The sequence below is a fragment of the Lacerta agilis genome, chromosome 10 (genome assembly GCF_009819535.1).
Source record: "Lacerta agilis isolate rLacAgi1 chromosome 10, rLacAgi1.pri, whole genome shotgun sequence".
NCBI classification, from domain to species: domain Eukaryota; kingdom Metazoa; phylum Chordata; class Lepidosauria; order Squamata; family Lacertidae; genus Lacerta; species Lacerta agilis.
In genome coordinates this window covers 68,560,032-69,096,573 of record NC_046321.1, presented here as the reverse complement: position 1 = coordinate 69,096,573, position 536,542 = coordinate 68,560,032, and the positions used below count along the sequence as shown (strand labels likewise).

The 536,542-nt window shown below is 43.6% G+C and overlaps 3 protein-coding genes and 1 long non-coding RNA gene across 4 annotated transcripts; 2 read left to right on the top strand and 2 right to left on the bottom strand.

The window, feature by feature from the left end:
* Nucleotides 1–1,118: 1,118 nt before the first annotated feature.
* BEND7 (BEN domain containing 7) lies at nucleotides 1,119–50,269 on the bottom strand. The gene is given in 11 exon segments (XM_033161649.1): nucleotides 1,119–2,430; nucleotides 5,710–5,760; nucleotides 7,860–7,979; nucleotides 12,510–12,735; nucleotides 24,746–24,926; nucleotides 24,928–25,009; nucleotides 25,960–26,082; nucleotides 33,654–33,692; nucleotides 33,695–33,952; nucleotides 42,002–42,085; nucleotides 50,153–50,269. Coding segments are annotated over 11 exon segments (1,269 nt in total). The 5' UTR covers nucleotides 50,214–50,269; the 3' UTR covers nucleotides 1,119–2,386.
* Nucleotides 50,270–58,235: 7,966 nt separating this feature from the next.
* PRPF18 (pre-mRNA processing factor 18) lies at nucleotides 58,236–83,441 on the top strand. The gene is made up of 13 exons (XM_033163542.1): nucleotides 58,236–58,328; nucleotides 63,332–63,455; nucleotides 64,331–64,407; nucleotides 64,987–65,013; nucleotides 67,870–67,977; nucleotides 69,743–69,856; nucleotides 70,663–70,809; nucleotides 73,835–73,882; nucleotides 74,699–74,767; nucleotides 75,282–75,422; nucleotides 81,861–81,932; nucleotides 83,041–83,196; nucleotides 83,344–83,441. The coding sequence occupies exons 1-13, from the start codon at nucleotides 58,236–58,238 to the stop codon at nucleotides 83,422–83,424; spliced, it is 1,257 nt and encodes a 418-aa protein (XP_033019433.1). The 3' UTR covers nucleotides 83,425–83,441.
* A 14,708-nt stretch (nucleotides 83,442–98,149) lies between these two features.
* Nucleotides 98,150–502,306, bottom strand: FRMD4A (FERM domain containing 4A). Its single transcript, XM_033162332.1, is given in 25 exon segments — nucleotides 98,150–98,252; nucleotides 100,111–100,182; nucleotides 101,982–102,078; nucleotides 104,856–105,715; nucleotides 107,642–107,806; nucleotides 109,534–109,771; nucleotides 110,431–110,487; nucleotides 112,914–113,142; nucleotides 117,846–117,901; nucleotides 117,904–117,967; nucleotides 123,830–123,963; nucleotides 134,810–134,951; nucleotides 140,058–140,196; nucleotides 144,927–145,003; nucleotides 159,472–159,558; nucleotides 160,858–160,915; nucleotides 161,800–161,865; nucleotides 166,105–166,188; nucleotides 175,032–175,054; nucleotides 179,574–179,630; nucleotides 189,942–190,026; nucleotides 208,660–208,754; nucleotides 252,029–252,094; nucleotides 501,590–501,727; nucleotides 502,212–502,306. Coding segments are annotated over 23 exon segments (3,012 nt in total). The 5' UTR covers nucleotides 501,653–501,727; nucleotides 502,212–502,306; the 3' UTR covers nucleotides 98,150–98,252; nucleotides 100,111–100,112.
* LOC117053951 lies at nucleotides 140,203–141,918 on the top strand. Its single transcript, XR_004427451.1, has 2 exons — nucleotides 140,203–140,407; nucleotides 141,829–141,918. It is a non-coding gene; the product is annotated as an uncharacterized LOC117053951 (long non-coding RNA).
* Nucleotides 502,307–536,542: the final 34,236 nt, after the last annotated feature.

Here is a 536,542-nt window from a genome sequence, read left to right as displayed (position 1 = left end):
AAATATGGAATGATTTCCTAATAAAACCTATAAAAAGACTTCTGAAAAAAATTTGAACAGTAGTCACAGTAAGTAGACAAGAATACTATTATCTTTAAGATTTATTAAAAGAATGCTGATTGTTGGTTAACTGTTACAATATGTATGCCTTCTTTGTAGATTTACTGGGGAGACTGAGTAGTTCTGTTCAAGAGGGAACAGTCTCTAAATCCTTTCCACCTCTAAGGAGAAAATGTACTTTTAAAAGACTGCAGTGCAAGTCAGGTTTATCTTGTCATCAAGAGAACACAGCCACATTTCAATAATTATATGTGTAATAATAATTACACATTATGTGTAAAATTCTATAAAAGTGTTAAACTGCAGTAGAAGTAGTTATTCAGCCTGAGTTGAACAAACACAAAAGATCCTGTATAAACATCTACAGCAGTGTCCTCTGGTGTGCTTAAGATGACTATGAAATTTTCATTATACTGTATAACATTCATTAATCCTTCATTGGAAGTATGACCTGGTACCTTTTCACACATAGACTAGGACAGAAGCCTGATTCTTCAAAAGGTAACAAGAATACATAAACCATATCTTCAGATGTTATTTATGGGCTTTTGTGGTTAATAACCTTAAAGACCAGTGTATAAATTTATGAACACCCATGTCAAAGTTTCCTTTGAAAGCAGAAATATAAAATAAGCCAAAAATATTTGGCAGGGGGCAGAACACTCGCATTAGTTTTAACTCTGAGGAATGAGATAAGGAGATCAATACACAGTGGTGATAAATATATGTTTTGGAAGGAATTTAACATAAATATTAGTTAACTGGCAAGTGATAAGGTGGGATTATATATATTAATATAATTTAGGGTTCATATTTTGTACACTGGCCTCTCTTCCCCAGCACCACCCATGATCCAGGGGATAACAACTATTAATATATCTGATTACAATGGAGTGTGTGGAGCTTGACCCAGAGGATGTTTGGTCATCTATCTGAAATTTCAAATAACAAATCTGTCGTGGGGGAGGGGGAAGGGGGGGGAATTGCAGATTCTGGGCCAATTTCCTTCATCCTGGGCCTACAACATTCACAGAGAAAAAACTGGGAATACAAAAGAATTTTGGCAGATTCACACACCTGCCAGATAAGGAGTAAGTGAATGGGTATGCTCTTTACATATAAATAATTGTGTGAGCATTTTCACTTCACACATAGGTCTGAAGATGTGGAGATCCAACTTGAACAATCATTTCCTCTCATTGAAGGGATGAAGATTTCTGGAAATCAAGCCAGCGGGTAACTATGGAACACCTAGTTTCCATAATGTAAGTGCAAAAAGATTACCGGTATATACACCCATTCCATTCACGACAGAATTATCCTTAGTTGAGGAAATGTGTGAACCCCTCGTGGTCAGGAAGAAATTGTGATATTATGCTCCTTTGAGTTGAACAAAGGAAACCAGGATACATGTTCCTATATGCACTTCCTTATCACTCATTTCCCCCTCTTCAATGCACTGCTGGACAGATCCTTGAAGAGTTAGGCATGAGCATCTGTGAAAATCAACACACCCCAAATGTAATGGTATTTTCCCTACATCTCATGCAAATATGTCAGAAAAGCCATGTATAAGAGTGTTGGGGAGGGTATTGGCAGCAATAATTATTGAAATAACTTTTTGGGAACAACAAGATGGTGCTGGCACTCAAAAGCCAGAGAGATGAGGGGGGTTGTTATACCAAATGGTCTGCAAAATAAAATGTCTGAGTAATCTCAATATTAAGAACAATTCATTCCACGTTCACCAATACTTGTTCTGGACAAAACACCAGGCAATATATTAGCATCAATTAGTGGGACTCTTATGGTCAAATACCATATTGCAACTTATTCAGAGAAGAATACTTGGCAATTTACCATTTTTATCCAAGAAGGAAAATCAAAGGCTAAGGGGGGGAAGGGTCTTCAGAACAGATGACTAATGATTCGTTAACTTTGAAGCTTTTTGGTCCTTTGATTTCTGCACAAGAATCCAATATGAAATGGGGTCCTTCAGAACACCTTTCTAAGGGAGGCCCTTAACTCTGTTAATGTCAAAGACGGAACAAACAGCCAGCATGCATGCATATACTTATGTGGGGAAATGCAATCATAAAGACAAAATTTGCTCTATTTCAGTGGTTATCGGATTAATTGCACTATATCCTTGCTGAACAAGTCTATTCTGATTAAAATAAGAAACAAGTAATTTTGTGGCTTTGTTACCCTATGTTACAAAAGCATGAACAAACTTAAGATTGACGCCATGATAGAGAACACAGATACTGAAGTAGTCTGAAAATAGCGCTGGTGTCCTGCTCAAAAGTAAAGACGTCTGGATCTGCTAGTGAAACACTGGTGCAGAATGTGTGGTTTCAAAGAGGTTACCTGAAAAAGAAGAGCTGGGCTTAGGATCTGAAGGGTTGGCTATCTATAAAACTGACACACAAGTATTAAAAGTAACCTATGGATTTCAACATTAAAGTAATAAAAGGTGTTGTCTGCAATAGAATTAGAACACTAACAGGCTGTCCATAATTTATTTCTTGGTATGTATCTTTATTACAACCCCTGGGAATCACTTATGGAAAGGTATTAATTACTGTGAGGGAAATCCAGTACATAGAAGTGGAGAATAAGGGAGAGAACACATGCAAAGGATGAGAAACAAGGAATTCATCTAAAATATTACACACATAAATGGAGAACAAAGCACTTACATAACAGTGCAAGGGAGGGTCTATCAAATATCTGAAATTAATCTGCAAAGTGGGAAGAACAGCACTGATCTATTGAGGTTTTTTTTCCAAAACATAATACAGAAAGCACTTAAACAAAACTCTCCCACCCCACCCTCCCGACAAATATATATAATTACAATGATCTCCCCTCCCCTGATTGCTCACTTTTATTTTGGGTCACTTAATAATAATTACAACAGTGTGGTGTAGTGGTTAAGAGCGGTAGACTCGTAATCTGGGGACCGGGTTCGCGTCTCCGCTCCTCCACATGCAGCTGCTGGGTGACCTTGGGCTAGTCACACTTCTCTGAAGTCTCTCAGCCCCACTCACCTCACAGAGTGTTTGTTGTGGGGGAGGAAGGGAAAGGAGAATGTGAGCCGCTTTGAGACTCCTTCGGGTAGTGAAAAGCGGGATATCAAATCCAAACTCCTCTTCTTCTTCTTTTATTACTTATATCCCACCCATCTAGCTGAGTTTCCCTAACAGAATATAGCACAAATGATAACCCCCACAGCCTGGAGAGTCATGTCCAAATAACAATATTGGGAGATTGCATCGCAGGGCACAATATTGTCCCCAATGCTCTTCAACTTTGAAATGAAGCCACTGAGTGTGGCCATTCGGCGTTTGGGGGCAGTGTGTCGTCTGTGTGCTGGGAGTGGTAGCCAATGCTGATGAAGCCAGAATTGGAATTCAAGGTGACTTTAAGAGATTGGGGAACAGGGCCAAATGAACAAAACGAATTTCAGTAGGGACGAATAGGTTGAGAGAGCTGGGTCAGTTTAGCTTGGAACAGAGGAGACAGAGGAGGTAGGATAGCCATCTTCAAATGTCTCGAGGGAACAAGCTTGTTTTCTCCTGCTCTGGAGGGTAGGACTCAAACCAATGGCTTCAGGTTACAAGGAAGGCGATTCTGACTCAACGTTCAGAAAAACTATCTGACAGTAAGAGTTGTTTGGCAGTGGAACAAGTCCCACAAGAGGTGGTGGACTCTCCTTCCTTAGGGGTTTTAAAGCAGAGGTTGGATGGCTATCTGTCATGGATGCTTTAGCTGAGATTCCTGCATTGCAGGGGGTTGGACTAGATGACCTTGGGGTCCCTTCCAATATCATTCTATGATATGATAGCCATTTTCAAATATCCAAAGGGCTGTCACATGGAAGATGGAGCAAACTTGTTTTCTCCTGCTCCGAAGGGTAGGATCCAAACTAATGGCTTCAAATTACAAGAAAGGAGATTTCTGGTGGTTGTAGCTGTTGACAGTGGAGCAGACTCCATCAGAACTGGTGGGCTCTCCTTGCTTGGAGGTTTTTAAGCAGTGGTTAGATGGTCATCTGTCATGGATGCTTTAGTTAAGATTCCTGCACTGCAGTGGGTTGGACTAGATGACCCTTGGGGACCTTTCCAACTCTACCATTGTATGATTGCCGTAACATCTGAGTCAGAAGAGGCTATGCATAATCCTGATCACTGTCCTAGTGATGGACTGGAGGAGGGCTAATAACCAAAGTTGAACCCTGGGAAGATGGGGAATGGCAGATAGGTGGATTGGTCAGTTGCCTGTTCTGGATGGGGCTGCACTCCTTCTGAAAGAGCAGGCTCTAGTTTTCGAATGCTTCTGGATCCATCTTTGTTGCTGAAGGCTCAGTAGAAGGCCCATGACCAGCTACAGACATCATGTCAACTATGGTTGTTCTTTGACAGGAAAAGCCTGGGCATGGTAATTCCATTATGAACTTCAAGACTCGGTTATTGCAGTGTGCTCCATGTGGGGCTTCCCTTAGACCTGGTCTAGAAGCTCCAGCTGGTGTTAAAATGCTATAGCTATACTGTGGTAGGAACAGACTACCACCAGCACAAAGTTTCAGTCCTTAAAAGCTTGCACTGGCTACTCAGGCTAACAAGCCAAGTTCAAGGTTCTTGTGTTAACTTACAAGGTCCTTAACAACTTGGGTTTAGGATACCTAAAGGGCCACTGAGGTCTCTAGGGGAGTTGCTGTTAGTAGTCCCCCATGGCTCTGATGCACAGCCCCTATACACCAGAACCCATGCATTCAGTGTTGGGGCCCCGATTCTGTGGAACACCCTCTTGGAGGTGATCAAACAGGTCCCCTCCCCACTGAACTTCAGGTGTGTGGTTTAGATTTAATTTAGCAGGCATTTTAAGTAAGCTTTTATGTTTTTATGGCTAATATTAACTGATTTTTCTCCTTATGCACATTTTGCAGAAAGGAGACCAAAGAAATAAGATTTCTACTAATGTGACTGCCTCTTTGTGTCTCACTTATGAACTTTTGATAGTATAAAAATTAGCAGCACTAAGAAATTGCATGAGATGAAATGGGCACCAGTAAAATACTAAATAAAATTACTAAAGCAATTAAAAGCTGACATATAGAGACTTCATTAAGGAAATTGATTATCATGTCTTCTTACATAAATTGCCTTGATTGCTTGATTGGGTGTGGGGAGCAAGAGTGAAGAGATCTTTATAATCTCTGTGATCTGAGGACAGATTTATATATCCAGTAGTTACTGAGTACGAAAGCTTTCCCTAGACTTCTGGCTGTTATAAGGTCACATTTTAAATGCTTCTCTGTAATGAACGACTCCTTGTGCACAGGCACAATGATGTCAGGAAGAAGGGTGTTGTCTGGCCTTCTTCCTGAATTGTAGTGTTGCATGTTCAGTCCCCTGCCTCCAGAGGAGGAGCATTTCAGCATGGAATAACCTCCACTCCCAGCACTACGGAACAGGCAGTGGAGACTGAGAGTAAGAAAATGTGAGGCATATCTAGTGACAAGGAAAATGTAAGTTTCGGTAAGAGATGTTATATTGTGAAAGTTTATTCCAGACAGCCCAATTCTAATGAGACTAAAAGCAAACAAATGGCCAATTTGTTTTTATTAACCAACAGCTTTTTTACCTGTTTGTAGTAGAGAAAGGTCCAGTTTCTCATCACAGTCAGTTGTCTCTACTAAATAAAGATAATACATAAAATATATTATTTCTCCATAATACATACAATCAGAATTAAGTAAAACATTAGTAATAAAATTAAATGGGAAAAGTGGTATGGAAACAGGCAAGTGTACTACAAGAACACATCAAACCCCTACAATTTAGAAGCATTTTAAGAACTTGGTGAATTCAAAGGAAGAGCTGCTCCATTAAGACAATAACCAGTTCCCTTCAGAAGGTGGCTGATAAATATCCAGTTCTCTGAAAAGAAGGTATAAATAATGCCAAATGTGATAGTTTGCTCCAAAGCTCTCACTGGGCAACTCCATATACTACAGTACATGAATGGCTTTGCAAGTCTCATGGTTGATGGTCATAATGCTTCATACAGATGTAAAGATTTTTGCTGTACTGTCTGCATTAGGCAGGTACAGGTTTCATTATCTGAGCAGGTTAGCTCTACACCCACAAGGATGATATTCTGTCTCCACCTAAGCAGCATTTAAACACATCTCGCATTTTTACATTGGAAGCAATCACATCTTTTTAGGCCAACAGCAATTGTGCCAGAGTTTCATCAAGCAAAATGGGTGCTCCCAACACTAAACTGACTGAAGGACTATACTCAAGGGCAGAGCCTTGCATACAGAAGGTTCAATCGCTAGTCCCTAGAGTTAAATTGGTCCTGCAGACGTTATAAGAGCTCTCTACCTGAGCCCTGGGACAGCCACTTTCAGTCACAGAAGACAATATTGGGCTACACAGGCTAATGAACTGACTTTGTATCAGACAATTTCATATGCTCAAAAAGCAGTGTCCGTTAATGTCCACTTTAGGTTGCGAAAGGGACCATAAATCAATGTTGCTTTATTTTTTATGGTTTTAGGTTGTTTCATGGAGAAGAAATACTGGGCTGTGATTTTTATTGCATTATTGTACTTAAGATTGTTATAGGTACTTTTAAAATACAGTGGTGCCTCACAAGACGAAATTAATTCGTTCCGCAAGTCATTTCGTATTGCGAAAATTTCGTCTTGCGAAGCAGTTTCCCATAGGAATGCATTGAAACATTTCCCATAGGAATGCATTTGAACGTTTTCGTCTTGTGAAGCACGAACATAGAAAATTCGTCTTGTGAGTCACCTAAAAAATCACAAAACCCTTTTGTCTAGCGAGTTTTTCTTTGCGCGAGGCATTCGTCTTGCGAGGTACCACTGTATTGTGTGCCTCTTTGGGTATTTTTAAGTATGAAAGCAAAACTTTGTCATCTTGCCATGCTATCACTGCCCTTTGGCGTTCTCATTACATGCAGCTGGTGTGTTCAAGCAGATACTTATGATCTGGGGTTCCCTTTCAGATGGCAACATATGTTTGGAGGGTGCAGACTAGCATGCAATGTTCTGGCTTCTAACCCTGTGTGTTCCAAACACAAGTAATGAACGAATAGGGCTTAAATTCTAAGCATATCGCCTCACAGGTCCACTGAAAGTGATGGAGTAGCTCAAGGAAATATAAAAGCAGTGAAAACTAGGAAGCTGTGCCACCAGTTCTTCACCAACCAGAACAGTTGGAGGACGTCCAGCCCATAAAGCTGATACACAAAAATAAAGTTGAGGAAGGAGAAACATGTGCCTCCCCTATCCTGCCTAGCCAGAACATGCTTAGAGAGGTTCTACCCTAGGCTTTGAGAACCATGGCTCTATTTCAGCTGAAGCTTTGGAATAATCAATCTAATGCAACAGTTAAAAAAAAGGATATGACCAAGACAGGTGAGGAGTAACACCAGTTGTCTCAGTGAATCACCTGAGGTCTTAATGTCAAGCGCTGGCTTGCATGTGTTGAAAACAGCCACAGATCAAACTCCACAAACAGCTTTCACACCATCGTAAGACACAAAACATTTCAATGGAGGTGATTCAGATATTCAACTCTGAGTCATAATGACTAATTGAATGACAAGACTAAGAAATATACATAGGCATGAATCAGCCCTTAGGAGCAGCGTCCTTCCTCAGTAATTCTTAAAGGTTGGGTTCAGGCTGCTCACTGTCATACTGTTGTCTTGCACCTTGCTATCTGCATTCATTCTGTTTTCTACCTCTAACGCTCCCTTACCTGAGCCTCTTTTTAACCGTCTTCTTGCTAGTTTGATTTGATCCTGAAGAATCTGTACCCAGTCTCTTGGGCCGGGTAGTTTATCCACATGGTTTGCAGTGCAGTATTTTTCTGTGAACACTAAAAACAGAATGTACAAATAATCTCTTTACCAAAAGGTTGAAAAAGATGGAAAACTGCAAACCAGGGTTTAAGTAACCAGACACAAGAAAAGCAAAATCACAAACAACATTCTACATTTCCTATAAAATGTGAGAACTGGATGTTTACAAAGTGACATATGAAACTATGAATTTGAAAACACAGTGGCAACATGCACATAGGATGTTACTCAGATGAAGTGGAACAAACCAAGGCCAAGTGTTGGGCTTACACACCTCTCTCCACACTTACTCTCCCCATGCAGTCAGGAAAAGACTTCTGAAAATTTTTATTTCATTTTTGGAGAATTCTGTCATGAACCAGAGATCATGGTTCATGACAAACATATCATTTAAACAAGCTAGCTTTATAACCCATGCCTTGAATGTAATGCCAAGCTAGGCTCACATGCAGTGCTAAGCCAGGATTCCATAAAAGGGAAACTAAACCCATCAGAAGCCCTCTTTCTGGCTGCAGTGGAAAGTGGATAGGGCAGCATGCGAGGCAGAAGCTTTTGCTTGGGCTCCTTCCAGCTCAACCCATGTAGCACTAAACCACTGTTCAGCATTACATGCAAATATGACCAACATCTGGCTTTGATTCTATAAAACAGAATTAACAAGTGTAAACCTTTCGTACACATTTCAAGCTACATTTCATCTACACATCAGTGCTTTTTATGAGCAGATGATATATTTGACAACACTGCTTCCTCATGAAACAAAATCTTGACACGTCATTTTTAAAAAGTATTTTTTTTTAAATTACAAAAGGGAAAAAGGAGGTATAGATCATCTGTCTTAGTCTTCTGTGAAAGATTCCAAAAATATAATCAGGTATCTTTATAATAACATTTTAAATGACTGTTCACTATTTATATGCCTTATTGCCCGGGCTATTTAACCAGAATGGTCAGGGGTGGGAGTATGAGGAAGTAAAGAAAAACAGGAAATATTTCAGTGCGGTTGGGGAACTGGTGACCTTTAACCTGAGAGACAGCCTCAGATCATACAACAGCAGCAGCAGCAGCTTTGAATGAAGGATGAATGTCAGCTATGATATCACTAGGCAAATGACCAATCAGCTCCTCTTTGCCCTACTTGCATGTTTCATGCAGCCAACCTCAATTCCTCGACTGTACTTCCTGATTAAGAACTATCCAAGAAATGGAGCCATGCAGCCCTCTAACATGGCCCCAACGATGAGCTAAAACAGCCAGGCCTCACCCCAGTGGTCAGCCAGGCTGGACACCAGCAAAGGACCACAGGGTATTAGAAGGGTCCTTCACTGCCCTCTCCACCAGACCCCTGGATGTTTTTCAGTGACAGGCAGCAGTGCTGCTTTTGAACAGGAGCAAAGATCAGCTCTGATCTGTGATGGCCACTCTTCATTTGGTATTCCCAAAATGTAATACTCTGGGCATGTAGAGCTATGAAATCCATTGATTTCATAGATCTGTACCTATACTTTAGTTAGGAAATCTATAGTTTTCATTGATTGATAGGCAACATTGCATTTTGGACAACTTATGTTGGGGGGGGGGGGCTACCAGGGATGAGAGTTGATATTTGCTCCCATTCAAAAGTGCCACCACACATCCACAACTGAAGTGTGCCTAGGGGCCCAACAATCAGCTCGCAGTCAGACCTTGTGAAGTCAGGGCCATGGGCCTTTTGCACTGTGGGCTTCACAAATACCAGGCTACCCAAGTCCTGTTGATGAGGGACCTTTGTCCTGAAGACACTGTGCACAACACTTCACAGGTGCCACCAATCAGCTGATTAGTGGTGCCTGCAAAGCCCCTGTTGGATCAGCCACATGTTTATCCGTCCCATTATAGGTTGTGGGTGTGGCTTGGCCCAAATGGCCTCATTGGCCAAATGGGGAGGCCTGATGGGCCTAAAGAGGCCTGTGGGCTGGAGGTTCCCTACTGCAGTTGTAGCTCAAAATATATTTGGGGGGCAGGCAAGTTGGGGAAATTTGGGCTAAAACTTCTCAGGACTGAATAAGCAAAAGACCTGAGGAACAGGTAAAGGTGAGGCAGTGAACAGAGGCAACGGTCCAGGCAGACAAAGACAGGGGCTATGGGGGGAAATGTATAGCAAAGCCAGCTTGGAAAAGTACCCAAACCACACACTCAGCTACAAGCCCATCTTTAAGGCTTCATTTCTGTAAATATTCTCATCCTTTGATGGCCATCACTCGACTATTAAAAATGCCAGATGTAAAAGAGGAAAAAATACTCTGAATTTTTCTTTGCTTAACAGTGCACATTTCTAAAGTGCGAGAGATATAAAACTACCTCAGTAAACATTTTTCTTTACACTCTTAACTGATTATTGAGCAGAGCCAAGTATGATTACAGAACATCTGAAAGGGCTACAGAGGAACCCAGTGGCAATGATGCAAAGAACATCTTTTCATTCTTAGTGAGATCTTACACTGAGCCACCACCAGAGATAAATGGGCCCATAGTGTCCAGCAGAACAGCTCTTGGAAGGCAGAACGTGCAAATGGAGCCAGGCAGAGTTAAGTTCCACAGGGTGCCATCCCTTGTGTTTGCTTCTGGGAGAGGAACCCCCATCCAGCATATCAAAGTCCTCAATGCAGCATCCCTTGTGTGATACCATAAAGACAATATAAAGAGAGCCCTCTTATTATAAACAGTGCCTAGCAGTACCACTCCAGATACTATCAGCTGCTGGTTGTAACTGAAAATGATCAGTATTTGAGAACTGCCTTAGGTTAGGGCATTGATGGGGAACTTATGGCACTACAGACACTGCTGAACTCCACCTTTGATCAGTTTCAACCAGTAAGACCAATGATCTGGGAACAATAGAAGTTGTAGTCCAGGAACAACTGGTTCCTGAAGTAGCAGGCTGGTGCTGACAAAGCCCCTGAAGCTAAATGGACCCATATTGATACCACCAGATTAAAATGGCTATGCTTAAGTGTGCAGGGTAAAACACAATACAAACAAGTGAAGGCAGTTTGCCTGACTGGCAGCATATATGCAAGCTGCCTCCCCATTTTCAGTGCTCATTTCAAGATCTGTCTTACAAGTCAAAACCAACAGCTAATGTCAGATTAATAACTAGGCTAAATAAGATGTGGAGTGGGACTCCACTTAGATTTGGACTCACACAAGTATAGTTGCTGGGAGATTGTGTGCAATCAGCACTCATCCTAGTTCCTAATTTTTTTTATCCGCCTCTCTGAACAAGGAGAGCAGCAGCCACAATCCCTGCTATACAAACCAAACTGGGCTTGCTTGTCCCACCTGCATGGCAAGGGATGGGTGCCTGACTCCATAGCTTTCTGCAGGAATGGCCCCAGACAGAGGAAGGCATACAGGTCAGAGAGCTATTTGGCTCCAGAATGTGAACCAGCAAACCTCCCTCTACCTTTCCATTCCACACAGAGCTCTCATAGCCAGCAACATGTTTATTTTTTTATTTATCAAAATGTATGCATTATTTTTTATTTATCAAAATTTATGCACCACTCAATCAAAAGAAACATTTTAAGCTGTTAACATAAAATCTTGCAGCAGCATCACTGCTGCATCCCAATGGACCAATAATGTTGTAGTTGAAGTAATTAATTTGTAGTTGGAAATTTCAAAGAAATGGGGCCATTTCTTAAAAATGCATGGCGTGCTTCCCAATATCTACATTTAAAACCAATATTTTATTTCATTGACCCTCAATAGCATCCAACCATCCCTATCTTTATGATAATCATTATATTTAATAATTTCATTCTCACAAAAGAAGATCATACACAGTTGCATCATGAGCTTTCTTCAATGCTGATCTGTAAGCACCACATCAAAAAGGTTCAGTTAAGACCGAGGCCCAGTGGAAACAAGCATCTTGTTGTGCAGTAAAAATATACACAGAACCATTTCAAAATGTAGGTTGGAAACTGCATGTTTGAATGATTCCCTCATTTCAAAAAAAGCATCCCTGCATGGTTGTTCACATATTACATTAAGTAAGTGTAGAATCTTTGTACTTATGTATACCAACAATAGAGCTGTACATTTGTACTATTATTCACATGTAACATTCAAATGTACAAATCAGCAAATGTACAGTCTTTCACACAAGCCCTTGCACAAGCCCTTGCACATGTGTTTGGAGCTGTGTTCAGTGTTAACGAAGGAACAAGTCTTAAATGTGATGAAGGATTCTGGCATGATGGTTTTAGGTCAGTAGTGATATGTGTGCAGTAGTACAAATCTTTATTCCTCAACCTACAATCTGAAATGATGTAGTCCCGGAACAGTTTGCCCATGCAAAAGGTTGTTGATTCAGATCAGACATCAGGAACACATAGCCAAGACAGGCTTGCAGATGAGCTTGAGAAATGTGTAAAGATCACCAATGTTTTTAGCAACTCCCAAAATGTGATACAGCATAACCACTAGATGATATATAAAATCATCTATATATATCACACACATATATACACATATATAAAATAAAAGAAAGAGAACAATACCTTTTATTGCACCCACAATATTTTGGTCTAGTCCTTTTCGGTTGTCATTGAGACCTCTTTTCCTCTTGCCATTGGGTAAAGAGTTGGCCAAGGTCTTGTCATCAAAAAATGCACACACCAGCTTTCGAAACAGCAGACTTCCTGAACGAGTGTAATTTGCTAATATAGAGTCCAGTTGTGATTTCGGCATAAAGACGTCAAAGCCTTCGGCAAGTTGCACTTCTGGCTACCAAAAGAATATCAATGCTTTATTAGTACCTCTTTCATAACTATTTTGTCAACAAATGACATCCAAGGAAAACATGTTCACATCATACTAGACTTTTATGACACCAGAATAGACACTGAAATAAAATAGACATTGAAAAAAAGTTATCAACTGAGTATAACAAAATGCACATTAAAACCTGCTGTGTCCATTATCTTTACGAAATGATAATTACTAGAACGGGGAAATCCCAAGGAGCTAGTTACCTGGATGTTAATGAATTTAATGCTGGCAACTGCAATTATGAAATATTTATTCAGTACAGCAGCAGCTCTGAATAATTGGATGCTGCCCATTAGGAATTTGAACTAAAATTACTATGGCTACAATCCTGCACTCACTGTTAAATGTTTAATCCCACGATAATAAACTGTTGTGATCACATTACTTGAAATCTAAGCAAGTAATATAAGAAAACAAAAGTCAGAGTATAAGAACAAAAATATTTATTTGTTGCTCAACACTTATTTCGTCCAAAAGCTGCATGCCACTTGCCTCTGGGAACTTCAAGAGCAGGACATGAAGGCTTCATTTAACTATAACAGTCATTGATCAACTTACCCTCCGTTTATTTGGTGAATCCCCCTTCAAAGCTATTTTAGCTTGTGCCTTTCATCACACCTTATGTCATATGTTGATGACATGTTGCATGAAAAAGCCCTTCTATTTATCTTTGATTCCCAACTGCAAATTCAGCTTAAGAACTTGCAATGACTGGCACTACAGCAAGATCTGATTCTGGAATCAGTTTTTATCAGTGAACACAAGTAAATTGTTTTACAAAGTGGCATTCTAATTTATTAATTTAGGAATAGCAGTTTTTAAAATTACACACAGCAGCTTACAAGAACTTATTGAATTGCCACCTTTCAGAGTAAGACAAAATGATTCCACTTATTCTACTCTGCATTGTACAACTTTACAGTGCAACTTTTTGCATCCACTACTAGTTAATAGTCAAGCTTTGATGACCGTATAGAGATTTTCAAAGTGTAGAAAAGGTGGACAAGTTTAAGCAAGCAAGTAGATATTAGCACATGCTAATCAGATTGCAACCAGAAGTTCTCAAGGTGATGATGATAGGTGCTTGCACCATATATAGAACTTTGATTAGAAACAGTGTCCTGTGCGTTAGTTGATCTCATCAGCATCCCTTTTGTCAAGGAAATCATAATAGGGCTTTTTCTTTGTTTTATTATCACAATAGTGTTTGTTGTTGTTGTTGTTTTTAAAAAATAAGGTTAGAAAGTGATAACCTAAGTTCTAAGAAAGCCAGTGAATCAGTATGCAGCATGTGCGTGCAAAGTACTGGGGAAATTATTATTTTTAAGAAAAACTGAATAAAAGGTGTGAATTGCCTCCAGCCGTGGTGACCCTTTCTGCTCATGGAAAGGCTTGTGATCCAGCAGAGGCTTCCGCAAATGGAGGATGAAAGGTTATTTCTCTTTGCACATCCCACCCCACAAGACTGCTCCAGAGGCTTAGGGGGACCCATTGGAACAGCATGAAGTGGCAAGGAGGTTGGTAGGAGAAATGGGAATTTGCTGGAGCAAAAAGGCTTCCATGAACAGAGGGAAATAATGGAATACAACTCATAATGTTTATTTCTAGAATCCTCACTATAATACCCAAGTGACATTTCTTTTCCTACATAATTTATTGGTGTATATCTTAAGTAAAAGCCAAATTCCTGCTCAAAGCCACATCAAACCCGGCTTTGGAAAGGCAACATAAGGGCTGCTGGGGGGGGGTCAAATATTGCTGATGACTATCCTGCTTTAAGCCAAGGACATAATTATTCCCATCTTATTTGGATATAACTATAAGAACTGTACGGAAGTGAGAGCTGGACCATCAAGAAGGCTGATCGCCGAAGAATTGATGCTTTTGAATTATGGTGCTGGAGGAGACTCTTGAGAGTCCCATGGACTGCAAGAAGATCAAACCTATCCATTCTCAAGGAAATCGGCCCTGAGTGCTCACTAGAAGGACAGATCCTGAAGTTGAGGCTCCAGTACTTCGGCCACCTCATGAGAAGAGAAGACTCCCTGGAAAAGACCCTGATGTTGGGAAAGATGGAGGGCACAAGGAGAAGGGGACGTCAGAGGATGAGATGGTTGGACAGTGTTCTCGAAGTTACTAACATGAGTTTGGCCAAACTGCGGGAGGCAGTGAAGGATAGGGGTGCCTGGCGTGCTCTGGTCCATGGAGTCACGAAGAGTCGGACACGACTGAACGACTGAACAACAACAACAATAAGAACTGTTCCCTTCAGGGTTCTGCTTCCACTCTTTTTCCACTTATATTCCTGCTTCTCTGTCTCCAGCCAACCAGTTACTGGACTCCCAGTGCCTTAACTCTCCTAGCAGCAGATGTCTTTCAATGGCCCCCTGGTTCCCTCTGGTTAAACCCTGTCACCTGCATACAATTTCTCCTCGACAAAGGTTCTTGTGGGAGCTTTCTGTCCCAGCCATACTGACCTTTCCTTGTCTTCACAGACACTCTCCCTCCCTCATTTAGTAGTTAGGGGACTTGCAAGCAACAGACAAGAACCAGTTTTTAGCTTATTATGTGCAACCATTTTGAGGCAATGATTCTTCCGTGCCACAGTTGAGCTCTTCCAGTACGAGCTGTGCTTTCCCCCTTTTATAGCCAGCAATGAAAACATTTCACTTGTGCAGATAAAGCCCCCCCCCCCCCGGTTAGCTCTCACATATTCTCCTGACATATGATTTCTCCCTGTTAAAGCCAAAAAGTTCAATAATCTCAGCCAATTTATCAATAGCCAATTTAACCAACTGAGGAGGAATGATTTTTTTTGTACATTTGAGAATTTGGTTGGAAACAAAAGGAGTTATTTCAATATCCATCCTGTCATATTTTAGACCTTTAAGTGGGTGACAGCAGTTTAACACAAGCAGACTAAAATAATTTAGCAACTTGGAATAATCTTGTGGGGTATACTTAGATAACAATAATGTTTTTTAGAAAAGGATGATGCAATTACTAAGATCCAGCATGGGTTTCTCAAAAATAAGTCATGCCAGATGAATCCCGTTAATTTTTTTCTTGTTGGGAGTTACAAGCTTGGTGGATCAGAGAAATGCTGTGGAAATAGTTTATCTTGATTTCCGTAAGGCTTTTGACAAAGTTCCCCAGTATATTCTTGTGAGGAAGCTGGTAAACTGTGGGTTGAATGAGGTAACTGTTAGGTGGATTTGTAGCTGACCGAACCCACAGAGTAATCATTAATGGTTCCTTGTCATCCTGGAAAAAAAGTGACAAGTGGGATGCTGCAGGGTTTAACGTCTTTATAAATGACTTGGATGAAGGAATTGAGGGGATGCTCATCAAATTTGCAGATGACACCAAACTGGGAGGGGTAGCTAATGCTGCAAAAGAAAAAATCAGGATTCAAGATGACCTTAACAGATAGAACTGGGCCCAAGCTAACAAAATGAATTTCAATAGGGACAAACGTAAGGTTCTGCACTTAGGCAGGATGAACCAGATGCACAAATATAAGATGGGGACACCTGGCTTACTAGCAGTACATGTGAAAAGGATCTAGGCGCCTCAGTGGACCACAAGTTGAACATGAGTCAACAGTGTGATATAGCAGCAAAAAAAAAAAGAGAAAAAAAAGCTAATGCTATTCTAGGCTGCCATCAGCAGAAGTCTAGTGTCCAGATCAAGGGAAGTAATAGTTCCACTCACTTCTGCCTTGGTCAGACCACACCTGGAATACTATGTCTAATTCTGGGCACCACAATTCAAGAAAGGTGTTGACAAGCCGGAATGTGTGCAGAGGGGGGAGACCAAGATGGTCAAGGGTCTGGAAACCAAGCCTTATGAGGAACGGTGGAAGGAACTGGGTATGTTTAGCCTGGAAAAGAGAAGACTAAGAGAAATATGATAGCCATCTTCAAATATTTCAAGGGCTGCCACATGGAAGAGGGAACAAGCTGTTTTTCTCTTGCTCTGGAGGGTAGGACTCAAACCAATGGCTTCAAGTTACAAGGAAGGAGATCCTGAATGGGGTAACTGTGCCCCTGAAGGACCAGGTGCGCAGCCTGGGAGTCATTTTGGACTCACAGCTGTCCATGAAGGCACAGGTCAATTCTGTGTCCAGGGCGGCTATCTACCAGCTCCATCTGGTACGCAGGCTGAGACCCTACCTGCCCACAGACTGTCTTGCCAGAGTGGTGCATGCTCTGGTTATCTCCCGCTTGGACTACTGCAATGCGCTCTACGTGGGGCTACCTTTGAAGGTGACCCGGAAACTGCAATTAATCCAGAATGCGGCAGCTAGACTGGTGACTGGGAGTGGCCGCCGGGACCACATAACACCGGTCCTGAGAGATCTGCATTGGCTCCCAGTACGTTTCCGAGCACAATTCAAAGTGTTGGTGCTGACCTTTAAAGCCCTAAATGGCCTCGGTCCTGTATACCTGAAGGAGCGTCTCCACCCCCATCATTCAGCCCAGACACTGAGATCCAGCGCCGAGGGCCTTCTGGCGGTTCCCTCACTGCGAGAAGCAACACTACAGGGAACCAGGCAGAGGGCCTTCTCGGTAGTGGCGCCCGCCCTGTGGAACGTCCTCCCATCAGGGGTCAGAGAGATAAACAACTACCTGTCATTTAGAAAATACCTGAAGGCAGCCCTGTTTAGGGAAGTTTTTAATTTGTGACTTTGTATTGTATTTTGGTATTTGTTGGAGGCCGCCCAGAGTGGCTGGGGAGACCCGGCCAGATGGGCGGGGTATAAATAAATTATTATTATATATTATATTATTATTATTATTATTATTATTATTATCCTGACTAAACACCAGGAAGAACTTTCTGACAGTCAGAGCTGTTCAACAGTGAAACTGTCTCCTTTGGGAGGTTGTGGGCTCTCCTTCATTGGAGCCTTTTAAGCAGAGGCTGGATGGCCATACGTCTTGGAGGCTTTAGCTGAGATTCCTGAATTGCGCAGGGTGAGCCTTGGGGCCCCCCTTTCAATTCTACAATTCTATACCTAGGTTATCTATTCAGATTGCAATTCATATCCTCAGATGAACTTCATTTTCAAAATAAAAAATCCCACACTAAAAAAACTGCCACAAGGCAGAGTGCCCTTGGTCACATAAAGTTGGAAAAAATATGCTCTTGTCCTCAGAGCAGCTGTCTCCACACATTGTTTCCAGCGCTTCATAATAAAGGTAGAGAGGTATCTTGAAATGTGTGCCACATTTTGTTTGGATTACAGCTTCACAGCTGATTTGTATGAGTTCCCTTGAGAAATCTTTCCTTTCAAATTGATTGATATTAGCTTGTGCATTACAACAAGAGATGCTCATTGCAAGTTTCCAGTGACCAGGCTATTACACAATAACCACAATAATCATGGGGAAAACATGACCCTGGATCTACCTATTAGAAAACCAATATGCCTGTATTGCAAAAGGTAGAAATATGTTTAACAGGGACTCTTCACAGGCAATCCCTAGTCTCAATTAGAGATGCAATTAATGTGTTTTGTACATTTGTGTGCGTGTGTTTTATAAATGAATCAGTCTGTACCCTAGTCACATATTTTTTTGGGGGGGGGATGCTGATTTATTCCAGATTCCTTCAGTAGCAAATTATCCTTCAATTGCACGCAATCAGTACCCAATTGAGCTTTACATGGACATTTCTAAGTATGATTTATAGCCAAATAGAGTTTGTTAACATAAGATAATCAAGGCAACGGTGTACAGGATTAAACACAAATGAAAGAATTGCCAAAACTTTTGTTTTGCTAAAATTAGCAAGCAGCAAATTAGATTTAGTCCAAGCATTTCTGAATATTTTAATTGATTAAAACAGAACTCCTTTGCCAAATCTATACAAATCATTTGCTTTGCATGGAAAAAATAGCACGTTTACTTAGAAGGAGGGCACTCAATTGCTTCTTAGTCACAAAGGTAGATAGCATTTTGCGGCAATCCTATGCCCAGTTTTAAAGGGCACATGGTAGCTGGGGAGCATTGTCCTGCAAGAAAATGTTGTGAGAAGTAAACTACGGTATTAAACCCCTGCCCTGAGCACCATGTTCCCCGTCTATCTGGGGCCCTGCATAGCTGCTTTTTCTCAAAAACAAACATAAAAATAAAGTGCACGGCGCTGACACATTCTTTTCAAAATGCATTAGCATAATGTGTTGTCTGCTCCCAATTCAACTTGCCCATTCTTGGACTAGATCTACCCTTATGTTTCTGCCGCTTTAAGTGTAGGCCTCCTGATGGGAAGAAGGGAAGCCCAGATCAGCGATTCCTGCCATAGGTACAATAGGAAATACTCTGAATGGGTGGGTAGGTCTACTGCTTTTCTACATAAGGAGTTGAATCCAATCTACATAATTCAACTACACCCAATGAAGAACCATGGTACGGTTGCCTTCTTGCACATAAGTGTGATGGAAGGGAGGCTAGACTAGTGCTTCTTCTTCTTTGGCGATCACTCGTAGCGAAGTAAGATTGTCTTCCATTAATGTGGTCTTAACAGTGTGTCCGTAAATGACTGGAGGCCAATTCTGGATCCACACGTCCTTCAACAGAGGAGACTTAGGTTTCTGGGTGGGAGTTGGTCACGGTGAGGATTTGCCAAATGTGCCTTCCTCTTAGCTTGTTTCTCCCTTTCGTCCCAAGTTTGTGCTTCTTCAAAGTCTGTGACACCTCTGGTAAAGGATATTCTCCAACTGGAGTGCTTGCAGGCCAGTGTTTCCCAATTATCCATGCTTATACTGCATTTTTAAAAATTTGCCTTCAGAGAGTCTTTAAGCCTCTTTTGTTGTCCACCAGCATTTCACTTTCCATTTTTAAGTTGGAAATAGAGTAGTTGCTTTGGAAGACGATAATCAGGCATCCGAACAACATACAGTCCAATGACGTTGATGTTGAAGGATTGTTGCTTTGACACTGGTGATCTTTGCTTCTTCCAGTACACTGACATTAGTTTGGCTGTCTTCCCAAGTGATATGTAAAATTTTCCGGAGATGGAATCTTTCAAGGAGTTGGAGATGGTGTTTATAAGTGGTCCATGTTTCACAAGCATACAGTAAAGTTGGTAGTACAATAGCTTTGTAAACAAACATTTTGGTTTCCCTGTGAATGTCCTGGTCGTAAAACACTCGCCACTTTGATCAGGAAGCTGCACTCACAGAGCAAGCTCAGGCGATGCATCAATGTCGGCTGTTGTGGAAATATAACTGCCTAGAAAAATGATTTACACCATTAAGTTGGATTCGTGGCACTGTGGAGAGGTTGTTTAGTGCTTGTGTTGGTGCAGCTTCTGTGAATATATTTAGGATGGTTTGGAGGTTATCCTCTGAGTGTGCACACACTACATTGTCAACAGCATATTGAAGCTCTCCAATGGAAGTTATGGTAACCTTACTCTTTGCTTCCACCCTACTCAATTAGGAGAGCTTTCCATCTGTTCAATATATTTCTACCCTGGTGGGGAGTTTCCCTTCAACAATGTGTAGTATCAGGGCAATGAAAATAATAGAGTTGGGGCAATAACACAGCCCTGTTTAACACCTGATCCCACTGTGAATGGTTCACTTTGAGAGCCACTGTGATCTGCGATTGTTGCTGTCATATTATCACGGAGGAGCTAAAGAATGTTCACAAATTAATTCGGCAGCCGGTTTTTCAGAAGGACAGTCCACAGGGTGGTATGATTTGGTTTTGCTCTCTGCATTTTTCTTGAAGTGAAAATAATATCCACTGTCCCCTGAAGATGGAAAACCATTTTCGGATTCAGGAAGGGTATCCTCAGATATAGTTAGGAGGCATTTTGCTAAGATCTTTGCAAGAATTTTGCCAGCTGCAGCTAATAAAGATGCCTCGGTAGTTTCTGCAATCCGCTCTATCACTTTAAAAAAAAAAAAAAAAAAAAAGATTGATCATTTTGGCATCCCTAAAGTCTGCTGGGATCTCCTCTCTCTCCCAGATTTTTTTCGATCAGCTTGTTAAGTTGTTGTATAAGTTCAATTCCACCCACTTTGAAGACTTCGTCAGGCATCCCATCAGGTCCACGGCTTTGTTGTTTTCATTTGGTTAATAGCTGTACACAACTCTCCCAGATTTGGAGATATTGCATGCTCATCTCTAATTTGTTTTTGAGGGATTTGTGAGAGGACCTCAGCAGCTACAGGGGAGTTGCGGTTAAGGAGATGCTGGTAATATTTCTGGGTAACAGGCCAGACACCCACTTCTGCATGGGCATGCTTTGAATTCACATTTTTATTTAATGAATTTATTTCTTAACAGTAGAAGTTTTCTCAGAGTACACCATTTGCTTAGGAATTACTGGTGCAGTCAATAATGTTAATCAAGTGTAACATTTCCATATGGCAATAAAGCATTGTAGGAAAGTGTTGGCAAACGTTATCACACAGATCACGGGGACATATGCATCTCCCATTCTGGTTGTTCAGCACTGAACTTACTTTATAGATTCATTTGAAGGCTACTGAAATTGTGCCCCAGAAGTGTTGAGGGCAACCCTCAACTACATATTTTGCAAAGATTGTTCTGCGCACAGAGAAAAGGGGTAATCTAAAGGTTGTGTGATTGGGTCCCAGCACCAGTTTGACCATGAAGCTGCTGTTTGTAATAATCAGCAAACAGTGTCAATGGGTGGCCTCAAAGAAAATCACTATGTCACATCCCCAGCCAACTGAAAAAAGGGGGTAATAATATTGATCTGTCTTTCAAGGCTATTCTAAGGCTTGGGATCACTAAGGCACTATATACAAAGGCATTTGATTCTCTAAAAAGCAATTTCTATATGATAATTACATAATATTTTGCATACATAGGCTTCCCCTTTCATTAAAATCGAAAGATTCAAAATGGAAAGATTACTTAATTCAGCTTTGAAGATTACCCTAGAAACATATCAAGAGTCATAATTGTGACTAATTCACATAATTTAGTTTGTTGTTGTTCAGTCGTTCAGTCGTGTCCGACTCTTCGTGACCCCATGGACCAGAGCACGCCAGGTTAACATGTATTTAATATAAATTGGACAAGTGGAGCCTGCAACAAAATGTTGCAGTGTGGAGTGGTCCAGCCATTCCATTCACCCCAGCTGTCAAAATTCCATGGCCATTGAGCATGCTCACTCCTCATTGGGGTTCTGGGCTTTCCCTCCAAGCTGAAAATTAATGAGAGATGTAAACTCAGGCTTCCAACCTGATCCTATGCATGTTTACTCTTATGTAAATTCCACTGACAGAGGAGATTCATATAAGTGTGTAAAGAACTGAAACACGATCCCATACTCAGAAATCCTCCAGAGTTCACCAAGGTCAGTTCCCAAGCTAGCATCCAAAGGAATGCAAGCTTCATTCACGGTTTTAGTTTTCAGTCCTTTGAATATGTGATAGCACAAATGCCAAACTTCTTCTATGAACATGAGAGCTAGAGACATTTTTTAAAAAGGAAAAGGAAAGTTAGAATCATAGAGACTCCTACAAAGGACTTCATCCCAGTGGAACAATTTGCCAGGCTTGAACAAAATCACTAAGTACAAACACCCTCTAGAAATTATATGTACCTTTCACAAACTGATGCACTGTAAAACAACATTGTTCTTCCACAACTGTGAAACCCAGGCCCTTAATGTGCCTGTCCACATAGATGCAGATCAATAAAAAATTTGTTAAGGGACAATGCAAAATAGTGAATTGCAAAAGACTACAGAGTGAGGGTCGTGACTAGGTCAGAATATGAACTCAAATCTCACCAGTCTCTTTCTAAATGGCATTTCTCCCCCCAAAGATAGAAGAGACTCAATGCCCTTCAAAGCAACTTCCAAGTTTTGTTGTTGTTTTTTAATTATATTGTGGTTAAAGATGTAAAACATGAACATTTTAAAATAATTAGCCCAAGGCTTGATGAAGCATTCTGTAAAAATAAATAAATAAATCTAGCATTAATTACTACTCTGCCTGAATTCACTCACTGAGCAATGAGACACTGCTTAAAAATGTAGCCACTCTAGAAACCCCAAACAAAAAACCAAACCTTGAACCTGTATGTTCAAAACATGGAAAACTGATGGGTAATCTGAAAACAGGTCAAAATAATAAAATCACTTACAAAACTGAAAGAGAAGTTTCCAATCCTCTCCTTGCACAGTCATTTCTGGCTGTAATTATAATTACATACAAGAACCACAGAAAAGCATTTAACCAGTTGCTATGTATCATACATAGAGTCTGTCGGATGACACACTAATCTAATTACCGGTGTAGCTCACATCTGTGTAACTGAATTATCATGACTGCTCTTTTTATTATTAGTTTGCACTTCTAGAAAGGTACAATATTATCTACAGAATTTCTTTCATTTATGATCATTGATACGGAATTTAATTATGTTCTCTGAGCTTGCTGTACTTAGGAAATTGGAAACTGTCTTCTCAAAATTAAAAAGGTACGTTGAAGAAATTAATGATCAGCTTACTCATCAGTGAACTTTTCAGCCATCATCTGCTTGAAGCTCAAACAAAGCCAACCGGCCACCCTCTTGCTCTCCTGATATTCATTCTACAAACATCTAATTCAAAAGGAGAAAATGCCAAGTGCGCCCTTTTGAAATCATGGCTGTAGATTTCGACATTTACAATTTCAGCCCCCATACTTCCAAGTCTCCCTTCACAAGCACTCATGTAAGCTTTCTTTGTGCTATGAGAGAGTATAAAATTGGGCAGATCAGTTTTATGGTTGGGATTAACCACCAGTGGCCCAACTAGTGATTTGCACAAGTTCAACTCACAACTGAATGCACTTCTGGTCAGCAGATAGGAAATCCCTCCCTTCTCTTTTATTAAAAAGGTTCTGCACAGCCTTGTGACGTTGCTTCCACAGGACAGTTTTTACTAACAGATTATAACCATTAACACAGACAGAAAAAAGTGACCTTGCTTTTGCTTTCCACTTGTTCTAGCATTACCTATGGCAGGGGTAAGGCAGAACAAGCTATTCTAGTGCTACAGACTGAGAATGAATACATTTCATACAAAGTCCTCACCCTTGTCATCTTTGTCACAAAGACCCTTGTGAGATACAGCAAATTAACCAACCCATGGGAGGCTTTGATTCTGTAATATCAACCTTGGTTTTACCTTGGCAACTGCAACAATGCTAAAAAACTCATCGCCTGTTGCTTACTTGTCCCCCAAACTGAATCCAAGTACACGCCTCTGCATTTGCTCACCATCCTCCCTTATTACGAATGCCCCCCCCCAATCTCATCTCTCCCTTCAGCCCACTGACCTTATGCACATGCACTGGTGACACAGCATAAATAACAACAGCAGCTACTTAGCTTGTGCACTTTTTTCTAATGCCAACTGCACTAATCTGATTAAAGAGAAATGAGAAGTCAGTTTTTAAGATCAGCAGATAACTGAGAAGCCTTTCATAACGTGTGCATGCCCCTTCCCTGCATCCCTGATATTTTCACTTTCTTGAGGAGGGGATATCGTTATCTTAGTACTTTAGCACCAAATCTTAAGATTCCCTCAGACTCATGTACAGTGCAGCTGCAAAACCACAAAATAATTCCTTCAATTGTCCCATGGCTAAATGCTTCCCAATATGCTTGTGAACAAATGAACAAGGCCTATTCAATGCTAGGCTCAACAGAAAAAGTTTTTGGAATGATTCCCTCAGGGGCATACTAGTACAAAACATGAAACAGGAACTGGACAATCATATGGATTTGTTAGGATATAGTGTGTGCATACAGATCTTTCCTGAAAATATAAAGCCCTTATGTTACAACCTGCAGATGTATAAAAGATCCCATGGGAAACAGACATTCTGGCCTAATCCTAAGACTTACTACACTACCTACAACACCTGTGACATTAGGTTTGCACTCTTAACAGGGTCTGTTCTGCCAGCACCTGGTCAACTTACATCTGAAGATGAAGATTCAAGGACAATGCCAAATCCTGAAACCTGTGACTCCAACTTTGAGGATGATTCAGCAGCTTCCACACTAGAACTTTCAGAGTTGGCTGATAGCTTTTTTTCATTCTCTGCAGTGCTGGGCTTTTTATTCACAGTAAGAGGTTCAATAGTCTTTGGAGGTATTTTTTCTTTTTATTTCTTTTCTTGAAAGTGTTGATTTCTGTGTGCAAACCAGAGGAACTGGGGGTGGTTGTCTGTTCTGAGCAGCAACTGAAGAAAGAAAAACCTGTGAGTACACTTACAAACATGTATCAAAGATGACAGTTACCACAGCCCAGACTCCTGACCAGTTCCCACCCTCTTATCAGAACCAACAGCTGTGGGCGGAGCACTCTCTTTAAGCTGGCTGGCTACCCTTCTGTCTTTCAAACACCAAAGGGCAACGCACTCTAGAAGCCTTTGTATAATAAGGAGTCCCTTGCTTCCCTAGGATGCTAGGAAGGCTTGAGGAGCAGTAAGCTGGGGAAGCTGAACACTAATAAATAATAATAATAATAATAATAATAATAATAATAATAATAATATAATAATTATTAATAATAATAATACCCTGCCCGTCTGGCTGGGCTTCCCCAGCCACTCTGGGCGGCTTCCAACAAAATATTAAAATACAATAATCCACCAAACATTAAAAGCTTCCCTAAACAAATGGCTGCTATGGGGAACATGGCATAATGCAAAAATCAGGCTGACCAGGGGAAGTCAGCTATGTTTTGCTGATACTGAGATTACACCCACACTCAACACCCTGTTGCTTTGGTTGTCTAATAACAACAGGGAACATTCCTCAGTACTGTACCAGGAAAAAATATACAACTTGGCCACAACACTCTTATATCATGAAAATCGCTTAGATGTTGCCTGCACATTTTGCCTCCTAAGTTTCTTTCTAGGAGGGCTAGAGAATCACTTTTTTCAAAAGGGAAAACTCAAGAGTTTGGGGCTCCTGCCCAGGTACACCAATAGAAGTCTTCATGAGAACCATGGTACCTGTGGGCACTGGGTTGGCAACCCCTGATCCATACCATCTGGGCACCAGTCTTTCTTTAGAACCTATGCTTTCATGAAACGGACATTAAAAGGCACTTATAAGGCAGTCTGCCTGCAGACTGAAAATTATACCTTGATAGTTCAGTTTTTGAAAAGACGGACTATCATACCTGCTTGGATCTGCATTATCTTTCTCATGGTTTTAAGCTCCTGAAGAATGGCTTGCAATGCTGGTTGGCAATTACAAGTACAACAATTTGAGCCAGAGGAAGTATTAGCCACCGGAATTTCTCCTGAAGAAAAAAGGGAAATTAAAACAATGATGCAGGGCAAGAATGTCTTCACAGGGTTTTAATGCTGTCTGATACATGCTGTTAGGAAATTGAAACCTAAAATTAAAACTTCCACTGTGAGGTGGTGGCAGCAGCAGGGGTGGGCTCTGCCATTCCCCCCACACAAATAACGTTCCATGGTATGGTGAAGTCTGCACAAAACAGCCAACACAATGTAAGCTCACAGCAGGCCTCCTTATTGTCACACTAGTTTGTGGTGGATAACAAGAGCGCTGAACCACATCACAGAAACAGTTGCTCTATCATGCGCGGAACAACCCAGAAAAAACCCTTCCTCCATAGGACAATACCCTTAGAAAGAATGAGATGGCTGTGTAATAAGTTATTAATAAAGAACTAACAAGTCTAAAATGGATTGAATGTTGCTTGTTGCTTCACAGTATTAAAAATTAAAAGAACAGAGTGCTCCATCATCAATTTCCATGAACAGAGAAGTTATGTGAAGGCAGAAAATATCCACAACTTCCCTTTCATTGTGACGGTGAACTCCTACTTCCCAGTTTCTTTTCAAGTTTTGCTGTTGAAGGTGACAACTATCTCTGTACTACTGCACTTCATACGGTCTCCAGGGTGTGCTGTTAAATTTATATCTGATTTATAACCTGCTTCCCAACTGAAGTCTGAAAGCTTCCTGCACTTGATTTCAGGTGGCACAGGAACACAGAAAGCAGCCTTGTACTGAGTCAGGCCATTGGACTTCCTAGTTCAGTACTGTCTACACGAACTGGCAGGGGCTTTCCAGGGTTTCAGCCCAAACTGAAGATGCCAGGGATTGAAATTGGGACCTTTAAAACAGAAAGTATGTGCATTCCCACGGCTCCTGGCTGCTGAGAAACAGAGACCGCCCTGGGCTCAGGTATCAATTTCTGTATTTAAAAATAAGGGTCTTTTCAGATGTTTCCAGCACAACTAATGTGAGTTGCTACATGAGGTCGAGGTAAAATGACTACGGAGAAAGCGTTTCCATGATGGGGACAATAGAATAGGTCAGTGGCAGGGGCCCTACTTAGGTCTGTGAGGCCGTTTCCCCCAAACCACGCCCACTTCCCCCCACCTAACAGCATTACGTGACATCAAGAGTGGGGCAAGTAAAGATGTGTCTGGGATTGGCTACCCTAGAGAGCTGCACATTGGGAACTTCCAACAGCAGTGGGCAGGGCTGCTGACAGCACATGTTAAAGCTCTCAGCGTTGAGCAGCTGACAGCAATGAGCAAAAGCCCCTCTGAAGTCTTCTTGCAGGCACAGGGCGACTCCAAACCACCTCCAATGGGCCTTCCAAGGGGCTTGCTCTCAGCGCTGATCAGCTGATCGATGCTGAAAGCACACCCCTTGTTATTACATATGAACGGTGGCACAGGAATATTTTAATAAGCAAAGCCCTTTTTCATTAACACAAAGGGTTGCACAATAAAAAAAAGCCTAAATGTATATTTTAGCAGGAAAGCAGCGTTTGTCATCTGGCTCTTTCCTATGCCCCCTTCTCCCTGAGAGGTTCAGAAGGTGACAACATGAGAATGGGCCTTTTCTGTGGTGGTTCCCTGTCTGTGGAACGCGCTCTCCCCAGAGGCTCGCTGGGCACCATCATTATGTCTTTAGGCGCCAGGTGAAAACATTCAGCTTTACTTTACCCAAACATTCGGCCATTAAGTAATTTACGGCCTGTTAAATTGAGGGACTGTTACTATTATGCTGCATAAATTATGTTTTCAATGTTGTAGAGTGCCCTGAGATCTTTGGATAAAGGGTGGTATATAAATCAAATAGATAAAGAAATAAATAAAATAAAACTAGTCCCAGATACCTTAGGAAGGATCTTCAGAGCCAGAGCTACCTTTCACAAGGCAATGGAAAGAAAAGTATGCAGCTAAGTGTCTATCTAGCAAGGAGTTCCACAAGACTGGAAAAAGAAGCCGTGTTTGAACATGCAGGTTGTCAGAGAGAAAACACCAGGATAACCACAAATCCTCAACAGGTCACTGAACTTGTATGAGCATGTTTTAGTATATAGCCTCCCGTTCAAGAACTATTAATTCCATTGGCTTTGCACGTTACTAGTTCCCAGTTCATTGTGCAGCAGAGTCTTTATATTTCCTAACTGTCTGTACAGCAAGGTTTAATCAAACAATATAAAACAAATATTATTAGGGCTGTGAAACAGAGCACTATAAGAAAAAACAACATGTCTTTTGCAGCTATTCTGCCTATTAAAAAGATATTTTTAAATGGAGTCTGTCTGTGTGTGTGTCTTAGAGAACTAAGCTTAGCAAATAAATAATATTTTATGAATTTGTCCCTTTCCTCTTCCAAGTTTTTAATATTCTGGTGAACATCATGATAAAATTTTGACAAAGCAAACCTTGGAATAAATTCATGCTCATCTTTTCTGCTACAAATATAATGCATTACTAATGAGGTATGCAGGTACTGAAGCCCCATTTGAAAACCAAAAGGTCTGTTTTCCTACTGAGGCATGGGGGATTTACATTATAATTCCCATTAGCATTGATAGAAATTACCCATGTAAATCTACCCTGTGTACGGTAAATGGAAAAAAGAGACCACCAATATTTCAAATCAAAAGCAGGGCTCTGCTAACTTCATGCATATTTATGGAGATTTTAAAAAAAAACAACAACACCCAAAAAGCATTTCCATTATTTTTCTTCCAATCAACAAGAGTAAAACAGAACACTTTACAGAATGTTCTTATTCAATGTTCAAAGCATCACCTTTATCCTTTTAAAGAATAAAAGCATTTTTGACTCTTTATTAAATTTAACATTTTTTTAAAAAATCAATTTTTCACTTTTTAAGAAGACTACTTGTAGTGACGAATCTTAAGAAGGGCATCTTGCTTTGCTCCTCCCTCTATATGGAGGGAAGCCAATGTGAATTATTTTAGCTTGCACAGCGGCCCAACAGCAGGAGCAATAAAAATAAAAAAAAGATCAAGGCTATGTTTTTCTCTCTTCGCAGATGCCTTTCAGACAGCAAAGTCAATATGTGAGTACCACAGCTGTATTCCCAATATTCATATGGAAAATATCACAACAAGGCTAGTAGCACCTTTAAAAACAAAACAAGCCAAAAGCAGCTGCCATTTTCTCTGGCTAAACTAACAAAAGCAGTCTCCATGAAATAGATTGCCCAGCGCCTAGAACAGGGCTCCTCAAACTTATTTGGCCTACTGCTCCCTTGTAAGAAAAAATATTACTCCGTGCCCCCCTGGAAATCTACCTTCTTTAAGTGAACAAACAGAAAGATTAATTCTTTTATGTATCTATATTTCTACCTATGTCCTACAACATAGTAAAGAAATATGTTGTTGTAAATAAGACACCTTATTCATTCCACAACAAATGAAACATGTACAAACAGTTTTTAAAAACTAAACAATGAAGTGGACTAGGCCCTGGCATTAAAAACCCATGAGGTGGACCAGAGTGAAGCCAGCCAGCTCAGTCCAAACCACCACAGGGATGGAGCTGGTGCCACAGTCCACCTGCCATTGGCCAATGGGAAACACTGGCCTAGAAATTACTGGAACAAGGACCATGAGGCAGGAGATTGGGCACCATGAGGCAGGAGATTTTTGGTGCTATTAAGGGTCAAGTTGTCAGTAATATGCTTATTTTTTAATAAAGAAGATGCCATCTGCCTTGCATGGAATGGCTTACATAGGTGGTTCTGTGTGTTCCGATATCAACAACAGGACCCAGTTAGATGCACCATTCTCAAGATTACAACCACTGGGCAGAACAGGAACAATCAAAACCCTTAGTTGTCTTCTATGAAAATAAAATCTGTATGAAGATGAGACATATGCAGAGCCTTCCTGATTGCAGAAGCCATATAGTTTTAACTCACTTTTGGCCCTATTTCACACCGCTTAGAGATGACTGTGATTAAGTGGTATACAAATTGTTAGAATAAAGTAAATACATAAATAACCCCAAAGATCTCAGATTGCAGTTGTTTTTATCATGGAATGAGTTGTGTAGGCAATACCTAATTCCTGGTTCAAGACTGGCACAGGACCATAGAATTGTAGAGCTGGAAGAGATCCCAAGGTCATCTAGTCCAAGCCCCTGTAATGCAGGAATCTCAGCTAAAGCATCCCTCCTAGATGGCCATCCAACCTCTGCTTAAAAACCTCCAAAGAAGGTTGGGGTCCACAACCTCCCAAGTGAGACTGTTCCATGTTTCACAGCACACTAACCTGTAGTACTCACTAGAACACATATTGGCCCCTGAAGGGAAGCAATAGGATTTGCCTTAAGGGACTCTGTCTATGCAAAGGGGCAATTCAGGAATGAACTCTATAACCAACTGGCCTGCTGACTTCAAACCTTGCCTCACGCACCTTGCCGTCTTGTTGTAAAGCAGCCTTTGCCATCCTGGTGCCTCCAGCTGCTTTGCACTACAACTCCCATCATCCCCAGCCAGGTCTGTGTGCTGGCTGGGGACGATGGGAGTCGTAGTGCAAAACATCTAGAGGGCGCACGGTTGGCTGGTTGTAATGTGAAACACTCTGAACACTTCAAAGCTCTATAAATGCTAAATACTGTATTACAGTTCATTGGCATTGTTGCTACTTGCATCCTTCCACATTAATGTGTTATACATTTGATGTTAGCCACTCTGAGCCCAGTTTTGGCTGGGGAGGGCGGGGAATGAATGAATGAATGAATAAATAAATATTATTATCTCCCTTCTATTCCTTTCTCTATCCTGTGAAGATACTTCTGCCCAATAACAGGACTTGGCCAGTCAGTTAAAGCATGCCACACACACAGCACCTCTCTCTCTCTCTCCAGGAAAGGAGGAATGTTGCAGAATAACTGGATCGCTCTTTGCCCCTGTTCCTGGGTACAGTGTGTGTACTCAGTGCTGGAGAGGAGCAGTTCTCTGTCTTCAGAGGAAAAGGCTCATTAAATGGCAAGTCACTGCCACAGCGGGAGAGGTAGCCTTGCTGTTGTTAGCCACTTTTTTGGACTCAAGTCCCAGTATGAGAGCATCAGCTATCCTGAAGGAATGCATCCGATCCCACACAAAGACAAGAACAATTGGAAACCTAAACACTTTCAGCACATGGAACTCTTCTCTTGCTCCACCACATTAAGAAAGCAGCCATATGGCTGAAAGCACAATACAGGCGCCCCCCCCCCACTTACAAAGTGTTCTGCTTGCATGCAACCGTGTGCACAAGTGGTGCTGGGAAACAATTAAACAATTCAATTCAAGCACAGAAATGGTGGGGAGAGAGAACCCACTCACGAGCAGACCTTACCTGGAGCCCAAAGAGGATGTCAGTGAGGGCGGTGGAAGCCCCAAAGAGACTGGAGGCGTAGCAGGGCTTTGTTTATGCTGCTCAGCTTCCCCGCCTAACAGCTGATGTGTGGGGTAGTGCAGCAGCAGCAGCCTCTTTCCCATGTGTCCTCCAGCCTCCTGCTGGTCCCAGAGTTCAATTCTAGTTGTGCGTATTTTTGGATACAGCAGTTTTGGTATGGATTGGCAAAGAGGGTGTTTAAAGGGTATCCCCACTTTACTTATGCATGTGAGGCCCCAGGATGTAACTCCTGTGTAAGTGGGGGGGGGGACACACACCTGTACTGCATTTTCCACATTTCAAAGCAAACAAATATAATACAGTTAAGGGGAAAAAAAGCTGTACTATGCTTTACTACTATCCTTCCTGTGTTCAAGCTGAGCCAACATGCTAACAAAAATGAAACTGAACATAAAAGGGACAGTATTGTTTCCTCTTCTGAACAACTGAAAATTAATACACACATTGATGTAATAGATGCAAGTGATGAATGTTTGCATCTATCATGAGTTATGAATACATCAATGTCTTTGTCTACATGCAACCAACACTGCAAGCAGAATTATTAATCACAGAGTCAAAAACAATCATATTTTTCGCTCCATAGGGCGCACCGGACCATAGGGCGCACCTTGTTTTTAGAGGAGGAAACCCAGGGAAAAAAATTCCCCTGGTTTTCCTCCTCTAAAAGCCCTGTTTTTTTTGAGGATCAGCTAAAAGTTTAGCAACTTTTTTTGCAAATGGAAAAATCCTGTTTTTTTGAGGATCAGCAAAGTTTTGCAGCTTTTTTGCAAAGGGGGATAAGCCAAGCTCCTTTTGCAAAGGGGGAAAAGCAAAGTGGAAAAGCCCCATTTTTATGGGGTTCAACTCACATTTCTGCAGCTTCTAAAGGAAAGGGAGCCTTTTCTACAGTTTTCAGACAGATAATCTAATCAGCCAGTCACATGTCACTGGGGAAACAAACAACCTCCCTCTGCAGCACATTCAACAAAGGAGGGCGGGGCTGAAAGGGAGCCAGGACTCTTATCTCTCTCCCGATCTCTTGCTGATCAGCTGCTGAGCGGGTCCTTTCAACACCCCCTTTTCTCTTTGTAAAATAAAAAGCATGATCCTCTTTTGGCCCCTGGGCAATTCAGCTCCAGGGACCACCATTCGCTCCATAAGACACACGGATATTTCCCCTTACTTTTTAGGAGGAAAAAAGTGTGTCTTATGGAGCGAAAAATACAGTAATTTTGTAAGGTGGATTTTGTGGGTGCACATTCACAATTCCCATCTATAATTGCAATAATCAATACAGACCTCAAAGCCAAGGCAACTTCTTTCTATAATAAATTAATTTTGACCAAGTAAAAGAAGGCTATATCTAGTTATGAAATTGAAATATTATTGCTAAGTGCCAGAAGCAAAACACACCTTCCAATTAATCAACTAAAACAGTGGCGGTAACCAACAAGCGATATGCCAAGTCCAGCAACGAGATATGCCAAGTCCATGCCATTCCATGCACATGAAAGCACCTTCTTCTGCGTATCATATTTTCCCCTGTGGTCCACTGAACCACAGGCAGGCAGAAGTGTGGCATGGAGGAGGCAGGCCCCCAATTATGTGCCACAAATGCCTTTACTTGTGCCATAGGTTGGCCATTCATGAACTAAAGAAGGGGTGCGGAACCTGGACTTGATCATTCCAGGCCAGGCTGTCTAGGAGTTGGAATTCACCAGCATCTGGAAGGTCATAGATTCCCTACCTATGGACTAATTAATCATTACGATATAGTGTTTGTAGCCTTAATATAAAATGCTTTTTTCAGTGTACCTAAAAAACCATCTTAAAGAGGTTTAAGATCAGCTTTGGGTCCAAACATAAAAACCGTAACTTTTTACAGTTGACAATCATACAACTTTCTTTGAATTTGTATCTGCTTTGTATGCAGAAGGTCCCAGATTCAATCCCTGGAGTCTCTAGCCAGGGCTGGGACAGAACACTGCCTGATGCCTGAAGCCCTGGAGAGTTACTGCCAGTCAGGATAGTCAATACCGAAATGACCCAGTATAAGGAAGCTTCTTATGTTTCTAACATAATGGCCAAATTATTTTATCCAAGTAACTCAGCAATCTTTTTTTTTTAAGAGAACAAAACAAATAAGCAGTGATTAAAATGTATAAATGTGGATCATACCATTTGCACCTACGGTTCTTGCTTGGTTTTGGAAGGTTTGGACCGAGTTCCATATTGCCCTGAATAGTGGCTTATCGGGGGGGATAATTCATTCCAAGTACCACTCTGAGTTGGATGGAGGTTTGCCTGGGTTTCTGCAGGGGTATTCTGACGCTGAGCCCAGGCCAAATCTAAGTCCTGGGGTTCTTCCTTCAGTTTTTCTCCTTCTTTGCCAACTCGCTGATATATTCTTCCAGTGCTGTCATTCAGTAATCTTCTCATCCCTGTAATTTGTTTTTTAATTTCCCGGCTTTCATCTCCTAGAGAAAATAGAGACAGTGTTATCACAGTAAATTAGCAAAAATGGTAATGATACATGATACATATTACTATATTTCAGAGGACTTTGAGGATGTCTACTAGTTCTGAAATGCATGCCGGTTGGCACTGCACACACACATATGTATGCAGACAACTATTTTGTTGCCATGCATACTATGCAGATGCGATACTAAATACATGATCACCTACAACGTAAAGAGTGTATATTTGAGTCTGCATACGAGTTAAAAAATATGCACAGAACCATTTAACTTAGTTCAAATTATCAAGTATTGCTTCAATGCCACAGCTGTTGGGATGTACAGTAAGTGATGATAAAACAGTTTAATAAAACCTGCTTAAAATGTCCTAGTTCATAAAAAGTAGCCTATCCTCATTACAAGAAACAATTGTAAATCACCTTTCTGGAGAGCTTCCACCAAAGTCATAGAATGATAGATTCATAGAGTTGGAAGAGACCACAAGGGCCATCCATTCCAACCCCCTGCCAAGCAGGAAACACCATCAAAGCATTCCTGACAGATGGCCGTCAAGCCTCCGCTTAAAGACCTCCAAAGAAGGAGACTCCACCACACTCCTTGGTAGCAAATTCCACTGCCGAACAGCTCTTACTGTCAGGAAGTTCTTCCTAATGTTTAGGTGGAATCTTCTTTCTTGTAGTTTGAATCCATTGCTCCGTGTCCGTGGAGTAAGAGAACAGAGCCACAGGAGCACACACACTCTCCAAAATTGTGGAGCATTGAAGGGTTTTAATCAGGGTTAGCAAGTCAGATATAACACTAAACCTGAGCACAGGATTTATGAACGTGAGGGGAAACAGTAGGCTCCAGTCCTTTAACACCACTTAATTTTACAACTGTACTAGCCCTTGGAAGTACCAGCAAAACACAGAGGACTAAAACCAATCCCTTCTACTCAACGACTCTGAAATCAAAGAGTTCTTTGCACTGAGCCCTGCCTAGACTCTGAAAGGGTTACTTGTTTGCATAATTAACTACTTACTGATTTACTGTATCAAGCTTGAGAACTTAGCCCCTCATAGGATCAATCCATAGCAGCAAGTTGTTAGTTCACAGGAATTTTAATGATGGAGAAGACGGAATAACAACAAAATTAATAATAAAAGAAAATGTTACATTTTATTTAATACCTGCCTATTTAATATCCACAGACTAGCCAGTCTCTGATGCATAGCAATTCAGAATGTGAAAAGGAAAAATATATATGAAAAATGCCACTGTTTCTAATGACAACTCTGCACATTTAAAAACAATTATGTACTCGGCATCATCTGAGTATTAATTTTATTTATGACTGTGCTTATTTTACACTGAATGTGTGCATGTTTGGAGCAGAATGTTGCCATTTTGCCCACTGAGGCATGCAAATACATTTCATTAGCAGTAGGAAAAGTCTGTAGCAAACCTATCAAGCATTTTAAGCATGAGTGGAAATGGATATTGAAAACAGACAGCATTCACATAAGATGAATTTTCTACACTGAAGTCACTTCCTTGCACATACTTGGACTGAACAAACAAAACACCAAAAGTCTAAGCTTCTACTTTCACAGCTTTTTACAGTGGCTGGCCAGCCTCCGGAATCTGATAGAAGTGCTGGGGAAGATCTAGGGAGAAAAGAGTCTACTGTGATATGCAGAAATCCACCATCATAAGCAGCATAAACACTGTTGAAGCAGAAATGAGGAGCCCTTCTGAGTCATATCTGGACCCTTTAATAATTGTACTCCCTTTATTAATCTGTCCCTTTATTAATCTGTCCCTGTTACAATACTCTTTTTGTGGAGAGTATTGAACATGGATGGAGCTCTTAGCTAGATTGACTCTATGGGCTTTCCCTGGAAGATTCTGCGTGGGTGACAACAATAATACTCAGCATCTGTATAGCTCTTTCAACTATTCAAAGCAGTTCACATACACTGTCTTCTGCAACAACCCTGTAAGGTAGGTCAGTAGTGTTATACCTATAATACCTATGTGGCTGAGGTACAGCCAACCACCACCACGCACAGAATTGTCCCGCCGAACATACAGCACAAGACACCAGGCCAAGATCAACCAAACCAACACATCACAGATGAACCACAGCTGAATGAAGCAACCGGAAAACACATCAAACTGAAGGACTGGTGATTCCTTCCCCCTCTCCCCCTAGGCCACAGGTAGGCAAACTAAGGCCCGGGGGCCGGATCCAGCCCAATCGCCAGGCCAATAAAAAGGTGGGCCGGTGATGCACTTGTCTCACCTGTCCCTTTAAGGCAGCCAGGTGGGGGAAAGTGGGCTCCACATTTTCTGGATCCCGTTAATGTTCTACTGATACTATTATTTATTTAGAATATTTCTAAATATTCTGTACTTCTCTAACAAATGGTATTGAAAGTAACTACATAAGTCATCAATGACAACACATCTACTAAAATACAATATTAATAAATAAGCCATAAAGCAGTAGGTAAAAAGAAAATCAACACATCACTGAACAGCAGATAAAAACCAAAGAGAATGCTGGGAGTCATTAAACAAAAGCAAAATAACTAAGCAGTAAAATCATCATAAACCCACAACAATGTCGGCACAAAACCCGCTAGAATAAAAAAGAATCTTATGTGAAAAACACAGACTTTACTTGGCATATCAGAGGGTGAAAGTGTCAGGCAAATATCCCTTGGGATGGAGTTCCATAGTTGGGAAGCAAAAAAAACTTGCTTTGCTGGTCACGTACCTCCTTTTTGAAGGTGAGGCACCAGGAGAAGAGCCTCACTTTCTGACCATGCCCAGACCATTGTGCCTAGAAGCCAATTAAGGTGTAATATGCTCATTCTAACAGATGCTAGCGAGGAATCTGGCTACTGGTTCAGCCCCCATCTCTAAAGACTTTCCAGAAGCAATGTGTGTAACACCTTCGTTACTAAAGCACAGCTAGCCTTGGCAAGTTGATTTCTTTCTAGGAAGGGATATAGCTCTCATACCAGCCAATGCAAGAAAATGTGCTATGAGTTACAGGTGCCTATTGTGCTTCCCTATGCAAGGCTGGATGCAAAGAACCCCTAAGCTGTGAACTATGGTTGTGTACTGGATTTGGCAGAGGCCTCAAACCTGAGCCAAATGGGGCCTATTCAGAGAGATTCCGTCCTCAGTTGAGGCAGTCAGTTCGGATGGTCCAGAGAGACCTGGGGTGCCAGGGGGCGAGGCATCAGGCCGGAAGGAGAGGCAGGCATCAGATGGGAAAACATCAGAAAAGGCCGAGATCAACCTGACTGCAGGCTGCAACTTCCCAGGAGAAGGTAGGGGGAGCCTGACACCAGCTGACTCTCCTTCCTGCCTGACACCCCGTCCCACAGGATTGCTGTCTCTGCTCAGCAACTGTTGAGTGAAGGGCAACAATCCTGTGAGCTGCAGGTCCTGCCTTGCAAGTGGCTTCCCTGCAGAGAGGCCGCTTGTGAAGCAGCACCCTGCAGAACTGAACCCCACTGCTCTTAATGGCTGTGGTGGGGAGAGGGAGACTCAGTGTCTCCTTCCTCCCCCCCCCAGCCTTATGTACCCCCCCGAGTCGTCTGTGACTGAACCTAAAGGTCAGGGGTCCCTTTACCCTAATTATGCATTAGCTTCACCACCTGATCAAATTTTTGACAGGATGCAAGGCAAATGTGGGTGGTCCCTGGGTTGGCTCAGAGTGGGTCAGCCTGACTGGGGAGCCCTAGGTCAGAGTCATGGGGCAGACTTGGAAGTGTGTGTGTGCACAGCCCTTATGCAAACCTGTATATGTCTGTCTATACAGGTTAAATATAACATCAATGGTCCATTACACTGCCCATCTTAACTGGATTTGGATTCAGTTTTAGTTGCCTCAAGCACTGTTTAGATTAGAACGTTCACTACTTCGCCTGTCATAAATGAAAAGAAGAAATATGGTTGGGGGTCATCAGCAAACTCTGTATGACCATTTCCAATGTTTGCATGTAGATGTTAAATAGCATAGGAGGTAAAAATGAACTCTGTAGAACTGTAAAATGGATGCGAAAGTGCTGGGCAAAAATCCCCCATTTTGCCCTCTGGAACTAACCCATGAGAGAGGAGTGGCAACCAGAGCACAGTATCTCCAACTCCCATCCATGCCAGGCTATCCAGAAGGATAACACAGTCCATGGTACTGAAAGCTGTTGAGAGCTCAAAGATAATAAAAAGGGTCACAATCCCTCTATCTTTCTGGCAAAGGTAATCAACCAGTACAACCAAGGAAGCCTCAGTCCTAAAAACATTGTTATCTAGGAATGTCCTGAAATGTGGTGCCTCTGCACCCATTGAGATGCTTTGGCTAAGATTACCAATGTCCAATAGTTGGACAAATCTGAAAGGTCCTAGGAAGAGTTGTCCAACAACTTCCTTCAAGGCAGCATGGGCCATCCCCTCTCACAAGGTGGCATTAACCTTCCCTTTAGCTAGATGTTATCAGCCAAGGTGGCCAATCAAGCACACTAAAGGTAGGTCAAACCTTTCCAAGCACTATGTCACCCTCAGGCTGCAATAATTAAAAATGAGCTAGGCAATTGCAGCAAAATGGTGCTAAAAGAACTTCTGGTATTTGTACTGTTGTCAACCAGAAGTACAAGTCAAAGCAGAAGACGATGATTTTTACCTGGAAAATGCTTGGCAAATAATTAACAGTAGGCTGTACCAGGAGTTCCAATTCATCTCCCAGTTATCCAAATGTGGGAGCCTACTCAATATCTGGAAAAAGGCTCAAGTGGATGACACTGAGCAGACACTGTGGCAGAGAAGACTTCTATTCTCCATCAGCCTTCAAATGGGTCTAGTCAGATTCATTCTGCATCTTCTTCCACTTGCATTCAAGTTGTCTATGCAACTGTTTCATCACCACAAGCTCCCCAGAAGGCCAGGGGTCAGATCAATACAAGATCTCCAGCATCTCCAGGGTCGGCTGCAAAGACTTCTGCCTGAAGACCTGGAAAGCCACTGCCAGTCAGTGTAGGCAAAACTGAGCTAAATGGACCAATGCCTTGACTCAGTGTAATGGACCAATAGGCTGACTCCTATGTTCCTTCCAATGGGTGTTCTGTGTAGTTAGAATCATTGCTCTATTTATTTCTCATTAGAGGAATTGAACATGGTTACTCTGACCCTGATTAATTTTGTTGATCTTTCCCTATTTTGGAGAAGTGTACTATATAATTAGATACCAGTGTTGTGTTCTCTTCCACCAAGGATATCAGAACATTGCTGATCTTCTTGAATAATATTTGCAGGCCAGCTTATAGCACATAAGCCTCAACACAGGCTTCCTTCCACAGGTAGGAAATTTAGCAATAAAAAACACAATATTCACCTTTTTCATAGTATCATTGACACAACAATTTACCAATAATTAAGTCAAAATAAATAAATAAAATTTAAAAAAATTGTCCAGTAGCACTTTAGAGACCAACCAAGTTTGTTTCATGAAGAACACGAAAGCTTATACCCAGAAAAAACTTGGTTGGTCTCTAAAGTGCTATGGGCCAATTTTTAAATTTGTATTTATTTCTTTCGACTGCGTCAGACCAACACGGCTACCTACCTGAACCAAAAAATAAGGACAGTGAACTTTCTTTACATTGGGGCCCGCATGATATGCCTACTACATAATTTGGAATTTGGCCCCAAGATTTCAGAAAATATCGCTAGTGTGTTTGACCCAACACTGACATAAGCAATCTTAGCTATTAAAAGAGAAAATGAGAGTAAATTTAATAATATGGACTGCTGATTTCTGATTGACTATGGTTAAAAATATTGTTTTGAGGACAATGTGCTTTGAGGGTACACATCCTATACCCATTTACTTGGGAGTAAACCTCACTGTATGAGGGACGCGGGTGGCGCTGTGGTCTAAACCACTGAGCCTCTTGGGCTTGCTGATCAGAAGGTCAGCGGTTCGAATCCCCATGATGGGGTGAGCTCCCGTTGCTCAGTCCCAGCTCCTGCCAAACTAGCAGTTCGAAAGCACATCAAAGTACAAGTAGATAAATAGGTACCACTCTGGCGGGAAGGTAAACGGTGTTTCCGTGCACTGCTCTGGTTTCGGTGTTCCACTGCTTAGTCATGACCCGGGAAAACTGTCTGCGGACAAATGCCGGCTCCCTCGGCCAGTAAAGCGAGATGAGCGTGCAACCCCAGAGTCGTCCGAGACTGGACTTAACTGTCAGGACTTTATAGGACTTACTTCCAAATAAACATGTATAGAATTTCACTGTCATATAGCCCTTCCTGACTGCAAGCCCACTTCACTCATTTTATTCTGGCAAAATGAAGTTATTGGTCTACCAAAATCTAATTCATCAAAACAAAAATGTAGTAAAACACACAGACACCTGCACTACAGCATATTTCAGTCCCACTTTATATCAGGCATAAACATCTCTGCTTTATGCACCTCTTCAAAATAAATTCACATTGAAGACTGCACACAGTGTAGCATTCAATTTTATGAAACTATAAAGTTCTTCATTGTTAATTACACAGATAAATGTCTCATCACACATTTGGCTACCAGGATTGCATAATTAGTTTTCTACATTAACCTTTCAAAAGCAGAATCCCAATTGCAAGTTTAAAACCATTGTAAAAATTGTTTACAACAGACCTATGTTTCCCTGTGCTTCTGGAAAGCAACGCATTCCACAGAAGGCAGAGGAAAGCAATATAAGCATGACGACTCTTAAGAACTTTTAGCAATGGGGGGAGGTTGATAGCGCTATGGAGTCTTTTTGGGGAGACAAAAATCTGAAAGCCATTAAATAAAGTAAAATAAATTCACGCCATGCTATGCCAAAATAACCCTTACACTACGGACAAACCCAAAGGCCTACCACAAGCGGCGTAAAAAGGTGGTTCAAATGTAAAAACCACAAGCAGAGAACAGAACCAATGCACCTTTGTGGTTTTGTATAACAGCACCATGGCTCTACAGGTTCAGAAATGTTTATCTACCCACATATCTTACCATGCCCCTGATGTCACAGTACGTGAGTCTCTTGTGACAGTCCACTTTCTCCAACACAGCCATTTTACCAGGCCCAGCAGGGGACTTTGTGAGACCACAGCAGCACAACATTGGAGGGAAGTAGCTCATGTGTAGTAAGAGTAGCTGTTGCCCCACTTGAAGGATCCGTGTGGAAGCAACGAATGAAATTAAAGAATTATGTTTACGTCAGTGAGGCATTGAATTCTGCAGTGCCTGATTCTTCTCCATAGGAGAACTTAAGCACTTTTATGGTTAACTGTTTAAAATCTTTAGCATTAAGCAATAAATATGTTTTATAAGATGAATCGAGAGCAGCTAGGATTCTTCTGCATTACAGCAGGTATGAGCACTTGAACTACGGGGGGTCAGAATCATAGTAGGGGCGATTATGAGCAATTTGCTGATAAAGTCCTATCAAGCTTCAGTTAGGAAGACAATAATATTTCATTATTTTCTTTACACATTTTGGACAGCTGATTTAATTTAATTTGGCTGTGGTTAAGATAAGTGCCATGTTTGCAGAGGTGAAGGGACATTATATTAAGACAACACATTAATCCCACCCATGGCCAAAGCTAAACCAAACAAATAGTGGCTTCCTGGAAATTGAATTTCTGTTATCCAGATGTCAAAGATGTAATGCCCCAATTACACAAACTATTGCCAGTGAAGCATGCCAGCAAATATGCAATGTAAATGGGTTGAGCACAGAGCTGCAAACTCCATAGTCAGCATCTTGTTCTCTGGGTGAGTGATAATTAGCATTGTGGGTAGACACTAATAAACATTTATGTCTCAAATTACAGCATTTTTAGCAAATGTTAATAAAAGATATGCTGGCAATTGGCAAAATAGAAAGACATTTGAAAAGAACATCCTATAAAACAATGGCAAATACTTCCTATAGGCATGCAGTAATTCTCACCCACCCACATGCTCGCTGCCACAAATGTGGCATTTAGAAATTAATCAATGAGAGAACATACCTAAATAAAATTGTTGCGCTTCCTTGGCCTCCCCATTAACATCATTACTATAGTCAGGGATCTTGTATGCCTCATGATGATAATCTGGAATTAAAAATAGGGAGATGAATTAGAATTCAAGTGATCTGGAGAAAATTAACACTGAATATGATGTTACAATTTTATCTCATAATCTCCCAATGTATCTGCTTTTTTATTCCATGCACATCTGATCAGTCAATGAAAACGTGCTGTGTGTCAGCCCTCCCTAAAAACAAATAAAGCCCTCTGCTTTTGCTGAAAACACTTAACCAAAATATTTACATATTTCAGCAAACAGCTATGTCTGGGGGTTCAGTTGTGGTGTTCATTTTCACAATAAATTAATATAGCAGACACCAACTATCTGGAGTGTTGTCTTTTGCTGTGTCTTTCAGAATGCATGGGAGATTTTGACAGAAATGAAAAGTGTGCCATCCTTACAGACAAATAGAAATTTGCAAGTCTTGCCTGATGACAAAATTAGTGGGAAGCTCAATGAATAACCTTTTAGCTCTTTGGCCTTTTATCTGGGAAGGTTGCCAATGAATTCTAACGGGAACAGATCAGGCTCTACAAATGGAAATTAATAAAAAATCCAAATACTGAATACATACAATGAATGTAGAAGCTCCCTTTTTATCACAACTACATAATGAATAAGTAATAATACCTATGCAGGCACAAACAGGCAGGTATATGCAAGCAGAAAAAAGGAATTATGGCAGGCATTTATAGGAAGACTATATTCCTGGCTTTTGTTTCTGACCCTACTGCTAGCACACTCTGTCCTTAGGCTTGCAGTTGACACGATTACCGGTAAATATTCAGAAATAAGGAATCTTCAGTAACAGCGGAGTCTGGTATTAGGAATATCCATTACATCCAATGGAAGTGTGATCTAATGTCAGAACAAAACTAGTTTATTGACAATCTATCTCCTCTATGCAAAAATATCAGAGAAATCAAATGATGGGTCCCGAATCCCTGCTCTCATCAGCAAAGGTTAGTGGTGACTGGGATAGTTCAGACAGTAGAGCATGAGACTCTTTAATTTCAGGGTCATGGGTTCAAGGCTCCCCCCCCCCATTGAGACTAGATGACCTGACCCTTGTGGTCCCTTTCAACCCTACAATTCTATCATTCTATGACTGAGTTTGCCCTGAGTGGCTGCTCAAGACGTTTACTTATGGAGGAGACACCATGCTTTGCATGTTTGTTCTCCTCACTGCTATAGAGCAGGAGGTTCACAAACTTGGTTGCACTGAGTCTCTTCAAAGTAAGAAAACAACTAGATAGATGGTTCTTCTAGCAGGGCTCACACTTGTCCTCAGTTCAGAGGCCAGCAATCAAAAAATGATCGAGGGTCCAGGTCTGCATGAACTCACAGAATGCTTTGAAGTCTCTGTGAGAGAGACCCTAGGGAATGAAAAGAAGGTTACACAAAAGAGCTATCGTCCTCATAGGAGTGATCACAAACACAAGGGATAAGGCATTACCAATCTAGCACATTACATTAAATTATTGGCACTTAGCCTGCTGGCCCAACCCAGACAAACAATCTTGGGCCAACCCAGGCCCATCTAACGCTTTAAAAACCATTGCTGTAAACCAAGGGAAGGTCACGGGAGAGGAGGGGGTCTAACAGTGCACAATGACACCATAAGAAAAAAAGGAGAAGTAGAGAATATGAGCAACATAAGGGTAAGATAAAGAGTGGTATACCCTGAGTTCAAATCCTGCTTCAGCAATCTATTCAACTGGGAGGGGGGCTTTAGGCAAAACACTACCTGCCTACCTCAGCCTTTCATCCATGGCAATAAGATATTGCCTGCCTTGCAGGGATGTTGTAAGAGTCTAGGAGAAAGACTACATAAACTCCAGCTTTTACTAAGTTCTAGGAATAAGAAAGTGTAAAATTAATTCTGGACACATTTACTGAGAAGTCAGCCCCACTGCCTTCAAAGGAAATTATTCCAAGCAAGAATGCAAAAACTGACAGCCTAACTCATTTTTTACAACCTAATCCTAAGCACATTTTTGCAACAGGATTTATGCGGTCTTAGGGAAGTGTTATGCACAAAAGGAGATGTATATATTTAAAGATCCCAGGGTCCCTGGAATTGATGGTTTCTTCTGTTCCCTGCCTGAAATAACCATACTGTTATTCTTTAGTATCAAAATTCCCATCATTAGGGTGCCACGGGCAGACACAGAGGTGGGGAGCTGCACTGCAAGGGCCACTAAGGGATGAGTACCTGCTTATGCTATTCCTGCCACTGAGGGCTGAGTCACCAGCGTCAGCGTCCCCAAAGCCAGGATTTTACATTTCCTTATTACAAACTCATGCAAACCACTCAGCTTATGTGAAAGAAAATCAACAAGTGCACTTGAGGACACCACCATGGTAGAAACAAAACCTGCCATTCGCTGCCTGTATAGTCCATAGAGCTGCTCCTTCATCTACATCAGGCATGTCCAACAGGTAGATCGTGATCTACCAGTAGATCACTGGACGTCTGCGGAAGATCATTGGTAGATCATTGGCTCCCCCCAAAGAAGCTGAACAACTGTGGCTCCCCTAAAAAAAGCTCAACATTTTACCTCCTCCCTGAAAAAACTCAAGAACTTTGACCTGAACCCCCAAAAAGGGGGTAGATCACTGCTAGTTTTTACTCTGTGAGTAGATTGCAGTCTCTTGGGAGTTGGCCACCCCTGATCTACATCATCTCATGGTGGTGGTTGTTTCTTCATCACACTAGCGTGTACCACAAGGGTCACCAACCCAATGCCTGCAGATACCACAGCACCTACAAGGTTTTAACTGGTGAGCTTTCATTTTTTTTAAAAAAAGAAGAATAAGTCTCTTTCTTCCCTAGAAAGTAAGTTATGGGACAAAATGTGAAGGTACCTTCTAAACAATTTCTGTGAAATGGCAGTGAGTGTGGTGTGGCCACTTTGTATATTTTTCCTGGTACTGTACTAAGAAATGTTCTCTGTTGTTAGACAGAAACAGCATCACTTGTGGGGGAGAGGGAGAGGGAGAGGGAGAGAGATTTTCTACACAATGAAGGGCAGTAGGACAGAGCCAGGCCTGTGCAGAGCTTGTCTGAGGCCTGGGACAGGAGTCTTGTCCATGAGACGCACCACACTAGTGTACAGTAATGCCAGGTCCATATTTTAGTATTGAAGGCCTGCAGTGCATACAGTTACACCCATTAAGTCTCTGGGCAGCTGGGAAACCCAAGGCATTCTTGGCAATGCAGCATAAGGACCCCCTGGTATACTTAGCTCTTTGAGGCCCAGGGCAAGAGTTGCCCCCAACCCTCTATACGGGCCTGGACAGAACTAGTTTCCCATAATAAGTGGAAAGTCTCCAAGGGTAGCTGTCCCCCTTATTTGTGTTGTGCCATGCTCCCCATGGCAGCCATTTTGTGTTATGCCTTCCCCCACCCCAGCAGTTATTCTGTGGCTGGCATCCCAGCACTCTCTCAGAATTCAAAAATTGTGTCCACTGGTCCAAAGAGGCTGGCTATCCCTAGAGTAACAGAATGCTGGGAACTGGGTTTTAGACAAGAGACACAGAGCAACCAGATCCATTACTTGAATCATGCTAGACAGGAGCACACGGTCCATTCAGACATTTGCACTGTGGAGAAAGGAATGGAAATAAGAGTCTACACTACTATGTTCACAATTTCTAGCTTTCACCAAGGCAATATGGATTGCTAAGCTCTAAATGCAATTTTGAAATAAAGATTTAGTATTACAATAAGTGAGCACACAGCCCCTGAGCCAAATGCAATACACAATATAGTCTTCCTTGGCCAGGAAACATGCCTGCACTGAAAAAATATATAACAAGTAACTACAGTTTGTCCTCCAAAAGTTCAGAACAAACTCTTCTGTTTTTTAGATTTTAAAATAAATTAATGCGTCTACTTGAAATTATTATTAGATTTAGGGCCTTGTTAAAGATTCTAAATATGGGCATGCGGACACCACTGGTCTCTCTAGCTGAATGTTATACAGGAGACACCATAGGTAAAGGTAAAGGGACCCCTGACCATCAGGTCCAGTCGTGTCCGACTCTGGGGTTGCGGCGCTCATCTCGCTCTATAGGCCGAGGGAGCCAGCGTTTGTCCGCAGACAGCTTCCGGGTCATGTGGCCAGCATGACAAAGCCGCTTCCAGTGAACCAGAGCAGCGCACGGAAACGCTGTTTACCTTCCCATTAGAGCGGTCCCCATTTATCTACTTGCACTTTGACGTGCTTTCGAACTGCTAGGTGGGCAGGAGCTGGGACCGAGCAACGGGAGCTCACCCCGTGGCAGGGTTCGAACCGCCGACCTTCTGATCAGCAAGCCCTAGACTCTGTGGTTTAACCCACAGCACCACCTGGGTCCAACAGTAGACACCATACAATATCCTAATGTATCAAAATCACAATGCACTAGGCACTGACTGCACAACCTCCATTCATTTCAATTGGGCTCATGTAGCATCCGGTGTTCCCACTGAAACTAATGCTATTTACAATCCAATCATATACAACTAATTGAACCAGGAGTTCCAGGACAGCAGAGTACTACAGATACAGTGGTACCTCGGGTTAAGAACTTAATTCGTTCTGGAGGTCCGTTCTTAACCTGAAACTGTTCTTAACCTGAGGTACCACTTTAGCTAATGGGGCAACCTAGCTGCGCCACCAGCACGCAATTTCTGTTCTCATCCTGAAGCAAAGTTCTTAACCCGATGTACTATTTCTGGGTTAGCGGAGTCTGTAACCTGAAGCGTCTGTAACCCGAGGTACCACTGTACTATAAACTTGGTTGAATTCCATATAATCTTCTAGCATTTATATCATTTTGTCCCTAATCAGCTACAATAAATAAAAAGTGAGCCTCCTGAACATCACCGATTCGTAAAATGGCTTGTTGCTTACACTGTTGCTTAGAGACTACATTCTCCAGGTTTATGAAGTTTAACCTCCAAGTTCATCTGGGTGTCAGAGACATTCTCAATGATTTTCCCCACACCTGTGGAACTCACGTCCTCTGCATTAATTATGAGTCTGAGAAGACTTTCAATACAGTGGTACCCTGTGTTACATACACAATCCGTTCCGGGTCGCGCTACATAACCCGGGCGTACGTAACGTGAACGAACAAAAAAGAAAAAACCTGGAAGTTCGTGGGGTTTTGCGCTTCTGTGCATGCGCAAAGTGCGCAGAACGCTTCTGCACACCTGTGTGCACTCACGCGTCGCACACGCTCCGCGGAGGACTTCCGGGTCACGGAGGTGCGTACCCCGAACGTATGCAACACAGAGCGTACGCAACACGAGGTATGACTGTACCTTCTCTTCGCTGGGACAAGTGCTAATCCTTTACTTTATCCCTTGGGCTAGGTTTCAGTAATACAAAAGATTCATATTATAATACTTAAGAAGGTTCACTAGACTACAGTGGTACCTCTAGTTACGTACTTAATTCATTCTGGAGGTCCGTTCTTAACCTGAAACTGTTCTTAACCTGAAGCACCACTTTAGCTAATGGGACCTCCTGCTGCCACTGCGCCACCGGAGCACGATTTCTGTTCTTATCCTGAAGCAAAGTTCTTAACCTGAAGCGTTATTTCTGGGTTAGCGGAGTCTGTAACCTGAAGCGTATGTAACCCGAGGAACCACTGTATATGCTTCAAACAATGCAACATAAGACAATAAGGGTGTATGACTTATGACTCAAGCAATGAGACTGAGAGACAAAACCAACAGACAAGATTCAACACACAGTCATTTGGGGGGAAGTTTCAGTAAAGATTTATGCCACCATTTTGGCATGATGACATTGAGCCACCATACGCAGTTCTTTCTGGTGTGGCAACCATTCATGTGATTTTTTTGCTTGTTTCCAACCTGTGCTGGTACTGCAGTTTAACATGTCCTGGGAACCTTTATCTTAAGCCCAGATACCGTGAGCAGTAATCACATTGAATGTTTTAAATAGTTGTTTTTAACTGTTTTTACCTATAATTTCATTGTTTCATTATTTTTGTAAACTACTCTGAGGTTGTTGTTTTTTTACAATCAAGCAGTGTATAAATGTTATGAAAATAAATACTGCACATACATATAAAATTGTCAAAGTATCAAGGAGGACTATGCATAACATTCAATTAAGTTTTACTCTGAGTAGATCTATTGAAATTAAAGGACATAACTTAGTCATAGTCATTTATTTAAATAGATCTACTCTAAGTAAAACTTAGGTGAATACTACCCTACCCAACTACTGTGTCAAAATAGGAAATCAGTACTATATCCAACACAAATAAATCATGAACAGTTTGATTCACATGAGTGTTAAGTTTAAAAGCTGTAATGTATAGTAACTTCACATAATATTAATTAGCAGAATCCTGCCTGTCATACTCTCCTTTCCCTGGGATATTATAGTCCAGGGCCTATCAGATCCATGACAGCAAACAAGACTTCTCTGTAATACTGATGTTATGATTCCTGCAGAAGGAACAGGCCTATTGCTACGGAAACACCAACTAGGGAAACATCAACTACAGTGGAAACAAATCCTCAAATGAGTCAAATAAAAACAACAGCTCAGAAGTGTCACATGAACCACACACTTTTCAAAATTGTAAATTTGAAAATTACTTTGTGCACCATCTACTTATTTTTTTTAAATCAAAACATACGCTTCAATAGGGAAAAGAAACCATTTGTAGAACTGGAGGTCAGATAAAATGCTATGTTGAATATTTTAACCCCCGAGCCCTGAACGTAATTTGCATTTACTGCTGAGGAATTATTTGACTGAATCTTATCTTATGGAAACGTATGCGTTCAACTACTTTTATATACTGTAACTTAAGTATAGTTGAAAAGGCAAGAAGTTCTGAAACAAATCAGTCCAATTTTCACTATGTGACAGTTCCCTTACGTTAGTCTTTGCTTGTTACTGTCCAACAATACAGCAACTACGTATGCTATAAGCACAACCCTATAGTTAAAGTAAACTTCAAGAATGTGCTGCTATAGCCTTAAAAAAAGAAAACCAACGTTTAAGTTATATATTCCTTCTCAGCAGTTCTTTATTTCAGAAATCCTATACTGTATCCAATCTCCACCACAAATGACAAGTTAAAGGAGAGTGTCTGAATTATTTAATGATGAACTATCAAATAATAAGAAGAGTAACAGCAGCACTACCCTCTAAATTACCTGCCCTCAACTTATCATGCAGGGCACATACGCAGTTCATGGAGATATTTGCGTTCAGTGCTAAGGACCTTCTCCAGCCATGTTTTAAAGTCAAATGAAAAGGACACCTGTTATACAACACCAAGGATCGATCGATGGCTCTATCTATCTATCTATCTATCTATCCACCACACACCCCTAGACTTAGACGAAAGTGAAAGGGCACATTTTTTACACGTTTCCTGCCATTATTCTGCTTAGAGATCCGCATACCTCTTCCGAGGAGCTCTCATACGGGGAGGACAAATTGCCTGCCCACCATTCCCCCCCCCCGCGCCCGATCCTGTAGCATTTCATGAGCTGCGTTGTGGATGCGTGTGCTGAAGGCAACCCCCGCCAAGCTCCTGGTTTCAATGCGTGTCTGTGCACAATCGGTCCAAAAGGGAGAAACAAAGCTGAAGACAGAAAGCGTACCGATAGGAATTCAGTACTTAAAAAAAGAAGAAAGAACAGGTCCACCTCTCCCCAAGTATTAATGTTTCGTTTCCCCCCCACGATTTGAGCCTTTATTTTCTTTTTAAAAGGCATTCACCGCGAAACAAGACCTAACTTTATCATTATGTGTCTCATCCGACCGAGGAAAAAAGTGTCCATTTTATTAAAATGGAGAAGGAAAAGACTCCCCCCGCTCTCACATACACAACACACACGCAGTGCTTCCAGCGTTAATACAATTAGGGAGTTTAAATAATGAGAGGTGGACAGAAGGGAATGGCACATATTTCATAACATCCTGCTCTTCCTCTCTTGAATTAGCCCAACTAGATTTGCACATGAAGTCTCCTTCTTCTTCTCCCCAGAGACAAGCACAAATATCACACAAACAACAACACAACAACACACTCGCACACCTTACCTTGATTTATCAGTTTAAAGCTTTGGGATTTCCTGCTTCTCTTCCTCTCCGTAAACTCCATAGTGTGTGAGCAAAGAAGAGGGAGGGGAGGAGGAAGGAAGGAAAGAAGGAAGGAAGAGAGAGAGAGAGAGAGAGAGGCAGAAATCAAAAGGGATGATGAGAGACGGAGGGCGAGGGCTGGGTGCAGCAGCAGCAGCCGCCCCAGAAGACGACCAAGGGCTGCCTCTTCAACCAGCCCGAGACAAACGGAGACGCCGGAGAAAGAAGAGCAATTCGGGGAGCGGGGCAACTTGGCTCCGGACTCCCCGGCCGCCCCGCCGCCAATCCAGTTCCAAACTTTGGAGAGGGGCTGCAGCCCGTCCGTCCCTCCCCGCCGCGTCTCCTCGCGAGGAGGGAAGTAGCGAGCTTGGCCGGCTTCAGCGGCGAGTCCACGGCTCGCGGGGGCCACGGGCCAAGCGGCGGAGGCGGAAGCGGCGGCTGGGATCCCGCTGCCACCTGCTGGGGAAAGCCCAGGCCAGGCGCGCCCCGCGGCGGATGTGGCAGGCTGGCCCGCGGGCCGCCACCCCGAGGCCGGCTTGCGAGCGCGCGCCACGCCGAGGACCGGGCGGCGAGGGAGGGGGGGGCCCCGCGGGGGAGGCGGAGGGAGAGGCGGGGACGGCGGGGAGCTCCGCGTCCTGCTTGCTAATGGAGGAGGCGGCGCCGGCGCCGCGGCGGGTCTCTCGCCGGCGCTGCCTGCCCTCCTCCCGCGCGGGGAGCCCGGCAAGGGGGCGTGGGGCTGTCGCGGCGGCCAGCGGAGAAGCGCCATTTTGTGCCCTCCCACCTCGTCCTCTCTCCTCCTCCGAGCGAGAGGCTGCTCTGACAGGCCGCCGCTTCCCTGCTCGCTCGCTCGGCGCCCGGCCCAAGCTCCTTCCCAGCGGCGGCGCGTGAGGAGACAGTCGCGGGGCGAAGAAGACGCGCGTGACTCTCTCCATAAGCAAATGGCCTCCTTGTTCCTCACGACGCGCCGCCGAGAACTCTTGGCGAGGCCTCCCGGGCGAAGGGGCCGCGGGAGAAGCCTTGGCTTGGCCGCCGCCGCCGGGGCAGCTGACGGGACGGGGGCTCCGCGGGGAAAGCGCGCGCCCAGGCGGCTCACCGCCGCTTAAAACACGCCTTGGAATTGCAAACACACCCCAAAAAAGAAGGAGACCCCCGAGGGGACCGCAGCTAAAGAAAAGGAGGAGAACGCGCAGGCAGTTCTAAGTGGGTTTTTTAATCTGCGGGGGGGAATGCTCGTCGCCAAATAGAGCGCACACATAACTTCCTAAAGCAAGCACAGTTCATTTTCCACGAGTATAATTAGAGCAAATTCAGATTTAAGAGATAAAGAGCGCTAATTCGTCGGAGTCCGCCGCAATCTCAACCCCCTCCGGGAGGATCTCGTTCTCGTGCCGGGCGCCAGAGGCCCGAAGGCGGGCACGTCCCGCATTGAGCTCCCGCTCTAGAGCTCCTTTCTCGGCTTTTGTGTGTCAGGGTGGATTTTGCAACCGAAGGCAATGCGGCTTCGCTGGGCTGGTCAGAAGATAGGTTTAGACAACATGACTAAGAAATACTGTATGAATTTATTCCTAAATTGCCTGTCAAAAATAGCTATTATTTCTACCAAGCATGTTCTTAAAAGTACTGTAGATTACTTCGAAGCAAGCAAAAACAAGGTTTGTGGCACCTTAAAGACTTTCAAATTCAACAGCAAATAAAGTAGATTATTTTATTAAAAAATGAACATAAAACTTCACTATATGGCCCAAGATTTACATTGTGTGTGTAAGACAATGTTTTTGCCCATTCCTTTTGTCCAAAATTGGGTGTCTTCTACACAAGGGTAAAAACACACACACACTCTAATGACCTGTCCCTGACTGCCATGAAGATGCTGCCAGAACCACAAATCATTTCATCTGGCGCTGTTTTGGGGGTGCTTACCCACTTGTTGCCTCAATAACTTTGGCCAACTTCCTCCCAAGAAAGCTCAACAATGCAAGGGTACCTTGCAGGCCGGAGCCCCACTGCTGCTTTTGCCAACCGTTACAGGCTGACCGTCACTGATGTTTAAAGTATTGATTTCTTAGTTTGGGGTTCAAAAAATAAGGGTTGTCTTATACATGGAAAAATACTGTAAATCAACCTATCAAATCAGTAACAATGTCATTCATATTAGTTACCTTTACGTTGGAGGCTTCATATTTGTGTTTCTTTAGCTATGTATTTCCAAATATTACAACCACTAAAAGACACTTGGGAATACTGTAGTTCTTTATTTTGCATGGAACATTGATATTGGATTGGTGAATTTTAAAATAAAAGAATAAACAGTTACTGCTAAGCTAATTTCTTTGGACTTTAGACACCAATCAGGAAGGGTTAAGAAATGTACGGTAGTTGCGGCTGTTATTAATAGACATTTTACAAGTTTTAGTAAACGAAAAGAAATGACTGCATTAATGAAGGGACAGTTTTAAACATTCTTAACCCAACAAGTGCAGTGTTACACTTCACAGTTAATAAGCAGCATAAAATTATGTTAATTTGTGATACAGCATCCAGTTTTTCTCTCTTCACAGTTCTTACCATCTTACTTTCCTTTAAAAGGGGGCAGGGGGGAAAGTTTTAAAGCAGCGTTTGCTCTTATCTTTCCTTTTACTGCAGAGGTGGGGAACCTTTTGCAGTCCAAGGGCTGGATACTCTTGAGTGGGGGCGGGGTGGTGCTGTGGTCTAAACCACTGAGCCTCTTGGAGTGAGCTGCTGTTGTTTGTCCCAGCTCCTGCCAACCTAGCAGTTTGAAAGCACACCAGTGCAGATAGATAGATACTACTGTGGGGGAAAGTTAACAGTGTTTCCATGCGCATTCGCTCTGGCACTTGTCACAGTGTCCCATTGCGACAGAAGCCGTTTAGTCATGCTGGTCACATGCCCTGGAAAAGCTTTCTGCAGACAAATGCCAGTTCCCTCAGCCTGAAAAGTGAGATGAGTGCAGCACCCCATAGTCACCTTTGACTGGACTTAACCATCTAGGGGTCATTTACCTTACCTTTCCCTTTGGGCAGCATTCTGGAAGCAACAGGCAAGGGTGGATGAGGTGAGAGGCAAAAGTGTGAAGCCCTATGAATGTGAGTTACCCCGCTGCACGTTATTAGGTATATATTTGCTAAAATTTCTTTGCCACTAACATTTGAGGAGGAAGATATGGCAGTAAACAGTTGTGCCCATCTTTGGTCCTCAGAACTAGCCACAGGGGGTTGACTGGGTGGATCCAGAAAGTGAGCAATACTTCACAGGGAAGTACCACTTGTACTGAAGGAGTAGAGCGGCTTCCTCAACCTCGGCCCTCCAGGTGTTTTTGGCCTACAACTCCCATGATCCCTAGCTAGCAGGAACAGTGGTCAGGGATGATGGGAGTTGTAGTCTCAAAACATGGAGGGCCGATGTTGAGGAAGCCTGGAGTAGAACATCCCCCTTTGAGGTGCTTCAACTTCAGGCATGCTTGGGGGAAACTAATTACTTGGATCCATTCCAGTCTGGCTTCACCTTGCCTTGGTCACATTGTGGTTGGCGAGAAATGGGGGAGTGTTACCCTACTTGCATTGTGCTTCAGTGATTCCAGCCTATCTAACGCTGTTTCCAGAAAGTCGTTGTGGGACACCACTGTTCAGCACCTGTGGTGTCCCAAAGGGTTTAATATGTCTTCCCCCCCCCCGCCGCTATTTATCAACCTATACAAAGCCTCTGGGACATGTCATCAGGAAATTTGGAGTAAGTGTCATCAGTACGTGGATGACACCCTGTAGCCCAGCTCTGTTCTGTCTGAATGGGAGTGACTTTGGCGATGAAGAGCCAAAAAATTGATGGTGGATCCTGAAAAAAAACAAGGTGTTATGATCCAGGAGGTGGGCAGACAGCAGGGTGATGTTGCACTCCCCTGGGAGGAATAAGTCTACAGCTTAAGGGTGTTCCTGGATTCAACACTCACTGGAAGCTCAAATGTCCTTGGTAGTTTCCAAGTTCCGTTTTTCTAGCTCAGTTGTTTCTCCAGCTACCTTTTGGATACAATAACTTGATCATAAAAAACTTCCAGATTGGATTACTGCAATGTGCTATATGTAGGGCTGCCCTTGAATATGACTTGGGAACTTCAGTTGGGCCAAGTGCAGTGGTGAGGTTACTGGCTGGAGTTCCACTGAGATCCCATATAACCCCAGTTGCAAAACAGCTGCATTGGTTGCCAGTTGGTTTATGGTGCTCATATTAGTGTAAAAAGCCCAAAGCGACCCAGACCTGGGGGAAGTCCTAAACACCAGACAGAGGCATTTGATCCTTGGGTGTGTGGTTCGCCATCCATGCTTGACTATAACATTTCCAATAGGGAATAACTTAAAATTAATCTAGTATCAATTTGCTTTTAACTCTTTTTTACATTTATATAGTTGGTTTCTTAGAAAAACTTACCTTGAAAATTGGAACAGCCCATCTCCTAAAAAAAAAGACCCACGCTTCAATTCTATGTTCATCTGGCAGTAAGCCCCATTCAACTCAATGGGACTTACTTATGACTAGATAAGCCAGGTCTTTGCAGTCACTTAAACCCTAGCTAAAAATATTCTGCTCTTTCAAAACAGAGACAACAGAGATGGATTGCACCACCAAGTGTAGGCATCAACTGTGATTACAGTTTTCCCTTGACCTTAACGTTTCAGTCCTATAGTGACTTACCTTGCAATAAGCGCCATTGAGTATAAGATGTATAAGATTGTACAGTTAATTGCTCAAGCCACCAGAGGACACACATGCTGTGTGTATCGATCCATTGTTGCCACAGTTGGGAAGAACATGGAAGTACCGTATTTTTCGCTCCATAGAACGCACCGGACCATAGGGCGCACCTCATTTTAGAGGAGGAAACAAGGAAAAAAAAATATATTTTTCTGGTTTTCCTCCTCAAAAGCCCTTTCTTGTGGTTTTTTTTTTTTTTTTTTTTTGAGGATCAGCTAAAGTTTTGCAGCTTTTTTGCAAAGGGAAAAGCCCTGGTTTTTTGAGGATCAGCTAAAAGTTTTGCAGCTGTTTTTGCAAAGGCAAAAGGCTTTTTTAGGATCAGCTAAAAGTTTTGCAGCTTTTTTTGCAAAGGGAAAAGCCCTGGGGTTTTTTTCCCCAAGGATCAGCTAAAGGTTTTGCAGCTTTTTTTGCAAAGGGGGAAAAGCAAAGCTCCTTTTGCAAAGGGGGAAAAGCAAAGAGGAAAAGCCCCATTTTATGAGGTTTAACTCACATTTCTGAAAAATCTTAAGGAAAGGAGCCATTTCTACAGTTTCCAGACAGATAATCTAATCAGCCAGTCACATGTCCGGGGGAAACAAACAACCTCCCTCTGCAGCACATTCAACAAAGGAGGGCGGGGGCTGAAAGGGAGCCGGGACTCTATCTCCTCCCGATCTCTTGCTGATCAGCTGCTCAGCGGGTCCTTTCAACACTCCCTTTTCTCTTTGTAAAATAAAAAGCATGATCCTCTTTTGGCCCCTGGGCAATTCAGCTGCAGGGACCACCATTCGCTCCATAAGACGCACAGGCATTCCCCCTTACTTTTTAGGAGGAAAAAAGTGCGTCTTATGGAGCAAAAAATACGGTAGCCTTTGGTGCCATGAGTCGGCAAGTGACTCACATGAGCTGCAGGAGACACTATCAGAACTGCCAGCAAATGAAAGCAGCTCTACTCGTAAATCCTGATTGACTAACAAATTGAGACATCACATTGCACCACACACTCCCCAGCCAAGCTCCTGACATGCCTAACAACTTGCTTTTTTATTCCCTTTTATCCTCCCTCCCCCTTTCTCCATAAGTAAACACTCTTACACCAAAATCAACGGGAGGTTAAAAACTAGAAGTAATGTGTGTTCTGGTATGTGACTAATCCACTTATTTGGATCTTCTTACTTCTTGGTCTGCCCTGATCCTCTCTATCAGCACACCAGCTGCTGCGATCAGCTTTCCCAAACTTTCACTGTTGCTATATTCAATTTCTGTCAACTCACAAATGCTGCTGTCTCAAACTCTCCAATCCCTTCTGCAAGGAGATTCTTGGCTGAATTAGGATTTGCGTATCACAGAGTGCAGATATCTGCTGCAATAAATGTATGAAAGATACTAACAACGTGAGATCAGTTGGGTGTGTAGTTGCTGTCCATGGACTCTTGAGACTGGGTCCAAATTCCCACTCAACTGGATCGGTCTCACACTAATTTACCTCACATAGTTATGGACAGGAGGGAGGGATAAGACATTAAAGTTGGGTGTGCATCTGCATATGTGTACTAGCAGATCTGGCAACAAGGAAGGCGTGGGTAAACAAGGTCAGTGGAGTGGCCTTTTCTGTAACTGAGCTAATTTTCAATTTGCAAAAGGGGATTTCAATCTTTGAAAGTTTTCCAAAATTATACATCTCAAATTCTCTGTTGTTGTTTGCATGAGCTTTGGCTTTTGTGTCATAAAAAGGGGTTTACATTCTTCAGAAAACTTGCCAGATTAATTTCCACTAAATAAATATTTCCCTTTATTTCCACACTTGTGAGAACATGTCTTATGTACTCTCCAAGAAAAAAAACATATTCCTGCCAATTTTTTTCTGTGAAAACATTCTAAGATGAGAGCAGACTGTCATTTACAATGTGTGAAGATCTTTAAGTCTTGGTTGCTTGTTGTATCATGAAGACTTTAAAAACCAGTGATATTGCTCCCATATTAGGCCATTGGACAGAGGAATCCTCTATGACAAGGAGAAAATGTACCATCACTATTCTGGCACAACTTCTACCATGTGTACCTCACCTCATAAAATGAAGAAGAAGAAGAAGAAGAAGAAGAAGAAGAAGAAAGAAGAAGAAGAAGAAGAAAGAAGAAGAAGAAGAAGAGAAGAAGAAGAAAGAAGAAGAAGAGAAGAAGAAGAAGAAGAGTTTGGATTTGATATCCCGCTTTATCACTACCCGAAGGAGTCTCAAAGCAGCTAAACATTCTCCTTTCCCATCCTCCCCACAACAAACACTCTGTGAGGTGAGTGGGGCTGAGAGACTTCAAAGAAGTGTGATTAGCCCAAGGTCACCCAGCAGCTGCATGTGGAGGAGCGGAGACGCGAACCGGTTCCCCAGATACGAGTCTACTGCTCTTAACCACTACACCACAACTGAGCAGCTCAAAAACGGAGCAACGGCTACACATCCAGCATCTATCAAAATGTACCCTGCACCCGGGTTGACCAACTAGAGCAGAGCTTTCCAAACTTTCCATGTTGATGACACACCTTTTAGGCATGCATCATTTCATGACACAGTAATTCAGTTTTGCATCATTTTGCACCACAGTAATTCATTTACTAGGAAACCAGAGGTTAAACTAACCTCTTTCCAGCCCTGAGGATGAGTGTGGGGGAGAGTGAGTTGCACAACACACTGTAGCCAACCACTAATGTGTTGTGACACAGAGTTTGGAAAGCTCTGAACTAGAGCCATGGAGATGAGGTGATAACCTTCTGGAGAAGATATGGAGATGCCTGCACATCAAACAACATGGAAGTAAGGGGTGCCAACTCCTGGAAGCCCAACCCCCCCCCCATATCAGGGAGCTGAGCATGGCAGGGCTTCAGTGCCTGGCTCTTTCTCCTCCTCCAGCTGCTGCGGAAGGAAAGTAGGGGGGAAGCAGCCACCGGCTGTTGGCAGTGGCAAGAGGAAGAGTCACCCACCACTGAAGCTGCATTGCCACTATGTTTGGCTCCTTCCAACATCCTGATCTGAATATCATGCGTGTGGCAATGCCGCCCCCCCCATTTCCCTCACAAGTTGGTGCCTCTGATTGAAGGAGACAATCCTTAATGGTGGCAGGGTAATACCCTCAATTTAATGTTGCATTTAAATTGTTGTGACCCACCTTGGGGCCCTAAGAGTGAAGGGTAAACAATAAATCAAAGCAACCAGGACCATGTCTCCCAATGAAGAACTCATGTCTGCTCAGCATAGTGTGGCAGCTAACCCAATATTTGGATTGGTCATGGCTATGGAATACCTTCACCATGATCCTGAATTTGGAGGACTGGCTAAGCCAGACTTTGGCTTATCAGCAATCCTGTACTGAGTTGGAAAGCTTGGAGAGGAGCAAAGTGTGCGTGAGCTCCTCTCTAAGCCAGCATGCTTGCACAGTCCTGGTTGTCCAGTTGGGTTTACCATGATATGCAAAGCATGCCACTGACAGCAGCAGCTTCCAGTGGCTCAAGGCCTAGGTGTGAGTTTGAACTACATGGAGGAAAACTGAATATTGTTGCAAGCCACTCCCAATCTCTGAGCAGGTGAGATTCCAGGGAGTTCCAGGCATGCGACTTAGGGGGTCCATGTTTCCTTTTGGAAAATGAGGCACAACAGACTGGGTCTTTATGATATATGGTTTATTAACACATATATACAACCTGAGCCTACAATGGAGAGGTTCCCAGCATTCACACCCCAAGAGGTTCTGCCTCCCATAGCCACAGTAGTAGAGTGTCTAACATCCATCTTAATACACATGGCTCTTCAGTACGTTCTAACACTTGAGGGTCTGAAGCAGAACACACAAGCTCTAATTAAATTCTAACATTTATTGAACTCTTGAATTTAGCACCCCACAAACTCTTAACAATATGGTCCCACTCACTGTCTGGAACCATTGTTCCAGAAGCAAAATAGAGCACTCTGGAGTGCAGACCCAACAGAGCTTTTTGGCAATTCCCCACAAATTAAATCACAGCAACAGACTGGAACCAGACACATCATGAGGCCTCCACCTCCTCTCTCAATCCCCACCCATGGATGCCACAAGCAATTGGGCTGAAAAGGTATGCCCTAGCTTGCTGGAAGAGAGCCAGTGGTGTTGTGGTTTAGAGTGTTTATCTAAGACCTAGAAGACCAGGGTTCAAATCCTCACTCAGCTCTGAAACTCAGTGGGTGACCTTGGGCCAGGTACTCACCCTCAGCTCAACCTACCTCATAGGGTTGTTGTGAGGATAATATGCAGAGGCAGAGCTTCTAGGAAAAACGGTGGGGATAATTGTATGTATGTATGTATGTATGTATGAATGAATGAATGAATGAATGAATGAATGAAATGTTTCAGCAGACAGCAGATGCAGTGTCCCTTAAAGTTCCACCTCCACCTTGGGAACTCCTCCTCACCTATTGTACAACTGTCTGTCCAAGGATCAGCAGCCTGCCTGGAGCAAGCATATTGGTAGCTGCAGAGATAAGCATTATCACTGCTGGTGTTTGCAGCTGAGCCTCCTTGTGGCCTGCATGGGATGAGGTGTCCTATAGGGGCTATATTTTTTCTAGCCTCGGGCCATACAAACAAGGAAGAACACCACTTGCCTGTTGAGTAGTCCTGGTGAATTTCAGGAGATTCTCTCTAGGACATTTTTCTCTCAAGGGGAAAGGTTAACATTTAAGCTTTTTAGTTTATTAAAAAAGGAAGTCAAATGGGGCATGTAAAGAGATCTATCAAAGTATGTGTGGTATGGAGCAAGTGGATCAGAATATGCTTTTCCTTCCCTCTCATAATACTAGAACTGAGCACATCCAGTGAAGATGGTTAGAAGATTCAGGAGAGACAACAGACAAGCTTTTGTGACAAAATGGGAGAAATATAGAAGGTATCTACAAAGCATCAATAACGGTATATAAAGTCTATGGCGGCCTTTGAGTGACCCTGGAGTCTTAATAGTATAATATAGGATATGGCTAAATGTAGAATTTGGAATGTTTTTGAAAGGATATAAAAGATAATATAGCAGTGTTGAGTACATTTGCATTGAGAAAATGAATGTTCATAGGGAAAAGATGGGAAGTCTAAGTATAGAGATTAATGTTTGTGTGTTTTCCCTTTCCCCCCCTTTCCCTCCCCCCCTTTTTCCCTTTTTTTGTAGCATTATTGTTATTATTGTGTGTACGAGGAATCAAGGAAAGTGAGCCAATGAAAGATAAACCATATATGGGAAAGTACATATATATTTCTTTTAATTTATATAGTGGAATAAAATATGTAAAATAAGTACAAATGTAAAATAAGTATAAAATGTCACATTGGCGGATGTAAAAAGTTGAAAATACAATAAAAATATTATATATATAAAAAGAAGATTTAGGAGAGAAAACCCCCACAAGCACTTAGTCAAATTACTTTTGCTCACACAAAAGGTGGCAATGGTCACCAACTTGGATGTCCTTAAAAGAGGAATAGACTAATTAATGGAGGATAAGGCTATCAATTGCTGCTAGCCACTACCAGATGCAGTATGCCTCTGAATAAGAGTTGATGGGAATCACCTTTTCTCAATCGGGAATGGGACCTGAACTCATTTCTTGCTGGAAATTGCTTCTGCCAGATGTTATGGTTGCAATCGAAGTTATTCAATCTCCATTGCAAATCAAACCAATGCAATTGAAATAGCTTGACACAAGGGATGCCCCAAGTGGTTTCTCCAAATTCGGCTGAGACTGCAACTTACGCTGACTTCTCCAGTCCCACTATCATTCAACCACTATCATTCAACCATTCATACACTAGTGGCCAAAATTGTGGAAACCTTTTGGGAAAAGTGTATTTCCGAGGTTTGATGGCTCATAACATCACTTTTGCAGTAATACCATAAAATTATATACTAATAGAAAGATAATAAAGAATGTAATGCAACTAAGTTTGTTCAATTATTTGTATTCTATCAAAAGTTATAGCCAAAAAACCAGAAAAAGGAAGCACAACTTGCTTAGGTTGATATGCAGTAGCTTTCCTTCATCTGAATGTAGCCCATGAGCATGAGTGTTTAGAGAGCCAATCAGATGTCATCTTGTTTTGGCAGTGATTTAGTCAGGTCACAGTAGGATTCAGCTATTGATGTTATGTACTGGAGCTGAGAGGACATTTGTCAGTGTGTTATGTGATTGCTATCAAGTTGGCTGGGTTTTTTTGTAATAAAATTAAATAAATGGTGCAAAGAGTTGACTGGTCACACGGAAAAGTGATGTAAAATAGTACTATTAAGTGAACAAGGCTACAGTTATGAAGAAAGTAGAAGAAAAAATAGTGGAAACTTCAAAGGTGGCATTTCTAAATTTATGAAGAGGTATAAAGAGACTTCAGTCACTACAAAATCAGACTGGTAAAGGCAGGAAAGTGAAGATAGAAGCAGGGGCGTCGCTAGGGGGGGGCGCTGGGGGCGGTACGCCCCCGGGCGACAGGGGCCACAAGCGGCGGGTGGGGGCGACAAGCGGCGGGTGGGGGCGACAAGCGGCGGGTGGGGGCGACAAGCGGCGCCCCTCCCGCCACTCCCAGGCAACGCCGGTCACCCCGGGAGCAGCAGCGCTGCACAAATGGGGTGCTCCCTCGGCCGTGCGCTGTTGCTCCTGGGCGACCGGAGAGCGAGCGGCGGGCATGGGGGTGACAAGCGGCAGCCCTCCCGCCATTCCCAAGCGCTGCCGCTCCCTCCGCACCCAGGAGCAACAGGCACCACAAAGCAACAGCGGAAAAAACGCACACAAAAAGGCCAGGGGAACCAGCGGCAGCTGCTGTCCCAGGGTGACCGGCAGCGTGGGGAGGGAGGAGGGCGGGCTTGTCGCCCATGCGCTGCCGCTGGCTCCGTCCCCCCGGGAGCAGCAGGCACGGTTTTTGTGTGCGGTGCTGCTGCTCCTGGGGCAACGGAGCGAACGGCGGCACGTGGGGGGGACAAGAGGCAGCCCCTCCCACCATTCCCACGCGCTGCCGCTCCCTCCGTCACCCTGGGAGCGGCAGCGCACGGCCCGACGACGGAGTGCGCCTGCGCGCGCAGGCGCACTCTGTCATCGGATCGCCGCTTCCACAGCCTCCTTTTGAGCCGGAGAGCTTAAAAGCGAGCTCTTCGGCTTAAAAGAGGGCTGCAGAAGCGGCGCCGGCACTCCCGGAAACGCCCTGGGGGCGGAGCGTCATGACGTCACAATGTGATGTCACGACGCCCCGCCCCCGGGGCATTTCCTTTGCCGCCCCGGGTACCGCGGAGCCTTACTCCGCCACTGAAGAATTGAGAGACTGTACCTACGTGACAGAAGAAAATCATCCGAGTATATACAAGATGACATGGCGCAATGTAAAGTTGAGTGCAAGCACTGTTCGGCGCAGACTGCAGGAATATGGTCTAAATGCTAGAATTCCAAGGAAAAAGCCATTATCATCTTTCAAACAAAGGTTGAAAATATTAAACTGGACTAAAAACCCATGTTAACTGGACAGCGGAACAATGCGACAGGGTTATTTGAAGTGATGAGACCCAAATCTCCTGGTTTGGTAGTGATAGCTTGAAATACACGAGAAGAATAAGAGATTTACATCCTACTTGCATTACACCTGCTGTGAAACACCCAATTAAGTGTTATGATCTGGGGTTGTATGACAGCAAAAGGTGTGGGCAGAATTTGCGTCATTAATGGGAATGTAAATGCCCAAAAATACATTGCCCAGACCTTAACCCAATCAAACATCTATGGAGCTGACTAAAGAAACCTGTTAGTCAGAAGCAACCCAGCAATAAAACCCAATTAAGAGAGGCAATAATTCAACCTTTTTCACATGATTACAGCTGAACTGAAAACCTTGGTTCACTCCACGGGAAGGTGTTGTAAGGCCGTAATTAAAGCTAAAGGTTACCCAACTAAGTATTAACTGACATGGTGAGAATTTTTGTATATCTAATTTTTTCTATGTGCTTCACATTTATTCTTTATGACTGCTGTTGTAATAATAATCCTTCATTAAAGTTATTGCATTACATTCTTCATTAAATTATCTTTCCGTTGATATATCATTTTATGGTATTCCTCCCCAAAAAGTGGTGTTATGAGCCACCAAACCTCTGAAATGCACTTTCCCCAAAAGGTTCCCACAACTTTGGCCACTTGTGTAGAATCCTAGCCCAGCCCCCTGCAGTGGGGGGGCCACTTCTGTTCTGGCCATCACTCCAACCTCCCTCCCCCCGCCCCATGGGGAAAATCCCGGGATCCTCCACTGCTGTTGCTGCCGCCTCTGCCCGACCCGGAAGCGGCGCGGTGTCTGAGGCCGGGCGCGTCACTGCGGCTGCGCGGACTGGCTGCTTTCGCTGCGGGGCTTCCGTAGGAGCGGTGGCCGAGGGGCCTGCTTCGCTGCCGCCGGCATCTGAGGCGAAGGGGCCATCATGGACGTCGTCAAGGCGGAGATCGAGCGGAAGCGGAAGCTGCTGGAGGAGAAGGAGCTGCTCGGGGTAAGCGGGGGAGAGGCGGCCAGGGGCTCGTCCTGCCGTCCCGGGGGGTGTCTCCGAGGCCCGGGTCCCCGAGCGCTGGCCTGGCCAACCGGGGCGGGGGCGGGGGCGGGGGCGGGGGGGGGGTTGTGGCCCCGTGGCGACGGGGGAGCCTCTCCCGAGTCCGTTTGGCTTGGGCGGCGTCCCTGCCTCGCTGCATTTGCTCTCGCTTCCGAGTTGAGGCTGCTTTTGCCCGGGCCCCTTTCCGGAAGCCTTGCAAGCGGGGCTCTTTCCCTGTCTGCGTTGGAGGAATTGCTTGCTAGGCTTGTCAGTGGACTTCTCGCCGGTGGCTCCCGTGGGAGGGGGACGGGAGGGGGGACACAGAAAGGTAAGAAATGAAAAGGCAGGCAAGTGGGACGACGAGCTTCCCCGAAAGACAGCTCGTCCATCGCCGTCCATCATTCCTATAATATGACGCAGCAAGAGAATGTTATTTAGGCATGGAATATATTTCACTCCTGGTTCAAGTCAGGGCAGCCTGTCCTTCTAGCCGCCAAGCAGCTGGCCATTGGGGTTGCAAAGCTTTGCCCGCCCCACACAACCCTGGCTATGGGGCTGCTAGGGCTTTTCAGTGCCAGGAAGCCAAGTTGTTTCTGGATATGCACTGGCACCGTATGGGAAGAATGTGCTGGTGGCCATTTTATGTTCACATTTCATTGTATATTAGATGAGAGCACCTTTTCCCCCTTTAGTGTGCTAGTTGGTATTGGTTCCTGTTAACTATCATTGAGCTGTTAAGAATCTGACAGCCCATCCCATTGTGCTTCACATTACTGAAAGAAGAAATGTTAGTTGTTTATGAAACATCGCAATGTAGTAACTACTTTCCTTTCTTTCAGGGAAAAAAAAATACTTTAAGCGTAGTGAGTTGGCCAAGAAGGAAGAAGAGGCATATTTTGAAAGATGTGGTTGCAAGGTAATGTGGAAGCAGTAATGGTAGTGATTCTGGAATCAAGAACCCCAACTCAAAAAGGCAGGGAAAAGAAATATATGGTGTCATATCTTAATGCATAAAATAAAATAACTTATAAAGGGCATGCAACGAAGAGATTCTTTGCAACATTGGAATAAATTTCTACAGTTCTAGAATCTGGATAAAGAAAGTATCAAAATGTTTGTGTGTGAGAGAGATTAGAGTTACTTTAAACAGTAAGCACGTCAAAAGTGCAAGTAGAATAGGTACTGCTCCGGCGGGAAGGTAAATGGCATTTCCGTGCACTGCTCTGGTTCACCAGAAGCAGCTCTGTCATGCTAGCCACATGACCCGGAAGCTGTATGCCAGCTCCCTCGCCCAGTAAAGCGACTGGACCTAATGGTCAGGGGGCCATTTACCTTTACTGTACTTTTACAATGATGGCTAGGAAAAATTACGAATAGGTTTGTTAAAAATAAATGAATGACGAATGCTGTGTTTTATTTCCTTTATCCTTTTTATTATTTAATTTAATTAAAAAATGAATAATTCTTTGTTCACTCTATCACTGTTGCACTTTAGCCTGTAAACGAGAAGCCACCAGGAGAGGTATGAGTTTCCAAGAAAAGTTTGCAATGCAGGAAGAGGCATGCATGAGTATGCAGCTATTTGAATTTGTGTTTATAGTTTGGCTTCTTCTGTGGAGGGCATGAGGCTGCTTGAGAATAAAGCTTTTCTTTTTAAGTTGTGCTCCAGCAGGCATGTACCCTGGATCTGATATAACCAACCTTTTTGTAAAGCAAAGTAGAGGCTGCTAATTTCTAGATGCTGGCTCCATTGTGGGGTGGGAGTGGAGGGTGTGTGTGTGGCCTGAATGCGTAAAAGATGTACACCTTCCTTTCTTAGGCTATAGTCCTAATCCTGTTTACCTAGGAATATATCGCATTGAATTTAATAGATTTTAACTTCTGAGTTGACATGGTTAGGCTCGACCTGTTTGCCAAGAATGTCCACTTCTTGAAAGGCTATGAAATGCAGCTTGCATTTCTTCTTGCTTAGTTGGGGTGAAATAATAACTAAGCTCATCATGACAAATTAGTCACCTGGAAGGCCTTTGCTCTTCTTTCAACTTCACTTTGACTGTCTCAAAGCAGTTTGGATGTGAGGAATGTAGCATGGAAACAGTAATGGGAAGTAATAGAACTAAATAATTGCCAATTTGCTGCCTTTCTTTTGGGACCCCAAAATGCTGCCTAAAGCAGGCCTATTTTATCCGGCCTCATTATGGTTGATCATAATCTGATATATCCCATAGTATCCTAAATTCCTACAGTATCATGTAGTGTCAGGCCTATATGTCTGATACTTCCTTTCACAAGTCATTAAGCCTATTAAAATCAAGTTTCTTTTAGACAGAATTATTAGGAGTAATATAGAGAAGATTCAATTTAACATGATATTTCATATATGCTGTGGAACTTAGCTTTTATGAAGTAGGATTGCTGGGATAGCTCAGTCAGTAGAGCATGAGACTTAATCTCAGGGTCGTGGGTTCAAGCCCTATGTTGGGCAAAATATTCCTGCATTGCACTAAAGGACTGTTAGGATCCCTTCCAACTCTGATTCTATGGTATTTTATGTTACTATTTTTATTTCCTTTGCAACATTTATGAAAGGAGAAGGTTTATAACTTCTATTAGAAGGAGGAGTATTATGACTCATATCATCCATCATCATTGGACTTATGATGAAAGCAGGTGGGGCCAGGACTTAATGAGATACCATATTGTGCAGGAGTGAAATGGAGTGCCATGGCGGAATAACTTTGGAGTGAGGAAGGAGGCAGAGTGTGTGGAGGGAGCCTGGCGGAGAGGGTGCTTTTTCTTTAATAGAAAAAGGTGCTGGCACTCACCATGAAGTTGTTACAGTAATTGCCACACTTTTAACATTTGGGGGGAAAGGCGCCAGTACTGCATTCCCTTGAGTATCCCCAGAAAGAAGCACTGGCTTGTGTAGAACGATGAAGGAAAGCGTTTCTGTTATTTTTTGGCTGTCACTACAGTTTTACTAACTTACATGGCAATAATATCAAGCACTGTAGCTGTGTAATTTCTTGTTTGACCTAGTTGCTTATGTCTCACTTAGAGAAACTTGGTTAAAATATTAGGAGTGTGGATGGAGCCAGTTGCTTTTCAAATAAACAAAACTTAGGATACATTTTAGCTCACCAAGATCTCTGCATTTCATTGAAATGTTATTAGTATATTTAAAACAAAGCAAAAAGTCCTGACATTTTACAAATGTAGGTGCATTTGCTAAAGTCCTGAAAGCACTTATTTTATTTTATTAGCTGCAGACATTGCTAGTAACAATCCCACTGGTAAAATGGCTTAAATCTTTTTTCTGTCTGGGTCTTAATTCCTTTATTATCATAACCAACTTCTCTTTCACAGCTATTTGGGTGTATGATCATGCATTTTAAAATACTGTTTTATACAATGAACTTAGGGCTACTATTCTGTAAAAATCACTGCCTTTCAAGTAATTTTTGGTTACTATTTAAATGGCCCAGATGTGCATTGTGGAGCTTTCCCCAAGGAATAGAGATATGCTTGAATGGCATTCTGCATTGATAGGTGAAATTGTCACCTGTGTCTATGGTAGAGAACAGCTGATATCACACTTCTTGAAAGTATGAGAAATTTCAACCAGGGTATATAATTTGCACAGAAAAATAATGTTATTGTTATTACCCACCATTCACCCTCATGTCACAGGCCAGGTTACAACAATGTAAAAATCAGTTTAAAAAAATACAAAAAATACAACCACAATAAATAGGGTGGGTCCTGACAACATACATTTCAGGTAATAGCTGATATTTTCTCAAGCTTCAGTTCACATGTAATGGCAGACTGTGGTTTGGCTTCTCCCTCCTTGTATGTGCTCTGATTTCCTGGTTTGCCCATTGTTTTCCAGTCTAGCTGGATTGGGCAAACTGGTTTGTGCAAGCCATAGTGTGCCTCCAAATCACAGTTTTCAGTTACTGTATATAGTTCTCCTTTGTCCACTTTCTGAGTGGCTGATGAGTTATGCATATCAACTTGATAGTTTCAATGTATTGAATACCATATTGACTACCGGTATATGTAGCAGCTTTGTTTTGTCTGAAATTATAATTATTTCCATACTTTTTGGAGTGGAGAACTGAGGAATGCTTGCAGCCTATAGTTTATCTATATAAACTTCTGTAGACAGTTGTGCAACACTCAGGGCAAAGCAAATTCTAAATTGTGTTAAATTACTGGCACGTCTTAGAGGTTTCAGTAAGGTTTTTGCATGTCGGCTGTGCTGTGTAGTGCTAATAGCTGCCCTTAGAAGCAATCAGTGTTCCTGGGAGTTAAGACTTTTTCTGTGCCCATATTTAATACTGTGGGTTATGTTATGTTCCTTGTCTCTACCTAGGTTCAGCAGGAAGAGGAAGAGGAGGAGAAGACAATAACTGCATCAAATCCAGTATTGGAACTAGAGTTGGCAGAGGAGAAGTTGCCTATGACTCTTTCTAGACAAGAGGTAAAGACAAATATCTGGAGCTGGCAATGTGCAGATAATTGTATTGCCATTATCAGATTAACAAATCTGCAGAGTGCCGTATTTTTCGCTCCATAAGACGCACTTTTTTCCTCCTAAAAATTAAGGGGAAATATCTGTGCGTCTTATGGAGCGAATGGTGGTCCCTGGAGCTGAATTGCCCAGGGGCCAAAAACAGATAGTGCTTTTTATTTTACAAAGAGAAAAAGGGGTGTTGAAAGGACCCGCTCAGCAGCTGATCAGCAAAGAGATCGGGAGAGAGATAAGAGTCCCTGCTCCCTTTCAGCCCCGCCCTCCATTGTTGAATGTGCTGCAGAGGGAGGTTGTTTGTTTCCCCAGCGACATGTGACTGGCTGATTAGATTATCTGTCTGGAAACTGTAGAAATGGCTCCCTTTCTTTCAGAAGCTGCAGAAAGTGAGTTGAACCCCATAAAAATGGGGCTTTTCCTCTTTGCTTTTCCCCCTTTGCAAAAGGCGCTTTGCTTTTCTCTTTGCAAAAAAAGCTACAAAATTTTTAGCTGATCCTCAAAAAACCAGGGCTTTTAGAGGAGGAAAACCAGAAAAAATATTTTTTCCCCTTGTTTCCTCCTCTAAAAACGAGGCGCGCCCTATGGAGCGAAAAATACGGTATTTGTATTTCACTGTGTGAAATTTTAGTTATCTTAATTAACTATATGCCCATGAAGTTGTACAAAAGACTAGGGCATCAGCTAGCTAAATATATGAGGATATTCATCAGGCTAGCTTTTCAGGCAGCAAAAATTTCGCACCAGTAACTTTTGCCTTACTGATTTACCTGTAGCCAGTGCAGACATGATGATGATCATCCAATTTCATTGTATTTGTACAATGACAATAAAGAAATCTTATCTTAACTGCAGGAGATCAGGAGTTCTCCCTCCCTCCCTTCCTAAATCTTTGAGACTGATTTTCCTATTATCATAACTGCATTTACAAGGATATCACTGTCTGATGTTAGAGATGCTTAGAGTAGACCCATTGAATAAATGTTCTTAACACATTGATTTCAGTGGGTCTGCTGAGTATGTCAGACATTGGCTATCACCCACTGACTTTGTTAAGCATGATTAAGTCTCGGCAGGCTTTCAGTTGAATTAGGATTTTAAGACAATATTAAACTGTTTTCAAACCCTGATTTAAAGAAATATTCCAAGCTATAGACATATTCCTCAATTGTTGTAAAATTGGAAAACTCAATCTAGAAAGAGGATGGAACCTGTGTTACATCTAGAAAGAGGATGGAACCAAGTGTTCCTGGGCTATAACTAGCACGATTCCTGAGTGCTGGCTATGCTGGTTGGGGCAGACGTAGCCCAAAAGTATACGGAGGGCACCACATGGGCTACCGCTGACCTAGTTCATCGGAGATAATGTATTAATTTCCATCCACATTTCAGACATATATCTGCATGTATTGCCCCAAAGTGTAGCCTAAATGTCTCCAACTTAATGTAACTTAGGAACTCCCGTTATTCAACACAGAATTCTACTCACTTATGCTCCATAGATCAGAGGTGCAACTTTTGTAATTATATTTAACTAAACAGCTGCCGCTAGTCATCATTGGGTATCTTGCTGCCCATTCTGTGCTCTTTGGCAAGGAACGATAAATTTCGTGAAAATGAGCAAGTACTGTACAATGCTTGAGTTGAAATACCCTGTGGGGATGTGAATGGGTTGTTCTGTTTCCTCATTTGTTTAAAAGAAACACTTGACTTTTTCCAGGTCATGAGGAGATTGAGAGAAAGGGGTGAACCTATCAGACTTTTTGGAGAAACAGATTATGATGCCTTTCAGAGGCTGCGAAAGATAGAAATTCTAGCGCCAGAAGTCAACAAGGTAAATCTGTGCATAAGCATAAGAGAGATCATTTAAAGGGCTGTCCCTGTGCAAAATTGGTGCACCTGTAACACAATAGCTATGGGTATCCTGCTTCTTGTGCTCCCCTACCTGTGTATATACTTCTTAAATATATAATAATATAATCCCACATGGAGGGACACAGAAAGTGCCTTCTGTCAAGTGCCTTCTATCAACTTATTGCTACAATTTAGTGTTATAAATAATGGTTTGCATTTACAGATAACCTCAATTGTAAGCTTTCTGTTGTTTAGAGGGCAAATGTAGAAGTCACAACTTGTGTATATTACTGTAGTGAGACTTGGGATCAGTTCATGCATTTATCAGTTTCAGAGAAAGAGAACTGCCACCACTCAAATTGTGGCTGCTCGTGTGAATGACACTTCCTATACTATTAGGTCCACTATGCCCTTAGAGATGTCTGTGTAGGATTCTCCAATGATATGCTAAGATGATAATGCTAAATCATGATTCTACAATTATTATTATTATTTATTAAATTTCTATTCTGCCTTTCATCCAAGGATCACAAGGCAGTTTACAACATTAAACACAAAAATACATACCATAGTAACAAATAAAAGCAATACCCCCACAGTATTGTTATTTATGATATTATTTATTAATGTTGAAAACAACTAACAGGGTTATGTAGTATGATGCCATGATACTCAAAAGTCTGTATATAAAAAATGTAAGATACTTAAACATATTTTTTCAGGGCTTCAATTATGACAATTCCTACGATAACTGCATACCCTCAACTGTTGTTTTTATTTCCATAGGGATTAAGGAATGACCTGAAGGCTGCTTTGGATAAGATTGACCAGCAGTATCTGAATGAAATTGTAGGTGGTCAGGAACAGGGAGAGGATGATACACAGAATGATCTCAAAGTCCATGAAGAGAACACAACAATTGAAGAATTGGAGGTATTATATTATTTTTTACTGTTTCCAAATTGTGACCACGGCACCATGCTGCACCAAGAGAAGATGGATTCTGCTACTTGCAAAAAGAATGCAGATTGAGAAAATGTGCATAATTCTCATTTGTATAATTTTACAAGTTTATAATTTCTTACTAATTTATTTAGTTAGACAAGAGACAAGAGACAATTTCTGGACTGCAGAAATTTCTGCAAGAGTTGTCCATAGTGGTCAAATTGCATGGAGGCTGGCAGAAACCTGCACCCACTCCATTGCCTTTTTAATGGCTCCCTTACTCACTCTTTTTAAGAAGCCTATTGGGGAGGGCATAATTTGTCTAAAATGAGGGGGGACTGTCAGGGAGAGGCTTCTGAATTTTATTATGGGTTCTCCCATATGCTTGCTGCTGTAATGGCTTGAAATGTGCTCTCTACCTGAGACAGTCCGTTCCTAAGGAAGCCAGAACTTGAAGACTTCTATCACATCTCCCCTTAATTCCTTTTCTCTACGCTAAACAAACTGCTCCTTCAGTTGTTTCTCATAGGACGTGTTTTCCTCACCCATCAACATCTTGACCACCCTCCTCTGGCCACCCTCTAGTTTATCAGTGTTTTTAGCATGGCACCAATAACTGGGTGCACTCTTCAGCTGCATAGACTAGAGTGGAACTCTATTCCTTGTGATCTGAACACTCAGGCTTCTGTTAATGCCACTTAAAAATTACATTACAGTGGTGCCCCGCTAGACGAATGCCTCGCTAGACGAAAAACTCGCTAGACGAATGGCATTCGTCTAGCGGAAGCTGCCCCGCAAGACGAAAAAGTCAATGGGGCTGCTTCGCAAGACGAAAAATTTCCGTCTTTTTTTTTTCCGTTTAGCGGAGCGCGGCTGTTATTGCCGCTTCGCTAAAAAAACCGCTAGACGAAAAAATTCGTAGAACAAATTATTTTCGTCTAGCGGTGCACCACTGTAACTTCTTTTAAATAGCCACACCACACTGCCCTGCTCATGTTCAGCTTGCAATCAACTAGGACACCTGTATGTTTTAATGCTAAGCCAGGTCTTCCCCATCTTAAACTTCTGCCCTTTTTGTACCTGTTTATAGGACTTAACATTTATCTCTACTTTCATCATGTTGGCCCAGTGTTGCAACCTGTCAAGGTCGTTCTGAATCTTGATTCTCTGTTCTTTGATGTTAGATCTACTCAGCTTCATGTGATCTGCAGTTTTGATAAGGATACCCACTATGCCAGGCACCCCCAAACTCGGCCCTCCAGCTGTTTTGGGACTACAACTCCCATCATCCCTGACCACTGGGTCCTGTTAGCTAGGGATGATGGCAGTTGTAGTCCCAAAACAGCTGGAGGGCCGAGTTTGGGGATGCCTGCACTATGCCCTCAGCCTAGTCATTTATATAAAAAATGTTTGAATAGCACAGGAACCAAGAGTAGAACCCTGTAGCAGTCCTCTTGAGACGTCTTGCCATTAAAGGAGCACCTGCTGATCATGGTTGCTCACTGAACAGTAGAATTGACCAGCCCATATTTATCATTTTGTGAATAAGAATACCACGGGAGACTTGATCAGATGCTTTGCTGAAATCAAGATACACTATGTCCATGGCATTGCCATGAACTACCAAAGCATTAATTCTTTCAAAAAAGGATAAGGCTTATGTGGATGATTTATTCTAGATTAAACACATGATGATTGATAATTGTTTTCAAATGTTTATGGACACTTAATAATCTGTTGGGTATTGGTTGGGTATTGGTGTTGAGTGGCCAGATCCAACCCCCCCCCCCATTTTTTGGAAGATGGGGCAGTATTTACCCAACTCCAGTCTTACAGAACCTCATCTGTTTCCCAATAATTCACAAAGATTACAGTAACTGTCTCTGAACTAAAACCTGCAAGTTTCTTCAACAGCTTGCAGTATAATTTATCTGGTCCATGGGACTTGAACTCACATATAGCTGTGTCCCTGGGCACATTTGTTCTACTTTCCCAGTTTGAATATAATTCCACTTCAGGCCACTGAAACAAAATTGGAATTGAGTGGTTCCGTCTTCTGTCCATCACCTGTCATTAATTTCTTCATCTTCTCCAAGCAGTGGACCTTTCCCTTTCCTGTTCTTCTGGTTCTGAACATATTCAGTGAATCCCTAATTTTTTGTTTTTAGCATCTCTTGCAAGCTTTTGCTTCTTCCAGACTTCAGCCTTGCTGAAACCATCTTTACAGTTTCGGGGTCCTCCATCAAACTTATCCTTTGTCATATGTGTCTCCTGTATATGTCTTTTGAAAGTCTCTGCTCATTGGCCTCTTTGGATATCTCCTGTTTTCTCACTGGAATGGTTTGCGACTGTTTTTTCACTATTTCTACTTTTCAGAATCTCCCATTCCACTTGTGCTCTTTTTCTCTTACTCAGAATTTCTATTCATGGAATTCTATGGCTTCCTAAAGCTGTCTTTCCTTAAAGCCCAAGGTACAAATCCAACTTGGCTTTGTTTTCATGTCCCTTGCTATCACAGGAATCTGCCTTAGACCAATGCAGGCCACTGATTGATGAGACTCAGCACTGGCTGGTAGCGGTTCTCCAGGGTTTCAGGCAGGAGTCAGTGATGGCTCTACTTGGAGACACCAGGGATTGAACCTAATTCATATTGCATGCAGTCTTGTGCTGTGCCACAGAGCTATGCCTCTTCTCCTTGGAACCACACATTCCCAGATGATATAGTACCCCCAAGGCTCACACCACTTTCACTTCATCAAGCAGGTCTTTATTAAGTCCAAGATCTCAGCTCCTTCCTTGTTCCTTTGGCAGGTTGATCAGGAAGGCAGAAATTTATTAGATATTTGTTTGTTAGTAGATGCCAGGGCAGTTGAAGTCCTCCATTACAACCATTATATTCTCTTTTTGTAATCTTTTAGGAAATCATCACTCACATTTTCCACTTGGCTGGGTAATTTGTAGTATGCTGCCACAATGATGCCACTTTTGTTTTTCTCCTTTTATCCTTACCCAGATGCTTTCAACAGAGCTTCCACTCTCAGATTCATGGATTTCTGTGCAGGTGTGTGCTTGTGTCTGTGTCGCTTTCCCTTTTTGGACTCTTCCTTTAGAACAAGATACTGCCATCACTTCCAACATCCATTCACAAGCGTCAATGAGACCTATTGGGTCAACTTAACTTCATTCTGCTAGTTTCCTATACTGCTAGTTAGTATATAGACATTGAAGTCTATGGGTGCTTCACCCTCCCAGTTTTCGTGCTGTATTTACTGGAAAATTACTAGGCATCGCCTTCATTGCCCTGTGTCTTCCTTTCTTGTCTCTCATACATGGCTCAGTTCTTATTTCTGGGCTTTGGGTTCCCTTCCCTGCAGGGTTAGTTTAAAGTCTACATGATGAGGCTTGTGGGGCTCCTGCCAAACACATCCCCAATCCTCATGAGTTGTACCCCATCTCTTACCAGAAATTCACCATTTGGGTAGCACTGGCTGTGGCCCAAGGAACCAGACCTTTCCTGATGATCAGCAGGAATGGAATACAATTGTTGGATTTGATGAGTCTCTGCATCCTCTCTGTTGTGTCTTGGAGGGCAACACCACTCTTGAGATAACATGTCATATCTGCACTCCGCTGTGTCTGTCCCTGGGGAATCTCTTGTTCAGAGGAACAAACTGAAAAATTCCATAAATATGAGTAAACACTGGGATGTGACTTGGTTAGCATTCTCAACCCTGACTTACAAAATTTAAAGGGAGAGCCTTTCAAGAACACTGTGAAGTACTTCCTAATTTTATCTGGAATATTATGTTCTTTATGTAAACTTGCATCAGTTATTTTTGTTTTGGGAAGACATCTCAATGGAAAATCTCTTTTGCAGGCTTTGGGAGAATCTTTAGGACAAGGGGATGACCATAAAGACATGGATATCATAACCAAATTTTTGAAGGTAAATAGCCTAACAAGCAAGAACCTCTGGCCTGTAAGCAATCATTGACATGGCTGGGGCATCATCATTTTCTAGGACTATTCTATTACATGGAAAACGTCGATTCATTTATAGATAGGATTACGAAATACAGTAATTACAACCCCATCAGATACATATCTATCCAGAATTAACTAATGTTGCAAGTACAGTGGTACTTCGGGTTACAGACGCTTCAGGTTACAGACACTTTGAGTTACAAACTCCGCTAACCAGGAAGTGGTTGCTCCAGGTTAAGAACTTTGCCCCAGGATAAGAACGGAAATCGCGTGCCAGCAGAGGCCCCATTAGCGAAAGCACGCCTCAGGTTAAGAGAACCGTTTCAGGTTAAGAACGGACTTCTGGAACAAATTAAGTTCTTAACCCGAGGTTTTCTTTGTAAGTAAATGCACGAGGTTGCAGCTTTAGTTTATGGACACTGTTCATATTTAGCCACTGTGTGGCAGTATGGCTTAAATTTGTTTGTCATCCTCAGTTTCTTCTTGGAGTCTGGGCTAAGGAGTTGAACGCCAGAGAAGATTATGTGAAACGTGGTGTACAAGGCAAACTAAACAGTGCCACTCAGAAGCAGACAGAATCGTACCTGAGACCTCTGTTCAGAAAACTTCGGAAAAGGGTAACTTCAGCAACACTCTATCTTAAGTCTTCTACTAGATTTAGGCATGAATGTTTTGCCACCAGACATTTCTTACCCTCCGCTCCACACTTTGTTTAGCTTGATGATGAGAACTCAGAATCTCTCACACTGTTTTGTGATGTTTTGATTGACCTAATAAAGGTTTTGCCGTATTAGGGATTCTGGAATTAAGCAAGACTGCTTTTTTCAGTCACCCTTTTCTAACTATGTAGCACAGTGGAGGGGAATTTCCAGCCTGTGAGCCAAAGTTGACCTGTCAGCCTCACCATTGGGCTTCCAGGCTGTTTTGGCTAAGCCATGCTCACCTGCCGTACATCTGATGCCATGTATGATTGGAGCCTTATTTGCCCCTACGGGTTCCCATTGTTGCGCCCGGTGAGAAAACATAGAAAAAAAAAAAACCTGAGGCTTCTGGCTTCAGAGAGAGAGAAAGATTTTTTCTGCATGCAGGTACTTCGGTGTTTAGATAGCCAAGCAAGTACAAAACTAGTCAAATTTCAGACAGTTCTTATAGACAGTTCTCTGGCTCTCTTCCCACCCCAGAAAACTTCCTCTTGTCCATATAAGGAACATTTCCTGTTGTACATTTCCTGTTATACATATAAGGCAAAGGACATATAAGGCAAAAGAACATTTAGCCCAGTGTTGGTTCATGCGCACTTCCAGCAAGGCCATCCTATCTCTTGACCTAGACAACAGTTCCTCTCAATGAAGGACAGCTACAGTACTCTCTGCGTAAGGTCTACTGTTATCTCCAGACACTTAGTAAGGCAAAGCTTGCCAGAGAGAAGTACAATGCAGATCAAAGTTCACAGCTTTACAGAGCAGTTTCATACAGAAAAGCTTAACAGGGGCACTTTATACTTAATACATTCACTGGACTAACAATACATTCAGGTAAATATATAGGTTAGCTAATTAACTCCTTCCATTCCCTCCTGTTCTCTTGGACCGCTGGAATTCTTTCTCCAGCGCGTCCCTGGGAAATGACTGATATTCTCTAGCAAGGGCAATGAGCTGAAGAATCCATGACACAACTTTATAAATCACCATATGCATGCATTGCATTAAACATAAAATACAAAGGCAAAATAACAATGGGGGACACAATATCAACAGATACAACAAATACAACTAAGGATCTTTTACTTCAAATATCCTAACACTAATTACAGAAACTGTTCAACTGGTCACATTATCTGGTAACTGGTCAACACAAATTAAGGCAATATGATCACTCAGTCCTCCCATTCAGAGTTTTTCCTTCCTTTTCTTCCATTGGCATGCGCTTTGGCAGCAGGTTTGTTGCTTCTTGGCCTTTGTTGCTTCCCTGGATCTTCAGCTTCAAAGGATGTTTCAGCACACTGTGGCAGGTCCTGTCTCTACATGAGGAGGCGGACACCAGCCACTTTCACCACTGGCAGTGTTGCCAAAAAGACTGCTCAGGATCCCTGCCACCTAGGTTTCAGAGTCACTGCATAGGGATAAAACTGGCTTAGCAAAGCTACATGGCATTAGGGCACCTGCTAAAAGAATAGGAGATAGTTACAGAGATTATATCTGCCCTTGGAGGGTGGTGTCTTGGGCCCCTCCTGCCTTTCTTTTGCCTCACAGATTAACCTCACAGGTATCGATATTGATCACACCTCAGTCCTCCTCCCTGTTGGAGGTAAGCTAGAATAACCCAATCAAATAAGGACAGCCTCCCATACACTCACAAGATATTACTGACCATGCCGGATCACTATCTCCTCGAAATACAATATTCTTCCGCAATAATTATCCCATAGCTCTTTGGTCTACTTCTTTGGCCCAGAATAATAATTTAGTTCATTTTTCCAATTCATGCAAACACTCTAAACTTAGAATACACACAAATATAAACAAATACACAATACAATCATACACACTATCATCATTAGCATCACCACAATTTCAGACCAATTTAACATAAAACTCTGCTAATGTCAGGGAACAGAAAGATACAATTTTTCCCCAAATAAGATCCATTTCTTCAACATCACCTTCCAGACACACTACTAGAGCCATTGCAATTCTCACTTTCTTGACATTCTTCAGAACATTCTCCTTTTAAGAAACTTTTACATAGCAACTAATCCACTCCAATATAACATTGTACAAATGATCTAGGGTATTTGGGTATAGCTATTTTCTCCTTACTGTCTTCTCTTTTCTAATGTTCCATTTCTCCATCCCAATTATATTACCAATTCCAACAGCCATATCAAAAACTAACTTTCCCTCCTCTTCTGTTTCCTGCATCCAAGCACCAGCCATTGATCCTTAGTACCTAATTTTCTACTTACCACCTCACCAAGCCTATCAGGACCTAGTTTCCAAGAATAACGTACAACCACCAACCTATTTTTTGACCCTCAGGAGGACTTAGGGTGGAAACAGGGCAGTAGGGAACAAATTCTAACAGAGTTGGGTTGTCAGACAGAACAGAACTTGGCCTATCTCGCTTCAGAGCCATCGGTAGGTCACTCTCATCATCTCACACATGGCGGCCAGCTTAGCAAAATTGCTAACTCCTCACAACGGTGTTTCATTAGGACAATGGAGTTGAACCCTTGATGTGCTCATTCAAATAGTGACAATTTTCAGGTTTCTTTTAGGTAACAACAAATTATGGACAGGGCAATAGGAAAAACTCCTGTCTTTTTAAAACAATCTTTGAAGGGCTTACTATATATACCACCTCTGAAGCAGAGCCATCTTCAGGCCTCTCTCATTGTCTCACGCTTCCATGGCAACAACCTGGCGGTCCTCTCCATGGTTTGGACAATGGATTCACCCCCCTAGATGTGCTCTGCAACCTTGGCATGGAGGGTGGTGTATTGCCTTCAATATTGTTTCCTGCTTGGCAGGGGGTTGGACTAGATGACCCTTAGGGGTCCCTTCCAACTCTATGATTCTATGATTCTGTGATATGTATATCTTCACTTTATCATCAATTTTTCTTCCAATCATTCCAAAATTTCTGCCCCCTTTTCCTCCTGAGGTTCAAACTTACTCCAAATCCTAACTTACACTGTCAGGGCTACACTGTCAGTTGCTAACCATGAGCCCCTTCCCATTCTACTTCAACATTCTCTTCTCCTTCATTACACATCCCACAAACCTACATCTACATTCCCAAATAACTTTCTGCCAAGAAGCCATTTCTTCTGTTTCAAAACCTTCCCTGAAAAACTTAAAACCTGGGATATAAAATAAAACTTTTCCCCTAATCAACTTCTGTTGGAAACAATCAAACTGCTCAGAAGACATAATCTTCTTTCCCCCCCTTGTGGGTGGCAAATTCCCTTCCTTTGCAAGATTCACTGCTGCAAAGAGAAAAATCCTTGCTGTTTAAACTAAGGCTTCTCTCTGTTTCTGTCCCTCTCCCCACTCTCATTGCTTTACCAAAGGTCAATTAAGAAACAAAATAAGACTGTACCAACTTTAAAAACAAACTAACAAACATTCCTGATTGCAAGAGCAGCCCTCCTTTCAATGCTTCAGACACACTTTTACATTCACCTTAACATTGCAGAGAAATACTTTTACAGCCCATTCTATTGAAGGCACATGCCTTGGCACACAAACAATTTCCAAAACACACTCACCTAACCCTGGGGTTCAAACAGATTCCTTGAAGGGACAACAAAACAAAACAACAAATACAAATTGTGCAGCCACATATACAAGGGGAAAAAACCAGACTTCCCAGACTTCGTTGGCAATGCAGCAAGAAATGAAACAATTTTGGGAACACAGAGTTTGGGAACACACAGATTAGGGCTGCTTTCTGCACCACCTTTCCAGCATAAGCCTCAAACAGGGACCAACACACACACACAGGCACTGCAGACACAGACAAACTCACAAAAATCACACTGCACAATCACTGCAAACACAGAACTCATACAACACACACATACTGAAGGAAAAATCATAAAATTATTACAAGTCATAAATTTTTACACAGCAAAAAAATTCCAATTCCCCATCTCAGCAAGCTCAGGTTCAACCTGGGACAGTGGGACACTCCTTCCACCTAACCAGACTTTTTTCATGCACACACTCTCCGCTTCGCTAGGGACACTGAGTTCCTGCGTCTCATTCACTCGATACATCCACTGGAGCGTCCCCACACCATTCCCATACACAGAGTAAAATCACAGAAAAATTCTTAACCCCCTTCTCTCTGAAAAATTCTTAACCCCCTTCTCTCTCCTCAGAGAGGGCACCCCCCTTCTTTTCCCCCTTCCTGGCGGCCCTCCACGGCTCACGGCCAGGCTTCTGGCGGCAACTCTATTTGCACACTGCCAGGCTCCGGTGGCAACTCTATTTGCACACTACCGGATTTTAGCGGCGGCCCTCTACGGCACACTGCCGCTGCAGGATCGATCGCATCCTGCGCTTCCCCTTCCCTGGGAAGCTGCTCCCCCTGTGGAGCTTACCTGTCCTCTGCAGATCTTACTTCCCTTCCCCCCTGCGGCCGCTTTCTCTTTCTCCCGTCGCCACGGTGCAGTTTGGCTCTCCCCCTGGGGTAAGCCAGTCCCTTCCCACAAACAGGCAGGAAGCGCGCTTGGGGCCAGCAAACGCCAGACCAGGAGAGCCTTTCTGCTGTGCAGCGACGCCTCGGACTCCCTGTTTTCTCAATCCCGGGGAACAGCGAAGGGTTCCCGGCCAACGCACCACGTTATGGAGCCTTATTTGCCCCGGGTTCCCATTGTTGCGCCCGGTGAGAAAACATAGAAGCAAAAAAAAAACCTGAGGCTTCTGGCTTCAGAGAGAGAGAAAGATTTAATTTCTGCATGCAGAGGTACTTCGGTGTTTAGATAGCCAAGCAAGTACAAAACTAGTCAAATTTCAGACAGTTCTTATAGACAGTTCTCTGGCTCTCTTCCCACCCCAGAAAACTTCCTCTTGTCCATATAAGGAACATTTCCTGTTGTACATTTCCTGTTATACATATAAGGCAAAGGACATATAAGGCAAAAGAACATTTAGCCCAGTGTTGGTTCATGCGCACTTCCAGCAAGGCCATCCTATCTCTTGACCTAGACAACAGTTCCTCTCAATGAAGGACAGCTACAGTACTCTCTGCGTAAGGTCTACTGTTATCTCCAGACACTTAGTAAGGCAAAGCTTGCCAGAGAGAAGTACAATGCAGATCAAAGTTCACAGCTTTACAGAGCAGTTTCATACAGAAAAGCTTAACAGGGGCACTTTTATACTTAATACATTCACTGGACTAACAATACATTCAGGTAAATATATAGGTTAGCTAATTAACTCCTTCCATGATGTCAGGTATGAGGCAGGAAAGGTTGGGACTTGGGCTAAAGGGGCTTCACTCAGTGTGTTCCAAATGGGGAACAACCAGCTGATTTTCAGGCACTTTGTAAGCACGGTGCTCGACCCCAGTGAAGTGCTGAGCACAGGATTGCAAAGTGCCCAACAACCAGCTGATTGCTGTGCTTTTGGGATGGCACTGTGACCTCAGGTGCTCCCACCCACCTGTCACAGTTGGCCGGTGGAGTAGGGAGGGGATAAAGACCTGGCCCCCAGGGCCAAAATGCTTCCCCACCCCTGATGGAGTGTGTGCAGTGACGTTTTCTTTTTCACAGACAGAGCAAATGAAACACTGCTAATCTGTACAATACTGTGGATGAGATAAATTTCTGGATCTTCTTCAGAGCCACTGACATAGCCATTTTTTAATTTGCCAGTTTTCTTTCTAGTCTTTGTTAACATTCACTTTTACAACCTGCCTGCCTGTGCACAAGATCAAGATAGTAATTCCCTTTTTATAGATAGAAATTAAGGCTGACATGCAGTAACTCACAGGAAGTCACATAGGAATCCATGGAAGAGGAGAAGAGATGTGAAACCTTTCTTGGAGCCAAACTCAGCTCTCTTGTTAGTCACTCTGTGGAAAACAGGATGCAGAAGCTTTGTGGAGCAGCGCAGTGGCAATGGTAGGGGAGAAGGCAGGAAGACTAACAGAAGGTGGAGCCAGTCAGTGACAGGCAGATCCACCCCCTGACTGGCGGCATGGAAGAAGGCGGGCACAGGCAAGGGATTGGCTGAGGTCAAGCTTTTCTTATTCTGGTCTGTCTCTGTATCAGGTGTGATTGGCTTTTGCAGCCACTCTCAGTGCAGCAGAACTGCTCGCTTTGAAAGGAACTAACATGCTGCTCTGGAAGCGTGCCTGCTTCAGTCACTCAGGCACAAACAAAGGAGCTGGGTTTCTCTCAGGCTGGCTAGTTCTTACTGTCTCCAAAAGTAAGCGTTTTGGCTGTGAGGGTTGATGATGTCTGTGGTCTTATTTAAGATATAGTGTGCTATGAGAATCACGAGTTTTGTTGCCCACTTGATATTTGCTGTTTTCTCTGTCTTTAGAATATCCCTGCTGACATCAAGGAATCAATAACGGACATTATCAAGTTCATGCTGCAAAGGGAGTATGTGAAGGTACTGAACTTTTACAGAGTCAATGATATTTATGTTTTGTGGCTTAATTGGGTTAAGGCAGGTGCAGGCCAGATCTTTATCTTTCATCACTTCCTCAAGAAAAATAAAAAATTGAGGGTGTGTGTGTGTGGGGTGCATCTATCTCTCATTCACCTGGTGTCACAGTGATGTGAGGTGTCACTTGAAGCCCCAACAATTAGGTGACTGTTGGGACTTCAAAGCACCATTGATCAGTGGGGCTTCAAAGTCCAGCCCAGGACTCCTTGCAAACCCCTTGCAAAGAACCCTGCACTGTGCTTTGTAGCCCCCACAATCATCTGATCGTCAGCACTTCAAATCACTGTGCAGGGCTCTTTGGAAGCTGATTGGCAATGCTTCTGAAGCCCCTTTTGGCCTAGCCCAGCTGTATTTTTAACCACTTGCATCTGATGTCATATGGGACTTTGGATGATTGGCGACTAAGTGTGACTTTGCCAAATGGCCTGGTGGGCCTAATTGGGTCTCGTGTTGGAGGTTCCCCACCCCTGCATTAAGGGATGTGAAAGTGTCTCTAGCTTAACCCTTCAGAGAAATATTATTAGCTCTAATAAGCATAGAAATGCAGGTTCAAACGTGTATAAGTTGTTGTTTAGACCTTCAGGAGCAGGGATGGGAGAACATACTGCATTGTATGATTCTTTGAGACTTGGACTGGCTAACATTCAGGTTTGCATGTGGACATTGTCAGACACTGACTGGGCAGGGTGGGTTAATCACATAATGCTATCCAAGCTTCTGAAAAGTTCTGTGTTGATGAATGAGATCTGGGATATGCTGTTTTTTAGAGTGGTATTTTGGTGTTTTGTTTTAAGCTGATCTAGTAAGATTTTTACTATTTTGAGAAATGCTAATTTTGGTGCCTTGTCAGTGAAAGTAATAATTATTGTGAAGCTATTTTGCATAAAGCTTGTAAGCATGAGGACTGCAGGTGTGCTCTGGCCTGTGGCCCCAGAACTGCCACAAAATCTGAAGATGGGGCTCTTGGCTTTCTTCTAGCTGTCCCTGCAGGCTCTGTGCCTCCCTGGTGCCTTTTGCCTTGTCCGTCAGTTGCCTGCTTTTATTTATGCAGGCTAATGATGCCTATCTGCAGATGGCCATTGGGAATGCCCCCTGGCCTATCGGCGTCACTATGGTGGGCATCCATGCGCGAACTGGTCGAGAGAAGATTTTCTCAAAGCATGTGGCTCACGTTCTGAATGATGAAACTCAGAGGAAATACATCCAGGTGAGATAAAGAGTGGTGGGTCCATTGTCCGGAGATTCACTTTCTTTAGTCTTAAGAGTTCAGCATTTGTAAGCACAAATAGGAGGCTTAGACCTCCCGCGTCTGGCCTTGGTTACCAGCCTGCCATTCTTGTATTTATCTCTGCAGGGCTTGAAGAGGCTGATGACCATTTGCCAGAAACACTTCCCTACTGACCCATCCAAATGTGTGGAGTACAATGCGCTGTGACAATGTGGATACGCAGGTTGTGAGAGAAGAAAGCAGTCTCTGAAATGCTCTCAGTTTGGGAATTGGAGCGAGCTGGGGTGGGAGAAGAAAGGCACGCAGCTTTACTGAGGCTCAGTTGTACAGATCACATTCATTTTCTCTTTTGATGAACTTTTACATCTTCTTCAAGTCCTGGGCTGGAACATGTTGCAGTCTTGTCTTGCAGGCTTTAATTGAGGACAAGTTTGTATATGTGTGTGTTTTCATTTAATTTTTATCAGAGCAAAAGGTTCAGTTCTATCTTGCCTTTTACATTTTGAGCCTCCTTGCTTTGTAAGGACTGATTTCATCACAGTTTTGAAACATGAGTTGTATTTATCATTGTACATAGGACCATTTTAATTTCTTGGTACTTCATTTATAGGAAAATATATTTCTAAGAAATGCACCCAAGCTTTTGATTGATTGATTTTTGTATCAGAAATCATTTTTCATGATTGTCACCAGGACACTTAACTCCACACTGTGGTGTGAGAACTTTAGGGTGAACATAACATGTCTTCGTTATCTTATAAAATGCTATCTTGTCTTTTTTGGGTGGGGGTGGGGAGTCTGGAGGACTTTTCTGGCACCAAAATTTGAACAATAATTTGTAGGATAATGATAATTGCTCTGTTAAGTAACAGGTAAAAGGAAAAGATCTTTCAAAGAACCCTTCTCCAACTTTTACTAGGAGCAGGGCGCAGCGGCGCACTCTCTTCCTGGCGCCAATGTGCCAGCCCTGTTTCCCTTTCCCTCAGGTGAAATCCCCAATGGATAATGAATCACGAGTGACAGTGGGTTTTTCTTTTGGGAAAACAGGTTGCAAACAGACTTTATTATAACAGATGTAAACAAGTAGTTTTGGTTCTTCCTCCTCCGCAGAAATGTAACAAACAGTGCTGTTTCTTTTTTTAAAAAAAGAAAGTTATAGGCTGTATGCTGTCGGGCTTAAGGTTACTTTCTTTTACACATCTTCCATAGATCAGACATTCTCCACACACTCTTGAGGAGTGTAGGATTTTAACTGGACTGTTTCCCTTACAGACCCCCCAAATCCTCCTTGGCCTCAGAAGCACTATTGCCCTTTCCGGTCAGAGTCTCCCCTCTGAGGACCCATTTTCCTGCAAAACACCGTGTGGGATTGTGTCTTGTCTGTTTTCACAGGGTCCTGTGAGCATCTCCTGCGAGTTTCTCGCTCTCCTCCCCTCCTGACCGAATCCCCCTCAGAGCCCAGGAATCTCCCCCTCGGCCTCCCCTGGAACTCTGGCCAAGCAGGAGCAGTTGCCACTTAACTGTTTGCTGGCAGGGGGAAAACACCCGGTGACTCAGCCTGCTCAGTAAACAAACTTTTGCGTCACACAGGATAAGTTGTAAAGATTCTTTGTTACCACTAAATAATGGAAGTTTGAATACTCCTGAAGTAGTTTATCATTATTTTTAATGCCATCCTGCACGTGAATAGCACTTTATAGAACTGCAGTAAAATGACAGTTCTCTGCTCCTACCAAGGAGAGGCGAAAGAGAGATTGGGAGGGAAGGTGGAGGGGACTGTCAAGATGGGGAAGAATGCATTCCGTTTGGTAGCGCGCTCCGAAACTGACAGATTTAGAAACAAAAGCAAAATATTTTTACAATGAATAAATCATCAACTAACTGTACTTTCCAGACACACAGTTTTCAGCAAAACTAATCCATTTTAAGTGAAAATGTTCATTTTAACTAGAGATATGGATTGGAACATGATTATCCTTGGGATTTCATGCTTCTCTGAATGTTGTGGTACCTCAATGACTTCTGCTAGTGCAGCAGGGCTTTTGCAGCAGCCCTCGTCCCCTTGTGTACCCCTACGCCTCCCCCACATTGCTCCGGAGGGGCATGGTGGGGGGGGGGGAGAGAAGGGCACTCGTTCCATCTGGTGAGTAGAAATGCTTGTACTGGAAGAATAATGGTAATAGTGTGGTGCTGAATTCAAATTTTTGTCTCAAAAAATAGCAGAAATGTGTATTTTAAGATAAATAAATTTAGGAAGGCATACATTGGGATACAATATGTACAAGATGGAGCAGCGGAAGAAAAAATGGTAAAGTAATTGTATTAGAGGGATTTCTTTAAGGTAAGAGTTTGAAATATAACACAGTAGAAAAGAGTTTGAACAAAAACACTCTGGAGGTGTGAGTGAGAAGTCAATTGCATGAAACAATGCAACTATTTAATTTGAAGTCAGTTTCGTAAAAATAGGAAATTCAATAAAATTATATATAAAAGATAAAACAAGTATTTGAAACCAGAGGCCTTTCTGTTGGGCATGACCAACTATGAAATCCCCAATAAAGACAGAACATTTTTATGTATGTCACAACAGCTGCTAGGATTTTAATTGCTAAAAACTGGAAAACTGAAGAATTACCAACAGTGGAAGAGTGGCAGATGAAGTTGATTGAGTATATGGAACTCGCAGAACTGACCGCGAAACTCCGCGACCAGAGGGAAGAAATGGTGCAAGAGGATTGGAAGAAATTTAAAGACTATTTGAAACGACGTGAAAAGATAGACATTTGAAATTAAAATCAGAGGATATATAAGGCTACGGTAATGCCAGAAGTTAGGTTAAGATAGGATATAAGAAGTTAGAATTGTGTTATGTTTATTTTATTTGGTATAAGATTATAGGTATAGGATGATTATGATATATAAAGATTAAGATGAGTTGAGAAGGAAGAATTATATGCATAGATATATGCACCAAACCAAAAAAAAGTGAATTCTATCAAAAGTTGGCTAAGCAAATAGATGATTGCATAGGAGAAAAGATTATATTCTTAGGAGACCAAAACAGAGTAGTGAACCCCGAATTAGATAGATCAGCAAAGATAGCCAAAAGAAAACAAATAAAATTACCAACAACCTTTTTTCAATTAACAGATTTATTAAATCTGGAGGATGCATGGAGAACTAAAAACCCACTGAATAAAGATTACACATATTTTTCTTACCCCAACAATTCGGCAGGGAGGATTGACGCCATTTGGTTAACAAAAGATTTAATAACAAAAATATATAAAACGGAAATTCAACCTAAAACTATCTCAGACCACAACCCAGTGCAAACAACCCTGAAGTGGGAGTCAAGAAAATTCATAAGATGGAGATTAAACGAATCATTAATTAAAGATGAAAAAATAATTGATAAAGCCAAAGCGACACTGAAAGAATTTTTTGACTTAAATAAGGGCACAGATTCAAAAGTAGTTTGGGACACCAGCAAGGCGGGTCCTGCGTGGTTTTTTTATTCAACAAAGTATAATCCTAAGGAAACAAAAGGAGAAAAAGAAGCAAGACTTGCTGGAAAGGATTAAGAAGACAGAAAGCGAATTGTACCAGAAACCAAACAATTCTCAAATTAAGAAGGATATAAAGATGTTGCAATCTCAATATCAAATGCTAATAAATGAAGAGTTAGAGTGGAAACTAAGATATTTAAAGCAAAGAAACTTTGAACATGCGAACAAACCAGGGAAACTTTTGGCCTGGCAATTAAAAAAGAAAGAGGCAGAAAGAATGATATGTAGAATAAAAGTTGGGGAGGAGATAATAGTGAATCCTAAGGAAATAGAAAAAGGATTTGCCCAATTTACAGAGAATTGTATAGCGAAGGTGGAGAGACAAGCGATGAAATAACAGAGTACCTAAAAAGAAATTGCCTGCCAAAGTTAACCAAGGAACAAAGAGAAATTCTAAACACCCCAGTAACACCATACGAAATTCAAAAAGCAATTAAACAGGCGAAATTAGGAAAGTCACCAGGGCCTGATGGCCTTTCGGCGGCATATTATAAGAAATTTGAAGACATCTTGAGTGAGCCACTAAAAGATATCATGAATAACATCTTAAGGGATGGAACTATGCCGGACTCTTGGAAACAAAGTTATATAGTTTTAATTCCAAAACAGGGAGGAGACCACGAAATAATGAGCAATTTCAGACCGATTGCACTCCTGAATAATGACTACAAACTATATGCAAGTGTATTAGCGGAAAGATTAAAAAAGATATTGCAGTCTGTAATACATGAAGATCAGGCCGGATTCTTACCAGGGAGGCATATTTTCACAAATACTAGAAACATAATCAACCTTATGGAATATTTGGAGTTAAAAATCGATAAAGAAGCTGCCTTCATGGCGATAGACGCAGAAAAGGCTTTTGACCGAGTCTCCTGGAGGTTTATGATAAAAGTATTAGATCAAATGGAATTCGGAGAACAGTTTACAAAAGGAATAGAAGCTATATACTCAAAACAGACAGCGAGGATCTTAATAAATGGAAATTTGACGCAGGAATGCAATATTAAAAAAGGGGTTAGACAAGGATGTCCGCTCTCCCCATTAATCTTTATCCTAACGTTAGAAATTTTGTGTAAGCTTATACGGGAAGATGAAGATATAAAAGGAATAACATTGGGGCGGACCAGTTACAAACTCAGGGCATTCGCGGATGATTTAATAATCACAACGGAACAACCTATTAAAAGCCTGAGCAAAACATTGGAGGTAATCCGAGAATACGGCAGAGTTGCAGGCCTGAGGTTGAACTTAAATAAGACTAAATTACTAGTTAAAAATCTTTCAAAGTCTCAGAGAGACGAATTGGAGAAAGCAACACAGATTAAGATCTATCCCAAAATAAAATACTTAGGGTTAACAATAACACCAAAAAATATAAATCTTCATAATGATAACTACTCCAAATGTTGGAATGAGGTCAAAAAACAACTGGAGATATGGAACAAACTAAATCTTTCATTGTTGGGACGCATTGCAGTAATAAAGATGAATGTGTTGCCGAAGTTTCTTTTTTTGTTTCAAACGATGCCAATCATAGGAAAAACAAATATTATAGACAAGTGGCAAAAGAAATTTCTAAATTTATATGGAACGGGAAAAGACCCCGTATAAAACATAAGATAATGATAAATACTACAGACAGAGGAGGCCTTGGCCTCCCAGATCTTAGGATTTATTATGAAGCCGCTTGCTTGACATGGTTAAAGGAATGGTGTACTCTCCAAAATTGGAGAATCTTAGATTTGGAGGGCCACGACCTTCGCTTTGGTTGGCACGCATATCTAAACTACGGCAAGACAAAAGTGCATAGAGGCTTCTTCGATCATATAATAAGGAACGCTATATATAAGGTATGGGAAAAATATAAAAGGTATATAGAAAAGAGAACACCAGGATGGATCTCCCCCTTTGAGGCAGTGGCGCTGAAAAGAAAGAACAACGATAGAAAAGCCTGGATCACATATAAACTTCTTCTAACAGAAATAGGAGGGAAACAGGAATTGAAAAAGTATGAGGAGATCAAGGAATACCTATCAAGCTGGTTGGACTACTTTCAAATCAATGATATATATAAACAAGACAAGATAATTGGATTTGGAAAGGAACCCTCACAATTTGAAAAAGAATGTTTAAATTCTAATAACAAACAAATCTCCCAAATGTATAAGATTCTGTTAGAATATGAAGTAATGGACGAAACAGTAACGGTATCAATGACTAAATGGGCCCAGGATCTGGGCCACCCTATCATGTTTGAAGACTGGGAAAAACTATGGCAGGTTAATTTTAAATTCACTGCAAACCAGAACATAAGAGAGAACATGTTGAAAATGGCCCATAGGTGGTACCTCACACCAGCTAGACTCTCCAAAATGCATAAAAATGTCGCGAATGTGTGTTGGAGGTGTGGAATGGAAAATGGAGATTTTATACATATGTGGTGGAGGTGCCGAAAAATTAAAATATTCTGGGGGGAGATATATGATGAATTGAAAAAGATGTTAACAATTTCTTTTCCAAAAAAACCAGAGATGTTTCTGTTAAGCATAATAGACAAAGAGATACCAAATAAGTCGAAGGAAGTTTTCTTATATGCAGCTGCAGCGGGCCCGACTAGTAATTGCAAGAGGATGGAAACATCATGAGGCACCAAATGTCGTGGACTGGCAAATTAAACTACAAGAACTAGCGGAGATGGTTCTACTTACAAATAGTATTAGAGGAAATACCAAGCAAAGATTTATTGGAAAATGGGAAAGTTACAGAAATTATGTGCTAAAATATAACAAAAGTTTTGCTAGTATGCCAGCATTTGAGGAGTAAGGGAAGGGAAGTAAGATAAGGGAAAGACGATGGAGTAAACAAATCTTATAGAATGCATTTGATGACAATCATACGAGAAAGTGTTGAGTTGTAAGCATTCAAAATGAAACCTAGTCGAAGCAAAGGGATTGGCCAGGAAGTTTAACTTTTTTTTGTTATACTTTTTATGGTTTTTTTGTTTTTTTCTTCTTCTTTCCCCCCTTTTTTTTCTTTCATACCATTTTTATTTTTATTTTTTTTATTATTCTCTTTCACTTTTCTTTTCTTTTCTTTTCCTCCCCCCCTTTTTTTTTTAAAAAATATCCTTTTTCTTTTCCCCTTACTAAAAAAGGATGAGGTAAAAAGTAGTGGATACAGAAGGACGAAAATAGGACACAACTCATAAGTATTGTATTTAATTTTATTAAAATGTACAGGTAAGAATTGGTTTGATAAATAACGGGATAAGATATTTATTTATTTTTGATATGTATTTGTTATCGTGTGATACTTCTGTTGACTGCTAATTTGAACTTTGTTCCTTCTTTTTCTTTCTGTATAATAAAACTGCAATAAAAAAAAAGAGAAGGAAGAATTTATAATGTTATAAAGTTACTATAGTTAATTAGAAATGTACGCAGAGGAGAGGACGTGAGGAAGTCCCCAATTAATGTTATGAATAAGATAAGAATAGGTGATTAAGTGTTTGTTTATTATGTTTTTTGTCTTTTTGTAGTATTGTAGTTTTGTTGTAGTGTTTTGTTTATTTTGTATTTTGTATTTGTTATTATTGTTAAAACCTAATAAATTCTTATTTAAAAAAAGATGGGAGCAGCGGAAGAAAAAATGCTAAAGTAATTGTATTAGAGGGATTTCTTTAAGGTAAGAGTTTGAAATATAACACAGTAGAAAAGAGTTTGAACAAAAACACTCTGGAGGTGTGAGTGAGAAGTCAATGCATGAAACAATGCAACTATTTAATTTGAAGTCAATTTCGTAAAAAATAGGAAATTCAATAAAATTATATATAAAAGATAAAACAAGTATTTCCTGACAAAATGCTCTCTAAGTAGTATTTTGTGTGTATTAGCAATGCACAGACGAATGCAACAATGGAATGGAATGGATTTAAGAATGAATATGTGCAGAAATGGGACAGACCAGACATAGACTGATCCATCCCATGAAGGATGGTGCTCATTTGCCTAATGGTCCAGGTTGATAAGCACAGAGATTACGTCTTTCAAAACGAATCTCTAAAGCAAGAGCAGGTTTATATGGACGGAAATAGTCCTTGAGGCAGTCAGGTTCAGCAGTTTGAGCTTAATTATACTTGTTCATTCTTAATGTGTACATGGTAGGGATTGGCAGGTCATTTTCAGGACATAGGCTGCTATGAAAACATTGAGTAAATGTTTAGTGTTCAGCTTGCAGAAAAATATGAAAATGTAAGTTCTGAGGGTGCATTCAACAGCACTTTTAATGCCTTTAAGTTAATTCAGTGCCTGCCTTATTTGATGTGAGGGCTAACAGGACACATGAAATGCATACACCAGCTGTTCCTTGGCATCCATAATGTTCATGCAGATAACGATGCTAACCATGCTAATTGCAAATAGCTAAAGTATGCAGATTAGCCAAGGTTCTCTGGTCCATGACGTTTCCATTACAGCTCTGAGGCTGAATGAATTTGTGACTGTTTACGGAACCGTATCCAAGTATGCCACATTGACTTCCAAGTGTGTGTCTTGCAGCTTAAATTCTTCAAATGTACATCAGTTTTGTTCAGAATAATGGTAGTAAGACTGTGTTTCCCATATTTCTGATAGTTCAGGCAACCTTTTCTTTAAAATGGAGACAAAACTTCACTCTTACTGCAGAAAATGTTTATTTTTAATAATTAGGAGTAAAACTCACTGCTTTTAGAGGAGCCAATTCCTTGTGTGCTGTGCACTGACCACGAATACAAGCATGACTCCCAAATGGCAGGAAGCATGCCCAGAACAGTAACTCATCCAGAGATGCAGGAAGCAGCCTCCTCTGAAGGTGTGCACCTCTGTTGTGCTTTCACTTGGAGAGACTTGGAACAATATTATTACATCTGATGCTAGAAGCACAGTAACTTTCCTCCCTCTCTCCTTTCCTAGAGGTTGATAGGAAAGACACGAGTCTACAACATTTAATCTTTCAAGGACACACCGGGCAGCCTCTCGTGTGGGTGGATACTTTGAGCTCATAGGCACATCAGATTATTTAATAACTTCTTGGGACATTAGGAATTACTGTGTGAGGGAATACTTGAGCTTCTATTGCTGAGTATGGCTGGAAGATACACTGTAGGAGGTTCTTAATTTGTAAATATGTAGGTGCTTTGGTCTCTGAATATTGATAGTCCAGGTGCACTATTCTCTTTCAGGATGGTTGAAACTGTCTTAGTAGTTCATTTGACAAACTTCTGGAAGTCTCTCTCAGCTCCATTCTTGCATGCACTGAAGTTGGCAGGGTTTTCATGGGGTTTGATCCTGTTGTACCTTATAAACTACAAGCTTCTGCCAGTTCAGGATATTTTCATCTTTAAGAAACTGAATAAGCATCAAATAAAACATGTTTGCATTTTTAAAAAGGATTTTGATCTGTTTCTGTTGTGTTTAGTCACTAGGCACAGATCATAGGGTGAATGCTGCTGTGGCAGCTGCTTCTCATGGAAGACTGGAGGCTTTTTACTCCAGTATCTGTTTGGGAGGCCGGATAGAAACTCTGAGAAGAATGTCTGTTCCTCCAGAACATGGCAGTCAAGACTGGATTTCTTACAGGACTGTGGTAAAGTAAACTGGACTTTTTTCCAGAGAGTGATGATACCAAGTTTATGGGCTCATTCTCGCATTCCTGGGGGCGGGAAGGAGGCAATGGTGTGGTTACTTCACACAGTGGTTTAGCATCGCCTTTCCTGATAACTGGTGTATTGTCCTAGCTTGCTCAGTTTAAATATTTTATTTTAAAAGCTCTCACTTTCAAAAGAATATAAAGAGCAACAATGCCAGGAATGGCACAGGGCAGGGTTTTAAAGATGAATTTGGGAAGGGGCAGGGTATCTTGTTCTAGAAAAGCCCTCCTGCGGTGTTGAGAGAAACTCCCTCTGAGGATTTTTGCAGAGGGCCTTTTGAGATGCTGGTTGCTTGCTAAGGTCAGTAAGTGTTGAGTTGGGTTGTTTTTTGCTTGCTGGCGCCATAAGCCTTTCCTCCATATTTGTTCAATTGATTGCCTTTAAATGGGAATAACTACTTTGAATCTTTAGAATGTGTTGGGAAAACTTCAGTCAGAGTAGGGCAAAGGTACACACAATCGGTGACAAATGTGGGATTCCCAACCTTCTGTTTGGTTTTTTGGGGGGTGTGGGATTGCGGGAAGAAAACTGCTGGCAGGAGGGGCTGTGCACACACGCTGACCACTGTTTCCCATGCACAGTTTTCCTCTGCAGGCTCTTTTCCTGCTGCTTGTTTCCACCTGGCTGGCAAGTGCATCTCAAATCCCCCCTCCGTTGGGGTGGGGGAGGTGCTGCCTCTGAAATGCTGTAAATGTAGGAAGAGCTGAGCACCCCTTGTTATACTTGGCTGCTGCTTCACCATGCAGAGAGCCAACACAAGTGGTTGGGAATGCTGCATTTGGTGGCAAAGATGGTGTTTCAGCCTTAGAGAGGAGGAGGTAGCAGTTGGATCTTTATAAAATTACTTTTTTGCCTATAAAAGTATAACGTAACTGCTTGGCTAATGGTTCTTTTCAATAAATATATTGGAGACGTTGACAGAAACAAACAAAAATCACTATTCCCTTGAAGCTTCTTAGGCCTGGAAAATGTTGCAGTCTAAAGTATTAAAGCCAAAGAGGTGGTACAGAAATTTGTAGTTTAAAATGAGTAAGCAGGAGCTTTTGGCTAAGGGGAGGCAGCATTGCAGCTGATCAGGCTGGGGATATCCAGGGAGTGGACAAGAAGATGCTGTGGAGAAAATGCTGGTGGGTTGTAAGTTGTTTTGTACAAATCAAGGGGATTTAATATAGCAGGACATATTTCTCATGTCGCAACTGTCTTCCATGGCTCGCCATCCTAAATTTAGTTACCAACCATCGAGTGTTCCTGCACATGGATATGAAAGAGTAAAAGTGGTTTGCAGAATTGCTGACACTAATGTTTGAAGCCGCTGATGCAAGACAGAAGGCAGGGACCTGGTTCTTACATCACTGGAAATCTCGGTGTATTGTGGCTTGTTAGAAGACTGCAGGTTCATACATATAACAGCAAGTTAGCCTCTAGTTTGTTTCCACCATGCTTGGGGAGCGGGACTGGAACACACTGCTCATTCACTGAAACAATTTGATTTAAACTATTGTTTAATGTGTCATGTGCACTGAGCCAGTATGCACAACTATGAGTGGGCACCACTAAATTAAGAGAAACTGCTCATATAAGTCACCTTGGATACTGCAGAAAAAATTATGGGACACCAAGTTTCATCTTGAAATTGCTTTAATAAGGAAGTGTTGACAACACTGTTTTTGCAAAATGTAAAGGTAACTATACAAATTCTTAATAGAAAAAGAATAAATTAAAAGCAGATTTTTAAAAAAAATTCTGCAACCTTTTCTACAACATAACATTTTTTTCCTTCCCCTCAATTACCGTTGCACAGGTTTCAATAAAATCATTTTACATGCTCTACAGTCCATTTCAGAAGAGTTCTAATTTCCGCCTTATTTTAAACTAGAGTCCATTTTGCTCAGCTTGTAATAAAACTATTGACATTAATATATATATATATATGTATGTAAAACTTTACATCTAGTTAACTAAGCAGTAACTGGTCATCTGATAGCACCTGATTGGGGTTTGCTATGTCCAAAACTAAAACTAATACTGGGGTGGGAAAACAAAACAAACTGGACCTCCCCCCCTTCCCAACATTTTCAACACTCAACTGCATATAATATTATTTTAAAAATAAACCCTGCCAGGATGGTGGTTTGTACATACGGACAAAATGCAATATTGGATGAGGGACCTTTTCATGGATACAAAAGCAAAATTCAAGGGGATTATTAGTGGGGGTAGTCAAGTGCTTGTATACAATTGCTATGGTCTACCCCCTCATATCATACTCAAAACATGTTAATCTCCTGATTAACACTTTATGTACAGTTTTGTATAACTGAATTGAGTTAAACAGTAAAACCTGTTTTACTTAATTTCTGTCTTTACTACCAGACTGGCTCACAAGCGCCTTGACTGAAAAAACAAAAATGAAACACACCCTGCTCTCCCCTACCCAACATGACCTCCCTTCTCACCCCCCCCCCTTGAGAATGTTACTCTACTTCTGAAAATTTGAGCCCATTCTCTATTGACCCAGGGCTGCCGCTTTTGGTGCAAAATAACATGCCAGTTCTCATTCGGGTGTAACAGATGGGAACTATTGGTCCATCAGGATCACATCCAAACAGCCTGATAAAAGGAAGGAGCCCCAGTCAATCTGCTTTCAGGTGTGACCACTGAAGCAGTGAAGCAAACTAGTCACAAATAACTTTTTAGCTAGACTGGGTGACTGTGATTTCCGTTACTGTTGGTATGTTTACTAAGGTGATTTTGGCAAGCATTCAGATTCACTTTTCAGGTACAAATTAAAACAAATCAAGTTGTTTAGATGGAGCCTGGACTGGTGAGTTTAATCAGTAATCTACCAGTTTTACGTGTCATGGCTTCTGCTAAAGAATTTACAGGAAGTGTAATTTAATGAAGGGGCTGCAAATTCTGTTAGCAGTCCTTTCATATGCTGAGAACTATAGTTCTCCACTGTGAGGGATTGAACGTTAAACCAGTTTAAGTCCATATACTACATATACCGTATTTTCCTGTCTATAAGACTCCCCCATGTATAAGACGCCCCCTATTTGGGGGGACTCAGATCTAAGAAAATGGGGGGAGATGTATCTGTGTATGACGCCCCCTAATTTTTGTCATTTTTAAGGGAAAAAACCTAGTCTTATACACGGAAAAAAACGGTACTTATGTTGAAAAGGATGTGTCTAGTTGGTTGTCTTGGTTTGTGAAGCCACATGCTGGATGTTGCTAGCACACAGAGATACACACACAGAGGGGCAGTGTGTAGGAGAGAAGAAACAATAACTTAGGAGAATTTCCTTGGTAAAATGTTAAGAAGAAGCCATTTAAGTTGCATGTCATCGTTATAGTTTATTATTTTGCTGATACTTCATTTTAAGAGAGACTAAATCAATACATTTTCCAATCTTATTTTAAGATGAGATGTTTAAAAGCAACATTGGCTGCAAAGCTGTACTTGTTAAGGTGCTTGGATTCCATTGACTTCAGTGTCGCTTAAGCCTAACTTGGTAACAGACTGCGGTTATTGCCTCAAATGAAATGTCATTTGTTCTGTTCATCACAATGGCATATGGGCATAAGATGTGAATGTTTACATAATGCCTTCTTGATGAATGTGAAATAGAAACAAGACAACCCGTTCTTGTGCTGCTTGCTTCAGTGATCTCACTCTTGCTTGTGATTTTAGCTTGTTCCTTCTCTGCTTTTAGACAGACCCTTACTCAGTCATAACAGTAGGGCTGGGCGATATATCAATATATCGTCCAAAACTGGCTCAGAAGTCCATATTTTGATACTGGCTTCATAATTTTTGACCTGGCAATATATCACAAATCATGATGTGTGTGTCTGTGTGCGCACTATGCAAATATCACAATGCAAAAAAAAACCATGAAGCCAGCCGGTGCCTCTTCATAGCTCCATCCTTATTTCATGATAGTTTGGTATATTGAAATGTTTAGCTGATGATATATCAGATATTGCCCAGCCCTACTTAACTGTGGAAAATATTCCACCATTCCTTCTTGGAAGAGCAGTACTACTTTTGTTCCATTCGGGGGAATTTAGGTTTCTTGTGTTCCTGGTGTTCGTAGAAGGTTTCTTTTTTTCTTCAACAAAATTGGCCTTTAGGGCTTTTCTTCTTTTCTTTTTAGAGCCTCTCTTCAGTTTGTCAGCTGCAAGCACACAAACATAACATTTGGGGGAGGGGGGCAAGACACTTGGCTGTTGGGTGGCACAACAGCATCACACCACAGTGAAGACCTGGTGTGCCTGCTCCCATATCTGTTGAGATCAGGGGTTGAGCAACTGGTGGCACCAGAAGAGGGCATTCTGGTTCTCACTGTTGTCCATCCAGGGGAAAATACTAGTGGCATTGGGACTTGGGAGGTGGTCTATGGGCTTGGAAGGGTTGTTGTGACCCCTGCTTCTTCCTGGCCATTCCTTCTCCATGGTGGTCCTCCAGCAAACTAGCTGTTGACCAGCGACCTGGAAATTTGTGCCTTAGTTCATTATAAAGTACTGAGGCCTTGTGAAGTGTGATGGCTTCTAGAAGTGTATAAAAAGCATTGCTCAAGTGTACATGTAAACTTGTAGTAGTTTCCTCTCCTTTTGGTATTGGCAGACAACCATACTTCGTGTCAAAAGGTTTTGTAAGCTCTTCATGATTCATCTTGGGGAAGCAACCAAAACTACCTGTAAACAAATAAAAACTGCCAAGCACTTCCCTAGCCAGTCAGCAAGCCCTTCCCCACACAAGTATTACTGTATTTTGCTGTCAAGCTTACATGGTGTGCTTTTCCTTGATGTGAGACATTTTCTAGGCAAACCGATTTAAACAAAACAACGCTTTTTGGCATTTTACTTCACAACTGATCATAGAAATCCTTTGAAAAAAATTATTGGTTGTTTTACTTGCAACTGATCACAGGAACGTTTAAAAAAAAGTGATTCCTTGCCCTTGGGTGCCATCTTGTTCATCTTCCAGTTTTCTCAGATGATATCTGCCCAGGTCGTGTGGGATGCGTATCATCATAGAAGAGGGGGGCTAAGAGCATCAAGATGGAGAAGATGGAGACCAAGTTACAGAATAGTAGTGTTACTGTTTCTGAAAAAAATGGATACTTTTAAATGCACCATAAAACAGCTACTGAAATCTTTGGCAGCACAGAACAGTTGCAGTACAGTATTCTGGCTCAGCTCTGAAATGATAGGATCATTCTCCATTCCCTGCAGTCTTTTTCTGCAATGAAAAGTGTATTTCATGATAGCTGTCACATTAGCGTTAATTAGTACTTTGACTTTAGAGTTCAAATCATGTATGTTAGAACAGTTGTACATATCAAAGAAAGAGGCTTATGTACCTTGAATGGTTTGAATTGACTGCCTGTGGTGTTCTTAACATCCAAGTTATTTGTAGATTTGCCCTCTGCTCTGGGGTGATCTCTGTGAGGCACATGGCAGTTTGAAGTAACCAGGACTGAAGGAATTTGTTTTCCGCTACTGGCTGGGGATGGATCTGTTTTTCTAAGATCATCTTCAGTTGCCTTATGCAAAAAGTGCTTTGACTTGAAGCTGGTGTCAGGCGCCAGTGTAAGGCAAATGAGAGGCAGTGAGGTGATTTTTCAGAATGGCATTGATGCGTTTGAACAGCTGAGGTCAAGGGGATTCACACGAGAGTTCCAGGCTTGGCTTTCTCCTGTCCGTACCACTGGACATCAGCTAGTTCTGGATAGATGGGAGAATCCAAGTAACAGCTATCATTGTAGCTCCTGTAGAGAGAAGGGACAGAAACTCAAATCAGCACTTTGGGTAGAGGCAGTAGAACTACAACCTCAGAGACTAGAGCAGTGGAGGTTGAAGAAGTGGAGAAAACAAACTCTTGGTAACATTCATGTGCATTTGCTGCTGTAAGATGAGTGGGGAAACCTAAGGGCTGGGGGCCAAATGAGGCCATCAGAACTCTTCCCCAGCTGGAATGCCTCTTGATTGTCTGGATGGAGGAGAGAGGTGTGTGAATGTGTAGAAACTAGGTTGCTTGGATAGAGGACACAGAGAACCATACAATTATAGAGCTGTAGAGTTGGAAGGGAGCACAAGGGTCATCTATTCAAAACTCCTGCAATGCAAGAATGTCTCAGCTAAAGTATCCATGACATATGGCCATCCACCCTCTGCATAAAAACCTCCGAGGAAGGAGAGCTCTCACTGTCGGGAAGTTCTTCCTGACGGTTAGTTTGAATCTCCTTTCTTGCAACTTGAAGCCATACTTTCAGATCCTAGCCCCTGCAGGAAAGAGCAAGCTTCCTCCATGTGACAGCCCTTGAGATATTTGAAGATGGCAATCATCTTAAGTCTCCTCTTTTCTAGGCTAAACATACGCAGCTCCCTCAACCATTCTTCATCAGGCTTGGTTTCCAGACCCCTGATCACCTGGGTTGCTCTCATCTGCACACGTTCCAGCTTCTCAACATCCTTCTTAAACTGTGGTACCCAGAGCTGGATACAGTGTTCCAGGTGTGGTCTGACCAAGAAATATAGAAACCTCTGACTTCTTCTGCACAAAGGTAAGAGTCACATGCTGCACCACTCACTTTTGCTTCTGGCCCTGCACACCACTGTCACAGGACCCTGGAAACGCCTCCCAGAAAGGAATGTGGCCCTTGGCCTCAAGGTTCCTCACCCAGCCTCCTGTGAAATCTTTCTCAGGGTAATCCTGTGACAATATATTGGCATCTAAAGCTAACTGTGCACCATCACATCAATTTTGCCACGCTGTTTAAATAGCAAACCCTTGAAAGTTAAAGTGCATCATTGGCCCAGAGCAATAGTAACTATCAGAGGAATGGAAACTTGGCCAATCATGGAGCAAACATATGATCTATTTGAAGGGAAGGGGGTGCCCAGATGAAGGAAGGAAGGAAGGAACAGGAGTGGACAGATACATGCAAGTTGGCACACAAGCATTCCGAGACGGGAGCATGCATAAAGCAGTGTCTTGTCATTGCCATCATGGTTTGGCCCCCTCTTGTGAGCTACTGTGCTATTCCCCAGCTCAGGAGATTAGACTCCTCCCACTGTCCCAAGAAGAAATCTAGGCTTTAAACAGCAGCCTGACCTACTGAAGATGCTCTCACCTGCACTCCATGGTGGGAATAGGTTTCACCTAATAAATTTCCATGTATCAGTCTGCTTGGAAAGGTACACTGTCAAAATGAGGGGGGGGGGGAAATGACACACCTAGGGTAACCTCATTACTGGTTCAGGTAGTGTTGGTCTGACGCAGTCAAAATAAATAGAAAAATAAAAATTGTCCAGTAGCACCTTAGAGACCAACTAAGTTTGTTCTTGGTATGAGCTTTCGTGTGCATGCACACTTCTTCAGTAAATGTAGACATGAAAGACTCTCTCATTTAAAGACAGCACCTATCTGCAACTTGGAATCATGCATATCTCATATATTGTGTCTAATGGATGCAAATAACTAGCCAGTAATGAATTCCCATTCCCATAAAACTAGCACAGGGTGCTTTTACAAGAAGACAAAACCCGCAGGGAAACAAAAGGTGGAGGGGCAGAGGCATGGAGCGGGGTGGGGGGTCCAACATAGAAAACATCCCCTCACTATACCTCTATTCATCAGTACTCTGTTGAGTTGGAGACTGAGACTCATCCATAGTGGGTGAGTTGTCTGTAGCGTCTCTGAGCAAAGGATAGGCAAAAGAGAAAGAGGAAAGAGATGTTAAAAGAGAAACAGTGACACAAAACACTTGTTAAGAGATTATTAATCCAGCCAGAAACAGGTTGGTGAATCATCTTTGAAGACAAAAAGAAGTTAGTAACGCATGGAGAATGCTAAGGAGAATTTTAAGCACTTGATTTGTGCGTGAAGGATATGGGGAAGGGGTGTGGAAAAAGAAACAAAATATTGGGTGTTTTTTTTGCTGGGCAAGGCAACACAATTCCCACAGTGACAAAAGGAGCTTGCCTCTAAAAAGCATACAGTTCTTACCATGTTTTAATGTAAGCAAGTTGGTGCTTGACTTGTTTTCTTTAAGTACTAACAATACCCAGCATTTATAAAGCAGATCCAGTCTGTTCAAAGCACTTCACACAGACTCTCAGGAATCACGACAGCCTTATTATCCCCCTACTGCTTCCCATGCAATAATGAAGCTGCTCAAAGCCAGCATTTGAACCACAGACCAACACAGCTCATACTTTTAGGCACTCCAACAACTCTGGCCTATTTTTGGTAGTGGAACATTTGAGAGACAAAATTTATGCAAGAATATAATAATAATAATGCAGTGGTACCTTTGTTTAAGAACAGCTTAGTTTATGAACAACTTGGATTAAGAACACTGCAAACCCAGAAGTAGGTGTTTTGGATTGTGAACTTTGCCTTGGAATAAGAACATGTTCCGCTTCCTGTTGAGTGTGTTCCATTTGTAAGTTGAGTCCCCCGCTGCTTTGGGAAAGCACGCCTTGGTTTAAGAACGCCTTGGTTTAAGAATGGACTTCCAGAACGGATTAAGTTCGTAAACCAAGGTACCACTGTAATATTAATCTTATATGCCCATCCAACTGGGCGGCTTCCAACAAGCATTTAGTCTGCCACATTTGCATCCTGCCCTTTGTCTAAGAATCATTTGCAGAGTTCAGGTACCCAAGAGAATGTGGGAGGGCTCAAACTGTGTAGGGGGAAGGAGTGCTCCTGCTCTGCCAAATGTCTGCTCCTCCTGTCTTTCATGGTCTGCAGAGATTCTAACGGAGCTGAATGTGGTTGGAAGGTCTTTGTGGTCAACGTGTGAAAGGTTGGAGGAGGGTTGGGGCTGGCGCTTCAGAGTGTCATGCATGCGCCTTATCCCATTTTGCCCTTATCACAACTCTGTGAGGCCGGTTGAGCTAAGAGATGGTGATTTGCTTAGCGTCGTCTTGTGATAGGCTTGGCTGAGCAGGGCTTCAAACCCTCATCCAAGTTCATTGTTCTGCCACACTGGATATTATCTATTGGTTTTCTTCCTGAGAAGCAGGAGAGAGAAGTTCTGTCCAGTGGGAAATGGCCAGCTAACCTAATTCCGAAATAGCTCTTTGGAACATCCAACATGTATAGAGTGCAGGGGGTCCAGGAGGGCATTTGCAATGGTGTTTCAAATATTGCCATTCATTTAAAACAAAAATGAAACTTGTGGAAACAGGTCCAGACCACGGGAATTTGACTGGGAGCTTTCTGTTGACTCATCCCTACCCTTTTACAATTAAACGAAGACATCTGCATGGGTAATAAAGGCAAACAGGGTATATGGCCACATAGAACAAATGACCTGCACTAGAGCTCCAATCCTAGGCATGTTCACCTGGGAGTAAGTCCCACTGAACTTACTTCTGAGTAGACACGCGTCTGGTTGTGCCGTATGTGTGGCTTGACTAGCATCTAGGGAAGACGGGTCAGAAATGGAAAGCACTGCAACTGAGTGCCCATCTGTGCCCATACTCACCCTGTCTGCCAGGCCAGGATGTGATGTGGGCTGCTCGGTGGTGTAGCCGCTAGCTCACTAGATGGTGTGGAACTCCTCTGACTGTGAGGTAAGGCAGCTGGAAAGAAATGGACACACACACACACACACACAGTTAGGGGGACTGGAATGCAATGATGCTGTTATGTCTGTGCAGTAGTAACTCATGGAACGGAGACAAAACATGGCATATTATTTGGTATAAAATCATAAGTGCAAGTTTATTATTTCTGCAGCACAGCTTCCTACAACATCTCCAGCGTCTCCTTTTCGCTCCCCCCAGCCCCCACCCTTCATGCAGTTTCAAAAGGAGGTCTGCGTTGAGTTATCTGTGTGTGACTACAAGGACTGACAACATCCCTCGTCTCACTTCAACCTCAGGGAGATGAGAGACCATCTCAAATGTCCACAGGAGTTTGACATTGCTGCTTCTGCAGGGGGCCAGCTGCATTGCTCCTGTTACCATTGCAACACAGCCCCATGGAGCACCAGCCCCTGGACCCAATTGGACACTGGAGGTTCACAGCTGGCGATGTTAGTAACAACTGCAGAACCTTGAGAGACAAAAAGTTTTCTGAAGCAGCACCTTCAGGGCAAACTCTTAACATACACTTCATATTTTAGCTGCCTCAAGTTAATTAAAGAAGGAAAACATTTACATTTTATTTCTGAAAATACTTTTAACACTTCATAACTTTATCCGTTTCACTGAAAGATTAAATAACTTGAAGTCCTTGGTGAAGTCTTGTGAAAGTACCGTATTGGCCCAAATATAAGCCACACTTCCCCCCCCCCCCAAAAAAAATTGCAGGACAACCCGCCTGCGTCTCCCAAGCCTCTCCTGGTGCCAGCTTGGGGAGGTAGTGCTGGGAGGGGCACAGAGTGCTTGGCGGCCCCCCACCCTGTTCAGGGCAGGTGAGCCACACCCACAAATAAGCCTTGAATTTTAAAGGTGTGGCTTATTTGCAGGTGCGTCTTATATTCCAGCCTATGTTTCAATTCCTGATGTATTTTGATTGCCAAATTGTATAAAGGTTGGTAAAAATGTGGAAAGAATTTCTGAATAATTTGGGGAATTACCTTGCCTCCCTTCCAACTTTTAATTTGCCCTGTTGAGTAATAACAAGTCTAGAAATAAAAGCTATGCAAGGGGCCTTTTACAAGTACAGCTAATGTGGGTGTAAATACTAATATAATATATATATCTATATAAATTCTTCATGATTTTGCTTGTACTGGGAGAAAAGCCATCCTTGTTGCTGATTTTTAAAAAGTTGTGTGGTGCCAGGATTTCATTATTTATGAGCTCACTTGAAGAATGGAAACATGTAATAATAATAATAATAATAATAATAATAATAATAATAATAATAATTTATTTATACCCCACCCATCTGGCTGGGTTTCCCCAGCCACTGTGGGCGGCTTCCAACAAAATATTAAAATACAATAGTCCATCAAACATTAAAAGCTTCCCTAAACAGGACTGCCTTAAGATGTCTTCTAAAAGTCTGGTAGTTGTTGTTCTCTTTGACATCTGGTGGGAGGGCGTTCCACAGGGCGGGTGCCACTACCGAGAAGGCCCTCTGCCTGGTTCCCTGTAACTTGGCTTCTCGTAGTGAGGGAACCACCAGAAGGCAGAACGATGGAAGTGGAGATGCTCCTTCAGGAATAATTTATTAAAAGAGCATTCTCATAGTAATTTGGTACTGAAATCCATTTGTCTTCAATTTTAAATAATATTGCTTAGCATTATATAGTGCTTGAGAGTGCTCCAAGGGTTTCACATGCTGTATTATGATTAACCTATGCAACATAGCGTCATATTGCGAGGAGTGCGAGGGCTGCGGCTGAGAGAGAAAAGCTCAGCTGAGACCAGTGAGTGAGTCAGTGGCAAAAGCAAGATTTTGAACAGGTGAGTATCATAGCCATGACGACTCGTAAAGAAGCTGCACTGGTTTCAGTGGGGCTTTCTCCCAGGTCAATGAGGATAAGATTGCACCTTTAGTTACACCAGTTTTAGACTTCAGTAGCAACAGTCTTGTACTTTTTCATCGCTTTTTAAGAACTCATTTGGACTGTCCTGTTTTACATGACAAGCAAATAACAAACAGAACTTCTACCTTTATTGCTAAAATGTTTGACCTAACATGCCCCTTCCTCCTCCATTGGCATTCATGGATAGTGAAAAGCACATACTGTATAACTGTGCCAGTGTTTACCAAATGGCTGATTGCTGGCGTCATGCTTTTTCTCCTGAATTACAACTGATGACACACTTTACACCTGCATTTGAAAAGTTTAGAGTCTCAGAGTGCAAGAATTACCCATCCTCAGGAGAGTCCCTGTGTTTCTGCCTGTGTTACTGAAGTGTAGCTCCTGCTTAGAAAGCAACAAGCTCAATACAGTGACTCATGCAGAGATCCACAAATACCCTCCTCTGATTGTGAGTAATTTGGCTGCATCTTTGTACAGTGGTACCCCGCTAGACGAATGCCTCGCTAGACGAAAAACTCGCTAGACGAAAGACATTCGCTAGCGGAAGGCTGTCTCGCAAGACGAATTTTTCACTGGGCTTGCCTCGCAAGACGAAAAAATTTCCGATTTTTTTTTTCTTTTTTTCGTCAAACCGCTATTCTCTCGTTGGTGCTTCGCAAGACGAAAAATTCGCTATACGACAGCACTCGCAGAACGAATTATTTTCGTCTAGCGAGGCACCACTGTATTAGGAGTCATTTGAATGTGACGGATGCAGACCTAGGGCAGATCAGAAGAACACACCACCAGAGCAGGGAGGTGTGGGGGTGGTTTGCTTATGTTGTACATGTGGAACCCCCAGGAATGACTCTTCCTCACCTGACGTTGCTTTGCACATCTGAGGCATCCTTGTTACCCTGCTGTGCGCCACAAAGGTGCTTTGAGAGGAGGTGCTGTACTGGGAGCTGCTATCCGACGAAGTGGAGCTAGTGTGCGACAAGCGGCTGTGGTCTTTGTGGGAGGCTGTGGACCGGTGGTACCACAGCCTCAGCTCATCTGATACCATCGTCCTTCCCGACCCCTTCTCGTGACCCTCTCTGCCCAAAGATGGAGTCCTGATGATCTGAGAACGGGAGGGGGTCAGCCTTACGGAGTCCGCTTCCTCCCCATGCCAGTTCTCTTTAAACATTCCCCCCGCCGTGTAGGAGTTAGATGTTTTGAACTGTGCTTTCACGCTGTAGTGTCCCTCCTGGTCATTCTCCAGGCTGCGCACAACCACCGGCGTGGAGCTCCCTTCGATGTAGAGAGGGTACTCTTTGATCCTGTACTGGGAGGACGGCTGGCTCTGGCTGTGCAGATAGACTCCGTGGTGGCCAGTCCCATTCCTGGCAGCCAGGTTGGGCATGCTCCCTGAATTGGAGGAGACCAGGTTCCCTGCCGACTTGTGCCTCTGCCTCTGCCGTTCCCGGGCTTTGGAGGGGGAATCCTCAGCCAGGGTGGAATAGTTGGCGTTCATCTGCGCAGGGTAGTAGTGCTCAGAGCTGGAATGGCTGGTGCAGGAGGAGCAGTCGTCCATTGGGTCAGAGCCATTGCTGCTGCGAGTCCGAGGGGTGTAGAAATCGGGGCTCCCCGTCTCATTTTCTGACCCAACGAGCTTCCCTTGGGACTCTAAACTGGAGCTTCTGTGTCTAAAGTGCTGTGCTAAACTATGTAGCCTAGTAGGGCTGATGTCCACAGACCTGCAAGCACAGCAAAAAGCTTGTAATTATAAACTGCTCCAGTAGTTTTGCCTACAGTTGTGATCCGGAATGAGTACACTTGTGGTGGCCAAGGAAGGCTAACAGAAAGAGAACAATTAAAGGCTGCCGGACCCTGTGTTATAGGGACTCTAGCCTTTTAACTGCAGAACGAAGGTGGGGTCTCTGAAATCAATTATTCTTTGTAATTGTATCTAACCACAAATTTGGGGTCAGTTCACCATAGCAGAGTTTGCTTACAAAAATACATTGTATGGTTAACTCCATAGTATGTTTGCATAATATCTGAAGAAAATACAATGGAGTCCAGGCCTGACAATGTAAAGATGCCACTGGTCACCATAAGCTGGCAGAATTCAGAATTCAGAAAGTATGGGAAAGCCTGCATTAAGCATCACAGCCAGCCAATAATGACACCTCTGTAAGTCCAGGCTAACAGCTTCTTACATGGTGACGGCAGGGGAGAGAAATGAGTCAGATTCCCAACGAGATACCGTTAGTGTAAGTCCCTAAGGTGGAGAGGTGTGAAAGCTCTATATTGGACAAAATGGGAAGCACCAATAAATTTAAAACTCATCTATTTCTATGAATTCTCCCATTTGGAGAGGGAAAATAACACATCCACCTAAATTTAATGAGTGAAAAATTTAAGATTCCATTTAGGTCTGCCAGTCCACATGCCCTGAAGCACCTGGTGCTGAACACCCTTCAAAATCCTACCTAATAACATTTTATTTATGTATTACACTTATATCTCACTCATATGCTTCCCCTTGTACATTCTGTAAGAGATACTAACAGGCCCAAGGTCACCCAAGAAGCATCATAGCTGAGTGCAGATGTGATTTGCCTAATAAACACACACAAACCATCCACCCAGATATTGCTTCCTTGTTTTTGTAAACAAATAATCACATTGCTTCCAACATTGTTGGGCTGGATTCCATGACCAAATGTTTTCTAGAACTCGCAAAATGGCATCATGTGAAAACAACTGGGGTAACAGTTTTCTGCTATGTGATACATTTTTTTTTGACCTTTGCCCACTGCCAGTTCCAACTGAACACATATAGAACACCTGTGCTCAGGTAAAACAGCTGTTCAACTTATGTGGGGGATAAGTTCCGGAAATCGTGCCTAAAGCCAAAATCGCCAAAACAGCAAAAATAACTGGAAGAATCAGAAATCAGGAAGACCAAAATTTAAATAAGGAATGGGGAAAATACATAATTTATCTTAAAAACCATTGTAAACAACTAAAATCATCAGTAGGATTGGAATAACACTTGTAGTTTAACGAAAAAGATTTCGATTATTATCAAAGATGTAGGAGGAAATGGTTAACGAAAGGACTCACAAAGGGGAGGAGGGAATTTCAGGAGATTCTTTGGAATCTTGTTTTTTTGTTGGTTGTTGGATAATTGATTGTAAAATTTTAAACTAACTAACTAACTAACTAACTAACTAACTAACTAACTAACTATATATAGCCAAAACAGCTTATAATCAAAACATTCGCTTCAATGGCAGATGGGATTGCTAAAGTCATTTCCCCCTTTATTTCTTTACTGCTATGCACGTAAAGTTGAATGTGCACAAATTAAATGCACGTAAGTTGCGGGCATACTGTATGCAACTTTTTGGGGCGTGAAGGGATTTCAAGAACATAATTTTAATCTATTTTTCAAACTTGATTTAGCTAAAAGGCTCCTATCCCTCCCCAAAATATCAGAATCTTTGTTTTAGCTTAAACAGAACTGAGGTCTGGGAGCACAATCCAATTCAGAGCAACTCTTGAGCACCCTAATGAAATTTAAGCAGGCTTTAGGAATTCCAGGCTCCATGTTTAACATTTGGTAGGTGGTGGGAGAAGAGAAGCTGAGGAACTCTTGGACTGCAAGAACTTACCTAGTGGAATGCACATAATGTGGACTGCGTACCCGTAGGTCTGGAGTTGTTGGCATGCTGGACTGGGAGTTCCAATGGGGCAGATTCCTGATGGGGCTGTTCTGTAGGGAGTTACTCCCTCCACCCTCTGCACAGCTCCCAGTGCTGGGAAGCCGCTTGTGACTGCTGCACACAAAAGGAAACATAGCGATCAGGGCAGCCTTCTTTATGCAGCTTTATTACATGGGCATATGAGAAAACCATAAGCGTTTTTGGCTACAACGACAATTCTCATTTCTTAAGTCCAGGAGACTTTACAGGCGCCATTTCAGCAGCCCAGTGTGACTATTCTTACAGCTGGGGGAGTGATAGTAGGTTGCCTAACGTCATCTAGAGGCTGGCAAAAATGCAATTCACTCAAGGGAATTCTGGGCTCACTGTTCATGCTTTTAGACATTACTACACTAATTCTCTGCTAAATTACTCTGCGTTGCTCCTTTTTCGAACAACAATAAGCCAAGGTTCAGATACTGCCAAATAAAGCACAGCAAGTGCTGAAAGACACAGAGAGGATCCCATTGCCCAACTTCTTATTGCAACAATTGCCGCTTAGACCGACTTCTCAGACCGACTTCTCCAACCTGGTGCCCTATAGATGTTGTCAGGATCCAGCTCCCATAGGCTTCAGCCAGCCTGACCAATGAGCAGGGATGACAGGTGTTGTAATCCCACAACATCTGGAGGCTACCAGGCCCATGCTGTTGTTGCTGCATTGTGTTGCCTCAGCAGCTGTAAATATGTATTCAGGGAGTGATATTTTTGTTTTGCTATTTGGGATTGGCGGCCATTATTATTAATTTACCTGCCCTTCCCTTTAAGCTCCCATGGTGGCTTATAACAATTAAATCACAGCATTAAAAACAGTTTAAAACAACTTGCAATCACAGAAATAAGGTGGGTCCTAAAAATGCACACCTCAAGTGTCAAAAAGCCAGGGTAAAGTTGCAAAATGAAGGAAGAGGGCTCCACAGCTTAAAGCAGAGCTTTCCAAACTATTCATGTTGCTCACACACCTTTGAAACATCTATCATTTCACAACACAGCAATTCAGTTTTACTAGCAAACCAGAGGTTAAACTAACCCTTTTCCAGCCCTGGGAGGAGCGTTTGACACACAGTTTGGAAAGCTCTTGGGCCACGGCAACCAAGATGGCCCCTCCGCCAATGTAAACACCCAAGAGGGCCTGCAGGCAAGTCTTCCGGGTATCTGGAGCCTGGGGTTGTTTATGGCTTTAAACATTAAGCATAAGCACCTTGAATTGAGCACCTTCCATCATGGAGATACAGAGGCATTAGCCAAATCAACTATGTTTTGCATTGAGGTGCAGTTTCCTCAGCTGTCTTCATCAGAGCTACTTCCACAGCTGAAGAAGCAAGCTGCTGTTTATTAATGACTACAGTCGTACTTTGGTTTTCAAACAGCTTGGTTCTCGAATGTTTTGGTTCCTGAACGCTGCAAATCCGGAAGTGACTGCTCTGTTTGCGAACTATTTTTGGAAGCTGAATGTCCAGCGGGGCTTCAGCGGCTTCTGATTGGCTGCAGGAGCTTCCTGCAGCCAATCAGAAGCCGTGCTTTGGTTTCGGAACAGTTTGGAAGTTGAACGGACTTCCGGAATGGATTCTGTTCAATTTCCAGGGTACGAATGTACTACTTTGCAGTGACTAACTTCTTTGGCTTTTGGGACTGTTGAAGAAACTTCTGGGCATGTGGGGTCCCTTCCAACTCTGCAGTTCTATGAGTCTAAGTATCCCACTGCACATCCACGAAATTTGCTTACAAAGCCTTGGTTCCCCCCCCCCTTTTATAAATGGGTGCTTCATGATAAGGAAGTGGCTGTCTCCGTTATGACTTACCTGGAATGGCTGTGTGAAGAGCGCTTCTTGACCTTCTCATAGGGTTCATCCAAGGATGACTCGCTCCACATCTTGGGCTTGAGGGGGGACTTGTCATAGTCCTTCTTCTGATAGTGCACCTGCCTGAGTCCCTCCAGGGACTGCGGAGGAGCTGGTCTATTATGCAACGGGGGACGGGGAGGGAGTCCTTTGTGAGGGGACTGTAAAGGGGATATCGTGCTGGTAACCTGAGTGTCTTCTGAAATGGGAAAAAAGAGGAAATCTAAAGGACAGGAACACTATTTTGTTTTTTGTTTTTTCAATGGCCTTTTAGAAGATGAAAGGGCCATGCCTCAAGGAGCTTACAGTTAAAAAGGTTGATACAGGTGTAAAGAGGTAGAATGTATGTTCATTTTTAAGGCATTTTCTTAGGTATATGTGTATAAATCCTATGCATAACTAAAATACAGATGCCATACTACTTTACTGTGCTCAAAGCAGCTTATATAAAAAATGAAACAGAGTAATTTAAAACCACAATTAAATGTAAGCCTAGAAAACAGTAAAGCACCACGTAACATGGGCGTGCTTAACACGAACACCACCACCCCAAAAAACCAGAAGTTCTTCTGCGCACCCGTGCGTTGTGCGCGCTCCAGGGAGGACTTCCGTGTTGTGGAGGTCCGTAAGACGAACGTATGCAACATGGAGCATACGCAACTCAAGGTATGACTGTACATTTAAGTCCCATGGATGTTAAGGCAGAGATAGGTGTACTTTAAATTTCTCCCACTAAAACCAATGACAAGTATTGAGCTTCGACAGGATTCTGCCCCAACTCCTTTGACACAACACAGGCTTGTTTTTTTCCCGGCAGAGACATAAAATACAATATATTGCAAGGAATGTTGTACATACCATCCTCCAGAACGAGAGCGTCCGAGAGCGAACTATCCTCACTGGCAATATTTCCATCTGTGAAGTGAAAACACATACGAGGGTTACTGTGTAGCTCCATGGTGTGGTGAAGCCCAGCATGATTTCCACAGCAGTAATCCACTCATGTCAGACTGTAAGAACAGCTCTTCTGGTCCGGCATGCGTTTCCCATTAATATGCTTCCATGGACCTCACAAGCAGAGCAGGTAAGGATCAGCAGCCTTCACTATTTGGCTCGTACATATCTGGCAGCAACCGATATTCAGAGGAATAAAAGGTAAAGGTACCCCTGACCATTAGGTCCAGTCACGGATGACTCTGGGGTTGCGGTGCTCATCTCGCTTTATAGGCCGAGGGAGCTGGTGTTTGTCCGCAGACAGCTTCTGGGTCATGTGGCCAGCATGACTAAGCCGCTTCTGGCAAACCAGAGCGGTGCACGGAAATGTCATTTACCTTCTCGCCGGAGCAGTACCCATTTATCTACTTGCACTTGATGTGCTTTGGAACTGCTAGGTGGGCAGGAGCTGGGACCGAACAATGGGAGCTCACCCCATCGCGGGGATTTGAACCGCCGACCTTCCGATCGGCAAGCCCTAGGCTCTGTGGTTTAGACCACAGAGCCACCTGAGGAATACTGCCCTTGAAATGTTCCCTTTTGTTGCTATGCAGCCCTTAATAATCTGCCCCTTTTAGAAGCTATAGAAAGTGACCATTGCCACATCTTGTAGCAGCTAATTCCATGCATTTATTTTGTCCTAAGTGGACTGTCCTCCCATTTTTCTGTGTGATTCTGAGTTAATCTAGCATTATGAGTGAGGGAGACATTGTGCTCTCTCTCCACTTTCCTGCTATTCATGACTTCAGAATTCAGCTGTTTCCTAGCTAAGAAGTCCCAATTGCTGTTGTGTGTCTTCATAAGGAAAATTTTGATTTCCTTGTTATACACCTTTCCCAGCTCTATTATATCCTTTTTAAGATGGGATACAAACGGCACACAGTATTCCAAGTGTGATTGCACCAGTGGCTGATATAAAGGCACTATGATCATTCTAAATACATGCAGGTCCCGCTACCTGAACAAAATGTGTTTACATCATGAGTTGATGATTTCCTTTGATCCCTATGGGAAATTTTCTAATGTGTTCTGAACTACAGAATTTTGACCCTAAAATGATGAGAAAATCCTCTGAAACCTTGCAGAAGGCAAACAAGGAAGGAAAAAATATTCTCTTATTTGTCTGATTTCTCTCTCTCCTTTCCACCATGGTTTCTGGTGTGTACAGTAAAACACAAAAAGTAAGGCTTCTTTACAGCTGCTTGTTTACAGTACTGCACAAGGGTTGGCTGCTTGGATATCTGAATCTGCGGTGTGTATAGTGAGGTTTTGGTACAAATTCCTCATGTTTGGATAAGTGAATTTTCATATAATGAGCATTTGTATAACAGGACCTGAGTATAATCACTAATGTGAAATTTGCCCTTTTCACCACCACCAGCCAATCCCTTCTCTGGAAAGAACCAACTAGATCAGATCCCAACACCAGCCCTTTTATTTATTTATTTCATCAGTTTTCCCACTGTTTAACACTTTAGCCTCGAAGCAGTGTTTAGCTTCAGCACATGAAGACTAAAAGTAAGGAGAAACAGAGGCATGCACACCTAGTATGGTAGGTGTGGTCATTCCAACTCAATTTTCTTGGGTTGAGCAAGAAGATCTGAAGGGGGCTTTTAATGAAGTGCATTTAGTTTAGAAGATGTCTCACATGATCTGGAATCCTGCCCCATCAGGATTACTTATTGCAAGGATGCAATTACTTATTACCACTGTATTTACGTGAATCTAATGCACACCCTAATTTTTGTGATGTAATTTGTCCAAAAAAGGTGCACATTACATTTGAGAAAATAAGGTACTTAAGCAGGCTCAGCTAAATGCACTTAGAAAGCCTCTGAAGTGAAGGTGGTGCAGCATGGGGGGCATGGAGGGGGCTTGCATGCATGCTGCTGCCCCTACCCGACTTTAAGCCATTGTGCGTTCAGACTGAACAGAGGGCTGGTGCAAAGTGGGGACTTTGCCCCTGCCCCAATGCACATAGCACTGCATCCTTGCTTACGTTCCAATGTCATTTACCACTTTCCTTCTAACCTGCTCACACATTTCTTAACAGTATCCATTAACTGCAATTTGTCTGTGAAAAGGCTCTGAAGACACAACTTCAGATATGGAAGCAGGTGTGGCATTAAGAGCCGACTGATCTGCCTGGCACTCACCTATCAAAGTGCTGAAGTTTCATGGGAAGTTGAGGTTAGGAAGCTTCTGGAAATATTTGTATAATCCTTCCAAAACCCCACTTCCTCATCAGTTCCTTGAGAAGCATTGTAATCTCCCGAGCAACCCACCCGCCCCCCAAATGATCACCAGGAAGAAAGATCAGAGTATCATAAAGTTTGGGTTCTGTTTACCATCTATGATCAAGGAGGCTCTTTGTGTTGGCTTCTTTCCAGATTTGATACGGTACTCGTTGATGGCATTTTCAATCTCCTGAAGTTTCTTCAGTGCATTCAGGTATGAGGTTTTCCTTTGTTTCTTCAGCTTCTTGCTGACATTTGGGTCGCTGGCTAGGCGTCGGGCAGCTTCCGTGATTTGTGACTGAATGGCAAATTCTCTCTCCAAGCGTTCCAGTTCAGCTTCCTGTCCAACAAGAAAGAGGCTTGTGGCTGTCAGTGCCTTAGCCATGTAGCATGTAAGAACAGAAGAAGAACCTTGCTGGGTCAGGCCAAATGCCCTCCTGGTCCACCACACTGCTCCCACAGAGACCAGCCAAGAGGACTGACTATGCTTCTGTAGGTGCAAAGTGTAGCAGCTTACTAACAGTACATCTGATCACTGGCAAGTCTGGCTGGTGTATACTGGGAAGCTTTACAAAGCAACAGCTTTCTTCAATGTTACATACCGCAATGGCACTACTAAAACAACTTCAGTTCATGTTGCTCAGTCTTGAGGATTTTAGTAGTATTACACAAAATAAGTCAGTCAGATTGTACATCCATAGCAATGACCAGAGGAGGAATGACCGCTGGGAGGAGCACAGAGAGAAGAAACGCCCTGGTGCATCTGCAACAGCACAACCGGATGCCTTCATCTGCCCCACCTGCAACAAAACATGTCTCTCCCATATTGGCCTCTACAGCCACAGAAGGCGCTGCAACCTTCCAACAGTTGACTTCACCCCCAAAGGCACACACCTCCATTGTCTCCCAGGACAGACGGATGCCAACACCACAAATAAGTAATGAAAAGTAGTTATGAACGTCCTATCTTGTCACTACAATGAACTGGGGGGGGGGGGGGAGAATGGGACGACATCCATTTGGCATGGTAAGGAACATTCCCCTTCAACCACTCACATGATTCCTCAGAGAATTCTACCAAAGTGGTGCAGAATCAAACCACAGAGAAATGGCTGCACCAATCTGATAATGTATAAATTGGACCTTGGAAATCACAGCATTACAAACTTGACATTCCTGGGTCTTTGTTCCATGGAATTTGCTAATTCAAAGTTGTGTAGTAAGACAATTGTGTGTTAACTGAGAAGTGAGCTGCACTTTTACTTGGGAGCACATGCACATGATTTTCTGTACGAAAACCCAATGGGCAAGTTCCTGTGCATGTGTTGGGGCTCTGGGTAATCAGGACACCTGCACATCTGGAAGTCCTGATTCCATATACAGTAGCCCCTATACATCAGCAACACCTTGTGGGTTGCTGTTGCCTTACAGACAATTGTGCACAATGTGCAGTTACTTTAGGAAGCAGATGCAGAGTAGGCCTTGCTCCCCAGGGAACACACAGTTGACCTTCACATGAATAACACACACAGAGAGAGCTAGTATGGGTGCCGAACACCACAGTAAATATTTGACGACAACTCACAACCAGTCAGAAGGGCAAGTTACACTGTAAAATCATATATGTGTTTCATGTACCCACACAAACATGGAATCTCATGGAGATGATGGCATGCAGAGAGTCTTTTAAAAACAAGTTTCTATCCCTGAGCGCTGGGAGGAAGGCACTAAATCATCTGTTAGAGGCTAGGAATTAAAACCGTCAATAGATAGTCCTTCCATGTTTTGCAAAAGTTCAGTTTCTTCCTGCAGCATTTTTGTCCCTTACCCACAGAAGAATGAATCTAGTGGTCTATTTTATTATTTTCTTAATCTATTTGATATACAATTGAGGTTTCCATCAGAAGAATCTAAACTGCCTTTTATTAACTGAAGGCTTATATCTATCTATCTGTCTGTCTGTCTGTCTGTCTGTCTGTCTGTCTGTCTGTCTGTCTAGCAGCTGCTGCAGGGGCACCAGAGAGCTGAGGAGAGGAGCTTTAACACCTTGTTCCTCCGCCATCTCTCTTGGCTGCCTCAGCACCACATTCTGTTTGGCCCAGGCAAGGAAAAACCTCACCCCGAGAGATGGTGGCACCTACACTTTGGGGAGACTCTTTTCCCCAGGCTCCAGTAGAAACACCAGAGAGTTGGGGAGGGGGCTTTAACATGACATTCCTCCAGCATCTCCCGTGGTTGTTGCACCATAGAGATTAAGCTAATAGTTTTGTGTTCAGTTGCATACGCTTTGCACTGAATGGCATAACCTGTGGCAAGCAATTCTGGGGTTCATTCAGAGAGCAAGAGGCATGGCATGATTCTTTGAACGAAATATATATTGCAGCTAGCAAAATGCTCATCATCATGTCAGCAGATGGTCTAAGAAAGTCCTGTTTATTGCACAGCTCCCCCTGAGTGCAGAGAGTATGTGTGCTCTCTGGCACCTGGGTCAATGAGGCCACACAATGTAGGAACAGCATTGCCCTTGCTGCAACTGGGTCCCAAGAGCAGCACCTCACCTTTTCCTCCAGTGGTGAATTTTCACTTTTACTGGATTAATTAAAAGTGTGTCTTTTGAGGAGGAGGAGGGTACACCTGCCCCTGATGGCCCTAACGGTTAAGAACCAAGTTCTAGTTCTAAAGCAGCCTTCTTCAACTTGTGCCCTCCAGATGTTTTGGACCACATCTCCCATCCCCCTAGCCAGCACAAGGAAACGCTGGGAACTAGATATCATATGCTCTATGGAGAGAGATCGCCTACCTCTGTCAATCAGTGCCACAGTCACTGACGAAGCCACACTGCTGTGAACTAATCTCTCTTCAAGACAGTATTTCTCTCTTAAGTATTCATTCTCGACATGTTGGCTTAAAAATCTCCTTTGCTGTCAGTGATGAATCACCACCAGTTTAAATCCATAGCTACAGTTCTCACAATGCTACAGACTGAATGGCTGTTGTGTATGTGTGGGTTTTTTTTAAGGAGTTTTTGCTTTGAAGCTTTCATAAGCTCTGTCAACATTGAATTTATTAAATGTGTATTCAACACAATATATTTTAAGACTCAGATCCTGATCTGCCGCCTCACTACAGAAAATCTCCCACAACAGCCAGTGAAGGCAGCAGATGAAAGGCACTGTTAAAAAAGAATGCATTTGATGTATGATTTTTTAATGGCACAGTCTTATCGACCAAGCCTGCCACGTTCACATGTGGATCATCTGTTAGGGCTGTTACCACATCAAGAAGAGGGAAAGTATCAGCTCACTTTGCTGCAGGCTGTGCATACAACAGGATTTGCATTCCTGACAAGTATACCAAGATGGCACATGCATTTGTCATAGTATTACTTTACAGTTTCACATGGAACATTTAAAATTACCTAGGAATACACCTAAACATGTAATGAGTGGTCCTTACAATCAAAAGGCATGAGGCACAATCTACACTAATAAAGTGCAAGTCCAGTCCCTGTGTCCGTGGGATTGCGCTACTGCGCATGTGCCCCACGGACAGCCATTGGGACTTGGAGCACAGAGACTTCAGGCGGCTGGGCGAAGCTGTTGAAGCGGCGGGTGTGCGCTCGCATGGACGTACTTCTAAGCGGCAGCGGCCGTTACAAGTGGTGGCGGGCAAGCAGTCTGTTTTTAAAAAAGTTTCACCACATATGTTCTAGCGCCCGTTAATTTAACAGGTTTAAAGCACTAGTTATAGATATTTGAGGTGCTCATTCTTTGCAAATTCTGATACAAACTGACCTGACACTCACCTTCTGGACCAGAACTCAGTTATCCTTCAGATTTCACACTTCGTTTAATTTAGTGGTGCAGTTCTTGGCTCAAAAAAAACATACCCTAATGTGTTTGAAAATGGATGTTGTGTGGGTTTCATGGACAGAGCAGACTTCTGAATAAACACATATGAAAATGACACTAGATGGATTGGTGCATCCCTAGATACAACCTTGCTTTCCATGCCCTAGTTAGGAAAGAAAAAAGCACAGCTCGCCACGCTGGGAAATGTCTGTTTAAAAAAGGCTTAGCTGAATGTAGGAACACTAAAAAATATATTCAGACACTAGGGTCTTGGAATGTTCCCAAAACTATAACTCCCAAGTTTTCAGTGATGGGGTTGTGGGGGGGGGGGTCGCAGAAGCACCTGCCCAGTGGCTCTGCTGTACTCCCTGTGGCAGGTTCTTCAGAGACAGCCATGACAATAAAACCAGCTTGGAAATATGTAAACCAGTTGTGCCAAAGTGTCTGCCTCATACTATTGAGGAAAAGTTCATTAACCCAAATCACTGTTTTGCTGTAGTAAATTAACTTTTGAAATCTCTCCTAATGAAGACTAAACAAGTCACCACAATGTACAATTATCTGAGTTATTTTCTATGAAAGAGCATGTCTAACCAGTGTCATTCACTGGAAAATTCCTCTTGGCACACGATAGGGACATCCTGTTTCAACAGAATGCATGGCCTTTCCAAGTCACTAGTCTAGACAAGTACTTTCTCTTCATTTATATGCTAATTAGTGTGGTGGACAGAATGTTGGGCTTTGACCAGGGAGACCCAAGTTGCTGTGTTCATGTGAAACATTGCCCCACCCCTATCAAGAAGGTGGTTCTGTCTGTTCCACAAGTCAAATTAGGGTTAAGTGTGGATAGGACTGGGCAAATCATTAAATTACCACACATCAGCCCAAACATGAAAAAGAGCTATTGCTCCAAATGTCACTATCCAAAAAGCAATTAACTCATAATCTTTCACAGCCATAATGTGCCTTAGGAATATCAAGACAACAAAATATCAGGAATGCCCCATCATAAAAAGACCACAAATCTATTCAACAAGTTAGTATCAAATTTAAAGAGCACAAAGGGAGGATAATTCTAATAAGTGATTTACTCAGTCTATCTTTCCAGATCCTGGCACAGGCTGAATGCTGGTGTTTTAATTTAATAGTGCAACAAAGAAACAGAAAGTCAGAATCTGAAAGCAATCCTCACCTCTCCTTTTGGCAGTATTTTCTGTTCATCCAGTTTAAAGGAAGTACCTATTCTCTACGCACAATTGGGGGCTCTTCCCCTGGGTCAAGGGGATATTCTCTTGGCAATTTTCCTGTAAGCTCCTGCAAATGTATATAAAACATTAGAAGTCAGCTGTGTGTTGTGCACATGCACCAAGTGGATTTTATCTAGACGAGCAATAGCATTCCACAAATTTTATCTTTAAATAATAATTTATCTTTAAATAGCCAATATTGCATTTTTTTCTGGTTGAAGGACACACAGTCGATTGGTATTCTATCTGGGTGTGTTTATTCACTTAGAACTTCTGTTTTGTGAAAGATCTTCTTAGGAATGGTAGTTGAGCCACATGCTTTGTCATCTGTGACCAGAAGAGAATGCGAAACTGGAAAGTAAAAGTTACTTTTTGGTTAATAATCTGTCAAGCTTTCTGAGATTACTTCATTGAAGAAGCCATGATGCTGTCTCTAGAACTACACAGAACTCCTACAAGTCTCACCTCTCTTCTGCCAATGTCCCTGCCTCAAAACCTCTCCTTCTGTGAGGTATTAGCTTAACTTCTTAGTCATCACTCTCAATACAAACAAGCCTCCTAAGAGTGCATCATTGCACCGACTTCACCCTTCTTGCCCTGTGCCTCATCCTCTCTTTCTTATGGCACCCGATCCTTTGTTTAAATTCAGAGCGAACATTCCTTGGGCAGGAGATTGTGTAAAGCAAGGACAGACACTGATTTTTACTATGGTCATCATCTGTAACAATTTCTACGACACCAGAGAGTTTAAACTGTTGGACTGGCAGAGCACTGTACACCTGGTTTCACAGCTCCAAAGATTAGTTTCACAGCATTCCGCTATTGCAGGCTGTGCCTTTTCCCGGCACCATTGTGATTTCAAACTCTGCATGCCTGAACAGGTTCCATCAGGTGACTGTGACATGACTGTGACATCAGGTGATTGACAGGTGGGTGGATCTACCCACCTGCCAAACTTGGCCCACAGGGGGTAGGGGGAGCTAATAATCTGGCCCCTCCCACCCCTGCTCTAAACAAACATTTTGTAGTAATAGAATCCTAGAATCCTATAGTTGGAAGAGACCACCAGGGCCACCCTAGTCCAACCCCCTGCCAAGCAGGAAACACATCAAAGCATTCCTGACAGATGGCTGCCAAGCCTCCGCTTAAGACATCCAAAGAAGGAGACTTCACAACACTCCTTGGGCAGCGAATTCCACTGTCGAACAGCTCTCACTGTCAGAAGGACGTTCTTCCTAATGTTTTAGGGTGGAATATTCTTTCGTTTGTAGTTCTAGTTGAATCCATTGCCCCGTTTGTTCCGGCTTCTCTGGGCACGCAGCAGAAAACAACCTTTCTCCTCCTCTAGATGACATCCTTTGATATATTGAACATGGCAGTAAAACAATAGTTGCTTCATATTATCTGCTGAAATATCATTTTTATCAAAGTTTCAGTGATGCTTTTTATTTATTTATGTGCAATTTTGATCCTACTACCAAATTATTCCATGGTGGAATGAAAGAGTCATTTGGACAGATTAGTCTAAAATAACAAGGTGGATCCTTCACATTTCAGAAACCATAGGCCATTTGGGCATAACGTTAACAACTTTCTTAAAAAGGTAATTGGCATTACCTTTAGCACAAACATTGTTGGTTGTTTGCTGTGTGAAGAGCAAAGGCACGTAGCTGACTAGAGAGAGAGAGAGACATGAATGGCACTGCAGCAGGGAAAGGGCTCTGTGCCAAGGACGGATAATGTTGTGCATTGGCTGCAACACTAGCATGGAGAGATTCCACTGGGCACAAAATCCCCAGCCTTCTGCAAAAACTATCCAGGCAAGTGAAGCTCCAGACAACCTCCTGCTTGCTGCCCTGACCCTGATTCTCAGTGGAGCTTTTCTCCTTTTTTCAGGTCACTGGGAAAGAAGAGCCTGGTTCTTTTGATGCTTAATTTAAGCACACAATGAACTGCTGGGAGGCCTTGAATTGTTTATGTCCACTTTCTAAGGGCAGTTTTACATGTCAGCCCAGCAGACACAGCCTCTAGAACAGGCATGCCCAACCTGCGGCCCTCCAGATGTTTTGGACTACAATTCCCATCACCCCTTACCACTGGTCATGTTAGCTAGGGATCATGGGAGTTGTAGGCCAAAACATCTGGAGGGCCGCAGGTTGGGCATGCCTGCTCTAGAAGCTGATGCACAATCAAGTCAAATGTTTGATTAAATATGGCAAGTTTTAACGTATTTATTGTATCTTTTTAACCCTATATACACTGCTTAGAGACTATGGTGTTAAGCAGTATATACACTGTTTAAATAAACAAATAAAATACAAATAAAATCTGCTTCCAATTAAATCAGCACAGATTTTTTAAAAATCCCCCCACCCCTGAAAAAATATAAGTCCTTATGAAACCAAATGTAAAAGGCATAATCTTAGAAGAGCCGCTCCACCTTGTGTGATATGAGGAGTGCCACTTTCAAGATGGTGCTTCCTGGCTCTGCAGTGTGATACCCGGCGCTGCCAAGTCAAGTGACAGCAGGGGCAAAACTAGGCTTTATTTCACTTGGGTCAAAGACCCAGTTTGGCAACCCCCCATGAGCATTTGCGCTCTGGAGGCTTCACCTGGGGCAAAAAACCTGGTTAGCCGTGCCCCCCCCCAGCTCCGGCACTGGGTGAAAGTGTCACTCTGCCATCATTGTGATGTTAGGATCAGCTACAGGCTTTTCTAGCTCTGCTGCTCCCAGTTTGGCATTTACACTGGCTTTCCTCATTCCCTCTCGCCACGTTCTTGCTGTTTAGGAAAGCAGCCCAAAGTATTCACACCAACTGGAAAAGGGCATCAGCCCCAAAAGCAACATGGACTCTACAAATGTGATGCAAAACATTTTATATGAAATCCCAGTTGCAAAAAGAACAGTTGCATGGTGTTATTTTTAAAGGTAATAATGGGATTGCTCACATTTTAAAAAACAAATAATTTCTGCTTCAGAACTATTGTTATTCACATGAAAATTGTATCAGTTAAAATTCACATTTATTTGTGAATTAAAATTCACAAACTTATTTATTTAAGTAACAGCTCTACTGATAAGGAGTATCTAGAATGTCAGGGTTTGGAATAAGAGATATTACCAATTTCTACATCTCTGGCATAGTTTCATATATGCAAGCATACAGAGCTGTTCTTATTCTATTAATACAGGGGTCACCAACATCATGTCCACAAACACACATGCCTCCAAAAGGCTTCCTCTTCACCTGTTGAAAATTGGCTTAAAAGAAGCCTTCTACTGTAGCCAACAGAACAGGTTGCAGTGAGTGTGATGCCCAGAACAGATTTTCCATTTTGCAATTGTCCTGTGGACCCCAAAGGGCTAGTAATCCCAGCACCGATAAAATGGCTGTGTCTATGAAGAAACATGAATACAATGATTTGGGAGTTTCAATCAAACTTCTTTGCTCTATCTAGCGTCTTGCTTATAACCAAATAATAACCTATCAGATTGATAGAAATATTATAGTATCTCAGTGTAACTGCTATTTTGAATATGTTTTTAAAAAAGATCAGCCATGAATCTTTGGTTGTCATAAAATCACTGTTAAGATACATTTCCTAAAGCAAAAGATGAACGTAGATCAGCACCAGTCTGTGTGCACATAAATCACCCAAACAACCAAATACCTTTGAACCCTCTTTCAAATTGGGCAGCCTCCAGTTTAAAAAAAACACGAAGCCAAACAATTTAGGTATGCAAGACTTTCAACAAGCCTGCTGTTTTTTTTAAAGAAAGGACAGCAATCTGGGCTACTAAACTTGCCCCATAAAACAAAAAGTGCATTAGCAGCCTGGCTCCTGTAATTTAAGATGGACTATTAAGTAACCAAAGCCTGCAGAAATTTGATGCCACTGTTGCAAATGGTTAGGGGCAAACTTAGTTTGGCCACCCCCAAGGGTTTCAATTCATTTCCTTCTCTCAGTCTACCAGTCTCATTATATGACAGCAACTCCCACAGGAAAATAAACAAACAGTGATTCATGGGAGCCTGGAGAGAGAAATTTAGAATAAAACTGAAGGGTGATGATTGAATTGGCTTAAACGTTATACAGATGATTTGAGCAAAACCTTTTAGGCATGGACATGTGCGCCCTAACCTGACCTCATAAACCTTACTCACGTAGGCAAACTACCAAAGTCAAGTTTTGCTTCTTACACAAAAAAAGAAATGACCAAGTAAGTTTCAGCAGCTCAGCTATTTTCTCTTACACTCTTCGTTGAAAAGTGTTTCCCAGTTACTTGACCTTTTGCAGGGTTAGGTAACAGTTTCGAGAAATGACTAGAATGCTAACTTTTACAGAAGTGCAGAAAAAAGCCGGAGCATTGTGCTGGATGCATAGTTCAGCTTCCAAAGAATATCAGCTTCCAGTTGAAAAGGGCAAGTTTCTAGATCTCACGGCTGCAAAGGTACTTTACAGTGTATACGCAATGCGTGGTGGAATCTCAGAAAATAGTAGCTGAACAAGATTTCTAGTGATTAGGAAGGAGTTTTTGCATAGCTCCTTGCTCTTCCTCATGATTACCAAAACAAAAATGAATAATGCAAAATACAGGAGATATACAAGTTGCATACATTTGCATAATTCATATAAGTCACAGAATTCAGTCCATTTTGAAGCTAAATTTGGATTACCTGAATACAGTACAAAGTATTTTAAAGCAGTGAATCGGAAATAGGAATACAAAATTAAAACCAAGCTGTTTTCCACATGTCTGCTGACTTGACTCCTGGAGCAGTCTTAGAAACTCAGATGTAGAAGTTAGGCACCAAATGGCTCCTAAAATCAGGGTTACAGTCACCAAAACAGAATGCCTAGTTGGCGTTTTTGGGCCAGACAGCTTGAAAGTTTTATTTTTCAAGACGGCTTTTGGGTTCCTGAAATTCATTCTGACTGTGCAGATAAAATATAATGGATAGAATTCTACAGGATGTGGTTTTAGTGTGTGAAAACAGTCAATATCCAATGATCGCCAGGCATGCACCTCCAGGTGGTGGAGATGTCAGGCGCCTTCTAGCACCTGGGCATCTTCACTTGGTCGCAAGTGGCTGATAGCCAGGGGCAAAATGAGCCTAGCACCTGCCAAATTTCGAATGCTGTCATCTTGATCAGGACCACTCTACATTTTTTGTAGGTCCCACTTGTATCTATTTAGTCTCAAATAATCATGGTCCCAAACAGTGGTTCTCTACTTTCATGGTTGAAAGATAATGTTAAACTTAAAGGCTCTCTACATGTGGAAATCTAATATCGTACCCCTTAGTGTTAATTCTCAGGGCATCTTATGATATCCATGTGAACAGAAATTTGAAGCCTGTAACACTTCGCGCATGTACTTGCGAAGGGAAACAGCAATGTTCACAGGACACTTGAGCATGGCAATTATCCAGATGCTCTGAATAGTTAATCTGTTACGGAAACTGGCAATGGGTGGGAAATCACAAAAGATGAATGCTGTCCTGTAATGTGTAACTAAATCCTAGCTATCAAATCAGGATAGAACTGTTGGAAAGGAGCTGTGATTTAGAGGAGAAACAAGTTGGGCCATGTTAGGGACAAGTTGTTGAAATGAAATTTTGCCTAAGCTTTGCATTGGAAATTGCAAAATTGAGATATGAAATTTCATTTTGTTTTCCACTTGCAATACTCACAACACATTTGTAAAAATTGAAATGTCAAAGGCAGGTGTATCTGAATTTCTGCTAAACATTTGGATCTTTCACCAACTTCTGTGAGAATTGTGGGTGTTTAAGGGATTACAATGCCTTGCGCTTTGCAAAGCAGAGACTTTGTAAGATGCCACCCTTCTACACACTCTATGCTTTGCTGCACATCAGAAGCAACAAAGGGGTTTCCAAGGTTTATAGAAATCTATATGGCCTACCGCTTCTCGGAGACAGAGCTTCTTTAGCTCTTCCAGGCGCTGGCGAAGTGTCTCCTCCAGAGCTTCTTGCCTGGACTTCAAGGCAGCCAGCATGTCTTTCTTGGCAGACTGAGAGCTATCTGACTCTTGGGAACCTGTCAATAAACAATGATAGCATGAGGGCAGCTGACTTGTGGTGCCTGTGGACTTTCTCAAAAAGGACCTGTGTTTGTTCACAACACATTCTTTATGCTTATACTAACAGGAGGAGGCTATACACCTGAAGCACAAATGATATTTAAATTCATTCCAACAAACATGAGTTGTTAAGATCATGTCATTCTTAACATTTCCTTCTACAGTAGAAGTTTGCGAAGCTGAGAGACAATCTCAGGCATGAGCATCTCGCAAAAGATCACTAGCACATTTCCTGGCGTTTCTCGTGATGACTCCCCCCTGCAGGCAGCTTGCATTATCCACGCTCTCCCTATGTGTCTCGCATACCACCTCGCCATCTGCTGCTCACATATACCTCATCCACAGACATGGTCTGGGTCATAGTCCTGGCTATCCCATTGCATCAGCTGCTTGGAAATTGCATGTGGGCTCCAGTAACTCTGGCGATTATGTGGCATCAATATGGCATGAAACGAGCAATACTGTGCAAGCAACTAACTGTTGGATGGGCCCTCTGTCATGAGGCTTTAGTTGAGATTCTTGCATTGCAGGGGGACTGGACTAGATACCCTTCCATGAGTCTACGATTCCCCTCTCATCAAGCCTTTTGACAGAGGTTCTGGTTGCAACAATTGGCCAATGCTTGCCGCAAGAAGAGCTATTTGCACCAGGTTGCCTCCCTGTTGAGAGCTCCTTTGTGCATGAATGACACCGTGTGAAATAGACCTCCACGCCAAGTGGACTGAGCAGGAAGTGCCATCCTCTTGTGGTTCTGCTATTACAATTTGTGTAACCTCTGTGTCCTTCATCTTCCACATTCAAAAGGTGCTTGTTTCCTCATTATGACTAAGTTTTTAGAGGAACTTCCTTTTAGAGCTTCCTGACAAGGGAGATTCCTTGTGGGAATTCCCATTTGACATCAACCAAATTCTGTAACCTGGTCAGTGGAACTTTTTTTCATGAGTACGTGATATCACTATCACTTCAAACCCCCAGTCCAAAAGTATATTCCAGCTTGATACTGAAGCACAGAGCAAAGTTTTACACTTCAGGTTGCAGGTGAGAGATTGCATGTTTGCTTATTTCCTTATTTAAAAACCACACTCCCCGCATATAGAAAACTAGCACCGCAGAGCAATGTCAGGTTGAAGCTTGCTTCTTGATACACTTGTTTTCTGGGCCCTGGGAGTATATTTGTAGGAAAGCATTCCATCCTGCAACTCTTCTCTCTTATGCCAGTCTGCCATTTTTAAATAAGAATAGTTAAATGTGAAATCTGAAGGATAAAATCCAAGAGATGTTTTACTGCCTGATGCTACTGATCATATCAAATGGCAGCAAAACAACCACTTCCATCACGATCTACATCAGTGGTTCCCAATTAGAGGTCCACAGAATGCACCCCGGGGGTCCGCAGCCCCATCCCTTGCCTCCTCCGAACTATTTTTTGTCCTTTTTTCATGGCAGTATCACAAATTTTATTGTCTGTTTTAGCACTGTGCAATTCTTCAATATATTGGCCAAAATTGGTTTTGAAATCACACCATGAGAATGATTTTGACCCGGCAACACACAGCAATATGTTGCTCCTTGCGCAAGGGAGAGCAGCTGGTTTCAAGGCACCGCTGACATCGCACACAATGATCTCAGCTGATAACGCTGCTGATCTGAGCTGCCTTCCCTCATGCTGAGGGAGAACAGGTCAGCTGATCACCCTTACTTCAAGGCACTGTGGTGGCACTATCTTCCCCTTCCCCTGGCGTACATCTTTGCTGACTGCCCCGCTGACAATGGCTTGATGCACCTCCATACCCTCCCACACAATCCATGCTGTGGAGGTGACTCTGCTTCCTCTCCTCCCCCACCCATCCAATCTTTGTGACTGCTCCTTCCCTCATCCAGCGTTTGAAACTCCCATTATTCCAGGCACATTCTGCGACAGGGAATTTCATTAATGAATGAGTTTTTGAGCTCTGGCTGCAGTACTGCGCCTAAGATTTCAGATTAAAACTGCAGAGTGGAAGGAAAGGAGGACCTTTTTTTGCCTCCCCACTTCCAGCCACTCTCTGAAGACTAGAAACAAGACCCTCTTAAGATTATTAAGGGGGTGGGCAGGGGAAGCATGGCATTGCAGTCTTTGGATGAAGACTAGACCATGTGAAAAATGAACATACGATTTTAGCTGCAGTTCATTCATTTTCAGCTTTGTATTCTTGTTATAAAAAGCACGCCTAGACACTCCATTGTGGCATCCATAACCTAGGTTTAAGGTGCCATTTAGCTTTCATATCTCAGTTTCAAACACTGCTCTCATCCCCACTCCTGATCTCCAATTTCAAACATTGTGATATATCGGAATATCGCAATGTTTAGCTGCTGATATATCATGATGTTCAAAACCAGATATCACTCAGTCCTAGTCTGTTTTTTTTTTAATATACCTAAAATCTTTTGCTTATTAGGGGCTACCCCATATTTTCTTCAAAAAATTGCTTTGCACAGTTAACTACCATACAGCTATCAAAATTTTCAAAAGTAGGGGGTCCACGGCTTGGCTTTTGAAAAAAAGGGGGTCCTCAGCAATTAACTAATTGGGAACCACGGTTCTATAACAATATAGCGGAATAAACCATTCCAGTGTTGTGCGAAGAGAATAATCTTATCTTATATGGATGAGAGACAGGACAGAAGCCAGGAAAAAATAGCTACATCCAAGAAGCTTGCCTGAATAAGAGCCATACTGCTATTCACACATTGGGATGCATGCAGTTCTTTTCCAATACAAGTCTGCGTGAAGCAATCCTGAGAGGAAGGAAACGCACGGCGGAAGGAGGAGAACAGGCTTAGGCAGCAGGTGAAACAAGCATTCCTCTGAGGAATACTGTTAGAGGAAACCAGCAGATTGAACGAATGCCCAAACAGGGGGCGGTGAGGAGGGGGACCCCCCCCCCAGCAGCAGCCGCCAGATGACATCACTGGGGTCCAGATGTGCAATCTCTTTGATGCAGTTATTCTTCTTGTTTATAACCCACACGCCTAATGCCATAAACAATGAATATCCTAATACAGCTGTTATTCATGCTGCGTTCATCAGCCTGGCTGCCAGGGTCAGTCTCTCAGCCAAAAGCTGGCCATCCGGAACATTCTCCAAGCAGCCCAGATGGGGATGGAAGGTGCATGGTGTGTCCCCTCCTGCCAGAAGCCAGGCATGATTCACTGCCTCAGGATGTCAGCAAACAACAGAAAGTGACCACAAGCAGCCACTATCTCTCAGCAGTGAGGAACAAATAGGATATCCTCCACAGCAAGCAGCCAAGATAACGGCTTATCCCCCATCTGGAATTACTCAGCACAGGATACGCATAGAAATATCCTGCGAGGTGAATGTTCTTCATTAGCTTCTTTTTGCTGGTCTGCCGCCTTGGTGACGGGACAAGTTTGCTATTCATCAACTGAAATGCTTCCAGAGGAGAGCAACAGGAAGCGCATGTCTAAGATGTGGTGACGGGAAAAGACCGCCCACTAGTTATTGCTGAGGAGGAAAGACCCATCTGAAGGCTTAAAACATGTCAAAATGGAAGCTGGCATGCGCTTCCACCATGAAGTTCTTTAATAGCTACAAAGAGTCGTTCCCAACGTTCCCTGGGAAGCATCTCTGGGAATCGTAGCTCTGTGTCTTAACAATTCTCAGCACCCTTAACAAACTACACTTCCCAGCAGTCTGTGGGGGAAGCCTTCCATGTTTGGTGCAGATGGGGCCTGAGCCACGTCCTTCCTTGCTGGCAGATGGAGCTGGCAGGCAACAGGACCCCTAAAGCAAGGCAATGGGGCTGGTGAACTAGCATGTAGTGCAGCCCTCTTTGAGCCTAATGCAGAGAATAAAATTTAAGGGAATAAGCTATTGTTTGGTAAAGATAAGCCAGGTGAGTTTGAGGAGGAATTGTCCAAGATCCCTGTTGCTTAAGAAGGAAGCAAATAGACCTCTTGTAGCTAACCTGCAAAAATCAAAAGAAGAAACCAGGAGTGTGCTCCTGTGAAAAAAGGCAATGGAGGGAGTAATAATAATGACAACAATAATTTTATTATTTATATCGTGCCCATCTGGCTGGGTTTACCCAGACACTCTCGGCAGCTTACAACATTATCTAAAAACATAATAAAAACACCAGTCCTTTAAAACCTTCCCAAACTTCAGATGTCTTCTAAAAAAGATAGTTGTTTATTTCCTTGACATCTTTAGAGAGGGCATTCCACAGGGCGTTCACGACTGAGAAGTAACTCAAGAATTCAATTATAGAGTTATAGGAAATTATCAGTGGTTTTTCTTTCAGTGCTCAGCTTGGAAAGGCTGGCTTCTGAGAATGGATTAAAGTAAGGGACGCGGGTGGTGCTGTGGGTTAAACCACAGAGCCTAGGGCTTGCTGATCAGAAGTTTGGCGGTTTGAATCCCCGCAATGGGGTGAGCTCCCCTTGCTCGGTCCCAGCTCCTGCCAACCTAGCAGTTCGAAAGCACATCAAAGTGCAAGTAGATAAATAAGTACCGCTCTGGCGGGAAGGTAAACGGCGTTTCCGTGCGCTGCTCTGGTTCATCAGAAGCGGCTTAGTCATGCTGGCCACATGACCCGGAAGCTGTATGACGGCTCCCTCGGCCAGTAACGCGAGATGAGCGCTGCAACCCCAGAGTCGTCCGCGACTGGACCTAATGGTCAGGGGCCCCTTTACCTTTACGGCTAAACTTAATGCAAAAAATGGCAACAACAAAGCTAAGAGGTAAGGGAAGTCGAACTGTGAAGAGCATGGACTGCCACTCCATTTCTTACTGGAATCACCAGCACAGAAATACCCCTGCCAAGAGCCTGCATTGTTTTGGAGAGAATTAATGCTGTCTCAGTAACAATGTCTTATTGTAGTCATGAATTGATACAATCTGTGTATCTAGAGAGAATGAACAATGACTGAGAAGCTCTTGCAAATTTGCAAGATATAAATATAGAAAGGGTGACCTATCCTGAGAGAAAAAAGAATGGGAAAACATTGTGACAGTCTCTTTCATACCCCAACTTTCCTGTTTCATGTTTTGGCTTTGCCTTACTTTCCTTTTGGAACAACAACAACACCCCCCCCAAAATGCCAAGTTATTTAGTTCCAATTTTTGTACACTTACAAAGCTCAAAGTTCATCCCTTTTTGTAGGTTTGTATTTTTGCCTCCTGAAGACATGAAGGCTGTTATTATTCTTTTGAAACAAAATAGGAAACAAAATAGGAAATTCTTTCCAGTAGCACCTTAGAGACCAACTGAGTTTGTTCTTGGTATGAGCTCAAGATGAGCCGCATTGAGCCGCATGAAATGGAAGTCCATCAATCTCATCTGGTGACTTCTGTTTCAGTGTATCTGAAGAAGTGTGCATGCACACGAAAGCTCATACCAAGAACAAACTCAGTTGGTCTCTAAGGTGCTACTGGAAAGAATTTCCTATTTTGTTTCCTATTTTGTTTCGACTATGGCAGACCAACACGGCTACCCACCTGTAACTGGAATTATTCTTTTGGTCATTTGTCACCCCAGCCCCTTCTCCTGATTAAGATTACTACTGGTTGTATATTTAAAAAGTAAACAAGTAACACTGGAGTTGGCCTACACAGACCACCCAACGGAGAAAAGAACTAGTAGACTACGAGAGCAAACTGTCAGATACAGGGAGAGATAAAAAGCATTGTATCAGGTCTTCTCCTCATAAAGCTGAACATTATAGGAACACACCTTAAGCAACAGACTGCATGTGCACCTGGGGTAATTGGGTCCTTCCTGGAGGAGGCATGGATGTTAACACAGGGATCACACTAAAGAGTTGTGCGTGTGTGTACATGAGTAAAAACAAAGAATAAAAAAGCTGCAATACATGTAACTTAAGACTTTCCATATTTATTGCACTTCACTGTGGAACGCAGCATAGAATAGCTTTCTTTATGGGAGATTTTTTTTAAAAAAATGGTGCCCCAAAGAGCATAGCCAGTGAGTAGCAGTTGTATTTGCAAATAATACCAGGACAGCTAGCTATGCCTCCTCCCCGAAAGGGGGCTTCTGTAAGGACTGCACCCAGGTGAGTGGGCAGATAGATGTGTTTCTTCCAGACAAAAGGGCTCCTTGCTCTTGTGCAGAATTTTGGCCCAATTCGCTTCTCAAGCATTAGAGTTTCCCCCCAATAGCGGCTTTCAAATCATAGGGTATTTTTTCCCCCTAGTGTTCCTTAAATACTAAAGGAAGTAAACTTTTTTTGGTAGTGTTAATTACTAAGCATTTTGTTCTACCCAGCATTTTGCTGATCTGGGATGTTGTCATCAGTAAAATCTAGGTCAGTAAGAAGGACTGCCAGGTTCACCAATAAAACACACTCTGCTCATTCTGGCAAATACAAGGAATGTGTCTACCCAGCCACACTCACACAGCTGAATGAACTGAACAAAATGCAGCGGAAGATGTTACTCTGTTCAAGTGGGTAAACTATGCTGAAAAACTGAAGTGAATCCTCTTTCAATTTCCCACCATCATGGGGGGGGGAGGGGCTTGCATCTGAAGCACCAGCATCATTTGCAGAGGAGAGAACAACCATCTCTCTCCACCATGCTATAGAAGAAACCACGCTTGCAGAAAGCACTGGTCACTTGGCACTTCTTCCCTGTATGCTGCAATGTGCAAAGCCAGCCAGTTAAGAGCCAGTTCAGAAATTAATTATCTTATAAAACCATGCACAAAAGCACCCAAGTTTAAATGGAAGTGCACACACACAGAGCCACCATTTTCGAATGGAGCGTATGAGTTTATTTTACTGGGTTTAAACTTGAAAGTGGCATTATTCAAATGTATCAGATTTCCCCTGTTGTATTTCATGGTGGGACACACAGCTGGAGATGTACACCACCACCCTCACTTTCTTTGTATGCCACCTTTCCACAGGAAAAAACTAATCTCAAACACATCACAAAGTCAACCATTTGATTAATTTTACAATACATATGCCATTTGCAGTTGCAGGCATTTCTCTTTAAATGTGGGTCTTTGTTGAACTGAAGTTCAGAAGGCAATTTGGCTCTTACATTTCACTAGTGTGTATGCTCAATGCAGACAGCCAAACAATCACTTTTGGCGCCTTCGTTCTGTTGATCAAGCCATTAAATTCTGGGGAGCACAACAGCCCTAAAAATACCCAGCACGTCTACCCATGACCCCACAAAGCGAAAGCCAGGGTCAGATGACAAAGTCAGCACTTTAAGCTCTGGCATTAGCCAATGTCAGGGCAGAATGAGTCATGATAGCAACAGGCCTTCAATTTCAATGCACCAATTGTGGCCTAAAGGGTTGGGTGATTTCAAACACCTAAGTGGCAGTCTGTGGGTGAGTGCTGAACTTTCTACCACTCACTGCTTTCCCCTCTGCAAACACTCTCCCCAGATAGCTCAGGAATAAGGAAGCTTTTTGGCCAGGTGGATCAGGTCATTATCTGATTCTGCCCCCAGCCCCATGGGCTCATTTTGGAAGGTGGGCAGGATAACCTACCTGTCAGTCCCGTACACCCACCCAAGTCTCTTGCGCAGTCCACCATGGGGAACTGAGTCATGCCACTGATCCAGCAGTTCCCAGAGGGAACTCAGTCACACAGCAAATCCTGCAGGCTTCTGAACTCACCAGTCATAAGCTTATGGGCAGTGAGTTCAGCTCTGCTTTTGGCAGGGATTGGCTGCACAGTCAGAAAACTCAGTTGGGAAGCTGATCCAGCCACATATGCTGCCAGGTGTGGGCAAGGTGGGCTAAGTTGGGGGGGGGAAACCATCTCATAGGACAAACTTGGTACCGTGTCACGATCTCCTACTCCTGCCCTACCTGGAAATAAACGCTGCTAGGAGATGATGACTTTAGGAGAGGAGTTACAGGGCAGAAGGTAGCAAAAAGAGGAAAGGTTCATTGTCTCTCTCCAACTCCCTGCTGCACCACTTTAAAGCTCCCCACCCAGTTGCATTAGGGGTTGGGCAGCAATGCAGGTCTGAAGACACTCAGCCATCATCATGCCAAGTTCTGCCCAAGGACACAAAGTTAATACAATCACGTAAAAAAGGAACACTACAACTGGTATGTAACTTTTATAAATGCAGGAATGTTGCCCACAAGCGCAGGAATTCCACATGGACACACTGAGTATTTCCTGGGCTTCACTTATCTAATTTAAAGAGTCCAGGGTGGGGGACGGTGAAGCTTAACAAATAAACAACCCGCCCCCCCCCGGCCAAATCAGAAGCTCTGCAGCCACTGCTATTCCAGCAAATGATTTTTTAAAAAAATGCAGGTACCACTCTGCTAATGTACTATGGAAGTGTAATTCTTTGCCAAACTTTTCCAAGGTAGGAACAGTGTGTATTTTGAAACTATGCAAGGATGAAATTCAAAGGATTTGCTGATCTTTGATGGGTAATACAAATTCCATTGGTGAGCTGGTGTACTCCCAGTGGGCACATCTCCCTCTATAATCACAAGCAGAACAGGAGTCCTGTGCAGGATATTTCTATTACTGTAGATCTTTCACAAGACCGTAAAACATCTTCCACACTTCTGTGTGTGTGTGTGTAGGAGGGTACGTATACGAGACCCCCTGTAATCTTCTAATACTTTGCACTTGTAGAACCATATTTCATTTGAGAATATCAAAGAATTGTGCCCTACAGAATTTCCTTCAGAAATACAACCACTGCCATTTTGTGGACAGGACAAAATATGAAGCTAAGTCAGGCAGACACAGAATTAGAAACAGACCTTCTACTCTTGGCTCTGGTTGCTGCCCAGCCTTTGTCTCATGTGTTCCACGTTAGGCTTCTCAATAAAGCAGGAAGGCTTCCCTTGATAAAAAGTGGCGAGTGGAGACTTAGAGCCTCTTACATTCTGACAGCTGGTTGTGGACCGATTCTATTATCGTTTTTCTGTACAAAATATAGTAAAACTGGGATACAGATATCTATTGCCACTTAACTCGTGTTCAGACAAAAATCACTCAGAATTTGTCTGGCTGGGGCATTGCTAATTTGACTGCAGAATCTATCCTGCAGGAAAGCTGTGTGTGTCATAGGATCATCTTTTCCAGGTCGTATTTCATTTTGATCAAGAATTTTGTTTTCAAAATTTTGTTTAAACAAATTATCAAAGCAAGTTCTGTATAACATGAACCAAAGCTAAATGCAATGTTTTATTCCTTGGATTTGCCAAAAGGGTGCTTGGAGCCAGGCTGGCAGCAAGATGTGAAACATGCTCATGAAGGCAACTTGTGAGAGGCTGAGGAATGAACAGAATGTGAAGAACACCACAAATTTTCACACAAAAATGGGAAGCCCCTAGTCTTCTTCCTCCCCCAATAATCTGTAGTAAGAAACACATGTCATGACATTATCACATCTTGTGTTCCTGTCACACCACCTCTCACAGCAGCCAATTATGTGGACCAGAGGACGAGAAATGTGTGATGAGCCCACTGACATGCATTTACACTACGGCATGTTATGGAGGGAAATCAAGGTGGGCTTGCTGTGTTTGGCAATTTGGTATTTCCGCTCTTGAGTGAGGTGGTGCTGCCTTCCAGGCTGATAGCACCTCTTTTAAGGCCAGTGTGGATCAGTCTACAGCCAGCTTCAATGATATTCTAAGATTTTCTATCCAGACAGGCATTTAATAAGCCCAGGACCACTATAAAGGAAAATTATGGTCCTGATCCATCTCTAATGGAGGCACACGATTCCATTTGCAAAAAAACCTGTCAGTTCACAGGACCCACGTGAGCACCACAATATGCCTGTAAATGTGCTTCTAAAAGCACTTGTGAATCAGCTGGGCAGGAACATGCCTGCCTCTGAGCACAGATCAGAGGCATGGATGTCCAAAAAGAAAGTGAATTGCGTTTTTTTCTGTTGTTATTACTGATGTTTTAATGGTTCTGGGATTTGTTTATAAATTTAGTTTTATGCTTGGCTTTATGCTGTTCACCATCATGGTGTTTTTTTTCTTACTCTTGGTGAGATGTACTTTTTCTTAAATGGGGGGCAACAGGCATTGCCCCAGTTCTTTAAAAGTTAGTGTGATTATTTTTTTAAAGAAAAAATGAAATACCTCAATATGCAATGAAAATCTAAGACTTATAGAAGCAGGCATGCAGGGAAAAGGGGAAGTTCCATACGAGTAGAGGTTTCTGTTGCTTTGAGAAGTTGTATACACTAAGGGTTGGTGTAGCTGAAAAGCAAACAAGATCTCTGAGCCACCACTTCTGGCAGGCATCCCCCCATAACAAGCGCTACAAAATGAGGCAACTCTGGCAGATGGCCACCCACCCTCGGGAGAGGCAGACACTGCCTGGAAGCTGCTGCTTCACAGCTAAGGCAAACACGCAGGTGGAGAAAAGGACATTTCGGGATTAGAGTGATGATGTTGGTCTGTAAGCACCAGGATGATGAGAAAGACATCTAACATCTAATATTCCTTTCAGGAAATCCACCAAGCAGGACTGAGTTGGGAGTCAGACTGAGCCCTGGTCCTGTTGCTGTCTCACAACTACGATCTATACCAGGCATGTCCAACTCTCAAGAGACTGTGATCTACTCCCAGTATAAAAAAAACTGGCAGTAATACCCATTGTCATTGGAGGGAGGAGCGTGCGAGGGGTGGCCGGATCGCCCAGAGTTGTTGAGCAATGACTCCAGTCCGAAACACTTGACTCAAATGCCCAGAAACTACTTATCACCTGAGTTTCCCTTTAACTGAGGAACCAACTCTGCAACACCAAGGGACATACCTGATGATAAAAGGCTCCCGCTGCTGCCGCTGATGATCTTTCCTTTGCTTCCCATATTGGCTAGTTTGGAAGTCTTCAGAGTTCCAGTTTCAGTCAGGTCAATGGCAATCTCACTCAGGCTTCTTGCTGCATGAATTTTGGACTGGAGGAACGAAAGCAGAAATCTGTGCTATAGCAACCATCAGACAAAAACCCAATCTTAAGAATTTCTACCGGTTACCAGAATCACCAATACGTGAACTACCCACTTATGACAACCTTTCAAAAAAAGCAAGAGCAGAAGTAGGTCATTCTATAGCTAGTGATCCATTTTTTTTTACCTCATGTCATCCTATTTTCTTAATATTTTGTACACTTGTTGAATGATCAAAACTAAGTTTAAATCTTTTTTTATCTCATCCCCGTTTTTAAATTATGAGGGATTGAATTATAAAAAAGACAATTTTGGTCTTGCCAGACTACACAAAAACCTTAAAAGCTCAGTCCAGAATTGAGATATTTCAAAACTAAAAATACCAATCTTTTCAGAACTTCATGAGCTTTACTATGAAATGTCATATGATGGGGTTACTTTAAAATTTAAAGTTAAGTTACTAAAAAAATTAAATAGTGACTAAAAATGAAAGAGATTTTAGTATTAATGATATTCTATTTAAGATTATATCACAGATCAACGGACTGTAAAGCAATTTCTAAGCAGCAGACTCCAGAGTGAGGCTCCTTTCATCATGAGTTCTCACATGCATGGGGTCCTACAAAGCATGGGGGAGCTAAAGGCAAATGCAGGCTCCATCTTATGCCCCTGCATTTATGGACAAATGTGAGCAAGGCATTCCTCAAAGACAACTTATGACTTAGTCATAGGCTAGCAATACATTGATTTCATCTTTGTACAGTGGTACCTCGGTTTACGAACTTAATCCATTCCGGAAGTCTGTTCTTAAACCGAAACCTTTCTTAAACCAAGGCGTGCTTTCCCTAATGAGGCCTCCCGCCGCCGGTGCCCTTCCACCGTTCGGATTCCGTTCTTAGACCGAGGTAAAGTTTGCAAACCGGGACACTACTTCTGGTTTTGCAGAGTTCGTAAACCGAACAGTTCTTAAACAGGGCTGTTCTTAAACCGAGGTACCACTATAATCTGAATCAGTGATGAAGAAAGTTTGGAGCAACCCAAGGACTATGCCAACTCTATCCATCCAATACTATAGCACAATAATCAAATATGTATGCAGCCCATTCCTGGACATTCCTTTTATCCACCAAAACAATACAGTTAAATCTGTACAATAAACTCCCTGATGCTCACTTTTACATAAACTGCCACCCAAGAGACATAAAGAAAAATAGTGTCTGCAGTTTGCTCCTCATAATCAAACACATCTGTAACAACAACAAAAACTACCTCAAAAGAACCTACAAACTTTTTAAAAAGCAGCACCTCCTCGTGTTAGAACTGTAACATTTACTAAGCATCTTGTGTAGCCCTTAGAACTAGTTTTAGAAGTCAGCAATTGTGAAGAAAGAAAAAGTTTGAACAATCCGTTGCCAGACATTTTAGTACCACATCTTTCAGAAACATCATCAAGCCCTGAAATGTTAGAAAACTTCTGAATATACAGAGTTGGCTGCAGTCTTGACATCCCTATGACTTTGACTTTCAGGAGAATGGATACACTTTCCTCCACGCTTTTGATTCTTTTCTCTTTTTGCACTTTTATTTTCCTTACAGGATATAGGTCACCTGCCTGAGAATCCAAAACCTGCCTGAATTTCCCAAGAGACTTTCTTAGATAATCTCAGGACATGATCAGGCTGCAGCTAGTCACTAAGGGACAGGTGGGCAGAAAGATCCAGAATTGTGTCAGAAAGATCCTCCCAAGTTGTCAGGCTGACAAGTGATGAGGGTCAGGAGGGCAATAGGAGAGAGATTCATTTGGTTGTTAAGGTCCAAGGGCAACTAGGAAGGAGGAGCAACTGAGGCTGTGTACACAGGCAGCCTTCCAGAGGGAGCTTCGATACCTCGTGGTTTGCAACTGCACACACCTTCAGGCAATAATGTCATCCGAAGTGGCAGCTCCTGTCCATGTTGTCTGTACACTTGCAGGTGCTCATAAATGGCTGGACTCCCCATAACCTACCAGGTTAAAAATACCAATCCTATTGGTTTAAATTGGAGAATGTCGACGTGTTGGACTTGGAAGGATTTGATAACATGTTTGGTTGGCATGCATACCTTTGGTATGACAAGGCGAAAGTCCACAAAACTTTTAAGAATCATATAGTTAGGAAAGCTTTGTATCAGGTTTGGACAAGATATAAAGATTTGTTAGAGAGAAAGACTCCTAGATGGATCTCACCAGTGGAGGCCAAGGCTTATAAGAGACCGAATATGTCTGCAAGTTGGTTAAGATATGTGGATGTATTGCAGCGAGATGGGGACTCAATTAAGCTGAAAAGCTATGATCAAGTAAAAAGTCAAGTCACCGACTGGCTGCAATATCATCAGGTTTATGAGATATTTAAATTGGACAAGAAAATTGGTTTTCAAATGGAAAAATCAAAACTGGAAACAGAACTGATTGAATCGAACTCTAAAAACCTTTCCAAGATGTATAATTTGTTGCTAGAGTGGCATACGAAAGACGAATTGGTTAAATCGACAATGATAGATTGGGCGAAAGATGTGGGTCATAATATTATGATGGATGACTGGGAGAGACTGTGGCAGAAAGGTATCAAATTTACAGCTTGTAATAGTTTAAGAGAAAATATAATGAAAATGTTGTACAGATGGTATCTGACACCAGTTAAGATAGCTAAGATGAATTCTAAAATGTCTGATGTGTGTTGGAAATGCAAATCTACGAAAGGTACCTTTTTTCATATGTGGTGGTCATGTCCAGGGGTGAATGCTTTCTGGGATAAGATTTATAATGAGCTTAAAAAGGTAATGAAAATTACCTTTAGTAAGAAACCAGAGGCATTCCTTTTGAGCATGACCAATGAAGAGATACCCAGTCAGGATAGAGTATTTTTTATGTATGCCACAACAGCGGCTAGAATTTTATTGGCAAGAACCTGGAAGGGTGAAGAGATTCCAACAGTGGAAGAATGGCAGATGAAGCTAATGGACTATATGGAACTCGCTGAACTGACCGCTAGAATCCGAGACCAGAGGGAGGAGAAGGTGTCGCAGGATTGGAAGAAATTTAAGGACTATTTACTTAAATGTGTAAAATTGAATATTTGAATATTTGAGCAGAATTAATCAGAAGAATCGGCTTTAGCAGGTTAATGTTAGACAAAATGTTTAGAAGAAATTTTTGTGGTGAATGATTTAATTGTGAAAGAATACTGTAAGATATTGAGTATAAGTTATGATTCATATGGGATTAAGTAAATTTAAAGAGTATTAAGAGATACGGTAAATGTTAATGGAAAAAGATATAAAGTTACCTAAAACGTATATATGATTTTGAAGGCAGTGGAGGGAACAGGGGAAGTCCCCCTAATAGAGATGTTAGAAATAAGAAAAGTATAAAGATAGGTGTTGGTTAAGGTATGTATTTGATTTTCTTTGTTTGTTGTTATTGTTATTGTTTTTATTTTGTTCACTGTTCATTATGTATTGTGTTCTTATTGTGTTTATGTAGTGTTTTCTTTCTTTGTTCTATTGGAAAATAATAAAAAACCTTATAAAAAAAAAACACCAATCCTAATTTCAGAGAACTACGAGCAGAAATGATTTTCAACATTAGGAATGGTCCTCTCTGTCCCTCCTTGTGATGGATATCCCTGCAGATGGATAATGCATTTAAGGCAAGGGGGGAGGGCACATTTTCCAGCCCAAGGGCTACTTCCCTCATGAGCAACCTTTCGCTTGCAAGTGGTGGGTGGCTCAGAGGCAAAACAGGTCCATGGAGGGACATCCCTTCAGAATGGCAGGCGAGGCCTGGGAATTGCTCCAAAGGCCACATTTGTCCACCAGGCCTGTAGGTTCCACACCCCAATTTAAGGTACTACTGACATTACTAGGATCACTGGCTGCAGAACTTATCTTCTGTTATTTTAAACGAACCCAGGACATGTAAGCAATACCCACTGTAAAAAAATGCATCATAAAGCTGAAGAAAGTCCTTAAGAAAAAATAATGGAAGGAGAATCTGTGCAAGTCCATATGGACATATTGTTTCTAAAGACTTGCATGACCAGAAATGGTTCTCAGTATTGGGAAGAAGTTAATGCAGCAAGAATTTTGCACCTTGGGGCATTCGCTCAGAAAGTCCCAGTGCCCTGTAAATTTCCACATGATAGGCAAAGCAGACAATGAGCAAAGGTGGAAGAGTTCAGAGTGTTCAGAGGTCTCTTACGCATGTCTCAGCATGAAGGGAAGCTGCAGGGCCATTTGCTACAAGAATTAATGCAGAGTGCACATGTATTTGTAAGAACTGCCTTACTGAAACCTAAGAAATTATTTATTTAGTTTGATATATTTCTTTGGAACTAGAATTCAAGCGAGGTATTGGGACGGTGTGGGGATGCACCAACTGTGCGCTCTTCAATCCCAGCCTCGTGCCAGGAGGATACAGCAGCCATGCCCCTCCCAGCTGGTGTCGCTCCCATGGCAGCAGGGGCTGGGGGGCTCCATTTGTCCTCCGCCCCTCACACTGCCCCTGGCGTGTGCATGCGGACATGCACACTGACCCATCCCAGGTGGAGTGGAGACACGCTCTGCCGCTGACTAGATAGGCTGTTGGCCTGACCCACCAAGTTCTTCTTAAATTCATTGGTGAAACCAACCTAGTTATCAAATGGTTGCTTTAGAGACCAAGAAAAGATGGCCCTCATTTGTAAATTACTGGAATCATCATTAAAAAAAAGATACAGCCTTCTATTGAAACCTTTTGCTTCTTTATTGGTAGAGCTACTGATATTGGGTTGCACCAAATGCTGTACAACCAGGATTTTGCTCATGCAAAACGGGACTTTCGTTTCCTCTCCCTGCCCCGCTTGCCCCAAAAATCTGATCTGCAGGGTCTGGAGCTGATTTTGAGGATGTGGGGGAGGGGCTGGAGAGGAAGTTCCAGGGCATGCGCAGAAGCCTGCTGCGCTACTGGAGCTGTGGTGTGGTGTCCAGACTTCTACATATATTTTGATTTGTATTTGGCACATATGCTTTCATTTGTGTATAACTGTAGTCTTTATGTAACAACTGTTTTGTGAATGTAATAACAATTTAAAATCTTACTTTGCTCTGCTTTCTGTCCAAGTAGAATTGGTGCTGGCTAATGGCCATAGCCCAGATGGACTTTATCAAGGCAGGACAGGCATACCACGTGTGCACAGCAATGCCACTGTGTCCGAAAGTCCTTCTAGTCACAGATGCCCTGGGGGAGCAGGAAAAGAACAAACAATTCGCTTGTAACTTGAAAAGAGAAGTGCAGCCTATCCCCACCCACCTCCAAAAGTTCTGTATTCAATCATTTTGCAGAAAACCGGTAAGGGGATAGGTATGGGGATCTCTGAGCAACTGAAACAACGTGCCACACCAGGGATGAGAGTGATTTAGGCTGCAATATTAACTTCGTCTACACAGAGGTAAGTCTCAATGAGCAAGCATGAAAACTGAACTAAACCTCCTAGCCACCTGCCTGAGCACCAAAGCCAGAGCTCCAGCATTGATGTCATTAGGCACTCAGATATTTTTTAACTGCCAATAGCACGTTTTGAGTCAAGTGAGGCTTTGCTTTTAAAAGAGCCAGATATCCTTGTCTCTCACAAATTTGAGATGGAGTTTGGGGGGCATAGTGCTTTCTGTGCTCTTCAATTCAAGTTGCCACTGGGGCTGATTTTTCTTCTATTTAGCATTCATTGGATGCCAATAGTCTATTAGGTATTGTTATCAACAGACATGGTTCACGGTTCCCATCTGCATTGATGGGATAACCATGTAAAAATGATTTGCTTCTGTAATACAGAAAGTCAACTCGATGTTTTCCTATGTCTCTGCCCTGCTTTTCAGATAGATAGAGAGTTCCAAAGCAGCAATTGAGCTTCTCCAGCAGTTCTCTATGAACAGGTCGGCTCATACGGGAAGACATGGCTCAGTCAATATTCCTCTCTCAATTCATTTAGGGCTGATTGTTGACTGGTCTTGTTGCTTAGTCAAAACAAATAAAAACATTTAAAAAATTGTCCAGCATCTTAAGGACCAACTAAGTTTGTTCTGGGTATAATACGCACACAAAAGCTTATACCCAGAACAAACTTAGTTGGTTTCTAAGGTGTTACTGGACAATTATTTTTTTTGCCTCTACTGTTTTCATACTTTTCTATTATAATGATGGTATTGTTCTGTATATTGAATACTTTATGATAAAAATGAGACTGAAAAATCATTTCATATGCCCAGTCTGTAGAGTTTTCCATGCCATCACAACCTGTTACTGCCCCTCCCCATATGAACCTTTTCTGCGGTGGCTCCCCTGCTTGTAGTAGGCTCTCCCCAGGGAGGCTCAACTGGCGCCTTCATTACATATATTTAACTATGATAGAAAAACGCCCCTCTTCTCCCAGGCCTTTGGCTAATTACACAGTCTATGGTCTTTAAACTGTGTGTGTGATGGGGCTGTTGTTTTTGTTTCTTACTGTTACGAATTTTTGTGTTTTTATATTGTAAACTGCCCTGTGGTCCTCAGATGAGGGGTGACATAGACATTTAATAAATAATACTAACATAAAATTAATAGTGCCTACATGGAAACTCTCTACAATAAGTGGGAGAGTCACATGGGGGAAAGGGGTGTGCTTCTGGGAAAGTTGGAATTTAGACTATCTTGTTGCCCACTTAGCTAAACTTTAATTTTATTTGAATGTCAACATAGCAATCCTAAGCATTTTTACACAGAAATAAATCCCACTGCATTCAATAGGGCTGACACCCTTATAAATTAGTTTAGGATTGTGGCTCTAACTTGTAAATGCTTGGAATTCACTCTAATTTTGTTTCTGTTTTCCAGATGGGGAGAGTTACCATGAAGGAAAAGGCAGTTGACAAAATGAATTTGAAATTAAGATAGTAACTATTGTAGGGATGGGGAACCCCCCCCCCCAACAATATTCAGCAATAAAATTGCCAGCCCAGACTTGGCTCTTCATCGCAGCATGACAACTGTTACATTTGGGATGGTTTCAGCTTTATTCCCTGCACCAAGCTGGATAATTAAACGGAATGGAATTTGAGTTCTCCAAGAAAATTAGACATTAAGACACAGGAGACATGGAAAAATGAATATATATATATAAATAAAAAAGGTAAAGTGGAGGTTATAGGAAGGGTGGATAAGACAGGAAAATGGAAGAACCAGACAGTGTGAAAAAAGGAGTCCAGGAGCCAGACATGCTGGCAAGATAATTTGAATAATATTTCAGTTAGCACCTGCCAAGGTATACAGCTGCTTCTTATGCCAAAACAGTGGTACAACTTATTCCCCCCTCCGTAGCCTAAGACGGAACTGTTGCTGTATGTGCAAAAGGCTTCTGGACCTTGGCTGCACCTCAAAACTCTGCACACAAAGACAACACTTTGTTGGCAAACACGCACCACACTTCTCTGCCTATGGGACACTGGCAGAGGATAACATAGGATAACAGTATCATGATGGAGAGCAGGGCTACCAATGGGCCTGGCTAGCTAAATGGAACCTCCATGTTGAGAGGCAGTATACCCCTAGTGTCCATACCAGCAACAGGCAATGAATATTACCTTTGTGCCCTGCTGCTTGTGAACTCTACGTGACTTGAGGTTGTCTGTTACCAGAAACAGGATATTGAACTTGAGTAGCTCTGTCAGTGGAGCATGAGACTCATAATCTCAGGGTTGTGGGTTTGAGCCCCACACTGGGCAAAAAGATTCCTGCATTGCAGGGGGCTGGACTATAGGACCCTCGTGGTCCCTTCTAACTTGACAATTCTAGCACTAACTTAAGCACACACCCTCAAGCCTATCTTTGCAGCCCTAAGAACTAGATTTTTTCTTTCTGAATTATACTCTTTGATATATGAATCTAGAACCCAGTGCCAGAGCTTACATTTTTCTAGGCTCCTGCATTTCTGCTGATCAAAGAGCAGGCAGATTTAGGAGATACAGATAATTTTTCACTGGGCACAAACCAGGGTTTTGATAATCTCACTGTACATAAATTGATAGAATTATTCATTCATTCATTCATTCATTTCATAAAACGTATTTACCGCAAGATTGTAGGGGAAAAAATCAAAGTGGTTTACGAAAAAGATAAAACATTAAAACTGTCATTAAAAAATTACAGCCATAATTTAAAACACACAAAAAGTTAAAACCACAACTGAACAAGCGAAAACAAATTAAAACTCATACAGACTTTCTAAACATCTGGGTAGCCGTGTCTAAGCGCTGAAAATAATACAGTGAAGGCTCCTCCTGATATCAATAGGCAGGGAGTTCCAAAGTGTCACTGCTGCCACACTAAATGAGCAAGTTCTTACAGATGTGGTGCAGGTATTATGTGGCATCTGTGCAGCAAAGGTGATCTCATAGGTAAACTGGTCCCAAGCATAACAAAAATTAGTAGTAATAGTGTTCTATATATGGATATATGTTAGGTGTTTGGTTTTTTCATTCAGCTTGATGACTATTTCAGTGTAACTACATGCAACTAGAGTAGACTAACAGTTTCAGAACAGAAAGTTTCTACAAATTACAATGTATATGATGTTTATGGTATATAAAGCTCACTTCCCAAAGGTCTGATCCTAGAAGATGGCAAGTGGTAAAATTAATGAACAGATCAGCTGTTTGCAGGGCTATCACTCATTTTTAATGCTAATCACAAGAGGAACAGTCAACCTGGAACTTCTCTTGTGCAACTGGAACTGAAACTGCTGTGCTCTTTACATCTACTGTACTCACTCAAGCTTACAGAGGAAAATGTCTTGGTGAACTGTGTCCCAAATTAATATTCTGAAGAACCAGCACCTTAGTCATAATGTAAAATATATAATTAAAATATACCTGCCAGGCAACTGTTGCTTTCCACATTTCTAATCTAGAGCCTATTGTGTCTAATGTGGAAATACTGAAACCCTGCGTAACTATAGATCTTGGCAAGGTACAGTAAACATGAAAAAGATTGCAGGCTGCCAACCTGCAAATAAATTTGTGCTGGAATGGAGCACTAGATTCTGTCATTTGTGCTTAAGAGCACAAACCTGATTTGCAAAAGGGGGTGTAATTGAAAGACAGAACTAAATTTACACTGTGAACTATGGTATGAACAGAGCCTGGCTTTCAGTTGCCAAGTTTTAGGGGGGAAAGTTTAGTTCTGCAGGAACCAATTTGCACAAAATATTTACATGTGTATTACAGAGAGCAGCTTCTCCTGGGAAAACCTTGTCATAAAGTGGCAGTGACCAAAGCAGTGATTATGCAAAATGATTATGCATTTATACACACACACCATACAATTATGTTTTGTGTGCACTGGGCAGTTACTTATGTTATGCAAAATGAGGACCAGGGTAAAAGGAGTGAAGAACACAAGCCAACACAAAACATTATAGGGGACTACAGTAGGTGGAAAATCAGTATATTAAACAAAGAAAAGACGGTGTGAGGGACACAGCATGGCTACAGTAACAAAAAGGGTCAAGCCTAGACATATTTTATCTATACTGTACCCACCCACCCCCACCCCCCCGTTATTGCAATAAACAAAGCACAATAAAGAACCATTTAGATTTAGGGTGTCTATGCCTGAAACTGAAATATGATGGAGTTACGCCGGGAATCATAAAGAGTTCAAAAGCAGCTCACAGCACGTTAAATTCCTTTCCCCCCCCTAACATTCCAGGCGAGCGCTGAAAAAGAAAGACGCCGCCGTCGAGGAAGGGCACGAAGGCTGCCATCCTCCACCTCCCGCGGGGGCCTTTCGGGAGGTGCTGGGCGAAGGGGCTGCTGGGGGAGCAGCTCTGAGAAGCCCCAGCCCGCAGCGAAGCCTTGACCGCCTTAGGCGAGCCCCGCGCGCCCTTTCTCCGGCACCCGGAGCGCAGCTTGCCCCTCTTGCCGCCTGGCTCTTACCTGCGAGGGTCGTGCACTTCCACGGAAAACTTCTTCTCTCGGAAGTACAGGTTCTCCAGCTGCCTCCACTGGAAGATCTGCAGGGAGAGGGGAAAGAAGTCGCGGTGAGCGAGGCAGCAGCGTCCGGCGGGCGCCTCGGCTCCTCCTCCTCCTCCTCCGTCCAACTAACTCCGCGCCCCGACGGGCTTCCTCCCCGGCTCCAGTCCAGGCGGCCGCTCGCCGCGCCACTTCAGGGGCTGCGCGGGGCGCGAGGAGCTGCCGGCTCCACGGAGCCTTGCCCAAGTGGCTTCCCTTTGTCCGCTCTCTCCCTCTCCCGCCTCCCGGGCAAGCAGTAAGGCGGGGGGGGGGGTCGGCGAAGGCGCCCCAGCTGCCCTTCTCCCCCGGGACTCGCGCTGCCTGGCCGCCAAGGCGCAAGAGCCGCTGCCTGCAGCTCCCAAAGGCGCGCAGGCGCTGCTGAGGGCGGAGGCTCCCGCGACCCTAATTCCTTGCAGGCAGCAGCAGATCACAAGGGAGTCTCGCCTTGCCTTCCTCTCCCCGCCCCCGGGACAAGAAGTTGGGCAGCAGCACGGATTGCTAGCGCAGAATTGCACAACGGAATCATCTCGCTGCAATCGGGCAGTTCCTGCCTGCCTCCACTCTTTTCCTGCTTTAACCCGAGGAGTGCATGCTTCAGAAATCATTCATACATTCCAGCAAGTCATTTTGGCCGGCAGAGCAGCTGGACTCTGCTCGGACAGTCAGTCTCCCTGAGAGAGAGGAGCAGGATAAGCGGTTCAGGGGCTCCATGCAGAGGCCGCTCCCTCCAAGGTCAGCTTTGCAAACCCCCTCCCCTCTTCTGTGTGAGAGAGAGAAATGTGCAAATGTTCCTCTGCATCTCGATGGTGTGTTAACAATGATTTCAATAGGAAACTGAAACCAACCATTTGATCTAAAAGAAAGTAAAGTACACTGAAATTAATGATGCTTAATTTTGATTGGATTGGACCCATGTTGTTTGGAAAATAGACTCAAGATACATTTTCCTTGGCACACATGAACGTAACAGAAGACCCCCCTTACCAGAGGCCAACAGCGCCCATACTTTCTCTAGTCATTTTTTAAAAAATAATAATAATAATAAAATGCATTACTAGCTGCGCCAGAACCGGGATCCAGCAAATTAATATGCACACAGAAATCTTGTTTATGCTGTGAATCCCCTTGGTGGGATAAAGGTGACAATGGGCAATGGTAGATTTGGCTGATCACCTGTTAAGAGCGCATGGAAAAGGTGGATGGACTGAGCTTCACTTTCACTGCAGGCCATACTGTGCTGTCAAGGATTTCTCTGGCAATGCTTACACAATGCAGGTCAGCTGCAACCCAGAGTGCTGGGTATTTATTTAATTTATATATGGCTTCCTATTTCAACAGAAATCTCTAAGCAGCTTAAAAATCCCAACAGAAAGGAATCTTCATAAGGCTCTTCTGCCCTTCCTCCAGCATGCATATGTATGTGCTATAGAGAGGTGAATGTCTGCAAAACTTTTTTCTCAATACAGACAAGTCTTGCTGGATTGTGGTCATTGTTCAAATCAATCAATCTGATTATCTTTCTATCTTTCTTTGCAGCAGGGATAGTTTAGAGAGCAATGCACTGGCCATCCTGTCAAACATAGAATTCCAATTTGATTACATGCAAATAAATTAATTTACAGTTTTAGTCTTGGGGCTTATAAGTGCAGCCGCAGACATCTGGTTGGCCTCTGTGAGAAACAGGATGCTGGACTAGATAAGATTTTGGTCTCTTCTTATATTATGCTGAAACATTTTTCATAGATCACAGGAATGCCTGGGTGATCATGGGATTACAGGTATTCTGAAAAGCTTCCAAAGGAATTGCTTCCACATTTATTACAACACACTGAATAGGTGGCACAAATCCTACCCTGTAAGAAACAGGCAATGACAAAGATCTTCTTCAAAGACCACCTAAGTGGGGTGAGCCAAAATCACTTGCCCAAAGACAAAAGGAGCAAAACTGAATAACTGGTCCTGACTCACAAGCTGTTCTTACCCTCCCCGCCCCCCCTGTTCTGGATTATTTAACCCTTTGATAATGAATGACAAATGAAAGAATCCATTTGCTTGAGCAACTGTAAAGTCAGTGAACAGCAAGAATGCAACTGATACATCCTGCTTTGCTGGCCACTGAGTCAGCAAAATGCCAAAATGACTGTCTACCCTTGAGGAAAAGGTACACATTCTTAGCATTCCAGAAGGCTATTGTCTTATTTGCTAAGGCACACTTATTTGGGAATGAGTTGCACACTCAGGAAACCTTCACTGTCCACACTCACAGGTGACTTCAGCCTGCCCTGGCTCTCCACATCCCCAAAGAGATGACTGCAGAGACTTAACAGTGTAATCCTAGGCATGTCTATTCACAACTAAATCCTACTGAGTTCAAGGGGGCTTGCTCCCTAGTAAGGGTATGTAGGATTGTGGCCTAAAAACATTCAAGGGGGTGCAATATTTCTCCTATGGAGAAAGGCCCAAACAAGCCTGTACAATAGCCAACTAACCATGTATTGCTGCCTCTCCATTTCTTGAAAACCCTCATTTTGCAGTCCCAGGTAGGCAGCTAAAACAGGTGTCCTCAAATCTTGCTATGGGATGACTGTACAGAGATGGTTGGTTGTGGGATACAAAGTGTGTGGGCCTGGATGGAAGTGTTTTGGGCGGGGAAATAGAGGCCTGATGAGCAGGGAGGCTAAAGCTTTTTTTCTAAGATGGCTATGTGGAGACATGGGACTCAGCCATACAGCTGCAAATATAATGTTTTAAGTGCATTATACAAATGTGACATTAGATGGCAATGGTGAGCTTATGGCAAATTCAATATATTTTTCAAAATGTTTTTTTAAAGCATTTTTACAGTGTTTTTTTATATGTATCTAGATTCCACCATGATGACAGATGATGGTAGATTTCTGAACGGTGGTTTGGGAGTGGATAGAGATAATTCCTCCCTATTCTCAGAAGTTTTGGTCAATTAATTTGGTTTGGGAGTGGGAAAGTACCTTTTCCTGGAAAATGTATGCTGTGTACATAAAGGTAAAGTTAAAGGGACTCCTGACTGTTAGGTCCAGTTGTGGATGACTCTGGGGTTGCACACTCATCTCGCTCTATAGGCTGAGGGAGCTGGCGTTTGTCCGCAGACAGCTTCCGGGTCATGTGGCCAGCATGACTAAGCCGCTTCTTTCGAACCAGAGCAGCGCACAGAAATGCCGTTTACCTTCCCGCCAGAGCAGTACCTATTTATCTATTCGCGCTGATGTGCTTTTGAACTGCTAGGTGGGCAGGAGCTGGGACCGAACAACGTTGCGGGGATTCGAACCACTGACCTTCCAATCAGCAAGCCCTAGGCTCTGTGGTTTAGACCACAGCGCCACCCACATCCCTCCTGTGTACATAACATACATTTAAAGCACACCATGGGAGAAAGAATCCTGGGAATTGTAGTTTATTGAGGGTGCCAGGGATTTTAGCATCCTAAAGAGCAAACTACAGTTCCCATGACATATTTATATATTTTTATGAGGGGTGCTTTTCATGTGTGGTGTTTGCATAGCCATAACTATTAATCTGTGGGATTAGTTGCTGCAAGACGCAGCTGCCAGTTTAGATGCTTAAAAAGGGATTAGAGAAATTCATGGAGGAGAGGGTTTAACAACCATTAGCCACAAAGTGTAATGTAAACTGTAAAGCTCCATGTCCAGAGGGAGTCTACCTTTGAATACCAGGTGCTGAGCACAGTCAGTGGGGTGAGGAAATTTCCTGCTTGTGAGCTCCCAGAAACATTTGGCTGAGGTTAGAAAAGGCAACCTTTGTCTCCTTCAGCAAGAAAATTATTATGGTCTTGTGTTCTATTTATTTGTTTAAAAAACTTACTTGCTACTTTTCACTTATAAACGTATAAATCTCAAAATCAATAAAAAAACAACAGTTAAAACATCCAAATAGTCACACCATTTCAACAACTACAGCTGCAGGGCGAAAAACACCCCCAAACAAACCTCAGTGTCAACAGCCAGGAAATGGCAAGGCAAACAGAAATGGTTTGAGCTGTCTGCAAAAGGATCCCTTTCTCAATGCTTGCCTGGTCTCCATAGGGAGATCATTCCACAAAATGGGAGCAGCCTAGGTACACCTTTCTAGAGGGTGAAATTTCTGGTAATAGCATGGGAGCGAGCATACAGTAATGTTTCCCACACTTCCAGCAGTCTCGCCAAGCATGAAACCAAAAATATGGGAAACTGAAACATGCCCTTCTCTTTTATCTCTGTCACTGATTAATCCCTGACACCATTGTAAACCATCAGGTTTCTGAGATGAATGCTTTCGGAGAGGCTCCAAAGATGGCAGTGAGATTTCAGCCCCCATTAATGCAGCCAATGTTGGGACTATATTGGAGATGAAGACACTCGTACCTTTCAGCTCACACGTTTAGCCACAACGTTATTTTGGTGTTGCCCTAAGCAATTTGCCACAATGAGAGGAGAGGTCCAAACAACAAAGATAAGAGCAAGTTTGTCCTCTCTCTATTGCAGGGACACTGGAATTCAAAACATGCCAGATGTTTGCACTGCGAAAGCTTCCAGTTCCTGTGTGCAGAGGAGGGGACTGGAGAAGTGGGAAGGAAGGAAGGAACAGAGAGTATATAGTACCTTGTGACCCTTTGGCATGCAAATTCCCTCCCTCCAGATAAAACTCCAGATGCCTGGAATAGTTACCAAGGACCTGTCTTGCTTCCAGTACAACAAAGACTGCTGAGCTCCCCCCCCCCCCCCGGTGCTCTGCAGTTGCCCACATGGCACAGCTAAAGCTGGCGGGGAAACAAAATATTCTGCTTGCTAGGCTGTCATTAGCAGGCCTCCCTCCCTCCCCACCCCACCCCACCGTTCTGCAGAAAAATGAAATGCTTCACCCAAAAATGAGACAGAACCAGAGAACCAGCACTTGTGGGGAAGGGCTGAAGCTCGATGGTAGAGCACGTGCTTGGCTTGCAAACCATCCCAGGCTCCATCCATGGCATGTCCAGGTAGGGCTGGGAGAGGATACTGCCTGAAACCCTGCAGAGATGCTGCCAGTCAGTGTGGACAATATTGAGCTGGATGGACTGCTGGTGTGATTCAGTACAAGGCAGCTCCTTATGCTCCAGCCTTGTTCAAGGCAAGCATTTTCCCATGATTAAAAAAAACCACACAAACAAAATGGGAAACTAATGCAGTTAAAATGGGTATAGATGTTTTCAAAGTGTGTTTGGGGGAGTCCTGGAGTTGCTTGGTAGCTTATCAGATGTTCCCCAATGGGCAGCTCCACAGCAGCGGAGAAGTTTCCCTGAAAGGCAGCTTGCCCAGCACTACCAATTTGTCCCCAAAGAATCCTGGGAACCATAGTTTGTTAAGGGTGCTGGAAGTTGTAGCTCTGTGAGGGGGAAACTACAGATCCCAGCACTCTTTGAGGAAGAAGTCATGTGCAATGAATGTGCTTCAAATGTACGGGGCTGCAGCAGGCGGCTCCACAAGCATGACAATGGACTCCCAGGACTTGCTTCTGAGGCTGAATCCAGTATCCTCCTCTTTAATCAATAGTTTCTTCCCTGAGGCAAACTATCTGGGAAGGACACTAGCAGCTGATTTTGGTCTGGTTCATCTGATGTGGCCACTTGTCTACTTGGGAGTTTAACATGAGGCCACTATTCCTCATTCTTATGATGTTATTAAGAAACAACTAAAGGTCACACTACAGCACATGCAGAAAGTGCAGGATAAGTGCAGATCTCCTGATGTTTTATATTTTTAATGAAATGCAGCCGCAGGGCCTGGCAATCTGTGACAAAGAAGGAAGGGCTGTTTAATCCTTTCTTCCCCTACCCTGGTTGGCTGCTCTTCGCTCCATGGACATCTCCATTCAAATTGGCAGCAATTAAAAAAGAAAATGTTGGGAGAGCCAGTCTCTGGTGTATGCTTGGCCCTTAGACTGTCTAATCAGTTTTTGACCATGCACTGTTCTGTGTTTCAAAATGAAAGCAAAAACTTCCTTTGGGGTTTTGTTTTTTTAAAGTGACACCTATGTCTAGTATTTACACTGGCAACCTTCCTCTCCAAAACCCAGTGAACTCTGCCTCACCCTCTCTAAGAAACATCATATTTGATGTTAAAGTAAAGTTGCTGTTAAATGTGTTTAACTTTAGGAGGAAAAAAATGTCTGTCTGCAAATGACAGTTTTACTTTGGAAAGTCTCTGTGTGTGTGTAGTTTGAAACCAGGTTGGTGCCTGTTAAAACTGCCCACACCTTTGAGGTGGGGTGGTCAGAGACTGCAGCCAAAAAACCTCTGCTGTTCTATTCTGCAAAAGGGTGAAGGAAGTGGGTTGGGGGAGGGACTTCCGCAATGCACATGATGTTGCAGAGTGTCCAGATGCAGGCTGGAAAATGTCCTCAGTGGAAACCATTCCTGGGAACAGAATCACTGGCCCACTCCCAGGTCCTTGTGGATAGTTAAATAAGAGCTATAATCAAGGGCTTTAAAATTCCACTCTTCTCCCCCTCTTTCATTTCGGTGGATGTGTGGGGACATTTGTGGCTTGTTAGCCGTTCCATACTTAAGCTGAGGCTAGTAGGGAAGAGGCCCTCGAGCTCTGGATCCATGTCTGCTATCTGAGAGAAGCTCTTGAAGGTTTTGCCACAAACAGGGGCCTGATATTGGGGGGGGGGGGGAATCCACACGACCATCTGTTTAGTTAAAGAGAAGCCCAGAATCGTGACTGTGGCTTTAAAAGAATGCTAAAGGCTTGTAGGGCAAAAGAGGGATCTTACAAAATAAATGAGTAAAAAGGCTGTCAAGGACTGCCTCAAACAATGGCTGAGCACCATGTTTCTTTAATTGTGGTGAAGTAGTTTTAATTGCTTTTAGTAATCTCATGGTGAAATTAATGGGGAAATGTTGGTTGAAATGGCCCAGCACTTATTTCAAGATGAGTTGGGCAACCATGGCTTTTGATGCTTAAGCAACGTTTGTTGATACCAAGTCCCATGCGCTTGTGGAAAGAGCCTGGAGCTCTCATGAAAGGAGCGAGGGTCTTCCGGACAGGTACTTAATTTGCAAATGAGTTGGCAGAATATTGCAGTGAGTTGTTTTTTAAAAATATTTTTTTAACTCACTGAATTTCTCCCAGAAAGGGTTAATCCGGATTCAATGGGAGTTGGTGGAGGAACAGGGGCAGCAATGTTGTGTGGACCCTGCAGGAAAGCATGCCTGTGCGAGGAACTGGATTGCTGGCATCCGTCTGTCTCAATAGACCATGGGCAGGCAAACTAAGGCCCGGGGGCCGGATCCAGCCCTCTAAATCTGGCCCATGGACAGTCCAGGAATCAGCATGTTTTTACATGAGTAGAATGTGTCCTTTTATTTAAAATGCATCTCTGGGTTATTTGTGGGGCATAGGAATTAGTTCATTTTCTCTCTCAAAATATAGTCTGCCCCCCCTCCAAGGTCTGAGGGACAGTTGAAAAAGTTTGCTGACCCCTGCAGTAGACAATGGAGTGCTTGGCTGCAGGAGCTGCCAGAAGGAGGCACACCATGTGCCATCCAACCATCTTAGATGCACCACTCTGGATTTGTGTAGGCTTTGCACCTCAGCCTTTTCTTCCCCCAAGGAAGGCAGTGGAGGTTTAGGATCAGTTTTCCTTCTCCTGGATGGGCTCCCTTTCTGGGTGGACAAGCCCCTCACTTCCCTCTGCAGCATGTGGATGAAACACCTCCTTGACCGTTGGACCCCCCCCCCCTTGGTCTCGTCCGCTTAACCCACTGCTGCCTCCCCTCCCCTAACACACCATTCACTGCTGTATGAGGAGCATTTTCTCAATACAGTAGGATGCTCAGTCCTTGAAATAAATATCTGGGCAGGGGCGACTGAATCCCAGAAGGGGACCAAATAGGAAAACCCAGCATTTGGCAGGGAGGAAACCCAACAGAAGGCAATTTTATTTTGGTAGGTCCAGAATCAGAATGTAAAGGTAGACCTCAGCATCAGATAGGAGGATGGAGGATTAACACAATTACACATGGCTGGGGTGTGTGGAAAACAGCCTTGTCTCTTGCTTTTGAGCAACTGGCCTGAAAGCAAGAAGCAGCCCAGGGGGAACGGAGGCTCTTCACTGGTCACAGAATGCTGCCTCACTGTTGGGAGAGGGGGAAAGCAAGCAGTGGGTTGGGGTGAGGGTGGAAGAGAAGGTCTTGGATGAAGGTGTGCTTGGTTATCTCAAACCCCAAACAGTAGCATCGACACTGAAACATCATCTTGAGGGGCCCACTTGTTCCTTTTAAAATCCAGCGCACAAGTGCAGGTGCATTGAAAGCACATGGCTTTCCCCCAAGAATTCTGGGAAGTGTAGTTTATCCCTCACGGAGCTACAATTCCCAGCCACCCTTAACAAATGACAACTCCTGGGATTCTTTGGGGGCTTCAAATGGGCGTGATGTTAAAATGTGGCATAATGACACTAACATGCATGGCAAAGGGGAGCAACCATATTGGATGTTCTGAAGCAATGAAATAAACTGATAAATATTCATGGGCTGATGAGTAATAAGTCCTAATAAATTATAATTGTTTTAATATTTATTAATAAATACTTATTAATAAATAATTTATACTGAATAAATAATAATCAGCCACACACAGGAACCGGGTTCTGCCCCACTTTGGGGAGGCCCAGCTCATGCGTGTGATGTCATGTGCACGATGCCCACATGGGACGCCACATGAGGGCTGCCACAGCTGATGCAGGCTGCAGAATATTGAGCGGTCCTGGTCCCCTCCTTGAAAATTTTGGCGGGGCTCTTAGCTCCTCCCATGGTGCCCCTGCAGCCACATACATATATTTCTGTATACTAATGTATTACTTCTGTGTATGAATGTATGGTGATGTTATATACTTTTGATTCTTTATCTCTGCATTGTTTCAGTGATGTATCAGATCTACTGCTACTTCTCTCCATCTGCTCTTGGTCCCTGGTCTAGTTTATCGCAAGCAACTCTGCCCTATTTTTGCTTCCTTCTAGGCTTCTTGATTCTTCACCTTCTTCCCTGCTGAAATTTTAAGGTGTTGGCCAAGAGCCTGTGCACCCGTGGAAAAACTCTAGGCTGCCTTTGTTAAGGAAAGCAGAAGAGCAAACGATTAACGAAGCCTGCCAATAGTTAATGGTTTGCAAAGGTTATTGGAACTGTGTCCACTGGAGGATAGCAGTTCAGGCTCTTAAAATAGTGAGATCCTCTCAGCCAGAACAGATTGCCTGCCTATCCTGGCACTTAAAGACATATTATTAATTATCATATGGGCAATGCCACTTTTGCTTTTTCAAAATGCATCTGGGAGCACTAAACGCTGACTTTATGAGCCCTGTGTAAAATGAAAAGACTCTCAAAGACACTACAGATTCCTTCCATGCCTCTAAATGACTCTCTGGCAATTGTGCTTTTCACAGCACACATGCTGTTCAACTTCAAAAGCACATCCATGAAGCGAAACAGCCAGTGGGCCAGTCTGCAGCAGAAGTACAGCAGCAACACACAGCAGCAGCACCAAAAGCAGACTAATGGGAGGTGGAATGGAAAACAAGTGTGTGTGTGTGGGGGGATGCCCTGAACTTAGCCTGGATGACGCTTGGCTAGTCACTGTCGCTTCCTTCAGAGGCAGGATAACGTTGTCAGGATAAAATTGGATAATGCAATGTATGCCAAGGTCAGGATAAGTATAGAAGTTGGTGAACCCACAAACTATGGTTTTGCATAATCTCATCTACTTGGAAGTCTCTTTCTTTCTTTCTTTTTCTCTCTCTTTCTTTTTGAAGAGGAGAACAGACACAGTACCCGCGCCAGTTTCCCTGAAATCCTAGTACTTTTGCTCCACCTTCCTCTGGCTCTTGAATGTTCACCCACTGCTCTCTGATGCTGGGTAAACTTGGCAGAGAATTGCGGTAGCAGCCCTACTGTTGTCCTCTTTGCCTTCTTCAAGGTGGGTGTGGAGGGAGGGAGGCCAGCCTATGTGGCTTTTGTATGGCTGGAATGCAGCCTATTGTACAAAGGGATGAGTCACATCTCTTGCTCTCCCCATTTTGCCTCTGAACCCACCCAATACTGACAGGAAGGCTTCTCATGAGATTGATAGGTGGTTTTTTTATGGTTGCAGATCAGTCAAGTTGCCCATGAGGGAAGCCTCTGGCTGAAAAAAGGTTTAGCTGCTAATCCAGGAGAGAACCTGTTCCCTGACTCTAGTGATTCCAGCATCAAGCCTGATCAATCCAGGGAGAGGGAGAGCAAGGCAGTGCTTCCTCTGTGTTTATTCAAGCAGCCTACTCACTTTCACAATTGCAAACAAGTTTTACAAACTTGCCTTGGATGCGTGTGATCATAGAATAGCACTGTGACTGAACTCTCAATCCACAAGGTTCATGCACTGATACTACAAAGCCTAGCATGCTGTCTGCTCCTATCCTGTCCCTTACGCTTTCCTATCTGTGCTTTGTAGTCACCTGTGTCAAGGAGGGGGTTGCTTTGCCCGAGGAGCCCCACCCAGAGATACTTGCTCACAGGTTCATGACAACCTGCAGTCCTGCCTTCCGTCTCTTTGAAGAACATGCTTCTACAATTTCTCTTTAGGGTGACTAGATACAAAAGAGGACAGAGCTCCTATGGAATTTCAGAAAGTGTGCCTTGTCATGCAAGCTGCACCTGCTGAGATTCCCTCTTCCTCTGTGCTCTTGAAGGGGAAGGAAGGAGTCCTGTCCTCATTGTCATCTGGCCACCCTTCTTACCATGTGCTACATAGGCAGATATATATTGCCGTTGTTTGGCAGCAATGTAGTGAAAAAAGTGCAGGTGGAAATTTATAATTCCTTATTAAGTTGGGGGAGTGAAAGAAATTGCATGCCATGGTGGTGTTGTGAACGATGCTCTTTACCTTGCACTTGGTATATGGCCAGTCCCTGAGAGAGGACAATGGGCACTGATGGGCATTTGGTTGCTTTAAACTCCTGAAATGTGAGTCACACTCTCCTGCTAGGAATGAACCCAGCTTTACTTGAGAGAGGATACACAAAGAGAAGTGAAGAGCAGCAGTTCAGATCAGGCTGTGGAACTTGTTCAAGATTCCAGGTTGCTAGGCTAACAGTGCTTGAGACTTGAGCTTCCTGCCTGTGTGCTTGCTTCTGCACATCTGCAATGCCAGCTCCAGACAGAAAGGAAACATGCCCTATAAAGGTTGCCATGAATTTCTCATTGCTCATGGAAGGGAGAACATGAAATTGTCCAGTCAAATGTTGCTTAGTCCAGTGCACGAGGGAAGAGATATGCAGTCTAAAATGCAGTATTTTCCTCTTTTGATCTTATTAGTCAGTTAAAGCATAGACAGTATGCCTTCAGGACTCAAATACATGTGGTTCATGGCCTTTGGAAGCTGCGGTCTAATTCAATTCCCTCAACTACTGCCTCATCCAGGGCCTCTCATATTAAAAGCCCAACTGCATTTCCGGTGACATTTAGTACAGTGACTAAAAATTTAAATGTGCACAAATTGGATCCTAGAATGTAAGCCAACAAGCCAAGCTCTTATCATTTTTTTAAAAGCACTCAGAATTTTGCAGGGTCCTGGCAAAATGACTGGAGCAATTTAATAAAAGGTTGGGTTTGACCGGATGATGATGAGACTGTAAAGAGACAAGGCTCAGCTATTTGGTGTGGCAAATACAATAAGCCCAGATAACTGTTCAGGATGACCTAATGGGGGGGAAATTACAATCTACTTTTTTAAGGCAAGGATTTTTCTTTGCATTTAATATACATTTCTCAGTTTGGGCTGGTTTTGTTTCACAATTTCCTGCTTTGTCTTCTACTTGAAATATTTTCCCCCCACCATGATAATTTTTCAATTTGTTTTTGGGCTTGGCATTGAGGAAAACTATCGGATGTGTGTTCCCCCTCCCTCAGACATTGCTTTGAATTGTATTTCTCCACATAATATTCTGTAATAGTTTCCTTCTCTTCTAACTACGATTGAATCTTTGCAGTTCTGCAAAAATAGAATAAAGTCTTTAAGAGATGCCTAGAATCCCAGCCAGCTGCATTTCTGTATGCTATTTTCGCAAGTATGTGCATTTTATGTGCATGTTACCCTAATATTAGCATTTTGGTACACAATACTTCACTGGAAAATTGCATTACAAAATTTGCGAGAAGTGCAAATTTTGAAGGGTCTGCATTTTGATTAGCATATTGTTTTAGAAAGTGCAGATTAGGTAAATTGTCTATAAATGTGAATTGAAATAAATTTCTTCCCCATCCGCACTTTGAAGCTTTCTGTGTTCTGAATGGTTTTGTTCTCCTATAGCAGGGCTGGGGAACCTAAATTAGGCTAAGGGCCCCCTGACCCCTATAAAAAGCTGTCAAGGGCTGCATTGCAGTAATTCTTAGGAAAACTCAACTTCAGTTTCACCCTTTCCCCTCCATAGACTGTTATTTAAGAATTTAGTAAAAGCTGTTTAAAGCTCTCCAACACCATTGTTCTGTCCTTGCTGTGCAGAAGGTAAAAAGAACTCAGCAATCCATGGAAAAATTCAAATAACATCAACATACAACTGAACTGCAAGACTTATAGCCTCAAACTTCAAAATGCAATTGCCCCTCCCTAAATTACAGTATATGGGGAGTAATAATAGGAACTATAAACATCAAGAAAGAGGTAGGTCCTAAATCGTTTGCGCCATTCTTCAATATGTGAAGACACCTTAAAAAACAAACCAACTCAAATGTTGACTCAGGGTTGCCTTGAGGTGAGCCACCGGGCTTCCAGTAGAAGCTGTCTGTAATAATCCATCCCAAGGGAGATTTCACTTCCAGGTTGGGGTTTAAAACTAACATGCTCTTTCCAAAAAAGAGCTTAATGATAATGAGATTCCAACAGAGGTATCAACTGATGGGAGACATAATGATTTCTAGGCCATAGGGGAAATGGGGTTAACCAGAGCCCCAGTCAAAGATTTATATTGCTGCCTCAATATCTTGTTGATTGTGAGGGGCTTTTCTGACTCCAGAAGAATGAAGTGATCATTAGGGTCAGCAACTGGGAAATTCAGGGTGTGCGTGGCACAACTGCCCTTGACTCCACACCTTATTTTTTCAAGATTTTTTTTTTTTAACTTTCCAGAGAAGCCCTGCTCCTCTTGAATTCTGTGGTCTCAGGCAGCTTCCTACATTGCTTATTGGATTGCACCAGCCAGGCCTAGGAGCAAACTTCTAAACTTCCACCCCTCTTCAGACTCAGAAGAACCCTCTTCTCTGTGCATCCAGCCAGGGCTAGTCACCAAAGGTGGCTGCTTCCAGCTACCACTACCTTGGCTCAGATGAGGAAGGTGTACAGACCTTGTTCCTATTTATCTCCTCTGAAACATCATTTGAAAGGAAGCAACAAGGCACCACACATGCAGAGCCTTCATGCTTCTTGGTGTCTGGTTCTGGGAGGCTCTCTTTCAGAAGTTCCATCCACATAGGATGGAGAGAGAGAATGAAGAGCATGAGCACAACTCCCATTTATCTCATCAGAACAATGCTAGATGCTTTGGGGCATGAACGAATGGAATATCTTGGCTGCTGACAAGTTGTAATTTTCTGAGAATGCGCAATGGCTAGTTTGTACAAATGAACATGTGCCATCAAAGACAGTGCTGCTTTCTGGAGAAAAAGGTGCCTGCACAAAACTGTATAAAAGATTGCTCTTAACTGTAATCATATAAGAGTGCAAATATCTCAGTTATATTCAGGCATTCAGATGCCCAGCCACTTTCAAGCGATGCTGATATCCACAGCTTCTCCACTTGGAACAAAAGAATTGGCAAAAGGCAACTCTTCCCTTTCTTTCTCCCCATTCTGCCTTATTTAAATATGTATACAAACCTACAGCAAGATACTACCAAGTTAAAAAGTGGAATGTTGTCTCCATCTTTTTACACCTTTGAGAAAATGGGCTATACTAAATATGACACAATTATTCTAGGCCCTTGCAATTAATAGTGCTGCATTCCAATGCTCTCCCTTAACAGTTGCTGTTTAGTCGTGTCCGACTCTTTGTGACCCCATGGACCAGAGCCCGCCAGGCACTCCTGTCTTCCACTGTCCAACCATCTCGTCCTCTGTTGTCCCCTTCTCCTTGTGCCCTCAATCCCCTAACAGTGACCACAGTAAATAAGGATTACTTCAGTCAGGCTCTTAACTCTCTGCCATGGCCTCTTTAAGTAGCCTACAGAAACACTCACTCAATGTTTCTGCTCATATATCAATTTAATAAAATTTGCATACTGCTTAATTGCTAAAACCTGTAAGCACAAAACCTGTAAACATCAAACAAAAATATAGATTAAAATTATCTATAAAATCCAGAAGTTAAACACGTTGACCTCCTCATTCAAGCAAAAGGCAACATAAGTCTCTTTAAATAATGTGCTTACCTTTCTTGGCTTCACTTTGTCGTGGTAGTCATACTGAAAGATTCCCTTGTAGCTAAGTCCTAACCACCAAGGAATTCCCTGCTTGTCCTGGTGTAAAGAAAACATGTGCACATATACCAGAGTCAATGTTATTCTCAAGTGCGTTTAGCAAAAATATAGAGGCAAAGGTAGCAAGAATCCCCTGCCTTTATTGATTTCAATTGTGTTTGGTATATAGTTGAACAGTCTTTGACAGTTGGAACATTCCTAATAATGGAATGGGCGGCTTCCAACAGATATTAGGATACATTAAAACATGTAGCTTTCAAACAAGCAGTTTCCATGTTAACTGTTAACCTTCACTCACTTTTGACAGCGAATGTCATTGTCAATAAATTGCATTCAGGGTTTTCTGGGTGTGTTGTCCTCCTGTCTTGCTTTTTAAAATCCCAATTTGTGACCATTTTTTACCAGTTTAAATGGAACCAAAGTGCCAATCTGTGTGGACTAGCAAAACACTTTTGAAACTTTTCACGGCCCTCCAGATGTTGTTGCACTACACCCCCCTGATCCCTGACTATGCTGGCTGGGGCCAATGGGAGTTCTAGTTCAGAAACATCTGGAGGGCCACAGGTTGTGCACCCCTGCTTTAAAAGGTTACCTGCAGCCTCTTCCTTGCAGCTTCTGTTCCTTATATTGTTTCCTGTTTGGAGTGGCAGGGGCATAACCAATGAATAGCCTCTTAATGCTCAGTTGCTGTTCAGGGTGTATGAAAGGAGTGTGTTTGCATGTGTGGGTAGGGTATTAGTCACAATTTGCAACTAAAACACTTAAGTTCACCTAGAACCAAATAAATTAAACCCTAAAGATTTACAATGGAATTGCACTGCCCTATTATACTAAACCACTTAGAAGCCATTTTGAAATATAAGCAGTATATAAATTAATAAAACAATAATAATATTGGCATTCTGCCACATCCCAAAGAGACACCTGTTTAGTCAGACATCCCTCTGAATTTGAACTTCTGATCTTCTTGTTTTAACTATTTATTGTTTTAATTGTCAAGCTTTTTTACTGTATTTGTGTTACTGTATTGCACATTCTAATTAAGGATGCTTTAATGCTCCGTGTATTATAATAACGTATGGATTTTATAAGTGATTCTTGCAAATCACTTAAGACACCATTTTGGCATATAAGCAGTCTATAAATCAAATAAATAAGCAATTTCAGATGCATTATTTTTCTGTTTAAAATGCATCACCATGAAGTTATTTATTGATCTTAACACAGGAAATAGACTAGAATTTTCATTACTGTGTAAATGAAGAATGATTTCTGACATAATTGTTTGTGATAAACCAATCCAATTCCATCAAATAACACTTTTCAGTTGAAACGTACCTTAACTGCATAATAATGGACTCCGTATGTTGGAAGAGATTCTACAATGCTCATGTAACTGTGGAGGGAAGTGCAAAATAACAGTGTCACACAGACAACAAGGGGAGGCAATGCAACCCCCCCCCCAAACCTCATGAACATTTGGGCACACCTTCCAGGGTATGTTAAAGACACGAATTCTAAAACTGATGAGTAGGAGTGGATTCAAAAAATTGGATAGGACACAGAAGCATGTTTTATTTATCTCCGTCTTGATGGGAAGCCGTGAGGACTATTAGGGTAAATTGTTAGAAATTTTAAAAGGGATTTGTAGATTTTGTTAAGCTTCAATGAGACCTCCCATCACCTTTTGCATCATTGTAACATATTTAATGAAATACTGGATTATATTGAAGTATTTATTGGAGTGGAACGTTCAAATTCTTTGCAATGAAATCTAAATTAAAGACAGTAACAATATGTCTAGAGGAGGACTTGCAGTCTGAAAGAGCATATGTTAAACTGTGGCTTTCAAACATTCTGCCTTCAGGGAACCCTTTCTTTAAGAACTTTTATGTCAAGAGACCCCCAAACATCTTGAAACACCCATATGAGTTAGGGTGCAGTTCTAGATCTTCTTAGGCCTTGCTGTTGCCTAGTGTCAATTGAGTACACACTTTAGAACCCAGCCAATATTCTCCTGCAACTGTGGATTGTGGCCAATAATCAGCTGTGGTAGGAAGACTATTTTTTAAGGCTTGGCCAACATTAGTCATCTTCTCACTGAGGAACTCCTGATAAGTTTCTGAAGGACCTCAGTGTGTTTCCTGGAACACAGCCCAAAAACCACAGCACTGAAATAGAAAACGCTACGTAATTACTTGTAGAATGTTCAACTCCCCCACTCCATGTTACACCCCAAAGACAAAGTTCACCATAATAGAATCCTTCTTCCCAACTTACTTGACAATGGCTTGACCTCTTGTCTGCCCATTTAGCTTCTTGTAGTGCTCAATAACTCGGTCCTCACTTTGAAGGAGAGAAACAGAATCTTATTACCTTTAGCACAGCTGAAAAAATAGTGCAGGACCTCCACTGTAGAAGAGGCATCTCATAAAATGGTGGCTATCAGCCCAAGGATTCCCAAAGAGGTCTAAAAATACTAAGTGATGGAAAGCAGAAAAACAAAGCTAGCTAATACAAAAAACATTTATTTTTTAAAAACTTTTATGTTTACAAATTACTACAAGAACTACACAAACAGAGGCAGAAATGCAGCAAAAACAGAGATCTGTTTCAAGAATTTCCTCCTCCCTTAACCATGGATAACACTAACCAGATCCATCTTAACCAGGAGAAAAATGCTGGTTGGAAATCCTGATTATAATGAAACCCATGGTTATAGTGAAATATAATCTGTGTAGATACAACACTTAACTTTGGCTGAATCTGGCAAGTGAAAAGAAACAGAAATGTATGCTGGCTTGGAGCATATCTGTGCATGCAATCTGTGGCCCACTCTTGATCTCTTAACTATTTGCTCGGGGCCAGAGAATTATACAAATGGAATTATGCTGAGCAGTGCTTCCCAAGCTTGGGTTGCCAGATGTTGTTGGACTCTCAACTCCCATTGTCAGCCAGCCAACGGTCAGGGATGATGGCACATTATTGGGGGACCCAAGACTGGGAAAGGCTGCTTTAGGGCCATGGTTAAGAAAGCTTAACTGTGATTAGTGCACAAATAGCCAACTTGGTGTTCTCCAAATGCTGTTGGACCAACTCCTATCAGTCCCAGCCATCATGGTTTGACATCAGGGATGATGGAAGTTCTGGCAACTATCACTTCTTTGGTGCAATGTTTGAATTTAACAGACCATGGTTTGTAACCAGCCATCAAATCAGAATGAGAAACTCTTTGTGCTAACAATGAATGGAAAAAACAACCCATTAATTATTCCTCTGCCTCCAATGCCTACTAAACTCAAACAAGTATGAGGTTTAAAAGCTTGAATCATATCTTGGCAGAGCAAACCATGATTTAGTGTGATGTATGAATTGAGCCAAAATTTCAGAAACAGAACCTATCCCGTTCCTAATTTCTGTACAAACAGATGATTCCAAACAGAGAAATTAACTGGAGAGAAAGGCGTCTAAGTGGTTGAATTTCAGCTGTTCATCTTTTCAGCAGACCACTGACAGCTGCACATGGGCTGAGGCCACCTGTTAACATGGCGGTGACTCCAAACTGCCACTATTTTGGTGACAGGTAAACTCATTCATAATGCATTTTCCTTCAGATGGCTAATTCTTTGATAGGCATGAAATGGCACTAAAACGAAAGTGCCCCTGCCTGCATGCCTGTCAGCTTGTAAACATCTCTGTGAACTCCTTCAAATCAAATGAAAGACATTGCACAGACAATAAGGTTCATATGGATGTTAACACGAAGGTTGAAAAAAAACCCAGATTGACAGCATCAAAACTAGCCATGACAAAGGCTGCCCAGGATCTGAAACCTGCTTCAAATGAAGGTTTTGAATCCTTCAGGTGGAGATGTTAAGATGCCCTTTCCACATCCAGCTGCAGGCCTGGTGGGCAGGGATGAAGCAGCAGTAACAACTTGGTGGCGGCGGCAGCAGTGGCAGCGGCAGCGGCAGCAGCAGCTCCACAGGTTGTTCTCATACCACTGTGTGCAGCTCCTTCACCCCACACTAGTATATAACCACAAGCACAGCCCTCCAGATCTGCCAGCAGTTCTAAGCACAGCAGAAATAAAATAGAAAATTCTTTCCAGTAGCACCTTAGAGACCAACTGAGTTTGTTCTTGGTATCTGAAGAAGTGTGCATGCACACAAAAGCTCATACCAAGAACAAACTCAGTTGGTCTCTAAGGTGCTACTGGAAAGAATTTTCTATTTTGTTCACTCTTTTCTCCATTCTTTCTGGAGCCTGACAGACGAGAGCCTGTGCTCTTTTCCTGGCTGCTGCCCTCACCAAAGTACTAGAATGTTAACAGCAAATGTTGGTAGCCCAACACCAATCCAAACATATCGTGGAGCAGAGTGCAGCCAGAAAAACAAAATAAATGCATTCTGCTTTGTAATTGAACCAAGAGATGGAGGGAGAGAGAATGAATGTCCACTCACAAAAGACCAATTTCAAATTCATTAAACCTGTAAACCTAAAAACATTCCATGCTGACCATCATTTATCAGTGTGTTTACACTAGGTTTTTTTTAATATTTGGAAGAGCTATCTACTGAAGTAGAGAAGTAAACTTCTAAGGAATATCAAATTATGAATGCAATAATGTTGCCAAATTACTGGGAGAGTAAGGTAAAGGTAAAGGGACCCCTGACCATTAGGTCCAGTCGTGTCCGACTCTGGGGTTGCAGTGCTCATCTCGCGTTACTGGCCGAGGGAGCCAGAGTACAGCTTCTGGGTCATGTGGCCAGCATGACTAAGCTGCTTCTGGCGAACCAGAGCAATGCACGGAAATGCCGTTTACCTTCCCGCTGGAGCGGGAGGCTACATTTAGCTTTTTAAAGGTTTTTTTCCCCTTTGGTTGTCGTTGAATGAATTATTGAAAGAATCCTCAGAATATGAAGATTAAAGGCTAATCTGTGGCCTTCCAGATGTTGCTGGATACAACTCCCATCCTCCTGGCCAGGCTGGGTGCAAGAGCGTATGGAGGAGCACAGGTTCCCTTCCCTTCCCTTCCCTGGCCTTTATGCTTGTAGAGATAGACAGTGATGGCAGGCAGTGCATTTGAAAGGCCAAGTAGTTAGATTTTCTGTTTTTACAAAAACAAAACAAAACAAACAGGTAAGTTGAGGTTTGCCACAGCACTACAGATCTATGTATTCCCCAAGCAGGGATTTTAAATATAGCTATTTGTATTTGTACAGCTATTTGGAAACTTTCCTGGGGTGGACTCAGAAACTATATTAGAATTTCACAGGAAACTTGAGCCCTGTCCCAAGTTAATGCTAATTTTGCAGAATTAGTACCTGGCCAAGAGAAATAGGTCAGTCCTCCCCATGTGAGGGGGCACTGGGGAGAGAATAAACAAGGATTCCCAAACTACAACATGAAAACCACACTCCCTTTCTGCCATCAAATTATGGGAGTGGAGAAATTAAAGGAGTAGCAGAAAAGAGGAGTTCTCCACCCACCACTGGGCTTGGAGTCAAATGCTTTAAAGAGAGACATGAAAGAGCCATCAACAGCAAAGCGAATTCTGCCTGCAGTTTTCCTAAACCAATTCGTATTTGCATTGATGAAAAGGGTGGGGGAGGCAGATGGAGGGATTTATCCTTAGGGCATTATGAATTTAAATAGGATGCTTCCATCTCCCCTAATGTGCTTGCGCATTTCATCTCAGCCTAGGGAGAAGAGGAAAGGCTACAACGTGGAACATGTTTATGGGGCTCAGTATTAAGTCTCACATAGATGAGAGGTTGAAAATCCCCAGTCCTGTCTCCAATAATTTTCATAGCAAGTATGCAGCAAAAAAGAAGGAAGAATCAGGCCAGCTTAACCTCAGTGGGCTCTCCCACAGGACTTTGCAAAGTGTGTGCTAACTGCCATGGGTTAGAACAGGCTTCCTCAACCTCGGTCCTCCGGATATTTTTGGCCCACAACTCCCATGATCCCTAGCTAGTGGTCAGGGATGATGGGAATTGTAGTCTCAAAACATCTGGAGGGCTGGGGTTGAGGAAGCCTGGGTTGGAAGAACTGAGCAGTGCTCTGGGTCTCCTTGGCATGCGCACCAGGCTGCAAGAGGGTAAAGGTGGGAAACTATGGACTGTGCCCCAGTTCTCACTGCAGTAGCAAATCCATGTATGGGCTGTACTATTTCAACCTGCAGGTTAGTGCTCACCTGAATGAACCAGCCTTCCCCACTCTGATGCCCTCCAGATATGTTGGGCTACAACTCACATCAACCCTGGTCAGTATGCTCATATTGGCTGGGGTTGATAGGAGTCATAGTTGAAAATATCTGGTGGGCACCAGGTTGGGGAATACTGACATTCTCTGGGAAATGTAATTCTGTGAGGGATGGGCAGCTTAGGGAATCTCTAACTGAGAAGTCTCAATCAACACACTCATCAGACAGCAATTCTCAGAAGTCTTTGGGGGAAGTCACAACAGTGAGAAAACCAATAAAACTTTACAGTATAGATATGCCCATAGCAATCTTGACCAATGCATCTTCCCACAAATGAGTGAAATGGGTAAGTGCTTCTAAACACACAGAAAAGTTACCAGTAAGCAAGAGATGGGTGCTCCTTAAGTGCCTGCGTTGGAAGAGCTGGAAGCTTCTTTAAGTCAGTCCTTACTATTTCATTGCTGAAAAAGAAAGAATCCGAAAAGGAGGATCAGTCTACAAGAAATTAACCATGAGGCTTGCAATGGCTGGCTGGCTGCTCTGGTTTGAACATCTGTTCCCCTTTAATGAAATGCTGTGGGGTAGCTTTTTTCTTTCCCTTTATTTATTTTGCATCTGGGAGCACAGTAACCTCCCACTATAGTATCAAAATCGGAGCAAAGCTATCACAGATGTCTAGGTTCCTTTTTCTTCCTGCGTTTCATAATACTAGCTCTGAATGTAAAAAACAACACAGGACAGCGTGTTTTCATGAGGAGAGATTCTGTGGGGGAAATCTGTATGGTGCAGGAAAAGGGGGTGGGTGGGAGGAAGACACACACAATAAGACCTCTTGATTTCACTTCTTCCAAAACGCAGCCATTGATTAGAATGTCAGCCGGGGACTCAGGCCCTAACAAGCCTCTCTTCCCTTCCCCTGCAGGGCTTGCTTGGAGTTGGGGGGGGCGAGGATTATGCTCAACACTCTTTGTGGGAAAAGGAGAGGAAACATGAACCTCAGCACTAGACACAGGAGAGCACAGCCTGCACAGCTGAGAAAAAGAACTTTAAAAAAGGAAAGTTCTTGGAATGGTGGCTGGGGTAGCACTGCAGGGGGAAATTATGTGACCAAAACTGTCAGTTTTAAGGAACTGAATATTTAAATAACATCCCTCCCGCTGAATTGCAGGGGGATCATGACTGAGAGGTCAGCAATGGGAGAAGGAGTATGAAATGTTTCCTCCCCACGCAGTGGTCCAGAAACAACCAACAGCACCCAAGGGTGACTGCCCACTTGACTGCAGAGTGTTAGAAGTCTGGAAGCAAAGCTGCTATTCCACTTCCAGCTCAAAGCAGTGCTTTGAATGAATGAATGAGTGCTGATAAATCGTCCGCAGATGAAGCACCCCCAGAGCTGGCTCTGCCATTAGACCAACTGCCTCAGGCAGCAGAAGCCCCCGAGGCAGCAGCCCCACGGACACCCCACCATCTCCTCTGCTAGCACGGGAGCAGCTGCTGGAATTACGCAAGATCTTGTGGCTGCTATTTTGGTGAGATCTTGCCTGAGATGGTGGAAGTGACAGGGCGGGCAGAGAAGTGGTGCCAGCAGCAACAGCTATGGCAGGTGTGGGAGCGGCAGGGCAGGGAAATGTGGTACTTCCCATTTTGCCTCAAGCAGCAGAATGGGGCAGGCGTCACTGAGCACCCGCATAACACCCACTCAGTCACATTCCATAGAGAACTGAAAACTGCAGTTGTGCTACCATCAGGTGTGGGGCTGTCTGGATTTTACTGTTTCCAGAAGAGATGTGTGGTCTTTCCACAGCAAAGGAAGAACAAATGCATACTTATTGTTTTGTAAAAGTCTCAAACAGTACCCAGTATGAAGCATTGATTCTACCATGACTGCCCTGTGGGTAAAATGGAGAGTTTAATGAAAAGGACAGTGCCATGGACACGAACTTGCTTAGACAGGGAAGTCTTTCTTCAGTATGTGATTTGTGCCAATTTGTGGGTGTTATTGTTTTCCTGAAAAACCGGGAAAGCCAGTGCTTATATTCGACAAGTCAGCTAAATCTTTCTTTACCCCTCTGATAGAAGAACTGTGCCTGAGCCCGTCATCAGCAGTAAAGGATTCCTTGGTCGTTTGCCCAAACACAGGGGAATGGCTGGGAATCAAGATCAGGGAGTTTCCAGAATGGGAGTTTCCAGCCAAAATAGACAATTGCCACATATATGACAAATTTCACAGTGACTAACAACGCTCCCTCAAAACTAGGGCTGCCATATGTCCATATTTTCCAATTTCCAATTTTGTGTCTTTGGGGTCCCCCTTAAAAAAGCTCAACAACTTTCAGGAGTGTCCTAGTTGTTACTTTTTGAAATATGGCAACTCTACTCAAAACCTCAAAAGGCTTCCCAGAATCATTAACAGCAGCAAATAATTCTTATCGTTGCATTTGGATTATGCTAGAAGTCTTAGAAGGCAATTTTCACACATCATGAAACAGGCCTTGGGTTCTTCCTTCCAGGGGTTTCTACCTGACCCCACTGCAGCCCATGTTGCAAAAAGCCTAGCTTGGACCCAGGATATTCAGAGCTCACAACTGCGGACCTCCGAAGCTCTTCTCCCGGCTAAACATGATAGCCATATGCATTTATCCACACATCTCCCCCTCTTGTATATAAATTCTAAGTGGAGGGGGCTTCTATTTTTTCATTCCATGAGGAGTGACAACACTCGCTCTTCCTCACTTTACTATGGCTGCCCACACACACCATACAGTAAACACAGATTCACCCCACCCCACCCAAAGAATCCTGGGAACTGTGGTGCACCCCTCACAGAGCCATAACCCATGGCACCCTTAACAAGCCACACTGTCCGGGATCCTTTGTGTGTGTGGGGGGGGGGGGAGAGCTGTGCTTCAATGTACAGTGTGTACGCAGCCTGTGTATCATTGCTTCAAGCAATTTCCCTCCCAGCTGAGTGAGTCATGGTGGGGAGAAAAATGCCTGAAACAACAGAGGGCAGGGAGGTTAAAGAAGGGAATGGAGGATGGACTGTGCAAGCTAGAGAGGTGAAGCCATTTAAACTTTAAGTAAAAAATACATCCCTTCTGCTTTATAGACATAGACCCTGCAGTACCTAAGTGCAGCTGGGATTTTGTCAAGGCTGAGAGGACCAGTCTGGGGGCAGGGGACCTTATGGCTGCTTCTGAATATATATTTATGTTTCTCTGAATCACAACCCTTTTGACCCACCCAGTTGAACACAGTCTACCAGCCCTGTACTGTGCCCCGTCAGGTGTCTGACAAGTGGTGTTCTTTTTGTAGGTGAAAGCTGGCTCTGATATATGGATCACAAGTTGCACAGGTCTGCTTTAAATTTAAATTAAATCAGGCAAAATCAGAACACTTTTCAGGGGGGGAAATGCTAGCAGAACTGCAATGCTATCACTATCCCTGTGGTGCAATTAAGCAAGGCAGCAAGCTGGCTCCTGTCATTTATTCTCAAACACTAATTGCTTAACTACAAGTTCATTTCAAGGAATGAAAATTACAAACTGTACATTTTCATTATGCAAATACATTGCTTAGTGGCAAATTACTCCTCTGCCTTTCTTCCTGTCTGATTATCACCATTTAGTACTCCATAGCTAGATGCTCTTTTCCATCTCCTTCATTTCACTTTCAAAGAGACTCCTTCGTGTGGCTTTTGTAGGTGTTAGTGTATCTGATATCTGAGTTTTTGAGCACTGACACACAGTGGCCTGGTCCATGTATGATGGCAAACCAGAGTTAAGCAAACTGACTTATCAAGAACCAGAAAGTGTGCTGGTGCAGGCTGCTCAAATCATGCTCCCCTTCCCTCCGTTTACTTCACATGAGGAAACAAATCAGAGTGAACCAGCCCTTGCGGCTTGCTTTTCTCCAAACAAGCCCCCTTCTAAGGGCTGCTTCATTTCTTTAAAAAAAATCAAAAATCAAAACTGACTTGAGCAACAAGATCAGCACCGAGGTTATGTAATTTGTTTGGAGGAGGTGGGGAATATCTTAAAACTAACTAAATTCTTTCTGAAGAACTGCTGAAGGAAGTTACACTACTGATGCTTTTATTGACTCTGGGGCTTTTGAATAATTACTGTCTGCTCTCCTAAGAATCCACAGAACTGAAGAGTCTGTTGATAACAACTGAAGTTCTCCTAGCCGGGTTTGTTTTGGTAGCCTCATAGAACCATAGGACCAGATCCCAGTATTCCTAATTGTAATATGTAGAGACTTCTTTCTTTTTGAATCATTTTTTATTGAATTAAGAGAGAGAGAGACGAAGAAGAAGAAGAAGAAGAAGAAGAAGAAGAAGAAGAAGAAGAAGAAGAAGAGGGGAATAAATACAAAGCCCTCTATCACAATTGTATCTTAAACCTTATCCATACACAGCTCTTCCCAGGGAGCTTCCCCCTCTTCCCTGCCTCTCATGCAGGGACCTTCATCTCCTGTCCATCACCTTCCTGTGTGTAGCTTCGTTTATCCAAAATAGAGAACTTCAAAAATAAACAGGAGGAAAGCAAAAATTGGAGATCACAAATAGATAAGAAGAGAAATGAAGTAAGGGGGGGGGGGAGAAAAAAAGATGAACTCCCAATTCTGTCTGCCAATTATGTATATGATAATTATTCAAAATATTCAAAGCAGGGTAACATGTAGAGGTATTATATAGCTGCTTCTCAGTCTGCTAAGTGTTTTTTCTTGATAACACAGATTCACTGTTATCCACTCAAGAAGTCCAAAAGTAGCTCTTGGATTTTTATTATATTAATGACCAAGATGGTCCTTTTCCAGTCCAATATTATGCATTTATCGCAAAGGGGTTCCCACAGATCCTAATAACTGTCATTTTTCTCCACCCCACCCCCCAATTCACACCAACCATCATAGGCTTACAGGCTTTTTGTTGTGCAATGGTACCTTCCCCTTTCAACCACATCTCCATCATCTGTCATCTGTGATCACCTCTCAACACCTCTGACTGTAATCCATTTATCTCTCCTAGCATCACAACAGAGTCCTTCACCTGCCTTGGTCCTCCAGACAGCTGCAAGGCCACACAGCCCAATCCATTGTCAGAGGCTGTCTCACACTCAGGCAGAAGGCGATTCTAAATGCTCCCCAACAGGTCCTGTGAGTTCTTTAATCTGAAATATCTCTGATCCAATTTCTCTTGAAATTCTATGCATCTCAGCTTTTAATTCTGTGAACTGCTCATTCAACATTCGTCTTATGCTATCAACGCTTGGTAAAGTCTTCAGCATTTTGGGGGCCTTTTTGCTGTTAGGTTTTCCCTTGGCAATCTCCCTTCTAGGATCGTGCATTTACACATTCCCTTTCTTCACATAAGGTTAGTCTCCAACACCAATTCAGGATATACTGTACAAAGATTTATCGGCTATTTAAAGTAAAAATTTCACACAAATTCAAAGCCACTTATCAGATAGGATCTTTCAAGGCCATCAGTAGTTCATTTAAGCCTCTTGATTTATTTTCAAGCCTGTTAATATTAGCACTTCTTTGTCACTCATCAGGCCACTTTCGTTCTGGGTGCTATTTAATTGGCAGATAGAAAATCCATTTTTTCTTTACTTCCAGTCTTAATATTAATTAAAAGAAATTTTCTGACCTGCTGCTCTAAATTAAGAGCTCTTATGCCATGTGTGGGCTCAACGACTGTCCCTCACTCAAGACGGTTCCCACCCACAAAAACTTGTGCTCCAGCATGAAGAATGTCTGCTTCTGATCATGTGAGGCTTTATCCCTAATTCCCTTATCTCAAAAGGAGTTGTGATAACCAGGATATCTACCTTGGTTTATCTTAATCACCACATAATAATAATAATACTAATAATATTATTATTATTATTATAATTTATTATTTATACCCCGCCCATCTGGTTGGGTTCCCCAGCCACTCTGGGCGACTTCCAAAGAATGTTAAAATACAATAATCTATTAAACATTAAAAGCTTCCCTAAACAGGGCTGCTTTCAGATGTCTCCTAAAAGTCTGGTAGTTGGTTTTCTCTTTGACATCTGGTGGGAGGGTGTTGCCACAGGGCGGGTGCCACTACCGAGAAGGCCCTCTGCCTGGTTCCATGTAACTTGGCTTCTCGCAGCGAGGGAACTGCCAGAAGGCCTCAGCACTGGACCTCAGTGTCCTGGCAGAACGATGGGGGTGGAGACGCTCCTTCAGGTATACTGGGCCAAGGCTGTTTAGGGCTTCAAGGTCAGCACCAACATGTAGGTCTTTCAAGACCGTTGTATGTGGTCTCGGTGGCTGCTCCCAGTCACCAGTCTAGCTGCAGTATTCTGGATTAGTTGTAGTTTCCGGGTCACCTTCAAAGGTAGCCCCACATAGAGCGCATTACAGTAATCCAAGCGAGAGATAACTAGAGCATGCACTACTCTGGTAGACAGCTGCCCTGGACACAGAATTAACCTGCGCCTCCATGGACAGCTGTGAGTCCAGAATGACTCCCAGGCTGCGCACCTGCTCCTTAAGGGGCACAGTTACCCCATTCAGGACCAGGGAGTACTCCACACCTGCCCACACCCTGTCCCCCAAAAACAGTACTTCTGTCTTGTCAGGATTCAACCTCAAGCATAATTATCTTTGCTGACAGGAATATCCGCAGCCAATGTCTAGTCCACCATTATTCCTTCCCGGAAGTTCCTAATATGTAAGATTCCTCTCCCCTTCTGCATTGGCAATCCTGCCTCGGCAATCTATTCAGTTTCATGTAGGTATGTTTTTAATTGGCAATCTATTTATGTATTTAAGGTATGACAACAGGCAACATTGTATTGATTGGACAGTAGAACATTGTCTGTGAATGTTTGGCATGGTGTTAAACTGCTGTGTTTTATGTAGCTTGCAGGTATGTAGTTTTATTTTAGTTATTTATTAAAATATTTATTAATTTAGAAAGATTATAGCGTGCTTAGGAGTACACAGACCAAGAAATAGTTTGGGTGCGGCCCAGTGGTCTCTACAGAATGGCCTCTCCAAGAGCAACCCACACCAATCCTTCAGGCAGCCCCAGCCAGAATACAGGGTGAGGGAGGGGCCAGGCAGAAAGGCCTTATTCCTTATACGGACCCAACTCTGCAATGTTCCCCCCTAGAGGTGCGTCTGTCTCCCATATTGCTGAATGTCAGACAGCAACTGAATATAGCTTATTCACCTAAGCTTTTACGGTGTAGCAACAAAAGGTTTCTTCCTCAGCAGTGATGTGTGCACCTGTGTTTTAAAAATTTTTTAGTTTGTATATGTCCTTTTAGCTATGTTTGCAGTAGTGTCTGTATTTATTTATTTTTGATATAAAATCAAACCGACCTGTTTCTGAGGAAGGGTGATCTATAAATATTCTAAATAAATAAATAAACAAATAAATTTAGTTGGCTGGGGTTTTTTTGGCTGTGCTTTCTGCATTGTGATTTAATTTGCTTTGGCTTTTGAGTTTTATTGTGAACTGTATATTTTATTGTTTATATAAACTACTCAGAAAATTTGGATGGCTGAATACTATATAAATGTCATAAACAAAATATATAAATAAAGGAATATAAATGAATAAATTGTGTATGAGTAGCATATGAATTGTGTGAGAAAAGTGAGGAAAAGTTAGGACACAGATAAAATGTTAAACTTAAAAACACACACCTATCAATATGGTTTTTTACTTTTTGTAACAGATGTTCTAGGAGAGTTTTAAATATTGCTGTATTTTTGTTCCAAGTGCTAGCTTTGCTTGCTAGCATTGCACCAAAACCAACACAAGCTGGCAAATCTCTTCTGTGGTGTCGCTGCAATAAATCAACTTGCATGCTAAAATATTTAAATACTTCTCCTGGCCCTGTTACTGAACTGCAGTGACTAAGCTAATCTGAAATGCTATGAGTTGAGAAATATAAACAAGAACAGGCTTGTGTTTCCTAGTCACAAATACGTCAGGATTTCACAAGCTGTTTGAGGTTCTGAAAGTGATGTTTTCATATTGAGGTGCTTAATGGTGTATTTTAACTTTTTGCTTAATTCTGGGGGTTAGTTAAAAGTTCTAAATTCTAAATAGTGGCATTTAATAAGCCTTCTGGACTAGAGGGGTGAGCGCAGGTGAATACCCTGCCTTAGCATGTGCCATGGGTTCGGCTGCGGCAATAATTGTGCTGTGAGCAGACTCACCGGTCCTGAGTGGGCCTAATGCTGATGTGCAGGATGCAGCTGGCTTGAGGGCCCAACAGCTCTTCCAGGGCAGGGCAGGGCGGGTCTGGGGGCACTATGCAGCCGACACCTATGCAATTGTAAGCGACCTCTTTTTAAGCCAGACCAAGGAGAACTGTAAGTGTAAAACAGCCACTCTTTGGATGTATGTTGCTTCTCATCGATACGCCTTCATTAAAGCTAGGTTTAATGCTTTCCCATCAAACGCGCTGAGTCACAGATTTACTAAGGGCCAAGTTTCCCCCATGTGTGCCTGTGAAAATAAATCAACTGAATCTCTACAGCATGTAATGTTCAATTGCCCTATGTACAGTTCGATCCATGCCAGTATATTCAATCCGATAATTCAGTCTATTGCGGATAAGCCAGTTGACCTACGTCTTGCTTGGGCTCTACAAGATGTGGACCCTTACATAACCCTACAGGTTGCTAGATTCCTAACAGCCATTATTTCGTATAAGAGACGAAATGGGATGTTAGCTGATTAATGAAATATAAACATGTTTTCCAAAATGAAATTAGTCACTGATTTTAGTTTGATGCTTAAATTTTAACTTTAAAATTTCTCTGAGATATGCTTTTATGGAAATGTTAATATTGGTCCTTGTGAGTTGTGTTATCTTATTTGCGGCTTGTACGGTGCCATTGTTTTATTTGATTCTCGTTTGTTTGTTTTGTTTTGTATTGTAAGATGGGCGCAAATGCCGAATAAACATCTATCTATCTGTAAAACAGCCACTCTTTGGATGTATGTTTAAGGAAATGGGAAGCCAAGTCATTTCCTTAGAGATTTCCTTCTGCTGTACGCAGGAAGACAGTATTGTGTTTCCTGAATTCCACAAACACATCATTTATGTACAAAGCATGAACAAGCTTTTGCATTTCCTTTATGCTGTATTTGTGGGTTGAATGACAAGTAGGAAAAAAATGACTCTAGGGTGTGACAACTATTAGGAGCTATACTACATAATTATAGGGCACATGTTCTAGCTTAACAACTATAATTTTTCCTTTAAAATAATGAACTGAAGAATGTGGATGCAAAACTCACCTTGAAAAATCTCCTTTTGCTTCCTGTAAAATTGTGAAAAGGGGGCAGAGGATAAAAATCACTTAATTTGCATATACACATGAAGAAAAATTCATTTCTAGATACGGCAAATAAAAGCATTCCAAAGCATTTTAAATGACCCCATCTTCAAAACAAAATGTCATCAAAGTGTTTACATCTGTCAACTTTAAGAAGCATGAATAGGTGGCTCGTAGGGGTATCCTGGTGATTCAATGTACTGTCCCAACACATGCACCTTAATGTACTGTCCCAACACATGCAAGGCAACTTCAGTCTTTCTCAGTCAGAATCCCCATGGATTCCTGTTTTAAATTTACAAATAAGTCTTCTTATTCAGAATCTCTGGATAAAAAGACATGACTAATCTGTGCTAAGTGATTCTGAGTATGCAATCTTGCTTAGGAACATCATAGGGTCAGATCCAGGGTCTACCCAGCCCAGCACTCTTTACAATGGGAAACCTGTGGCTCTCTGTAGTCTGTTGATGTGCCAACATAGCTACCGGTATGTGTGGAAACCAGGCTTGTGAAGGTTTTGTGGGCTAATAACTTTTGCAAACTTATGTGCAAAGCTGAATTGAAAGTCTCATATTGTAGCACAGATGTGCCCCAATATTCTGATGTAGCCCTGACATGAGGTTAATGCCTAACAGTTTGTTTATCTTCTAAAGACTGGCCTCATACCAACTCTGTGCAAGCAGAGATGTGGTCCTATTGAGACTTGGGATTCCTTTAGTAAGTTAAGTACATTAGGGACAGCTCAGTTTCTTATTTTATTTTCCTTTGGACACAATATCTTTTCACAACATTTGCACTTCCTAAGCAACCACTCAAGGGAGCACAAAATGTTTGTTTTAGATGTCTTGCATCTGGGAACATTGTGACTTAACTCTGACTATCAATCCTTATCATCGAAACAAAGTTCTGCACTTTTGCTACTGTTTTCCATTAGAAGAATTTGTAAATTTGGATTATGAAGTGTTAGGCGCTCTGATTTGGAAACAGGTAGGGCTGAATAACAGACCCCTTCTCCTAGAACTAGGGCTGTAGCTGTAGGAGGGAGGTGAGAGAAAGACAGAATACACATGTAGTGACCTGATCCGCCTTAGGGATGCCCAGGTCTTTCCCCTGAATTTCTGCTTCAGTTTTTTTTTTAAAATAAAGCTCTAAGCTGAAATCCTAAACATGGTTATGTTTACTCATGGTTATGTTTATTCAAAAGTAAGCCCCAACAAATTTAGTGGGGCTTTTTCCCAGGTAAGCAGGGTTAGGATTGCAGCCATTATGCACACAGAAACACATGCAAAATATGTGCAAAATGTTTGGACAGCATAATTGCTCAATGAACCAATGGGTAAAAAGGCAGTAGAATAGGTGCCAAGCACTTGAGACACATTTTATATCAATATTAGTCTATTTGCTGTTTCAGAATGACTTTTAATGTCCCCTTCCCCAAACAGAGCTAGGTCTCCCCAAGCCAGAAACCTAGTTTCAGGCCAGCCTAAATCTGTAAAAGTTTCTTTTTTTCAATTCCAGCCATATTACACTCCTGACAGAAGAACCAAGTCTGACAGGGTCTCTCTTGGATTTTTATATTCAACAGAGTTTGATTTTAAATACATATTCAACACTTCACTATTGGGAAATTCTGTACATTGTATATTCCCATACCCCAATATACCTCTTGATCTCCACTTAGTGAATCAACAGTGCTTATCAAAGTGACTGTGTAATTCTTAAATTCAGAAAGGACATTGCTAAGCAAACCTCCCTGCATTTAACTGAATGATTTTCAGGAGTAAATAATAGAAGGGAAGTTCTTTGCTTCTTCCCTAGAAAAGAAGATCTCTCTGTGATAAAAGCCGGTTTTGCAGGTGCCAGAAAGGAAAATGTGGCTTCCAAAACAACTACCTGCAAGGCTTGAAGTGGGCTTTCCTTTCACTTTGAAAGCAGCAAAACACTAGGCTCATAGAACACTTGGCTGATGAAGCTCTAATGCAACCAAGCAGCTATGTATGGTTTTGCTGTCTGCCAGGAATTGTAGAAACGGGGGTGGGGGTGGGGTGAAAGCTGCCAAGCAACTAGATGGTTGCAGGTCAAGGCTTTGTGGGTTGCCTCAGTTTGGTGCATCACCAGTTGTGCAGGCCCATCTTACCCAATAAAATAGCGTGGATGGATGCCACATAATTGTGACTGAAAATGCCCTCCTTACCAAACCTCTCTATACCTCCTGAGCATTTCCTGTGCAGGAAACGAAAGTTAAACTTTGTTCAGCATGACTGCGTAACCACAGCACAACCACTTCATAAGCAGTTCCACTATGGAGGTTTTACTAGACTTAACTACTCCTGCTGTAATTCAAATTAATTGATTGCTAAGGCTCCAAGGAAATGTTTGTGGATGTCTAGAGTAGAATTTACAATTGTGTTTGTTAATTCCATATAATTGGCAATCAATTAACTGGGGCTACAGCGGAAGGAAAAAACAGTTACTTTATAGTACCCTTGGGGTTGGCAATCTCCATTTCTGCTAATTATATCATGGGGCTAGCTCCCAGCGTGGTACAATACAAGCTTATGAAAGCCAATGGAACTGAATTAACATTTCACTGGTATTGGTTTTATAATTAAGTATTTAACAAGCACTGAAGACTGATTATTTTAAAAATCTCATCCGCCTAGCAATTATGATAACAACAATTTGTATTCTGCCCTTCCCCAATAGGAGTCTAGGGTAGCAAGCAACAACAAAAAAGGTAGTCTCCCCTCCTTAACCATGAGCCAAGGTTGGTTACAGCCCATGGTGGAGAGAGCTTAACTACAAGCCTGGGTTCAGATGACATGCTAAGCCAAGGCTTGACTAAGCTGACATGCCGCACTGAGCTGGAGGAAGTTGGAAGAAAGTAGCTGCAAGGTCCTTTTGGGGAGCCAGCATATTTGTGAAGTCCCAAATATGTCTTACAGTGATATGAAAACCAGGCCATTAAGTGACGCATCTGCTATGAACAAACCACGGCTAAAGCAGTTTCCATGAATCTTTTTAACAAAGTGAGATGCAAGTCTTGTTGGTCTGTATATATGGGGTTGCACCCAATGTTAGTCCTCCATGATCAACTTGGGTCCATTGATTTTAATGGGTATACTTTGAGTAGAGCTTAGTTGGATACAACCTATGGCAGGGGTCAGCAAACTTTTTCAGCAGGGGGCCAGTCCGCTGTCCCTCAGACCTTGTGGGGGGCTGGACTATATTGCGAAAAAAAATATGAACAAATTCCTATGCCCCACAAATAACCCAGAGATGCATTTTAAATAAAAGGACACATTCTACTCATGCAAAAACACGCTGATTCCCAGACCGCCCGCGGGCTGCATTTAGGTGGTGATTGGGCCGCATCTGGCCCCCGGGCCTTAGTTTGGGGACCCCTGACCTATGGTCTCAAGTGGGCAGAACTTAATTTGGCAGACTAAACAATGGTTTCACTGTACATGCAGGACCTCAACCATCATTAATACAACAAGCAATCACTAGTGCAAACCATACTTATGTCTGCATTGGGGCTTCCTGAAACAGGTTCAAGTCAGATTCACCTTCAGTTTAACAAGGAGTGTGATGTATACAAGGAGCAGTCTTGCACAAACTTTGACCTGACAAGTAAAATGCAGCCTGGGAAACTTTCTGATGTTGCTGTCTTACTGGGACTGCAAACCAACCAAGAGGGGACTTTTCACACCCCAGGCCTGCCCCAATATATTGGTAGACTTTGTGGGCCACAAACTGTGAACGCCTTTTCAGGAAAATACAAATGGGGTTTCAGGAAACACAAATAACACGCAATGATTGCATATAAGTGATTAATTATTTCTCTGTGTACTTACAATTCTACACTTTATAAATGGCAGGAGATTCATTGTCTTCAAAGTGATGATTCCTGATGCCAAATCATCCTAACCAAAAGCAGGCTACTGGCAACCCTGTTTTCCTAGAGTGCTTTGGGCAGGTGTGTTGAATGTACATTATTGGAATAAATAAGTAAAATAGTAACAACAAAGGGCCATTCCAGTTGAATTATGAACACTATAAAACTAAGGTTACTTTGCTTTTCAGTCTCAGGGTAGCTCCCATGTCTGCATACATGTTCATATGCCTGGACTATGAACTAGCACATTCCTCCAAGGAACTCAAGGTGGCATCGATAGCTCTCCACATCTCATATGATCCTCACAACAACTCTGTGAAGGAGGTTAGGCTGAGAGTTGGTGACTGGCCCAAGGTCACCCATTGGGCTTCATGACCAAGTGGGGATTTGAATCTTTGTGGCACAACACAGATCAAGCAAGTGGCATGTTTGTACATATGTGCACACAAGAGTCACAGTGTAAGAAGCCACTTTGAGACATGGGCTAAAATGTTGAGCTCATTTCCCTATATTTGAATATATGTGTTGTATTTATTTATTTTTAAATCCTTAAGTGGCAAGTCTTGAAAGTTGGAAGATAAAAAGAAAAAATCTGACATAACTTACCTGCAAGATGTATGAAGCCAGTTCAAACACAACTTCACTGTCGACCTCAATGAGCTCCTGATGAGAAAAGAAAATGAGGGTGAGTAAGTGAGTAATTTATTTATTTTAGTTCTTCCAAAAAGAAGTGATACCTCTGTGTCTCCATTGTATACTGAAGCAGTCTGAAATTAATGTGGATTCATAGAAAAAAACTTGTGGAATAGAATAAATTCTTGTACTTTGGGGAAGTTGCTACCTATCGCTAATGTTAAAGTAGGGGTGGATTTCTCTTGCTTTTCTGGAATATTTTCGATGATGCTCCTGAACCTCAATTGACCACATTTTGTTACAATGATATGGGTGTGGATTCAGTTATCACAGCTCACAGGAAGGTGGTTCACAGCTGAAAATGTGGGCTGATGTTTTTTCCATGGGAATTGTATTTAGTGTGCCTTGAAATTGCTTAGATCATTCTTCTGGCAGGTAGTAAAACCTTCCATAAAACTACAATGAGACACAAGCTGAAATTACTGAAACTTTGACAGAGCTTTTATTTAAAGTTCAGGTTTAGTCCAAGATTCTCTATACAGCTGCTCCTACTGGACGAAGGCCACTCAACATTTATTATAATAGATGTTTATAGCAGAGACCCTCTGCACAAACAGCCCTCATGCCTTCTGTCGCACAAAATGTGTTTGCACCAGTGGTCTAGTATCTGAGAGGTATGTTACATTTCAGCTGCTTCCTTCCTCACATCACAACAAAGGGACATTAAAGGTCTCCAGTCAAATATTTGGCTGGTTGTTTCAAACTAAGCTCTCTTAACCTCTTCAGCTCTTGTCCAAGTACTCTTCCCTCTTCTGCCCATTTCCTCTCCTCTTTTCCCATCCCGTTCATGCTCCTTCCTTGGACAACTCCCTTGTCTTAAGATATTCCACATTATCTCGTCCTCTTGCCTTCTCACTACCTTGGCCAATTGGGAGCCAGTGGTCTCTCGGTGTACTCTACCCCTCTGTAGGGTACTCTACATTCCGGCAACTCAGCCACTCACTGCCAGAAGCTGCATCACCATCACAAAATTCCTTCACACATTGCAATTTTGATGAGTGTCTCACAGTCACATGAATTAAATCTGTATTTACTGGCCAGTTTTTATACTGTACTAATAGTCAAGTATTTCATTGTGGTTCCCATGAGCTACTGGAGTTGGAGCATGTCCCAGTTCCTCCAACTGAGGAATCTAACCTCCAAATTGTTACTTTGCATGCCCTGCTGGCCTTCTATTAGACTTAAACTTTTGTTTGAATTATTTGAACTTGCTTGGAAAGAAAAAAAAGGCATGAACACCCGAGATCTAAATTCAGATAAATGCAATAATGCACACCATTCAAGTGAATGACACACCTCATTTCACAAGTCACAATAACTGTACTGAGTCTGCTGCCCCTGGCAAATATGGAGCAACAGCCCTTGGCCAGGTGTTCTTGTCTCCTGCTGCTTAGTGCCAGAGCCAGCCTGCTAAAATAATGCTCTCACTCAAGTCTTCTATCACTATCCACGGCAGCCAGATCCAGAAGTGAGCCTTTAACAAAGGGGCTTTCTACTTTTTTTATCCTTTCCCATTCTTGTGCATGTTTGGCTTTAAAAATGCCTTTGGCCAAAACGTTTAATTGTGTGTTCGGTTTTACTAATGAGGTGCATTCAGGAAGTATAAGAAAGCTGAAGACAGAGCAGGCAAAAGAAAATGTGTGTTTACCATATACTTGGGAATGGTTCAGCTTGGCAGTCCACCACGCACAGCTGGAAATTAGGTTGCCAGGTAGCTGCTCTAGAGATCCTGCTGCCTCTTTAACAGTGGAGCACCCCAAAACATGGACCCCTTAGTATGCTGGTCACATTGCTCATCTTCCCCTCCTTCCTGGCAGGAAATGCTTAGAGATGGGGCGTGGGCTTGGAGCAGTTGCAAGTTTTGGGGGCACAGAGCTTTGTGTGCTCTCAGATATGGTGGAGGACACAAGTTTCATCAACTGCTTCTGTACATGGAATAGAGGGTACCATCTTGGTGGTGGTGGTGGTGTTTTTGCCACAGGCAGAATATCTTAGGACAGTTCTAAAACAACTATGCCAGGCAACAGAGGAAGAGCATGAGGGGGAAGGACCACAGCTGCATTCTCCTTTGCAGCAGCAGAGCAGCAAATGAACATAAGAGGAGCCCTCTGGATGAGGCCAAAGGGCCACCTAGTGCAGCCTCCTGTTCTCACAGTGGCCAACCAGGTGCCTGTGGGAAAGCAGGACAGGAGCACAGCACCCTCCCCTCTGGCAGTTTCCAGCAAGTGGGACTGAAGGATCCTGCCTCCAGCCATAGAGGCAGAGCAGAGCCATCAGGTCTAGTAGCCACTGATAGCCACATCCTTCATGAACTTGCCCAATCCTCTTTTAAAGCCATCCAAGTGGATGGCCATCACTGCCTCTTGTGGGAGTGAATTCAAGAGTTCACCTATGTGCTGGGTGAAGAACTACTTTATAATAATAATAATAATAATAATAATAATAATAATAATTTATTTATTTATACCCTGCCCATCTGGCTGAGTTTCCCCAGCCACTCTGGGCAGCTCCCAATCAAGTGTTAAAAACAATACAGCATTAAATATTAAAAACTTCCCTAAACGGGGCTGCCTTCAGATGTCTTTTAAAAATAGGATAGCTGCTTATTTCCTTGACCTCTGATGGGAGGGCGTTCCACAGGGCAGGTGCCACTACTGAGAAGGCCCTCTGTCTGGTTCCCTGTAACCTCACTTCTCGCAATGTGGGAACCGCCAGAAGGCCCTTGGAGCTGGACCTCAGTGTCTGGGCTGAACGATGTGTTGTGTGTGTGTGTGTGTGTGTGTGTGTGTGTGGAGACTTTCTTTTACCTGTCCTCAATCTTTCAACATCCAGCTTCATTGGATGTCCGCAAATGGGCAGGTGGGATCTCCAAGTTGCAACTTGGCAACCTTAGGTGGGGAGTTTATACTAGCAGGCCAGCACAATTTATGCCCACTAAACCAGGAAGGGGAGCTTGTGGCTCTCCAGGTGGTGTTGGACTCCCATCAGCCTCAGCTAGCACAGCCAGTGGTCAGGAATGGTGGGAGGTGGAGTTAAGCAACATCTGGAAGGCTGCAAGTTCCCCATTCATTCACCAAACCATTCACTGCCACAGTGTTTTAGTGTAATTTTAATGCTTACATCTCAAAATAGGGAAAAAACAAAGGAAGGAAAGGCTGTACTAGCTTCTTGAGGGCAGGTAGGCCTTTTCTCTTACATAATCGTCTATGGTTATGGGTAGGAGTAAAGTGCATCTTCAATTTTAATCCAAAAACCTGCCCAGCATGGACCCAGAAGTTTCCAAAATGGGTTCCACATGGGGATTTTAGGCATGAATAGTAGGGAGAGAGGAGGACAGACAGATAGAGCCAGCTCATTCTGTCAAGGGTAGCTTTAGCTTTTATTGCACTAAGCAGTGGTGAGTCAATAAAACTTAAGGCTAAAATAGCTCATGAGAGGAAGGCAGGGGCTTCCCTGTTTAAAGCTATTTATATGCTGCACTCTGCCCTCACATGGTACGTGAAGCAGCTTATGAGCAAAAACATACTATAAAACCATAATAGCTTTACAATGGTCATGTATAATCTTCATCTTTCAAGAGCAGGAATACCACAGCCTAAGCTTCCCTGGAAGGATTCCCAAAGGTGCTTTTCACTGGAATCCAACACAGGGCATTAACCACGCTTGCCACGTGATCGCCACCGAACGGAGTCAGCACATCTCTGTTTTGAGAAGAGAGGTAGGCCACCAGTGCTGATTCAGCCCAAGGGTTCCTTGTTCTTCTCCACCTACTCCTTTAATTCAGCCAAGCTCTATATGAACAATCACAGCAATGTCCCATTATACTCTTGGCTCCATGCCCAAGTCAGCTTCCCTATTGGTATACTAATGAAATGTTCCTGCCACTCAGCTGCTGAGCGATGAAGCAGCCACTTCATTAAGAGCTCTGCTATATATGTGAGTTCTTCATGCATGCGAGGATCCCTGGGAGCAGATTCTTCCCAGCATGGACTTTGACTTGACCCCTTTCCATATAGGAATTTCGTAAGGAAGCCACAAGTTAGCCCTTGTTAGCAATTAACTTTACGAAATTATTAGGCAAATTGCTAAGGGTAGCTTTTGAGATGCTACTTAATGAACTGCTATTAGGAAGGATAAAGGCAGTTTTTCAGAGCATGGGTTAATTTGCCCTGGTTTGCACAATTTCTTTTGTCATGATGCTGCCTTTGGTCAAACAGATTTTGTAGGGATTGTGTTGGGGAGGGGCAGGGTGACTACAAAAACTTGCACAACTCTTTTTTAGAGGCAAATGTGGTGTGAGCATATATACCAGGCACAGTGACTACATTTTTAAACCTAGGGAAAGACTATTGTTTGCCTGCATCTTAAATCTCTACAAACCATAGCTTAAGAGAGAGTTTTGAAACAAAAGTGGTGAGAAGCAGCTCAAGTGAGTTCAGTCCAAAGCTGAGCATGTGCATCTTACACAGTTCTCTATCCCAAAGAAGAATGGAACAAGGGGAGATTTGCAGACTTAGTCATGAACATCCTGAACAAACCAGGGGAAAATGTCCAAAGTTACTCTCAGCCGAGAGTTGCTAATGTGATGCTAAAGTAGAGTCTGCTAGGTCAGACCATTGGCATACCTAGACCAGCACCCTGTTCCCACAGTTGCCAACCAGATGCCCGAGAGAAACCAGCAAGCAGAACCCAAGCACAAGAGCCCTCTCTCCTCCTGAGGTTTCCAGCAACCGGTATTCAGAAGCATTACTGCCTCCACCTGTGGAAGCAGAGCATTGCTTCCACAGTTCAAGGAGGCAGAGCAGAGCTTCTATAACGGCTAATAGCGATTGATAGATTTATCCTCCCCCAAAGTGTCAGTGTCATAATCTTGGTGGATCAGGCAATGCTGTGGACATAGTGTATCTTGATTTCAGTAAGGCTTTCGACAATGTCCCCCATGATATTCTTGTATTTTTCTAGAAAAAGAGGTCATAGAATCATAGAATCCTAGAGTTGGAAGAGACCACAAGGGCCAACCCCCTGCCAAGCAGGAAACACCATCAAAGCATTCCTGACAGATGGCTGTCAAGCCTCCACTTAAAGACCTCCAAAGAAGGAGACTCCACCACAATCCTTGGTAGCAAATTCCACTGCCGAACAGCTCTTACTGTCAGGAAGTTCTTCCTAATGTTTAGGTGGAATCTTCTTTCTTGTAGTTTGAATCCATTGCCCCGTGTCCGCTTCTCTGGAGCAGCAGAAAACAACCTTTCTCCCTCCTCTATATGACATCCTTTTATATTTGAACATGGCTATCATATCACCCCTTAACCTTCTCTTCTCCAGGCTAAACATACCCAGCTCCCTAAGCCGTTCCTCATAAGGCATCGTTTCCAGGCCTTTGACCATTTTGGTTGCCCTCCTCTGGACACGTTCCAGCTTGCCAGTATCCTTCTTGAACTGTGGTGCCCAGAACTGGACACAGTATTCCAGGTGAGGTCTGACCAGAGCGGAATACAGTGGTACTATTACTTCCCTTGATCTAGATGCTATACTCCTATTGATGCAGCCCAGAATTGCATTAGCTTTTTTAGCTGCTGCATCACAGAATTCACCATGAACTCCTCATTTGTTGTCTTGGCAATGACAGTGGTGCCAGAACTGAAAAAAGCCCTGCTTGTGGGGAAGATGGTAAAATGTGGGTTGAACAAGGTAACTGTTAGGTGGATTTGTAGCTGGTTGATGAACCAAATCCAAAGAGTGCTTATTAATGGTTCTTTGTCATCATGGAAAAAAGGGACAAGTGGGGTGCTGCATTGTTGTTCAACATTTTCATAAATGACTTGGATGAAGGAATTGAGAGGATGCTCATTAAATCTGCCAATGATACCAAACCGGGAGGGGTAGCTAATGCCGCAGTAGGAAGAATTCAAAATAACCTTAACAGACTGGAGAACTGGGCTCAAGCTAACAAAATGAATTTCAATAGGAACAAATGTCAGGTTCTGCACTTAGACAGGCAGAACCAGATGCACAAATATAAGTTGGGGGACACGTGGCTTAGTAGCAGTACATGTGAAAAGGATCTAGATGGAACGCAAGCTTAACATGAGTTAGTGTGATGCAGCAGCAGCAGCAAAAAATAGAAAGAAAAAAAGCTAATGCTATTCTAGGTTGCATCAACAGAAGTCTAGTGTCCAGACCAAGGGAAGTAATAATATCACTCTATTCTCTATTGGTCAGACCACACCTGGAATACTGTGTCCAATTCTGGGCACCCCAGTTTTAGAAGGATGTTGACACACTGGAACACGTGCAGAGGAGGGCAACCACAATGATCCAGGGTCTGGAAATCAAGCCTTATGAGGAATGGCTGAAGGAGCTGCGTATGTTTAGCTGGGAAAAGAGGACTGAAAGGAAATATGATAGTCACCTTCAAGTATCTCAAGGGCTGTCACATGGAAGAGGGAGGGTAGGACACGAACCAATGGCTTCAAGTTACAAGAAAGGAGATTCCGACTAAACATCAGGAAGAACTTTCTGACGGTAGGAGCTGTTGGACAGTGGAACCTCAGGAGGTTGTGGATTCTCCTTCTTGGAAGTTTTAAAGCAGAGCTTGGATGGCCATCTCTCTTGGATGCTTTAGTTGAGATTCCTGCATTGCAGCGGATTGGAACAGATGACCCTTGGGATCCCTTCCAACTCTACAATTCTATTGTTCTATGAAGGGGCACTATGCACATTTACTATGGTCCCATTTCTGCATGATCAGCTGCATGCATTTTTCTGCCTGTGTTGAATTACCACATCCAAAATCTTTAGCAAAAGACCATGACTGAATATGAATGGGTTTTCACTTTGTGCTTAAATGTAACATAAACTGCTAGTAATTTCAGTATTATATCTAGCAGAGGCCTTGAAAGCAAAGTCACATAAATATGAGGTGAATACGTATAATGGCAATGAAAATAATAAATTTAATAATCTAGATCTATACATATTTATAAGGGTGGGGAAAAGCTTTAGAGGGTTCACGCCACACATTATCTCAGTAATTCAAAATAGGACACTGTAAGATATTATTATTAACCTGAGATGGAGTCCCAGGTATGAAAGGGAGTTTGTATCAAACATCAAATTTGGACCAGAGACTACAATACTCCCCCCTCCTCCTGGACTTCTTTGTCTTTGAGTAGCCAGCGGATTGTTATTTGTGGTGCTAGAAAGCCTAACAGTTCAGGCAGATAAGAGTAAAGGCCCTGTTATTAATTTGCACTGCAGGCAGAGCTAATGAGTGCAGTACAAGGCAGCCCATTCACAAACACCTTGGGAGAAAGGAAATCCGATAGTTCCCACAGTATAGCCATGGCATTGAGTAAACCGACCATTCCCCATTCCCCAAGTCATGCTGGGGGGGGGGGGCTGTGTGACAAAGGAAGGAATCAGATTCAGAAGGGCCTCACCTCCTGCCGAGATTTACCTACAAAGCCATCTTTTCTCAGAAACTTCTTTGTGATGGAAGTTGCAAATAACTTACCTGAGCAGCACCCATAAGTATCCATCAAATGGAAATGGGAAGGACTATGGGCCCTGACTTCATAAAACCAGTGCTCTGCAACAAGGAGAAGTTTGAAGAGGCCCCCAAATGGATTTATTTAAATGGACACGGACCTTTACCTGTGAGTGGCCATTTGGGTGTGAGTGGGGTGCCATTTGGAGAGGTTGGAAGATGTGTGGGTGCTTCTTCCCTGTGTTAAAAACTAGGTCAATGTTGTACCCAAGAGTCACTTCTTTTAAACTTCAAGGCCTAACTAGACAATAACATGTATCTGAAGAAGTGTGCATGCACACGAAAGCTCATACCAATAACAAACTGAGTTGGTCTCTAAGGTGCTACTGGAAGGAATTTTTTAATTTTGTTTAGATGACACATGAAATGCATGAATGCATTTAATGTATCTTTTTTTAGTTTAAAAAAGGAAAAACAGCCACAGGGGTACTGATCAGGAGCACTACTGGTTCCACTATTATGTATTGGTCAGGTCACATCTGGAGTGCTCTCTTCAGTTTTGGGAAGCAGTTTTTGGGAAGGACATATAAGAACACATCCAAAGGAGAAATATTTCTGGATGGTGTGGCATCTGGAGATCAAGGTGGCAGCTGTTTTATAGGCAGGATTCAATGGCATATCTGCAAATTCAGGCTGTGTAATTAAACTGGATTTGGACTCTTCAGCAACCAACCCACTCCCTCCCCAGACTGAACTTTCAACAGTAAGGAAAGTGATGGGAATGTGGACTGGAAAGGCTCGACACAACATCACATAAGCAAATAAATCAGCATGAACGCTCAATAAACTGCCCATCTGGAAGTGACCCAAGTCTGTTGAGGAATGGCTGAAAGAACTGGGAATGTCAGCCTGAAGAAGCTGGGGCAGGATATCAGTTTTTAAGCTGTCATGCAAAGATGGAGCAGAAGATACTCTCTACTTCTCCAGAGGGCAAGCATGGAAACAATGGGTGGAAATGGCAGAGAAATAAGATTTTGACTAAACATTTGGAAAAAAACTGTGTAATGGTATGAGCTGCTTGACAGTGAAAGAGATTGCCCCAGAAAGGATAGACTCTCCTTCACCAGAGGCATGTTAGCAGAGGCTGACTGACCACCAGTCAGAGATGCGGCAGTTGCATCCTGCACTGCAGATCCTACACTGAGCAGAGGGATGGACTAGATGACCTCCAAGATCCCTCCCAAATTATGCCACTCTATGATTCCACTCCCACCCCCTGAAGGTGCTATTCCCTGCTCCCTTTTCTTCATTTAAAATTTTAACACACAAACATCAGGAAACAAGAGATGCAGGAACAGGTTCAAGCACACAGCTTGCCATACAGAATCAGTGGCAACACCAATCCTCCCAAGGACAATAATATGCCTCAACAACCAAGAGGGACTGGGGTAGCTCAGTCGGTAGAGCAGGAGATGCTTAATCTCAGGGTCGTGGGATAGAAGATTCCTGCCCTGTAGGGGGTTGGACCAGATGACCCTCATGGTCCCTCCCAACTCTACATTTCTATGACTTTACCAAGAGGTAAGTTCAATTCATGCCATAATTCAAAAGATGACTACAGCATCATGCAAAACTTGGGGGGGGGGGAGTATGAATGGCTCTTCTCATGCTAGAAACAGAACTCCCATCTCAGCTGAAACAAAATGCTTTTTGGTGGAGTGAGTTCACATGTCCGCCTACCAGTTAAGCAGAGGCAAGAGATGAGACCCTGCACAGGCCACGTTTGAAGCAGCCCTGGGTGTCTGCAGAAGACCTTTCTGCTTCTGCAACTTCCCTTCCCCTCTGGGTTTGTTTTGTCTCACAGCACAAAGCAGCTGTGCGCCCTTAGCCTAGGGTATTCCAGCTTCAATCCAGGGAGCCTGTTCATCTGTCAAAGTGTTGCACAATGTTCTGCACTTGGGACTGTTTTGTTTTATCCAAGTAACCAGCAACAACAGTCCAGTGGCTTTTCCCTTTCCCTTTTCAAACATCCATAAGGCCAAGAATTTGGACAGAAACCATTTCATCTGCACTGCATGTAACCATTTTTGTTCTGGTGCACATGGCAAGGTTTCAAGAAACTCGCACGCCTCCCAGTAAACATCTGGGAACGGCTGCCCAGTCAGTCCTCACACGCAACTCAGCGGCAAGGGTGCCCTCTTCTGATGGATGCCTTCAAAGGAGTTCTAACGACTCACAACAGTGCTAAATCCCTCATTTAGCAACCATCTTGACATCCCACCTCAAACAAACAAAAAGGATTTATTCACACTCAGAAAACTAGAGATCTTGAAAGTATGGAGTCCAGACGTCTGCACTGCTGAGAGTACATACTCTTCCTGAACCAACAGAATTGTTTCTTACAGATTAGCTCATACTATCAGAAATATGACTGCCATCTGGCAATCCAAGGAGATGGTGTTTTCTCCTTACCTAGAAAACAATACTTCTCCAAATTAGAAGTGGTTTGTTACTATGATTGCTAGCTTGGGGCACCATCCGTCAGAGTTAACAAATGTCTGAGAGGCAGGTGATATAATATAATAATTTATTATTTATACCCCGCCCATCTGGCTGGGTCTCCCCAGCTACTCTGGGAGGCTCCCAACAGGTAAAGGCAGGCAGGCAGGCAGGCAGATATATAGGCAGAGAATCACAGATAGCCAAAGGAGGCACAAATTGGCAGTGCTTATTTTTAAAGAAAGGCTTAATTACAACGGCAGCGACATGAAGAAAAAGTGTCAAGGCCTTACCTTGTAAATACAGGACTTGGCATTCAAGAAAAACAACTCAATGGTAGCATTATCCTTTAGATAGGATATGCTTTCAATGTAGAACCTAGAAATGAAATGGAGAAGTCATATAAACACAGGGGGAAAATTGCAGCCACTAAATAAATAGGACCCTGTACAATATTTTTTTTATTATGTGAAAAAATGTGCTCAGAGGAGCCTTTGGGGCTGAGAGAGAGGAATTCTCCCTTTTCTGTTTTAGTTTTAGAGATTGTGTTACGACTCTTGGAAAGATTTGTGTGCCTCTTAAGACATGGTCATTCAGAAATGCTGTATGTGTAAATCCCAGCCAATATGAAAGGCATTAATGCTTGTTTTATTTCACACGCTGATTTATAGCTCTATAGATATTTTCGGCTGGGATGGTTTTCTTTTTCCTCTGTCCTTCACAATTGTGCTGCTTTGCTTCTCAAGAAATGGTTTCATCCTAGCTGGGGAGTAATTGATTTTGAAATAGCCTTTTTTGCTATGAAGGGGAGAAGTGACCCCTGAATATAGATTTAAAATGAAAATAGCTGGAAGTCTGTACCTGGAGTGCTGAATCTGTGGAATTCCACAACATCATGGGAATGCTGCACAGAAACAAATACTACTCACATGAACCTGCATGCAGCTATGGGAAAGAGCTAGTGCAGTAAGGTGGCTATGAGCCTTAGGTATGAAACAGCCATGCCCTCAGTCAAAATCTCACCTCTGACCTAAGGAGGGGTAGCAATGTGGTTCAGTTTGCATTTTAATGCAAACCTATCTAAACTGCACTTCCTGAAACAAATACGTCAAACAAAACAGCTATCCTTCAAAAGTCACCTTTCTCTGAATTTTGTGATGCAGTTCTTCAACCAAAAAATGGGAACCAAAATGCATGTATTAGAGCAAAGTGCATATAAATGAAAATGACATGCGAAAATGCATTTTATTAGAGCAAATGGCTTGCAAAAATGTATTCAACAAAATTCCACACAAAATGTGTACATTACAAGAAATGCATGCTAACATCATGGTGAATTTTCATGAGGATTCTTTTTTTTTTTTAATGCAAATTGAAGAAGAAATATGGCGAGCCGAACTTCCAAACAGAAAAACAAGAAACTGAAATGAACAGATCTGCCCGCCCACACTCTCCCATGAACTGGCTAGCTATCACCTGCATCTTGGGAATATTCTACCGTATATCAGTGGCTCCCAATTAGGGGTCTGGGGACCCCTGGGAGTCCATGGAACATACCCATGGGGTCCGTGGCCCCATCCCATGCCTCCCCCCAACTATTTTTTGTCATTTTTGCATGATAATATCACAAATTTTGGAACAATACGTTGCTCCTTGCGCAAGGGAGAGCAGGGCAGCTGAATTCAAGGCATCGCCAATATTGCACGATGATCCCAGCCGATAATGCTGCTGGTCTGAGCTGCCTTCTCTCACGCTGAGAGAGAACAGGGCAGCTGATCGTCCTCACTTCAAGGCACCGTGGCGCTCCCATTCCCCGTGCAGCCACAGAGGATGTGCCTCTTCACTAGCTGCTACCACTGGATGCCCCGCTGATGGCGGCTTGATGCAGCTCCCCTCCCACTCAAACCATGCGGTGGGGGGGACTCCACTTCCCCCCCTCCACCCACCCACCTGATCTCTGGGCGGTTCCTTCCCTCATCCCCACACCTGATCTCCAATTTCAGACATTGTGATATATCGGAATATTGTGAGGCTTAACTGCAGATTCATCACAATGTTGAAAATGAGATATTGCTCAACCCTAGTCTGTTTTGTGGTATACCTAAAATCCTTTGCTTATTAGGGGCTACCCCACATTTTGTTCAAAAAATTGCTTTGCAGAGATAACCGCCATAGAGTTATCAACATTTTCAAAAGTCGGGGGTCCGTGGCTTGACTTTTGAAAAATAGGGGGTACTCAGTAATTAGCTAATTGGGAACCACTGATCTATATAGATCCTATACAAAAATGTTAAGGATTACCATGGTTGTGGCAAACAGTAGTTGATGGTGGCGATTCGTTAAACTTTCTAGTCATTTGTTACACAGAAAGTCTTGAAGCAACTTACAACACATTTAAAACATAAGCGCAAGTGAAATATGTTATAATAGAAACGTTTGAAATACCGTATTTTTCTATGTATTAGACGAGGTTTTTTGACTCAAAAATCATGTCAAAAAACTGGGGCCATCCTATACACAGATAGTAGCGTGGGGGAGGGGGAGGCTGCGCGCCGCCAGCCAGCTGGGTGGCAGGTGTGCAACTCCCCCCATGCCGCTGTGGGAGCCGCGCACTTTAGGGAGCGTTTCCCACAGTAGCGTGGAGGTGTGCAGTTCCCCCAGCCAGTGTGGTGTAGTGGTTAAGAGCGGTAGACTCGTAATCTGGGGAACTGGGTTCGCGTCTCGGCTCCTCCACATGCAGCTGCTGGGTGACCTTGGGCTAGTCGCACTTCTCTGAAGTCTCTCAGCCCCACTCACCCCACAGAGTGTTTGTTGTGGGGGAGGAAGGGAAAGGAGAATGTTAGCTGCTTGGAGACTCCTTCAGGTAGTGATAAAGCGGGATGCCAAATCCAAACTCTATCCATACACTATCCGTGTATATGACGGCCCCAGTTTTTTCACATGATTTTTGAGTCAAAAAAGCTCTAGGGAGCTTCCCGCCTGCAGTGGCATGGGGGGAGCGGCTGCCCACTTTGCCAACCCCCAGCAACAGCCCTGCTGGGTGATGGCGTGTGTGCAATTCCCCCCCAAAAAAAGCTCAACAACTTTGGGCCATCTTCCCTTATTTTCTTTAAATTTAGTCCCCCCAAATAGGGGGCGCTTATACACAGAAAAATACGGTACTTGATATACAAGACGGCATAGGAGCCAACTCCTAGGGGCTGTGGTCCCTTTGCACCCCCCTTAAAATATCTGAGGAGGCCAGGCCCCCCTAAGTTGATGAACATTGCCATTCAAATGGTTTGCATGAGTGCGTTTTGTGGTCGATTATGTGGGGTGCGGCTTACCTGCCCCCAATATTTTATTCAAGTTGGTACCCCTGCAAGATGGTAAGGCACAAAAAGGACACCACCTTGTCCCAACCCACAACTATGCCTTCATCTGATAGTTTTTGTAAATGCTCCCACCACATCTAGCAGGTGTTGTTTATTTTTTTGCTTTGACTTGTATTCCGCTTTTAAGCCAAGGTTTGTTAACAACAAAATCCAGTGCAAACCACCTGCAGATGGTCATAATTTTGCAGGAAGGATTCAAGCACATACTGGGAAATTTATGTTTGCACAATTAAAGTGGATTAAAGGGCTGTGTCGCCCAAGCACAACAAATCCACTTTCAAAAGGAATCAGGGCAATGCTAAAGCACAGATTTAAAGCATATCTAACACACATTTAATGCACATAACTTCCTCTGAAGAATCACTGGAACTGTAGTTTGTTAAGGGTGCTGGGAACTGTAGCTTTGTGAAGTGAAAAAGACTCTGCCCAGGATTCTTTGCAGGAAGCAATGTACTTTCAATAGGCATTAGATGTGTTTTCATACTTCTTGCAGTTTGGAAACGGATGAAGAAATGAGTAGAAAAGTGTGGGATGAATGAATTACTAACAGTATAAACTGTTATAAAGGTATAAACAGCCTGCCAGCAAATCAGGATAAATCTTTTATATAACCCACCCACCCTGCAAACAAAGGAAAACAAATGCTCAATAAAGACCAATATGGTTCGCCCGTTGTGCGAGCAAATCAGGATGACTGCTCAATAAACAGGTCTGGAGGGGGTCATAGTAAAACAAAATATGGAAATAACAGAAAACTTGCAGTCATCTTTTTTCAACATAGCTGCTTTCTCGTGGATTCTTAGAAATACAGTCATACCTCAGGTTACAGACGCTTCGGGTTGCGTGTTTTCGGGTTGTACACTGCGCTGAACCCGGGAATACCGGAATAGGTTATTTCCGGGTTTCGACGCTTGTGCATGCGCAGAAGTGCTAAATTGTGCTTTGCGTATGTACCTACCTGACAGAAACGAGAGCTCTGTTGCAGAGGGGCCTGAGCACAAGTTATGAAGTGCTTAGTTCAAATTTCCCCTCAGTGGCCATCATACCAAGGCGCCTTAGCAAAGCCTTTCATTGGATCCCTCTTGCTTCCGTGTGGTGCAGATAATGGGGCCCTGCCTTCTAAGCCTATGACAGGGCATTGTGACAAGCCCAGGATCTCTCCCTGGACTTCAGAGCTGGATGTGAGAATTACATTAACAACAGCTGTGAATTTCAACCTCTCATTGGAATGTTTCAAATATGCTTCTTACAAACTACATATTAGCTTAGAAAGAAAAGGAAGGAAGGAGTGCAGATCTGTCCAGTGGCACCTGGCCGTGCTTACAGGTGTGAGCTGAAAAAAGAAGACACTCCTGTGGGACACCAGAGGGCAGCATTGCATTTCTTAAACCTACAGTGAAAGCCTGGCTGATGCGCTGAGCAATTCTTACAAGTAAAGACGCTCAGTAGGAAACTCAAACAAGCACAGGGCTTTTTTCAGCCAGAACTCAGTACTGGCACCTCTCAGGTAGGTGCCATTGCCATTCTAAGAGAACGAGGGAGGCATTCGTGGTGAGTTCTGGCACCGTTTTTCTAGAAAAATAGCACCTAACAAGCATACCAGTCGGTATATCCTCCCATAGTGAAGAGCTCCACATGATATTTAGGACCTACAAAGAAAACCTCATTCTCCAAAGATCTGCAGTGCACATTGTATGTTGGGAAGTTCTTCCAAAATGTGTGTCAATATTAAAACAACAACCAAGGGAAATAATTTTCTTCATTTAAAAGGGGCTGGAGCCTTCTAGAGGATTTTTGTGGAAAAGTATTCTATTGTTTGCTTAGAAAACCAGAAGTTTCATTTATTCACTGTGAATTTATAGCTGGAGATGTAAGAACTTTAGAGATGTAGCAGTAGTACAATGGTTTTCTATTTTGCCTGGCAAGCGTTAATAGTTTCCTAGGTATTAGCATAAATATTATTTCCAGAAGCTCAATAATGTGACCCCTTTTCATGGAAGTGCTAACTACTGTTAGTGAAATTTTATAGTATGGGGGGGGTAAGGCAACTTTGTTTTTTAAGAAAGGCATTGAAAACATGAATTTCAGCACCTCCCCAGTTTCAAATTTTCCATCTCCACCACAGACATTCATTTTCACCATCTGCGCATGTCAGAAACGTACACTAAAAGCATTGGAAATACATTGGAACCTTGTTACAGTACGCTTGTTGGTGTAAGGTCTTCAGAGACAGCATCTCTCAGTTCTGAGACCAGAAGCCTGTTCAACGCAAGTCACTCAGTTGCTCACTAACAACTTTGCGTTCTTCATCGCATCCTGTGTTCTCTGCCACATCTACAGTCAAAGGTATTAGTCATGGCATTCGAGACTGTAAAGACTAAGGCAATCTATATGAATCTCCAAGCAGCCTAAACAGAATAGAAAGAGCTATTCCTTCAGTTGTGACACACGAAAAAAGTAATGGCTGAAACAGAAGGCAATTTCCTGACAACAGTCTCCCTGCTGGCATTTTGACAGAGAAGTTGCCTTGCTAAATAGATGGCCTTCATTGCGGAATTCCCATTCTCGCTTACACTGTCTTTGCCTGCATCTCCTTCCATCCCTAAACGATCGCTTCCCTAATCCCTTCCATGCTGTTACTCTCCACCTGGATTCCTCTTCCAGCTCTTCCTTTTGGGGCAAAGGTCTCAGCTCAGCCCAGGCTTGCACTCGACTACTTTGCCAGTGACTCTTCTGTAGATCCTGCCTGCCACTCACACCCTGGAGGTAGGATCCACCAAGCAATTCCTTCTTTGCAAATTCTGATATGAACTGCCCTGACCTGTGCAGATCAGGAAGCAGTTATCGTGTGTGTGTGTGTGTTGTACTTCCCTGAATTTTGCAGCAGTTTTTTTTCTCAAAATACATACAAAAACATGCATTTTAGGATACAATGTGTTTAGAAATGTGTACTTTGAGAGGAAAAATGAATTTGAATATGGATTTCCTTGTGATTTAAAAAAACACATCTTTTTATTGAAAAGCATTTGTAAACTACTGGAAAATATTTTTAAAATCTGTAAGATTAATATGGAAATGGGACAGAACAGACTTATGAATAAACCTTTTAGAAACTGAATCAGGTGAGGAACAGCCTGATATAGTTCTCCCTCTCTGGAGATAGCTTGAAAACTGGGTTACAGGAGCTGAACATAGAAGCCCCGCAATTGCTACTCCCCACTATCACAATAAAGATTGTGTACATTACATAGACAGCAGGCCCAGTGGATAAAACATATCTGCCAGTCCATAATGCAAAGAGCTTGTGGCCGCTTTCCCATCAAATCCTGTATTCTAACATCCATTGTAAACCATTAAAAGCATATGCCACAGCTTAGCCAGGACGGGAGGGGGGGGGGACTGAAAAAGAAAGAAAGAGTAAAACAGCCCCATTGCTGGTCTGTTAAGTAATCAGCTGGAAAGGAATAAGAAAAGCAACAGAAGCAGGACTCTCTCTATTGATTTTAACATCTAGTGTATCCGTCTTCAGAGGCCAAGGAGTGGGATCCCTCCAGGCTCAGTCCTATTCTCATTTTATTCCAGAACACCAGCAATCAGAACTAATGATGGGCAAATTAGCTTTGGTATGCACATCTTGATGCAGCTTGCATCTTGTCTTCAGTATGTGTGTGATTTTCTATTCCAAAGCTGAACACAACCCTACTAAAGGGAGAGGGGGATTTTCACTCCCAAGCAGCAGGGTTTATCTGGCAACAACTAACACCTGCACTATAACTGGATTCAGCCACTGAATGCTGGCTTTACGTCAAAGTCATCCATGTCAATGTCACTAACATGGTCTGAGCATGTGAATCAACGAATACTCAGAACTAGAGGGCCTGAGCATCATTGCCGTGGAATCAAGGAACAACTTGAGGTAAAGCTGTTGTGTGGTTGTTGTTTTTTTAATGTGAGTCTAATTTGGTTTCTATCAGTTTCTCATTTTTCACTCTTAAGGCCAGCTCTCTACATTTTCACATTAGTTTGCAGTGGTTGGTTTTTTTTTAATTCTCGTGAAAATTGATCAGCATTTTGTTGCAAATCTCTATTACCTCACACATTTTTGCAAAGCAATTTTTCCCAATATAATGCATTTTTATCTGTTATTTTCACCAACATATGCATCTTCATACATACTTATACCCAGTATATGCACTTTTTTGTACACATTCCTTGGCTGGAGATCGCACTGCAAAATTCAGAGAAGGGTGAATTTTGAAGAATGACTGCATTTTGGTTTGCATGATGTTTCAAAGAGTGCACCTTAGGTAGCCTCAACTTGAAATGCAAACTGAATCTAAGTTCTCCTCCTCACTCCCTAACTACAACCCCATCTGCCCCAGCTAGAATGGCCAATGGTCAGGGCTCATCCAGATTTCCTTTTGAATCACACTTTCCCAGCACAGGTCTGTGGTTTAAAGCTCCGTAGCCAAGTGGGGGGTTGGTTTTTTTGTCTCATAGAGATTGAATCCTGGGGGACAGGGGGTGGGCAGGTGGGAAGGACTCCCTGGTCCTGAATGGAGTAACTGTGTCCTTAAAGGATCAGGTGCACAGTCTGGGAGTCATTTTGGACTCACAGCTGTCCATGAAAATGCACGTTAATTCTGTGTCTAGGGCAGCTGTCCACCAACTCCACCTGTCTGCTCACTGTCTCGCCAGAGTGGTGCATCCTGCTTGGACTACTGCAATTTGCTCTATGTGGGGCTACCTTTGAAGGTGACTCAGAAACTACAACTAATCCAGAATGTGACAGCTAGACTGGTGACTGGGAGTGGCTGCCGGGACCATATAACACTGGTCCTGAAAGGCATACCTTGGCTCCCAGATGTTTCCAAGCACAATTCAAAGTATTGGTGTTGACCTTTAAAGCCCTAAACGGCCTCAGCCCAGTATACCTGAAGGAGCATCTCCATCCCCATTGTTCTGCCCGGACACTGAGATCCAGCGCCGAGGGCCTTCTGGCAGTTCCCTCCCTGCGAGAAGCAAAGTTACAGGGAACCAGGCAGAGGGCCTTCTCGGTAGTGGCGCCTGCCCTGTGGAATGCCCTCCCATCAGATGTCAAGGAAATAAACTATATGACTTATAGAAGACATCTGAAGGCAGCCCTGTTTAGGGAAGTTTTTAATGCTTTATGTTTTACTGTGTTTGGTGTTTTAATCTGCTAGAAGCTTCCAAGAATGTCTGGGACAACCCAGTCAGATGAACAGTACAGTAATAATATAATATATAATAATAATAATAATAATAATAATAGCTTTCCCCAGGGAATTTTACTGCTGAATCAGAGCAAACAGCAATCTGCGAAAAACCTGATTGGCACTTGCTCCAATTCAGTGATAAACACTCAGAGAAAGTGTTGGGACAAAAAACCAAACCTGCTTGGACACGGTGCTTTAAAGCCCAGACCTGTGCCTAGAAAGTCAGTGCAAAAGGAAGTCTGGATGAGTCCTAAGATGAGAAAAAAGTCTCTGTAATTGGAGCTGCGCATGATATTAGGGTCTAGGTCACTATGCTCCTCCCACACCCCACCATTCCTGTTTCTGGAGATAGCAGCATAGCTGGCTATAGTGCCGAGTTGCAGAAGTGACGCCTGGAAGTGCAGACAGAGCCTCGTTATCTGAAGTACGCCTGCTAAATATTTCCTTTGGACTCTTGAGCTTTATTGTCATCATTTGTAATAGGTGTGGAACCATTTCGTTACACTGCAGTCCACGTTACCCAGAAGTGTCCTCACTTGTTCCGCTGAAGGTTTTCATTATTTCCTCCTCCCGGACTTCAATGTGCAACTTTACCAGATTACCAAATTACCAGATTAAGTAGAGAGGCTGTACTCTTGTCTGTTTCTAACAAAGAGGTTTCTTTCACAATATAAGAAGTCTCTGAAAGCTTATTTCAGAACTTTCAGCAATGTGAAGAGAACAATTTATTTTGGTTATAGTGAGAGTGACTCATCACCCTTTTTACTGAGTAGCTGCATGGGAATATTCCAAGGAAAGCTGGACTTGCTGCACCAAGGAACATTTGGCTTAGATAAGTGAGCAAGACATATTGCAAGTTGCTGTTGGCATCTGTCTATCTCGAGAGACAATGGAGTGCACCCCCAGGGGTAAAGTATTAGTGGAAAAAACACACCCTACAATATCATGAATGGAAAACAAAATATAATCAGAATAGCAGCAAAATTACAAATATATATACAAAAATTACCCAAAAAAACCCCACAACAACCCTACAAAACAATTCATGGTGGCAGGGAGTGTGGAGTCAAGAAAAATCACACAAAAATTGATCAAAAGTCATAGAATAGAAATGGAGAGAAAATGGATTTCCTGGTTCAGGGAGCTTCAAATTTTGGGCACTGTAACAAAAAAAGGCCCTTTCCTCTTGTACTAGTCAATTTTACACCAGACTGTACAACTGTACAAAAAAAGGCCTCACTGAATGTATTGGACAGGTAAACTATTTAGGCTTCAAAAGGTAATGACTGGCACTCTGAGTCCAGAAACAAACAGGTACACAGACCGGCTCCATTTAAGAGTCTTGCTGCTGCTCTTGGAACTGGCTGAAGTATCTAGTTCCATGGTTATGGTGGTTCAACACCAATGCCAAGAAAGCCAACCTGCAAATAATGATTTGGAGACTGAAGATGCAGCAGGTATCTCCATCGCATCCAGCTTCTCCTGCCCCGTTTTCTGCTCCCAGGATTCCCCTCTCCTTTCTGTGTTATGTGACAGTTTCCAGCTGGGCAAACTGTGATTTGCTTCCAACCCATTCTTCAAATCAATGATTCAAAGTTGGTCTGGCAAAGCAGTTTCAAGGAAATTCTGTTTGCAGTTCCGTTTAGGTCTCATATCAATGTATGGCTGGAGGAAACCCAGAAAGAAAGACGGAATCTGCCCATAATAGTGAAGGGAGAGGACAAGGAGGGTGTGAGTCTGCAGCACTTAAATAATGTCCAGACCTTTGTCTGAATGTGTGAAGGGTTAGACAAGGAATGGAAACAGGGGCAAGACCCCTCCCCAGGGTCCCCAGGTGCAGTAGCTGCCCCTCAGATTTCCATGCAATAGGTGCAAAGGTCTGATTGGACACTCTCAGAACACCCCCCCCCCGGCAAGCAGAATAACTCTGGTTTAGCAGGGTTTCCAATCACAGGGACAATGTCTAAGCACATGCCATCAAACACGCTATAAAAACACACCCAACCTTATCATGTGACAAACTAATGAGAAGCTGGCATGTCTGAGGAGATATGGGGCGCATGACTTGTGTGTGCACCCTTGCCTGCCATAGCTTCATGTATTCACACAAACACATGTCTTCTTGCACTGAAATTTTCCATCACTAACTTTCTTTTGTCGTGTCACCCACAAGTCTTCCTCCGGCTCTCTCAACCTAACTGCTGGCTCCCTTTCTCATTTTTTACTCCCAGCATCATGGCTTCTTCCTGTGCTGTGTTAATCCTTCACCCTCTCATTTTAAATGCTTCCCCAAAGCTCACCACTGCAAACAACACTTACTTTATAACGGTGTCTTTCCTTCCTGCTCCCCTAATATGTTATTCTCCTTGTTTGGGTTAGACTGCAAAAATTGTTTGGGTTTGAGGCTTATGTATGTTCATAAAGATACATGTCTCTGATGCTCGGTATACCAAAAATGACATTTTCATAATTAAACACCATTCAGCCTTCAACTCCTAATTCATATCTGCTTTTCTAAAGTTCATAACTGCCTGTGTATCTCTCCGCAGTTTAACAGAGGAATGACTATGCAGTTATGAACTGTGGAAGGAGAGATATAAATTAGGAGTTGAGGCATTTCCACATATGATATATGCACAAACATATATTCTCATTTAACTATCTATGTCTCCCCTCTAAGAATCCTAGCAATCGTAGCTTTCACACACATTACTTCAACCATCCTTACTGATATTAAAAGATTATAAATAAATACGGCAAATATACAATTCATTGTATTTATTTTTCATATGTATACTCCACCTCTCTGCTCTAAGTGAAAATACCCAAATCAGGTATATAAGCCAGTAAGATAGACCAGAATCATTGCCCATCAAAGAGGAGGGTGGACAGTCAGGGGAATGTCAGCTTGTCTAAAGCCATCTAAAGAGTTTGAGGTGAGATTTGAACACGAACCCCGGCACCATCTGTGCCACCCTTCCTCCCAGGGCAGTTCACAACACAGTAAAATGCAACCACCATAAACATCCACAACTATGTATCTAAAAACCAAAGGACACGATGCAGCAGACAATGGTACTAAAACTGTTGGGCCATGGAATCCATTTATGTCCCCAAAGCCAGCACAAACCGATGCATCTTCAGTTGGTGCCTAAAAGTGGTCCATGTGGAGACAAATATACTTCCCTGGGAAGGGACTTCCACAGTTGGGAAGCTGCCACTGAGGAGGTCCTCAGGATGTATCCCAACCACCTTGAAGCTTGGGTTGTCCTGTTGTTCAGGGCTACGTACCTCAGTGAGGGATGCGGGTGGCGCTGTGTTCTAAACCACAGAGCCTAGGGCTTGCCGATCAGAAGGTCGGCGGTTCAAATCCCCGTGACGGGGTGAGCTCCCGTTGCTCAGTCCTAGCTCCTGCCAACCTAGCAGTTCAAAAGCATGTCAAGTGCAAGTAGATAAATAGGTACTGCTCCAGCGGGAAGGTAAACGACGTTTCCGTGCGCTGCTCTGGTTCGCCAGAAGCGGCTTAGTCATGCTGGCCACGTGACCCGGAAGCTGTCTGCAGACAAACGCCGGCTCCCTCGGCCTATAAAGCGAGATGAGCGCCGCAACCCCAGAGTCATCCGTGACTGGACCTAACGGTCAGGGGTCCCTTTACCTTTATGTACCTCAGTAGCAACACCTGGGTTCTCACTGGCAGCCAGCACAAGGCTTTATGTTTGGTGAAATGCCCTTTTGCAGCCTCAAACTTGCAGCAGCATAGGAAGCTATCTTATTCTGAGTCAGTCCACTTAGTCTGCCCTACACTGACTGGCAGCTCGTTTTTCCTGGGTAGCTGCTGTGTTCTGTCTCCATTCTGGGGATTTACTGTGGGACCTTAACATGCAAGGCACATGCCCTACCATAGAGCTGTGGCCCTTTCCATTCTGCGCCCCAGTGATTTTCTGCAATGGGGACTTTTTGGGGTCCTTACCCTTTCTAAACACCAACTCTGAACTTACTACAAGAACAAAATCGCAAAACATGCTGTGGTACATTCTGAGAGATGCTGAAACATATACTCACCTGACGCAAAAGTACAAAACAACCGGTCCCCGACTTTTTGGGGAAGTCGTGTTCCAGCACCCTGCGGTCCAGCTGAAGCCAGTTCAGTGTGCCCCTGATGAAGGTACGAGACAAAGGGATGGAAGTGAAACAAGAGGCTTCTTCCTCATACCTATTTGACTGAGACTGCAGATATAATAATGCAGCCGAAAAAGCAGTTTCTCTCACTTCCTGCATTTGAGGAATACATGCACATTGCTGTGGGGATGGTAGCAGTATCACTTCAGACTTAAGTGTTTAACATATAAAGCTCACCCTGTCAGAGTGAAGACTGGAGATATACAATGCAAAGAGGGAGAACAAAAGAGATAACCGCTTTTGCCCTTTATTGCAGCCTTGCCACCCTTGGCGTGACTATATAATGGAAAGTCTGTCAGGCTTTCCATTAAAAGTTGCTACTGCTAGGAGTTTATACAAGGTCTGCCACTATTTCACTGCAGGCTAAAACATAGCCAAACAAGTCTCAGATATTTTATTTGCCACCCAGTAGTCTGAACAGCCTTGCAAATAGAGCCTGCCAAGCTGCCCTTTCAAGAGCTTTCAAAAACACGAGCTGCTTCTCTCTCTCTCTCTCTCCTCTCTTCCTCTCTCTCCTCTCTCTCTCTCACACACACACACACACACACACTGTAGTTACTCTCATGCTGCTCTCAGTTTGCTTTTCACCATTTCCCCTTGTATAGACTCATGGGTTCTGCACACCCAGTTCCAACCTGAGGCATCTTGTGGTGATCACAGAAGTTGGGGGTCTCAGAGGGTGGTGGCTTTTGGTCTCCTTATGGAGGCATCTTTGCATTGAGCCTTCTCACCATCTTTCTGTTCACAGAGTGTCCCGATAACTAGCAAAAGCTGCTTGACCAAACAGCATAGTGGGACAAAAGCAGCAAGTGAGAATGCCCCACACACAACAATGCCTCTCTCACACCACTGACTCCAACCCAATTTATTCTCTTGCATTTATACCTCGTGGCATTTACTGGGTAGGAAATACTATTCCTTTGTCATATTTTCTGTATTTCAAATGAGGGACAATTGACTCTTTCTGGTTCATGGATCATGGGGAGCCTTCTCATTGCCAGGCTATTAACAACACGCAGTCATGGAAACAAAGAAGTTCTGGTGGGAAGATCCCATCAGTGCAATGGACACATTTGGGACACCTCTTTTGGCCAGGCGGCAGGGAAGAGTATGGCTGTGCCCACACCAGGCCCCTTCTGTTGCAACCCTCGCTCTTTGGTTTTCTGAGTTTAGAGGTTTTTGTTGTCACCTCTGTCTGCCACCATGAAGCATTCTTTTAGGTATTAGTGCATTTTAACTCTCTTGCAGCATATATGAATTTTCTCTTCTTATGATCATGGGGTAGTTCTTTTAATTTCTGAGGCAGGCTTAACTTGAAAACACCACCAACATATTCACAGTACCTCCTGCAGAAGTAACCTAGGCCAATTTGTTCTTACTTATCTGGGCACATCTGTGGCACAGACACACTCTACTTTAACAGAAAGTGGAATATTAAACATTATCATATGCAACCCCAACTTACCGCAAATAATATGGTAGTTTATATGTGTTTTACTGTGCAGTTCTATGTATAACTGTAAGGTTACTTCACTTTGAAAGGTGTTGTTAATATTGCCAGTACGTACAGAAAAGGAGAGGTGAAATGCCTCCTTGCCAATTGTTAAAAAATGACATTTCCCTTAATTACAAGATCCCAATGGTTGTGATCTAGTCCTGAAAGTCCACTGATAGCATTGTCTATGATGATAACTTTGAACCAGGATAAACACCCATGTATACCAGGAACTCTCTGAAGACCACTGAGAAGGAGAATGGCTCTATGAAGAGCAGCCCAGGTCTTTGAGAGAGAAGCCTCACTGGGGGTCCCAGCCCCTCCAGGTTATTTGTTTTCCTTGAGACGCTCACTGCAGAAGGATGCTCAGTGGTGCCACACAACAGACAACATCCTTTCTTTAGATGGTGATGAGGGGTGGAGTCTGGGCAGTCATTAGTCCTTCCCAGGTCCCATGCAGCCTCATCCCAGCCCTGCTACCTCAGCTCTGGGGAGCATGTGGACCTCCAATGTTGTTGTGCTCCAACTGCTCTCAGCCCTAGCCAGCCTAGCATGGTCAATAGTCAAAGATGATAGAGGTTGTAGCCTAGCAAACTTTGGAGAGGCTACAGTTCCTCATCCTGCACTACTGACTGTCTCTGTTTCCAGTGCCGGATGGCCGGCTGCTGCAACTCATTCCCAGCAGGCTCTGCATAATGAACAGCAAGCCATGAACTACACAACCTGAATTTGTAGAGGAGCAGAATTTCCTTCCCCCACCAACCTGCTGCATACTTCTTTTGGATATAGCCTGACCCTAAAGGTGATGGTTAATACTGTGAAATGTTCTAAGATCTCTCAAACATGAACATTCTTCTTTTCACTTTATAGCATGGCAATCTCATTCTGGTCACGCAGTATGAAGTAATGACCGATATCACCAAAAGAGCTATTAAGTCACCAACACAAAGGTTGTTCCCATTGATTTTCCAATTCAGGTTGTCATCAGCAGCACAACTAATGAATGGAAATCCCCAGTACAAATCATTTCTAAATAATTACACCTGTAGAGATTTTCCTCTGGAGTCAAAGAATTACATTCATACTACATAGTTTAGGCTGCTCTCCACAAGCCTCCCCTTTGTTTAAACACTCAACCTATACCAGTAAAAGTGGGATTTTTCTAGGTTCTCAATGGGTTCAGATTTGTTTTTTAAATAAAAACTAGTTGGTGGAACCCAATGTTATTTTTCTAGAAAACGAGGTGCCAGAACTCACCATGAATGCCTCTCTTGTCCTTTATAATAGCAATGGTGCCCACCTGAGAGGTGCCAGAACTGAGTCCTGGCGAGTCCCAGCTGGAAAAAAAAAGGCCTGGGTGGACCGTTGATTTATATTTTAATTAAAAATACCACAGTATTTTGACCGAGAGGTCCTTGGAGCATTTTTCATTGACAGCAATTTGCTTGTGGAGGTAGTCTTTTCTATAGAGCTGCAACTCCTTCTGAGGGAGCAGGGGTGCCCTTGAGGGGTGCTCCTGGAAACATCTATGCCCACAGAGACCCAAGTGGCCTCCACAGCAAAGGCCCCATCACCAGCTGGACAGATGTGACTTGTCTACTGTGAGTCATGTGTTGGTAACCTCATGTTTATCTTACTGTAATGCGCTCTTTGCGAAGCTTTCCCTACAGCTGGCCCAGAGGCCTTCATCTAGTGCAGAATGACTTAGCTCTGCTGGTGAATGATGCCCCTTATCCAACACATATCCTGGCAGGGCAACCAGTCCTAAGGAATTGGCACTTGCTACCTATTAATCTTGAATTATGGTGCTGGAGGAGACTCTTGAGAGTCCCATGGACTGCAAGAAGATCAAACCTATCCATTCTCAAAGAAATCGGCCTGAGTGCTCACTAGAAGGACAGATCCTGAAGTTGAGGCTCCAGTACTTTGGCCACCCTCATGAGAAGAGAAGACTCCCTAGAAAAGACCCTGATGTGGGAAAGATGGAGGGCACAAGGAGAAGGGGACGACAGAGGATGAGGTGGTTGGACAGTGTTCTCGAAGCTACTAACATGAGTTTGGCCAAACTGCGGGAGGCAGTGAAGGATAGGCGTGCCTGGCGTGCTCTGGTCCATGGGGTCACGAAGAGTCGGACACGACTGAACGACTGAACAACAACCTATTAATCACTGGGTCCGTTTTAAGGCCTTGCTACTTACAGAAGCTACCCAGATAGATAGCTAGATAGATAGATAGTATTAAACTCTGGACCATGTGACTTGAAAGACCATCTTCCCCTCCACTGCCTGGTAAAGAAATTAAGATGAACAAATGGAACCCAGTTACTCTTGCTGCAACCTGAGGATTATTGATGCAGATGGGCCTTTTCACTGATAGCACCACTGTGATGCAATGCTCTCCCTGATGAAATATGAGAGGCCCTATCTCCTGCATTGCAGGGGGTTGGAGTAGATGATCCTTGTGGTCCCTTCCAACTCTACAGTCCTATGATTCCTATGATTGGAATTCCTGCAGGATTTTTTTTAAGAGGCATCTATTTACGTAGGTATTCCTTTGATCTCTTAACCTCAACCTGACCCCTCTACTTAATTGTTTTAGTTACTGTTATAACTTTTCATTTTGGGGTTGTTTTAATGGGCTGTTCATTGTGTATTTAATTACATTTGTTTATATTTTTTGTAATTGGTTTTGTAGTTATAAACCACTTCGAAGCCAATTTGACCACTTCCCAGCCCACAGCTCCTAAAAGAGTTTCTCCATACAAAAAATATATGTAAAGTTTTTTCTTAATGCCGCAGTAAAATCAATGACAGCTATACTGGAGCCGTTCTTGGTGAAGTTTCCCTGAGAAGACTGTGATATTTACCATAGAGATAAATTGGTTAAACATTTTGAAAATTCTAATTGAATATTGATTATTTTCCAGCACCTTCTGGCTCCTTTTGTTCTAGTCACTGCATGATAAATGGTTAACTAGATCAGACTCTGTCCTCTTAAGAACCTTACATTCTAAAGGTAGTTACAGTTCCATGTAAAAAACAGATGGGAACAGGAAGCAGATTCCTTTTTCTTGAGGCAACAATTTGTATGTCAGTTCTCACCTGGCAATCTACTGGGTGCACATGATTACAACTTCTACAATTTCATAATTTATCCACATGCTTGCAGTAAAATTTAAATGAACACAGGACTTCAATAAATTGTGCCAGGTTTCTATACCTCATGGTTACAGGGACACTTTGAACAGTGTCTATAGAAATCAGAAATCAGACTTGCTGTAAGATCAAGGACCAACAGCAAGGTTGGCAGAAGTCGTCAGGTGATGGAGCTGCTCTTGTCTTAGTAGGTGGGCCCACCTGCCCTTCTCTCATTCTTCTTCTTATTTATTGAATTCATATACCGCCCTATACATGGCGGTCTCAGGGTGGTTCACAGAATAAAATCAAGATATAAAACCACAAAACACCTAATACAAACAAAAACAACAACCCAATTTGTTGTTGTTGTTCAGTCGTGTCCAACTCTTCGTGACCCCATGGGGTCCTTCATGGATCACTGCCTTGTTGTGGCGAAGGGGCTTGAATAACTCAGGGAAGCTATGAGCTATGCCATGCAGGGCCACCCAAGATGGACAGGTCATAGCGGAGAGTTTAGACTAAATGTGATCCACCTGGAGAAGGAACTGGGAAGTCACTCCAAGAAAACTCCATGGACAAAAACAACAACCCAACAGCGCCCCCCCCCAACCACATTTTAAAAGGGCATAGGATATAAATCAGATCAACCAAAAGCCTGGTTAAAAGGAACGTTTTTGCCTGGCGCCTAAAGGTGTATGATGAAGGCCCCAGGCAAAGTTCCCTGGGATCAGCATTCCACAGATGGGGAGCCACTGCAGAGAAGGTCCGTTCTTGTGTTGCTACCCTCTGGACCTCTAGAGGAAGAGGCACACAAAAAAGGGCCTCAGAAGATGATCTCAGGGTCTGGGAAGGTTCATGCGGTCCTTAAGGTATTGCGGTCCTGAGCCATTTAAGGCTTTATAGGTCAAAACCAGCACTTTCAATTGGGTCCGGAAACTAATTAGTAGCCAGTGCAGTCGGACCAGTATCAGTGTAATATGCTCAAACCGCCTTACTCCAGTGAGCAACCTGGCCGCTGAATTCTGCACCAGCAGAAGTTTTGAACCGTCTTCAGGGGCAGCCCTATGTACAACGCATTGCAGTAATCTAACCTTGAGGTTACCAGAGCATGGACAACAGTAGTTAGGCTATCCCTGTCCAGATAGGGGTGTAGCTGGGCCACCAGCCGAAGTTGATGGATCCAGGAGGACCCCCAAGCTACGAACCTGCTCCTTCAGGGGAAGTGTAACCCCATCAAGAAGAGGTGACCTCCCAGCCATTTGGTCTAGGGAACCACCCACTAACAGTGCCTCAGTCTTATCTGGATTGAGCTTCAGTCTGTTGGCTCTCATCCAGTCCATTACTGAGGCAAGACACTGGTCCAGCACTTCCACTGCCTCACTTGCAGATGTAAAGGAGAAACAGAACTGAGTGTCATCAGCATACTGCTGAAAACAAACTCCGAACCTCTGGATATCCCCACCCAGCGGTTTCATGTAGATGTTAAACAACGGGGGATAGGATTGAGCCCTGCGGAACCTCACATTGAAGGTCTTGCCCATTTCTTCCAAGAATTAGGAACCTTCATGCTCTGATCCTGAAACACTTACGTCTCATCTGTGAAGGCAATTCCGAAGTATTCCTTCTCTTTCAGGTTGAAATGTGATGCCACCAGGTCTAGCAGCTCCTTGGCCAAAAGCTTTGGCTGCAAAGAAAAGAAGATAAAAACACATGCTCAGCTAAAATGCATTAGGTTGGAAAGATACAAACAAAGGAAAGATGCAGAAGATGCAAACAGGAGGAAGCTTGTTGTGTCTCTTGAAAGAGTTCAGTGATGACTTCAAAAGCCACGTGCACAGTGACAACATGCAGCTAGAGCTCCTGATGAAGGCTAGCTGAGCCAGGCTCCATACAAATTCAGATATTGCAGCATTGTGCTCTGCACCTGGCAATGCCTGGTAGCTACAGCTCTGCTGCAATCCAGATCCTTCTGTAAATAACCAATTATGTTGCAGAGGCAAAGGACTGGCACCAGCATCTAAGCTTGCATATACACACAACTCCCAAAGTGGAGCGTATGTGCTTGGGCTACAGGCTCTCCTCTTGATCAGCTGCATGAATGCAGTCCGATAATCCTTTGTCAGCTGAGCTCAGTGGTAGAAGCAGTCACTGTAGCCTCACACAATTGATCGCATTGTGCAAAGGAGATCCTTATCAAGCCACATCTCACAGTTGTAATAAACAAAATCTGCCCTTATTCCCTAATGGGGTACACAAGAGCCCTTGTAGAGTCCTTTGCAGGTTCTCCATCAGTAGGAGTAAATAAAAGAGGCCAACCAGAGAATATTTAAAAGCAAAGCAGCTAGTAAGCTTGATCTTTATTAAAGCTGTTGCAACAGGGTGCTTACCCCACACAGGGAAGCACCTAGAACAAAGGAGCGCCTGCCCTTATATAGAAATTTGAAGAAGAAGAAGAAGAAGAAGAAGAGTTTGGATTTGATATCCCGCTTTTCACTACCCGAAGGAGTCTCAAAGCGGCTAACATTCTCCTTCCCCTTCCTCCCCCACAACAAACACTCTGTGAGGTGAGTGGGGCTGAGAGACTTCAGAGAAGTGTGACTAGCCCAAGGTCACCCAGCAGCTGCATGTGGAGGAGTGGAGACACGAACCCGGTTCCCCAGATTACGAGTCTACCGCTCTTAACCACTACACCACACTGGCTCTCTGAAATTGCCCACACTGCCGTTCAAGACCACCCCCAGAAGCATCATACCTACATCACAGAAGAGGTGTAGCCCAAAGCCCACCCCCCAGATACATCATACCTACATCACAGAAAAAGGCGGTCTCCAACAGAAATCTGAGAGTGTTGTTTCTCTCCTGCTTGCCAGTTTACCTGATAATGCTTCTCTGATTGCCCCTCTGGTATATCTGGCTATCCTTGAAATGTAATCATTTATTTCTGAGACAATGGGAAGGTTCTCTCACCCCCCCCCTTCCTTGCAGAGAACAGTTTGTCAGTTTGGGAGTGAAAAATGGTTTCAGGGCTGTTTTTCCTGCGCTGTTTCACACACGTGGCCATATACTTGTATATGTGTCTGCTTGGTACATTGATGAACAGTTATCTATATATAAGACCTTAATTTGTTTATTGCACCAGTTCTTTTCTCCTGTAAGAAAGGCTGGAATGAGGTGGGATAAGCAGGACTGGCTCAGGACATTTGCTGCCTAAGGCGGAGGACAGATGGCAGCTCCCCCGAGATACATACAGAAACCAATTGGACTGGTGGTGAATCTTACTCAGTACTGGTGAAAGGACAGAATCTTCCATTGCACTCGAGGGCAACAGGCTAGCTGCCTACTGGACGGGCCACAGGGCGCTCACAGCTCTGTCCATTCCCTGCACCTCAGCATCTGCCGCCTGAGGCTGCTGCTTTACTCTGCCTCATTGTAGGGCCGGTCCTGAACACAAGAGAGGTCAACATCAGCAACATCTGGATGGCCACAGGTTCCCCACCCGGATTTATAGCATACATTGCAGTTGCAGAAACAGAACCAATAGAGGTAGCAGGAATCGTAGGTCTTCTGTCCTCGTCAAAGGCAGAATTCTGTATTCCAAACATTGGCCCACTCCTCTGTAAAACTTAGCTGAAGTGAGCAAAGTCCATAGCACTGTAGAACAAAGTATATAGATGAATGTATATTTAATATAGTACAACACATTCTGGGGCACAGTCAAGTTGACACAGAGTCCTAGCAAGGCCTATGGGGTCCCACAAATAATAATTAGCACTTAGTGCCTTACTGTAGAGAACAGTAAAGAACCACTCACTAGGTCAGTGAATAAGAAATGACTCCAGATGACTGGACAGGATAAGCTTGCAAAAGCCCTCCCCTCTTCCCACTTATATAACTTATGTAGGTCTGGGCAGCTTAGAGAACATACACTTGTGTGTAGATTGATGTGCAAGGCTGCTTCAGAGTGTGAAGCACTTCCTGATTTGCAGCTCAATGTGCAATCTTACACATGCTTAATCCAGGAATAAATCTCACTGAACTCAGTAGGACTGGTTCCAAATAAACATACCAAGAATCAAACTGGTGTCCTGCCACTACACCACAGAGGCTCAGCTAATCTCCACCGTCACTTAACTTTAGCATACTATGCTTTAGGAGGTTCAAAGCACACACACACCCCTTATATTAATTTAGCCCCCCTTACAGCAACTCTGTAAGTAGATTAGAAACAGACGGTGGTGGTGAGGGTGGGATTTTAGACTCAAAGGAAAATGGCTTGTCTAAGGCCATTTTCTGAATTCATGGCAGGGAGGAGGGACTTCCTAGCTCACAGCTCAATCTCTACAATAGCGTAAGATACTTCACAGGATTAAGCCCCTAAGAAATAGCAACGGCAGCTGCTGAGAGCATCTTGGTGTCCTCGAGATGTTTAAAAAACCCAATAAATGCAAAGTGCTGCTTGTTGTTTTCGGTGGCAAGGTACTCCAATCACTAAATATGCAGAGATACTATAGATCCCAGTGTGATAGGGTTCTCCCACCTCCCCGCCTTTTGTTTCCCCTGCTTTCTTACCATCTGCAGTTTTGTAACAAAACACTCTTGGCTACAACTAAATTTCTCCTTCCTGGCTCATAGTTGAGCAGGGTTGGGTGGTGGAGGGGGTCCAAGAGCTATGCTCCCAGAACTACTGCAAATGCACATCTCTTTTCAAACATTCTGGATCAGATAAGAAAGGATAGCCCTTTCCTTGGGAGATGAAAGGCAGGGAGGGGGAACAATAGATGAGACGGAGCCTGCACTGGCAGCAAGCCAGGTTAGTTACTGGCTCAGAATCCCAGAGGGGACTTAAGATTGTGAAGTTAAGCCATGCTAGTCCTCTCCAAGATTACTTTCTGTCCTAAGCTTTGCTTGCAGCTGCGCAAACTTATTGTCCTTTTCAGTGTTCCTGGCTCAAAACCTTAGATGCTTCCCGGAGTCGGGTTGATCAGTTTCAAAGAGTTTGTAAAGCTGTTTATAGACTGCTATTTCTTTGGAAGAAGAAGTGTGGCTTCTTCCTTACTATTACTGTGGGTCTCCTCTCTCTGTCTCGCCACCCTAGTATCCCTGACTTTATTTAGCAATGTTACTGAGCAGCCTTATATGAATATAACAAGCTAGTAGGTAAGTCCCCTTCATGGATCACTGCCTTGTCGTGGCGAAGGGGCTTGAATTACTCAGGCAAGCTATGGACAGGTCAAGATGGACAGGTCATAGTGGAGAGTTTGGACCAACGTGATCACCTGGAGAAGGAACTGGCAAGCCACTCCAGTATCCCTGCCAAGAAACTCCATGGACAAAGACAACAGGCATATAAAAGATATGACGCTGGAAGATGAGCCCCTCAGGTCGGAAGGCGTCCAACATGCTACTGGGGAAGAGCGAGGACAAGTACAAGTAGATCCAGAGCTGATGAAGCGGCTGGGCCAAACCCGAAAGGACGCTCGGTTGTGGATATGCCTGGAAGCGAAAGGAAAGTTCAATGCTGTAAAGAAAAGTATTGCATAGGAACCTGGAATGTAAGAACCATGAACCTTGGTAAGCTGGATGTGGTAAAAAATGAGATGGCAAGAATAAACATTGACATCCTAGGCATCAGTGAACTAAAATGGACAGGAATGGGCGAATTCAGTTCGGATGACTATCATATCTACTACTGTGGGCAGGAATCCCGTAAAAGAAATGGAGTGGCCCTCATAGTCAACAAAAGAGTGGCGAAAGCTGTACTGGGATGCAATTTCAAAAATGATAGAATGATCTCGATACGAATCCAAGGCAGACCTCTTAACATCACAGTAATCCAAGTTTATGCACCAACTACCGGTGCTGAAGAAACTGAAATTGACCGATTCTATGAAGACTTACAACACCTTATAGAAATGACACCAAAGAAGGATGTTCTTCTCATTATAGGGGATTGGAATGCTAAAGTAGGGAGTCAAGAGATAAAAGGAACAACTGGCAAGTTTGGCCTTGGAGATCAAAATGAAGCAAGGCAAAGGCTAATAGAGTTCTGTCAAGAGAACAAGCTGGTCATCACAAACACTCTTTTCCAACAACACAAGAGACGACTCTACACATGGACATCACCAGATGGGCAACATCGAAATCAGATTGATTATATTCTCTGCAGCCAAAGATGGAGAAGCTCTATACACTCAGCAAAAACAAGACCTGGAGCTGACTGTGGCTCAGATCATCAGCTTCTTATAGCAAAATTCCAGCTTAAACTGAAGAAAGTAGGAAAAACCACTGGGCCAGTAAGATTCAATCTAAATCAAATTCCTTATGAATACACAGTTGAAGTGAAGAACAGGTTCAAGGATTTAGATTTGGTGGATAGAGCACCTGAAGAACTGTGGATGGAGGCTCGTAACATTATACAGGAGACAGCAACGAAAACCATCCCAATGAAAAAGAAATGCAAGAAAGCAAAGTGGCTGTCCAATGAGGCCTTACAATAGCGGGGGAGAGAAGACAAGCAAAATGCGAGGGAGATCGTGAAAGATACAGGAAATTGAATGCAGATTTCCAAAGAATAGCAAGGAGAGACAAGAGGGCCTTTCTAAACGAGCAATGCAAAGAAATAGAGGAAAATAACAGAATGGGAAAAACCAGAGATTTGTTCAAGAAAATTGGAGATATGAAAGGAACATTTCGTACAAAGATTACCACAATTAAGGACAAAAGTGGAAAGGACCTAACAGAAGCAGAAGACATCAAGAAGAGGTGGCAAGAATATACAGAGGAATTATACCAGAAAGATATGGAGGTCTCATACACCCCAGGTATGTGGTTGCTGACCTTGAGCCAGACATCCTGGAGAGTGAAGTCAAATGGGCCTTAGAAAGCCTTGCTAACAACAAGGCCAGTGGAAGTGATGATATTCCAGCTGAACTATTTAAAATTTTAAAAGAGGATGCTGTTAAGGTGCTGCACTCAATATGCCAGCAAGTCTGGAAAACTCAGCAGTGGCCAGAGGACTGGAGAAGATCAGTCTACATCCCAATCCCAAAGAAGGGCAGTGCCAAAGAATGCTCCAACTACCGCACAATTGCACTCATTTCACACGCTAGCAAGGTTATGCTTAAAATTCTACAAGGCAGGCTTAAGCAGTATGTGGACCGAGAACTCCCAGAAGTGCAAGCTGGATTTCGAAGGGGCAGAGGAACCAGAGACCAAATTGCAAACATGCGCTGGATTATGGAGAAAGCCAGAGAGTTCCAGAAAAACATCTACTTCTGCTTCATTGACTACGCAAAAGCATTTGACTGTGTCGACCATAGCAAACTATGGCAAGTTCTTAAAGAAATGGGAGTGCCGGATCACCTCATTTGCCTCCTGAGAAATCTCTATGTGGGACAAGAAGCTACAGTTAGAACTGGATATGGAACAACTGATTGGTTCAAAATTGGGAAAGGAGTACGACAAGGCTGTATATTGTCTCCCTGCTTATTTAACTTATATGCAGAATTCATCATGCGAAAGGCTGGACTGGATGAATCCCAAGCCGGAATTAAGATTGCCGGAAAAAATATCAACAACCTCAGATATGCTGATGATACTACCTTGATGGCAGAAAGTGAGGAAGAATTAAAGAACCTTTTAATGAGGGAGAAAGCGGAGAGCGCAAAATATGGTCTGAAGCTCAACATCAAAAAACTAAGATCATGGCCACTGGTCCCATCACCTCCTGGCAAATAGAAGGGGAAGAAATGGAGGCAGTGAGAGATTTCACTTTCTTGGTTCCATGATCACTGCAGATGGTGACAGCAGTCACGAAATTAGAAGACGCCTGCTTCTTGGGAGAAAAGCAATGACAAACCTAGACAGCATCTTAAAAAGCAAAGACATCACCTTGCCGACAAAGGTCCGTATAGTTAAAGCTATGGTTTTCCCAGTAGTAATGTACGGAAGTGAGAGCTGGACCATAAGGAAGGCTGATCGCCGTAGAATTGATGCTTTTGAATTATGGTGCTGGAGGAGACTCTTGAGAGTCCCATGGACTGCAAGAAGATCAAACCTATCCATTCTCAAAGAAATCAGCCCTGAGTGCTCACTAGAAGGACAGATCCTGAAGTTGAGGCTCCAGTACTTTGGCCACCTCATGAGAAGAGAAGACTCCCTAGAAAAGACCCTGATGTTGGGAAAGATGGAGGGCACAAGGAGAAGGGGATGACAGAGGATGAGATGGTTGGACAGTGTTCTCGAAGCTACTAACATGAGTTTGGCCAAACTGCGAGAGGCAGTGAAGGATAGGCGTGCCTGGCGTGCTCTGGTCCATGGGGTCACGAAGAGTCGGACACGACTGAACGACTGAACAACAACAACAGTAGGTAAGTAGGTAAGAAAGTAAGTAAGCAGATAAAAGCCTAAAGCAAGAGTTTTCTTTGGAATAGTTTGCAAATTCCAAATGCTGGCTACTCCAAAGACAAAATTTTGGCACACATGGGCACTTTCATATACAAAACATAGTGTATTTTTAAAAGGGCATTTGCTGTGGGGGGGGGAGGGGAGGAAGTATGTTGTACTATCAAACAGGTGCCGATGATAGTCACACAGTCACACCGACTTGTATCCAGTGCTGATGATGCTTCTCAGGGCTTTTCCCGCTATGCTACAAAAATCTGCAAAATAAGTTGGCTCAGATGAGTCCATGGCAGGACACAGAAGTAAAAGCACATCCTGCAGTGAATGGCAGGGCTATTGTACTGCCATAAACAGCCTTTCAACGTGCCCCAAATTTGACATGGCATTGCTACACATGTCCCCTATTTTTCACAATTCTGTGATGATCTGTGCACAACATTTAGGATGGATGGACCCATTAAGTTTGGTCCATCCCAGTTCTACATGGGCCCATTTCTGTGTTAATTTGAAAGGGAAAAACCACACAGCAATACAGAAGGTTCCCCCCCCCCAAACCCCTAGAACGTAAAAGGTGGTTTGAGGGCTGCAGAGCTGCATCTGTCCTGTAACAATTCTTTTCTGGACCTTTAAAAGCTGTAGAACCAATCATTCAGCCTGGAGTAGGTAGTACACAAGACTCCTTTGCTTTGAATACAGTAGAACAAGTATTTCCAGCAGTGATGGAATTGGATGACATTGTGTTGCTCTCAGAGGCAAAGTACTGGGGGAAAATTGGCTGCCTCCAGTTTTTGCATGGGGGCAACCATGCTTTTTTATACAATTCCCTCTGAGAGTGACAGAACATAATCAAGTTCCGTCACTCCCAGGAAGGATTTGGTCTACTTTATTTAAAGTGCCTGCAGCAAGGGGCTCCATGTGCTAGCCACCCCAAACTGTGAGCAGCTAACAGAGGAAGCACTGAAGCCCTCAGATTCCTTGCAAGGGATCTGCAGGGCTGATGATTCTGAAGTGGACACAATGGAATCAGGTGAGTCTGTTTTGGAATCAGTTCTGCAGATTCCTCCTCCATCCCTGCACAACATGCAATCTTTCCCTTCACGACAAAGGTGTATGGAGTGAGGGCTTGCAAAATTGCTGTTGCTGTTTCATTCCAACCACCAGTTAGTTAGTTAGTTAGACAGTTAGTTAGTTGTGTGCATGGTGTGATCCAGTTCAGGCGAAGGGGGAAGAAGCAGTCAGGCATGCACCGAATCCTATTGCATCTAGCACAGCTGTGGCTTCATTTTCAACTGACCACTACTGGAAAATCTACAGAATTATTAACCTACAAGAATTATCAATAGCCCACCAATATCTACGATCTGAAACAGAAAAGAAAAATAGAAGAGCTTTCCTGCTTAGGCAAGCTGCTGCTTACAAGCCTGTCCATCTATATGCATGCAAACTTATTGTGCTTAGTGTACTGGACACATTGCAATTAGGAGTTACATTTTAAAAGATGACTGTCATATGATCTAACAAACAAAACACAGAATGGATAAGGAGTATGAAAGGAAACAAACGAACAAACCAGAACAAATGTTTTATATGCATCATATCCCTCTTGATCAAGACTCATCTGGCTGGGGCAACCCAATCAGATGGGTGGAATGATGATGATGATGATGATGATGATGATGATGATTGCTAGAAACAAATACTGTAGGCAGGAGGGAGAAGGCTAAGGGGAAGAAGTGGGGTTAAAATGCCATTTGTCTGTTTACACAACCAAATACCGTAAAACCCAGTAGTGTTCAATTATGGTGTCGTTTGGTCACATAGGGCAGTATAGAAAACAAACAAATAAAGAGTTCAGGTGTACGTGGATCACCCAGAGGACCAGCTCCATCCTTGTGGAGAGAAAACCAAGAATAGTAAGGCTGCATTCTCATCTCTGGAAAGACCTGAGCCTTGAAAGCTATAGCCAAGATAAGCTGATTGGTTTTCACTCACGAGACAAAAGTAATGAGCAATGACCTCCTTTCATGCAAGTCACACAAATGGCTCATTAGAAACACCAGCAGCATCTTGCAGAATCTGTTCAGTTTGTAATTAAATTTCCCCACTTTTTGTTTTCCTGAGGCTTGTTTGTTTTTCATTAAACAAAATGCTTTGCATCATTGAGTGTTTGCTGCCGCCACAGAGACTGACTTCAAGAGGGAGCTACAGGGATAGAGGTTTGGGGAAGGGGAGGAAGAGTAAGCTAACCCTGCTTTCCATTCTCATTTGAATGCTATAGGGTGGTTGGGTCATGATGCAGGGTAGGAGAAATTGTCCTGTCCCACACATCTAGTGCCTTATTTGTCAGCGAGTCTGATACTCAACCGGCTGCTATTTCCTGGTAGGTCAACTAGGGCTAGCACCACAGAGATGCAGGAGTAAAGCAAAGGCACTACCTGCACCCTGGAGAATCATAACCATGGGTAGCTTTCAGTTCAGCACCAGAAGTTCAACCACTGTGTTAGTCTAGCCTTTTTCTGAGCTCTTGAGTGTCAAGCAACCAGCAAACTGTTTTGCACTTGCCCCGCAAACCAGTATTTGGAAATGATTTCCTGTGAAAATCACAATACATTTAAAAAGCTTAATTTAAAACAATTATGCATTCAGTGTATTAGGTAAACACGTCAACTAGGAACTTGATACTTTCACCATGAAATCAACTAATAACAAAAATATACTCTTCACAGGCATATGCTGTTCCCTCTAACAGAAAACTCGGGTGGTTGAAAGCCTAACAGTTTAAAAGTGAAACCTAAAATAAGGTTGTGGTTTCTACAAACTTGGAGAACTTCCTAGAAGTAAAGAAGTGTGCAAGTTAAAATGAACTTTTTTTTTTTTTTTTAGAAAAGCTGGGGAAACTGCTAGACAATAACCTATGCTGGTGGTAGTCTAGAGAGAGAGGAGCAAGAGTGGTCAGAGGAATCAGAAGCCAGGCAACCTGAGAGAGTCTATGGGAGCTTCTAGACAACCTGCTTATTAAGCACTAAATCTCGATTTGTCTGTGGAGAGGTGAGATGACATGGCACCCAAGCAAGTGCAGTTTCCCATCACTTATTCAAAAAAAACCCAAATCTTTTTGGGGGAGCAGCTTTATTGTGCAACTGCTCAAAATCAGCTATACTTACACAACTTGATTTTATCTGTACAGCTGCTGACCATCTGAGGCGTGTCCAACTGACATGCAATTGGACTTGGAAAAACGCAAAATGGGGGTGGAACGGGGGCAGGGCTGGGCGCAATGGGACTGGGTGCACTGATATGCACTCTGCTGATGCATGGGGGCAGGAATGGAGCCCCTGTGCAAAATGGTTGCTGCCTGAATGCAATTGCACCCTGCCTCAGAACAGCAGCAATCTGTGGGAGAGAGCAATTCAGCCACAGATAGCGATGGGAGAATCTGCCTCTTTCCCTTTCTCTCAATGTCTCGGTTTTTCAGTCTTAAGTTCATTTCTTCACATTTCCACATCAGTTTGGAATTCATCAGCACTTTAGTGTGACAAGTTACTAACATACACATATTTGAATGGGATTTTCCCCAATACACACATTTCTGCAAAGAAATTTCCGTTAATACAATGCATTTTTGTACCGGTATGTTATTTTCATGAATAGATGGATTTCTCTGGACATTTTGCCCCAGTGCATACATTTTTTGTACTTGTTACTTGACTGAAGGAAAATTTTCTGTACTGCAAAATTCATAGAAATGTAGATTTTGAAGGGGGTGGGGGGAGCTGTGTTTTGGTTTGCATATTGTTGCAAGTTGTAAAGTAGGCAGGTTTATCTTTAATTGAGACTTGAATCAGATTTTTCCCACAGCCATAGTCACTGAAAGTTCGAAGGAAAAAAGGGAAAACAGAGAGCAGGAGGGAAAGAGAGTACAGTTTACAGTTAAGTATCCCAGACAGGGAGGGAGAACACATTCCACAAGGTTTCAAAGCAGAACTCAAATTGTACCATACAGGGACGTTCCAGGTGGAAGGAAAGAAAAACAATACTGTACATTTTGCCCTTTGTACCACTCAGCTGTAAAGTGCTCACAAATGGGTCTGGTTGCAATATAAGGGACAATAGGAAAAAGATTGGGAGAAGAAAAATGTGCCATTTATTCTTACTCTTGAACTACCTCCCCACCTCCTCCAGAGGACTGGATTACAAGGAGACACACTGCTGCTCTGCTGTAGCCCACTTCAGGTGCGTAGCAGAATGCTGAAGCCGACATAGAGAGCTGCCCTATTCCAAATCAGACCATTGGTCCACCAAGGTCAGTGTTGTCTACATTTGATGGGCAGCAGCTCTGCGGGATTTCAGACATTTCAGCCCTACCTGCGGGGCTCCTGCCAGGGATTGAACCTGGGACCTTCTGCATACAAAGCAGAAAGTATCTCACTGAGGTGCAGGCTTCGGTGAATGAGCTTACTGGCTCCCAACTTCTCATTCCCTTACTTGACTTGGAGGGCAACGTTCTGACATGGGGAGCCTGTTTCTGCTCGGGCAAGTGTCCATATCAGTTTCTAGGTGCAGAGCCTGGAGCCAGAGTCAATGATACCAACAGAGCAGTGGGGCTGGGGCAGTGGCTCTGAAAAGACCCAGAGGAGACTGAAGGGCTTATATAGCCACTGCCTAGTCCACTGCCGGGTGATGGCTTCCTCTAAAGTAGACCCAAATTGGTACTCAAAGGGGCTTCCTGTCTGGTCCACACACACCCCTTGCTCCTGAGTCCTGGAGAAGGGTTGACCAAGGCGGGGCTCTTCAGGCTGCCTTTGGATTGGTGTGGGTTTCTTTATGTAGGAGTGGGATTCTGCATGGCGCCCCATGTCTCCACCCCTGAAGAGTCCTCTCCAGGATCGGGACCAGCCACGATCCTCGCCATCTCACGTGGAACCCTACTTTTCCAGGGTTCTACTTTACCTGGGGTGCTGAACCAAGTAGGATCGGGCTACCCCCACAGCCACTTTGCAATTTGCAAAGGGCATGGGGTGGCTGCGGAGCTTGCAAGAGTGTTCCTGCACAAGCACTCCTCAAACTTCACCACTTCCCTGAATGCCTGAAGGGGGCTTGCGCACTACTTCCCACTACAGCCAACACCATTCCACCACAGACATTTCAGATTGGCTGCCATTTGTTGCTTTGGTGGATGCATGGGCTGCTGGAATCTAATTCATTGTGGGAGGCATTTTGCTGTCAGTCATTCACCGTTCTTTTTGCGTCAGGTTTTGTTCTTCCAACGCAAAAGGAGCCTGTTTTTCTTTTAAACTGTATGGTATGTTTCAAAGAAAACAGAGGATGTAATCTATATATAATGCAATAAGTCAATCAGTACAAATGTTACAGCAATATGAAATGATGGTCCTCGCAGCTATCTTTGCATTAGGGTGCAATGTAATAATAGTGTGTAAAAATCCACTCGGGCTGAAGATTTGCGCTGCAGGGCTTTGCACAAAGAGCATTTTCCATTATGGGATAGGTTTGCCCTTTAACAGACTGCAGGCTATTCAGGGAAGCTGCAATTGATTTGTGTGAAAAATTACTCATCAAAATGTAAGGGTGGAAAGGAAGACTATTCTCTCTTAATTGGAAAATAATTGAACTTTGTAACCGTTATGGTTAAATGAAGCAAACATTCTTCACACAAATGCTGGGCAATGCTTATTTCAGAAAGTCAGAGGTAGGCGCAGAACTGCATGTCTGTAAATTTCACAGAAAACTGAAGCTATTTCCTCCTAACATGTACCCTAGAGGACACAGGGGTGGGATTGACTTTAAAGTTCAGTACCAACAGGGGGCACTGGCTCCTGGGGGCTGAGACCTGTATTTTGGGGGTAGGGGCTACCCCTCATGTCCCAAAAGTGCATAGGTGAAGCACAGAGCCAAGGGTGGCATGGCTGCAGTGGCTGGCTCCTCCTCTTCCTCGTCCTGCCATGAAGGGGAAGGAGGGTCGAAGCGGCCTCTCACCAGTGGCAGTGGCAAAAGGAGGTGGAGGAACCGTCAGCCATTGAGCATCACAGCCACCAAATTCAGCTCTGCCCCTGGCTCCTCTGACATCACGTGTGTGACACCGGGCGTCACATGCACAACACTGGGATATCACACGTGTGATGCTAGCTCCCTGAATAGCCCTTGGAAGCTGGCCTCTGTGGCACCAGCACTTTGAATTGCACTCAGAAATGTACTAGGAACATTTTGTTTGCTTGATTGATTTCTGTACTGCCCTTTATCAAAGGATCTCAGAGCAATTCACAAGAAAAAAATACAATATAATACAATCTAAACACACAAGAATAAAATACACTAAACACACAAATAAATAGTTAAAACAGAAGCAACAAAACAACAACCTCCCCTTCCACAAACAAATTTAAAAGGCTGCAGAATATATTTTTTAAAAAAGATTTTATTGATTTACAAAGGTATGTGTAATGTCTCTCTCATATTTTTTCCATGTAACATTTTTACAGATCAGTTATGTTTGTTGAGACAAGGGGTGAAGAGGTGGGTGGGGTGGGGTGACGAAGTTCCTACTTTACTTAATATATGTAGGGTTTGGTGTCAACGTGGTTTGTGCAGGTTCTCTGTTGTTCACTTGTGCTTCTTTGGTGGTGAGAGAGGTCGGGGTCGGCCTAGGGTGTGATTGTTCATTTGTGGTTGGCTGTGGTGGTCTTTGGTTTCCTGTGTGAGTGGGGTGGGTGGGTGGGTGTTTTTGATCAGGTTAGCCATATTGATTTGTATGCTGTCGGTAGATTTTTGTTGGGTTGTGTGTGTGATGAAGGGAAGCCATACCGGGGTGAAGGTGTCCTCTTTTTGTCCTCGTATCAGTTTCAGCTTACTGGTTAGTTTTTCTAGTAGGGCTGTTTCCCATACTACTTGGTACCATTGGTCCATGCTTACTCCTGACAGGTCTCTCCAGTGTCTGGTTATGATGTTTCTAGCTGCTGAGAGTAGGTGGGTTATGAGTTCTTTGTGGTGTAAGTGGGCACTGTTGTCTTGGAAGATGTTTAGCAAGACTAATTCTGGGGGATTTCTAGCACTTGCTTGGTTATCTTACCTATTTCTCATATGGTTGTTGTCCAGAATCGTTGGACATGTGGAGGTATGTGCCTGTGGAAGTGCACCCTCTCCAGCATTTTGGTGAGGTTCCTGGGCATATTAGCGCTAATTTTCTTGGCGTTAGGTACCACCTGTAGGTTAAGTTTCAGGGCGAGTTCTTTTCTTTTTATTGATATGGATTTAAAGGGGGGTTTAGACCACATTCTGGTCCATTGGGTGGGGTTGATTTCATATCCTATGTCATCCTCCCATTGTTTTTTGATTGCGTCTAGGGAGTTTGTGGGATTTTTGAGTAATATTTTGTATACTGTGGATACGATTGCTTTGCTGTGTCCCTTTGTCATTAGGATGAGGCTTTTGAAGGCTGTCAGGGGGTCTAGTTGCTATTGATTTTACTGCTGGGTTGTTTAAGAGGGCATGTAATTGGTGTTGTGCTAACCAGGGCATTTGGGTGTCTTCTGGTTTGTCCTGCATTTCCTGTGTTGACAAAAGCTTGTTATTTTTATAAAAGTCTGTTAGGCGATATAGGCTTTTGGTTTGCCAGGTTTTTATTTGGAGGTTTTTTGCTGCATGGTGGAATAATTGGTGGTAGGGCAGGAGAATTAGTGGGGATGGGGTTGGGGATAGTTTGCCTGTTTCTGTTTTTCATGCTTTGAACATGGTTTGTGTGTACCTGTTGAGTGTTGTGGGGATTATTCTTAGTTTGTTTGGGAGGAGTGGGTATGCTGTGGTGCAGATATTTTCAACTGTGTCCCTCTCTAAGTGTATCCATTGTTTTGTCTCTTCTAGTATGTATGGTATTATATGACGTATTTGGTTGGTGTTGTAATATGCTTCTATGTTGGGGATTCCCCATCCTCCTTCTGAGGTGGGTAGGTGTACGTATTTGGTGCTTATTGGTGAGAACATAAAAGAGTGTAGTTTTCTCTGCCATCTGTGGCGTTGGGTTGGGGGAAGGCTGCAGAATATTAATCAGCCAAAGGCTTGGTTAAAGAGGAACATTTTTGCCTGGTGCCTTAAAATATATAATGAAGGCACCAGGTGATTCTCTCAGGGGAGAGCATTCCACAAACGGGGAGCCACTGCTTGGCAGGGGGTTGGACTGCATGGCCCTTGTGGTCTCTTCCAACTCTATGATTCTATGACTACAGAAAAGACCCATTTTCATGCTGACATCCTACAGATCTCACATGGAGGAGGCACACGAAGAAGGGCCTCTGACGATGAACACAGATTTCAAATCAGTTTACATGGGGAGAGGTAGTCCTTGAGGTATTGCAGTCCTGAGCAATTTAAGACTTTATAGGTCAAAACCAGCATTTTGAATTGGTTCCAGAAACTAATTGGGAGTCAGTGCAGCTGGGCCAGGATCAGTGTAATATGCTCAAATCGTCTTGTCCCGGTGAGCAGCCTGGCTGCTGAATTCTGCACCAACTGTCTTCAGAGGCAACCCTATGTATAATGTGTTGCAGTATTCCAGCCTAGAAGTTACCAGAGCATAGACAACAGAAGTTAGGATACTCCTGTCCAGATAGGGGTGCAACTGGGCCACAAGTCAAAGCTGATGGGAGCCACAAGCGACAGCAAAGCATACAGGAATACCCCCAAGCTACGTACCTGCTCCTTCAGAGGGAATGTAACCCTATCAAGAGCAGGTCATCTCCCAGCCATCCGGTCTAGGGAATCACCCACTAGCAGTGCCTCAGTCTTATCTGGATTGAGCTTCAGTTTGTTGGCTCTCATCCAGTCCATTGGACATTGGTCCAGCACATCCACTGAAACACCTGCAAATCTAAAGGAGAAGCAGAGTTGTGTATCGTCAACGTATTGCTGACAGCATACTCCAAAACTCTGGATGACTCCACTCAGCCATTTCATGTAGAAGTTAAATAGCATACGGGATAAAACTGAGGAACTCCACACTGAAGGTTCCACAAGCATCAACCTCTGGGAGTGACCATCCAAGTAGGACTGGAATCACCGCAAAGCAGTGCCACCTAACCCCAACTCAGACAGCTACTCCAGAAGGATACCATGGTCAATGGTACTGAAAGCCGCTGAGGTTGAGGAGAATTTATAGGGACCTATTTCTCTCTCCTGACTGAGGTCCTCATGCCAGGCGACCAAAGCAGTTTCTGTGCCAAAACCAGGCCTAAACCCTGATTGAAACAGATACAGAAAACCAGTTTCCTCCTACAACACCTGGATCGGGTCTCAACCACCTGCTCAAGAACCTCAACCAAGAAGGGGAGATCAGCAACTGGCTGGTAGTTACTTAGGTTTTCTGAATCCAGGGAGGGTTTCTTAAGGAGTGTCTTCACCACTGCCACCTACAAGCTGCCAATAGGTCCTGTTCTGCAGGTTTACACATCTTCCCATTAGTCATTTGTTCATCCTACCCTTTTCAAAGCATTTCCCCTTCGCTTTCCAAACCGCAAGAAGTCTTAAAAGTAGGTTTGTTGTGCTAGGGAGAAAAAGCCCTTTAAACCACTTTAACCTAAAGTTCTGGTATGTGTTTGAATCCATCCCACAAAACAGTAGAAGTGTGCAGGCACCCATTGTATAATACGCCATTTGCATGGGTGGAACGAAACAGGAGGAAGAACAGTTGAGCTGGAACCGCTTCTTGTGGTTGGCACTTTTAGAAATGGTTTTGCTTTCTATTCATAAGCTTTAGCACCAGCAAATAAACACTCTTGGTCAGAGCATCCAATTCCACAGGGGAATGTGCAAATCCTAGGCCACCTGCCTTCCTTTCTGGCAGCAAGACCCAAAGGAAGAGAAGAAAGAAACAAATGGCTGTGAGATGCACACACCCACTTGGCACACAGCCTCACCACAGCACAATGATGCTAACATGTGGGCAGAATTAGCATTTCTCAGAGCAGCACAGCATGCCGAAACACACACGGCACTTCTTTAGCTATGACACTCTCTCTCCCCTCCTCTTTGCTAATGCAGCTAAAACAAAAACACCACATGCTCCTACCTCTAAGTTGACTACAAATGCAGCAGAAGTAGAAAACTTTACTGTTCCTAGACTGTACCACTTCAGGCAGGGAAATCACATGTTAAAATGCCCCTTCACAGAAAAAAACAAAATCAAAGCTTCCTGCACAAAGAAAACTAGCACATAAGAAGGAAGACTATCTCGGAAATAACTCTTCCTCTCACATGCTAACATTCTGTGTGGAGGACCCCCCCCCCAGTTGCAATTTAAACATTCAACACCTGTTTCTCATTTGCAGAATGAATGCCCTCCTTCAGGAAAAGATGGCACCACGTGATTCTGCTGCACTTGTAGATTAGCAAGCAGGTATTGAGTGGGCCCACAACTTCCATTCACTTTACGTATGCTATCAGGTCACAACAACAGTGTCCAAAATAAGGATGCATTAGAATCGGCTTCCGGCGGCTGGCGCAATCATGGATGGTCGTGGGTTGCTTCGGCTGCGAGGCACCCAGTTCATCCCGGGGGTTAGGAGCTCCGCTACCGCATAGCGGGCTCCAGTTGGGGCACGGGAAGAGCGTCCCGTGCCCTGGGCTCCCCGGCTGTGCCCATTGCGCTCCGAACCCTTCCCCCGCACCCCCTGTAAAGGGGGAGTGGGGGTGAAGGGACCACGGAGCCGGGCCTTAGGGGAAATGCCCCAACCGGGATGTTTACATGCGGCGGCAAAGTCCGTGATGAGCGTCTCTGTTCTACCTATCATTAAGGAGTTGCTAAGAAACCAGAAGCTGTGAGTAATTGACTGACTCTTTGTATTCCGGGAAAGCTCTGGGATTAAGAGAAGAAAGGCAGCCCGCCTCTCCCTTCGGGTGGTGAAAGAAATTAACTCTTTAAGTGACTGCTGCTACAACAATCAATTGAAAGTACTTGGAATTTGAAAGCTGAGTCTGTTGAGATCTCCTTTTGGGGGTTAACTGAGGAAAAAATATCTCCATCTGAAGTTTTGGTCTTTATACTCCGGCATTGGAAGAAATGGCGACGTTTCGGACTTGCGTAGGAAAAAATTCAGACAAAGGAAGGAAAAGACAGGAAATGCAATCTGATACCCACCTCCCCCCGAAGATGCTGGACTTTGCATTTATGCTGGCACTGAAGGACTGGGAGGAGGAGGAAAAGCTTACTGTCTTTCAACTGGAACTGCTTGATCGAAAACTAAGAGCCTTGAGTGCGATTTTAAATGGAAAGAATTTGTTTTCCACAGAGGAGGCTTTTCGAAAGTTTTATTCAATGGAAACAGACTTTTGCAAAGAGTTGGAAGATGTGCTGCAAGGATGGTTTGAGATGGCTGAGCAAATCCGTCTGGAACAGGGGCCGAGTTCAGGGGGTGGCAGTAACCCTGGAACGGAAAGATTTTTAATATCCAGACTTCGAGGTGGCAGCTCGGGGTCGAGGGACATAGAATTAAGATTTCTACAAGAAGAAGAAGTATGGCACAAAGACACGGAGAAACTCAGATTGGAGAGGGCGAACATCTTGGAGCTCGATGCAGGGTTTGTTGTGGTTGCAATCAGGATCTGTGGACACTCAGAAGAATACAATAGGAGATCCGGTTCTGGTGAAAGACAGGAGAAGATAATGGACAAAAGGGGAGTGGGCTGAATCAATTAAAGTATAACATAGATGGTCTGCCATGGTTTCCGAAATCGGAGTGTGAAGTCTGTTAATTATAAGTTTATTTTAAATAAGTAAGGAGATATTGAATCTAAGTTAAAAGCAGCATGATAAATGATAGAAGAAATAAGTCTAGCTGTAAGAATATTTGGTTAAGTTTTAGGTTATAATGCAAAGATTAAGATAAAGGTGTTTTTTCCTTTTTTTTTAAGTAATGCTAAATTTTTATAGAGAAAAGTTGTTAAGGAAATAGTGTATTGTTTTAAAACCGAAGGTGTACAGGCGGGGGAAGTCAAACGTCAAGATTTGGAACTAGAATTTTTTTTTTTAGTAAGGTATACAGATAAGAAGAAGAATCCTGACATTATGTGTATTTGTATTTGTTTTGATATTTGTAGGTGTGGGGGTTGGGTTTGTGTTATTTTGTGAAAATGTCAATAAATTCTGTTTAAAAAAAAAAAAAAAAAGGATGCATTAGAATCAAAACATTAAATACTTTGGATATTTACACGAGGTATTAAAGCAGAGGTCGGCAACCTCCAGCCCATGGGCTGGATGCGCCCCACGAAGACGGTTTTACCTGCCCACGAGCCACCCACAACTGAGCCGCCCGCTTGGGAAGTCCCCCACGCATGGCGCAGGGACTCGCTGAGTGGTGCTGGAAATGGCATCTGCACATGCGCAGATACCAGAAACCACGTCTGCGCATGTCCAGATGCCGAAAATTGCTTCTGCGCAGGCACGATTTTGGGAGTCTGGGCATGCGCAGAAGCGATTTCCTGTGTCATGCTGCGCCAGTCCGGCCCACAGACAATCTCCATGGGACTGATCCAGCCCATGGCTGGTAAACCTTGCTGACGCCTGTATTAAAGCATTCTTTGTATTGCCAGTAATGTGACTGTGAAACCTATACTGGTCAGAATCAGGTAACCTAATTCATCCACTGCCATTTTCCCCAGTTTCCCCAGATGTATGCAATGCTCAAATGCTTTTGTGTTTCTTTCTTCCCTACCTTTCTCTTGCCTACATATTCCCCATAGGCAAGAGATAATAATATTGGCAGCATAATTCTATCCGGGAACTCGGGGTTTGTGCCAAGGCCAAGAAATTGACCACAGACTTAATTACAAAGTGAACAGCTCAGGATGGGGTAGAAATTTGATTCAGTTTACATTTGAAGGTGAACCTACATAATTTGCACTTTTTGAAAGAATATGTGAACCAAAACAGAGCCCATTTTTTGAAATCTGCACTCTGGTGAATTTTGCAATGCAGTTCTCCAGCCAAGTAATGTATACAAAAATGGGAGTGAGTGGTGCTGTGGTCTAAAACCACTGAGCCTCTTGGGCCTGCCGATCAGAAGGTTGGCAGTTCAAATCTGCGCAATGGGGTGAGCTCCTGTTGCTCGGTCCCGGCTCCTGCCAACCTAACAGTTCGAAAGCACACCAGTGCAAGTAGATAAATAGGTACCACTGTGGCGGGAATGTAAATGGCGTTTCCGTGCACTCTGGCATTTGCCACAGTGCTCCATTATGCTATAAGCTGTTTAGTCCTGCTGGCCACATGACCTGGAAAGCTGTCTGTGGACAAACGCTGGCTGCCTCACCCTGAAAGCAAGATGAGCGCAGCAACCCCATAGTCACCTTTGACTGGACTTAACCGTCAAACCGACTTTACCTTTACAAAAATGCACACACTAGGATAAAGTGTGTATAATGTAAAAAAATGCACTATTAGGGAAAATTGCTTTGGAAAAATGTGTGTTAGTAAAATTGCATACGAATGTGTATATTAGGAGAAGATTGCACTAAAACACAGATGAATTCTCATGGACTTTTTCTTAAATAATTGAAAACTGGTATGGAAATGCAGAGAACTGAATTTAAGATTGGAAAAATGAGAGAAACCAAGACTGACAGATTTGCCCACCACCTGGTACATTTTAGGGTTCCAACTCTCTCCTTCAGCAAGCAAAAAATCCTAATTCAGACTGATGTAAAACCTGAAGTTGTTTCAGTGCCATGGCCAGGTCAGCATTTACTCTGCTGAACAGCTGAGCTAAGTGGCAGGGATTCAACCTAAAGTTGCTTTGGATCAATATCTGAATACCAATGCAAAATTACCCAGGTCCACGTTTCTGGGTCCATGCCCACCTCCAGTGCTTTTTCTCTAGAAAAATAGGTGCCAGTACCCACCACAAAGTTGTACAGTAAGTGCCACACCTTTTTAACAACAAAAAAGAGTTGCCGGTGCTGTGTACCCTTGAATACCCCCTGAAAACAAACACTGCCCATCTCTCATGCCCTAACAGGGAGACTATCTTGTACAGAATCTGGACACCAAAGGAACAGTCAGTCGAGTCGCCCAAATAAGTATCTTTCAAAACCAATCCAATTTTTGAGTAACATTTTGAGAAACATTTCGCAAGATCCTTCTGAAACAAGGGTAGAAATGTATTCTTAAGGTATTCTGAAGAAGCACATGCAGTAATTATCCAATCTTGTGGCTGTGAACAGGCTTGTGCCTAAGGATGCCTCCAGACTGTCAGTATTTTGCTGGAGAGATGCACAAACCAGAACCAGGCTTGTGCATCTGAAGTGGATCTTGTTACTCTAGTGGAACAAATTTACTTGTCCACTTCTCATGTCATTTCCCAACAACAAATCTGAATGAATGCTCAATAAAGACTGGACATTATCTAACCAGTTTGCAAACATTTTGTAAGCAAATTATGGAAAAATGCTCATTAAACAGGTCATCTGGAGAAGCACTAACTATGTACCCCAATATGCTTTCTTGTTTGGGATTTTTTGGTGTCTCCTCCCCCCACCCCTATTTTATAGAACTTCATATTCTTCCCTGAAACTAAGTCTGATAGAAATTTGTTAACTACAGTAATATTACAAGGAATTGGTTTAAATGTTTTTAGGGGAGAATACCTGCCTATTTCATCTAGATATTCTGAAGATATTTAATAGGTGAAGTCAAGAAAATTGTATTTTAAATTGTATTTAAAATTTAAAAACCATCCAACTGTATCATGCATGGTATTATTATTATTAAAAATGGATAGGCCACTTGATTGTAAGAAAGACTAAGATGCTTTATTGTACAAAAATATATAATAAAACATTAACCTAATTGATATAATTTGTATAAACAGTATTTTAAAAATTTCAAAGGTTTATTGAAAGCAATACTGGTAGTAACCTAAACAAACAAACACACACAAAACTTCTAAGTGTCTGGATAGGTTTGCCCAAACAAAACTGTTTTAAGCATTGTTGTGACAAGAAGGCCTGGAGCTTGATAAAAATGAAGTAAGATTAAGATTAAGATTAAGATTTATTTATTGTCATTGTCCGTATATACACAGTATACACAACAATGAAAATCAAACACCCAAAGACCGGATTTACCATACACATTTGCACATATCTCCAACACTCTCATCCTTATTAAAACATAATCTATTAAAACATAACATAATCCAGAGTATAACATAACCTATTAAAAGCATAGCATAACCTAAGATCCTGTCTCATTCCCTACTACTCACTGCTTACTATTACTTACTACTGACCCTGAGATCATTATTAAGTGCAATCAAAGCTCTTGGATAGAAACTATTCAGAAGGCGTGTGGTTCGAGTTTTCATTATCCTGTATCTTCTGCCCGAAGGCAACAGTTCAAAAAGGTTGTGAGCAGGATGGGTGGGATCTCTCAGGATGTTGTGTGACTTCTTCAAACAGCGAGACGTGAAGATCTCGTCCAGGGTTGGTAGTTGGAGCCCAATAACATTCTGGGCAATTTTAATTATTCTCTGTAAAGCTTTTTTATCCGTTACAGAGCTGCTCCCATACCACGATAGTATACTATAGGTTAAGACACTCTCAATGGTACTGTGATAATAGGACAGGAGTAGGTGCTGAGATAGATTCAATCCCCTGAGCATTCTCAGGAAATACAACCTCCCCTGCACCTTCCTCACAGCCATATTAATATTTACAGTCCATGAGAGGTCCTCGGAGATGTAAATGCCCAGGTATTTAAAACTGCCAACCCTCTCCACCTCCTCGCCATTTATGTGCAATGGTAAAAATACACTTTTCTTTCTCCTAAAGTCAATTATAAGTTCTTTGGTTTTTTTGGTGTTAAGCATAAGATTATTTTCTTTACACCATTGAATTAACCCCTCTTTCCTATAAGCAGACTCATCATTCTCACTAATGAGCCCCACCACAGCATATTGTAGCCAAACAGCATATTGAATTTTTTTCCCTTCGGCTTCATCTAAAAGGTTTATTTATTTTTTAAAAAATAAGTCATTTGGCAACAACAAATGGAGATAACCATCTTTTTTTGAAATATTTCACCATAATGCTGCAGAAAAAAATTAAAAGCAGACTTAAGGCAATAAAATGAATCCTTGCACAACTTATTTATCTCTTGGAGACAGCAAGCCTCTGTATTGCTCGAACTCACCTAATTTCAGATCAATTCTAGTCATGCTTAGCTCCCTTCCTTGCAAGCTTGAGTGGTCTTTGTCCCCTCTTACTGATTGGGGGAGAGGAATATCACATTTGGGGTGATGTATCATTAATCTATTTAAATTAAAGTATTACCCACACAACATTTTTGATCTGCCACTTTTTCTGAATGTAAAACATTGAGAGTGAAGATAGAAAGATCTGCAGGGCGATGGAGCTTCATCCTATTCAGCTACGTGTAACTTTTCCCATTCAAGGTCAAGCTCTGTTTCAAAAAAACACATTTTGAGATTCCACTGAGGGCAAGCAAAGCCATTTCCCTCACTCTAAATATGAGGCAAACATCTGTGACCCCTTTTAAAGTAAGGATTGATCATACCAAAGGGGGGCAGAGGAAGCTTTTCAACACCGTCAATAATTTTCACAAAAATACATCCTACTCAGTTCAGATCTTTCCATAGTGCCTCCGTCCACCACAAAATAGGGCTGCTTACACAGAACAAAGAAGTCCAGAAGAACTATGGGTATCCACACATCGGGGGGGGGGGGAAGCTGTGCCTCCCCAAATGTTGCTGGACCACAACTCCCATTATCCCTGACCATGGGAAATGCTAGCTGAGGATGATGGCAGGATTGGCAACGGAAGTCCAAAAACATGGGCCACAGCTTTCCCACCTCATGAATTCACTGAACCTGATCCTCCCAAGGGGAAACGCACAATACATGCACCTCCTGAACAACACACACACAGGCAGAAGCAGCTGGGACTCTCAATGTTCAGCTATGCAACGCATCAGCAAATGAGCCCAGACAATGGCGGCAGAGGCTCCAGAGACAGGTGTGGGATCAGAGATCGAAAGGGGCAAACAGAATTTCCGAACCAGGAAGGCAGAAGTGCAACTTGCGTTTACCCATCTACAGGGATTACACCTACAGCTTTCTGCAGTAAATGATGTAATTAATTTCTAGTTCTTAAAGAAATGGGAGTGCCGGATCACCTCATCTGTCTCCTGAGAAATCTCTATTTGGGACAAGAAGCTACAGTTAGAACTGGATATGGAATAACTGATTGGTTCAAAATTGGGAAAGGAGTACGACAAGGCTGTATATTGTCTCCCTGCTTATTTAACTTATATGCAGAATTCATCATGCGAAAGGCTGGGCTGGATGAATCCCAAACCGGAATTAAGATTGCCGGAAAAAATATCAACAACCTCAGATATGCTGATGATACAACCTTGATGGCAGAAAGTGAGGAGGAATTGAAGAACCTTTTAATGAGGGTGAAAGAGGAAAGCGCAAAATATGGTCTGAAGCTCAACATCAAAAAAACTAAGATCATGGCCACTGGTCCCATCACCTCCTGGCAAATAGAAGGGGAAGAAATGGAGGCAGTGAGAGATTTCACTTTCTTGGGTTCCATGATCACTGCAGATGGTGACAGCAGTCACGAAATTAGAAGACGCCTGCTTCTTGGGAGAAAAGCAATGACAAACCTAGACAGCATCTTAAAAAGCAAAGACATCACCTTGCCAACAAAGGTCCGTATAGTTAAAGCTATGGTTTTCCCAGTAGTAATGTACGGAAGTGAGAGCTGGACCATCAAGAAGGCTGATCGCCGAAGAATTGATGCTTTTGAATTATGGTGCTGGAGGAGACTCTTGAGAGTCCCATGGACTGCAAGAAGATCAAACCTATCCATTCTCAAAGAAATCAGCCCTGAGTGCTCACTAGAAGGACAGATCCTGAAGTTGAGGCTCCAGTACTTTGGCCACCTCATGAGAAGAGAAGACTCCCTGGAAAAGACCCTGATGTTGGGAAAGATGGAGGGCACAAGGAGAAGGGGACGACAGAGGATGAGATGGTTGGACAGTGTTCTCGAAGCTACTAACATGAGTTTGGCCAAACTGCGGGAGGCAGTGAAGGATAGGCGTGCCTGGCGTGCTCTGGTCCATGGGGTCACGAAGAGTCGGACACGACTGAACGACTGAACAACAACAACAACAATTTCTAGTTTAATTAACAAAACAGGCACCACTGAAGTCCTACCGTAGTAAGTATGTGAAGGATTTTATTCATTCACTTTCAGCAAATTGGTTTGTCTTTCAGTGTTGCCAAATGCTGCAGTTGCATTGTAGCTTTACAGGCTGCTTCACATATTAGTTTAGTGAACCCACAGTATATGTGCTGCCTGTTTTCATTGTGGGAGGGGCCTCATCTTTCTAAATGAAACTCCCACATGCTATGGAGAGCTTTGGGCCATGGGTTACTGACCAGCGTCCTCATAGAGTACATCTACTGAGCATCCCCCCCCCCCAGCCTTTATCAACTTGGTGCCCTTCAGGTGTTTTCAGCAGTTGTGACAAGGGAGCACACCACAACAGTGCTGGCTGGGACTGATGGTCATTGTAGTCCAAAACACCCTGAGAGCCCCAGGTTGGCAAAGGCTGCCTGATAGAATTGCAGGGTTCACTATGAAAAAAACACAATGGGTGCACTAATTTTCCACCACCTTCAAATCCCAGGTGTTTTGATAGGGCAGTCACTGAATGGAGTAGGTCACTCATTCCTGGCCCCAGTAGCTGACTCGCGGAACACAGATATGGGCACTCAGAAAGTCTCAGGTTGAACCCTCAGCACCTCTGCTCAAAAGACTCTCATTGAGGCAACAGGACTGCGGGAGATTTATGCCAGAGACCTTGAAGAACCACTGACAATGGATGTAGACTGGGCTGGGTGAACCAAATGGCCTGACTCAGTAGAAAGCAATTTCATATGCCGTTTCTGCTTAGCCAATAACAATCAGCAGTAAATTAATGATAGGCAATCTGTTCCCATAGTGGTCCTTTAGTTGCTGCAGCGCAAAATGAGAAACATACCACATTCTGAAATGGTACAGACCAGAAATGGTTGTACCACATGATTCTGCCAGTTCAAACCACTGTGAGAAGGGAAATGTTCAGGATTGTACAGCACATCTCTACAAGAAATTGGCAAGAAATTAGGTGATGTCATGCCTGCGGCATCCAAGAGCAGCAATTATGCTGGTTCTTCTTGCATACTAGAAGTCTTACTTCAAGTATAATAGTTCCTGTTTTAATGACACAGATAGAACAGGCTGCATTCCCTTACCTTTACTTATAGCCTGCAGTTATCAGATTGGCTCATATGAACCCATATCTTACATGAAAAACACTAGTTTGGGAAACTAGCAACATTTCTATTGTGATCCCTTCTGGAGACAATTGTGTGCTACAGACAGAATAACACCCACTGCCATGACTTTTGGGGAATTTAGCAATAACCAATGTGATCCAATTATTAACTGTACACCCTCTAGGGACCTGTAATAACTACACCAGAGTTGCTATTGATTAATTTATCAATCTTGAAGCTAAACATGGACAACATACAGTTTAACTAGCAAGAGAGAAAGCCCTTCATAAACTTATGCTCGAGTTACCCTAGTCACTCTTTAGTGGTTTGAGAACCATGCAAATACAATAACGAAGAAAGGGAGTTTGCTTCATGGGTGGGGGTGGGGGTGGGGAAATCTTGTTGCGAGTGACAAAGTTTCCTTGCTCCTTTTGAAACAATTTTAAAGTCTAGGGCATGTGTGCTCTTACGTCAGAGAAAAGGCACACACACTGTTAACTGAAAACATGACATTCAGAAGGTAATGAGGATGATGAATTCATAATGATGGAGTGGATGAATTAAATAATTGTCTGCTTAACTGTTCCAGTAAAGTCAACAGGCCTAAAAATCCCTTAACTTTGGCAAGATCATTGGCAATATGCATTTCACTTGTAGGAACTATGAATGTAAATATTCTTGAGCAATGTATACATCTAAAGTCAGAGCTTGTGTTTCTTGATGAAAAACTAGGGGGCTGCTTCCATGAATGGCTATGCCACACAAACTTTGATTCCCTGAAAAACCATTGTCTCCAACCTCAGATAGCTCTCCATGCCGTGAACTGATGCGATTTCTCTAAACTGTCTCCACACTCTTTATGCTACACGTTTTTCGACCAGCAAGGGAGGGTGAAACATGGCCATTCTTTGTGAAACACATTCACACTTTGGGAATATGGGCTGCAGCCCTGCTGAGGCCTGGAACACTTTGTCACGACCAGAAAGGTTGGTTCTGAGATTTATTTTAAGAGGGATGCATAAATCTGTCTTTGCTGTGCCAAAATTTCTAGGTTATAGGAGGAAAAGGGAATAGCAACAGCTTCACAAATCACAAGGCCGAAAGGTATTAACATATGGCATGCATTAGCAAAATGGCTATTGAAAGGAAGGAACATAAATTAGCCCCAAAGGCAGCTAGATGGTTCGTCTAAACATCACAGGAGAACATTCTTCTTGGTAACCATGAATACCCTGTTCTCACTTGCAAGCCATTCCTGCCTCCTTCTCTCATCCCTCTGGCTGTCCCACGACCCTAATTCTTGCAATCTATTCCCATGTGATGGCTTAGTTTTTACTCATGACTGAGGAGTGAATGGACACAAGGCAATAACATTCCTCCTTAATAAAGATCAAACAGGCAGGGGAAAGTGTCTGCAACAAACTGAGGTCCAGTTTGTAAACAAGATGAGATGCTTCAAACACCAAAGTCTAAACTGGAATGAAAATATAGATGAATTGGAATTTTGTTTAAGAAAATAAAAATAAAAATCTCTCTCTCTCTTTCCCCCACTACCACCTCTCTCTCTCACACACACCACAAAACAGACAGAAAATGCAACAGGATTTGAGGGCACCCAGTAACAAGAAAACTGGGTGGAATTAAGCAATGCCACTTTGAAACAGCCTTCAAAGCACGGCACTGAAGGAATAAGATATCGGAAAGATGTTAGGCTGACAGTCGTATTAGATCAGGGGTCCCCAAACTAAGGCTCGTGGGCCGGATGCGGCGCAATCGCCTTCTAAATGCGGCCCGTGGACGGTCTGCGAATCAGCGTGTTTTTACATGAGTAGAATGTGTGCTTTTATTTAAAATGCATCTCTGGGTTATTTGTGGGGCATAGGAATTCATTCTTCGCCCTCCCTTCAAAATATAGTCTCCCCCCTCCCACAAGGTCTGAGGGACAGTGGACCGGCCCCCTGCTGAAAAACTTTGCTGACCCCTGCATTATATTAACAGCACTTCTCCTGGGCTGGACAGGGCTTGCTATTACAGCCCTAAGCATGTAACACACAGGGAACATTGGGGGGCTTATCAGCACATTGGTTTTAAAATGCAGTGTAACTACAATGCAGATTTGAGCCAAGCAAAGTAGTTGACAACTGCATGGTATTTATCTTAAAGGTGCAAATATTCGTAGAAAGTGGGCCCTTTCTAAGGAGGTCTGTGAACTTCTCAAATTATCTGGCTTTGTGCAATAAATAGTTGTACTATTTTAGTTCTATTGCTTACAGCAAATTTAAAACAATTGGATTGTGCCCAATAAAATGTATTGAGTCCAATCCAGCCATAATGATGTAATTTAAGTTCTACTGGTTGGTAAATTGAAGCATGTGTTCAATTCTCTTCCACTGAAATCAAGGGTATATAATTTGGTTTATTCTGCTCATATTTCTTGCAACAATACCATGGAATTAACATGCTAATGATGGTTCTGTGCAGCACAATTTTATGTGTGTTTACACAGCAGTAAATCCTGTTGAGGCCTATGGAGCTTTCTTCATAGTAAATGTATTATACCATAGGCTTTTCAGAATTCTGATGTTGAGAGTGCAAAGCAGACGAACCGCCAGCCTGCATTCTCCAATTCCCAAATTAGGCTTTTAAAAAGCCTGCTTCCACTGGTTCCAATGTAAGCTTTTTAAGAACCCTAAGTGCCATGGGGAGGGGTCACAGCTGGAGATGGGTGGATATTATCTCTGCTTACAAATTGTTCATTTTAATATGGCATGTCCTCATCTCTGGTCAAACCCTCTTGTAGTTTGCCAGGGGTCTTCAAGCTATACCCTAAGAAAAGCTCAAACTAGTTTTTAAAACACAACAATCATCGCAGGAAAAGAAGTGTGCATGTTTTGGTGTGAACGTAACAGGTACTCACAGGATAAAGGTAAAGGGACCCCTGACCATTAGGTCCAGTAGTGTCAAACTCTGGGGTTGCGGCGCTCATCTCGCGTTACTGACTGAGGGAGCCAGCGTACAGCTTCTGGGTCATGTGGCCAGCATGACTAATCCACTTCAGGCGAAACCAGAGCAGCGCATGGAAATGCCGTTGACCTTCCCGCCAGAGCGGTACCTATTTATCTACTTGCACTTTTGACGTGCTTTTGAACTGCTAGGTGGGCAGGAGCTGGGACTGAGCAATGGGAGCTCACCCCGTCGCGGGGATTCGAACCACCAACCTTCTGATCGGCAAGCCTAGACTCTGTGGTTTAACCCACCGCTACCTGCATGCCTCACTCACAGGATAGTGCATCTTAATACACAACAGCCAATCATACAGGCTTGGCTAGTATGAGTCACTTTCAAGTTCAACAAAAAAAATTACACATTTCTAATAGAAACAGAAAATGAATCTACCAATCACATTTCATACATAATTTAGCAAAATCTTCAAGAAATGAAGCATACTACAGACTTCTCCTACCTACCACCCACTCCAACTTAGTTTAGCCTTAAAAACAGTCTTCTGTTGGAGTCTAATTGCAATGTGGTGGTGGGGGACACACACATCTCACCAACCTGAAAGTGACTCCCTTACCACAACTATGCTTGAAAAAAGTCTCCTGTTGGCTCCAGTAGCAGGCATTTCCCCAAGATTCACTGATGTGGGGAAGGTGGAGAGGCAAGAAAGAGCCATTGTGAGTCAGATGGGATGGCCAAGAAGCACTTCTGGCACAAAGGCAGGCAGTCCTCCACCCCTGCATAAATATTCTGCAAATTGTTTCATTACGTAAGTTGAGACTGTTGAACTAACAATTAGATTTTGTCAGAGGTACTAATATATTTATGACATTAATGAAAAAATATTGACTTAAAGCAAAATTCCCCACAACAGCTATTATTTTGCTGCTGAAAAACAGCGGTTTCAAATTTCAAAGATTGAGCTTCTGTAACATCTTAGGAAAAAGTTCTGACATTAATGGAACATGGGCCTGTATTATTATAACTTTGGGCTTCTGCCATATAGATTTTTTTAAACCATTATAAAATATTTTTAAAAGTTTCCTGTATGCCTGCATGAAAGAGAGGAAGAGAGAGATTGATGATACCAGAATCTACCTGTAGTCTATTTTAGCACTACCTTGACTTGTCTAGGACTAGGCAAAGGATTTGGCAAATGTAGTGCTCTCTCGCTCTTCCCCCCCCCAAGCCTCCCATTCCTTCCATTATATCTGGACATTTCCCTATGTAATGATGCTGGGTCAAGATGTAATGATGCTGGGTCACTCTAAGGGAAAAGTTGTTCTTGTTTTACTATAGAAACAGTAGTCTGCTCAACAGCCTAATGATGTTATGATGGTGCCCAAGGCATGCATGATGGATGGATGGATGACAAGACATTTGGATGGGTATAGACAGATTAGATAATCTCTTTGTTCCCCGATTATCTGAAAGGCTCTTTGTGCAGAAGAAGAGAGGGAAAAGAAGTTGTGAGTGACCACATGTCCTGTTCCTCATGATGAGGTAATGCAAGTTGTACTTATTTTTAAACATGACCCAATTCTGAGCCCAACAGTCAGCTTCTCTGTCCAAGCAATTAGGAAAAACTGATCTCTTTTGACCATAAAAGCATCCTGACATGTCATATCACAGCAGGCAGAGCAAATGCTACAGGGAGGACTTTGCCCTGCATTTCTTCCAGAAGTTGATGGGGGTTGGGTGTGTGGGAGGTGGGAATCCTCCTGTATCTCCATAATAATGCTTTGCTTTCCAGACAGTGAAATTACAAGTCTCTACAGAGAACAAAATGAACATGTCCCTGGAGGACAGAGGAGGACTCGGAGAAGACAAAAGCTGGAGAATGGAGGAGAGAGAAATGCATTCGGGCACTAGAACTTCCTAAATCCCCCTTATGAGCAGATATTCCTTTCAAGAATGAGGACAAAAGCTCAGACAGAAAAATAAGGACAGATGAATCAGTCAATTTTGGTTTCTCTCAGTTTCTCATTTTCCAATGTAAATTCAGTTTTCCACATCAGTTTGTGAATTCTTTTTATTAAAAAGTCTCATGTATATTATTGAATATTTTAGTGTGAATTTCTCATAGCATGTACATTCTTGTATGCATTTTTGCAAGCAATTTCTCCTAATATAATGCATTTTAATGTTATTTTCACTAATGTGTTTCTATGCACTCTTCCCCAATTACATGCATTTTGTACACATTGTTGGCTGAAGAGCTGCATTGCAAAATTCAGGAAAAATAATAATTCTGAAGGATGTTTTGATTCATGTTCTGTTTCAAGAAGTGGAATGGGTAATGGGTTAGATACTGTAAGTGCCATATGACACAAGACTAGAAATTAAGAACTACATTCAACTCATGGATAGATAAATAAATAAGGATTTAAACCTTAAATGTTAAAGGGCTAGGAATGATTATGAAAAGGCGGAGGATAGAAATATTACTGAATAAAGATAAAGCAAATATAATATTTTTTACAGGAAATGCATCAGACGAAAGAGGGGGTTAATGAACTCAAACTGAGATGTATAAATAATTATGAGAAACCATATGGTACTTCAAAATCAAGAGGGGTAGCAACTATAATTTCAAAGAGATGTGGGTTTTGTATATTAACTATGAAGAAAGATCCTGAGGGAAGATACATTATAATCCAGGATACAATGCCAGGAGAAGAATATAATGTGATTAATATTTATGCTCCTAATGAAAATCAGGTGTAATTTTTTTGATAAAGTGTTTAAGGAAATGGAGAATATTCAAAAGGGCTATATGATTATGGCAGGAGATTTCAATATGGTATTAGATAAATGTTTGGATAAGAGAAATCCTACCCTAGAGGATAGATGTAATAACATTACATGATTAGCTAAAATTATGAAAAGGAAAGATATGAAAGATGGGGGGGGTGTGAGAAGAAATTATCTTTCTTCTCCCCGATGAATAAGACCTATTCAAGGATCGATTATATCTTCGTTCCAAAAAAGTTAATATCTAAAATAACGAATACAGAAATTGGAATAATAAAGGTAACAGACCAAGCATTGGTTAAGATGGTATTAAAAATAAAGGAAGATTATAAGGATGCCAGAAGATGGAGGTTAGATATGAGGATCTTCAATAATAGTCAAACAGTAAATAAGTTAGGGAAAGAATTATTAGACATATGGGCGATTAATGAGAAGGGGGAAAGGACTCAAGCAATAATATGGGATACAATGAAATCAGTGATGAGGGGAACTGGTATTAGGGAATCCAGCAAACTGAAAAAAACAAGAGATAAAGAAATTAGGACATTGGCAAATCAATACATTAAGGATAAAGATAAAGGAAGTTATGCACAATTACAGGCAAAAAGGAAGGAGTTAGAAAATAAAATCTGGGAAAAATGCAGAGAGATTAGAAATGATTGAAAAGAGAATTTTTTGAACATAGTAATAAAAATTCCATATTGCTTGCTAGAGCTGTTCAGTCAAAAAAAGCAAAAAAATCAATTAGTCTAATAAAAGATAAAACAGGTAATATTCACAATCTGATGAAAGATAAGTTGAGAGTATTTCAATTGTTTTACCAAGAGTTATATTCACCAGGTAACAATTCTATGCAGAAGATGAAAGAATATATTGAGACACACTGGAAGGTAAAGCTAGAAAGTAGGGATAGAGAGGTTATGGAACAACCAATTTTAGAAAAGGAAATAGAGGAAGTTATAGGGAAACAAAAAGGGGGGAAAGCCCCAGGAGCAGATGGATTGGGAACGTTATATTATAAAGTATTTTAAAATATTTGTTGTTGTCGTTCAGTCGTGTCCGACTCATCGTGACCCCATGGACCAGAGCGGATTCTAAATCAAAAGTATTATATAATTCAGTAATAGAGAGTGAGAGGATCCCTCCATCATGGGAACATCAATAATTATCTTAATTCCAAAACCAGGAAAAGATTTGAAGGACTCAGGATTGTATAGGCCGATTTCCCTAATAAATCAAGATGCTAAAATATTGACTGCAATAATGGCAAAAAGTTTGAATAATTTTATGTATAAATACATAAATAAAAACCAATGTGGCTTTGTAGCAGGAAGACAGATGTCTAGTTTAATAGGAAGAGTGTTGAATAAAATTGATATAAGAGCAAGAAATAAATTGAAAGCTGGTATAGTAGCATTGGATATTTTTAAGGCTTTTGACTGTGTAGAATGGCCAGCGTTAAAAATGATTATAGAAATCTTAGGATTTGGAAAACTATTTAAGGGATTAATAAATTAATTATATTTTAGGAACAAGGCATATGTCGTAGTGAACAATGGTAAAAATAACCCTAGCGATGCTACCGGGCTTCACCTGCCTCCCCCGCCCCTGCCGACACCTGTGAAAGTGGGGGGGGGGAGAAAGGGGAAGCCCGACAGCTTCGCTACTGAGCTGCCCCTTTCTCCCCCCCCCCACGTTCGCCAGTGTCAGCAGGGGCAGGGGAGGCAGTGTGGAGCAGAGCAGATGCTGCTGGATCCTCCCCGCAGCCTCCATTCGCAAAAACAGGCTGGTGCGGGGAGGATCCAGCAACATCTCCGCTGCTGCTCGCTCATCCTGCCCCCCCCACCAAAGCCTGCTTTAGTGGGAGGTGGGGTGGAGCAAGCAGCACCTCCTCCACTGCCCTCCTCTCACAAAAGCCTGTTTTTGCGAGTAACAGGCAGCGGAGGAAATGCTCTTCGTAAGACGCATCAACATTTCCCCTTACTTTTTAGGAGGGAAAAAGTGTGTTTTATGGAACGAAAAATATGGTACTTAAAATAAAGGAATGGGTGGAGAAAATGAGAAGCAAAGAACAAATAACAAAAGCTCTAACAGGAAGTAAAATAATTGGTTTAACGGTATACAACTGGAGCAATGGATGAAGAAGTGGTTAAGGGGAAACAAGAAATGCAAAGAGTATACAAAATTTGGGGGGGTGATCATAAAAGGGGAGGTAAAAAAAGAAAATATAGTTATAAAATGGGAAACCGGTGAAATTTATAAAATATTAGTAGAAATGGAGGATCAACTTCCTTGTGCACTGCAGCCTCCCTCCACCCGCGGGGGCATTGCGCACCACAGCCTCTCTCCGCCCCTCAGGTCAGGCTTGACCCGGGGAGGGAGGTACCACGGCTGGCAGTCTCTCTCCGCTGCAGCAGAGCAGTGCGCAGTGCATCCCAGCCGGGGGCGGGGGGGGGAGCTCTCTGCCGCCGACTCTCCACTCTGCCCCTGAGTCAGACGTGACCCGGTAGCAGAGCTGAAGTGGAGCTGCCCCTGGGCCAAGGAAGCTGCCTCGGTGGCTTCCTTGCACACCAGAGTCTGTTGTGGGGGCACCTGGTTGCGCCCCCTCCAGAAAATGGACCCAGGGAGACTGCCCCCAGCCACACCTCTGCCAACCATGCATCTGCTTAAAAGCAAAGCCATATATTTGTGTGAATGGGTGAGGGTTGCATCCAGAATAGTCATTTATTTACTTTACAAGCATTTTAATTAGGTTCCTGTCAGACAACCTTGCTATTTTCAGCCAAAATAGGAATTCTTCTAGTAAGAGTGACTATTTCACATTATGAACAGAAGTTTTGTATCTCAGCCTGAAAACTCATCTCTCATGCTGCTTAACGCCAATTCCATTTGTCTTTCTGTAGAGCTGCACTTCCAGTATAATGTATTGCTTTACATCTGTTCAAAGCACTTGGTAATAGCAGGCCTACAGTGTATATATTGAAGTCCTATTTCCACTTTCATTTCAAGTCAATTTGCCGTGCTTCGCTTCTCACACTCATGTGATTTTTTAAAATGGAATTAGAAAAGATCCAACATGGTGAAAACCTGAATAGGGGAGTTAAGTGTAACTAGGTCTGATTATCACTAAATTCATATATAAATTCAGATATTGTTTTTACTGAGAAAAAGTCTACACAGTAAATAGCAGCTGAAACCTCAACACTCTGCGTAGGAAGTATGCTTGCCATGGGTAGACTGGGCACCTGGACCTAGCCTGTGTTGGGGCATCTCTCCAGGTTCACTTCCTTGGGGCACTTGGAATGCAATTTATCTCTTGGAGTACTAGGTCGGTGTGTGAGACTACTGTGTTCTCTCATAGTCTTTGTTTGTGGCTTATCATGTTCTGCCTGATGTAGCTTAACCAGCAAGTACATCTACATGACAAAAAATTTAAAAGCACGACTTGTGAATGGTGGCAACGGCCCTAAGGCCTTAAAGGTAGGCTGTCGGGTGGGCACCTGGGTTCTGATATTGGCTGCATTCATCCTTGAACCTTCATTTCCAGGCATGTAAAGATCTGTAGTCTTTGCCTCTTTCAATAATGGAGTGGTTCTCAAACTTTTTTCTCTGGGCCACAGCTTCAGAATAAAAATTTGCTTGCGCCACAATATTATCATGGTACATCAAGAAATAAATAATGATAATGATAATAATAATTTATTTATACCCCGCCCATCTGAAAAGTATAATGCAGCTACATAAGACTATAGATCATTCCCAAAACACAATTATAAATGAGCCTCTTACCTATGAGTTTGCTTTTGCCAGGTAATTTCATTTATATTAGGTCTAATTTGAGACAAATAAACTCTCATCTCCTCAACACAAACAAACCTTTCTCTTTTCTGATCTTTTATATTTGTTAGAGTTGAAAATCCCTGTTCACAACAATATGGCATGGAGAACTGTAGAAGAATCGCCAATGCTCTTGAAGAGAGGCGTGGATACTCTTTTCTGCTGTATATCCCCCCCCCCCAAAAAAAGTTATGTTGGTACTCTACTACCTGTATACTGCACAGGAATGTATATATGTTTCTTGTCTTTGAATCTTCCCACCACACTTGCCATCCTCTCCTGACACACCAGGGTTGTGCACCTTTGAGAACCACTGCTCTAATGCAAGGTGTGCTGGCTGTCAAGCATGCAAAGAGGCCTGAGATCCGAGTTCCCCAGATGTCACTTCTCCTTAACTTTGAGATCCAGTAACTGGAGTCTGCTGCAAAAGACATACACTTAGAATTCAAGAACTCCAAGCCCAGCAGTTTGTTTTGGGTACCAAAACTGAACAGAGCTCACAATCCTTCTACACGAAGATCCACTCCTCATTACCCCAAGCTTTTGACATTTCAGCAGTATAATTTAGGACAGCGGGGAGTCATTTTGTTGCTGCCATTCATAAATACTGTAATTTGGAGTCAGAAATCCTTACCAATCTACTGCAAACCACCTAGATCTCTACCAGTACATCTCAATCTACCTTCCACTCATCCCTGCTTTAAGAAACATATAAGTGACTATCACTGCCTTTGAGACATTTAGAGGATTCTCTCGAAGATCAAAGGCTGCCAACTCAAATAATATATAGGGGGCCCCAGGTAAGACCTGCCCTCACATAATCGATCCCATGGCACAGTTCATGCACACCATTTGAATGGCCATGCTGGCCAAATGATTCAGAGAGCGAAGGCAGACGGACTTACAGAGATGTGCGGCCTTCTTAGAGAAACAATGACCACTATCAGACAGGCAGAAAATGCTTACGAATATCAAGAACTGCAAATAGTGAATGGGCTGGATAATTAAGAGATGCAGTGTAAAACTAAAATAAACTAATAAATATTCTACTTCTAGTTAATATTTCTGGTTGTCTGAAATATCAAAAGTTCTCTTTATTGCACATTTTCCCTCCCGCAAGGTCAAGGATAGAGCAGCTGGCACATTCCTCTGGGATGCTACTTCCTCTCCTCCTTTCTTCTTCTTAAGTCCTTTTCCCATCGGCAGTTTAAGCAAGGGAATCTGGATGAATCAGGTTAGCCCTGCTGGGTTTCATTAGTTTTCGACATTGCATTTCTTAGCTGTGGCATTCATTTCCCTGGAGCTATCTGACCAAAATGACCTTTGTGCGCACAAAGATTCTTTGCCTGGTTTGTCACTAGGCACAGCCTTCTCCGCCATATTCTCCACCCCAAAAGATGTTCTAGCCAGCTCATGGTGACTCTGTGCTTCTACTTTTACGCATTTCTCAGTCATTTTTGCTTGGTTGAATATAACTGTTTTGACATTCAAAAAGAAATGTCCCCCCATTGGATGTTCTTTATCAGCCACTTCCCATTTTAACAATATTCATTTATTTACAGGAATCAAGTGTGGAGATGGCACTCTTCTCTTGGCTTTTGTTAGTACAACAGCTAAAACTGACCCACGTGCTGAGCTGAGAGACATAAGTCTGAGGTTATGGTGCTTGCATCCCAGGGGATGTTTGCTTTTGGGGAGCACTAATGCTGCTTTAAAGACTAGCAGTGTCTTTTAGGGTGGCTGCTGGCTCCCCTCCTTCACTCAACACATGCGTTTGTAAAGAAGCAGATATTGCAAAAGCGCCAGGAGTCTCCATTACTCTCTCCACCTTAAAAAAAAAAGAGGTGGAAAAGGATGACTCCCTCCCCCAAATTTCCTACAAGTTGAGAGACAGGTGTCAGGGACTGACTGGACACTGAGGAGCTGTGGCTCAATGTGGATGAGCGGGCATCGGGAGAAGGAGGCTGGAGATTGACTTGGAAGAAGGGATCAGTGAAATGGGGGAGCCTGTACAGCCAGGAGACAAGAGTCTCTGGCAGGAGAAGCTGCAGGATAGAACAGGTGCAGGAGGAGAGACAGGTCAGGCTGGGAAGTTTTCTTTTTAATGTTTAATGTTTTATTATGTTTTTATATATGTTGGAAGCCACCTTGAGTGGCTGGGGCAAGGCAGTAAAATGGGTGGGTTATAAATAATAAAATTGTTGTTGTTGTTGTTGTTGAATAGGATGTCCCTGTTTTCATCAGAGAAATGTTGGAGGGGATGTGCATGTTTATAGGGGTTTTATAAAGCTGACTTGAAAAGAAATGAAAAACCACTTATGCAATACCATGAAGATAAAGAGAAGAAAAACCTGGTTGCTGGGCAAGGCTTTCATGTGCAAAGGCCCTAATGGTAATGGAAACACAGAAACAATGCAAAAAATATGAGTCCAAAGCAGGGGAATGATTTGAATAAATTCACTGTCTGGAAAGGATTAGGAGAACACAGTCAAACGTTTTCCTTAAAAACACACTGTTGCAAACAAAATGCGAATCCAGCAGGAACAAAAAGAATAGGAGAGGCAGGGGTGGAGATCCCAAAAAGAAACAGTTTGCTGCTTTTCAAGAAAATGAATGAAAGAAAAATAAAACCTAGTCACTGCACAAAAAAGTCACAAAGCAAATAGAACAAATGCGCAGAATAAGGTTAAAGGCAAATACAATATTTTTAGAGCAGCAAAGCCCCCCCCCCAAGGGCTCCCCCCTCTGCATTCAGCTCAAATGTCACTTGTGACTTTAGCACTGGGGAGGTAGAATTCCATTCAAACATACTGCACCCCTGGGTCAAACTCTGGGAAAAATTAATGGCCCTGCACATTTGAAACAGAATTTGGTTGTAAACTGTGCTGATTGGGTGGGTTCTCCGTAATGTCATCAATAAATCTCCAATCCTAGTTGTTGTTGTTGTTAAAGCATTGTCCTTTGACAATTATTAAAGCAAATGGTAGGTGGGAAAGGCATGGGCTTGTTTTTACAACTCCTCTGTGTATGCTGCAGCCCCAATCCTGTTCAGGGCCCCTGTGGTTGCTATTTAAAAAACAGCACCAAATTTAATTAATTAATTTAACATGTAGTTTGGCCCTCAGTGGTATATGCTATATAGATGTTCAAAGAATCAAGTAACATGATTAACAGTTATCAACATATGCAAAAATATAAAGGGGGGGGGGACTAAATATATCAGTTTAATTTTTCACTTCCTATTTCACAGTTCTTATTTCACAAATTAGGGTGATTAGCATGATCCATCCTGTGACTTGGTGACATGAGGAAGTTTGGTTTTGCTAGATGCTAAAAATTTCATTCATTATTTGGACCTCAGTCAATTTGAAAAGATACATTTTCCACACTTCTTTATTCTGCTCCCAGGTCTATAAACACCTTCCAGTTTTTGGGTAATTCTTCCATATAAATTTCTAAACGCACTAATAGTCATGATTTCTCTTTCCAATGCCTGAGCTCTGGTGTCAAGGCAACACGTGGTTTTTGAAGAAGACTTTCCAAGTACTTTACCTAGGGCAAGCTCTGAGGATGAGTTCAGGTAAGTTCGTAATCCAGCACAGTCAGAAAACTGCATGCAGCTGATCATGAATAAAAGGAAATTTGCAAAAGGAAAAAGAGGCCTTGGGGTTGCATTTGGTCACTGGCCCGGATGCTGCCCACCCCCCATTTTAATGTGTTGCATTTAAGTTGTTGGGGCTGAAGAGCAAGGTACAAACACTCAATAAATTATGGTGTGTCATCATCATATATATATAAACCCTCTTCAGATTATTTTTCTGCTGCCTCTTTTGGTTTTGAAATAACCTTGCTGAGCCATCTGTGCAACACAAAGCGGTCCTGAAATGCGTTTCCTGTGATTCAAATCACTTTCAAAAGGCTCCCATTCATCTTCTTCCTTTTTTGCTAGAATGAGACTAACATGCAACCCTGCTCACCCCAAAAATGCCAGAGTAATTAAAGTGCCTGTGTTTCATTTCCTGTTTCTAGCTGCACAGAGCAGTGTTTTCTTTAAAAAGTCATTTTCTAAACCTCCTGATTAACCCTTTAGAGACTTTGTGGCAGCTAAAGTAGCCCAGTGCACAACAGCATGAGCTGTGAAACCCCTACATCAAAAACCCCTAGTTCAACTTTACTGTTTAATCTTACAAGAACCTTTCACTATCCCTCGGCCGTAGCTCTAAGGTACCAAATCTGCTTTGCATGCAGAAGGTTCCAGGCTCAATCTCTGGCATCTCCAGGTAGGGCTACCAGTGTTCCCTGTCTGAAATCCTGGAGAGCTGCTGCCAAACAGTGCAGAGGATACTGAGCTAGATGCACTCATGTTCCCATGTTGCAGTATCCGTGCCATGCAGATGGAATACTGGTCTATCTTACCAGAGTGTTAAAATGACTGCTAAGGTATATGTGTAATGTTCACATTCTGTGCTCTGCAAATAAAAAGAACTAGAATTATTATTATTTCCTCCTGCACAGTCTCCCTTCCTAAAAACTGCTGGCCAAAGAAATAAAACAGGGCTGTTTGTAAGATGTGCCAGAAACTCTGCCTACAGCACAAAGCCTATAACACAAAGCTCTAAGTCTGGAAACATAATGGGTGATATCCAAATCTAATGGGAGCCCTGTGCACAACCCCGGTTGTTAGACTCTGCGACAGTTGAGGTTCGTGGGCTACCCCTTGGTTGTGTCTGAACCAGGCCTAATACAATGAGGCATCCTTGATCATGGGCTGAAAGCTCACCCCAACATTACCTTTGGCCAAAGAAATTTTGATGTGTGTGTTTTTCCTAAATAGCGCTTCAGAACCCTACAAGACCTCTTTGACCTGACAGGAGGGCAAAGGAAACCAGCGTACAAAAGCAAACATACCTCCAGCATATCATTTTGAACCATCTTAAAGACAGTTGCCTGATGATCTCTCCCAGCAGCTTCATATAGATGTTGAAAAGCATGAGGGAGAAGACAGAGCCCTGAGGCACCCCACAAGTGAGGGTCCAGGGGTCCGAACACACCTCCCACCATCCCTTTATGGACACGGCCCAGGAGGAAGGAGCGGAAGTACTGCATGACAGTGCCCCCAATTCCCAACTCCTCTAGACAGTCCAGAAGGATGCCATGGTCAATGATATCAAAAGCTGCTGAGATCCAGCAGAACCAGGAAACAGCTTTCACCTCTGTCCCTAGTCCACCGGAGATCATCGACCAGCACAACCACGGTGGCTTTAGTCCCATAATGGGGCCTGAATCCTGACTAAAAGGGATCCAAATGGTCCGCATCCTCCAGACACGCCTAGAGTTGTTCAGTGACCACCCACTCAGTCACCTTGCCCAAGAATGGAAGGTTTGAGATGGGGTGATAAACTGTAATTTGCTTCGAGCAAAAAAAACAAATTATTTACTACGCAACATGACCTGATGAGCTGCTGTGCAGAGGCAGTGGGACCCATGGGACAGGGTGGAAAAGGTCCTAATGCTGCCATGAAGAGACTTACTCGAGGCTGTTGGATTTTACAGTCCTGCAGCAATGTAATCATTTGTGTTGCTTTCTTGTTGACATGCCTCCTGCTGCTTGGTTTACCACTTCAGAATCATGCTTCCTCCTCCCCCGCCCCTCAGTATGAGAAGAGTGCTCATACCTTTGCAGTTTTCGCCTCAAAGCTCACATTTTTAATCATGAGGTTAATGCATGGCAACTGGTGAAAGGGCCCAATTCAGGCCTTTTCGATGTTGCTGAACTGGCCATGCTTGCTAGAACTGATGGGTGTTGAAGTTCAGCAACAAATGGAGGGCTAAAGGCTTGATTTTATTCTCTGCCTTATATTTTATTATTTGTGGTTGTATTTTACTGTTTTGCTGTTACGATCAGCCCCCTCCCCCAATCTTTGGTAGAGTAGTGTATAAAAATTGTAAATGAACAATTACTAAACCTCAACATTGTCAGAGTGTCACAGTCTAAAGCAGCTCACAGGGTTGTTTTGAAAGGAAAATGGGCTGGGAGGGAAAGCTGAATGTAATAAATGCCTGCAAAGCTCTTACACGTAGATGCTGCCAAGTTTATGACAGAGTCTGGCATCCTGTCGAGGGGCCTGGCTGGATGACAAAATATGCTTCCACCTCTGAACTGCTGACTGGCTGCGCACTGCATCCTCCAGAATACAGAAGCTGGCTGCTCCTGGCTTCTCTCACCCCTCACCTTTGAACACCTCAGAACCGCTCACTCATTCACCTCCCCCAGACATTCCCCAAATGCATAACCGCTCCTGCCAGCCTGTCCCTGATGCAAAAGTGCCACTTGCGAGGGCAAGGGGGGGGCAACACTGTGCATGACATCAGGACGTTGGGAGGAGCCGGGGAGGAGCTGAACGTGGCGGCTGCGTGGCTTCAATGGCCAGCAGCTCCGCCTCTCTGGCCAGGCCCTGCTACCAGCAGGAGGCTGCTTCAACCTTCCTACCCATCCACAGGAGGAGGAGGAGGAGGAGGAGGAGCTGGCCAGCCCCCGCTTCCCCCTCTCACCATCAGCATTGTGAGTGGGAGAGAGAGGAGTGAATAGCCCATTCCTCTCCCCTAGTATCTAAAGCTTAGTTCTAGCTAACATGGGAAACTTGTGCCTGATCTGCAGAACTTCAGACTGCATGTTGAGGTTCACATGACTGAATCCAGCTCCTCTATCCCAGAATATGATCTGCATATAAATAACTGGCATGCCACGGAAAAACTTTTAACCTAGCCCTTTTCCCTGAGATGCTGATTTTCTATATATGGTTTTAAAAAATATAACAAAATCCTTTTTATTCTCACAAGCTTTTGGCCTGTTAACCTTTTTATTGTTTTGTGTGCATGCGTGTGTAACTCATTGTCTTAATATTTCAAAATTGCTTCATTTTGCAATATGCTTTTTCATTGGCTGATTGCTATATAGGCTGTTGAATTTTTTTATTATTATTTAAAATTTGTACAGGGGACAAATGTCTGTAAATATAGTGAGCAAACCATCAAGCTGGCTTGACATTCTATCATTGCCATAAACCTCTTGTGCCTCAACATCTATGCTATAAATTCAACGTGACGTGAGGCCAACATATATGTAGGTCACGTCACTCACCCACAGAAGCCCAGTCATCTCAGAGGCAGTGCATGGCAGCTACTTAATGCTGGAGCTTCAGGACATTAAAGCTTTAGTCTGCCAGTAGACAGCAAGCAGCAAGGGCTGCAGAGGCACTGATGGAGCTGAACTAGGTCAGGACGTGAGGGGTGATGCTGCCAAGCACACAAAAAGGAGTTCTGTGAGGTTAGTCACCATGACATTGAAACATAGGAACCCCCCAACCCTTTTGGAGTGGGGGAGCATGAGAGGCACCCTCTGGCTTCCGAATCTTGGGATTTACCTTCTAGGTCTCCTGCCCATATCCTGATCTATCCTGATCCTGCTTAGCTTGTCAAATGAGAGAGGATCAAAACCCATAAGGAAGCCGACTAACTGAGATTCCATTAATTAAATTAAAAACCTCTTCTGCTGTATGGAGCAAAAGCTGAGTGCTGTGGCGAGAATTCAAAACTGCAGATGCAATTTATTACCTGCACAAGGAGTTCCAGCTTCCTGTCATCAAGAAGGTGCACTTGACACCGGCGGCCCTCTGTCATCTAGGAAAACAGGACAAAAAAAGAAAGTAAGTTTCAGTGGATGCTTAAGGACACAGGCTTGGCAAAATACCACAAGCTGCTGTTAATGTGCTGAAGTCTTCACGGCTCCAAACACTGTCATTGCAAAGGATTCTCATTCCCTGGCAATGGCAGAAAGAAAAGGCTGGACAGAGAAAACACAACAGAGTACGGTAACTCACCCTAACAGCTGTTACTGAATGGCAAACACTGACTCAGACCCAAGAAGAGGGATTTCTCCTGTGTGAGAAAGGAGTTCATGAAAGAGGCCAAGGGATCTTGCATTGTCTAAACGGGAAGGCACAAGGCAACCCCACTGTGGCTCCCTAATTGTCTTTGCGGCTGTACTGCGATAAGGGGGTGTCAGGCGAGGACGGATCTAGCCTTCAACTACTTCTGGGTCCACAGACAAATGAGAGCAGCCGCCTCCATCCTGGTACCTTCCAGCTGTTTAGGAGTACAACTCCCACCAGTCTCAGCCAGCATGGCCATTATGGGGCACCCACTCATCTAGAGAACGCAAGTAAGCAAGGGGTGGGAGCGAGGAGAAAAAGGAACAGCCAGAGAGAATCTATGGGCAACGCTGTTCACTAACAGCACATTGCAGCACTGCAGAAGTGATTATTTAGTTCCATAATTCATTTGTATACTACTCTTCCTGCAAGGTCAGAGAAGGGAGTTTAATCTCAAAACAACCATGAGAGGTAGGTCAAACAAAGATGCTCTACAATGCCCTTCCATGTGGAACCCATCCCACCAGGGCTTGCATTTCCCTCCAAATTTAAAAGGCACTGAATTCAAGCCCTGTTGCCACTTGTTCTTTTGCAGGTTCATCGTTGGGAGGAAAATGGCTTCCTGGTCCAAATTGAGACCCTGCGGGGCCTGAGCCAGAAGATCCCCAGCAATACCCTGACAATTATCATTGGGATTTTCAAGCAACTACCGGTATCACTTGTGATAATAGCCAATTTGATATGTATCCTTTTTCAAGTGGTAAATTGCTATTATTCCTACTTTGCAGTTGAGAAGCCGTAAGCACTTAAAAAATAATAATCTGTAGCTGGGCTGTGACTTGAACCTCATGTCTCGTAGGTTCAGATTTGGCACAAGCTCACACAAAACCTCTAAGCATAGTGGTATATCTGTATTGGAAGGTACAAGGTAGAGCAAGGTGAGGTGGCTTGATTACATGCACCTGAAAAAACAAAATAAAAAATAAAAAAATTCCTTCCAGTAGCACCTTAGAGACCAACTAAGTTTGTTCTTGGTATGAGCTTCCGTGTGCATGCACACTTCTTCAGATACAGTGTGCATGCAGTGTGCATGCACACGAAAGCTCATACCAAGAACAAACTTAGTTGGTCTCTAAGGTGCTACTGGAAGGAATTTGTTGTTGTTGTTGTTGTTTTTACTATGGCAGTCCAACACGGCTACCTACCTATAAATGCACCTGAAAAGTGAGGCATCTTATCAGCTAAATAAGTTTGGGTGAAAAATAGGGGTAGAGGAACCAATAATCAGCAGTGGTGTACTGTATAATGTTTTAAAATAATGCACAAATATATTTTATAGGCTCTGTAATACCACCGGGAACACAGAAGGATGTTGTCATTGGACCACATTAGAAAACAGGTACGTAATCAGCAGTGCAAAGTGATGTTTCTGATGCTGAATCAACATTATTTCAGACCACAGGTCGGTGGTGGTGGTGAAATGTTTAAATACTCCCTCACAAAAAATAAACAAAGGTATATAAAACTTGCATGTTAAAAAGAGGGTTCTATCACTGTATCACTGATTTCTCCCAATCTATTCTGACTGTAAACCACTTTTTGAGATAAGCAACCAGAAAAGCAGTACAGAAGTCTTTAAAAAATGAAAAACCAATTGGTCTCAAGCCCCCCAAAAGAAAAGAGGGTTCTAGAGAAACCTTCTTCTCTCTGATTTGCTAGCTTTTAGAGTACATGGAGTTTTCTGCACAAAGGATCTTTAAAACTGATTCAACCACCAGTAGCCCCAGTGCGTGAGATGGTACTGCCCAGCAACAATGCATCAGGTGACATTGCTGATCATGTTTCATCTCTGATAAAAACAACATGCCTTTTCTTCCCTTCTCAGTTCCCTATAGTTTTGATTTGGCCATTTGGGTAATATTGTGGCAATATTCTAGATAGCAAGATAATTTTTGCTTCAAGGCAGGTAACACATCACTGTTATTTTACTATGTTGCACAGCAGAAAAAGGCTACTGAACAAGAGAGGATCTACAGCAGTAGAAAATTTCTTGACTTCCTGGCTTGTTTATGAGCTCTTGAAGGAATGTCAGGGCTGCTTTCGACATTCTTCTGATAACAAAGCCCAACTGTTATGTCTGCGTGTCAAAGTATTTCATTGCACAGGAAGAGCAGAAACGATCCACTGCTCTCTTATCACACAGAGATTTCTGCACTTGACACATTCAGAACGTGCTAGTCCACCTGAAGGGCTCTGTTGTGCTGGTGCCCTCAGACTACCTCAAGGGATGAGCCAAGGAATCACACTCTGAACTTTCACACAGTCAGATAAAGGAAAAGGAAAGTAACTGCTCAGTGGAGATTCATTATGATGTTATAAGGTTTATTTTACTTGCAGCAAGTGCAAGCTGGTTGCCTTGATGGAAGAGAAGGTACAGCAACTTGAGGCCCACCAAGCCACACAGAGCTACAGGATAAGATGCAGTGTTTCTCAATAGAGCTGAGAGGACTGTGCTGGAACGGCAGCAAAGGTGGGGTGCCCCTAGGGAGCAGGAAGATCTCTCATTGCAAGAGAGTGACGCACAGAAGTAGGAAAGTCACAAACCACTCTTTGTCACTGGAGCTGCAAAATCACTTCCATGCTCTCACCTTCGACACTGATTCTGGGCCAGAGGAGCTGCTATTACTACCGGTAATTATTATTATTAATTTATATACAGTTCTTCATCGAAAGATCTCAGGGCAGTTCACAGGAGTTGATGGCCTCAGAATACACCAAGGAGGCCGTGAAAGGTGCAAAGATTCACGATATGACAGAGAAGTCTTATAAAGTCTTACAAAGCCCACTGACCACTACCCCTTCCTTCTGATTAATATTGATACAAATAATACCACCATAGACAGACTTCAATGTATAGTATGGAATTATGAGACTCTGGACAGGAAGCTGAAGAGTCTTGGTGTACAGGTGGTCTTTTCATCATTCCTTCCTGTGGAAGGTCATGGCCCAGGAAGAGAGAGGAGGGAGACCACTGGCTGCACAGGTAGTGGTGTCAGGAATGGTTTGGCTTCTTGGACCATGGTCTCCACTTCCTTGAGGAAGGACTTCTGCCAAGAGATGGGCTGCATATCACAGTTTTTGGCAAGTATGTGTTTGCTAAGAGTCTCATGAATCTGATCAGCAGAGCTTTAAACTAGATCTTGAGAGGGAGGGAGACAACATTACAGACGGCAGACCTGGTACTTGGGATAACAGCTTAATTGGTGCACAGGAAACTGAGGTAATGCTCCAGAAACTCACTAAAGGGCAAGAAACCACAAGAAGGAAGCAGCTGGAGGGAAGGACTCATTTCTTCAGTTGTCTCTACACAAATGCACACAGTATGGGAAACAAGCAAGATGAATTAGAGCTTTCAGTACAGGATGGCAAATGCAACCTGATAGGCATTACTGAAACCTGGTGGGATAACATTCATGACTAGAATGTAGGAAATGAGGGGTATAACCTGTTGAAAAGAAATAGACAAAACAGGAAGGGAGGAGTAGCATTAAATGTAAAGGATGTGTACACTTGTGAAGAAATCCATGACCTGGAGCATGAAAAACAGATTGAGAGTATATGGGTAAAAATTGAGGAGAGAGAAACAACAGTGACCTTACTGTGGGTGTCTGCTATAGACCGCCAAGCCAGATTAAAGAGAGGAGATATAGTAATCATGGGGGACTTCAACTTTCCCGATATCAGTTGGGACTCAAACTCTGCCAAGAATGTAAGGTCTGACAAATTCCTCCATTGCCCGGCTGACAATTTTGTTCCCCAGAGGGTGGAAGAAACAACCAGTGGATCATCTATCTTGGACCTGATCCTCACGAATAAGGAGGAACTAATCAATGTATTAAGTAAAATAGAAACATTGCCACTCGGTCCCACCCCCACTCACCTCTCCCCCCTACACCTCCCCCCCAATGTCTCAACAATCAAAACTGATCTGTAAAAAATGTTATGGGGGGGGGGGAGAGAGACACTGCACACTTGTAGACCAAGGAAATCTTCAATAAAAAAGAAAGAAAGAAACTTGGGAGGAAATGATCATGTCCTCCTGGGTTTCATGATTCAGAGGCAAGGAAAAGCTGAGTGTAGTCGGACATGCATTTTGGACTTTAAGAAGGCCAACTGCAAAAAGCTTAAGGAGCTACTGGGTCAGAAATACTCAAAGAGAAGGGAATCCAAGATGGATGGGAGTTTCTAAAAGGAGAAATACTGAAGGCCCAAATGCAGACAATTCCCACAAGAAAGAAAAGTGGGAAGCATCTAAGGAAACCAGTATGGCTGCACATAAGGAGCTTACATATGAGCTGAGAGGTATGAACGGCATGTATAAGAAATGGAAGAAAGGGGAAATCACAAGTAGCCAGCTGGCTAAAGCTCAGAATGAGCTCAGGATTGCAAAAGAGGTTAAAAAAAAAAAAGATTTCTTGGGCAATGCTTGAAGGAAGGGGAAGAACAAGCAACCAATAGGTCCTGTGTGTGGAGAAGACAGAGGAATGCTATTTGGTGACAGACAGAGGGTGGAAATATTCAACACTTACTTTGCCTCTGTCTTCACCCAAAAGGAATCAATGCCCACCCTGGTGATAACAGAATAAATAATGTAAGGATGAAGTCGCAGTGCAAGATGAGGAAAGAGTGGTAAGGGAACACCTGGCTACTTTATATGAATTCAGATCTCCAGGGCCGGATGAGCTGCATCCAAGGATACTGACAAGCTGCAACGTGTGCAGAGGAGGGTGACCAAGATGATAAAAGTTCTGAAAACCAAGCCTTAGGGAGTTGGGTGGTGGTGGACTCTCCTTTCTTGGAGGTTTTTAAGCAGAGGTTGGATGGCCATCTGTCATGGATGTTTTAGTTTAGATTCCTGCACTGCAGTGGGTTGGGCGAGGTGACCCCTGGGGTTCATTCCAACTCTAAGATTCTATATGATTCTATGAAACTAGTTTGCACTGTGAGGAAGAGGGTCCTCCTACAAAGTACAGTTTAAAGTGCTTGAAAGCCCTTTGTTTAAATGCTAATATTATGAGTTGAACACATGAGCCACCCTATAAATTCAGGCAGACTAGTTTTTTGCCTTGCAAAAAAGGAAACACCCTTGTTGCAGAAGACCCAGGAAGTAATCTTGAAAATGATTTTCAGAAGTGAGAATCACTTGCTTGGTCTTTGCATGCCTGTTTATTTTATTTAGTAAACAGGTATGGGAGGTCGGGATGGGAGAAGAAATTCAATTCAGTTCTCATTTGAAGGTGAACCTGCCTATTTTGCACTTTCTGTGCCATCTGAAACACAGCCATCCTTCAAAATTCACAATTCTCCAAATTTTGCAAGGCAGTTCCCTGCAAAGTAATGTGCACAACAATGCAGATACTACAGTAAAGTGTAAATATATTAGCAAAATTAACATTAAAAGTGTTATATTGGAGAAAATTGCTGTGTAAAAATGTGTCTAATAGGCAAAATTTCATACAACTGTATATATGAAATTATATATCAGTAGTTACTTTATTATTATTAAAATTATTATAATTCTGTTTTTTTAAATAAATCAAAACATTCCACCACCACCAAAAGGTATAATATTTAATTAAAGCCAAAGGCCTGACCAGAAAAAGGACTGAATGACTCTGAAAGTCCTCTTGAAAGTCCATTCCTTAATACAGGGGTAATTCTGGTTACGTACTTAATTCGTTCCGGAGGTCCGTTCTTAACCTGAAACTGTTCTTAACCTGAAGCACCACTTTAGCTAATGGGACCTCCTGCTGCCGCTGCACCGCCAGAGCACGATTTCTGTTCTTATCCTGAAGCAAAGTTCTTAACCTGAAGCATTATTTCTGCGTTAGCGGAGTCTATAACCTGAAGCGTATGTAACCTGAAGCACCACTTTACTGCAAATTCTTGACTGTAAACTGTAAACTTCTGTGGGACAAAGAATCATAGAACTGTAGAATTGGAAGGGACCCCAAGAGTCATCTAGTCCAACCCCTGCAATTTAGGGATCTTTTGCCTAATGTGAGGCTCGAGCCCACAACTCTGAGATTAACAGTCTCATGCTCTACTGACTAAGCTATGATGGATGATAAGAAACATTCATATAGAAACATGTTCATACAGAAATATGTTCAACAATACAGGACATCTCCCCCCCCCCATATATGATTTTGTGTGTTGAAAACTCCTTATCTTCTCTCTCTCTCTCTCTCTCTCTCTCTCTCTCTCTCTCGGACTTAACAACGACATGTACATGGCATTCATTCAACGTAGCTGAAAGGAAATTCCTCTTAAAGGAAGTTACTTGGCGACTCCCAGATCTTGGAATGTTTGTATTAAGAAATGATTTTCTATTTACCTCTGACATCAATGTAAAGCTTGCAATCTCATTTAACGACTGCTGGCCCAAATGTTTACACAGTGAATTTTTCAGCTTAGGATCACACAGAGAAGAGGGCAATTGTTTTGCATTGCTCCACGAAACATCTTGGTAGCTTAGTGCCTAAGCCATTCATCTTGTGAGCAACTCCAAACATGAGCTGGAGGCATCTAAGAAAATAACCCTTGTGCATCCTGGGAAACACATAGACTATACTTTGAAAATCATAGGTCAGCTTCCTGCTAAGTGATCCACTCGACTGTAAAATCTATGGTAGCTTTTGGATGCAGCACACACAAAAGGATCCTCTGAGTGAATGGGTGTGCCGGTCCACGCACATACACACTTTTTAAAAGTAGTTCCAACAGCTACAAACAGTCCTGTCCAATATCCTCTCAAACAAGATGTTCCTTGAGAATACTGCCTGCTGAAAGAACCACTACATTAAATATCTCAAATTTACAAAATGCAAATGCTGTTAATTGGGACAGCTTCATACATTTTCATAACCCATTTCACTAGCCTATGACAGAAAGAAGTCCCAATTTAATCAGATTTTAAAAGAAAACTACAATGGCAAACAGCATATTTATTAAGGCTTTCAACCCTGCTGAAAAGCACTCTCCCTTTCAGAAACTTTGTAGGGGGAAGCAGTAAAAAAGCAAAATTGTTTGCTACTGTATTCTGCGTGGGAACAGAAAACATTGCCCTCACTCTGATTTAGCCTCAGTGTACCATCATAAAGCCAAATCTGATTAGCTATGGTGTTATCATGCTGTCTAAATTATTTCCAGAACCCCGTGAACACTCATGAAGAGTGAATGTTGAAAGCCATTCTCTCGCTCTGAATTGCCTTCAAAGTATTGTCTTGTAGCCAAATCTGATTGTCTACATGGCATAACGGTATCACCACCCTGACAACATTATTCCTGAATGGCTAGAATCAACGCCTATTGAAAAGTGCATGGGAAATATAGCTTCAGGTATGTGGGGGGTATTTTGGGGGTTTCTTTTCAAGTGGGAATATTCAGTGACTCTCTGATATTTATTTATATTTATTTATTGACCAGAGTTCAAATCACTTCTCAGCCATGAAGCTCATTGAGTAAGCCTGGGCCATTCCCTATCTCTCAGCCTACCCTACCTAAAATGGAGAAGAGAACTTAGACAGGACTTTCGCCCCTGTCAGATGGGAATCATTTAGCCATGACTTTGTGTAACAATATTCAGGAGTGGTGTGTGTAGCTGGGGGGGGGGGAATTACTACAGTATGAGCTGTTTTAGGAAATAATGCCATCTGTATTTCGAGCAGCTCAAGTTTGATTTTAATACGATTTAAGTTCCAATTGAAGACATAGTCTGAGCCAAGTAAAGTTAAGAAGGTACTCTGTTTTGTAGTTTGTGTGTGTCTGACATAGTCAACATCTAAAAGCTAATGCTTCCTCTCAAATAAAATAGAAAAAATGCTTACAGAATAAGAAAAAAAATCAAAGCTCAAAGTACTTTCATACATTTAGTAGGCTAATCTTTCTCTTTCAGTCTTGAATTTTTTAATAGTTGATGCAGTAAAAAGATATCATCAAACCAATTGTATTCACAATGCAATTTATTACTACCATATCTGTTTAATTACAAAATATTTGGCAGAAAAAAGCAAAACTATTAGAAATCAGATACCTCCGTAACAAAGAAACTTCCTACTTTGAAGAATGAACTCTGCCAACAAGCAAGCTAGCTTGTGCTTTGCTGAAGTGAAGCTGAAATTTCTTAAAGATTGTGTCCTCCTTCTCTCTACAATAATATCATGTCTTAAGTGTCCTCAACTGCAAATCTCACTGAGGTAGACAGATTTTCATCGGCAGTGCATTCTAAGGAATAAACTGTAGCTAACATAAAAGGTAAAGGGACCCCTGACCATTAGGTCCAGTCGTGTCCGACTCTGGGATTGCGGCACTCATCTCACGTTACTGGCCGAGGGAGCCGGCGTACAGCTTCCGGGTCATGTGGCCAGCATGACTAAGCCGCTTCTGGTGAACCAGAGCAGCACACGGAAACGCCGTTTACCTTCCCACTGGAGCGGTACCGGTACCTATTTATCTACTTGCACTCTGACGTGCTTTCGAACTGCTATTTGGGCAGGAGCTGGGACCGAGCAACAGGAGCTCACCCTGTCGCGGGGATTAGAACCGCCAACCTTCTGATCGGCAAGCCCTAGGCTCTATGGTTTAACCCACAGTGCCACCCGTGTCCTAACATACTGAACCATAAAACAGAAAAGGATTTGAAATTTGACTTCAGCTACAACTATAATCAAGCCCTGGATGTTCACCCCCAGTTGAGCTAATAAATGCTTAAGTCCAATGGGAAAGTTGACTTAAAAGCCGTATGCCAGGAAAAAAGGTACAGGATGAGGGAGACAGTGAACGCTTCTAAACTTTTGCTATTTTGCTGAAATTGGTGCTAAAATTGCACCCAGAAAATTCTGGTTATGCAAGTGAAGTGGATCTGGCACATCTGCACAAGAAATTCCAATTCAAAGGGCTGGATTTGGCCTATAAAGCCTTAAACGGCTCAGGGCCGCAATACCTCAAGAACCATCTCTCCCTATATGAAATGATCAGGACCCTGTGCTTATGATCTGAGACCCTTCTTTGGGTGCCTCCTCCACAAAAATCTGGAGGGCAGCAACATGAGAACAGACCTTTTCTGTGGTGGCTCCCCTTTTTGGAATGCTCTCCCCAGGGAGGCTTGTCTGGCACCTTCATTATACATCTTTAGGCGGCAGGCAAAAATGTTCCTCTTCTCCCAGGCCTTTGGCTAATTAAACAATCTCTGGTCTTTTAGACTGTTTGTTATTACAGTACCGGTATATGTTTTTGTGTTTTTATTGTCCTGTGATCTCTGGATGAAGGGCAGTATAGAAAGGCAGTATAGAAAGTTTAACAACAACCAACAACAACAACAACAACAACAAAGAAACCTGCTTCCAAAAAAGAAAGAGACTTTTTGAAGTAAGAAGTAAGTCCCCCTGGAAAAGTGTGGGATAACAATTGATTGACTTCATATAACCTTCCTGCACAAATCAGAAAGTATACGAAATAAAGAGCTGATATTATATCTGAGTTTCTAACAATGCTCATCCTCACCACAAACGTACTGCTACGTCCCCTGCTCCCTGGAACACTCCCTCCTGCCTTCCTCTCTTGACGCTGTGTGTGATGTAAAACAGTTTCCCCACAAACTTTCCCCAAACACAGGTCATCTGGAAGCAACCTCCACCATGCCTTTTCCTCCAGTTGCATCAATTTCAGTTTCACATCTATCCCATCTTTCCTCCAAGGAGCCAACAAAAGCATCACAACAACCTTTTGGAGTAGGCTGGGTTGAAAAACAGCAACTTCTCTGAACAAAGCCACATGCAACAACCTTCAAAATGGAAGCTCCAGCATTTTCCCTCAATACTGCTCAGGCCACTTTCAGAACCTTTTCAACAGTGCAGTAAAATGGGCACCAGTTAATCACATAAACGGGAACTGCCCCTCCCTTCTGCTCATGCATCCCCACTGGAAGGTGACTGAGTGGGCTGGTCCCAAGGGCGCACATCATTCAGTACAGCTGCCCTGGTGCTGGTGCTCTGGTTCAACTGCAGAAATTATACACCTGCCCACATGCATGCTCACTGCCAGCGAATGCAGGCAGCCCTGTTCGCACAGGGGTTACGTTCTGAGGCCCTGCACACATTGGTGAAGTCGCATATAACGCAAATCCATTGAGAAAGCCCCAAACACCCTGTTCTGCCCCACTCCACTCTACCCTGCACCCATCCCCGTTCTCCCCTTTTAGTGACGTTTCAGTGGCATCTTTATGATGTTTCCAGGTCATTCTGGGTTTGGTGTGATGTGCATATACACGGCTGCGCACATATTGAACACACGTAAATGGGGAGCTGCCTGTAGCATTCTGCAGGTTTGGAAGCATTAACGTATCATTAAACACAGATTCCTTTGTAAAATGTCTACATTTCAAATGTATCTTTATAATTCCCAGCACTAGTGGAATGCATAGATGTTGTAAATTGAGAATGTGTTTAAAAGTCTCATTCCCATTTTTTAAAAAAGAAAAATTAACCTGAGATCTTTCACCCTTGGATATTCTGGTTGCCATGCCATATAATGGCTGCTGAGCTGTTTTATATCACACACAGCATTTCAAAGTGCATGTAGGGGTGTGGGTGGGTGTGGGTGTACATGCCAGACAATTCCACTTCCCTTTATTCCTTGCTTAATACTCAATAACCTGGAGTTTCAATACCCTACCAAGCCCCTGCCTCATTTTGGAGGGTCCTTGTCCAGAAAAAAGTCATGTTATCTAAGAACCAAACTGAGGTCTGTGAATGGACCGAGTACAAACACATCCAATTTGTTCTTTCTTAAGGAGTCTTGGGAAACCAGCTGGCTGGGAATTCATGGATGTAGTCACAGGCAACAGCTCTAGAGGAAGATGCAAAATGTAAAAACCTGGGTGGGATTAGCAAAGTTAAAGGTTGCAGTAGGTTGCATCTAGGTGGTGAGAGGTCACCCTCACACACATAACAAATTGATCCTGCGTGAAACTAGTTATACCTAAGCCCACTGAAATTAATGGCAGGGCCAGCCCTATAAATTTTACTGCCTGAAGCAGAGGAGCACATGGCATCCTTCCCCGCAAAGGTGCACAGTGCCCCTGAGCACATGCGGAATCAGCGTTAATGGAACATTTTCTTTAAGACCAGTACATAAGCCAAACACAATGTGCACTGCGATGCTACCTGCTTCATCTTCTGACACTGGTCCCACAGACCTGAAGAACTGAGGCATGATCACAGCTGATTATTTGCTACAAGTCGCAATATGTTTTGTGGTTTTATGCATGCTTTATATCCTCTTTTTTGCTGTGTTTACCTGTGAGGAATTAGCTTTGCAGCCTGATTCACCCATGTTGGAGAGGCTTAAGAACAACAGCACAAGGGAGGAGCTGCTGCCACTGTCCCTTAGCATTTGCTGCCTAAGTTGGCTGCCTCACTTTGCCTAGCTCGGGGGTCAGCAACCTGCGGCTCTCTGACAGGTCTCCCGTGGCTCCAGCATGCCCCCTTTCAATGCCCTTTCAATAATAATTAAATGGTTATCGGCAAAAAAAAAAGGGAGGCCAAAAAAACCCATGAATAATCCGCATCAACGTTGAATAGCTGGGCGGTCTTTCTCAGCCCTCTCGGGGTTCCCGAGGACAGACCCAAGATTGATGTCCACCTTGACCACTCCCAGAGAGAGGAAGCGACTTCTTCACACCAATAAGCGTGTGGGGAGGGCTGAGCTTTTACCACCTCGGCGTGCCGATTGGCAGGACAGATCGCCCGCCTTGGTGCATAGGCTCGGAGCCGGGGCCTTACCGCCGAGGTAGCCACTGAGGATGAAGGCGGGAGGCGGGCACGGGAGAGCGACGCTTCGTCCGGCCAATGAGCCGCCGCCGGGATGCCTGTTCCTGTTTGAGGGGAACGTGCCAATGAGGGTGGCGTTAGGGCGGGGAGAAGAAGGAGCTGGGCTTTGCGAGTTACCGAGAGAGAGAGAGAGAAAAGAGTCGGGATAATAAAGGTGGCGGGAGGTGGTGGCGGCGATTGGAGCGGCCCGTTTTGAGCGGCCCCTGTCGGGCGGAATCCTTTTCAAAGTGGCCGCGCAGAGGGCGGAGCAGGCGGGCCAGGCGTCGCCGTGACGGGAGGGCGGTGATGGTCGCCGACAGGATGAAGTAGAGCTGCTTTGGGGGGGCGGCGGCAAAAACGTCCGGGCTGCTTCTGAAACCTCCGCCAACCAGTGCTTCGCCAGCGCTCGCTGCGGGCGGTGTACATGCTCAACGACGGCCCCAAGGGCGGCTCGGGGGCCCGCAGCCCCGAGGCCGGCGCGCTGCAGTGCCTGGCGCGATTCCCCCCCCCCAAACCTGTTTTTTTGCTTTTTGGCTTTTTGCCTTGCTCTCCCACCCCCCTCTCTTTTTCTTCCTCCCCTCCTTTTTTAATCCAAGGGGAGAAATCCCATTTTTAAAACAAACAAACAAACGAAAAACAAACAACCCCCCCACAGCTGCTGCAGCCACTCTATTTGAATTTTTATTATTACCCCTTTCTCCCTCTATCCCCCCTTTTTCTTTTCAGTTCCCCTTTTGTTTTTGTTTTCAAAAAAAGGAAAAAGAAGAAAAAGATTTTCCCCCTTTATTTTATTTTTTAAACTACTACATATTTTAATAGATATCCTCCCCACCCCACCCCCAATTTATATTTTTCCACCCCACTTTTCCATTCCCACCCCCCCTTTTTCTTTCTTTATTAGTTCGCTTGCCAACCTATCTTAGAGGGGGAAGCCCTCTCTCCCCCCCCCCCCCCCAAAACAACTTTAAGCTGAACCCCCAAAAACGGGGGTAGATCACTGCTGAAAGTAGATCACAGTTTCTTGGGAGTTGGCCACCCCTGGTATAAGACATGTAACTAGAATAAAAATTTTAAAAAACCAAGCAAATAATTGTAATAACTACTGTAATAAAGCACTGCTATAATTATATAGAATTTCCCTAAAATTTTGGTTTCATTCGCCTTTCCGTGCTGAAATGTCACAACCTGAACGACCATGGCTTGCCCCCCCCCCCCCGTTTTGATCCTGGGTACGCCCCTGAGTCAATGCAAAAAAGTAATAACTTATTCTTGTTGTTTTTACTAATTATACTTTGCATTGGCTTCTATACGTTATTTATTATTATTGCATTAAGGTAAGAAACAATATATGCAGCGTTATATTTGTTTTAAATGTCGCAATGGTTTTGCGGCTCCCAGTTGTTGTTTTTTCCTTTGGAAATGGGTCCAAGTGGCTCTTTGTGTCTTAAAGGTTGCAGACCCCTGGAGCTAGTCCTGCGAATGGGCTTTGCTCTGTGCTGAATGGGGTTGTTAGCAGCACTTAGTATGCAGGGATTAGCCATCAAGTTGTGAGTCTCTATGCCCTTTCCACCAGCAGCCAAAAAAAACCCCACACACTGACTGGGAGTATAGAAAATCACAACACTTTCGCCAAGCTGCATGAGGCAAATGCTCCTAAAACAGGTCTAAGCAACTTGCAACTCCCCAAGTCAAACACAGGCTGCCAGCCATGTATGGCGTCCTATTAGGAGCGGGACACCCCCATCCAACCCCCTTTTGCAGTCTCAGTCAGACGGCAAAGTCAAAAGGTCCATCATCTCTGCAAAACATTGAGAGCTCACCACAGGAAGGCAATTTGGGGCAGCAGGTGAAGCTTTGTGAAGCTCTCCCTGTAGCCTGTGTTCCAGTCTTTACAAATCTGAATCCTGGAGTTTCAATTATTTTGGGTGTGGCTAAAACAGCAAATTGAAATAAACAAGGTCTTTTAAATCATTAAATCACAGAAATAAGTGAGCCTCGTTCCTTTAATTAGAAGACCGCGCTGTCCCCATGCCTGCATTCCACGGTCCTGGACTGTTCACAACAAGCCTGGATTCGGGGGTCAGCGGCTAAGCCTGGGCTTAGCTTTAAAACACAAGCCGAAGGCGGTTCCTTTCAAGTTATTCAACCTGTTTCCACCAGATCAGACTCTCTACTGCCCACCCAGATACTGGAGGGTGTTCTTACAGTGTGGTCTGGAAGGTGTTTGTTTTTCCTAGCTGATATCTGTCTGTATTCTGAGAAGCAAAAGACCTCAGCCCCTCCAGAACATAACTGAGAATGAGGCTGTACGCCTGGCTATTGAAGATAGCATTGGTGGGAACACAGTGCTCTGGGCAAGGAATGTGTATCTGAAGAAGTGTGCATGCACACGAAAGCTCATACCAAGAACAAACTTAGTTGGTCTCTAAGGTGCTACTGGAAAGAATTTTTTATTTTGTTTTGACTATGGCAGACCAACACGGCTACCCACCTGTAACTGGGCAAGGAAGAGAGAGAACTTGGTATTTCTTCTGAGAGCCTGAGTTCCCCACCCCATAAACACTCTAATTATGGATGCTGAGTTATTAGAAGCAAACGCAAACTGCACCACATTCTTATTGTTACTTGCCCTGTTAAATGGCAGGCAGTGTGTCAATTTGAGGCAGAGCAAATGAACAGGACTCCACCTCTTCTGGAACAGTCCAAATGCACTGTCACATTTAGCCCTTTGCTTCTATGCAGTCTGAACAGCCCACACCGTGGGTGCTTGCACTGCTACATGAATGAATGAAAGACTTTACGGCTGAAACTACACCAATATACCATGAATCAAGTTTTGGAAATTCCATTTCCTCCCTCAGCTGGCCCGCTCCAATGATTGCTACTTACAATGGACAAGTTGGCTGTTCTGAACCTGGGAATATATGTTTAGAGGTGATGATCAATGTCTCTTGCATCATTCACAGAATCAGAGATGGAGGAGACGCAGAGAAAGCTCAGTCCAGTTATGTTCAACATTTTCAGATCTGGGACTGGGTCACACCTTTAACGTGGATCCCACGTTTAACATTTCTCCATCTCCATCTTTCCACTTCTGTTTCCCCCCTCCCCATAAAAAAGAGTGCTGATGGTTAGCACCAACCCACCACTCAAAGCACAATGTTCCAGTCTGAGCTGTTGCTCAAAGGCTATCAGCTGAACCACGTCTACACAACGCTAATTTATAAACTGTGAGGATTTCAACGCCGCCAATCAAGCGATTTCCCAGGGCGACTCATTCCTGAAGCTTCCAGATAAACCCACTTTGCCCTAATTATACTGCACAACAAGGAGCCAGAGGCAAATTTATTAGTGATACGGTCAACATTGTTTACACATATGGATTACAATAACAATGAATAAGGGGGGGGGGGGGAACGATATTAAAATTATATAAGAGCAAAATGTTCCCAGCAAAGACTTGCACATAAAATGATTAATGTTTGTGTGTCACATTATAAATGCTGAACAATCAAATATGTAGAGAGTCAGTAATTTACTGAAGTATATTGATTTTGCTTCTTCTAACTGCCTGTAGCAGAAATCAGTGCCTAATATTACCTTTTCCTGCCTCAGTTGTAGTGCACTTCCCCTGTTTCTCGGCCTCTTTTTCTCTCCCGCACTTGCACAAGCATACACATGGTGAAAATTGCTACTGATCTTACCACCTTGTGGTTGGTATGGCTAAAGCAAATGCTTGTATGTGTGATTGTGGTAAGAAAACTCTTCCTGTCTACAAGAGCTCTCCAAGGGATTGCACCACAAACAGAAAGCTGGAGCAAAGAAAGTGTCTAAGGCCAAAGACACTTGCTTGGTTAAACTAGTAGTTGCTGCTGCTTTAAAACCGTAGAAAGTTATAGAAAGGGAGACAAACCTCCATCTACACAAGGAAAGGGGAAAGACCAAGGAAAGGGAAAAGACCCCAATGCAATTCTTCCATTAGCATAGCAGACTTCCACTAGTGCAACCAAACTCCCCTCAGCTCCTCTCCCCTGCACACCCTCAAATTCTGCCCTAGAGGGTTGGAGGACCCTCCAGAGCAGATTCTGGGGAAGCAATGAGAGGAAGAGGAAGAGGAAGTCCCATGCATGTGAGCAGCGTTGGATACAACCCATAGAAAGTAGGGTTCTGGGAAACATCCCGTGTCTACTCCAAATGTTTTGGTTTGATGCAAGACTAAGTATGGGCCAGAACTTAAACCCCACCCCTTGTTGGCATTTGCTGCGTTCAATGAGTATCATGACTCTGTCCTCTAAACATCCATGATAATGTCAGAAGGGCTTCTGAGCTCTTCTTTCCAGAGGATGAATTATCAGGTTCTCCATCTCAAAACACGGCACAGCTTCAGAAACAGCATTCAAAGCAGTGTGAGATGGGGCTGCCAGAAAGAATAAGCTAGGAAAAACCCCAGGCGTAGGCACCAACCTTCCACCTCATGTGTTCACAATAAAGAAACAATAAAATCTGTTTCTATTTTGACATGCTTTAAAACAAATGCATATAATTGTGTTTAATTCCTGCAAACTGTACTGGGGCCTTAGGACAAAAGGCAGGTAATAAATTGTGACAACAGTAACAGTAATATAATTATCACCACCATAAACAATGGAGATTAGAAATAAGAATGAGAATTGTGGACAGGTGGGGGGGGGAGCAGCTGAAGATACCACAAAAGCTATCTTTGGAATTCTGACTTCTCCAAATTTTGCGATGCAGTTTTCCAACAAAATCATGTGCACAAAAATGCATATGTAGGGGCATGTGTGCCTAGAAATGCATATATTAGTAAAACTAAAATATAGAAATACATAATATTAGAAAATTTCATGTAAAAAATGTTTAACAAAACTGCATACAAAAATGTGTACATAAGCAGAAATGCACACTAAAATGATGGAGAGTTCTTCTGAGGACTTATTTTTAAGTTGCAAACTGATGATGAAATGTGGAGAACTGAACTTGGAAAAATGCCAAACTAAGTTAAACTGAAATGGATGAATCCATCCATCCCTACCTGCTATGGGTATTCAGTAGATGGGCCTTTGATGTGACCCAGCTCTTAATTGAATAGGTTACCAGGGTTTTTCCTGGGCTTAACCCCAAAGACTTTAAAGCCCTATGCCAGTGATGGCGAACCTTTTTGAGCCCGAGTGCCCAAACTGCAGCGGAAAAAAAACTTTTTTATTTCAAAGTGCCAACACTGCAATTAAACCTGAATATCGAGGTTTTTAGTTAGAAAAAACTCCTACAGTTGTCCAAACATTTGCAGTCTTAAAAGTAAACGTAAAACACAATAACAAAGTTTTCAATGTTACAGTTTTTTATTGAAAAAAAAACCATAAACTCTACATGTGCATGTATTTTAGACAAAGGGATACTCAACTTGTAATAATGATTATATGCCAGACTGACATTGTATGGAACAAGCCTTGTTGTTGTTGTTCAGCCGTTCAGTCGTGTCTGACTCTTCGTGACCCCATGGACCAGAGCACGCCAGGCACGCCTATCCTTCACTGCCTCTCGTAGTTTGGCCAAACTCATGTTAGTAGCTTCGAGAACACTGTCCAACCATCTCATCCTCTGTCGTCCCCTTCTCCTTGTGCCCTCCATCTTTCCCAACATCAGGGTCTTTTCCAGGGAGTCTTCTCTTCTCATGAGGTGGCCAAAGTACTGGAGCCTCAACATCAGGATCTGTCCTTCTAGTGACCACTCAGGGCTGATTTCTTTGAGAATGGATAGGTTTGATCTTCTTGCAGTCCATGGGACTCTCAAGTCTCCTCCAGCACCATAATTCAAAAGCATCAATTCTTTGGCGATCAGCCTTCTTTATGGTCCAGCTCCCCCTTCCATACATTACTACTGGGAAAACCATAGCTTTAACTATACGGACCTTTGTCAGCAAGGTGATGTCTCTGCTTTTTAAGATGCTATCTAGGTTTGTCATTGCTTTTCTCCCAAGAAGCAGGCGTCTTTTAATTTCGTGACTGCTGTCACCATCTGCAGTGATCATGGAGCCCAAGAAAGTAAAATCTCTCATTGCCTCCATTTCTTCCCCTTCTATTTGCCAGGAGGTGATATTTAGATAGTTTGTTACTATTTCAACTTTGATTCAGACTGAAACAATATGCATACGATCAGGATGTCAAGTACTGATAGAGCCCAGTTCTGAACACTGCATCTGAAATTGTGTCCAAATGGTATTTGTGGATCTTCGTGATGGAGACACAGGCAGAAGTAGAACATTGACAGAATTTTTATATCGAATAAATAAATGGATCACTTTAACAGAATATGTGCTAAAATTAAGCTGCTGGTCAGGCAGATATATGTGTTAGGATAGTGGAAATAACTCATCTTATGCACAGTCTCTGAATAGCAGTAACAGATAGAGATTATAGTGCTGCTCCAAAAGGTTTTCTTTTTCTTTTTCCTTACAAGCATTTCTAGGGGCAAGCAAGATGTGATGTTAAATGTGTCTTTGCATCCAGTGTGCTGGCTTGCTGTTATTGTTTTAAATGCAAATAGCATCAATTGGGGCAGTTGATAATAATCAGGGCCACAGCAGATGGAGAGTTCACCCTTTCCACACCTATTGTGGTCCTTATGAAAACCACCCCTTTGAAATTGCTATTTGCATTGGTAGGAAATGCAAATGTTAACACGGGAGGCTCTCTCCAAAGCAAATTAGGAATTGACCTCAGAAGAGCAACAGTCCTTAGGGCTGCAGCATGGGAGGAAATGGTTAAATTGCCTCTCCATGCCTGCTGTGTCCTTCATAAATATCCCTTTTGCCCCCAGCAAGAAGAGATGTTTTTACAATGCAAACCCACATCCCATCAGGAGAATATGCAATGCGGAGGGGAGAAAAGAAAAGAAAAGTGGAGTGGAGAAGGCTGAAGGAAATATATCTGGGGCTGGGGTGGAAGAAATGGAAAGGACGCAAAGAGGAGCAGGAAGGAGGAAGGGAAAGGGACAGAAAGCGAACGAGAATCAGGAGGAGGCTGAAGGAGACCAGCAGCGCAAAAGGAAGGGAATATGAGGAGCGAGGGGAGAGAAAAAGGGCGAGAAGGGGCGAAGGTGCCCGAGGGAGGGGCAACAGAGAGAGAGAGAGAGAGACGGCCGGGTGCAGATGGAGGGAGGGAGGCAGGGAGGCGCGAGAGGGAAGAGCGAAGCCTGACAGGCAGCAGCACAGTGAGCAGCGCCGTCTCCACTCCCCCCCCCCCCCGCTCACAGTGCTCAAAAGGAGGGCTTCCCCCTCACCCGCCGCCCGCCGCCCCTGGCCCAGCCCCCGCTGCTGTTACCTCGTCGTCGTCGCCGCCTCGCGTCGAATCCTCCGCAGCAGCCAGCAGCAGCCAAACACCACTGGGGCAGGCGCCAAGGAGGGAAATTGCTGCTGTCTGCTGCTGCGCCTGCGCTGGCAGGACGCATGAGCAGAGCAGCGCGGCGGCGCCATTTCCCCGCCCCTGGCGTGCCAGCAGAGAGAGCTCTGCGTGCCAGCTGTGGCACGCGTGCCACGGGTTCGCCATCACTGCCCTATGCAGTATTGGTCCTAGGTACTTACAGAAAAACATCATCCCCAATATTCCTCCTTGTACCTTAAGATGGCCATGAGTGAGGACTAGGCTAGTTATGCCAACAGAGATGTTAGAATCCAGTTCTGTCCTCTTTAAACTTTGCAAGCAGAAGGTATATGGCTTGAGACCACAGCACAGGGGAGGGAACTGTAATTTGTCTTGCCAGCACTATTTTTATGCTGAAAACATTCTCCCCACCTCCCCCAAGCTATTTGTCCTGACTAGATAAACGTATGTGCATGCATTCATTCATTCATTCATTCATGCATCTCAGTAGTGACATCTAATTTGGTCCGAAGTATCTGCTTTTTGTTGCCTTCATTGCTAGAGGTTCTGTGGTTGATTAAAAGATCCAGGGACTTTTCCCCAGTGGTTCCCTCCTTTGGAGATCACCGACAGAAGCCCCGCTGGCAAGTTCATGCCAGACTTTTAGAAGCATAGTTAAAAGCAACAAGGGCTTGTTTTTGTTCTTTTTCCTGGTTCTGATTTCTGGGTGCTACTGTATTTTTCCTTGTGCAAGTGTGTGTGGTTCTTTAACAGTGAGCTGCTTCCAGAGTCCTCATGGCTAGTAACGTGTCTTTTGAATGGTACAAATAAATCAATCTGGCCCTGTTTGCAAAAGAACAAGGAAGGGATGGGGGAGAACTGAAGGAAGCAGTGTGACTAACTGTCCGGTGTATTATATGGGTGGGATATCAAGCAACAGGTGCTGGATCAGGACTAACCCAAACAAAGGAGGATTGGGGGGGGGGCGTCTGGAAAGCTGCAAAGAAAGAGACCTGTTGGTGCTAAACAGATACTGTATGCACAGGTGGGCCAATGTTTACTGCTTATCTTCGCCCACCCCATTTCAAAACACTGAAGGATGGCAAACACAGCAAGACATGAAAAGATGTTCTCGCTTGGTTACGTTTTAAAGGGCAGACACATGCTGATGCTATAGGATGAAACAGTTGTTTCATTTGCAGATTTAGGGAGCCCAATTGAAAATGCTGCCATGAAGATTTTTGACTGCTGGGTTTTGTGCTGATTCTGAGCTCTCTTTGCTTGTCATGGCAGTTTTGTATAGCTGGCAGTCTACACAAAAGCTCACTGAAGCGTCAGTTCTGGATGGCATTTCTTTGCTATCTGACAGCAGCTGCTGGTAGATAATTGCTAAATATTTCAAGTGCTCAGGATACAGGGGCTGTGCAATTATTCTCCACTTTTACTTTGGTGAATAAACTATAAGATAGAGGTCCTCCCCATCTAGAACAAGTAATTAAAAAATTGTCAAAGTATTTACTTAGTTTTATCCTGCTAGGCATCACATCCCCTCTACTGCTTTGTGGTACCACCCCCCCACTGCCCAATTTCTCCCCCTGGCTGCTTCTTTCCTGGATTAGTCACTTGGGTGTCCACACCCCAAACAGATATCGCCAAATGGGATGATGCCACACCTACACTGCCAGCCACATTTCATTACATCATCATGAAAGAAGGAACATTTGACTACACAGTGATGTCACTTGGGAGGACAATGTACACAAAGAAGGAAGCATTTTCACAAATAATGCGGGGAGGCAAACAGTGAAGAAGAAGTGTTTTGGCACTGACAAGTAATGTTTGCAAAGTCATCACTATCACCAGCATCGCCATAATCTCCAATACTGACCACATCAGTAGTCAAGTCAGAACACTCAAGCACGTAAAGTACCACTTCCTAGGTTCAGTGGCGGAAGAAGCTGCTTGGGTGCCTGGGGCGGCAGGCCCAGGGGCGGGGCAAGCTGCCCATGGGGCGGGGCGAGGGTGGGGCACACCGCGGGGCCTCCAGAGTCTGCCTGCCTTCTCCCACTCAGCTGCCCTATAGCTGGGGGGGGGAGGCAGTGGGTGGACCGTTTGGGCCACGTGGAGCCTGCGGGTGCCCATCCACCACGTCACTCCCTGGAGAGACGCGTGGCTCGGGCGCACTGCACCCACAGCACCCCCTTCCTCTGCTCCTGCCTAGGTTGTCATTGAATGTAAGCCACATTTAGCTAGCCTGCATCTAGTCGTCTAACAAAGTCACCCAAAGCATCAAAAGAGCAAGATAAATCAAGTAACTGGCTGTCATGTTGTCAAGGAAATAAACGGCGTATCTGGATTAGGGACCTAGAATGTTTATGTGGACAAAACCAGGACTTGGAAAACCTGCATCCCATGTTCAGGGAGGTGAACCGACAGGATATGCAAGGTTCAAAGTGGCCCACTGCCTCAGGAAGAGGGTTAATAATCAGAGCATGATGTGATAGAAGCTAACAAGAAATGAAATTGCCTGATTCATGAAAACGAAACAAGCAAAGGCTCAGCCAAGGAGCTCCAGACATAAGAGTTGAAAAGGTTTCCAACAATATCTTCCTGCTTTCTTTTTGAGACGTTTCTGTGAAGCTGGGGCCAAGATAGGTGAATTTCAATTAAAACTAGGATGAAAGCTCTCGGAAGGGCTTTCAAACAAATCAGAACATTGATAGCAAAGAATTCCACATCTGCTGGCTGCAATCTCAGTCAGCAGCCTCACATACACATATGATCCACTCATGATCATGCTGTGATAGTTCACTGCGAGAGACTTGTGAAAGCAATTAAGGACAGGTCCACAACAGGCCATTGGGTCCCTGTGGAGAAGGCTTGGCTGGAGAGGCAGCCTGGGAACCTGGGAACCAGAGCATCCCACAACTGCCTTGGTACAGGGTGTAGCATTGGGGTAGGAACATGGCAAGGTGCTGCAACATCCCTCTTGTGGCTCTCACAGAGAGGAAAGGGCAGGCCAGAAGAACAGTGGGACAAAGGGCCTTGTAGGGATGCACCCTGTGAGGCACTGCCTAGACTTAAAAGCCAGCAGGGCAGGAGAAAGGAGTCAGCTTAGAACACTGCAGAAGGAACGCTGCTTGGCACACAGAAGAAGTAGATGTGAGAGAGTGTGGGAGAAAGAGATTGAAAGCTTGCATGAAGAGCGAGAGAGTGTGAGAAACTGAAAGTTTGCATGAGTAGGGGAGTGAGAGAGACTGAGAGAAAGCTTGGGTCATGTGTACAGGGGAACTTTAGTTGGGGTTGAGGAGAAGCCCCGGCACAAGAGGGACCAGGAGGACTGGACTAGAAGGCCCTCCCTGGAGAGTGAGAGGAAGGTGGAAGGACAGGAAAGGAGTGGAGGGAAGTCTATCAGGAAGGACTCTACGATAAGCCCAGTGGCAAGCCAGAGAAGTGTGTGTGCTGTAAAACAAACAAACAAACAAAACTCTATGGATACAAAACAACAACCAACCATAGATGAACTCCGACCTGAACTCTAGTTCAGGAACTAGAACCCCAGCAGGTGAATCCTGCAGGAAGGGAACAAACACACGGCCATTCTGTGGGCTTCCTTGCCAAAATCTATAATACTCCCACTCGTCAAAGCCCACAGGATCATTAGGGGTGCTGCCTCTAATGCAGAACAGAGGTTGCAGAGCCAGGTCTGAGTGCCATGCCCAGGTGAAAGATGAGATTAGCAGGTGGTGTCCAGGGCCTGCAGCAGACTTGAGATCTGCAAAGTAAGGTTTTTGAGCAGGAACTCAAAACAATCTCACACTTTTACTAACTGACGCCATGCTCTCCCTAAAGGAGGCATTAATTTCAGCCACTACAGAACCACAAGTATATGTCCTGAATTAGCTTTTGGGAGTATCACACAATGTTTATGAACATTCCAGCTGCCTAGAAATGTAAAAGTGTGGCTGCAGGTGATCAGGCTGCATGACTGATTGCGTCTCCATTTAAAAACCACCCCTGCACATAGAGAAAATAGCATGTTGGAGAAAGTTAGGTTGGCATGCTAGCTTTCTATGTGCAAGGATATGTTTCTCCCCCATTAAATTAGCCTTCAAATGGGAACTCCTATCCCTCACCTGAAACCCGATGTGATGCAGTCCAGGAAAAGCTCCACTGCTTAATTTTGCTGACTGTACAAGCTGGTGCTAACTTAACATGCAGTTGGTAAGGCTTAATTGTGATGTGTGGTAAAAGTAACTTGTGATGAATAGCTAATTTCCCACTATTGTGGTTTGTGAAAATTTGCACAGAGTAATAATCCAACACTTTCATGAATTGTGGAGTGGGATACTCGCACAATGGATATTTGCAGAGTTCACGTGTTATGAAGGTTTGAAAAATTACACTGACTTGTGATCACAAACACAGCAACCCTACAGAGCTTTGCAGAAACACTTTATATGGCAGTCTATTACCCTACAGAGAAACAGCAAAAATTCTCTAGAGAGAAACATGGTTTTCTTTACCATTAAAACTATTTTAAAACTAGCCCCCAGAGTTTACATTCAGCAATATTGCACATTACCAAACACTGGAGATTTGGAAGCATGGGACATTGTCCTCCCAACTGTAGCTTGTGAACAAATTAATAGCGATGCCACAAATCTAAAACACAGTGGAGTCACAAGAACTGTTCCTTGTTTGATACTTGCCAGTCCCTGCCACCACTGACTTCAGCAAGCTACTGGAGGTCCCAATTTGCACTTTATTTGGCAAGCATTTTTGCAGCTGTAAGCTACACTCAGCGTGAAATGGAGACGCATACTTGTAAACATGCAAGGGCATGTGCTGGACACATGCAGGGAAGTCCTGATTAGCCACAGCTGCCTGATGCATGCCCACTCCATTGCCATGGACGCATGCCTCTGCACACATACACTTGTGGCAAAAAGAGTGAACCACCCCTTAAGGAGATGGCACTGCTTTTTATGCCTGAATGGCAAAAACTGGTCCACAGGTAGCATGCCTCTCTTCTTTTTGAAAGGGCCTTGCAAACTGAGAGCCTTTCAACTTGAGATGCAGCAAAGTGAACTTGGGACTCTTGGCATGTAGCATGCAGAGCTAAGCCCCCTCTTAGCTAAGCCCCATCACCAACTCTGAGCCCTCCCTGCTCCTGTTTCTGGAAGTTTGATTCAGGAACCATAAGGATACTTTTCCATAATAGTAGAAACTAAATCCTGACAAATTGCTGCTGAGTCTACTTGATAACACCAGTTTGCAACAATGCAATTGTGCACATCACACAAAGAGTTAAACTATTTTGGAAAATGGCCTAAGTAACATTAGCTGAGGCAGACTAATGGTGTCACTCTTCAATATAAGAACACATGATCTGCATCATATTTTCTGGAGGGAGTAACTTGTGCCAGAAAAGGTTAGAACAAGTAGCTACAAACTGCTCTTCTGCAGCCAGAACAGAAACATATTGCCGTGGTCAGCAGTAGGGTTCAACTAGTGTGAAGTCAGCTATTCATAGGTCAGCCTGCCTGTTGGGCCCTCTGCCATTCTGACAGTACTGGATAGGAAAAATAACCACCCATGTCGTTTTACTCCCCTGCTAACCTCTTTGGTGCTTGGTTGGGGGTCGGGATACAACACCGGCATACAAATCTGACATGACACATTTCATGAGAAATATTGTGGGTAGGAAGCTACTCCAGTGTGAATCCAAATTAAACCTGGTGCAATGTAATCTTGGTTACACCCCTTATGATGCTGCCAAAGGTGGAGCTCAGACAGGTTCAGTGGATTCTCACCATCAGTGCTGGCACTTTCAAAGTGCACATACAGACTGCAAATATATGCACACACAACCTCACACATTCAAGCTAGAAAACACCCCTTTCTCTAGTTTTCAAAACATAATTGTCTCCATTATTTGTATTTGCTCATTTCTACAGTTCACCCTTTATCTATTTTGTTCCTTTAGGGTAGCCTCTGTTTCACTGCTAGATCGTTTGCTTGTCTGCCTGTGTTTTATTAAACCACTGCCAGTACTATTAATAGAAACAATTGTTTCTTTTGGAAATTTTGCATAGATGCTGCAGTCTACTTTTCTGCTTTCCCCACTCAGCAGTGAACATGCTTAATAACACAATCAGGAAAGTGATCTCATATGGATACATTTGCAGCATGGGAGAGGGAGAGGGGGGGAGAGAGAGGGAGAGAGAAGCAAAGATCTCAAAATAATGGGAAACTGATTGATTTACTGAATGTGAAACAACTTTTTTGCAAGGGAATAGGAGATCCGAATGTTTGAATGAAAAATAAAAAAATATTCCAGAGGTTTCACCTTTTACAAGCCTCAAGCTGTGCATTAAAGAGGCTGCATCCATTTAGAGTGCAAAGGAACAGCTCCATATTAGCAGATCCTAGTAAAAGGCTCCCAGACTTGTTTGAATTTAGATAATTCCTTGTACCTTTCTCCTCACACCCACAGCCACAACCCCAGCACACCTCAAGCCAATTCACACTGCTTTCCCTCTCTCAGCTACTGCAACATAATGGTTTTCCTAAACCTAGGCATTAAAAACGTATTTTTAAACGGGAAGACCTAACGATTCCATGTAATAATGAGATCTTAGAAAAAAATGGCATCATAAAGCAGCTACAGTTTGTGCTTCCCTTCAGCCCCCCCCTTTTTTTTAGGAAAAGGAAAATGCTGCATGTTCTCAATGGCTTCCCCCCCTTGATGGAAACAAAGACTCGCGTTACCTTTCCCTCCACCTCAACAGGAGCAGCGGCGGCGGCGGAGAAATTCAGATTTCAACCCCACTGTCCCCAGAAAGAAAGCATCCCATTAAATCCAGTTTCCTCGGGCCTTTGGCCTAACAGGCGGCGGCGGCGGCGGCGGCAGCATCCATTTGTGAGGACTTGCTCGCATTGAGGCGCAGCCCTTTCTCTCGCTCGCTGCTCTGCCCGCGTCTGCCAGGAGCGCTCTCCCCAGGCGGCCACATCACACACACACACCCCTCGCCCTGCTGCTGCCGCTGCCGCTAACGGTCTCTCGGAGAGAGCGAGCCTGGCTCGGCTCCAGGGCGCACCGCAGCCGCCGCCTCCATCCTCCGCAGCTCCCCGCCAGCCGGCCAGGGGGCGAGACACAAACACACAGGGCGGGGAGGGAGGGCAGGGAGGGCGGAGGAGGAGGAGGAGGCCGCGCTCGCGGAGCGGCTGAGATTCTGCGCGCGTCCCGCTGCGTCCAGAGGCGGGCCGGAGAAACTGCCGGCGGGCGCGCCAGCCCCGGGCTCCCTTTCTCTCTCTCTCGCGCGCGCGCCCACACCTTCCTCGCCCGCAGACCCCCCGCACCTGCTCCGACCGAGGGCCCCGCGACTCGGGAGCCAAGCGCGGCGGGCGGGAGCAGCAGCCGGGGAGTTTCGCCGGCGCTCCCGGAGGCCTGCGCCCGCCGCCAACACCGGCGCTTACAGGCGGGGCCGGAGCGGAGGAGAACATGCAAGGCCGGCCGACCAGAGAGGCGCGTGCCTTCTCAAACGCTCAAGCACCGCCATGCATGCCTTTCAGCAAAAAGAGCACTGATTTAAAAAAAAAAATGCCGGGTTCTTCAATGGGAGCAGAAAAACAAAGAAAGGCCACCTTGGCTTGTTGCTCTTTCCCTCGGCTTCCCTGCGCAGTTGAGGCTGAAGGAGCTGCTCCGAGTCCGGCAAAAGGCTTCTTCACGCGAAGGAAGAAGGGAAGCGACACGCGACTCGGGCAAGACCTGAAAGAAAACGGTCTTCCCAGTCCCGCGACCCCGAGCAACCCGACCTCGGCTCCTTCCTTCCCGCACAAAACACTTCAGTCCTCGCTCGCGACCGCGGCCAGTCGATTAGATAGGACCTACACGCTGCCCAATGCATTCGAAGTCTCACGACTTTCTCCCTAGGTTTCTAAAAGGTGCTAGTAGGGAAATCTTCTAAATGCTCTAATGTCTGTGAATTCGTGTTTTCTCAGACAAGCAGCCCTAGGAACTGAAAAAAAATCAAGGGTGGGGGACCCATGGCCACATATTGCTGGACTACAATTCCCATCACTCCCTGCCCCAACCATTGGCCAACCATTCTTGCCACCCAAGCCAGATCTGGAACTCTTTGTGGCTATGGAGAGTTGAGGTTTGAAGACATGTTGAAGCAAACACACAAGCAAGTTTGCTGAGTGTGAAAAGCAACTCAGATTTCTGTCCACCAGAATTTAAAAAAACAGCCTTGTTGATATGTGAGGGATTGATACTACCTGTACTGTCATTGACTCTTTTTCAAGGTAATACATCAAATTCTCATATCCAACTCAGCAGTCGGGTAGAGAATCTGAGGCTGTCTTAAAATGCAAAGTCAAGTGAGATTTGTGGATAATAAACTTGACATGGTGGTGAGTTGATGGATTGTGGTGATGGATTGTCTTTGCAGAGGTGGTAGCTGGTCTTATAAATGATTTTATATGGCAAAGTTAAAACTTCCAAAGCATGGCCTGAGACAGAAGGACATCGGCTGCAATTCTAGAGCCAGACCTCAGTCACAAAATACGTACAGCAGTAACCAAGGAGAGAGCACTTCAAACCATGTGGAGAGAATTCATCCCACACTGGCAAACAGAGCCTGTCCCTGCATATTTGGGGCTACGAGATAAGGCTTCCACATCATAGAATATGACTTGAATACATACTTGAGATTCAGCAGTTATCTAGAAATCAGCATGTTATGATTGGATCTGCTGTTCAACCTTTTGAGCACATACTAAAATAATTACTGTATTGGAGAAACCAAAAGAACAATATTGGGGATCCAAATAAAACCTGTCCCTAGTAACACAGTGATCCCCTTTTAGCATCTGGTCCTTGTCTGCCTTCACCCCACTTTTGGGGTCACTTTTCTGGTCACATTGGAGGGAGATAAAACATTGGGTCATGCAGATGATCTCTATTCCAGGCTGCCCACCCACTGCTGCAAGCGCAGCTCAGGCACCCACTCTGCCCCACTCACTCAGCCCCGGACACCACCACAAGTCCAGAGCCCTCGCCTGCTTCCACCCATCACCACAAGCTCAGCTTACTCAGCTGCTGCCTCTCTTGCTCACTCCCTTCCCCCCATGCCCCCTCCTTACTTGCTCCCTCCCTCACCCACCAACCCACTCGCTCACCTTGCCTGCCTCAGCCTGGAACATGCGCAATCCATTGCCAGCGGGACAACAGACTAATACAAATAGTACAGAGAGAAATATAATAATGGATTCAGGAAGATTCTAAAAGCACCAATCATAAATCTTAAATGCTGAAGCTTTGCTTCAGGTGTAACATATTTTCTCTTCTTTGTGTCATGTCTGTAATCTAGATTTATTCTAGAGCCTGCTGTCCAAAAGGGGTGGCTGCAGTTACTTGATAGGCAGATCCTCTCCTTGATTAGGTCATCCATGCCCTTTTCTCTCTGTGCTGAATGAAGAAAGAAGCTGCGACTGTGACCTTGTTATATGCTTACCCATAATGTCATTGCCCCCATTGCTTGCACAGCCTACTTCTGCTCTCAAATGGACCCATTGCAGGGTAATGCAGAATCAATCTGCAATGAACTTTTTTGTAAAACAACAACACAATTTTTATTGCTTTTTAAACAAATACAATAACCATTAAACACTTATCTAGCAGTACCTCTAATGATGTGTGTTTTATCCATTGTCTCTAGACCTACACTTATGCACCCAGCATTCAAACATTCAAATGTAACCTCTTCACTGAGAATATTGAGCAATTGGTACTGCATAAGAAGGTCTTGATTTTGGTCATTAACACAGTTAAAGAAAGGGGTCCACGTTTCTCTATACGTAATGCCTTCAATTGCCCTCTAGTGTGTCTAGTGTAGGCTTCTTCAACCTCGGCCCTCCAGATGTTTTGAGACTACCAATTCCCATCATCCCTGACCACTGGTCCTGCTAGCTAGGGATCATGGGAGTTGTAGGCCAAAAACATCTAGAGGGCCGAGGTTGAGGAAGCCTGGTCTAGTGAGACTCTCAGACATTGCTGTATCCCAGATATTATTTCCCCCTGTGTTCTGGGGTATTTCAGCCTGGTTCTTCCATCGCTAATCGTGCTGCGGCCAGTAAGAAGCCTACTAGTTCACTGTGGCACAGGGTGGAGCCTAAGTCTATGTCCAAAGATAGTAGGGCTAAGGCAGGATTTGGGGAAAGAGGTTGGCCTGTAATTGCGGATATAATGGAAATTACTCTCTTTTTAACATAAGGGCATTCCCACCAAACATGAATAAGTGAACCAAGCTTTCCACAGCCCTTCCAATATGAAGGGGAAAGGGAGGGATTACTTATTGCCAGCCTGACTGGCATCCAGTGCCGTCAGAGGATGACCTTGAGGGAGGCTTCTTGTTAGCAAGCAGAGATGGGTTTTGAACGGGGAGTGGTCCAGATACCCATTGCCTTTCAATTGGGTGGCCTAAATCTGATTCCCATACAATTTGAAGGCTTCTAGCACCCCCACCTGCACTTCCTGGTCTAATAGATTGCTGTATATTTGGGAAGCGGCACCTTTCAGGGCATATGCTGGCCTGCTGAATAAGGATTCAAACAAGGGAAGTGTCTGTAGGCACTCTGTCCTGCACTCCAAAGGAAGTGCAAAAGGATGAGCCTTAGCTACTTGAAACCAGGTAGTATACTGTATTTTTCGCTCCATAAGACGCACCTGACCATAACATGCACCGAGTTTTTAGAGGAGAAAAACAAGAAAAAATATATTCTGAAAGCAAGCAAAGTGAGAGCTGCATAAACAAACAAGAACTTCTCTCATATTTACCTTAATGTGTTTTACACATCAATTTTAGTAGGAAGTGCTGAGTAACACTCTAAACCTGAGCACACTTCTGTAGGGCAAGACTTATTGAACAAAGTGCAACATGCTTTTGAATAAATAGGGGACACGTGCTTGGTAAGTCCCTTTGAATTATTTCCAGGAAAATATGCCTCACCTAGAATAGAAATCTGTCTTGCAGTCTGATCCTGTGTACATTTTCTCAGAATGCTTCAGAGAAGTAAATAAACACTTCCATGAAAGTGTGTATGGGATTGATTCTATTTTTAAGGCATTTTTTGGAGGAGGTAGAACATACACTATATAATGAGGGAACCAACATGAATGTTAACACCGAAAAAAGTACCAGTAATACATGATCAGACAGAGGTATGTGGGTGTGACGACGACTGGAAAAGAAAAGGAATCCAGTGACTTCAGTATGATCTGTTTTGTGTGTTGGGGCTGAACAAGCAGCAAAAAAGCGTCCACCTTGGAACAACGAAAGAAAGACAATGTCTGCCCTCTGAAATACTGCTTTTACGTTTATGTAAATATGATGTAAATAGGGGTAAATTTAAAAGGAGAGATAACTGTGGCATCGATGCGGCTGTAGTACGCATTGGAAACCCTGAGAAAGAGAAGTGGGTGTGGGAAGAGAAGGGAGAATCCATGCAGCCCGTTTGGGTGGGTGGAGGGAGGGCAGTCTGGAGGCTTGCAAATTCCGCGGACCACAATGACAGTTGCAGGATCAGGTAACACCTGTCCTTGGCTGAAAGAGGCGGGGTGCTTAGAAGAGGTTTAAGCACTGAAAATATCAGGGGGGGGGAGCAGCAGGTGACGGGCTTCGTTTCGTATGCCAAGTTGCCTCCTTGGTCGAGCATGCAAGAGCCGGGAGGAAGGCGAGGACGGCCACGGCTTCTGTGCTTGGAGGCAGAGGGCGGTCCTGGGTGGGAAAACAACGGTCCGTCCCTACCCAGCATGACTCCCCACCCCTTTTAAGGGATGCAGACAGCGGGGTTGTGGTTGGCTTGTGGACAATGCGTATATCCACAAGTATTAGCCAAGTTGAAAAGAATATTCAGCCTCATATGAAATGTGTTCATTTATATATGTTTTGATTGCCAAAACATGGGAGTAAATAATTAGTGAATGCATCATTCCAAACTATGATCTGAAATGTCCCTTATGGGCTGCTTTCAGAGACGGGCTAAGTGAACAATTGGTCTGACTTACCGTGACAGTTCTAACATTCTTATGTTTCATTCAGTCCTGACTTATGATGAATTGCGCTTTTGAGATTCTTAAATAGAGAGCCCAAAGCAGCAACCCAGAAACCACAGACAGCTCACTCAAAAATGCAAAGCGAAATCAGTCATAAAAGGCACCTAATTTGTGTAATGAGATCCAGCCGAGATGACCTGTAAACAACAGAGGGGATAAAACCTATAAAATACTAAGTGTCGTTGCACACTGTATTTCAAACTAGATGTAACTTCAAGTCAGCTGAATTGTTCTCAAGATGTTCCCAGTTAACTCTCAGGAAACAGTGTTTAGAGGCAGCAAAGGCTTTCCTTTTTTTTACCCGCCTCCTCAACTAGTTCCCAGGGCAATCTCCTGTGCAGGAATGGTGGGAACAGAGAAAGGATTTGGTCTGCGATGAAATACGCCTCCAGGGCTTCAGCTCAATTTTCACACAGAGTACACTTAAAATAATCTCTAAGAGCCAGCAGGAGAAGTCAACGCAATAACTCCTCCATTCATTAGAGTTAGAAAAGTGTGGTTTTGGCAGCATGCTATACTGTTCGATAGGCACATTAAACAGAGCTGGGATGTCTATAACTCATGCTCACTGTGAGGCAGCAGAATATTTAATGGGGGGAAATGCTGGGATGTTGTCCCATTGACATTGGAAAGTGGGGCCTAGTGCAACACATATAAATTTTATTCTTTCTAAGGTGCTCTCCTATTCAGCACAGTTGCCTTAGCTTAGAAGGATGAAAAGAGCAAACTATGCTATTATGGGAGTCTTCTTCTTCTTATTAGCCTGTCATTTTGAGTGTTTGAAATGAACTTTACAGGAAATCATTTTTGTGTGGAAGATGATATATACATTTTGCCGAGAGAGAGAGAGAGATCCCAATATAGTCCTCACCCACTGCATATATATAGGCCTCAGCTCTAAAACTATCACTATTCTCAGTCCTTCTATAAGTTGAACAAATTCATGTTGGCTGTGATTGTATTTTCATTTTCATTTGCAAGAGTTTAATAGAAGATTGTTCCAGTTTTACAAGGTAATCACCGCAGGCTTGTCTACAGTAAATCCCCACAGAGTGTAATCAGGACAGGCTTTCCCTGAAAACATTTTTCTGACCCCAAAAGACCACAGTCCTACGCATAACTGCATGCACACTAGTTTGGAAGTGTACTTAGGAAAAGAATGAGTGTATGCACTGAACCACAGCCCATTGAGCCTAACACCTTAAAACAGCTATTTGAGTATACAGATTTAGACCTGATTGTATTCTGCCTGATGTGTTGTTCTGTGTATTTCGTTTTTATAATTCTTATTTTGTGATGACCTCTAGTCCAGGCAATAAATCCATTTCCTTCCCTGATACATAATGAAGAAGCAATAGTGAGGGTGCAAGCCCATGGTAATTTATTCTAATTCTAAACCATGATTTAGAATTATATCCAAACTAGGCTTCAAAAATCCATAAAACAGTTCTGTAAGCTCTTGTCAATACCATTATCCTCATTCTTCAAATGGGGTCTAGAAGAAGCCTGAAATATGGTAGCCTGCCTAAGGATTTTAATAGACTTCTTGGCTCACAGCATATATACTGCTGTTAGAAGAAACAAATGATAAATTTAATTTGAAAAAAATTGAAGAAATTAGAAGACGTCTGACAGGCAGGCTGCAATATTTTCAGAAAAACGAAAGACTAAGTTTGGATAGAAAGCAAGGTCTTGCAAAGGAAACATCTAAATTTGAAAAATAACTAATTCAGTATAAAGGAAAATATATCTCAAGAATGTATAACCTACTCTTAGAATGGGAGGTGAAAGAGGAACTAGTGAAAGGGGCAATGGTGAAATGGGCGCAAGACCTAGGGTATAATATACATATGGACCAATGGGAGAAATTATGGAGGGAGGATATTAAATTTACGGTGTGCTATAATCTTAGAGAGAATATTATGAAAATGCAATACCGGGGGGGGGGGGGCACCACACTCCAGCCAAGCTTGCAAAGATGTATTAAAACAGATCACCAATCTGCTGGAGATGTAAAGACAGCGTAGGGTCATATATGCACATGTGGTGGGAAAGCACAGCCATTAAAGAATTCTGGGAAAACATCTACAATGAATTAAAAAAGCTATTTAGGTCTTCTTTTAAGGAAAAAAACATGAAACCTTCCTCCTAGGCACAATGCCACCAGAAATCAAAAAAGATGCTAGACCACTTTTTATGTACTTGACAGTAGCAGCCAGGATCTTAATCGCAAGAAACTGGAAAACTGAGAAAACACCTACAATAAATGAGTGGCAGGTCCAAATGAAAGAGTATTTGCAGTTGGCTATGATGACAGGGAGAGTTAGAGGTTATCCAATACAGAAAGTATGGAAAGAACGGAAATTTTTTAAAGAGTATTTGAAAAATTATTGTAACACCAACAATCTCCTGGCAGAACTTGAATAATTTTTATAAAATAAAGGAGATAACAACTCCTTTTTTGATAAGAACAAATAAAATAAATGGTAATCTGAGATTGTGTGTAAAACAATAATAGGAACAGCAATACAATGAGTCTAATCAGAAGTCAAATTTATTTATGTTCCATTTTTTATTTTTCATTCTTTCTCTCTTTTCCTCTTTTTTTCTTTTCTTCTTTTCTCTCTTTCTTCTTCTTTATTATGTAAAACAAATAAGGTTTAAAAAATATGTGGAATGTCGATCCAGTCATTGTGATGTTTTGTAAATTATTAAGGATGGTGGAATGTGAATAGTGATTTGTCGTGTTAGTTATTGTTATTGTTTGAATGTTAAATACAGGCTTTTTTTTTTAAAAAAAAGACTTCTTGGCTCATAGCTCATACTCTAAATCACCACAATACCCCAGCTTCATTTGCATTGGCAGGACAGCATGTGCATTATATGTATGGACATGTTAGAGATACTTTAAAAGGTATCTAATTTTAATTATTCAATTGTCGAGTATACAGATTTAGACCTGATTGTATTCTGCCTGATGTGTTGTTCTGTATATTTCATTTTTATAATTTTTATTTTGTGATGACCTCTAGTCCAGGCAATAAACTCTGAACTTAACTATCTAATATACTGTACAAGGTATATGAGCAAACAGTGATGGGAAAGCCCTCTCATTCTCTATATAGTAAATCACAGTAAAACCCCAATCTCCAAGCAGTGCAAGATTTCAGGGGTTCCAGGTGTGTGGTTAAGGAGAAGAGGTTCGTGTTTCCTTTTGGGAATGAGGCGAGTGGAGACTGTGGTGTCTTTATGATAGATGGTTTATTTACACGTATATGCAACCTGAGCCTACAATAGAGGGGTTCACAGCATTAACACCCTCAAATAGTATTGCTTCTTCCATAGCCACAGCCTGGGATTCCAGCAGAAATCAGTCAACATGCTCTGGTTCTCTGGCTTTCCAACCTTCAGCTATTTGCCTTCAGCTTCTGGCTCATGCAATTCCTTCCCTAACCTCTCTATTCTAAAAAAAATAAAAAAAATTCCTTCCAGTAGCACCTTAGAGACCAACTAAATTAGTTCTTGGTATGAGCTTTCGTGTGCATGCACACTTCTTCAGATCATACCAAGAACTAACTTAGTTGGTCTCTAAGGTGCTACTGGAAGGAATTTTTTTGATTTTTGATTTTGTTTTGACTAGCTACCTACCTGTAACTCTCTATTCTAAACTCTGGTTTTATCTGTTTAAGGCGGCAGGGTGTGTGCGCGTTCTTCTCTCAGCAGTGCCATGATCCTTTGTTCTCTTAATGGCCCATCAACCAGGCAGCTAGTCTGGCTATTTCCCAGAATTTGAAGGCTTGATTAGTTTATAACACTTGCTGGATCCAGGGATTATAGGAGTCTGGCACCCACAAACTCATAACAATATAGTAATTCATCAGTTCCATAGAATCTGACATTTAATTAAAAGGAGCCTATTGCTAAGAATTATAATGTCATAAAAGCCATCCTTAAATAAATGAACAATCCATCCAGAAGAATTTCAATGTTTAGACTGCAATCATAAGACTGAATTCCTATGAACACTTGCTTGGGACTAAGTCCCATTGATTTCAGTTGGACTTTTGAGTAAGCAAACATAGAAGCAGCTTGCATGGGTGCTTAGTAGGATAGATGGATGGATGAGGTATGGCACCTTGGGTGGTCTGTGCCTAAAAAAGCTGCCCTTTAAATCATTTCATAAATCCATCACTGTTCCTTTAAAATAAATGAAACTTACTTCCAAGTTTAGTGGTGCAGCACACACTCTGAAGGGAAGCATGGTATCTTTGGTTTAAAAGATCAGGCAGCAGATGGCGGAAAGAGACCCTGACAGTTACTGAGATGGATGAGCTTGGTATGAGGAAGGTCCCAATGTTCATACCAGGACTGTAACTGAAGGAGAAGGCCTGAAGGCCTGAAATATTAAGGAAATGAACATATGGATCTCGTTACAGGTGGGTAGCCGTGGGTAGTTACAGGTGGGTAGCCGTGGGTATCTGAAGAAGTGTGCATGCACACGAAAGCTCATACCAAGAACAAACTCAGTTGGTCTCTAAGGTGCTACTGGAAAGAATTTCCTATTTTGTTTCGAATATGGATCTCGGTTTTTTAAAAAGTCAACCAGTTAATCAGTCATTCCCATCCTGGGAATATAGAACAATTTACTTGTGGTGCGAGCCACACCTGTAGCTCTCTGACAGCTCCTTGCCTTGTAACTGACCCAGGTACGCCAGTGCATACTGGGACAAAGAGCAGGCCCACCCTCTTCTGAATGCGGAAACTTTCAACCACTCTGGCAACAAACAAACGCCCACCTCAAAATAAAAGTCATGGCACTAGACTGAAGAAAGGAGGCGTGCGGAACCCCTTTCAGCCTGAAAGTTGCATCCCTTTCTGGAACAATAGTGGTGGGTGTGGCCAGAGGAAAAAGTGGGCAGAAAAATTAATGTAAATGTACCTATGCCAATAAAGCTTTGAGAATCTGACACACCTCTCTGTCCTCCATCCAGACAACCAAGGCTGGATCCTGACCTTTCAAACATCATTAGAATGATATTAGCTATATTGTTCTAAAACATCAACGGGCATACCTGTACTTTTAAATTAAAGATGTTCCTTACCTTTAACAATGCAGTTTCCCTATTGTCGGGTCCTGGTTGCTCTGCAGCGCCCTCTAGTGTCACATTTTAGTAACACATTATTAATTCACAAGAAAACGTACTGCATTCGTTGCATTATGAAAATCATTCCGTAACGCTTTGTTTACGTTAGAAACCATGAATGTAGATCCATCGCATGAGGCATTATCAGAGTTCCAGGACACATTTCAGTCAGGCCAAAACACAAGGGGGGCAATAAGAGACATGACATATCTTACCCAAATGTATGTATTATTAAAAATATTTTATCATAAAATAGGCAAGGGTGTTGGGTTTTTTTACTCATTTTATTCCATTTTTTAAAGCTGAGAATGGCATTGAAAAATCTGGAAAAGTATGCAATCTGAAGATTGGGAAGTGCAAATTAGACTAGTTTACTGAAAAATGCAAAGCAGATAATTTTTTTGTCGATCTGTAGTTGGAAGCAGCATGTCAAACTGCTTGACCAAGGACTTGTATCTTGTTATGTTATTATATTAGACCATCAACAGCAATGCTGAGACGATTTGCAGAGTCCTTTTAAGGATATATATGCATTCCTCTTTTTATTTTATTTTTAAATCAAGACTCAAAAGGACAGGTTCCCTTAAGTAAGAGAGAACTGGGTCTCTGAAAATGTTGTTTTAATAACTCAATGCAGCAACATTTTAGGCTAAATATAAACAGGAGATGCTGTTTTGCATCACTAAAATCTGTTTGATACATATGGAAATCTATGCAAATTTAATAATTAATTCCTCAACGAAAACTCATACATTTAATCAGTTGGTTTTTATTTAGTTGGGTGCAAAGCCTCTGCATTGCAATGTTCATTTAGCAGAAGTGTTTGTGCTGCACCAAACTTGTCATGTAGCAGCAAAAGGGTGGCAGCTCAATCCCACGTGAAGCGTGTAGGGAGAAGATATCTTTAGAAAAAGGAACTGATGAATTATCTGGATTAAAGAGTCTAGACAAGGGAGGGCCTTTTAAGCATGATGGAATATGAAGATGAAACGAATCCTAATGATAGAACAATATTCATTGAAAATCATTGACTGTTCATTTTTCTTCTTCATTTTATTAGGCTCCCGGTTTGCAGCAGGCCTTCTCTTGCCTTTTGCAAAAAACTTATTTCCTTAGCGCTTATGAGGGAAAGCAGATAAAATACTCTGATGATTGACAAAATAAAATAAAATATGGCTTGTCTGCACCCTTTCTGCTACCACAGCTGTCCTTTGACAAGATGGATGTTTTATTCCAAGCCAAGCAACTGCCAACACATTCCAAAGGCAGAGAAAAGGGATTGAAAGCTATTGAGGCAAGACACATTTGTAGAAAAATTAAACAGAACAAGTGAGAGCACTGACTCTGAACACACCACACACACACCATGTTTTTGGTGCTGTGTAAACTAAAAGACACGCAGGATTGCTGGCAATAAAGAGCACCATGTCCTGAAATAGTGGGCAAGCACAGATTTGCTTTCCATAGAAGCAGTCAGGCAGAGAAAGGTGCAATGCTGGATTTGGTGCTCCAAGAGGAAGGGACGTGAGAGCACTGCTCTGTCTGTGCACATAGTGCAAAAATTACATTGTGGTACATTTCATATTTGATGTACTTGGTTTTTCCTGCACAGAGATTGTGTTAATGGCGATAATCTTAAAATAGAAGCAGTGTTCCTCATACTCCATGTCTCTCTTTCTCACAGGCACCACCCCCACCCCTTCATTCATCCGATGTCATGGACTGGTTGGATGCAGAGGTGGGAGGAACCAGCTGGGGAACCCCCAAGGGAAGAAGGCTCAGAGCCCGAGGAATAGTGGCGCGGCAACAATCGGTAGTCAGAGGGAGAAGACTGGGAAGAGGAGGTGTTGGAAGCTGAAGAGGTAATAGGGTTTAGTGAGTGGGGGGAGTCTATGACAGATAGAAGTCCAGGATCAGAGCTAGAAGCTGCAGCAGGAGAGTGGGATGAGGGACGGAGGCCAGACCTACTGGGGATGAGCTGCTGTGCTCATTAGGCCTGAAACACCACCAAATCTGTGCAGATTATGCTCTTGCTATTAAAGAGTTAACTCCAAGTTGCATGGTGATTGAATGATTGCCGGTTGGCTCCTGACATCCATTCACACAGTACAATCTTTCATCTCTCTGTGCCACCCTCCTTGTGTCTCTCCCTAGTCCTCAAGGACTCACCACCTTATCCTTTCTTTCCCTTCCTCAGAGACCAAACCACAGAGGGGAGTGGCTAGAATGTCTTCTGAGTAAGCTTCCTCCTCACCTTCTCTCTTGTTCTCATCATTTCGCTCACAGGCTGTACTGCATTATCACTAGGAGAACAAGAGAGAAGACATGGAGCCTGAGCAATGCACTAGATTCCACACTTCATGGCTGGATGAGAACCAAGGGAGCTAGGATTAGGAGGGAATTGTTTGGGTGAGAGTTAAAGCATGGGCAAGGAACCTTCAGCCCAATGAGGCCTACCAATTTGAACTCTATTTCCCCCAGGTAACACCCACCTATCTTGCAAACTGCTGTCATCTGATGTCAGGTATAGAGTAGGTAAAACTGCAGCTGGAAAGGAACAATTGAGTATGTTGTCTGTTGTACATTCACAAGCTCAGGGAAATGCAAGTATGGTTCCTACTGGAAACTCCCAAGTGGATCTGATGTCTGCCAAAAGTAGCACACCTTGCATTTGGCACCAAACTCAAACATGGCTTAGATTAGGCACAGTTTAAATCTGGCACCCAATGGAAACCATGCTGCTTTTGGCCAGGGTTGGATCAGGTGCCTGGTGGGTGGGCAGCCCTGTCCATTTGCCAGATGTGGCCTTCTTTGCTCCCTATTTGGCTACAATCTGATCCCGCCCTTCAGCCAAACCTGGTTTCCATGCTTTACTACATGCTCCTGGGGATTTGCATGCCATTCACCAGCTCCTTGGAATGCTGAGGTTCGGCCATGGGTCAAAGCTCACTGGGATTGAGCTCTGCAAGGTGCAGTGTGTCTTTCCCTCACCTCTTGGTAACTACAACCAGTTCTCTACATACACCTGGCAGGCTTGAAACTTGTGAACTTTCCCATTTCAAAAATTAAGCAAAGGGCATTAGCCATTTCACATTTTGTTAATAAATACATACCAAATCTCTGCGTGTTGGACATAATCTGTATTGGTGCCTACATGTGTAATGCTAGATGTGTAATGTGTCAAAATAACTGGTGAAACTGGAGGGTAAAAACCACTGGGTATCAGGTGAACATTGCGTTCTACATGTTCAGGTGCCACTGCATTCCATCCACTTAAGCTAGGTGAGTCCGAATGCCAAGCAGAGAGCAAAGAGAGGGAAGTTTGCTCTGGGGGCAGAATGGATGGGCAGCTTCCATTTTGCTCATTCAGGATACAGCATGTTAGAAAAGTGACTCTGTGATTAGCATGGGAGTGTCTGCAGGGTTTTTACTAGTGCTAAGCTATTGGTCAGTTTTTAAATTATGGGTTTTATAATCCACATCACAAGGGTTTGACCTTATATTGTAGTACATGAATATATTTAAATAAATTAGAAAGTGAAATATAGCAGTTCACTATAGAACTCTCTTTGTAACTCCAAATCTTAAGAGTAAAATGTCAGAAACTTGGCAGACATACACACTTCCTAAGGTTTCAATATATATCTATTTAAAAACAAACCTCTGATCATATATGAAGTTTTTTGTTTTTGTTTTTGCTTATGGAGAATCAGTGGAGAATGGAGGGGCCACTGCAAGTGAATCTCAAATAATTATGGCATCATAAGGGTCTCTTTCTGTCACAGAAACACATCACTGTGCGTGTTACATGGGTTTGGGTATGAAATGAATTGGAGCAGATTCCCAAAGTGACAGCTGTTAGTGGGCTACTGCCAAGGGGAAACATTCTACCATTGTTTTGACTCTCGTTCCTGAAACAATTACAATAAGAATGTCTTTCTTTCTTTCTTTCTTTCTTTCTTTCTTTCTTTCTTTCTTTCTTTCTTTCTTTTTCTTCCTTTAAAAAATGTGCAATTTGGCATGCTTTAAAATGTTCCTAAATATAGAGCCTAATGAAGGAAAGGAGAGAGCCCAGTTTTGAAGGAGCTGCATTTTAAATGAACCCATTTTGTTTATACTGCAGTCGAGTATCGTTTTACTAGTGTGGCTGCTCATACATCACTGTGCTAATGAGGCAATGAGTAACCAGGCGACACAAGCCCTGCTTTATTTCCAGATCCTATAACTTCAACCAATTGAACAGCCAGAGTAACGGGGCACGACCAAGGCATGGATGAAGGGTGGTATACAAATAAACAACAACAACAACAACAACAACAACAACAACAACAACAACAACAACAGAAACTCTTCTCAATTTACTAGCTCCATCAGTTGTGGTGACTTTAATCATACACAGAGGACCACATGTGACAGAAATGAGTCAACTAGCTTAGGAAAGAAATAGCTGGGATCTCACCCCCAGCTTCTCCTTGCCCCCCTACCGCCATCACTGCAACCTGTGCATCTTGTCTCCCTAGCCAGGGGTAAAAAAGAGGATTGGAGATACTGATGATGCCTAGTGAAGACAAGCGACCAAATCAATGGCACAATCTCTAATGCTCTTTCTTCTAAATTAAGTACCGTAATCTACACTCAGAAACTGAGGTCCTGTTGTGTGTCAGAACTACATCAGCTGGTTGAAGGGATGGGATCAGTAAGAGAGAAAAATCACTGGGTTTCTTGCTTGAGTTAGTTGGAAATTGGGTAGCTTGGGGAGGTTCACACAAATTGTACTTGGGGGATCTGCTGCTTGCTGAAGGAGTGCCTTTTTTGTTCCCACAGTGTAGATTTGTAAATAAAGTAAATAGTACAAAACCACCACAAGACTCCAGTGCTTTCTCCTCTAAAGCAACCTAAATCCAGTAGAGCCGATTCTGCTGGAATTTCTTACCACTTGGCTACAAACATGAGAACAAATAAGCACTCTCAGCCCTCCCAATGACTGCATATGTGCATTTCCAAATCTGAGGCTTAAGCTGACAGGACATATAAGGCGCTGCCTGATAATGAGTCAAGTCCAGAGGGGTGGCATGAGTGGGGCTGCATTGCTCTCCTGGCTTCTGAACACCACAGGCCACTTCTGCTTACTAGGAAAAGGAACAGCAAAGGAACTTGGCAGTTGCAAGCATGCATGGGGGCAAGAACCAACACAAGCTGCTGGCACCAAGCTGAGTTCACTGCTGCCTTGCCCTTCTCTCCCTCTCAGTAAGCAACAATTACAGTGTTTGGAAACTGGGAGAGCTATCCAGATCCACCTGGGCCACCCTGGTCAGCTCCAACTTCTACCCTAGAAAACAGCAATTTTGTAAGGTCTCAGGAGGACTTATTTCCCAGGCATGTTGCCTGGAGTTGCCAGAGATGGAATATGATGGGACCTTGAATGCAAAGCATGCATTCTGTATGCATAGAGTTGTAGAGTTGGAAGGGATGAGGGTGGGCATCTAGTTCAACCCCCTACAATGCTGGAATCTTCTGCCCAACGTGGAGCTCAAACTCATGACCCTGAGATTAAGAGTCTCATGTTCTACGGACTGAGCTCAGTCGGTTATGGCTCCTCCAAAGTTATGTGATCAGGTCTTTACATCAAAGCAAAGCCAAACAACCCTTGGCAGAGCCAAATTATGTTTACTGCTAAAATTAATACTTGCATTGTTACATTGTCAGTTAGTTAGAGCATGATGCTGATAAGGCCAAGGTGGCAGGTTCCATCTCCATATGGGACACCTGCCTATTCCTGCATTGCAGGGGGTTGGACTAGTTGATCCCCAGGGTGCTTTCCAACTCTACAATTCTATGATCTCTATGATCCCTATGTACTTGAGCATATTGAAGACTTCCGTTAATTTATAGCATCATCAGTAATTATTAGCAATAAGTGCACTATTATGCTCTGAAACACAGCACTACCAATTTGCTATTTCATAATGAAACACAGTGGAAATGAAATGTGTAGATGAAAAATGTACTCCCAGCTTACCAAGAAGCTAAGATAATCACGTGACCCCCTCTTTCCCCCCACCTGCCCTGGAAGGGATGTAAAGCCAGGTGTCAATCAAATGCCATGTTTGTTAGCGAAATAGTAGATTTGAGGGCTATTTACCACCCTAGGAAATGCTCTTTCTTAGCATTTTCAGCTAAGCATGAAAATGTGTGTATTTCTCAAACCATGTTTTTCTGAAGGTCATGGCTAGCTGACATTAGGGTTTGAAACAGTCTAGTAAAAAGTGAAAAGTGGCATTTAAACTTAATTATAGATTAATGCTACAGAGCAAGGTAAACCAAAGTATTTTTGTTGAAGACAAGGGTCGCCCTAAGCAATAGAAATGCAAATTAATATTCTCCTAGCAAGGACTATGCAGATATTTACAACATGGTCATGCAGTTATTTTGTAATACCAAAAATCATATGGGGATGGGGAGGGTAGTTCTGTAGCTGGACAAATAATAATAATAATAATAATAATAATAATAATAATAATAATAATAATAATTTATTTATACCGTGCCCATCTGGCTGGGTTTCCCCAGCCACTCTTTTAGAGGGGAAATAGAAAGATATCCATAATATGCTTTCTCTTGTATTACAGGTCTGCCAATGCATATGTGTTTTGCACTTGTAGGTCCAACATTATATACATGATTCCACCAAATATCCATGTAGCTCCTCTTTGCTGCAGAAATAAAAAAGGGATGTGGAGAAATAGCATGTTCCCTATTATTACTTCAAGCAACTATGTTGACCATGATGTCAGGCAGTCTTCCAGATGTTGTTCCCTTCATCCCTGAACACTGGTCATGACAAGAGTCCTACAACCTCTGGATTGTCACAGGGTAGCCAACTCTGAGGTAGAGGCATGTTGCTCCTACCTGAACACTTATTTTGTGGCTGCCAAACTGGGAAAATGGGTTAATTCTGGTCCTCACGACAGCCCTTCATCCCAATGAAGACAATGCCCACTCTCATTGTGTACCTCAACTGCTAAGGCAGGACATGTTGTTGTTGCTGTTTAGTCGTTTAGTCGTGTCCGACTCTTCGTGACCCCATGGACTCTCCATCTTTCCCAACATCAGGGTCTTTTCCAGGGAGTCTTCTCTTCTCATGAGGTGGCCAAAGAATTGGAGCCTCAGCTTCAGAATCTGTCCTTCCAGTGAACACTCAGGGCTGATTTCCTTCCGAATGGATAGGTTTGATCTTCTTGCAGTCCGTGGGACTCTCAAGAGTCTCCTCCAGCACCATAATTCAAAAGCAGCAATTCTTTGGCGATCAGCCTTCTTTATGGTCCAGCTCTCACTTCCATACATCACTACTGGGAAAACCATAGCTTTAGTTATACGGCCCTTTGTCGGCAAGGTGATGTCTCTGCTTTTTAAGATGCTGTCTAGGTTTGTCATCGCTTTCCTCCCAAGAAGCAGGCGTCTTTTAATTTCGTGACTGCTTTGACCATCTACAGTGATCATGGAGCCCAAGAAAGTAAAATCTCTCACTGCTTCCATTTCATCCCCTTCTATTTGCCAGGAACATTAACCCATGGCTTAGTATTATGTGCACAAGTAGAAAGTTGCCTTGGGCTGATGTGCTGACTTTCCTCTCCTGCTTAGTGAAGAGAGCAAGCCTCATCTCATGGTTTGAAGTTGGGTTATTTGAAAACTTACCGGATTCTGTTTTATGCCACAATCGCTCACTGCCATGTAAGAGCAAAGCAGGAATCATGAAAATGAAACTTAACTTTTGCAAAGCACTAAGTGCTTGCTTGTGAATGCTGTTGCAGGCAAACAAGGCAAATGAACAGGAAGAAAAGGAAAAAGACATGGGGCTCTGTGCCTCTCATTATACCTCACTAACCTCTTTAAGGGCCAAACTGAAAGTTAGATGGAGACCCATGATCAGACCACCTGAAGTTTAGGAACAGACAAAGCTGCCTTATACTTAATCAAACCATGTTTCTTCAACTAAAAGCCACGACCACAGCTAATAGAATCATTGAGTAAGGGGCTTGTTTTGGAGAACTGGTACTGGGAGAAATAATTAAACTCCCTACCCAATTACAAACACAGACATCACATGGCTGCTTTTAGAAAAAGAAACAGGCATTAACACGTAGTTTGGCCCTCTGACGACACAGCCGCTGGCAGTTGTTCTGCCTTGTCACAGTTATCCCTGCAAGTCTCCCAAACTGTCCCAAACTCATCCATTTCTCATTCTGTAAACACTTTGTGCAAAAGAAATCATACTAAGTGATAAAACAAGAAAAGAAAGATTAATATAATTGGTGGCTAACACAATGGCCTTTGCCCCACTAATTCTGGCATAGTCTGCCAGCAAACCATAAATCCTAGTCAATGGGAAACCAAGTCTTGTTCAGATATTTGTACTGTAATGGCAACTGTTCCCCACTTGGAAAGGATATTTTCTTCTCAGCATGACAAAACATCTTTAATAATAATAATAATAATAATAATAATAATAAACTCTAGAAAATGTATGTATATAAAGACACCGTCTGTTGTTAGAGGACTCATACAACTAGACCACTAATTTTGTAGACCCCCTTTCTTTCTTTCTTTATAACATCATACGTTAAAGCTGGGGAATCTATTTCTCCTCTAATAACTTTTGGAATTTCAACAAATCTTGGTGCTGGTGGATGGATGAAACAAGGCAGCTTTCCAGTTTTTCTTGAAAGGAAAAATAAAAGAGTCTATAGCAAAGCTGTTCTGTATTATGATCAATCATGGCTTAATCAGATTTGATGCTTAAACGGGACGAGCAAAATTGTTCAGCTGCAACAGATTGTTTTCTGTTTGTCTGAACTCATCATGGGTTTCTTCTCCCCCCCACCGGCTTCCTGTAGCGTTACATGTAAGAAGATAATGAAAAACAGGAGAGAATGTGGGCAAAATTATTCTTGTCCGGTACATGGCAGAATATGAAATTCAGGAAATTATGAGACCAATTAAATGAAGCAGCCACTGTGTCAGATACTTTGTTCAAAAAATAAGGGTGGGGAGATGGTGTTCAGTAAGACACATGATGCCAAATTCCTTATCTTTACAACGCTGAGAATTGCTGCGTCTCAGAGAAGAGAGTGTAGCAGAGGAGCTGAGTTGCAGCCTCTCAGGGCTGATTCACACCTTAAGGACAGAGGTGGAATTGTAACTCAATTCAGAGTGGGGGAAAATGTATACAGTTAAAATTCTTGTTTAACACTAAAAAGAAAAAAGGAGACAGCCTCTGGCCCCCATGGACAATTGATAGGCTACGTTATCAGTCTGCCATCATGCAGACACACCAAGAAGAACTAAAGATACGTGCAGAGCCAATAGCTAAAGCACATGATCTTCTTCACAGGCCACACAAGGAAAATATTTTCAAGGGATTAAACATTTGTAAAACAGGTAATTTTTCCTAACCTCTCTCATAAGACAGGCTAGGGATATGTGCCCATTTTACAGATGGAATACAGTAGTGAGGCAAAGTGATGTCTATGAAGACCAGTTGCTGGGAACTGTGGGTGGAAACGTCTCCTGCTTCCCAGAGGTATCTGGATATGGGTAGCAGCTTTCAGTTTGAAACTGGAAGATCAACCTTTGCATGATTCAACTATTTTTTTAGTTCTGTATGAGCACATATCTTTTAAAAAGCAGTTACAGTGGTACCTCAGGTTACAGACTCCACTAACCCAGAAATAGTACCTCGGGTTAAGAACTTTGCTTCAGGATGAGAACAGAAATCGTGTGGCGGCGGCAGGGCGGCAGCAGGAGGCCCCATTAGCTAAAGTGGTACCTCAGGTTAAGAACAGTTTCAGGTTAAGAACGGACCTCCAGAACGAATTAATTTATTAACCTGAGGTACCACTGTATTGTTCATATTGCCTGGTATTGGATTGCAATTAATAAGTATGGGCACATAGAGGAGTTATGCTTTGAGCCATTTTAATATAAATATTTCTGTGGTGAAGATCTCAGTGGCTGCCCAAAAAAAGTGCAGAGTAGGCCTACAACAAATTAAAGGAAACTCTTTAAAGCTGCATCTGAAGACCTGCTTGATCGGGAAATTTTCCCCACCGCACCCCCCAAACTAGATGCCCTTTTGTTTTCTAACATTAAATTCCTTATCTGTTTTGAGTCACAGGCAGACACTCCCCTTAAAAAAAAGATTTTATTGTGGCCACTCTGAATAGATGGCCTTTATAGTGTTTATGTTTTCTCGCAACCACAATAGATTAGAACCCTATTCACAAAAAGGAGGGGGTATTTATTTACGCAGCTGTGTGTGAGCCATTTGGGGACAGGTGCAGACTGTGGCTCTGGGACATTGTGTGGTATAAAAAGAATTGGATTCACATCAATTGGTGGAACATCATGCTGGCGAGACTTGATTTCATGAACAGACCTCAGAATTGAGATGTGTTCTTCACTTTCTGAGATCAGAGGCTGATTTAGGGGAGCACGGCCGGTTTGGTCCCACTGGGTGCAGAGTCTCAGGGCCACTGCAGGGGGTGCTGCAATGGAAGGTGAAAGGTGGAGGGGAGCACAGGCTCACAGGGCGCCACTCAAATTTGAGACCCTAAGATCTGCCACTGGTGAGATGGTCTAGGAGAGAGCATCTCTCTCCTTTTTGTAATGCCCATTCATTTAGAATATGCACACTGAGCATGGAAGGGCAGGAACCCTGACAGACAGACAGCCCTAGTTTCTAAAGCAATACTCGTTCCCCCAAAACAAACCCCATCCCTTTGGAGCCCCTCCTGAAGGATCTGTCTTCCACCCAGCTGCTAATCTGACCGGTGCCACCTCCTTCGCTCTCTTCCACTTCCTGCCACACATAGGCTCAAACTACCGGCAAAGGGTCTTCCCCAATCGTGCATAAAACAAGGGCCCAATTTGTAGAGCAAAAGGGGCACGTGGTTGAGGCAACTTTTCTTTTCTTTTTTGTATTTTTTCTCATGAGAAGAGAAGACACCCTAGAAAATACCCTGATGTTGGGAAAGATGGAGGGCACAAGGAGTAGGGGACAACAGAGGATGAGATGGTTGGACAGTGTTCTCAAAGCAACTAGCATGAGTTTGGCCAAACTGCGGGAGGCAGTGAAAGATAGGCGTGCCTGGCCTGCTCTGGTCCATGGGGTCACGAAGAGTCGGACACGACTGAACGACTGAACAACAACAAATATACAGTAACATACTACAATGAAACATACCCATCAACAGAAACAGAAATCAAAGCTCTGACCTCGTTGGGCAGACACTTCTTGAGGGGAGAAGCCTCAAATAAATAGATGAAATAATGTTTTCACATTGTTCTTACACAACTCTGGCCATTGGAGCCGTAGGTTTTGGAAAAATGCTAGTGCAGGTCACTCGGGAGTAGCCAATTTATGTGGGTTATAAACATCCACAAGTCTGCTGAAAACCTCTCTGCTTTTTTCTGCCTTCAGATTTTCCATAGGCACTGCGACCTCCCACACCTTGTACCCATTTTGGAGGCTTACTCCTTTAAGGTCCTTCCAGCGCCTAGCTTTGGGATTCATGCTGCTATTAATAAAAAAGCCAACCAATTATTTAATGTAGCAAATTGTGTTTCCTTCCCATGAAAATATTCAGCAAAGCTAATTCCTATGTCTTTGCAACCTATGTCCCAATTATTACAGATATTTCTTCAAAGAGACCATCTTAGAACCTGGAAACCTGTGCACAGTTCCACCACATATGTGAAAAGGGCCCCCTTGTGCCAACGCCCTGGCCAACCAACAAGTACGATTCATCAGTATGAGCTATTTTGATTGAAAAACTTCTTCTGGACTTCAGTAGCCCATGAAGGAACACCAGCTGACCATTAGCAAGCAAATGAGCACAACCAACAGTCACTGGACAGCTTTTACATTGCATTAGGAAGTGAAGAGTAGGTAGTCATAAAGGTCAAGGGTTCTGGACTACATCAAGTATGCTTTAAACCAGTGATGGCTGTTTTGGAACTACAATTCCCATCACCCCTGACCACTGGTCCTGTTAGCTAGGGATGATGGGAGTTGTAGTCCCAAAACAGCTGGAGGGCCAGGTTTGGCCATCACTGCTCTAAACCAATTTACTATTTTCTCTCTCTGCTTGTGTGGGGCTCCCATGTGATCTCCTATCCTGGCAAGGAAGCACTGAACAAGCTGAAACCTGCTTCGTATTCAGAATGTCTTTGGGCTATTCTCTAGGCTCTGTTCTAAAGTTGGTAGGCAAAAGGCAAGTTTACACCAGCTAATACATTATTTCAAATGACCTTGAGCCCAAACATAGCTGAACTGTCTGCAGACAAACGCCGGCTCCATCAGCCTGTAAAGCGAGATGTGCGCCGCAACCCCAGAGTCGTCTGCGACTGGACTTAACTGTCAAGGGTCCTTTACCTTTTTTATGACGCAGTTAAAATATCTCTGTGTGTAGAAAATGAAACTAAATATAGCTGAGGAGCAGAAAGAAAAATACAAAGGACTGACCCACTTGTTGAATTAATTGATGGATTAATTGTATAGCCCCAGGGGGAGGTCAGCCTTTTTATTCTCTTTTGATATATATGGGAGCCACCCAGAGTGGCTGGGGAAACTCAGCCAGATGGGCAGGGAATGAATGAATGAATGAATGAATGAATGAATTGTATTTGCAGTTTTACCTGGTAAACCTCCCCTGAAAGTTAACGGTTTGAAATATGCAAGTGAGTTTGAAAGAACACTACTGCTATTTCCTCAGTGGAAGGAAGAATTTTTTTTTGGACTGGAGCTACTTTGCTTTTGCAGAGGTACCAGCATGTTGGGAGATGGTGCAAGACTACGGAGGGGAATTCTGGATGGCTGCCTGGAGCTAATGGTGTCTTTTTGTCTGGGACTGTGGCGTATTATAGCTCCTGTTGGCAGAAATCGAAAATGGAATTGCTGGAATGTGGACAACAGGGGGGGAAATATTTCACACAGAACTATGAAGATGAAAGTTTGAACAGACCAGTGGTTGTAAACATAAATGAAAATTAAGTGAAGAATTAACATCGGAATGGTTTATTGACTAATTAAGAAATGCAATGTGATATTAGATTATTAGCAATCCGCGAAATTCAGAGTTTGGGAGGCCACCCAAAGATATATAATTTGGCATTTATATTTGACTTTTTTATTGTATTGTAATTTGGAATGTTTTAATGTGGTTCTTTTTGGATTATTAAAATGGAAAACTTAATAAATATTATATACAAAAATAAATAAATAAAATAAATACTCAAGGACCTGCCTTTCAAATAAGTGGAAATGAAGCAGCTGGTTGCCATGGTGAAATTATGATGACACTGCCACTCTGTAGTGGCAGTGCTGAAGTCATAAGTCAGATTCAAGGGGGGAGCTCCCCCCAAGGCCCTGCCTACCAGTCAGAGCCGTCTTAAGGGGATCTGCCGCCCTGGCGCGGCTATCCCTCCGGTGCCCCCGCCATGCCGCCTCTCCGCCGCCTCCCTCCCGCGTTTGCCGCCCCTTGGGAGGGGGGTGGGCGAGCGGGGGATGAGGGGCGTGGCGCTGGAGCGGCGCGGGGCTCTGCGCGCCCTTCCAGCGCTTCCGGGACGGGAGGCGAGGGCGGCCGGCTCGCGCTCCCGCGCGCAGCCAGAAGGCGCGGCGCGGCTGGCCAGCTCCCGCTCCATCGGGCGGCTGGCCGGCTCGCGCTCCTGTGCTCTGCTGGGCAGCCAGAGGGCGTGGCGTGGCCAGCCAGCTCCCTTGCTCCGCTGGGCAGTCAGAGGGCGCTGCCGGCAGGCGCCCTCCAGGCCATTGCGCCCTGGTGCACCGCGCCACCAGCCCCAATGGATGAGACGGCTCTGCTACCAGTTAACAGTGACCTAAGGTTTTCCAGTAAAACATGAAATGGTGCACACACTACATCTTATAAATAATAATATTTTATTACTTATCCCCAGCTACTATGGGTGGCTTCCAGCAAAATATAAAAAATAATGTCAAACAGAAAAACTTCCTGATACAGGCTGCCTTCGGGTACCTTCTAAAAGTTTTGTAGTTCTTTATCTCCTTGACATCTGACCGGGGGGGGGGTCCACAATGAGGGTGCCGCCACGGAGGAAGCTCTGTGCTTGGTTCCCTGTAACTTGGTTTCTCACAGTGAGGGAACCACCAGAAGGCCCTTGGAGCTGGACCTCAGTGTCTGGGCTGAATGATGGGGGTGGAGACGCTCCTTCAGGTATACCGGGCCGAGGGCATTTTGGGCTTTAAAGGTCAGCACCAACACTATGAATTGTGCTTGGCAACATACTGGGAGCCTTTAGGACTGGTGCTATCTGGTCCCGGTGACCACTCCCAGTCACCCGTCCAGCTGCAGTATTCTGGATTAGTTGTAGTTTCCAAGTCACCTTCAAAGGTAGCCCCACGTAGATCGCATGGCAGTAGTCCATGGCTTTTAGTCAAATACAATAAATGATTGATTGATTGATGAAAAGGTGCTTTTTCCCCTGAGATGCTAACTTTCTCTCTACATGTCATTCCTTAAACAGCTTCCTGTGCAAAGTCAAGGCTTGCTTTCATTGCTCTGTTCATTTGTGCATTTGACTAGTGTTGTGTGGAGTGAAATGCAACCACTGGGCTGAAAAATGCCCCCCTCCTGCCCCCTTGGGTTTCCGGTGTGGCCTTCACAGATATTGGCATAACTTTGGGGGGGGGGTGTTTTGGCTGCTGAGCTGCAACCACCATTGTGAGGACTGAGGGGGTGATGGTGATGCCTCCCCAGCTGCTGCCATTGTCTGTAGGTTGACTGTCACAAAAACATTTGGCAGCTGAGCACAAGCCTCGGCAGTTGCCCTCCCCAGAGAGAAATGGGCAGCTTGGTGGCACGCAGCCGTGGTGGTCTCCTGCCCCATGGCGGCAAGCTGGCAAGTGGAAGGAGACAATCACCCATTGTTGGGATGCTGTGGAGCAAGGAGAAGGCAAGTACAAAGTTTACTTGCTGGTGGGATCGCTACTTGAAGGCGGCTGATATTCAGCTCTGAAGCTGGTTGATGGACCTGGCGAGGCTGCAACTGGTGGATGGTTGTCGGAAGAGTTTGCATTCAGGCTAGTGGATGCCGCGAGGCTATGCTGGCTGAGATAGATGCAAACTGGTTTGGAAGCCTTGTTTGTTAACAGGCAGCCAAACAGAGGAGTCGGGGGGGGTGCTGTTGGATGGTGGCCATCCCACTCACCTGTTTGCCTTTGCCTTACAGGGATGTCTGGAGCTGGTGAGGTTTTCCCCAAGTCCAGCCTTTAAAGTCATGAAGAGAACTGCAGGGCGTCCCTATTTACATTGGAGAAATACTGGCAGTGAGCAATGGACAAGGCCGTGGCCGTACCTGAGAGAAGGAACTTGGAAGGGAGACTGCAGGCGGACATCTGCTGCATAGCAAGTGATGGGGCAGTGGGAGAGAGGGAAAAGAGGGAGGAAACATTAGGTCACATTAGGCGCACCGTTCATTAGAAGTGCTATGAAGATGCTTTGAACAGGAATGGCTTCCCCTCAGGGATTCTGGGAACTGTAGGTGGTTAAGGGGATGGAGAGTTGTTAGCGTGGTTAAGGATTAGGGTTAGGGTTCCCTTCTTGTCAGGGAACTCTGGGAATTGTAGCTCTGGTTAAGGGTTAAGGGTTAGCGTTAGGGTTAGAGTCAGGGGTAGGGCTAGGGCTAGGGCTAGGGTTCCCTTCTTGCCAGGGAACTCTAGGAATTGTGGTTCTAGTTAAGGGTTAGCTTTAGGGTTAGGGTTGTGGGATGTAAAAAGAACAGGGGCAGTCAAACCCAACTTTTTCTAGAAGGTTGTCTCAGTCCTCAAGCCGGAACTTCCTGTCTTCCTGGACTGAGACAAAACTTCCTTATATGGAACTCTACAGTTGGGAGCGGCCAACTGTAGCTCAGGCCGGGCTCCATTTTGTCGCTGGTCAGTTGTCGTGTTGATCTCTCTCTCTGACAGTTGAAAAGCAGCATTACTAAAAATGTACCGTTGGCACAAGGCCAAGAGTAGAAAAGGGGGACTTTCTCTCATAAGGAGAAAGTCACCACACGTATATTGTTTAGTAACTTTTAAGCCTGCCTCTAGGATCCTGTGTGTGACTAGATGATTACTTGTGAGTAAACGTTTTTCACTTGACCGAAGACTGTGAAGTGTCTTAATGAAAGAGGGATAAAAAGGGGAAGACACCAGGATAACATTTTTATGACTCTAGCGAGTCTATGCAAACTATCCGCTGTGCGTGTGAGGTAAAAAGGGAATGTTAGCTCTGCTGATATTATCGAGCTTGTAAACGCAAGTTGGGATAGGATATCCATAACAATATATCCTCTCCCACATCCCTCAACATTCCCTCAAGGGTTAGCGCGTCAGGGGTAGGATTAGGGTTAGGGTTCCCTTCTTTCCAGGGAACTCTGGGAATTGTGGCTCTAGTTAAGGGTTAAGGGTTAGCATCAGGGTTAGAGTCAGGGGTAGGGGCAGGGTTCCCTTCTTGGCAGGGAACTCTGGGAATTGTAGCTCTGGGAGGGGAACGGGGGGGGTCTCCTAACAACTCTCGGCACCCTTTTTAAACTATAGCTCTCAGATTCTTTGGGGGAAGAAGCCACGGGTGTTTAAAGTGGCTTCATAGCACTTTAAATGGTGTGGATGTGGCCCTGGCCTCCCTCACCCCACTGCCCCTTATTATTGAGGAATCGAAAGGATTTCCCCATTCAAATCTTTTGGAAACAGGAAACAGGAAGAAGAAAGACTTTGTATCTGATGCCATTTTGAAATGTCTTAACTTGAATGCCAATAAAGGTATTTGTATTGTATTATGATTAACATGGGAAGTGGAATGGTAAAATGTTAATGAGGCGGACACGATACTTCTGTAAACTGGCATGTTTCTTGTGGGCGTGGAAGGAGGGAATTGCGGCCGGACAAGCGACTTTATAAGATGTGTTTTTCCTGATCTTGGGTTACTGATCTTGCAAGTGTGTATAAGAAAAAGGTTTCCTAATTCACCCAATTTGTCCAGATCACTTTATTTAAAAGGATCCAGAGACCTTAAGTCAAAGGAACCAGTTTCTTTATCTCTCACAAAGGGCAAAATAAATAAATAATACCAATCCCTCAACTGCCAAAACAAACGGTCTTGCAGCACTGTAAAACTAACTTATTTTAAAAGGGAGGGTCAGAGGGCCTTGGTGGGTCACAAGTGGGGGGGCTCCTCAGTCATCATTTCTTTTTGAATAAATGCCCCCCCCCCCTGAGGCCTAGTTTCCCCAGCCCTGTCTATGTATGGTCTCCTGTGATGTCACAAACAGACATAGCAGCTGAAGGGAAAGAGGCAGTTTCTTATTCTAGAATTTCAAACCCAGGAGGGCAGGAGGGGGACATTTTTCAGCCTGGGGGCTGCATTTCCCTCCACACAGCACTAGTCAAATGTACAAATGAACAGAGCAATGAAAGCAAGCCTCATCTTTGCACAGGAAGCTGTTCAAGGAATGACACGAAGAGAGAAAGCACCAAACCCAATTAAACCTATTAAGAAATAGGTTGTCCAACCCCCTGGAATGCAGGAAACTCAGCTGAAATTTAGGAAATGTTTGTATTTCTGCATGTGTTTATAGTATCCATATTGCTATTCAGAATACGCGAAAGGGAGGGGGCCCTTAGCTGCACACCAACCTCCCCTCATTTTTGGGGGGGTCTCTCTCCCTCCCCCGCCTGCCCAGCAGCTTCCCTGCCTGCTATCCCCCCCTCCAACACCCCACTGGCATTGCATCCTCCCCCCAGCCCCTGCCCCAAAAGCTTGCTGCGCCCCAAGGCGTTCTGCACTCACCTGACCCCTTGCAGGGAAAGGGGCAGGGAACAATGGGAAGAGGCAGGGTGATCAGACTGCCTAAACCACGCCCCTTTTCCAACGTAAACGGCAGGGGGGTCAGTATCCAGCACCCCCTTCTCTGCTTCTCTTGAACTCTTTGACTTTAACCCTTAAGACCTATGCCAGTTAAACAGCCACCATCCCTCCCTGACTTTTTCAGTAAGGTGTTCTGTTTTGGGGAGTGGGGGTGGGGGTGGGGTGAAATGTACTTTTGTTTAAAACGTGAGGAGGGAGAAAGGGAAGAATAAAGACGCAGAGTCAGCTTCCAGGACTAATGAAAAGATTGTTTAGCCTTCGACAGGCAATTCTTTGGAAATAAATTAGAGGAAAGGTTACATGTCTGAGCTTGAGTAGACCTCCATCCCAATGCACTTTGGTATCATTAGCACAAATGGAATATGCCTCTGTTATTTCTTTTCATTTAAGGTGCCCTGAGAGGGTAGACATATTATTCAGCAGAGCTTGTATTTCCCTTTCCCGCATGATGTGGGGAGAAATACCAATCTCATGTCTCCATGGGTGGTTTATTCAGGGGCGGGTAGGGGGATGTTTATACTCTGCACACACATTCTGCACAACTCATAAGACACTACAGAAATAAACTGCCTGCTTGGCATAAAAGAAGCTAAGCCACATGAGATGAGGCCTTATATTGGCTTCACCCCAAGTCTCTCTTCCCAATCTCACAAGGCCAGGAGATGCCAAGCTATGCCCTTGCTCATTCCAGGGCTTGTGATATTTGACTTTGAGGCCATGGCACCCAGGAAGCAGGCACTCAGCTCTCACCTTTAGCTCCTAGAAGCTGTCAGCATGTGACAGTGGCCGCACCCTGGGAACGCCTTCCACTGTCTGGCTAAACCAAAGTGAGGGGAGCCAATGGGTTTTTAATCCTCAGTGAGTTGGGACTCACTGCATGAGAAGACAAGCTGGCAGATGGGGTGGACGAGACCAAGAATGGGTCCAACAGTCAAGAAAGGGGTTGTAGATGGAAGTGAGGGCCCTGTCAACCTGGGAACATAGCCAATCTAGGAGAAGGAAAGCTAACCTCTGCTGCCTTGCAGGATATCTTCAGGAAAAGAAAAGGCTAAGGAGTAAACCCCACAAATCCAGAGTGGAGTCCCTAAGATGGCGCCTTGAACGCCTCCTTCTGGCAGCCAAGCTGGTGCCAAATGTCTTGCTCTGCTTTCCTTTTGACCCCATCAGTGAGGCCAAGAGAGGGGTCTTGTCATCTGGGCAGCTTACGACCTCCATGCACAATGCCCAGCCTTGCACCCAGGGAGGTTACTTTGGCACTGCTAACACAGCAGATTGGCTTCATTCCCAGAGGCACACTCCACTGTCTCTCAAGACAGACAGATGCTAACAAGAACATCAGGGGAAATTTGTAGTAAAATGCTGATTAATGATTAATTTTCATGGGAATTTTTAACACCCCCCTGCCCCCCTAATTGTTGTGGAAATGTGGAGGACTGAACCAAATGCTAGAAACTGAATAAACCAAACAAACCTGCTTATTCCTACACTGAAATAAGAGCCACTTATCCTGCATTTATATACTTCTGTGTAAGAAATGGTGTGTTCATTCGCATGTATGAAGAATGCAGTGTGGCATATCTATCTTACGGGGCAGTGAACAAAGCTATATCCCACATAGGAGAATTGTCATGCATGAAAGGAGTCTCTGTATGATTAGGACTGCAGTCCGAGGCTGGAATTCTCCACTGTATTATAAAAGTCTACAAAATCCTTTCCCAAGGGCACATTGTCTACAGTCTTCCTGAGCACCTTGTTGATGAAAAATTACTAGAGCCCTTACTGCCTGGATGGTTATTCATCTATACAAAACTGGAGTACATGCATACTACAAAAGTGTATTGGTTTTAAATCAGTTAAACTGTCACAGCTTCTTCTGAAAAAATATTGGGAACTATAGTTTGGTGGAAATCCTCTTGGTGAGAAAATGATGACCTTTGTTAGTGCTGAAAAGGGATTAGCTTTTGAACTGATTTAAGTCTGTAATGTATCTATGCCATTAATAAAAACTGGCAGATTGGGGAGCCCTGACCTGTACACTTCATAGGTGAAGAAAATTTGGGGAAAGAGGTGGACTAGAAATGCAAGAAACAAACAAATTTGCAACGTGGGGGCAAATGAGCACTCTCTCATGTGCACTCTGATGTGGAGTGAGCGCTTCAGCAGACTGTCCTCATTTTTTGTTTTGTTCCTTCTAAGCTTCTTAGTGTGGAGGCAGTTATTCCATGGCTTCATATCATGTAAGACAGATGGCCGGACTAGGAAATCAAAACCTCCCTGTTTGCTTTATGGGGCTCTTTGCCTTATTTATGTAGTTTTAAGTGCCAGTTGTACTTCATACTTTGCCTTCAGAGAGAAAAAAAATGAAACATTTTAAAAAGTGCTCCTGGGATTAGGGAAGGAGGTGATATCACAGGCACCAGCCAAGCCACACCACTGAAAGTTAGTTTCTATCATAGACTTGCAGACCCAGTTATTTCAGGGATTGACCCAGGAGATGAAAAAGCACATTTGAACTGACCACGGCAAGGCCTATAAATCTGTATCTGCTCTATTTCCTTAGTTTTACATAGAATTTAAGCAGTGTGCTTTATTTCAGGTTTGCTAAACCTGTGGCCATTCAAACCACTGCAAAATGATAGGAAAACATCTTGCTTTTCCCTACCCCATGAAGCAGGAATCCCAGTCTGCATTTACAAGATAAATAGCCCTCAGTCTGATGGGTTTCGATGCACTCTGCAGCAATCAGTGACACGCTATCCAACTGAGAAGTCTCTTATTTAATAATAATAATAATAATAATAATAATAATAATAATAATGCACTGTCAGACTGAGGCGACTTCCAGGAACACAATTCTTCAATCTTAGCTCTCAGATTGTAGAACAGAGTTGCTGCTTATGGAAGTGCCTTGGTTTGCACATCCTTTTAAACCATAGTTCAGCTTAATTAGGGTTTAAAGGTGAGCACACAGCATGCGGGTACACAGGGCTCAGATGAGATAATCTTTGCTCTTTCCCTATGCTTGCTGCTGCAAGGTTTGTTTCTTTCCAAACAAACCATGATATGTAATCAAAGATTGTTCTTGACTTTGCTCAGTCCTGGTTTTGGAGAAACAAAGCATGAGCCCAAGCTTAAATGCAATGACAAGCCAGATCATGGTTTGCTCCCAGAAGCATGGCAACAACAGAGGACACTCCCACAAATCGAGCAGCATGCAACGGCACTCTGTGTGATCCTTTTTAAACCGTAGTTTAGTGTCCCTTGCAAAGGGATAATCGGGGACTCACTTTAAGCACCCACGTGTTTCTTTATAACCATGTTTCATATGACATCAGGTGTGGTGAGGGTGGGTGTGGGTGTGGAAAAGTGGGCTCTCAGGCCAAATCTTAGTTGTAGTAATACAGAAACATATTTCAGTTTATAGTTTCATGTTAAACTAATCCTAACCTAAACCACCACTATCCTGGCCCCACACCCTTCTTCTTCCCTGTCTCCACACACACACACCCTCCCTCTTCTCAACTGTCAAAACGGCTGTTCCCTCCTTTTAAACTGGGGACCGCCCCGCCCCCAAAATATGAGCTGTCAGTTAAGTTGAAGGTGGATTAACTCCTTCTGAGCCGGGAGGTAATAACTCCTCCACCCTAGGGCCAATCCGTCACAACATACAACACACAGGAAGAGGATGGTCCAGGTGACCAAGGAGGGATAGGCTGGGATGTGCAATGGTTGCACCTTCTCTTTGCGATTGGAACATTTCAAGGTAAATGCACCATTTCTAGGCAAGGACTTTGCAAACTTATTGGGAGGGGCAAAAGATAGAGCTAACTCTTTCTAACTCTTTGCCCAGTCATGTTGCATGGAGGCCTCATTTCACCCAAAGTGACATTTGAGATGGTTTTGAAGGCTCCAGCTTGGACAAAATGGCTAAGGAAACCTTTTAAAAAAGTGTTTTGATTGGGCTGGTGGAATTTTAAAAAGTGGGGCAGGGAGGAAAAAGAGAGCTTAAGGCAAAATGTGACATAAATTTGGAAATTCATAATTAGGGAAAATATCTGAAGAATGCTAAGGGAAGCTAAAAGAATATCCGTGGGAGTAGCAAAAACTATATGTTACACACCCTGGTTTAACGATCAGTTTGCCACCATTTTTACTGGAAGAGCACTCTGAAACCTAGACATTTAGCAAGTGACATTTCCTGCACCACTTATTTCCAGGAAACACTTCACACCAGCATAATCTGTGTGTGTCAGGATGCTGTTCACAACTCAGGAGCAGCTCCAGTAAAAGACTCGCCCACTCCTGCTATGCTCCACCACAGAGTCATGTGGCCCCTGGACATTTGAACAGAATATGCTGGGATACAGATGACTGCACAGAGCATTGTTTATTAAACTAGGAATGCTTATGCTCACATTGAAATGCCTTTTCTGTTTCTTTCACAACTGCTAAGACTATCAGTGATCACTGAGTTTTCCTTTCATATTTTAAAAATTATTACAGCCCAAAGCAGAGGGAGGGAGATGGGTGGGGTAAGAAGCAAATGCCAAGAATTAAAACTGTGGTGAAACTGCTCTCAGTACAGCTATTTGCCACGACACAACTGCATTCAGTATAACACAGACATATGCAGCTTACTGCCTGGTGCAAGGAGCTGCTTTGGGATGAGTTAGGGAAATGATTGGGGGAGTCCAGAACCTTTAATAGCTGCATAGAGCAATGCATTTTGGCAGGCGAATCTTGTCATGCAGGGATGAAAATCCTCTTCTCCAGAATTATTAAAGGTATATGCTAAAAGCCCTCTAAGGGCAGGCGCACTTTATTGACTTAAAACTCAGTGAGGTAGTTCCCCCTACTGCACCTCAAGTTGCGTTTTACATTTCTGTATGCACCATACAATTACATTATTTGTTTCCCCTGCATTACTTGATTTGTTGCTGTGCATCTGCAACCACCCCAACCACTATTCTATGAAACCACCATCTGTGCATGCACAAAAGGTTTCTAAAATGTACACCTCAACTTACATTTTAGAATCAGATGTAACTTGGTTTAAGAGAAAGTGCATGAACCAGCAGTATTTCTCTAGAAACTGCAAGATACGTAACGAACTGTGGCCAACGTCATGAATTCTCTGCTTCAAATATGAGTTGTGCGAGTTCACCCAAGCCACAGTATATGGTGCACAGCCTAAGGTGGAACCTGCACACACATAAAAGACGTTCTGAAATTGCTTTTTTTAAAAGTGTTTTTAAAATACAATGAATTTTCCATAAGGCTCACCATTGTTATCTAGTGTCACATTGTATATTGCACTTTAAACACCCTTAAAACGTTTTATTTGCAGCTGTATAGCTGAGTCTTTAGTTACCGGTACTTACAGAATGGCAACATCGATGCCATTTGGGTTGCCAGAAGTGGTGAAGAGGATGTGGTGGCACACCTGGGCAGGAACAAGAGGGTTTGTGGGCCTCGCTAGGGCAATAAAAACCTCCCCTCCCCTCTCCCCTTCTTCTCTAGAACTGTAGTGGGAGCAGATGGCACTCCTCCTTCACGTGAGGGGGCACAGAGACCAAGTCCAGCCATATTGCTTGGCTAAGAATCCCACAAGTGTCTCTTCCCCTCCCTCCTACAAATGCAATATTAATGCATTAACTAACTAACCATTTGCTGCCCTTTCATGGCACCCAAAGTGAGCTGCCTCACTCTGCCTAACACAGGGTGCTCACCTGCTCTGTGAAATAACTCACCCCTTCCTCCCCACATTCCACAGTCTGATCCCTCACTGACTTACACTCAGACACATGTGCATTTGTAACTCTAGTAAGAAAAGACACCATTTTGAAGCAGCCCTCAGGGTTCATCACAGCTGTCAACGTTAGCCCACAGAATATGGTCAGACACCCCCCCCCCCCAATATGTGCTGAGATATGGAAGCTAACAGAAAATCAAAGGCTGTTGTGCGGGGAGCGTATTAAGCAAGACCTCTGGAAGGTGATTCAACATACGGACATTCAAAGGAGACCTAGAATATATGGCAAAATCACCCCGAAGCAAATGCTCCCCTGAGAAACACTATACATATCAAATTCACAACATGTAAAATCTCTGGGGAAATGAAAAGAGCTTGTTCTTGTGGGGGGGGGGTCCTCAAACAACATCTGATATAATTAGTTCCACTGAGAATACAGTTTGTGAAATAAAAGGTGATCAGGTAAACCAGCAGCTAATAGGAATGGTGAAAAATAAGACTCCTGTCTCCTCCCAGCTCCCTTACCCACCTGGGAATCCTGAGCCCATTTGAGCAGAACCGCAAGCTAAGAAATCAGGTTACATTTCTCTCCCAATCCTCCGAAGGATGATTATAAAAGAGGCAATTTGCCTTGTTAACTCTCCCACCTACAATCAGAGCTTAGTGGTACTGGGAAGCACTGAAGAAAATAACCTTTCAAGGGTTTGATCTACTCAAGGTTAATGGGGTGAGAGGTTTTCTGGAGCTTGGCATGCAGCCACACATATCTTGATTATTTTAATGACAGTTTAGGTTTAGCAGTGTCTTTGGGTTACCGGATGCCAACAAAGAACCAAGAAGAAACAGCTCTAGTTTTTCCTCTGCTTCAGGTGAGAAGGCTCACCTGGCAAAATTTCTTCCTCTCCATAACTTGCGCAAAAAGTTTGCCTTTAAAAAACACATTTTGGGTCCTAGCCAGTTCTAGTCCTACTCAGAGCAGACAGATTGAAATGAATGTTTGTGGCTAATGAAGGTTTATTAATATTAATGGATGCATAACTGAGTTGGGTACAGCATCTTTTCTTAAGATATTTTGTGCTCTCTTCACTTCCCAGAGTAGCGAGACATTTTATAGAGGGACACATGAAGGTTTGTTTGGATGAGAGAGCACTGGAGACTTGGGATGTCCTTGCAATACTTTATTGACAAATATATGAGCACCTAAGAAGCAAAGAGCCACTCCTGCGGCAAGCAGCCCAATCGTGAGTCCTGCTTAGGATTTGAACAAAGGTTCTTCACCCGTTGCAAAATGTCTCCACCCACTATATAGGGTATTATGATGGGTATTATATTCCAAGGCTGGAGAAGGATTCCCAGTTTTCACATAACATATTATTAACAGTCTTCTGCCAAATTCTTGACACACCCTGCACCCAAGTCAGGCATTACTGTAGTGTAGGCAAAAGCCACAGAGTTTGGACCATTCACAGGAACCATTCACAAGGCCACAAAGAGAACACCGATTCCTCCTTCTTCCCCATTTCCTGCTTCCCAGCACTCAGGCCACATCTATGGTCCACATATGTTTATCCATACAGAAAAAAATGTAAAACAGAGTGGTGAAGAGGGAGAAAGAAAGAGAAATAAATAAATAAATAACGTAATAGGGATGATTAAGATTGGACATTGCCAATTATTCTTCCTCTTATGGCAAAAACTAAACTGAGACAGGAAGTCCTAACTTGCTGGCAATATTCCAGCCCACAGAGATCAACCAGAGGGTTTCTGATACTACACTCTAAGCATTTGGCAAAACAGACGGAGTTTATTTGTAATGTAATTTATCCTGGAGGCTTCCAAGCTCCTGCTCCCAATTTTAGAAACATTAGCTTTTTCAATGGTTTACATTTTCCCACCACTTATGTGAGAACTGAAATTTTCCCCTCAGAAAAATGTGTCCCTGTGTCAGAGGGCTTTGCCCTAAAAATATCAGTAGGAAGACAAGCTAAATATAGTGCAGAATCAAAACTTCAAATTCTTGAAAAGCACCCAATATAAGCAGCCATCTAGGGAACTAATGCAAGGAAATATCTATGGAGTCTCAGAGAGATTTTATATATGTACATTTTCTATTATAGTAGTCCCATATTGCTAGCCCTAGATTTTATATATAGAGAGTTCAATGGTAGGATATGAGACATTCCAGCCTCAAATAATCTGCAATACCTTGACTTCCAAAAGTGGGGTGCCACAGGGTTCCATCCTAGGCCCCTTGTTCTTCAACGTCTTCATAAAGACGTGGACAAAGGAACTGAGGGGATCCTCATCAAATTTGCTGATGACACCAAACTGGGAGAGGTAGCCAATGCCGTAGAAGACAGAATTGGGATTCAAAATAACCTTCACAGATTGGAGAACTGGGCCCAAATTTACAAGATGAGTTTCAGTAGGGACAAGAGTGAGGCTCTGCACTTAGGCAGGAAGAATCAGATCAACAAATATACCGGTAAGATGGGGGACACCTGGCTTACTAACAGTACAAGTGAAAAGGGTCTAGTGGGGGGTCATTCCATATCGAGTGATCCAATTTTTATTATTATTATTTTTACCTCATGCCATCCAATTTTCTTAACATTTTGTGCACTTGTTGAATGATCAAAACTAAGATAAGATCAAAGAGAGCACAGTGTCCTTCCCACTCCTCCCCCCCCCCCCGCCCACCGAGCCACTTCACAAAGCAGCTTGGGGCTGGTGTTGCTTCAGTGGAGTCGACAGTGAGGGCTGGGCTGGCACACAGCAGCCTCCATTTGCCCTCCACGCCCCACCTCCCTGGCACCAGGAAAACATGCCTCACTGCTGCTCACACAGGCTGTCCCTTGTCTTCAGAAGAGACAAAACTGCAGTGGGGAGACCCCTAACTCTTTTTTTGACAACTAGCTCTATATTCCAAATTTATATACCACTTAACGTTTTTGCCACAGACCTCTACACACTTTACAGAAATGATAAAACAAAAACACAGTAAATGGAATAAAATAATACAAATAAACATCAGAACAGAAGAAATGTATTGTAAAAAGGCCATTATTTTCCACAGCTATAAAAGGAATGTGACATTAAGCATGGTGTTAAGTTTTCTCCCCACAGACAGTTCAGTGAATTTTCATAAAAGTTGAACATCCAGATGACCAGATCCTGCATAAAATGTTGCTAAATTCCAAAAATGTAGCGTTAAGATAATTGTCAATTTGGCTAACAGGCTGGAGGTGCCCCATCCACGCTGTAGCTAATAAAAAGCACAGGAGGCAAGATGGAACCTCACAGTACCCACAAGCCGAAAGACAGCCGTTCCCCAGCATCACTTTCTGGCTCAGCCTCCCAGATGAGAAAAGAACAACTGGAGATCAGTGTCGCCTGTTTCCATCCCAGCTGAAAGACATGCTTCTGAGGAAGTGCCTGAGCCATGCCCCTTGCTGAGGTCAGAGGAAGGTAGTCTTCCCTACGTCCTTCACCCAGGTAAAGTTGGCAAGGATGCGAAGCAGACACCCATTTGTATGAAAAAAGGTTCCACAGCAAGGCTGCCTCCTTCCTTGAGGGTCTTCTTTTAGCAGGTGGGTGCTATTTTGTTTCCAAACGTGATTGCCTCTGGCTGCCAGGGATGTTGTGAGAACCGCTGTTTCTGATTTAAGCTGTTTGTTTTCTTAATGACTACATTCAGATTTTAATGTCTTATGACTGTTTCTATTGCTTTTTTATATAAAACCATTTTATTTTTATTTTATTATGAATTGCTTTGAGTGCCAATTTGCACAGAATGCAGCTTATAAATGCAATGCATCTAGGCTCCAATGCGAGTTTGTTTACTGACTCCACACAATCCCTGCATAAAACCTCCCATTTCCAATTGCCATACCGTCTGGACAATGAATGCAAACTGGTCTCTGAGCCTTTGAAGATATACACTATTGGTTTATATAATTTCCAGGGAGGAGCCCGCAGTTGAGCCCTCAGATTCTCTGCCAGCAAAATCTCCTGGGCCCAGCGGTTCTAAGTAGTGTTGGAAAACTGACCACAAGAATTACACATGTAGATGAGTTTACAAGTTAAAACTCACAACAGACATCTTGTAACTTTTGCCAGGTTTCTGACAGAAGATAGTCCTTAGTGGCCTACCAGATGCGAGTTTATAGTGTCCAAGAATTTGACCTTGGATAACTTTTCAAAAATTGAAACAAAGATTTGGGGGAAAAAACACTCTTGAAATGATAAGACACCCTCACCTATTATCCCAGATACAATCCGGGACCCTGAGCCACCTACCTTAGACACGTATGTCCCGCAACAATCCATGTCCCATGCTTCCACCGTAGTAGCAAAGGATCATAGCTGTGAGGACAACCACTGGACACCCCCGGAGGAAAGATGTCTTATCGCCTCTTTTGGTGAGCTACCAACAACTGAACAACAGGGAATAATCTGTAGGCTGGACTCACTTAAACAACAGCTCTTGCACATCCTCCATACTAAATCGTTCATGAACATCAATCACCCCAATTCAGCAGAACCGTGCTCTATGGAAATGGAGGAGTTAATCCCTCAAAGCCCTATGCCAAAGTGTGCGACACCCTTGCTGGGTGCCAGGGCCTCTCTCCAGGAAACAGATCCTTGCTCCATACCTCAAGTTGGACATCTATCTCCACCATTAATAGATCTACATTCACCCCTCTTGGATAACGAGCCGAAGAAGGATGCTCAAAATCCTACCTCTCCTAATAAATCATTGCCATCCTACTCCTCTATGCCGGAACTGGAGTCCTCCTACTCTACCGACATACAAAGAGCGGATGCATTAGTGAATTCTCCTTGCTTAGCCCCAGAGGCAGTTCCAGATCTACAGTCTCCTCTGATACCGAGACAAACGCAGGAGGATGTGATTCCAGAGCTGAGAGTTAACACCGTGCTGATTGAAGATCCTGCAGGACATATAAACCAGATCATTTCAACCTCATCTGGTTGGCCTACTAGGGGGCCCGTCTCTGCCGTCCCTGTGAGAACTGATACACAATCCCTTAAAGACCGACGGCTCTACTTGGAGGCCCTCCACACATCGTCCCCTAACACCATGGAGGCATGTGACCTGTCTGTATTAGAAACTCCACCCAATAGAGGGAATGTCCAGCTGCGTCAGCCTGTCCATCCCTCCTTGAACTCTATGCCAGTGCGGCCCCCACTTGAGCCACTCCTACAAAGTAAAATAACTGATTTCTTCGCGGGGTCCTCTCAGCCTCCTAAGGACACTACCTTTCCCCCTAAATGACAGTCAACTAGCTTGCAAAAGAGGACACTCTCCTTTGTATCATGGAATGTAGCCGGTATTAAATCTAAGCTTATGGACCCGTCTTTCGTTGACTACGTAAAAGGCAGCCAGATTTTGCTATTCCAAGAGTCATGGGCCGATGAGGACATCTACCTATCAGGATACAAAGGCTTCTACCTGAGTGCAATACGGAATCCCTTATCACCTGGTAGACCGCAAGGTGGCTTGGCCACCTTTGTTTCTCTGGCCTTTAACCTACAGGCCGAAAAAATAGATATTCAGTCTGCACTCATGCTAGCTATAAAGTTACATACAACAGAGGAAACAATAGTGGTGATTAACGTATATTTACGCCCAATTTATCAGAAAAACCTGATCGACCAGAGATGGAATGAAATTCAAAGGACACTTGAAATGCTTATTGAACAATACTCTGAAGCCACCTTTGTGATGGCGGGAGACTTTAATGGTCGCCTTGCACATACTGATCAAATCCTTTTTAATAAATTCAACAATTACCCCTCAACATCTCTGATAACTACTGAGCTTCTACCTAGAAATTTTAAAGATAGCGTTGCTACATACGCTGGTTTTAAATGCAGGCAAACCTTGTCGGCTCTTCACCTATTCCTTCTAAATGGGGCAGTTAAGTCTGACTACCCAGCTGAATTTACTTACTGGACTGGGCTACGGGCCTCCACTATTGACTTTATTTGGATCTCCCCAGAGCTGATTCCAAAGATATCCAGCTTCAAGGTGGCAACGAGGGTAGAGAGTGATCATTTCCCGATAGAACTTTCTTTGACTCTGGCAGATGAATTGGACAGATACGCTTCCGTGCACTTAACAAACGATCATCTACAGATAGGACCCACAGCACTAAAATGGTCTGACAATGTGGCACAGCACTTGAATGTGCTTCTTTGGTCCGACCAGCTGAAAAGGACAAGAGATTCCCTTATCATGGCAGAAGATCCGCTACCAATGTATGATAATTTACTTGAAACGTTAAAACCAATATTGGCGCGTACCCCTACAAGGAATAGCAAGCTTTACCACAGAAAATGGTTCGATGAGGAATGTAAGAACCTCAAGAGATACCTGTACAGTGAATACCTGGCTTATAGAGCATCAAACGACCCTGTACCTAACAACCACCTCCTGAACCTTAGGAAGAAATATAAAAACCTATTAAAAGAAAAGAAACACGCAGCTGAAAGGAATAATTGGAGTAAACTGTTGGTAGCAGCGGAAAATAAAAACCAATCTGCTTTTTGGCACCTAATTGCTGGTTACCTGGGCAGGCCATTAGCCAGGATTGAACCACAAATCCCTGCAGATACCTGGGAAAAATACTTCTTTGATCTATACGCAGACCATACTGAAGGTGATGAAATGGTGAATCAGGAACCTTTGCCGGACTGGGAGCCAGTCACCTGCCCCGAAGTTGAAACCCTCATAGATCAATTTAAAACGGGCAAGGCTCCTGGAGACGATCTTATATCTATCGATGCCATTAAAGCTAACAAAGATTGGTGGATTCCACCCTTAGCGGCCCTCTTTACATATATAAACACCACAACAAAATTCCCCCCAAGTTGGAACTCTGCCTTGATTGTATTAATCCATAAGAAAGGACAACGTACAGAGCCAAGCAATTTTAGACCGATTAGCCTGTTAAATGTCATCGGGAAGATCTATGCTAGATACCTGCTAACCAAGCTTTTAAACTGGATGGAGAGTAACAATATTATTGCTGATGAACAGGCAGGTTTTCGCCCTGGAAGATCCACAACTGACCAGATATTAATATTGAACCACCTAGCTGAAAAGTACGCAGACAAAACTCCTAAAACCCTGCATGTGGCCTTTATTGACTTTAAACAGGCCTTTGATCGGATTTCCAGGAAAAAGCTATGGACAAAACTGGCTGCTACAACAATTGACCGTCGTCTTCTCCTTCTGATAATTAATCTCCACTCGAACACCTTCCTGAGAGTCAGGATAGATAACAAGGGTTTAGTTTCTAACCCTATTGCCACCTCCAGGGGAGTAAGACAGGGCTGCCTTTTGGCCCCTGCTCTGTTCAACTTTTATCTTAATTCATTGGTGGCCCATATGGCCAACAGTGCTTACCATCCTCCCAAATTAGCTGGCCGGCCTCTAAATGTCCTCCTGTACGCAGATGATGCCGCACTTTTGGCTAGATCCCCGATTGGGTTGAGGAGAATGTTAGTAGCACTTCATGAATACTGTGTACAACATGAGCTGCAACTAAATTATGCTAAGACTAAGGTTATGGTTTGCTCTGCTCGACCAAAATTGCTCTCGTGGTCGATGAATGGTGTTACACTGGAACAGGTTAACAGCTTTAAATATTTGGGCCAAGTGATCCGATCAAATAGGTCCTTTGTAGCTCATAAAGAGTATATATTTGCTAATGCCTCTAAAGCAGCCATGATGATCAGATCTTTATATGCTAAGAACCAGGCCCAATCTGTGAAAGTTGCCTTGAGGCTCTTTCAAATGAAAGTTCTCCCTCTTATGTTGGCGGGCATATCTTTGGGAACACGCAGGGACTTTCTTAGATTGGAAGCTGTCCAAACTCGATTTCTCAGAGCTATTCTCAGGATTCCCCCGTCTGTAGCGGGTGCAGTCATGAGATTAGAAGTGGGTTGGCAAGCCTTTCGATATGTGGCCCTAAAGACCAAGCTTTGGTTATGGCTTAAACTTTGTTTTAACCCGGTAGGCATGGCACCCCTGATACTAAGGGATGATTTCCAATCTATGTGGGAAAAAGAGATTTTAAACGAAGTGCAGACTTGCGGACTGTCACAGCTCTTTCTGGAGTCCATGACATTCTCTCATGCCAAAGCTGTGATCTCTCAAAGACTGAGGGACATTGCAAGACAAGAGGACATTGCTTGTGTGAAACCAGGGATGTTTTTGGGGGAGCAGATCTTCCGGAATTCACCAGCCCCTTACCTGGTGGAAATCCAATATGTAGAATATCGCAGACTCCTCACAGCAGCAAGATTAAACGTCCTGGAAACAGAGGTCCTGTTGGGAAGATATAAGGGAGTCCCATATGCTCTGAGGGTCTGTCCCTGTGCCTCGGGAAAGGTTGAATCAACCGAACACATTCTCCTGACCTGCCCATTTTATGTTGCTCTTAGACAGAAACTGATAGCTCCACTCTTAGGCCACCTTAGCCTGGTAGATGGAGAATGTCAGGTTTCGTTTTTGCTGAATAATTTTACTGGCACCACAACTTTTGAGGTGGCCAAATTTCTTTTTTTGGCCCTTAAACAGCGTAAGGTCAAAATCGATGGTATCGATATGGGTTTTTATGTATAATTTACTTTTACTGTATGTTTTAGTGTAAACCCCTCTGAGTTGTCTCAGGTTTTTAAAATTTGTATGGATGATTGTGTTCTGACTGACGGTCGAATAAATTGTTATTGATATTGAAATGTAATGCAGAAAAATCAGTTTAAACGACATGTGGCCACCTGATTTTTGAGGAGTGGGTGAGCAAACTGGAAGTGATGGATGTCAGAAATAGTGTTGCTGTTGTTGAAAGAGAGAAAGAGAAGGAAAGAAAGAAGGAAGGAAGGTTGGTTGGTTTGCCTGTGCAAAAGAGGAAGGTGAAAAGCCAAGAGGGTTAATTTTGTTGGAAAGACTTCATCCTGAGAAAAAGAACAGGGTCCTTTTTCTCCTGTCCTGCGGGAGGAGCCCAGTTTCCTCACACCCTTCAATACTGTAAATAACAGGTGCATTTGCTTCCAATTTTCAACTCTGATTTCATACAGACTAGTACTTGTGCCACCTAACATACTATTAGGTACTGATGGTTGAAAGGCAGTGGATTAGACAGTGCTAACTGTGCAGGTTGCATCAAGGCTTATTAGGACAAAAAAGAGCAGCTCTCTGAAAATGTAAAAGCCGTCAGTCATTCATATCTGATAGAGGTTTGCACCGACCACAAGCTCAGACTCCAATTCAGCTCTCTGTAAAAGACCCCAATTTGGATTAGACCCATTTGGATGCTGCCTACTTTAGCATGGGGGTCTGAGTTATATTTATCCCTACTGCACCCCATTCACTATTGGGATATTTTAAAAAGCTATGTTTTTCTTTTAACATCATTGCATGAAATGTGTAGCCATAGCAGCCTTTCCAGAGCGCATGAAGCACGACAGATTACAGGCAATAGGTTCAGGCATTTTCTACTGGACAACTCTTTAAAAAAGCATCACCAAAACCTCTTGATTTTTGGCCAAAATTGGATGAAATATGCATGCAAGTTTGCTCCTTCTGAGGGCATGAATGCTGCCAATTTTCAGAAGTGAGTCACAGTAGTTTTCCTGCAAAAGCAGCTGTCACAGGTTTGGGGTGACTGAAAATGACTTTTTTGTGGGCAACTGGTCTGAAAACTGCAGACGTGAAAGAGGTGACCATGGGTAAGAAACCTGCCAGATTGCAGACAAATAAGTCCAGGACCTTTTGTGCTAGGCACCTTTAAACTGATTTTGTGTTGGGAAGAACTTAAAGGGATTCAGTTTCTTTTTTTTTTTTGTAAATGATTTTTGTTGGTTTTTCCTTGGGTTTTAACAAAGATTATAACATAGAACTTATAGAGACAAGTAATGCAAAAACTTATATTACCAAAAATTTATACCACTCTTATCTTTTACATTTAGAATTTTCATCCCCTTCCCTTCTTCCTTCTTATGTCTTCTCTAAATCATATATCTATGTTTTACACGTCAACTATTTTTACCACAATTAAGATTTTACCTTGTCGGATTTCAATTTGTTCTTACACTCTCATTTCCATATTAAGTATCTTTCCTTGTTTCTTAAATATTCTCTTATATGAAATAACTACACGCCAAGTGTTTTGTGTCATCCTTTACGTCTTACACACCTTGTCCAAATATTCCGTAAATTTTCCCCATTCTTTTCTAAATGTTTCTTCCCCCTGCTGTCTGACTCTTATTGTAATTTTTGCAATTTCCATGTATTCTGTGATTTTCTGTTGCCATTGCTGCACAGTTGGTACTGTTTTTTGTTTCCAGACCTGTGCTAGCAAGAGAATTTCTGGGTAGAAATTAGGTCCTTTGGTTATAAGCAAAATCTGGCAGCTGCAAAGGAGTTCTCTCTCCCCCCCCCCCTCCTTTTGACCTTGGCTTCTTCCTTAAGCTTATAAAGAGGTGTGCTTTCCTCTTGAAAAGTTGCTCCCCCCTAAAAGCACTAGGATTGGAGAATACGGATAAAATTATTTCATTTGATTACCAGATTCTTCCTCTCCTCACTGTGGTGTTTGTTTCCCCTTCCCCTATGCTGGCATTGTGGCCCTCTGGTAAACTGATTAACAATTTTTCCTTCAACAAATACTATTTTGATTTCTGGATTTCAGAGGTGCCACAAAGAATTTCAGGGAACCCTTCTACAACTTGTACCACCTCGTAGAGATCCTGCTTCACTCCTGATAAATCCCAAATAAAGGTATATCCAAGACACACTGCTCATAATTTGGGATTCATCCAAATTTGATGCACACCCATGATATCGACTCTGAATCTGAATGTATGATCTGAAAAACCTTGTATGATACACATTTTTATTGAAAAAACAAAATAAAAGAAAAAAATTCTTTCCAGTAGCACCTTAGAGACCAACTAAGTTTGTTCTTGGTATGAGCTTTCGTGTGCATGCACACTTCTTCAGATACCTGATGGACTTCCATTTCATGCGGCTCAATGTGGTGCCTTCCATAGTTCCAGTTACAGGTGGGTAGCCGTGTTGGTCTGCCGTAGTCAAAACAAAATAAAAAAAATAAAAAAATTCCTTCCAGTAGCACCTTAGACACCAACTAAGTTTGTTCTTGGTATGAGCTTTCGTGTGCATGCACACTTCTTCAGATACCACTTTTATTGGTAAGGGATAGCACCCAGGCCAAAATCCTAAACAACAGCCAATGCAAGGAAATAGTTCCCCATAGCAAACTAAAGGAAGTATTTATTGCTTGGACTTATGTATGCAAGATCCACTAGTACTTACTTTATTTCTCACTATAGCCATCTTTCACAAATGATGCATGAAGTTAGATATATTTTGGGTACCTTTATTTGTTAGCATCTTCTGGTGCCAAATATAGCAAAAGCTACCCCAACTACCAGATGCCAACTTTTGAATCTGGAAAAAAGTTTAGTAACAGTACTGATGACTCATTGTTTTGATTCTTGCCCCATTTCAGGACAATAATCAACTCCACCTTGGTTAGCCATCTTTTCATCCCCATGAAATGTCTCCCATCTGCCTCTCAGCATCACAAACTTTGATATTAAGCTGTTTCTCACCAGTGTGAGTATGAGACTTCATCTCTGGACATTTTGTTTTGTCGAACTAAGGAACAAGGCACAGAGCCCAGATGGGGTGAAAGTAACTCTTTTAGAACTTTTAAGAAATGTGCACTTGTCTCTTTCAAATATAAAACTGAAAGGGCAAAATTGCTTCACAAAACATAAAAAGCTGTTTTACATAGAAGCAGGTCATTGGCCCAACGGGGCAGTACCATCTCTGAGCCAAAGGTTTTCAGATTATTTTTTAAAATGTCGTTTTGGAGGAAAGAAGGGCAAATTCAAATGAGTTACAGAAATTGTAGAATTTTTCAGAGCTGGGGCGCCTTATTGGGAAGCAGCAACAATCTCTCTCTCTCTCTCTCTCTCTCTCTCTCTCTCTCTCACACACACACACACACACACACACACACACCATCATCAGGCTATCTCTGGTGGCTGGGCAAGCACCTTTCAATACACAATCTCCTCCGCCCACTCCCCAGAGCCCAGCTGCATCATAACATGGGGCACAGTGGGTGAAAAAATGGGGACTATCTGTTTTTATCCCACTGTGCCCCAAGAATGACATGAGGCCATAATGACATGAAGCTGCTGAGTGGGGATCAAATACTGCTGCTAGGAAGGAAGCACCTGCCACCAGTGCAGAATTTAACCCCATCATCCTGCCCATAGATTTGGTGGAAATTGCCTCACAGGCTGAATTGGACCCCCTGGAGCTCCATGACTAGCACACAGACCAGACGTTCCTCACCCCTGCCATATATCTACCGGTAAATGTGTTGCACTTAAGATACCACAATATTATTACTTGTTGTTCTTCTCAACTATGAAGCACTGGGTGGCTATGGGCACCTCTTGCCCCAGCCAGTCTCACAGTATTGTTGTTAAGACAACATCCCACCTCAAAAGCGCACCCAAGTCTACTTATGGAATTCCACTCAGAGTGTTATGTTTCTCTCCAGGGTTGGAGCCAACTGCCATCAGCCCCAGTCAGCAGACCAGTGGTCAGAGATGATGGGTGCTGTAGCCCATCAACATCTGGAGGGAACTCCATTGGAAAAAGCAAGGTGTGTCAGGTACCTGAAACATCTTTTCTCCTTTAAAACAATAAACTAAAACAACAAGCAAGTGCTTACTTAAATAAGCATTCATGTGGTACTTTAAAAAATGGATAAGCATTCATGTGGTACTTTAAAAAATGGGGGTAAAGGCTCCAGGCCACCTGATGCATGGGAAGGAGAAGACTGACAACCCAACCAGCACTTGAATCTGAGGATGAAACATGAAGGTGAAAGGCTTGCTGTGCTGCAGGAAACACCAACAACACAGCAAGCTTTGTTTAAAGTATGTTTGCATGCCCCTTAAGCCCTTTGAGGAATGGTGAGATGCAGGTCTCATTCATAAGTTTATTTTGATCTAAGCAGTCAACTCTCAGGCCATTTGGCTTTCAAATAGCACCACTATTTGCTTAGAAAGAGGCTTGCCTTGGTGGCAGGAAGCAGCCAACCCAGCTGAGCTGCTGTCCCATCTGAGATCATTGCCATGGCACTTTAGTTTCAGCTTATTTGAGGGCAATCCGTGTTGGTGAAGAAGCAAACAGCAGAAGAAAACGGGCCTTTGCCAAGGCAGAAACACTCTTGCTGGCTCTAAAAAATCTGTGGAAACCAGGCTAGGGAAGGTCATAAAGCACAATGTAAACTTTATTTTAATAAGCCTAGTGAAAAAATATTCAGCTGAAAACTTAATGAGCGTCTTGTACTTTCTCAAACATAGCTATGAAAAGCCAGCCAGGCGCAGTTCCTTTGCTTTCTCAGACAGATTTTTATCGTCATATCAGATTATTTTTCTGGCAACTAAGAGTTTTAAATGTTTTAACCCCCCCAAAAAAAAATACTTTCCTGTGCCCACAATGAAACTGAGCAAAATCATTTTAGGAGGGAAAGACAGGGGGGAAGTAAAGTACTTTATTTAACATTTGGGTCTAATTATTCCTTTCTGGGACTTTCTCTCTCTCTCTCTCTCTTTAGTAAGAAAAGCTGCTTGAGACTCATAAATGCTTAAACATGTAACTGTAAAGTCTGAAGAGTCTCCAGGGGCTGCAGAATCTGCTAATTTTCAAGGCAAAACACTGTGGAGAAATCACAGTTCCTGCAACACCTTTACAATATCCCGCCTGTACTTCCTGTGGCAGTTAACTCCCATTGACACAATCCATGTACTCCCACAGAGTTCATTATTATGTTATGTGCTCAATGTGTAAGGCTGATCGCAAAGAGCTCAAATGTTATCAAAAAGGTCCCAGCAGCTCATTCTGAACCCACTAGCATTTGCTGAATGGTACTGATCTGGATTCTTACTGGGGCCAAGTGGCAGAGCATCAGACCCTTAATCTCAGGGTTCTGGGTTTGAGCACCACGTTGGGTGAAAAAATCCTGCATTTCAGGGGGTTGGGCTAGATGATCCCTTTCAGGTCTACAATTATGTGATTCTTTCTCCCTAACTGAAATAAATATCCAAGCCTAGTTCCTTGACAAGCCAAATTTCTCTGAATACCATTCCACTATTAAATGACCATAGCTTTTTTTTCTCCTCTGAAGAAGTCCTCATTCCTCTTTCTTAGGTTGAAAGGGTAAAGGGTAAAGGGTCCCCTGACAGTTAAGTCCAGTCGCGAACAACTCTGGGGTTGTAGCACTCATCTCGCTTTAAAGGCTGAGGGAGCTGGCGTTTTTCCACTTCCGCAGACAGTTTTTTCGGGTCATGTGGCCAGCATGACTAAGCCGCTTCTGGCAAAACCAGAGCAGTGCACGGAAACACAGTTTACCTTCCTGCCGCAGCAGTATCTTTTATCTACTTGCACTTTGACGTGCTTTCGAACTGCTAGGTTGGCAGGAGCTGGGACCAAACAACAGGAGCTCACCCCGTTGCGGGGATTCGAACTGCCAACCTTTCGATCGGCAAGCCCAAGTGGCTCAGTGGTTTAGACCACAGCACCACCAACGTCCCTTTTCTTAGGTTTAGTACACATTTATTTGGAAGTAGGATCCACTGAACACAGTTGGGTTTATTTCTGAGTAAATGTGAAAAAGATGGGAATGTATTCAAATCTAGCAATAACCAATTTCTATGCTCTTTCTTCTCAATGATCACAGACCACCTCTTTCTGTAAAAATCTGCCTGCACCTTACAGTCATCATTAAATATCCTTCTCTTTGAGGAGGGTGACAATGGGGAAACAATGGGGAAACTTTCCAGTGGTGGCTTTCCGATTGTGGAAACTCTCTCACTAGGGAAACTTTCCTGGTGTCAGCATCATCTGCCTTTACTTGCCAATCAAAAACATTTAGCTAGACGTTTAAGACCTTGATTTAACCACAATGAAGTTTGATTCTGGCTTGTGTTGATGTTCCCCTTTTAACGGGGTAGAGTAGGATTTGTCCTTTTTTCTGTTTGTTGATGGCTGAACACTTTTTATTATTGTTATGTGTTATTCTGTGTAATGGGTTTTAATTGTTTGATTAATATGTTCTGTGAAAAGTGATGAACAAATACAATAAATAAAAACAAAAACAAAAAATATATGGTAGCACATTTTCATTTGTTGGGGTGTTTGTTGTTGTGGAGTGGTCTTCAGAGATTAGCAAATTCTAACAGCCCTGGACCAAACTCATTTAAATAGGAAGCTTTTTTGGGTGAGTGACCTAAACACTCCTTTCTGTCATCATTATTGTTGAGTGGGTGTTAGATTTGTACACACTTATCCCGTCAGAACAGTTACGTTCAAAACATGTCAGAAAAAAGGGCACTGTCTGTTTTCAGTAAACATAGAGAGATGCCTTATATTAGCAATGTTAATCTGTTTTGGATGAATCCCAACTCAAATCTGACCGATTCTTAGTGATTTGAGGCTCTTTCAAGATGAACCAAGTGTCCTTGGATCCTTCTGCTCCTGAAGCCTTGGGGCTGCCTTGGAGCTTTGGAGATTCCAGATAAATTAGGCAGATTCAAACGTATCTTTCTCTTTAGAATGATTACATTTCCCAAGCTTGCTACATAAGGACAGGGAAGAAGAAGAGAGGGAAAGAAGGAAAGACTAATAGCTCTAGCTACTAATGACAAAATGACTTTTCCAGGGCTGTAGAATGAAAGAACTTACACACCTCCATTGAGCAGAGAGCAATCCCCCTCACCAGTCCACAAACAGTCTTTAAAAATTTCCTAACTCCTTAAGCCAGGGAGGTCTAACCTCTTAGACCAAGGGGGCTGCAAGAGTACTTCGACACAGAACCTGCGGGTCACACATTGAATTACATTTCCATATCGCAAATTAAAGTGTCTGCAATATAGTTAAATATATTAATTATGTATATTAAATAATAATAAAGACACAAATTTAATAATCTTAAATAGCATGACATGCAAAGCAATGTCTGTTCCATGCTATCCCCAGCCCCAAGCTACTAGAGCAGGACAGAATCCTTTCATGAACTTCTGCTGCAGAATTTTTTTGAACGTTGCTGCTGAGGGCCCCTAAAAAGGCCTTGGGGGGCACATGTTGGTGCCTTAAGCCCTGCACCAATTCTTCTGTAATGTTGGCAGGTTACTTATCTACGGTATGCTGTTTTACTGCAAATTCTATCCCAAAAAGGGAGATAAGTGAATGCCCCAAATCAACTTTAAATACTCCTAACACAGAACCCCTGCACCTATCTTTCTGAAATTTTGTATTCTTCTTATCTAGGGGAACCTATACGATATATGCTATTTTCGTACAAACTGTACACAAACCAATAGGAAAGAGTCTCTCATCTTAACCTAACTTGTAGGCTGGTTGTGAGGTTAAAATGGAGAGGGGGAGAGCCATGTGACCACCTCAAGCTCCCGGGAAGGAAGTTGGGATGTAAATACAGTAATAGTAGTAGCAGCAGGAAGAAGAAGAAGAAGAAGAAGAAGAAGAAGAAGAATAATAATAATAATAATAATTTATTATTTATACCCCGCCCATCTGGCCGGGTCTCCCCAGCCACTCTGGGCGGCCTCCAACAAATATCAAAATACAATACAGAGTCACAAATTAAAAACTTCCCTAAACAGGGCTGCCTTTAGGTGTTTTCTGAATGTCAGGTAGTTGTTTATTCCCTTGACTTCTGACGGGAGGGCGTTCCACAGGGCGGGCGCCACTACCGAGAAGGCCCTCTGCCTGGTTCCCTGTAGTTTTGCTTCTCGCAGTGAGGGAACCGCCAGAAGGCCCTCGGCGCTGGATCTCAGTGTCCGGGCTGAATGATGGGGGTGGAGACGCTCCTTCAGGTATACAGGACCGAGGCCGTTTAGGGCTTTAAAGGTCAACACCAACACTTTGAATTGTGCTCGGAAACGTACTGGGAGCCAATGCAGATCTCTCAGGACCGGTGTTATGTGGTCCCGGCGGCCACTCCCAGTCACCAGTCTAGCTGCCGCATTCTGGATTAATTGCAGTTTCCGGGTCACCTTCAAAGGTAGCCCCACGTAGAAGAAGAAGAAGAAGAAGAAGCAGAAGAAGAAGAAGCTACCAGATCCTTTTAACTGGAGATGATGGGGACTGAATCTGCATGTTCAGACCCAGAGACCTCCCCCCTAAATAAAGACACATTTGACTCAAATTTTAGTTTTGGTTTTTGGCAGAATTTAGGCCACAACTTTATTGATTACAGGAAAGTGAGTGGTTGCATAGGCTCTGGTTCAACTAGCTCCCTACACCGTTGCAGGTAGCACTGACCCAGAGCTCTATCATAGGTCAGTCAAGGGTGAACACCTGAGATAGGTGAAAAGCCCAGGAACAGACTCTGTTCACCCCCCAGGTGCTCCCCTGGACTCAGGCACAGGCTTGACCAAACCAAGTTGAGTCCCTGGATTCCTTTAACAGAATACCCTTCACATAGGGATGGCGAGACCGTTCTCCCATCCCTATCACCTGAACTAGTGCCTATTCGCAACCTTACAAGTTGTGACGATTTGCTACACGACAGGTGAAACCCAAATCAGCCAAGTGGGTAAAATTCCTGCCGTACCCCTGTCCCAACAACAGACGACACACGACGGCATAGCAAGGTCAATCGCAAAATGCCCTAAAAATAGGGGGAGGTGGATGGGTGTTCCAATGCACTAGCTAAAAGAGGAAGCTCTAGGTCACGTGCATAGGTATATATAGGTCCCTCGATCCATTTAGACTGCACCCTATTGCCAGATTCAACCCAGCAACGAGGGACCTACCAATCGGGTGTTGTGACTAACCAATAGACCCACCCACAACGAGGAGGTCAGTCTCCAGGTCTCACTGCAACACGTGCCCTCTTTTAGAGAGGACAATTTACCCTTCCACATGCAAAGCATCTGACGTGGTACCATCAAGCTCTTTCCTTGTTTTCTCTTGATCAATTCTTACACCTGTTTGATTCCTCATGATGTTTTGATAATTGGATTCCTGATTGGTTTGTTTGCTCCATGTTTAAGGAATGAAGTAAAGAACTGGTCCCAAGATTTTTATTATTCTCCTTGCCAACCGATTCTTCATTCTCGTTTTTCTGTTGCGTGAGCTTCCTGTTAGTGGATAGAGCATGCAGATTGCGCCACTAAAATAAATACTGGAATTAATTAGCATATAGAAGAACTGAGTTCATTTCATCAAGGAAATTGTTCCTGACTTACACTGGAATCAGGCCTTTCTCCCTTCATAGTGACTTGTTAGCTATGAACTGAGCTCACTCCACTCTTCAATCTCTGTTTCCTCAAGCTTTGTAGTCTTGTAACTGGCTAGATGAATGTGAAACATTAATACCTCATGCCTGAAAGCAAAAGGAAATGCATCTACAGAACTCAAATCTCACATTTATTTAGCCAAGAATGAAGTTATAAATCAAGAACTATATATTTTGCAAATGTTAAATGGTATGTTTAATATTTCAGGCCTCATCTTTCACATGCACATTGATCATTCTTGTCTCTATAAAATGCCTGTAAAATGTAGTTCTCAAGCCTGGATGACTAATCCCTGTGAAATATAATAAAATGTCTTCAGCCAAATGGAAGAATGTGAAATTTCACTTAACGGTACACATGAATTGGTTTATTTTCAATCCAGCCACTCTCACTTATCTGAATCCGTACTCCATTCAGCAGCCAGCCTCAGTCAACACTCTGGCAGCAGCCTTTTGGACCCCTTGAAGCCTGTAGACCCCCTTCCAAGCGCTGCTCCAAATAGAGGGCATCATGCTAACCCAGCCAGGAGGATAATGAAGTATGAAGTGGCAAATTCCATCATGGTAGGAACTGTCTATAGTTGGGATCCAAGGAAAAGATATCATTCACGGGAAAGAATATATCTCATAAATCAATCTGTACAGCCTATTGGGGCCTCTTCTTCCTCATGAGACAGTTTAATCTATCATAGTAGCCACATATAAAAACAATTCTTCTCTTTAAAGATGGTGTTGTTCTGGTAAAAAGGGTTGAGGTTCCTTAGAGGTTTTTGCCTAATGTCTTCAGAGTCGCAGGGCTTGTAAATTGAAACAGCAGAAGAGATTACAGTGTTGTGGACAACTGGAGTGTGGGGATAGGTAGCCGGTACCGCACGCGGATTGTCGCTGCAGTGTTGCCTCACACGGGGTACCGGTTGTTGGGGAGGCCGGCGCTTAAAGAGCACCAGCCATAAGCAGCCTGAAGACGGGACGGCCGGTAATTCCGGAGCCAGCTCACACCGCGCCGTGGACGAAGAGAACTGCTGGCTGCGACCTGAAGGGTTTGAGTTCTGTGAATTCGTTGAAGAGTGCCTCGTACAGAGCCGTCTCACCCATAGGGGCTAGTGGCGCGCCGCGCCAGGGCGCCGGGCCCCCCAGGGGCGCCCCCGTGAGCCCGCCGGCATACCGGGCGCCCCCCTCCCCAACCTGCCCCCGCCCCCACGGGCGGGCTGGCGGCCGGGCGCTCGCGCGCTGGCAGCACAGCCTCTGCCGCCCATGCCACTCCCGGGCGGGCCGCTCTGGAAAGCCAGGGGTGGAGGCGGGGGGGAGCAGATGAGGAGCCAAGGGGTCTTTTGGGAAGGACAGGGATATTGTTTTTGGCCCCTCTCCAAAAGCGGCCCCAGCGCTGGGTGAGCGCACCCGACCGTGCGCCGTGTGCGCAACCTCCCCAGCAGCACCTCGGCAGCCCAGCGGCCTCGATCCGCTCCTCAACCCCTCTCTCGCCCCTGCGTCGTCCGCTCCCGCAGCGGATCCTCCCACTCGGGCGCTGGGCTCCAGCCCCTTCCTGCCGGCTGTCCATTCCCGATTGCAACCCAGCCAGCTCCTCGGCTTCTCGAGACGGGAGAAAGAGGAGGAGGGCACCTTGGCTCGCGCGCCCCAAAGACGGCGCACCAACTTTGGGCACACGTGCGCCTTTAAGAAAACAAACCCCACCCCACCCCAGCCTGCATTAATGCACAAAGCCAGGCTCTTCCCCCCCCCACCAGCAAATGACGCAGGGAGCCGTGTAGGAAAAGCTTTCCACGTTATGATACTTTTCTCTCTCTCTCTCTCTCTCTCTCTCTCTCTCAGACTGAGGTGAGTGAGATGCTCCTAATCTGAGAGCCTCTGAAAAGAGGTGGTGTTTTCTAACTTTGCCTATTGTTGCTGATACTCTGTTTCTGGTTAGTTGTTCCTTCTGCACGTTTCCCTAAGGAACCAAAAGACAAACTGGGAGTTTCTCTGCTTGCTTTAAACCGTTTTGAGTATTGCGTTTCAATTGTTGTGATAATAATAGTAGCTTATATTAATGCATTCTCCTCTGTGTTCTAGTTAGAGGTAGGTAGCCATCTTGGTCTGCTGTAGTCAAAACAAAATAAAATAAAAAATCCTTCCAGTAGCACCTTAGAGACCAACTAAGTTTGTTCTTGGTATGAGCTATTGTGTGCATGCACATAAAATAACACACACTACTTCAGATACACTGAAATTGGTCCTGTAAGACCAATTGCTGTCCTTAAGTTGTCAAGAGGTTTACCACACCTATCAGCCAATCACCCATTCTCACCACCCTTCTGAGTAATACCCCTCCCCACCCTCTCACTATACCTAAGGGTCTGGTGATTTCTATTTCAGTGTATCTGAAGAAGTGTGCATGCACACAAAAGCGGCCTCGATCCGCTCCTCAATTGGTCATCCAAGGTTTGTCTTAAAGGGCTAGTGGCCTCCTACATGACAAAATGACTGCTCTCTGCTCCTCACTTGCCCCTGCTCATGCAGAGAATATTTCCCATTCTGGTTCAAAGGGGTTCCTGTGCTTTAAGCAGCTTGGCCTCAATAGCAGAAATGCTTCCTGCAATCCACAGAAGGGGAGGGTGATGTTATGCTTTGATCCTGCTTGCAGATTTCCCTTAGGCATCTGGTTGGGTTAGGGGGCGCAAATTACTTGCCTTGCCCCGGGTGCTGACAACCCACGCTACACCACTGAGCCGCCGCTCCTTTGAGTGCTTCTCCAGCCTGCCGCTGCGCAGGACTGGAGTAGGGCGTGGGGCGACGGGAAGGAACCCAAGGGGTCCCGAGCGGGGCACGATCCCTGGCGGCTGCTGCTCCTCTGAACGCTTCTCCAGCCTGCCGCGGGGGAAGGAACATGAGGGGTCCCGAGCGGGCGCTGTTTGCCAAAGGATGGGGGGGCGTGGGGGCGCCGGAGAGATCCCTGCACCACGGCGCAGGATAGGCTTAAGACGGCCCTGGCCTCGTAGATGGTTGCGAGTGTCTGTCGGGTTACAAAGCTCCAAAGAGGAAACTAAAGCTAAAGGTGGCCAAAACTGAACGGCCAAAGAAAATGTTTTTAAAATAAAACTGAAAATAAAACACTAAGACGAAGACTGCAGTCTGGAGGATAACGGCTTTAGCTGCCCTGCGTGGATGGTTTCACTTTTGCTTCTAGCTAGGCTTGCCACGCTACGTTCTTCTCTCTGGGCTTTTCCGCGCGTTCTCCACACCTCCACACAGGGAGCGGCAGCTTTTATTGAATGAACAACCAACGTCATCATACAAACATGAACCAATCAGAACACTGTTGTTGCCCCAATTTGGGTGGGAAAGCAGACTAACTGACCGTTGATAACTTTGAAGTTTGGAGCCATAAAGTCCTGAGGATTGATCCAGGCAGTAAAATGCCTGTTGGCTCTTACTTTCACTTTCCCTTTTTGGCGGAAGGATACAACAAACATAAGCATAAATAATCTTAAATAAAACATAGTTCCAAACATATTCCCACACTGGAGAGTAGACAAAGCATTATTTCTAACAACTAAATAACTAGCAGATGAAGACAGTGCAGCTTGGAGACCACCAGTGTCTCAACTGCACTTAACTTTCATGTCAGCCTGTCAACAGAACTGCACTTTGACCAGCACTTTTTTGCACCAGATCAGCACAACGGGGAGATTGGCTACCAACTTCATGATGTAAACACAGTAAACACAGCTTGGGGGTTACATGTCACCAATCTTTTTATGTAACTGTGGTCCTTTATCACTGAATTTGCACACCAAAAACCAGACTTGGGATATGTCATTCCTGTCAGGTCAGGTTGGGATCATGAGATTTCATATCCACATTTGGGAAGTGTCCTCCAGGATCCATGGGGTCAGTTGCTGGTAGTGATGACCAATGACAGCTTGTATAGAATCTGGGAGATAGAAAAGCTGGGGAACCCAGAAGTAAAAGAGGCAGAAGGCATAGAATCTTAGAATTGTAGAGTTGGAAAGGACCACAAGGGCAATCTAGTTCAACCCCGTGCAATGCAGGAATCTTTTTATCCAACAAGAGGCTTGAACCCACGACCCTGAGTTTAAGAGCCTCATGCTCTACCAACTGAGCTATGATGCTTGTGTTGACCAAGCCAGGAAGAAAGCCAGGCGGCCCCTATGAGTGACTCATCATCAATAATCATTAGCAAGCAATCATGTATAAAAAAAGTTGATCACTGAACAGTCATTACAATGTGGCCTGATCACAGGGAAGTTATAATTTCAGATGCTGGTCCAAACCATCTCCTTGAACAAACACCTTCATCTCAGTTTCCACCATTTCTGAAATAAAGATTCACCACAATGGGATTATTCCTAATCCTGAAACTCTTGTTTAACGGATCCATGCAGATATGTTGATAATGGGGGGGGGGAACTGATTGACTTCACCTCTGGAAAAGACAACTCTCAGTTTAAAGGAAAAAAAGGCTATGTTGTCATCTTCTAAAGTTGAAGACTGCTCTGCAGTGTGTAATATGTAAATAAGTGGAACATGCAAATAGGTGGAACAGAAGAAAGGGAGAAAGGTTGTTTGGTTTGCAAAACTGATGACTTGCATGTGTCACTGAACCATCAAAGATTAACACCACCTTTAGAATTTTCATAACATCTCATGTCACTTCAAGTTCCAACTAGGGTTGCCCATTGAACCCTGGCCTGCTCCTGTGTTTCTAAGAGCTATTTTGTTTGCAAAAATACACAGGTGAAGATTTTCATGGCATGGTATGTTCATGTCTGCACATCAAGTGCCAGGAGGACAAAAAACATGTTTGGGGGGGGCAGTTGAGAGACCAGTGTTCTACAATGTGTTCATGGCTAAGAGAAATAACTTTGCAGTGTAGCCAAGAAGGTGAAAACAAATCTGAGTTTTGCAGCTAGCTGGAAGAAACAGAGAACGGGTGCTCTGTGGGGCTAATTTTTGCTTGCAGGGGGGAACTGATGTTTCTGCACAGATGAGTGTAGGTTGTCTGGATGTCTGTCTGCCCGCTTCTCCATATTGAAAATGTATATTTGTAAATAAACAAGTAGCACAAAGTCTTCAGTACTTTCTAACCCAAGCTGCAGCTAAATGTTGACAAGCCATCCCTGGACCTTTTCACCACCCGGGGAGGTGGGGGAACATGCAACACTATTCTTCAGTTCCAACTTCCCCTTCCAAGTTTTCATCTTGTTCTTTGCCTCAAACCAGATGTGCATCTATTTCTCAACCTAAGATCCTGCTGAAAAACAAGGTGGGAAATCTCAATGGAAATCCTCTTACATAAGGCTCTTTCATACAAAGACTTAGCATTTTCAGTTTCTGTGCAGCATTAGGAAAAACCGAGGGGCCAATCTTGAAACAGTCTTGAGCTCTTCCAGGCTCCCACACAGTCAGTGGAGCAGAACTCCTCTCTCGATACAGCCTCCAACAAACGCAGAAGAACTTGAATACAAAATAAATAAAATGACTTCACTACACCCAGGAGGATATTCTGGTACTGTTTTGTTGGGGAGCACAGTTTTTCTTTATCTAATTTAATTTAACCATGAAGTTGTATAACTTTATCCAGTGTTTTTTGCTTAAAGATCAAGAATTTTGTAAGCTGTAATGGCAGAACTTGACATGAGTTCACCTCCTCATCCTCATAATAGCTGGTAAAACAAAATGCACTTCCCTGCCAGCTGCTACCAATGGGCTGAAAAGCAAGAGTAGGGGGAAGGCAACAGAAAACACTAAACGTGAAAATCTAAACCACATGCAAAGCTGCCAAAGACTATGCTATAAGTCGACTCCTTCCAGGTAGAACTAGAGGTGAAGCTTCACCAAGAAAAAGCAGCTTCTCTTTTCACTTTGTGGTGATGTCACCACTGTTTCTTTGCTCCCAGCCCCACCATCAGCAGTCAATAAAGGTTAACGGCACTAGATAATGACATCTCAGCAAGAGCAAGTCTGCCTAACCTCCATGGAAGGGGCAGGACAAACTTAATATTGTTACAGGCCAACCCAATCTCAACAGCTGTGCGAGATTCCAGGGGTTCTAGGCATGCTTACCCAGGGTTTGTGTTTCCTTCGGAAATGTGGCACAGCAGAGACTGGGGTGTCTTTATGATAAATGGTTTATTTACACATACATACAACTGGAGCCTACGATGGAAGGGTTCAAAGCATTACACTCCCAGAGGGTCCTGCTTCTCCCATTTCACTCACCTCGGGTTCAAACTGTGCTCTGACCCACCCCTTTAGCTTGTCGCATTTAACAGATTGACACCCTTTTCCCTCAATCACACTGCAGTCAAAAGAAAATCTTAAACCTACTTCCTAAGAAAAACTCTGGCATTCTCTTCTGACTAACCCTCTCAGAACTCAGGGTTGGGTTCCCTCATCCCCAATTTGCTGGCTGGCAGAGAGTCTCCACTTTCCTGATGGGCCATCTGTCTGTCTTTGTTCCCTGCAAATGGCCCATCTTCTCCCAGGCAATTATCTGCTAATGGGAAAAAAAAAACTGGTTTGGTGTGTATTTTGGTGTCTGGCAGTCCATCTTAATACTCCAAGCATCGATTAAACTCCGACACCTACTAGACCCAGCACCCATTAGACCCAGGAATTTAGGGGTCAAGGCACCCACAAACTCATAACAATATGATGACACTTTCAGAGGAAATATCACTGTGCTCTGTGGGTGAGGACCTCCTGCAGAACAGGTCTTATCAGGAGTTTCATTCTGCACAATGCAGGAATTAGGCCTTTAGTGATGTGGCACCTCCCCTCGGAGATCCTTCTCCTTTACTATTAGGCAGACCTTTCTCTTCCAAAAAGCCTTTTGATTTTTTATAATTGCTATTTTTCCCAGTTGGCATCTGTATTGGAATTGTTTTTTATATGTCTTACCACTTTGGGAGGAAGGGTGCTATGGGTTTGCTGGGGCAAACCACCCCTAAAATTCCTGAGCCACCTGGGGAAAGTGGAAAAATCTTAATGTAGCAAATCTTAATATAGCAAAAGAAAAAAAATATCTGGAAATTTAGTGTAGAATTAGGTGCTACACAAAGCAATCCTTAGACAGTACAAAAAAGTCTAAGAATCACAGCCACTAAAGACCCGTCCTTGCATGATTTCCCAGGCACTCTGAGTAAAAAACTGGCTAGGAGCTTGTCGCCCCATCACCACCCCTACGCCAGTCCCCAAAATGTTTAAATAATTTTACCCTACCTGGTACACAGCTCTGGAGATGCACCATGGTTTAAGCATTAGTCGCACAACCTGCAAGTTTCTGAATCGATAAGTCCCCAGAACCCGCGACGTCAGGTTCCACACTAGGCTGTCCCAACTGTACAGCAGATCTTCAAATCTGAAAAGCACAGCAGCCATGCCAGCTAGCAAAACGGAAGGTCTGGCGCTGGTAGTCCCGGGTGGTTTGCTGATTTTTCAGACTACTAAAGAATGGCACGGTTAAAATGTCACAGTGATTTTCCATGAAAGGAAGGGAAAAGAAAAACACCAAAGCCGAAACAAACCATTTTGCTAGGAGTTCCCCTTTGCAGTGAATAGTTTCTCCCAACGTTTTCTGTGTATCTTCTAAAATAAAATACTGTTGCACTGGGGGACAATGTAAAAATATCCCCTTTTTGTTATTTTTTCTTTTTTTGCTACAAAAGGAGTTGCATACTTTTTAAAAAGCTGGTCTCCTGGTAATGCTATCTATCTTTATAATCTCACTTTTCTCTGCTTAGCTCCTCGCAGAGGAACTGAGAAACAAACTTAAATCTAGAATCATCACTTAGCCTTCAAAGTGCCGGGATTTTGTCCAGAGAGGATGGAAAACAAACCCCTTTTCTGTCTCTCTCTCCCCTTCTCTGCCAACATTCTCAAGGCATTCCATCTTTCTTTTTAACTCTTTAAAGTGCAAAGTAAAGCCAATGAAGAATTGCTTTGCAACACACATCTTTCTGATGTTAACAAAAATAAAACTGTGGAAGCTTTACATCAAACTGTTACTACACTTCAGCATATTGCAACTACTGCAGCTTCAGGGTAGGATCATAAACCACTTACTGAATAAAATGAAAGTTTAACCTACTTAATTTCTAATAGTCTTCTGTTGTTGAAAATTGGGGAGATTCAGCAGAATGAAGGAGGGGGGGCGAGGAAAGGGTAGGTCCTCTGTATGGAGAAGATGGAGAAATGCTATTGGGTGACAAGAGAAAGCAGAACTACTCAACACCTGCTTTGCCTCTGTTTTCAACCAAACGGAAAGCAATTCCCAACCTGCTGACTGATAACAGAATAAATGATGTAAGGAAGGAGCTGCAGCCCAAAATAGGAAACGAGGTAGTAAGGGAACACATAGCTACTTTAAATGAATTCAAATTTCCAGGGCTAGATGAGCTGCATCCAAGGGTACTAAAAGAGCTTGCAGATATAATATCAAAGCCTTAGAGAATTCTTGGAGAACAGGTGAGGTCACTACAGACTGGAGGCGGGCAAATGTTGTCCCCATCCTCAAAAAGGTGAAAAAGGAAGACCCAGGTAACTACCGACCAGTGAGTTTGACATCTGATACCAGGAAAAGTCCTAGAACAGATAATTCAACAGTCAGTTTGTAAGAATTTAGGAAAGGATACTGTGATTAGTAAGACCCAGAATGGGTTTCTGAAAAATAAGTCATGCCAAATGAATCTCCTTTCTATTTTTGGATGGAGTTACAAGCTTAGTGGATCGGGGAATGCTGTGGACATGGTGTATCTTGATTTCAGTTGATACTGTGAGGAAGCTGGTAAAATGTGGGTTGAATGAGTTAACGGCTAGGTGAATTTGTTGGTTGACTGACCGAACCAAATGATTACTCATTAATGGTTCCACATCATCCTGGGTGACAAGTGGGGTGCCTCAGGGTTCTGTCCTGGGCCCGCTGTTCTTCAGCGTCTTTATGAATGACTTGGATGAAGGAATTGAGAGGATGCTCATCAAATTTGCTGATGACACCAAACCAGGAGGAGTAGCTAATGCTGCAGAAGAAAGAATAAGGATTCAAGATGACCTTAACAGATAGGAGAACTGGGCTCAAGCTAACAAAATAAATTTCAATAGGAACAAATGTCAGGTTCTGCACTTAGGCAGGAAGAACCAGATGCACAGTTATAAGATGGGGGACACCTGGCTTACTAGCAGTACATATGAAAAGGATCTTGGAGTCTTGGGGGACCGTAAGCTGAACATGAGTCAACAGGGTAATGCAGCAGACAAAAAAGCTGATGCTCTTCTAGGCTGCATCAGCAGAAGTCTAGTGTACAGATCAAAGGAAGACCTACATTGGCTCCCAGTACGTTTCCGAGCACAATTCAAAGTGTTGCTGACCTTTAAAGCCCTAAACAGCCTCGGTCCAGTATACCTGAAGGGGCGTCTCCACCCCCATCGTTCTGCCCGGACACTGAGGTCCAGTGCCGAGGGCCTTCTGGCGGTTCCCTCGCTGCAAGAAGCCAAGTTACAGGGAACCAGGCAGAGGGCCTTCTTGGTAGTGGCACCTGCCCTGTGGAACACCCTCCTACCAGATGTCAAAGAGAAAACCAACTACCAGACTTTTAGGAGACATCTGAAAGCAGCCCTGTTTAGGGAAGCTTTTAATGTTTAATAGATTATTGTATTTTAACATTCTGTTGGAAGCCACCTAGAGTGGCTGGGAAGACCCAGCCAAATGGGCGGGGTATAAATAATAAATTATTATTATTATTATTATTATTATTATTATTATTAGTCATAGTACGACTCTATTCTGCCTTAGTTAGACCACACTTGGAATACTTTGTCCAATTCTTGGCTCCACAATTTAAGAAAGATGTTGACAAGCTGGACAAGTGCAGAGGAGGGCAACCAAGACCATCAAGGGTCTTGAAACCAAGCCTGATGAGCAGTGGTGTAGCTAAGGTGTGCACAAGGTGGCGTGTAAGCCCAGGCACCCTGAGAGCCCAGCACAACATTTGCTAAACAGCGTGGGGCTGGGCTCGCAGTGCACCTGATCTGCTGCATCCTGCCCTCCCAGCTGCCCTCTGGCAGCTGAGAAGGATGAAACAGGCAAATGCCAGTCCCTTCAGCGGCGCTGGGCTTGCAGGTGCCCGGGAAGGATGCAGCAGCTTGGGGGCCCTGCAGCATAGCTGTCAACCCTCCCTGCTGTTTCCCAATGCTGTAAGAAGGGAATCTCCCACAATAAAGGGAAAGGTTGACAGCTATGCCCTGCAGGCCCAGCACTGCCTGTAAAAGCAGTGGGGGACTGGTGTCCGCCCACCACACACCCCTCAGCCACCCTCCAGCTGGAAGGTGCCCGGGAGGGACTCAGTCACCATGGCAGAGGTGGAGTGTGCACCTCAGATTGTCAAGCAAATAAGTGACCTGCTGCATTCTATATGCACCAGTCTCATATTTTAACAGCCACAGAATACAGGTAATGTCCATTTTCTGTTAAATTAATAAATATCATAGATTCACATTAAGGTGTAACACAACAACTACACTTTCTGTGTGTGTTTGGCTAAGTCAAAGGGGGAAGAAAAGTGAAAGAAAGGTTAACAATGAAACAATGAATGCAAATGGTGGTTAACAGCTAACACCATCACCTCAACGATGAATCGATGAGACAGAAGTTAAAATGAATTCAGCAGCACCCAGTTAGCAGACAGTTAAGTCTGAACATTGACAGGGATGGTAGCTGACTAAATCAGAGCAGAACAAATGTCACCATATTTGGAAAATTCCGGGGAAGTCTACAGAAAGTCATTGCAAGCAACACCAATTCACAAAGGGAGTGGACAACTGAAGCATGAGCCAGTGTGAAGCTGGATTAGATGGTGAATTTCCACACACACCCCAGCTGGGGATCGGATCTTCTTGTGTCTAGTTCCTTGTTAGGAATGGTCTCAGAGATCTCAGTCTAGGTTCCTTGCTATGGAAGGAGCTAAAACACCTTAGTTTCCACTGCTAACCAGCAAGACTATAATTGAAATGCTTTCTATAGAGCTCCTGCCGCTTCCGTCTCCCTCTGCACCCCCACCACATACAGTCCAAGATAAAAGAGAGGGATTTACAGGACAGATGGCAAAGATTCTCCCCACCAATTCCCTGCACTTTTATTTTTAGACATTAAATACTGCTCCTTGCAAACCTATTGTACCCAATAAAGAACACAGTTTCTCTCAATCCCGCCCCCACAAACTCCATCAATTGTTTTCCGTCTCCTCTAAAAAATAAGTAAAAAGTTGCTCCTCAAGGAGCCTTCCCCTGTGTGTCATCACTTCACTGCAAACTTAAGCAATGCCTGTTCTTCTCACCAGAGCACAAAGAAAAGAATCTGCAGGGATCAAATCCAAAGCATTGCAACAGGCAATGCTGCTAGACTGAGCCAAACCAATCCTCACCATGCACCCTACCCAGACAGACAGAATCAGTGCTGGATTAAACCCTGTGGAGGCCCCTGGACAGTCAGAAATCTCAATTTTATTTCCAGATCAAATCACTATTATTTTGATCCATTCTTGCGGGGCCCCTAAAAGGCTTGGGACCCCTCGGTCGGTGCCTACTCTGGTCAGAAGGCCAGCTCAGTGGCCAGTAAAGAGGCTCCTGCTGTCCTTCTGAGTCCTTGATTGGTCCATGGGTTCCATAAGAATCCACTGACCAGGCCTGCAAATCTTCTTCCCTCCTCCTCCTCCTCCTCCTCCATGGTTTCTTCATGGGCAAGGGTTATATTTGCCCAAGGGGAGACCCTGGTACCTTTAAGGGGGAGAAACGATGTGTGTCAGGCTGTGAGTTAACCACTTTGAGCCAGTACAATCCTGAGTGGCTCTGGGGTGCCCCCCCCATCACATGGATGGCTCCAGGTTTGAAGGAGCCACAGTCAGGGTGCCGGGGTCTCATCCTTCATCAGTAGGGCCTAATGAGCTTAACTGGGGTGGTGGGCAACAGCAACCTCAGCGACCTGATGGGCGGCTTGCTCTATCTGTCATTTTTACTTCCTATCATAGAACCATAGACTCAGAGTTGGAAGGAACCTTGAGAGTCATCCAGTCCAATCCCCTGCAATGCAGGAATCTAAACGTCTGGCCCACCATCCAATTTGGAACCATACCAGATCCAATGGTCCCGAGGTAGGATTGATCCGGCAGTTGAGCTCAACCACCTGGCGCTGCTCAATAGGGCTGGGCGATATATTGATATATCATTGAAAACCGTTTTGAAGTCCATATTGTGATATTGGTGTTGCAATTTTTGACCTGGCAATAGATCACAAATCATGGTGTGTGCTTGTGTGTGCTTTGCAAAAATCACTATGTGGGAAAAATCACGAAGCCAGCCAATATCTCTACATAGCTCCATCCTTATTTCTGACATTGTGATATATCAGCATACTGTATATCACAATGTTCAGCTGGTGATATATTGTGATGTTGAAAAGCAGATATTGCCCAGCCCTCACGTTCAGTGGGTGTGTGTGTGTGTAGGAAGGTACCAGTGATTTGTGTCTACCAGCAGCTTCCTAAGGATGCTGGCTCCATATCATGAGATCCAGTGCTCCTTGTTTTAGAAGAGCTTGCTCAGCCTCCTATGGAGCCTTTCTGGCTGATTAGATTCATATAATATTTAACGTGGATTTATCAAAAGATGAATAGCTGCCAATGGACGGAAGGGTGATTACAGGTCCTAATTCTCAAATTCACTATACAGAAGGAGCAAAGGGCTCCTGTACATTTAACAGATGTGTAGAAGAGAGATTTTAGGCACGTACAAGCCTATCGCGCGGAGAATTCCAAGACTACATATGCCAAAATCCCCTCATCTCCACTGCTGTGAAAAGGACAGTAGCCCAATTGTACTCCCTGTAGCTGGTCACTCTAATTTTACTCCATAACATGAAAGCAAATATAACTTGTGATAGTCTGACCATGTCGAAAGTACTTCTTCCCTTTAAGACATGGATAACAAACCTGTGATACAAGATGGTGGGGGCTCTATGCATGCCTGCATAGAAATATGAGCCACACCCCCCCCCAAATTCCCAGTGTTGTTATGGCATAATTTTCCATTCCTAGTGGCACTTAGTTTGGGCTCGATGCTTCTAATTTTCAGTTTAGCTAATGCATCTGATTGACGTGTGGTGTTAATTACTTGTACAGTTCAAAACCGCAGATTCCTTTTAAACTGTAATTCAAACCCTCCTGCCTTTGATCTTCTTTTAAAAATATCTATGATCTTGTGTGCATGAGTTACTGTTGGTGTTTTGTACGAATGTTCATTTCACATGAGAAGATCCTGCTTTTGTTCTTTGTTCTCGTTCCCAGGGAAACAACCATCCAGAAATCCCCGCTTTCGTTCACATCTGACTTCCATAATTATGTAGAGCTTTTCCTTCCACAATGCAGCTTAAGAAAAGCCTTGCTAGATCAGGCCAAAGATCTATCTGGTCCACCAGTCATTCTGCTTTCCATACTAGGGAGCCAGATGCTTCTGGGCATGATATGTTGGTCGCAGTCGCCCCAGAGTGTTGTCTCCAGCAGCACCTGGTACGCAAGAGGTACAATGTCATTGCCATCATAATGGCAGGGCTGACATTTGTGACCCAACATCTTATGGTAAACAGTGTTTGTCACCATAGGAATTTTCTCTCTTAAAAGTCCAGCCAACAAGTTGTAAAGGCTGTAGCAACTGTAGGAGGCTTCTACCACTATTTGGAAAGCATTACTTAAGACTGCAATTGCTCTACATATTATAAAATAAAATAGGATTAAGCTACAAAAGTAATTTATTCCAGGCAAAGATTCTGGAGCTGATTTGGGGATGGGGGCTGTTATTGGTTTCCATATAGGACTGCCACATGGCCAATTTCTTCCAATATCTCATTTATTTGCAATGTACCACACCTCAAGACATCTAAACTTTAAAGTAAAACAGCAAAGGGTGATAACCATTATTCCCCTGCCATTGCCCTAAATCAGGAACTAGAGGCTGCTGAACTCCACCTCCCAGCCTCTCTGGCCATTGCTTATGCCTGTTGAGGCCAATGGGAGCATTAGCTCAGCGATATCTCGAAGGCCAAAGGTTCCTCATACCGTGCCTAGCACATTTGTCTTCAAATAGTGGAGCTAGAGGTGACTAGGAGTCACAATTGTGTGAGAAACCCTTTAAATAAATTTTGCTACCTTACTGAAACTCTTGGCACACTGCTCAGAATTCTAAGGCATTTCACACAAGGACAACACACTTCAACACACTTCAATTATTGCATTAAACAAACTTTGTGTAGTAGTCACTGCATTTCATCCATTTGTCCCACCACTTTCCCCTGGGAAAACCCACTCTTTACAGCTAAATCAGAACAAACATCTACTGACTGGCATTGCTGCATATTTCTGTTTGTTCCAATTCAGCAGTAAAGCAGGGAGACCAGTGGAAAACCTCTCAGAACTGTGCCTAGAAAGTATGAGAGAAGTGGAAAACCAATTGGAGCTGTGCTTTCTAGACACAGGAAAAGTAGAAGTGTGGACAAGCCCTTTATTGTGACCTTTCCCAGAGCGGGTTACAGCAATGACACCATGGTAGTTTTTGGTGGGTAGTGACCTGAAGCAGAGTTGTCATGTGGTGCCTAGAAATACTTATCTGATGCCAACGTTAATATGCACTTAGGTTTTTAGATGCGGTGATATCTATTTTTATCCCACTGGATAAAAACATGGATTTTAAGCATTTTAAGCATTTATTGCTGTTAATGCTCCATTGTTTTGAACTGATGCTGCTATGGAAAGCTTTTGAAGTGATTTATACATATATGTACAATATATGATAAAGAAATTTTAAAGTGGGTCTCATATTATATGTTGAAGGAAAGGTGAGTCCTCAGCTAGAAAAGCTTATAGCCCCGGTCTAAACACAAGGGAACATCTGGCCTTTTACTAACAATCAAGAGTTTCAAGATCTGCTTTAAAACATTCTCAGATTCTTGAGCATACAAGTAATTTAGGACCCTGGGAAAGTATGAAGTAGGCACTGACCCTTCTAATTAATCTTCCCTTTGCAAGAGACGAAAGAACCATTCTTAGAAACATTCCCCCCTACAGACGGTCAACAAACCATTATTCAACCTGACCCTGGAAGACATTACATTGTTCATATAATACCAGCTGACCAGGAATGAGATCTCAGGGGTCATGGTGGATAGCTCAATGCTAACAGTAAGGGCTGTTCAACAGTGGAATTTGCTGCCAAGGAGTGTGGTGGAGTCTCCTTCTTTGGAGGTCTTTAAGCGGAGGCTTGACAGCCATCTGTCAGGAATGCTTGGATGGTGTTTCCTGCTTGGCAGGGGGCTGGACTGGATGGCCCTGGTGGTCTCTTCCAACTCTATGATTCTAGGATTCTAGGATTCTATAACACTGACCCAGTGTGTGGCAGCTGTGAAAAAGGCCAATTCTATGCTATGGATCAAAAGTATAACAGTCAATGTCATAAAGCCTTTATAGAAATCTAAAGTTCAGCAACACTTCAAATACAACAACAACAACAACAACAACAACATTATTTATATGCTGCCCACCTGACTTTTTATTTTTTATTTATAAATTTTCAAAATACAAACAGAAAAAGAAAGAAAGAAAGAAAGAAAGAAAGAAAGAAAGAAAGAAAGAAAGAAAGAATATGATTGGTTGACTTCCCATCCATCCTTCCAGGGTTTCCTTAAGTTAACAGTTACTGCTGCATATTGTATTTTCGCCAAATCAATCCTACATCTATATTTCCCTTCATAGAATTATAAACTTCATAGAATTTGGAGTACAGTAAGTTGAACTTACTCCAAACCAACTAGTGTCTTAACATTTTTACAATAATTTTTCAGATAATCCACAAATGGTTTTCAATCTTCTTTAAACTCTGTCTCATCTTGTTCTCTAATTTTACTTGTTAGATTTGCTAATTCCACACAATCCATCAATTTCATTTGCCATTCCTCCTTTGTGGGCACATCATTTTCTTGCCATCTTTGGGCATATAATATTATTGCAGCAGTAGTCGCATACAATAATAAATTCATTTATTTAGTCAATACTTCTGAATCTGCTATACCTAGAAGAAAAGCCTCTAGCTTATTGGGAATAGTCTTTTTAAATAATTTTTTTCAACTCGTTAGGAATCATTTCCCAATACTTCTTAGCTATTCCACAGGTTCAACACATATGATAAAAAGTTCCTTCCATATCATTACATTTCCAACATTCACCTGACTTTGACTTATACATTTTTTGCTTATTTTACTTGGTGTACCATCTATAAAGGTAAAGGTAAAGGGACCCCTGACCATTAAGTCCAGTCGTGTCCGACTCTGGGGTTACGGCACTCATCTCGCGTTACTGGCCAAGGGAGCCAGCGTACAGCTTCTGGGTCATGTGAACAGCATGACTAAGCCGCTTCTGGCGAACGAGAGCAGCGCACGGAAACGCCGTTTACCTTCCCGCCGGAGCGGTACCAATTTATCTACTTGCACTTTGACGTGCTTTCGAACTGCTAGGTGGGCAGGAGCTGGGACCGAGCAACGGGAGCTCACCCCGCCGCGGGGAATCGAACCGCCGACCTTCTGATCAGCAAGCCCTAGGCTCTGTGGTTTAACACACAGCACCACCCATGTCCCTGTACCATCTATAAATCATTTTAAATCAATAGAAGCCTGTCATATCACAGTAGGATCAGAACTGGGGTAAGCCAGGCAGTGGCAGTCAGAAGTAGATGTTTTTATGCCTCCGTCCTAGGGGGGAAAATCTACTATTGAAAGAATTGACAATTTGGTGCTCTTTGTACCCCCAAATCTGCATTCATTCTGGTCACATCCCCCATATACTGAAGTGCTGTTATACAACTTTTAAGAGCCATGGCTTTCCCCAAAGAATCCTGGGAACTATGGTTAGTTAAGGATATTGGGAATTGTTAGGAGACGCCTTACAGAGCTGCAATTCCCAGCATCTTGAACCAGCCACGGTTCCCAGGATTCTTCGGGCGAAGCCATTCCTGTTCAACTGGCATTAGAGGGCTTTAAATGACCCTCGTTAATAATGGCTGTCTCATTTATATCACCACCTTCTTGCTCTGTGTCTAAAATGTGGCATGAATGCTGACTTCATACACCATGAAGAAAGGGCAGTACATATCTGCAGTAATGTTAAAAAGTAAGAAGTAAAATTTGCAGGACAGAGTAGCTGCATTGACATTTTAAGTGTTCCGTGCAATGAAAGGGGTAGAGGCTGCATTGCTGATCCAGTTCCCAAGTACATAGGGCCACTTCCTGAGATCCACACCCGGCCATCTGAGCTCGGGAACCCTACGCCTAGAGGTGTCTAAGCACATACTTTTCTGTAGAAGGTGGAGCATGTCATCCTTTCTCAATGCATGAACAAGGGAGGGAGGGAGGGAGGCATGCAAATGAAATCCTACTTAGTTAGAATTAACTTCCCACCTAACGTTCTCTTACATGGCACTGAACATACTATGGGAATTAGGGAATGCATGTTTTTGGTGGGCTCACTTCCTGAGAAACTCAATTTCCATTTGAAAGAAAATTTATCATTCTTAGGGTTGCAGAGAAAAGCTAAAACATGTTATGCGTTACAAGACAAAAACCAAAGAATATCAGATAGATAGATAGCTAGATAGATGGGAAAGCAGGCAGATAATTATAAACCACTTTAATGATCTTCAACTGTTCTCATTATAAATCTGAACCCAGCTTTAGGGTAGGCTCAGCAAGTAAGGGGACCCAGGTGGCGCTGTGGGTTAAACCACAGAGTCTAGGGCTTGCTGATCAGAAGGTCGGCGGTTCGAATCCCCGCGACGGGGTGAGCTCCCGTTGCTCGGTCCCAGCTCCTGCCCACCTAGCAGTTCAAAAGCACGTCAAAGTGCAAGTAGATAAATAGGTACCGCTCCAGCGGGAAGGTAAACGGCGTTTCCGTGCGCTGCTCTGGTTCGCCAGAAGCAGCTTTGTCATGCTGGCCACATGACCCGGAAGCTGTCTGTAGACAAACGCCGGCTACCTCGGCCTATAGAGCGAGAAGAGCGCCGCAACCCCAGAGTCGGCCACGACTGGACCTGATGGTCAGGGGTCCCTTTACCTTTACCTTTACAGCAAGTAAGAGGGGACCTGTTAACTAACCAGTCTCAGCAGGACAGAAACAGCTTTATAATTTTATTTTATTTTATTTTATAACCACAATAGCATGCAAAGAAGTCGGTATGACTTGTGACTTGACAGATGTTCTGGTTCCCCTTGGTGCCCAAGGAAATGTTAGTTAGATGTTCATTAAATGGTGGTAAGTAAAATGAATCACATAGATTACAGGTATCTACATGCACACAAGAACACCCTATCTAATGCCAAGAACCCACCAGCAGCAGCCATAAGATTGATCTGATCCACGTACACAGGTCACCAGGAGGAAATATTCCTTGGTTTGTGTCACACGACAGACATCCTTGAATCAATTACTAAGCTGAGCAGAACAGATGCATTTAGCATGTTTCTTTGTGGAGCAGTGTGCAGTTGAGCAATTTAGCACCCAGCACACTGTTGGCACTAAATCAATGTTTAGTAGTACTACCTAGTCAAGGTAATACTATCCCTGGGAGACCAGTTTTTGCATTCCAATTTAATGTTTTTGTAAGATACTAGTAAATTCACCAACAGGGATGTACGAACACACCTCAATCCATTCCAATATTCATTTGCACTTTCCTCTGGTATTTTCCATTCTGTTGCAAATGGTTTATTTTCCACAAGTCTGTGTTCCACTGATTGTTTGCTGATGTGGAAATATACCTATTTTTAAAATTAGTTTTTTACATGGACACACATATATCTGCAATCAGTATATATGTGCAAAACCTTCCCTGCATGTCCTCTCTCAAAGTGAATGAGACAGGGAGTCATTTGTAGCAAAAAACAACAAAACACCCAAACAAATAGCCCTTTGACACCTTGATAACAAAATTAATGAACTGTCTGATCGCCCATCATAAAACTACCTATGGCTGCAAACCTAGTAGTGTCTACTCAAAAGCAAGTTAATTGAATTCAGTGGGGCTTCTTCCCAGGTAAGTAGAGTTAGGACTGCAGTTGCTTTTGCTACCTTGATTTCAGCATAAACCTGTCATCCTATCTCATTTTCCTCATTCATGCACCCTGAAAGGACAGATTACTTTTAGGTCACAAAAACTTTGGAGTGCTGGTAGGGGAAAATAAAATTTAAATGTCAGCTTACTTTTAAAATGAGGGTGTAGGGTGGTAAGAAACGGGTAGTAAAATCCAGATGGTGTGCCCCACTTTGACAAAGAAGTTAGGACTTTTGACTGAGAAGCAGTTAGCAAGACTGCTCACCTTCCTTGGTGGGTGGCGCTGCAGCCAGGCCCCAGACCACACAAGTGATCCAGCTAATAGCAGGTCAGATCACCAGGCTGCCGTCTATTGGCCAATGCTGGCAGTCCTTGGCAGGCGTTCCCCTGGCAGCGGGCCCATCTGGCCAATGGGGGCACTTGAGCCCGCTCCCAGGGGTCCTTAAACTGAGCCCTGCCCAGCAGTCTTTCCTTCCTTTTTCCTTTCCTGCCAAACCATTGTCTACTGTAACCAATAAAGTTGTGGCCATAGTCAGTCTAAAAACCCAATATGCTGTTGTCCTGTGTGGTTATTCATGTTCCCCTAGGGAACTTTGGGGTCACGGGGTCTTGGCACACTAGAAAGATAACTTCTTTCCATGTTAGAAAAACAATGATGAGTGATAGAGTGTATCATTTAAAAGTGAATGGCATAAGACAGGAGGGGGGACCTTTGGCTGGGTGTGCGGGGGGCCAAATACAGCTCTTGCGGCTTTTCTCTCTCCCCACCCCTCAGGATTCTGCCCAGGCCACGTCCCCTACTGACCCTGCACAGCACCCGTCTGGAGTGCGTTCACCTGGCTCAAGTGTGTCCTGGAACTATGGCAATGGCTGTTGGTGGATATGTAGGAAACTCCCAACCTTTGCAATGCTGGAATGTAGCCCCCTATGCACAGCTAAGAGTCGCATCCATTGCTCTGCCACTTTTGCCTCTGGACATACTCTCTGCAGGCATGTGGCCAAGGGGGCAAAATGTGGCCCACAGGCAGAAAATGGTATTCCACCTCTGGCACAGGATAATGACATTTTTTGTGCCAACCTGAATAAAATTATTAAAAGATGCCCCTCCCCCAACTTGATCTCATTTTGTTTAAGACTGGAGGAAGGAAACTGGCAGTCCCTTTGGAATCCTGTTTCTGACGAAATTACATTTCTTTGCTTCGTGGGATAAGGGTGGTCCTATGCAAAGCATCAGGGAACTTAAAATACAGTGAAAGGAAGCAGAAATATGCCAAGCCACACTGCCTTCATAGAACCACAAACCTGATCACCTTCCATTATTTACCAATATATCCAAACATTATAAAGAACTACTGAGAGAGAGAGAGAGAGAGAGAGAGAGAGAGAGAACACAGAGACTTGATTCTAGACACTTCATTGTCTGTAAAGAAAGCAGACAGAGGTTGTTAAGAAGGCTGAAATCGATAGCTAACTAGAAGGATTTATGATCTCGATTCAGAAATGTATGAGTCATTCCTTTGTGGTTGCTTGAAACTTCTACCGTTTCCCCATCGCCCCCTCCCAATGGAATAAGAAATTAAGAAGAAAAATATGCTATTCACTCCCATCTTAATGCAAAATGAATGCAAATACTCTGTGCCACTATCTGAAACCCAGCTTCCTGTTATTAAGGAAGACATCCTAGCATTTAGCAGCACAAGAATTCCCCCTCCCTTCAAAAACTCAAGCAGAATGCCTAATGATTCTGTAGTTTGCTTCCTGATTGTAATTAAGTAGGTCACAGCTGTGAAGCAAAGAGAACAAGAAAATACACTCAAATCACACAAAGCCCAAAGCGATCAAATCATTTGCAGCTGAAGGAAATGGCAGCTTTAAGAGAGAGAGAGAGAGAGAGAGAGAGAGAGAGAGAGAGAGAGAGAGAGAAAAGAACCCAATTGCAAAAGTCTGGAGTCTTAAGGCAAATGAAAGAAAATGTGAGATGATGATGAACTAGAAATCTTGATTTGGCCCAGATGCAGAAGAAATATAGGATAATTATTCAGAAATAGCTGATGCTTTGGGGAAAATAAGGTGGCCTTGACAAACACCGATCCCTCATGGTATTCTCAATCTGCTCCTATTAGTATTGGCTCCCAAGTGGCCACTTAAACTGCCAGCTAGCTTTCGGAAGGGCTGCACAAGTGTCGTTCACATTTCAATTTTTCCTATAACATTTCAACTAGAATGCCTTTTTTTAAAAAGGAAGTTTCACTCAGGAACTATGGTTCCATTCAGTTATAAATAAACAAGGATCCCTGGCTTGTTGTGTTTTGGCCACCAGGGCTGGTCTGAGATTGATGATGATGATGATGATGATGACATCATATTATTATTTGTACCTTGCCCATCTGACTGGGTTGCCCAGCTACTCTGAGAGGCTTTCAACACATATAAAAACACATTAAAACATCAAACGTTAAAAACTTCTCGATACACAGCTGCCTTCAGATGTCTTCTAAAAGCTGTATAGTTATTTATCTCCTTGACGGCTGATGGGAAGGCGTTTCACAGGGAGGATGGAGGCACCGGGCAGCTGATTTTGGGTGGCATGAAAGGGCAGCAAATTGCTACTTTTGAATCTATTATTGTTTTGTATTTTTCTTTCCTTCAGAGAAGTACTTGTGGAATATTCCGTCTCAGGTATCAAATAACTTGGGCTGGATCTACACTGACCTTTTAAACATTATTAGAACAATATTAGAGATATCGTTCCAAAACGTCACATGGCATACTCTTCAAATAAAGTGTTACTTACATCCGTTCTCTTTTGCTTTCTCCCTGCTTTCTGGTTTCTCTGCAGCGCCCTCTGGTGTCACATTTGTATAATGTTAACAGCAGAACGTCATGTGGCTATAGTATTCCTTAACTCTCTCCTAGCGTTAAATACCAGGAGAGTAGAGCCATCCTTGGTCATCCTTAAGTAATATGGCTCTAGCTGGGGAAGGAAGAAGCTCCATTTGCTGTTCTAGCTGAAGCAGCAAAATGTCTTGGGCAGTCCTGTTTTACCACAAATAAACCTACCGGTAACTGTTCTTGTGGCACAAGCAAGGTAAGCAGTTCTTAGTTTCCCACTATATCCAAGTCAGAGATTGTGGTTTGTTGTTTCCTAACAAGTTACAGAATAATGGAATTGTAGAGTTGGACGGGACCCCAAGAGCCATCTAGTCCAACCCCTGTAAACCACGATGAGGCCAGAAATCCTGTGAATGCACAGCCAATATGTTTATACAGAGACGAGTCACAAGCAACATTCTGTGGGCCAGTTCTCACTTGATTGTTGAATACTTTCCTGAGGATGATGGCTATCCTGAGAGAAGTTAGGCTGTGGGAAACAGGAAGACTCTCTTCTAGTTTGTAATGTTGTGTATCTAGCAGGACATTAATTTAGGCTGAATGGCAAACTGAATGAAAAGTCAGATATCTTTGCCATCCAACCCACATTCTCATGACGGCTGTTTAGTTGTGTAAATTGATCTTATTCCTTATGTCTATTGCCCACTGGGTTAAAAGCAATGAAATCCTCACACCATGATTCCAGCTCTGTACATTAGTCTCAGCATAAGATACATCAGTACAGATGCATAAACTACTGAGATATAGCCCTGTCTTTGCCAATGAACTCCTAACGAGATAACATTCCAAGCATGATGAAGTCTATGTATCTCTCATATTGGATCACGTGCTGCTGAGTTTTTACAATTGATCTCCCAACACTCCAAAGAGCTATCCAGAATCAACTAACATCTGTCTTTGGAACTTTGCACACAAGTTTAGGCAATGCAGCCCAAGAACTGTAGCAGGATATGGACACCAAAATCTGAGACTCATAAACTGTGCTAATGATGCTAATGGAACATCAGTACATGGAGGCAAGGGGGTGGGCTGAGATGAGGCCACACATGTTTTCGCAAAGCACAACAACTTACTAACTGGGCTATTAAAATCCTTGAGGGTTGGGGAAAGGGATTATAAAAATGGAATACAAACATGAAATTAATTTCCCATAGTTTCCACACACACAAGGATCAAAAAGTTCTAAACACCCAAGTCCCACTACTTGTTCTGTGACCCTAGCAAAGTCTGGCTAATTAAATCTGCCAAGCTGAGGTTAAATGAATGAGGAGGAGGAGACATTCCTCATGTATAGCAGAACTGGTAGGTTGACCACTTCTGAGAAACTCCTCCTTTGAACCTCAGGCCCATGCATGTTATGGTGAGGGGAAGTGAAATTCTATACAGGGCTCCTGTTTTCAGCTGGTAATTCTCAAATGCAGGAATGGGAAACGTGTCGCTCTCCAGATGTTGTTAAGACTCCAACTACCATCAGCCCCAGCCAATTTGACCAATGGTCAAGGAAGATGGAGTTTGTAGTCCAGCACCAGCTGGAAGACCACAGGTTCCCCATCCCTGCCCTAAGCTATCCTTTCATTTTAAAACTGCTTCCTTAATAAATCCTATCCATGATACCACTTCCACAGAATGCATGTCCAATTTTTCAGTTCCCTCTGTTTTCATGCCATGGACACCCACTGCTCTCCAGAACATCCATTGTTTGTGAATTTTGAGAAGGCACAGTGGAAGCTGTGGTGAGCGTTGGGCTCATTTACTGTGTACAAGAAGTACACATATTTGTGCATCATTCCAGGCAGAAATCTTGTCAGGCAAACAAGGTGCTCCAACTTCAAGCTCTCTTGGGATTCAGTGCCCTGCATAAGCAGCTGTGTTATTAAGAACAATGCTTTAATTTAATGGCAAATTTATTATAAACAGGAAAAAACTTTTAAGGAACCTGCAACCCCCCCCCCCTTTTATGAATGTTGGCTTAGAAAATTATCATGGGAGAATTGAATCTGTCCTCATCCAACCAGTTCATTTCAGGATAAGAAGTTGCAGACAACAGAACTTCCTGTATGAGGGAAGTTTGGACTCGAAAGCCAGCAAATAGGCAAATGGACAAGCTATGTCCCTAATGAATAGCCAGTGAAAAACATGGCAACAACCGGCAGTTCTTCCATAGTAGTTGTGGGGGGAAAGCTCCCTATAAGCAAGTAAGAATTCCGTTGATTGCACCATAGAAGCTTTCTCTAAATTTTCAAAAGGTGCTTTAGAACAGGCTTCCTCAACCTTGGCCCTCCAGATGTTTTGAGACTACAATTCCCACCATCCCTGACCATTGGTCCTGCTAGCTAGGGATCATGGGAGTTGCAGGCATAAAACATCTAGAGGGCCGAGGTTGAGGAAGCCTGCTTTAGAATCTTAGAAGATAAGACAAGGGACACTTGTGGACCTAACTGAAGAGTTAAATAACTGAACACCCACTCACCCCCTGTGGATTTAATATATTGGAGCAGTTTGAGTGACAATTTATTTTTGCCATGTCTCATGCTCCAGGTGTTTTAAAAAAAAATATAAATAGATAAAATACATATTAGCTGTCCAACAAACCGAAGAACAGCCCATAAACTTGCAAAATAAATAATTCCTAACAGTTTACATTCACAAAGTGTGAATCATTTTCTATTCCATCTATGGAAAGAAAAGCAATGAACTGAAAGCAAAGCAAACATTTTTACCCCACCTAACCAGTGGGGTAAAATCCATAGGATTTTTGTCGAAATACTGTACAATGAAAATGAAACTGCTCCCCACTGAAGTTTCAGCGCAACCACATTATTTGTTGCTTCTCAGGTCTCATTATTGTTTCACAAGGAATTCATCTAACATATTATGAAGAGACATTACTCACCGTTAATACTAAAACACAAGTGTATATTTATACAATGGGTGTCACACGCTAAGAGGATTTTAAATTTAAATTAGGACTTGCTTTATTTCAAACTTTGTACCACTCTAATTATACCTTCTAAACATTGCTATCTTACTGAGCATGCAAACAGCAGTGGAAATTAATCATTTGTACTACACCCTAAAACTTTGCATTTGAAGTCAAATTAATGTTCACAACAATGTTAATAGCTATAAGGCTTAGAAACAAAGTTCTCTTTGACATTGGAAAAAAAGAGAGCTTACAAACAACATCACTAATATACAGCACACACACACACACACACACACACACACACACACACACACACTAGTTATAGGATTGCAATATTTCAAGAAGTCAAAACCCGGACACAAAAAGTTGTTGAGCTGCTCATGCCAGAGCCTGAACCAGAGCTGCCCCACACCCCCAAATCCAGGTCATTTGCTTTAAAATGTAAAATCCCCCCTGGATGAGCATGTAGGACCCCCAAAAGAGGACACGTCCAGGAATTCCCAGACGTATGGCAACCCTACAGTAGTATTATCACATGGTTAGCATCATGATATAATTTCATAGGAAATCGGAGTACAAATGAAATTATACAGTTTCAGTTCATTGACAGTTTAGACAGTAGGAACATTGCTCAAAGATGAATCAAAGATGAGACTATGGTTGTGGAAAGGAAGTATACCATGAACATTTTTTTCTCACCATTGCTTTTAGAATGTACCGTATGCCAAATACAAAAAAAAAAAAATCTGAATTGGATGTATATTTTGAGCTATGTGTGCCAGTCACTTACTGAAAGCACATCTCAAATAATCTTTGGGTGGCAGGTTACCATCAAATTGGTGTTACACCTATTGTACACCTTACAGCATTGTGTATATAGGATCAAGGGGTGGGGCCTGAAAGGACCACTCTTAATTTTCCAGTGAAAATTATACCACCACACTTACACCACCAGATTTACTGATACAGCGGTACCTCGGGTTACAGACGCTACAGGTTACAGACTTTGCTAACCCAGAAATAGTACTTTGCTTCAGGATGAGAACAGAAATTGTGCCGCGGCAGCAGCGGGAGGCCCCATTAGCTAAAGTGGTACTTCAGGTTAAGAACAGTTTGTTTTGAGTTGTCATGTTTAAAACCATCAAAAAGTATTCAGCAGTTTCTAGGTATAGGAGCACCCAGCACTGGTGAAGGAAAAATCAAAAATGTAGTATGTTTATGGAAAGGTCAAATTAAGCCTTCTAAAATGCTGGGGCAGAGGTCAGAAAAAATAATAATGTCAGATTAAGAAAGTACAACTGAAGGGCAAGTCAGCAGTCGTAATGTCGAAGCACTTCCTCAGTGACCGTTTTATTTAGACTGCCTTTTACATTTCCATACAAAGGTTCATTTGACTATATGTACTACATAGTGTCATGCATGCAAATTTTACACTTCTGAATTTCTTACAAGAAAAGAAGCCAGAATACTCGTGATGGTATGCTTTCCCAACTCTTCATATACTGTATACTACTTTGTTCAGCTTTTGCTGAAATGTATCACAAAGAGGCATTGCTGTTAATAAAGCTTAAAAGTCTGGCACTAGCAATGTTGCTCATAAAAACAGCAGCTTGAAATCCATTCAGTAACGGTTATATATTCCTAAAGCCAGAGTTTAAACTGATTTCATCGTGATAAAAGAAAAGGGGTAGGGAGCCTTTTTGCTCCGAGTGGGTGAGGATTCTTTGGGGGGGGGGGCATGGCCACACTTAGTGCTGGATTCACTTGTGGAGGCCAGCAGGAGTCTCCCCTGAGCACAGCTGGCCCCTCTCTTCCCTCCATGCACCCCACACCCCCAAACTAGCTCTGAGGACCAGGTTGGGGGAACCCCCAGGACAGTACATGGGGGTGGGGAGAACATTCCGGAACAATTTCCTTAGTGCTAATTCTTCCCACACTTTCAGCACACAGAGAGACTTGTTCAACATGCTTGCCCTTTCTCTGTCACACACACACACCAGTGCGTGGAGCATGATTCAGGCTGCATTGGGAACGCTGGGATGTGTGTATTAAATGATGTAACAAGTCTGGTTGCTGTGGAATTGCTGGTGACTGGAGACTAAACACCCCACCCAGCAATCCCAGTGCAGCCAAAACTATTTCCCCTGAGTTGTGGATGGCTGGGCAGTGGAGAAATGTGGGTGGGGTTCTCCAGAACTTGGCAGACAAGGAGGGCATCAGTTAAGAGCCACATTTGGTTTACAGGCCACAGATTGCCTGCATCTAATACAGAAGGAGCCAAGTTACAACAAAAACGTAGGAGGTCTAGCATACAATCTGTGCTGCTGGATCAGCCTGAGCAAGATTTCCAATGGTATGCATTCCCTACAAATGCTAAACGTTTATTAGTTGCTTGTTCGTTTCTAGCTATGCTAAATGTTGACAGAAATCCGCTGCAATGCAACTGAGCTGTGGTTTAGAGGGGCTAACTGGTATGCTCTAGTGCAGTTCCCATTTGCTTTGACGGAACTTGTACAGAATATGTTCCTGGCAGACTCTTCCCAGATATGGCTTTAAGAGCAGTCTAGTCAACTGTATGCAATAATCTGGCAAATTTCAGTAACAAGACAAGAGGAATGCAAGGAATGAACTGCTCAATAGTAGAAGGTCATGTTGAGAAGCCCGGGGAATGTGGGAAAATCTCCCATGGACTTCAGTTTGTGAATCAGACAGGCTCTGGCTGCTGGAAGCAATACTCCAATCGCTAATGGAAGGGCTCCTCCAGAATAGTCATTTAGTAATTACAACCTTTGACTCTCTTCTGGCTCTGTATCTTTTCTCATTAGATATTTATTTTTGGAATGAACTCCTCACCCCACACTGAGTGTAAACTATTCTCAGGACTGCAAAACATACATTGATTTTGCTTTGCATTAAATTTTTTTTTATTTTTTTTAAACTCTGTGCCTGTAATGGTAATTCTGTAATAGGCACCTACCAAGTTCTGTATCTCCTGCCCTTTGGGGATTCTGGGGGGCTTGAAGGAGAATGGCCAGAAGCAGAGAAGGGGGGTGTCAGAGGAGTCATAATGCAGGGTGCTGTTTTTAATTAGGGTCTTTCTATATACAGTTTTGGTTTTTTGTGCAATTGGCACACCTTCCTGAAATGCAGTACTTTTGTAGCACACCGTTCCAAAGTGCAAAGAATTGCAAAGTACTTGAGCAATTCTTAAGTAGAAGACCATAAGCAGAGCTTTCTGGATCAGACAAAAGGCCTATTTCAAGGGTTGCAACTCATGCTCTCCAACATTCCACAGGTGAAAACAGGGACATTTCTCACTCCCCTGCAACTGACCCCCCTTGACCCCCATTTTTGTGCCCCACCCCAAGCATTTTCTATCAAAATAAGGGCAAGTGCCACCACAACTACACCAATGGGACACAGCACACATGCCCTCCACCGTCCTAAGCCAACCCCTTAATCCCGATTTTACTGTTATTTATTTACAAAAGAAAAAGGCACACACCAATAAATACTGTTTGTGTTGGCTCAGGCCTACTTAGACCACTCCTTCGGCAACACAGGAGTTCCAGAGTAAGTGTGCTACTGCAGGAACAGACCCTCCAAGCGTCCCTATTTTCCAGGGGCATCTCTGATTTAGAGAAGCTGTCCAGGTTTCTAATTTGATCCCAGAATGTCCCGCTTTCCCTTAGGACATCCCTATTTTCATTGGATAAATGTTGGAGGGCATGCAGGAATGGCTTATTAATGACAGCAAGCTTGAATACTTCACGATTAACTACTTAATCAGTTAAAATGACCTACAGAGGATATGAGGCCAACACTCCCATTTGGTGACCAAGCTAAGGAGAAAACCTGGCTTAGACTGTGCATGTTTCAACCATAGAATTATAGAGCTGGAAGGGACACAGGGTCATCCAGTCTATCCCCCTGCAATTCAGTTATCTCAACTAATAATACAAGATGGATGGCCATCCAATCTTTACTTAAACACCTTCAAGGAAGGAGAGTCCACCACCTCCCGAGGGAGTCCATTCCTCTGTCAAACAGCTCTTACAGTCAGAAAGTTTTTCTGAATGTTGAGTTGGAATCTCTTTTCTTCTAACTTGAAGCCATTGGTTTGAGTCCTACTCTCCGGAGCAGGAACAAACATGCTTGCTCCATCCTCCATGTGACTATTTAAATTACTTTACCTTCTTTGCAATGCTCCTATCACACTGTTCTCTCCAACACAGATTGTGGGTAGGAGAGCACTGGCAGAGGTTTAGTGTTTGTGGGTTGAGGGAGGAAGAATTCTTATTTTAAAGAGGGGGTGGGGAACTGAAACTCAGCCTCACTGCAACTGCTCATGGAGGTTCCATGGGCAGAAACATGGCAGACTGGTGGGAATGTTGCTTTATGGGATGGGGAACTTGCACTTCAGATACAGCACAACTGCATATCGAGATTCCACTGAAAGAATTTTGCTTCAACGAATCTGGTAAATTTCATCATTCAACAGAAATATCACCATCCACATTTTTTTGCTGTTTTGGAGCTCTATGGCTATCATTTTGTAATAGCAAAGCAGTAGTACCCTGTACATATTCAGAAGCATGAAGATTTTTTATTTATTTACATTTTATACTATATTTATATATTCTTTCCACACATGAATGGAACAGTGGCAGATCTTAATGGGGGGGGGATAATTACTATTCTGGCAGCCATTCAGGCTCCCCCAGCTTGGACATTCCTACGGCTGCAGACTTTGCATACTCCGTTCCTCCAGGATATGGGAAAGATGGTACCAGAGGAGCCCCTTTGCTTGCTGCTGGACTACTGTGCAGGCTAGCGCTGGGGCACATGATGGGTGGCTACTGGGCAAGTGGAAAGAGCAGGAGGGCAGTGGGCAGGTGCAAACTGGGGTGGGTGGGCATGAGATATGGTGGCAAAAATCATGCAAACCCCAGTGGAAAAGAGTAGTCAAACAGCCCCAAAACACAAGCAGCCAGCAGCACAAACAGAAAATCTCTTTGATATCCGAGGCTACTCCAATGGGAGATGCTGCATAGCCCACCCAAAGGCTAGGGATGAACAACAACACCCCCACCCCAGAAGAATACAAAAGGCAGACGAGACTACACAGAAAAGACACACACCCCACGCTGCACTTTGGGAAGCCGCATCAAACACACAAATACAAAAGTGGTACAGTATGTGAAAAACATTAAAATGGAGATTCCAAAACAAACGTGGACATTACATAACTATTACATATTTTAAGTGATTGGCCCCCACACTCTCACAACAAAAAGAGCTCCCAAAAAGCCACATGTGAGTGGAAAAAGTTAAATCTGGTCATACATTGCAAAAGAAGGAAAGGGGAGGAAAGGGCACACTTCCTGCTTGCATGAATTCCCCCCCCCCATCCCTATTTGGCAGTGGTCCCAAGATTATGCCTCTCGTTTAGTTTGATGGCCCCAGCTTATTTTGCCAATCTTTCCCAAATACATGCTTTTTTTCAGAGCAAATGTCTACTTCTACACAATCAAATGTTTCTTCTATGAATGTACAGATACGTGCACATTCACACAGAGAGAGAAATAGGGATGGATGACTGTGCAATGTTGGTTTCTCTCAATTTCTAATTTTTCCCATCTTAAATTCAGTTCTACACATTTCTGTAGGAAATGGCGGGGTTTTTTTAAGCCTCTTGAAAATTTGTCAGCATTTAAGTGCAAATTTCTCTTAATATACAGATTTTAGCATGCAATTTTCACTAATAAACATTTTTTGCATTGAATTTTTGCTAATGTAATGCATTTTGTGTTATTTTCACCAATATATGCATATTTTTGCCACATTGTTCAATTGGAGAACTGCATCACAAAATTTGGAGAAGTGTGAATTTTGAAGAACAGGTGTGCTTCCTGTTCAAGAAATGTGGATCAGGTAGTTTTTCATTAAATTCCAAATCTGTCGATTTTCTCCCACATCCCTAAATGGCAAGAGCCGTTTCTCCTCGGATGACTTTTGAAAGATCTCCCCTGATCTTTCCTTCTCCTCTTCCTCACGATGGTGGGAGTAAGTAATCAGCTAATTAATGCTGTCCAGATGGAGGGTCAGTCAGGGACAGCTAATTCGCTGGTGTTTGTTGTCTCTTTTTAAATGCCATGCAAACATTCGTGAAACTAATGCAAGTTAATCCTCTGCCCGCCATCCTCTGTGTGCCATTTATCTCCTTAAGGTTTACTCAGGTAAGCATCTGGCTCAATGGGAAAGGCATTAATGAACACGCCATAAGAAGGTTCATTCATATAATTGAGAACAGAACATTGCTCGGGCTTTCTTCACCTCACTTTGCAATTTCGCTAACTTTAACACAAAGAACCGTGGCAGTTCAAAGGCCATCATTACAATAACTTCACAAGCCTGGTTTTATTTGGATTTTCTGGCTTCCCAATCTCTAGAGTTTTATTTTAAGATGATATGATGTCATGGAGTGGCTGGACACAGAGGAGTGGGTGGAGGAAGCAGTTGGGAAAGCCCCAGGGGAAGAAGGCTCAGAGCCCAGGGATTGGTGGTGGGACAACAATGAGTGGCCAGAGGTAATGGGGCTCAATGAGCAGGGACAGTCTGTGACAGAAAGGAGTCCAGAATCAGAGGCAAAAGCAAGAGAGGAGGGAAACCAAGAGGCAGAAGTGAGGCAAGCTGGTGAAGAAGCCAAGGCGTCTTCCCCTCCTGCTGAGACAAGCCCCCCTCCCCTAGAAACAGGCATGTTGGCATAGTCTCAGATTATGTAGGAAGGACCCGGGGGGAGGAAGAGATTTAGGTAGCTGTGGGAAGACGGGCATCTTCAGCCTCCACAACTGCCCCATAGGGGCAAGACCTACCAAGAAGAATTGCTGTGCTCATTAGGCCAGGCTTACCTGAGCAGGCCTAGTTTCTGCCAATGAAGAGTGAACTTACATACCCCATGTGATTTATTGCTGGCTGGCTCCCTGACACATATGCCATTGGAAGGTGATTGCCACCTTTGCTGGAAACCTTGCTAAATGCGAGAAGCCTTGCTGGAAACAATAAAATAAAAATTCTTTTCTCTCTCTCTCCCTAAAATAAAAATTCAAAACCTTCATTTCACCTACTAATGTGCTATTTTTTTAAATAGGGGAATGAAAGAAGCATGTTGTTAAGAAAAGGTCCTTTTGATCAGATCCCTTTTAGTTAGATGACTGAGGTTCAAGGTTTTGTCTCCTTGGGAACCCTGCTTAATCAGCTTCATGACCTTGATGGTTTCCCTCACAAAGTCATGAGTGTGCAGCGGTGCTCAGCTGCTCTAACTGAGCAAAAGCCATGAAACAAGGGCAGGATGTGACAAGCCTGGCAGCTGCTTCCCCGAGGCACCTGGATCTCGGGTAGGTTAGCGCTGTGTTCCATTCCCAACTCATACGTCTTCTAGGTTTTTGGACAGTTCACAGCATAATTAACCCAAAGCTCTGAAAAATAACACTCACTGAGTTTTTATCAGGTCATTGCCTCTCTTCTGCCCAGCTGTTTCATGGCTGCACACATGTAGAGCTCTCCTTCTTTCATTGTGCTATTTCATTGTGATCGAAAGAGCTTGCTCTGCTTGGGTGATATTGAACAGAAACCAGTGTGGAGAGGAGCTTACTTAAACACTGTAGAGATAGCCAGAGAATGGTGGGTGGGAGGGAGGTAAAAGGAGGTAAGACAGCACAGGCACTAGTGTGGTGTGCCCGAGGAGTGGTCCTCAGAGATCAGGATCCCCCACTAATGGCATCACCTGTAGGGACGTGGGCTGGCCTTGGAGAACCCCTGCTTAGGTGCACTATGAGGACATCTGCTCCCTCTCCACTGCTGCCATCCAGATCAAGCAAGCACCCTCCTCCTCTAAGTTATCATTTAGTAGCAGAAACCAAGTATTATAAAACCACCACTGCTGAACACAAAGGAGCTCCAGTACCTTCAGATTTTGCACAGAGCTGAATCATAGTGAAGCTGCCTTAACATTACAGTTTTCCACATAGCAAATCCTCCTTCCCCAACACTCATATACAGGTGCTGAGGTTGACATTGCCTTCGCTTTTTCAAGGAATTGCCTGCTACTTGTCACCTTTCCTTCCCCACATAAAAATAACACGGTGAAAATGAGCCCTGTTCACGCATTTGATACCCACAGATACCAAACATGTGGAGAACCTCTCTAGAACTAGCAACCTGGCAGCTCCACCCCACAGACATCAATATACATGCCAACCATACCACCCTGCCAACACACGATTGCCGTCTGAAGAGGGTCTATGTGCATAGAGATGTACATTTGTAGGGCTCCTGCATGGGGATGCAAACTCTTGTTCCATCCATGTTCATGCCCCCATGGAGGGAACACCATGTGTTACATCAGAAAAGAGGAACTTGTGGGCCCTGCAGATATTGGCCTCCAAAGATAATGAGGGTTGTAGTCCAGCAACATCTGGAGGGCCACAGGTACCAATTTTTGGTGTTACATCTATTTGCACATAAGACTGGCCACATGACCGCCAGGGGTATGGCTGATGTGTACAATGGTATCTATGGGGTGGAGCTTGACCACTTGTGCTTGAGATCTTGTACTTGAAGATGACTATCTTCCACTTATTATCCAACCCGCTAGAACAGGGTTTCCCAAACTTGTTTCTCCAGCTGTTTTTGGACTACAGTTCCCATCATACCTAACTAATGGACCTGCTAGCTAGGGATTATAGGAATTGTTGTCCAAAAACAGGTGTAGACCCAAATTTGGGAAACCCTGCTCTAGATTACACAGAAGGGCATGCGAAACATGAGTACTCCTCTTTCAGTGTAATTCCATATAGATCACTTCTACCTATCAAAAGATCTGCATATTGAAACAGGTCCCCTCTGCAGGTCCCCAGCATGGCTCTTGTGTATAACCCTACTACAGCAGTGTTAGTCGGGTGGGCGGGGGTGGGGGGCAGTAGCCCAAAAGTAATGCAGAGAGCTGTGGCACTTTAAATATTTGGCCATTTATTGTGGCCTAAGCCCACAAAAGCTTATGCCACGTAATCAGTATGTTAGCCTGAATCATAAGTGCAGACTATGTTGGGCCCTAGGTGCCCAGGCAACCACAAAATTTAAAAGAAGGGGCTGCCCCCCCCAATTCCACTTGGCAGCGTGTGCACACTGTGGGGCATGTGCGTGTCATGTTGGCATGCCTCTGCGATTTGTGGAAATGACATCAGCACACCACAGGCATGTCAACATCACATGGGCACATGAGCAATTTGCGCATGCCCCGGTCACCTGCTGTCATGGGGGCAAGGTGGCACGCCTGGCCCGAATATATGAGGATCTACAAGATGGGTAGGCAAACTAAGGCCCCAGGGGTCAGATCTGGCCCAATCGCCTTCTGAATCTGGCCCGCGGACAGTCCAGGAATCAGCGTGTTTTTACATGAGTAGAATGTGTCCTTTTATTTAAAATGCATCTCTGGGTTATTTGTGGGGTATAGGAATTTGTTCACCCCCCCCCCCAAATAGTCTGCCCCCCCCACAAGGTCTGCGGGACAGTGGACCGGTCCCCTGCTGAAAAAGTTTGCTGATCCCAATCTACAACTACCCAGGTAGCTAGCAACCACTTCCTGAGGATAGTGCAAAGCAACAGGGTGAACTTCGGGACATTTCCCAAGAAAACTTGAACTAAATACTGCACATAGCTTCGTATTTCAGAACCTTTCTAAGTCCTACCTCGTACATTGTTTCTAGAATGGAATAATCCTATACATCATCTTGTATCCCAAAGCAGCAGTTACTGCCTTAGAACCTCCATGAATACAGATTAGCTGCCCTCCCTACCAGTTCTAGCCTTGACTACCACTCTTCATCTTCCTATAGCCCTGCCCAATATCGATCACTTGGCATTGTAAGGGAAATTCCATTAGCGCCAGTTACCATAATAAATCATGGCCAAACGGCACTAATACTGATTACAATTTTAGCTAATCTTCATTAGTGGTTATTAGCATATAGCTACAATCAGTAAATCATAACTACCGATTTGGCACAAAGACCAGAATAGCCCACATAAGTTTTATGCCATCAAGCCTGCGACTTCCAACCGGCATTGGTTATTATCATGTAGTCAGCTTGCTTGGCTGTCGGCATTGCATCATCATACAGAGACATCACTTGGCTTTGATAGCTTATGGGAAAGCCTTAGGTTAAAGCATCATGGGTATAAAGGGGGAGCAGGATATATCCACCTGGGGGGGGTGAGATAATATGTACACACAAAAAAATTGCTGCTTACCCTTTCTGCACTGTGTCTTCTCAGAGATCCATATGGTATTTTGAAGAGAAATTTTCGGCTCCTGGTTGGTGTCACGGCTGCCTGCAGCACCATAGTGCAATGCAAATATCTCTCTCTCTCTCTCTCTCTCTCTCTCTCTCTCTCTCTCTCTCTCTCTCTCTCTCTCTCTGTGTGTGTGTGTGTGTGTGTGTGTACACGTCTCTGTGTGTGAGAGAATGAATGATCAGCCCAAAGAAATTTCCTCTGGGATGACTTAAGGAGTTCCCAGTTTGCAAATAGCAAATGGCTCAGTGGGTTGGTTGTTTTCTCCCCGCCAAAAAAGAAACCAAACCCACTAACAAAAAACTTTAGACCATGAGTCAATATGTGGCTTGTTTGAAGTAGAGAGGGGAGGGAGAAGCCCACCCCCTTCACAGCATGCTTCAAGCAGCGTATCTTTAGCTCTGGTTATATTTCTCCCAGCACAAAAAGTCTGCTGTGCCACAGAGGTGGAAACATTCTGCTTCTGGGGGAATTGTTCTAAAAATGTCAGCCTCGCTTCTTGTAGCTACAGATGGTAACCAGGTCAGTTGTCTAATCAAAGCTATATCAGACTTCTTTATACATGCCACCATGTGACTGTAGACCCCTTCTGGTTTGCTCTATAGTCGATCACATGTTCTCGTCCCAAACAATATCTGGTGTAGCACCATCTGGTGTGGAGATTAATGTGAAATCCTATGTTCAGATTTTGCTTCCTTCCAGACATGAGAGAGCATAATAGCACACGGAGCAAGCAGGCTGGGAACAAAAGGAGTCACCAGCCTGCTCAAGACCACAGGAAAATGACCCCAACAGGCAAAACACAGCTTAGCAGCCATGTACAGTAGACCACAACCAGCTTGATAAAGACTGTTTTTTGCTGCCTGCCTGGCAGTTGCACCAAATCTAGAGGGTGGAGGTGTCTCCTGCACCCTCAATATTTGTGTGAAGGGGGCTCAGCCCCCCCCCCCAATACTGAGGGGTCCAGTGCAACATCACAGAAGGCTGCAGTGGCCTGTGCAGCATTGGGAGACGTGTGTGACGTCATGTGTTACATGCATGACATCACACATACACGCCACGTGCCCCCTCAATCTTGGGGGCAACCCTGTGCCGCTGCTGCCTGGGATGTAGTTATGAAGGATTGTCAAGTAACGGGAATGACACACTACCTGGCTTGAGGGCTACATTCAGGGCTAACGGTGGGTCACAGTTCTGTAGGCCTGAGCATCAGTGAAGAGGTCAGCAGGGTTGCAAAATAAACCTATGGCCCTTGGATCACTTTGTGGAAGACAGAATGACTCCTGAGAATCACAACGTTTGCCAATCTAAATACCTGGTTTAATGCAGAGCTGGAAAGATTTTTTGGTCAAAAACTAAAAAGCCAACAGGGTGGGGGGGATTGCAGTAATGCAATATACAAGCACGTTGTTTCAAACAAAGATCTGGCTGGCATAGCTGCACACACATTAAAAGGCATTAAAGGAAAAAGCAGCAGCTTGATGTGGGAAATTCCAAATATTAAAACAATCAGCCTTTGTTCATAATTAGTTCCATATGTGCACTGCAAATTGAGTCAGTGTATGCGTGTGAGAGGGAAGGAGGAAGAGAGGGGAAAGCCAAGCCGGAAAGGATGGAAATGGCTTCAGCATGACTGATTCATATAGATTCATTTAAAAGTCTTGGTATAAGGTTACATTGTTGGCCTTGAAAATGAAAACAGAGATTTCTTGATTTTATTTTTTTAGAATCTGTCTCCTATGACAACTGCCTTCCTTTTTGAAGCACAGCATTCAGGGGCAGATGTTGCTTGCTTCTACACTGGCTGACCTAGGGCAACTTCACAGCATGGAACATAATATTTTTTCCTGGATTCACATAATTGTATGTTCACAGGTGGAACAGGGAGCAAGACTGTGATTACTCTCTCTCCCTCTATTTCTGGGACAATGCAGGAACTTTTCCCCACTAACACGACAATAATTCTGATCTAGCTTGAAAACTGCAAATATAATGAATGAGCAGGGGAGCAGGGGAGCCTGTTCATTCCTAAGACTGGCCCCTTCCCCAGTTCCATACAAGTCATGGAATAAGTTGACCAGACTGCACTGCAAGTTGCTTCTGGTCCACTCAATTTCACTCTTAAATGAAATTCATTTGTTTATTTTTAAGAGCAACCAGGGCGTTTTTTCAGCCAGAACTCTCAGGTAGGTGCCATTGCCATTCTAAGAGAATGAGGGAGGCGTTTGTGGTAAGTTCTGGTACCTCTTTTTCTAGAAAAAAATAGCACTGAGCGCAACCATTCTTTGACATAAGTGCAGCTCTAAAGCGCTCTGGTCATGGGATCGTGGTGGAGAGAAAAGACTGTTTCTCATGCTGACACTAACCACTAGGCACCTGTGACAGCTGCACAAAACTCTAAACATCTGCTCATATTAACTTTTAACAATGCCGAATATTTTAAACGAATGGATGTACTTCAGCACAGTGCATTAAAATGTCTTAATTTCAGAGTTGAAACCCTTTTTAGCTGAAAACAAGGGTCTCTGGATCTCAGCTCTACCACTAAAATGAGGCAACTCCTCTTCTGTAGACCCCAAATGACCCCCATGGATTATCTTACGGTTTTTGCATGAGATAAAACTTTGATTCTCAGGCAGAAGTTGAACAAACAAGAAAGGGTTAATTATACAGAATAAAGTTGGTAAAACAAATGATTTGTCGGGAGATGAAGTTCTTTCAGGGAAAAGTTAACTTAATAAATCTAGCGGGTGTTTCAGGCTTCTAAACAAGGTAGTAAACACACAGCTTCTTTTCAACTTCAGCAGCTTATTTTCAGTTAATACTCTTCAGTTGGATGTTACAGGTTTCCAGCCTAGATGGCCGAAGCTCAGCTTCTCTCCCGTTATTTCACCTCAGTTCCTTCACTTAGTGGTTGTGTAGGTGTTTCAGCTTAACACTTTGGCTCCTAAACAAGGGGGGGCACTTTCCCAGCCTTTCCTCACTGCCACTCCTGAGGTACTTCCATCCCAGGGGATCCAGGGGATCCCCACACCCCTCTTAACTGGTCTGGGAGCTTCTCTGTCCAGAGGATCCCTCCCCTCCTGACTGACAGGAGACCCAAGGAGACTTTATCCTCACAGACTCTACTTCTCCTTGTTCAAAGTCAGCTTTCCCGTTACTCCTGTCTGAATACTCTCCCAAGATACTATACTCCGTCTTTGTATCTAAGCTCAGAGGCTGTGGATATTCTTCTCCTCAGAGTGGATGTTCCACACACGGACCAGAACCAACTCTGCAACTCTCCCTCCTGCTCTTTCCTAGACTATCGGCTTCTCTCTCCTTTTATTCTCCCTGGCTCCACCCCCTTCTGACTAAGCTGTCTTGGCAGCCAATCAGAGAGAGGCACCAGCTCTCTGGTGGAATTCTGTGGCACTGCACCCCTAGGCTCTGGTCTGGCTCAGCTGTCCATCACGATGAACTTCAGAAGCCTTTGTGCTACTTGTACAATGAATGGACCCCCGCAGAAAGTGTCACTCAGAATAGTACTGTATATTGGAAGGTAGTCCTCCTGAACCCCACCAAGCCTATTGAGGTCCCCCTAACCCAGTAGATCCAAATGGATTTCTAAGTGCCTTGATTTCTTAAGACATGGCAGCTATAATCCATTCCTATACAGTGGTACCTTGTTACAGTACTTGAATGGCTTGGCTCCCGAACAAATCAGCTCCCGAACACCGCAAACCTGGTAAGTTTTCCGGTTTGTGAACGTTTTTTCAGAAGTGGAACGTCTGACGAGGTTTCTGCTTGAGCCAATCGGAAGTCGCGCCTTGGTTTTCGAATGGTTTCAGGAGTCGAACGGACTACCGGAACAGATTAAATTCGAGAACCAAGGTACCACTGTACTGTGGGAACACTGGATTTGGAACTGAACTGAACGATAATAACTGCAAGAAGCACTTTATTTAAAATAAAATAAATATGCCCTGAAAGTTAATGCTTTGGAAAGCTGAGCACTCAAACAGAAGCTATGTTGCAAAGGTTCTGCTACTTTGTGTGAAACAATTGCTGCCTCTCCTTTTGGGATTAAAAATTTAAGGCTGGAGGTGGATAAAAGCTCTTGGTATAATAGAGAAATCTATTGCTTCTATTGTTGCTTCAGTGTACAGACACATTTCCTTTGCCCCACATTTCTTTTGTCTCTGCCCTAAATGATTTTGCATGTTTTTTAAAATGACTGAAAATTCCTGTCCTGACAATGGGCAACAGTGCTTTTCTCACTCCACCTATAGCTGTCTGGAAAAGCAATTGCTTGTTTCAATCCAGAATGGAGTTTGGGCGTAGCCCTTCACTTCTTGGCAGATTGGAGAGGACGAAATTCAAAGGGATGTGAACGGTCACTTCTAATTCACCTTTTCTATTCAATTTCAAAAGCAAGGGGGACAACAGACTTACAGAGTAACACAACTTTGGACTAATAGACAGAGAAAAGCCTGTCTCTTATATTCATTTGCATTGTCCATCACCCATGTGCAGACTTGCCAGTTGCAGTCTATTCATCCAAATGGTGCCACTATAGCACTCTCAAAGAGCCACAGATTCCATGCCTGCAGTGCAGGGTAAATGCATGCCCAGCAATAAATGAAAGTTTTTTGTGTGTGTTTTTTAAACAACCTCTTGCCCTAGACAAGAGTAACTGTGATTGCCGGGCTTTGCTTGCTCTTTGCTTGGATCTATCGCCTTCTCAGAACTTTCGCTAACTGTACCTCTGTAATTGCTGAAAGCATGAATTTTTGCTTGCTGTAATTCATTAGTGTTGGTTGAGAAAGACCTGAAGTGTGGAATTTCATATAAACAGCTGCTTGCAGGAAGTCATTTGTATGGGCAATAATGACTTTTATTAGTCCTGCAAAACCCATCAATGAGACAGAGTACATTTCAGTGTCATTTACAGACTCATTCCCATTAACAATTTATGCATCTACAGTCCATTTCTCCCTCTTTCTTCTAAGAACTCACAAGTAACAAACACTTCAGAGGTCTGGTGCCCAAATGCTCATTGCCATCTATCTCCATTTGCCTATGTGAAATCCTCTTCTTCTTGGACCTTCCAGCATATCCAGGCTTTGATGTATTCTGAAAGTTAATTAAGGAATAAAATTGGATGCAGGACTAGGAAAGTCAGTGTTCCTGTCATTGCAGCGAATAGATAGGCAAATCTTTAGTTCTAGGTTTGCATTGTGACAGAGGGAAAATTGTTGTTACTTCAAAAAAATTGATTGAATGGGTGGAACTCATAGGCCATGCTTGATGGTAATTGTGTGAGGGGAGAATGAGTGAACAGGGCTCAGAACTGACCAGTGCATCACTCCTGGGGAACGATATGCCTTAATTTCTTGGGGGCTCGTTCATTCATACTTCCCAAAAGGAAGTACTTTGGCAATGCCCAGGAGAGTTAGAATTATTTGCTCTGAGAGGCACCAAGGAGTCTGTGATCCATCCATCTGTGTGTGAAGGCAGAGATGTCCCTTCAGGGTTCAGCGGATGAGATGCGAGCTCTGGTGCCACTGAATTCATATGAGAAGTGTTGGGGTTGGAGCCATCTCTCCTCCTTGGGGCTTCTTGTTGTAGGAGGACTCTGCATTTGAAGATTCCTGGTCCATGACAAGTGAATTCCTCAATATGGGACCATTATTTCATTCCCTATCCGGACGCTTGGGAGCCAGACAGAATCGTTTTGGAGATGTGGTACATGGCCTGCCAGGTGGCTATTTCTACACTAAAACTTCTGGTTGAATATAATATCTTGAAAGATTGGGCCTAATTGGGAACTGAAGGGATGCTGCCTCCTGTTCTCATCACTCTGAATAGTAAGAATTTCCAGAGTTTACAAATCAGCTGTTTTCCCAGTAGATTTTATTGTTGTTAGCAGCCTTGGGCACTTTTCATGCAAAGATGGATATAAATGTAACTAGCATGCTAGGGGTAGGATTCAGACTGGCAGTCCCACTAGTGGAAGCCCACGGAAGAGCCTGTGCATGTGCAGCAGACCTCCCCTCCCCTCCTTCTGCTCTGTGCTCCATGTGCTGCTGGCATTGTCTCAATGGGGTTTGGGGGGAACCCCCAGAAAGGTGGGCAGGAGGAAGCAGGGCGATTGTTCTGTCTGGCAGCCTGAAAAGCTTTTGCTGAAGGAAGGATTGTCACAGTGCTGCTTTGAGTTCCTTCACAAAGAGAATGACGCTGGAGAAATAACTGGGAGTTAACTTTTCCTTCTGTTTCACTCATATGCTGAATTTTGTAAATGCACCTCATTGGATCAATCTGATGAATTCTTTTGAATCTGCTTAACCATGATCTAAAGGATGCTAGACTTTGATCACTCCTCAGCATGGGCTTCAGTGAATGTGATTAAATGAATCTGACACGTGGGAGCCTATTTACAGGAAATATTTGCCAAAGTAGCATTGCATGGGGTTTTCTCCCATCATAAATTATTTTATTAGAATTAGAGAGCCTTGCAAAATTCCTGTAATTTTTTTGGCATGTGTAGTTTCACTTGCTCGGCCCTGGTCTCTCTACAAGCATCACTAGAACAGAAAAATAAACTGCAGTTTAACATACCGTATATACCCGAGTATAAGCCGACCCGAATATAAACCGAGGCACCTAATTTTCCTACAAAAAGCTGGGAAAGCTTATTGACTCGAGTATAAGCCGGTTCACCTTTGTCGCTGTGGAGGAGGAGGAGGAACAAGCAGCCCAAAAGCAGCCCTTTGGGCTGCTCCTTCCTCTTCCTCCTTTGCCAAGTTTGCATTTATGCGAGCAGTTCAGGAATGGAACAAGCTGCCTGGGGAGAGTAAAGAACCACTGCTCTTGTACGCTTCTTAAGGAATAGTTGACAGGGGAGAGCAGGTGGCGGCACGAGCGGAGAGAAAGGGCTTCATTCTCGCTGCCCCCACTGCCCGCCTCACTCAAGTATAAGCCGAGGGCAGCTTTTTCAGCACAAAAAATGCGCTGAAAAACTAGGCTTATACTCAAGTATATGTATGGTGTGCCCCAAAAACCTCTTTATCATTCCAAAATCTCCTTAAATATTTATGAGACACCCTTAAGTTCGTTCACTATACAGATATATAAATAAAAGAGTGAATGCTGGCAGCGCAGAAAATAGTTTGGATTTTATATTTTCCCACATGCCTCTGAGGGGCAGCCATTAATCAGAGAGGGAAGTTGTTTGACACGGCTGCCTTTGAGACATGCTTCTCTGATATCACCAGGGGAACAGGGAAGTGTCCTTTGGCCTGGAACACTTACATAAACAAAAAGGATTCTGTAGCGGATATAATTTCTCATGTCATGATCGGCTCTTAGGGCTGCAGGAAATGGATCTCACTCTGGCACTAGTATTAGCTCAGTATTTTAGGCTACTGCCGCATATATGTTTTTGCAAGGGCCATATCCTGAAAGCTACTGGACAAAGTTCCAGTAGGAGAGCAAAGGGGCCAAAGGTTGCCACTGCCCACTACCCTTGCTGCTGCCACTCAGCACCAACAATTTCCAGCACAGAGAAAGGGGCCAAAGGCCCCCCCCCCGGTCTTCTAGTTTGTATCCATTCCTCTTCTGTCAACCACTGTGAGCAGACTAGGAAGGTCCACCTACAGGTAGTGCCAATTTTCTCATCCTTCTGGTGATAGGCAAAGATTTTTTATTATTATTCCTGTGCATTTGGGAACACCCAAGACAGGATGTTTTTACACTGATAATATATTTTGTTGTGTTGTTGTAAATGTCTTTGGGGCTTTTTGTTTTTGGAAACTAAACAAAAATACAATAAACCGAACCTAGTGGAAAGGAACATTAAATAAATACAGACTTTTAATCTTGTTTAACTCGAACCCATTGCATCAAAACGATAACGCTTAGCCTTTACATGGAGCTTTAGCATATTCAAAGCATGTCAGCTGCATTATCTCTGTATCCTTACAACAATCCTGTAAGGTAGGTCATTATATGGCAGATGCAAAGTCAACAGATCAACGCCTTCTGCTTGCTGCATCCCACCCATCAGCTCAAGCCTAAACAGTTGAATCCAGGGATCTTCGGGCTGGAGAACACACATTTTAGGACTTGATTTGGGTACAACCATTCACAGCCCAAGCCTGGCTCTGACCATTTTAAGCATGAGACACCAGCCAGGAATCTGTGAGGTTACTCTTAGCACAGTTCAACCCGGATGAGCTCACCCCTCTTGCAGAGAGAGAGGAAAAAATATTGGTTATTTCACAGAAGCCAAGGGTATCCGTTAGGCTATTACATTATGTATGATTTGTGACTGTACAAAGTACCAACTAGCTCCCCTTTGTTCCATTAGCAAGTCCCAGCAGCTCTGCCAAACTGAGCAATCTATTGCTTCCCATATAGGTTAATGGATCACTTTACATTTTGATCATGTCTTATATTACTGCATGTTTCATTAAGACTGATGTCATGTTCTCAACACCAATGATCAGCTGGGGCTGCGAGGATGCTTAGCAATTATAGCAGGTAACAAGGCACATTGGATTATTCCAGACTTTCTAGAAAAGTCCATTATCACCTCTTCTTTTTTTTGCAATCCCTTTCTACTCAGGAATGCAGATTTTGGTAATCTGTACTGATAGATTGTGTTTAGAGAAGCAACAGTGCAAATTCAGGAATTATTACTCTAACAAAACAAAAACAAAGAACAAAGAACAAATATTATCCACACTACTGATTTTTGGTGCTGTCTACATACCTCCAACTGAAATGCCAGAGATTCTCGGACAGTTCTGGTTATCCTCAATGGATGTTACTAGAAAACTGCTGAAGTGCTGTCTTTGTCTTCCAGATCAGAGCTGTGTTCAACAGTGCATTTTAATTTTGTTTAGGGACAGATTAATTCCAGCGCTGGCATCAGTACCTGGCATCTTGGGCAGCTGTGATGGTACCAGCAGCCTGGCAGGGCTCACTGGTGATGCCTGCGCGCGCACACCCACCCACCCACCCACCAGAGCTTTGAGCAGGGTCAGCCGGCTTGATCTAGACATCCTTTTAATTTTCCACAGTGCTCCTGGCCTACAGTTGCTCTGGCTTCCCTTACTCTTTTGAATCTAGCAAGCGCCTTTCAAAGAAGTCAAACACTAGACAAGTTCTGTAGCTCTGGCAGTACTTCGTGATACTATCAAGATTTCCCAAATTCAGCATTTAAAAGCCCTGCAAGCCAACTAACATTCTTTTCAGAGTTCAAAGGACCCCCACCCCATTTTAACTCTTTAGCCCATCTATGACTCTTTGGCTGTGGTTTGACCACTCCTGCTCAATTCTCTGTTCAACAAGCTCTGAGGACAGCTAAGTGAGGACAGCTAATTATGTCGTGCCCCGTCTGACGCTTCCCCTTTTATCTCATTTCACAGAAGCCACAAAGCCTTCTAGTGTCCTTTCGGAATAAAAGGGAGGAAAGGGCCAATAGGGCAACCGCTGCTTTGGAGATAGCATGGTGCCAATGCTGTAACAAGAACATTATGTTCTCAGAGAAAGACAGCTGCTGATAATGTGAGAATGGCAAAAGAAAAAAAGGGGGAGGGAAGCATAACCATACAAATTGTTGGTGGCGGGGGGGTGGTGGTACTAGAACTATCACAGGGCATCCCCATACCTGGATCCAACCGCAGAAACAACTTGCCCTGCACATGGCTGCTTAAAACACCACTTCACGGGTACAACTCCATGTCACAAGTTGCTTGTGGGAAAGCAGCTTGCCACAATGTTCCTCTTTTCTCACTGTTTGTGGGATGGAAACAGCTAAAGTGGTTTGGAGAGCCATTTCGCATGCACAAGACTTGCCACGTACACCTTCCGTCACACAGCTGTGCTTTAATCAGCTTCTTCCATGCAGCAGATCACACGTTAATGAAAGCTGCAGGGGCAAAAACCAGGCTTTCTGCGCATTTCCGTACACACACACAGCTCACAACATTGGTTTGTAAAGGGCATAAAAGTAGAAAATATATTATTTGAATACAGCGTTTTATTTTTAAACAATATTTTAATTGATTTCCAGCATAATTTACCCAACAAAATATCCAGCGTAACTTGTAACAAGTAAAAAAGTATGCATTTTTTAGTCTTAGGAGGGGGTGCCTCAGGTTTCCTTTCTCTCCCCCATGCTTTTTAACATCTATATGAAGCCGCTGGGAGAGATAATCAGGGGGTTTGGGCTGGGTGTTCATCAGTATGTGGATGATACCCAGCTCTACCTCTCTTTTAATCAGAACCTGTGAGGGCAGTGAAGGTCCTGTGTGAGTGTCTGAGGCTGTTGGATGGATGGCAGCTAGCAGATTGAGGTTGAATCCTGACAAGACAGAAGTACTGTTTTGGGGGGACAGGGGTGGGCAGGTGTGGAGAACTCCCTGGTTCTGAATGGGGCAACTGTACCTCTGAAGGAGCAGGTGTACAGCCTGGGAGTCATTTTGGACTCACAGCTGTCCATGAAGGCACAGGTCAATTCTGTGTCCAGGGCGGCTATCTACCAGCTCCATCTTTGCTGCCAAGGAGTGTGGTGGAGTCTCCTTCTTTGGAGGTCTTTAAGCGGAGGCTTGACAGCCATCTGTCAGGAATGCTTTGATGGTGTTTCCTGCTTGGCAGGGGGTTGGACTGGATGGCCCTTGTGGTCTCTTCCAACTCTATGATTCTATGATTCTATCTGGTACGCAGGCTGAGACGCTATCTGCCTGTAGACTGTCTCGCCAGAGTGGTGCATGCTCTAGTTATCTCCCGCTTGGGCTACTGTAATGCGCTCTATGTGGGGCTACCTTTGAAGCTGACCCAGAAACGACAATTAATCCAGAATGTGGCAGCTAGACTGGTAACTGGGAGTGGCGGCCAAGACCATATATCACTGGTCCTGAGAGACCTACATTGGTTCCCAGTACATTTCTGAGCACAATTCAAGGTGTTGGTGCTGACCTTTAAAGCTCTGAACAGCCTCAGCCCAGTATACCTGAAGGAGCGTTTCCACCCCCATCGTTCATGCGCGAAAGGCCGAACCCGGAAGTAACCTGTTCCGGTACTTCCACGTTCGGCGGGCTCATAACCCGTGACGAATACAACATGCAGAGTCCGTAACATGAGGTATGACTGTATACATTGCACCAGGCAAGACATACCATAAAGCTGCACGCCAGCCAGATATTCCTGTTCACCTCAGATGTTAAGTTGCTTCCGTTATTACCATTGGCATACTGTATAAAATCCCACCACACGGCACAAAAATCCAAAGGCTGCGCCTTACCCTGAATGCAAAGCTTTATAGAAGCAATAATCACCTAACATACAGGAAAACTAAACCTAGGATTTCTCTCTCACACAGTTGCAAAACCAGACCAAGGAGGAGGAGAAAAAGAAGAAGAAGAAGAAGAAGAAGAAGAAGAAGAAGAAGAAGAAGAAGAAGAAGAAGAAGAAGAAGAAGAAGAGTTTGGATTTGATATCCCGCTTTTCACTACCCGAAGGAGTCTCAAAGTGGCTAACATTCTCCTTCCCCTTCTTCCCCCACAACAAACACTCTGTGAGGTGAGTGGGGCTGAGAGACTTCAAAGAAGTGTGACTAGCCCAAGGTCACCCAGCAGCTGCATGTGGAGGAGCGAACCCGGTTCACCAGACTACGAGTCTACCACTCTTAACCACTACACCACACTGGCTCTCTTCTTCTGCTTCCTGGGGAAAGGGGAAGGAGGATCGCTCACCTAGGAGCGGGAAGGCTGGGTGTGCAAGCCAATGCCTGAAGCCCCGACAGGCTGGGAGCCTCAGTGGTGCCCCTTGGAGGCTTCACCCAGGGCAAAAACCCTGGCTAGTCCTCTGCTAACTATGGAAATAATTAATGCTCAAAATTAATGCTGAAGGCCTTGCATGGCCTTGACTAAGCGTTCCTCTCCCCCGTCTTGATTTTTAAAGCCTGCAGGATTATTAATTTTTGCTCAAATATTCTTTATTTATATCACAATCTTCATCTTATACCAAATACTAGAAACAAATGGAATAAAGTTTGAGGTGTCATTTCCACTCACCATATATGATCAGCTATTAGGCATAGTGCCTATAACTTGTTGGCTCTCTTATGTTGTGTTAATTGTACCAGAGTTTTATCAAGTATGTGATCAATCAGGCTTCTGGAGCCTTCAAGATTCTGCAGCTGAATTTTATTTACATTGATGCAATCTCATTATCATTGTTGCTCAGTGTAAATCCATCCATATGATTTACGTTCTTGTAAAAAGAGCAAAACAAATACGTCAAGTGTGCAGCCCCCTCTAGGACTGCTGGGATTTTAAGGCCCCAGAATTCTAATTTGCAAGCATATGCCCCAGACCTGGAACAAAGGAGGACACAAGAGCATTGAATATGACAATGCATCATCTCACTTTTAAAGCAATAACACTGACACAGATCAAGATAAATGGGAAGGAAGGTTCTGGGGGATAATTCCCAGGTGGGTCCTGTTACCTGAGACAATATTCACCAGCAGTTCATTTCAGTTGAATGGCCAGATGCTAATCTGAATATTAGTTTTCATGCTGATGGCAAAATGCTTAGTAATCTACTAATGACTTTAAGTGAAAATACACTTTGCATTCCCCTGTTGCTTCATACTGAATTTTGTGTTAGCTGCTGCTTAAAACTAAAAACTAAAAACGTATGTTTGCATACACAAAGGGATGAAGCAATATGGGCCCCTCTTGTGTGTCCTTTTGCAAAAGAGCACACACAGACATCACAAGCAGGAACTGACAACAAAATAGACTCAAGGTGATGCGATGCAGACAGAATGTGTTTTAAAGGATCATATTGGCAAAATTAGAATAGAGGCTGGAAGAGAGAAAAGGGGGTTGTGGTTGAAAAAGCTCTAGTGGCCAGTGGCATCAGGTGGTTGGTGGGCCGCAGACCTGTTAAAAGACCTAGTAATTGGGAGTCAGACCAGGAGATGTTCTGTTAATCCTTGTTCTTCCACAGCAGGGGGCCCATCTGACTCACCTGCCATGCAACAGCTGGTGATGGTGCTTTGGTCTCTTGGGTCCAATTTAGAATCATAGAGTTGGAAGGGATCCCCAAGGGTCATCTAGTCCAACCCCCTGCAAGGCAGGAATCTCAGCAAAAGCATCCCTGACAGATGGTCATCCAACCTCTGCTTAAAAACCTCCAAGGACGGAGGGAGGCCATTTCAACTGAAGCTCAGGCAAAGCATGGCTAGGTCAGGAGAAGCACACCACACCACTGACCAGACTGGGCTCCATGATGATTAAGAAAAGGATACAGATCTCTCCAGAGTATTAACTCTAAAAGGTTGGGAGAAGATGCGACAGAGCAACGGGAGCTCACTCCGTGGCACGGATTCGAACCACTGACCTTCCAATTGGCAGGCCCAAGAGGCTCAGTGGTTTAGACCACAGCACCACCCATGTCCCAACAATTTGGCTGAAAGATCCTTGGGATGCAGTTGCTCTTCTTGAATTAGCCTCCCTTATCCTCTGCTTGCATGTAAGTAAAATAAATATCACAATATAGCATACATCTCTAGAGCACTCCTACAGAGGAAGCTAAATCATGCAGTACTTTCCCTTAAACATCTTACCACTTAGGAAAGCAGGAAATGCTTACTAAATATTTACTAAGTTCCTATTAGGTATATATAATTCTATATATACATTAATTGCAACATAACACATCACATATGGCTCTCAGAGCATTATAAATTGTTCATTGCTTGGACAGGCACAGGGCAGATGGGAGCTGGAAAACAGCAAGCTCAATGGATATGCAATCCCAATTTAGAGATGTTTTAGGACTATGGGAACTTCAAAGGGTAGATGGAGCTCTCCTATTCAAAAAGGTCCATTAATAATCAGCGGAAGAAGCAGAACTCTGTGTGTGCATATCATTCACTGCACAGTTTTGGTCGTCGTCGTCCCCCACCACTGAAATTAATATTTAAGCATATGCATATGTACCTTGAAGCACACGCAGGGCACCTGTTGCTGTGCTCATGGAGGCTCCTCTTCCAACTGCCAAAAGTTGCCATTCACCCATTCCCACCACCCTTCTGAGTAATACCCCTCCCCACTCTCTCACTATATATAAAGGTCTGGTGATTTCTGTTTCGGTGTATCTGAAGAAGTGTGCATGCACACGAAAGCTCATACCAAGAACAAACTTAGTTGGTCTCTAAGGTGCTACTGGAAGGAATTTTTTTATTTTTTTGACTATGGCAGACCAACATGGCTACCTACCTGTAAATGACATTTTATTGTTTGTTTGTTTGTTTGATTGACTGAATGGTGGGGAACAAATAAAGATTTGGCAAACCTGAGAGCTCCTTGGAAGGGGTGGAAGAGAGGTTAGCCATTGCCAGTCACTGGCAGTCACTGGCATGTGGTGCATCAACCCTTAGACTAGGCATTTTGCCTGTGTGTGCTTATTTATACATACCATTTGCTGATTACATTTCCACAAGAAAATATGAACTCACTGCAATAATAAATACATTTGGCGCCAGTGATCTCATGGAGCCGGTGTGCAGCAACTCCCTACCCAATTGGGCATATCATGTACAGTATGCAACATGAACAAGTTAAGCATCAGATCATCATCTTCCCTCAAATTGTTCCCCTTTCTACAAAGTCTTCAGCTCAACACCTTAATTCTCATCCCCAAATGAAGCAAAGCCTAAGGACAGGTAAGTGCTCTGGTTCGCATCAATCTCTTTGTTAACTCGCTCCTCTCCCCACTGCTTAGTGCTCTTGCCCCTGCCTATCGCCCCCTTGTCATTCCCCCCCCCCCATGGCAAAACTTAGATTGCAAGCTCGTTTGGCAGACACTTTTCTTTTCCATTTTCAAAATTCTGTAGGGCACCGTGCACACGAACAGTAAATGTGCAAACAAACAAACAAACAAATCTCATTGCCTGCAAGCCCTGTCTCACGTGGTCAGTCTCACAGACTGTATTTCAAAAGAGGCAACAGAACTGACTCTGTATATTCCCTGCTGCTTCCTTGAAAGTTACAGGGCAAGCCTTGCAAGCAACAGGCTCCATGTAGAACACTGGAGTGGAGCACACACTGTTTTCTGGAGAATAGCAAAGAGGGCGAAGCAGAAAAAGTGACAGAGTACAAAACTCTGGAAAGCCACTTGGAGGATGTGTGGAAGAAGTTGGGCTTGAATAGGGATTTGCAGGTGGTCAAAGATCAAAATAGAGCAGGTGAAGCTGTTGCACTGGAGACTGGAAGAAGGGCATTATTTGATAGACGGGATGAAACGCCAGTGAAGGGAGGTGAGTTATGATATATGGTTTGATACAAGAATGCGTGGAGCCTTGTAGGTAAGGAACAGAAGCCGCTGTAGAAGATAGCAGGGAAAAGACTGCGACTGAAACATGAGAGGTGATAAAATCACTTGTAATACAAGCAAGTTATCATTTTTTTAACATTTAAAAATATATACTTGAAGGAGTCTAGACTAGTTTCTGGTCCCAAACACCTAGGAATAAATCTAGATTACCTCTTTTGATTGTCAGACATAGTGATCTCAGATAAAGTCTGGTTTAAACAAAAATGAAAAACCCATATATAGAAAGAGAAACACAAAAAAGATAGTAGATAAAATTTATATCCCACCCTTCCTCCCAAAGGAGCCCGGGGCAGCAAACAACAAGTGATACAACATAAAAACATATTTAAAACATCTTAAAACAAATTCTAATACAGATGCAGACTGGGAAAGAGCTAAACTTAAAAGGCTTCTTGAAATATACATCTCAACATATCCAGGGTATTTTCCCTCTCTGTCTTTTAAGATCCAACAAGCCACAACATATTTCTCAACGCTAGAGGCAAGGATGAAGCAAGTTTACTAGATGTCTCAAGCACACACCCCCTCTCAATCAAATCAAACACATTTTACATCAAAGGACACCTCTTTTAAGTCTCTTAAATAACCCTAAGCTTGAGAAAAATCACAGTTCACAGAAGTGAAAGAACGTAATAATAGTTCCATACTAACATAGGAAAGCCACCACAATGCCATTTATCTTACAAAGCTGGCTGGATCTCAAATGGTTGTAACACTATCAGTGTAGCTTTCAATAAGGTTTGCTACTACAGTATATTAGAGTCAATTTCCCCAGTTGTGTATGCATCACTTAAATTAAACAATTGCACTCTGTAAAATTAATGCAAAGCATATCTTGCCTCCCCTTCATGCTCTGTTAGTTCACATATTTCTGCTGAAAGCACCACCACCACCACAACAACAACACTATTCCTTCATACACTTATATTGCTGGACATGCAGCTTGTCAAGGACTTTAAAAGGGTTCCCGCTGCATGCCAAATTCTGCTGCTTTTAAAATGATCAGCATATTACTTTGGAACCGAAAACCAGGCTTTACTTACAAACACATCCATTAGCAGATGCTCCAACGTGGCTTCAATGTCTTCTAGCTTGGCTGCTAAAGTCATCATGAAGGCAACTGCTAGCTCACATCCAGCAACCCGAAGAATCCCACCAATTCGCAGTTGGTCCAGTGGACCAGCTTTCTGAACTGCACACAGCCTGTCCGTTTACACAAGACTTTCCCTGTTCATCACCTAAACCTCGCAGTGTTGACTGGAGGATGAGTATTACTCCATCTAGAAGGGAAGGCACAAACTGGAGGCAAAGGCTATTGCCTTTCTCCTCAAATAACTGCACAGTCTGAGGAATTGCCTGGCATTTGGGAAACCACAACAGAGGGTGCTTTAGTGAGAGAAATTCTCATACACACAGGGGCATTGGAGAGAGGAAGTACAATAAAGTGCCTTTAACTGTGACTGGTATTTATAGGAGGACAAGATTTTTTTTTTATACCATTCCATTTCTCTGTTCATTTCTGACCTTTCAACAAATGGCTCAACACACTGGAGTCTATTGAAATATAGGGGCAGCAGGTCTCTCAGAGGCTGCCTGTGACCAACGCCAGGCCAGTTCACACAGCCACCCCCATCAATAGCTCTTTGTCAAAGGCCTATCAGACTCTGCACTGTCTGCTGTTGACAGAAGAGAGCACAGACATGAAAGAAACAGGGAACCAAAGTTGCGCTGGGACATTAATTTTTTCCTAGAAATATTTTTAGCTCCTGTTGCTGCTTGAGAAAAAAATAATGTAAAAAACAAAGTTAAAGGGGAGAAACTACATTGGGGGGGGGAGTTGCCTCTTCCCCTTCTGCAACATCTAGGTCATATCCCAAATGTAATTTCCGTATGCGCTTCTCCACGCCCAGTACCAAAAATGTGGAGCAGGGAGCAAGGAAATGCACAATATAATGATGATGTGAAGTTCTGATGTACTGCACATAATGATGTTCTGAGATGCTATGGATCATCAACATGTTGAAGGGTCATCAACATGGGGCTACTACTGTATTTGCAGGAGACCTGAATTCTTTAGAACATGCAGTTTTCAAGCCCACAGCAACATGATGAGTTTGGTAGAGAGAAGCATAACTTCAGGAACTCAGGGTGGCATGAGAAGCCCGGGGCCAATTTGTTGTTCAGTCGTTCAGTCGTGTCCGACTCTTCGTGACCCCATGGACCAGAGCACGCCAGGCACGCCTATCTTTCACTGCCTCTCGCAGTTTGGCCAAACCTGGGGCCAATAACCACATTCAAATTCATGTTACTCTCACCAGCTATCTATGACTACTTGCTCAAGGTGCAGCCCCAACCATTGTGTGTGTGTGTCTGCCTTGAGATTTTCTGTGGAAAAAATACAGGCAGGGTATAGACATAATAAATAATAAATGCTTAAGGTGTGTTATTTCACCCCATATGTCAAATTCAAAAGGTACACTTGACACGTAGTTCTTTTGTTCTGCAAGTCCCAAAGTACTTCACAACTTAAAGACAATTTATATTGTGCCCTGCCTGACATCCACGAAAATCAATTTGAGCTTTTCCACTTATATCACTGGGGGATTCACACTGTATTGCATCTGGAGGAAAAATAATGTGGGGAAATTTCTGGACACCAGGCTAGGAAGGAAGAAACAGGAAAGGAATTCCTTATCCTCTGATACCCGGTTCATGACTTTTACCTGCCGAATGGTGCTGACTCCCATATTTTATATTTTTGTAGAATATTGGGGTTGGGCTATAGATCAGTGGTGGAGTGCATGCTTTGTATGCATAAATGTCCAATGTTAATCTCAAGCATCTCCAAGTAAAATGACCTCAGATAGATTATTCTTTTGGCGGTTCCCTCACTGTGAGAAGCGAAGTTACAGGGATCCAGGCAGAGGGCCTTCTCGGTAGTGGCACCCGCCCTGTGGAACGCCCTCCCATCAGATGTCAAGGAAATAAACTACTACCTGACTTTTAGAAAACATCTGAAGGCAGCCCTGTTTAGGGAAGTTTTTAATGTTTGATGTTTTATCGTGTGTTTGATATTTTGTGGGAAGCCACCCAGAGTGGCGGGGGGGGGGGAGGCCCAGCCATTTCAACAGATCGAACCCACCCTATTTATTTGGCTTAAGAAGAAGAACAATAAGGAAGCAAAATAAACCAATGAATTAGAACAGAGGTTGGACAAACAAATGCTCAGGGTGATTATAAAGACAGGTAATCCTTGCAGTAGAGAGAGCTCAGTGGGATGTGAGGCTGTAAATTCTGTCTACGTGTTCTTGATTGCAGTTGATATTGCCTTTTCAACCATCCACCACAGTTGACGGTCAGGGAGCGATGGGTGACTTTTACTAGACAACAGTATGACAGTCCATTTAGAGCACGCAGTGATGGATTACTTCAACAGTAATGAAGGGAGAACAAGATATTTCTCTGACAGACACGCTCATGGATAGTTCCTCATGTAAGGCAATAGATTAGCTCCTCCACAAAAAAACCTTTTAGCACAGCAACAAGCTTGAAGATTCACAGTCTATTCAGCCTTGAACAGCTGTCCTTCTGTGGAAACAGGAATATCGCCACTAGGGTGACCATTTAATTTCAAAAATTCTGATGCTCTAGAAGGACCCAGCAGCAGAGTAAAAACTTGTTAGGAGCCTAGCAGAGCAGAAATAGATGAGTGATGGGTGGAGCCTGGCAGTGGTTGGCAGCTATGGGCAGAATCAGACAGAATTTGAAATTAACCAGCTTCTCAGACACCAGAACTGGCTATCTGATAAAGCAATGATTTGTTGTTACCCCTAATATGTATGGCACTTTACAAAAAACTGTTGAGTTTTGGATAGAAGTAGTATCAGCTAAAGATGGTTGGTATATTGTGGCCCCAGCAATGGTGGTTCTATACATTTTTGCCATTTTTACCAGTGTAATATACCATCTATACATCATTTTCATGTAATTATCTTTCAACAATATGCAATCCGTGAATTTCAAATTCACTTTCCACAGTTTTTCCCAATCTTCAAATTGTATATTATGCCCTAAATCTTGTGCCCATTTGATCATTACTGATTGGACTTCTTCATCTTTGGTTTCCCATTCTAATAATATATTATACGCTTCCTTTAATAATTTGTAATTATCCTCCAAAATTTCCTTTTGGAATTTGGAGATTGTAGCTAAATCCCTTCTTATTATCTTCCTTGAAGATCTCCTTTAATTGTCTATGATGCAGCCAACTCTGAACATGTTCCCAACCCTGCATATGCCAAAAGGAGACCACACTCTAAAAGCATTGGACAGGATACCTAGAATATGTTTGCCTGAATGAACAGTGATAACAGTTAATGTAGCTATCACCCAGTGGGCACCTATTGAGTGGAGGCTAGTAGAAACAAATGGAATATATTTAGCAAGGAAAAATAACTTTTGTTTTATTTGCCCTGGCCATGAAAGAACCCGGGGGGGGGGTTTGCTGGTAGTATTTGTTGGGGTTTTTATTTTTATTTATTTACTTATTAAAAAATAGACTACACTTTCATAAGAATAAAGCAATGAGATACACAGCATACAACACTGCAATGGAATAGTAAGAACACCAACAAAAATCAGCAAGATGTTATTTGCTCCTTCATGCTCAGCTTGTATATTTGTATTAAATCCTTCCATGTGTGTTTTGTGATATACCCTGTATGTACTTCTATTGATTATTTTGTAAACTTCCCTCAAATCTCAATGGATGGTGTGTGGTTTAAAAATGCAGTAAGCAGCAGCAGCAGCAGCAGCAAACTGTTCTTACGAAAGCGCCCTGAGATGGAAACTGGGACTCCAAAGAGACGTCCCCAGGAGTTTCTTTCACTCGGACATACGCAGAGCCAAAAACACGGCCTTCACTCATGAATGGTTCGCATACATTTCATTTCTAACTGCCTGTGCATATACAGTGTTTAACACAAGAGAGCTAGATATAGGATCAAAGTTGCTTTTGTTATGCATGTGAAATACTGTCTGGAATAAGTCATATATTTGCTCACCTGCAGATGGATTTTACTCTCTGGCTAGAGAGACTAAAATGAGACATTTCATTGCAATCATAAATTTTATAAAGCACACAAGTGCTTCCTTGTAATATTAAATGCACAATGGAGAGTTGATAAATACATTACAGCCCTGTCTCCATAGGACCGATGGCACGGTATTTGATTCAGGGAGGCACTGAGAGACTCACAGTCTCTCTAACCCTATTGTAATTCCACTGGCCAACCCATGTCATCTCAGGACTTTAGACTGATGATTTGATTTGACAGAATTGGTCAAACAGACAGGCCCTCTTTCCCTCCTTCTATTCAAAGGGAATGAATTTCAAGATTTCAGCAACCAACAAACAGTGAAAACTGTTTCATGAGCAGAGAGTGAAGGAAAGCCTCAACCCAACATATAATGACCTCATTCTTTTGGTGTGTCCCCCCCCCTTCTCCTTGAGCCACCTGTCATGTTGGTCTGCTCCACTGGTCAAGGAGCCTCAAGAAGTGTCTGTTTGCAAATGCTTCGAAGAGGTCAGATGCACACATTCTGTGTCCCCAATTATAACATTACAAAAAAACTGAGAGGAATGGGAGCTCATTAAAGCTATGCATTGAACTCCATGGAAACATTCACCATATGGAGGTTGTGACAGGCTTTAGTACAGGAGGGGAATATTTGCCACACACACAATAGCAATGGCTGCTTCTCATCACTTTTCAGATTCCAGCATTAAGTAGGCCGTGAGCTGATCATTGAGAGGTGATCCAAAGGTTGGACCATCTGTTGCTGGGGTGCACTGACTGAAGATGTGAGTTCAAATCTTCAAATTCCCATTGGCATAAGACACTCCTTGCTCACCCACAAAGCTTAGCATGTAGGGGATGTCTTACAAACAAATGGTATAGCCCAATCAAGTGATACACCACAGGGGGGCTTCTGTTTTAGCTCCAAGGCATATTTTGCTGTTTTGCCATCCACTGTGACGTACTTAAAAGCTAGCTCCAAAAATATCTGAGCCTACATGGTGCTAGTGAATACGAAGAAGAAGAAGAAGAAGAAGAAGAAGAAGAAGAAGAAGAAGAAGAAGAAACAACAACAACAACAACAACAGGAACAGGAACAGGAACAGGAACAGGAACAGGAACAGGAACAGGAACAGCAGTATATATCTCCAACAGAAAGTTAGTGTGAACTGGTGGACAGAGCAGCTGTGATCATCATGAGGCATGTCTACTAATTTGAAGAATATACTGTTTGAGTCACAGTATTTCCCCCCTTGCATTCATGAACCTGGGTATGGAGAAATTCACTGGTGCAAACCACACTGCAAAAATAAGTATGTTTTTCTCATTCTCCAATAATTAACCCTACACCATTTCTGTTCTGACACAGAAGCAAGACCATGTGGGGGGAGAGACTATCTTGGTATGTTCATGTAGTCAAGCCCTTTGGGCTTTTATGACTGAATTGAGCATTGTGGGAATAAAAAAGAAAGCAACAAGCTTGAAGGTTGACTTGACAGCCAGTACTTTGCATTTAATCAGGGATCATTGACTCTGGTCAAACTCAGTAAGCAGTTTCTGTCAATATTCAACTTCATCCCAGAAACAAGACTATCTACTACAGCCCTGTTTACATAACACATCTTTGATCTCCGGGGCTGGTGTTGCCATAGAATCCAATTGTTGCTGTCACCATCAAGTATGCATTCACAAATAAAAGCCTTCCTGAAAGAACAACATATCATACTCTTCTTCAGGTTTATGACTTATTATCTTTGGCTTGATTCGAATACTGCAAAAGTACTGCAGAACTTGTCACTGGTCTTCACTCTATTCCATTTTATTCTTTGAGTGACCTATTGTTGAATCAGCAGGAGGAGACTTTACATCTCAATATGTTGACAATGTTTACTTGAAAGATCACAACTCATGACATCTCTCAGATGTTCAAGAGAAAATTGCTGCCATCCAGTCTGTTATTCAGATTGATGGCCGCTCTCTTCAGCCCTCCCCCCACCTTCTCTCCAAGACTCAAACTGAACCGGTGTGTGACATCCTCATTCATTTGGACATAATGGCCACATCTGGGAGAAACAGCCACAGCTGCTTTGTTGTTAAAAGATGACCTTTTCCTTCCAGAATACCAAGTGGAAAACTTTTGAACTTGGAGATTTGGAATGAAAACTTGAACCATGATTTGAACTTAGAAGGCTACCATTTCACTAACATCCCAGCCAGGATATTCAGATGACACCCCCCCTTCCAGAGTGGGGGGAGTCACATTGTGACAGTGGGCAGAAGATGTGACCGTCTTATATAAAGATTCGGGTAATATGTTCACATGCCCTGGATGTAACCTGGATAGGGGTGCAAAACAAATACCATAGATGATGTACAGTAATATATATATATTTATATTTGTTAAATAACATTAAACTATGCAATATTTTCATTGTGGAAATAAATCTGATAATTAAAAGCCAGAAACTAGCTTGACCTAGAGATGTTGCCAGGGTTATCTGATTTGACTCCAAATCAGGCCCACCTCACTTCTTTTACAATTCAAGTGTTATTTCTCTGAGATGTTCTTCTCTAACTTGGAATCCTAAATGAAACTCTGAGCATGCACTGTCAGCATTTAGCAGACAAATCTCCCCAAGGCAGGTGCTTTGTAGGTGCATGTGGACACATTCTTTAATTGTAAACATTTAGACTTCATGATTTCTGTGGAATATACAGTATAACTGGGCTATTGTATTAAACAGTCCTTAGTTGGGTATCTTTTCTAATCAGCTCAATCAAATCTCTTGATTGCTTCTTGAAAACTTTTTACAAGTTGTTTTCCTCCACCCAGTTCCAAAACCTTATTTTGTTCCTGGATTTATTTGTGGGGTTGATTTCCAAATGGCTGTCATGCGGTGTGTGCAAGGCAGACCAAGCTACAATTCCCAGAGGGCAAAATGATAAAGCACAGCATGCACACACAAACAATACAAGCTGCAAGAGAATGTTCCAAAGACAGAGAAGCTTTTGAACATTTGCCGACAACAGTTGTAAATGCAAAGTCAATTCCCAATCTAGCCAAGGTTAAGTTCACCAATTGCTTGCTTACCCAAAGTGATAGTGAGAGTAGCAAACTCGCAGAGTGGCACGACTGAGTGCCCAGTTTATGGTAGAATGTTGAATCATTGTCAAACCACCTAGAAACAGGGCCCTTGACATTATCTAATAAAACATACATGTCGGGGGAAACTGCTGAGTGTGAAGGAAGCTATACAAAGCAAGAACTGTCAAGGAGGATTGTATAGAAGAGCCCTCTGGAAATGTGCGCCAAATTGCTGCATGCATTGGCTCTTTTCCGAGCTAAGCTGGCTATATTCAAGTATGCCTTTTCCACACAGTGCGGTCCATAAATATGGTTCAGCATTGGCTCTTCTCCAAGCTAAGTTGGTCATTTTCAGGTACTCCACACAAAGAACTATGCCTTTGCAAACCACAAAATATGGTTCAGCAGCATCTACTAAAACCATGATCTACGTACAGTAGCATGAGCCTCCGCTCAAATGACTTACTACGTACAGAGAGCCAATGTACACAGCAGTACCAAACAGTCTCTGCATACTGTGATGTTCATATGAATTAAACCTGAAGCTGAAATCAAGGAAGTTGGAGGGGGGAGTTGATTTGGGCTGGAATCAAGTCCCAGAATAATGATGCAGTTTTACATCAACGGGAGCCAATCCACTTCTGGCATGGAGACTGGCTGTCCAGATGGACCGTGTGAGGTTTCTTCTACTGCTGCAACCTGTGCTCAAGAGCCAAATGGCTAAAAGCATGAAATTAGATTTTTAAGCCTTTATAACACCAAACAAATACACTTCCTTTCTAATTGCAAATGAAATCCCTGTTGCCATTTCTCCATCCTGGCATGCTGATTTGCACGGTCATTCAAAGTTCAGCAGGTTGGTTATTACATGCTGATAAGCTACTTTCCATTCCCTCCCTTCATCGCTACTTCCCATGTGATCACTCTTTGCCATCTGGCCCTGTATATTCCTATGCCTGGGTACAGGCATTCACACACAGATTCTTCCACCTGCCAGTGCTGTCTCTCTGTGTATGTATGGTCAGATCTTCCTCATTCCAGATTCAGCTTTGTTCTCATTCTAGAAGATCTTCTAGAATTTCTGGAATCATAAATGCTTTGTGCACAGACCGACACTGTTGCATGCATCCAGCATACGGATGCCAGCTGTCCCAGTGATAATGCTGAAATGGTGTCATCGAACAATATGTTGCTTTTGTTTAGCCTGTCTCTCTTCCACAGTAGCATGGGAGTTGTTTGACCATGGGGTAATTCCATGGGATTACAGAATGCATGTAAATCTTAAAAGCACATGGTCAAATCTTATTGTGTGGATCTTTCCCACCTAATCATCCCTGACCCAGGTAGCCAAAGACTGGGTGGGAGAGACCCATGCAACTGACCCCATGTATATATGGGGTATATGGTTCCAGCGTCCACATCCATAATGCAGCCCCATATGATGCTGCTCCCATGCTTCTGCGTGTGATGGGCCATGATATCCTGCATGTGTGGCTCAGGGGCAGCAGCTGCTGGAGTCTGTGTGCAGCTTCCCCACGTCATGAGCCTTCTGGACACCTGGAACTTTCTGAGTAGAAAGGAGTATAAAAGGTTTTCTTTCCCAGCTAAGCCTTGCTTGCACAACAAGGTCTTCCTGAGGTCTGGTGAGTTCCTGTATCCTTGGTTGTGCTTCAGTCCTGACCTGACTTCTAGCTTAGTCTTCAGCCTAGCCTCCAGGCAGGGGTGTCAACTTGAATAAACAATTTTTTGGGGGGGAGGCAAGCCCCACCCCACACATGATGCGGTGCAGGCACACAGGAGTTGGCTCCTATGGCTGCAGGATTTCTGTGGTGCTGACTTGTCCTTCGGTTCTGACTTCTGGTTTCTTCCACATCCTCTGTCTCTTGGCTCACCTCAGACTTCTGCTCATGGCCTAGTCCTAACAATTACAATTCTGTACCTATGGTGTAGCCTTGTTCTAAGATGAACAGAGCACATTTTGTTATTGAAAACCAAAGTGTCTTATATCCATGATATAAAATACGATGACAAAATGGGAGGTTGAAGTCACAAGCGAGTTGGACATAGAGAGTTGTCATTTTCATAACTACATGACAGACGATGGAGGCCACGCTGGGGACCCTCTGAAAGTTTAATCTATAGCAGCAACAAGACCTAGAAGAGCACTATGAGATGCTGACAGTTTTGCTCACTGCCTAACAAGATAACAGATGACAATACAAATAAAGCAGTTGCCCACAGTAGGGCAGGGGCTTCCTATTACAGTTCAATGAGAAACCAAATAAGCCCTGAAAAACTGGGAGATAGAACTTTTGGTTGGTTATCCAGAGACAGCAATAGCAAACATGGGACAGAAACCGGAAGAGTTTCCTGCTCTTACTGGGTTTGGATCAACCATTACTGGGTTTCAGTAATGTTGTTGTTGTTACTCCTATACTGATCTTTCCAGTAGATGGACAGTAACTGGGAATGGCACAGGTAGCATCTGGGGCCGACCACAAAGCAAGACGATCAGGGGAGAAAATTGACAGCTGGAATTACCGCACGTTATACAGCCCTAAAGCCTCTGAACATCGATTCTCACTTTACTGATTGTTTTAAATTGTTTTTAATGTTGCTTTAATGGTGTAACCCTTCCTGGGACCTTATGGTGAAGCGGTCATGCCCCTTGACATCTTGGCTCATTGAGGTTTGATCTATAGGTGACTGTGCAAAGTATCTGCAAGCACGCCAGAAGAATCAAGGATTGGCAGGCAACAGCTATCCTCATTAATAGAAGACGGACTTGCCCCCATCGTTCAGGGAAGGAAGAAGAATTGTGGAGGCGTGCTGTCTTATTTTACACCTAATCTATTTGCTAACTGCCAACACATGCACACCACTGTATTTGGCCATCAATAAGACCTGGAGAGAATAAAAGTGTTTTCTCCCTAGAGCACCATCCTCACTTATAAACAAACCAACAGCTGTTTGCCTCCATTTTGCACACAGAACTTCATTGGTACTCCCGTCTTGCACCTGGCACTTACTTGCCAAGTACACTGAGGACTTACAATGCATACTTGCATTGGCTCATGGCTCTTGCTGTTGGTCCCAAAGCCCACCCACCCAGCCTGTGGTTCTGCAGCACACCAACCCCCTTCCTCCACAGGCATAGCCTCAAACGTGGTCACATTTTGTCGCACTTAACTCTGCCCCTCACTCAAAAAATTATGCCCACATGGTGACACATCCTTGCACACGCTTCAATCCGTAATGTGTGAACAGGGACACCTCTCTATCTCTTTCCTAGGTTTCTTAGTTTGACTTTAATACTTTCTAAAGCGTGGGGGACAAAAGATTGGGAAAGAGCCAAATATCCTTTTATTGGATTTGGCAGGTATGTTTGCTCAGGAAAGAGAATGGAAGCAAATGGTTTACCTTTACATAGCTAAGTAAGTCTTTTGGAAAGGCTACTCTTCTGGAGTCAGTAGGAATAGGGATAGTGATTAGCTCTGCCTCTAATGGATTCAGCCACGGCACTCAGGATTGATGGCTTAGTGATTCTTGAGCCCAGGGATCAGCGTTCCTGTACAACTCCAGGAGCCACAAGAGTGTGAGATCTAAGAAGAAGTGACACGGAGGAGCAGAGGGGGAATGCAGCTTTAAAACTAAGTGCATTAAATGTAGCCGCCACCAAGAAGAGCCTGAGATGTGGTTGCCATCAGATACCTGCAGGGAAGTGACATGAATGAAAAGCAGCACTTATCAAAGCCAGCATCCAATAAGGCTGCCTTTTCTTAAGTCAGTTAAGGCATCTGCATTAAGTTATCTACGTGAACAGGCTGCATTCTGAGGACAAGATGCTTCTAGATTTGCTAACAATGTACTCAAGCAATGGAACTGGAAAGTGCATTTTATGCTAGATGAAACGAAACATTCCTTTAGTATGTCCAAAATTTAAATCTAAATGAATAAATATATATAAAGAATATTTATTGCTGTGTATCTCAGGGCTTTCCTGCATGATCAGTTTTTTTATGCATGAAAGCAAGAGCAAAAGCCGGCAATAACAAAATCTGGATAGCAAGCATTCAAGTACAATGACATCTGTAACATGACCACACACTCAAAAGCTGTTGTTGTGGTATCTCTTCCTTTAACTGGCAGCATTTCAGAAGTATCCAAAGTGGCTGGAGGTTTTTCCACAAGAAAGAAGCAAGTTCAGAGCAACATGTCTAAAAAGCTCTAGGGCGCACATTCAGGGCAGATTGTGCACCTTTTAAAAATCATTAGGAATGGATGTGATTAAACAGATAAACTGCTTTGAGGGTTTTTTCTCCCAACAATCAAGTGGTATATAAGTTATACGAAATATACAAACAAAGCATGCTATGGCAAATATCACCTGCTTCATGGAAGAGATCATAGAATCATAGAGTTGGAAGAGACCACAAGGGCCATCCAGTCCAACCCCCTGCCAAGCAGGAAACACCATCAAAGCATTCCTGACAAGATGGCTGTCAAGCCTCCGCTTAAAGACCTCCAAAGAAGGAGACTCCACCACATTCCTTGGCAGCAAATTCCACTGTCCAACAGCTCTTACTGTCAGGAAGTTCTTCCTAATGTTTAGGTGGAATCTTCTTTCTTGTAGTTTGAATCCATTGCTCCGTGTCCGCTTCTCTGGAGCAGCAGAAAACAACCTTTCTCCCTCCTCTATATGGCATCCTTTTATATATTTGAACATGGCTATCCTATCACCCCTTAACCTTCTCTTCTCCAGGCTAAACATACCCAGCTCCCTAAGCCGTTCCTCATAAGGCATCGTTTCCAGGCCTTGGACCATTTTGGTTGCCCTCCTCTGGACAGCTTTGGATGTCGTGCTTTGTGACATGGAGTGAAAGAAGAGAGACAATGGGGTAGCTGAGAAAATCTTAGTCCCCAGAACACTAAGAGCACAAGTTTAAAAGGGACACAATGCACTGCAAGCAAACAGGGCACCGCTGGTTCAGGCTCCTGTTAGCTTCACAAATTTCCTGTTTTCTGAAATTTCCCCTCAGCCTCACCTTTTCAGCCTTGCCACAAAAATCATGTTCCAAGCTTGGCTGAGCAGCCCCATTTTACACTCGACATTCCTCTTGGGTAGAGAAAGTATACACCATTAGAGAAATAAATCAGGTCACAAACCTAGAAATCAGGTCAGGCAAGTGTATTTTCTGTGCTTGACCAGCATCCAGGTTCATTTCAGCATGGCCCTGGCATAGACTCTGCTTCATCAGCTGGAATGACAAGTTCAGCTATGCTGTCTTTTGCTCATGGAACGAAAACCACATCAAAAGGCCGTCAAAGAAAGTAAAAGGCCATCCTTTCAAAGTAACGCTCCCAACCATTTTTCCATGTCACTTAAAAGTGCCCTTTATGTTGTTTGCCTTCTTATGGTTAAGGGAAAGCATCAATGGGATGTGAAGTGTATATGGAGATAATATACTTTTTGAGAAAGGAAACCCTGTCTAACAATCAAATTCAAAGGTTGCAATCCTATGCACACTATGCTTCCAGATCGCCTGCTTATTGAGCATTCATCCAGATTGTTTTTTTTTTTTTTTGGTGGGGGGTGTTACATGGTGCTGCCACACTTCCAAGTGCTTTCTTACCTCAGTTTCCTTACCACAAAAAGTACCTGTGCCTGCACCACCTGATGTGGGACTGGGGTGCTTTGATTTCACAGGTTAAGGAGCTCCCACAAGTGAGTCAGAAAACTCATTCATGTGTCCTGTACTGCAGATGGGCCTGGCAGCACTTTGGAGATGCTGGAGATATCTGGGGCAATGCTGGGGTCTGAGGAGGAGTCATCCTGGCTCCAGCCTGGGCCAGCCATGTCATAAGCCAGCCTGCCTGGCAGAATACCAGCAGGAATAATTTCCCCGGTCCTTCCTCATTCCTTTTCCCTCTCCAGCAGCTGCTTCTGGCAGCAGCACCTGAACCACTTGTGTATCCTGAGAGGCCTAATCCCTCAAGTTTATGCTCGAGCATAGAGAAGGGGTCACTTCCCCTGAGCTCACCAAGCTTCCTGCCCCATAGGGATCTACTGTATCACCACACAGTCACTGCATGCAGCGCTATTTCCATTCTGCTGCAGTTTGCACTCTAACAAAAACTACACGAATCATCTTGCTGTCCACTATGGTGGAATTTCAAATAATTAATTACGTCATTCCACACCATTCATTTGACTGCAAAGGCTATTCATTTCCGTGCAAAGCAAATGAAATGCAAATGAGGAAAAGTCATCTCTGCATATCATCTGCAAACTGAGAACAAACAAAAGCAAACACTGATTGCATTTGCTAGATTTACTTTTTGTTTTGTACACGGGGCAAATAAGCAAACATTGGCTATTTCTACTCTCATTTCTGCTTCCATCATAATTCTCTGACATTTCTACTGCCCCGCCCACAGAGTCCCATTTGAAGCTAGCTAAAATTAGCGTGGGGGAATAAGTGAAAACTTGACAACAAAGAAGTATTGCACGGAGGACATTCAAAGCCTCTATTGATCAGCATCCTGAAATGGAATGTATATCCAGAAAGTCAATCAGCCACCCCAGTTCCAAGGGTCCTGTGTCTTGGACAGTGGATCTGTAGATGGAAGAGAAGCACATGTATTGCCCCTTAGGCTTGGCAGTGGATCTGGAATGTTCCACTGTTGCATTTTTGGCAGTGGTGGCATATCTTGCATTACAAATCTGTAGAAGGGATAACCAACATGGTGTCTTGCAGATAACAATGGACTCCAGCTCTCATCAGCCCCACCAGCCATTGTGGCCAATAGTCAGGGCTGACGCAAGGGTCATCCAGCAACATCTGGAAGGCACCACCTTGTCTGAAACTGTATATCTCATCAGCCAGCAGATCTTCAGTATAGGATGGGGCACTTGGTCTGGTCAATAACAGTAGCTGTGCAACATTACAGCACACAGCAAGTACAAAGAGAAGTACAAAAACAAGAAGAATGTTCATGTTGCTTTTTTTTTTAAGACCTGGAGGTGGGGATAATTTTGATATTTTTGTTCCAGACTTCTATGCATAATTCAAAAGCTTCTGTATAAGAGCTGATTTATTGTTACACTGTTATTTTGGGTTCCTGGTTGACAATTTTAGATTTTGAAGCTACCCAGTCATGAAATAGCACAACACAGGCATTGACTGATCACAGAGGTGTCTGATAACGCTGTTGGTTTGAACCTGCCAGACCCGAGTGCGAAAAGGAAGCTGAAGGCAGTGAAATCAAATAATCCTCCTGCGTGGTGACTTGCAGAAAAGCAGGTTTTGCCTATTGCCTGCCCTGCGTCCAAAGAGCCCTCCTTCTCCAACAGCCTATGTTGTCATAATGTTTTAAATGCACAAGGGTATATGCATACATTGCTATGTTTGGCAAACATCCCACAAGCATCGCCCCTCCTGCCCCTCCTGTTTCATTTCCAGCTGCTCACCCCCCACTTCTGCCCCTATCAATCCTCTTGGGCAGGGGTCAGCAACCTTCGGCTCTCCAGATGTTTCGGACTACAATTCCCATCATCCCTGACCACTGGTCCTGTTAGCTAGGGATCATGGGAGTTGTAGGCCAAAACATCTGGAGAGCCGAAGGTTGCCTATGCCTGCTCTTGGGTGTATGTGTGAGAGAGCCAGCCAATTGGCCCTGAGTCCCCACACCCTGGCTTGCTTTTTCAAGGACAACAGAAGTGGCTTGCTAGACCAAACTAAAGGTCCATGGTCTCCACACTTGGTCATACCAGTTGCTCAGAACCACAAATGGGGAGAGTGCTATTGGGCTTGCCATGTCCTACTTCTCAGATTCCCACAGGCATCTGGTTGGCCACTCTGATAACATGAGGCTGGACTAGATGAGTCTTTGCCTCATCCAGCATGGCTCTCCTTTAGTTTTTATGCCGTATTTCCCTTCAAACACACACAGCCTTCCTAGACTGAAGCCCAGATTCTGATTCACCTTTTAGACTTTGAGATAGGAAGTTGGCCTTTCCCACATTTGAGTTAAATGCATCCACAAGACTTGCTTCATCACTAAAACATATGCAGAAATGTACCCTATGATTACATTACAATGATAGCCTAATATTTACAGGACTGGCAAATTGTCATGCTTTTGTGGGCAGGTGTTCTGCAGACTCTTTTCCTGTTCAGAGTTCAGAATACTAATGTGCCCAAGATACCTTTCTGGCTAGCCAGCCTGCCATTTCAAAATGCAAAGGTTTTTGAAGTGCCAGTAGAAATATGCTTCTCTGTAAACAGAGGATGTCGCTTTCTCAGAGCCCAGGAATGCTCATCATCATTCGCCAGCTCCCTCCCCAGAAGGGCCTCTGCTCACAGGTGTGGTTGGCAGAAGGTCACAGCGCTGCTCCAGATGCTGCCAGTTGAATGCCAGCAAGAGATATTCCCTGGCTGCATGTGCTGGAAGATTGGGATCAGTTTAAAGCCAGCCTAGCCAGTCAGTCCTCTACTTTACATTTAGAAGCAGAATCAAATTGGCAGCCAAATTTTAATAGGATACAAGATGCCAGAAGCCAATTGGTTTTAACTCTGAACTGAATGTTGTAATCGAGTCTTTGCAGGTGGCTGAAATGGAGAAGGTGGTTTTACTCTCATTTCTCAAGCTGATATAGCCATTTATGACTGCGAGAATAATGGCTCAGATGAAGATTAACAGGAGGCTAAGTGGGTGGCGCTGTGGTCTAAACCACAGAGCCTAGGGCTTGCTGATCGGGAGGTTGGTGGTTTGAATCCTGTGAGCTCCCGTTGCTCAGTCCCTGCTCCAGCCAACCTAGCAGTTCGAAAGCACATCAAAGTGCAAGTAGATAAATAGGTACCACTGGTGGGAAGGTAAACAGCGTTTCTGTGTGCTGCTCTGGTTCGCCAGAAGCGGTTTATACTCATGCTGGCCACGTGACCCGGAAGCTGTCTGCGGACAAACGCTGGCTCCCTCGGCCAGTAAAGCGAGATGAGCACTGCAACCCCAGAGTCATCCGCGACTGGACCTAATGGTTAGGGATACCTTTACCTTTTAAGCTTAAGGCAAGTATTTTTAGCTTTGCCACTTCCTAAGGAGGCCAAAAGTGATACAGGCAATTGTACTATCCAATCGTACTGTATGGCTGAATGTTCTCACAGAATTAGTGTAAAACCATTGGAACATTTGAAATCGGCCACCTTAGATAGGATTCAAGCAGTGTCCAACATGGAAATTGACTGATTCTGGGCTGCAGGTCACCGCATATACCAGTCACTTCTGTGCTACTTTCCAGTGGGCAAAGTGCTTTCCAAGTCTATAATTTTTCTCTTACAATAATTAATTTTAACCACCATCAAACAAGTTCAGAAATTCACCAGGCCGTGAAGAAATTGGTCGTGTGGCTGTGGTTGGCATGGGAAAATGCCCCAGCATACCAGGAGCTACATGCTGCACGTCCACAAGGTATAAACAGAAAGACCTTTGGGGAGAGCTGTAGCTCGGTGGTTCAGTACATGCTTTGAATGTGGAAGGTTGCCGGATCAATCCTCAGCATCTCTAGGTCAGGCTGCCAGTCCGTGTGAACCAGAGGTGGGCAAACTGTGACCCTTGTCCTAATTTTATGCAGCCCTTGGTCAATTTCAAGAAGCTCTCAGCAAGGGAGCAGCTGAGATTTCTGGCAGCCCATTGACAGGTTGCCAGGAGGAGGGCAGGGAGGGAGAAGTGGGTGGTCAAAGGAGTGGCAGAAAGAGAGAAACCGCTGACTTCAGCACACACACCCCCAGCTGTAATGTGGCCCCTGACAGACTACCGAGGGAATGTGGCCCCCTGACACAAAAAAGGATGCCCATCACTTGAACAGAATTTTTTTAGCCAGATAGACTGGGGGCTCATCCCCACTTACCTTTTGCCCCACGCTTTAAAACGCCATGTATGGATGTTGCTTGTCTCTTTTGCCCGGGCGCTTTCCCCATGAAAACCTGCTCTTTAATGCTGAATTGGAGGGAATAGTAAAGAGCGGGTTTTTGTGGGGAAAGTGCAGGAGCAAAACAAAGAAACGTGGCACAAAAGGAAGTCTGGATGAGCCCCAACCCATTATAAGGCAGCTTTAAGGCACCTGCTCTGTCTTCTCCTGGGGGGGGGGGCTGGTGCTGATGTGGCAGTTTTCTATATGGCAGAGCCTTACAATGGAAGGCTTACATACACAGTGGGAAGCTGAATGGAGACCCACCATAGAGCGCTGGGTGTGGGGGGGCGGGGCAGCTGTGCAGCTGTGGCAACGTATGAACAGGACCATTCATATATTGCCACCCTAAAGAGGTGAAGCACACAAGCACCACGGTGTCTACGTGAAGGCATGTGTGTATTCTCGGGATCCCTTGTCGTGGAGAGTAGTTGCTAATTGTAAGACGTGCCTCCCTTGGGGGTCACTTCGTTCTTGCAGTAAGGAATTTGTTGCCATGTGTCCATTTTAAGTTGACCCTTAGGACCACAATGTTCTTCTATCTAGCAGTAATGATTGTAACATCTCAGGAAAAGCAGCTTTTTTCAGCCCCGCATAACAAGCTGCACCTTCCAAGTCCACTTAACTTAAATGGTCAGGCAACATTGCCACCTGGCCATTGGTCTGCCCAGAGATTCACAGCTGGCTGGGGAGGACTGCAGGCCTGGGTCCAGGAATTCCCAACCAGCCAGTGGGGAATAAACTGAGGCAAGCCCAGCACTCCTCCTCAGATTTTTTTCTGTTGGATCTCCCTCCCTCCCTCCCTCCCTCCCTCCCCTTTTTCATATGCTTTTCTTTCATGCTAAGACCTTGCTATGGACACTGTTTGCTGCCATATTCGGACCCAGGCAAGAATTTTTCCACTTGGCAAATTGGCACCAGCCATTTGGTTTTCACCTACCTCATAGCTATCGTCACAGCTTTGTGAGGTCAGGCACTGGGTAAGCCTTAGTCTTGGCTGGAGGGCAGGTTGTAGCCTCCCCCTGTCCCACCTTGGTTAAGGGTATCCCATTAAAGGGATTCGTGAGGAGTGGCTTCTGTCCAACGCCCAAACAAGGGCTAGGGCCATACAACTCCTCCAGTGTGGACCCTCGTGGGGTACCCCTATTTGAAGTAAGTCATAGGGGGCCCCCATGTTGCAGCTTACCCTTAGATATACTCCCTGCAGATGGGCTAGGGGTAATTAAATGTCTTCACCCAATGCCCATGCCATACCATTTACATCTGTATCCAATAACATTGTGGCCTATTTGAACCCAGAACCTATATTCTGCTATCTCTCAGGGTTATTTTCATCACATAGAGAGCAACTGGGTCACAGGGCCTTGGCACGCAAAAACCACTGTTCTGCACAACCATTAACATCACAGCAGCAGCTGTGCCTTCACTTGCATTGGATAATTGTTCCCTGATAGCGGGTGGGTGACCTGCCTTCCAGATGTTGCTTGAATACAACTTCTATCACCCCCTGCCCTGAGCACTGGCCATGATGGGAAGTGGAGTCTAGCAACATTTGGAAGGTCAGCGGCAGAGGCACCGTCTTCTCAAGTTGATTGAGGGGGCCCAATGCGATGGCTTGGTGTCATGCGTGTGATGTCACAAGGAGCCAGGGGGCAGAACTGAATGCCCTCTGAACAGTGAGGGGGCCCAGTCCCCTTTAAAAAGGGGGAGAGAGACAAAACTGCCTTGGCCCCCTAGGAGTTGGCACATATGGTGACTGGGGACCCATCCCTGCCATTTAGAATTCAGAAGATAAAGTTCTAGAAATGCAATGTCACAGGCAGGAAAAAAGGTGAAAATACTTAAGAGTAAGGTAGAAGTATAACAGTACAAAATATCTATGCCATCTTCTGTTTTCAGACAAAAAAGCACACACATCCAGCTGTTCCAAGCAGAGTCAACAATTGCTGTGCTTGTGTTTGCTGCATATTTCAAGCAATGATTTTCACAGCGTATCAGCTGCAAAACACTTCTATTTACAGTTTTGGAGTACTGCATGCATGCATGATACACTCAGTTATGTCATGATGCCCAGAGCTAAGGGTCTGATATCTCTAATTAACAGATCAGAGGAGTATAAAGGCTCTCACTAAGAGCAGTAACACAAAGCTCCCCTTTTCTACAGATTATGCAGCTGGGGGTGAGGCGTTCTGTGCTTTTTCTGAAGGATATAGTGGCAGCCATTTATCTGTGCTCCTTTCCTTCTGAGATACTGTGTCTTGCTTTGTTCTGATTTACTAAATGCTCAGCCTCAAGCAATTAAAAAAAAAGGGAATAAGAAAGTTTGAAATTTCCAACACAATATACTGCTAGAAAGCATTCTTATTAGCATAAAAAGCTGGTTTTCTTTCAGAAATCCTTCCTCTGAGCATCTCTGAGTTATCTTTACCACTGGAACCCTTGCAAGTCACAACAGACCTAATTAAAACAAAGTAGCCAAACTCTTTGTTTCTACCGATAATCCCATATCCATACAATGCTTCAGTTTATCGGTGATGCTCAGCCAAGTGAAAAGAAAAATATTCATATGCAAGCGTGGAGTTGCCCAATATACTTGCTTCCTTCCTTGAAAGCTTCCAATCAGCAGATGCAATTCATTTCCCTGCATGCCAGTGAACAGTCAACTCTTCAGGCAGAGAACTCCACTGAAGCTCTGTAGAAAGCCAGCAAGCCAAAGAGCAAAGCTGTGCGCAGGCAGGAATTTGAGGAAACAGCACAACCTAGTGTTCCTTTTGCTGCCGTCTGGGACAAAAGCGGAAGCAAAGCAAAGATGCAAACTCGAGCTGAAACTACCATTCAACACCCCGAGATCCTTTTGCAGGAAAGTGTGGGGTATAAACCTAACAACAACAACAACAACAACAACAATTGGTTGGACTAGATGACCCTTGGGGTCTCTTCCAACTCTATGATTCTAGGAACAGTTAACAATGGCTACATGTCAAATAAGATGTTAAAGTGCTTATGCTCTCCGCCAATATTAAGTGCCTGAACCAAAACAAAACAAGGTTTCAAGCCTTTTGTTTTTTAAGTTCTCTCTCTTGCTTGCATCTCGTCCATGAGCCCCATTGAGACCAGATGACCAGGCATAAGCCTGTCCCCCTTCTTCTGTAGACCAGAAGTGGTAGTGAGCCAGAGATGGCAAGCTATGGAGCACAAGGGAGAGCTGCCCAGGAGCTGAGGCTTCAGCCGCCCTGCTGTTTTACTTACCTTTGGAAACTTTCCCATGAATAATGCAACCAGCATGGCAGTGAGATCAGCTACGGCACTCAGATGCCACATTTGGGGCTACAAAGCCAATGAAGGTGCTGGAGCAGCAATGGAACAGATTGTGACACCCACCCACCCCACCAGGCCATCTCCTTACTGTTCTGGCATCCTCATTGACCCTGTGAATCCAAAAGTGGCACCTCCGTGGCTGAGCTCACTGCCAGTCCTGTGGTATTCTCTTTGGGGGAAAGTTTTCAGAGTTAAAGCAGTAACAGCAAGTGGGTGTAGCTTTCGTGCCAGCAAGAACCCTGACCTGCCTGAGCTAAAACTGCCCAGCCACCTAAGCGGCTAGATCTGGAAGCGTAGTGAGTGGAGCATACTCTCCAACAGGATCCCCAAGGATGTGATCTACTGAGAGGTAGCTTCAGTCTCCAAGACAGTCACAACTGCACTGCCTGGAGACAGGCAGTCAGGCCATGCATCCACAGCAGTGACCAGAAGAGAAATGACTGCTGGGAGGAGCACAGAGAGAATAAATGGCATTTATTCCTGTATCAGTGAAACTGGACGCCTTTATCAGCCCCAGATGCAACAAAACATGTCTCTCCTGTATCGGACTCTATAGCCAAAGCAGGTGCTGTAACTCTCCAAAGGTTTGACTTCACCCCCAAAGGCACACTCCTCCATTGTCTCCTGAAACAAATGGATGCCAACAACAGAGTTCTCTTTAAGAGTTGGCAGTTGTTATGAAGTAGACATCGTATACCAAGAATGAATAAAAGAGACACAAAATAGTAACCCCCGCCCCCATTAGTAGTGCCCTGCACCCAGGAATTTGGCTATATCTACATTGTGAAAGTAGGGATGCAGGTAGTGCTGTGTGTTAAACCCCAGAGCCTAGGGCTTGCTGATCAGAAGGTCAGCGGTTTGAATCCCCACGACGGGGTGAGCTCCCGTTGCTCGGTCCCAGCTCCTGCCCACCTAGCAGTTCGAAAGCACGTCAAAGTGCAAGGAGATAAATAGGTACCGCTCCAGAGGGAAGGTAAATGGTGTTTCCGTGCACTGCTCTGGTTTGCCAGAAGCGGCTTTGTCATGCTGGCCACATGACCCGGAAGCTATACGCCGGCTCCCTTGGCCAGTAATGTGAGATGAGCGGCGCAACCCCAGAGTCGGACATGACTGGAACTAATGGTCAGGGGTCCCTTTACCTTACATTGTGAAAGTACCTTACTGAGAAAATGATTTTTATGTGTGATGTGTTTGTGTAACGCCAGCATTCCTCCACACTAGTTCTTCCTGTTTTACAAAAGCATAATTTTTTAAATACTAACATGAGTTTGGCCAAACTGCGAGAGGCAGTGAAGGATAGGCGTGCCTGGCGTGCTCTGGTCCATGGGGTCACGAAGAGTCGGACACGACTGAACGACTGAACAACAACAACAATTTTTTAAAAATGAACTCATTGGCTGTTTTAGATTCCAGTATTAAGTACATGGTGTTTCTTTGCCTGTCCAGATCTTTTTATTGCAAGAATGCCATGAGCAATGCAGAGGTGTGGCCTTAATTAATGTGTCATAGCAACATACATTGCCAATCTGATCAAATATTTTAGAAACATTCCTCACTAAAAGCATGTGTATAAAACTCCCACAGATTTTGGAAGGGGAAAAAGGTGTTCCAAAAGCTGTTCATAGCATCAAGACCACAGGAAGGGGAAGATAAATCATTTTGTTCCACTCATCCTAGTTCTTTGAACAGTGAGGCGTACCAGGGGAGCAGCACTTGTCCAGGTTTGACTTCCTTTCGGAGAAGGTTCTTGGAGGTCCTTTGAGTTCAGATACAAGTTGAACAGAGGTGGAAGCACAGCTTCAGCACTCCCAAGAGCCAGCCAAAGTCCTTTGCTCTTACACCAGATCTCTAGAGACAGCCAGGGAGCCTCTCAAAATACTGTCAGCTTACAGAGCCCCTAAGCTCCCTCTGTCTCTTCCTCTGCTTCTTAGTCCCACTCAAAAAAATTGCCTTCACAAACACCTAGATAATCATGATTTGTTAGCTTGCAAGGTGGAAATAGGGAAATCTGCTTTTGCCCCTTTCAGAAGGCTTAAGGAAGAGCTCTAACAATGAGTTACCATGGAAACATCATCTGAACATCCCAGACTATTAGCATTTCTTTATCAAGTTCCAGTCTCTGGGTAGAGATTGTCTCAGGGCAACCTCAGGATAGCTGTGTTAACTGCCATCTAACAATATTTTCTCATATTAGTGCTTTCCTATTGCAAATACTCTAGGGACTTGGGTTCTCAAGATATGGGGATGGAATTGACACCTTTGTGGGACAAATTCAGCTTCATATAACCGGCATGCTCTAATTAATCCATGAAGGGGTTAAGACTATAGAGCAAGCTGTCCTGACAGGCTTGGCTGAGTCACACCTGCTCACTTTAGGAGAAAGAACTACCAAGCTCTGTTTTTTTCACTTCCACCATGTAACCCCCTACCATAGCATTATAGAATCATACAACTGTAAACTTGGAAGAGACCCTGAGGGTCATCTAATCCAACATCCTGCAATGCAGAAATCTCAGCTAGATCGCACATGACTAAGCTGGGTGTTCCAAGCTCAGACCATTTGGCTTAAGCAAGTCATGTTTGTGCTTCTGTACAAATAAATTAGAAACATTTACCATTTTGGAACCTAAGTTAAATTCCTGTCTTTTCTTGGTGCTGTATGGAAAAACACATGAATCTGACCTTTGAAGGGTTTGTAAGAAAACCATTTTTAACTTAGCAAATGTGTGGCTTCTTTCTATGGTAAGGGAAGTGGGGAACTTTGGAAGCAACCTAGAACAGGTTATTTTAAAGGTCAAACAGCCTATATTTCTACACATTCTTTACTACAAGTTTTGTGATTTTTAATCTCTACTGGGGCTTTCTCACCAAAGATTACTCGCTGCAAACCTGAATCTAGGCATCTAGGGAACTCTATCTTTTTATTACACCTGGGTTTTTTTTTCCCCTTTCCCAAACACTCATTCCAGGATTTCTGCAAGCAGTCATTGGACAGCTTGGCAGAGTCCATTAGCTTTATCTTCCTTCTGAGTATAACAATAAAACAATGAACGGGGGGGGGGGTGTGTGTGTGTGATACAATGACTACTGCAATTGACACAAGAACGTACCACGAAGGCAACTATCTGTAAACAAAAAATAAACATCCATAAAAATGGTGAAAGTAACTTCTTTCCGAAATAGAATTTATCTTGAATAATTGCAAATGCAGTAATAAAGAGTCCACTTGTAATATACAAGTGGTTCAGAGCTCGGATGTCATTCCAGTAATCAGACGTTTCGTTGCTAAACAGCTTTATAGTAAATAATGCACAAGAGAAGACAGATATAAGCAACTTAAAGCAGGCGTATATCTGTCCCTATCTGCCTGTTTCCATCAGGAGGACCATAGAAAGAAGATGATGTCCTTCAGTTTGCTAAACCTCCTTATGGCAGCCCTGCAAAGCCTGTCCATCTCAAGAGAGAAACATTCACCTCCCCACCCACCAGGGCTGGATCTACACTGATCTTTTCAACGTTATTAGAACAATATTAGATATATTGTTCTAAAACGTCACAGGGCATACTGGTTTTGGCATTACCTTGTTTTGTCCATCAGAACACAGTTCCCCTACTGTTGGTTCCTGGCTGCTCTGCAGTGTCCTCTGGTGACACATTTTAATAACACATTATGAACGTTAAAAGCAGAATGTAATGTGTCCATCTACATTATAAAAACCATTCCTTAACCCTTCCTTAGCATTATAAACCATAAGTGCAGGTCTCCAGACAACTGAGCTATGAAAATGAATCCCTTGTAAACATGCAGGCAGGGGCAGGTGCATCTGTCAGTTTCAGTTTTTCATTTTTCCAGTAATCAGTTCTTCACATTTCTGCATCAGTTTTCAATTATTAAAGTCCTCATGTGGATTTCATCAGCGTTTTGGTGGAAATTACTCGATTTTGTATGCAACCTTGTCTGATGCACACATTTTTGCTAGCAATTTCCCCCTAATATAATGAATTTCATGTATGGGTTTTTGCACTTTCTAATAACATACAGTTAACTTGAATCTTATGCAGCGGTTACATTCTTGGTCATTGTGTGTATAAGCAAAAACACGTAAAGCCAGACACCCCCAGAAATGGGCCCCCTGCAAGGGGGAGGGCTGGTTGCTTGGCTTTGGGAAGGAGACGGGGAGGTGCTGGCAGGGTCCTAGAGTCCTCCCACCTCCCTTTCAAAGCCCAGTAAACAGTTGCCCAGCTTTGGGCAGGAGGATGAAGGGCTCTAGAACCTTGCCAGAGCCCTTGAACCACCTTCTCAAAGCCAGGTAAGCCTGCAATGGCAGCTTTGCACAAGTGGGTGTGGATACCTGAATGGAGAATGGGTTTCACCTGCTCTCCATTTATTAATTTATTCCCAACCCACCCATGCAAAGCTGCAATCACATAAATTAAATAAGTGTAAGATGTGAGTTATCTATACACATTTTGGGGCACATTATTTGATTGGAGAACTTTATTGCAATATTCAGAGGAGGGTGAATTTTGAAGGCTGGCTGTGCTCAGCCATGCATATTGTTTGGGGAAATGTGAATTAGATTAAATGCAAACTGAATCAAACTTTCCTCCAATCCTTATGTGTAGATCAGTCATACGTCTTAATGCACAAATGAGCTACGCACAGGAGGTGTGTAATGCCTCAAATTGTTTGAATGAACATGCATGCTCTCTCCACAGCACTGCTTGCCCCTTTGGTCCTGTATAAAATCTCAGCCCATATACTTGGATTGTATTTAGAACAGTGGCTTGAATCTGGTTGTGTGGGGTTTTTTTTAATGGCTTTGCCTTCCTTCATTCCAAACAACAACTTCCTGGGAGAGTTTTTGAAGCATGAAAAGACATTTTTTATTATTGCCAAAGGGATAATCTTTCAGCACTGACATGTGGTCAGTCAGCAGTGCCCTCAAAGCAGGGCTTTGGGGCAGACACCCACGGCCCTGACTTAGCAGAATGAGCATGAGAGCCCCAAATGTAGAAAGTGAAATATGGAGATGGTGTAAGACCATTAAGTCCAGAGTCTAACATGACCTCACTGTGCCACTGTGGATAGCTGAGGGCACTTCTTCTGGGAGGAGACGAGGAAGTTGCCTTCATGTAAGCTTTATGGGGGAAACCTAACCCGAAAAGAGTGATTTTAAACTTTTGGAGCTGTTTCCACTGCTTTTTCCATTGCATTGCCATACTTCCAGGTTTCCCCAGACATTTTCATGACATATGGCAAGCCTACCGGTACCTTTGTGGGTCCCAGTGAGTTTTCTGTGTCTGTTGCTATAGTAGGCAGCTTCATTGAAATAATTGAAACTGGATTTTCTTTGGAGTCGCTTGAGAAGCTACTAAGGAACTGATTATGTGGCTTCTCTCTAGAGACAATATTTACGTCTGGGACCTGGCAGGGGAATGTAAGTAACACTGCCTCTCTGCCACTGAGATATTCACAAGAGAGGGAGGAAATGGAGGCACACACTGGGAGGCCATCACTAATTGCTCAGAGTACAGTTAATGCTAACAGGGCAGCAATTTGCATTGGGAAGCAATGTGCAAGTCTAGCCACACAGACATGGCTAAATATCGCCTATGAAAAAAAAACCCATCAAAAGTAGAAGGGATAAAGAAACAAAGAACCAGTGGCAATTTACAATGTTTCTTGGGTAATACTTCTTTGGGTTATGCAGAGGCGTAGCAACGTGGGTGTGGTGGGGGCGGAGCGCTCCCGGTGCCACGTCTCCAGGGGTGAAAAGGCATGCAGTTTGCTGGCGGTGGTGCTCCAGTGCCGTATGGAAGTGCCAGGATCCTCTGCTCGTGGCTGCAGCCACATGTAGAGGATCCTCCATTTGCGGCTGCAGCCACGAGCAAAGGATCCCGGCACCATCTGTACGGTGCTGGAGTGCCGCCGCTGGCAACCCACTACATAGTGTGCATGTACATGTGCACTACATAGTGATGCCCCACCCCCCGGTGCACGTCATGTTTGCCGCTGCAGGTGCCCGAGCGGTTTCCTACACCTCTGGGGTTATGCAGGGGTGCCTGCTCCCTAAAGGTAGGACTGGCTGCTCTAGGAGTCAGAATCACAGAATTGTAGAGTTGCCAGGGACCATGAGGCTCATCTAGTCCAACCTCCTGCAATGCAGGAATCTTTTTGCCCAACGAGTGACTTGAACCCACGATCCTGAGATTAAGAGTCTTTTGCTCTACCAACTGAGCTACTGAAGTAGCAAAGAAAATTGGTAAAAGTTACAGGTATTTCTCTCCCATTCCTTTATCCAGGTGGGTTAAAATCCTGGTTAGGAGAGAGAAGAAGGAACAGGAATGTTCCCCTCTATTTTAAATATCCTCACTCCAAGTTCCGAAAATGTCTGCCTGGCTCCTAAAATTTCTGCTCCCTCCTTCACCTGACAACACAGCTCCTTCCATTTCTCAAAAACTCTGAAACTGTTGGGTTTGCACTTAAAGCTCTACATACAAATGGTCTTGGACTTCCTCTCCTCTCTGTCATTTTAGGTTTGCAGAAACAGCAATTAATAATTATATCCCTAGACATTTTGCTTGGGGGGGGGACTCTACCATGCAGCTAGAGCTTGACATGCTTGGATTCTTTGGGGAACAGATAGATTAACTCCTAGTCAAAAACAGTTAACAATTCTGCTTTCCTAATTTGCAATGTTAAATGACTCTGGCTAGTGAAGCATGCACAGTGTCTTCCAGAGACAGAATCCCTGCTAGAATTTTCCTGAAGCCTTTAATTTAGATTGATAGGATTTATAATCTCCAACACCTTAAAGCTGAGGTGAAGACTACCTCTGCAGTTCTCTTGGGGACATGCAAATCGAAGAACATGGGCAGGTTGTCTTCTCAATGAGACAAACAGGATGCCTGTTGTGACAAAAATTAGGTATGTTGGGGGCTGAGTCCCGGGCCACCTGCACTGGGACCCAGATTTCCTGCCCTTCCTCCTCTTTAAAGCCTAAACGTTTCTTTAAACTTTGCTTACAGGGCTGCTGGGCAGGTTAAAAAGCTCGCAGTGCCAATGAGACCACAGGCACCCACCATCTTTAGTTTACCTGAGACCTAAATGTGCATCTATATTAGGGATGTGGGAGAAATTTTATATGTCCCTCATTTAACTGCAAAATTCCCTAATTCGAACTTTCCAAAACTATGTGTCAACCAGGACACTATAATCCCTCAAAATACACACTTCTCCAAATGACCCTTCTCCAGCAACCTAATGTGTATAAAACTAAGGTGAAGTATGCACATAGATGCATACATCAGAGAAATTAACATATAAAATGCATTTGGGTGAACTGGTTTGCAATTATTCAAAATTGTGGGACTATGGAGCCCTCAACTTAAGAACAGTGCTTATTCCTTTTTTGGTTGCTATTTTGTTAATGTTGTTTGTGTTGTTTTATAGATTACTAGCTGGCCCGGCCACGCGTTGCTGTGGCTATGTGTGTGAAATTAGGAAGAAAGGATTAAGGTAGTTGATGTTTCAAAGTTTAATAATTTTCCAATACTTTTCGATAGAGATTTTGAAGAAAGGATAGAGACAGTTTAAGGTAGTCCTTTGTAGAATATTATAATACTTGTTGGTAGACAATGTTTTTTGTTTTTCCGTTGTTTGTTAAGATATGGAGATTTTCTGCTTTTCCAGCTCTCGAACATGCAACATACAGTTGTCCATGTGAGAAGCAATTTGTCTGTAGGTCCAATCCGCAGAATTTCAAAGATAGTCCTTGAGATTTGTTGATTGTCATGGCAAACGCTAATCGAATAGGGAACTGTAATCTCCAAAATTGAAATGGTATATCTGTAGGAATTATAGGAATGCGTGGGATGAGGACATTTTCACCCTTGAATGCGCCTGTCAAGATTGTTGCTTCTATGACGTTGGGGAATAGTTAGGTTGTTGTTGTTGAATTAAATCTCCTATTTGTTTTTGTCGTGTGACAGAGTTTCTATGTTTGGAACGTCGTAGTTGTGAAGCTTGAAAACGCATTTGTTGTTTTCACGTTCATTTTCACGTCTGGCTGTACGTTGTTCTTCTGCTTCATCGGCACGTTTTTGTGCAATTCTTTGTCTTTCTTGTTCATTTATTATTGAACGTTCTTCCTGAGATTAGTTTGCAATGAATTGTTTTCTGGTTTTGGCTTTCCGGGTACGAAGACCCAAGTTTGCTTTTGAAGACATTATATTGATGTTTTGAGGCAGTTTGATTGCACTGTAGGAAAAATAGAGATTTTTTAATTTTTTAATTTTTTTGTAATTTCTAAAATGGGAATTTTTTTTTCATTGTGTGATTTTTGTATAGAGGTTATTTTGTAGAGCCTGGGCGAAGGCTGCCTCTCACGGCCTTGGCCTTTGACGGAGGTGGCGGTGGCAAAGGGACCTGGTCTGCCTTTCATGGTGGTGGCGGCGGGTGAGCCGGCCCTGTTTTTGACGGCGGCGGCAGCTGTGGGGAATTGGGTGGTGGCGGCGGGTGGGCCGGGCTGCCTCTGACGATGGTGTTGTCGTCAGCGGCTGTGGTGAAGGGCCTGGGCCTGCTTTTCACGGCGGCGGCAGTGGCTAAGGGGCCTGGGCAGCGGTTGGGCTGGGTCTGCATTTGATGGTGGCGGTGGCGGTGGCTGTGGTGCCAGTGCTGGCCTACCTTTCACGGCAGCATTGGCGGCGAGGTCCAGCCTGCCTCGTACGGCGGTGGTTGCCTGCCTGTCACGGAGGGGAAGGGAGCGGAGGACCAGGCTGCCTTTTGTTGCGGCGGTGGTGGTTGCCGCGTGTGCGGCGGGGTTTGGCAAGAGTGTTGAGGTTCGGCCTGTAGGAGGAGGAGGAGTTGGTGGGTGTAACGGCAGAGTTCGGCAGGGGGAAGCTTTTGTAGCTGCAGTACCAGTATAGCCGTCGCTAGAGGGCGATGTTTCGTTACCTCTCCTGTTGGTTCTTTTCCCAGCATGCCCAGCAGGGTCTTCTGGCTGAGTTTTGAGGTCCAAAAAAGGGGTTTTTACCTTGTGTAGGCATGACCTTTGTATACCCCATGTAGCTAGGAACACTCCCATAGTGGCATGTGGCGTTGTGTCCAAATTTCATCGCTGTCGCTCAAGCGGTTTTGGTGAAAAGTGGAAATGGACATGGACAGTTTACATTTTTATACATATACCGGTAGATGAATGCTGTAGTACTTTGTGAATCCTATTACTTTTATTGTAATTGTGCTATTAAACTTATTTGTTTAGTTGTTTTGCTAATAGTGTTTCATAGATTGTAATTGTTTTAGTGATGATTTGTAAATTATTCTATATGATTTTGTGTTATATTTGTGATATTCTGTGGCAAGTTCTTAAAGAAATGGGAGTGCCTGATCACCTCAGCTGTCTCCTGATAAATCTCTATGTGGGACAAGAAGCTACAGATAGTACTGGATATGGAACAACTGATTGGTTCAAAATTGGGATAGGGGTACAACAAGGCTGTATATTGTCCCCCTGCTTATTTAACTTATATGCAGAATTCATCATGCGAAAGGTTGGACTGGGTGAATCCCAAGCCAGAATTAAGATTGCCAGAAGAAATATCAACAACCTCAGATATGCAGATGACACACCTTTGATGGTCAGAAAGTGAGGAGGAATTAAAGAACCTCTTAATGAGGGTGAAAGAGGAGAGCACAAAATATGGTCTGAAGCTCAACATAAAAAAAAAGAAAAAGAAAAAGAAAAAAAAAAGATCATGGCCACTGGTCCCATCACCTCCTGGCAAATAGAAGGGGAGGAAATGGAGGCAGTGAGAGATTTTACTTTCTTGGGCTCCATGATCATTGCAGATGGTGACAGCAGTCACAAAATTAAAAGACGCCTGCTTCTTGGGAGAAAAGTGATGACAAACCTAGACAGCATCTTAAAAAGCAGAGACATCACCTTGCCAACAAAGGTCCATATAGTTAAACCTATGATTTTCCCAGTAGTGATGTATGGAAGTGAGAGCTGGACCATAAAGAAGGCTGATTGCTGAAGAATTGATGTTGGAGGAGACTCTTGAGAGTCCCATGGACTGCAAGAAGATCAAACCTATCCATTCTGAAGGAAATCGGCCCTGAGTGCTCACTGGAAGGACAGACCCTGAAGTTGAGGCTCTAGTACTTTGGCCACCTCATGAGAAGAGAAGACTCCCTGGAAAAGACCCTGATGTTGGGAAAGATGGGGGGCACAAGGAGAAGGGACAACAGAGGACGAGATGGTTGGACAGTGTTCTCGAAGCTACTAACATGAGTCTGACCAAACTGCAGGAGGCAGTGGAAGACAGGAGTGCCTGGCGTGCTCTGGTCCATGGGGTCACGAAGAGTCGGACACGACTAAACGACTAAACAACAACAACAATTATGTTGTTGTTATTTATTGTTTGTAAGCTGCTTTGCAATTCATGTGGCACAGAAAGCAATCAAATCAAAATGCAAAACTGAGGGAAAGCGAAACTGAGTGTTTTAAGTGTTTTAAGTGTCCTGAGTGTTTTAAGTACCAAGCAATGCCTCTGGCAAAAAAGCACGAGGAGAAGGTGCAATGCATGTTATATACTTTACAGAACTGAAATGCTATGGAACATGCACATGATGTTGACATGACTTCTCAGTCCAGGAAAGGCACCAGACAGTTGTCTGCAGCCCTTGCTGTGGTTTAGCTTTAAGCTGCATTGTGATATGAATCTCCTGGGATGCTTACACATCACCTGTTGGCCAAAATGAATGCATGATTGTCCCCTGAAACAGTCACCATGCAGAATTATTTTTACTGCACACACAAAAATGTGTGCAGTAAAAATAATTTTCTATAAAAGGCATCATTCATCCGATGAAACGAAAAAGAGCGGATGCCCTCATAAATCTGCTAGTCTTTAAGGGGCTGCAAGAGTCTTTGTTGCTTTTGCTACAGCAGACTAACACATCTACCCCTCTGGAAGTTATTAAAAGGGTTATAGTTGCTAACATTTGACTTCAGATCTGCAGGAAGGCAGGGCTATTTGCTTTTGGAAAGTCTGATGTGTGAATGAGGGGTCTCCTTTGGGAGTACACTAAAGTAACAGAAATTAGGACCCCTTGCCACCCCCACAGTCTGCACCTGAAATACTCTGCCAGATCAGCTGTAGTCTTCAATAAGGAAATGATTAGAAGCCCATCTCTTTCCATCACAAGCCTGACGCCTTTGCATGCAGCAGCTCAGTCTTCCATCACTGGGTGTAATTATAATCATTATGGAGAAAACACAGAGGAGTTATTGAACAGTCACAGTGTTTAAGTACCTACTAATTAAATAACGCACAGTACAAGGGCAGCCCAGATTGACTCTCGCCAAGAATAGCCAGGGCCTGTGGCATCCACCTAAATTAAAAAACCTTCTCAGAAAGATAACCTCAAGTAACTGCACAGTTTGGAAGCAGCTGTGGGAGAATTAGAACACAACTAAATTATGTGCAAATGCTGTGGTTTTCATCAGCAGTCTCCGATGGATACAAATCTGAATGACAGAATAACCACAAGTATTGTTTATGGGTTGAAGTCCTTTCATGTTTGAAAGACAGAGGGGAGGGGAGACAAAAGGAGAGTCCTAATTCTTTTCCCAACAAGACCCTCCCCACCTCCCCACCTTTGTTTGCAGTGGCAGCACAGACACCAAGAAGCAACTTCCTTGAGATTAACACTGTAAGGTGTGAGAACACCCCATTAGGCTAAGATGATAATTTGGTTTATTCTTTCTTGTTCTATTTTCTATGGTCTGTCTTGCCTAATTATATGTTTTTAAGGACCTACATTCCGTATAACAAACATACAGCATACTAGACAATTAGCAAAGTTCACATTCATAAATCAACAGTCACAAACATATCAAATTCCCATCGATTTCAACAGAATTGAGCACCAGCTAATAGGATGAACTAGCAGACACTTCAAGACCAACAAACAGGCACAGTAACCATCAGAGTTGTCCTTGACAGACTCAACATAAACGGAAAATTCCTGCCTGCAACATTGACACATGAGAACATTGTTCGATTGGTCAGACATTGAATTATTATTGTCTTCACGAGGGCAGGACAGACTGAAAAATAAGTATCAGTGGGCAAAAACAGCATTAAATACTGAAAGGATAATTTCAAGGTGGGATACATAAAAGGTTTATACAATGGACTGGTACATAATTCAGAACACACACCTCAATTGCTGAACCTTGTATAATATTGATTCAATAATAATAGTTCATTTGTGGGTAATCATTGATCTCAGTATATCTGAACTGGACACACACATATAAAGTGATTTTTATGCAGAGTTGCTGAAAACAAAGTATTGGTTTGCACTTACAGAACTTGTGTTCTACTAAATGTTAGCATTCTGTGATTACAGCATATGCAATAGAGGCCCACATTTTTAGGAAATAGTTGTAAAGGAGCCTTCTTTAAGGGTTTTGATTACTTAGATCAGTGTTTTTCAACCTTTTTTGGGCAAAGGCACACTTGTTTCATGAAAAAAATCACGAGGCACACCACCATTAGAAAATGTTAAAAAATGTTAAAAAATTTAACTCTGTGCCTATATTGACTATATATAAAGTAATTTTTCAATTTTTCCCACGGCACACCAGGCAACATCTCGCGGCACACTAGTGTGCCGCGGAACAGTGGTTGAAAAACACTGACTTAGATTGTAATTACAATTCCTGGCTTCCAAACCCTTATCCTATGGGTTCTGTGAACCAGAATTTGTTCCCCCAGTGCCCAAATATAACAGAGAGATTAAGGTACAACCACTGCCTCTGATGAGATGGCTTGAAGCCTAAATTCTTCAGAAATATTGTGATGTAAGGTACTTCATATATGCTAGGTAACATGATTATTACCCTTCTCCTTCCCCCTCTGCCTGAAATCCTGTGCCCCCCTAATGTGGGAGCCGGTGTTGTGCAGAGCCAATGCTAAGCCATCTCCTCCAAGCGGTGGCTTTTCTTGTCAGAAGCAGGCTTCAGGTATGCACAGTTACCTGCACATGAATATGCCCCCATGTCAAAATGCGGAAATTGTGAAAGACCAGCACATTATATTGCTATGTCTCAGAATCAGCCATACATGTGTTTGTTTAACCGTACAAAAATTAGCAGCTGTTTAAACGGAGCTTTGTTTCTAAGACAATAAAACCAGAATCACTGTCTGATGCTCATTACATGAAAGAACTGTGTTCAGCTAATGGAAAACGGCTTCCCCGTCTCCATTTCTCAAAAGACCATCCAAGAGACAATGAGACATTTTGCTTCTATGGAAGCCAACAAATAAAGGAACTTCCTTTATGAAAAAAGGAAGAGAGAAAACTGGATTGTCTAGAAATCTCACCAATCACAGAACTACTGGACCACCCTCCCTCCCCACAACTTACCGTATATACCCGAGTATAAGCCGACCCAAATATAAGCCGAGGCACCTAATTTCCCTACAAAAATGTGGGAAAGCTTATTGACTCAAGTATAAGCCGGTTCACCTTTGCCACTGTGGTAGAGGAGGAACGAGCAGCCCAAAGCAGCCATTTGGGCTGCTCCTTCCTCTTCCTCCTTTGCTGCTGTGGAGCTCACCCCGTCGCAGGGTTTCGAACCGCCATTCTTCTGATCAGCAATCCCTAGGGCTCTGTGGTTTAACTCACAGCGCAATGTTCCCTTGTGTTATACAGAGAAGGCTGGGATCCTGTCCTGTTTAAGCAGGAGCCAGGGAAAGTGAGCACCTGTGGGGTTTTAATACTTCCTTAACTGATAGGCTTTCTGCCTTCTGGGTTCTAAAGTTTGCATTTATGTGAGCAGTTCAGGAATGGAACAAGCTGCCTGGGGAGAGTAAAGAACCGCCGTTCTTGTACACTTCTTAAGGAATGGTTGACTTGAGTATAAGCCGAGGGCAGCTTTTAAAGCACAAAAAGTGTGCTGAAAAACTAGGCTTATACTCAAGTATATATGGTATTTCCCAGCTTTTAGGATAATGAGTCACATATCTATAAAGTACATGAACACCCTATAATTTTACAAACAATGTTTGGACTCGGGTGTCTTCAGTCTGAAAAATGTTAAATCTGGAAAAAATATGAAAGGGAGAGGCATTAAATTGATAAGCTATTTTAATGGAAAATATGCTGCATTCAGATGTCATTCTGGGATCATCAGTACTTATACAAATGTACTTAATAATCAAAACTAATTATAGCTTAGGATATAAATGGAAGTCATGCCTGTGTCTGGTGATAAACAGGATACAGTTCCTCCTTAGGTTCAGATTTCTGCCTGCGCAATCACAAGTGGAGCAGAGTAGTGCCGTCAGTGGCTTCTCTACAAGAAAGGGATCAGGATTTTGCCTCTTAATGTAAAATAATTGCTACTGGTAACATGTTTGAAGAAGAATGTATATCCTTGGATTTTTCATGCTAGTGTCACACTGAAAAAGTAACCAGCTGAAGCTGGTTATCACCAATTCAGCAATGTATTAGTATCAGGGCAGTCAAACATCCCTACTGTCATTCCCATTTGTTCTTCAAAAGGAAGAGGGGGGTGAGCCCCAAATTCAGGGCACATCACTGAACATGAAGCATTGTGCAGTGTCAATGTATTGAACTTGGACTAAGAGAGCAGGTTCAACATCTCACCAGGCTACAAATCTCTCTCTCTCTCAGCCTAACATGGAAAATGTAAATATAGGTAACCACAAGTTTGTTTTCTCTTGCTTTGGAGGCTAGGACCCGAACCAATGATTCAAATTCTAAGAATGGAGATTATGAATAAGCATCAAAAATAATTTTCTGATAGTAAGAGCTTTTGACAGTGGAACAGACTCCCATGAGAAGTGTTGGCCTCTCCTTCCTTGGGGGATTTTAAGCAGAGGTTGGATGGCCATCTGTCATGGATGCTTTAGCTGAGATTCCTGCATTGCAGGGGGTTGGACTAGATGACCCCTGGTGTCCCTTCCCACTCTACAATTCTATGATCCTATGAATCAGGTTTCCTGTTTAAACAGCATTAAATCTTTAAATTACTATGCAGTGCAGCTGGCTGCTCCTACATTTTGCTTGTTGCATTTTGTACTTAGTAGTTGCCAACTATCCCTTATTTCACTCATCCAACCAGTTTAAACATGCATCTAATATTCAGATCCTGGAGCAGGAGGAAACTCCTGGTGAACCTCAGAGCTGGTTCAAGTAAGTTATTCTTCCCGGACCCTCTGCCTAGATCTGCCAGGGACAACTCTTCTAGTTAGCCCCATGGCCCTATCAGAGGACTCAGCATTTCAGAAATCAAAACTTAGAACTCTACTGGAGTCCAGGTGGCACAGGTGCTAAGGGCTGGAGACTGGACTGTGGATGACCTTGCACTTCCCACAGAGGGGCAATGCTGAATTTGCTGCCCACTTTTCATCCTGTGAGTCAATTACTCTGAAGAACATTAAGGCTTAGCTATTGCTAACCCTGGAAAAGACCCTGATGTTGGGAAAGATGGAGGGCACAAGGAGAAGGGGACGACAGAGGATGAGATGGTTGGACAGTGTTCTCGAAGCGACTAGCATCAGTTTGGCCAAACTGCGGGAGGCAGTGAAGGATAGGCGTGCCTGGCGTGCTCTGGTTCATGGGGTCACGAAGAGTCGGACACGACTGAACGACTGAACAACAACAATTGCTAACCCTGGTGACAATAACAGGACCTGGTTTCATAGGAAAACCATAGATATTAGTAAACATGCCATTTTGAAAAGCACAATTTATTTATTTTTACAATTACAGATTAACCATTTATCATAGTTGACAGTTAATAGAGCTGTAAAATTTAAGTTAAATTTGCTGGCTAGTCAAGCAGTTTTAACAAATCAATTACAATTTCGATCTCAACCATTTATAGGTCTAGATAAGCCATACCTAACTATAAAATGGGTGCTGGAAGAAAAGGGACAGTCTTGAGTGAGAAGTTGTTTGGATTAAATTTAAAACAAAATTAAGCAGTAATATTGGTTGTGGCATTTAAAACTAAAACTAAAATTAATCGAGGAATGGTGCCACTATGAGCAGCGCAGCATAGAGCAATCAAGAGCCCCTCCCTCTCGTGAGACTGTTGCCATGACACTCAAAGGCACTTACCATGATCACAGACTATGAATATTCTGCCCTCTGATTGATAGTCTGTTGCTTTTCCCTTCATGTAAGCAAATGTGATGACAGTATTAAGCAATTACTACTAATGTCATCCAGCTGCTTCACTGCTCCCTGTGCAACAATATTTCTGAACTGCCAACAAAATAGCAAAGCTAAAGGTGCATCTGTTGTTTTTCACAAGTCTGTGTCCCAGGATGATCTAGCAGGGAAGAGGCTGTAGCTTCATCTCAGGTGATGCCCATTATTAAGGCTCCTCTCTTTTGGGTTATGTTTTGAGGTGCTTCAGTAGATACTGCCTTCTTCATAATGCTCCTTCCTAGGTTCAGAGAATGAACATTCATTGCAGGACCTCTCCTACTGATTTATTCACGAGTCGATCTGTTCTAGAGCAGGTGCCCCATGTGTGGTCCTCTTTGAAACTGACGTCTGTATCACCTTGGTTGTTGCAGATCTATTTATGATGAGCTACAGCCCTTCCTCATGCTTAATGGCAGGGCATCCAGTGCAGTTACCATCATCTCCAGGTAGAAATGGGAATTGTGCCCTTTCTGAAATGCCACTGCCTCTCAGTGGAAATGAACCAAGGCTCCGACTCAGTATTAGGCAGCTTCCAAGGTTCCACCTGAGCTGCTGTTTCAAGTGGTGAAGAGCTACCCTAACTTCCTGGAAGTTTGCCTTGCCAGCTGCTGCCCCAGCTTGCCTCTGTGAGTCCCTTAATTATCTCAGTGCAGTTGTGTGCATAAATATATTTTGCATGTGAAGAAACAGCAAAAGTTAAGAGAATGAGGAAGAAAACAAAATGTGTATTTCCCTTTCACACACACTGCCAACTTGATCACACGTTTGTCCAATGGCATAACACACATCAGAACGTTTCATTGCAGCAATGTGAAGACTTGGTAAGCAGTCCTGCACCCGACACCATGGGCTGCATTTAACTGGGTTTAGATCAGTGAGCTTCTCTAAATATCATGATTAAAACTACAGTACAGGCGAGCATCAGGGAATTTGCAACAGAGAACACATCACTTTCCACAAACATCTCCCCCAGTTTGCAAACAATTTGACATGGTTTAGAGTCTGCTGGCTTCAGTGTTGGCAAAATGGTGCCTCGCCCCAAAAGCCAGAGCCTGCCTTTAATTTAGAGTGTGATAGCCAGGAAATGTGAGAGCTTCCCCCTAGAGCTCTGCCTGCTAGCTTCCGATAACAGTTGCAGCAGCCCAGTAAAGGGTCTCATTATAGTTCTCTGATTCAAAGCTCTGCCCAGGCTTGAAAGCCTCTTTTGCATATTGGGCTTTGATCTCCCTGTTAGCCTGCGCTACTCCAAGCTCAATACATTATGGGTGATGCACAACTCTTCCGAGTGGGATACATCCTCAAATGAGTGGCAGGAACTTCGGAAGCCCAGCCAATCTCCATGAAGGCAAGGGTCAGCCAGCAGAGTACTGAGCTTGGGGTGAACTAAAAGAGCAGCTGGATGGACATGAGCATCATTCAGCTGCCCCCCCCCCCGCCATTCCTAGCTTAGGAAGGCTTGCTGCAAGGCAGGAGCACCTGATTTTCAGGTTCTCTGATTTTCCTCTTGACTACAGTTGGACTGCAATGACTGAGGCAGCATTATGGCTGCATTCTGTTTCTGGAAAGTAAAACTAAAGTGAGTCTCACAGTTGTGCTCTTAAGACTGCAAACCTAGGCACGCTGCCTGAGAGTAAATGCCACTGAATACAGTGGGACTTATTTTTTGAGTAAATGTGTCTAGGACAACGGTGCTCTTAGTAAGGATGGAAGAAAAAATTGATTCAGTTTGCATTTTAATGCAAACATTCCTTGATCACACTTCCTAAAGAAGTATGTGAAACGAAACACTGCTTATCCATCAAAACCCACACTTCCCCAAATTTTCCAGTGCAATTCTTCAATCCGAAATGGCAACAAAAATGACTGACTGACTGATTGATTGATTTATGCAATCTATATTCTTTTTATTTAAACAAAACTCTAAGCAGTTTATAACACAGGTCATATATTAGTTAAGATAACATACAAAAATACATTATATTGTGGGAAATTGATTTCAAAAATGTGTATATAAGGAGAAATATACTAACAAATTTTCATTATTTTATAAAATAAAAAATCCACATACTGGTAAAGAAATTGGAAAAATAAGAAACTGGGGGGAAACAAAATTGACAGGCATTTGTTTACACCCATTCTCATTCACATACTTCTCATGTAGTAGTAGTAGTAGTAGTAGTTGTAGTAGTAGTAATAAGTTTGTGAATTAAGCACTGCAGTTTACTGGTTTGAGTGTTGAGTTTTGAAACAGGAAATCCAGGTTCAAATCCTTGTTGGGTAAAAATGTTCATGGATGGTGTTGGATAAATCACTGTGCTTCAGCCTGGCCATGAAGCTGAAGGCCCAGCAACACTTTGTGGCCAGACCCCTCCCCCTTCCATGAAACCTGCTTCAGGTTGTGATGCCAGTACAGGTGACTTCCTTCACCCCTGCTAGCCGGAGAGGATGCGGAGAGGAAAGAGGAAAGGAGAATGTTGTGAGACATCGTAACGTAAGGGGTTTATTTTTCTTTATGAGAAACAGGTGTGTTTGGTTGGCATTTTCAGCAGCATCCAAGCAATGACTCCAACATCTAGTTTATCACATGAACAAATCCCACTGAATTCAGTGGGATCAAGAATGGGACCACATTTTTGTCTTTGCTTCTGGGAGTATCTGCTGTAGCCTCAGGGAACCTCGGTGTATCCTTACTTCCACTGCCCATGAATTGGCTGTAAGAGGTGGGATCAATGCTGCATCGTTCCCCCAGCTGCAGAGTAGAGGATACATCCGACGCGGTGCTTTGATTTTTGAAGGCATGATTCAGCTCCTCTTGCAGCACACAGTCCGGGGAACATGAGGTTAACACTTCTCGTCCTCACTCAGGCCACGGCAACCCCTCTGCTGTCCTCAAGGTGCTATGAAATTGAATTAATTCACTGAAATTAACAGACTTAGAGCCAATATTGTTGTAAAAGTCTATATAATTTAATACAGAATGATATGGTATTTAAAAAACAGTCTTCCAGCAGTGCCATAGCTCTCTATTATAAACTGCAGGCTGTTGTTTCCTATTAATTGTTATAGAGTCTTTGGTCAGGGATGAAAATGGTAGGTGTCTTTTGGATACCTGCCTGTAGAAGGGAAATTGTGGGCACCCACCTACACCCAGATGAAAAAGCAGAAATGCACCATAAGGGTGTTATTTTTAGCTCATGGACAATTAGCAGTGCTTTCCCCCTATTTATTTTAATTGTCCTGAGCAGCATATGCCATAAAAGCAATTTACTACTGCAAAATTTCACAGTTCTTGCATAAAAGAAAACACAGTCTTTTTTTAAAACCAGGACTGTGCTGTATATCTGCACTTGTAACATTATTCATTGTGAAATGGCTTCTTCTTCTTCTTCTTCTTCTTCTTCTTCTTCTTGGTGAACTGTTTAGATTAAGATGCTATTGTTCTCCCCAGCACTGATTCCAAACAATCAGGGACTGTAGTGGCACCATGATGCTGCAGGCAAAATCAGGTTTAGAATCACAGGATTAGAAGAGCCTGCCCCCATGTCATGTGAACTGGACCAGGTTACCTGAAAGGCTGCCTTCCCTTCCATGGCCCAACAAGGGCACCCAGGTCAAAAAATGAAACCCACTCTTACCACAGCCAAAGGACGACCACTTTATGGTGACACAAATTAAAAGTTTTTTTTTATAGATGCACCTATTTGTGCAGGTATTCCCTTGATCTCTCAACCTGCGTCTCTGGCTTTAAGGGATGTGTCACTTTAATTACATAGTTTTAATTATATTGTTGATATTTTAACGGTCTTGTTTCATTGTGTATTTTAATGATGGAAGAGTGATTGCACTCACTCTCAACAGGTGTGGCAACATTTCTTCACAATAGGCCACAGGTTTTCAACCTTTTTGAGTCCACGGCTCCCTTGACCAAGTACATTCTTTCTGCGGCACCCCTGTGGGGCTCAGGAGCCCAGTTATGTCACCCTTTGCCTGCAGAGCTGGCAGCCTCTCAGCCTTTTTTTGGGGGGGGGGGGAACCCTCCCTTGTGAAATGTTTTCTCAGCCTCCTCTCCTCCCCCCTTTCTTTGGGAGTCCTCCAGGCAGCCACTGCTGCTGCCCCTGGTCTCTAAGCTGCCCCCTGCCCCCAAATTAGGTGCCTCCTCACACTGCCCCACAGGGAACTGGGGCTTGTCTGTCCATTCCCACCAGCAAGGACTTGCTGCCCACTTGCTTGCTTACTCCAACACCGTTTCAGCTCCTGGCAACCAGCACCCCCTGGCCAGCCCCAGGGACACAATTCACCTGGGTAACTTATGGCCAGCTGTGCAAGCCTATGGGGGGCAGAGATGTGAGAGGGCATCAGAGAAGGGAGGGGAGGAAAGAGGGATAGAGGCCGGTGTTCCCCATGGCGCCCCTGAGCATCATTGAAGGCACCCCAGGGTGCTATGGCACACTGGTAGAAAACCACTGCAATAGGCCATTAAAAATATTCATGTTTTCTGTGAGTTAAGTTCCCGTGCTGCTGCTTCCGCTGGCATTAGAGAGGGGGCAGTGTGAGCACCCCTTTAGCAGGTGTTGGAAGAATGCTCCTTGTTTTGGCTCACCCTTACATCCTACCTCCAGTGTATTGTTCCAAAATTGCTTAAGAGGTTGGGTGACTTGACGTTTGACAGATCTGATTCCAGCTTGCCTGCTGCCACCGTTGTCCTTTGCCTTCTCCTGTTCGTTGAGAGAAGTGAGATAACAAAGCAGGAGATCTTACAGAACCACTTTGACACTCCAGCATAAATTATCTGCCTTCTGGCTGCTATTTGGCACCAGCATCTCCCACTCTTACAAATGCCGGGGGCAAAGGGCCTAAAGGAGTGGGGCCATGCAGGCATTTCCCCCCTCCCCCCTCCCTTTGGGTCTGCTTGTCTCTTCTTCCCTATTTTGTCTCTTGCATGCAGAAATCTGGAAACAGCGGTTTTCATAGTAGTGAGGTTCATAAGGCTAATCAGAGCAGCTCACCAGACACAAGCAGTCAGGCGGAGTCCATACATTATTTTAATTAGCCAACTTAATCACTCTTAATGGCACTTGATAGCACTTAGTTTCTTAATGACATGACACCAGATAGCTTTCTGTTAATACATAATGTCCCTTAATAATGTTTACTACTTCTGTATTACCACAACAAAATTACACCTGTGTGTTTTACTTCATTCATTCAAGTAAATTGGATGCAAATTGTGTGTAGCCACAGAAAAGGTTCCAAACCCATTCAAACGTGCTTCCACTCTAGCTGGGACCCAGAGAAGGGCCTCTTCTGCTGATCTTAGGCAGTGCACCAATAAAAAACAGGCCAAGAACTCAGGCCAATATAAGTTTCAATAGTGAGAGTAATCCCTACTCGCAAGTCAAATGTGAATTGCAACAAGAATACATATAGTTATACAGAAATTGTAAACTCCAAGTCACAAGGATATATGCAAAACAATAATCTGTTACAGCATCTTTAAATTGAGTCAAGTTCATGCTAGTCCATAATCAGAATATATTCATGTCGTGTTTGATGTAAAGATCTTCGTCTCAATCACTGATCAGAAGTCAGTCATAAATCAGAAGCCAAGACAGGGCCCTGTTTCGGTGTATTTACCTTCATCAGCTAAGTTTTAAGAAATCATATAAGTATGTCCTATTATTTTCTATGTTTCTCAGAGTTAACAACTAAGTTTAAGAAGATCAATGTGTATCCTGAGATACTCTGTATCCTGAGATTCTCTGCCATTGCTGATGAGTGCATTTTCAAATGTTGGTCACTAGGGCACAGCTGTACAAGCAGGCAAGGCTGGGAGACCTTTCTGCACTGAGCAAAGTTCTAAGGCAACTGGAACAGGAAACGGTCACCTCAGCATCACCACATCCCAGCTGAGCAGAGCCAATCCAGGAGTCTGAAGTGTGCCAGATGTTTGGCAGCAGAGTGGGAGACAGCAGCCCAACACCCTTTTTCTTCTCAGGGAAGCCAGTGGGTGGGTGGGTGAGAGTGATTTGGAATACTGTACAGAAAATGTGAAGCATCCATCCCTCCTAACACTTCTCTACTTCAACCCACCCTCAAGGCTGCTTTTCTTAAAATAAAAAGACACAGAGGCTCCATTGCATGCATTTGCATGTACAAAATTCTTAGCTTCATGATAGCTTTAAAGTGGGGCAGGGCGGAGTGAGAGATTTTACCAATGAAAAGCCATGACAATGTGGAGATTCTCTCTAGAGGGAGAAACACACACACAGGGGAAAAATTCGTCATTTTACAATCCCACACTGGCACTAAAATAAACTCTTCTCTGTTCCCTTTGTGAGATCTTTTCCTGATGTGAATTAGGTTACTGTTCCAATGGAACAGTTCCATTGTACAATGCGCTTTTAGACAGGTGCATTGTGAACAGTGAGAGGTTAGAAAAGTATCAGATTTCAGGAATGAAATTTGTGTATGTGACCTTCCGTGTGCTTATTCCTTCTTCGCAGTAGCAGCAGCAGTGTTCTGTTACAAGGTAAGTAATTCTCATAACCAGGAGATAGGCACAAATCTAATAATGCATTTTGCATTTTATTCCATTTCCTCCCCTAAGTATCATTTTGTTATTGTTGTATCACTAGGAGGCACAAATGTTTCACTATTATGATCTTAGGATTGCTTTTAAACACACCTTACTCCCCCCCCCAATTCTTCAAAAGCTCCTCATAGTAATTCAGTCCATCTCCCTCTCTCCCTTTCTCAACCTGTGAACGAAGTGGATCTCAGCATGAGCAGAAAAAGTTATGCTCTCACTCCAATGTGCAATCCAGCAGCTGAATCCATAGCAGTGGTGCTCAGAGCATGTTGCTCTGCAAGTTGAACATGGACTAAAGCAACCGCAGTTTACATTTTTTTTAAAACCCTCACACAGAAATTGGGGTGCTGCACTTATTTATTCAGGCCCCTTTGCTTCACTGGGCAGGGGCATCAGAGCCGTCATTTGGGTCCCTCCAGACCTATGCCCTGAAGTCTGAAACCAATTGGCCCACTGTTGACAATCTCAGTTGCATTAAGATGGATACTCACCTCTGGCATACACAAATGAATGCTGACAAACACATTTAGGTGATTGCCAAGCCTTTCGTCCCCCTCCCTTGGGTTTATTTCTGAGTTTCCTTTGAACCTTCACAAAACGTATTCGAATTTAATCATTGATGGCAACCAAGGTGGTCATAAATGGTAAACACACATGAGATCTACTTATGCTTCCAAAAACATAGCCCTTAGAAAATTTTAGAGAAAAGCCCAGTGCTTTTAGAAGAAATTATTATACAGCTCTAAATCACCAGGTTTGATAAAGCATGTAATTAAAGAAGATTGCTTCTTACCAATGAAGCCAGGCTTGTAATTAAACTTTCAAATAGATTTGTTTATAAGTGGGTATGGCAGGCCAAGACCTCAGTCAGGGGTTGAACTGAATTTCAACAAAATAACAGGGCAGAGTGAAGGGGGATGGAAGATCTGCATGGTGTTATCCCTAGGTTACAACTGGTGTAAATCCACATAAGCCTTCTCAAAGGCAATGGAACTGTGGACAGAGGTGGTGTAGCACAATGGCTGGAAGTGTAATTATATGCATGTTTACTAAGTTGCATGGTGTTCATTGGGGCTTCCTCCCTAGTAAATGCATTTAAGAATACTGCATCCCAAATAGGAATTTAGGAGAAGTTCGATTCAGTTCACATTTAAAGGTGAACCTACTTAATTTGCACTTTCTGAAACAGTACAAGAACTGAAACACTGCCATCCTTCAAAAATCACAGTTCTATGAATCTTGCAACCAGGTACTGTAATGTGTAATGTACTGTAAAAAAAACTAAGATCATGGCCACTGGTCCCATCACCTCCTGGCAAATAGAAGGGGAAGAAATGGAGGCAGTGAGAGATTTCACTTTCTTGGGCTCCATGATCACTGCAGATGGTGACAGCAGTCACAAAATTAGAAGACGTCTGCTTCTTGGGAGAAAAGCAATGACAAACCTAGACAGCATCTTAAAAAGCAAAGACATCACCCTGCCGACAAAGGTCCGTATAGTTAAAGCTATGGTTTTCCCAGTAGTAATGTACGGAAGTGAGAGCTGGACCATAAAGAAGGCTGATCGCCGAAGAATTGATGCTTTTGAATTATGGTGCTAGAGGAGACTCTTGAGAGTCCCATGGACTGCAAGAAGATCAAACCTATCCATTCTCAAGGAAATCGGCCCTGAGTGCTCACTAGAAGGACAGATCCTGAAGTTGAGGCTCCAGTACTTTGGCCACCTCATGAGAAGAGAAGACTCCCTGGAAAAGACCCTGATGTTGGGAAAGAAGAAGGGCACAAGGAGAAGGGGACGACAGAGGATGAGATGGTTGGACAGTGTTCTCGAAGCTACTAACATGAGTTTGGCCAAACTGCGAGAGGCAGTGAAGGATAGGCGTGCCTGGCGTGCTCTGGTCCATGGGGTCACGAAGAGTCGGACACGACTGAACGACTCAACAACAACAACAACAACAACAACAACAACTGTAATGTGTACATTTTTTTAAACAACCTCTAGGGTAATGTGTGCATAAAAAAGGAAATATTTGTAAAAATAACATAGAAAAATGCATTTTTTGTGGAATTTGTTCTGAAGTTTGGGGGAACTGCATACTATCATGCTATTATGATAAATTTGCACCAAAATGCTGGTGAATTTTCACGAGGATAAAAAAACAACAACAAACTGATGTGGAATTGTTGAAAACTGGACTTAACACTGGAAAAATGAGAAACTGAGAGAACCCCAAAATTGATAGGTTTGCCCATCCCTAATCCCAAACACACTTCCTAGAGAGTAAACCCCACTGAACAGAGTGGGAATTAATTCCTGAGTACACTACACAGGGGATTGTGCTGTAAATGTGGGGAAGGTAAGTCTAGCAGACTGTGGTTCAAATCACACTCAGTACCTCATTTTAGGCAATGCTAAAAGGCTTTCTACAGCACACGGAACACTCTAAAGGAGCATTCCTCACAACAACTCTGTACTTTTTATTATCTCCGCACGGCAGAAGAAGGTGGCAGCAGAAAGGCTGAGAGATTGTGGTTTTCTGAGACCACCTCATGAGCTTGACCAAGAGTGATAGTCATACCAAGGGTTTCTTGATTCAGGTCCCACTGCCTTATAACAACAACAACAACAACAACAACAACAACAACTATAATTGATTATTTATACCCCGCCCATCTGGCTGGGTTTCCCCAGCCACTCTGGGCAGCTTCCAACAAAATATTAAAATACAATAGTCTATTAAACATTATAAGCTTCCCTAAACAGGGCTGCCTTCAGATGTCTTCTAACCACAACCTTCTGGAAATGCTGCAAAGATTAATGAGACAACGCACATGAGTTGCTTTGAACCATTAAGGGAGACAAACACCCTCTCGCCAACATAGAAATGTTAAGTATTCTTGTGCGGATTTATACGAGAAGAAAGTATTATTCATTAAGTACCTGAATTGTACGAATGCTATATTCTGTTCAAAATGTTCAGAAATAATCGTGAACACTGCTCAGTACTGGAGCAGAAGTCTCCAGTGTTGTTGGAGTCATCACAGCTTCTGGTTTCTGTATAATACTGTTCTTCCTGCCAACATGAATGGGATATTGGTTGCATTCTCTTTCAAGAGCATCCAGAGTACTTGCCCATTATATGCTAGAACTTAACCTGAGACCTTCCAGTATAGGGTGGTATAGAAATTAAATAACTAATATAATTAAATATAATTAATTAATTAATTAATAAACTGGATACATCGGGGAAGACACCAAATTGTGCAAAGCCTGCATCTAGCCTTCCCACAGAATTGTGGAATTGGAAGGCACCCAAGGGTCATCTAGTCCAACCCCCTGCAATGCAGGAATCTCAACTAAAGCATCCATGACAGATGGCCATCCAACCTCTGCTTAAAACCTATGTTTGGCCAAGGACATGCAGGAGAACCACCTTGGCTTAGTCCTAATAGAAGTAGCTGGCAGGCAGCAGTGGTGCCACAGATCTGGCTTCTCAGTAGCAGCATTGGCCATGAGTCCCATGGAGGAAGTGGTCAGATCTGGAGAATGGGGTGGGAGAAGGTCAGAGAATGGGCACTGGGAGACCTTGGGGAGGGTCCCAGTGGTTTTCAGGTCACCAATTATTGGCTGCTGGAGGTGTCTGATCCTGGGGAGTGCCAAGTGGTTTGGGGGATGGAGATCTGGACCACAGGGTGGGCCTAAGTGCGTCAGCAGAGGAATTGTCTACCTTTGTCCCTCTGGAGATGCCTAGTTCTTGGTTTCCTGCTATCAGGCAAGAGCCTATCCCTTGTGGGAAATAGCTAGCAGTAAGTCTGATGCCATGACAGCCCTGTCTTCCCTCACCATGGACGTGCAGATGTCACCACCAGTGTGAATAAACCTTACACAGGCAACCTACCTGAAGAGGGCCTCCTACCCCACTGAAACTGTGCCCACCCCGGTCTTCCAAAGAAAGGTGCAGGATCAATGTGTGTTGCTTGTTGGATCCATGTCTTAGTTCATGCTTAGCCATGTATGTAACCTCTCACATACCAGCTCATTCCTGTAACCTGTAACTTGCCTTATGTGATGATCTGATCTATGCATCAAAGCCTTTGGCAGAACTGGCGTTGTGAGTTCTAGTACTCTGTCTGAAGGGGAGGGTCAGGATAGCATCCCTGCTATGTACGTGGCAGGGCACGGCAGGCTCACCGGCACAACTATTCCAGGAATCCCGTAAGCCCCCCCCCCCGACCTTGCTGCTGTCCTGCCCTGCTCCTCAACACATGTTGCACCTACCCCTCCCTACCAACCACTCCTGGCTCATCTTCCAGAAGGGATTAGGGAGGTATGGGGGCTGGAGTAAGATTTAGAATACAACTATCTGGAATGCAGGTATTACAACACTAACTCCAGATTAATTCTGGATGTTAAGGGCACTTCCAGACCATTGCCATTTTGGGGTGGGGTTCATTTGCATACAAACAAATTCAGTTTGCACACTTATAATTGACTGGGAGGTCTTGTGCAACAAATCTGCTCCTCAAAAACATTGGACTTCTTTTGATAAGTGATGGGGAAATGTATTAGAATAATTTAATACCTCATAATCTAATCTGCTTGCAAACAGATTTTATCTGCCTGCAAACATGTAATCTAAAGCACAATAAGAATGTAAGAAGTTACTGGCCGGATCTGACAGAGTTCTCCAACACTGGCTAGTCAAATGCTCCTGGGAAGCTGACAAACATGACATCAAGGCAATTCTCTACCTCCCCTCTTGCTACCTGTCCCCCCCCTTGCATCCGGTTATTAGAGGCTCTTTAATATTACAGCACTTAGTATTAAAGCACTTGGCAGATAAGGCTGGTCAACTTTCACACAACTAGGAACAAATGCCACAGTTTCATCATGATTGCTTATAATATAAAATATTGTTCCTAGGTATTGCTAAGTTATGCAAAGCAATGTCCCCTGATACAGTGCATTTTTGTGTTATTTTCACTAATAGATGCATTCTTTTTTTTTTTTTACTAATAGATGCATTCTTATGCAGATTTTACTCTTGAGCGTGAATTTCTGTGCATATTACTTGGCTGGAGAACTACATTGCAAAATTCAGGAAAGTGCCAATTTTAAAGGGCAGTTGTGTTTCACAAAGTGCATAGTAGGTAGATTCACCTAAATCAAATTTCTCCCCACATCTCTAATCTTCACACGGGCCATGCTGAGCTCTTTAGAGGAGACTCAAACTACAAAGACAGTAAGCACACACTTTAGAAGGCTAACAGATTCCTTGAAAAACAGGTTCTCAGCAACAAACAGCAACATGGGATTTTGCTAATCCTGGAACCTATAAATAAACTGATAATGGTAATAAGATTTGGTAATACAAAACAGCTCCCATTAGAGGTTTATGTGCTGTATCTAAACATTACAAACAGCTTTTATTGAGCTCCTCTGTTCAACTCGTTGGTACACAACACTAAAAACTCATTATCTGTGGATGCAGTGCTTAGTGCATGTAATGATAATTAATTTCCATTTACAGTCAGGGAGCATTTGTGGAGAGAGAAGAAAAGTCCATTTGAAAGTTCTTTCAGTCCTCTGAGATGGTCTGGAAGGAGACGGCGGCTTTGAAGGACAAAACAAACAAACAAAAAACAGCACAATGCAAAAGAGAAAGGAAGAAAAGAGAACCACCAAGCAACACCCCCCCCTCCAAAAAAAAATCCCTTTCTGTTTTTCTCAAAGCAGATGAGGGAGGAAGCACTGGGCCAGCTCATTTTGCATGCTTTTAAGCCAGGTGCTCATTGCAAATTCAGCAGCAAGCCTTGGAAAAGGCTAAGAGCAAAGAAGCTGGAATTCTCCTGCTGCCAGCAGTATTTGGGGATTAAGAGGGGCTGTGAGAGGCCAGAGATTATAAAACAAAGTTTTAAAAGACAGAATTTTCAAGAGAAATAAACTAATTACCATTTATGTGTCACTTTTCTTTCTCTCTCTTCCACACAGCTGCTTCTACACCTCCAAGCCTGCAGTGTGAGGGGTGCATGTGCTACAACAACAGCATTGTCTAGGTGAAGACCTGCACTTGGCACTGTGTGTGTGATTAATTGTATAGAGAAAGCAGGTGAGGAGAGACACACCCAAGTTTATAGGTATGTGGCACGTGGACAGGAATTGCCAAGGAATTTTACCCTTGGCACTTATTTAAAAATCAGATTGGCACTGATTTGTGATGAAGGAAGAGCCTATACTTGAACAAGATCTACAAAGATGGCATGAGAAGAATAAAGAAATGTCTAGCTGCTCACAATACAAAATATAGAAAACACACTAACACACTTTTATTGCATAACTTCGAGGAAGCATAGGTGGTCTGCAGGCCCTCAGAGCTTAAGACACTTAAGGCAAATCTCCATTTTGGGGTGTGTCTCAAGGCATCTTCAATCCCAGCAAACACATGCAACGTCCTCTTCCACCTTTTGTTGCTCCCCCTTGTTCTGTAAGGAGTCTAATCACTAGCATTGTCTTTTCATTGACGGGTGACATTGCTCCTTTTTGCTTCCCTTTAAATTCCTTGGAGAACCTCCAAATCTTCTCAAATTTCACTGTAGGAGAAGTTTCAGAGTCAGCTCGAACTCAGCATAAGCCTTCATTCTTGTGCCTCCTTTGAAACAACTGCTGTATAACGTTACAGTGTTCAGGGCCCCAACCCTAGGATATGATTCCTCCGATAAGAAGCAGGAGGAGACAAGGAAGGCAGCCCCATTCTTCCTCTCAATGATGCAAATGGACCTTGCAAAGCAAGAAGACAACCAAGGAGATTTGAATGGCTGGTGTGCTGCCCAAAAATGGCAAACAACATTGCAAACAATGCTTCTCGGGACCCCAGATTCTTTGGGGGTGATCAAGAGAAGGACACACAGCTTACTTTGAAAGGCATGTCCTGTTCTGGTCCTGTAGAGGAGCCCACAAAGCAAAATGCCAGGCATGCTTAGTGGGCACAGCACCAAGGAGAGTTCCCAATGGCCAACAAGGCCTGGATGTAAACCGAGGAATTTTCAGACTCTGTCTCAAGTCCACGTCTCCCATTGCCTGACACACAGTTAAGGCAGACTTCTCTACGGAAGTTGCTGCCTTCCTGCATACTGGCATTGCATGTTTGGAACATTTTTCTGCTGGGTCAAGAATCCGCTCCGCCCATACGCACCAATATTATTATTTAGCCATGCAGACCCCAATCATTGTTTGACTTTGCATGTATATTGCTTTTACTCACAAATGGCTTAATTGTGCATCATTTCTCCTGTTTGAAAGCATATCAAACTAATGCAGACCTGAACACATTTTTGTGTATTGCATGCACTTTAGCAGCAAAACCAATAACTTAATTGCCCTGCAGATGGTGCAGAAAGCCCTCCCTTTTATTCCCTCACAATCACATTCTTAAACCTGATCCCTGGTTGAGCATTTATCTGAACAACAACAGATATGCAGCTTGCGCCTCAGAAGCAGAAAAGCACAGCTATCTGTGGCATCCCTGGTTCCAGCAACTGGAACACAATGACAGCCCCACACAAGTCGCATGCGACTGAGGAAGTGGCATGGGTCAGTGGCAGCCATGGGTCCCTTGTGATATGGGCCAATAGCAGGGCTAGCTCAAGACTTTCTGGCACCTGAGGCAAACCACAAAATGGTGGGGAATGGAAATCTACCTCAGGAACAAGGGCGGGAATCAAATCAGCCTTACCCAATGGTTGAAGTGAGAATCAAAGGCTGTGGTGGGGGCAGGGGCTCTTCTGAATCACACCAGGTAGGTGCAGACCCTAGGAGACCCAGGAGCAGGCAGCCATTTCCTCCTTAGGCCTCCTATTTACCAAGAGGCTGCTGTAGAGGTGGCATGGGGGGCGGAGGCTGCAGAGGATGTGGCAGATCTGGCCTCCAAGGAGGGCTGCCACTGCGGCAGCAACAGTGGGCAAAGCATTCCTTGCAGGCCAGACCTGCTGCCCCCGTGGATCCTGCTGCCTGAGGCACTTGCATCACCTTGCCTCGTGGCTGGACCGGCCCTGCCCAAGAGGCACAGAACTACAGAGTCCCACTGAACAACGCAACAGTAACACAATATTGATCTGCATCCCAATTACATTTGATTATCCCCAAACCAGGCATTTTCACTTTACTGACTTATCAGTTTGTACAATCCTTATCTACCAATCTGAAAAAGTTGCCGCAATGTTGATGGAGCCTTCTGTTTAACTACTTCATTTTCCACATGGCAGCCCATCAAACCACCACATCTTGCCACTTCTCCTTAACCTCATGCATATTTATGTGCCAATTATGAAGATCCTAAGGTATAAATGCATTAAGGGTCCATGATTTAATGTGCTTAAGACTATTACATGGTATAATGCAATTACTGTTTGATGTGCAATTTACCTCCACACTTTATTTCACAACTGTCACTATGTTATTAAGTAGCCACAACATGAGAAGATAGTGAGGCAACCACTGACCAAACAAATTACTCGTCTATGAAATCTGCTTCTGAAATACTGTATGTTCTTTGTGAAATAACACATATAAAGAAATCAGCAGAAAACAAGGGGGCTATTTGTCCCAGTTTATAATCAAGGAAGTGCCAAGCCTCAAGGCTGGATGAAAGCCTTATTATACACCATATGTATAATAAAAGGTAATAATAATAATATTTATTATTTATACTCCTGCCCACAAGCTAATAGATATACCGGTAATACAAAAGGGAAAATGAATGAGGAGGGAAAAGGAAAGCAAGCTTCAGAGCAGCGGCTCCTTCATGGACTGACGGATGAGGTTGGACAGACTCCCCTTTTGCCACAATTAGCTTCCTGGGAGGCAGAGGATGAACCGGCCATGTGACTCTTTGGGCCTGGCCAGTGACAGGGGGAAGGGCATGGCTCCCTCCATCTCTCCCAAGGACAACCAGCACTTAGAGAAGAGTGGCTAATTTACACCATATCTGCATCCCATTCTTCTCCATACTGGGTGGAGGAATACACAGGGTTATCCTATTTGATCCTCACAACCCCCTGCGAGACCATGGCTGGCTCCAGATCACACAACCAAGTTCATGGCTTTGGACTCCCAGCCGGACCAGTCCAACTGGAGTCACATTCTCTCTCAGGGCAGAAGGAAGACCAGCACTTGGTGGAGCTACAGACAGAGGGACTCCCTGTCTGGTTGTAAGTGAGAAAACAGGCATGCACAGTGGATCACTCATCTTCGTCAATCACATGATCTAGGGCTGAACTTTGACACTGGAAGAAGGCATGGGAGCTCAAGGGCTGCGGAGATTAATCCCAGCTCTTGGTGTGCATGCACACAAAAGCTTATACCAAGAACAAACTTAGTTCGTCTCAAAGGTGCTACTGGACAATACACACACACACACTGTGTCAGACCAACATGGCTACCTACCTCAACGAAATACAAGACAGATCAATAACTTTAAGAATATTTCTTCACACAACCCAGTTACTGTAAACATGGTAATACAGTGGTACCTCGGTTTAAGAACAGTCCGGTTTAAGAACAATTTGGTTTACAAACTCTGCAAAACCGGAAATAGTGTCCCGGTTTGAGAACTTCACCTCGGTCTAAGAACGGAATCCGAACGGTGGAAGGGCACTGGTGGCGGGAGGCCTCATTAGGGAAAGCACGCCTCGGTTTAAGAACGGTTTTGGTTTAAGAAAGGACTTCCGGAACAGATTAAGTTCGTATACCGAGTTACCACTGTAATTAGCCACAAGAATTAACAGACCTTTTTGCATAAACCATGCTCACCATTCCCTTTCATTCTAGAATAATCAGGCTTCTGATTTTAGTCAGAAACAATGCTTTTTCTCAATCACACAAACTGTACAAACAATGGAATGATACAGGTACACAGAAGAGTAATTTAACTGAGATACATTTCAGTGACCTTGATTTTTTAAAACAAAGAAAGCCCAACGTGGGTTGCAATCCAGCATCCCAGTAACCCCTGCTAAAGCCACCAGTGCAGAGTGACTAAGCACAAAATAGAAAGGATTTCAGGTGGACAAATGAGTGATTTTTAAAGGCACTTATTTTTACATTTGCTTTTGCCACCTACAGCAGCCCAGGACTGTATTACGCTGTCAACATGAAATAGGAAATGCCCCCAAACTCGATTTCACCTTTTCTAATGCACTAGCAGGGAAAGACATTAGCCACAAGGTTTCATTTTTGGTTACAGGATTTGCATTGGGTTTTCATGAAATGCAAGCATTTGCTTTTGCCATCTGCTAAGTACTTTGAAGAGAACACAAATTAGTTTAAAAATATACATTATACTCACTCCCCATATGGTTCCACAGAAAGAAATGTCAGCTTTCCATTCTCCTCCCTTAATTTTGATCCCACTTATTTGTACAAGCGCAAAGTGACTGCCAAGTATACTGTGTCATCATCATCGTTATTATATAGTATTTGCCTAGATTTTTTTTTTTAAGTACACAGTGCTTTACAAACTGCTTTACATTCAGGCTCACAACAACAACAGCACTATCAGGCAAGTTGACGTTTCCCTGCCCCACAAAATTGGAATGTATTATTATTATTTTGAAACAGGTAGAAATGGCTCCAAGATTCTGGTGGCTCTTGGGCAGTACAGATTCAATGGGTTCCCTTGGTCCGTGGGGGATGGGTGCTCAGGTAATTCAAACGGACCATTTCCCTCATGTTGCTCAAACATTCTGGGGTGCTCCGTGCAAAGAACAATTGTGGCCGTGCTTTGGAAGGTCACTAAGCCTTTGAGGGTCTTGTGACTTCTGACAGAGCCCTGGGTAGACGTTTCAACAGACCTCCATGGCATAGCATGGGCTTGGGGTGCCAGCGTTTCTGGGTTGGTTCTGTAAGAAAAAGCCATCTCTTGGACGCCCCCAGAGTAGCCATTTGGAACTGATACCATCTGCTTTTCCTATGTAGGTATCAATATATCCTCACATTTCATTAAATAATGAAATCATTATTAAATACATTAAATCAATGTAACATAACGCCTGTCCACTTTGGATTCCTATTCCACTTAACTGTCCATTTTGTGGTCCACAGAATATTTATTATTAAAGGACACCCCAGCCCCAATATCATACTTACAGCAAATAGCAATTATGATGTTAACCAGATGGCAAATCAGTATCATGCTAGTTTGCCCCAGGCAACCATTTCAAGGAAATGGACAAATGAACACACAGTGGAACTATCACCAACACTATTAAAATTTTGTCCATAGAGAACAGTAAATTGAGAATACTGGCAATTTTTTATTAAAACAAAAAACACAGTCAAAATGGTGGTGGAAACGCATTGCCCTATTAAGATTGTTTCAAAAGATATAATTGTCCCATGTTCTCCCTCCTCCATAATATCCTTTGTCAATCCCTCAACCAAGATTACTACATCAAGCCTAGCTTCCTAAAAGCCTCCGGCAACACAGCCTGTTATTGAACAATAGAAAGAACATACTTGCAAAACAAAACAAAAGAAAAATCAATTAATTAATTTCAGTCCCAAGCTTTTAGACAACAATTACCAGACTCAAAATCAAAACTGAAACACCCACACACCGTTTTCCTAATCACTAGACTATGTTGTTGTACGAAAGTATAACATTATATCATTAATATAATGCTTTGTAATTAAATTGACTATAAAGGCTACATGAAAAGAGTTGGCTTGTTGGCACCTGTTTGAAAAAGACCAAATAGTAAAGGGTGTGGATTGCTGTTTCCATAGTTTCCTTTAATGGACCAATTCACTGCTGTGCTACTTTGCTTCCTATCAGATTCTATTAGGATAAGTGATTGGTGAATCACCCACTCAGAAAAAACAATATTTTATTCATGGTTGCATATCTATATGAATAGCTTGGGGTATTATCTTTTTAAATTGCTGTTCCAATGCTGTTGAAGCTACTGTAATTAACATTTATTTAATGCTATCATGACAACTGTGATAACAACAACGGTGTGCCCTGTACAGACAGGACTTTATTTGTGCAATAGGTCACTCCTGACAGAGGTTTCTCAATGGACGAAGACAGTGTTGCAGCACATGAAATAAAAATAGCTCAAGTTCCCCAGGTGCAGAGTGCATTTCCGACGTCACTGAGAAACTAGAGTCTCTGCACACATCAGAGATTGGGCAGAAGCGTTTCAATTCTAGAGGGTGGCATTTCAGGTGAACTTGGGGCCCAGCATCTCTTCCTTCTAGGAATTAAGCTTCTTCCCCACAGGCATTTGTATCTATGTTCATTCAGTGGCCTTGAACCTTTCCAGGCTCATTGTGCTGCACTTCCTCAATAACCATCAATATCTGACTCACTTTTTATTTGTTGCATTAATTTTTCCTTTCCTATCTTTATCTACGGCTGTCCTTTTCTCACATTCTTCCCCTCTCTCACCCTCCTTTCTCACACTCTCTCATTCCCTCTCAAAAGGGTGTTTGTGAAACCCACATCTATGGGTTGCAACAACCCACCACTTGATCACCAAAGAGGTATATGCATCCCCTCCGAGTGTCCCGATTTTCCAGTGACAGGCCCAGAATGACGGAAGCCATCCTGCTTTGTGATTTGGTCCTGGAGTGTCCCTATTCCCCCCACCAGCACTGCTGCCACTGAGCTCAGGAAGGAGGAGGAGCGAGTGCTTGTCCTGAGCGATGAGGATGGAGGTGGCAGCCGAGAGGGAGAATCCCGTTACCTCTCCATGACCACCACTGCCAACCTCCTCCCTGGGCAGCTCATAGCTAAATGAGGGGGCAGGATGTGTGCAATTTGGGGATGAGGAGGAGCCTAATGGCTACGGGAAATCAAGCGATATGAGGTGGGGCTGCTTCAGGAAACACTTTCCTGATAAACCGATCTCAGGGAAAGACATGATGTAGTTAGGAGGCAGAGTGATTTCAGAAAGAGCTATTGTTTGATACAGTTCAGTCAAGATAGCTAAAACCAGCCTCTCCTTCCTTGGCCCTCTTCTAGGGTGTTTTTGTTTTCAGTCCGCTGACAATGGAAACTGATGTGAGCAAAGTCTTAGGAATGGCTTGAAGATGTGGTCAACTGCATGGGCATCTACACACACTGCCTGGTTTCTGAGACCAAGGTCCACGTGGCTCTTCCCCAAGAAGCTGAAAGTGCTAAGACAAGTCAACAATCCTACTGAACTGCATGCAATCCATGCTAAACAAAATAAATCTAGCATATAAAAGACACGCACAGCTTCAAATGTGTGAGCACTAGTGAAATGCCTGCATTGTGAACAGCAGGACCTGTATCTTGCAGGAGCACCTGGGGCAAGTTTTGTCTGCTGCTGACTCTGTTCCACACAGCAGGCCACTGGCACGTCTGAGAGAACTCCGGCCGAGACACTAGGATAAACCTGACTCCAACCCTCATAGCACGCACACACATGCTTCTGTTTCTTGGTCAAATTAACTGTGACAAAGAGGACTATTCAAGGTGGCTCTCTCTCCCATGTACATATGGGCCCATGCTGGAGTTTTGTTGAGGTGCGTGTGCATTGGTGTGTCCATTCCCCAAAGCAGCTTAGCCCTTGCCTCTTGGGAGGCTGGGTTCAAGTCTTGCCTCTACCATAGTGTGGTTCATTGTGTGGCTTTGAACCAGTCATTATCGCTTAGTCTCAAGTCACTTCAAACAGGGACAGCAGTGCCCTTCCTCACAGCATTCCTATAAAGCACATTATAAAGCATTAAACAAAAAAATCTACACTGAATAGGAATAGTCCAATTTATTTAGATCAGTCACTCAACAAACTTTGTGAGAGGCATGTGAACATGGACCACCAGCACTTTCACCTCATCAAAATGCCACCACGAATCGTAAATGTAAAATCAAGATTAACACAAACTTCACTTCTATGGCATTCTCTTTATTTCTTAAACCTCACTGTGTTAAAAGGAATCAATGAGCAGTTTTCTAGCGTAAAACTCAAAGGACAAATAAAGTCCCGCTTCCTAAATGCTTTTGCAGCAGATAGAAGTAAACAAAAGCCATGTCGATTCCTTGCCTAACTGCAATTCTGCTGTCTGAAAAAATGCTGTTCCTCCACAAATAGCAGTAATAGTAATAATCATTATAAGCCACACAGCCCACAGCATGATGTGCAGGGACCCTTTCAACTGAACAGCTCCCCGGGTGCGCACAGTCCCTGCTTCCCACACAACACAATGGAAAGCATCCCGACAGGAAACCCACAGGAAAAGTCTGAGCGGCTGAGGAGAAATCCTTTACAAAGGAATCCCTCTGAAGCAGAGGAAGAGAAAAATGAGGGGTTTCTCCTCCTTACAGCTCTCTGGCTGTCCTCCTCTAAATCAAAAGTACAGATTCACAATAGACAAAAACTGAGGCATCTCTTCCACACACTTCCTCTCCCCGGGAAAGCGTCGAAATGTATCTCCTTACCTTGGTTCTCATGGGAGACAGAAGCCCTTCCATTTTGCTTTCTTCCTCATGCCAATCCTCCTTTCTCCAACTTAGTTTCTCTCTTTTTCTTCTTCAAGTATCCCATATGATGAATGAAACCATGTCCAAACCCAGCAGCGACTTCCCCTCAGAGAAGCTGAGGCGGCGGCAGCAGCAGCAGCAGCAGCAGCAGCAGACCTGCCTGTCTTCAACTCCTCCTCACTCTGCACTGTGAGGAACACGGGGCCAGAGAAGCCTCCTTCTCCCTCCCTCCCTCCCTCCCTCTGTGCATAATGTGCCTGCAGCTACGTACTATAGTCACTGACAAATGCTCCTTCTATTACGTAATGCGTTCAGCAACAGGAGATCTGAAGCAAACCAGAGAGATCAGGTCATGCAGGACAAGTGGAAGCTATGGGTTTGTCTCTGAGCATCTATGGCCAGCGGAGAGCAGCCCTGCCCTTCCTATCAATCAACTGGATTCAAAGGAAAGGGAAAGGGAAAATCCTGATTGCCAGAACTCGTGAGCACTGTAGTAAGTTTCCTGGGTGCTTTGGATCTGTTGTTGCCTTAAATCTGAACACTGCCTTCAATTCAAGAACACAGGTAACACTCAACGTATGGAGGGTTAAGTAGTTGGGGGTCCAATTATATAATGGGGGACTGGACTAAGAATGAGTAAATCTGTGAGATTCAGTTTCTCTTAAATTCCGTACACCATGTTTCCACATGTCTGCAATTGCAAAAAAAAGTCTTTGCAAAAGTCCATTAGCATTTTACTGCATATTTATGCTAATTTACACATCATTGTATTAATTTGTCTCTACCATATACATTTTGCAAGTAATTTCCATTAACATAGTGCATTTTTGTATGTTATTTTTGGCCAATATATATTTTGTAATGCACACTTTAAAATACCGTAAGCCCTCAATTGACGCAGGGGTTACAGGCTAGGGATCAGGCCTAAAGCCAAAACACATTGGGTGCAATGGGCTTCCCCCCGATGCCTACCCCCTTCCCCCCCCCTTTCTATTTTTCCCCCAAGTGCATAAAGCTGAATGCGCACAAGTTAAATGTGCATAAGCTGCAGGCTTAGTGCATACACATTTTCACACAAGCTTTACCAAGGGTTAATGCCAAAACCTATCTGCAGTGCCGGAACTCATCCATGAAACACTGAGAAGCATCTGAGCATAGACAAAGTCTCCCTCTTTCTCTCATTCCCTCTGCGCCCGCATGCCTGGGACTGGGGGAGGCAAACAGGGCAAGCACAAACTCCTGCATCTTCAAAATTAAACCTTGATATTTGCTTTACAAGTAATAAAGGATCGCCTAATCTTAGTTGAAGGTTCATCACCTAACATTAACAATGGGCTTATTTTGCACACTGCTGAGAGGCCACTGCTCAGAATTAGCTTTATGTTACCAAGATACTATTTCCAAGAGACAATAAAATGAGAGAATCGCTTTTTCAAAAGGAACAAGGGGCGGGGGGAGCCAGAGGCACAGTAGGACATTATAAGAGCAGCCTGGATTGTTTGCCCCCCCCCTCCACCTGCCTTTCCAATGCTGTTTGTCTACTAGATTATTAACTCTGTGATTCTTTTTCTTCTCCACCCTAAAGGCTCTTGCTTTCTGCACTATCTTCCTCTTGCTAAGGCGTTCCACCTACTGCTGCACCATTAATATGCATTCCAAAATGATGATATTGCTCTTAACCATTTTCCAGTATGAATGCAACTCCTCATTGAAATGCAAAGCCATCTGACCAAACCCAAGCTCCCGGACACATTTGCCAGAGCAAAGCAAATGCTTTTGCAACTGTTATCAAACATATCCATTTCTTTTAGCCAACTTTGCCATTTATATTCAAACCGTACTTACAAGTCTCTAATAAGTGCTGCAGAATAAATCGCATTCATGCACATCAAGACTCCACTACGTTGATAATGATTTACTGACTAGTAACAGGATTAATATCCAATACGAGACTTGCAACAGCAACACTTAACAGCGACAGCCATTCACTGATATTGGACATTAGAGTCATTTATTTGGTTTTACTGGAGTTTCGATGTTGTACATGAAGTGTGATTAGGATCAAAGCCTAAGGGCATCCCCATCCTAAATATATTTACAGGGAGATGGGAGGAGAAATCATTTCCCTGCTTCTTGTTTGCTGTCCTGTAAGCTGCCCAGGAAATGTGCACTAATAGGCAGTCTTCTTCTTCTTTAATAATAATAATAATAATAATAATAATAATAATAATAATAACAACAACAACAACAACATGTAATCTGTTTTTCCCCCAATTGTGCTGCCAACTCTAGTGACAACAGGGATGGGTGAACTGTCAATTTTGGTTTTTCATTTTACCAATCTTAAATCCAGTTCACATTTCCACATCCATTTGCAAATTCTCCCCCCTCCCCCCCAAGTCCTCATGACAACCCACACCCATTTTGGTGCAAATTTATCCCAGTACACACATCATGTAATGCACCTTCACCTTATATGCACAATATTGCAAAGGATTTTTCTACAATATAAAGCATTTTTATATGTTATTTTCGGTAATGAATAAATTCATATGCAGGGTTTACTTTCCAGTACAAATTACTTGGCTGCAGAACTCACTTGCAAAGTCAAAGAATTAAATGTTTCAAAGAACGGCTGCATTTCAGTTTGCATATTGTTTCCCAAAGTGACAATTAGGTAGATTCGCTTTTACATGTGAACTGAATCTAATTTCTCTTGTATCCCTAGTGGCAAACAAGCCATGCCATGGCTACAAATGAGACAGAGAAGCCAGCATTTTGTGGTCTGCATCTTTCCCAAATGACTAATTTCCCCCAACAGACCCTAAAACATGGAAGGCCATTAAACCTCTCATTAAATGCATCTAGCATCTTGTCAGAGGTCACAGGATATGCGAAGAGAATGCTCCAATTTGTTGTTTTTACTTGCTGCAAGTATTTGTTGCTGTTACTGCAGCCCAAAGACTTCCAGAGCAGGTTAGAGGCAAAACCACAAATAACTGTAATAATAGCAGCACAGTCTCAGATAAAACAGAACAATCCCACTATTATTTAGCTTTGAGTGCTAAAAATTGGCACTCGAAAGATCAAAGCAGGAGGTGGGTGCGTAACCTGCTGCCCTCCAGATGTTGCTGGACTCCAACAGCCCCTAGCAGCACAGTCAATGATCAGAGATGATGGGAGTTGTAGTCTAACAATATGCCTAACATTTTGCCCACTCCAGGCCTAGGGAAATTAAAAGAAGTCATGTCCAGACTAGATGACGGTCATGCACTTCAAGCCTTTAAAAGATGGTCCAGAAACTTCTGCCAATTTCAAATGTGGCCACCAGAGTCCTGATGGGGATACTTGCTACACTAGCTTCTAGCACATTTCCAAGCCCAGTTTAAAGGGTTGGTTTTAAGCTTTTAAAGCCTGCAATGGTTTGGGCCCAAGCTATCGGGTGGGCTGCCTGCACCCATACCATGTTGCCCATGCTCTTGAGATCCTAATTAGGGAATCTCTCAGTGTGTCCACCTCCCAGGTTTGTAGGCAGGTGAGAGGGTCTTTTCTGCAGTGGCTCCATAACACCCTCTCAGTAGAACTGCTTATGGCATCAGCTACACTTCAGGCATTTCAAACACTAATTTATATTTTTTTTGTCTGGGATGGAGGCTGAAATATTTTTATGTTATTGAAGCTCTGTCTTTGTTTTTAACTCTGTGAATCTGTTTTTATCATGGCTTTTAGTAATATTTGTTTTTTTACATGTAGCTCGTTTGTTTGTCAGTTGCTTTGGGCTGGCCTTGAACCCAGAAATGCAGCCTATAAATGTTTTAAAGTACAGTCATATTTCGTGTTGCGTCTTTTCAGCTTGCAAACACGGCAAACCAGGAAGTGTATAATTCCGGGTTTCGCCCCGCGCATATGCGCAGAAGCGTTCTGCATGTTTCATGCATGCGCAGAAGTGCTCTATCGTGCTCTGTGCTTGCACAGAAGCGGCGCTGTAGTTGCGGACTTTTCGGGGTGTGAAGGGCACTCCAGAATGGATCGTGTCTGCAACTAGAGGTACCACTGTAAATAAATACATTTTGAAAGGGTTGGAACCTGGAACCATAGAACCTTTCTGGCAAAAGTATTCCACAAAACTGATGTGTCACTGAAGGAAAGGTTCTTCCTACTGGAGAAGGTGAGAGAACTTGAGAGAAGATCTCCATCTTAAACCTCAGGCAGCTTCGCATGGGAGTTGGGGGTAAGCACGGAGCCAGAGCCCCAGCCCTGCTTTGCCCTCACAATTTCTGTTTTCTGATTCCGTAAAGGGCAGGCACATCCAGCAGGCATACTAGAGCGCACACACACAGTGCAAACGAAGGTTTTGAAAGTCTAATGAGAAAACACCTTTGGGCAGCGCCAGTCCTTGCGGTCACTGGAATGAGCGAGGGCGGCTGTGACGGTGGGGAGGAAGTTCAAGTGCATGACAATCTTCCCAACAAGCAAGGGGGGTGCGATGGGGAGAAGAAGGGCTCTGTGACCACCCGGCTCTGGCTGGGAACCACCTAGGCCTCCTTCGCCCCCTCCCACAGCCCCACACATTCCCAAGGTCTCTTAATGAGGATAATAAAATGGGCTGCTGCTGCCGCTGCTTCTTCTTCTTCTGGGCTCCATTTCATCTGCATGCTGCTTGGCGATCATGTGACTGGGCAGATTATCAGCTGAACAAAAGGAAGCATCAAGGGGTTGCCATGGAGACGTCCGGGCAATCTGACTGTCGCTGGCATTGTGCAAAGATCTAAGAGTGGCGGAGGGAGACATGCTAATCACCCACTGCAATGTATCGTTTTATTTTTAGCATATGGAGCCTGTAGAATATTAATGTTGCTTTTCCTCTGCACTGTGCTTTTCATTCATAAATTTATGAGGTTTTACTATTATTTCTTCTTGGTGTGGCTCCAGAAGACCAAAGGGGAACACCTTGGCTTTCAATAGCTGGCAAGTGTGAGCAGGGCGGTGGCCGGGGGGGGGGGGGACGGGACGGGGTTTAGAAGAAAGGTTACAATCCAACTGATAAATGGATGTTTCTCAAATATTTTTTGAGCTGACCCCCTTTTGACATTTATTCCGTCTTCTGCCTGCCCCACCCTCCCCACTTACCACAAAGCAGCACCTATTCAGCATATGTGCATAAAGGAAGACCCCAAAAGGGCCAGTTCAACAGATACAACAAGAGACACAGGCATTAATACCAGTCCTGTCAGTCCCAATGTGTTTCGAGTGACTGGCTGTTCATCAGGAGAAGACTATGGCGATTTCTTAGCTGTCTTATCCCAAACAGAGCTATTCATCCACTGGCTCCTACAGACAGCCCACAACAGCATCAATAATGGTTTCTGCTGAACCTGTTGGATTTCTGTTAGATCGCGCCCTTCTCTCCGCCCCCCCTCCCCAACAGATGAACATACACTGGTGACAACTTTGCACTCATTTTGGCACCAGAAGAAGCTGGTTTTGTTTTCCTAGGCACCAGTTATATTATATTGATAAATCTTCTTTTAATATATTTTTGTCATTAAATTGTTGTATTCATACTTAATTATTAATCTCTTCAGGAGTTTTTTAGTGGAGAGAGATATACAAATCTAATAAACCTTAATATGTCTTTCTCCTGCCCACCTTGCAGTTCGAAAGCACGTCAAAGTGCAAGTAGATAAATAGGTACTGCTCCAGCGGGAAGGTAAACGGCGTTTCCATGCGCTGCTCTGGTTTGCCAGAAGCAGCTTTGTCATGCTGTTCACATGACCTGGAAGCTGTACGCCAGCTCCCTCGGCCAGTAAAGCGAGATGAGCGCCACAACCCCAGAATCGTCTACAACTGGACCTAATGGTCAGGGGTCCCTTTACCTTTAATACGTCTTTAGCATACACATTTTGTTTAAACTAACACATTGCTTAGCAATGAAGTTAAGAAAAGTAAAAGCCAGTGAAGTTGGCTAAAATAAGATTGATATATTTTTAAAAACAAAACTGCTTGGACCATTAGCCACATGCAACCATGATTATTACCTTGTTTGCAAAATGAATGCTGATTTGCAATCAGATCTAAGAATGTGCTGATATAGCCACATCTTATGATCTAGTTACTGCAGAAAGTTAATTGAAAAATTAGGCTAGCAAGTGTTAGCCTAAGAAGAAAGACAGAGAGACTAAAAGTCTCATTATCTGATCTAAATTTGTTAATCCGAGCAAAGTAATAAAGATCAACAAAGCCACTTAATAAGAAAGTCACTTCCCAAGATGTGCTTATTCTTGCCAATGATTTTCCATAATTAAATGGGTTTCATTTACAAGTCATGTGCATTTTGGGATTTTTTCTGTATAGATCTTTATGTGCCTGGAATTTTCAGTGCAACTATTTAGCTGACTGAATGCATCGTCTCTTTTCACAAATGATGCTTAAATCAGTTTATGCTTTGCCCCATGTGTAATGAAAAAGGTACGTTTGACTAGAATGAAAACTTGGATTTTTAAAAGAGCACTTTCCTGCTTTCTCTGTCACATCCTGAACACCTGCAGACCACATACTTTAAGCTGAAAGGTGTTATTTAAAAACCTGGCAGTTCTCAGATGACTGAGTCCAAGTGGGTGCGAAACAAATTCTAACTGATCCTAGAAGCAGCAGCACACAACATTCTGGTAGAGGCAGCACATGCTTTTTTAAAATTTAATTTGGAAGCACACTGGTGTAGGAATGTATACAGGCAAAGGAGGCGTTGATCTGAGCACAAATGAAAACCTCCTCTGGACACAGGCAATCCTGCTCCATCTCTGCATCTGAACCATTCAAGGGCACCAACCTCAGTGGAGAGTGTTTGGAGGGGGGGGTGAGTCTGGAGCAGTGATACACAAAGAGAAGCAGGAAGCCGCCCAGGGTGGTTGGGGGAACCCAGTCAGTTGGGCGAGGAATTATTATTATTATTATTATTATTATTATTATTATTATTATTATTTTATTGGCTTTAGACTTCCAACAACTTTTAATTATACAACGGAGCAGCACACCAGCAGTTGTCTCAATGCCATATTAACATTCCCCATGTTTGGGAAATTACTGAGACACACTGTGGTCCTGAAGAAGAGATGCACTGACTGGTTCATCCAGGGTCAAAATTCATAATGAAAGCATCCCGTTCCCCCCCCTTTTCTTCTATTGACTCCTTCCATCTTCTTCTTTTCTAGGGCTACAAAGTAAAAAGCACCTTCAGTGCAGACCATGAGATGGAGGAAGTGGCTGTAGAGCTAGTTAGTTCAGGATCTAACTTTCTGTGTAAACAGAGACAAACATTTGTACTATGCAAAGAAGATTGCTGCTCCCATCTCTTTCATGCAGCAAATCGGATAAAACACCCAAGAAGAAATTTGGCTATCCCCAAATCAGAATGGACTTAACAGTAGGTTGTTGCAAGACACCCCAAAGTCACAAAGGAAGGTATTGCCACATATAAGCTTGTCCTGTCCGTCTTAATGCAGGGCCAGTGCAGAGAAGCCCCAAACATGAGGTGGTGGTCACTTAACTGCACGGCTCCCTCCACATCACTCCGTGCTCCACACACACACACCAGGTGTAAGGTGACAGAGCTTTACACACCACTGCAAGCACACAATTGATGTACGAGTGGGAGCCTCTTTTAGCGGTTCAGGGTGAGTCTGGGCCCAGCTATATCCTACGCTGCTAAATAATCCAGCTGCAGCCACAAGGCATATTTGCAATGTGTGACTGGGTCAACAGGCATGGGCTAAAAAAACTGGTTATGTTGGTGTTTTTTAGATTCCAGTGTCAAGGACGCTACTCTTACCGTTGTTGATATCTATTTCAAATTAAATGCAATTCCTCTAGTTATAGCTTTGGTGAGACACGGCTATTATGTTCTCAGTTAGATTCCTAACATGCTGGCCACTAGGCTCCCTGAAAGAAGGGCACATCTGATACAAGGTGACTTTTCTTTTGCCTTGTAACTGACAGTAAGCAATTTCTGATAACTTACCCACAGTGCAGCTCGGCATGTATTACAGGAGGTCATGAAACTGAAGCTGAAAAAAATCACTTTCTGAAAATTCTACGATGTGTTTCCCTGAAACGCAGCAGTTTCAAAGGGGCCTTTAAAAGAATCTTCCATTCTGTGCCCTCTTTTGTATCTTTTCAATAACAGCGACTCTCAAAACAGCATAAGCATCTCTGAATTGGATCTCCGAGATGCTGCAAAGACAGGAAGAGAACTCTCTAGCCACAGGATAAAAGAAAAGTAATTTTGGTTCACGTTTGATGTACACATAGTCTGAGCGTTCTCACCCTTCAAGATGTCAAGCAGTAAAACAAATACTTTGACAATACTGAGAGCCAGTGTGGTGTAGTGGTTAAGAGCGGTAGACTCGTAATCTGGGGAACCGGGTTCGTGTCTCCACTCCTCCGCATGCAGCTGCTGGGTGACCTTGGGCTAGTCACACTTCTTTGAAGTCTCTCAGCCCCACTCACCTCACAGGGTGTTTGTTGGTGGGGAGGAAGGGAAAGGAGAATGTTAGGCGCTTTGAGACTCCTTCGGGTAGTGAAAAGCGGGATATCACATCCAAACTCTTCTTCTTCTTCTTCTTCTTCTTCTTCTTCTTCTTCTTCTTCTTCTTCTAATTAAATCCCAAAGGTATTGCAGTTGATTGTAGCAATGTTATAGAATCGTGGAATCGTGGAGTTGGAAGGGACGCCAAGCATCATCTAGTCCAACCCCCTGCAGGAATCTCAGCTAAAGCATCCCTGACAGATGGCCATCCAATCTCTGCTTAAAAACCTCCAAGGAAGGAGAGTCCACCCACTTCCAAGATAGTCCTTTCCACTGTTAAACAGCTCTGACTGTCAGAAAGTTTTTCTGAATGTTTAGTTGGAATCTCCTTGTAACTTGAAGCCCTCGGTTCGAGTCCTACCCTCCAGAGCAGGAAAAACAAGCTTGCTTCACCTTTCATGTATCAACCCTTGAGATATTTGGAGATGGCTGTCATTTCTCCTCTCAGTCTCCTCTTTTCCAGGCTTAACATACCCAGTTCCTTCAAGCCCTCTTCATAAGGCTTGGTTTCCAGACCCTTGGTCATCTTGGTTGCCTTCCTCTGCACACCTTCCAGCTTGCCAACATCCTTCTTAAATTGTGGCGCCCAGAATCTGACACAGTACTCCAGGTGTGGTCTCACCGAGGCAGAATAGAATGGGCCTATTGCTTCCCTTGATCTGGACACTAGACTTCTGTTGAGGTAGCCTAGAATAGTGTTAGCTTTTCTTTTCTTTTTTTTGAAATCTCAAAATGCTTAACTTTGGCTTAAGCCTGTATGAAAAGCCCTTCTGGATGAGGCCAAAGGTCCATCATTTAGTGTAGCATCCCGTTCTCACCATGGCCAGCCAGATGCCTTTGGGACACACATGAGCATGATCTGAGCACAAAGCACTCTCCCCAAGAGCCACTTAATTGTGCCCAAAGCTCCTGTGACTTTGTGCAGCTTCTCTCTTCTACTTTACACTTGTTTAAATTTTAAGGACATTGACTGGTGCAAATTTTGGAGGTTTCTTTTCTGTTGATGATTATTGAAGGTTTAAAAGCTGTGGGTTGTATCCAGAGTTAGTCATATTCAGAGTAGAGGTATTGAAATTAATGGACATAACTAACTTAGGTCCATTAATTTCAGCGGGTCTACTCTGAGTTGGAGGCACCCCTGCATTCCTGGCTGGAATGAGCCGTCCTACTGTACAATTTCCAAGAAATGGTTAGTGTGCCGTTGAAGAGAATCATTATTCCTATTAACACTTTTAAAATGTCAGTTTAAAAATAACAGACCCTGCAGATTAATAGGAAGCTGATATAGGAACCAAAGAGATATTTCAATTCACCCAACATGTCAGGACTGACAGTTCCCAGCAGAACAAGCGCTCATGCTTAAGAGACTTAAGAGACGGCATTTATGTCATGTCTCTGTAGAAAAATGATCTGTGTGTCAGAATTTACTTCTCCAGCAGCGATGCCTCACATTTTGCTTTTGTTTTACTATACACAACGGTCAATGTTTGTAAATATTAACACAGGCATTTGAGGTGCTGTTTCTCCAGGCAGCCTAGTAAATCCTAATTGTGGTTCAACTTAGTGTACAGGGAAGCTGCAGAGTGAATCAGATCCAGCAGCTAATACAGAAAAAGGAGCTGTGCCCACAGACTTTCTCAAACTGCTTTGGCACAGACCAGGTACACTCGTGTTTGGACAACATGACAGACCCGGCTGCATCTGGTGAGTTCTCTTTCGCTGCTGTAATCAGAGGGGGAAGGAGAATAATTCTCATACCGGGTAACTCATTCCCATATTAGTTTTTCAAAACTAAACTAATTAATATTAGTTTTTCAAAATTGGCAGGGGGTTGGACTGGATGGCCCTTGTGGTCTCTTCCAACTCTTCTATGATTCTATGATTAACCATCTGTGCAGGTATACATCCTGCTTCATTTCAATGGGAAATTTTGTGGTTTAATAATCCAAATTCAAAAGGACACCCAAGTCCTATTTGGGCACTCAAGACGCATGGTGATAAGTACCTGCAGCAGGGCAGTGGGGTAGCACTATGTTGCATTAAAACTCTCTGCACGGGCAATATTCCAAACTCTGTATATCTACCATGTCACTGGAAACATTTCAGCATTTTGTAGATTTCCTGCAGTCTCTCTCTCAAAAAAAATGGACATTTTTGCACTAGTCCCCTTGTATTCTCAGAATATTTGAAACCAGCTGCGACAAACCATCTTCATTCCCATCTCAACTCTTTAACATGCATACCATAAAGGACGGATTGTGCAACCCTAAAGCTGCATAGCCCATCATGTAGTGCAACAGGAGTAAAAAAAATGCATTAAGAAAACTAGCAATCCTTTACTTAAAGGATGGGGAATATTGCATCCACTGAAGTGCTGCAGGATCCTGCTAAAATCCCCACTTTTATGCAGAACCTTGCTACTGAAAATATGTCCAGTGTGTTTTATCCTTGCTTGGAAACAGCACATAAAAGAACCAAGGCACTGTGGGTGGCAGGTGTTGTGTTTGAGGGAAAATAAATAATCCCATGTAGCTAGATGACATAGACCAAAACTTGTCTATGTGTGTTGTGTGTGTTGGCAACTGGAAATTCTATACATTGCTTGGCCTTGTCTAAATATGCTAGTTTGTTTCAAACATACAAAAAACAATGTTTCTCTTCTAGATGAATGTCAATTTGAGATTATTATGCTTTGCGCATCATCTATCCCTGACAAGGTCACCTGCTATATTAAAATGTCATCCCAGTGTCTGGCTCAGGCCCATCATCATTACTAATCATTGCCATTTTCACATCCTTAGATGGATCTGCATTGTTGGAGACAAAATTGCTTTTGCATTCCTGCCTTTCTCTGACTCTTTTTACTGGATTAAATTTCTCGTCTTATCCCTAGAGTTGCCCTCACAATTGGCGTCTCCATAGAAAGCAGTCACTCGATCCAGAGCAATAATGGCACAACAAGAGATGGTTGCCATGAACAGCTGCAAAACCTTTCGCTCAGAGGCCTCCTTGCAAACAAAATCCCCCCACCATTGATCCCCTTCATAGTGATCTATTTTGCTCATGAAGTGTTGGCCAGTTGAAAATTGGTCTAGAGGAAAAAATGTCTCTCTGAGGCTTCACCCCCATGGCATCTTCCCTGGAAGAAGCGAAAACATTTGAAAGACATATTAAAATGCCATTCACTGAAACGGTTTCTGTCCTCAGTGTGACACCGAATTAAGACCTGCAAGCACACTTGTGTGTTAGTCACTTAAATATGTTTCAAGACTTTTGTCTTGACTGGCATTTGGGGTTCAGGATTCAACCAGAAGGTATTTGGAGCAAATATAAAGGTAAAGGTAAAGGGACCCCTGACCATTAGGTCCAGTCGTGTCCGACTCTGGGGTTGCGGCGCTCATCTCGCTTTACTGGCGTTTGTCTGCAGACAGTTTCTGGGTCATGTGGCCAGCATGACAAAGCCGCTTCTGGCGAACCAGAGCAGCGCACGGAAAAGGCGTTTACCTTCCCGCCGGAGTGGTACCTATTTATCTACTTGCACTTTGGCATGCTTTCGAACTGCTAGGTGGGCAGGAGCAGGGACCGAGCAACGGGAGCTCACCCCGTCGCAGGGATTTGAACCGCCGACCTTCTGATCAGCAAGCTTTAGGCTCTGTGGTTCAACCCACAGTGCCACCTGCATCCCTTGGAGCAAATGTAGAAATGTCAAAATGGCAGCAGCTTGCAGTTACTTGCTGCCCATATTGACTGGATGGTGATCCCATCTATATGAATGCTGCATTTCTCAAGTGTTTTTTTTTTTTAATTAAGTGTCTCTTGTTATATCCCTCAGCAGCATGATGCAATCTGCCAATCATCTCCCACAAATCCAATATGGATCCCTGAAATGTTCAGCCTTAGCTGTTGGGGAAAGAAGGCCCTTCTAGCCTCAGGATTCTTAGGGCCCTCTCTGAAATGCTGTGCTCTTCCCTTCAGCTGCCCTCCTTAACCGTCTGCACTCCCAGAATTGATGTGCAAGGAAGAGAGACATGTCTTTCTAAGGAGTCAGGGCTTTTTCTCTCTCTCCTTGAATGCCTTTTTTTCTATCATTTTTCAACATCCAAATTACATTTGCATATTTTTTTTAAAAAACTATGTGCATTAAAAAAGGCTGCCAGACTTAATTGGGGTTGGAGAAGAAAGATGAAAAGATTGTGTGACATTCTGAGCAGCTGGAATTGGCAGTGAGAAAAAGCAGAGGAAACGAAATTGGTGGAAGGGACTGTTTATAGCACAAGACGGCCCATCTGCTTGTAGGGGTGAAATTAAGGATGGGCTTGAGGGCATCCTGATCAAGTTTGCAGATGACACCAAATTGGGAGGGGTGGCTAATACCCCAGAGGACAGGATCACACTTCAAAATGACCTTAACAGATTAGACAACTGGGCCAAAGCAAACAAGATGAATTTTAACAGGGAGAAATGTAAAGTACTACACTTGGGCAAAAAAAAGTGAAAGGCACAAATACAGGATGGGTGACACCTGGCTTGAGAGCAGTACATGTGAAAAGGATCTAGGAGTCTTGGTAGACCATAAACTTGACATGAATCAACAGTGTGATGCAGCAGCTAAAAAAGCCAATGCAATTCTGGTCTGCATCAATAGGAGTATAGCGTCTAGATCAAGGGAAGTAATAGTACCACTATATTCTGCTCTGGTAAGACCGCACCTGGAATACTGTGTCCAGTTCTGGGCACCACAGTTCAAGAAGGATACTGACAAGCTGGAACGTGTCCAGAAGAGGGCAACCAATGGTCAAAGGCCTGGAAACGATGCCTTATGAGGAACAGCTTAGGGAGCTGGGTATGTTTAGCCTGGAGAAGAGAAGGTTAAGAGGTGATATGATAGCCATGTTCAAATATATAAAAGGATGTCATATAGAGGAGGGAGAAAGGTTGTTTTCTGCTGCTCCAGAGAAGTGGACACGGGGCAATGGATTCAAACTACAAGAAAGAAGATTCCACCTAAACATTAGGAAGAACTTCCTGACAGTAAGAGCTGTCCGACAGTGGAATTTGCTGCCAAGGAGTGTGGTGGAGTCTCCTTCTTTGGAGGTCTTTAAGCGGAGGCTTGACAGCCATCTGTCAGGAATGCTTTGATGGTGTTTCCTGCTTGGCAGGGGGTTGGACTGGATGGCCCTTGTGGTCTCTTCCAACTCTAGGATTCTATGATTCTATAAAACAACTGAACCTAAAAAGACTTTGAGGTGTGAACTAACTGCCTACTTCCAAGCAGCAGAAGCAAGAGAGTACTGCATTCACTAAGAATAGGGTGTTAGCTCCTCTGCACACAATACAATGGTACCTCGGGTTATGTACCCGATCCGTTCCATGGTGCCATTCGCACCCTGAAAAGTACATAACCCGAGTGTCCGTTTTGCGCATGCGCAAAGCGCGATATCGCATTTCTGTGCATGCATGAACTGCGCAGAACGCTTCTGCACATGCGAAGACTGCACAGACATGCACAGAAGCATCTGCATGCCAAAAAACACTTCCAGGTTACTAGAGTACGTAATCCGAAAATACGTAAGCCGAAGCGGACATAACCCAAGGTACAACTGTACAGCATGTGTGTACAGCTGAAATTCTTGTTGCATCTTATTAATGTACTCAGCTACACTAGTAAAGAAACAGCTATTGGAATGAGCTATAAGCATGCAACACCAGATGGCGGCAAAGAGCAGGAAATTTTAAAACGCGGTTTTCCGTAGAGATCTTTTCTTTTGTTAAAACAATCTAGTTTCTGACTTATTCATAGCATTTTTTCCTCTGTTCCTCACCAAAACATTTACTCCATTGACTAGTTGAGCAGACCACACAGATTAACATGATAGACCCTATAAGTGGCTTTGAACAAGTCATTCAGAGCACCCACATGTACCTTAGCTGTTGTCTTTTAGTGGTTCTCATCTAAATCAAAGCTAATTTGGCCACCTAGAGGATGTGGGAAACACACATAGCTCGGATAACATATTTTTAAATCCTAGAGGCCCTACCACATTTCAATCAAGGTGCAGTAAAAAAAAATTTTTTAAACTTTTGCTAAGAAGAAAAGTACTTTGGCCACCTCATGAGAAGAGAAGACTCCCTGGAAAAGACCCTGATGTTGGGAAAGATGGAGGGCTCAAGGAGAAGGGGACGACAGAGGATGCGATGGTTGGACAGTGTTTTCGAAGCGACTGGCATGAGTTTGGCCATAGGGGTGCCTGACGTGCTCTGGTGCATGGGGTCACGAAGAGTCGGACATGACTGAACAACTGAACAACAACAAGAAGAAGAAAAACAAAACGACAGATGAACAAAACCAGAGGAAGTGGGTAGTGGAGGCAGAAGTAAACCAGGGAAGAACAAGCCCACATATTGAAGCTTAAGACTGAAGCTTCACCCGCAAAGCGGGTGCCATTGAATTAAGTTGTGATGTGGGTTGCATGGCTTAAAAGCTGCATCTAATGCCACAATCAAGTGCCACTTGAGAAGCAGTAAGACAGCTTGTTGCTCTGTGAAATTAAAAAAGAATTCACTGCTAACTGTTCAAGGATGGCAAAGGATTAAAGCCCATCTGCCCCTGGAGGGGATCTTTTTGAGAGTGTGACTTACTACTCTCCACACTGAGGACTTTGTATTAGTTGAACACATGAGCTCTGCAGCCATAAAGTTCTTATTGGAAAGGTGCTGCTGACTTCACTGCAGAGCCAGCGTGCCCCTGAGTGAGTTGAGATCTATCAGTAGCACCCACCCACCAAGCCCTAGACTACCCTCTGGAGAACAAAGCCACCCTCAGAAATGCAGACACTGACCAGGCTGGCTGTAGATGGGGAACTTGTGGCTCTGCAGATGGTGTTGGACCCAAGCACCCAACAAGGCGACATGTTGGCTGGTCAGAGATGATGAGAGTTAGAGACCAGCAACATCTGAAGAGCTGCAAGTTCATCCATTTCTGCTCTAGAGAATAGGGAATGCTCCAAGGAACAAGAATGGTGGGGAGGAGGAACGGGAAGGAGGAAAGGTGTAGGACAAGCCCTCTCCATGATTATGCAGCGTACACACTTGCACCAGGAATCCTGGCGCATCCTTTCCTACATCTTGCTGAGATGCCCTTGGTATCGTCAGACCTCAAACGCAGCGTACTGTATGTTATGGACAATGCACACGGATGGCTCAAGCACCTCGGGGACCTGGGGCAGAAAGCTGAAAGAGAACCTCTGCCACCCAGAATCTCACACTAATTGAAATGTAATCCACTGCTCCACTGAATTGGTCAGATGACCCATTTATTAAGCATTCATCCCGATTTGCTAGCACAAAGGTTATATTATATCCTACTTTTACTGAGCATTTGTTCTGATTTGTTTACAGGGCAGTTATACACCAATTCACATTCATCCTGATTTGCTCGTGGGGTGTTTATTTGGCTTTCCCTTAGTCACTTGTGCATTCCCACACACTTTTCAATGCATTTCCATATCACTTTCCAAACCGCAAAACCCCCAATTCTTTTTTGTAATGGATTTGTTGTGCTAATGCACAATTAAGGTCTTTAATTGCACAAACTGAAAGTTCCTATAGAAGTCTGAATCCCTCACACAAAATTGTGACAGCCTGGACACACCCTTAAGCTCTTTCAAATCTCCAACACCTTTCAGTGGGGCACATGCTGAAGTGGTTTGTGGTCAATAGCAGAGTTGACCATGACAATGAGATTCATCCTCCCCATGACTTTTTCTAAATATCTTCTTTTCAGAGCTGTTTTTTTTTTGGGGGGGGGGGGTTTCAAATATTCACTGTCTTATCTTTCCTTCAGTCTGACAAAACCCAAGCAACTATGATCACATGTGTTGCCATGGCAAGTGTTCATCCAATATCAGAGCTAACAGTCATGTAAAATCCGCATAATTGGCCCATTTTTGAAAATAACTCAGTGCTTTCATGCTAATCCTTGAATATGCATGAGAGGCAAAGATGGAAGTGTCCTCCTTTCAGCTGGCTGGATTTTCATTTAAGCCAACCAACAACAACAAAAAGAAGAGCTTTCAATGGATTTCCGAGAGCATTTTTGCACACACCCTCCCACACACGGATTGCTTTTTCCTTGGAATTGAATAATTTCACAGATGAGGACTGAAGCACTTATTTTTTAGGTTTGTCAAACACATTCCATGCCAAATCAGGGCTAGGATTTTGCACATTGCTATAGTTAAGTAAAGATTCTCTTCCTCTTTTTCTGCTTGAGACATCTAGTCATCATATTTGTGGGTGAGAATTTACCTTCTACCTGTTTTAGCAAGTACAGTCTTAAAAAGAAAAGAAAAGAAAAGAAAGGAAAGGAAAGGAAAGGAAAAGAAAAGAAAAGAAAAGAAAAGAAAAGAAAAGAAAAGAAAAGAAAAGAAAAGAAAAGAAAAGAAAAGAAAAGACTGATTCATACAGTATTTCAGGTCTAAACCATATGCATATAAAATGTGCCTTCTGTTGATAAACCTAGGCACTCCTCGTTGCATTGGATCTGCTAAGGGAGGAAAGAGTGGATGTATACATCCCCTCAAACACATTGATGTGATTCTTCCTCAGCTTGAATAAGCACTCAACTTCAAAGACTTACTGGATTGCAATATCCTGTGTTCTCTTTAAATGGATAGGGAGGCAGGAAGAGAACTACATTCACTGCTTTCTCTGGACAGGAGTTGCAGCCACACCAACAGCTGAACTCACCTGAGCAGGTATAGGGCATACATAATTAAGTGTTCAATTCAGGCTTCCTCAGCTTGGTGCCCTCCAGATATTGTTGGACACCCCCAGCCCCAGCCCCCGCCAATGTCCACTCCTGGCTTGGGCTGATGAGAGTTGGAGTCCAGCAACATCTGGAGAGACACCAAATTAGGGAAAGCTGATGCAATTAGGCTCAGAAAACCAAAACTATGGACCCAGAAAATAACCTTGCTTATTCCAATTATAAACAAAACTGGATGCTACCACACACCCCAAAGTTACTGAGACCACAATAGATACTAATCCTTCCCTCCAAAACGCTCAACCTGTTTACTTTGCGGTGGCAGCAGAAAGGAGGTCTCTATTTTTCCTTGTCTTCCCACAGACCCCGCCATGCCTGGCATGGGTGCTACTAGGAGAGGGAGGGACTGATGTCTCTGAGTCACAGATGAACTTGCGGAGAGTAACCCAACCTCTTATTTGGAGGCAAATATTTAAGAGTCACCAAAATCTGTACTCCCAAACAGGGAATTATGATGCAGTTTGGCAACTGTGTAGGGAGGGGATCTCCAGCTATCGTTTATCTGTCAGCAGAAACTGATCCCTTTCAGAGGACCATCCTTCATACGGAAATCCACATCAGGGGCCCCTAAACTGCAGTTTGAGAATGTCAATGCTGCTTCCAAACCTTGAACTCTGTTTAAATAAAATCAGGGCATAATCTTGCATGCAGGACCATCAGGGAAGTCTCCCTATATCCTTTCTTAACCGTTCCTATCAGTTTCCTATCCTGAATTCTAGTCACATAACAGGCATAATAAATAACATGCCATAATATTGCCCTTTGCCTCTCATGTGATAAATATTCCCACTATGGTTACCCTTGGTGTTTAGTGAAGGGTGCGCATGCCCAGGAATCTGCAACTCCGTTCTATTCCAGATTGTGCTTTTAACTGCACAATTCCTTTCTGTAATTGTAGAGCGAAGAGTGGAAAGGGATTGACTTCTGGAAGACTAACAAAGGCACTTCTGTCTGCCCCCCCCCCCATGGGGAACTGTCCCTCTTGTTTATTTTTATTGACCCAGCCTGTCTTTCCCATTTGATTTGCAATCCCTCCCTCGGCTGCGGTTACCTTGATGGTTCACAGTTTACTGGTTTGATTTCAAGACTTGCTACGCTAAAAATGCAATTCCATCTCTGATGCCCTGCTTTGTTTTCTCCCCATTCTTCCACTTGAATCGTTTACTAATCCTTGGCCAATGACTTTTCTTCAAGGGTATCTATAAACTTCAGAGAGACAAGATCTTGCTGCCCAGACAACCAGAGAGCTCAAAGAACTTTCCCTGTCGTCGTACATACAGCCCTTCCCTCATGTGGAACTTCCTGGGTCACCAGGAAGCATCACCAGAGACAGACTGTGCTCTTTTACAGAATTGAATGTAGGCTAGTTCCACGGGGGCATCGTGCTAACACTCATTCCCCACCCCCCACAACCATCCCACTATCTACTGCGATCAAACAGGTTTGTTATCTTCTGTGATGCAAACACTCCTTTGTCCTGACACGCTGTCTTGCCATCAGAGACAGGGTGGAGATCGCTGGTGACGCTTTCACTAACATAACGGTACTGCTACATTACAAATAGTATGCCAACCATCACACATAAGAATATGATCGCAGTCATGCTTAAAACTTTACGTATCGCAATCCTCTTTTCTGGCTCGCATGTGGGTCATCACACTTTCCGATTTGTGGACTTTACGTTTATATCCCATCTATTTTCCATCATAGAACACAAGGTGCATGTGTGCATGTGGTTCCCAGGAAGTCACCGTTCCAGGCACCAAGCAGACCTGGACCAGCTTAGCTTCAGCAAGATGGTAGCCTCATCCTCTGGTGCCTGCAGATCATCCTCTGGGTATGTTATATGCATGACATTAAAGGTAAAGGGAACCCTGACTCTTAGGTCCAGTCGCGGATGACTCTGGGGTTGCGGTGCTCATCTCGCTTTATCAGCTGAGGGAGCCGTTGTACAGCTTCTGGGTCATGTGGCCAGCATGACTAAGCCGCTTCTGGCAAACCAGAGCAGCGCATGGAAATGCTGTTTACTTTCCTGCCGGAGCGGTTCCTATTTATCTACTTGCACTTTGATGTGCTTTCGAACTGCTAGGTTGGCAGGAGCAGGGACCAAGCAACGGGAGCTCACCCCGTCACAGGGATTTGAACCGCCGACCTTCCGATCGGCAAGCCCTAGGCTCTGTGGTTTAGACCACAGCGCCACCCGCATCCCAGGCATGACATTAGAACCAGGTTAAAACCCCGGTATGGCTCCCCTTTATCACATACACAGCCCAACAAGACAATGACAAGAATCCACCAACAGCATACAAATCAACATGGCTCACCTGATCCAAGCACCCACCCACCCCACTCACACATGAAAACAAAGCTCACCACAGCCAATCACAAACGAACAACCACACCCCAACCTCTCTTACCACCAAAGGAACACAAGCGAATAGCAGAGAACCTGCACAAGTGATGCTGACACAAAACCCCACACATATATTAAGTAAAATAGAAACATTCCCACCCGACCCCACTCCCACTCGCCTTTCCCCCCTCCAACTGTTTCCCCCCTTTCTTCCTAATATCTCAACAAATGAAACTGATCTGTAAAAATGTTACTTGAAAAAAAGAGAGACATCGCTCATACTTTTGTAAACCAATAAAATCTTTATGAGCCGTAGACTTGTAATCTGGTGAACCAGGTTCGCGTCTCCGCTCCTCCGCATGCAGCTGCTGGGTGACCTTGGGCTTCTTTGAAATCTCTCAGCCCCACTCACCTCAGAGAGTGTTTGTTGTGGGGGAGGAAGGGAAAAGAGAATGTTAGCCGCTTTGAGACTCCTTCGGGTAGTGATAAAGCGGGATATCAAATCCAAACTCTTCTATAATAATAATAATAATAATAATAATAATAATAATAGAACCAGGTTAAAAGGCTTCTGAATGAAACATTCACCCTGATGAGTGTTGCATATAGCTGTACCAATATGCAATAGGTGAATAGAATTGGGTGGGGAGGGGGGATAATATATATGTGCTGCATGACACCAACTGGTTTGTCAGATACTATTACGCAGGACTGAAAATGAGTCAGCAAAAGGAGTAGAGTTCAATACACTCTTTGCCCTGGAAAAATCCTCCACGGACCACAATTTAAGCACCACAGCTGCAACTAATGTTGTGCTATAATGCTACATATCTCATAGTTTGTGCAACTCACTTACTCTGCATGACATTATTTGCATGAAATAGCACACCATAGTAATTACAATTTAGCAGTCAAATTAGAAAGATTTTGATTATAATGACTTTGCATGACACAGTACCCAGCATGAAACATCAGACAAGCATTTTCATTAAGGCTATGCAAATACCGCTATGGGACAGGGATGAGGTTTAGTGCTTTGTTATTATTACTGATTTACAAAAATAGAACTTTGGTTGATAAAGATGGCAAGAAACTAATTATGTATTGGTTCTATTTGGCATGGTAGCACCATGTTCCAGCATTTAGAGGGGCATAACCCACATTTAGAAGAGGCCAGTCTTAAAAAGCTTTTCTCGAAAAGAAGCTACCAGTTCCCCATGCTAAGACTGCACCAGTAGAAGACAAAATTATCTGTTTCTAATTTCTATCATAGCTTCATATTGTACAATCCAGCCCACGGTATTTGCAGCTATGCTTCTCTGAAGTCAATTAAACGAGAGCACAAACCTAATGCTACAGCCATTACACTGCCCAACTTTTTTGCCAGGGTGGTTGCATCTTCTTTCAAAGTTTGCTCCCATGCTGGCATCAGACACCCACGTATGCAGATTGCTTTAATGGCATCATTAGCAACAATGTTTACAATGCACCCCATAGGCGACAACCAACCTGTAAAAGGAGTTATTGAAACAAGCCAATGGGAAAGAAGCTTGTAAGTATATGGCAGAAAGTGATCTTAGCTGTCAAATGTCTTTCTCATGCTGGAGTTAAGTACTAGAGCATAAGCATGATGTGCTAAAATAACAGTGCCTCTGAGCATATGCAAATAACTTTGCTTTCCCACAGAGGAGTTACACAGAACATACACAACTATTGGATAGCTGGGGCATTTCAACTTCCAGGGAGGCCAGAGATCCATTTCAGAAAGAAGCATCATCCCAACCTCATTGATGATGGCCAAATGTTCAACATGCAACCCCATCCAGATGTTTCCTATGAAGTGCACATTATTATTACGTTCAGTACCTTTCATCATAGGGAGATTGCGCTAAGTCATGGAGGGACAGGACCAGTGAAAACTGTCTACTGAGATTTCAGACTTTAGTCCAAACACGACCCGTAGGTGTTAAAACCACAGTTGCACACACACACACAAAAACTTGCAGTGCGGCAGAATCCCTGTAACCAGAAGGGGCCTGCACAACAGAGGAAGACTGGGAAATGAATTTTAATTCACTTCCATGAAGAAGCTGATCCCCATCAGGTTAAGATGAGTGGCAGAGGAGCAGAAAGGAAGGTTACGCACTGAGTATCGCACCACGGACAGCCAGTCCCACCCCCTCAGGCTCTCCTTTATGTGAGACACAGAAGGTGTGGAGTTTCCTGGATGTTATATTATACAGTACATGTTCAATATCTCCACAAAAGTCCAAGAGAAAAAGAATAAGATCAGAAAGAGAATCAATGTCCTAAGGAGAAAAATAAAATGTGACATAATGCTAATCATGTTTTTATTCCATTTTTTGCACATATAAAGAAGCAGCTGCAGAATCATTTGAAGTGTGTGTGTTTGGGATTTTTATCACTGAAGCAGGATAATTATCAATAATCAGCTAAGCCTCACTTTTAGAAGATTTCATTATTCAATAGGAGCACACTTCTGCACTTCAAAGTCAAATCTGCTCCCCAGTGGAGAAAGCACAGCTTGTTATCAAGCTTGCATGAGCCATTGTGTATTATCTTTTTAAAAAAAGAAGAAGATTATAATTATCTTTGGTGTTAAAAATAGGACCCGTTCTCCCTCCTCTGAGTCCTGCAAAAAACATTCCTTCTTTCACCCAGTATTAAAGACAAGATCCTGAAAACTTGTTATGAGTGACCTAGATACAAAACAAATAAAGTAGGTAAAATCCAACATGGAAATCTTGAACACCCAGCATAAATGTATCGCTGCTGAATCCAAAATTGCTACTGATAATACTCCCAATGAGCACGGAAGCCTTGTATTCAGAGGCACTGAGCTATGTGTCCAACATCTCTTTTAATATCACACTCAGATTATAGCAATCACTGCTCTTCACCGTTCATTTCCCCATGCATGAGTTCAGTCTTAAAAGACACACAAAGCGGGATGGTGTTAAAATACAGATGGGCATACCAAAATACAGTTTTCCAAAGGTAGCAGGAAAGAGATAATAATCTATACTGAAAGTGTGCCATAAAAGCAAGATGCAGTCCAAGTTAAGTGCTTTCAACCCACACCAATTTCAGATGGAAAGTTAAGAACATATTTAAATCTTTGCCAGTTAAATCAATGAGTCTTGAAAGTACTTAACTTTGGCACAATTGTACAATGAATTATTAACATATATTAACATTTAATGCTGTTTTTGCATTCACAGAAAGCTCTTTTATCTAGCAGATATTTTCCTGAATGGAGAGTAAAGATGATCAAATTTGTAAATTTCTGTTTCTCTCAGTTTCCCATTTTTGCAATCTTCTGTTCTTCACATTTCTGCATCAGTTTGCTATTTGTTTAAAAGTCCTCATGACAATTTGCCAGCATTTTTGTGCAAATTTCTACTAATATACACATTTTTGTATGCAATTTCCCCCAATATAATGCATTTTCACCAATATATGCATTGTTATGCATACATACATGCTTTTGTACTCATTATTTGGTTGGAGAATTGTATCATAACATTCAAAAAACTGCAAATTTTGATGGATTACCATGTTTTGCTTCATACGTTGTTTCAGAAAGTGCATATTAGGTAGTTTTCATGAAAATTCAAACCAAAGCAAAATTCATCCCTAATGGAAGGAGTTGGGGTGTGACTTTTGTAAATTCCTCTTCCCACTACTGCCCCCACTCCCCTTCCCATTATACACTCTACTTGGGGAGAGGCCCCCATTAAAATGTGAAAGCTGGTGTGGAGATGGCAGGAGCAATGAGCAATTTGCAGAAATAATTCCTCTTTCATCCACAGAAAGCTCTGCTAAGTCAAGGAGCCTTCTGTAAACCGGAAGACACCATAGGATACAATCAAAAACACCCCCCCCCCCATGATTTCTCAACCTGCTTTACAAGAAATCACATTGATTGAAGTCTTGTTTAGTATAGTACTTCCATTGACTTGCTCATATATTTCAGCAGAACATTTTAGGCCCACAACCGTTAATATGAAACTCAGGAAGGAAAACGGTTCATCATGGCTGGCACTATCAACAGAATCTTCAGGAAGTTTCTACCCAGCTGGAGGTGTTTGCAATTGAACTTGGGTCCTTAGCCATTCGAATCCCTCTCTCCCTCTGAGCTTTGGCCCTGCAATCTTATGCCTGACTGTCATGTGTCACACCAAATCTCATTTTAGTACCTAGACAACAGCTACAGATAGTTTTGTTCCAACCCAGCACGGGGAAAGTGCGCATGGATGCAGGCTTCCAGAGTACACATTCCACATGTAAATAGGGCCTGCACAATTTTTCTTTATGGCTGGATTGGGACTGTGCACACAATGCTGACAAGATCGTCAGTGCTGTCAGTCTTGGCAGCGTTCATCTATCCGGGGGGAGTTCAGGAGAACTATTCAAGTCTGTGACTCCCACGGCATGCATGCAAGCAGCAATATGCACACATGAGGCTGATGTACACAAATTTCTCTGGATTGAGATCCTGGATGGCACAGAGTTAACATTACCTTGGACTTGGGTGAAAACACACAAATGAGCAAGTCACCAAGATTGTAATATTACACATTCAAAAGATTATGAAAACAGTTACGGGTCAGTAATTCAGTATTTCCAAATCACGGGGCATTTGACAAAAGACCCTGTTTCCTACACAGGAAGGAGCATCTATGGGTCCAGTAGAATGAGGCACTATATGAACAGTAAGAGGAAAGGCAAAAGTAATGTCGGATACACAACACATGCATTCTCATTTGCAGTCTCATTTTTTATTCTTCTGTTGTGAACCACCCTGGGATCTTCAGATGAAGGCCATGTACAAATTTAATAAATAATAACAACAATAATTGATTATAAAAGCTGCACACTAAACCAGTTAACAGCAGGGCTCCATTCTAAGATATGAATCCCTGTGGCAGAATACCTTACATAGAGAGCGTAACATGATAGGCATTCTCATGCAAGAAAATGAATGAAAGGAATATCATGGTTTGAACTCTAGGCTCAAGTGCTCAAACAATAAAGACTTAATGCATTGATTTTCCATTGCGCAAGGTCTTAGGGGGAAAGCCTGATAATGATTGAATCAAGGCTTCACTTGAGCATCCCACAATTTATTTTGCGGCTATGGTTTTGATGCTTAAGAGGGGGAAAGGCCTTTTCTACCATTTTAACTTGCCTTGGATATTCTACTGAAATAAATTAATAGAAATCTTGCACTCTAAGGAAACAGACTGCATAAGAGCAGACGTCTCTTGTCTCGCCTGTGGTGTGTGGGCAGAAAGAGGCAAACTCGCTTGGCTCTGGAAACAGTTTGGCAGAACAGGGTTTCTTTTCATCTGGATTCTACCAATCTTCCAGAATGTTATGGGGAATCAATTATGGGTTTCAAAAACAAAACCCCAAAACCTGATTCTTGGGTCTAATGGCTTCAGCAATGCTGCAGCAGACGATGCAGTGACACCACAGGCTGTGTCGCTGCAGGAGAAATCTGTGCATGTGTGGTCTGGCCTAGATCATGACTGAAACCTTCCTGAGCCTGATGGAACCCCCCAAAATCCTCTCAATTCCCTGAGCAGCAGTAGCAGGCTTACAAAACTGTGTTGGCATTGAATTTCACCTAAAGCACCTTTACATCTGCAGGTGAGGCAGTAGGTATGTTTTAATTAGTTGGAAGCCGCCCAGAATGGCTGGGGAAAACCCAGTCAGATGGGCAGCATGTTGTTGTTGTGCTAGACCCATGTCTTGCCTCACAGCCTTGGAAATGGACTGGATGAGAGCCAACAGACTGAAGCTCAATCTAGATAAGGCTGAGGAACTGCTAGTGGGCGGTTCATAGATCAGATGGATGCACTGTTGCCTGCTCTTGAAGAGAGAGTATGCATCTTGCGGGTATTTCTGGATCCATTGCTGCCATTTGAGGTTCAGGTGGGCTCACACACAGAGTGCCTTCCACTAGCTTCGGCTGATGGCCTTAACTTGGGACTCTGGAAGAAGATGTTCTGCTGGGAGCAGGAAATCTCTGAGGCCTCTGCTGGGGCCCCAACACATACGCTGTGGATACATCACACGGGTTGAGGGGTGGCGAACAACCAACTGACTTCCACAAGTGACCAACTGGGGTGTCCACACATCCCTAGTTACAACAGCTCTGTCATAAATATGACCAGTGAAGTGGCTAATCCACAGCCATGTTCTGGTACCAAAGCAAGGGGGGTTATGTGGTTTTAATCCCTCTGCAGAGAAAATACGTGGCTTTGGGTAAAAGAGGCCATATCTGTAACTTGGGAAATTTGACAGATTTCTTTAGGAAGCTCAGCTGCTCAGAAGCTTTTTATAACTGCTAGCAATATTACTTTAGAAATTTCAGTGGTGAAACTGCGCAGAACAAAGGTGAACTGATCAGGTGCTCAAAATCGAGCATCTCCTGCATATAGTGGTTGAATTAACATGAACAAAATATTTCACGGTTAATTCATTTCCACGGCTAGAGTTGTCTGACCCACTTGCATGTATATTAACTGGGTTGGCAGCCTCCTGGCAGTGAGTTACTAAAAAGCATAGTTTGAAACAATCTTTCAGTGCAAGTTTGCTGTCTGATAATAATTATATTTTAAACAAAAAATAAAATCACGGCTCACCTGCCATTCCCCTCATTTCCTCATGTTCACTTATAAAATCATAGAATTGGAAGAGACCCAAGGGTCATCTAGTCCAACCTCCTGAAATGCAGGAATTTCAGCTAAAGCATCCATGACAGATGGCCACCCAACCTCTCCTTCAAAACCTCCAAGGAAGGCGAGTCCACCACCTCCTAAGGGAGACCATTCCACTGTCAAACAGCTTTATACTGTCAGAAAGCTCATCCTGATGTTTAGCTGGAATCTCCTTTCTTGGAACTTGAAACCATTGGTTAGCGTCCTAACCTCCCTGAGCATTATGTGCATTCAATTAAAAAAACTGGTTTAGACCCACTGCCAGTGCAAGTCTGTTCTGGAAGCCCCTCAACAGACAGGGTAATCAGTCAGATTTAGGAGTGTTGAATCTGGAATTGAGAGATGGCCAACACTAATAAATCAGTGTGCATGCACACGAAAGCTCATACCAAGAACAAACGCAGTTGGTCTCTAAGGTGCTACTGAAAAGAATTTTCTATTTTGTTTCGACTAATAAATCAGTAAATTATAGCTACTTGGTCACAAGCAAGAAAAAGTTGAATGAATTCCTATTTGATTTGAAGAAACAGGAAACAGGCACAATGCCTCCACCTTCAAGAAGCTACAGAGTTCCTGAATATCTTTTTTATAGGGTGGGTTGCGGGGGTCATCTGAAGGTACTGGAGTAACTTTTTAATGTATGCTCTTGAGCAACAAAAACAGAAGGGTCTACTGGCTCTTTTTGCTAAAACCTCAGAAGTCCACACAACTGGCCTTTAGGAAGCAAGGACATTCAGCCTAAAAGCTGCTAAACCTCTACAAATATATAACAGCACGCCTACCTACTTTTCTACCAACCATCCTGTGCCTTTTTGTGTGTTTGTGTTTCTTGGTTGTGTTTATTGTAATTGATTTTTGTATTTAGTATAAAACAACAACATGTTGCTCATGCTGCCATATTTCTTAATTCTATTGTTCCAATTTCACTGTGATTTATATTGCAGCCATTATTATTTTTTTAGTTCCTGCACTGTATAATTTGATTAATGTCTATGTATTTTCCACCTGGAACCTAAATAAATAAGCCACTATTTGTGTGTTGTTGTTGTTTGTTTGTTTTTTTAAAAAAATCAGATCTGATCAAAAGGTCAATTGTGTCCCTTCTGATCCTGAATGAATATTCCATTTAGAACACATGAACCAACAACATGACAGCTGAGATCCTATTGACTGGCGAAATTGGAAAGGGTAATAAAAAAGAAGGAAATTAATATTCAAGGAGTAGCAAGAGCAGGGAAAAAGGAAGAGCTATAGAAGATGGAGATGCACTTTCTCCCTTGTCCTAATTATGTTTAGCTAATCCATTCAATTAAGCATTGATAAATTATATGATGAAAAGCATAATGAATCCATTAAACTCAAAACAAGTATTGGCACAAACTCCTTTCACCCCAGGATGTGAATTATATGCTAAATGGTGTGGTAATTTGTTCAAAAAGATAATATTAAAAAGAAGCTGTTCATTTTGTGGTCAGTTAAAACATTGATTTGTGCAGACCGGATTCTGCCCTTAATTACAGATGTAAAGCTTTAGGAAATCCCTCTGGAGTCTATGATTATGACAGCAGATTGTTGCCACTACAAGTGGGGCACAAATGCGCTTAGAGCGTAACATCACATATTATGAGAAAGTTTCCAAGATTCTGTCACACTGGAGCATCATAGCAAGAAAGAAAATCCAAACAGGGGTGAGCAGGTGAATGGGTGAGATCCATCTCTGTCCTTCCAAGATCCCACTCAATTCCACAAATCAAAGCAAAAAAGACTGCAATGTCAGATACAACTGAGGGGGCAGAAGTTCACCCTCACCCCAACCACCATGTGCATTCTTTCCCTTTCTGCTTTAGAAGAAGCATTCCTTTTCTCTCACAAACACTCTTACCTCTCTCAAACACACACACAACAGGAAATGCCTCTTCGTGGGAACTGCTATGAGTGTGTACCTGGACTGCCATGTGCGCAGTCAGCTCTCATGTATGTTCCTATACAGTGGTACCACGAGTTAAGGACTTAATTCGTTCTGGAGGTCCGTTCTTAACCTGAAACTTATGATGTGCGCTTGTTATGGCTGTGTGTTAACCTTATGCCCACAAGAAGCTGTCGCACAAAGAAACAAAGAAAGATTGAGTTACAGGTAGGTAGCTGTGTTGGTCTGCCATATTCAAAACAAAATAAAACAAAAAGTTCCTTCCAGTAGCACCTTCTGATCGGCAAGCCCTAGGCTCTGTGGTTTAGACCACAGTGCCACCCGTGTCCCTTATGTCAGATGTGGGTATGCCCAAATGCCGTTCAGCAGGGGGCTGGAATCTGGCTTGTTCCAGGATCATCATTGAGGGTCTAATGTCATATTAGAGTTATATTAATCTTATGCCATAATATCTACAGAGATAAAAAAATTGTAAATTCAGATTCACACACACCTCCTCCTAGAATGTAAGAACTGATCAAGTGCAAATTAATGAAGAATTGATTGATTAATCAATTAAGATTTGTTATGCTTAATTGGCTAGGTTTTATTTAATTTGGCAACAGACTATATTTTCCTAAAGGTTTTAACCAGAAATCTCAAAAACGGCATGGATGAACCCAACCCCATACAACTAAATCTATGTATGCCTCCTTAATACCCTCCCATTAAATTATTTCTGTTTGCCATGTATGCATGATATTTCTATCATATGCACGCAATTTTATGTGCCATGCATTTCCTTAACAAAACCAGTGGTACAACTATGATAAATAGCACGGTAATTCTGCAGCAAATTTTGTTCCTTCTGCATGCTGGCAAATGTCGCTTAGCAACGGTTGTTATGAGCAACAGCAGCATCTTTCATCAAATTTGGTGGTAATAGCTTCTGCAGGCGATGACAGAGGGCTACTCTGTACCTCGGAGAATACTCAAGCCTTCCCCCCCCCCACCTCTTCCTCCCCTAGACAAATAATCCCTCACATTGTGCCATGTACCAGGCAGGAGAATTATTAACAGTTAACAATTTAAAGAGATTACAATTGCTGTTCTGGAAAGGTGATGCACGTTGCCCTTCCGATTGCACCAAAGAACCACTAGCTCATTTTCTGAAACTGCATGACAGCTTGCCCTCTCCCCCAAGCCTGTTTAAAATTCAAGCCATCATCCTAAAAATGGGTTAGGAACCAATGTCACGTGATATAAAGAAACCCCTGTTATTAACTGCCTGCTGAGCTGTCTCTCTTTAATGTACTTCCAGGTCTTTAAAGCCACACATGCATCTGCCTAGAAGCCCATTTCTGATCCGCCTTTTGTCTCGTAGACCTGGCCACTTCCTCACTCAAACATCTGCTTCTGATGGCGTAGCAGCAGAACCTCTACAACAAACCCGTCTGTCAGTTAACTCCGTTCTCCAGTGATGGCTTCTCTGTATTTTGAATTTCAATCCAAGACACTTTAGCTGCTATGCAACTTTTTTAAAGAAAAAAGCCAATTCACATTTTACGCAGTCTAACCTTTAAGGGGGGGGAAAGTATGTCAGCTTCGATCAACTGTGACCCTTTCCATTGGAGAAAAGTACCTCAAATCCAAGCAATATGTGAAGGCGGCAGATGCATTGGCTGATTGCCCCCATCCTACAGGCAGGAGGTGTACAACAGGAGCACAAAACCCTTTTGGCCTCACAGGATCTTAGCAGGGAACTTTCAATTATAGTCAAACTTTTTCTTTTTCTTTTTAAAGGACAATGGGTGTGTGCTTGGATCACCACTAAAAAAAAAATTCAGTATCTACGGAAGCAGCCATTTTAAAAGAAGTTTAAAAATAATGTCTCAGAATTCATTTAATTTTGTGAAATGGACAAAAGTCCCTGCTCTGTTTCTGCCAGTAGGGGTTCCTTTTGGTATTAGATTCTTGGGTAGAAATAAGATGCCAGGACTGAGAGAGAGGAAGTCATGAGCAAGAGGAGCGTTCAGACCTCCTAACCATGTATCCCTTCTGTGTCTAAAATTGGACCTCCATCCTCTGGCTACTTACATGGTTGGGGGCAGCTGCATGTTTGAACACAAAGAACAGTCGCCGTCCCATTTCGTTGCCCCTTCCTGCCAATCCAAAGGCAAGCATATAAATATTTTATTTCCAAATCAATTCAAGTTGCTGCTCCCAATTCTGTCTTTAAGGTTGTTATCTTTTCCATTATTCAGACCTTTGTGGGGGGATGAGTGAGGAATAAATGGGGGGAAAGCGGGACTCTTAGCCCTTAAAGATACCCTCCAGGACGATTATTGGCAGAACTAGCCAAAAAAAGAGGGGGGGGAATAGAGTTTAAGATGAGAACTGTTTGTCTAAAAATGTTTTAGTAAACTGCATTTATTTACAAAACAGCAGGAATTTTCCAAGATATCTTCATATATTAATTTGCATTTAAATTACCTCATTAACCAGAATGGTGTATTACTCAATCCCTATTTGTCTTCCAGGAAAGATATGGGTCTCCTAAAAAGACTGCCTGTTAAATCCCAAACCCCAGAGTAAGGAGGAGGGGACATATTCAGATTACAACAGCCAAGGAAAGCCAAAGGGTTAAGTTACAGGTGAGGTGTTTGGGTGTAAGAAGGGTGTTTGGGACAGGATGCATCTGTGTCCAAGAAGCCTTGGCTGATCTCTGGGCAACTGCTCTGTCTTACAATAGTCTTCCCCAGTCCATCACTGCCTTCCCTCCCTTCCCTTCATTACTAGAACAGGATCTGGAAGGAAAGAAAGCTATTCCATAAGTCTGGAAGCAGCGTCCAAGTACTCATTCTGTAAATGATGAACCTTCTCAGCGTTCGTGTTCCAGTTTCAGTAACTATTTGAACCCCTACAACTCTGTGGAAGCCTAAGCTGCAGCCTGCCCTCCCCCCAAATCCCTTTTACAGAATAACCTTATAAAATATTTGGAAGCTTGAATGTTGAAATGGTGGCCCTTCCTGGCTTTACCACCTCTTCAAAGAAAGTAACAGATATGGAAGAAAGTTTCAGAACGCCATCCCTGGGTTTTAGTGCAGCTCCCTCTGCCCATGCATTACCACAAAACAGGAAGAGGGGGGGGGGAGAGAGAGAGAGAGAGAGAGAGAGAGAGAGAAGAGGTTTGCATAAAACCTACACATTCTAATTTGCTCTGATTCCTCTAATTTAAATAGAATTGCAAAACACCTCACCATAGAAGGAATGGCTCTGTCACCAGGTAGGCGACCTGGCTGCTTCCTTCCTCTGTTGTCCCAGTGCCAGCCGTTGATGGCCAACCTCACGGACAAAACCGCTTCCTGTGGTCAACAGCAGCTACCACCTCCTTTTCCCAAATCCATTTGGGTTCTAACATACTGCTGGGACTAGTAGCATTTCGTAACAGATTGCTCTCAGCAGAAATGAAGCATTTGAAGAGGGCGTGTGTATGATATCTCTCTCTCTCTCTCTCGCATGAACACGTTTCCCAAAGACGGGCTACCCCCTACCATCACAGTATCTTTAGCAGAGAAGGACTTGCGATGCACTCCCCGATGTACTGGAGGTCCTTCATCTTACAAGAAAGCCAGTCACCAGGAAAACGTTTGCTGTAGCTCTGCATTAGCTGTGGAGAAACAAGTGTCTCCATGACTGGAACTAATGCAACCTGCAAGGAAATCAATGCAGGCTCACGGGGGTAGAGTATAGGGCAGATAACACAGAAAGAAAGAAAAGTCAAGAGCCTAACAAATCATCTCGATTCTGCGTCGTTTTGTTTTCTAAAGATAAGGCTTCCTCACTGAAATTTCCTCAAAGTGGACTTCAGTTTCTGGCTATCTCAAGCTGCCATCAAAAGAAACAGAGGCAACTTCAATGAAAGCCTGGGGGTTTTCTACCTGACCCCACTTTGGAAGCCTCGGTTTTCCAGGAAAAGTCCTTTACACCCAATAGGCGCATCATGCATAAATTCTGGCACTGGCCCAGTGTGAGCAGCAGATACCGCAAACATTGCCAAGAAAGAGAGGAAACGCATTGCAACGAGAAAGGTGGCAGATTTGCATAAAATTTGCATGCACTAATTGCTATGAATACTGTAGATGCAAATCTAGATATTAGTAATATTATTTTAAAATAATATCATTTATTCAATTTAGGTAGAACTAATTGTTGTAACTGTTTAAATAGAAACACAATAAGACTCTGGGGAAGGTGACCTGTGTGCCTGCTCAGTTTGTTGTTCAAGTGCTAACTACCCATTCTTCATGTGTGTGTTTTTAAAATATTTAAAATGGCTGGGACAAGACAGCTCTTCTAACAGAACTGGGGGGGGGGTCCTGTGGCCCTCCAGATGTTGCTGGATTGTAGCTCTCCTCCTCCCAGACCATTGGCTGTGCTCATGAGGCTGATGTAAGTGGCCCCAGGTCCCGCACTCCCAAAATAAGAGTGTGTGTTGAAGCAGGACACTGTCTTCTGATAACTATTAAGGCAGAAAACTTTCCTGCATAAAGTAGGACACACAGCCGCCCCACCACCACCACCACAGAAGGTGAAGAGGTGGTTTTCCCCCATTATGACAATTCTAGCTTACCAACTTGCAGGAGCCCAATGCAGCTGTTCATTGACCACAAGGAGAGGAGAGCAAGATGGCAGCTCCCTGCATATGTCGACACAGAGGCCAGGCACTCAGATATGGCGCTCTCCGTGTGATCAGCAACCCTCGTTTTCCAGGTTCCCGACCACCTAGAAAGAGCTATATGCACATAGTCTCTATGCAGACCTTCAGCTGAGTCACATGGAGGTCAGGAATGGGGGCTGCACACACAGGCAGCAAAAACATATAAACAGGTGAAGCAATAACAATTAAAACGAACGATGGGATTTGATGCTAACTATTAAGGCTCCGGTCAGAAGCTTATAGCTTCTGTGCTAGTTATTAAAAGAATCAAGTTTTATTGAAAGAGCAACTGTTTTTGCAGGCAAGTACATTGGAATCTCCAGCTTTTTCAATTTTACTTTTGGACTTTAAAGACTTTAATAAGTCTCTTTTTAATAATAATAACAACAACAACAACAACAACAACAATAATAATAATAATAATAATATTTGTAGACTGCCCTATACCCACAGGACTCCGGGTGGTTCACAGGATAAAATCACAATATAAAAACAAGAATAGCCCAATAACCCCACCCCAACCCCCAAAAAACACATTTTAAAAGGGCATTGGGTGTCAATCAGCCCAAGGCCTGGTTAAAGGAGAATATTTTTGCTTGGTGCCTAAAAGCGTATAATGAATGCGGCAGCCAAACATCCCTGGGAAGAGTCTTCCACAGACAGGGAGCCACTGCAGAAAAGGCCCCGTTCTTGTGTTGCCGCCCTCCGGACCTCTTGAGGAGACAGAACATGAAGAAGGGCCTCAGAGGATGATCTCAGGGTCTGGGTAAGTTCATATGGAAGGAGGCAGTCCTTGAGATATTGCGGTCCTGAGCCATTAAATACTAATATGTCTACTCTTGTATAATCATTAGAGAGCATTATATATATTATATATGGAAGTCAAGACAGTTCATACACAGTAAACCATTTACATTCAATAGTGAGAATTCCCTTATATACCAGTAGACCTTTAAAACAAAACTTTACCTCAGAAATAGAATAAAAAACTATTTCTCCAGAGACGCAGATTGCCAACTATAATGGATATTGTCCCTCAACAGTGACAACCATGGTTTCCTGCTGCATGGGTCAATGTTGTTGTTTTATGGGTTTTATTTTAGTATTTTGTAACCTGCTTTGAGATTCTTATATTATAAAGTGGTATACAAGTATCTTACTTTTTGAAAAATGAAAATATATAAATCCCTGCTGTGAATTTTGGATTGAAAGTGAAGCCAGCTGATCTGTTTAGTCATGGGGGAGTCCATGATCACCACACAAGGAACCCTAGAAAATGTATGTGTGAATATGTGGGTATTTGTGTGGAAAGCTATCGGCTTCCTCAGTGGCATCACCACCAGAGCACATCTCATTCTTCAGCTTCCTGATCGCTAAGCAAGCAGTTCATTTCCACAGATGGATAACATGCAGGACAGAATTGTCAGGAGTGAGACTTTCCTGCAGAGAACTTCTGCTTCTTGGAAAATATCCAGGGCAGTCTAATAAGAATGAACTAGCTCATAATGGTAACCTACAATATGACAGTTGACTATTACAATTAATGCACACTGCAACAAGAAGAGCGGATTGCACCTCCAATGGCTACCACTACACAGTTGCATCTGAAAGACAAGTCACTGGGAAGCACAGCAATGAAAACAACTTGTGTGTTTTACAGTTAATTATGAGCAACTCTACTAGTTTTGGCCAAGCCAAGCCAAAGGTTTTCATGGACATGCATACAAACACACATAAATGCACATGAGTTGCTGGTGTCTGTTGGGGTTGGAAAGTCAGAAAGCAGGGAGACCATCAGTAGGTGGAGGAACAGACAATGTCAGGTAGAGCCAGCTCATTCTAGTTTAGTCCCCATCCTCCTCCCTGCTGATATAGGATAGCCATCTTCAAATATCTCAAGGGCTGCCCCATGGAAGGTGGAGCAAGCTTGTTTCCTCCTGCTCTGGAGCACAGGACCGAAACCAGTGGCTTCACGTTACAAGATAGGAGATTCCGACTCAACATCAGGAAGAACTTTCTCACAGTAAGGCAGGGGTAGGCAACCAATCGCCTTCTCAATCCGGCCCGTGGACGGTCCGGGAATCAGCGTGTTTTGACATAAGTAGAATGTGTGCTTTTATTTAAAATGCATCTCTGGGTTATTTGTGGGGCATAGGAATTCGTTCATTTTTTTCTTCAAAATATAGCCTGGTCCACCACATGGTCTGAGGGATGGTGGACCGGCCCACGGCTGAGAAAGGTTGCTGACACCTGCAGTAAGGGCTGCTTGACAATGGAATGATCTCCCTCAGGAGACAGAGGTTGGATGGCCATCTGTCAAGTATGATCTAGTTGAGATTCTTGCCTTGCAGGGGGCTGGACTAAATGACCTTTGGGGTCCCTTCCGACTCTAAAATTCTGATTCTATAAGTTCTCCAAGGGGCAACATCCACAGAAAACCCAAATTCCCACTCACCTTCTGCCCTGCACCTTCCAGACACAGCTCTGAGATTTCAAGTTCCAGGTGCAATTGCTCCTTTTTTCACCATGAAAACCCACTCAGGAAAGTTGAAGCGCATCAAACAGCAATTATGGCCTGCTCCGAGCAGGTTTTTATGAGGAAAGCTCCCGAACGAAAAAAAGGAGTGCTTGGAGAAGGAGCTTTAAAGTATGGGTCATACCTGGAAAGCCCCAAGAGGAGGAAGGTAACAGCCAGTCCAACCCCTGGACTGCTACTATGTAAGAACAGAGGCAGATTTAGGGGCGAGTGACCAGTTTGGTCGCACTGAGTATGGAGCTGCAACTATTACGCAGAATGAAAGGCGAGAGGCACCAAATGCTGCTGTTGAACAGGGCCCCACTGAAATTAGAGACCCCCAGGTCCACCACTGGTGAGAATGCAGATAGGTGGAGGAGGAGAGTACTGTTGGTGAGGCAGAGCCTATATATCTTTTATTTTATTTTATTTAAAAAACCCCAGCAAAGTCTTCTGTTCTAACTGTCAACTCCTTGTTCCCTTAATTTCCTGTGTTTTAAACATCCTAAAACCTCTCTCTGTACAGACCACTTATACTCCTCTCTCAGTAGCTCTCCATCTACTAAAAAATGAGCCAGGTGAACCCCTATCCTGCTACAGGCCATATCCCACTACAACAGGAAAGGCAAGGGGAAAGTGATGACTGTGCACAACTTGGGACATGGCTGGGAATGAACGCTAGGAGGTCAACCTTAATTAAACAGGCAGGTTTTAAGGAGGGATTTGAAGGAAATGAGGGGGGTGGAAAGGCTTCGCCTAAGTGCTCAGGGAGAGAGACTCAGGTGTGGTTTCACTGCAGAATTTACATTACATACCGTTGATCTTCTGGGGATGAAGGTAGATCACTCCTCCCTAGAAAGCCCATCCCAACCTGCTGCAATATCAGAGACCCAACACAGTGCCCTCCTAATGCTCTGGACCAGGGGTCAGCAACCTTTTTCAGACATGGGACGGTCCACTGTCCCTCAGAGCATGTGGTGGGCTTGACTATATTGGGGGGGGAGTGAACGAATTCCTATGCCCCACAAATAACCCAGAGATGCATTTTAAATAAAAGGACACATTCTACTCATGTAAAAACACACTGATTCCTGGACCATCCACAGGCCAGATTGAGAAGGCTATTGGGCTGCATCCCCGGCCCACGGGCTTCAGGTTGCCCACCCCTGCTCTGGACTATACAGCCCCCACGCCCCCACTCGCAAAACTGCCCAGTGCAGACTGAGCATGCTCAGCAGCAAAAGGATGCTTGGCATCTGCTTGTGGGGACAAAATATGGGGAAGGAGGGAAGGAATGCACTGTCCTGGAGCAGCACATGGCTGGAACATGGAACAAGAACGCCACTGGTGGAAGGGAGCATGGGCTGCAACGTTTTGTTGCAAGTCCTACTGATCTTAATTTAAAGCCCCTAAGAGATGAAATTATTCTTTAAGGTAATACTCAAAACAGAAAATTAAATCCGAGAATGCCAAACAGTAGCCTAGACCTGAACCAGTGAGAAGGAAGAGAAATGCCTTCAGGCTATTTCAGCAGCAGCAATATATTAATGTTAATTTATGTGTGTGAAACTGGAAGCGCAGGCTGAAAATTAGGCACTTTCACCAACAGATGAAAAATAGAAAGAGCCCTCTTCTCATGCTGAGGGTCACTGCCTGGGCACACACACACACACACACACACACACACACACACCACTCCCACTCCCCCATTACACACGGCCAGAGGCGCAAGTCCTCCTGCTCCATACGGCATTCATTTATTCTGCATGATTTTAAAAACAAAGAGGGGGTTTATTGTATTCTTTTAAAGATGTAAGAGAAAAACAGAATTGCCCACAGTGCAAAAGAAACCTTGTCAACTGCAGCACATGCAAAATGGCAGGATATGCACCACATGGTGTATCCGTGTTGAAGCATGCACACTTAACATTCATGAACTAGGGAAAAAAAGATCACACACACACACCTCTGAGCCATTTAACTTCTAGAGACCAGGGGCGTAGCAAGGTAAATTGGTACCCGGGGGCAACAATTTTTTTTGTCACCCCCCCCCCCGGCATGGGAAGGTCAGGTGGTACCTGGTGCGGAAAATTTCTTGTCACCCCCCCCCCATTGATCCCCCCCCCCGCAAAAATGGTTTTACATTATTTCATATTTTCTTACAAAGGAATAATAACAAGTAATAATAATAAAAACCTTTTATTTATATCCCACCCTCCCCGGCCAAAGTCGGGCTCAGGGTGGTTAACATCAGATACATAACATTGGTATAAAATCAAACAATAATTAAATTACCTCCTAAAAACACCTGAAAATCAAATTAAAGTCTAATTAGATAGCTTTCCACAGGGTTAGGGTTGGGAACAGTAAGTGTTCTCTGAACTGAAATTTCAGCCTTCATGACATAGGAAAACAGCCAAATGAACAGCTATTTTGGTGGAGGAGGGTCAAGATATTAACCGATATGCATGAAATTTCATATATAGCTATATAATCCCTAGTATAGTAAGATAAGACCTTCGGAGCAGGCATTTAAAAAAAAAATCAAAAAAAAATTTTCCTTCATAATTTCTCACCCCCTCCATTATGGAACCCGGGGCGACCCCACCCCCACCCCACCCCTTTGCTACGCCCCTGCTAGAGACCCTGGGAAGTTGTCCCAAACCTGATTTTTAAAAAATGACAATTCTATAGCAACTTACACTGATCTTTTTTTGACTCCACCCCAAAGTCTGCCTAAGTGACAAATTGGGTCCAAAATAAGGGCAATGACTTACCACAGAAAGGTGCAAGAAAATCAGGAATATTCTCTGATCAGTAAGAAGAGTTAGGACAGTTAACCGTTCCTTCTCAACTGTATATAAATCCAAGCTGTCCAAACAGGCTACATAGAAACCTTACTCAGATCCTTCAAAGTGACTTCAGCAACATAATTTATCACCAAAAGAAATGTGGAGATCACATTGAGGGTCTGGCTACATGTTACACGTGCAACAATAAAAACAGCCAGGCTCCATCCCAAGAGTCAAAGAAAGCTTGCCTTGGAATTCTCTATCCACAATCAGTGCCCATGACTGTGTCCCTGCAGATCCTATACCCAGCAGCCTGTAAATCTATTCACTGCAGGTCTTGTTTTCCTCAGGCTGGAATGCAATCATCTGCTATTCCACTGACCTTCACTTTCTGCAACAAGGCTGCTTTTATCCTGCTTCAAATGAAAATCATACTTGAATGGAAGGTTCATTTGAAGCATTTGCAGCTGTGAACACTAACCAAAAGGCTGTGTTTATTAGTTGAATTAGCATCAGCTATAAGAATTGATGCTTTTGAATTATGGTGCTGGAGGAGACTCTTGAGAGTCCCATGGACTGCAAGAAGATCAAACCTATCCATTCTCAAAGAAATCAGCCCTGAGTGCTCACTGGAAGGGCAGATCCTGAAGTTGAGGCTCCAGTACTTTGGCCACCTCATGAGAAGAGAAGACTCCCTAGAAAAGACCCTGATGTTGGGAAAGATGGAGGGCACAAGGAGAAGGGGACGACAGAGGATGAGATGGTTGGACAGTGTTCTCGAAGCTACTAACATGAGTTTGGCCAAACTGCGAGAGGCAGTGAAGGATAGGCGTGCCTGGCGTGCTCTGGTCCATGGGGTCACGAAGAGTCAGACACAACTGAACGACTGAACAACAACAAATAAGTCTTTCACTTCATGCCTCCATCAGAAGGTGTCTTGAGGTGGGTAACAGACTCTCTTAAGCTTCCAAGTGGCTCCGTCACCTTTGTTGTTGTTCAGTCGTTCAGTCGTGTCCGACTCTTCGTGACCCCATGGACCAGAGCACGCCAGGCACGCCTATCCTTCACTGCCGCTCGCAGTTTGGCCAAACTCATGTTAGTAGCTTCAAGAACACTGTCCAACCATCTCATCCTCTGTCGTCCCCTTCTCCTTGTGCCCTCCATCTTTCCCAACACCAGGGTCTTTTCCGTCACCTTAGATATCCAAAAAAATCATGTCCGTCTCCCCCCCCCCCTTCAAGAGATGACACCCAGCTGACCTGGGAAACACTCAGAGCTCAAGAGAGGAGCTGTGGAGAGACAGGAGATATATGTTGTCTTGACAGGCATGTCTAGCTTTTAATCACAGTGAATTATTTTTCCAGGACACTCTAATCAAAGTGAAAACTGTTTTTCAAGTCTATGCAAGTCACACAAGCCATGATAACAGCTGCAATTATTTGGAAGCTCAGGAATGCAATTTCTGAATGCATCCTGTATCACTGACAACAGGCAACGACACATTTTTTAAAATCATACATACATACATACATACATACATATGTACATACATTTCCATCTTCACAGTTACATCAGTTTGAATAATGAAAAGTTCTATTGAACCCAATGTAAATGAGTTTATTGACCTGAACAATTTAGGAAAAAAGGTTTCTCTCACAGCTCAAAATATTTACATGAAATAGTGTGCAACAGGATCAAATTGTGTTGATAAAAGTACCAAAAAATGCATTGTTCCCATTGGCTCCAAGTTCACACAACTGATTGAATTGTGGATTAAGTGAGTTATACTCATGATACATTAAATCAACACGTTTGTTCTGGGGATTACAGTGAGGCAATGAAACAACAAGCACAAGGCCATTGTTCGCGGTTGCACATGAAGCAAATCAGGAATGACAAAGGCATGCAGAGTCCACCTCAAAACTATCACAGTGGTTCTCAAACTTTTCCCCTGGGTCACACTTTCAGAATAAAAAATTGCTTGCAGAACACCAAATGTTTAATTGATAGGAAATACATTGGAAAGATTTATAACAGAAATCCGGAGCGTAGTCCCTAAGGCATTTGGATGGTGCCTTGCACGCCTCCACATCTTGCTCTGCTTTCCTTTGGACTACATGGGGTGGGGGGTGGGCATGTCGCCTGGGCAGCCCAGGACCTCCAGACACACTGCGCCCAGGCTTGGGCCCCAAGGAGGTCACTTCTGCATTTTAGTTGTTGAATTGCTTGCTTCAAAAGCTGCACATTAGGGAGGTTCTCATTAACATGCAAACTGAACAGAAATCCTGCCCCATCCCTAGGTCCAGATACAGGGCTTGGCTTTCTTGTTAAAAGGACTGGGTAGCAGGGAGTGAGAAAGGCCTCTGCCTGGGACCTTGCAGCGCTGTTGCCACTCAAGGAAGGCAGCTTGGGGTCAGAGGAACCACCCAGTAGGTGTTTCCCTATTACATAAATGACAAGAGCTCTGCCCTCCTCCGTACCTTCCCCTTTTCCCCGGTGAACTGGCTTTGCCACCAAGGTGCAGTGACATCACATCAGTGCCAATGTTACAAGGCATTCAACAAATATTTTACAAAATGCAATCTTTACTATACAACATCCTCGGCAAACGACGGAGGAAGGGAACAAGAAAGCCTCCAGTTTGCATCAGATTATTTTATCGTGCTCACTGTGGGGTGGGAGGCTGTTCCCCGATGACTTTTGACTCCCTGTTCCATTTCCTGCACTAGCAAATGTTTTGAACATTCCTTCCAGAAGCACTTTGTTTGAGGACATAATGCAAATGGGTGAGGAGGGGAGGAATACCCTGGAGTCTCCATAAATGGCACAGCATAAATAAGGCAGGAGCAAACAAGCTTGTCTAAAAATAAAATGCTACTACAGAAGGGGGGGACCACCTCCCTTTTCACAAATGTTGTGGCCTCTACTGGAAGTCTTACGGGCTTCTGGGGAACAGTGCCAGAGATGTATTTGGAACCAAGGTATTTGAAGGGGTGCTGCTGGCAGTAGCTAAAAATATCCAGCATAGTTACCATGCAAGTGGGATTATTTGTATGTGCTTTTCACCCCCAACAGCTAAAATGCTGTTGTATAAATCATAATGAAATAACAGGATTTCAAGTTTTAAAATAGGTTTCATTTATTAACATTAAGATTGAAATAGATAAAACGAAATGTGAGGACACTCAATCAGAGAGACTGAACAGGGGTGTCTCTCTTGTTGCATTTAAGAGACTTCTGCAACACCTGAATGACAGAGTTCATTTTTAACAGTTACAGGCTGTGTAAAAGGTGAACAGATAGCAAGTCTCTCTTCACTGTCAGAGTTCAAGCCTGGAACAAATTTTTCCCTTTTTTATAGAGCGGGACAAAAAAAGAGTGAGAATTTAAAAAAAGAAAAAATACTGTTACATTGTTTAGTCATTTAGTCATGTCCAACTCTTCCTGACCCCATGGACCAGAGCACGCCAGGCACTCCTGTCTTCCACTGCCTCCCGCAGTTTGGTCAGGCTCATGTTAGTAGCTTCGAGAACACTGTCCAACTATCTCGTCCTCTCTCGTCCCCTTCTCCTTGTGCCCTCCATCTTTCCCAACATCAGGGTCTTTTCCAGGGAGTCTTCTCTTCTCATGAGGTGGCCAAAGTACTGGAGCCTCAGCTTCAGGATCTGTCCTTCTAGTGAGCACTCAGGGCTGATTTCCTTCAGAATGGATAGGTTTGATCTTCTTGCAGTCCATGGGACTCTCAAGAGTCTCCTCCAGCACCATAATTCAAAAGCATCAATTCTTCGGCTATCAGCCTTCTTTATGGTCAAGCTCTCACTTCCGTACATCACTACTGGGAAAACCATAGCTTTAACTATACGGACCTTTGTCAGCAAGGTTACATTACCATATATTAATATACAGATGTGGATATTCTTATTATCCTAATACACATATAATTGTCAATAACCTAATATATTCTGTGCAGACTCATTCCAAATATCATTGTATTTATCCAAAGGAAGTCTGTGTCTACAAGCTGTCCATTCATATGTTTCCAATGTTGTCATGTTGTCAAGCCATTGATTAAGGGGAATCGTATCCCAATTCTTCCAGTTCCAGGCTACCATGTTCCACCCTGGAACATAAGTAGACTAGATGTAACAGTAGCTCTGATCAGATGCTGAGTCCAGAAGCGGCAAATGGGACAAAACATTGGGGGGGGGGCTCAGCATGCCACATTCCTTCAAAGCTGGGGAGGTCAGGATGGCAGGCGCCAGGGCAGGCGCAGCGAGCGCAGGCAGTTGGTGGCAGCGGCAGCAGCATGGCAAGGGTGCTCACTCTGCCTCCCTTCTTCCCTCCCTCAGCTTCCTCCCCCAGCTCAGTGCCCACCTCTCCTACGCCAGAGCCGAATGTGGAGGCCACAGGGCTTCCATGACTGGTGGCTCCGCCTCCACCTCCTCTTGGTGCCACTGCTGGTGGGAGGCTGCTTCAAGCCTCCTTCCCCTCCATGGGAGGAGGAGGAGGAGGAGGAGGAGGAGGAGCCAGCCACTGGAGATGCACCACGGTTTGCCTCCATGTTTTTTGGACATGGGGGAGAGGCCTCTTTCCCCAGAATAGAGGGGGCCCAAAAGGCCTCGGCCCCCAGGAGCCGGCACCCCTGGCTCAGATGCACTTTGTTCTTTAATTTAAATGTTACATATTTTGCACCTTGTATAGATCTTGGGGGCTTCGTAGAAAAACAAAGTAGATCCAACAAGTCAAAGGTTTGCCTGTTCCAGGTTTATGGGGAAGAGCTTCCTGAAAGCGCTTGCATGGTGACTTTTTTCCCCTTCATTTTTAAAGAAAGAAAACACTTTAGAAAATAGCTGCTAGTCCTATAGGCACAGTTAATTTGCAGTTTGTGCTTTATAAGATTTGCAAGTGGGAATATAATTAGCATAGCCTGGAACACCTCTTACGAGTCTCCTTCTGTACACATAAATAAACCAAATGAGGGTGTCTTACTGGATTCTAATTCCATAAATAAAACTGGAAGGCAGGACGATAACAGGAGAGGGGAAGGTCTAAGGACCACCAAAGCCCAATTCTGATCTCCTCCCGGCAGATGGAGCAGGCCATGGGGAGACATAAAGTTTCCTGCCTCTTCCATATTTATGGTTCTTGCTCATCATGGCTCTGGCCCTCTCGAGCGTATGAAGTGAGGAAGGAAGAGAGGGGGAAATGAGGCGATTGCTTTCGGAAGGCAATGCTTAAGAAGAGGAACCATATGGTTTTGAGTTGGCTCAGTTGTGGAAGCCAGGAGACTAATAATCCCAGGGTTTATTGGACTTGGCAAAAAGGCACCCAGTGGCACCACTCCTTTCATTCACTGCCAAAAGAAGCCCTCTATGGTGTGAAGCTGCATATTGAACAGCAGTTGCTTCGTGGGGCATATTGAATTCACGTCTGCCAAGAGCAATGGGAAGATTGTCAATTTGCAATTCAAATTGCCGCACCGTCTTCCCTTCATCAGCTCCAATACGGTGAGAAGGCTTTGTCTAGTTTTGCAATGGACTCCCATTTTCTAATAAACTTTCACTCTTGGTTGAACACAACTGCCAATAGTGTTGTGCCAACATTTTCTACCACTCCACTCCAGACCATTCTCTATTAACAGGAAAAGAAGTTGCATTTGAAAATTTTCAAAGGGGAGAGAAAACCTTGCTTAAATTCTCATGGGTTGGTGGTAGAAATCATTTCATGTGCATATTTAAATTTCAAGGTGGGCCAAGGGGTGTTTGTGTCCTTTCTTACATTTTACAAATCTCTCTGGTAGTCTGCACTCTGCAGCCTTCACAAGAGCCTGTACTTCCTGAAAAACTCGTGATGACCTTCCAGATGTTGTTGAACTACAACTCCCATCATCCATTTGGCCATGCTGGTTGGGGCTGATAGGAATTGGAGTCCCGCAACATCTGGAGGGCCACAAGATACCCTCCAACATTTCTCCGATGAAAAAAGGGACATCCTAAGGAAAAATGGGACATTTTGGGATGAAATCAAAAACCGGGACTGTCCCAGGAAAATAGGGACACTTGGAGGGTGTACCACAAATTCCCATCCCTGGGTGAAGATAATGAACATGAGCACACACTCACAGATATTACCAGCTTTAGGGCATAGTCTGATTAATAATTTTCATATCTCTCTCTCTTTTTTTTTAATACAATTTTTATTTTCTACATTAAACAACAAACATATCAAACAAATAAAACAAAACAATTAACAAATAATGAAAAAACACATCAAACACATTACAACAACATAAAAAACAACAAAAGAAAACTTATACATACCTAGACTGGAACAATAAAAATAACTTTGTTTAATTCTAGTTTCTATCTTCTTTGGGGGACTTCCCCCGTTCCCTCAACTGCGTTCAGTATCAATATATTTTGGTAACTTTGTAGCTATTTTCTTAACATTCACCACTATTCTTAATAGTCTTTAAGATACTAACTAATCATATATAATTCATTACTTAAACAACGTATCCTTAAACATTTCTAAATATTTTAAACCATTCAAAACATTACTTCTTATATACTATTTTCATCTAACATCAACTAGCTAAAGCCAATTAAACAAACCAGTTCTGCTTCAAATATCTAACTTTTCACAATTTTTTAGATAGTCCTTAAATTTCTTCCAATCCTGTTGCACCTTCTCCTCCCTCTGGTCTCGGAGTCTCGCGGTCAGTTCAGCGAGTTCCATAAAGTCCATTAACTTCATCTGCCATTCTTCCACTGTCGGGATCTCTTCACCTTTCCAGTTTCTTGCAAGTAAGATTCTAGCAGCTGTTGTGGCATACATAAAAAACACTCTATCCTGACTGGGTATCTCATGGTTGGTCATGCTCAAAAGGCAGGCCTCTGGTTTCTTACTAAAAGTAATTTTCATTACCTTCTTAAGCTCATTATAAATCTTCTCCCAGAAGGCCTTAACCTTGGGACATGTCCACCACATATGATAAAAGGTACCTTCCATAGTTTTGCATTTCCAACACAAATTACTTGTAACATGATATATCTTAGCTAACTTCACTGGTGTCAAATACCATCTATATATCATTTTCATAATATTTTCTCTTAATACATTACAAGCAGTGAATTTAATACCTTCTTTCCACAACTTCTCCCAGTCATCCATCATAATATTGTGTCCAACATCTTTTGCCCAATCTATCATTGCAGATTTAACCAATTCGTCTTTTGTATGCCACTCTAGCAACAAATTATACATCCTGGAAAGGTTTTTAGAGTTCGGTTCAATTAACTCTGTTTCCAGCTTTGATTTTTCTGTTTGAAAACCAACCTTTTTGTCTGATCTAAAAATTTCATAAATTTGATGATACTGCAGCCAGTCGGTGACCTCTTCTTTCATTTGATCGTAACTTTTCATCTTAAAAGTTCCACCTTCCTGCTGCAGTATATCTGCATATCTTGGCCATCTTGCAGGCATATTAGGTCTCTTATAGGCCTTGGCCTCTACAGGAGAAATCCACCTAGGAGTCTTTCTCTCCAGCAAATCTTTGTTTCTCATCCAGACCTGATAAAGGGCTTTTCTAACTATATGATTCTTAAAAGCTTTGTGGGCCTTTACCTTATCATACCAAAGATACGCATGCCATCCAAACACATTGTCAAATCCTTCCAAGTCTAACACATCAGTATTATCTAGTCTAAACCAGTAATTTTCATATCTCAACTTTAAATACTGAGTAAGAATTCCTAGTCAAGGGAGTCTGCTATTTTCAAATGTTGGCAATATCACTAAATTTTGCATTATGAATACATGGGGGGCAGGGGGAGAGATCAGAATCTTTAGTGTTTATGTTTCAATAAGCATAGAGTTAGACAGAAAGCATTACACTCATATCTGTTGATATTTATTTGGTCTAAGTCAAACTGCTGCATTACTATATCAAAAAAGCAACTAGACAGATAATGTGCATTCTTATAGCCAAGGAACCCTGCTCTGTTAATGGAACTGCACATCACTTCCAGTCGCTCTAGGTCTATGGGGAAGCCAGCAAGAGATAATGGCAAATATGTGCAAAATTTAATTATTTGGAATTAATTTTGTATTTTACTACTTTAAATTATCAGTTTGCACACAACAAGTGATAAAAGTCAGTGTTTGAAAATAAGTATGTACATGCACAAAATATATTAGATCATATAATGGCACAAAGACACCTGTCATAGCCCACCTTCTGCGGTGAGCCCTGGCCCATGCTTATGGGCTTATGAAACACAGCCATCCTTCCCAAGTCTCACTTCTCTGAATTTTGCAGTGCAGTTTTTGTACAGTCGAGTAACGCATACAAAAATGCATATGGTAGGTATAAGAAGATATATATCAGTGAAAATAGCATACAAAATGCACTGTATTAGGGGAAATTGCCCTGCAAAAATGTATACATTCGACAAAATTACACACAAAAATATATTTATTAGGAAAAAATGAAACTGAAATGCTGATGAATTTTCATGACTGGTTTTAAAAAAAATGCAAATTGCTGTTCAAATATGAAGATTTGAATTTAAGATAGATAAAATGAGAAACCCTGAGAACTGAAATGGACAGATCCATCCATCCCTTGTTGGGGTTCCCTTTTGCCTGCATACTTGGGAACAACCCTAGTTATGCTGCTCCATTAATGAGTGAAACAGCCCTGTCATTAATTAATGGCTAAGGAGGCCGATGAGGTGGGCAGTGAGCCATACAGGACAAACAGTTATAGTTGTCTTGTATTGCCTTGCCACTGTTTTTATTTCTATATATATATATATATATATATATATATATATATATATATGACAACTTGCGGAATTTACCACAAATGGTTTCCAGCTCCTCTTGACACTCCCTAATGAGAATGAAGGAATTGGATTGTATTTTGCAGATCTCCAGTCCAAGCTATAATCAATAAAAATTGATTTCAACCTGCCATGTCTTCATTACTTTAGCCACAGATGTATTAAGTCTACAAATAGTTCTGGATATTATCCACCAGCTTAATAAGTTGCTGCACGTGTTCTGTTCATTTCTTTCCTTATTCATCTTCATCATAACAGTACAAGGAGAATTTTGCCATAGTTCTCTTTCCACCGCTCTTTCCAGAAATATTGATTCCAGGAAATAAATGGAGGAAGACTTAAAGGAATCAACTTGATTGGGTTTAGTAATGTAAACGGGGTTATATGACCAGAGCTGCTGGGGTTTTTTAATAACCAAAGGCATGCAATGAACAAGAAACCCCGTCATGAAAGGATGAACAGGGCAATCCTATACATGACTACTCAGAAGTCGGTCCCATTTAGCCCCGTGGGGCTTACTCCCAGGGGAGTGTTATAGGATTCAACCCAAGTCAACACTGTCAATCCCCAGTGATATGATCTCCCTTTGACACATGTCAAGGCCTCCTTTTCAGGCAATAGGTCTCCTTGGACCTCAGAGCAATGCCCTATTCTCAGCATTTGCTTGTTTACTTTAGTTTATTACAGAATATATTTCTATCCTGCCTTTCCAGACCCTCAAAGTATCTGTAAAATAATTTAGAACACAACAGAACAAACTAGCAAAGCCCAGAGCAAAATAATAAAAATACAAAATACAGCAATGAGCAGTATTACAAATCAATTTTAAAGTAATCCAAATGACTGAGGAAAACAATTAGATCTCCATTGATCACTGAGAGGGTATGAAACCAGGGGCACATTTCTTCGGAGAGCATTTTATATATCTGAAAAGCGAGAAAACATATCTGGTTCGGAGCTTTTGTTCACAAAATCCAACTGGGAATGCCAGCAGTCACCAATTTTGGGATACTGTATTATTTATTTTCTATCTATTCACCTCACCCTTCCATCCATTTGGGTTTCCAAGACAGCTCACAACAAATAATCAAACAATAACATAAATTAGGAAGACAAATTTGCTGTGAGTCCTGGAGGCAGGGGCGGAGGGAGGGGGCAGTCCGACGCGGGTGTCATCACTGAGGGAGGTAACATTCGGCACGCCACTCCCCCCTCCCCCCTTCATTTTGACAGCTCGGGGGAGGCTTGGGAGTCGTCGGTGGGTGGCGTGCCATTGCCCCCCACTCCCGGGCTGCTTCAGGGGCGAGCCTGCCCCGAGCTGTCAAAAGGAGGAGGGAAGGGAGGAGGGCTGCTGGCAAAGCGGCGCTGCTCCCTCCCCCCCCCCACCTGCCCAGGAAGCAGGCCACCATGGGGGGCTCGCTCAACCCACCATGGGCAGCTCATTCTGCCCCCATGGGCGTCTCACCCCCAGGATGCTCGCCACCCCACCACCCTGGCCCCACCCCCAGGTGCAGGAGCAGCTAGCTCGGCCTCTGCCTGGAGGATCAGCAGTCCTTGACTGACTCCACCTACAAAAAGCTGAAGTGGCTGAATAGGGCAGGATCTTCGCAGGATGCTATTGCTGATTTTATTGCCCTGTTTAAAATGCTTTAAATGGTTTAAAACCGCTTTTAGCATGTGTTTGTAAATGGGGGGAATTGTTGTTGTTTTAAATTAAGGGAGGAAGGATGGGCTTGGGAAGAAGGGAGTTAGGGGGAACGGGGGTGGGGGAAGTCGCGGTGGTTTAGGGTAGGGGGAGGTATGGCATGGGAGGAGGGGCAGGCCGGGTAAGGGGCACACGGCAGGGCCAGTTAAGTGACTGTGCCGTTGGCCAGCTCCTCCTTCAACCTCATGAAATTGCAGTTGTCCTATCAGCCAGCCTTTGGGTCTGTGGCTGCTGCTGCTAAATGCCAGGTCGGCCCAGAATAAAATCTCCCTCATCCATGATCTGATTATGGATGAGGAGGCCGATTTGGCCTGCATCACTGTGACCGGGGTGGACGAGCAGAGTGGAGTTGGCAGACTGAGAGCTGACCTGTGTGCCTGCCCTGACCCACCCTACTTTTAGCCCTCACATATTCAGGTCCATATTTTGTGGGAGGGAATCAAGCACATACTGGAAATTTAAGTTCGCACAATTAAAGGTGATTTAGATGCTCTTGTTGCACTAGCACAACAAATCCTCTTTTTAAAAGAAACAGACTTTCGGCTGTTAGAAAAGTGACAGTGAAATGAATGAATCTTTACTGGAAAGCTATATAAAAGCAAAAGGGTAGGTGTTCATTATCACATAACCACGCCAACAAATAAATAAGAACAAATGCTCAATAATGGCCAGGCACAGTCTAACTGTAAGCTCTGTGCAAGAAAATCAGGACGAATGCTTATTTAGTAGGTTATCTGGAAGAACCCTGTAACTATCAAGGCCAAGTGACAGAAAGGAAACAGGCCATCTCAAGGAATGGTTTGATTAAAAACAATCAATAATATTCAAAAGGGTCCAAGCAGGCGGACAGGGTGCACTGGCAATTGAGGGCGATATAAATGGGCTGCCTCTCTCACGTGTAATGCAGCTGGGAGACAGATTGAATTATCAGGACATGCTTGGGCTTTCAAAGCAAATGCAATAACACTGCCAAGCATTGCAATCCACAGTTCACTGACCCCTGACTTGAGAGAGGTTTGCATGATCCCTTCAAGCGTATAGCAATCATCTGCCCCTGATTCTGTGGGATGGGCAAGTCACCAAAGGCTGCCTAGAAAAAGGAATAGCGTGACGACTCTGGGCATGTATGTGCAGTTTTTGTTTCTAGACACAGGCCACCCTCTCTTAACCTGCTGACACTCCGTTGTCGGCTAACAGGGAAGGAGGCGTCAGGCTCCCCATCCCACATGATAAAGGTGTGATGCACAACCCTTCACACTAAAGGCCTCTCCACCTTCTTTAATGCATGCGGTTCAGCCTGGCTAGCCCAACACCTCAGATATTTGAGCTCTGCCTTTAGAAGTGAAGAATCAAAAGTCCTGATTTGGAAATCTGTGGTCTGGGCAGCTGCTGTACAATCAATGGCTAGCCTACTTAGCTAGTTGCCCCTGTGATGATGATTATTATTATGCACAACTACAGTAACACACCAGAACCAAAATAGCTTTCGAAAACAAACCAAGTGGTCCTTAAATTCCTAACCCACAAGTAACAGGTGTGAGAGAGCAGAGGGAGGGAAAATTCACCGGTTGGTGATGAAGTTTTAGTAGATTTTAAAAGCAATTAATTGTACCTAAGTGCTGTTTTTATCACTGCAGCCAAGTGACCGCCATAGTCGCCCTGACCCGCCATGTTCCATAATGCTAGGAAAGGTAGCGATTCTGCGTACAAAGACTATGTGAAGCGATGACTCAGGTGCACACTGAGACTTACGATGTACAGTATACATAAAATTCAGCCTTCCCTTTTTGCAAAAAAGCAAGCGCAGCTCTGCGATGACTATCAGTTGTGCATCTGCTGCATCGCTGAGGCAGATGGCACATGGATGGCGCTCCCTTCCTAAGGGTTACAATTGACACCAGCCATTGAAATGGGAACTGTGTCACCTAAAAATATCAGCTGAGGGGGAGGAATCAGCTGTCCTATCATCTTCCTCTTTTTTGAAAGGCATACACCATTGCCTTGCCAATAATGATCTCACTATTTCACATCCCATCTGAACCCCAACCTGCTGTCATAATCCGCAGGAGAAATGCTAACTGACTGAAAGAAGGAAGGACTCAAGGGCTGGGCTTTGTCATATTATTTCCAAAGATGATGTAATGTTTCATTAATAGGAATAATCACTGCCACCAATCCTCACATAAAGCTAACTCTTCATTAATAAACACACAAGCCTGTAGTCCTGCATGTTAAAACAGAGGGGGTGGTGGATGCGTGCCCTGGGTGCCCATGGCAACATATTCCATATAGGAGCCACTGGAGGTGTCCTTGGTGAGTCCCTTCCTTTAGAGCTAATGGTACAAAGGTAATGGCCCAAAGCATTGTTTTCAGTCAGCCTGTGATTAATTAGAAAATGCATTGGGCTTTGACCATTAAGGCCTCATTTTGTTCATGTTAATCAAAATCAGGGAAGGAGTTTCAGGCTCAATTATTCCAAGGCTGTGTGTCCTTGTTCCTGCTTTAATATATTAGCTACAACACACATTTCAAACAGGTACTAGTCCAAACATATGTTCTACAACAGTTTCTCATTATCTTTTCACAAATTATGAGGAGCAAAATCCAAGGAGCTGCAGGAATAATACAGCTTGGTGGGTTAAAAAAGAGTTTAGATCATTTTTTAAAGAAATATCTCTGGGTAGGCAATTTCTAGTAATAATTTCCCCCAGGTGGGGCTTTCTATTGTGAAATTTCATAGACTGTGAATCCATTATAAAAGGAAAATATGAAAAAACACCCAATGCTTTTCTTTTTATTGAGCAATTCAATATACTTCATGTTGTTGTTTAGTCGTTTATTCGTGTCCGACTCTTTGTGACCCCATGGACCAGAGCACGCCAGGCACTCCTGTCTTCCACTTCATAGGAACACAGAAAGCTGCCTGGTACCAAGTCTGTCTAGTAGTTCATTATCTAGACTAGAAATGGGTCTGGGGTCCTAGGAAGAGGTTTTTCTCACCACTTGCTACTTGGCTATTTAATTGGAGGTGCCAGAGATTGAACCTGGGACCTTCTGCATGCAAAACATCTGCTCTACCACTGAACTTCCATCCCGCCTACAAAGGTGTACCCCTCTTTTCCCCACTGCAGGAGCTGGTCTCAGTCAAAGATGGGGAATTTGTAGCCTTCCAGGTGCCACTGAACTCCATCTCCCATCAGCCCCAGCCAGCATAGGCAATGTCAAGGTGATGGTGGGAGTTGTAGTCCACCAACACCAGAAGGCCCCTTGATTAGAGGGTGTGCAGCCGTGGCGCTCTGACTCACAGAGAGCACGACACCTCCGGATCAGCCTGGCCTAGCTGCTGTGAGGCAAGGCAAAAACAAAAAGGCCACAGAGCAGGACCTTTCCCTTCCACAGCACTTGCAGATGTAGCTCCTATCCTCAGGGACAGAGAATGCCCTCTCTCCACCTCAGTACTGCTGGCACTTTTAGGCAGGAGTCATCTCCAGCCACACCCAGAGACATCAAGGCTTGAACTATTCAAACCTGGGACCTGTTGGGTGTGAAGCGTGTGTTCCGACACTGAGCCCTTCCCCATACAGCAGCATGAAAATCAGTCCAGAGACTTGGGATCATGAGAGGTGAATGAAGCAAATAGGAGGCCACAGAATCAGAAGATGGGGATCTATTACTCATATACAAAGCCAAGGGCAACTGTTGAAGATGTGAGCAGATCACCCCAAACAGCAGGATTTTAACTCACTGGGCCATCAGTGAACACCTTTATACTCCGAACAACTTTCATCCAATAAATACCAATTAAAAGGCACGTTAACCTTTGGCAGTCTAGAGGTCAGGCCTCTCGGATCTCATTCTGCTAGAATGCTGCAATGCTGTCGCAACCGAGCCCAACTGACCTAACTTACAGTGCCATTCAATACCCTTTGATCAATACACGCTTTTTTTATTTGGAAAGCCTTCAAAGGGGCTTTATGTGGGCAGATAAAATGAAGCTAAGGAACCAGGCTTCCAATTGCGAGCCATTCCCATCAGCGTTTTGTATTCTAACCACATGAGAAATTCAATAGCCCCTCTGCAATGAAGCTGCAAATACAAGAGCAGCCTAAACACACCATTCAGGTGTCAACCAGCTGATGATATAAGAGAGTAGCTTGTGTTATTGTAGCTGCTCTGATTTGCCATCTCCAAGACTGAAGCGACGCTGCTTATCTCCTGTAATCTGAGCAATATACAGTATTATGGCTCTCAAGTGGGGCGCCAATGCTGGCCTGCGCATGCTTTCGGCTATGAAGTCTGCATAACTAGAGTAAACTACTGGACTATGAAATGTGCCCATCCTATTTGTCTGACATTTCTGGGGTTCAGAACATGACAGCACCTTGTTTCCTTTTCAGTTCCATGCCATCTATATTGTGTGCTGAGAGTTGTTAGGAGACCCCTGCTCCCCTCACACTTGTGTGTTCAAATGAGCTCTTAGTGTACATATACTGTACATGGACTTCCTTTCTGCCATATGGTTCATGTCCCAAAAAATTATAATGACGGTGTCCAGTAAAACTACCATGCATAGTAGTGTCACCAGTGGCAGAGGAACGGGGGAGGGGTGCGGGCCACCCCCAGGTGTCATCACAAAGGGGGGTGACAAAATGATAAACATATGAGGTTTTTTTTTTTTTTTTAAAGGGGCTCACAATACTTTTTAGTTCAGTCAACAAATGTAACGAAATGCGGCTGGCACTGGGCACCATACCGTGGGGGCCAGCACTTACTGTGGGGCCTGCAGCATGTCCAAACCACACGTCTCTCCTGGGAGCGAAGTGGTGACTTAGGCGCCTGCAGGCTCTGCGCTGCCTAAAACGGCAGCGTGGGACTTGTGTCTGGCCTCCGCCTCTCCCTCAGCCGCCCTACAGCTGAGGGGGAGGCAGCGGAGAGGCTCCATGCAGCGCGCCCCAACCCCATGGGTGGCTCACTGCAGGATGCGCTTGCCGCACCCAGCACCCAAGCAGCTAGTTATGCCACTGAGTGTCACGTGCCTGAAGTCACAAGGGGAGAAAGATAAAAGGAGTCATCTGGGGGCTTCAACCAAGTACTATATTTCAGCCCCATGAGCATATTACCTTCAGCAAGTCAAATACTGCACTTTCATTTTCTACAAAATGGCACAGACTCACAGGAGTTGTTCAGCTAGGACAGGATACCATCTCAGCCCACTAGCCTGTATCTGATGTGCAAAGTGGCAAGCCGTGCTTTCCCCTCCCTTCCCTCTGTGCTTCAAGGCAAACAATCAAGAACTTCCAGAGGTGGACCAGTGTGAAACAGTAGCTGAGCATGTTGGATTTGATTATGGCAGACCAGGGTCTTTAGGTGGCCTTGGGCAAGTGGCCCTTTCTGGGAATGATTGGTTTTAAAGGAGAGGCATTGTAAGGTTGGTGCATGACTGAATGTGTGTGTCCCAGAGTCCTCAGTGGCAATAGGCTCCCAAAAGCGTAGGGCAGATAAAGCAGTGAAGATGCTCTACCAATAGCGTAGCGAGGTGGGGGCGATGGCGGCGGTGTGCCCCGGGTTCCAGGGGAGGGGGGATGACACTCAGCACACCTGCCCTGCCCAAGCCAAGCCCCGCCCCCCCAGCAAGCCACGGAGCGAGGCAGCCTTGCCCACAGCCTGCTTGCAAACCTGCTCAGTGGCCTGCGAGCAAGGCCGCTCCACCCCGCGGCCCATCCAGGGCCTCCCCACCGGCGCCGCTATGAAGTGGCGCGGCACGCATGTGCCGTGTGTCATACGGCCCCCCGGGTTTGCTACCCAGGCGTGTGCCGCCGCTGGGCCCCCGGGTTTGCCGCCCCAGGTGACCGAGCGGCTTCCTCCGCCACTGTGCTCTCCCATGCTGTGGCAGTGCCATCCCAGCTGCAGGTATAAACTAGGGCAGATGTTCTAGGTCAATGGGTGGCCAATGTGGTGCCCTCCATATGTTGTGGGCTATAGCTCCCATCCCTGCCAAGGGTTGATGGACATTGTCACGCATAACATCTGGAAGGCACCACATGTGCTACATCAACTCTGGACACGGAGTAACCAAAGCCACTTTGCTTCAAAAAGGGAAATGCTGCTGTGCGTCAAAGGATATGTGTTGTTGTTACAACAAATATAGCAATGCTAAAGTATAAAAATATAGCTGCAGCAGATGCTCCTCAGATGCACAGCGTTTGTGCCATTTAGTATCTGAATAGAATCAGGAGTGCAGCTGAATCAGGCCAAAGAGCCACCCAGACAAGCATCTGGTCCTCATGGGGCAAAGCAGAGGCCTCTCAAGCAGGATCCGCAAACAGGACAGCAGCTACAGCCGCACTCTTCCCACTTACCATTCCCAGCAAGTGAGAAGTACCCGGCCCCTGACAGGGGAGGGAGAGGAGAAACAGATCCTCCGTGAATTGGTCATCTAAATCCTCTGTTGAAGCCATCCAAGTTGGTGGCAATCCCTACATAGAGGGGAATCTGAACCTTACTGAGAATCTTGGCACACCACCAAAAAGCTAACAAACCTATCACACTGCAATCAGAAAGAGAAGCCTAAGGGAGCCCCAAAGCGACTAAGGAAGGATGGGTGGAAAAGGGCCTCATCCAGACTCCCTGGAGCATGCAAGCGCCACCCATGGGAGAAAGCGCCTTCCTCTTGCTCAGCTCTTCCTTATCCATATTCCCAGCATTCCTTCCCTTTAGCCAAGTAAAACAGCCTGGGGTGGGGCTATGCAGATAAGGGGGAGGGGGTGTCGCAAAGTGAGCGGGATTAGCACTCAGTTAAATGCGCTGCTCTACTTTCTCCCATATAAGTGAACGGTCGCTGTTTGTTCCTGTGGAGGAAAGAGAGTTGCACTTGGGCAGACTGTGGTAGACCCTGCCGTAGACCCACCCAGACACTCTCACTGACGAGAATTTACCCAGCAAGGGATGAAGGCAAAGGTCCTTGCAATATTAGGGCGTGTTGAATTTTTTCCAATTCCCCAAATGAGGGGTGCTAAAAAAGTTGCAACATGACTTGGGAATTCAAAATATATTTGGGTTAAATCAATATAATTTAGTTTTGCTTGGTAAGTAAAATGTGTGTAAAATTGCATAGAAATCATTACAAATTGTTTGTTTGTTTGTATTACACTGACGGAGGAAGGGGGTGTGGTAGGTGCGGTCCGCCCTGGGCGTCATCCCTGAGGGAGGGTTACATGGCCACAGCGCCCCCCTGGGACCCTCTCCCCACCCCCGCAGGTGGCTAGCCCCGCCCCCAGGTGCACAGCATGCGCACCGCTCCGAGTACCAGAGCAGCTAGCTCCACCTCTCTTGTATTATGTGACATTTTCAGAAAGTAAAATTACAGTTTTGGGTTACAGGTAGGTAGCCGCGTTGGTCTGCCATAGTCCAAAAAAAAAAAAAATTCCTTCCAGTAGAACCTTAGAGACCAACTAAGTTTGTTCTTGGTATGAGCTTTGGTATCTGAAGAAGTGTACAATTTGGGGGTTTTCCAAAAGCGGTTTATGTGCTTCTTCATCAAACGTAGACTTACCAAGCTAAATGTTGCCCAGTCACAAAAATAATAGCAGACAGGAATTCCTCATACCCAAAAACATATTTTTAAGATCCCCTCACTGTAGAAATTTGCAAAAATTAAGTTTCATTCCCTAAAATGACACGCCCTGTTACAATATGCAAGGCGACTGTAGGTAACCCACTGTCTATGCGTTGGGTTGCCTTTGAAAAGGGTCCAGAAGCAGCAGTCAGAGATGTGGTGAAGACTGGCCACCACACTCTGCTTTGTCAGCTGCACCTTCTTCCAGTCCATTTCTGGGCTGGTTTTAACCTTTTAAACCCCAGACACCTTGGAGACTCCTTACCTGAAGGATCGCTCCCTTCCACATGTGCTGGTACTGGACACAAAGGTCACTGTCCGAGGCGCTTCTCCCAGTGAGATTTCATGGGCAGCTACTAGTGAGATGCTCTTCTCAGTGACACCATCCCAGTTATGGAATGGCCTCCTTAGAGAAGACTGACTGTGTTCCCCTTAAGTCTAGCAAAACTTTTTGTTTATTCACCCTGGCTTTTTAGGGGACCATTCAAGGACTTAAAAAGATCTGAAGCTCTGCTTGGTTTTATTTTGAAATGTTAAGACGTGAGTCTGATGTTACTGATCTTTCCTTGCTGCAATATGTTTTATTGCAATTGCATTTTTAATTGCTCATATTGCATTTCAATCATTTCTCTGTATGCCACCCAGAAAATGTTGGTTATGTGGTGGTATAGAAACAGCGTTCATAAAATGAATACAGGCTTCCCTTCGCAAGAACATCACAATGATGAGCATTTTGCTAGTTGCTAAGTAATGTCTCCCATGACATGAATTGCCCATTTTGTTATTAAAAGCCATCTCCCTAGACCTTTCCCTTGGGCCAGGAATATAATATCCGTATTGCAGGAGTCTGGGAGTATAAAGAGATTCTATTAGCGAATCTCACTGCTAAATGAATTATGGAAACATTGTAAAGAGAAAACTATTTAGAGAAGTGATGGGATGAGATGGGAACTAGGAAGATAAATAGGCAATTTTGCTCAGTTTTTACAGTGCAATGGAAAGGAGTCAGGGGCAAAAGGAAAAGAGTTAGGGAGGATTTCCTCTGAAAAGCTGAAATGTGTATGCTTTTCATAATGCTCATGTTTCCTAATGCTTTTCATAATGCTTACTACTCATCAGTAGTAAGAGCTCATCCCAGCTAAACACGTTTGCAAAGAAGGAAGTCATACTGAGTTCAATGGGACTTACTTCCTAGTAAATATGACTTATATTGGAGGCCTGAGGGTTGGTCCACAAATCCATATTCATCACTTGGTGACTAGCTAAGCCACCAAGGGACAAGTGCCTCTTTCACAAGTGCACAGCATGGTCACAATGGGTACAAAAGGCAACAATTTCAAACATGTGTATTAATTAGCTGACCAACTGCTTAGCGGTTTCGTTATCATCCAGTGGTTTACAAATTTTGTACTGTATGTATGTATGTATGTATGTATGTATGTATGTAGAAGGAAGGAAGGAAGGAAAGAGAGTTTGCTGAATCAGGCTAGAGGACCCATCTAAGTCCAGCATCCTGTTCTCTCAGTGAGAGCCAGTGTGGTGTAGTGGTTAAGAGCAGTAGACTCGTAATCTGGGGAACCGGGTTCGCGTCTCCGCTCCTCCACATGCAGCTGCTGGGTGACCTTGAGCTAGTCACACTTCTCTGAAGTCTCTCAGCCCCACTCACCTCACAGAGTGTTTGTTGTGGGGGAGGAAGGGAAAGGAGAATGTTGGCCGCTTTGAGACTCCTTCGGGTAGTGATAAAGCGGGATATCAAATTGAAACTCTTCTTCTCAGGGCCAACCAGATGCCTGTGGAAATCCAGGGAGCTGGAAAATGCCAGAATCTCTGTTCTACCTTTGACTGTTTCTTGGAAATGGCTCCCTTCCCCACTAGAGGAGTTAATGCAGTAATCTCAAGCCATTATCACCAATCTGCTCCTGTAGAAAGTTAATGGTATGGCTACTTATTTTATTTTGCAAAATTTATATACCTGTAAAAATACGCACCCTCAAAGCAGTTTACAAAGAGATAAAATAATTAAAATAGAGAAAAATTCACAACCCTACTTTAAAACATACAAAAATTAAAATACTAAGACTTCAGCTTTCTAAGCATTTGGGCAAATAAGAACGTTTTCAGCGGGGGCCAAAAAGAGTTCAGTGAAGGAACCTGTTGAAGCTCTAATGGTCACTGACAGTTTCTTTGCTTCTCTTTGCCACTGAACTTCCACCTCCACAGCTTTCTCACTTATACAGGTATGCCTGCCAAAAAAGATTTCACTTCATGCAAGGGACAAAGTGGGCTTGAGTCTATGAAAGCTGCTACCACACTAGATTTGTTAGTGTTTAAGGTGCCACCATACCCTCCTCTTGGTTTGTGCTTTTCTATGGAGTCGCTGGAGTCCAATGAGCTTAAAATAGCTTGAATGCTGGTTCTGCAGTGGAGCTTGGCTGTGGATCAGCCAGCTCAAGAAGAGAAGGAACTGAGAATGACTTAACACGTCTACACTCATTTCAATGCATATTCCTTGAATTAATACTCCTTGGAGGACAGGCTCATGTCAACAGCACAATCTCTACTACTACTGCTGCTACTAAAGGTGCAACCAGTAAAACTACGGTATACGACACCAACCGCTGAAGACAAAAGCAGGGGGTCAGTAAACTGTACACTCATTTGCCTAAGCTATGCACAAAGGCATCCCACATTGTCTGGGTAGTTTTTCAGGGGCACAACTTAGCTATCCAATTAGTTCAACATATACAATAAACAATAATTGGGGAAGTGATTGTGGCAGACGGGCAAAATACAGACCAGCCCCTCCAGGCAGGGGTTTTATGGCAGGTGTATTTAGTAGTTAGTTTGCTTCTACAGCATTACTGTTTGGAGGGGCTAAAGTGCAATAAAATAAATAAACCAGAACACTTGTGGTATAATAAGTTATTGGGGGGGGGGGGTTCAGCAAAAAGTTAGGGATCCGCATTGACTGAAAAGGAATCAGTGTGACCGTCCCCAAACCTTCGCAGGCACAAGCAGTGATGAAAGTCGGATCACCTGTGATCGCCCCCAAAGCATCATGAACGCCAGTCACCTTGAACATGCAACAGGAAGGCCATGTGGAGAGGCCCACAGATGTCTTACTTGTACAGCAATAGCATCCACCCCAACTCCCTTGTCCCCCCCCCCCAATCACTGAGATTGATGCCCAAGCACCTGCTCCTCCAAGCATCACCCACAGTGCATTGCAAACCATTATTGCCATTCCTGGGTTTTACACTGGCAGAGAGGGCTCCTTCTGCAGATTTAAACAGGCCAAGCCCAGAAGGCAACCATTTAAAGAACCAGGGAAAACACTGAGAAAGCAACACACTGCTGGCTGCTTGTTATGACAGCCGCTGATAAATATAAAGACAAACCATCAGTAAATTTAATAGAGTATTTAGTAATGGACATAAATGATGTTCTTCTCCGCTTGACCTTTGCTAACCACTCAAGGTGCCAGGAGGCCATTAGTCTACGGCTGCAAATGTCAAGTTCCAGGAGACCATTTCTAGCACCACCAGAAAGCAGAGATCAATATGTATATACTGCCCTGCCATTTGCAACCCTCTCCATCCCCTGCAAAGGGAGGGGTGGGAAGGAGGATTAATTCAACGCTTGGAAAAGCTCAGGACTGAAATGATTCCGGGTGGCCAAAAAAAAAAAAAAAGAGTGAAAGATGCAAAAGAAGAGTATAATCTGGGGAATTCAGCCCCACAGGCTTTGTTTTAATAAAAGCAAATGAACAGAAAGTCACACCCTTCCAGGATTCAGCCTCCGTGGCAGAACTTTGAAGAGTGGGTCAGTAGGTCCATGTGTTGTGGGCAGTGCCTGAAACCCACACCCTACCCACCCCACCCCACCCAGAGATAGGCAGGTCTTGCATGGTCATTAGGTACCCCAGGGAACAGATCTGCATGCAGCCCCTGAGATGGCATCCTCTGGTTGCTGACACCATCATCTATGAAAGGCACTCTTAATTGTCATTGGGGACACATATGGAGGCAGGCAAGGGCACAGGTCCACGGGGTTTACTTCCCGAACGATGCAAAGATTCAGGCGCTGTTCTAAGAAACACAAACAACTGCATGCTAACTTGTTGTGACATATAGGCTATTATCATGATCATTACAGTTTATCTACATTTGTTGGCAGTTCCCCCCCCCTCCAACCTGCCAAGAGCACCTTAACCAGAAGACAACAGGAGACATTAAAAAAAAAAAAAACAGGACCAGGAAAAGATGACATCTCTAAATTGTGATCATTAGTGTTGAGTGTGGTGGCCATAGAAAAAAAGAATGAACACCTTCCTTGTCCATTTTGTTAAAAAAGCACAACAGCCAGCCCTTCCCCCACACACACACACAGCACCACCAGCAGCACGATACCAATATAACCCATCAATTCTTTGGCATGATCTTCACCCTCGATCCACCCAGGCCACCTCAAGCTCAACATCCCCTTAAACCACTCACCATCAACAAGCCGAGAGCAGATTCCGGAGCTCGCTGCGTAGCCATCGCCTTGTCGTCTTGCATATAAATCCTCCCCTGGATTCGGTCGGCTCTTGGCCCTCTGTCAAGGGCAAAGCATCCACTGGCACCTCCTGCAGCCTGGAAACATCCAAAATCAAGCTCAGGGAGAAAATGCTCTGATTTGAGAAGGAGGTGGTTTACCCAAAAAACAAAATCTGCAGGGTTGAAACAAGCTTCAGCTAGGCCAAACTTTACACTCAAGAGAGAGAGAGAGAGAGAGAGGAGAGGAGATGCAGTAAGGAACCCAGCTAGAGAGACGAAAGATCAGATTGGAATCTGCAGGATAGTTAAAAAGGAGGTGCAAACAGCAACAGGAACATGACATTCATCTTAACACAAACGTTACCACAACAAGTTAAAAATACAGGAATGCTGCAAAGCCGCCGCCCCTCCCCACCTCTGCATGAGGAATAATATCAATTGCTTTTAACTGTCAAGAGAATAATCTGCACTGTGGTTCAAGCGTCTACAGCCCAGATTTTGTATTATGTTAGTCTTCCACACACCCCCTCACAATACTGCAGAAACAATGCAAAAAGATAATACTGTAATCACAACATACCGCTTGCAAAACAAATGGTCTTCTCTCTTCCTCAAAGCAGTGTGCTTCCCCAGTTAGAAACCAGCCGTCTGCATAATGCAGACATGAGGAATGACTGAGCAAAAGCAAGGCGAGCCAGCACTCTGGAGCAACAATTACCTTTATTATATCTGAATGGCAACTAGGATATGCGATGACCCTTTTCACCTTACTGAAAGGGGGGGGGGCTATTTCTCCTTCTCTCCAAATGGACTCAGCTCCCCATGGAGCTAACACACTTACAAGAAACATGTAATTACACAGCCGGCCCTGTTAGCGTTCTGATCACGCCGGCTTCCCTGCATGCCTGCTGCAGACAGGCTTCCTGTCCTCCTCCAACTCCTCTGCTTCCATAGAAAGAGGTGAGGGGTCTGCTCCCCTACAATGCCCAGGTGGTCGTCAATAGGCTAGTGATTCTGGGGGCAGGAGACCATTAAGGGACAACAATTAATTAGCCCAGATAATGAGCTCCTTGTTTCAAGAACGGGTGTAAAAGGGAGAGCAGCACGGGAATCTAAATAAAGTTCCTTGCTTTCGAAAGCCACTCCACTGGTTTTCATTTCAATTATTTATCTAAAGATCCCTTGGGCCAAGTGGATCATCTCAGGGGAATTTTCATGAGATGCATCTGCTTGTACATGACTGTGGCAAAACCCACACATCCTCATTAGCTTCTCTACATGTAGAAAGAATCAGGTGAGCATCAGCTTCATGCTGTCAGAGCATTGGTCCATCTCGCCTGCCACCATCTCCTGCTGGGAACTTCTGCACACAAAACATGTGTCCTGTCACTAAGCTAGGACTTTAGTGTGTCCATGAAACAGACTTTTGGGATGGGGCCAAAGCAGACTCAACATTTGGCAAGGGAGAAGCAGGTATGCCTGGTGGGGAGAAGTTGGCCCTGCTTCTTGCCATGTGTTGAATTACACATCTGCAATGTGTGTCCGCACATACGTATGACAGCTGGGCTCCATGCAATTGCCAACTGCTTTTTCAGTCACATGGAGTCCTATCATCGCCACACATGTGCTTCTACATGTGAATCCATGTTGCAGCACAGGTGAAGCATGCATTCATTCTGCACATGGAGTAAAGGTCTGAGAACTGGGGAAAGGACTACAGTTCTTCCTACATTCAGATGATGTGTGGAAGTTGGATCAAGATGTGGGATCCTGTTGCTGCTGTCCACGTGTTCATTCCATATGGAATCATATGAATGGGGCTAGATTTCTCTCTCTCTCTCTCTCTCTCTCTCTCTCTCTCTCTCTCTCTCTCTCTCTTCCACACCCACCAGTGCACACAAACCAACACAAACCACACAGTCACTTCCTCCAGAGGCAGATTTAGGGCAGAGCAACCAGACCTGCCGCATTGGATGCCGTAGTGAGTTGAGCAGAACAGAAAGCAATATGCAGGGGGTGCCAGATTTTGGCCTTGGACAGGGCATTGCTGAAATTTGAAAGACCAAAGTCTGCCCCTGCTTCCCCGTAAGAGTAAACCTACAATCCAATACACCAGTGGTTTTTAATCAGTGTGCTGTGGCACCCAGGGGTGCCTTGAATGATGGTCAGGGGTGCCGTGGGCAACACTGGCCTCTGTCCCTCTTTCCTCCCCTCCCTCCTCTGATGCCCTCTTGCATCTCTGCCCCCCAAAGGTTTGCAGAGCTGTTTGTTACAGCAGCCCTGGCCATAAGTTACCCAGGCAAATTGTGTCTCTAGGGCTGGCCAGGGGGTGCTGGTTGCCAGGAGCTGAGGCAGCCTCGGAGTGGGCAAACAAGTGGGCGAGGGAGCCCAGGCAGCCAGTCTGCCAGTCCTTGCTGTTGTGAATGGACAGACAAGCCCCAGTTCCCTGTGGGGCAGTGCGAGGAGGCACCTAATTTGTGGGGGGGGGACAGCTTAGAGACCAGGGGCAGCAGCAGTGGCTGCCTGGAGGACTCCCAAGGAAAGGGGAGAGGAGAGGAGGCTGAGGGAACATTTCACAAGGGAGGGTTTTTTAAAAAGGGGGGGGGGGTGAGAGGCTGCCAGCTCTGCAGGCAAGGGGTGACATAACTGGGCTCCTGAGTCCCACGGGGTGCCGCAGAAAGAATGTATTTGGTCAAGGGAGCTGTGGACTCAAAAAGGTTGAAAACCTCTGGAATACACCCTCATTTAGAATTAAAGTTTGGTCAAAGCCCTGGTCAACCTCTGGTCCAGGTGGTTGACATAGTAACTCCAGTGCATCTTCTCCCTCCTGGTGGAGCCATGTGGGTCCCCTTGTTCCCTGGGAATGACCTCTCAGTGGCCTATTGTGACCAATTTTTCTAAGCACATTGTCAATAAATTCACTTGCATTCATCCCAGTTTGGATGGTCTTAACTGTGGGCAAGTACTTTTCCTTGTGTTATGGATACTTTTCAATTTTTACAGCCCAAGAATGTGGACAAGATCCTTGGAGCCAATTACCTCCAAGCTCAACCCTTGCTCTTCCAGGATTAACAATGAAATCAGCCCTGGAGACCAGCTGTGGAAACATTTTTGTGTTCCTTTAGACATGTCGCTGTTACACTGCTGTTCCAAAAAAACTGTTTCCTGGAAAATTATACTTTGCAATTTGTTGTTGTTCAGTCGTTCAGTCGTGTCCGACTCTTCATGACCCCATGGACCAGAGCACGCCAGGCATGCCTATCCTTCACTGCCTCCCGCAGTTTGGCCAAACTCATGCCAGTCGCTTCGAGAACACTGTCCAACCATCTCATCCTCTGTCGTCCCCTTCTCCTTGTGCCCTCCATCTTTCCCAACATCAGGGTCTTTTCCAGGGAGTCTTTTCCAGGGAGTCTTCTCTTTTCAACTTTGCAATTTAACACTCTGATTTTGCTCTATTTTTCTGTCTGCCTATTGAAAAATACCGTAAATGCTTACAATTCTTGTTTGGAACCTGGTCTTTCTTTATTTCAGTAGCCATAATTCTGCAAAAGGTGCCTTTCCAAGGTCAACTTGGGCATGGGAAATCACCGCGGTGTCATTTTTATAACAGAGTTTATTGGTCTGTAGGAAAATATTTAAATCCCTATAAATCCAAAACTGAATTGTAACATAAAACTGGCTAAGAAGGGTGTTGGTAAGCTAGTGAGGAGAGAGAGAGAGAGAGAGAGAGAGAGAGAGAGAGAGAGAGAGAGAGAGAGAACAATAGTGTAGAAGGTTTATGGCTAGGCTCTAAACATGCTGTTAATCACATGGCCATCTCACTGCTAATTAATTGCCACATGATCGCTTACTGTCTTAAAAGCTTTTCATAGGGTTAGAACACTGGTAACAGAATAAAGTAGACCAACAATTTCAGAGATTTAATTAATAAGGAGGGAATTTAGTCCCCTTTGTTACACTGGTCAGAGACAGAATGTGTCTTTCTTGGCTTAGCTGGTATGGGACAAAACTGGGCTTCCTTAGTACGTAAAATGCAATTTGCCCAGTTCTGGCTGGTCATAGGGTTAAAGGAAAGAAATGAAACTTTTCTTCCTCTTAGGTGTCTCTATCAATCCAAACAGCAGTACAGGAAGAACTGTGATTATTATTTTTCTCACCACAAAAAATGGGGGCTTGCTCAAGACAGGGGTTATCTTTCCCACAACAAAAGGCAATTGCCACCCTGTAAGTGTGGTGCTGTGGGTTAAACCACAGAGCCTAGGACTTGCTGATCAGAAGGTCAGCGGTTTGAATCCCCACGACGGAGTGAGCTCCCGTTCTTAGGTCCCAGCTCCTGCCCACCTAGCAGTTCAAAAGCATGTCAAAGTGCAAGTAGATAAATGGGTCCCGCTCCGGCGGGAAGGTAAACGGTGTTTCTGTGCACTGCTCTGGTTCACCAGAAGTGGCTTAGTCATGCTGGCCACATGACCCAGAAGCTGTACCCCAGCTCCCTCGGCTGGTAACATGAGATGAGCGCCGCAACCCCAGAGTCGGACACGACTGGACCTAGTGGTCAGGGGTCCCTTTACCTTTACCTTTAAGTGTTAAATTGACATTCCAAGAAAAATAGTACTAGTTCCAATGACTGTTACTGTGAGGAGGTCACACTGTTTTAATTGTTTGTATTGCGTACACTTATGCTCTGCACAGAAGGCAGATCGGACAAGAGTAATGTTTTCTGTTTCGTGGTCCATTGGACTCCCGGTTTGCTAGCTCTTTTACCTCTGAGTCAGTGTATGTGTTCACTGCGAAGTGGAGGGCGCCCCCCCCAAACCAGAGGCCCCCCCTTTGCCGAAGATTCTGCTGGACCCAAGCCCCTTCCATGATGCAAATCAAAGAGTTTTCATGTGCTTGGAGCAATTGCCATGGGGCTTAACTCCGCTCCTGGAGAGTTTTCCAAACCTCTCTCTCTAATACTTGGAATCTCAGGCCCAGAGTCAAATGTGGTCCTCCAGACCCTGCCATCTGGCCCTCAGGACTCTCCTTGACCATGCCCCATTCCTCACACCAAGCTTCTCCATGCCTTCCTTGTGTGTGTTTGCCTGGTAGGCAACGTCCTTTAACTGTGATAATGACTCTTGGATGAAGTCTAGAGTGTACAGAGACCGTACGCTACAAAGGCTCATAGATTCATAGGATTTTAGAGTTGGAAGGGATCTCAAGGGTCATCTAGTCCAACCCCCTGCAATGCAGGAATCTCAGCTAAAGCATCCCTAATAGATGGCCACCCAACCCCTGCTTTAGAACCTCCAATGAAGGAGAGCCCACAACCTCCTGAGCATCTCCTCAATTCCTTCATCCAAGTCGTTTATAAAGACGTTGAACAACAATGGGGCCAGGACAGAACACTGTGGCACCCCACTTGTCACCCCCCTCCCCCAGGATAACGAGGAACCATTAGTAAGCACATTTTGTCAACCAGCTGCAAATCTACCTCATCCAGCCCACATTTTCCAGCTTCATCAGAAGAATAGCATGGTGGGCTTTGTCTAATGCCCTACTGAAATGAATATACACTACATCCACAGCATTCCCCTGATCCACCAAGCATGTAACTCCATTAAAAAAATAAAGGAGATTTGACTGGCATGACTTGTTTTTGAGAAACCCATGCTGGGTCTTGGTAATCACTGCATCCTTTCCTAAGTGCTCACAGGCCGACTGTTGAATTATCTGTTCTAGGACTTTTTATGGTATCAGTGTCAAACTCACTGGTCAGTAGTTACCTGGCTCTTCCTCCCCCCCCCTTTGAAGATGGACAACATTTGCCCATCTCCAGTCTGCAGGGACCTCACCTGTTCTTCAAGAATTCTCAAAGATCATAGACAAAGGCTCTGATGTTACACCCACAAGCTCCTTTAGCACCCTTGGGTGCAGCTTATCCAGACCTGGAGATCTGAATTCATTTAAAGTAGCCAGGTGTTCCCTTATTACTTCTATTCCTGTTTTGGGCTGCAGCTCCCTCATTGCGTCATTTGTTCCATTATCATCAATTTTGGATTTGCTTTCCTTTTAGGTAAAGACAGAGGTAAAGTAGGTACTGAGCAGTTCTGTCTTCTCTCTGTCACCCAATAGCATTTCTCCATCTTCTCCATGCTTGTTCTTCTTGCTTCGAATCTAGTGAGGGAGAAGGGCCTCTGGGGTGAAAATGTTTTCCCATCCCTGGTTTAGAGCAAGGATTGCCAACATGGAACCCTCCAGCTGCTGAGGGACCGCACATTCCAGTTTCCCCGATCACATGTCATGCTGGCATGAGCTGGTGGGACTTAAGAGTCCATATCATCTGGTGGCCACCCCTAGTTTCATGTTCCTTGCATGAGCCCATTCACCTCTGCCACATTGGTTTTAAGTATGGTTTATCCACACAAACCAGGATCATAAACTGAGGTTTGAAATTGTCTGTTTGGGCCAACTGACTAGTTTCGATATAACAGCAAATTGAGTAGCTAAAGAGGGAAGCAAGTGCCAAATACTTCCAATCTTCTCCTTGTGGCCACACCAGAGGGGAGGAAGGAAGGAGTAAAGTCATAGAACTGTAGAGTTGGGAGGTCACCTAGTACCACCCCCTTCCCTGCATTGCAGGAATCACAGCTCAAGAATCCAAATGAAAGATACTCGGAGTCCAGTGTGATTTTCATGCTCTTTATTCAGCTCATAGTAGTGAGGAATGCAGTTCCCCCAAAATGTTTGCTTTATATACACTATTTACACAATGGGCCCCACGTGATTGGCTAATTCCGGGATACTCCTGTATGCCAATCGGAATGCGGATTCACTTCCACCTGGAGCTGGATTGGGTGGCTCCTGCAGACCAATCAGACAGCTGCAATCTCAATCCTATTGTTCTGGGACCAGTCAGACTGCTGCAATCTCAATCCTATTGTTCTGGGACCAGTCAGACTGCTGCAATCTCAATCCTATTGTTCTGGGACCAGTCAGACTGCTGCAATCTCAATCCTATTGTTCTAGGACCAATCAGCCTGCTGCAGTTTGGATCCTATTCAACTCAGTACATAACACCCCTCCCCTCTAAGTTCCAGTAGTGCCTGGGAGGTTGCATCCATAGTCCTCAAGGTACGCTGGTCGCCTACGTGTGCGTTGCGGCCTGGGCTGTTCCCTGGTCAGGGGTTCTGGTTCTGGCTCGTGTTCCGAGGCTGCTGGTTGTGATGGGGCTGTTTGGTCTGGCGCAACCAGCTCGCTCTGTCGTGGCTCTGGTTCCGGTGCCCTTTCGGCCTCGCGGGTCCTCTCAGTATTTACTGATTCTGCCTCCCCTGCCAGCCCCTCCTGCTCTACGGGTCTCAATGCCCCACTGTTCCCTTGGGACTCCTCTGACCTGTCCTCCTCCTGGTTTTCTCCTGGGAATCGTCGCCGTAGCTGGTCGCAGTGGCGGCGCCAGCATTGCCCCCCCTCTGTTAGCACCTCGTATGACACGGGGCCAGTCACCCTGGTGACTGTGGCGGGTACCCATGCCGGGCCTGCCCCAAAATTCTTTGCATACACTGGATCCTGGGCCACAAAGGTCCGGGGGTTCCTGCCTTCACCCACCACTACCTCATCCTGAGCTCTGTCGGGGTGGAGGCGGTCCAGTCTGATTGCGAGGCGCCGGCCCATTAGTAGTTCCGCGGGGCTCCGGCCAGTCGTTGAGCTAGGGGTGCTGTGCTGTGCTAGAAGGAATGTGGCAAGGCGGTACTCCCAGTCCCCTTGCGTCATGCGGCGTAGGGTGTCCTTGGTGGTCCGCACCATGCGCTCTGCTTGGCCATTGGTGGCAGGGTGGAATGGTGCTGAGCGGATGTGGCGGATGGCATTCTGCGCTGTGAAGGTCTGGAATTCTTCTGACGTAAATGCGGTTCCATTGTCTGAGACGAGAGTGTCAGGGAGTCCATGGGTTGCAAACAGCCTGCGTAGTACCCGGATGGCTGCAGATGTAGAAGTGGATGGTACCAGTGCGACTTCCAGCCATTTGGTGTAGGAGTCCACCACTATGAAGAATGTTTTCCCCTGGAAGGGGCCCGCGAAGTCCATGTGCAGGCGTGACCATGGTGCTCGGGCGGACTCCCATGACTGGACTGGGGCCCTTGGGGGATCTGGGCGGGATTCTTGGCAGGCCTGGCAGTGTTTGACCCAGGTCTCTATCTCTCCGTCAATTCCTGGCCACCATACATAACTCCTGGCGAGGGCCTTCATTCTCACTACCCCTGGGTGTGTCTCGTGTAGGGCTATAAGGACCCTTTTGCGAAGGGGCTCAGGAACGACGACCCTGCTTCCCCATAACAGGCACCCCTTGTGGGCCGACAGTTCATGTTTACGGGTTCTGTAGCCAGCAAATTCTGGCCCGGGGCTGCTGCTGGGCCATCCCCTCCACACCCAGTCCAGGACCCGGGAGATGACCCTATCTTTCTTGGAATGGTGTGCAACTTCTTGTGCCTGAATAGGGCGGTCGGGAAGCAGCTCCAGGCTCATAACCTCTTGTGCGGGTGCTGGGTCGGGGCCTGTTTCTGGTAGTGGTAGCCTGCTGAGGGCGTCTGCGTGGCCCATCGCCTTCCCAGGGCGGTGAATCAGTGCATACTGGTAGCCGGCAAGGAAAATTGACCACCTGAGAACGCGAGGAGACAGCACTTGGGGGGTCTGCTTTTCGGGGGCAAACAAACCAAGCAACGGCTTGTGATCAGTCACCACGGTAAAGGGCCGCCCGTACAAGAAATCATGGAATTTTTTTACTCCCTTCACGATTGCCAGACCTTCCTTGTCGATTTGCGAGTAGTTCCGCTCGGCTGCGGTGAGTGTCTGGGAAAAGTATGCCACTGGCACCTCTCTTCCATCTGGGAGTTGGTGTCCAAGGACAGCGCCGATGCCATAGGGTGAGGCATCGCATGCTAGCACCACTGGCAGCCTCTCATCGAAGTGTGCCAAGACAGAGTTTGAGACGAGCAAGTCCTTGACTGCCTGGAATGCGGCCTCCTGGCGCTGGCCCCACACCCAAGGGGCCCGCTTGTCCAGGAGTCTGTGTAGGGGCTCTGCTACTGCTGCCTTATGGGGAAGGAAGGCATGGTAAAAGTTCAATAGCCCCAAGAAGGCCTGAAGTTCAGTCTTGCCCTTGGGCGCTGGGGCATCACAAATGGCCCGTACCTTGTCCCCAGTCGGGTGGACCCCTTCTGCATCCACCATAAATCCCAGAAAGTCCACCTGAGGCACTCCTAGTAGACACTTTTCCCGCTTCACCTTGAGACCCGCCGTCTGGAAACGGTGCAGAACGGTGCGAAGGCGGTCCTCAAACTCCTCTGCTGTGGGCCCGGCAATCAACACATCATCGAAGAAGGGGGTGACGCCAGGAATCCCTTTAAGCAGCGAGTCCATTAGATTCTGGAATATGCCTGGTGCCACGCTGACACCGAATTGCAGCCGCTTTACCTTGAACGCTCCCCTGTGCGTCACAATTGTCTGTGCCTCTGCTGTGGCTTCATCTACTGGCAGCTGTTGATAGGCTTGGGCCAAGTCCAGCTTGCCAAAAATTTTTGACCCAGCCAGGGTGGCGAGGACATGGCTGACCACTGGCACTGGGTATGCGTGGGCCATGAGGGCCTTGTTTATGGTACATTTGTAGTCTGCGCAGATGCGGACCAAACCATTAGGCTTGACGGGTGTGACGATCGGGGTTTCCCAGGTGGCATTAGGCACAGGCTCCAGCACTCCTTGCTCCACGAGCCGGTCCAATTCCTCGTCTATACGGGGTTTCAGGGCGAACGGGACCCGGCGGGCCTTGAGCCTGATAGGTCGTACTGCGGGGTCCAGCTGTAGGGCAATAGGGGGGCCCGTATACTGTCCCAATTTCCCATCGAAAACCGCCGGAAACTCCTTGCATATGGCGTCCACATCCACTTGTAAGCTAGTGCGGTTCACCCCGGTGACGGCTAGCCCCAGTGGTCCAAACCATGCCAATCCCAGTAAGCTAACGTAGGAGCCCTTGACCACGAGCAAGTCCAGTTGCCGCGTCCGCTCTCGATATTGCACCCTGAAGGTCCCCACCCCCATTGTGGGGACCTTACGTTTCTGGAAGTCCCGGAGGGTGAATGGGGCTGGCCTGAGTTTGGGACCCCCACTAGGGCACAGTTTCCTTAAAGTCCGTGCCGAGATTATGGATAGGGTTGAACCTGTGTCCAGCTCCATGCGGCACGGGGCCCCCTCTATCTGTACCTCTACATAAATTTTCTCTATGTTGGGGTGGGGCAACTGGTATACCTGGTAGTCCGTGGTCTCCGTCGAGTTGCCTTGGTGCGTTGGGCCCCGGGACCTGGGGCTCTTGGGGCGGTCATCTGATGCCTGGCGTCGGATGGGCCGAGCCCGACACACCCGGGCGATGTGGCCTGATTTTCTGCACTGCCTGCACTCGGCATTGCGGAAACGGCAGGTCCTCCTCTCGTGATTCTCCCCGCAGCTTGCGCAGTTCCCTCCTTCTGGTCGAGGCAGCTGTGGTGTGTGCACGGCTTGAGTGCGCTGCTGTACTCTGTGCACCTCCTCCCTGTCTGATCCTGAATCGTCGATGAGGTCCTCGTGGTGGACCCTTGGTTGGGACGGCACACTCGGCCGTGCCTCTTGCATCGACCTCTCGGCGGCTTCTGTTGCCAGGGCCTCCTCCAGAGCGACCTGGAACGTTAGGTCCTTCTTGGCATAGAGGCGTCGTTGCAGCTTCTCGTCCCTCAGGCCACCGACAAGGCGGTCACGCAGCATGTTCTCCAACTCTGAGAAGTTGCAGAACCGAGCGGCTTGGCGGAGGGAGGTCACAAACCCCGTTATGGTTTCCCCAGGGGCTTGCCGCTTTGCATAGAAGGCATTTCGACGAGCCACCACCGAGGGCTGTGGCGAGAAGTGCCCCTTCAGCCGTTCCATTACTGTTTTGTAAGGAACAGTAGCGACATCATCAGGCGCAAGGAGAGCCCGGGCGATTTCGAATGTCTCCTCTCCACAGACGCTGAAGAATATCGCCCTCTTCTTGGCATCGTTGGTGACCCCTTTAGCTTCTAGAAGAAAGGTGAAACGGGTGGCGTATCCTTCCCAGTCTCCTGATGCTGGGTTGAACGGCGAGAAGCTGCTGTCCGTTGCCATCTTGAGTTCCTTGGGACCCGGAGCTGAAGCCTGGATACACGGTGCGAGGCAGCTGTGCGGCAGGTGGCGTTGCTGCGGTGCTGTGTGTGGCAATCAGCTCAGCGGGATCCCATCCTCGTCGCCAGTGAAAGATACTCGGAGTCCAGTGTGATTTTCATGCTCTTTATTCAGCTCATAGTAGTGAGGAATGCAGTTCCCCCAAAATGTTTGCTTTATATACACTATTTACACAATGGGCCCCACGTGATTGGCTAATTCCGGGATACTCCTGTATGCCAATCGGAATGCGGATTCACTTCCACCTGGAGCTGGATTGGGTGGCTCCTGCAGACCAATCAGACAGCTGCAATCTCAATCCTATTGTTCTGGGACCAGTCAGACTGCTGCAATCTCAATCCTATTGTTCTGGGACCAGTCAGACTGCTGCAATCTCAATCCTATTGTTCTGGGACCAGTCAGACTGCTGCAATCTCAATCCTATTGTTCTAGGACCAATCAGCCTGCTGCAGTTTGGATCCTATTCAACTCAGTACATAACACCAAACAACCCTGAGGCTCCTCCTTGTAGTATTACTCCATCGTTCAGCAGTTTGTCCAACAGCAGCTATGCAACTGAAGACAACACTTCAGTACATCTGATGAAAAAATGAGCTGGATTTCATGAACATGCATTCCACTATAAATCTTTTATACATGAAGGTTCCGCTGAATTTCCTGTCTGTTTTTGCTATGAAAGATGAGCAGAGCCACAAGTTCTTAAATTTGTGATTGTGAAACATCAGCTGTGCACAATGCAATTGTATAAACAACAGTGACAGAAGAATATTATTTTACTGATGTTGTCATTCCTCTTATGGTTGAATGGACAAGGATTTACATGCGTCCTTGCAATAATGTTTATTCAATCCTAGCAACACTATTTTTTTTTAAAAAAAAATCATGACTGAAAAACAACAAACATGTAGCATAGAGCTTCATGCCATGGAATCAATCACTTCAAGGGGATTTGGTTTTCTGCTTCATTTGGCTTTGGACTGACTGAGCAATTTGTAATTATTTGAAACTACCGGTACTCTGCGCTGGACTGTTACATAGGGTACCTGCTGTACTTTAAATATGAAAGGGCCTGACATTTGTTTTACAACATTTTCCCCAAAAACGATGCTCAGAGCAACATACAATAATTAAAACGTTCCAACAAACATTGATTGGGGAATTGCAAAACTTCTAGAACCCAACTGACATAAAAATAACAACACCCACAGCATCTACAATTAAAACAACAGCAGCACAGTAAGTTTGCTATGCCCAAGTAGTCTTAACTCTATGTGGAAAGGCACTCTGTGATGGACCATCCCATGTCCAAAAAGGATCTGTTCTACTAGACTTCGTTTCCTGAGTGGTAGACACAAGGCGCTAACTTGTGTTTGGGAATCTAAATTAAGGGGACAAGGAGGTACTTACAGGCGAAGATGCTTCCTAGGCCTGGCCTAAACACCCACTCACCATAGGCCTAGTGCTTCTTCCTCAAGGCTTCAGCAGCCCAATAAAGGCCAATGCAAATTAAATGATCTTCTGAATGGAAGCTGCCCTCTTCAAAACGTTCCTTTTCCCCAATGTTGCTCTCAAAGGTCACCTTAGAGCTTGCTCCAACTGGGCGGCCATCACCCCAGACCCAACAGGGCCACCTACTGCCAACTGCCAAGGTGAAAGGAACAGAAGAATGAGAGACAGCAAAGACAAGCCTGCTGCTCCTTGACAGCTCCCTTCACACCTCTGCAAAGCCAACTGCCCTCATGAAAAGTTCCTGATGTGTTCATACCGTATATTTGTCTTATTATGATTTTATTACTGTATTTTGATTTTTGCTAATGAGCTGGAGTTAGGTGTCCAGGTTCCTGCCGAGATTGTAAAAACATAGGCTCTTACTTGAGAGTAAGGAGGAGATCTTTAAAGCAGAGAAGAGATATGGGCTCAGTAACCATTCAAGAGCCACAGCTGCCACTGCACTCAAGCTAGATGACAGGAAAAGGGAGGCTGGCCAGGAAAGAAACAGCAGTCCAAGATTAGGGCAAGGGCAGAATTGCACAGAAGCAAAGGAGCTGTCCCAACAGGTTGGCAAGCCCATGTACCAAGCTTTTAAATACAGGACAAGGCTAGCTTATTCATAAGGCTTGGGTGCCTTCTGAGACCATCTAGCATGCAGATGCTCACTGCATGAGGGAGGCTATGTCTGCTCCCAGCACTGGTGGGTCCTGGGTGTCATGGATTGGTTGGACACTGGTTGGGAGGAACCAGCTGGAGAGCCCCCAAAGGTGCCTCAGTCTCTCCTGTGGTAGCTTTTAAGCAGAGGCTGGATGACCACCTATCAGAGATGCTGTGGAAATATATTTCTTGCATTGGCAGTGGTTCCTTCCAGCTCTCTGAATCCACTCCCCTGAGGAAAGCCAGTTCAGGTACCAACCAAAAAGCAAGAGAACCAATTAAGGGCTGTAGCTCAGTAGCACAGCACAATATTTGCACACAGAAAATCCCACATCAAAAAAATTATATTCCACCAACTTTAAAAAGAAATGCTTTAAAAGTCTCAGTCCTCCCCTAACAGGGGTTTTGACAGATCGTACTTGTCAGCAATACTCCAATAGATAAATTGTAACAGCCAAATGCAGCAACAGCAAGAAACATTGTTACTTCTTGATTCGGCAGGGAGAGGAACGGACTTCCTTTTAACATTCCTCCCCAAAAGCCAATTTAAAAAGATTTAGGGTCCAATTAAACTCCGTACTTACAGCTTACGGGGTTTTTTTTTTGTTTTGTTTTTTGCTTCAATTCAGGTAAGAACGATGTGCTCCTCGCCAGCGGCAGCCGCCACTTAGCTTTCCCGGTTGGGGCATAGCCTCCACAGCCCCGCGCCGTTGCCCTTTCACTCCTGCGCCCCTTTTACAAGGGGAACGGGAGAAAGGGTCTGCGCAAAGGGGCCAGCTGGAGAGCCCACACAGCGGGACGCTCTTCCCGCTGCTTGACGGAGCCTGTTGCGCGGTAGTGGAGCTCCTAACCCCCTGGAAAGCCAGGGTCGCCTCGCTGCCGAAGCAACCCTCGACCGCTGGCAATGGCGCCCTGACCAGGGGAAAAATGGCGGCTGAAATTTGAGCTTAAAGATGGAAAAGTACTGAACTTTGTTATTCCCTGCCTGCTTCTGCCATTTTTGGTTTCGCTTTTAAAATGACTTTAGATCCAGGAATGACCCAAGGACAAAGGATAATTCTTTTGAAACTAGAACTCTTGAATCGAAAATTAGAACGGCTGAATCGGGATGTCGATGAAAAGTTTTTTTGGAATTAAGACTTCTGAGAACTTTGCTAATGAACCTGAGGAGAACCTTGCTAAAGAACTTGAGGAAATTTTGGAAGAACAAGACACTGCGACTATGCAACTCCAAGAAGAAGAAAAACCTGGCTGGTGTGAGAAGCCTAGGGTTGAATTCAGACATATTATATCCGATTTCTGGGGTGGGAGCCCAGAAATGAAGGAACAATCTTGGGAATTACAATTAAAAGTTGATTGGAAGTTCGAAATGGAGATGCTGGATGGTGATGCATTATATTTCCTGAAGAGCTTGGCAAGGATGTTTTTGGACAAGGTTTTGGTCCTTAGATTTAAGGAAAAAGAGGACATTCTGGACATTCTGGACATTGGTTTTGGAAAGGGATGGGGAGAGGTCTGGTGGGTGATTCCAAGGTGGGGAGAAAAAATGGTAAGAAGAGGGGTGGGGGGAAAGATTTCAGATGTGTAATTAGGAAGGCTTCCCATGGTACCCCGAAGTTAGAGTGTTAAAAAGAAAATTGGATTTGGTATAGAGAAGAGATGCTTGGACTGTTTTTAAAGAAGGATAGTTTTATATTATATAAGATGTAATTTAGAAATACTAGCAGCAGTTTTAGTCTAATAAGAGATAGATAAGGTCACAAGAAGTTAAGATTTGTATTAAGAAGTTGTATTTTGAAATTATTTTGGTATTTTGATACTTTGATGTTGAATAAGAGTTAGATAAGATTATAAGAAGTTAAGTTTTGTATTATGAAGTAAAAAGTTTTGTATTAAGAAGTAAAATAATTTTGTTATTTTGATGTTAAACGAAATAAGATTTTATGGAAATTATGAATTTAAGTGAGGGAATTTAAGACAGATAGAAAGTTACTAAAGTAGATTGGAATTGAAAGCAGAGGAGAGAACGGGGGAAGTCCCCCTAATTAGATTGAAACAAGATTACAATTAAATTAAAGAAGTATTGGTGTAGGTGTTAGGTATGTATGTAGGTATGTATTTTCTTTCTTTTATTTTATTTTTGTTTTGCTTTTGTCTTTGTATTTGTTTTTCTTTTTTATGATGTGGTATATTTGTTTATGTTTGTTCTGGAAAACCAATAAATTTTTGTTAAAAAAAAAAAATCCCACATCAAATCTCCACCTCCCAGTAAGGCTGGGAAAGACCTGTCTGTGAATCCCCTGCCAGTTGGTGTACACAAGGGTCGCCAACACAGTGCACTCCAGATGTGGTGCAGTACAACTCCCAGTAGCCTCAGCCAGCCATGCAAATGCGGAGGGATAATTGGAGACCACAACCTCTGGAGAGAACCATATCGGCCATACCTGGTGTAAAGAGTCTTGTTGTAATGTGAACAGTAGCTTAAACTGCACAGGGCTTGTCCCCACATCTGGATGTTCTGAGATTAGGGTGCCAGGTGCACTGGGTTGCCATAGCAACACCAGTGAAGTCAAGTACAGGACTTGCAGAGTCCCTCAACCTCCCATTGGTTCAGAAAAATATGCCTATGTATATAATAGGGGTATAATAGTTTCCAAGGCATTGCTTTCATTGTGCCTGGTCCTGACCTGTATGCTATCAGAATTTGTGAGAGTCGGGAAAGTGGCTGTGGGTTTTACACAGCAGTGTAAGCTAGCATAGAATCATAGAATTGTAGAGTTGGAAGGGGCCCTGAGGATCACCTGGTCCAGGAATAGGCAGCTGTCCCATATGGGGATTGAACCTGCAACCTTGGCATTATCAGCATCATGCTCTAACCAGCTGAGCATGGTGTTAGCGTTAACGGATATCTCCGTATATATGTATCATTATTCCAAAGATGAGAAGAACTGCATCTAGTACACAGTACTGTTTAGCTTTGCCTTGTGTCTCCCCCCTTAACCGGGGACTCTGCTGGGGCAGGAATCCCTGAAGAGTCTGCAGATACTCCGCAGCCCCATTGCACAGGCCGAAGTGTGCTGAACGGCCAACTGACTTTCACAAGTCCCTGACAGACGACACGGCGCTAGATGCAAGACTGGTCTGACTCCATTTAAGCAACATTCATGAAGGAACCTATTTCGAGGAAGGGGGGCGGCGGCATTTGCTAACCCCCACCCCCCAGACTCTCCTCAAAGGGGCCATCATGGAAAACTAGTTGGTGACCAGGGTAATAAATGTGGCTTTTTCTTTATTGATTTCTTCCGTTCCTGAGCATTCGGGAAAAGCATAAAGCTATTCACGCCCAGCTGTTCCGATTCTTAATATATTCCAGGCAACTAGGTCATTCTTGCCATCTAAATATAGTTTAAAAGAATAATTATATTGAAAAGCGGGCAAAGTGCTTTGTTGGCAGGATGCCATCTATACGAAAGCATGTATGAATTAATTAGTATAAATCATCCTCCAAGTGATTGCACGATGTTTACACCATTTCCTGTTCTCTGCAGAGGGCTCATGTGAAAGATGGAGGCAACCACCGAGGTTTGTGGAAAGAACACATTAACACTCAGACATAAACAGAGGGACAGATCATTTGTGCTAAGATGAAAATAATTTCCAAGACATCTACTTTGTTTTACATATTTTACCATGCAACTGGGCATTTAACAATTCAACAATGATCCTCCTATAAGGGCAGCCTTATGGCTAAAGTAGTGTCCGGAAAACATCTGTCCCTCAGGTAAAATTCACCTTTGAAAGGGCTACGAGTTAGACCTGTCCTCTTTCGTGTCTATGCCTGTTCCCTTTTCATAGCACACAGAGCTATTGTCGAAAGGCAGCATGGTGTAGTGGCTAGAGACCCTCTAGATCCTGCTGGACTCCAACTCCTGGTGTTAGATCAGTGGCCATTGGAGGGGGCAGACGAGGGTTGGGAGTCCAACTACATCTGGACAGGGATGCCAACATAATCTCCTGGGCCTGGTATACTACGGACGTGAATGAGGCCCCCTGCAATTGCTGCTTTGTGCAAACTGTAGACTAACTTAGCCCAGCCTACCTCACTGGAGTGTTGCAAGGATAAAAGGAGGGAAGGGAGGATCCCACACCCCACCTTGAGCTCCTGAATGGAAAAACAAAGATACAAACCATATAACATAGTTCAGGCAAAGAAAAAGAAGCATGCACAAAAACAGAGAAGCAGCCCCTCTTGCTTTAACGGCAACATTTCATAATTTCATATGTGCCGAAACCAAGAATTTTTTTTGCTAACCCTACAATTGTAGTTACAGGTAGGTAGCCGTGTTGGTCTGCCATAGTCAAAACAAAATAAAATAAAAAATTCCTTCCAGTAGCACATTAGAGACCAACTAAGTATGTTCTTGGTATGAGCTTTCGTGTGCATGCACACTTCTTCAGATACCTAGAATCATAGAATCATAGAGTTGGAAGAGACCCCAAGGGCCATCCAGTCCAACCCCCTGCCAAGCAGGAAACACCATCAAAGCATTCCTGACAGATGGCTGTCAAGCCTATGCTTAAAGACCTCCAAAGAAGCAGACTCCACCACACTCCTTGGCAGCAAATCCCACTGTCGGACAGCTCTCACTGTCAGGAAGTTCTTCCTAACTTTAGGTGAAATCTTCTTTCTTGTAGTTTGAATCCTGATAAAGAGATGTGGGGGGAGGTTGCTTCTTGTTAGTTAAGCATGTGCAGCTTTTTTTCAACATTTGTGTCTGAACCACCAACTCTCAGCCAAATCTACCTCGCAGGGATGTTGTGAATATAAAAGGAGGGAGGGGAAGACAACGGACACAGCCTTGAGCTCCTGGGAGGCAACGCAAGACGCAACTATGCAACAAGCAACAAATACTCTAAGCATGTGCTTCACAACTCTCAGCAAAGCACGCACGCACACACACACACACACACACATTTTGCGAAACTTAATAAACAAAAAAGTAACCTTGCTTTATAGGGAATTTTAACTTGCTGCAGTTGTAAGCTATTTGATGATTTTATAGTTTTATTTGCTGATTCATTTTGTATTTGGGTTTTATGGATACTATATTATGTGTGTATCCATAAAGCCAAAATGCAAAATGCAACACATATATAGTATTTTGTTATATATATATTTATTATAAATCCATAATGTATTTATTATAAATCCATAAAGCCAAAGTACAAATCACTATATAATACACACACAGAGAGATAGATAGACAGCTCAGTACTGACCAGCGGCCCAGTAGCGGCTGGGTAGCAGACAGGGGAAATGGAGGAGTGAGAGGGGGACACAGACACAGCAATTTCACATATTTCTCTCAATAGGAGGGAAGCCTCGTTTATGCCAAGGGAATTCCTTACAAGTAAAACATACCCAAGCGAGCCAGTTGGGACATACAAGAGGAAGACTGAGCAATTCATTCTTTTGGTTGGGGCTGAGGTCTAAACTGGCACCTTGCTCCAAAAATATGGACTGGGCCATTTATTTTTGTTCAGCAAGATTTATATCATGCTTGTTAAAAAAAAATAGCAAACCTCTAAGCCTCATTGCTGACTGTTTTTAAGAAAGGACTAGCCTGGTGCTGTTATGTTTCCATTGTGATTATCTGTGTCCTTAAAAGATCTTTCTTTCTTTCTTTCTTTCTTTCTTTCTTTCTTTCTTTCTTTCTTTCTTTCTTTCTTTCTTCTTTCTTTCTTTCTCTCTGCCTCTTTTAATTTTATTTGTGTTTAATTGCTTTTTAATGGATTTTCTTCTATTTTATCTGTAAGCCGCCTTGAATCCCGGTCTGGGGAAATGGCAGGATATAAATAAATACTGTATGATAATAATACTGTTAAATGGTCTAAAATATTCATTAAATATTAGAATTCAAAACAGTAAAGATGAGGTGGGGCACGAGGCTACGGAGCGGAAGTCCCATTGCGCAGGCCACAAGTCTTTGCCTTAATGGGCCAACTTCACTGGACACAACCTACTAATATCTGTCTCTGAATCTCCCAAGCTAATGCAGAATAGAAGCAAAAGTATTTCTGAATGCATTTCCCAGCTTTGAAGGGGTTTTAACAGAAGCCTGTGACCTTTCAGAGTACTTGGCTGAAGCAAACTGAAATGGCTGCCTTTTAACGTCAGTTCAAATAGCTCTTTCTGGATGAAATAATGATAATTTCCTCCAAAATGTCAGATTCACTTAAATCAGTTTAGTACCAAGGCTGGAATTAGGATTCCATTCATCTGTGGCACAGGTCCTATTTAGTTAATACATATGGTGGTGTGTTTGCCATAAGCAATGCTAAATGTGGTCCTTTTTTCCTGGCATTCCAGCGGATGGATGATGAAAATATCATATAATTATTCTACCTGTCAAACACATTTTTAAATATCATGCCCAGAGCTGGGCCTTATCAAATGTTTGCACAGAGCTCAATTAATAAAAATAATATCTGAGTAGACTATGAAATGATGCTGTTATTAAATTTATTTTAGGACTTTAATTTACCACAAAGCACAAAGTTATTCCTGTGGGACCAAAGCCCCTGCTGTAATAGTCAGATATAATTTTAAAACGAATGCCAACCTCTGTGAAGAATTTCTTAAGACATGTGAAATGTTGTATTGGAGAATGTAAATTACGGGATTCTGTGAACTTCCTCAAAACTGGTGTGCGATGCTGAACATTTTAGAGCAAAAGGCACCTTGGCGTATTTGAACATGAATGTATGTCGAAGGAGAACCACTGTGGTGACTAGGGAGACCCGGGTTCAGGGGCACCTTCATGCGCGAGACTCGCGGCTGGTGGACCTTGACCTAGTCATGACAACAAGGTTCAGAGGCAATGGGACACCCACAGAAGCAACCCACGTTTTCTGTGATCTGAATAAAGGATCTCAGGTGAAGCACAGGAGAACACATATTTTATTATCACAACATCTTGCAGATACCACATAAAAATGAGTGGGGGGGGAGGGTGGCTACTCCTGAGCACATAGTTGGTATGGAAGCATTCACAGGAGTGGGAAGAGAAGACAAGGGTGGAGTGGCTGGGAAATTAAGAGTGAAGGCAAAGCGATATAAAACGAGTAGAGAACACCCTCTCATTGCCTGGCTAGGTCACTTCTAGGTTCACCTTGAGAAGCCATTTTAAAATGTCCCCAAGGATGAACGTGAGAGAAACCCATAGAAGTCAACGGAAAAATCCAAGATTTTAATGTAACTGAGAATTGGACGCCTGTATCTCTTCACGCCTGCCATCTCTCTCCCAATAAATGTCATCGGCAAGGCAGTTTCAGTGCCATGACCAAGCCTGAAGCCAGACTGGAATGGATCCTAGGAATGGCACGGTCATCTACAGGCCCCAGAGTTATCTGAGGGGGGGGGAATGTGCTTCAAATGTGCTTTGAAGGTATCGTGTGTACACAGCCTGCACAGGATGGAAAGCAGGGGCACATCCATTGCAGCAGCATTTACTTGTACTTACTTAATGCATGCATGCCAGTTCCACTTGTTTAAACCCTGCATGCCAACAGGAAAGGGCATGCTGGTACCTCTGGCTGGGGTTATAAGGTCAATGATGCATTAAATAAAAACACACATTGAAAATATGTGTATTTATGGATCCAAGTATGACATGTATTTCAGGTTCTGAAACACTGTTTCATGGAAGAGGAACACTCATTCTGTGCGTGCTGGAAAACCTTCAGAAATCCCTGTGTATCTTGAAAACATTGGAAGTAGTTAAAAATTTGCTATCAGTTTGAACAGTCTCGTTTATATTTCCTTATGGTAGAGTCTGTTGACTGGCTTGGAGAGTTGAAGGTGTGCTCTGAGACTCCATTAAGATGCCCTAGCAATCTGTCAGTGCTTTGATTCCAGAGGTCACCTTCGGGTTTTTATCAGCATTGCGTCAATGCCTGTCCTTCCTCAACGGATTCAGGATGCACTCCTTATAACACCCTAGTCTAGGCTAGCATGAAAAAATGCTCTAGGCTCCTGAGCTGCAAACAGCCAACCTCTTAGGCTGGTGGCAAAAGTGATGCAATTATAATAGTCTTACATTTTCCTGTTAAGAAAACTTTTTACTGTATAATGGAAACTCGTTTTTCAAACATTTATGTAAGAAAAGAAAAGAAAAGAATTATAAACAACTGAAGCACAGAAGGAAGGCTAGAGTGTTAGTGTTATCACTCTAGTGGGATTTAGTTTTGGATTTTAATTACACTGTACAAACAGGATACTGCCCCATAAGAATTTTAACCAAGAGCTTGTTATTCACAACAAGATTACAGATACCAATCACCTACGAGACAGCCTGAGTCCCCTTGATTGCTACAGGCGAGAATTGTTAATCCACCTGCTAATGTGTTATAAATGGCACAACTCTATTGCAGGGGAATCCTAACTTTTCTACTGGCATACTGCTTTGGGTCCATGAGGCACTAGATCTTCCCTGCTCAACCAGTGACCCACCAAACTATAACGCAGATCACAGGTCCTGTGCACAATGCCCTCAGCCTGTCAGAACCTTTGCCAACACCCTTGCTTTGGCCGTCCCAGGCAGACAGGCAGCCCCATCGTCCACCCCATCATTCAGCCCGGACACGGAGGTCGAGCTCCGAGGGCCTTCTGGCAGCTCCCTCCCTGCAAGAAGTGAGGTTACAGGGAACCCAGGCAGAGGGCCTTCTCGGTAGTGGCACCCTCCCAGTGGAACACCCTTCTGTCAGATGTCAAGGAAATAAACACTATCCGACTTTTAGAAGACATCTGAAGACAGCCCAGATTAGGGAAGTTTTAATGTTTGAAGTTTCATTCTGTCTTTAATGTTCTGTTGAAATCCGCCCAGAGTGGCTGGGGAAACCCAGCCAGATGGGCGGGTAGAAATAAATTGTTGTTGTTGTTGTTGTTGTTGTTGTTGTTGTTGTTGTTGTGTTGTTGTCATCCAGCCCCAGGGGGCTTCCACACATAACTGGCAGGCTTTGTTTGCAGTGGTGGCCACAAGAAGGAGTGAGGACCAGCGATCAGTGGTAGAGCATCTGCTTTGCATGCAGAAGTTCAATCTTGAGGCAGGACTAAGAGAATCTGTGCCGCACCCTGCTGCGCTGCGCCTGCCCCGCCCGCCCGTGTCCACCTCACCCCTCCGTGCCTCGCCCCCCCGCCCTGCCCCCCCCGCCATGCCGCCCCACCCCTGCCCACCGTGCCCGGCAGAGCGCGAGGGGCACCGGAGGGATCTTCGCGCCACAGCACGAGATACTCTTAAGATGGCCCTGCCCCACCAAAGGACAGTCCCATTTTTCAAGGGGCGGGTGGCAACCCTACCCACTGCAAGGGAGGTTAACTTTGAATGTTAGCAAATGTGTTTCAGAGGTGGATAAATGATTTGAAGTGACCACAAGAGTTTATTAGGTTTCCAAATGTACCCCTGGGCTCAGAAACATTGAGGACCCTTGGTGCAGACAATGCTGACCCAGAGGGACATGAGAAGAATCCTGCTGGTTCAGGCTAAAAGCCCATATAGTCTGCTACTCCTTCTTCCAGTGACCAACTACATACCAACAAGTGGCTGACTTTGGGCTCTCAAATTTCACCATCGCCTCATTCTACAGCACAGCATTGTTGTGGCACCCCCTGCAGCGCAAGGCCCAGGGCAGCCGCAGCAGTTGCGCTACCCTAAACCGCCTCTGTTCTGTCAGAAGGCCACCAGCAGGACTTGGGTACCGCAGCGCTCTCCCCTCTTGATTCCCGCCATCTGGCATTCAGAAGACCCTGTCCAACCGTGAAGGTAGCCGTCATGGTCTGACCAGGGATGTGACTTTGAGGGTGTCATTTCATGGCAGCACCTGGGTGGGAGGAGGATGTTTCTGCATAGCAAACCTGCCCAGCAGACAATGGGCAGGTGTCTCCCCAGAACAATGCTTTAGGTAAGTACAAAACTCTCAGTATCATTCACATTCATTAGCGGTTTATCAGCTGCCAAAACAGACAGCCTTCATTAACTATCCTTCGGCATTGGGAATGGAACACTATAAGCTCCGCAGTGGCAAATTGCTTTGACCAAATTATAACAATGGTCAGGGGTCCCTTTTAAGGTTGAATAACCCTAAGTGTATGTTTGGAAATGGTTTTTAATCCCCCCCCCCAAAAAAAGTCTTCTATAAATAAATGCTGCATAAATTGGTACCTGAGAGTTTCTTTTCCAGGACAGAGTGTAACTGTATTTTAATAAGCAGCATGCAGAAAGATTCAGCAACAAGGAACCAGCATCCTGATGTCAGCATGGAAAAATATTTTGAAGCAAAAAAGAAAAACAATTAAACAATAGATAAAATAATAGGGAATTAAACCAAGTGAGGGAAAACCAGAAAAGTTTTTAACAGTATGCCAAAATGCCAATAAAGCAGGGAACCAATAGGGCTTCTTCAAGGAGGGTGTCTCATGGTCCAGGCCTCCCTCCCAGCCTGACTTGCGATGTCAATGGGATGCAAAGCAGGAAGTAGCTGGGCATCAGCAAGCAGCAACCTGTGCTCAGCTCAGAAGCACCTGAGCTGATGGATGTGCTTGATTGGCATGCTTTCAGCAAAGAGTTCTCTCCAGCCCATAATGCTGAGTCACGTGGCCTGATAATGTTTCATTCATGCACATCGATCTTTGTTATCCAGGCAAGTGTAGTTTCCTTGGTATCCCATTCAAGAATGGAGAAGCCTCAGGGTCCTGACTTGGACATTTTGTCCGTTTCTTTGTTCAGGCAGCAGGACTGTCTTTTGTAAATTACATACCAGTTTGCCCACAGTCTGTTTGGGACTGGAAGCTCCTTGGGATCAGGGATCTGTGCCGCTTTTGTAACTCAAATAAAATGCCAGGCACAGTGACAACATGGTAGTAATGTTAATCCCCCCCACCAAAAAAATTAAGGTTGGGTTTCCTTAATGTTCAAACAAGAGTATATAGGCTGAAGGTATTTAAAAACTTTGCTGGGTTTTAGAAATCACTAGCCATGAATGCACATAATTTAATAAGGACTAAAATAATTATCCAAATAATATTTCAAAGGGAAATTAAGCAAACTTAAAACAGGGCTACATATTTTTATAAGGACATCAGTTAGGTTGAAGTTTTGGGCACTACTTTCATCTTCCATAGAATGATCCAATAGCCCCCTTCCTGCGACCTTCTGCCTCTGGACAGGCTTGAGCTGTATTGTTAAACTACTGAGCACTGGATACAGTCAATAAGCCTGGAAGCCATCACTTCTGGTGGAAAGGAAAGGAATGCAGAGAGTGCCTTGTGTTGCAGGAGGAGAGCTGCATCTGGGCCTGCCATTGCCTGTCCGGCGCCTCCAGCTTTGGGCTTGGTTCTGAAGTATTTATCAGAAAGAATGCTAATACCAGAATCCATCATGACATTCATTTCACAAGCTTGGTGAGGAGAAACGCCTGCTTAAAGAAATAAGCTTTATTACATTGCTGCAAAGTCAGCACAAAAACACATGTGCCGCTACACAGCTGGACTTCCAGATTCTTCTCGGAACAAGGCAATGGCAATATGCAGACACTGAGAAAATGACAGAGCACCATCTACTTGCTGGAGGCTCTACAAACTAATTACACAATATCTTGATACCCAAAGCAACGAGAAATGGGAAAGCCTGCTACAGTCTGCTTTGAATCAGGTTGCCTATGCAAACAAATCGGATTTCCCTAGAGAAAACATTATCATTACACAGATACATAAAACAATCATCCCAGATTCCTGATACTTCACCTTTGTGCCTTAAAAAAGTTTATTTTTAACGTGTGAATGAATAAGTATTAGCCACTCTCATGCTAATTCTCTCTCTGCGAGAGTCTTTATAGCAGGGGTTTCCAACTTGTACTACAGCTCCCATCATGCATGAACATGGACCATGCTGGGGGGGGGGGTTGAGGGGAGTTGGAAGTCCAACAGCCTCTGGAGGGAACCCCTTTATGGTACTCATAACTGCACACTCAGCACCTGCATGCTCTGACGCACTAGGATGCTCGGACACAAGGATGCTCGGGAATTGCTCAGTGAAGCCCTTTGAGTCCAAGGCAGAGAGAACAGGAAACTGTTCAGCTGTGCTGAGCCCTCTCTGAAGCTGGTAGGCCCTGGACCAGCGTCCACTTTGGCAAGAGGGCAGTCTTCAAAGGAGTTGTACTCTTGTGCCCTTACAGCCATCTAGAAGACAACATTTTACTTCTCTGTCTATGTTATTTAGACCCCCCCCCAATTCCTGCAAGGAGCCTAAGGTAGTTGACATGGTGCATCCCACTCCCTTTTATCCTCACAACAATCCTGTGAGGGAGATCAGGCTGAGAGGTAAGTGGCTGAGCAGCTCAAAGTCCTCAGATCAGCTTCACAAATCACAGTGGGGTGTGTGTGTGTGTGTGTGTGTGTGTGTGCGAAACTGGGCTCCCCAGTCCTATTATGATGCTCTAACCACTATACTACACAGACTCCCAGTTTAGGCAGCTGGAGCTGGAAAAATTGTGTCAGCTGCAGGGGTCTTTTTCTGCACAATTGCTATAAGGTGCAGAAGTCCTGCTCCTGGATACCTTCTAATTCAAGATAGTTGGTGCCGGAGAGTAGCTTTGAGGTCTGGGCTGTGTGCATCATGTCTTGCTATTTTTACTAGGTATGTGCAAGTGCTGTAGTACACACACACACACACCCCTATTCAAACTTGGATGATTTAGGCAAATAAGAGATGGTTATGAATAAACCCTGAGTCTATGAATTAACCTAATTTCTGTAATGCCTCACATCAAAGCAGAAATAGTAATGAGAAAATACACCCACTCTAAATTAACTTTCAAGTTTAATGCAATGTTCAGAAATTAGTATTTGTACTTTGAAGCTTTTTTTCTGCAAAGTCATGGAGAAAAAGGCCGCGTGAAGCAAGGCAAGCAACTTCTGAGAACTAAGGATTTGATCGCAAGGACCGAGAAGCTGATTGTCTCTCTTTGGCATTATCTCCCCCTCCTGCCCCCCCCCCCCGCTGCTTTTTGTTCTTGGCTTTTTGGGGAACTTCAAAGTTAATTGCTTAATCAGTCTTTTCAGTGGTATATGTGCCCACGTCTAAACACTTTATTGAATAAGGATGAACTTATAACTATTATGAAAATGTGGCACATATTGCGTGGCAATGCCCCTCCCCGTGGAAATAATGACACAGACAGAGCATGTAAATTTTAATGGGCGAAAAGGCCACAACTTTATTGGCTACGGATGTTGAGCGGTATTGGCTTAGGCATTGGACCCTATCAGCTATATCCAACCCCAACCCGTGTGTTGGGAGTCAGGGAAGGGTTAACCACCAGTAGGGAACCCCAGTGATGAACATCTCCCAGAAATCCCCCTGTGGTTACCGTAAGGGGCGTGCCTTAGGCCCTCAGCTCCCCGGGCTTCGGACAGGGCCACGCCCCCAGAATCCTTTACCAGAATACCCTTCAAATGAGGGGCAGTTGATGGAGGTACCTCCCCTCCTCACCTCTATGGAAATTTTCCAATGCCTAACCGCCAAACCAAGAGTTGTGGCGATTGCTACGAGGTAGGTGAAAAAACCCATTTGGCTAGTCCAATTGGGGAAAAGTTCTGCCAGCCTCCCCCCCCCCCGGCCCACCAAGGCGACCAACCGAAGTCCATAGCAAGGTCGAAGCTAAATCTAAAGGGCGGGTGGGCAGGTGAACCTAATCAGCTGGGAAGCAGGACAAAGAGGGCGAGTTTCCCACCTGTCACTAGCTTAAAGGGAACCAGGACATGCCCCCCAGGCCGACCGGATTGGTCGGCCTGCGGGAGGTGTGGGGATATTCTACCAATCGCGGAGGGGCTGAGCTCAGCCCCTCCGCACATGATCGGGTTGTGACGCCCCCCAATCCACCTCCTGTTGATGCGGAAGTGGCTTTTTCATGCTTTGCCTCAAACCAATTACATTAAGGCAATGCTGGGGTAAAACAATCCTAAAAGTGTGCGTCCGAAATCATGAATGTGAGATACCCCTCAGGTAATTTTTGAAAGGCTGATGAAGAAACATTTTTTTGGGGGGGTGTTGCCCTGCTTGGCTTGCATGAACTTGATGGCCATGATGGTGATGATTTGTCAAATTTGTAAACCGCCCTTCATCCGTAGATCTCAGGGTGGTTTAAAGGATACAGATTCAAAAATATGATTAGGTTGTGCCATCATATATGTTTTAGCAATCATTCAGGCGTACCACCATAATTGTTTGACCAAAATTTATGGCGAAGCCCTGCTGTGCCCTGGAAGGGATATTTGTTCTCTTAGATCTAACTGGAGGCAGATGGCAAGTGCTCAGTATAAATGTGTAACACCATGAAGGATAGCAGGAGGCAGCGCAGGGTTCAGGGCAGTGCGGGAAGTTCTCTTGCACAGGGTGCCTAGCCGGGGTGTATGTGTGAATAAATATATAAATGCCTATATTTATACTGGCACCTACTCAATGTTCGGTCCCGGACAGACAGGCAACTATGACGTAGTGCACATGAGAGCATGTGCAGAAGGCCTTCCCTTCTGCACATACCCTCAAGTGCACTATGTCATGGCTGCAGCAACTCAATCACCCGTCTGACCAGGCCTTTCTGAAAAGGTTAGGACCAGGGGAGGAGAGGAGAGGAGAGGGGAGCAGGGAGCTGCTGCTGTGAGGAAGGGGATCACGATTCTGCCACCGGCCAAATGCAGATGGCGCTTTAATAGCTGCGTCACAAGTCTCAACTCAGAAAGCAGAATTCAGGAATCACTACCACTAGTACCCAAAGGGTGCCATCTTACCAAATTCTGCTGGAGGTGGAGTTAGGGTGTTCTTTTCTGTCCTCTTCTGCTAGGTTCAGTATCATCTGGGATTATGTGCAGGTTGTAGCTGGGGATCAGGGATCAAAGAGGAGGGAATTGTTGCACAATACAGTGGTACCTCGGGTTACAGACGCTTCAGGTTACAGACACTTCAAGTTACAGACTCTGCTAACCCAGAAATAGTACCTCGGGTTTAATAACTTTGCTTCAGGATGAGAACAGAAATTGTGCTTTGGCAGTGCGGCGGCAGCAGAAGGCCTCATTAGCTAAAGTGGTACCTCAGGTTAAGAACAGTTTCAGGTTGAGAACGGACCTCCAGAACGAATTAAGTTCTTAACCCGAGGTACCACTGTACTTGCCTACATACATCCTGTCTTATTATGTTTAGAAGAAAGTTATATCGTGTTAATACAATTGATATTTGAATAAAATAAAGAAGTGACAAGTGTTCCATCGCCCCAGTTCCTTTCACTCCTCGTCACTAACATGAGGAGGCAATGTAGACCATAGTAAGATCAGAGGAAGCTGCCCTGTAGAGTCTGACCCTTCTCTAGACACTGACTGGCAGCAGCTCTCCAGGGTTTCAGGCCACTTGGAGATGCTGGGGACTGAAACTGGGACCTACTGCACGCAGAGGCGTAGTGGGGAGGGCTGTGGCCGTGGGCACAAACAGGCTCCTCCACAGCAGGCTGCTCCGTGTGAGGAGTTGCGCCTGGTTGCAGCAGCTCTGCCACCGGGTCAGGTCTGGGTCACGGGCTCACGGCAGAGAGCAGCCCTTCTCGGTCGCAGCGAGGTGTGCCCAGCCTGACCCAGCTTCCCTGCCCCGTCCTCACCTGGAGTGTGGGGCACGGGAGGGTATCCCCCACCCCTCGGGGGCAGGCCCTGTGCACCTGCCCCAGGCAGCGTGGACTAATGAGCTTACCCTAACCATGAATATTCAAGTATGTCCCTGGTCATCACAGGTCCCTCCTGTTAGAACGGCCCGAGATACACCAGGAATTTAATCCATTCCCACATTTCATTCAAGAAGTTTTCAATGTTTGACATTTTATTATGTTTTTATATGTGCTGGGGAAATAAATAATAAAAGTGTTGTTGTTGTTGTTGTTGTTGTTGTTGTTGTTGTTGTTGTTGTTGTTGTTATTTCCAACCACCATGTTTTAATTCCACATTTCACCAACCAGACACACTTCAAGAAGTGAATTTTTGCCTGCTCTTTCTAACCAGACCCAGACATACTGTACACAGTTGTGTCTAGTTCTGTCACAGAAATCTGAATTTGGTTGCCCGGATGCAGGCTGGCATTTCTCCCTGCTCCCTTCCTTCGCTGTTTCAACAGCCCTGGCTGCCAGGCCTCCTTCTTTACAGACAACTGCCTTTCTTTGAAAGGCTGCCCAGTTTAAAAGCTAAGAGAACTGTGCAAAGGGAGAGCAGTGGCCTTGAAGTGGCCCACTTTTCACCTGTGCAAGGCTTAGCAGGCACACAGGTCACCAGAGAGCAGTCCTCCCTAGGTAGATTTCTAAATCAGGTTAGGTAAAGGTAAAGGACCCCTGAAAGTTAAGTTCAGTCGCAGACGACTCTGGGGTTGCGGCGCTCATCTTGCTTTACTGGCTGAGGGAGCCGGCGTTTGTCCACAGACAGCTTCCAGGTCACGTGGCCAGCATGACTAAGCCGCTTCTGGCGAACCAGAGCAGTGCACGGAAATGCCGTTTGCCTTCCCGCCAGAGTGGTACCTATTTATCTACTTGCACTTTGAGGTGCTTTCGAACTGCTAGGTCGGCAGGAGGAGGGACCGAACAATGGGAGCTCTTCCTGTTGCGGGGATTTGAACTGCCGACCTTCTGATCGGCAAGCCCTCGGCTCTGTGGTTAATGTCCCGTTAATGCTGTCTTAATTTGTGGAGCACAGGCGAATCTGTTAAGCAAATCTTCTTTTGTGGCAATACAACTTTTTTTTGAGGGGGGGTAATACGCAGGTGCTCATCTTCATTGTAGCTAAGGAAGTTACAGGCTCCTGATTCCTCTCTCTCTGTTTCTCACCAGCTTCCTCTCACATCTCAAAAATTATAGCAAGGCTGGAGGAAACTCAACTGCAAAAATAAAGCTTGTGAATTGGGTCACTCTACAAATAAATTGATTTCCCTGCAATTTTCCAACAACAGAATGGGATATTTTTGTTCAGTCTTACAGATATGTTTTAATTACAGTGACGATGTGCAGAACTCCCCCTCCCATCAACTGTATTAATCACACTTTTCTCAGGAGGACAGTGGCCTGAGAGGCACATTTCAACATATATGTTGCCTCCATTTATTCAAATATGTGATCATCCCATTCAGTGTCTCCTTGCTATTCAGATAAATCAGGTTACGCAATGTAAGATAGAGTGGAAACAGGAAGGGCCATACTCAGAAAATCTGAATTCAATCCTAGCATGGAGCAAAATCTGAAAGCTCAGAAGCATGTTGCTGAAAGACTAAGCATCACCAGCTGTGTTTTAATATTAAAACAATAAACATAAGTTTATCAAGGCTATGCCTTGGACAGACCGTGTTTGTCTATGACAAATTATCAATTAGAGCAACCGTGCTTCCATTATTAATTGAAATATGCTCTCAAGCTGTTAAATCTCACAGTCCACTGATCACGCTTGACCTACATCTGGAGATGGATGCCGAGGAATAGAATTCTTCCCTGTCCCTGCAGTCCTTCTAATGAGGGGGTGAGTCATGTCCTTCTTCTTCAGCAGATCGGCTGTCCCTGCAAATTCCCACTTGTGCGTTTGTGTCTTTGAGCCCAGTTGGCAGCTCAGCAGAAGTCGCTCTTGGAAGCCCTGCTTGACGTGAGGGAAAGAGGAGAAGGGGGGGGGCTGTTTTGGTTTCATGGGGGCTCCTCAGGAAGCTCCTGGCCTGCTACCATTTGGATGCTGCACGAGATGCTCCTTCGCTTATTATCTTCGTAAGCACGACAAAGAAAGAGAACATCCATGAGCAGGAGCACTGTAGCTTCAGGTATTAGGTCCTGGGGGTGAGGAATAATACCAGATGATGGTAACCACATCCTAGCCCTCCCTGCATCATTGACCTCACACTACAGAAGGGCTGCAATATGAAGTGTGCTCACTCAATATTATATTTTAAAAGAAACTTTTAAATTGTGATTGTTCCTCAGAAATCTTGGGTATATGCACGTGTACATTTAAAGAATCACCCAAGTCAGATTTTGTTCACCAAGCAACCCTAGTTTAGAGCAACACATGCTGGCCATAAGAGAATGTCACCAGCAAAAAAAGGGCAGTGTTTTCTGGTGTCTTACCTACCTCTGAAACACAGGACTTCGGTCAAACAAGAAAGTGCAATAATCCTAGCCCCATCCAACTGCAAGAGGAAAAATGAAAACACTGTTTTATTGTTTCTTTTCCTGTGGCAGCATGTGCCAATTAAGTGTGCATAACTCTGCTCTGAATTGTGCCCAATATCTGTGTGGGTAGAATAGAAGATTAGAGTGAGAAACCATTGGACTTTTTCACAACCTGCATATTGTGGCCAGGGTGCAGTTACCATAGTGACCAAATAGCTATAATGACAAGATCGCAAAAAAATAAAAATATCAAACTGTCATACTGTGCCTCAAGGATCAACACACTGGCTCAACAGACCACATCGCACACAAGACCACGGTTAGCCAGCTAAGCTTTCATTTCCCAAACCAATATAGTAATATGGTACATAATGGAAATCATAGAATTATAGCATTGTAGAGCTGGAAGGCACCCAAGAGTCATCTAGTCCAATCCCCCACAATGTAGGAATAAGGATTTTCTGCCTTGTTGAAGAAAACAGCCAGGCATCCAAGAAAACACAGTTCTGATCCCAGATATCTCACCACATCATCTAGTTTCGCCCCTTTTCAGTGTGATTATTTGTAATATGATTTCAACAACAAAGCCCTCAATTTCTACTGAAGTGCCATGATAGTATGATTATTTCTGCAGAAAGGCTTGGAGATATTTCGGTTCCCAAGGCAGAAAATCTACACAGCACTCCCACTAATCTGGGCTGGCCGGAGACATTTTGCCGCTTGAGGCAAAACAGAAAATGGTGTCCGTCCGCTTGCCTCCTTCTCCACGGCTTCCTGAGGCAACTGGCACCCCGAAGGCTGCAGGGGAGAAGAAAGGGGGTGGAGAGCAGCAGGGGGAGGCAGTGGCAGTGGCAGTGGCAGCAGCGTGGCTCTTCCCAGGTGGCAGCTACAGGCGACAAGCACAGGAGTCAGTGGGTGATGCACTCCTCGGGGGTCTGGATCCTCCTCCCCTCCCTGCTGTTTACCTTAGGGGACTGCCTTACAGGCGACAAGCACAGGAGGGTGTTGAAAGGTGGTGGGGAAAACAGGTGTAAGGATGCAAGGGAAGACTGGTCGATCTTTTTGTTTTTTTTTCCGTTTCTGTTCTTTATCTGTTGTTTTTGTTGTTGTTGTTGTTGTTTTTCTGTAAATGATTGAATGTTAGTTTACTCTGTTTGTAAAAATGAGTGAATGTAATAATGAGTGAATGTTAGTTTATTTTGTTTGTAATATGCGACTGTATTAATAGTTGTATTGGCGAATAATAAATAAAGCTTTTTTTTTTTAAAAAAAGAGGAGTCAGTGGGTGATGCACTCCTCGGGGGTCTGGATCCTCCTCCCCTCCCTGCTGTTTACCTTAGGGGACTGCCTTACCGAGGCTAATGGGCCAGCCAACCTTGTCATTAGGCAACACAGTCACAATCCACACTTGAGTGCAAGCCATATGCAGATGAAGAGGATAGCAGTTCCTGATCATTTCAGCAGAGCTTGTGAAGGAAAAGAAGACCGTGGATGGTGCTCCCCACAGGTCGCATTTATCTCTTTCGCTTTGTCTCTCTTAAAATGGCACCCCACTCTTGTTGCCTGCACTGGAAATCTTACAAGGCCTGCAACTGGACTTCTGCTACTTGCAAGATTTTTATTTTTTTTAAATAAGCCTGCATACATACGCAGAGGGGTGTTTGTTTGTTTGTGTTTTGAGCATAGAACACATTAAAACGCAGCCCACTGAGCACAAAGACGACATGACAAATCAAGGCAAGCCTTGGGAGAAATCTTTCCACCTTGAAACCCGCCTCTAGCAGCAGCTAATCTTGGAAACAGCTGAAGGTCCAAAATGCTAGATAACTCTGAAGCTGATGCACATCTGACAGCTTCCAGCTCTCCTGCGGAGGAAGACCGTTTAGAAATGACAAATGCAGGAAGGGGGGAAGAGGAAAGAGTGACAGCCGCTCTTTACAGGTAAAGGGAAATCATAGCTCTCATCTCTGCTTCATTTCACATCTCTTCAGGCACAAGATCTACTGCAATTTCTTCCTGCTTCTTCCTTTCCTTTCCCTTCTCTTCCCTTTGCCGCCTCCTTTCTTCCATTCCATCTGTTCTAAAATATGCCATAAACCGTAACTTTCAAAAATCAGCATCAACATTTTTCATAGCAAATGTGAACTAGGCAGGTCTAAGATATTCCTCCAACACGACGTTCTGGAGATTTTCAGAGAGGAGAGAGAGAGAGGATGAGAGAGAGAGAGGGGGAGGAGAGAGAGATGGAGGGAGAGCGGGAGAGAGAGAGGAGGAGAGAGAGGAGAGAGGAGAGAGAGAGGAGAGGAGAGAGAGAGAGAGAGAGGCAGGGACAGAGAAAATAGAGATCCACTCAAAAAAATGCAGCTTGGCAGCTCTGATGATCTAAACCTGCAGAAGTTGTATCCTCAGATTCTTCTTTTATCTTTGTAACTAGGCTTTTCCCTTCCTGTCAATTAGGACCCTTCCTCTCTTACACTCCCACACACATTTTCAGATTATCACAGCAGGTCGGATCTAAGAGGGGCAGTCAGGTAATTTAAACTGAATGATATAGCTGGTTGCAGGGACTCAGGCGCGTCCCTTATTATACATCGCTTGGAGAGGGAGCCATCTCTCTCACTGCGGCTAGACGATCCATGCTGACTTAGGGCTCATTAAAGCTGGAGGAATTGTTTGATCGTCCTTCAAAAGCACACCCAATTCTCCCAACTCAAATGCTGTATTTTTATGGTCCAAACAAAGCTGTTTCTGTATTTTTAATGTAGTTTTCCTGTTGGGTTTCCCCAAAGGTGGGTCTTTTGCTGTGTTCAATAAAATGAAACCATCAGTTACAAAAAGACTCCTGACTTTCCTCTGGAGGTGGGAAGGGAACTTATAAGGAGGAACGTATTTCCCCCCCCCCCCTGAATTTATTTATTGATTTTTGCCAAGGAAGACACATCCCTGGGTAGTGTAGCTCTGTTACAGACCTAACCCTGCAGCCTCCCTTTTAATTGATTTGCAGTAGGAAGGTTTCCAAGTGTGTGAACCTAGAGGACTTAACACTTTGGGCACATCAACGATTTGGAAAAGGGTCACGGGCTCTGCTGACAATAACCAAAATGGACGAAGGGGAGTCCTCAGCTAACCCACTTTTGGCAACCATTACTAGGCAGACGGGTAATGCCCACAGACTATTGCCTCTTCCTTGTATAGCAGTGGTGGATGAGAAATAAAACGGGTGAAGAACCATGGAAGTGGAAGTCTCCTCATAAGCCTGTTGGCAGACCTTTCTCTCCCTTACACAGTGTTTTTAAAATGATTATTTTCCCACCCTAGTGCAGCCTCACAGACACCAATTCC

What these genes read in the sequence shown, in the direction of transcription:
- PRPF18 (XM_033163542.1), top strand. Translation starts at nt 58,236, where the DNA reads ATGATCCTGAATTTGGAGGACTGGCTAAGCCAGACTTTGGCTTATCAG. An exon ending in TGGAGAGGAGCAAAGTGTGC is followed by an intron (nt 58,329 to 63,331) that starts GTGAGCTCCTCT and finishes GGGCTTCCGTAG; the next exon opens with GAGCGGTGGCCGAGGGGCCT. An exon ending in TGACTCTTTCTAGACAAGAG is followed by an intron (nt 67,978 to 69,742) that starts GTAAAGACAAAT and finishes GACTTTTTCCAG; the next exon opens with GTCATGAGGAGATTGAGAGA.